This window comes from Phacochoerus africanus, chromosome 2, assembly GCF_016906955.1.
Source record: "Phacochoerus africanus isolate WHEZ1 chromosome 2, ROS_Pafr_v1, whole genome shotgun sequence".
NCBI classification, from domain to species: Eukaryota; Metazoa; Chordata; class Mammalia; order Artiodactyla; family Suidae; genus Phacochoerus; species Phacochoerus africanus.
The window spans coordinates 64006797-64533285 of NC_062545.1; the positions used below are offsets into that span (position 1 = coordinate 64006797).

Consider the following 526489-nt stretch of genomic DNA (forward strand, 5'->3'; position numbering starts at 1 on the left):
GGCCAGCGGCTACAGCTCCGATTGGACCCCTAGCCTGGGAACCTCCATATGCCTTGGGTGCGGCCCTAAAAAGACAAAAAAAAAAAAAAAAAGGGAAACAGTCAAGAAAGACAGAATAATAACAGTTTAGCCATTCATTCAACACAACTCAAGGACTTTCAGTTCTTCCTCAAGGACTATATATAATACTCTGAGCCATTTCCTTGAAGCTGTTTTCCAGGTGTTGAAGCCCCCACCAGGTGGAAGAAGGCAAATGTGTGTTGCCCATAAGCATGTAGACCCCAGACCTGCTGGAACCAGAAGGTTGATGACCCTGACTCCCAACGTCCAGGAGCTGATCACACCCTGCGCCTTGAACACTCTAAGACTCCTCGCTTACTCCCTCCAATGGGGACACAGTCCTTGAGGCACTAGCCTGCTCTATTCCCTCTTGGCCTATCAATTAAAGCTACTTTTTCTTTTTCCTCCAACTCTGTCTCTGAGTTTCTATCTGGCATCAGTGTACAGAGGCAGCAACTACTAGGAAATTTTGGCAACACCACTAGCTGGCTTCTGAAATATCCTTTTCGTCTTCAAAGATGTCTGAATCTCAGTCATGGCAGTGGGAGGTTGGGAGGCTAAGCACCTACTATTTCTGGATCTGTTAGCTTCATATTCCACCCCTCTCAGTAGATAACTACCTTCTAATACTTAGCAATTGTTCATATTAAATTTTTCCTGTTCAAATAACTGGTGTGGTTTCTTTTCCTGGCAGGACCCTTACTGATTCCAGCACAAACAAGCACAAGACATAATTCATACAATATTCATAATATATAAATGACTCCCACAAATCATCATGAAGAAGATAATCAATCTAATAGAAAAATCAACAAAAGATGTAGGTCGGCTTTTCGTAGAAGAGGAAAATTAATGATCAGTCAATATTTAAAATGTAAAAAATTTTCAACTCCATTAGCATATCATTTCACAGTGATTGTGGAAAGCTGTTGAATCAATGAAAATATATATTACTGGCTAGAGGGACGACCTATTTGTCAATATCTCTAAAAGTTAACCATTATTATAGCAGGTGACCCAGCAATCTCACTCCTAACTATACACTTAAGGGAAACTGTGTATATGAACACCAGGAAACACAAGAATGCTCCTCCTCTCAAGACTCCTAGCAGGAGGAAGAAGAAAAGGAAATAGCAAATGTCCACAGGAGAGAGGATGAATAACTTGTAATACAAATGCATTCACATAACGGAATATCACAAAGATGTTACAATGAACTCAGAAAAATGCAGCACAATTGATTAACATTGAGTGAAGAAAGCAAGTCCAAGAAGACCACTTACAATATGCCACCATAGATATTTTAGAATCCAAAAACAAGCAAAACTGAGCAATGCATTTTTTTTTTTTTATGACCCCAAACCTGACATATGAAAGTTCACAGCCTAAGGGTGGAATCTGAGCTAGTCGCAGCTGCCACCTGAGCCAAAGCTGTGGCAATGTTGATTTTTTTTTTTTTTTTTTTTTTTTTTTTTAGTGCCACACCTGCATCATGTTGAAGTTCTCAGGCTAGGGGTCAAATCAGAGCTATAGCTGCCTGGCCTACACCACAGCCACAACAATGCCATGTCCAAGCCTCATCTGTGACCTACACCACAGCTTGCTCTAACGCCAGATCCTTAACCCACTGAGTGAGGTCAGAGATTAAACCCTCATCCTCATGGATACTAGTTGGGTACATTTCCACTGAGCCACAGCAAGAACCCTAACGCTGTATTCTTTAATCCATTGCACCACAGCAGCAACTCTATGGTTTTCTTTTTAAAAACAACTTTGTTTAGGAGTTCCTTGGTGGCCTGGTGGGCTAAGGATCCAGCATTGTCACTGCTGTGACTTGGATCACTGCTGTAGGTCAGGTCACTGCCATGATGCAGGTTCAGTCTCTGGCCTAAGAACTTCTGAATGCTGTGGGCACAGACAAAACTACAAACACAATCTGTTTATATATGTGAGACAAAACAAAAATACAAACAAACACAGTCTGTTTATATATGTGCCTTAATATTTTAATTATGTAAAAAATTATAAAATGGGAGTTTCCGTCATGGCGCAGTGGTTAACGAATCCGACTAGGAACCATGAGGTTGCAGGTTCCGTCCCTGCCCTTGCTCAGTGGGTTAACGATCCGGCGTTGCTGTGAGCTGTGGTGTAGGTTGCAGACACGGCTCAGATCCCGCGTTGCTGTGGCTCTGGCGTAGGCCGGTGGCTACAGCTCCGATTGGGCCCCTAGCCTGGGAATCTCCACATGCCGCGGGAGCGGCCCAAGAAATAGCAAAAAAAGACAAAGAAAAAAAAAATTATAAAATGCAAAGCTATAAAAGAAATGCTTGGGATCAGAATTTAGAAACCTGGAAAGATGAGGAGTTGGGGTCCTAGAGAGCAGGCAATAGAAATCTTGGATTCTAATCTGGACTCTGCCACCAATGAGCTGAGTGGCTTTGCTAAGTAATTAAACTTTCTGGTCAGACCACCTCATGTGTACAATATAAGAGTTTGAATAGGTCATCACTGAAGTGCATTCCAGTTCTAAAATTAAATTTTCGACCACTATTCCAGAGTAGCATTTAATCTTCAATCACAGTATTATTATCTATGAGGTGAGCACTCATATGAGTCCATTATCCCTTTGCCACCATCTGTTAGACTTCCCCTGCCTGACAGCCCAGGAACATTTGCTGAGAAAAAACTGCCTACCTTTGAGATCTTTAAAAAGTAATGGGGCACAGCTTCCCTTGTGTTCTCTGCTGTATCTCCCATCAGAAAAAAAAAAAAAAAAAAAAGTTTGTTGTTGGGAGAGGACGTGAAAACAGGAAGGAAGGAGGGAGGGCTGGAGAAGATGAGCACTGCCCAGAATTCTACTTCTCTTCCATCTTTGTGACTTAGCGTTAGAAGTCTTTTATCTCGTTGGCAGAACGACTGATGTTCCAGACCTCTGGTGCTGCACAGTTCAGTTGTACCTTAGAACATCAAAGCTTAAGAAAAGAGTGATTGCGTCAGTTTGCTGTACAACAGAAATGGAAGAAGCATTGTAAATCAACTATGTTTCAATAAAAGAAGAACAAGAGGAAGAAGAGGAGGAGGAAGAGAAAGAAGAAGAGGAAGAAGAAGAAACTAGTATGTCCTCCATTAGAGGCTTCCTTCTTTTTTGGCTTCTGAGTTCTAGAGGAAGCACTCACTATGAAATCCTTTCCCCCATAAGTGGTACCAGCCTCAGGGGACAGTTTCTGTCAACCTGAAGGAGTAAGCACACCTGAACACCAGGTGAATCTCCATCCCCACTGAGCCAAGGAGACAGGGCACCAGTAATCCTGCTTTAACTGGCATCTTAACAGTAGTCTTAGGCTCTGCTCATGGCCCATCTTTTAGACTTATATTCATATGAATTTTCCTTAAAAAAACAATTATTTTTTATTACTCAATGAATTTTATTACATTTATGTTGTACAAGGATCATCACAACCCAATTTTATAGCATTTCCATCTCAAACCCCCAGCTCATCCTTTCACCCCCCGCAACCTGTTTCATTTGGAAACCATAGGTTTTTCAAAGTCTGTGAGTCAGTATCTGTTCTGCAAAGAAGTTCGTTGTGTCCCCCCAAAAAATTCTTGCTTCTTAAAAAGAAAAAAAAAAAAAAACCTGAGGCCCCGAGTTTTATAATTGTGTGGCTAAAGCCTTTTACATCTGCATTCCTGGTGAATAGTCTCCTACTACAGCATGTAGTGTCCTATTTATTGGTTATGTTTATCATTCTTTTCTGTATCCTTAACGGCCCTAGGTATGAATAAAACAAAAATTCTACCACTCACAGTCACTCCTGGCAATTTTGACTCAGGTGTGTTAATTTAATGCTTGTATGTTTTATTTAATTCTTGTATGTTTTATTGTTTTGGTTATTGTTTTTCTATTTCTAATGCCATTAGAAGTTGTGATTAAGTGGGCCAGCCTAACTTCTATTTCTCATTTTTATAACTGTGTTACTTGGAGTAGTTTTTATGATATATTTTCCCAGTGAAATTTAATTATATGGGCTCAAGGTTATAGTTTAGAAGCAGCCCATATGAGTGACTTACTTCAACCAAACTACTACAGAATTACAAATCCCACAGCCTGTGCTTGGATTATGAGAGAAAAATTCATGGTGAGTTTTTTTTTTTAATTCAACCAGATTATAACTGATTTTGTCAAGTCTACTGCAGTTGTAATTGTAAGATGATAAGAATCTACTCTCCTTGAAAGTTAGGCTATAATGGCTTTGATATCACTTCATTTAACACAGCAAGCATATATTTGAAAATTTTTGTGCAAAGGATTGTGTGAGTACTGAAAGGGATATCAATGTGGATAAAAAAGAATCATTATTTCCAAGGAAGGAAGATTTCTTCTGAAGCAGTTGAAAATAAGTGATATAGAGTAAGGAAACCAAATATGATGGTATTGTGGAAAGGGAGAAGTGTTGTTTCATTTCAGGGATACTGGAAGGCTTTGAGGAAGATGAAAGATTTGACTTGGCCCCTGAAAATTGATAAGAACTTCAGAGGATAGATACATGAAATAAAAATATATTCCACATTTGGTATGGATAAGCAGTGAGATTCTGCTGTATAGCCCAGGGAACTATATCTGATCAATTCTGATGGACCATGATGGAGGATAATGTAAAAAAAAAGAATGTGTGTGTGTGTATGTATATATAACTGGGTCACTTTGCTGTACAGCAGAAATTCATGGAACATTGTAAATCAAGTATAATAAAAAAAATTTTTTAAATAGATTCCAGCAAAGGCAAAGAATGGTATAATCTTAGTATAGAAACACATTTATACTGTGTAATTCATAATGTATATCACAAATATAGCAAAGGATCACTAATATATATTAGTGTGTGTGTGTGTGTATACACACACACTCACAATCAAGGAAATGCAAGTTCAAACAACTGGAATTTTTAAGCATTCTGAATTGTAAAGAGTTTCATAAGATACTGTTCAAGGTATAATAAAATGGGCACTCTTGCATAAACTGGTACAACCTTCTTAGAAAAAAATTTCATAATATAATTTAAGAGCCACAGAAAAGTTCATATATTTTGTCTCTTCAAGTAATTCTACATCTACTAATCTTTATGAGGAAATAAACTATATCTAAGGTTTATGTGCAATAAATGTGCATCCTTTAAAAGACAGAATGATTAAGTAAGTTATGCTACACATTTCCAATGGAGTATCAGTATGCATGTATATATGTGTATGCATTTCTATATGTATCTATATAGAGAGAGAAACACTACATATAAATGCACTAAAATGTTTTAATGGGTATTTCTGGATTTGTTTTCTTCTCTATATTTAATTTTCATTTTCCTCTGTTGAGTATGCAACACTTTTATCATTAAGAAAAGATAACCCTTCAAACTAATTTGGTATCTTCCTTTCCTGCCCTCTTCTACATCTGATCCAACACATCTTATAAACACAACCACCAGTCTATGACAGAGCTGATCTCCACTTTGCAATTCATATTTGCTTCACAAATCTTTCAGCACGTCATAGGTAAGAACACTTGCTCAAATCAAATCCAAATCTGCCCTCTGCTGCTTCTACTTCACAGAAATTTCTCTCAAGAAAAGACCCCTGAATTAGCTTCAGAGATTTATGACTTTGCTACTCCACACCCTAGGCCTTTCATCTGAGAATGAATACATACAATAGAAAAATGGGATTTTGCTACCACTTTACAAGCAGGAAGTACCTCAGCCAAAGACTTTTTAAATTCCAGGCTTCCATTTATGCAAAACAGATCAGTTGCTAATGTAAATTTGAGTTCCCTCTATCCAGTCTGCATAGAAGGAGAGACACTTAAAATTAATAACCAGATCCAGTGAAGCCTGGCCCTATTAGATAAACCCTCATCAGATGTGTTAACACCTAATCCTTTTAAACAAGTATTAAAGAAATGATAGATAGGGAATACTCCATGTATTTGGGGATCTTGTAAATATAGGGTAATTTTATTCACTCTCAGAATTCCTATTAGATTCCATAAGAGAAAATGGGGGTAAAGTTTTGGGTTCCAAAAGGAAGATAATACAGACTTCATAGAGAAATGTGTATCTAAATTACCTTCACAGAAAACAAGAGTGAATGCATTGATAGTTTGGGCCACTATGTGTAAAACTATGTAGTAGTAAGTTCAGTCCACAATTTCAAGCATAATGGAAAAATTACCTAATTTTCATGAACTCAGTCCAAATTCTTAGAGCCTATCTTATTGGAGTTCAGTTCTATTTGTGTTTTTATTAGGACCCCTAAACCCATCTCAGAGCTTCATCAGAAACCAGAAGGCACTTAGGTGTTGGGAGAAAGACCCCTAATATCTCTTTTGCCATGGCTGCTGCAGGCATCTTCATTATTCAAGCCTGACAAGATCTTTTAAACTCTGCTTGCGTGGCTTGAGTAAGACATGGGATTTTCCAGGAGTCTGGCAGCTCTAGTACTTAGGATCTCCCCTCCATAGGCTCACCTTGCAGTCATTGCTGGAACTAGAGACTCCAGATGCTCTGAGCCCCTTCTCCTCTTTCCTCCCAGGGGAATCTCATTTCAAGCTGAGGAAGTCCCTTCACGCCTCAGCTACTCCATGCTATTCTGCTTCTTTTACAAACCCTCCACTCTATTCTGTTCTTTCACAATGAGCTGTGAAGCTCATTACACCCAGAGCCTAAATCTTAAAACTTTTCTCTTTCCTCAAAAGCAGGAATGGTTGTCTCTTCAAACTCTTTGGTGGTGGAGAAATATGGAGAAATACGTCATTTTATATTTCTAGGGCATCAAAGATAAAATGAAACAAAATTTATAAAGTATCTAAATTGAACAAGTCTGAACATTCACATCTTAGAGCTGCAGCTGAGGCCTATGCCACAGCTTGCAGCAACATCAGATCCATGAGCCACTGAATGAGGCCAGGGATCAGGCCTGCATCCTCATGGATACTAGTCAGGTTCTTAACCTGCTGGGCCACAGTGGGAACTCCATTTCTACATTATTTTTATCCACTCATTATTTTTTCTTCCTCAAACCATTTTCAAGTGCCTTAAAGTCCACATACCTTCATGCCTCTTTGTTTACCAGTTGAAGCAACTTTGAGATGAGTTACACTTTTGTATTTCATCCAAGTAAATATGTCTTTTCAAGTCATTCTCAATTTTTTATTTTTCTCTCTTTCTATTCTCTACTTCTGGTTTCTTTTGAGCATCTTATTGGATTAGGAAGTGCATTTCATGCACTTGGCATCTCCCTATCAGAATCTTGTCCCACAAGCCCTTCTTGAAATGCCCCAGTATTCTGTCATACACAAGTGAACAACTCCCTGAGCCAAGGACAACAAAGGGCATCAGAATTATGCCTTCCTGTGTTAACTCCATGACTTCTTCCTACCCTTAGGTTACCTTCCTTCCCCTGGGTGTGGGGGTCTGGCCTGAGAAATGCTGTAGTAGCAGCTCTTCCCTCCCCATGAGGACATTCAATGTTTGACCTTGAAAGGTAAACAGTTCTCAGTAGCTGAGTTGCCAATACACTCCTTTCAGCAAAAAGTATTTCTTGAATTTCATTTTTCAGACTCTACAGCTTTTCATATCATTTCTAATATTAGTGAAGACAGTTCTAGCTATAAGTAACAGAACCCAACCCAAGGACAAGACAGATGCCAAGAATCAGCAAGCACTCATGAATCTCTCTCTCCTCTTGGTTTTATCCATGTATCTGCTGACTTCTCTCTTGGTACAGCCTGGGTTTTGTTTTTTGTGTGTTTGTTTTTCAGTTGCAGAGTAGCCGTTTCTTACAAGAAAGAGGAACTTTCTATTTTTGCTGTTATTATTGTTGTTTTCACTAGAAGAATCAAATTGGTTATTTTAAATGATTTTTGTTTAAATTACACATGGAAGCATTTGGTTTATTAAATCAAGTAGAGTTCAAATTTGGAATCTTAAATAATTTGTTCCATTTTTCACCTAAGATTTTTTAAAATAAAAGCTAAACAAACAAACAAACAAAAAAACTCTAAAACGCAGCAGAAATAGGTTCGAGCTTGTTTCTTCTACCTAAACTGAGCTTTAAGCAAATAATATAGGACTGCTCAGGCCAACACTACAGTGGTTTAAATAGAGAAGACAATTCACTATTATCAAGGTGCATAAAGAAGTGAAATGAGGAGTTCCTGTCATGGCTCAGTGGAAACAAATCCAACTAGTATCCATGAGAATACAGTTTCGATCCCTGGCCTCACTTAGTGGGAGCCATGGTGTAGTTCACATATGCAGCTCGGATTCCATGTTACTGTGTCTGTGGCATAGGTCGGGAGCTGTAGCTCCGAATGGACCCCTGGCCTGGAAACTGCCATATGCCACAGGTGCTGCCCTAAAAAACAAAAAAAAAGAGAAGTGAAACGATACTAAGTCGAAAGGATGGAGTGTGGCTCTGACAGCTCTGATTAAGCGCATGGAATCTAAATAGCTAAATCAAAGGGAAACCAAATCTCCATTAAAAGCAAGCCTCCTCCTTCCCAGCTGTACCCAAGTGGGAGAAGGAGGAGGAGGGGGAAGGAGAGGCGAGAGGAGGAGAGGAGGAAGACCATGGAGCAGGAGACAGAATCCTGATGGGCTCTGGGCAAAATCTTAGGGAGGACTGTTTTTCTTCCTCACATTCAACTACTGTGTTCCCAGCCTCTTTTTTTTCTTTGACACAATCACCTCTGATCTAAAATTTGCTTAGAGGCCTGGAATTTCAGTTTACCCCAAATATCCTAATAAGCTCATCTTGGACTGAGCTCTAGCTGAGTGTTGATGCTTAGCGTGATAACAATGATGTGCATTAATAATCCAGTCATGATCACTGGAGAACACAAGATGAGAAGGTTTATCTTGAAAAAGAAGACTGGAGAAGAGAGTCTGGGTGGTGCCATTGTGTGAAAAGACCAAGGCATATCTGAAATTTGAGGTTAAAATGCAGCCTGAAAGGGCTTCTACCCAAACTCTGGAAGGTGTCTCCCTGTCCACAGAAGTATCACGTACAAGCAGTTCCTTTGCATCCTAGGTTACAAAAGTGGGGTGGCTTTGCTATATAATTTGAAGCTCAAACACCTTCTCTGGAATAGTCAGAATGAATACAGATGAGAAGTTTCTATCCCATTTCCTATTTGCACTGCCATGTCTCCCATAACAAGTTTTCACCAACTCTTCTCAACTTCCCAACAAGTCTCTTGGACCAGGTGTTGCTATGGCAGTGGCGTAGGCTGGCAGCTGCAGCTCCATTTCAACCGTAGCCTAGGAATGTCCATAGGCCACAGGTACGGCCATAAAAAAAAAAAGAAGAAAAAGAAAAAGAAAAGAAAATTTTAATGTTTAAAAATAAAAAAAATTCTTAGATAGTATCTAGCAGATTTTAAACTCTTGCTGATCTTAGACAAGGCTATAACTTATAAAAATTAATGGGATTTTGACATACATGAGGGAATTTATAGTCCAGATAATACATAAAAATACTTTGATACATCTTGATTTTAAAACTTAAAATAGGGAGTTCCCTTTTGGCTCAGTGGTTAATGAGCCTGACTAGGATCCATGAGGATGGATGTAGGTTCGATCCCTGGCCTCTCTCAGTGGGTTAAGGATATCCAGCATTGCTGTGAACTGTGGTATAGGTCACAGACAGGCTCGGCTCCTGCGTTGCTATGGCTGTGGTGTAGGCCAGCAGCTGTAGCTCTGATTGGACCCCTAGCCTGGGAACCTCTAAGTGCTGTGGGTGCAGCCCTAAATAAATAAATAAATAAGTCTTAAAATAGCTGTTTACAAGTTGCTCTGTGGCACACATCTGGTAAGGGTTGATACTTGAATTACAGTCAGGGCCATCTTGAATTAAACAGTGACTCTTGCCCTGCTTTCAAGGTCATTGTATTTTAGAGAACCAAACATCTTGGCTTCAGGTCCTCCTGTGGCCACAATTTCTTGTACCCATTAAAGACGGGAGAAGTATCCTCTTTACCAAGTTATTGTGGGTCACTGGCCTCATGAGCCCCGTTCTACAGCCAAGCCCATCTCCTGGGTACAAACCTATTACATTTTCCTCTTTTTCTTAGCTAAGATGGATCTGCTATGCTACAAAGCCAACAGATTCAAAATGTGAGACTCTCCTGCCTTTTCCTTTATGAAATGACTGCAGGGGTAATTTCCTAAGTGATGAGGCCGCATGCCATGCAAATTCAGTGAGAGAACACACCTGAAAAGGAGTTTGGCGAGAACCTAAGTAATCTTGGTATGGAAAAATGACACCAGAAAAGAAGCTATTTACAAAGATTTGCATTGTGAAATGTAAAATGTAATTCCTGTTATAGTAAAATAAACATTGTTTTTCTATTATAGTACAACTTAAAATTTTCTGTTATACATAGACAAGAAGTTAGAACAGATAAAAATGAAAACAGATGGAAATGTTGGAGGGTAAGACTGTGAGAGAATATTTATTTTGAATTTATTTGGTTTGGACAATAAATTTTAAAAACATAAAAAATATAGGAAAATATTGTTCTATTAATGCAAATGTTGCTTATGGCATTTCATTACAAATAATTGAATATAAATTTAACTGTAAACATTTTAATGATGATCATTAAAAGCCCTCCTAATTAAAAACAGAACTAAGGATACGAAATAGTGCTGAAGGATTCAGATTTAATTCAATCCATAATTTCAGCAGTTTTTTAGACTGTAAGTATCTCCAAGAGTCTACTCATTCAATAGAAAAAGTGGACTGTTGAATGTAGAGTGCATGTTAATTGCTTCAGAGATAAAAATAATTTTATAAAATAAACATCTTTAATCCCCAACTATTAACATTGAAACATCCATTTTAAATGTCTTAAATTTCTCTGTCATTGGTTAAAGCTGATCTTGTCAGCAAATACATGTTAAGAATAAATATAATACTTAAATACAGAACAATAAACTTAAGAAATACTTATCCAGTGGAAAATGTGGGGAACAATGGAGAGATAAATTATGTTAGTGGAGGACAGTGGCTCTATCTCTCCCTCTTAAATCAAAATGAAATTTTCAGCCCTGAATTTTTTTCTCAACCACATAGTGATGCTCTTTTCAAGACTCTCAAGTAATTTTCATCTCCTTAGACAGCCATTTGCCTTCCAGGAATGAATAAGAAGATTAGTGAATATATTTGCTTACTAAATAAATTAGAATGAAGGTCACCCATTGAATACTGTCAGTGTGGTATTGTCATGATTGCTATAAATAAGGTCACACTACAAAGATAGTGACCAACTATACTGGGGCCCCAGGGAAGGCTTTACAGCTGAGACAGAAAATGAGTTTCCTCTCATAAACTAATACCCACAGATGGTGGAGTCTGTGGAAAGGATTATGGGATCACCCCCATAATTAATCAGTGAAGTCTGCCACAGGCATGAGTTGGCTGTGTGTAGTAGATTAAGGTGCAATTATGGCTTAAGGACACATATTTTATATTCCTATAACATCTTTAAGCTATGCCTAATTACCTGCAGTTTCCTCAATGTACCCTGTTCTCTCTTATCTGGTGCCTTTGCTTGCGCTACCCTCCCCTAGGTCTGATACACCCTCCTAGGGACCTCTGTGAGTTCCCTGTAAAGATGGAAATGTGAGAAGAGACAGAAAATTCTCCTCCCTCTCTTCCAGACCAAAACAATTAAGGGAATGTAAAAACAGGGAATAAGTACACATCAGCACTGGGAATAAACCACTGAAATACGAGAGACATCTGTCAGATGCAGTGCAGATGGGTCCAGATCGAAGAACAGCATGGAATCTGGCTGTGAAATTCATTACACTGAGAAGCCTGACCTCTCAGAAAATTAGGTGGGGAAAAAAAATCTCACAAGTAATTCCTTGATTGGAAGGGCAGAAGCAGGTTATGGGATAGATGGGAGAATTTGGGGGGGAAAGTTGAGTCTGGCTGGCTCCAGGTGTAGGAGAGAGAGGGTGGTTGAGGGTACCCGGGTAGGAGGGACCCAGAGTAAGGGCAGCTCGACTGAGCAAAGAGCCAGTGGTGCAATAGGAAGGCACAAGTTACCTGAAACACAACTCAAACCTGGGCCCAGCCATGTTGAGGGGTCAGAAGTCAAGCAGAGAAGGTCCATACCAACTGTGACACTTGTTCATTTTTTTCCCAGAGAAAACTTTGGGGTTTTTTAATTTAAAAAGTTTTAAAAATAAAAGTAAAATTAAAGTTAAGGTAAATCAGAAACATATCAAATATAAAGCTGCCTCCATTTTCTTGTCCAATATAAACATGGACCCACCCCACAAACTTTTCAAAATATCACTCTTAATAACATGGTTTATATTACTCCAAACATGTTTTACACATATATGTCTCTACTCACATATTTAATAAATGGGTTAATACTGTTCTACCATCTGATGTTTTTCACTCAAAACGTATTTTGCAAAGCCTTCCATGACAGCACATTTGGATCTTCTTCATGGCTGTAGAGAATTTGTTGTATGGATATATCATGATCCACCTAACTTGCAATACATGAATGTTTAAGTTAGTCCCAATGTTTCTGGAAGTATCAACAATGCTTCTGTTGTATATATGTGAATATTTCTAATGGACAAATTTTTCTAAGTAGAGTCATTTGCTAAAAAAATACATATATTTCAGAGTTTCCGCTGTGGTACAGCGAGTTAAGAATCTAAATGTATGGAGTTCCCATTGCGGCTCAGTGGGTTAAGAACTGGATCCAGGGTCCCTAAGGATGAGGTTCAATCCCTGGCCTCATTCAGGGGGTTAAGGATCTGACACTGCCACAAGCTGTGGAATAGTCACAGGTGTGGCTCAAATCCAGCATTGCTGTTGCTGTGGCTGTGATGTAGGCCAGTAGCTGCAGCTCCAATTTGATTCCTTGCCCGAGAAACATCCATATGTCACAGGTACAGATTTAAAAAAAAAAAAAAAGCATCTGACTGCAGCAGCTCAGGTCACTGTGGACGTATGGGTTTGATTGCTGGTCCAGCACATGGATTCAATCCCTGGCCCTGGAACTTCCATGAGCCACGGATACAGCCATAAAATTTTAATACATATTTTAAATTTTAATACATATTTTAAATTTTAATAAATATTGTCAATTATACTCCCATCTACGATATATACAATGTAGGAAAAATTTTCCCACACCATTGGCAATAGAGGAATATTGTCAATCTAAATGTCTAAAAGCAGAGAACTGCTTAAGGCAACTATGTCATACCTACATGAGGAAATGTATGCAACTATTTAAAATTATGGTGTAAAAGAATATTTAATCATATAAGAATATGCTAATGATACATTTTTAAGGAAAAAGGATACAATACAAAAGTACCTTTAAGATACCCAAAAGTACAGAATGATACTGCTCTTATAAAGCTTTTCTGAGACTTAATTTCTTCACCACAATTAAATCCCACTTTGATAGAACCAAAATAAGATAATTTTCTTGAAAATGCTAAGGAAATAATTTCTGAAAAATTGTTTCTTTAATTGAATCTAATGCTGATATTTTCTCCCAAGCTGTAAGTCAGTGCTATAACGCAGACCAAACCCACTAGGTTCTGTACACAGAAGGCCAACCAGAGGCAGAGTGAATGGACACAACTTTGCTCGGCCTGACAATATGGCAAACATGGGGACCCTGAGGACTTAAAGACTCAATGTGGGACAGTCTGTACAGGTTTACAGAGGGTGTGAGTTTTCCCTCAAGAGCTCTTCCAGGCTCCTCTTCTTCGCATTTCCAACTTACCACTTCCAAAAGCATTCACTTTTCCATGGAACCTTTCCTGACCACCCACGCCTCCTTTTCTTACCTTCCTTATATCTGAACACGTACTCTCCTGATGCCCTGCACAGATAGTTACTGCCTTGTGCATGTACGTCAGCTTTGAGTCAGGCAAATTTGGTCCAAATCTGTCCTACCTGGGTCCCATTTGACATGTGTGACCTTAGGTTAGTTACATAACCTTCCTGGGCCTCGATTTCTTTATTTGAAATATGGGGATCATTGAATTTGTCTTAGATGATTACTCATTTAAATTACTTTATACAGGAGTTCCCATCGTGGCTCCGTGGTTAATGAATCTGTCTAGAAACCACGAGGTTGCGGGTTTCAATCCCTGGCCTCACTCAGTGGGTTAAGGACCCCGCGTTGCTCTCAGCTGTGGGGTAGGTCACAGACGTGGCTCAGATCTGGCATTTCTGTGGCTCTGGCTTAGGCTGGCAGCTACAGCTCCAATTGGACCCCCAGCCTGGGAACCTCCATATGCTGTGAGCACAGCCTTAGAAAAGAAAAAAAGATAAAAAAAAAAAATTACTTTATACAATATCTACCACAGAATAAGATTGCAATAAATGTTAATGTTGTTATTACTTACATTATTATTTCTACTATTCTATTTAAAGGCAAGAGGCCAGGTCTTATCCCAACAAAATTAAGTATACAGAACTTGTTTTAAATAAACTTATTTAATCAATCTTTTATAAATTTGGCCCAGTTTTATTTTTAGATGACAACAGTTTGTCAACACAAAACTTAAAACTCAACTCACAGCACTAAAACATTAAAATTTGAAAGATTACAAGTGGAAAGGTAAACAGTTTTTTTGAAGATAGAGGATGGGAGGTGGGAAGCTGGAGTGGGAGAGAACACCTCAAACAAAAAGAATATTCACGCTTCTCACAAAATTCTACCCCACACCTGGAACTACTAACCTGTGTGTGCGTGTCTGTGTCAACAGGAGAAAAAATTAAAATCTTTACTGCAGGATATAATATTGAGAGCTGAGATACAAACTAGATAGGTAGATTGATAATGGGTAGATAATAGATTGATATAGACATATAAATTACATACATATATATTTGTATTTGTATACACACACACACATATATACGTATGTATATATGTTTATATCCACCCAAGTTGAACCCTTTGACATTTGTATCACATTATGAGCAGTTCCCTCACATTGCACTTCCCTCACAATCAACCAAGCTAGTGTCATTCAGAGTTTAGGTCTCAACAAAACGTCTGGGCTGAAATTTGACTTAATGATGTCAGAGAGTCTCAAAGCAGTTTGCACTGAGAGAAGCAAAACATCACCTGCAGTCTCCAGGGTGCTTATCCTCAGTGGAGGGGTACTGAAGCATACAGTAAAATTTCTAGCATCAGTTCTCAGTTTTAGAGTGATTTCAACAACTTCAAAGCCATCCTTTTGTTTCACGTAGCTCTACTCGCATGTTTTTAGCCCAATCATGGGAGAAACGAGCTGCCTGTTTTTAAACAACATCCCTCCTTTGTGACTGGTAACAAGCTGCATCTGGGCAAGGCAGCTAATTGGCAATTTTAAAGACTCATGGGGCCAACAAGGTCTCCCGAGCAGTGATCAACAGACCTGATGTCTAGTGGGAAAGGGAACATTAGGGATTAACAGCAGACGGTGTCTATTTTACCTATGTATCTATTTTATTTATTTTAAAGGGATGTATTTAAAAGAATAAGCCACACAAAGATTTCACCTTCTTACTCACAAAAAACACAAACTGTTTTTCAATGTCCTATTTTGTATGAAGTAAGGTACAATAAATATATAGTATGACATTAACCTTACTAGGTACTTTGATATGGAACTGCTCAAGGAATTTAAATTCCATTAAGCTTTCCAAGTTTTGAGTTTTATCAGACTCAGTTAAATTGATATTTCAGACATAAGAAGAACTAGATTTATAATAGGGTTTCAATGCCACATTGGGTACTGACAAAATATTTGCCTATTTACTAACCATAATCAATTGCAAAAATATAACTGATGCACTCTGATCATACTCAGAAGCTTAATTCTTCCTATTAGGGAAACCCTTATGAAAGGAGATGGGCAGAGAAAAGAAAAGCAGAATTATTTTACCTGTTCAGGGTCAGCAATGATGCACTGGCTTTGCATTCCTGGGGGCAGCTGCTCAGTACCACTGCTGCTACAAATATTTCATAGCTTCAACACTGTAACACCCAGAAAATTCGTGGTAGTGTAGGTTATACACCATCTTCCAGAGCATCTTGGCCTATCAAAGGATTTGAGTAGATCCCCTCTCCCCCTTAATAGAAAACTCTGGGGAGATAATGATATAGGAGGCAGCCTTCCATACACCTGGCATTATCTTTTACCTGAGGGGAAAGTCTGGGGTCAAGGTTCATTTTCATTTGTGCTAATTAAGCCTTTTGAAGTTTTTAAAGACATAGTAAATTCATGTAAAGTTCCCGTGAGTGATCAACATAAACGTCATTTTAAGAGAAAATAATGTTTGAAGGTAACTTTGAAGGCACATTACACATAAAGTGTTTATTAAAAGGTCTAAGGGAGGAGTTTCTGTTGTGGCTCAGTGGGTTAAGGACCTGTCATTGTCTCTGTGAGGATGCAAGTTCCATCCCTCACCTGGGGAACTCCCATAGGGCTGTGGGTGCAGCCCTAAAATTTTTTTTTAATTTTTTAAAAAGATTTAAGGGAAAACATACCTAATCAGTGATCACTATGTTTGTTATTTCCTTTGGGTTTATTTCTCTATAAGTGATATTTTATAAAATCACACTTAATTTTTACATTTTAAAACTATATGTCAAAAAAAAAAAAAAAAAAAAAAGGATTTCCCATCGTGGTGCAGCAGAAACGAATCCAACTAGGAACCATGAGGTTGCCGGTTCGATCCCTGGCCTTGCTCAGTGGATTAGGATCCAGCGTTGCCATGAGCTGTGGTGTAGGTCACAGAGGCGGCCTGGACCTGGTGTTACTGTGGCTCTGGCGTAGGCCAGTGGCAACAGCTCCAATTAGACCCCTGGCCTGGGAACCTCCATATGCCATGGGTGGGGCCCTAAAAAGACAAAAGACAAAAGAAAAAAAATTTAAAAATAAAATAAAACTATATGTCACATTAATTTGCAGGGCTACAACTTTGTATATCCAAAATTTAGAGAAAAAAACCTCTTTACTTTGTAAGTTCAGCATACTGTTTTCTGCTACCATTGTCTCTTACCACCTAAATGTGGAATAAAATTATTTGCATTAAGATTGGAAAATTCAAAGTTGAAATTGAGCTATTTCAGGAGTTCCCACTGGGATCAGTGTAACAAACCAGACTAGTATCCAGGAGGACAGGGGTTTGATCCCTGGCCCTGCGCAGTGGGTCAGAGCAGTAGGTCAGGATTCCGGCATTACCACGAACTGTGGTGTAGGTTGCAGACGTGGCCCAGATATGGTGTTGCAGTGGCTGTGGCTTAGGCCTGCAGCTGCAGCTCCGATTTGACCCCTAGCCTGGGAACTTCCATATGCTGAGGATTCAGCCCTTAAAAAGAAGAAGTAAATTAGAAGACTTTTAAGGGACCCTTTGAGCTCCTGAGTCTATACAACCTCAGGAGTAGAACAAACCAAGAGTTTCTTACATCTACTTGGAATCACATAGAACAGCCTATTCTTACTTAGTACACAGAATCTGGCATCCTCTTTACATTGGGGATGACTTTAATAGAGCCAGCAGCTTTCCAAAGTCCTGTTGATAATTTAGCCCGTGATATATGCCTGCTACATACACAAGGCATAATGATTGGGGCTAGAAGGCAGGAAAAAGGACACAGTTACCATCCTAAAGACGCACAGAGAGTAGGAAAAGATTAACATATACCTATTTTCAGCTTTGCTTCATGAAGCAAAGAGTTATACAAAAGATGCCAGAGACATTAAACAGCCAACTTTCTTCTTTTTACAAACATACATACAAACAACCCTCCAATCTACCATAGGAGAAGGTTGAGTAGAGCCGCAAAAATAAACATGTAGCTACATACATCACATATATTTACATACATATGCAGGGATACATACACACATGCATGCACACACAAACACCAGAGAAAGAAGGCTAGATGTTCAGAGTAGGAATCTGTATTTGGTCAAATTAAGTTTGTTTTTCTTAGAGAACACTGTTGATATGAATGTAAATTAGTGCAGCCACTATGGAGAACAGTATGGAGGTTCCTTAAAAAACTAAAAATAGAGCTACCATATGATCCAGCAATTCTACTCCTGGGTATATACCCAAAAAAAAAAAAAAAAAAAAAACACAAACAAACTCTAATTCAAAAAGATACATGCACCCCAATGTTCATAGCAGCACTATTTAAGGTAGCCAAGGCACAGAAACAACTCTCAATGTATTATAGTAACATACAATGGAATATAATCTGAAAAAGAATAATGGAACACTTTGTTGTACACCTGATACTAGTACAATGTTGTAAATCAATTATACTTCAATTTAAATAAGACTGTTTTTATCTTTACATTGATGCATTTGCTAAGTATTCAAAATTGAGTAGCTTTGGAGTTGCCACTGCTGTGCAGTGTGTTAAGGATCTGGTGTCGTCTCTGTGTCGGCACAGGTTCAATCCCTGGCCTCCGTCAGTGGGTTAAGGAGCTCACATTGCTATGGCTAGTAGGTTGTTACTGTAGCTCTGATTTGATCCCTGGCCCAGGAACTTCCATAGGCTAAAAAAGAAAAAAAAAATGAGTGGCTTTTATTTTTGTAATTATAAAATGCTAATAAAATATAAAATAAATATAAATCTGGACTTTAAATTTTTTGTGTTCTTTAAAGCTCATTTATCTTCAAGAAATTTGAAAGCATGTTTCTAGTCTAGAAATCAGATGAAAAATGTAACTAGTGGAATAAATCCTGCATTTGGGATATCATATCTAATCTACCTTATTAACATGATGAAAGAACAGAAAGTAATATTACAATTTGTATTCTAGTCCAAAATTTTTCTGGGCTTCCAGACACTATGATGATGAGTACTTTAAATGCATGAATGAACCAAAATTTAACATAAAATCACAAGTGCTTCTATCACAAATGTAACCAGCTGTGTTTAGAATTTATGTCTCGATATTTTCAAAACCCAACAAATTTAAATGCACCGTAGAAGCTAATTACTTCCACAACCTATTTCCTGTGGCCAGTGACAAAGAAAAATTTGTAAATAAAGCCAGTTTTATTTACTCTCGTTGTCTTATTCAGCAAACCTTTAAAAACATTTGTTAATTGCCAGTCACCATGCTGAATATTAGGAACAAAAAGTAACTTTTTTCTTTTTTTTTTTTTTTGTCCACACCTGCTGTGTGTGCCAGTTCCTGGGCCAGGGATTAAACTCTAGCCACAGCAGCGACCCAAGCTGCTGCAGTGACAATGCCAAACCCTTAATCCACTGTGTCACAGGAGAACTGCTAACATGATTAAATAAGAAAAGACAAACAATCCAATTTTTTAAATGTGTAAAACATTGAAGAGCCACTTTACAAAAGATATCCAAATGGCTAATAAGCAAATGAAAGTGTTAGACATCATTACTCATCAGAGAAATACAGATCAATACCATATTACATATCCACCAAAAAGGCTAAGATTAGACAACTGACTACACCAAGTATAGATAAAGTTTTAGATACATTGCAAGGCTCATTAATGTAGGGAGAGTACAATGCTTCAAGCACTTTGGAAAAGCATTAGGTAGTTTCTAAAGTGAAAATATGTACCAAGGAACTATATGCCGAGAACTATAAAACTTTAATCAAAGAAATCAAAGAGGATGTAAAGAAATGGAAAGATAGTCCATGTTCCTGGATTGGGAAAATCAATATTGTAAAAATGGCCATACTACCCAAAGCAATCTACAGATTCAATGCAATCCCTATCAAATTACCCATGACATGTTTCACAGAACTAGAACAAACAATCCAAACATTTATATGGAACAACAAAAGACCCAGAATCGCCAAAGCAATCCTGAGAAACAAAAACCAAGCAGGAGGCATAACTCTCCCAGACTTCAAGAAACACTACACAGCCACAGTCATCAAAACAGTGTGGTACTGGTACCAAAACAGACAGACAGACCAATGGAACAGAATAGAGAATCCGGAAATAAACCCTGACACCTATGGTCAATTAATCTTTGACAAGGGAGGCAAGAACATCAAATGGGAAAAAGATAGTCTATTCAGCAAGCATTGCTGGGAAACCTGGACAGCTGCATGCAAAGCAATGAAACTAGAACACACCCTCACACCATGCACAAAAATAAACTCAAAATGACTGAAAGACTTAAATATACGACAGGACACCATCAAACTCCTAGAAGAGAACATAGGCAAAACACTCTCTGACATCAACATCATGAATATTTTCTCAGGTCAGTCTCCCAAAGCAATCGAAATTAGAGCAAAAATAAACCCATGGGACCTCATCAAACTGAAAAGCTTTTGCACAGCAAAGGAAACCAAAAAGAAAACAAAAAGACAACTGACAATGGGAGAAAATAGTTTCAAATGATGCAACCGACAAGGGCTTAATCTCTAGAATATATAAACAACTTATACAACCCAACAGCAAAAAAGCCAATCAAGCAATGGAAAAATGGGCAAAAGACCTGAATAGACATTTCTTCAAGGAAGATATACAGATGGCCAGCAAACACATGAAAAAATGCTCAGCATCGTTGATTATAAGAGAAATGCAAATCAAAACTACCATGAGATACCACCTCACACCAGTCAGAATGGCCATCATTAATAAGTCCACAAATAGCAAGTGCTGAAGGGGCTGTGGAGAAAAGGGAACCCTCCTGCACTGTTGGTGGGAATGTAAACTGGTACAGCCACTATGGAGAACAGTTTGGAGATACCTTAGAAATCTATACATAGAACTGCCATAGGACCCCACAATCCCACTCTTGGGCATATATCCGTACAAAACTCTACTTAAAAGAGACACATGCACCCACATGTTCATCGCAGCACTATTCACAATAGCCAGGACATGGAAACAACCCAAATGTCCATCGACAGAGGATTGGATTCGGAAGAGGTGGTATATATACACAATGGAATACTACTCAGCCATAAAAAAGAATGACATAATGCCATTTGCAGCAACATGGATGGAACTAGAGAATCTCGTACTGAGTGAAATGAGTCAGAAAGACAAAGGTAAATACCATATGATATCACTTATACCTGGAATCTAATATCCAGCACAAATGAACATCTCCTCAGAAAAGAAAATCATGGACTTGGAGAAAAGACTTGTGGCTGCCTGATGGGAGGGGGAGGGAGTGGGAGGGATTGGGAGCTTGGACTTATCAGATACAATTTAGAATAGATTTACAATGAGATCCTGCTGTGTAGCATTGAGAACTTTGTCTAGATACTCATGTTGTAACAGAACAAAGGGTGGGAAAAAAATGTAATTGTAATGTATACATGTAAGGATAACTTGATCCCCTTGCTGTACAGTGGGAAAAAAATATGTACCTCTCAGCAATCCAATGTCTAGATACATACCCAAGAGAAATAAACATACTCATGTTTTAATAAAAGACCTGTACGAGAATGTTAATATCAGCTTTATTCATAATAACTCAAAATTGGAAACACAAAATGACATATTCATACAATAGGATAATAAATAACAATTTAAAAAACAACTAACTGATACAAACAGTGATACAAATGAACCTCAAAAATATTACACTGGGTGAAAATACACACGGAATGTTTCTATTTATCTGAAATTCAAGAACAGGCAAAACTAATCTATATAGTAGGGATCTGAATAGTGGTTACTAGGAGCTCAAGCAGAGGCATTTCGACTTTTGACTGAGGAGCAGGAGGGAAATTTCTGAGATGATTGAAATATTCTACATCCTAATCTAGGTAGCGACTGCACAGGTGTACACAGAAGCAAAGAATAACCGAGCTATACATTCTGTATGTTTATTTTACTGCATGAATAGCGTACTAAATTTTTTTAAAAATAAACAAGATCAGGTCCCTACTTTCAAGAAGTTATAATAGGAAGAGACTAATCGTAATATAACATAATAAGAGCAACAATATACTTAGTGAATGGAGGGTCCATAGAGCACAGAGGGCGAATTAAGGAATTCTGTCTGGGGAACGTTCAAAGGCACCATAAGCAAAGATGGAGTTAGTGTTTGATTTTGACCCTGACCCCAGGGAAGTCTCTCTCAAGGATATCATCATTTTCCTATTTATTGGTATATTAGAATCATTTTTCAAAATAGAACAATATGCATCCCAAACAACATCATAGGCACTGTAAGCATTATTGCTTTGTACTTAGTCTTCATGTGCTACCCTAATATATGTCTATTGGATACTTAGTGTCCCTTACATTGAGGTGATGGAGCAGGCAGAGAGAGAGATGTGAAACAAAATTCTGGCCCTCAAGGAGTTTATAGTTTCTCAAAAATCCTCTTATTTCTGTCTCTTTTCCATTTCTACTGACACCAGGTCTATTTCTTGCAACACCTGGACAAGTCACTGTAGAATCCTATCTGGTGTCTCTGCTTCCCAGCCCCAACTGTCATGGACACAACATTATGTTCACCATGTCTTCTTTATGTTTCTCTGATCTTCTGAAGCCTTTGGTGCCTCCCCAGGGCCAATGCATCAAGCATAAAGTCTTCGGCGTAGTAGTAAAGCCTTTCACAAACTGGTTCCCTCAATATTGCTCCAGAAAGGGTAATGTCTACTAAGCGGCAGTGTATCTGAAGACACATGACCAAAAAAAAAAAATTCCTAGCTTACATTTGCCTAGCTTACATTTGTCTCAAAACTTTTTTTTTTATATATAGCGATCTCTGAGTTGATTTTTTTTTTGGGGGGGGGGTCTTTTTGTCTTTTTAGGGATGCACCTGGGGCATATGGAAGTTCCCAGGCTAGGGGTCCAGTCAGAGCTATAGCCACCGGCCTACACCTCAGCCACAGTGACACGGGATCTAAGCTGTGACTGCGACCTACACCACAGCTCAAGTCAATTCTGGATCCTTAACCCACTGAGCGAGGCCAGGGATCGAACCCACAACCTCATCGTTCCTAGTCGGATTCGTTAACCGCTGAGCCACGATGGGAACCCCTGAGTTGATTTTTTAATGGGTTATATCAATTCTATGTATGATACATGCTGGATTCTGCCTATATGGAAATCTGCACTAGTCTGAATGTGCATATTCATTTATTAAAAAATCTGTTACTGATCATTTTCTCTGTTTTATGTTAGAGGAAATGCAGAAATATAAAAGACCACTCTACTTTTAAAAAAGAGGGAAGACCGGGGAGTTCCCGTCGTGGTGCAGTGGTTAACGAATCCGACTAGGAACCATGAGGTTGCGGGTTCGGTCCCTGCCCTTGCTCAGTGGGTTAACGATCCGGCGTTGCCGTGAGCTGTGGTGTAGGTTGCAGACGCGGCTCGGATCCCGCATTGCTGTGGCTCTGGCGTAGGCCGGTGGCTACAGCTCCGATTGGACCCCTGGCCTGAGAACCTCCATATGCCGCGGGAGCGGCCCAAGAAATATCAATAACAACAACAACAACAACAACAAAAGACAAAAAAAAAAAAAAAGGGAAGACCAACATCTAAAACTCATATACAACTCATATACATAATTTTTTTCCTTCTTTTTTTTTAACTTCATAAAATCCTTCTCCCCTACAGGGACAAGTAAAATGAACACCCAGGAGAGAGCTCTGTGGTGCAGCCATAATTTCCTGAAGAGGATGCATGAAGTGGGATGGCAGAGGGTATGTGAAAAGATAATTCCCTTGCTTATACAATGTTTTAAAAAATAAGAAAAGCAAAAACTACCCATAGATCCTTTAATAGACTTTCCTTCTCTCATTATCTCATATTTTATAATCATCATGCCCTCAGATATAAGAATCAGATCATTTTTAAAAGCCCACATCATTATTTTAAAAAGGAAGGCATGGCCTTTGTAAGCAAAAATGGCTTTTTATGTAAATGTCAATATCCTTTAAAATAATCTGATTTTTCTTTCACTCAGAACCATCACACAAGGTTTTTTTTTTTTTTTTTCAGCACCTAAGGTGGGTAATATTGCCTGCTCGAGTAGTAAAAAATAGTTACTAGGGCTGCTTTTCTGTCAAAAACGATCTGTCTGGTCATTTTTACATATTCACCATTGACGTTTTGCATCTTTTTTCCACTCTACATTCCAGTCACAGCCCTCTGGCAATATGATGTTTTGGTGCACAGATTTGATATGCATAAGCCATCCGTTTTTCCGGTGATTCACAATCTGTAATTTTAGAAAGATTTGGTTCTTTATCACTTGTCTCACTTTAACAAAAGATCTTTGCAGTATTTTCAAAAGTTCTTCGGGAAACAAAATTTCCTAAAAGATCTCCAGTTTGTCTGTGAAAGTGACAAACTCATTTAAATCATTCTGTTCAGAACAACATTTCTGTTTATGGTAGAGAATGCTACTGTGATATTTAAAGTGTTTTAAGGAAATTCAACCAGTGAATATAAAATTAAGCATAATTGTGTCTTGTTTGAGAGGGCATGGAGGCTGCAGGGAAACTGGCAACTCAGAAGACATGGGATGTGGAGCTTTGCTCCAAGGAATAATACTGAATGCTAATAAGGTTTTGCACTTTGCAGCCTAGGCTTATTAACTGGATTCTCAAGCTTTCCTTTCCCTTTTTTTGTGGTAGTCTGGTTAGCTATGCCATCATTCATCACTCTGAGGATCCTGATCTTTCCCAAAATTCCACTATAAAAGTCAAATACAGGAGTTCTCTTGTGGTGCAGCCGGTTAAGGATCTGGCATTATCATTGTAGTACTACGTTGTGGGTTTGCTCCCTGGTCCAGGAACTTCCACATGCCAAGGTGAGGCCAAAAAAAAAAAAAATAATAATAATAATAATAAAAATAAATAAAGTCAAATATACAGTTTCACACTGAGAAGGATACTTTTTGGCATCAAGGCCAGAACTTTGAAAGTGTACAAAGCTCAAAAGCTAAAGCTGTGCAACTTGACTCGTCTTGGCTAAAATGTGGCCAGTTTACTTGATTATTTGAGAAAAATGCCTCATGTGGTTCAAATGGGTAAAGGGGAACTACAGGAGACTTAGGGAGGCTATCCCTAAGAAATTGCCCTGAATAGAGATGGGATACAAGAAGAATTACTTAAAACACCTGGGAGAGTTCTGAATTATTTGGGGCTCTGCAAAGGAGGCTCTGCTCCGAATGGTTTGACTGGCCCAGAAGGGCACAGATTTCCAGGTCTCAAGAGGAGGCATGCAGGTTAGAGAAGAAGCCAACCCAGGTCTCCTTAACACAGGAACCATCTTCCTGGACTGCCCTCCTTCTGCCCAAACTCCCATCTCAATTATGAGAAGGTGCTGGAATGTAGAGCAGGGATGGATCCTGCAGGGTCAGTTCCCAGGGTGGAAACTTAGGTCCTGCTTGAGGGGATCCAACTTCATCTCCATAGAATATTTGCTGCCACAGAGTAAGAGGTCTGTAGGCCAGTCAGTCACCCCAGCAAGGGCAGCAGCTTTGCTTGTTTCCTTCACAGAGCAGTATATTAGGTTAACATCAGTCTTTTTCAAATGTTTTTCTGCATTCTGAAAAACCACAGCCATATTTTTGTCTCACCCACATTTGGTGAGAACCTTTTATGTGTGGTCAGCATAGATATAAATTACTCTAATTCCATTTTCTTCATCAAATCCAACAATGATTCATTATGGGTTGAAATGTTTATTCAGAACTGGTGAAAGATTACAGCTGGTAAGGCCAGAGGGCTGTTTTCATTACAGTGAGAAATAAATATTGAATTCTGACAGTAACAAGCTATGTTCTGCCTTGAAACAGGCATGGCATGCATCTGATTTCAGGAAAATCTGAAGCCCTAGTTCAGGTTAAAGTGAACCAGAAATGTAACAGCTCAGGGCTGTGTGCAATTTTAGATTGAGTGTCCTCATTATAAGGTAAAAATAGAAATACCCAGATAATATTGTGTCGTTCTGAGGTAAAGTGGAGAAGAAGCCTGTTTGACTTGAGTGCCTTCTGGAATCCTGAGAACAAGATGTTTATGAAGTCCTAAGTATACAAAATAATGAATGAAGATAAATGATGTGTTAAACTGTACACTGTATTGGAAAAATAAACATGGGCTTGGGATTTTGCAAAAAACACAAAACAGACTTCTGAGAAAGAAAGGAGGTTGGGGCCTGGTGGAGGAAAATAGCAGAATCTCTGTTCTCTGTACCCCTGCCATGACAGTGAAAGTAAATCGAGACAGCAGACATTTGCATTCTTTTAGAACTTTCATACCTGTATTTTCAACTCTAGCTTGCCCCTTCTCAAAAAAATGATCATTTTCCTCCTTCACTTTTAGGATAACATAAAAGTATTTATACATGCAAATACTGTTTTTGAAAATCCAGGGGAAAATACAATTCAAACCATCTTCTTCAAATTCTTGCCAACTTTCTCTGTTTTCCTTTTCAAAAAGAGACTTGACCTCCCCTTTCCTAACTGACTTTGGGGAAGGGATGAAAGGAAGAAATGAACAATAAATTAGATGGCAGATCCACCTTCACTTTTCACCCAAGAGGTTTCTCATACTGTGGGGTCCAATTGCTTTGTCTTTCTGTTGCAGGAAGGGGAACACCTTCCAGGGCCCAAGAATGGGCTCCTTTCTAACACTCGGAAATGAATTGTCTGAGGAGACGCACATGCTGACAAAGCAAGAGCTTTTTGGGAAGGGCGCCTGGGGGCGGGGGGGGGGGGGGGCAGAAGGGTAAAGAAACCCAGGAGAACTGCTCTGCCACGTGGCTCATGGCCTTTGGTTTTAAGAAATAGGGTTAGTTTCTGGGTTGTCTCTGACCAATTGTCTGGCTCAGCCCATATTGATCTGGCTCAGGGTCCTTCTTGGTGTCCTGCCTATCTTTCAGCCAAGATGGATTCTAGCACCAAGGATTCTGGGAGGTTGGTCGTCTCCTTCCTCCTATTGGTCCCTCCCAAATCCTCCTGGTTAGTCTTTGGGGCAGCACCATGTTCCTCATCAGGGCCTCCTGCTGTGCGACAACTCACACAAGCTGCTATTGTTGTGCTTGGCCAAGGTGGGCAGTTTCGGTCAATGGTCCCCTAATATTTCCTTTGATATTTCAAATAGGCCAGAGGGAAATCTAGGCCAACTCTCTGGCTCTCCAAATCCTAAGTTAATATAGACAGTGTGGCAGGAGGCTAGTCTGCATTTTTCATATCTGTAATTGTTTGGAGGGCACTATACAGCCTGATAGGGTGTCTTTTTTAAAACATCACTATTAGGAGTTCCTGTCATGGTTCAGTGGTTAATGAATCCAACTATGAACCATGAGGTTGCGGGTTCGATATCTGACCTTGCTCAGTGGGTTAAGGATCCAGTGTTGCTGTGAGCTGTGGTATAGGTTGCAGGTGCGGCTCGGATCCCGCATTGCTGTGACTCTGGCATAGGCCAGCAGCTACAGCTCAATTGGACCCCTAGCATGGGAACCTCCATATGCTTCGAGTGCGGCCCTATAAAGCAAAAAAAATAATAATAAATAATAATAATAATAATAAAAGATCACAATTGGCTGGGAAGGAGAGAAGCCCAGGAAAAGCCCATGATGATGTCTGGTCACCCAAAACCCTCTCAGTCAAAACTGTTAGATATGAGGAGGAAAGGGGGCATATTTGCCAAAATCTTAATCAATGGAGTGAATTAATTCTGCCTAAAGACCTCAATAGCTGAGCCTTGAAGAATGGTAAAGATCAAGTATTTACTTTATTATGTTTTAATTATAATTGTTAAAATCAAATACATTAGCAATAGAACAAGAGAAATAACTTTGAAAACTTTAGCTGAGTTGTAGGTCGCAGACGCAGCTTGGATCTGGCTTTGCTGTGGCTGTGGCATAAGATGGCAGCTATAGCTCTGATTCAGCTCCTAGCCTGGGAACCTCCATATGCCGCAGGTGCAGCCATAAAAAGCAAAAAAAAAAAAAACAAACAAACAAAAACCCAAACTTTGAAAACTTTAAATGCTGTTAACAAAAAATCAAATCAAACAGAAACAATGTATCAATATTGCTTTTAGGACATGACTATAAATGTAAGTCAAGAGGCTTAAGTGATGGCAGAGCCTAGTCAGATGGAAGAAAACAAGCACAAATATCTTAGTCCTTTTCTTACTTTTCCAGGATTCTCAAGTATTTATTTATTACATATATACAGCGCCACAGACAGAGGTAACATGATAGCCAAGGCCATTTAATGGGAGTGAACTTTAGTAAAAGATGCTGGAGCCTGCTTCCTTCTCCTCAAAACAAAACCTTTAACCACCCTTTCCTTGCTCAGCCTCTTCTCCCTTAAGGATCATCAGAACAACCAACCTACATGCCATAATTAACATAATAAGATGCTGTTAAGAGAGAGCTTTTGGTGCATGACTTTAGAAATCTCATTTAGGGAGCTGACCTTTCTTTTCCGAGCCCTTGAGATGTCTGAGGTATAAAGGTCTAGTTAATCAGCATTTGAAAGCCTGTATCAGCATCTCATCACCAGGGATACTATGCAGAACCTAGTGTGTGCACCTCAAAGGCCAGCACTGATTCATCAAAGATGAGGCAAACAGCCAGACTCCTATGGTCTCAAGACAAAAGGTGATGTAAGATAGGCTCTAGAATACAAGGTAGCCTAGGTCCTCTAAATCTGTGAAAATAAAGAAACCAGGGATCTCCCGTTCTGGCTCAGTGGTTAACAAATCTGACTAGGAACCATGAGGTTTCGGGTTTGACCCCTGACCTCACTCAGTGGGTTAAGGGTCTGGCGTTGCCGTGAGCAACGCGTGTAGGTCAAAGACGCGTGCGTTGCTATGGCTCTGGTGTAGGCCGGCAGCTACAGCTCCAATTAGACCCCTAGCCTGGGAACCTCCATACGCCACTGGTGCAGACCTAGAAAAGACAAAAAGACAAAAAAGAAAAAGAAAAGAAAAAAAGAAACCAAAAGCATAATCTCTCCTAGATGGCAGAGGAAATGAAGGATAAAAGAATGTGAGGCATACTATTGATCCATACTCAATAAATACCAAGTAAAACGCCTATTTCCAGTATTTGATGTTGTTCCCTTTCTCTGCACTCAACTTTCCTTCAAATTCCTCTCTTTCCTTTAATGTGCAGCCAAATAACCACTTTTCCTGTAAGATTCATTGTGGTTTATCACTTTCCTTTGAAATTATCTCTCTGGGAATCTTTGCTGTACACAATGCTCATATTTTTTCTAGCCTCAGAATTAAAAAGAGTTTGCTTGCTAGGCACTGAGGATTACAAGTAGAATAGAGATGTGGTGGTGATAAAGTGGCCTAGTGCCAGCATGGTCAAGTCTTGGGCTCTAGAGAGAAAGTGCGCCTGGGATGGCCCCTTCCCCTTTGACTGACAACATAACTGTAGGTCAAGCAAGCACTTAGCACCATAATCAGTTTTCTCACCTATAAATTGCAGATAAGAAAAAAGCTCCACATAAAGTAACTGTAAGAATAAAATGAAATAAGAAATGTACTTACTACCATGGCTAGTAAATAATAAACACTCTACATATATGTCACAATAAAAATATTATTATTATCAACATTGTCATTATAAACAATGGTTCATATATTTGTAGTACTCTCACAAAGGAATAAAATATTTTACTTTGGGGTTTCCTACAGATTATTCATTTCATAAAGATTTACCATTTTAAGAGTTAGGTCGAAATCTCCCAAATCAAGCTGACAAAATTGGAAAATGCACTAATGACAATATTTTTAAAGGAGTGCAGTTTTATCTCTTGAACATTCACAGAATAAGCAAAAATGTGAAAACACACACATCTTTCTAAATAGAAGTCTTGCAGTTCCTGTGGCACAGTGAGTTATGAATCCAACTGTAGTGGCTCAGGTCATTGCAGAGGTGTGGGTTCAATCCCCCTCCCCCGCAGTGGGTTAAAGGATCTGGCATTGCTGCAGCTGCCACACAGGTCACAGCAGCAGCTTGGATTCAACCCCTGGCCTGGGAACTTCTATATGCTAGGGGCCGTGACCATTAAACAAAATAACCATAAAATAAATAGAAGTCTCCTTGGAAAAAGAATTATCACACATTTGTAATTAGCATTATCTCCTCAAATACATAGCAATATATGTCTTTAAAGCAATTTTGAGTTTAAAAAGTTTAAAAGCTATACTATGTCTTTAAAGCAATTTTGAGTTTTAAAAGCAATTTCTTCTCCCGAACAAATTAAATGTGTTCCCAGTACTTGCTTTCTTCTTAGAGACCACTTTTATTTAAATGATTTGATTCTGTCTAGGACTGTCAAATAATAAAAATCCCTAATGATGGAGTCTGGTTATAATATACTATGCATCAAGTTAATTAAGAATTAATCTTCTTTCTAATGTCTTATATCTCATACTATTTCTCATAACTTATCATAAATCAAGTTTGACATTCCTCTTAAATGAATACATTCTTGGGAGCTCCCATCATGGCTCAGTGGGTTAAGAACCCAACTAATGTCTATGAGGATGCAGGTTCAATATCTGGCTTCACTCGGTGGCTTAAGGGATCCAGCGTTGCCATGAGCTGTGGTGTAGATCATAGACATGGCTCGGATCTGGCGTTGCTGTGGCTGTGGTATAGGCCAGCAGCTGCAGCTCTAATTCAACCCCTAGTCCAGAAATTTCCATATGCTATAAGTCTGGCCCTTAAAAAAGAAGAAAAAAATTTAATACATTCTTGTACAGAATTTTCTTTCCTTTTAATTGATTCACCTCTCAGTGAAACTACTTTATAGTTATGAACTGTATTATAAATTCTTTAAAAAATTCAAAACTGTAATAAATGTTTATAAATCTGGAAACACATTTGACAGGGAAAAGATTTAAATTTACAAAGTCATAAATAAAATAATAACCAAATAAAGAATTACTATAGACCCAGAAACCATTTTTTTAATCGTTATTACAGTTATGGTAGGGAGATATAAAAATGGTACATTGCTGTATGGGTTTTTTGTTTTATTCTGAAGATCATACATTTTATTTCTTGTTATTTTGATACATTCTCAGAGCCAAGTATGGCAGAATTTCATTCGGGGGAACGCAATTGAGAATGTTTAAGTAATTCCCAATGTGTGTGAGAAGCCAAAATTTGAACACAGGTATGCCTTGCTTATATGTTCTATCTATAACCTCTAGTTCACTTACAAAAAAAATATCATGGGTACTACACATGGATTGCAAATATTTTCAAAGCACTGAAATACAATTAAAAATGTTAAACCTAAAACTAGTACTACTAATTTTATTTCTGATGACAAATGAGAGGCTGTAAAATATTACAATGTTTTCAGGTCATCTTTAGGAAATTAAGCAGTATTTTACAAAGTAGGTGCAACATTGTAAGGTGAACTAGGGAAACAAGGACCTTGAGCTCTAGAGTCTACTTTTAATTGCTTGACTTTAGACACTAGAGTGAACCTGCAAAATGAAGGAATTGGACCTACCTGATCCTGACTAAAATACCATTCAAAGCTATAGGATGCTTCAATGGGCAGAAGTCCCAATTATCATGAATAGAAACGTGTAGTCTAAACTGCAGCATTACCCAACTTGAACTTTCTGCAATACAAAATGCACCAAAATCAATTATGTCCTTAAAAAATAATTATATGCAACTAAAATCCGACATAGGTTGGTGTTACATATTGAACCATGTTCCCTCAAAATTTGAAGTCCTGATCCAGAGTACCTCCGAATGTGACTATATTTGGGGACAGAGCCTTTAAAGAGATAATTAGGGTTAAGCAAGGTCATTAGGGTGGGCTCTAATCCAATGTGGACTGATGTTCTTATGAGAAGAGGTGATTAAGACACAGGCACAGAGGAAAGACCTTGCGAAGACATGGGGAGAAGACGGTGATCTTCAAGCAAGGCCTCGGAAGAAACAATCCTGCCAGCACTTTGATCTCAGACTTCCAGACTCCAGAACTGGGAGAAATCTGTTGTTTAGGCCACCAGGGGTGTGGTACCTTGTTATGGCAATGCCAGCAAATCAAAGTTGGTTCCTCCATAGCCACTATATAATCCAAGGATTCTAATGTATATAAATACTAGGTATAAAAGGAACATTAGATACCTAATGGAATATGAAGATCTGAGGTCACACCTTTTCCATAAACATTACCGAGATCCCTCTCAGGGTGGCATGCTCAGCACAAGAGCCCCAGGATGAGCATCAGAGAGAGAGGGTCAGCCTACGCTGCATGAGCCACAGTGCTCTGCAAGAAGAAAATAAAAATGGAAACAGTAACTATCAGCAAGGAAAATCAAAACCACACAAAAGGCAAATACTTTCAAAAGCCTCTTAAGAAATGTGAAAGTGTATTCACCGGGAGTGGAAGAACTTATGTGCACAGTCACCAAATATGCCACCCACATCAAGAGACTGGGCTCTCTGGAACCTTCATTTTTTGGACTAGCTAATTACTTTTATCTGATTTTCCCCTTAAATGTCTGCTTCATTCTCCTCAGGACAGCAGCATTAAGACAAACCCTGCTCAGCAGAGTTCTCTTCTCACCCTCGTATGAATTCCCGTTGTATTGTGTTCATTCTCCTCAGGGCATTTATTAGATTCTGCCCTGTAGTGGAGTAATTTGTACACGTCTATTATCCCAACAGGAAGCAAGGACTATATTCATTCCTTATCATAACTCTTACCTCTGTACCCAGCTCAGAGACTTGCACTCAATTAAAACTCAGTAATATTCATCAAACAGAATTGAACTAAATTACCATTCAATAAACCACTGAAGTGTTATTTTGCCTTTTAGGTCATAGGTAAGCACATACTTCAATAAGCAACCCAGTTAGGAAGGTTGTATTCACACTGAGAAAGCCACAAGAGATGAATTTAGAGCGATTAGACAGGCGTGGAGCTCCTTAAAATTCAAGGAACTTGGATTTTATCCTAAGGGTGATGAAATGAATTTAAAGCAGAGGAACAACAGTTTCACATTTGCATTTTTTCAGAAAAATTAGTCTGGGTGCCAACTGGAAAATGAATTATAGAGTCATGACAGAGGCCGGAAGCTGTAGGTGGGACTGAGGTAGTTAAACTCAGTCAGAGGTGGCTGAGTTTTTTAGACTTTGTAACTGGGAGACTAGTGGAATCATTGTCAAAACAACTAGAGTACAACCAGGCAAGGTGAACATGACAACTATGATTTAAAATTTATTTTTTTAATTGAGGTATTAAGCATATTGTATGCAAGTATGTAAAATGCTCTATTTAGAAATGAATAGCTTGATGTATTTGTACATGAATATATACCAAAGTAGTGTCCATCCAGATCAAAACAGAGAACACTTCCAGTACCTCTCATGCCCCTTCCTAATCAATAACATATTAATTACAAGAGAAAAATAATATTCGTTTTATAGAGGAAAGATGACAGATACCACCTTCACCAGGCTGTCAAAGTTAGCATCATCCAAATCAGACAAACTGTCAGCAAGCACTTCCAGATCTGATGCACTGCAAAGGGACCCTTGAATCAAGGCAGGCTCTGTGACTTCGCAGGCAGATAGGATAAAGAAATGATGCTCTGACGATTTGACAATCTTGCTTTTTCGGTCCTGCAACATTTGTTTTTGGAACCTAGCCAGTGACCAAGCTATAAGAAGCCCGTGCCACATGGAGAGCTTGCCAACGGATGCTCTGATCCAGTCATGGCTGAACTCAGCCAGCAACCAGCATCAACTGCCTGCCTTAAGAGTGGGCCTTCTACGACACCTAGCCCAGTTTAGCCTTCAGGTGACACCAGCAGCCATAACTATGTGTTAGAGATCTCAAGGGAAAACTGTCCAGTTGAGCTCCAACAAACTGCAAAAGTTTGAGAGATAATAAGGAATTGTTTTTTCAAGCCACTAGGTCTTGAGACGCTTTGTTATGGAGAAATAGGTAACTGAAAAAGCAGCTAATACTGTAAAACAGTAAGGCCCATGAGACTGTTACCTTCCCTTCTGTGCCCCTAGCTTTGGAACAAGGTCTGCCACACAGTAAAGAGAATAAATATTTGTAGTGATGAGTATGTAAATTAATAATTAGCAATATTATTGATTTGAGGAGATGATTTGAAAAGCCACTTCTCTCTTTTCTACCTGAGCAAGCAGAGAAAGTTTTTAAAAATCATGCTATTAATCTTATATCTACATTCAGAATTGGGTCACATATATGACCTACCTAAAAGTGGGTCTCTTAAAAAATAGAATGTGGCAACCTAAATATTTAACAAAGGCCTCATTAAGGATGTTGTTTTAAAGGCTTTAGAATCTCTTAAATCTGGTCTTTTTAAAATCTTTTGTCTTACCTTTCACTATTCCTCTTGAAACACCATGGTCAGCAACAAAAGGAAAAAGATGTAACAAGAATAACCAAAAGGGAGAAAAGGTGTTCATTTACTTTGGTGACACTGTGGAATTTTAAGTGGTTTTCCATTTTAAAGCTCTTTATCCAAACCAACAGCATCAGCTGTGGACCAGCACTAGGAGCAGGAAGGCTGAAATGGAAATGATTAAATAACTAATAGATAATGGCCTAAGGAGCAGTAAATAGAGTTAACAAGAGCTGAATACTCAGTGCAGGGGGTTCCCTATGCTAATGAAAAAAATCTGAATAGTAAGTAGGAGCCCATTTGTATTGTTTCTTAGTTGGGTAATTAAAAAGCAGCATCTGTTTACACACTCACCAATTCATATAAATTTGTATGAAATCATAATGCCATATGTTGAGAAAAGTACACTAAAAGAAAAATAAAATTTAAATATTACACAAAAAGCATACTATTGTGTAATAAGCATCACTGAAAAATGAAACTACAGATACTACAAAATAAATGTAATAATCTTCATTATATAGTTCTGTTAGTCTAATAAATTATGCTTATTTAGAAATGTAGGCAGGCATTTAAAGAAAAATCTGGCTACAACATTTCCCATATATAAGTGCTATAAAGTACAGTAAAATAGCACAATTGCTCAATATCACTATCTCTAGATGGAATTTTTACTACCAAACATTTATGATTTAAATTTAATTATTGCTTGTCCTTCCAGGATAAGAAAAAAGACCTGAGACTTATTTTACAAATAAATTAAATACTGCTTATTTTTAACTCAGTGGCCCCCCTCTGCTTCTAGATGTGAATATCAACAATCAATCCTACACATAAATCCTTTTTTTAGTTTATTTTCTTTGGAGCCCTAAACTGAGGTCATTTTCATTCTGATTGCATTGTTGTAGCTTTCCTCTTTCAAAATTAGATAACCTTTCTGAAGGTTATATTCACTCACGCAACCAAGAAATCTTCCTGCTCATCAAGGCTGCTCAGTGTCATCTATTTTCTTTCACCTCAGGGATTACTTCTCCAAGTAATGCTTTAATATCATTTTGACTAAATTCTCATCTCCAAATTATTCTTCTTTATAGTGACTTAGCCATTGCCTTTTTTCCTCACAGGAAGTAAAGAATCATTTTTGGTGTTACCTGCCATATACTTCACAATATTAGCACATTAAAAAATTACTGAACTTTAATCTGCACTCAGGATTCTGTTCTACTCAGTGAGTCCCTCTTCTACAATCTACCCATGTGTGCACCCAAGACACAGTTCTATCGTTGGAGTGCTGACAATGGCACACAAAGGCCATGGAACTAGGCACCTAAATGCTCTGAATTAAAGCTTGGTTTTGACTAGGGACTTAGATCTAAGGGCTTGTTATTTTACCATCTCTCCTAATAAGTAACTCAGTCCTACCATTCCTAAAGCAGAAGAAATGGAATATCCAGATAAACCATCGGATACAGTCCTTCTCTCAAACAGTTTGATGGGTTGGTCATCAGAACAAGTGTGCTAGTACAGCAACGAGTAATGGCTATTTAAGATGCATAAAACCATTTCAGTCCTATATGTGTTCCTTTCTTATATATTTTCAGCTTGTACCCAACCACCTGGCTTTAATTCCAATCCAGGGTACTTTGAGCCACTTTAAAGTCCCTCCAGGTATGAGTACAGAAGCGCCTCATCACACCACCTTAATTGTCCAAGACTGCACCCTCCTTTTGGGGGGATTATGGGTGTTTCAGAGCATGGAGTAGATATGGAGGAGGGGATATCTGTGCTCAAGCCTTAGTTGGGGCCAAATAGAACACAGACAGGGGCTGCTCTGAGTGGTGAATGGTGAGGTGCTAAATGTTGACCAAATGGAGCTAAGAGGGTTGCATCCAGATCCCAGGTGACCTTCAAGACCTCCATTAGTTCCTTTTCATACCTCCTAGTTGTCCAGTATAGTTCCAGTTTATGCCTATTGTCCCTATTGTCCTAATGTAATTGGTGCCCTTTTCACTCTCTAAGTTGTCCCAGTTTGGGTCATAAATTATATGGTGACCCTACTTATGGTAGAACTTTATGAAAATCCCCATTTGGGGAGCTTTTCTGTATCTGCTTCCTAGATCCGTTCTTCCGCCTACCCCATGATTAACCTCCTTCCCTCTTCCCTTGAATCTACTAACCTCAAACTTTTTCATCTCCAGGAATTCTTTCCCCTTCCCTTCATCATGGCCCAGAAAGCATCTCTCCTTCAAAATCCTTCAAAGCCACCCTCCTATCTCTTGCTCCTTTTCTTTCACAGGAAACTTTAGGCCCAGTTAAGGCTAATATTCAAACCAAACAGATGGTCAGCATGTGGTGTGGACAGTCTGGTGCTACACTGGCCACTAAATATTTTTATAATATTCCTGATCCAGAGCTCATCAAGAGTCTCTCAGCCTTACTAAAGTCCACCACAGCAGAGAAGGCCCAGGTATCTATTTTCACAAAGGTCCACAGGTGATTCTTATACACAGTGGACACTGAGTAGTCCTGGCCTCACCTGGCCCAGGCACCCTGCATGCCATTGCACTTAATTCTTATGATCAATCCCACAGACAACATAGTGCAGCAGTTAGTGGCACCAGGTTTTGAAAATAATCTACTAGGGTTTAAATCCAGGTTCCAACATTTGCTAAACAATCATTTAAAAGTTACTTTAGGAGTTCCCATCATGGCTCAGTGGTTAATGAACCTGACTAGCATCCATGAGGACGCAGGTTCAACCCCTAGCTTTGCTCAGTTGGTTAAGGATCTGGCGTTGCTGTGAGATAGATCGCAGATGCAGCTTGGATCCTGCATTGCTGTGGCTGTGGCACAGGCCAGCAGATACAGCTTCGATTCAACCCCTACTCTGGAATCTCCATTATGCTGCAGGCGCCGCCCTAAAAAGCAGGAGAAGGAAGAAAAAAAAAAAAAGGGACTTTAGGAGTTCCCGTTGTAGCTCAGTGGGTCAAAAACTCAAAGCTGTCTCTGGATGGGGTTGAATCCCTGGCCTTGCTCAATGGGTTGAGGATCTGGTGTTGCCCAGGGGATGTGGCTCAGATCTGCTATTGCCATGGCTATGGTGTAGTCAGTAGTTGCAGCTCTGATTCAACCCCTGGCCCAGGAACTTCCATATGCTGGTGTGGCCATTAAAAAAAAAAAAAAAAAAAAGTTGCTTCTCTGTGCCTCAATTTTCCCTGTAAAATATGGTTAACAGTAACTTATCCTCATTTTCCCTATAAAATATGGTTAAGAGTGGTAAATATTAAGCAAGTTAATATATGTAAAGCACCTAGATCAATGCCTGGTACAGTAATTGCTTTTAAAATGTTAGCAATTATTACCTGTTTTACTGTGAAGGACATGTCCAACATCACATGGCTAGTGGTGATGCTGAGAGCTACACCCAATTTTCTGAATCTAAATTCCATGACTTCTGTGACACCACTACTACCCAAGTACTCCCCTACATGTAATAAAAAGCAGTAATAGGTCAATGAATAATATGTGAAGTACTTTATCATGTGACATCATATAACAGCCATATTTATGGCTGACTAGCCACAGTGCAGATTTCAATAGGGAAGATGGCTCAGAAATAGCAGTGATTCAAGTACAGGTATTGACCTTTATTTGGTAAAGGAAAACAGTTTTGATGGAGCTACCAGAGTTTTAAAATACAACTATATATTAATTCTTGTTTTCTTAAAAGAATTAGTTTTCAACCAAATAAAAGCAAGGTATATTAATATAATGAAACTGTATTTGAACACTGTAAAATTTTCCCATTTCAATTTTTTCTCTTCTGAGCACTACAAGTGCCTCTCATCATCTTCCATGCCATTTTGAGGGGAATCCCTAGAAGTAGGGAATGTCTGCTCACCTCAGAAAGACATTACTCTGGAATTTTTATCACATTGTCCAAATATTTCCACAACTCACACCTTCTGATCTTTTGAGATGTTTTTGGCAGTTAAAAAAAAAAAAACAACACAACAACCTTGAAAACCTCAGTTCTGGTCCTGGCTATATCATAAACTCCAGAATAATCTTAAATGGGTCATGAAACTTCCCCAGGCTTCTGTTCTCAAAAAAAAAGTCAGACTTGTTCAGTCCTTTATTATGAATCTTCACAGTAACTGTTTGATTTAAAATAAGGCAGCATATACTCATTTTACAGAAGAAATTCAATCTGAAAAGTTATACAATCTATCCCAAATTCCACAGGTAGTAATATGACAGAGCTAAACTTATAGTCTTGCCCAAGATCTTAGTACTAGTACATTGTGTTCATTAAGTTTGTTCAATGGAAGTTCCACAGGGCTGGGGGAAATGGAGACCCCATTCTTAAAAGGCACACACAGACTTTCACGTGCACTAGGTCCCAGGGCAGAGCAAGATCTCCACAGGAACCTAAGTCAAACCTGACTGCAGTTCTTGGAGGACATCATGGGAAAACAGGGGTGAATGTGGCTTGTTGTGAGGGAAGGACATTGAAGGCAAAGCTCTCGGGAATATTCAGCAGTTGCCTTTCTCTGGAGGTGGCCATTTTGGGAAAATCTGGCCCCACGTCAGTCAGTGCTGAGAAGCCCCAGGGCAAACAACAATCCAGGTGGGATCACAGCCCCACCCCTCAGTAAACAGGCTACCTAAAGACCCCTCAGGCACACAGCAGCCCCTAATCCCATTCAGAGACTGAGCCCCACCCACCAGAGGGATTAGAATTGGCTCCACCTACCAGTGGACAGTCATCAGCCCCTCCATCAGGAAGCCTACAGCAAGCCCCCCATACCGACTTCAGCCACAAGGGGGGCAGACACCAGAAGTAAGAGAGGCTACAGCTCTATTATCTATAAAAAGGTCACCACACCAAAAACCTATAAAAATGAAAAGACTGAGAACTATAACTCAGATGAGGGAGAAAGGAAAAACCCCAGAAAATCAGCTAAGCAATGAGGAGATTCTCAGCCTCCAGGAAAAAGACTTTAGACTGTTGATGCTGAAGATGATGCAAGACATTGGAAATAAACTGGAGGCAAAGACAGATTATTTACAGGAAACACTGAGCAAAGAGATACAAGATATAAAACTTAAACAAGAAGAGATGCAAAATACAATAACTGAAATAAAAACTCACTAGAAGCAGCTAACAGCAGAATACAGGAGGCAGAAGAATGAATAAGCAAGGTGGAGGACAGATTAGAAGAAATTACGGGTGCAGAACAAAAAGGAGAAAAAAGATTGAAAAAAAATGAAGAGAGTCTCAGGGAACTCTGGGACAATGTTAAACGCAGCAACATCCGTATTATAGGGGTGCCAGAAGGAGAAGAGAGAGAGAAGGGGACAGAAAAAATATTCCAAGAGATAATCGCCGAAAATTTCCCTAACATGGGAAAGGAACCACTCACTCAAATCCAGGAGGCACAACGAGTACCATATAAAATAAACCCAAGGAGGAACACACTGAGACACATAATAATCAAACTGACCAAAATTAAAGACAAAGAGAAAATCTTGAAAGTAGCTAGGGAAAAGAAACAAGTAACATACAGGGGAACCCCAATAAGGTCATTGGCAGATTTTTCAGCAGAAACTCTGCAGTCCAGAAGGGAATGGCATGACATACTTAACGTGATGAAAGGAAAAAACCTCCAACCAAGATTACTCTACCCAGCAAGGCTCTCATTCAGATTTGAAGGAGAAATAAAAACTTTCTCAGATAAGCAAAAGCTGAGAGAATTCAGCAACACTAAACCAGCCTTACAACAAATACTAAAGGAACTTCTCTAGGCAGGGAAGAAAAGATCAGCAACAGGAAACAAAAATTCCACAAATGACAAGGCTCACCAGTAAAGGTATATATACAGTAAAGATACGAAATCATCCATGCACAATTATACCATCAAAATCAGAAATCATGAGAAGAGGTGGGTACAAATGCAGGACACCGGAGATGAACTTGCAATTAAGAGACCAACAACTTAAAACAATCTCATATACATATAGACTCTTACATCAAAACTTCAGAATATGGAGTTCCCGTCATGGCGCAGTGGTTAACGAATCCAAGTAGGAACCATGAGGTTGTGGGTTCGGTCCCTGCCCTTGCTCAGTGGGTTAACAATCCGGCATTGCTGTGAGCTGTGGTGTAGGTTGCAGACGCGGCTCGGATCCTGCGTTGCTGTGGCTCTGGCGTAGGCCGGTGGCTACAGCTCCAATTCGACCCCTAGCCTGGGAACCTCCATATGCCGTGGAAGCGGCCCAAAGAAATAGCAAAAAGACAAAAAAAAAAAAAACTTCAGAATAACTGCAAACCAAAAATCTACAATTGATACACAAACAAGGAATCTCTGGAGAAGAAATATATCTCATAGTAAATAAGTGCATAGTCCACCATGAAGGGGGTCATTTGACATCATTCTTGGAATGCTGAAGTCTTCTTAGATCTGATTCTGATTTCCTCTCCATCAAAGAACTTATGATAATTAAATAATGCCACTGTACAATTAAAGAATACAGTTCTACAACTGTATTATTAATAACCATTTCTCTCCATGGTACAATGTAAAGTCTATAATGTCTTGTTTATCACATCACCTAGAATGGTGTAATTCCTTTATTGAAGAATCAATGAGATGGAACAAATTGTGACGACATATTTATATAGTTACACTGTTTTTTAACCAACTTATGCATTTTATATTTTACTTATTTTCAGAGGGTGTATTATTTTTGTTATGCTTACCAGTTGTTATTCTTTTTACTATGCTATATAAAATATTTAATGGTATATAAGGCTTTCTTCTTTATAAATTTTAGTTGCGTAATATAACAATTTAATATAATGCTAACTTTTAAAGAAAAATTGAAATGTAATAGATAAAACTAAGTAGTAAAGATGAAAGCCATAAAATTGGGATAAAGTATATAATAAATTTCCTATTGGTCTCAGCATATTTTCCATTCCACTTCTCCAGTGGGAGTCACTTAATCTGTTTCTTAAGATCCATGTTATAATAATCTGTGTGAATGTAATTGTGTGTAAATGTATGTATTTTATTCTGTACAAAAAAAAAAAAAGTTTGTTCAATGGATGAAGCAGCAATTTTCCAGGTCCCTTCCAGTGATCACATTTTATGCTATTTTCTTTCTCTCTCATATTTAAATTAGAAAATACCTATTTGATCACTGAATTCAGTTTACCGTAGTTCTTAAACCACTCTTCAAAATTTTCTTATATTTCTACATTAAATCCAGAGAAAATTTATTTTTTCAGATAGCTTGAACTACTGCCTGCCTCTCTGTAAGTTTTTGGACTTAACCTGTTTGTCAGAGCAGACTGCTAACATTCTATAACATCAGTTCTTTTTTATCTATATAAAGTTACATTATATGTAAAATCCATTCAAAACAAAGTAAGTCCTAATTCTTATTCCCCACAGAAGTAATAATATAGTTTCTACTGATTTTGGATCCAGTCTCCTGTCTGCCTTTATTCAGGAAGTACTGTTAACTGATGTCACTGACAAGTCTCCCTTTCCTTAACCACAAAATGACAAAAGCCTTAAGAGTTTGGAAAACTCTTACTTTCATTATTCCATTGGAAGAATAAACTAACCACCTAAATTGGAAGGTGAAGCTTTGAATGTTAAATGAGGGATTCTGGACATTTTCCAAGAAACCATATGACCATTTAAAAGCTGATGATATGATGTGCCAAAATACGATAACTCTTTTATTTATAATATGTTTATACATGTGCTGATTAGTCATGCTGATATTACATATGAACATATGCCTAAACCAAATTAAAATTTAAAAGAGAACAAAATTCATTCTATCAGCAATCCTGAAAATTCAGCAGAGATTAATAAATAGCACATTCTCTCAAGGAAGGCGCTTTATACATTTGGTAATTTATATAATTTAGTATGCTAAAAATGAGAAAATAAACAGGGCACGAGGATGTGTAAGACATATAGGAAAAGTAATTTCAAGATTTTCTTCATTTTGATTGTATTGCTTTCTTGCCTCCCGGAGGGAAGATTTTGACTTCAAAGGTAACAAAATATTTGAGAAGGGAATTCACATCTTGCTGTTCTAGATGGTATTCTTTGGCTATTTTCTCAGCAGTCCATGTGTCTGGATACAGTTTATGATTATTGAGAAGTGTCAATGCCTCTACAATAGAAATTTTGCCTTTGGGAATGTTCTTAACATTCATCATGTCAAACCGATGGTCTTTCGGCAACCTGAACTCCTTTGGCTTCTGATGTGCTCCTGTATCCTTGACCTAGTATCAAAAAACAAAAACCAAAAATAGGCTTTCAAGATGAGAGCACAGATTTGACATCTACTCCCGAGCTTCTCAAATCTTCATTATTCTGCCCCCCACCCCATTTCTGGCCACACCCACAGCATATGGAGGTTCCTGAGCCAAGGATGGAATCCAAGCTGCAACTGGGACCAACCTATGCCACAACCGCAGAAATGATGGATCTTTAACCCACTGCACCAGGCCGGAGACTGAACTGGCAACTCCAGAGACAAGCTGGATTATTAACCCACTGAGCCACAGCAGAAACTCTCCCATTATTCTTCCTCAGATAATACTGCACGTGCTTTTCCAAACTACATTTTCTTATCATAATGAGCCATAGTTTCGATGGCACTTTTGCCACATCCCCACTTCATAACTATAGCTCAAACATCATTAAGAAATTTAGGAAGTTCTAGAAGACAATAATCAAATGTGTACCATTCACTCATTACATTATTTCATATATATATTAGAAGAACAACAGCAATGAATTGAACAGAAAAGATTAACGAAACTGCTTTACAAAGGCAGGATTCTGATGCTGCCCTAACAGCTCACTTGATAATAATCTCCATTGTGTTTCCTACTTTTTTTTTTTTTTTGGCTGCACCCACAGTATGTACAAGTTCCTAGGCTAGGGAGGGAACCCAAGCCACTGCAGTGATAAGGCCAGGTCCTTAATCTGCTGTGCCACAAGGGAAATCCTCTGCTTTCTACTTTTCTATCTCATATTCAGTGCTTCCAAACAAATGGATGGAATGAATTTAAATATTGTTAGAGATCTTGCCTCTTCAGAGAAAATAAACTAATGCCTCCCAAACCCCCAGAGATATAAATGAAACCACCTACACACACCCATCCTTCCATCCAAGCTTAATCCTCGGGTTAAGTGCTTTGCATTTCATTCCTCCATCAGCAACGCCAACCACCCCCTTTACTTTTCCTTTCAAATGCACCCTGCCTGCTACTGTTGTTTGGTCAAAATATTAAAATGCTGTAGTCACCACCTTTTGCAAATACCCACCAAACCTAAAACCAACACTTCTTTTATGACCACTTTCCTTCTTTTTCGATCAACTTTAAAAGATAATATTTGTGCTCTCAAATCCAGAGGATTAGATCTGAATCCAAAGGACACTTTTCAGGCTTTATTTGAACTCAATGCACCACCTAACACAGCTGGCCACTCCCACCTGGCCACAGACTCCGAACTTTCCTTTGGGTTCCGTACCACCCTCTCCTAGTTTTCCATCTGTCTCTGCAGTGGTTCCTTTGGTTTTTTTTGCAGACTATGTCCCTCCCACTGCCCCATAAATGTTAGTATGGCCCAAGTTCTGGCCCAGGCCCTCTTCTCACCCTACACATTCCTCCCAAGCAATCTCACATACCCTCTTATTACTATCATCTACTTGTTATTGACTATCAAATCTGATTACAAACATTGACCTTTCTCCTGATTTCCTGATCCAAATTCCCAAATGACTAAGGGCATCTTCACTTGGTTAACTGACAAGCACCTCAAAATCAACATGTCTAAAACTGAGCTTATTCTTTTCCTCTGAAAATCCAATTCTATCTCCCTATTCTCTAGGTCAGTGACCTACACCACCCACCTCCCACATCCTGCTCTAAAACTCCAAAACTATGTTACACCTGACATTTCCCTCTCCCTCACACATTACAGCCAAGCAATGACCAAATCCTGCTGATGCTACCTAAGTCCCTCTCAACCCATTAACTTCTCTCCAAATCACTAAACCAGCCTTGTCCAAGCCAATGCCTCTTGCAGAAACTACTGCAAAAGCCTGGTCTCCTCTAACTGGATAAAATGCATTTCATTCCCTTCCAGCCTACTCTCAAAACTGCCCCCAGAATGAAGCAAATCTGAGGTAAATTTTCAACAGGAATCTGTTCATCAAGTTCCCATCGCCTTCAGGATAAAACCCAAATTCCTTAGCAAGACAAGTAAAAACCTTCATGATCTGGTCCCTATTACTCCCTATCCTACCTCATTTCTCCCAAATTCATCCCTTGTACTTTCTCCTAACTGTAGTGAACTCTAATAGTTCTCCAAAGGCATCCTACACTCTCCTACCCTTATATTATACTGTGAGTCTGGCCTGAAACACTCCTGACAACTTCATTTTCCAAAACTCAAGGCTTCTCTTATCTTTCTATTCCCAGATCTTCCTTCCACATCATATACACGTTCATCCAGATTTCCCTTCTCATTAATATTAAATACCAAAATTAGTATTTTGCACTGAAAAAATATCTGATAAAATGCAATGTTCTTTTAATAAAAAAAAAAATCTCTTAGCAAATTAAAAATAGAAGAAAATGTCCCAAATATGATAAAAGTATCTTTAATCAGAAGCCATATCATTTCATTATAATTAATTCTGAAACGTTAGAGGCATCCTATGTACGGCAAGAACAAGATAGAATACTAACTTTCACTGCTACGTTCATGCTATAGACAAAACAGTAAGAATTAAGTATAAATACTGGAAAGGAAGAGAAAATTGTAATTATATTCCAATGACATGAAAACAACTTCAGAGAAATAAGATAATCAACTGAAAAACTAATAGAAATAAACTACAAAGTGGGTACCTGCAGTACAAAAACCACTCACTTTTGACATACTAGCAATAAACAGTTTAAAAACTTAGGTGAAGCTTAAGTAACAACCTTCCCTCCATCCCCCAAAGACTCAATAATACAAGAATACAAGATATTAATTTTCCTCAATTTATCTTAAATTTCAATTTGATTACACTCAAAAATCCAAACAGGACTTAAAAGAACCTGTTCAAGTTCATCTGGGGAAAAAAAAAAAAATGCAAGGTTAGAGTCAAGAAACTTCTCAAAAGAAAAAAGATCACAAAATATATCAAGACACATTATAAAGCTCTATTAATTAAAATAGTATGATTTTAGTGTAGAAATAGAAAAATAAATAAATAGAATGGATGAATCCATAAGCAGACCTATATGTATTAGAATTTTAAATGAGTGGAAAAAGGACTGGGTTATTCAATAAATTATATTTAGACAACAGACCATACAGCTGAAAAGATCTCCCTACACTTTAATGCCAAATAAAATATGACATTGTAACATAAAATATACAGGCATAAAAATATTAAGAGAAAATACGTAAGACTGTTTCTAGGTTGGACCGAGCTCAGATTTCCTATACCATGAAGAATGAACAAGCAAATATATTACACAGGATTCTGAACAGCAACAAAAAGTCAGACAAAAATAAACTAACACATGACAGCACAGTATCACATGTCTAGAGGTATTACAAATCATTAAGAAAATTCTGAACTGCCCAAAAGAAAGAAAGGGACAAAAAACACAAACAGGTATTTCAACCTTTTCTTCATTATCACTCCTCCATGAGTTTTTTTCAGACTGTTCCTAATACCCCCCCAATGAAATTTTAATACCACTCTATATCTGCTTGTTCTATCTACATTTCTGTGTTTTATATATAAGAAATGTTAAATGCTTTTTGCGCCCCAAGAGCCATTTTTGGAATGAATGATTAAGAATAACATGTAAGAAATAATACTTGGAAGTATTATCTAACACCTGGCTAAAAATAACAAAGAACATGAACATGAGAGCTCTCTGGTGGCCTAGTGGTTAAGGGTCCAGTGTTGTTACTGCTGTGGCACAGGTTCTGACCCAGGAACTTCTTACATGCCAAGGCCACCATCCAATAAATAAATAAATAAATAGACACAGAGAGAGAGACAGAGAGAAAAATACCCCCATACATATATTTATATTTATATACATATATATTTTAATGGAAGCATTTGGAGATAACTGAATACTCTAATTGCTATTCTATGCAACAATTTTCTCTCTTTTTTTTTGGTCTTTTTAGGCCCGCACTGTGGCATATGGAAGTTTCCAGGTTAGGTCGAATCAGAGCTGGAACTCCTACCCCACAGCCACAGCAATGCAGGATCCAAGCTGCACCTGCGACTCACGGCAACGCCAGATCCTTAACCCACTGAGCAAGGCCAGGGATGGAATTGGCGTCTTCACGAATACTAGTCAGGTTCATTACTACTAAGCCACGATGGGAACTCCCGGTGTGTGCAACAATTTACATACCTTATTCTACTTATGAGTTTTATTTCACTAATAACTATGTCTGTGTGAACAGTCTACCTCCTAAGAGAGAGACAACCAGAGAATTCTAGAATGGAAAAAAATCTGGGAATCGTCACTGGCAGTTCCCTCTCCTTTCATCAAACTCTTGCCCCTACTTAGAACCTTCCTACCTCTATACACCCATTTAGTTAATTCCTACCCATCCTTTAGGCCTGAGTTTAAATGTCACTTCCTCAGAAACCATCCTTCATCCTTCAATCTCAATTCCAATAGGTCCCTCTGATATATTCACAGCGCCTATATTTCTTCTTCACAGACTTATCAGTAATTATGTACCTATAGCTGCTCATCAGTTTAATGCCTGTGTCCATCACAAGACCTTAAGTACCATGAAAGCAAGGACTGGAGCTGTTTTGTTCATCACCATACACAAAGCACTTGTGCCTGCCGTTTACATAAAGGTTCTCATTCCCAATGTGTTCTGTGATCTCCTATTTTTAGTCTATCAGAATATGTTCTTCAAAAACAAAATTAAAAAACCAACACAATATTAAAGGAACCACTAAGGATAGAACATACCTCAGTACACTGAAGGGTGAGAAAATAGTATTAAAGCTCATCTTTGGTCATTCAGATGATAACCCCTAGAAGTACCTTACTTACCAAATGCTACAAATTCTGAAATAATAACAAATAATCCACAGAACTGCTTTCAATCCATACTTTCACAAGACTTTTTGAACTTTAATAAATATCCAATAACATGTGTGTCTTGCTACGACTGCTGTGCTTCAGTTTTGCCAATGCTCTGCATTCTGGTCACAAGCACACTGACAATGTTACGCTTAGATAGTACTCACTCACTTCTACTATTTGCCACACTTCTCATGGTTATTTTCCTGGAGCCCCAAAGAGTTAAATTATAAACTTAACTTTATTAAAACACATTACCTGCACAGAAGACACGGGATCTGTGGAATCAACATACACATCTTTTAGTAATGACAACAGTTTGTCATCTTTTCTAGCAATTTCTCCCTTAATTTCTGGATGGCCTAAGAGGGGGAAAAAAAATCACAATATTAAAGCCAAAGAAAGTTTTATCTAAGATCCTAAACACTTAGCACAAGACAGTCACCTTTAATTTTGCTTAATTAGTACGGAACATGTTTTAAAGGTAAATCAAAGTGCTAGGTCGAGCTCGGTGTCCACCGTTCTGTGAAGATATCTAGAGAAAAGTTCCCTTGCACACAATCCCTTCTGATTTTGATTCCTTGTATCGAGACGGTAAGTATTAAAGACAAAAGCTGGCGAGAACAGGGTCAGCGGCGGGAACAAGTCAAAACCTCTAGGACACGAAGAAGGCGGAGCCGCGGACTCCTTCACGAGCGCAAGGAGCCTGTCTCAATGTCACCGGCCTGGCGGCTCCACCTTTCCGCGCTCGGCTGACCCGAGTGACTGCGACTAAAGCAGGCTCCCCAGGCCGCTGGACCGAGGTCCGGCTGCGTTCAGCCGGCACAGGGAGCCCGCGAGCCGCAGCCCGACGCGTCCATGCACCACTTACTGTTTATCTGCTCTCGCAGGAGGGTCTTGGTGGAGGGGTGCCTGGGAGCAGGGGAAGGTTTCAACTTGCTGATTTCCCGTTCCGCCCGGTTCTCTAGGTTGAAATTCCGGACTGCACGAGTCACTGCAGCCCCCATTTCTTCACAACATACTGCCCTTAAGTTCAAAACACACGTGGTTAAACACCGGCGCCGGCGACCTCCGGGACGCACCGAGCATGCGCACGTCGGGGGGGGGGGGTCCGCTCGGTCTTGCGCAGGAAAACCGGCGCTAAATGCGCGCGGTTCGCCCCCTAGCGGTCGGGAGGGCATAGACCGCGTCTCCACCCAGAGTATAACAAAGAGAGCGCCTCTCTGCGGGGTGGGGGATGTGCTCCAATCTGCGGCTGCCTCCCGCGAGATGGGGCGGGACTTCAGGCTCCGACCACCTTGGCGCTCACCTTTGGAACCTGGCGCAGTCGGGCGGGAAGTTTTAAAACAATTTCTTGCTGGGTGTGACGCCAGAGTTTCCGTTTAATTCCGCCTGAATGAGTACAGGCATTGGTCCATGCTTCCTCTGCTAATCGAAAGTTGCAGGCTGAGAATCAATCTGAGGAAATTGACTTTGAATTCCTTTCACTGGTCAGTACAGCCAGAGAGGACTCCATTAAAAATGGAACTCATTGCGGCAAGAAGGTTCTGAAATGGTCCTTTACTACTTTTGTGAAAGGAAAATGATGAAAGTTTATTTTCGATGAATATTTTTTCTGTTACTCTTTTATTTAAATACCCCCTCATATTCTTGTCCCCTTGCCCAATGCGTTTGAATCTGAGCCCTGTTTCCTTTTACAGTAATCTTTTTTGCATTCACGTCCTCGTAACTCTCTTGACGTAATTATAGCTGCCCCTTCCTTTTGTGTATTTTTGATGTCACTTTGTGTTATGTCTCCATACTATTAAGTGCTGGGTCACCGCGTCATTCCTTAGTCTATATCTCATTCTGCCTTCCTCATTTTTTTTTTAAGCCAGGGAGACCTTGTATCTTAAAGGAACAGCCAATAGAAAAGGAAAAACGAGTCCTGTTTACATATTTTCTTTTCCTCGCTTTCTCATTCCCTCTCTCCCTCTTCCGCCTCCTGTTTTTCAAATGGACTACTGTGTTGCTGCTTTTACTTAAGATTCTTTAGAAATATTGTCATTAATCCGTAATCAAAGTACCCACTAGGAAGTAGCAGAGTTTCCAAAGTTACAGTATTTTTCACAAACTCTGGCTGCAAGGTCTGTTTCTAGTGTTCTCAGCTCTTTTTAGTGAAATGAAGTTTAAAAGCAATGAAATAATTGATGTAAAGATAATTGAATCAAAGTAATTTTTTCGAAAGAATCTCAAAGTAAAGAAGGGGGCAGTTTTATTTAAAGAAAACATATAATCATTACACATGGTAATCATAGCAAAAATTCTATAAGGACCGTAGCTCTCACCATTGATTATCATGAAATGTTTTTACTGGAATTGGTATTTAGAATTTATAGAAGCCAAAACCAATGTTCTCTGGTAGAGTTAGTTGGGAAGTTATCCTGAAGGTGGCAGGCTGCTCCAAGATTTCCATCTTTGAGACATCTTTGAGCCTGTAACTTAAGGCTTTATAGACCAGGTATTCATATTCTTGTGGCTGCCAAGAAATTTTCATCTGCCTCATGTATCCATGCGTTTTACAATTATGGTGGCAATTACATTCACTATTAAAATATTTTCAAAGTGAAAAATTCACTTTCATGGAAATTCCATATTTCTGGCAGCATGAAAAAGTACTGTTAGGCAGAAGTTACAGCAAGTGTAGGGGGCTGTGGGAAGTATCATGTGAAAGAATTCTTTGAATTCCCACATTTGGGTAGAGTTTGGATTCAGCATCTAAGAAGCGTCTAACTTGGGCCAGTTGCTTTGCCTAGTCCTGGCCAGGTGCTACTTAAGTCTTCAAAGGGCAGAACAGGAGGCAGAGGTACTTCACCAGAAATGCACCATTGACTGTCACTCCTTGGGAATCATCCCCGGAAATAAAATCTAACTCATAAACGCATAATTCCAGCTCTTCTTGTCAAACATGCAAATTATCAGGAAATCTGAACTTGGAACTTTCCCTAGGCTTATGTTAGGGATAAAGTGAGGTCCCCAAGGAAAGAGTATCTAGGATGCTACTCAGAATTAAGCATCTCTCTGAGTTCCTGTTGTGCCTGAGTGGGTTAAGAACCTGGTATAGTACCTGTGAGGATGTGGGTTCGATCCCTGGCCTCACTCAGTAGGTAAAGGCATTGCTGCAAGCTGCAGTGTAGGTCTCAGATACAACTTGGATCTGGCATTGCTTTGGCTGTGGCATAGGCCAGCAGCTGCAGCTCCAATTCAACCCCTAGCCTGGGAACTTTCATATGCTGCTAGTGTGGCCATTAAAAAAAAAAAAAAAAAAAAAAGAAGAAGAAAGAAAAAAGAATTAAGCATCTCTCTGGGTGGAGTGTTATGATGGGTATATATTGCTGAATATCTTAAGGTACCAGTGAAATAACCCAGGATCTTGCCAAGAAATACAATGTAAATTCTATAAGTATAGGTATTATTGTCTGTTTTGTTCACTGCTGTATTCATCACATTGAACAGTGCCTGGTACACAGCAGGTAGGTACTAAACAAATGTTAGGTGAATATTAAATGAACCACAAGCTGAGTAGGACTGATGAGTCCAGGCCCTAGACAGGCTCTCTGCCTGAACACCAGCCCCTCTGCCAGAAGTGAGTCCTTGTGAAATTCACTCACTCTAGTTGAACCCCCTTCATCTTAATCTTAGATGATAGTATTTATCTAATGAGTTTCACACACTTTAAACTTTTAAAGCATCTAACATAGTGCCTAACTCAGAATATGATGTTCAGTATTTGCATTGCTTTCCATTTTCCAGAGGAACAGAGAGAAGTTTGAAAAAGGACCAGCTATTCTGATGCCCCAGTCTACAGGTGAGTGAAAAGGATAAAATAACTAAATATCTGAAAGTAAAGTAAGATTCAGGTTCTTCAAGAATTTAATTTAAAGGAGTTTCTGCTGTGGTGCAGAAGGTTAAAAATCTGACTGCAGCAGCTCAGGTCACTGCAGAGGCACGGGTTCAATCCCTGGCCCAGGAACTTTCATATGCCACCAGTGTGGCTGTGAAGATTTTCTTAATTAAAAAAAAGAAAAAGAGGGAGTTCCTGTTGTGGCTCAGTGGTTAACAAATCTGACGAGGAACCATGAGGTTGACGGTTTGATCCCTGGCCCCGCTCGGTGGGTCAAGGATCCAGTGTTGCCGTGAGCTGTGGTGTAGGCCACAGACGCGGCTCAGATCCTGAGTTGCTGTGGCTGTGGTGTAGGCCGGCGGCTACAGCTCTGATTAGACCCCTAGCCTGGGAACCTCCATATGCTGTGGGTGCGGCCCTAGAAAAGACAAAAAGACAAAGAAAAAGAAAAAGAATTTAAAGACATTCTCTTGTGGTTCAGTGAGTTAAGGATCCAGTGTTGTCACTGCTGTGGCTCAAGTCACAGCTGTAGCATGGGTTTGATCCCTGGCCCAGGAACTTCCACATGCTGAGGGCACAACCCAAAATAAATACATTAAAAAAGTAAAAAAGAATTTTAAAAGTAAGTATTCTAAATTTGATTTTTATTCACTGATTAGCATGCTCTGCACATGTGGTGGTGTTGCTGGGCTCCTTAGGGTTAGAATTAGGTGGAATCATTAGCTCAGAGGCACAAAATACCACCTGCCTTTGCCTGCTGTTGGCAGCAGAGAGAGTCCCTTACCAGTCCCTCTGTGCTTACCCCCCACACCACATTCTCAATCTTCCTTCCATCCTGAATCTTTCTTTTTCTGCCTAGACTTTTACCTTTGTGCACTCCTTCCTTTGAACATAATTCACAGGCATTCTGTGTTCTCTAAAGGATTGCAGTCGGTAAACCCGGGTGACAAGTTAACTCAAGACGCCCAAGACAGTCCCCAGTGGTTTCCTTGACCAAATCCCAACCACTACTGGGCAGCACAGCAGATTCACAGAGGAATGATTCCTACTGGCAGGGGTGTCCAGGTTTAAACAGAGAACTTCTCCAGATCCCGAATTCTGGCTCCAGGGTCCAAGGAATTTGTGAGTCCAGCTGTGATCATTTCCCAGGTTCCCAAGCCTTACCATTTCCATAGTGATGCAGTCTTGTGTATTTGTGAAACTTAGAATATTTTGGAAAAAAAGGCAAAACTAGGAATTCCTTGGTAGCACGTGGGTTGGGAATCCGGTTATCACTGCTTGGCACAGATTAGATCCTTGGTCTGGGAACTTCCATGTGCCACTGGCACAGCCAAAAAAACAAAACAAAACAAAACAAAAAAAACAGACAAACAAAAAACCCAAACCAAAACCTGGAACAGATTAGGCTTGGGCAGATCCAGTACTTATATTGAGAAAGCCTGACTTTCAGAGATTATAATTATCAACTAGCAAGAATACCTAGATGGCTACTCTGTGACTGCTGCAGTCATGGCTTTTGTCATTTTGTTAGTTTCCTATTGCTACTAACAAATTACCACAAGATAGTTCCTTAAGACAGATTACAATCTTAATGGTTCTGGAGGTCAAAAGTTGGAAAGTTGGAAATGGGTTTTCAGAGGCTAAAATCAAGGGGTCAGGAGTTCCTGTTGTGGCACAGAGGAAATGAATCCAACTAGGAGCCATGAGGTTGCAGGTTCGATACCTGGCCTCACTCAGCGGGTTAAGGATCTGGCATTGCCATGAGCTGTGGTGTAGGTCACAGACACGGCTTGATCTGACAATTTGCTGTGGCTGTGGCGTAGGCCAGCAGCTGCAGCTCCAATTCGACCCCTAGCCTGGGAACCTCTATATGCCATGGCTGTGGCCCTAAAAAAGCAAAAATAAAATAAAATAAAATAAAATAAAATAAAATAAAATAAAATCAAGGGGTCAGCAGAGTTGTCTTCATCCTGGAGGCTCTAAAAGAGAATCTCTTTCCTTGCCATTTTTGGCTTCTAGACTCTTCAGCGTCTGGCAGCCAGCAAATGCATCGTTTCATTATCATTATCTCCTTCCTTCTCTGGCTGTGACCCTCCTGTCTCCCTTTTCCCTTATAACACCCTTGTGACTACATTGGACCTAACATGGGTGATCCAGGATAATCTCCCATCTCAGAATCCTTAATTTCAACATGTCTGCAAAGTACCTTTTGCAGGTTCTGGGGATTAATAGATGGATGTCTTGGAGGACCATGTTCTGCCCAGCACAGTCATCATCTTCAGAGTATCTCTATGATCAAATTAGTAAAATTCAAAAATAGAACAATGGAGAGAATGTCTAGTATCCCTTCAGCCCCATAGTGTCTGTATTCCAATGAAAGAACTTAATTGATGAAAGAATAAAACCAACTTTATTGGGCAATAGTATTCTTTCTCTCAGAGTTTGCCTAAGAGCTGTCATAGCTCACTAGTAAATTTGCCACTACTTTGCCAGTTCTGTTACACAGAGCAATTCTTCTTGCGTCCCAAGCTACACTTTCTCTGGAGCACCTGTATCTAAGAAGGCTCAGCGAGCAAAAATATGTGTCTCCCTTGGCAGCACGATTAGTTATTATGGTATTTTAGAGAGACCAAAAGTCTACTACCTTTCTCTCCTTCCCACTCCATTACTTACCTCTCAGCTTAGAATTTCACAATCACCCTCTCATTCCTTTCTTTGCATTAAGGTTTTCCTCCCCTGCTGTATCCACTTTTAAAAGGCAGGTGCTTTGGGAGAAGGCAGGCCATTTGTGGAAGAATTCATCCGTTCTCTGGACTTGGAATGGAAGGAGATAGCTATCTGTAAAAGAGGAGAGAGAGAGAGGCTACTGTGAAAAAATGGGAGGTGGGAGAGAAGGAAAGGAACAAAAGAATAATCAAAGGCAGAAAGGGGGCGTGTAGAACCTTTCATGGGGCTGAGGAAGCTTTGGACCCAGTCCTCTCCCAACAGCTTTTCCTCCTGGTCTCTCCTTGTACAAACTCTTTATAAATGAACAACATTGAAAGAAATAATTATCAAAAACCTGTGGGATGCAGGGGTTCCCTGGTGGTGCAATAGGTTAAGGATCCAGGTTGTCACTGCTGTGGCTTGGGTCACAGCTGTGGCATTGATTTGATCCCTTGTCGTGGGTGTGGCCAAAAAAGATAACTAATTTTTAAAAAACTGTGGGATGCAGCCAAAGCAGTACTGAAAGATAATGTGTGTGTGTTTCTATTAAATACATTTGTCAGAACACTAGAAAGATCAAGGTAAATGAATTTGAATTAAGCATCCAAGTCAAAAGCACAAGAAAAAAAATACATAAATCCAAAAAAAAATGTTAAAGGAGTAAAGATAAAACAGAAATTAATTACATAGTAAAAACTAGATAGTTCTTTGAAAATATCTAAGTAAAAATAAAGGCATAGATAAAAATCCTTAGGAATTGGAAGAGAATGATCACAAGTATAGAAAATTATTTTTAATGAGAGAAAATGATATATACCACTTTATACAGAGCCTTAATATATAATCTCCTCTCTTTGAGTGACTTGCTTATAGCCAATGGAATGTGGCAACTGTGAATAAAATCACGCAGAACAGGGCAGAATAGAATAGTGTAGGGCATATAGAACAGAATAGACTATAGATATGTCACTCTCGTAATTACCTTACAGTATTTAAAACTCATAATCTTCGGCGTCAGGAGTGAGAGATTCTCCCGTTAGCTTTGAAGAAGCAGGCTGCCAAGTTGTTAGAGCATCTGTAGATAGCCTGTAAAGAGGCCACATGGCCTTTAGGAGATGAGAGCAACCCCCAGGTAACAGCCAGAAAGAAACAGGCACCTCAGGCCCACAACCACAATGAACTGAATTTCGGCGACAAGTACATGAGCCGGAAAGAGGACCCAAGCTCCAGGAATTAACACAGCCCAGTCAATACCGTATGTCAATGGATTCACAAAATATAATTGGTTAAATTCAGTACCTACTAGTAATAATATACTTAGTCAGCCAAGAATAGAAGGAAACTCCCTCTGCTTGATAAAGAATACATATCAAAAAATGGTAGCAAATACCACTGGAGTTCCTGCTGTGGTGCAGTGGGTTAAGAATCCAACTGCAGCAGCTTGGGTCACTGCAGAGGCATGGGTTTGTTCCCCTGCCCTTGCACAGTGGGTTAAAGGATCCGGAGTTGCCACAGCTGTGGTGCAAGTTGCATCTGTAGCTCAGATTCAATCCCTGGCCCATATGCTGTGGGTGGAGCCATAAAAATAAAAAACTAAGAAAGCAAACAAACAGGAGTTCCCGTCATGGCTCAGCAGTTAGCTAAGCATCCACAAGGACTCGGATTAGATCCCTGGCCTTGCTCAGTGGGTTAAGGATCCCGCGTTGCCATGAACTGTGGTGTAGGTTACAGCCACTGCATTGCTGTGGCTCTGGCGGAGGCCGGTGGCTACTTTTCCAATTGGACCCCTAGCCTGAGAACCACCATATGCCACAGGTGTGGCCCTAAAAGACAGACCAAAAATAAACAAAAATACCATATAGAATGGTGAAATGTTAGAAGCCAGCCCAATAAAGTCAGTGCCTTCCACCACTTGCCCTATTCAGCATCTTGCTGAAGGTCCTAGCTGATAAAGAACAAGGGAAGCAAGTGAGAACTATTTGTTCTTTTGAGCAATCGGTACCTCTGTCTTCCTAGAAATTTCAAGAAATCATTCAAAGAACTGTTAGAGCCTATAAAAGAACTCATAAGCTAGCTATCAAGCTAGAAAATATAATGGCAAAAATTTCATGGATGGTGGCCACAAAAACCACTATGCATCTTCAAAAAATGTGCAAAACCTAAATTAGGTAAACCCTCAAATTTATGAAAAAACAAAAAAGAACAAGTGGTAGACATACAAATTTCCTTGATGCAGTCTCAGGAGTGTAATAATGTTATTCCACAAATTAATCCATAAATTTGATTCACTTTCAGTCAGAATTGTGAAGTGAAACTTGGCAACTGGTGTGAAAGTTCACCTGACAGAGAAAATGTGAAAAAATAGCCAATAATTTTTTTCACAAATGTAGCATACAGTCTATACTGTTTTGTATCTTTTTCTTTTTTTCTTTTTCTTTTGAAATTAATTTATACCCCCTTCACCCATTTCTCACTTTCCCCACCCTGTCCTCTGGCAACCACAATTTGGTTCTCTGTATCTATGAACTTGTTCTTTTTCTTTTATTAATTCCACAAATAAGAGAGGTTGTATGGTATTTGTCTTTCTCCTACTTATTTCAACTTAGCATAATTCCCTTGAGGTCCATCCATGTTATCTTAAGTGACAAGATTTCACTATTTTTATGGCTGAATAATATTCCATTGTGTGTATATTAACCATAATTTCTGTACCCATTTATCCATCCTCGGGCACTTAGGTTGTTTCCATATGTTGGTTATTGTAAATAATGCTGCAGTGAACATGAGGGTGCATATATCTTTTCAAGATAGTGTTTTCATTTCCTTTGGATATATACCCAAACATGGGGTTGCTGATTCATATGGTAGCTCCACTTTTAATTTTTTGAGGAACTGCCATACTATTTTCAATGATGTTTGTACCAATTTACATTAACAACGCCAGTCCACAAGTGTTCTCTCTTCTCCACATCCTTTCCAGCACTTGTTATTTCTTGTTTTTTTGATAATAACCATTCTAACAGGTGTGAGGTGGTGTCTCATTGTGGTTTTGATTTGCATTTCCCTGATGATTAATGATGTTGACCATCTTTTCATGTACCTGTCTGCTAGCTGTATGATTCTTTGGAAAAATGTCAATTCAGATCCTCTGCCCATTTATTTGTTTATTTATTTTTTATGGCTGCACCCTCAGCATTTGAAAGTTCCCAGGCCAGGGATTGAACCTGTGACACAGCAGTGATCTGAGTACTGTAGTGATAGCACTGGATCCCTAACCCATTGCACCACAGGAAAACTCCCCTCTACCCATTTTTTTAAGTCAGATTGTTTGGTTGTTGCTTTTTTTTTTTTTTTTGCTGTTGAGTTGTATGGGTCCTTCATGTGTTTTTGATATTAGCTCATCATAAGTGTGATTTGCAAACATTTTCTCCCATTCAGTAGGTTGTCTTTTCATTTTGTTTATGGTTTCCTCTTCTGTGAAGAAGCTGCTTAGTATGATGTAGTCCACTTATTTATTTTTGCTTTTGTTGTTTTCGCATTAGGTTTTAGATCGAAAAAATAGTCACCAAGACCTATATCAATGAGCTTGCCTCCTATGGTTTCTTCTAGGAGTCTTATGGTTTCAGATCTTATGTTCCAGTATTTAATCCATTTTGAGTTAATTTCCATAGATGGTGTAAGATTGTGGTTGAATTTGATTCTTTTACATTGTTTTACATGTCCAGTTTTCCAAATATCATTTATTGAAGACATTGTCCTTTCCCCATTGTATATTTTTGGCTTCCTTGTCACAAATTAGTTCACTGTGTATGTATAGGTTTATTTCTAGGTCCTATATTCTGTTCCATTGATCTATGTGCTGTACTGTTTTTATTACTATAATTTGTAAAATAGTTTGAAATCAGGGAGCGTGACACCTTTAGTTTTGTTCTTTCTCAAGATTTGTTGGAGACCACTGAACAGCTGAACTCTGCAGAAGGCAAATATCTGTGGATGCAGAGTTCTAAAGTTCAGGGTCTCCTTCAAAGACAAAATAAGGGACTTATGCATTAACCATGTTATTCTATAAATGACTGCACTATATCCTAAGGGTATATGCCTTCGGGGATATCACAAAGAAGATAACCTTAGTCATTGCCTATGCCTGATCTTGCCCACTAATCTTGTAACCTTCTTAACCCCACTAACACTAATCTTGTCACCTGCCTTAATAAAAGTCATGTGGGCTAAAGCCTAGGCACCTTTGTTCTGCAGAACAAGAGTGCCTCCTGGTCCCCCACTTTCTAAATGTAAAGGAGTCTTGTGTGTTTTATTAAACTGCGCCTTCCCTCTTTCAGGATCTCCTGTTGCCCTGCAGTGCTGGAGGTGGCAAAGATTGTTTTGAAATCAATCAATTTTTGAAAAACAGCAATGAGGGAGGACCTAATCTATAAGATCAGAATACAATTTAAAACATTACATTCTGCTATTGATATAGGAATAGATAAATCAGTAAATATAATAGTGATAAGACAGATTGAATACTGGGTGACATTAAAATCACCCTATGATGTAAGCATCTAACTCCCCACTCCCCAAATAGATAGCCAGATTTCCAACATCGTTGACTTACCAGTCCACCATTTCCTCCTCCTCACTTTTCCCATGTGTCTCTTGCTTCCTTGTTTCCTTTTTTCTCTGTAGTTTTCCTTGCATCGCACAGCTTTAATAACATATCTACCCCTCCAGATCCTCACTGTTTTGCTTTTTTATAGATGTAGGGAACATTTAGTCATGGCTAGGTTTTGATTTGATTCCAATGAGGTAATTTTGTTTTGTCCACGGCAATTTAATCAGCACAGTGATTCTCCATCCTGGCCCCAGCCTCAGAGGATATCCCTGACAATTTGGCAAGGAAAAGAAAAGTGAAAAGTCATAAAGAACAAGCAAAAACAAGAACCAATTTTCACTTCCAACATTATGAAAACAGGGAATATGAAAGAGAATTCCAGAAGGACTTTAGAAAAGCAAATTACAGCTAGAGCAGGTTACCTTATCTAGTGAGCCCAGCCCAGTGACTGCAGAGTTTGGGTCCATATTTGTCTCGCCATTGTCTTTCTCCCTGATTATAACTATCTCTCTGAGTCTTTCCTTAACAGCCACAGAAAAGCATAATGACTACAAACAAGCTTGGCACTAGACAGTCTTACATTTGAATCTTGGCTCTCTTCCTGACTGCATGATTTTGGGGTAAGTCTCTGAAGTTTTCTGGCACTCAGTTTCCTCATCTATAAAATGGGAATAACAATACTGCTTCACCAGGTAAGATGGCTGTGAAGTATAACCCATGTGGAAGCATAGATCGTGGCATGCAGCAAACACTCGAAGGCTGTTAGCTCTTCTTTTATATAACAAAAATAGTAATAAAATATGAAGCATTTAAGTTGTAATAGCTTAGGTTTGGTTAGTATTTTATAGTTTAGAAATTAGTGTTTGTAGATGCATTATTTCATTATTTCAGATACATTATTACATTATTTCAGATACGTTTTGGCAACACTCTCTAGAGCTGTATCCATATTAGTCATATTTCAGAGGATGCATTTATTTGCCTGTTTTTAGAGTGGCGGGAATAGAAAGTACATGAAGTGCACTTACTCATGTCCATGGACCTTTGGGAGCAGTTTCTTAGTGTTGGTCATGGACGTTGCAGGCACAACTCTGTCTCTTTATCTCAACAGGCTCCCCTTTTGCCACCTTCTGTCCCCCAGCTTTAGTGTACACACCCCCTCCTTCTGAATCTCATTTTTGTGGATGTGACACTGTTAGCAGGAAGGCAGGTGTGGGAAGCAGAATTCTATGCCCCTACTGACCTTAAACAGAAAACCCAGACAAGCCTGCTTGGATTTCTGACCTACAGAGTCATGAGATAATAACCATATGATATTGTTTTAAGCCTCTACATTGTGGTGACTAGTTATGTAGCAATAGAAAATGAATATAGCAAGTAATGTGAGAGTAAGGTTGGGGATGGGGTGGATGGTGGGGCATCCAGGCAATCATAAGCCTGAGGAAGATGTGCCCCCTACCCCTGAATGTACGAACCTAAAAGGGCTCAAGGACTGCATCCTGCCCCCACATTTCACTCCCATATCAAGTGCCTGACAACATACAAAGGCACTATATGAAGGACTAGGGGTGAAGTCAAGGTTAGATCCTTGTAACCACCGGTGACGGTATTGTAATGCAGTGTTATCACATGAGAATAGTGACAGAAAGAACATACTAGGAACCAAAAACATGAGAGGGTAAGTAGGAGTAAGCATACATAAAGCTCACAAAGATTTTGCCAGTAAAAGGGGAAAATCACACTCATACTTTATATGTGTTGATGATTTTGTTTAACTCATAAATGAGAGAACCAGCAAGATTCACAACAGGTCCAAAGAATCAAAACACATGCCATCAGGATTTTTTTTTTTTTTTTTAAAGGAGTAGAATGTTAAGAAGAAAGAGACAGGGCAGGGAGAATGGGATGAAGCTATTGTTGAGGTCATCACAGATCAGCTGGTGGAAGTCTTTAGATGATGGAATCAAGTCTGGTCTTTATTTTCTATGTGTGCAAGTCTCTTGAATGGAAGTTAAGCGAGTCATAGACCTGTTTTAGAAAGATGATTGACGTCTACATAATGGGTTGTTTCGAAGAGAAAGAGAGACCAGGTAAGATGCTATTTTTATTGTCCGTGTGGGAGGTAAGCTTTTTTTGTCCAGTTTTCTTAGGATAGCTATACAATAAGAGATCTCTGGAGGGGCACTGTTAATGTATATCTTCCACTTCAGCTGGATGAATGGATAGTGGGATCTGGGATTCAGAGGCTGGAACATGAAATGTAGTCAGCTATTTTCATATTCTTCTGCCACTCTTGGTGTGGTTAGTCTTTTTTTAGAGTTTATGATTGAGGACAAGCTCAGAATGTACCTGTGTTATCTCGGTGACTTGCAGGTCACAGCCTATGGCCACAGGCACAATAATACTTATACTGCCAGAGAAAGCTAAAAATATCAGTTCTGTCTGTAGCTATCAGCACTGTCATCTAGTAAACTAGTATATGAGATTTCTGTCAAAAAAAATTCATGTACCTAGCTTTATTTTGTTAAGGAGTTTGAATATGTTTACTATAAGAAATTTTAAATGTTTATGCAACTAAGAGGTCATATGATTTAGTAATGTAGCTTTATTAGAAAACTAGTGGTAGCCCTTTTAAAAATAACTTTTGGGAGTTCCATAATGGCATAGCTGAAACAAATCCGACTAGCATCCATGAGGATGCAGGTTCGATCCCTGGCCTTGCTCAGTGGTCGGAAATCCAGAATTGCTGTGACCTGTGGTGTAGGTCGCAGATGCGAACTCAGATCCCATGTTGCTGTGGCTGTGGCATAGGCTGGCAACTGTAGCTCCAATTTGACCCCTAGCCTGAGAACTTCCATATGCCATGGGTGCGGCCCTAAAAAAGCAAAAAACAAACAAACAAAAAAACTTTTAATTGTGAAATTTCAAGCACAATTAAATGTACAGAGTTTAGTATAGTGGATTACCGTGTATTAATCACCCAGAATTAATCATTTTCAATTCATGGCCAACCTGATTTTTTTTTTTTTTTGTATACCTTCCCATTTTCCTACCTCCCCTGGTTATTTTGAGGCAAACTCTATTCATCATATCATTCTAGGGTGTCTCATCAAAGACTGCTCTTTTAAAACAACCAAAAAATAATAGCAATCTTTTTTTTAAAAGCTATGAATGAAAAAGAAGTACAGACTTTTTAATGGGTTTACATTTGTTAAGTTAGATATGAATTGCACTGAACTTGAGCAGTAAAGTCATAGTATGGCTGTTAAACACTTCATGAACAAAAAGGTCTTGAAATCATCACCCTCTCTGCATACCTCCCTGCCCACAGGCTTCCCTTTCACTGCTTTTCCTCCCTCTAAAAGGCTGGAGGGTTGGCTGTTCTTCAGAAGAGTGACTCTGTAATCTCAAAATGCCAAAACTGAACTCACCTGGTGCCGAGACCAGCTCAGCAGGTGAGGGCTGAAGGACGGGTGCTGTGAAACAAGGAAAAAGTTAACATAAAACAAGACACAGAGACATTTATCTTAATTTAAGGTGGGAACTGGGGGACTCAAGGTCTCAGGGACCAAAAGCCCCACCTCAAGAAACCACACTGCTTTTACTGTGCTCTTTAGGATTTTGCCAAGTGAGGAGGGGGCTATAGGTGCAGGATACAGTGGGGGTTTTATATTATTATTATTTTAAAAGTCACATAGCTGGTAGATGGTTAAGCTTTTACTCTGACCTTTAGGCATTTAACAATCATTAGCATTGAGGAAACTTGGTGTCAGCTATCTATACGTAGCATCTAGAGAATCACCATTCCGTGCCTATCTGCACAGGTCTGTCATGCCTAGACCAACACGTTATGTCCTCATTCAGCTGACCACATGAATAATTTATGTCTCTAGGTCTTAGTTTTTTGTGTTTTTTTTTTTGTCTTTTTGCCTTTTCTGGGGCCGCTTCCCACGGCATGTGGAGGTTCCCAGGCTAGGGGTCGAATCGGAGCTGTCGCTGCCGGCCTATGCCTGAGCCACAGCAACGCAGGATCCGAGCCACGTCTGCGGCCTACACCACAGCTCACGGCAACGCTGGATCGTTAACCCACTGAGCAGGGGCAGGGATCGAACCCGCAACCTCATGGTTCCTAGTCGGATTCGTTAACCACTGTGTCACGACAGGAACTCCCGAGTTTTCTTTTCTTTTCTGTTTTTTTTTTTTTTAGTCTTTTCCAGGGCTGCACCCGCAGCATATGGAGGTTCCCAGGCTAGGGGTCCTATCGGAGCTGCAGCCACCAGCCTATGCTAGGGCCACAGCAATGCGGGATCCGAGCTGTGTCTGCAACCTACACCACAGCCCACGGCAACGCCAGATCCTGAACCCACTGAGCAAGGCCAGGGATCGAACCCGTAACCTCATGGTTCCTAGTCGGATTCGTTAACCACTGAGCCACGACGGGAACTCCTAGGTCTTTGTTCTTAAGCTTAAGTTATTTACCAGCACTGCAACTGTTTTCAAGCAGGAAGATGGGGTAAAGTAAAGCAGGACAAGATGGAGTTTTCGGCATAGAAAATAGAAGCAAAGAGGCTAAGAAAATATTGTAGAAGCATGTCTCTCGACAACCTGGCTCATTTCTATAGCAGTTCCTGCTACAACGCCATTTTTTTTTCAACTGGTTCATTGATCCAGATGAACAAGTGAAGTCTGGTTCATGTGAATAACAACATCCCACCCCTGCTCCCTGGCCAGCTCCTTAACTTTACCCCCTACATCAGGGTTCTGGTTGGTGCCCATGATGTACCACTAACAGCTCTACTTTGCATGTGAATGACTAACCAAGCTGCTGCAGTGACAGTGCTGTATCCTGACTCCACTGCACCACCTGGGTACTCTTAACTTTTCATCTTTTAACTCAGAATCTGGTGGAACAGAGGTTTCCTATACTCAGGAAGAGTAGATCTTGCAGCAAAATTCCTAAACTTAACAGATCAACTAAGATCTAGAGGTGTGGCAGCTGAAGAAGGGTCCCAGAGACATTTAGATCCTAATCTCTGTGGAAGTACCGTGCCTGGAGAAAGAGACTTTGCAGGTGTGATTAATTTAAGGTCTTGAGGAGATTATCCTCCTGAACACTAAATGCAGTTACAAGTTTCTGCAAAAAGAAGAAAACAGAGGAAGATTTGACACAGAATAAGGTGATGTGGTCAGTGAAGCAAGATGCTATTTTGCTGACTTTAAAGACAGGAAAAGGCCATAAGTCAAGGAAACAGACTTTTCCCTAGAGATTCCAAAGGGAACACGGCCCATAAGACACCTTGATTTCAGCCCAGTTAAACTGACTCCAGACTTGTGAACTCCAGAACTGTAAGAGCAGAGATGTGTATGGTTTTCAGCTAACAGACGTCCTTGGTTCAGCCGCCATGGGAGGGTAACACAAGCAGTCATCCCTGTCCTGCCTTAGGAAACAAGGCCAGGCTAAGGTATAGCTGCACTAGCTCCCATGTCTTTTGACGTCTATTTTAATGAAAATGATATCCACACCACTGTGTGTCTCTCTCTTTCTCTCTCTCTCTCTCTCTCTTTTTTTTTTTTTTTTTTTTTTGTCTCTTTAGGGCTGCACCTACAGCATAGGGAAGTTCCCAGGATAGGGGTCAAATAGAAACTACAGCTGCTGGCCTACACCATAGCCACAGTAATGCAGGATTTGAGCCATGTCTGTGACCTACACCACAGCTCATGGCAACACTGGATCCTTAACCTACTTGAGGGAGGTCAGGGATAGAACCCACATCTTCGTGAATCCTAGTTGGGTTCGTTACCACTGAGCCACTATGAGAACTCCCATTCACTCCACTGTCTTAATGCTTTCTAGGCAGCTCCAAGCCTCGCTTGTGAAAAACAGGATGGCGTATATGGAGTTATCACAAAAGACACATGATTAATGGAGAAAATAACTACTTGTTAGTAAACAGGGCATCTACAACATCCTGGTGTATGAGACTTGTGACTCATCTTCACACTTCTTCCCACCCCTCCCAGCTCCTAGGAACTACCTCAGACTAGATAGAGACTGGCTTTACTGTCCTGTCAAGTTGCCAAGATATTTTCACTCATTAACCTTAAGTTTCTTCCATCTCCTGCCAAGGCTTTCACTAAAGGGTAGCTTTTATAGAGCTAGGGCAAACAAAAAATCAAAAGTGTCAGGCTCATCTCTCACAGCCTTACCTTCCCCGTGGCTGCTCTGGCCATGTTGTCCCTTGCCTCAGCCTGTACTAACCTCTGAGCAGAGTTCCCTGTGCAGTCTGCCCCAGGATACCTGGCCCAGGCCTGCCATCCGGAGTATCATGTGCTCTCCAGATGCTGAAATCTTCCCTAATCGCTGATCCCTTAGCTGCCACTGATGAGAACTGTCCCAACAAAAAAAGACTTTGAATCAAGGGATACATTTCTTTTTTTTTTTATTTTTTTTATCTGCACCTGCCTCATGCAAAAGTTCCCAAGCAGGGATTAAACCATCCCCATCCAGTGTTCTTCTGCATAGAATGATTTTCAATCTAGCATTTCAGAGCTGACTAGAAAAGGAAAATGGATAGAGTTATTGCCAGAACATCAGCACATTCAGAAGAGACTGAAAGGGATTATGATTTGGACATATTGAAAGTAAGAAATAGAATGTCAGCAGTGTTGTCCAGCTGGAATTATATAAATATTAAGATAGATGGTGGTTAAAGCATGTTGCTCTTTGCACTTTCCATCCATGTGATGGGTGGGAAGGAGAAGCAGCAGGAGGAAGACTGGAGGTGTGTGCCAGGAGTCCAGAGACAAGGCTCATATAGCCAGTTTGGGAAACGAGCCAGGTTACTAAAGCTTACCGCAGCTCTGTTACGAAATGGCATCTCCCCTAAACCCCATGGCAGAGCCTCTCACTTTAGAAGCCAAGAGCTGTACCAGGTTCTTGTACCCATGCAGACCTCTCCACAACCCATAACACACCCCTTCTATGGAGTCTCCTTTGTTTGGAACCAGGGAGTGGATCTGAGAAGTCCCACACCTAGGACCTCCCTGTTTTTAATGACCCTGGTCCTACAGAAGATAATGCAAAAAATAAAATTTTCTTTTTTTTCATAGTTAAATCAGAAGGGTACTCTCAAAGAACCATATCCAAGGATGAGTTTATATGATAAACCAATGTGATAGAATGAAGATCGACTTCCTTGTTCCTGAAAGAAAATGTAAACAGTAGTTAGATAAGCAACAGTATCTTTTTGTGCAAACACTCTAACTTGTGTTATTTATTATTTTTACTTTGACACTGGCTTTCCCAACCTTAATGTAAGACTCCTGGAGCATTATCTTTATCACTTCCTCCATGTATCTCCAGTACTATATATGGTGATTTGAAATACATGCTTAGGAGCTCTTTTGTGGAGCAGGGGGTTAAGGACCTGGGCATTGTCACTGCAGTGTCCCAGGTTTCTGCTGTGGTGCGGGTTTGATCCATGGTCTAGGAACTTCCATATGCTGTGGGCATAGTCAAAAGAAAGAAAGAAGAAATACATGCAATACATGCTTAATAAATGTTCGTTGCTGATAACAAAATGGAAGTTTATAATTTTTGTTTATTTAAAAAATCAGTTGTATCTTTATTTATTTTTGGCCATACCCACGGCATGTGGAACTTTCTAGGTCAGGGATCAAACCTGAACCAGAGTAGTGAGCCAAGCCATTGAAGTGATGATGCCGAATCTTTAACCTACAGTGCCACAAGAGAACTCCTATTGCATCTTGATGGAAGTTACTGATTTATTCCTCAATCTTTGCTGCATTTCCACATGTAATCCCTTAAGCCTTTTAGGTAAATCCTCAGTTATTAATAGAAATGTGATTTTAATCTGGATTACCACGAAGCAATTAGATTTGGCACAGTTTGTTGATAAAATTAAAAAGACATAAAACTAGAAGAAACTCCAGCTTTGACACTCAAGCAGGTGCTGTGCAGAGAAAATAATTGTTTATTTAAAGTAACTACTCTTTACTAAAATTATAGTTATTCATATATATGATTAATTTGATGTGAATATGTATTATAAAGTGAATATGATTATTTATATAAATTATATATGATACAACTATACTCTAAATATCTTTAAAAACTGCATGCAGCAGCAGAAACGAATCCAACTAGGAACCATGAGGTTGCGGGCTCGATCCCTGGCCTTGGTCAGTGGGTTAACGATCCGGCGTTGCCGTGAGCTGTGGTGTAGGTTGCAGACACGGCTCAGATCCTGCGTTGCTGTGGCTGTGGCGTAGGCCGGCAGCAACAGTTCTGATTCAACCCCTAGCCTGGGAACCTCCATATGCTGGGGTTGTGGCCCTAAAAAGACAAAAGACAAGAAAAAAAATAGACTGTACACAAAGTGCTTCAATATTCTGTATTAGTTTGCTAGGGCTGCCTTAACAAGGTACCACAGACTGATTGGCTTAAGCAACAGAAATTTAGTGTCTCACAGTTCTAGAGGCTAGAAATCTGAGGTCAAGGTTTTGGCAGAGTTGGTGCTTTCTGAGGGCTATTCTGGCAGTTTACTGAAAATGTTTGGTGTTCCCTGCCTTCATCTTCACGTAGATTTCTCCCATGTGCATGTCTATGTCCAAATTCCCCCTTTTGATAAGAACATCATTCATATTGGATTAGTCATGCTGGTCCTACTCCAGTATGACCTTACCTTAACCAGTTACATCTATAGTGACCCTGTCTCCAAATAAGGTTCTATTCTGAGGTACTGGCAGTTAGAAAGACCCAGTCTGACTCACCATACATCCTTACAGTTAAAGTATTTTTCTTTATGTCTAACTAAATGATTTTTTCAAATCTGTTTCCATTTCTTTTCTTTCTAATTAGGGCAAGTAGGCCTGATTCTCCTCCTTACCTATGGCAGGGAAGGTGACCCCATCTTTCTACCCCATTTTTAGCTCCCATTCAATGCAGGAGGAACGATGACGGTAACCTGATAAACCTTCAACATGTCAGATTCTCTGGGATGAGATTATTATTGCCTTAAAGGCAGGATCCAGGCATGCACCTTTCTCTTTCCCTTGTACTTCTAGCTATCATCCTGCACATGGAACCTGGAGGAGGCAGTTCTGGCCAGCTCCCCTACTGGCATCACCAGCTCCTTGGCTAAGAGGCAGCTGGCTCATTTCACTCCCTGATGCAGGCATTCACATCACAGTGTTCGGGAGGGAGTCAGGAGCTCCTTGCAGGCACTGAAGTTTCTAGGCCTAAGCCTCATGCTTGCCAGGCACACTGCAAGAGGGCAAGAGAGGGAGTGGTTTTTATCAGGGCCTCTCCAGCCAAAATGAGCCCTGGCCCAGGTGGGTGTGCTTCAGACTGTGCTTTCTTTCAGTCAATGGTGAGATCTTACACTTAGGGTTTGGGAATCAAATGGGCAGTTTCAGGGGATAAGACATAGGATGCCCTCATTTAGCATTAAGTATGAGCCCTTTGCTCAAGCTCATTCTTGCCCCTGCACTGAGGTTCCTTGGGCACCTGATCAATGTTATGAAAGCTGGTATGTTGTTTCCCTGTGGTTCTTGTTTTTCTTGTATGCACCTCAGATACAAACAACTCAGTGATACATTAAGTCAGTTGGCATCCTCCCCTTTTCTCACACCATTCCTTACTGCTGGAAACAAGTAGAATCATTCTCCACCAAGCACTGCTCTCCAGTATTCAAAGGCTGCCTGTTACTCACCAGAGCCCTTGCTTCCTGATCTCTAACGCCAGACTTTCAAATTCCTGACTTCCATTGTTAGCTCTTGATAATTACCTCTCCTCTTTGGATTTGTGATTCCAAGGGGCAGTTCCTATGATTATTATTTTTTTGGCCACATCTGAGGCATGCAGAAGTTCTTGGGTCAGGGATTGAACCCAAGCCATAGCAGTGACAACACTGAATCCTTAACTGCTAGGCCACCAGGGAACTCCCATGACTTGCTGATTTCAAATTCCCACTTAACACTCAGCTCTGAACACTCTGTCTTTGATACTCTACAGCTTGGGAAAGTGTGTAACTTAGAGAAACTCAGCTATCAGGCCAGCTCCCCTTCCCTTGAAGCCAGTGCAGAGGGATGTGGATCCTCTGCTGTAGACTTCCATACTGAGCCTTTTGTCACCAGGGAAAATAGGTGATAAAGAAGCTATGTCTGGAGTTCCAATTGTGTCTCCGTGGTTAACAAACCTGACTAGTAACCATGACGTTACTGGTTCGATCTCTGGCCTCGCTCAGTGGGTGAAGGATCTGGCGTTGCCATGAGCTATGGTGTAGGTTGCAGATGCAGCTCAGATCCCGAGTTGCTGTGGCTGTGGCTGTGGCTGGTAGCTACAGCTCTAATTGGACCCCTAGCCTGGGAACCTCCATATGCCACAGGTGTGGCCCTAAAAAGCACACACACACACACACACACACACACAAAAGAAGCTATGTCTGAGGTGGACGGGATTAAGATGGTGGAATAGAAGGACTGGAGCTCACCTTCTCTCATAAAAACAACAGAATTACAATCAAATGCTGAACAACCTTCAACGAAATGGACTGGAAACTTTCAAAAAGATATCCTACTCCAGAAGACAAAGAGGAAGCCATATGAAGAGAAAGTGCCACAGCCACCCCAACTACCATCGTGATCTGTCAGCAGCCATCAACATCTAGACATAGATAGAAAGACAAAATTGCAAGAAAAATTCTGCCTTTGCACTTGAACTGCAACTCTTCCTTGAGTCTCCAGCCTTGCAGGTCTATATTTTGGACTGGTCAACCCGCCACAATCAAGTGAGTCAATTCCTTAAAATTAATTCTAGTCTGCATGTGCAAAAAAAAAAAAAAAAAAAAAAAAAAAAAAAAAAAAGAAGCAGTAGCAGCTATGTCTTCACTATTTAGAATGACAAGGCCCAGGTTCCAGCACTCTCAGTTGGTTGGCAGGTGGACCAGCCAACACTGCACTCACAACTGACCATCAATAAAAGTCTTTTCCATACCACTCTTACTCTCACATCCTGAGAGATGACATCAACTTTTTCTTTTCTCTTTCCCTAAATAACAGTATTATCTAGCACCAAACCCATTGAGCCACCTGCTTCCTGGATACTTCCTCCTGGATGTCCTGTAGACCCTGCACATGTCGTGTTCTGAGCTGAACCCCACAAATCTGCTCTTCCTCCAGTGTTCCCTGTCACATTGATGGACCTCACCACCTCTCCAGGGATCCAAGGCATACCCGAGTAGCCTCCTCAACTCTGACCCCCTCTGCACCCCCTTCATCATGCAGGCTCATCCCCTCTTACCTCTTTCCTGGATCACAGGCTTTTCTCCCTCTGCATCCATACTTATACTGTGGTGATCCTTTAAAAGTAAGCCAACTTGCTCATGACCTGGATTAACATCGAACAAACACTGCTTACCACGTCCTTTGCTATCCAGTCTGTGCTTTTCTTTGTAGCTTTCACATTTCATAACCCCCTACTCTAATCTTTAATCAAATAAGCTTCCTCTTTTCCTGGAACCCATTGTGACTTAACATATGTTGTTTACTTTACTGGAACACTCTTCCCCCCATCATCCCTTAAAAGGGGTAACTCCTACTCTCCCAGTTCTACTTTCACTATGAAACCTTGGGAAACTTTAACTTGGCTTCCCCTCATTTTCCTTATTTTTACAATGAGGATAATAGTTATACCTCCTTCCTGGATGTCAGAAGAAGTAAATGAAGTAAAACAAGTTTAAGAGCTTAGGACTTAGACTGAAGCATGGAAGGAACTTAATATGTATTAGCTATTACTGCTGCTACTACTGCTGCTGCTGCTGCTGCTGCTACTATTATTACTACCGCTACTGCTGCTGCTGCTTGTTGGGTTAATTTTGTATGTCACTATATCCAGGACTTCTTGCCTGACCTGGGCAATCTCAGTAAGATGACCTTCATAAGTACTTCCAGGAACCAGTCACCTTGAATTGCCTGTTATTTGTCTGTTTTCTTCTCTCCCCACCAACTGCACATACCTGTGCGCACGTGCACACACACACTCACACACACACACACTCACTCACACACACTTCCTACCAAGTGAGCTTTGTGGGAGCAGGAACCATAACTGTCTTTTTTCCTGTGGTATTCTGTATTCTTAGTACAAGCTCAAAATTTTTTGTTGACTCAAGAATATGGATAAAACATGAGTCCGATGTGATATTGCTATCTGTTCTGCTAATTCTCCACTTCCTGGGCCAGCTTCAAAGTACTTGAGTCCTCATCTATAATCTTGCTAAGATCGGGAAGTATATTAACAAAGTATGGCCTTCCTGACATGCCCACCCAGCTTAGGTATATCAGGACTCCAATTAGCCTTGGCAATACCCCAGCAACTAATAAACTGGATTCTGCATGTCCAGTGGAGAGCAGAACCAATTAGACAAAACTGTAATTTATTTGGTTTTGGCATTTGTCTGGGAGATCCAGACTAATTACAGTAGACTGCCACTATCTTTGAAATAATGTGGGTCCCCACCTGACCAGTTTTCATTTGCTTGCTTATTTTTTTATTTTATTCTATGGTCACACCCATAGCATATAGAAGTTCCCAGGCCAGGGATCGAACCTATGTCCTAGTTGCAACCTGTGCCACAGCTGCAGCAACGCTGGAGCCTTAACCCATTGCACCATAGGGAAACTTCCAATGGTGCTCACTTTTAAATTAATAGACACTCATGTAATACCTACACCTCCCAAGGGGAAGGCGCTAATTTGTAGTATTTGTTCATTGCCATGGTGTAAACAGTCCTACCTTAGCTGATGTCAACCTGATGTTTCAAAATTCTTGAAAATGTAATGGAAACTTTTTGCAAGCCTTCCAGGCTGGCTCCAGTACACCAGTCTGGATAGGTGGGTAGAGGGACTATGTGAACTCTTTTTCCATGAATGAATATTCATTATGGCTGGAAAATGTATCTGAGAGAAAGTGGTGATTTTGAGTCTGGCCTGGCTCAGGCGATCTCCATGCTTTCCTTAGGCATATGTGCACCTTAGCAAGTAGGTCTCTTACGTGAGCCAGGTCTGACGCCATCCCTCTGGCAGGGGGGAAGCGTGTGGTAGACAAAATAATGCCCCCCCCACTGCAATTTCCATATCCTAATCTCTGCAATCAGTGACTATGTCAGTGGTAAAAGAGGAGTTAAGAATGAAGATGTAGTTAAACTTGCTAATCAAATTACTTTAAAATGAGGAGATTATCCTGGATTATCCAGGGGGCCCACTGTAATCTCAAGGGTCCTTAAAAGTAGAAGAGTGATTAGTGCCCTCATGCATGGGTTAAGGACCTGGCATTGCTGTGCCTCTGGTTATAGCTGTGGTGCAGGTTCGATCCCTGACATGGGAACTTCTGCATGCTGCAGGTAGAGCCAAATGAATGAATGAATGAATGAATAAATAAATAAATGGAAGTAAGAGAGAGAACCTGAGAAATGTCAGCATGAGCAGAAATTGGTCAAATGTTCCCAGCTTTGAAGATAGAGGAAGGGTCTACAAGTGACAGATTGTGGACAGCCTTTAGAAGCTGACAGACCAGGAAACAGGTTTGCTCCTGGATCCCCCAGAGAAGGAACTCAGTCCTGCTGACATCTTGATATTAGCCCAGTGACACCTATGTTGGAGTTCCAACCTACAGAGGTGTAGTATAATAAGTTTGTTGTTTCAGGCAACACTCCATTTGTGGTAGCAACAGGAAACTAATACAAAGGGGAATCACTATGAAACACTACCAAGGACCCTCTGCACTTGCTCAAGACCTGCTTAACTTTGAGTCTATATCCTGTGGGCTCCGAATCCTCTACAACGCTAAGCATGATTCTGCCTTTGGCCCTTTGATCCTAGTTGTACTCCATCCTGCTGGCATTTAAAACCTGGCTTGATAGACTGATTTGTCTATCCCTGCACCACTGCCATGTAGCATCGTGTGCTCAAGAGGCGGAAGGGGACTGAGCTAGTCATAGCCTCAACATTTCCCCCCCCTCTTTCCATTTCCTCAGCCCCCACAGTCACATTTCCAGCACCTAAATCGTAGATAATTACAGTAACTCTTCCTCCAACCCATTAGGAAGGTAAGCCTTCCTGAATAGAAAGAATTAATATCATCTGTACCTCTTAGCTAAAGTACAAACACCTTGGGTTGGCATTCACAGCTTCCCATAACTTTGCCCTAATCTACTTTGCTGTAGGTATTTCTCAGTGTTCCTCTACTCAAGTGTATAGTTCAATCACAATAATGCCTAAAGCTGTTCTGCATTTCATTGCTTCTTAATTCATATTCGTGCATTCATCTATCCATTTATCATCTAACAAATATTTACCAAGTACTTTTCTAACACACGTGCTGGGCATCGGAAGAAGGAAGACCAAAAACATACAGGTAAAACTTATAGCCTAATGGTGGAAATTGAAATATGCACATCAGAGATCAGAAATGTATGACAATGAATGCCAGGTACACTGGGAGCTCAGTGGAGGGAGTGGCCTAGTCTGTCTTTTTTGTGATTCCTTCCTGCATTTAGAAGCAGCTACATCTTAATGGAAAGGACACTGAGTTTGTGCGCTGGAAACCTGGATTTCAGCCCCAATTTGGCAATTAGTTTCTTAACTGAGTATTTATTCATGAAGACAAAACAGGTTAGAGAATACCCATAGAATTGTGAATAGTAAGAGTGAGAATTAAAATGCTGTCATCTGAAAAGTGTGACACATATGATTCCAGTTTACTTATAAAAGGGATTAGAATATGCTATCCCAAAATATTGCATGTTGGCCTAAGGATTAATTTTTTTGCTTAAGGCAATTAGGAAGCATCAAACATAGGAGTTCCTGTTGTGGCTCAGCAGAAATGAACCTGACTAGTATCCAGGAGGGTTCAGGTTTGATCCCTGGTCTCGCTCAGCGGGGTAAGGATCCAGCGTTACCTCGAGATGTGGCATAGGTTGCAGATGACTCGGATCTGGTGTGGCTGTGGCTGTGGCATAGGCTGGCAGCTGCAGCTCCCTAGCTTGGGAACTTCCATGTCCTTCAGGTGTGGCCGTAAACAAAACAAAACCTCATTTCCCTCCATCTTCCTAAATTCTGGACACATATTTCCCTTCTGAAGCCATTTCCCATTTCCTTTCCCACACCAGAAGAACAAGGCTTATCACTGGAGCCAGAAAGTCAGCACTGAAGTGGGTCTGCACAAATATACCTTACTTAAAATCCTTTAGTTTCCCCCATGTTTATTTTACCTTCCCACAGTCTACCACCCCTAAACCCCAAACCCCTTTTCCTTTATCTTGGCTACAATTTACTGCCCTTTATAAAAATGTTATATACGTCCCTAGGTAAAACCAGTTCTTTATGTCTTCACTTCTTTTCTGTGAAGACCCCTGTGTGCATAAAAATTGAACTATTAGCATTAAATGAAGTTTGTATACCTTTTTTTCTGTTAATCTGTCTTTTACCAGTTTAATTCTGTCTTACCAGAAGGATGGGTGTCAGGCATATAACTTTTCCTTAGCCAGTAGAGGAAAAGGTTTTTTTCTTCCCCTACACTTATTTAAATAAAACCCATTACTAATGGTCTAGGTCAAATAGCATTTCTTTTTTGCTTTCCTTTAAATTTCTTCCTTAGATTCCTTTAAGTTGCTGTTTTTAGTGCTTATCATAAAGGAAGTGCTTTTTCCATAAAACATGAATGTACAACTCAATGAATGGTTGTGAAGTGAATAATCCTAAGCGCCTTTTAGAGTCTCAAACATAACCAGAGCCTCCAGAGCACCCTGTGTACTTTATACAAGCATTTTTTCATGCTAGCCCTAAACTTCTGTGTTAAATAGTAAGGATTTTGAAGACAGGTCTATTAGTCAAGATTCTTATGTTGGAAATGATAAGTCTCAGATTAACCTAGCTTAAAGAGATAATGAAAATTTACTGCACACAAAATGAAATTGTGGGAGGTATGGGGATGTAGCTGGACTTGGGATGACCTGGGACAAAAGCACTCACTTTCCCTCACTCCCTCTTCTCACCTTGCTTTCCCTCCTCTCTGCTTCTCTCTGCAGGAGAGCCTCCTTGTTTCTAAATGGTTTCCCCCCATACTCTGGTTTCTCTTCAGATCACATAAATCTTTTGCCTTTTAAATGGTTTCCCCCAGAGCCTCTTACTTTATAGCCTTCAGACCAGGAAAGAGATTCTTTTTCTTTAGCTTGACTTAAAAAGAAAACCTCCTCAGAAGAAGGCCCATTGTCTGACTGACCTGAGTTATAGGCCCACCCATGAGGACTTGACTGGGATCTCTTACCAGAAGGATGGGGCCAGAGAAAGGTGTGGTAACAGAAAACAATAGCCCTGACTGAGGGACCATTTCCTGTTCAGTGCCCCAAATGATCATTGTGTTCTCTAGAGAGAAGGCAATTCCATCTTTAATGTTGCAAGGGTCTCATCATCCTAAGGGAAGGCAGAGAGGAGGAGCATGTTTAGTTTAAAAATATCAGAGGACTGGTGATTTTTGAGGATGGAACAGCTTCTCTTCTCCAGATCGTCCTGTAGGTCAGCTCTCTCAACTTTAGGTCCAAGTCCAGAGAAGAGTCTGTCTGCCTCAGCACCAGTGGCATTGGGGTCCAGATAGTTCTTGTTGTGAGGGGCTGTCCAGTGCATTGCAGAATGTTCAGCAGCATGCCTAGGTCTGCCCCTTCTACATGCCTTCCTTTTCCAGTCATGAAAAACAGTAATATCTCCAGACATTATGCCCCTGGAAGCAAGATTGCCTTTGCTCTGGAAGAAAGGAGGTATTAAGAAAATAAAAAAAGGTAAGTAAAAGGGAAAGAGCTGATGTCCAGGGCATGAGTGGAGGCAGCACTTGCTATGTCTGCAGCAAAAAGGCTGCCTCTTCTGCTACCAGAGATGTGTCGGATGAGTCATCAGAGTTCTCTGGTAAAATACCTTTGAAATAACTTGAAGTGGGGCTGCTGGTTTCTGTGAAGTGACAGGCTGAAGCTGGAAAAATATTTTTGTTATTTTTGACAGTTACATGACCTATTTTACCTTTAGGCTGATGTGACCTGGGAAACATTAGTAAAGTTAGAATAAAAGGATGATTTTAATGAATGAAGTTAATTTTTTTTTCTTAATGGCATGCCTGAATTCATATATTACTGCTGTGGGGTTAGAGTTTTAGAAGCATTAGGAACATTCATCTCCATTATACTACTGTAAGATAGTGATGAACTTGCTGTGAAAATTGATCCCACACAGAGAGTTCTAAGATTAGAAACTAAAATTTTGATGTATCATCAAGTGTTTGATTTAAATTCCATGATAGGTATCCTAAACATGAGAGAAAATTTTCTAAATAGGGTCACTAAGATGTCATCCTTATATTTAATACATTTACTTTTAAAGATTTATATCATTACATTTTCATTAATTTGTTTCAAAATAATTATGGCTCCACCTGAAATATATTTGAAGCAGCAAAAGGGCAAGAGTGGAGATAATAAAAGAAAATAGTAAAATTCTTTAGTTATGTCTCCATTTAAAAGCTGACAGTAATGGGTAGTTATTGCTTTTGCTTGCACAGAATTTCTTGCACCTTATTGAGATAAGAGAACTTCACTCTTCCTTTCCTTTGGGGAACTACTTCTTTCCCATTCTATTCCATATGGTCAGATCCCCACCTCCCACCCCACAGAGCCCCCAACCACAATCCACATAGTGATGGGCTTATTAGGCTCTTCTGGGAATTTTTTTTTTTGTCTTTTGTCCTTTTTTTGGGGGGGGGGGCGCACCCGTGGCATATGGAGGTTCCCAGGCCAGGGGTCCAATTGGAGCTGTAGCCGCTGGTCTATGCCACAGCCACAGCAATGTGGGATCTGAGACATGTCTGTGACCTACACCACAGCTCACGGCAATGCTGGATCCTTAACCTACAGAGCAAGGCCTGGGTTTGAACCTATGTCCTCGTGGATACTAGTTGGGTTTGTTAACCACTGAGTCATGACAGGAACTCCTCTTCTGGGAATTTGAATCGTGGATGGAGTGATATTATTTGGGCTCCTGTGAGCTATTTGGATTTTCTCTCCTAGTCTTTTTTTTTTTTTGGATGGGGGGGGTGGTTGTGTGTGTGTGTGTGTGTGTGTGTGTGTGTGTGTGTGTGTGTGTGTTTAGTTTTTGGTCATACCCATGGTATAGGGAATTTTCCAGGCCAGGGATTGAACCGGAGCCATAGCAGTGACAACACTAGCTCTTTAACCCACTAGGTCACCAAGGAATTCCCCTCTTAGTCCTATTCACTGAGTCACCAGTATCCTCTGATAAAGTGCGTTCTTGCTTAAGTGATCCAGAATCAGTTTCTACCACTTAGAACAGAAGCCAAAGAGCTGTAATCGATACAGGAGACTCTGACCAAAATATTGTCACTGGTTTGTCATAATGGCTAAAAAGAAAGGGAGAGGGTCAGGAAAGAGTATGGACTCAGAGTTGAAAGAGAGAAATCTTGGGTTTGTGTTCACTAAGTGTTGGAAGTATAGGATTGATTTATATGTGTTTGTGTTTGATTTTCAGTCTTCTATCCATTCCAGGCTTATATGCAGGTATAGTTAGGTCGTTGTCAGTGTAGCCTGATGAATGTCAAGACTCCCAAAATGTTTAGGTCATTTTTTTCTGACTGTGGTGACTATTATTTTCCAGTCATGCAAGTAAAAGTATTTTAATACCCATTTTATGGAGTTCCCATCATGGTTCAGTGGTTAACGAACCCAACTAGTATCCATGAGGATTCGGGTTCGATCCCTACCCCCTCTCAGTGGCTTAACGATCTGGCATTGCCATGAGCTGTGGTGTAGGTCGCAGATGTGGCTTGGATCCTGTGTTGCTGTGGCTGTGGTGTAGACTGGCAGCCAAAGCTCTGATTCGGCCCCTAGCCTAGGAACTTCCATATGCCACGGGTATGCCCCTAAAAAGAGAGAAAAAAAAAAAAAACACCTGTTTTAAAAGGTCAGTTCTTGGAGTTCCCACTGTGGTACAACAGAATCATTGGTATCTTGGAGTGCTGAGACACAGGTTTGATCCCTGGCCAGGCACAGTGGATTAAAGATCCAGCTTTGCTGCAGTAGGTGATAACTATGGCTTGGGCCTAGCCCAGGAACTTCATATGCCACATGGTGGCCAAAAAAAGAAAAAAAAAAAAAGGTCAATTTTAAAAGTGTACTTTTTATTGAAAAATGCATTTTATTTGTGCTCATCATAAAAAAGTATAAACAGTACAGAAAGCTATAAAGTGAAAAATAAAAGAACCACATTACCCCCTTTTCTAGAGAGGATAAACATTTTGGCCACAGCATATAGCAGCTTCATGTGGGATCTCAATTCCCAGGGATTGAACCCAGGACACAGCAATGAAAACACTGAATCCTAGCCACTAGACCACCAGGGAACTCCCTAAACATTTTGTATTCAGGGTATTTCTAGATATAATTGATATGCTTCTGGCTCTTAATGTTTCTTAGTACTTGGGCCTATTCCTCATTTAACCGAGGGGGCATTTTACACAATTTGCTTCCGAGGAGGGATGACATTAGAGACAATAGCTTAGGAAATAAATGAACTAACCAGATTTGCTTCTTAACCTATGAGTTTTAAAATGTTAGGTCTCAGAGAAAAAGCAGAGTTTCATATGCCCAGAAGCAAAAACAGTTTAGGGGAAGAACATGATGAGGACGAATGAAGCTTCCTGACGAGGGTCCCAATTCCTTGAACTGGGATGATGGGAAGAGACTGAAGACTTGACAAGGAGGTATGGTCCTTGGGGCCAGATCAAGGGTCCTGGCCGAGAAGAATCCTTGGACAGGAGCAAAGTTGGCATGCAGATTCTATCCTCCACCACTATGAGCCACCTGTCACTCATTTTCCATTCAGCTGAGCCCAATATAGCCATCACTTGGAATTCTTCTTTGCCAAAAGATGGGCATGCAGATCCAGAGGTCCCTGGGTCTCGTCAGGTATGAGAGATAAAACAAGATAATTGGCCAAAGGAAAACAAAGACCCAGAACTGTCCTATGTAAGTGATTTAAATCACCTCTCTGGCACATTCCTCATTTGGGGGAATGCCTGGCCCCTTACTTCTCCTTTGGGGTGTATTACTGCTTTGCTTCTGCCTTAAATAAAATAGACCAATTTTCTGTGTGCTCTCCTACTTGTATTGTGTTTCTAACAATAAACTTTGTACTGGTTTTTACCATCTTTGCCTCCTTGAGACTTTCTTGCTTTCAATGGGGGGCGAAAATCTGCTTCTAGCCTCTATCTGGTCTAGTGGCTAGGATTCCTGGTTTTCATTTAGGCAGCCAGGTTCGACTCCAGAGCAGAGAATTAAGATCTTGCGCTTCAAGCGATCACACACTGTTGTCTCACTGAAATCGATCCCACCCTACCTCAGCTGAGGGACAGGCCAGCACTCCAAGTTAGGACAAGTGAAAACTGGAATCTGGATTTGGAGTATCAAAGAGCAGTAGATCAGGGTCCACCCATTCCAAAAGTGGAAGACAACCAATCACAACATTCCTGCCTGACCCAGAACTGTCCCATGTAAGTGATTTAAATCACCTCTCTGGCACATTCCTCATTTGGGGGAATGCCTGCACCCTTACTTCTCCTTTGGGGTGTATTACTGCTTCTGCCTTAGATAAAATAGACTAATTCTATTATCCTGTTGTCACTGCCACTCTGCCCCCTGGAGTTGCTTTAACTCCTGTCAGCGTCCTAGCCTGACTATCTAGTTAGGCTGCTCATCAATTCTCAGAGCGACTATAATCCTTCCATCAAATTCCTTTTTGTTTAAATCTGGTGGAGAAGTTTTCTGCTACTTTGTAACCAAAGGACTCACAGTCCCCCCTCCCCCCTTATTTAGCTTACTGCTCATAATATTAGACTAAAACAGGGGAAAAATCTATTTAATTACATCTGAGGCCCTACATTGATCATACAGTGAAACACATTCTAAGAGCTCAAAATTTTTTTATTGAACAAATAATTAGTTTTCCAAAGCATAGTTTTTGTGAAGCATTGTTTTAAACTATTTTTTTTAACAAAGAAAGACCATAGCAATGATACCCAAGAGAGAAATAGTACCTGAAATCTATTTCCTCCTCTAGTGAAAGGATATATTGGAAAACATGCTTGGATTGAGTTCGTATGACTATCTAACAAATTACGGAGTCTTTTATTTCAGAGAAATAAAAGGCTTTCTTAATTTTAAAAAACTTTAAATCAATTTTAAGAAGTCATTTAGGAAAAAATTGCCCTCTCCGAATTAGACATTTTAGTAGACATTTAACATATCTTATTTAATCCTCTGTATCTATGCATCAGCAATATTTATTGAGCCCCTAATACGGGACAGGCATTGTGTTAGCTTGTTATAAATACAACGATGAACAAGACAGACCCAGTTTGGGCAGTAAGAAACATTTCCATAGTCACACGGATGGTGAGTTGATGACATATTTTGTGTTTTTGTGTGTGTATAAATACAATTATAGTCTTTGCTTTTCTCTTTCTTTTTAATAAACAGCTTCTGTGCATTCTAAACAAACAGATAATCTAATGATTATAGATGGGGCTTACATTTTTAAGTACATTAAGTTTAGTGACAGATATTTTATGAATCTTAACAGTGTTATGTTTATGGCTACCAAGTCATTGTAAATATTTTGGTTTCACCCAGACATTTGATCTTCTGGTACAAAACAATACCGAATGAAAAATATAAAATTGCTTATGAAAAATTCTAGAGGATGACATTGCACCTAATGTTTGTAGTCAACTGTTTGTCATTCTCCCTGTGCCTATCTTGGTGTCCAGGACAAATAGACAAGTGGAACTGAGTGTCCAAATATCAAAACCATTGGAATGAAGCACTGGACACCAGGTGGGTCTCAAGGGACTGGGTGAAGGAGGAAGAGGCCCAGAAAACCTCTGGGTCTGAAAGTGGAAAAATTGCTGAACATATGATTTGACACTAATGAAAATGCTAAGGACATCTCAAAATAGATCAGGGCACTATTTCTAACCTAACTGTAGAAGAACACACCTGAAAGAGAGAAACTTCCATCTTTGTAGTAGTTTAACACTTGAAGTTCTACTAAACACAGTTTACTCCAATTTAGTTTCATTTCACTGTTATGTGGTTGCATAACTCTACATTGAACCAAGTTTTTCAATTCAAAAGTCGAATATGTATTATTTTTACCTATCGAAACTATTCACTTTGCTTAGGTTTCTAAGCATGTTTACACAGGAACGACAAGAATGACCCGCAAGAGTGGGCCAGTCCGCGGAATTTAATGGTGGTATTCTAGGGTTGTTGTCTGTTTGCAGTTTTGATGCTGTATTAGCTGCAACCAAATACTCTTATTTCTCAGGTTGAGGGCTTCTGTCCATCCCTGGGATCCCCTTTCATTTAAGATTACTGGATAGCTGTTTTCAACAGCACCATGAAGTTTATTATCCGAAGGAGGGCCACTATATAGGTCCTGAAAAAGGGACCACCAGTAATAGGGACGATTTGAACTTCATAAGTTTGTTGGGTCTGGGGAAGGAAGCAGAGGGCCAGAGCCCACGGCCACACCAATTTGGGAACTGGGCATCTCTTCCTACACGTCGCTCTTCCGCCCTGGGAGGGAGTCGGGGGAGCAGGCAGGCTGGGCCCCCCGGTCTTGTTAGTCGCAGAAGGGACCGCAGCTGAGCCTGCAGGCATTCCCAGTGACCCAGCGGCTGGCACTGCAGGTGCCAGAGAGCAGAAAGACTGCGGCCCAGAGAAGGGGACTTCCGGGGAGAGCGTGTGCGCGCCGGCTCGCCCTCCAGAGCAGGAAAGGGGTGCGAGGCGTGCGCGCCTCCGCGGCGGCGGCGATGGGTGCGGGGCGTGCGTGCGCGCTGGCTCGCCAGAGGCGGGAGGGGGCGGAGTCGCTTCGCGGTCTGAGCCCGCGCGGGACCGCGGAGGTGCGTCTCCAGGCTGACGCTGTCGCCTAGCGCGGAGCCAGCTGGACGCGCCACCCTCAGGGCTGACTGCTGCCTTTATTTACTAGGAAACACTGTTTCCCCGCAGTAGAGTCCAGGAGCGCGCGCGCGCGCGCACACACACACACACACACGCTCGCACACACATCATACACGCTCACGAACACACACACACACGCGCGCGCGCGCAAGCTAGCGCGTTGGTTCTTCACAACTGCATCCCCAAACCGGCAGAGCGAAGCTATTGCGGTTTTTCTTAACCTCAGCCGCGTGGGGCGAAGCAGGGCCATTGACATCTGGGAGAGCCCGGTGCCTGCGCTGCCACCTCGGGTACGTAACCCAGCAGACTGCTCACCCCATCGGGTAAGCCAGTCTCTCTTCTCGTAACCTGTTCGGGGTTGGTGCCTGTAGACCGGAGGGAGGCTGCTGGTGAGCCAATGGGGCAGAAACCGGGGTTGAAATTCAGGGGCATGCAGCCCGTGCTGCCTCTAGCTGGTATCGTCTAGCGGGAGCAATGATTACTCCCGGTTACTTATTCTACTCAATCCTGGAGTTGTTCCCCCTTTCTCCCCTTTCTCGTAGCCCAAGATGTACTTTCCACCTTGGTTGCCAAGGAGACTTGCTTAAACATCAGCCTTGGGGCGTCTATTGAAAGAATTGGTTTCTTAAATGATTCTTTTATTTATTTTGATTTTTAAAACGGAAATATACATTGAGGACCATGTGGTGATTTGACATTTGTTAATCTGTATTCAGGCAACGGTTTCATTCAACTTCAAGGAAAACGGTAATTGCACTGTATGGAATGCTTTAAAAAGGATTCGTCGGATGAATTTTTCAACGGATTGTGCCTTGAATCATAAATTACTCCCATTTCGGTGATCTTATAAAGAAAGCTGATTCCAGTTAAACTCTCTTCCCTTCTCTTTCCAGTTATTTTGCAATTCACTCAGTCATGACTGTCTTAACATTAAAAGCAGAAGATGAATTAATTGTGGTTCCCCACAAAAGGATGATATTCTGTTGTATAATGACCATAACAGGAATACTTATGTGAATTCTTAATGAAAGGAGAGAGTATTCATAACATACATCTTTGCTAACATTTCTATAGCCACTGCACCACTATTAAAGTTTTCTGACCCTCTGTCCATTTCTGAGAAGATTCTGTTTTCTTTCAGTCTCTTACGATGTTTGACATGTATCTATAGATGTAGATATAAAATGTTTGCCATAGCTTAACACACCAGATTCTAAGCTTTAAGAGCTTATATTAGCATGTGGAGAGGAAAGAAGCCGAGAAAGCTTTATAGATCCTGCTGGGCTTTTCTGATAGATTGAATCTTTTATTGGAGCACTGGGAGAGGCCCAGTGAGGAGGTTGGTTCTCCTGTCTCATAGGAACCCCTAATCACTGGGGCCTCAAGTCCTCAGGTGCCTAAATGGGTGAACTTATAACATAGCTCTTGGAGAGAGCAGCAGCCCAGTAATTAACATTTTGCACCAATTTCATACTTTCATTACAAATAGAAATGATCTAGTAAAGATACTGGCATTCAACAATACATTTTGTTTTCTTTTGATCTTTGTTCATCTTTGCTACCTCTTATTATGTGAGGCCAGGAAATATATAATTTTTTTTTAAATTTAGATTTTAAGCTGTGTCATACAGAGTGGAATAACATGAGGAAGAAGGGAGGCAATGATAACTGAGGTGGGTAGAGGGGATTTATACAGCCAGTAAGGGACCTGGGAATGAACATTTTACATCCCAGTTTACAAAGTACTTTCTGTACACTTCTTTATTAATCCCATAACAACCTTCTTAGGTCAAGGAGTTTTCTTCCATTTAGAGCCTGAGGGACCTACACTCAGAGCTTGCTGAAGGTCACAGAGCTAGTGAATGGGAAAGCCCGTGTTGGATCCAGGCTCATCGCCTTTAAAGAAAATCCTCTGGAGTTCTTTTGTGGTGCAGGGGTTTAAGGATACAGCGTTGTCACTGTAGTGGTCCCTGCGGTATTGCAGGTTTGATCCCCGACTTGGGAATTTCCACGTGGTGAGGGTGTGGCCAAAAAACCAAAAACAAAAAATCTTGTGTTTGTATTTCCAATGTGTGCGGGAGTCTGACAGGTAAGGTGAAGGACTGGAACAGGCCCAGAGGGAGAAACGTGGGAGAGAGGGGTAGTAGACTGTGGCCTCTAGAACTTGCAAATCATTGTAAAGGGGGCAGCTCCTACTTGCCTATTGGTAGTTATTGCCACCCTGGCTTTAAAAGCTTTTTGTTTTTTTCCCCCAAAGAAACTTCCAGATTTTTAAATTAGGAATGTGCTTAATTTAAAAAAACTGTAAGGACAACATTAAAAATATATCTGGGGCAGAAGTGGCCTGTGGCCTACCTGTTTGCAGTGCATAACCCCTGTAGTCTCATTCAATTCTAAACTATTTTTCTTTAATAGAATACTGATGTAAACAAATACATTCATCATTATGAGAGTGGAAGTTTTCTGATTTTGATATTAAAATCTCCGAAAAGTGCACTACATCCTTTCTTCAATAACCAGGTCCAATTTTGTTTCTGAGGGTTCCTTGGTCTCTTTCTTATACTTCAGAGAAAATAAAAGAGTGTGAAGTGCTTCAAAAGAGGAATTTTTGAATCTAATGAAAGGAGAGATTTATAGTTTAAAAGTTTTCATGCTCTTAGCTTAATTTTTTTTTTTTCTGTACATTGGACCAAAAAGTATAGAAAAAGTTAGTCCGAGTACCTGTCATCGTGGGAAGAAGTAGAATAAAACGTTGGTTATAAAAAGGATCATCCTGGGGCTTTCAATGAAAGCTCCTGTTAAGGCTTTAGGAAGTTAGTTAAAACCTACCATAGAATATTGCAAGATTATAAAGGGACAGACATGTTAATGGTAACTCAAATGGACATTCAATTTCAGGACACTGGCAGAGAAAATGCTCTTTATGCTTTAAATAATCTTCTAATGAAGCAAATACCTTTTGAGAGGCTGCCACTTTCTGCTATGTCTCCTAAAACTGCAGAGTTGGCAGTAGACTTCACTGAAGCAGACCTGGTCAGGAAGGAGTATTATTTTATTTACATCATTTCTTTTGTGGATCCAAATAGGTCTCATTTAAAAAAAAAAGCCGACGTTTTGACGGTGGCTTCTAATAGCTTTCTTATTCTAAAATCACCCTCTAAGAGGCTTTAGTAATAAATACATGCATTTCAGGTTTCAATTCTTGGAAATTGTGTTACACCTCTAGGAAAGAGCCAGGTGGATGTTAGACAGTACTAAAATAACAAAATCCTGGCTGGGTGCTGTGGGGCTAACATCTCTGCCCTCAAGGATTCAAAGCAAACAAATATATTGCTCCTGCAATTTCAGTTTTTTCCAGCCCCTTTTATATGCGAACTGCTTTCCATAATGTCTTCACAATATCCCTCTAAAGTGAGGAAGTTATTTCCATTTGACAGATGAAGAATCCAAGATTATGTGAAATTAAGCTTGTCCAATGAAAGAAAACTTGAAACCTCAGCAGCTCTCCTTATTTCATACCCACTCTTCCCTGCCAATTACCTAATGGAGGTTATAGACCTGTACATAATTGTGACTTTGAGACAGCCATGTGTTAAATGCTGCAACAGAGATACAAAATCCCACAGAAGCACAGATCCATGAAGAAAATTTTAGAATATTTAAGAATACTTAAAAATATGATTGTGGAGGTCAGATAGGTCCAGTGTGGGAGGAGGGTTAGTGCTGGACCCTGATCGCTGAGTTGGTTATAGTAAATGAAGATCCCTTTAGCTGTTGAAAGATGGAAGGTTCTACCAGTCAGTTGGAATTGTGAGTTGAGAGGATAATGTGCATGATCTCTGATACTGATGAACTCATTGTTGTAACTGGAAGGGTGACACAAGCGGTGGGAAGAAATTTGGTCTCCAATAGGACTGCATCAAGAAGAAGGAACTGGGGATGTAGGGAGGGGGTAGAGGAAGACAAATTGGTGAAGGAGACTAAGAGAGGAATTGTAGATCCAGAAAAGAATCCAAAGTGTAGTGCTGATTCTTCTAAGAGACAGACCATAAGGGAAAGGATGAACTAACTATTATGTTCTCTGTACAGAGTTTGGTGCACAGTAAGTACCCATTAACTACTAGGGTGTGTGTGTATTCTTAATATCCAATACCCCGTAGACAATTTCTACTCATATTATCACTTTTCTATGGAAGGAAAGTGTATAGTGATATTTTACATGAATGCGGTAAGAGTGGACAAATGTCTATATTTTCAAAAATGAGAAATTGTGAACATTTGATGAGAAAAGAATGTATCACTGTAAACTTTTTCTTTTGGTGGGGTCATAGACTTGGAGGTTAGGGAGGCTCTTGCAGAGAGAGATTTTAATGTTAGACACACCTTTGATGAAGTCTCATCTCATAGCTGTGGGACCGGAGAGGAGAAAAGTATGCTGTGTGTTGCTATTTGGAAAATTAAACTCATACTCAGTAGGAAGCCCTTGGTGATGGATCAACGTACTTTGCTCTTGATCCTGATTGGGTCAACTTTTATTTGTTACCTCAGTGGAAAAAGATATGTGACAATTAAGTGGAAATTAGACTTGGATTCAAATACTAGATCTGCAGTGACTGGATAGGAGAACTACCAGTTGGAACCATGGGCACAAGGTAACAAGATGAAATAACATAGAAGACATAGTCAGTTAAGGTCTAGGGCGGAGGACATGGCATGACAGGAGTTCTCTTTGCAGTTGGATATTCATTCCCATTAAGTACAATATCAGCCAGTGTAATGATTTGCTCTTTGGCAGGTAATGGAAAATATTATGAACAAATGATGTTGGGAGCCCATCTTTCTTATTAAACTGGGCTTTTGAAGAAAGCGGTTTTTATTTATTGATTGATTTTGGGCAATGCCCACGGCATGTGGAAATTCCTGGGCCAGGGATCAAACCTGTGCCACAGCAGTGACCTGGGCTATTGCTGGATCCTTAATCTGCTGCGCCACAAGAGAACTCCTTGTGAGAGTGGGTTTGTCTCTGTCAGGCAATGCCTTACTCCTGCCTCCCTTCTTCTATATTTGATTCACATTATTTCAGAATTTCTTCTAGTTTGGAGAATAGAACTTAAACATTTGTTCTAGAATATCTTACTTTCCCTGTTACTAGGAATTAATAGATGAAATTCATTTTGTTTATCTTGGTTCTGTAATTCTGATAGGGTCCTTCCTACTCATACCCTTCTTGCCAAGATCTTTACCTAAGAGATGCAAGAAGCACTAAACTTTCTTCGTATTTCTTTTGCTCTTGCCTTGTATCAATATGCACATTATAATGCATTAAAGCATTTAATATAACTTGATTTAGACATATGGCACTATAAATTTCTGTGAGATTTTAAAAAGAACCATGTATAAAAAAATAACAGTTTTGCAAACCTGACTTGAAGTCAAATTAGTTCTGCATATGGCAAAAGCACAAAAAGCTGTAAATTTGTCTAAAAGAGTTTTGTGAGGTTGGAATTACTGACTGATAAGATGATTTTTAAATGAAAATCTTTGGCAGTTTTCATAGACTCTTGACTTTCTCCTACATGTTTATTTGAGATATAATATATTCTACTTTCCATGCCAGATGAGCTCATCCCAATTACCTAGAAGCAGGACTTTCCTACAATCCCTCTACCCCCCCCTCCCCACCGAACTGTCTGTTTGGCATGCAGTATATTGTTCGAATAAGAAATCCCATCCCGGCTGATTGCTTTAGTGGGAACATAGTCAGTGCTAATGGGACAGATGCCTAGAGCAGTGGAGGAGGCATTTTGCAGTTTTTTATGACACAAGTTCTGTACCTTATTAATTAGAAGCCCTATGATTTATGAGTTTTTGTTCTTCCAGTTCTTACACATTGTATGTGCAAAGTAGCATGGCACAGTCAAAAGAATGAGAACTGTGGAGCCTTCTTGGCTCTGTGATCCAGAGTCCAGCTACATATCCCCTCTTGGTCTTGTTTTCCTCATCTGTAAATAGGAATTCTATTACCTTGGTGATGGGACTATTCTGAGGCTCAATAAGATAGGCATAGAAAACATCTAACACACTGCTGCATGTATAATAAAATCTGAATACCTACTAATTCCTTCCCTTAGCTTCTCTTTCCCCTCCTATCTTTGCTTTCCTTAAAATGAGTGTAGAGTTCTCTTGTGGCACAGCAGGTTAAGGATCTGGCATTGTCACTGCTGTGGCTTGGGTCACTGCTGTGGTGCAGGTTTGATCCCAGGCCCAGGAACTTTCACATGCTGAAGGCACAGTGCCCCCCGTCCCAAAAAAGATGAAAAATTAGTCACTCACATGCAAAAAAAACCGACAAAAAACAAACAAACAAACAAAAAAAAGTGATGGTAGGAGTTCCTCTTGTGACTCAGTGGTAACAAACCTGACCAGTATCCATGAGGATTCCGGTTCAATCTCTGGCCTGGTTCAGTGGGTTAAAGGATCTGGCATTGCTCTGAGCTGCAGCATAGGTGGCAGACGAGGGTCAGATCTGGCTTGTTGCTGTGGTGTAGGCTGACAGCTGCAGCTCTGATTTGACCCCTAGCCTGGAACTTCCACTAAAAAGGAAAAATGAAAAAAAGAAAAAAAAATGAGGGTAGAATTCACTTATGTCTTATGTACTATATAAAATGAATCTGGTCCCTGCCTTAGAGAGGAGCTAACCTCTTTGTGTGATGGAGCTTGGAGTGAGCAGTGGACTGCTTGTTTGGGCTCTGCTGGGGAAGAGGGATGTGTGTATGTTGGGGTTAATGTCTGTGGAAGGCTCTGGCAAGCTTTCCCCTGCTTTTCTGCCACTCCTGGAGCCCCAGCCTAACCACAGAGCAAAGGAGGGCGGGTCAGTTTTCTCCTGTCAAGCAACTCGACGGGGCTCTATTATAGGGTCTCTTCAGGAGGTCCCATCTGTAAAAAAACACAAAGCTGCCCCTTGTGTCCCCTGGGGATTGATAAAAGCAGCACCTAGTACCTGGTGGGTACAGACCTCCTAGCCTTTCTGTGAGGTCAAGTTCTAGTTGCCAACATGTTTCTATTCAACTGAGTTTCCCTTCATGCTGAGTTATGTAAATTTTATGAAAAGGTCAAGAGCTCCCCAGGCTCAGAGAAAAAACTCCTCAAATTCACTTTCAAGTCAGATAGGATTAAAGTCTTCCCAAAGAGAATACTTTCTAGTTAAATCTATTTTTTTTCTTTCTTCTCCATACCACTAACTGTCCCCTCCCCCACCCCTGCTAAGCAATTCATCCTCACAAATGGCAGAGTAATCTTTCTGCTTTTGTGATATCTTTTGCTTCTTTGCCGACCTAGGAGTGCAGAAGAGGTTAGTGTGTCCTGACTTTTTTTCAAGGTCACCCCCATGGGCTTGGGGTAACCCAGACAGCAGTGGGAACTACTGGCAGCCTATCACACTGGTGACTTTTGTAGCAGTGATAACAAAAAACATTTTTTTCTAGGAAGGTAGCCCGAGAAGTAAATTTTAGAAACTTACCCAGCTAAGTTCTGTTTTTATCATACAGGGAATTACAGAGCACTTCATTCCAGAAAAGACTCTTTCTTGTGCTAAAATGTGCTCTGGTATGTATGTATGTATGCATACATGTTTGTATGTAGGTATGTATTTTTTAGTGTTTCTTTGAATGTTTTGCAATTTAATAATTCAGATATATGTTTAGTAGTTGGTAAGTAACATTAGTTTATATACCTAAAATAAGAAAGGCTTAGGGAATTGCCGATGGTAAATTTGTGATTGTTTGTCAGAATATTCTTTACCCATTTTTTTACTCTCTATGAATACAAAAGAGAATGTTTTAAATTTTTTTAAAAGATTCAATATGTAGTAGATAATAACTACAGTGAGGTGTGAATTTCAGGATGAAAAATATGGTAGCCAGGATGACATTAGCGCCAGATCTTACATTTGAATTCAGTTTACAGACCAGCAAAGTTACAAAATCATATTACTAAGGGAAAAAAGCCTTTAAGTATGAGCATATTCTTCACCACTTCCCAAGTGACAGCTACGGTTATTATTTTGGAAACTTAGCTTCATATTTGAGGTAGATATCTGAATAGATTTATTTTGATAGTCTCTCTTTGACTTGCTTCCTGATCTATTGTTTGATATTCCCTAAAGGGAGACTTTTTTTTAAAGCTTTTCTGATAGGTCCTAGTGTAGATAGATATAATACAATAACCCTTCAGCTGCAAAGATTCACTAGTCTTTCTTGACTGATGTCCTTGAGCTGATATGGCTGATTGGTTTTTTGAGAATTCAAAGCCTAAAGAAATATGGAATGAAGGTTTTGGGTTTTTTTCTTCTATGGGAACATTAATTACCTACAATCTGATTTAATTTGGGGACAGCTTATCTTTTTTAGCTTTGGGTCAAAACTGTTTATCATTTCTTGAAGGTATTTAATATTATCTACAGATAGCACTGCCTAATTGATCAAATGTCATTTGAGAAACTCATGCACAGCCTTGAGGCCTTTCTCTACAGCCTTTAACTTGACTTTTTACTGGAACTCTAATTTGTGAATCTTAGTGTCATCTGTAGGGTTTTATGGTTAAATTTGCTTTTCTGGCCTTGTCATCTTTCACAAAGTTGTCAACTTTTGATTTCTGTTTCATGTTGTTCTATCAGTATTGCTCTCCAGAAGTCAGTAGTTAATTTATTGTCACTACATATTATTAATTGTTAAAATGGAATATTGATATATTTGATGTATGTAACTGACAAGGGATTTGCAGATGTGGTTAGAATTCAGTGGCTAGCACCTTTTTTCTTTGTGGCGAAGGGTTTGGTAAGCATAGAACTGGGATAGGAGGAGTCAGTTCCATGGTTTCACTATGTAGTAGCATCAGCCCCAGGCATCACCTTTATAAATAAGGACATACTTTACCCTTGGACCTAAAGGGGCATGAAATTCCCAGACCCCTTAAATATGTGCCTTGATTACTTTATTTTTCTTTAGGGGCACTGTATTCTTAGCATTCTTCTGCTCCCTCGGTATTGACCTGTTTTTGGAAAACTGTATCTTCTGATTGCTTCAGAATTTTGTTTTCTTCATTCTTTGCTCATGTGGCCCAAGATACTTAATTTTTAAACTTTTTTCTTTCTACACCACAGCCATAGCAAGGCTAGATCTGAGCTGTGCCTTCCACCTACACCACAGCTCTGCCAGATCCTTAACCCACTGAATGAAGTCAGGGATCAAACCCACATAATCATGGATACCAGTTGAGTTTGTAACCCACCGAGCCACAATGGGAACTCAGGCCCAAGATATTTAAGAAGGCCAGGTATCACTTGACTTAACTTTTTATTCTCTCTTATCTAGAACTTCATGGTGGACCTCAGGGTTGGGAGCAGATTGAGAATTTCAGGAGAGGGTCTTTCTCTGTGACGGCACAGTACCCACCAGTAGCTCAGTATCAGTATTTTAGCCTGGAAAGAGGATCCTGTCACAGGAGTAAGCCACATTTTCCTCCAGAGCCAACTTCCAGGCTTCCTAAGGGTAGGACCAGAGTTGATAAGGCTTTTTCTTGAGGCTGCTCCCACCTGTGGTTGCTTGGGTCCCAGAGCAGAACTGAAAATCCCTCACTGCTCCAAATTTCTGTGGAGTAAGGTGAGGCTGGGGGCAGACACAATGAGACGGATCGGGAGGGCAAGGGCCCTTGGGGTCCTTAAGTGTCCAGCTCTGCTGGGGCACTTGACTTCAGAACTCTGTGCCGAGTCTTCTTTTTTAGAAACTGGGATCATGGTAAGAATAATGAGAACAAAATTAGATATAATTTTTAAAAGCTCTGTGTATGTTACAAGAGCTCTTTTATTACTTTTGGCCATTCTGGAAAACTTGTTTTAGAAGTTCATATCTAATCACTGTTCTATAAGTAAGTCCAGCTCAGAGGTTGCAGCCAGGCTGATCCTCAGAAGGACCTAGTTGTTGTCAAAATATATATTCCTGGGTGTTCCCTGGTGGCCTAGCATTTAAGGATTTGGCTTTGTCACTGCTGTGGCTCAGATTGGATCCCTGGCCTGGGAACTTCTGAATGCTGTGGGTGCAGCAAAAAACAAAAACAAAATAAATTCCTGGGGTCTCTGTGTTTATTGTGTTGGAATCTGTATGGGCGCTGAACTCCTGTGTATTAAAACACCTTCTCTGAGTGATTCTGATGGTGGGTCTGATCTAGGAGCTGCAGGTCAAGAACACAGTGACCTGCTCATCCTCTGCCTCTTATATCTTACCTCCCAGGGACATGCCACCTGGATCATGGCCTCAGTTTTGTCATCATTTCACTTAACAAAAAAATAACAAGGTAAATCAGTTCCAAGGTCACACAGCTCTCTGGAAACTAAGCGATGTTTAAACATTGCAGGCACTTCTTTACTAACCAAGTGCTTCATCTGGATAAGAGTTGTGATGTGTGATTAACATCTTCATTGCTGATGGAGTTCTCTAGTGACTCAGTGGGTTAAGGATCTGGTCTTGTCACTGCAGCGGCTTGGGTCACTGCAGTGGCTCGAGTTCAGTCCCTGGCCTAGGAACTTCCACATGCTGTGGGCGTGGCCCAAGCAAACGAAAACTAAAAACATCTTCACTGCTGGAACAGAGGTTAGGATTTTCCACTCAGATTTGTGTACAACTAATCAGGTGAATCAGGAGCATGTTTATAAATATCCTCATTGCAGTTTTACTCAATATTGAAGTAGTTTGATTAAAAAATAAGACATTTCCGCACAAAATCAGATGCTTTTTATTTTATATCTTTTAAGATTTAGAGCATTAATGGTGATTGCATGGCTTTATATAAGCCAGCTGGAGAATACAGTATTTCATGGTGGATGAAATCTTATGAGTCATTGATTAACCCATCTGTGGTGAACTGTGGCAGAATAGTGTAGATTTTTACAGCAGGATTTTGGGAGCAGAGAAACCATAAATTTGAATTGTCATTTACTCTTTATTTTAGGGAGAGTTCAGAGGGTGCTCTGCAAGTTTTTAATAGGCTTTTAAATTTAATATTCTGTCTTTAGAGGCTGGCTGAAACAGTGTGACTGTGTGTGCGCACTCATGCATCTTTTTATGCCTGAGGGGACTTTCATGCCCTTCTTAACTATCATGATTGCACAGCATCACAACATTTGAATATCAGGCATTTTGAGGAGATATGCAGCTGTTAGTCACATGGAGATAAGGAGAAAAAGAGACCTTGCCATTAGACAACTTGTGACTTTACGGATGAATTTTACACGTCTGTGAAAATGATCAGAGTGGTGGTCATGGTGAGGATATTACCTACTTATAATATTAAGAGTAGTTATGTTGAGGTGTGTGAGTGTATGAAAGGAGGGCAGATATCATAGTTATATTTGTTTGTGTCCTTTAATCATTGTTGACTATTATGATGGTTTCTCTGGTGTTGACTTAGGTACAGACCAGCTTGAGCCCTACTGCAGGAAAATTGTTGAGCTGAAGAAAAAGTCTTTTGACCTAAAGAATGGCCATTTCAGAACTGGAATTGTTTTATTGTTACCTTTTCCTCCCTAGAAAATCAGATGAAATGCTGTGTTTAGAACTTTTCCAAATTAGAGTTAGGGTGTACTTTTTCTTCTCTCTTTTGTGTTAAGGACAGGAGAGAGAGACAGAGACAGAGGGAGACAGAGAGAGGACGGGTGAAGGTAACTGTAGAACTGCATTTACCATCAGTTGGTTTTGAGGCTGCAGCTTCATTAGGGGGTAAGCACTTGGCTGTTCTGCCAAAATCATCTTTTTAGCCATCTGTGCCAAATTAGAGGAAGTAATGGCTTTGGGCACAGCTGCTGAGTCTAATGTGTATTTCTAACTCATGTATTAATGATAATGATCACGTGGAGAAGTCTGGAGGCTAAATGTGCAGAATAAATAGAGCCAAACACATAAAAATTTAGAAAAATAAGAAAGGAAAAAAACCCCTGTATTTTACATTGTGAAATGAGAGTAGGTGTTGTTTAAATCTGCAGATAGGGTTTAACCTTTTCTATCTTCCTCTCTTTACAATGGCTTTTTTCTAAGGAGCAATAACTCACAAGAGAGACTGACCTTGAATTTTGGCACTTTGTTGTGATACTTTCTGCATGCTGCTCTAACAGTGAAATTTTTTTACAGGAGGTGGATTTCATGATTGTATCCCAGCATTTACTGATTGGGCCTTTTCCCAGCTCAGCAACTCTAAGGGATGCATGGGATGCATGGCTGCCATTCCTGTCACTGCTCTTTTTTGTCGATTCACTTGGACCAACAGCAGGACCTTTCCAGGCCAGGTTAAGTCTCATGTCATTAGAAGTAGAATTAAGAAGTTATTAAAAAGTAAGCTATTCAGCATTCCTAAGATAAAAAGGCCAAGAATCAGGATTTTCAGTAAACATTTCTACATTATACGTGGCTGATTCATTTCTCTAAAATACCCCACCTAATCAATGTGTCGACAGGAACCTACCCTATGGTGAAATTCACCTTTAAAAGAAAGTTACCAATATCATGGGATGGGACTTTGGCATAAATAAGAGAATGTAGTAGCGAAGTTCCCCATAGATGCTTTTAAAGTTTTTTCCTCCAAACCTGCCTCATCCAGGGCTTCCCCATCTGTAGTTTCTCAAGCACAGAACTGTGGAGTTATCTGTGCTTCTTTATCTCACAGCTCACATCCAAGCAGTCAGGAAATTCTTTTGGCTTTTACCTTCAAAGTACACTGGGAATCTGAGTGTTTCTCACCACCTCCTGCTCCCACTGCCTCCCCAGTCAGCACCACCTGATGCTTAAATGACTGTAGCAGATTCCTTGGCCTCCTGTGGATTCTTCCCAATACCGCAGCCAAGGTGATCCTTGGAAACTCTGAATGAGATCACCTTACTCTTTGGCTCAAAACTGCAATAGACTCCATCCCATGAACCAACACAATCTGAACCATCTACCCTCCCTCCTATCTGCTTTCCTCACCCTCTTCTACTCTTTCCTGTCCACTCTTGCCTCCATCTCCCTGGCCTCCTTTTCTGCTTTTGAACCCGTGCATATTCCTGTTTTTTTCTGCCTGGATAGCTGCTCCTCCTGGCTGTCCCTGGGCTCCCTCTCTCACCTCCTTCAGGTCTTGGCTTAGATGTCACCTTCTCACTGAGACCCACTGTCATCAACTATTTAAAACACAGACTCCCCACCTCTCCTACCCCCTTCACCCACAATTCTCCTTATCCTGTACTATCCTTCCTTTTCCATAGCTCTCATTACTTTTAAAATTTTTTTTTTATTATTTTTAGGGCCGCACCCTTGGCATATGGAGGTTCCCAGGCTAGGGGTCCAGCCTGCCAGCCTGTGCCACAGCCAGAGCAATGCCAGATCCGAGCTGTGTCTGCAACCTACACCACAGCTCACAGCAACGCCAGATCCTTAACCCACTGAACGAGGCCAGGGATCAAACCCACAACCTAGTGGGTTCCTAGTCAGATTCGTTTCTGCTGCACCATGATGGGAAGTCCCTGATACTGTCTCTTAATAAGCCTGGGCAACTTTCCATGTTCTGTGTTTCAGTTTCCTCATCTGCAAATGGTATAATTCTGCCTAATTGGATTCATTTACGCTGCGCCACAGCGGGAACTCCCTCATTACCTTTTAAGAACCGCTTTACTGAGGGATATAGTCTATAGACCATAAAGTTCACCCCAGCGTAAGTGTACAGTTCAGTAATTTTATAAATGTATGTAAGTTGTACAGCCATCATCTTGATCCACTTTGAGAACATTGCTACCAACCCCCAATGTTCCCTTGTGCCCACTTGTAGTTATCCCCACCCCGACTCCATCCTAAGTGACTTCTGATCTTTTATGTCAGTAAATGCACCTTTTTCTAGACATTTGAATCTTGGTCTTCTCTGACTTTGTGCCACCAGTGCTCAGTACGTGTGGGTTAAAGGAGCTGTGTATTTCTGTAAAATTAAATATTAGCCTATTAGTGTGTCTCTGACCTTACCCGCAGCTGCTGGGGTGTTATAGGGCCTCTGCATTTCTCCTTCCTGGCCTCTTGCATGCCCTCCTCTTCCCTTAGTTCTACTGGCTGATTCAGGTCTCCCAGTAAAGAAGTGTGTTTTTTCTTCCATCCCTTCCTGTGGATTGCTGTCACACGAATATCCTTAGAAACTTGGCTTTCATTATCCCATTCTTCTTTTTTTTCCTTTTAATTTTTTTTTATTAGAGTTGATTTACAGTGTTCTGTCAATTTCTGCTGATCCCATCCATTCTTTCTAAAAACCTCCTATGCCCCTTTACGACCCCTGGCCAAATTAGTCTCAAAAGGCATTTCCCCATCTGCCTTCTAATTCTTCCCCATGTGAACTGTCTCCCTTTCTCGGGCTCTGGAAATAAGCAGGCTTTCCGGAGGTACTGATTTCTCTCCAACCTCTAGTGTGATGTATGTCTGATTCCTAAGCCTCTTTGTCAAGTAATGCGTGATTTAATTAAAAAAACGTTTAAAGCTCCTGGGAGTTGGCTATTTAAAGGAATCCATTAATTTATCTCTACTATATTTCTCTATGTTGAGTATTCTCAAAACAATGACACTTCCAAATTTGCTTTATATCCAGGATTTTTTTGTTTTTGTTTTTAAATCAAGAGCTTCTCTAGCCACCGGCGTAGTGAAAGAAAGTTACAAGATTAATTCTATAGTGGAAACAAAACGCATGTCTGGCTAAGACCCTCCAGCATGAGGAGCAGACTTCAGCTCTGTGTCATGGTTCTGGGTTCTGTATTCACTGTTGTTCCCTGCCACAGGGTACTGGGCAGGGCTGGGTCCCACAGTGGAGAACTTTTCTTCTGGGATCCAGCCTTCTCAGGTGCCCCCCCACGTGCTATAGATGTCACGTCCATCCTCTTCTGTGCCATTGTTACTGCTTTTGGCTGCTCTGGCCCTTTTTGAAGATCGGTGATATTAAAGCTGCCTTTGAATGACACTGTCCCCTAGCCACTTAGCTCCTCCACAGCCAGTGGGGCTTTGGCTTCTTGTAGCTGCCTTTCTTTCTTTGTGGAACAGCAGCAGTGGGATGCGTCTGTGGGATGGCTTTAGAGACAGACAGCCTTAAGGTTGAATCCTGATTCTTCTGTTTATTAGTTGTTTGGTTTTGAGAAAGTTATTTATCTCTTTGAACCTGAATATCCTCATTTGTGTTCCAGAGACCGTTATACCTACTTGGAGTGTAATCATGGATCCAGTGGATCCGTGAGGAAAAAGTGAATGTAAATTTCCTGTTCAGCAGGAAGTAGGCACCCAGTACATATTGAATGTCTGCTGGGTGTCTATGATTATTCTTAAGCAGAGGCAGGAGGGACTGGGAGTTGAGGTTGCTCCCCTGTCATCAAGATGAGCAGGTCTTTCTCCCCGTCATCACCTCTCCCTAGGTGTGGGGATAATGAGAATGTAGGCAATCTTATTTTGTTTGTAGAAAGCTTTCGTTTTCTAATACTCAGTGTCTAATGCAGAAGGACAGCTGTGCTTCACCGGCCACACCTGGTGTGCCTGTGTAATCCTTTACCTCTCATTTCAGGATGAAAGCTATAAAAGCCTGGGTTGTTGTTGCTTCTTAAATATGCTGCCATTGGTGTGTTTGCTTCTCAAAGCATCACCAGTTTTCTTATTAACATTATCCTATTGTGTCAAGAATGCTCATTCGGCACCTAGTTCTGGGGCATCTGTTAGATGCCAGGCTCTGTGCCAAGTGCTGATGATTCAATGGTGAGGGAAACAGATCAGAGCTTTGTCTTGGAGCAGACACTCTAGTGGAAGTGATGGGCACTCATCAGATGACTTCACAAATAAGGCAAAATTATAATAGATATAAATGCTGAGAATATGGGGTTCGTGGTGTTATGGAAAGTGTAAAAAGGGTTTTGACCTGCTCTGAGGAGTGAAGAGGAAGCCTCCCCTGAGACTGTGGAGTTGGGAGTCTGAAGGATGTGATAAGTTAATGAGGTTGGGGAGCCAGAGGTCCAGAATGCTTCAGATAAGAGGAAAAACCTCATATGCAGAGGTCCAGTGCAACAGGGGGAAGAAATAATGATGACAACAGGGTAGAGTGGGGTGCTGAGAGCCAGGGAGAGTAGGGGGAGGTGATGCTGGAGGGTGGGTAGGGCAGGACCACACCTGGGTCTTTATCCTGGAAACAGTGGAAAGCCCCCAAGGAAGGATTTTAATCAAAGAGTGAGAGGACCTGGTAGGAGGAGAGCACTCTTCAGTATAGGAAGGTGCTGCACTCTATTGCTCTGGCTCAAATTAGAGACGATGGTAATACCTTGGCTTGGGAAAGTGGGGACAGAGAAAGAAGACCATTTCAGGTCTTGGTGATGGATTGGATATTGAGAATGAGAGAGCATGAACCCTGGTGAGTTCTATATCTATGTGGTGGTGGTGCATTACATATAAATGAGTGGGTGGAGGCATTTGCATGGATGGTGATACTAATCCATATAACTGCGTGGTGGTGACATTCCATGCAGCTGGATGTATGTTGGTATGATTCATCACGAAAGGGATTCTAGGAGAGGAGCGGAGGGGGGTAAAGGAAATTATCTGTGTGGTTACAGCAGTATTAAATTTGAGCTGTCTTTAAGGTGTTCAAATGAAGACATCATAGAAGACTCTAGGCCTGTGATGCAATTTTTAATTAGGGTTCGAATTGCTTAGAGATAAAGCAGATCATTGAACTCCGAATCTCACAGACCATAGCACAGAATGATTAGGGAGAGAGGGAGGAGCAAATAAAATGTGTAGCCATAGAGGAAGGGGGTAAACCGAGAACGGGTGGGATCATAGAAGCCAAGGAAATAGCATGATTCGAGGAGGAGAGAGCATTCATTGGTTTTGAATGCTGCCATATTCAATAAGCCAAGGATTGAAAATGACAGCTGGATTTATTGACAGTAAAGCTAAGAGATGCCCAGTGACTTGGGGAGCAGAGGCACCAAGCAGTCCAGCCCTTGTCACTTTGCCACCATGTAAATCCTGAAACCATGCTATCACTCTGCTTGAGCACCCCAGGAAGGCAGAGCTTCCCAGCTGGTAGAATAGGAATTAATTTGAACTGTGGAAAACATAGAGATAAGCTTTTAATTTTCTTGCATACTGGAGTTTACAGTAAGGTCCCTACCTACTCCCTAAATGATGTCTGCTTACTCATTCAGCAGACTCTATTGGATACTTTCATGGACCTGGTTGAGAAGTGCTCCATGTCCTGAATACAGTCCCCAAACAGCAGAGAGGAAAGCTAGAACTATAATACATCTATAACTGTTACCTGGGCCTAATGTAAGTATCCCAACACAGGCACAAATTGTTGGCATTCAGAGAAGGGAAAGCTTAATAGAAGGTATGGAATGCACAGTCAGAAACAGAAACATGAAATGCACAACCAAAAAACAGCATATTTTAGGGTAAGAAGCCTCCTGGAAAACTGAGGTAATTAACACCTTATGATTTACTTTAAAGCGACACCAACGGCTCATTAGACTTTCTCAGGTGTTACTTCTTCCTTTGTACTTTTGCAAACAAATTTTTCAAGTCATTTTCAAAGGTTTGCTTACCAGATTGAAATCTGAAAAAGTGAATTTCTCTGAAAATGCTTTTAAAGGTACAGCTTTTATGATTCATATGTTCCAATAACAAACTAAATTTAACTGAAGTACCCAAAAAATCAGCACTCCTTTGGATGAAAAATAAAGAGAGTGAAGAAGGTATGTTTTGTTCTTTCAACTTGGATTGATGCTAGCTTTTAAAATATTAATTTTGAGAAATATCTCTACTAAATAATGATTCTATTTAGGAGGTGGTCAAATGTGGATTTTGGTATTTTGTTTAAGAAATAGGATGATTCTTGCTTTCCTTTTTGAGCTTGTTTGTATCCCCATTAAGAATTAGCTGTATTTGATTTGATTGAATTCCTTAAATTAGTTTCCTGAATGAGTTAGACACACTTTATGCGAAACTATAGCTCTGGGAAATTGATTTTCTTATGCAAAAGAGGTTTGATATGAGGTGATAATCGGCAAACAATTCTGGATAAGACCAATGTTGTAGTCAACTTTGTTAATCAATGAAAGCCCCTTTTATCAACACCTCCCAAAAAATTTGAGCCTGAAAAGTGGCTTCTCAGTGTCCATCCTCCTTTCTCTGTTCCCCCTGCCATCTCTGTGGGGGCTGCTGCTTCACAAGAATCACCTGGGCTGATGCTCTATAGCTACTCTTTTTCTAGGTTGTACCCTTTACAGATCTACCTCACCTGTGCCAGAAGACCCTCCTTGACTCACAAGGAAAATCTGCAAACACTTTCTTCTACTGAAGTCTCAGTTTTCCTGTGTTATGTGTGGGTGATATGGGGGTCGGATGGGAGAAGGGGTTGTCACACAGCTTTTTGAGAATTAAATAAATTCCTCTTTTCTGTACAAAATGCATGTATGCATGTGGATTCCTAAAAGAGTGGCATAGAGCAGTGGGGGCTGTCACATACTTGAAGTCTGTTTGTAGATGCCAGGTTAGAACCTTCTGCTCTGAGCTGTCCTGGGTACCAGGATCTGAAGGCGCTTCCTCAGACACATTTTTTTTCCCCCTAGCAATCTCTTGCTTTAGAGCCAGTGGTGATTCCACAGTCACTGTTCTAAGTTCTGGTGCCATGCAGTTTGCAGCCAAAGGTCAGCTGGCCCCACTTCTCCTGGTCATCCCTACCTGGTGCTACTCCCAGCTCTGCTGCTGTCCCCTCTCAGTGTCTTTCATGCCTCATGCATGTGCTGGATCTTGTGCATGCCTGATCCCCTTGTGTGCTTAAATCTGGGTACCAAGGCTTAGCTCAGTACCCATTTCCTCCATGAAACCACTGCTGCATAGCTCTGTCATGCTGTATTTCTCCTTATTTTAAAGTCCTCATCTACTTCACTCAGTTTTTACATAGCTGTGCAGTGCTGACTTCTGCTGTTCTCTGATCATCTCAAGTGTTTCTTTAATTAGAACGTATATCAATGTCCTAAAGTGTAAGAGCAGGAAAGGACATTGGCATAGAAATACTTCAATTTTTATTCTACCCAGAAAACTGGTAGCAATGACTTGCAGGGTGTGTGTGTGTGTGTGTGTGTGTGTGTGTGTGTGGTGCATTAAGACTATCCTTTCAGGGTCATATGAGAATCTCAAGGAGGGAAGGAGTAAGGAGAAAACAGAGAGAAATTAAAAAAGCCATTCTTCAGATGATTCTGATGCCACCGCTTCCCCGTCCACCAGCATCACTGATCCTTTAGCATCCTCATTCTGTAGAGAATTACTCATAGTACAGAATGGCTTCTGAGCTAGCCGGGAGTAATAAGAAGGCTGTTACTCAGCTCTTCCTTGTCTACAAGCCTTTTTTGAAAATTAAATTAAGGAGTTCCCATCAAGGATCAGCAGTAACAAACCCAGCTAGTATCCATGACGATGTGGGTTTGATCCCTGGCCTTGCTCAGTGGGTTAAAGATCCTGGCCTTGCCGTGAGCTGTGGTGTAGGTTGCAGATGCTGCTTGGATCCCAACTTGCTGTGGCTGTGGCGTAGGCCAGCAGCTACAGTTCCAATTCGACCCCCAGCCTGGGGGTCGAATTAAGGGCTCAGGGCCAGAGATTTAGAGGAGGGGCAATAAACAAAAAGAGAAAAAAGAGAAATGAGATAGATTGTCCATACTTCTCTATAAACATATATACACACACACAACACAATCTACCTATTCATACACACATATGCATGCCTACACATGTATCTGTACACACATGCATCACTAGACATGCACACACATATGCACACATTCTCATTCCTGCACTAATTTTTCCCTCAAAATATATTTCATTTATGGTAAATGCAGTTTCCATATTCCCCTAGAACCAGCTCTTAAAGGACTGGGTCTCTTGGTGGTGTTCACACAGAATCTCTGTGGTAATATGATTTTTACCTCTATGGCTGGGTCTCTGTATCCATAGGTTCTGCATCCACAGACGTAGAGGGCATACTATGCGACTTGAGCATCTGTGGATTTTGGTATCTCCCGCAGACAGGTCCTGGAGCAGCCAGTCCCCGGTGAATACCGAAGGATGCTGCTTTACCTATTTTTGCTGACCCTCAGCGTTGGGTAATTTCAGAAAGGCTATAGAGAACTCTCCAGACTAGGTTGGATCACACTACTGCCCACGTGAGAAAGCACAAGTCCAGAGAAGCAAACTGGCTTGTCTAAGAGAGACAGGAGCAGAACTGGGACCAGGACACAGGTTTCCCAGGACTTGTGTTCATTGGTTGCTCTTTGGTTTTATGGTCCCTTTGGTGTCTCACATAGTACATGTTTCATAAGCCTTTGCTTCTTTTTACACTTAAGGACTTTGAACTCCTGCTGATTTTCCCAGCACAGACACTCACCCCAGCCATCTGGGGAAAGGAAAAGTCTCATCTGGCAGGGGAGTGAGTATGCAGATGAATTCTTTTTATAATTGCTCAAAAGAAGGTTGTTGAAGGTATGATGTATTTAGCCGGCTTATTCAGATCTAGATTCGAAAGCCATTCTCGTGTTCATAAAAAATATTTTATTTTGTATAAAATTCTCAGGACATTCATCTTTTGCTTTCTGAATTGGAGGTCTCACTTCTTGGCCTGTGTCTCTGACTTTGGCAGCTCACTGAAAGCTAGTACACCACCAGCATTCATTTGACCCCCAACCGTATTCTTTCTCTGTCAGTTCCTGTCCTCCAGGCTGTTGCTAATGGTTATATCAAAGATGGGAGCAGCTGGAATCAGATGCCTGTGATTAGTAAGATAGTAATTACTGATCATGCCGACACCAGCAATATTAACTAGTGCCTGAATAATTGAAAATGTTACCTAAGAGGCAAGCATCCATTCAAGGTGTCAGAAAAAAAAAGGCAGTATGTAGAATAGCCTAAGCAGTACTAAAATGTTTTCATTCTGTTTTATTCAGGTATTCTGGCTAAAAATGCTCTATGGAGATAATGAACTTTGAGTTTAGCTAATTGTCTTTTTTAACTTCTTTACAAAACAGAATTATGTAATAAGATCTGGAGGAATGCCGTTTTGGGTGAACAAGTCTGTTTTCTTAGATTTTTCAGGTTATTATGGGAGAAGTGCCCCATCTGCTGCAGTCATAGAATGAGGTGTGATGAGGTTGTTTGCTTATATTGTACCTCATTGTTTAGAAAGTACTTTCAAACTCATCACTTCGTTTATTGTCAATTGAAAGTATTTGGACAGCAGGTAGTTTTACTCTTGTCTTATGGACAAGTAAATGTTGGATGAGAAAGATAAGGAATTTGCCCAGGTTACACAAGTAATACCTTGTGGGGTTGGGTTAGAACATAAGATTGGTTCATGGTTTCATAACACTTTCCAAATCCGTGAGGTGGCAGAAAGCTCTATATATCCTTGCTATATTTCTTTCTTTTTTAAAAAATCTTTTAACAGCTATACATGTGGCATATAAAAATTCCCGGGCTAGGGGTTGAATTAGAGCTGCAGCTGCCAGCCACAGCCACAGCCACAGCCACAGCAGCATTGGATGCAAGCTGTATCTGTGACCTATCCTGCAGCTTGCACAAGGCTGGATTCTTAAGTCACTGAGGGAGGCCAGGGATCAAACCTGCATCCTTGTGGACACTGTTTCAGGTTCTTACCCTGCTGAGCCTCAGTGGGAACTCCCCTTGCTATATTTCTTATGTTCAGGGGAATATAAAAGAAAAACTTCTTTGGTGGAATCTTCTGGGGTTTGCTTTTCATCAGAAGAATAAATAGTCACAGGAAGGAAAAATACTTTTAATATACTTACAGACTTTTCTTCATTGGAAGAATGATCATCTTTATCCCTAAATTTGTAACTCTAAGAATACAATACTACTTTGAAAATTCTTTTCACATGTAGGATATGACTGCCCTATATTGTGTAGTTCTAGTATTTTTGTACTGAATTTGTATGTCTTTTATCATGAGCTACCCTGAATATTTTAATGTTAATTTGGAGAGCTTTTCTTTTCTTTCCTTTTTTTTTTTGTCTTTTGTCTTTTGGAGAGTTTTTCTTTGAGATTTTTTTTTTTTGGCCATGCCTGTGCCATCTGGAAGTTCCTGGGCCAGGGATCAAACCTGCACCATAGTAGTGACCCAAGCCACTGAAGTGACTGTGCCACAGGAGAACTCCATTTTTTTTTTTTTTTGTCTTTTTAGGACCACACCTGCAGCATATGGAAGTTCCCAGGCCATGGGTCGAATCGAAGCTGCAACTGTCGGCCTATGCCATAGCCACAGCAACACCAGATCCAAGCCTAGTCTGCGACCTATGCCACAGCTCATGGCAATGCTGGATCCTTAACCCACTGAGAGAGGCCAGGGATCAAACCCGAGTTCTTATGAATCCCAGTTGGGTTTGTAACCACTGAGCCACAAGGAAACTCCATGTTGTTTTTTAATTATCACCTTATATTGTATTTGAATCATCACCTTCGTTTTTTATATGTTGTTTTTTTAGATCATTCCCATTATCTCAGCACATTGCTGTGCCAACTCTTTGTAGGCAGTGCATAGCAAGCCAAATCCAACACTTTCCAAGCTCACCATGATGCCATAGAACCCACAAACTGTGCTTCCTTCCCAAAGAGCTGGAACTCCCTTGGCTCATAAGTCCCAAGACGCACCCTAAGATTGAGGCATGAGAACTTGTGGGCCTAGTACTTCTGGATATCAGAGACCTCATGGAGGGAATGAAGCTTAGAAGCTTAGTTCTAGCCCAGTGGGCCCACATCAGAACAAAAGCTTGAATCCAAGTACAGCACAGTGTCTGTCACCTGTCATGCATATTGTCCCCTGGCCCAGGTTCACCTGGATTCAAGTGTAAGTCCTGGAAAGAGAAGGATCCTTTACAAAGAGCAAGAAAAACAAAAACACGTTGTTTGACTGCAACCCCTGTGGATTCTCAGTGAAGGGTGGCATTGGTAAGGTGGGCAGTGCTGGTGCTTAGAATTGTGGTCATTTTAGGAAAGGACAGTTTTGAGTAGTGACTCCAGAGAAGTGTCTTTGCCTAGAGGCTGTTGTGGACTTTGCCGCTGTTTTCAGTGATTTTGGCACGAACCTCTGCCCTTCTGTACAAGGCAGATTTGGTAGCAGGTGTGCCACCATTTTCAGTGATTTTGGCACGAACCTCTGCCCTTCTGTACATGGTAGATTTGGTGGCGGGTGTGTTGCACAGTGACCAAGTGAGAATATTGAACTGAGAGGATGGTTATGTTTTGTGGGAACCCAAGAAACAAACCCTGAAACTGATGACCTGTCTTTCTGTGCAGTTGGAGTTTCCAAAGTTATGAGTGTGGGTGAAAGACCAGAATATCATGTAAAAGTTTCTGGAATCCTAGGTTTTAGTAAAGTAGCTAGGAAATAAAGGATTTATACAAATGATAAGATGTGATTTATTTTATTTTATGAAAAGTGTTCACTTTACCAAAGAAATATCAACAGAATTAGTGGTATTTCAGACTTTTAAAATGTGAGTTTATTTAAGATAAAAAAATTTATGTATATATATAATTATGTATATAGAATGTATATACATATAGAATTATGTATATAGAATAAGTATATATATTGAATGATATGTATCATTTTAACCAATATAACCATTTAGAATTATTATAGTATCTATTTTCAGTTTCTGGTAAAAAAATATTTTAATACATGAAACCTTCACCCAGATCCCATTTACATTGCTTGACTTTCTTCACAGCACTTATCACTTCCTGGTACACCGTGTAATTTACTTATTTTCCATGTTTATTGTTGATCTGCTTTCTTATGTAGAAGATAAGATTTGGGGGCAAGCACTTAGTCTGTTCTGTACACGGATATATTCCAAGTGCCTAGGAAAATGCCTGAAATGTGGTAGGCACTCAGCAGATCCTTATTGTTTATTAAGTCAAGAATCTGTCAGTTCTGTCCTATGACTTGTATTTTGTGAGGAATAGGGGCCTGGAGAATACTTTTTTTTTTTTTGTCTTTTGTCTTGTTGTTGTTGTTGTTGTTGTTGCTATTTCTTGGGCCGCTCCCGCGGCATATGGAGGTTCCCAGGCTAGGGGTTAAATCGGAGCTGTAGCCAGAGCCACAGCAACGCGGGATCCAAGCTGTGTCTGCAACCTACACCACAGCTCACGGCAATGCCAGATCGTTAACCCACTGAGCAAGGGCAGGGACCAAACCCGCAACCTCATGGTTCCTAGTTGGATTCGTTAACCACTGCGCCACGACGGGAACTCCGAGAATCCTTTTATATTGGTCCTTAAGCAGATTAACATATAGGTGAGGGCAAGGTTGTGTTAGGCCCCTTACAAATTTGTGCTTTTTACCTTATTGTTTTGCCCTTCCTAAGCCATTAGTTCGGAAGCAGGCATCAAGCTGCTCCCACAGACCTGAAAGTAGATCCTAATGAGATCACCACTCTCACTTTGTTTTCCTTTCCTCTTCCTCCAGACATTTTGTTTCATACTTTGATTATTAAAAATGAATGCAGTTTAACTTAAATGAGAAGTGGCTGGCAAAGGAAACAGAAAGGGAATGACCATAAAATGAACCATGAACAATCATAGAAAAAAGCACACCACTGGGTTCTAGATACTTACTAGGAGGAGGAATATGTTTCATTCTAAATATTCTTCTCAGTGGCATAAAATGCGAAGCTTGGTTAGTCCCATGTATAAGTAAAAGAAAAGCGATTGTTCAGGAGCATCAGTACAATTCATTTCTTTATCCTAGCATCAGAATGAAATCTCAGTGAAAAGTTAGTATCATGAGCAGTGTATCCTAGGTATCTTTACAGAATTGTCACAGCTTTTATATACCTATGCCTTAGTATATAGAGTGGTGGTAATTGGGGAATATAGATGAGGAGGTGTAATAGGCTTGAAGTCTAGCCCTTTTTTACTCTGGCATGTTAAGAACAATAGCTAAAACTTATGTTCTTAGCACTTTACTTCTATTGACTTCTTAAACCCCTATAATGATGCTGAGGTAGGTAGTGTTATTAACACCATCTTGCAGAAAGGGGAAACTAAGGCACAGAAGGGTTGTATATTTGTCCAAGGTTATATTTCTTGTGGACTGGGAGTTGATACCACACAGTGTGATTACAGTGTTTGCATAGTTATCCTTGTGCTAAATGCCTTTCTAGAACCCAAGGCCAGATTTTTAGAATCCACAAGATAAATGATTATGCTGAATGTTTTCCAGAAAATTATCTTTGATAGCTGACATTTTTTTTTTTTTTTTGGTCTCTTTAGGGCTGCACATGTGGCATATAGAAGTTCTCAGGCTTGGGGTTGAGTCACAGGTCCAGCTGCCTATACCACAGTTGAAACAATGAGGGATCTGAGCTGCGTCTGTGACCTACACCACAGCTCACAGCAACGCCAGATCCTTAACCCACTGAGCAAGGCCAGGGATCAAACCCACATCCTCATGGATAACAGTTGGGTTCATTACCACTGAGCAACAGTAGGAACTCCTGATAGCTGACATCTTGGAAATTACTGAGCATCGATGAAAGAGATTTTGTTCACTGGAAATCCCTGGAGTCCAGCTATTCTGTGCTGGTAATTCTGGAGGCAACATAGTCTACAATGAGGGGTGTGAACTCTAGTCAGACTTGCCTGGATTTCAGTCCTAGCTCTGTCACTTACTCTCTCAGTGACCTTGGGAAAGTTGCTTCACCTCTACCTAAGACTTGATGTTGGATTCATATTCTCTGCTCAGAAGATTCCTATAGGTGGTATTCTTAGTAAATTCCCCAGAGAGACCAAAAGTTGTTGTTTTAACAGTATGTGGATACAGAATATTTAGCCAAGACACTAGTTTTTGAGACTTAAAATTGTGATTGTAGGTGGGCAAGTCTGTTTCTCTGTTATACATAATTATTGAAACCATAGGATATTTTTACAGTGTGCTTTCTTCATGAAATAAACATGGTGGTGGTGTTTTTAACTAATAGTATCTAGCACTGTACACCATATACCCTGTACATAGGGAGACTATCACCAAAGGGCAATAATGTCTTCATTAGAAAATACACTTAAAAATTATGTGATCTTAGACTTTGTGCACTGGGAAAATTAGGATTGATGAAGGATACTACCTCGTCATTGTGAAATACCAAACATGATAGATTTGACAGCCTTTTTTTTCCCCCTCGACCTCCTCCACACTCCTCTCTCTGAGATTCATCCTCCCACTTGTTGGGCCCACCCAAGCCTATTGACTGAGCCAAGAAAACAGACTCCACTTTCCTCCTCTTCTTCTGACTCATGCCTCTAAGTCATGTAGCAATTCAAAACATGTCTCCAAGCAAAAAACATAATGTGGAAAACTTTCTGGTCTCTGGAATATTCTTTAGTATTTTGTCATTGGTATAATGAAGTGATGTTTTAGATGAACTCCATTTCTTCTGAGGCTTTCCCTGACCACTGAAACCAAATGTCCATTGAGTCTCTCACATCACAGTGTTTTGTTCAGTACTGCACCCAAGTTTTAAAGTGACGATAATTTTTAAGTGAAAGTGAAATGTGAATTTCTTTTTCAATTTGATCTCTTGAAGTGGTTAGGATTATGTGCATATTCTGTAAAAGACTTGGAAACAGAGACAGGGAAAAGTGGTTTTGGAGATGTCTGGAATTCCTGCATTTGTGGTAAAAGCGCATTCACTCCCTAAACAAGAACAATTTATAAACAATTCATTTATTAACAAGTCTTCTGGGAACAGATCTAACACAGAGATGAGCAGGACGTGGTCCCTGTCCCTATAATTCACAGTTAAGATGTCAGTTCATGTGTAGTTCTGCTCAGCCGAAGGAACTTAACCTCATGCCCACGTCTTTTCCTCTACCTTACATCTATTTTTTAAAAGAAAATTATGCTTTAAGGAGTGATAACTTTTATCACTTGTCATGTTAAAAAAAAAAAAAACCAGACACTTTGCTTTACAAAGTCATTTTAATCTTACTCCTTTACATGCATTCCTGGCGTATGGAAAACGCTATTTAAATGTTGAATGAGTGAGTGGGAAGATGGTTAGTGAATGGTTAGTTAGAGTAAATTATTTGTTATTCAGCTTGGTCAGAGCTGTGTTCTCATGGAAAACCAAATATTTCATCTGAGAGAATTAGCATATTTGCTACAGGCTTTCCAGGTGAGAGATGCAACACACTCAAAGATATAGAGACTTCTGAGTTATACTTTTATAAAATATACTATACTAGCTAGAGATGCTGGATAGCTTACTAGTTAAAAAGAGTGGGTCTGGAGGTAGACTGCCTAGGTTTTCACCCCCTCTCCCATACTGGTTGTGTCACCTTTGTGAAGTTGCTTAATTTCTCTAAACTTATTCTTCCTAATCAGTAAAATGGGTATAAAAATGGAACATACCAAACAGGCTTCCTGTTAAAGATTGCATGCTGAACACATATCTACATTACATCTCCAGCTGGTACAGGGTTCTTATTTTACAAGAAGCCTCTGTATCTTTCGGTGTTGTACTTTTCATCTGGAAAGCCTCCTTCTTTTCTCTGCATGCTTCAGAGCTCCTCGCCTTAACCTTCCTCTGCTATTCTAACCAACACCCCTCTTGCCGTAGGTAGGTTGGTGTGGTGCAACAGAATGTAACAGAGCTGGATTTGAGCCTCAGCTTCATTATTTTTCCCAGTTGTGTTTTGTTTTGTTTTTACCTCAAGTATTCCAATTTCTCAAGTATTGCTGGATCCATTTAGTTCTGAAAGGAATGGATCCATTTAGTTCTTATAATGCCAGTTTAATGTGAGAATGAAACATAATAGTGCAGGTCTGTACTCCTAGTCTCCTTATCTAGGCACTTGAACCATGGTGCTTCCCCAGTTCTAATGCTGCTTGCAGATATAAGATAGACACCAGGTTTTCAGTATATCAGCATATTATCGGACATATTGATTTAAGGTACAACTTCAATTTTAGAAATTTTAAAATGAGGAAAAATTGTACATATCTCAGTTGAAGAAAATGCAGAATGACTTGTACTATCGGGGGGATGCAAATGTGCATGTTATGCCTTATTTTGTAGATTATAAGCTATTTGAAGGGGAGAGACTCTTTTTAATTCTTTTGTGTCTGTCATCATATCTTGTTCAGTGATTACTGGAAATATACTAAGCCTTTAGTAAATATTTGAATGAATGAAGAGTCCGTGTTTTAGAATTTAATATTAAGACTGTTTCTTTCTTTGAAAATGGATTGGATTACACCTAGATCATAGGTTAGAGAACTAAAAACTCTTTATTTTCTGTTTGTTAGAAGGCAGTCATTAATTAGAGAAGAATGTTCATTTGTTGTTTAAGTACTTTTTTATACAGTTTTCTAATGAGGTAGAATAATTACATACCACATTGATTTTTTTCATACAGTGTTTTTTTTTTATCATATAGCTAATTTTTATATAGGAAAACACTCAAGATTTACATTTTGTCATCTATAAAGATGCAAATGGATACTTTAATTTTCAGTGGTGTGAGAGCTATAAGAAATTCTTTAATAAAAAGTTTTCGTGGCAACATTTTAAAAAAGCACCTTAGGATGTTATAATTGCAGGTTAGGTTATTTTGACAAGACTGTGTAACCGATCCAAGCATTTTATGTTTCTATTCATAGGGGAGTGATGAAGCTAAAAATTAAGTTAAAGTAAGAGCTGAAAAGGGGTGTGTAAATGTGACTGGAAGAATTGACTCAAACATTATATTTTAGTTTGATTTCTAAGGTCTCCATCTGTATTCATGAAGGTGATTAGATAATTCATCCTTGATCTTGCTAGAGGAATTTTTGATATTCAGTGCACCATTTTATTCTTTTAGGGCATGAATTTCGATAATATAAATTAAAACATTGTGATTCAATATATGTGAATAATCTGACATTAAGATCTCATGCTCTTCGTTCTAAAACAGAGATACATTATACTTTTACCTTTTCTGCTTTTGGGCATTTTGTGACAATAATGGTAGTCCCAGGGTCTTCAAGACAGCACGACAGATGTGGATCCTGTCTATATAGACAGGATGATCAAAATAGTTTACCATCCAAATTGGGAAACCAAAGAGAACAAATGGGGGTGCAATTGGTAACTACACTGGAACAACAGACAAAACTGTGGTTACCCCAAGATGATTAGTCATCTTGCTTAAAGAGCCTAGTGTTTTGGGTGAGGCTAGGGGTGGAAATGAGGCTGAGCCAATGGCTTCTGCCTCCACTTTCCCCAAACAAGTAATTGTATAGGGTGCTAGTTATATTGTGAATGTGGATATACATGTGTTATTGGAGCTCATATGAGAGTAATGAACTCAGGGTGGCTCAGGGAAGGCTTCCCGGTGGAGGTGACATCTGGGACTTGCAAGCTGAATGGGAGCTAATCAAGCAAAGAGGAGCATAGAAAATTCTGGGCAGAGAAGATGGTAAATACCAGTGTCCTGAAGGGAGAGAGAGTTTGGTGTAGATGAGAAGCTCTCTGTAACCGTGACCAGAAAACAAAGTCAAGTGGCAGGACAGAGGCTGGAAATGGTGGCAAGGGTACCATTTTGGAATTTGACTTTTATCACAACATTTTAAACCAGAGCATTGAAATGATCAGATGGATAAGGGCTTTTGCCATTTGACTACAATGTACCTGGGTATCTTGGCAAGGGCTGCATCTTCACATCCCCCAGCATGTGGAGATGGGCAGTGTTCCCCATTCCCTTTGTGGGTGGATCCAGAACAGGACTGTATTAGGTAGAGTACAGATGTTTTCAGTCATAAGTGACAGGCTAATGGGGTAGCCCAGGGGAATTTGGTAAAAGCCTACCTGAAGTTACGTGGAAGGCTCACAGGTGCACCTAGCTTGGGCTCAGAGACTGAGTCTGGGGAGGTAGCAGGTGCTTCAGCACATGACCAGGCTGTGCCTCCACAGTGTGGACCCTCCCCTCCTCCCGCTCTGCTTGGGCCCTCACAGTGCTTATGCAACCTGCGAGGAGAAGGCTCCTATAAAACCAGCTGTGTCTCTAGGAGTCCAGGCAACTTCCCAGAGGGAATTTCCTCTAAGGATGGTGGGATTTAGCACCTGGTGAGCCCTGATTGGAGAAGTGAAAGTCAGGAGCCAGCTGCTCAAGGGAGCAGTGGTGGAGAAGCAGCTGTCCCAGTCCCCAGGGGTCCTCCAAAGCTGACACTTCTGAGTCACCTATGATCCAACTTTTGAGCAGAGCACCAGTTATCCCAAACCTGGAGGTAGGGGGGTCAGCAGGTCTGGCACAGCCTATGAGCTTCAGAAGCCTGGAGGAGACTGGCAGCCATGTCAGCAGTGGCTAGGAAAGACTGATTTCAATCATGGAGCAGAGTGATGGCCAGAAAACAGCCAGGGCGAGGACCTTGTGCTTTGTGCTGTCCTTGGGGCTGCATTAGTTTGTAGGGCTGCCGTAACAAAATCCCACAGACGGAGTGGCTTAAACAACAGAAATCTGTTTTCTCTTGGATCTGGAAGTTAGAAGTCTGAGATCAAGGTGTGGGCAGGGTTAGTTTTTTCTGAGGCCTCCCTCCTTGGCTTGTAGATGGCTGCCTTCTTACTGTGTCCTCACATGGTCTTTCCTCTTTATCTGTGTGAGTCCTGATCTCCTCTTATTATAAGGCCACCAGTCATATTGGGTTAGAACTCACCCATCTAACCTCATTTTACCATAATTACTGCTTTAAAGGCCCTATCTCCAGGTACAGTCACATTGTAAGGGACTGAACTTGAGGACTTGCATGTGTGAATTTGGGGGCCCCTGTTCAGCCCATAAGTGGGACCTCCATGGGAGACACCAGCCAGTGGTGGTGGCAGGTCCTCATCCCCTGCTGTCAGCTTCTCTGGGTCAGGCAGTCCTAGGGCCATTTGCATTCCCTTTAGAACAACCTCGAATGTGTTATGGTCCCATTTTTGACTTCCAGTGAGGGAGATATTATCTGGCATAGCTACTTATTTCTCTATTGGGCATCTTAGATTATTGGAAACTGTGTACTGAGTCAGAGAGAGTTGATGTTGCCTTGTCTCTCTGGCCTTGGTACTAGGTGCCTCTGGCTATTGCTCCTTATCTCTTTAGCACTTGAGGACTGTGTGTCCTGGAAAATGTGTTCCCTTCATTAGGTTTGCTGAAAGTGTGGACTCCGGAGTCAGTCTCCTGGGTTTAGACCTTGGATTCACCATTTACTGGTTATGTGGCTTTTAACCAGTTACTTAACCTCTTTATGCCTTAGTATTTTAATCCATAAACAGGGATAATAAAGTGCCTAATGGATTACATGAGGTACAGAAAGGAGTTCCTGTTCTGGATGCTTATTAAGTGCTCAATAAAGGTTGTCCTATCATCTTCATCATCACCCATCCTTCCCTTTTTTTTTATTTAAAAACATTTATTCAAGTATAGTTGCTTTACAGTATTGTATTAATTTATGCTGTATAGCACAATGACTCAGGTATACATATATATTATTTTTCATTATATTGAATATAGTTCATTGTACTGTACAGTAGGACCTTGTTGTTTGTCTCAGCAGCCCTTCCTTTTAACATAAGAGACAAAAAAAAAAGAGACAAAAAATATACTTCTCAAGTCATTTGGTTTTATTTTTTATTTACTTAATTTTTTTTGGCTTTTTAGGGCTGCATCCATAGCATATGGACATTCCCAGGCTAGGGGTCAAATTAGGGCTTTAGTTGCTGGCCTGCCCCACAGCCACAGCAACGTCATACCTGAGCTACGTTTTCCACCTATGCTGTAGCTCACAGCAACACTAGATTCTTAACCCACTGAGCAAGGCCAGGGATTGAACCTGCATCCTCATGGATATTAGTTGGGTTCGTTACCACTGAGGCATGCTGGGAACTCTGGAGTCATTTAAAATTACTGGTTGGTATCTCCACTGAAATACATATGCTGTTAAATTCATCCCTAAACGAACAGGTTAATTCTGTGTTTTACTTGTATAATCAACACTCCTGTGAAACCCCTTGCACACATACCTTTGTACACTTACCTGATTATTTCCTTAGGGTGGATTTTTAGACTTGGAATTTCTAATCAAAGGGTTTGCCCATTTTAAGGCCTTTGATATATATTTACAAATTTCCTTCTGGAAGGATCGCACTAATTTAAATACCTGCCTGTGTATATGAGTGTCATTTTCCTTGCTCTCGTTGGCCGTCAATCATCATTCTTTGCCAGTGTGATTGGAAGGAAATGTTTTTTAATTTATTTGTATTTTTATTACTAACCAGAGTGAACATTTTTTGTTTGTATGTTTACTGTTCCTTTATATCTCTAGTTTGATGATTTGCCTGTGCATGCTCTTTGTCCATGGAGTTGTTCATCTTTTTCTTATTGATGTGGAAATAGCTTATTTACTGAACTGTCTCATGCTCTTTTGACAGCTATTCATAGTCATGCAAATTCCTAGGGTTTTTAAAAAAATCTCCTGAGGTTGTTAAGCTACACTTCCTCTGTTTTAATAATTACTTTTTAATGAAGTACAGAAGCATTTCCTGGGCCCTGATAACCTCATCATGTCAGATGCTACCTGAGGCTGACTCATCCATCCTGCGCAGTTTCTCTTTCAGTGATGCACTTATCTACATTTTAGCACAGTGTGCCCTCAGTCTTTCTGTCTAGGAGGTGAGGAAGAAGAGTCAAACTACTGATTATTGAGCACCACTGTATACCAAACACTATACTAGATGCTTTCAAATATGTAAAATCTGAAGTAGAATAACATAGAAAATCTCAGAGCTCTGCTACATGAGCATTTATAGACGTGGATATCTTCTTTCCCAACGAGACATGTGGTTACACATCACTCTTTTTAGAATAACTGATGATTCATTGTGTTCCATAATTTAAAAAGAGTTTGCTCTCTTCCTACTATAAAAATCTGTTTATCTGGCATTAGTGTGCTGGCCCAACCTGTGTTGGCTATGTGTTCTGGAGACTTTTGGTAAGATCCATCTACAAGAAGATGATTAACTTTTTACCTCTTGATTTTTTTCTCCCTCTTATAGGATTAAAAGAAATGCTCAGTATATCATTATACATCTATTTATAGATTATATTAAGAAATTACTGACTGTATTTCTTCTGTAATTTCATATAATCTAATATGTTTTGATTAGCTGTATTTTCAAAAGCAGTATTTTTATGATTTATTATAAAATTTGGTGGAACCTAAAATATGACACAAATGAACTTATGTATGAAACAGAAACAGACCTACAGACATAGAGAACAGACTAGCAGTTGCCTAGGGAGAATTGAGTGGCAGGGAGGGATGAATTGGGAGTTTGGAATTAGCAGATACAAACTATTTTGTATATTGAGTGGGTAAACAATAAGGTCCTACTGTTTAGCACAGGGAACTACATTCAGTATCTTGGGAGAAATTCAATATCTTGTATATAACTGAATCACACTGCTATGCAGTAGAAATTAACAACATTGTAAATCAACTACTTCAGTAAAATAAATTTTTAAAAATATTTGGGATCAAAGCAGAATAATTAAGGTACAAGCTTTGGAGTCAAACAGACTGCATTTTGCTCCCTAACTCTACCAATTCCTAGTCTTCTGCCTTTTGTGAATTACTTACCCCTAGGTTCTTTGTCAGTCAGTGAAAAATAATAATATTTTCCACATCAGGTTATTGTGAGGATTAAATGAGATCATACATGAGAAGTATCTCTTAACATAATAGCAATCACTAATGGTGGTGTGTGAAGTGGTTATTATTTATATATTTTCAATTTTAATTACTTTCAATTAAAACTTACAATAGCAGCTATGTACTAGAAAGGCTTTAAGGTTATGATCTCAGAAACATGTTTTGAATGATTATGTCTTTTAAAATTTTATGCATTACAAGGATTGTAGGGTTTTGTAAGAATGAAACAATTGTGTTCTTTTGGCTTAAATTTTTATTCCGGTAGTGAACTGTGCTTTAATCACAGACTGGACCTTTCCTGTTAGAGTTAAGTCATCTAACGTCTTTTTATGTGGAGGGAGAGCTTAGATGTGTTGCTCTGAAAGGGCAAGCATCCTTGTTAACCTTCAGGAATGATGTTCTATACAAGAAGGGTATGCCAGTGGGGTACCCTGAATGCTTGCCTTTGAGACTAAAAAGATAGCTAATATCATTCGTTACATGCCACGTGATGCTGTACTGGTTTAAAAAATACACCAATTTATGAAATAATCAGAATTAAAGATAAATTACCATCATATGTAATACATAAAAAATAGTAACCAGGCCCATTGCATGTGTGCTGATTCTTTAATGCTTAGAAGGAGCATTTCCTTTCAAGATGTATTAATTTGATGTAATTTGTTGATTGGGATTAATAAGCCTTGAGTATATTGAAGAATGATTTAATGTAACTACTCTTTCATGGTCAAGACTTATACCTATAATTCATTTTTAAAAAAATCCCTGGGTTTTTATTCTGCAAACCATGTCTATATCTCTTGCTTTTTACTTTTGCCTGCTTAAAATGTGGTGTTATTTCCCTTTAATTACTGTAAATTGCTGAGATCAATCATGAATAACTAATATATTTAAAAAATCATCATTTTAAAAAGGAGTTAATACTAAAATATTATTAAACAAATCTATGATAATAGCAGGAGTTAACTGGTTTCTTATATATGGATGTGTATCCAATAATTAATTTTTTAGTATTTAATTTTTTTAATCATATTAACCTAGATTAGTCTGTCTGGTCTTTCTTTGCATGTAATCAAGTTAGACCTATGAGAGGCTTTTTATTTTACCTTTCACATTAGTATGGCTTAATAAGGTATTTTTTTCTTCGAAAATACTACATTTTAATGTTCATTTATCAAAGTTGGAGTTCCCATCCTGGTTCTGATTGGACCGCTACCTTGGAAACTTCGATATGTGCAGGTGTGGCCCTAAAAAGACAAAAAATAAAACAAAACTGTCAAAGTGAAGTTCTGACAACCTTGAAACATTTTAATAAAAATAAAAACTATAAAGGTTAAATCCCATCAATCCTACATCCCAAACAAGTTATGTTTGAAAAGAAATTCACCAGTGTGAGAGGGGACTTCATTAATGAACTTTCCCTAAAGGTGAGGGCAATGAATAATTTTGATTGCATGAAAGAATTGCTGTAGTTTTGAGAAATGTTGGCTGCCTTTCCCAAAGTGAGTGCAAGCTTCCTCTAGAAAGCTTAGAGTAGGAGCCATACTACAGTGGTCTGGAGAACAGCCCTGGGAGGGTTGCTGATATTTTTGGCATTAAAGAAATTGGTACTTAATATGTGAACTACATTAGCAAAGAAATGAAACAAAAGTAAAAATTCACCTATATATATCCCCATCACCTGAGCAAATCACTATGCGATTCATATTGTACGTATAATAAAAGGAGACACATTGATGTTTACAGAGACCCTGTGAAGTATCAGTCTTTGAACTGGGTATATTCCATGTATTGTATAGCCCTGTGATGAGGTGCTCTAATCTGTGTTTTTAGAAAATGAAAAAGCAGACTCAAAAAAGTTAGGTAACTAGGCAAGAGTGGGCAGCCTAGGGAGGGCCAGCTGTTGATACCTGAACACAGCTCTATTTTATATAGAATCATTTTGTTTGTTTGTTTGTTTGTTTTTTGGCTGCTCTGTGTCATATGAAATTCCCAGGCCGGGGATCAGATCCAAGCCTCAGTTGCAGCCTATGCTGTAGCTGTAGTAACAGTGGATCCTTTAACCCACTGTGCCGGGCCAGGGATCAAACCTGCATCCCAGAGCTACAGAGATGCCCCTGATCCCATTGAACCACAGCAGGAACTCCTAGAATCTATGTTTTATTTTGTTTTTGCATGCTAAATTTATTTGGTTGTAGTTTTAATCTCACACAAAAACTGATATTTATATTACTAGTCTTTTAGGGAGCATTACAACTTTTGGAAGGTACCACAGCCATCTGATAAGTGGGAAGAATTCTACCTACCTTGTTTTTTTATTGTAATCAAGCTCCAGAGGAAAATTCCCTACTCTTTTCCCAAGTTCATTAAGCTGAGCTTAAAAGCTGAAGCTGGTCAAAATATACTTAAAATGTTTACATTTCTTAATTTTTTTATGAATATATTTCTAGGCTTTGAGTGATATTTAGTAAAGTCAGTAAATTCTCTCTTCACCAAAATAATACTTTTGTACATTCAGTGGTTGACCACTAAGTCACGAGCATAAACTTTTTATTTTGCCTCCTCATATAATGAATTTGCATAGGAAAGCAGTTAAAATTGAGTCTTCAGGAGCTTGGCTTTTTAAAGAATGTAGGGTAAACAGCATTAAATTTCAACAAAATGTGAACATTATATATCTAAACCCATGATTTCAGGGGAGTTCTTGGAGTGCATTTTCTCATAGAAGCAATATTTAAAATTTAAATGGTGGTTAGGTTTTCCGATAAGTTCATAATAAATGAATATGTCCATCTCTCTGGGTTTTTAAAGCAGCAGAGCCCCTCCCCCCTTTTTCACAAAAAAAAATCTTATGGAGGACTCTAATTGAATTTCTTGGGAATCTTTTAACCTTCAGTTGAGTTAGTCTAAATAAAACAAGGAATTTGCTATAAAAATCTGGATTGGTTCATTTACCCCAAAAGGCAGAAATGCATGGAAAATCCAGAATGTCATCTTTCTCTCCATCTCCTGCCTCTCACTTTTTCACACTTGCTTCTTTTTTCTGTTTTTTTTTTTTTTTTTCCCTACAGAATTGTTTTCTTGGTTTCCTGATCCACACGACAGAAAACAGATTTGAGGCTAGGGTGAAGCAAGTGAGGTGCAAAATTTAAGAAGGCATCAAAAAATTAGATGATCTGATAAATAATATTTTAATGTAATTATAATATAATAATGAAATTATATGTAATTTATGCAATTATATGTAATTAAATGTAATTAGATAATAACATTGTAAAATAAATAATATTTTAATTTCATAGATGATGATGAACATAATGTAAACATTTTTTTTTGTCTTTTTGCCTTTTCTAGGGCCGCACCCGCGGCATACTCCCATAATGTAAACATTTTAATAAAGGTGGGATTAGTGTAAAAAGAGCCACATCTGTCAGTTACTGTATTGTTTTCTACTTGCAAATCAGCAGCCCAACTGACCTGAGATTGTGGTTCCCATTCCAAATCCCAGAGGAGGGCTCTGATTGGCTCCGCTTGGTTTAGGCCCAGACTCTTTGACCAATCAGCTCAGGCCAGGTGGTAGGAGGTGCTTGATACCAACAAAACCTTGTGGGATGATGTGCAAGCACAAGAATAGGTGATCACTCTTTCCAAGTACCAGTTCTTGCATGTGAGGAGAGACTGGACAGGATCAAATAAGCCACGGAACTCTGACACTTGGACTCTCCTTCTCCTCACCTTAGACACCAGTACTAACTTTACCAAGCCCTGAAGGGGAGAGTTGAGCCCGTTTGAACAGAGAATTTAATTTCAGCCAACCAGGGAGAAATTAGTACTAGCTATGTACAAGGCAGGAGAAAAGTCCTTGGCACTGCTGGTCAGGGTCTGATGAGGAAAGTACCATTTCTCAGACAGAAAGCCAGAGGGGTTTTGATGTTGGGAAAAGGTTGATTGTGTGAACTGGTGGTTACCCTTATACAGTAGGTCAAAGAGTGCAAGATTGTGTTTTGTTCCTTTGGGAAATCCAGTACCTTTCCAGTAACCTTCAAACTACAGCCAGAGTGGTCTTTCTAAATGCCAGTCTTATCATGCAAGTCTCTTGCTTAAAAACCTTCAGGAGTTCCTGTGGTGGCTCAGTGGTAACGAGCTCCACCACTATCCATGACGACGCAGGTTCAATCCCTGGCCTCCCTCAGTGGGTTAAGGATCCTGCATTGCCATGAGCTGTGGTGTAGGTCACGGATGTGGTTTGGATGGGGTTGCTGTGGCTGTGGTATAGGCCTGTAGCTACAGCTCTGATTCAACTCCTAGTCTGGGACCCTCCATATGACATGGCTGCAGCCCTAAAAAGATTAAAACAAACAAACAAACAAAACCTTCAGTGGACTCCCACTAGTTTTAGGATAAAGACAATATTCTTTTTAAAAAGCTTTAAAATTATAGTTGTTTTATAATGTTTTGTCAATTTCTGCTGTACAGCATAGTGACCCAGTCATACATATATACATTCTTTTTCTCATACTATCTCCTATCTTCTATCATGTTCCATCACAAGTGATTGGATGTAGTTCCCTGGACTATACAGGAAGACCTTATTGCTTATCCATTCTAAATATAATAGTTTGCATCTACTACCCTAAACTCTCAGTCCATCCCCCTCCTTCCCTCTTCCTCTTGGCAGGCACAAGTCTGTTCTCCATGTCTGTGAAGACCAGTATTCTTAACACTGCTGTGTGATCTTCCCTCTGACCTCTAATAGGCCCCGCTTATTCCTGCCTTAGGATCTTTGCAGAGGCTGTTGGCTCTGCCCAGGATGCCTCCCAACCATCATTACCCCACCCCTTCACCCAGGTAATAATTATCTTTCAGAAAGCAGCTCAGGTGTCACATCCTCAAGGAAGCCCCTTCCCTGATCACACAGGATGGGACAAGTCTCCTGCTATGTTAAAACAATAATAAATCATAAATAGTAATAAAACAATATTAATAATACCTAACACTATGTGATGGACATCTTAGAATTTCATTGTGTTTAATCCTCACAATAATCCTATGAGGTGGGTATTGCTATTTTTAAGATGAGAAAATTGTGCTTAGAGCCCTTTGCACTTATGACAATTATGATTAAAGAATGAATTATACAGGTACTGGCAGTAGCCAGGATGGGGCTGGAGGGCAGCCTTTTGTTAAGAAGGGAAGGGCTATGAGGTGATCCTGAGGCTTGGGCAGTGCTTACTTGGGATGGCTTTGAGAGCGATGAATGATAATAGTGAAGGTTAAAATACTCTCAGGGCACTCCCTGCTGACCACTATGGCCCCCTACGAGCCCTGTGAAAAGAGGAACTCATGTTATTAATTACTGTATCCTAGAAACTCAGCTCTGGCTCTTGCGTAAAGTGGTTCATCAAGAAAGATTTATTTTATGAATCAGTGGGGAAAAAAATCTCCACAATTTTGGAGGTATTTTTGATTTTGCTACATTCAAATTCTTTCCTAACTGCATAGCATTAATGGTGGGTGTCAGACCCCAGGGGTTTCATTTGTTCTTGGGCTAAATGATAGGTGCCCTGGATTTGAAAGGGCATGGGTGGACTCTGGTTAGGGATCAGGTGGACCAAAGGAACAGATCTAGACCTCAGGAGTGCTGGTCCTTCTGGTGAGGCAAGATTGGGAAGAACATTCTGCTCCAAGTGGAAGTAGACAAACAAGTCAGAATTGCATGCTCTTTGCCCAGGTGATCACAAAGACTAATTTGGTGGAAGGGAATGTATTAGTTTTTTAGTTTTAAGGTCATGGATATACAGGGCTGAGATGAATACAATTCATCATAGGATGATTTGGACTTATGGTGCCAATAGGCTTAGAAACTTGTAAACGGTCGCAAAGGGACCTTGAAAGTGATCACTCTTAGATCTAGATGTTTAGAGAACACTTCTAACTTTTTCCCCTATCATTCTGCTTCCTACAGCCCTTCCAAACTGGCCCAGCCCTGAATCATTTTTGGATTCTAAGGAAGGGAAAGGCAGGATCATGGCCTGGATCTCCTTGGGCACTTGGAAAAGTGAAGAGCACTGAGTTAAAAAGGAATCCACATCCCAGGTGCAGGAAAAAGTACAAGGAGACAGGGGGAGGGTAAAGAGGACTGGCTAGCTGAAAGACAAACTTCATGTAAGGGAAACTTAAAATGTAAAATAGAATTAATGAACAAAATATAAAAACGAATGTTACGCAAAAGGAAAATTAGAATTTATTGATACAGCTTATATAAAATGTAGTAAATAGTAATATGTAATAATAGTAAATAATAATTTTCAGGGATTGGTTCATCTGTAACTCATTTTAATTCTTTTTTTTTTTTTTTTTTTTTTTTTTGCTTTTGAGGGCCGCACCTGCAGCATATGGAGGTTCCCAGACTAGGGTGTCTAATCGGAGCTACAGCTGCTGGCTTACACCATAGCCACAGCAACGTGGAATCCGAACCGCACCTGCAACCTACACCACAGCTCATGGCATCGCCAGATCCTTAACCCACTTAGCAAGGCCAGGGATCAAACCTGCGTCCTCATGGGCGCCAGTCAGATTCGTTAACTGCTGAGCCGCGATGGGAACTCCTAATTCACCTTTAAAATGTTTATTCCACTAAAGTTTGTAGAATGGACCAGAATAATTAGATAATTCCTAAGGTAAGCTGATTTAGTGATTTGGTTTCCAAACAATATGGGAATTTTATTTATCTTAAGATTTTTAATTGTCATGTTTGTAATGTCTGAAAAATATCAAGTTAAATGTGTCCTTTAATTTTTTATTATTTTAACTTTTAGGATTCTTGTTCTACACTCACCTAAATATTGGGAGCATTTAAAAATATTAAACTTTCAGAAATATTAAGGGTTTATTTTTCACTTCTCTGTAATAATAAATAGCCTATGCCATCTTAATTCTCAAGTATCCATCTCTGTTCGTGTTTGTGTTATGCTATAAGAGACTGGAGTTTATAACCTAGTTTCTGAAAGGAATCTAGCAGTGATAGGTTGCTAAGAAAGTCTCTTAGCTAATTAAACAATGTGCCTTGAATTTTTCTGAGTCTCTTTACTGCTTGTCATAATGGATCAATTGAAAATGATGCTTATTTTTAGGTTTGTCAAAACTTAAATTAGAAATAAATGAAAGTATTGGAATTCTTGTGGTGGGTGAGTGGTAATGAACCTGACTAATATCCATGAGGACTCGAGTTTGATACCTGGCCTTGCTCAGTGGATTAAGGATCCTATGTTGCCATGAGCTATAGTGTAGGTTGCAGGTGCGGCTCAAATATGGTGTCTCTGTGGTTGTGGTGTAGGCCAGCAGCTGCAGCTCTGATTCAGCCTCTACCCTGGGAACTTCTATATGCTAGTACTTGCAGCCTTAAAAAAAGAAAAAGAAGAAATAAATGAAAGTATAGACATCTTATTTTCATTAATTAAAAAAGAAAACAAGAAATATGTATAATTGTGGGAGTTCCCTGTGGTGCAGCAGGCTACAGATCTGGAGTTGCCACAGCTGTGGCATAGTTTGCAATTGCAGCATAGGTTCGATCTCTGGCCCAGGAACTTCTATGTGCCGTGGGTGTGGCCAATAATAAAAAAAACCCAGGAGTTCCCGTCGTGGCGCAGTGGTTAACGAATCCGACTAGGAACCATGAGGTTGCGGGTTCGGTCCCTGCCCTTGCTCAGTGGGTTGACGATCCAGCGTTGCCGTAGCTGTGGTGTAGGTTGCAGACGTGGCTCGGATCCCGCGTTGCTGTGGCTCTGGCGTAGGCCGGTGGCTACAGCTCCGATTCGACCCCTAGCCTGGGAACCTCCATATGCCGCAGGAGCGGCCCAAGAAATAGCAACAACAACAACAACAACAACAAAAGACAAAAAAAATAATAATAATAATAACAAATTAAAAAAAACCCAAATAAGTATAATTGTATGAAAAATGTTTGAAAGGACCTGATGTTTGGTCCTTGTTTGGAATTTTCTGCAAATTATGATATGTGTATGTGAGTTACTATGGGCATAGCCATTGAAGGTTTGTATACAATGTAGCAAAACTTTTAGTTAGATTGGAAATCATAGCTCTCTCTTTTATGTAAATCAGCAGAAATAGGCACAGCTTTGTATATTCCTTTCATAAGTGTTATTTACACTGTTACTGCTTTACAAAATGAAGCTCAAAGAGAGCCTGTTTATCCAAATTGGCATTAATTTTGCTCCTGGGTATATTAGAAAGTGGGAGCTAGACCGTCTAATGAGGGTAAAGCATAGCCATGAACCATGTCCCAGACTATTCAAATAATTTACTTATCAATATAGAGTTAAATCAATGATTGAAAATGAAGACTAGGTGTGGAGTTTGGGATTAAATGAGTGTATAGCCAAGGAGCGATTTCAAGCGTAACAACATCATCCTATTATGTATTTCCAATTATGCTAATACTGAAGCTCCTGTAAGAATCTGTTTTCCATTTCCTTCTAATTTTCATTCTCTCCATATGTTACTTTTAATTTAGTTTTCAAAACTCCACTCCTTGAATTGAAAATCATCTTTCCCTCACATCTAACCAATGCATAGTTGATTTTAACTTAATTTCACTAATATTCATGCTTAGAAGGAAAGTAAAATTACTCTAAGGGACAAGTCACCTAGTATTTGTTGTTTAGCCTATGCAGTTTTATTTTATCAAACCTTTTTTTTTTTAATTGAGGTATAGTTGATTTACAGGCCTATATTAGTTTCAGGTATACAGCAAAGTGATTCAGTTATGTATATGTTCTTTTTTAGATTCTTTTCCATTATAGGTTATTACAAGATATTGAATACAGTTCCCTGTGCTATACAGTAGGACCTGGATGATCTATTTTATATATAGTCATGTGTATCTGTTGATCCTATATTATTTTTCCTTCCCCACCCTTCCCCTTTGGTAATAAGTTCATTTTTTATGTCTGTGAATCTATTTCTATTTTGTAAATAAGTGCATTTGTATTTTTTTTTTGATTCCACATATAAGTGATATCAGATGACATTTGTCTTTGATTAGGTCCATTAATGTTTCTTTAGATGGCTTTATTTCATTCTTTTTTATGACTGAATAATATTCTATAACACATCTTGTTTATCCATTCTTCTGTTAATGGACACTTAGATATTGCATCCATGCAGCTATTGTAAATAGTGCTGCCATGAAAATTGGGGTACATGTACCTTTTTGTTTTTTTTCTAATTTTTTAATTATAGTTGATTTACAATCTTCCATCAATTTCTGCTGTACAGCAAAGTGACACAGTCATATTTATATATTTATATTTATATATTTATATATATTTATTTATATATTTATATATATACATTTCTTTTTCTCACTTTATCCTCCATTGTGTTCCACCACAAGTGATTAGATATAGTTTCTTGAGTTGTACAGCAGGATCTCATTGCTTATCTACTCAACATCACTAATTATTAGAGAAATGCAAATCAAAACTACTATGAGGTACTACCTCAGACCTGTCAGAATGGCCATCACCATCAAGTCAACAAATAACAAATGCTGGAAGGGTGTGGAGAACAGGGTACCCTCCTACACTGTTGGTGGGAATGTAAATTGATACAACCACTGTGGAAAACAGTATGGCAATACCCCTCAGAAAACTAATATAGAACTACCATATGACCCAGCAGTCCCACTCTTGGGCATATATTAGGACAAAACTTTCTTTGAAAAAGATAGTATGTTCATTGCAACGCTGTTCAAGACAGCCAAGACATGGAAACAACTCAAATGTCCATCGACAGATGAATGGATTAAGAAGATGTGGTATATATACGCAACGTAATACTACTCAGCCATAAAAAAAGAACAAAATAATGCCATCTGAAGCAACATGGATGGAACTAGAGAATCTTATACTGAGTGAGGTAAGTCAGAAAGAGAAAGGCATACCATATGATATAACTTATATCTGGAATCTAATATATGGCACAAATGAACCTTTCTACAGAAAAGGAACTCATGGACTTGGAGAACCCAGACTTGTGGTTGCCAAGGGGGAGGGGGTAGGAGTGGGATGGACTGAGAATTTAGAGTTAATAGATGCAAACTCAGGCATTTGAAATGCCTAAGCAGTGAGATCCTGCTGTATAGTACAAGGAACTATATCTAGTTACTTGTGATGGAACATGATGGAGGATAATGTGAGAAAGAGAATTTATATGAATATATATATATATATATATATATATATATATATATATATATGTTTGGGGTTAGTAGATGCAAACTACTGCATTTTTTCATGTACCTCTTGGCCACTGTATATCTTCTTTGGAGAAATGTCTATTCAGGTCTTCTGCCCATTTTTCATTTGGGTTGTTGGTTTTTTTGCTGTTGAGTTGTATAAGTCGTTTGTATATTTTAGAGATTAAGTCCTTGTCAGTTGCATTGTTTGAAACTATTTTCTCCCATTCCATAGGTTGTCTGTTTTTTTTTGTTGTTTGTTTTTTGTTTTTTATGGTTTCCTTTGCTGTGCAAAAGCTTGTCAGTTTGATTAGGTCCCATTAGTTTATTTTTGCTTTTATTTCAGTTTCTTTGGAAGACTGACCTGAGAAAACAGTTGTTAAGGTTGATATCAGAAAACGTTTTGCTTATGTTCTCTTGTAGGAGTTTGATGGTGTCTTATCCTACTTTTAAGTCTTTAAGCCATTTCAAGTTTATTTTTGTGCATGGTGTGAGGGTGTGTTCTAGTTTCATTGACTTACGTGCAGCTGTCCAGTTTTCCCAGCACTACTTGATGAAGAGACTCTCTTTTTCCCATTTTATATTCTTGCCTCCTTTGTTGAAGATTAATTGACCATAGATGTATGGGCTTATTTCTGCATCCTTTATTCTGTTCCATTGGTCTGTATGTCTTTTTTTGTGCCAATGCCACACAGTCTTGATTACTGTAGCTTTATAATACTTCCTTGCAGTCTCATAGAGTTATGCCTCCTACTTGGTTTTTGTCCCTCAGGATTGCTTTGGCAATTCTGGATCTTTTATTCATACATATATATTTTTGGATTGTTTGTTCTAGTTCTGTGAAAAATATCATGGGTAATTTGATAGAGATTGCATTGAATCTGTAGGTTGCTTTGGGTAGTATGGCCATTTTACAATATTAATTTTTCCAACCCAAGAGCATGGAATATCTTTCCATTTCTTTACATCTTCTTTAATTTCCTGTTAATGTTTTATAGTTCTCAGCATGGAAGTCTTTTACCTGTTTTGTCAGTTTTATTTCTAGATATTTAATTTTTGGGGGTGCAATTTTAAAAGGCATTTTTATATTCCTTTTCTAATATTTCATTGTTAGTATATAGAAATGCATCCTGTTTCTGAATGTTAATCTTTTATCCTACTACTTTGCTGAATTCATTGATCAGTTCGAGTAATTTTTGTGTGAAATCCTTAGGGTTTTCTATGTATATAGTATCATATCATCTGCACAGAGGAACAGTTTTACCTCTTCTCTCCCAGTTTGGATACCTTTTATTTGTTTTGTCTGTCTGATTGCTGTGGCTAGGACTTCCAATATTATGTTGAATAAAAGTAGTTTGAGTGGGCAGCCTTGTTTTGTTCCAGATTTCAGCAGGAAGGCTTTTAGCTTTTATCCATTGAGTATTGTATTGGCTGTGGGTTTGTCATAAATGGCTTTCATCATGTTAATGTATGTTCCCTCTATACCCACTTTGGTAAGAGTTTTTATCATGAATGGATGTTGGATTTTGTCAAATGCTTTTTCCACATATATTAGATGATCGTGTGGTTTTTGACTTTTCTTTTGTTAATGTGGTATGTGACATTGATTGATTTGCATATTTTGAACCATCCTTGTGAACCTGGGATGAATCCCACTTGGTTCTGGTGTATGATATTTTTTATATGTTGTTAGATTCAGTTGGCTAAAATTTTGTTGAGATTTTTGTGTCTATATTCTTCAAAGATATTGGCCTATAATTTTCTTTTTTTATAGTATCTTTGTCTAGTTTTGGTATTAGGGTGATGGCGGCTTCATAGAATGTCTTTGGCAGTGTTCCTTCTTCTTCACCCTTTTGGAAATTTTAAGAAGGATAGGTATAAGTTCTTTGTATGTTTGATAGAATTCACCTGTGAAGCCATCTGATCCTGAACTTTTGTTTGTAGGGTTTTTTCTTTATTACATATTCAATTTCATTTCTAGTGATTGATTTGGTCAAATGCTCTGTTTCTTCTTGAATCAGTTTTGGTGGGCTATGTCCCTAGAAAGTTGTCCATTTCTTCTAGGTTGTCAAATTTGTTGGTATACAATTGTTTCTAGTATTTTCTTATTTATTTATTTTTTTTGTATATCTGCAGTATCCATTGAGATTCCTCCTTTTTCATTCCTTATTTTATTTATTTGAGTTTTTTCTCTCCTCTTCTTGGTGAGTCTGGCTAGAGGTTTGTCAATTTTGTTTACCCTTTCAAAGAACCAGCTCTTGGTTTTATTGAGTTTTTCTATTGCTTTTTTGAATTTCTGTTTTATTGATTTCCTCTCTGATCTTTATGATTTCCTTCCTGCTGCTGACTTTGGGTTTCGTTTGTTCTTCTTTTTCTAATTCTTTTAGGTGGTAGGTTAAGTTGTTGATTTGAGATTTTTCTTCTTTTCTGAGGAAGGCCTGTATCACTATGAACTTCCTTCTAAGCTGTTTTTGCAGCATCCAATAGATTTTGAATGGTTGTATTTTCATTATCATTCGTCTTGAGTTATTTTTTCATTTCCATTTTGATTTCCTCATTAACCCTTTGGTTTTTTAGTAGCATGTTGTTTTGTCTCCATGTAGTCAGTCTTTTCTCATTTCTTTTCCTGTGACTGAGTTCTACTTTCATGGCATTGTGATCAGAGAAGATACTTGATATAATTTCTGTACTCTTAAATTTCTTGAGGTTATTTTTCTGTCCCAGTATGTGGTTAGTCCTTGAGAATATTCCATGTGCACTTGACAAGAATGTATATTCTGATTTTTTTGGTTTTAGTGTCCTGACAATATCAATTAAGTCTAACCTTTCTATTGTCATTTAGGATCTCTGTTGCCTTATTGATTTTCTATCTAGAGGGTCTGCCCACTGATGTGAGTGGGGTGTTAAACCTCCTACCATTATTGTATTCACATCAATTTCTCCTTTTATTTCTGTTGGCATTTGTTATATGTGTCTGGGTGCTCCTATACTACGGGCATATATACTGATGAGTGTAATATCCTCTTCTTGAATTAATCCCTTTATCTACGTGTATCTTTTTGAATTATGGTTTTCTCTGCATGTACGCCCAGGACTGAGATTGCTGGATCACATGGTAACTCTATTTTCAGTTTTTCAGTGTACTTCCATTCTGTTTTCCATAATGGCAGCACCAACTTATATTCCTACTAACAGTGTAGGAGGGCTCTCTTTTCTCCACACCCTCTACAGCATTTTTATCTATATACTTTTTGATGATGGTCATTCTGATTGGTGTGAGGTGATTTTTCATTGTGGTTTTAATTTGCATTTCTCTAATAATTAGCAGTGTTGAGTATCTTTTCATGTGTCTGTTGGCCACCTCTGTGTCATTTTTGGAGAAATGTATTTAGGTCTTCTGCTCATTTTTTTGATTGGGCTGTTTGTTTTTTTATACTAATCTATATGAGCTGTTTATATATTTTGGATATTAAGCCTTTGTTGTTAGCATTATTTATAAATATTTTCTCCATTCTATAGTTTGTTTGTTTGTTTTGTTATGGTTTACTGGCAGATGCTTATAAGTTTAAATGGGTCTCGTTTGTTTATTTTTACTGTTATTTCTACAGCAAGTGGTGTTGTGAAAACTGGACACCTGTATGTAAATCAGTGAAGTTAGAACATTTTCTCATACCATACACAAAAATAAACTCAAAATGGCCTAGAGACTTAAATGTAAGACATCACATTATAAAACTCCTAGAAAAGAACATAGGCAAAACATTTTCTGACATAAATCATAGCAATATTTAATAAATCTTAATTTTTCCCTTTGACCATCAGATGTTTTAATTTCTTTTCTCCATATCCATGACATATGGATAATCCCAGGCCAGGGATTGAATCCAAGCTGCAGCTGCAATCTATGCCATAGCTGCAGAGACAACACCAGATCCTTAACCTGCTGCACCACAGAAAAAACTCCTAAGATGTTTTAATTTTTACTGTACCTTTTTTTTGGCCACACCCAGAGCATGTGAAAGTTCCCAGACCAGGGATCAAACCTTCATTACAGCAGCAACCCATTTCAGTAACAACCCCCAATCCTTAACCCCTGCACCACAAGGGAACTCCTTTACTGTAACTCTTATTAATTTTGCTATATTTGGTTCTCAAACACATTTTACTTCTTAGTCTGTGAAATTCTGATTAGGTGAAAAAACTTTAAAACTTAGAAACATTTTGAACCATTGCCTATTACAAGAGGATTCAGTTAGAATGTTATATAACTCTCCATGGTGCTTCCTTGGGCTTTTAGAACATTAGTATCATCATGGCCCAGAGTGTGCTTTTTTGCATTAAGCTCACTGTGCTTTTCTTTTCTTTTTTATCTTTTTATTCAGCTGGAATGCTTGCTGACTCCTCTGCAAACTTCTAAGGCTGAGACCCTGAGGAACCCAGCTGGAGAATGCCGTCTGAACGCTTCCTCAGGTCAGCCCTGTAGGTTACATCTTTGCTTGATGTAGTGAGCCATGTGTGACTTGAAATTGTCACACTGTACATTTCAAGAGTGAGCACAGAGCAGAGGCTGAATTTGTATTTGAAGGAAATAAGCAAACCAGTTAGAGTTTGTTTGAGTGTAGTATGGTAGCATAAGGACCAACTGCGGAGAGCTAATTACTGGCCAAATCTAGATATGTTTCATAATTCTTTGAATGATACTACTTTTTATATTTTTCTTATTTAGGATGCTTACCTCCCTCAAACAAAAGGCATACTGCTATAAAGGTATATGATTTAAAAAAATAAGCAGAGAACTATACATGTAAATGACTATGGTCCCCTTTAAAGCAATCACTTTTGGGAGTATTTTATGTATTCTCCAAGTACTCATAATATTTTCCTTTAGTACTTATTTAACAGATATTTACTGAGCCAAGAAAACTACTGTGCAGAGAATCTAGCGGTGAATAAATCAGATAAGGCTTCTTACTCTCATGAAGTGTATATTCTATGGGGGAAATAGACTTTAAACAAATCACACCAGTAATAATGCAAATGTAATTGTGAAAAGTGCTTTGAGAGATTGATAGGATGAGGGAGAACCTTTCTGAAGAACTGCTCTGTGATGTGAGATCTGAAGGGTGGGATGACAGGAGGAAATGCCCTTGGGCAGGAAGGAGCTTGACACATCCCCCACACTGAGGGGTGCAGTCCATAAGAAAATGCAGGGCCTTCCTTTGAATGTTCTCAGTGGAGGCAAGTCTTTATCATTATCCAAGGAAGTGGTCAAAAGGACCTTCAAAGCAAAGAATGAGAGAGGTGTTAAGCCTGGGAAGTACCTTCTTTTGAAACATCAAGGACTGGATGTGTCTATGAAATAATGGGACCAGCCTTCTTCCGTGACTCTGAAGCTATTAGAGATGAGTTCCAAAAATGTGTTCAGAAATGGAGGCATGTAGTGCCTCTCTGCTCCCCTAGTGAGTCTGTTGGTCTAGATGGGTTATTCTCACTGGGGGATGATTTTGCTTTCAGGGTACATGTGTAATATCTGGCATCATGTTTGGTTGTCACCAGGATTGGGGGTGCTCTTGGCATCTAGTGAATAGAGGTCAGGGATCCTGCTAAACATGTTACAATGAACGGGATACCCCCCCTAGCAAAAAATGTCAGGATGTCAATTTCACTGAGTTTGTGAGATGCTGCTCTGGGTCTAGTGTCCAGCCAGTATAGCATGTGGAGACCATGGTATTTGTCTCCTGCCACCTCAGCCACATGATTTATTTCTGGCCACCAGGATCCATGTGTATTCTTCTCCAAATGAGTTTTTACTTTAAATCTGCCATCTCTGCTTTCACTGGTCAACCCTGATCCCACCACCAGCTGTCCTCCACAGCTCTATCATCTCTGCAATGGACTTTCCTTCTCTGTCACAACACAGACCCTCCCTTGCCCACCTTTGAGACTTCCCCTGTGCCCTGTGGAACAGTTGCACCAGGACCATACATGTGCCCTGCTGTATCATTTCCCTCACCCAGAAAAGCTCCAAGCATCACCTGCCTTCCCTGAAACCTGTCTTCTTCTGAGGCACCGTTTCTTTTGTAGCCCTCTCAAGTCCTGGTATTATTTTCTCGTATATCATGTCTTATAGTAGTGGGTAGAGAGATGATTGTCACTCTGGCACATAGTTTTGCTTCTAGATCATTACTCCTTATATCCATTGTTGGAGAAAACAATAAACCAACCAAGACAGGCACTTCTGAAGGTTGTGGTCCTCAACTCTCTCCTCCCCTCATTCACTGCTGGCAGGGTACTTCCCCTCATTCACTGAGCATTTGGCACCTGGCTGTCCATCTTCCTCTTCACCACAAACCCTTTACAACTTCCTGGTTCTCTCATTGTTTGTGTAAGGATCTGTCCAAGTTCATGGTCTTGATTTCCAACTTGCTCATTTCTAAGGACCTTCTCCCTCCCTCAGCCACCTGCTGCCATGGTCGTGCCCTGGATCTTGCATCTCCGGCAGTCACTTTGTTTCTGAAACCACGGCATCAGCCTTTACCAGGACCTCCTCTCCTTGTAGCTTGCTGATTTACCTGCCCCCACAGTGGTTGTACTTTGACCTCACTGCAGTGTCTCATCTGCTGGCCCTATCAGTTTCTACCAACCCAGCAGTACTTTCCTTCCCTCATTTTCCTTCTTACCTGGTTTAGATTCTATCACTCTTTTAAATCCTCAGTTTCTCTTGATCTCTGCATTCCTGATGCACTTGCCTGAAAAAAAATCAAACCCACATGAACTCAAATATCCATGTTTCCATGACCATATCATCTAGTGGATATTGGTTCCACTAAATCTTTAGAGTCAACAAGCGAAATAATGCCCGATCATTTTTTTTTCCTTTTTTTTTTTTTTTTGGCCTTCCTGAGGCATATGGGATTCCTCTGCCAGAATCAGATCTGAGCCACAATCAAGACCTAAGTCACAGCTGTGGCAGTGCCCTGGATCCTTAACCCACTGTGCTGGGCTAGGGATAGAACTTGCATCCCAGTGCTCCCAAAACACCACCAATCCCATTGTGCCACACTGGGGATTCTCTGAAATTTTCCTCTGTGTGTTTGTTTCACTTATTCCCTTGTCCCTGCTACTCAAAAGGCAGTCCCTTCCCACAACTGAGCCCAGCCCTGCTTCTGTTTTGAATCCTATCTTTCTTATCTTCTCAGCAGCCTTTGACTGTTGGTTGTCTCTCAGCTGTGTTCTGGAAACAGCTGTGTTTCTGTTACCTCTCTATCCAGATGAGTTTTAGACTTTTAGCCACGGCCTCTTTCTGAGCTCCAGGTCCTGCATCCTGCCTGCCCTTGTCCTTAGTGTTCAAGCCACAAACATTCTGTAGACTGTGTAAGGGTCATGCTCTCTTCTGCCACAGGATCAGAGCACTTGCTGTCCCCTTGCCTGGAAAACTCATACCCTCTTGCCAGGGTAATGTGTTCTGATCCTTCAGCCCAGCTCCAGTATTATTCCTTCAAGAGGCTAGATTATTTGATTAAAGTGTAACTGCCTCGTTAAACTAAGGGTTCCACAAGGGCTGCTGCAGAGTTTGGTTTGTTCATCATTTTATCTGTAGTATCTGGTACAATACCTGCCCAGGATGAATAAACGTTTGTTGAATGAATGAAGAAAGGAAGGAAACAAGACTATCCATTTATAATTAAGTTCCTTTCTTCATAGTATTCATCACTTGTTGGTCATCCAGTAAGCATATTCGATCTTCTTTGTTTATTATTTGGCCATTGCTGTTAATTACTAATTTTTTTTTGTGTGTGTGCTTTTTAGGGCTGCACCTGTGGCATATGGAGAGTCCCTGGCTAGGGGTCCAATCAAAGCTACAGCTGCTGGCCCACGCCACAGCCACAGCAATAGCAACATGGGATCCAAGCCATGTCTGTGACCTGCACCACAGCTCACAGCAATGCCAGATCCTTAACAATCTGAGCAAGGCCAGGGATCGAACCTACAACCTCATGGTTCCTAGTTGGATTCATTTCTGCTGTGCCACAATGGGAACTCCCAATTACTAGTATTAATTTAAAAGTATTTATAAATTATAAAGTATACTATAAAAATAAAATTAAGTTCCATACTGTTTTTTAAGCAACCTGTCTCCTTAAATAGAGTTGTTTTAATATTAATGTATTTAATTTTTATTAAAATATTTTGACTGTAGAATTGAAGTGTTTAGAGCACAATTTATCAATAGCCTGAACTGACATAATCATGCATAATGCCAGTACTATCAGGTTTTTTTGTCCAGTCCTTTTTCTTTAGTGTGTAAAGTAATCTATTTAGGAAATGAGGGTCTTTCTACTATTTGATTGTTTTTGGTATATAAGTATGTAATGCCTCATTACTCAAAGACTACTTGCATATACTTTGTCTAAATACTCAATAAACATTGATATATAAATGGACTTAAATATTAAATTTAAAATGCAGATGTGCTTAAAAACAAGACAGGACAGCTGATTTGGAATTTGTATCTTATGAACTGACTGAACTCAGTTAAAATTTATGCTATGAAAATGAGACCCTGAGAGATTTCTATAATAGAATATATTAACTACAACAAACTTGAATAGCAGTTTGTACCCACATGGTGCTTCGTGATAAGTATCGTATTCATGATGTTATGAACACCATGCTCTGCATTTGATTTTTTAGTTTTTATTGTTAACTCCAGAATGAAAGTTAAAAACTTGTAGTCATGAATGGTCGTCTTCCTTGAGACCTCATTTATTTATCTCCCATTACTGTATGCTAACCTCAGGCCAATCAAATGATTGCTCCCTGCATCACTAAAAAGCAATTTTTTTCTCAAGGAGTCTGGTGCTTCCCAGGTTGTACTGACAGAGGCTGAGCCCTGTGAGATTCAGCAACAGCCCAGGCTCATCGGCACCTGGAGCCCTTTTAGAGTTCAGGTGGAAAGAAACGAGAGACACATCCTAGGGAACTTGTAGACTGTCAGTAGAACCATAATGTGAAGTGTGTGTGTGTGTGTGTGTGTGTGTGTGTGTGTGTGTGTGTATTTAAAACTTTTCTCAGACACATTTTTTAAAAAATAAAAAAAGCAAGAGTTCACACTGTCACACAGTGGGTTACTAATCTGGGTGTGGTAGCTTGAGTGGAGTCCCTGTGGAGGTGCAGGTTCAACCCCTGGCCTGGCGCAATGGTTAAATGATGCCAGGTTGCCACAGCTAAGGCTCAGATTCAGTCCTTGGCCCAAGAACTTTCATGTGCCATGGGAGTGCCCATAAAATTTTAAAAAAAGCAAAGACAAAAGAAAGAGGTAAAATGAATTTTAATGATATATTTAGCCCAGTATACCTCAAATTTCAACATATAATCAATATAAAAATATTAATGAGATTGTTTTGCATTCTTTTTTTTTCCTACTACATCTTTGACATCCAGTGTACATTTTCCACTTCCAAGCACATCTGCCACATTTTAAGTACTCAAAAGCCAAATATAACTCATGACTATTACATTGGACAGTGCAGTTCTAGGGAATTCTTCAGAGGAAAGGGTATTGGGGTTGCCTTGAGAAAGCCAGGTCATCCTCTGCACTCACTTGTGAATTTTGAAATGGCAGTGTTGCTTCCATGGAAGACTTTTCCCAATTTTAGGGTGATACTTAAATCTGTATACCCTCAGGACATGTGGCTCCTGTTTTATGCATTTTTCTTTGGGTTTTTTTCTTGAGATTCTTTTCTAGTAATTTAGAAAGTTTTAGGACTATGCTTTTCTTTCCTTCTTCCTTGTTTACCAAATAATGTAGGGACATTGCTCTAAGTTGGGAGCTCCAGTTTGCTAATTCATGTAAGTTTTTGATTCCAAGGGAGCCAGCCATTTGTAGCTTAGGACTACTCCCCACCCTAATTTAGACATGGTTCATGATGGTCTTTGAATCATCTCCTCCCTGGTTTATGATTATTGGCTTACATGGGCCTGTGGCTGTCCAGTTGTGTGCTATGGCCACTTGTGCCTTAGCATTTAAGGGGTTGAGGTTTTTTGCAGATTTACATCTGAGAGCTGAGTGGGAAGTTATTTTCAAAATACAATAATGACTTGTTGATTAATGGGCCTTTATTTCTTGCCAAATGTTGGAGTATTTGTTTCTGCTTTTAAGGATTCTAACATATTGGTTCCAAAATATTTAGAATCTTGTGCCAAGTATTGCCTTAAATATTTAGCATACTGTTTTCTTTAAGCTTGAATATTTCAGGCCCAACTGAATGATCCTGTGAAATGGTGCAGCATCACAATTGTTTCAGAACTGAGCCCTTTATTCTTTGCCAAATTTCAGTTTACAGATGCTCTTTCCCTGGCAAGATTTATTCTCTGTCAATGGAGATCTGAAATGCAAATACTGATTCAGTCTTAATAATAAGGACATGAATTATGGCCCTATATTTGGAGAATGAGTAAGGAAATATTATGAGGCAATTATTTTAATATATTCTTCTGTTCCACCACAAATGAAATTTCAAAATACATTTATTTAGCATTTAAGGTGATATTAAAAGGGAGAAAAGTTATGAAAGTTTCAGAGAAATGTTATAAGATTATAATAAAGTATTTTTCTATCTTCAAACTTAGAGAACAAAAGATACATGTTTGTGAAGCATGTTTTCAGACACTTCTTATCACTATCTCATGTTTATTTTGAAATATAAATGTTTATTTTTCTTTAAAGGGTAACTTTCATGTTGAGATTAATTATGCACAATCTAAATATAAAATTAATACGGACTTTGGGATTTTTCACCTCTAGCCTAGATTTTTGAGATCTTTGCAGACTATCTTTTATTTTATTTTTATTGCTTTTTAGGCCTGTACCTGAGGCATGTGGGATTTGCCAGGCTAAGGGTTGAATCAGAGCGGCAGCTGAAGCCTACGCCAGAGCCACGGCAACACCGGATCCAAGCTGTATCTGCGACCTACACCATAGCTCACAGCAATACCAGATCCTTAACCCACTGAGCCAAGCCAGGGATTGAACCCATGTCCTCCTGGATACTAGTTGAGTTTGTTACTGCTGAACCACAACAGAAACTCCAGATTATCATTTTTTGATTTTATTTTGGGTTTTCTTGTTTCTTTTATTTTTTAAACAGGAGAATGAATTACATCATTGTGTTCATGGTGACAGGTTCTCAAAATGCTTGATCTTAGACTATCAGGTTTCTCATCTATGAAAGAGAGATAATATTAGTACCTGCCTTATAGGGTTGCTATGAAGATTAAATGAATTAATAATTGTAAATCACTAGAATAATTCATGACTTTGTGTTTGTAAAATATGTAAAAATGTCACCCTTTTAGGAAAGATTTTTTAAAGACTATTCTGAAGCTTACTTAGCTCATGTCATATTTCTATTACTGTTCACTTCCCTCATTTCTTTAACTGAGCCATGCTGTCTCCATTCTAGGCTTTGCATAGCAGTTTGTAAAAGTGTTGTTTATGCTTCTGAGTGTGGTTTTCAATTACTGACTTTAAAAGTCTGCCTATAGCTAGAGCCACTAGATGAATATTCGATGACAGTAACCATTTCCAAACTCACTGCTGCATTTCAACTGAAAATAATCCTCCCACCTTCCCACGAGAACTTCCTATATCATCACCTCCTGTCAAGTTTCTTTTTTCTTCTCTCAATAGTTCTGACATTTCTCAGGCTCCCCAGTGAAAAAAAAGTCTGATAAAATTTACTGGCTGCATTCTGGCATTTCATTTGGTTTACTTTAAGGTGATTTGTGCTGAACTGTAATTTACCAGCCAACTGGCACCATCGGTTGGGCAGAGCTGTCAGATAAACCAACCGTGCAGACTAGGCTGGTGGTGACTCCCTGGCTCCCTGGAATAGCTCTTTCACACTCGGAGGGAGAGATGGGGTGCAGGAGTTGTCAGGATGGGAGAGACAGCGTTCACTCATTCCTGTGGTATCTCTACTCAGCTTCAAGAAGAGTCTGCAGGCAGAAATAGAGCTTGATGGCCCTTGTTCTCATCCTGAGGGGTAACTAATGTATGACTGCTATAGCTCATGCTTCTTGGTCTAGTGCCAGTTCTGAGAGTCTGGAGTGCTGTGGAGATTTTCATGGGTCTAGGATGGAATTGTTCATAATTATCTACAAATTCAGTTTGCAGTTGGTACTTATGGCATTACCTCTACATTATTCTAGGAAGACCTGGGGTTTCACCCAGGAGTTTTGAAAGCATAGCAGTTCACAAAAGAACAAAAAATATATTACACAGTCGTTCCAAGTCTAGTACAGTGATCACACATGGACATTGTGGGCTGATGACATGTTTTACTTTCAGCCTTAACTTTTTTTTTTTTTCATTTACAATGACATTTCTTTTGATGTTCTCCTGGTGGTACATAATTTCCTAAGTTAAATAATAAGCTGCTGTGGTTTAATTGATAGTCTTTTGCATGAAATGGTCACTGGCAGCTCTTTTTATGCTTTATCAACATTTGCTCAGTTTTGTTTTATTTGTTATTGTGTTTTGTGGGGAGACTTGGTAACTTCCCATGTCTCTGGTGAGCCATGCAGGTGCAGTGGATTCTGTGCTGGATGAGGGCACAGCAGTGATCAAGTTCTGAGCATGGATGAATCCCATATAGGTGGAACAAATCTTGAAAGGGAATCAGCTAGAGAGGGGTTCCCAAAGTGGAAGGGGGTCACACACATATGTACACACATCCAGAGAAAGCTTTGGCCATAGAGACGTACACATACTAAGGGTCTGGGGGCCTGGCAGAGGCACACAGACACAGATGGACACCCATGAACACACATTCTGAAAGAGGGGGACTGTGAAGGTGAGGAAAAGAGAATTAGAGAAAAGGAAAGCAGGAGAATGGTGGAAAACGGGGACTGGGAGGGTCACAGTACTGCTGGCGTTGGGATCCACATTCCCTGAGTAGCTGTTGAAGGAGGAAGGGAGCGTGGGAGTGGCCAGGCTGGTGAGAGGAAGAATGCTGACTTGATTGCTCTCCTTCACAGTATTCAAGAAATGCTGACAGGCCAGAGGCTCTGCCACTCGGAATCTCACAATGATAGCGTCCTGGCAGCACTGAATCAGCAGAGAAGTGATGGCATCCTCTGCGATGTCACCCTGATAGCTGAGGAGCAGAAATTCCATGCTCACAAGGCTGTCCTCGCCGCCTGCAGCGACTATTTCCGGGTAAGTCACGGTAGTTTGTGTATTTGTTGCTCTTAAAACATGAATAAATAGAGGGTGACAGCTTCATGAACTGACATGCGAGTCAGCCAGTTAGACATCAGTCCCAGTGTTGTGAATGTGAAGGGCCTTCCTGGTCAGGCTATAATTGGGACCCCAATGGGATCCTCCCAGGGCTGGACCCTGGATGTCCCTCCAAGGGGAAGCATGCCTCTCCTCTGTGTCTGAGCCAGGGGGCATTGGACACTTTGTCACCCTAAGAAAGTGTGGCATTGCAATGTGCTGTAGCGGGGTGCAGCCTGGGGGGTGGGGACAGATGTTTCTGGATTCAGGTTTAGAAGGACACTCTGTAAAACAGTTTTTTTTAATTCCATAAATATATAGTGTTTCGGATTTTTTTTGATTTTCTATGGATGTTCTGGTATTAGTGCTTTCAACATTCTGCTTTAGGAACAGAGATGGAATTGGCCAAAAGAGTATTTATGGTTGATATTATTGGTTGATTTTTATTATTTGTGGGTATCTGTTTGGCTGAAGACATGTTGTCTAGTTTAGTAGAACTTTGTTTTTATTTATTTATTTATTATTTATTTATTATTTTTTAATTTTTTTGCCATTTCTAGGGCCGCTCCCGCGGCATATGGAGGTTCCCAGGCTAGGGGTGGAATCAGAGCTGTAGCCGCTGGCTTACACCAGGGCCACAGCAACGTGGGATCCGAGCCGCATCTGCAGCCTACACCACAGCTCACGGCAATGCTGGATCCTTAACCCACTGAGCAAGGCCAGGGATCGAACTCAAAACCTCATGGTTCCTAGTCGGATTTGTTAACCACTGATCTATGACGGGAACTCCTAGAACTTTGAAATTTGATTTCTAGTGGCTAATGATATGTGATGATGTATTTTTTCTTTTTTTTTTTTAAGATGAGTGCATAGTATATGGTTATAGTTAAATTTAATGTCATTTATTTAGTGTTTCCTATGATTCAGGTAGTAGGCAAAGGACTTTATATGCATATCTTATTTAATTCTCACAGTAATCCATTTTATAAATATCTAGACTATGAAAATCACCATTTTACATATAAGGAAACTGACTCTCAGTGACTAAGTAATAAGTCACACAGTTCTGAAATGGCAAGTCTATAATCAAAATCCATGTCTGACTCTTAACCAGCACGCTAATCTACCTCACACGTATATAAGAAATTTGTGACAATTATTAATCAGATTTTTTGAAATATCAATTTCTTAATCTACATAATTCTTATTTCATATTCTTTTCAATGTTATTTCAGTTAACTAGTGACTAGGTAATAATTTCAAAACATTGAAGCATTCAGTCTCTCAGTCTCTTTATAAATTAGAATACACATTTAACTGTGAATTAAAACCATTTTTTCTGGCGTTCCCGTTGTGGCTCAGTGGTTAACGAATCTGAGTAAGAACCATGAGGTTGTGGGTTCGATCCCTGGCCTTGCTCAGTGGGTTAAGGATCCAGTGTTGCTGTGAGCTGTGGTGTAGTTTGCAGACTCTGCTTGGGTCTGGCATTGCTGTGGCTCTGGCGTGGAGTGGCGCCTACAGCTCCGATTTGACCCCTGGCCTGGGAACCTCCATATGCTGCGAGTGCGGCCCCAGAAAAGACAAAAAGCCAAAAAAAAATAATGATAATTAAAAAATAAAGAAAACCGTTTTTTCTTACCAAAGTCTCAAAATGATATAGAAACCAACTCCAGCCTGGGGCAATATGTTGTCTTGATTTGGAAGTTTTGTTTTGTTTTGTTTTGGACGTACCTGTAGCATATGGAAGTTCCCCGGCCAGGGATCAAACCAGTGCCATAGCAGTGACCCTAGCCCTGTGGTGATGCTTGATCTTTAATTTGCTGTGCCACAGCAGAACTCCCGATTTGGTAGTTTTCAATAGGAATCTTGTGTTTTGATGTTCACTAGATAACATCAACTGTACTCAGTTGCCAACTATCAGTTAAAGAGAATTTTCAAAGATGCCAAATCATAAAGGAAAGATTTTTTTAAAAATTGTTTTAAATATGAGGAAACATAATAATGTGGATTATAAAGAGGTAATTACTTAAAACATCTATCTAAAATTAAAAATAGGGATTTAAGGAGTTCTCTTGTGGCTGAGTGGGTTAAGGATCTGATGTTGTCACTGCATCGGCTCTGGTCGCCACTGTGGCAGGGGTTCTATCCCTGGCCCAGGAACTTTGGCTTGCTATGGATGTGGCCAAAAAAGAAAAAAAGTAAAGATTTAATTCTAAACTGCAGAAATGAAGCAGAATATCTATAAAGTGACCTTACAGTTTCATTAATATAATGCCCATTTTATACACTCTCACATTGTTAGGCATTAATCCAAAAAGCTTATAGTACTTGGAATGCTTTTGAAATAACTTATTTTGAGTTGTTATATACAGTATGTGCACAGAATATAATATGAGTTTTTTCCTTTTGCACACCATAATATAGCCCTCTTGGTTCTTAGCTTCTCTCCTCCTGAGTCTCAGTGTGTTGGGTTTTGTGCATGCGTGTATAGGAGAGGGAAGATGTGAGTGTATCCACAGGAGCACCAAAGAGCATTTCACTTGTTGCTGAAGTTTGTACTCCAAGTTTTTCATCTTTTTTGCCACAATGTCCCTCATACTCCGACAGATCATACATAGAGTGCCTGCTTTAAAATACTGATGTTATAAAGCCTGCGAAGAAAGCTCTTTTACTCTCATCTACAGATAAGGAAACTAAATTGCAGTATGTTTAAATAACTTGCGCAAGGACTGCCAAATGCTAAGTAGAAGAGCTGATTCCCACATACCAGAGCATTTGTCTCCTTGAGTACCAAATTGTGCTTTTTCTACTTAACCATGTGCCCTGCTGGATTCATACACTGTTCCTTTAATTTCATGACCTGCTTGTGAGGTAGAATTTCAGTGACTTGTGGGTTGACTGTTGAGATGTAGAAACCAAGGCAAACTTGGAACCATTGGCACTTAACTCTTTTCTGGGTAGTATGCTAAGTGCTATAGTTAGTTATACAATATTTTACCAAACATATACTGAACCCTATGGAACTTGTAATACAGTTGTTATTAGTGGAAGCCATTTTTGCCTTGTACCTTGTATCTTTGTTAGCTTTTGTTGCATAACAAACCACACTAAAACTTAGAAGCTGGATAGTTCCTCTGGCCTGCCAGCTTCCATGATTGATGCTGGATTCATTCTCATATCAGCAGTTAACTGGAGTGTTGGCTGGAGATTAGATAATCTCAATTGGCCTTGTTCACCTGTCTGGTGATTGGTAGACTGTGGTTGGGGTTGTAGGGGACACTGGGCCTGTATTTCTCATAAGCAAGCTAGCTTGGGCTTTTTCACATGACAACTAAATTCTAAAAACGGTAAGAGGGCTCGCTTCAATGCACAGGTGCTTTTCAAGCTTCTGTTTGCCTCATGTTTACTAATGTCCTGTTGGCCAAACAAGTCACATGGCCCAGCTGAGTCAGTGTAAGAAGGTCTATGAAAGGGCATGGATGCTGGCAGGGGAAGAATTTGTTGCCATTTTGCAGCCTATCACTATCAAGAACTGTCAAGAATCTGTGATTTATGTGGGTTGGGAACCAGCAAGTTAGTCTATCACAGATTCAGAGATTCTGCTAGAAGACATGAAAATCTCAAGTCACACAAAGTGGGTTGTTATAGGAGAGGTTCATTGAGCTTAGGGAACCCAAATATTTCATAATAGGTTGGAAACGTATCTGTCCTTTGCTCTGGAGGAAAACATTATTATACTAGACAGTAAGCATGCCTACCCTTTGCTCTGCAAAGAGACACTCTTATCTCTTAGGATCTTATGCAAAACTAATCTTTGCTCTGAAAGGAGATACCACTCTGTCCTCCAAGCCTGTTTGCTATAGAAACGCCCTTGAAAAGAGAGTTCAGAACAAGGACACTCAGTGCCTCACTCACAATACATACAGAAGCGTGAGATACCCATGGAGAATTGCCTCCTAACCACCACATGCTATGAACTATAATTATATCTGTCTTCCTTGTGTCTTAATGTTCTACACTTAGAGTAGGATTACCAAGTGTCCTGTCGTAGTAGTTTCTGTATCTCTCACATCACTTAAATGTTACCTCAGTACTCAGTAAATATTTATTAAGTGAATTAAAAATGTTTTCTGATTTTCATAGAATTCCATGTATATTTCAATTTTAACATCTTGCATATAAAATATGCAAATTATTTATGGATTTTTCTTTCCAGTGTGATCTATTAGCATTAATGAGGGCTCTGACCTAAATAGATTTTTGTACTCTGGATTCTGATATCTGGCAGATTATTTTGAAGCTGAAGTTATTGTTCTGATTCAGGAAATGTGGGACAGCAGGAGTGAGAAGGCCCAAGTTTTGATGTAAACTTCCTTTACATTGATCTGAGAGATGGTATCAGTTTTTCTCGCTTAAATATGAATAAAGAGCAGTTGAGCACAAAATATTGTGGCTTCCTGTGATCATCAGCATTTTAAATGAAAGGGTAGGGACACATTCTTCAACCATAATATGAGTTTTTTAAAAAACTAAGTTTAGGCTTTATATTGGCAGTGCGGGCTTAACATGGCAATAGTCAAAAGCTCTAACTGTGTCAGATCAGGGGCTTCTTTTATAAGAGTAAAGTATGGAGTTCCTTCATGACTCAATGGGTTAAGGATCCAGCCTTGTCACTGTTGTGGCTCTGGTTACAGCTGTGACACGGGTTCCATCCCTGGCCTGGGAACTATTGCATACCGAATATGGCCAAAAAAAAAAAAAAAAAGTTTAAAACAGAACTGGAAGAAAGAAAGGAAGAGCTCAGGAGTCAGACCTGATGTGAATATAGCAAGAGGGACCACGTCTCTCCTTTTCCCATTGTTTCCCAGTCTCTGACAAATAGTAGATGCTATTCTATTTTTTTGTTTGTTTGTTTGTTTTAATCTTTTCCAGGGCTACACCCACAGCATATGGAGGTTCCCAGGCTAGGGGTCTAATTGGAGCTGTAGCCACTGGCCTACACCAAAGCCACAGCAACGTGGGATCCGAGCCACATCTGTGACCTACACCACAGCTTACAGCAACACCGGATCCTTAACCCACTGAGCGAGGCCAGGGATTGAACCCGAAACCTCTTGGTTCCTAGTCAGATTTGTTAACCACTGAGCCACGATGGGAACTCCACGATGCTATTCTATTAATATCTGTTGGGTTATTCACCCGCTTTGCTAATTACTCTTTGAGCATAGGCAAGCCATCTAGCTTCTGTGAACCTGTGTTTTTTTTTGGTCTGTAAATTAGTGATCATAAAGTATAACTCTCAGAATAGGTTGGTATAGAGATTCAGATGTGAAGGTGTATAATGCACTTAGCACTGAATCCGATACATAGCAGAACATCAGTAAACATTATCTGCTTCTTTCCTTGGCCTAACCTGGGATCCCTGGTCATGCTTTGCCTGGCCAGTTGTGGGAAACAAAGGCTGTTCCCCTTTAGGCTTTCGTGGTTTCAGACTCCCTCATCTTTTGATAGGTCAGAATAACATTTTGGTTTCACCCTTTCCCATTTGGTTATTTTCTGAATCTGACACCTCCTTCCTTCTTGTTTAGAACATTCTAGTAGCCATTTAACTTTCTCCTCTGGTTGTCCCTTGGCAAACCTGTGTGCAGATAGATGACTGTGTGATTAACTTTCACTCCCCTGCTCAGGTCTTCCAGAGCTTCTCAAGGCCTGTCTGCCAGACCCCTGGAGTGGCCTTCATGCTGTGTAATTATCATTCATCCTCATCTGTGTTTTCCCATCTGTGCTTTGATGTGACAGCCATACTGTTCTCCAGATACTGTATTCCACCCGAGAGCCTTTTCACTTCTCAGCCTTGCCAGTGTCCATTCCTTCTACCTCAGCTGCCTACTCACCTCTTAGCCTATCTTGTTCATCTTCCAAGGTTTATCACAACCAACAAGTGTTAAGTCCTCCACAGAGCCCTATTCTGTCTACCCATCGCTCTTAATTCATATGCGAGGTTCCTCTTTTCTGAGGCCTCAAGGATCAATAGAACGAAAGGGCAACCTACAGAATAGAAGATAATTTGCAAACCGTCTCTCTGATAATGAGTTAATATCCAAAATATATAAGGGACTCATACAACCTAATAGTGAAAACCCAAATACTAGGATTAAAAAATAGGCAAAAGTTGGGCTTATCAGACACAACTTAGAATAGATTTACAAGGAGATCCTGCTGAATAGCATTGAGAACTTTGTCTAGATACTCATGTTGCAACAGAAGAAAGGGTGGGGGAAAAAATGTAATTGTAATGTATACATGTAAGGATAACCTGACCCCCTTGCTGTACAGTGGGAAAATAAAAAAATTATAAGAAAAATGTGCAAAAGATGTTAAAAGACATTTTTCCAAAGAAGGTATACAAATAGCCACAGGCACATGGGCCTGAACAGGTGCATATTCAGCATCACCATCAGGGAAACTGTAATGAAAAATCACCTCATCCCTGCTAGCATGGCTGTTCCCAAGACAAGATATTAAAAATGTTAGTGAGGATTCTGAGAAAAGGGAACCCATATACACTGTGGGTGGGAATATTAATTGGTGCAGCCACTGTGGAGAACACTATGATTTCTCAAAAACTTGCAAATAGAAGGACCGTAGGATCCAGTAATCCCACGTCTGGGTATATATTGATAGGAAATGAAATCTGAATCTCAAAGAGACATCTGCACTCTCATGTTCATGGCCGTCGTAGTCATAATAACTGAGGTGCCAAAACAACCTAAATGTCTGTCTTTGAATGAACAGACGAGGAATATGTTGTGTCTGTGTGTCTGTGTGTGTATGTAATAGAATAGTATTTCCTTCTTTCCCATGAGAAAGTGTCCATTCCTTCTACCTCAGCCGCCTACTCACCTCTTAGCCTATCTTGAAGGCTAAGGTTAACCAAAGTGAAATAAGTCAGACAGAGAAAGACAAATATTGCACGATCTCGTAGAAACTGAGAATAAAATGGTAGTTGCCAGGGCTGGGAAGAGGGTGAAATGGAGAAATGCTGGCAAAGGGCACAAACTTCCACTGACACGATGAATAAGTTCTGGGGGCTCTAATGTACAGCGGGGTGACTATAGTTAGTAATGGTATATCGCAGACCTGAAAATTTCTGCAAGAGTAGACCTTACAAATTCTTAATACACATGCACAAGAGAACTGTGTGAGGTGATGGATGGATGGCTTGACTAACTTTATTGTGATAACCACTTCACTATATATACATGTATCAAATCATCGCCTTGTATGCCTTAAACTTACACAATGTTAGGAGTTCCCGTCATGGTTCAGTGGTTAACAAACCTGACTAGCATCCCTGAGGACATGGGTTCGATCCCTGGTCTCGCCCAGTGGGTTAAGGATCCGACGTTACCATGAGCTGTGGTGTAGGTCACAGATGTGGCTCAGCTCCTGCATTGCTGTGGCTGTGGCATAGGCCGTAGCTACAACTCCAATTAGACCCCTAGCCTGGGAACCTCCATATGCCAGGGGTGTGGCCCTAAAAAGACAACAACAAAAAATGATTAAAAAAAAAAAAAACTTACACAATGTTATTTGTCAGTTATATCTCAGTAAAGCTGGAAAATTTTTTTTAAAAAGCAATCAAAGGTTATGTGTCATGTGTTGCAGTCTCTTTCACTAGTGGCTTCTCTGAGAGTGATGGTGACTAGCTGAGGATACATAAGTCCATCCAAGTAATGTTGAGCAGAGCTGAATGAAGGGGTACTGAGCCAGAGGTAGCAGGAGAAATTAAGGGCCCTGCGACCTAGGGTGTTTGTGAGAAATGGGGATGAGGCAGCCTCCACCCTCTTCGCTGCATAGCCCCTCTGACTTGGGGGCCCCAGTGTGGGCAGCCCTAGGCTCTGGGCTACCCTGTAGGTTCTGGAAGCTGTTTGTTTAACATTTGCTGTCTCTATCTTCCATCTCTGTGAATGCCTACACTTTCTGGTCAAGGAAGCAGATGTCTTGACTGTCTAACATAGCTTCGCATATGTGATGGTAAAGTGATTCAAATATGACATTTTGGAAAGTTAAATATTTGAGTATCATTTTCCATTAGAGCCTCAGTGTGCTCTGCCTATTTAATTTTTAGCTTTGAGAGAAGAGGATAAGGCCCATGATAATAAAAGTGTATTCTCTGTATTTTGATAATCATACTCTCCCAGTCATGATTTGATTAAAATGGCATTAAAGACTATTAAATGAGTATGTAATATGTAATTACAAATAAATGTTTTTTAAAATTCAATAAGCATACCTACTATTTTCTAGATGCAGAATGAAGCCACATTGTGGTAGGAGATACAGACAAGTGAACAGATAACCACAGTGTAGTGTAATTATATTAATGTTTGGGTGGCGTTGGGGGGGTGGGCCTTGTTTTTAATCCCTCTTCCTCTCTCTGGCACTCTCAATCACTAATAACAGTCATAATAACTACCACTAATTACATATGTACTATCCTATAGATACTTATTCTAAATGCTTTATGTGTATCAATTCCTTTCATTCTTTGAAGAAACCTACAAGATGGATGGTATTATTATTAAATATTATTGTCATTGGTGTCGTCATCATTATCATCATCATCACAACCATCATCATCTCCATTTAAAAAATAAAGAAATGGAGGAGTTCCCGTCGTGGCAGAGTGGTTAACGAATCTGACTCAGAACCATGAGGTTGCGGGTTCGATCCTGGCCTTGCTCAGTGGACTAAGGATCCGGTGTGGCCCTGAGCTGTGGTGTAGGTTGCAGACAAAAACTCAGATCCCGCGTTGCTATGGCTCTAGCGTAGGCTGGTGGCTACAGCTCCGATTCGACCCCTAGCCTGGGTACCTCCATATGCTGTCCCATGGCCCAAGAAATGGCAAAGAGACAAAAATAAATAAATAAATAAATAAATAAATAAATAAATAAAAATAAAGAAATGGAGACTGAAATAGTGCATGTTAAGGGCATGGAAGCAGTTAGGCGAGAGCTGGTAGAGGCCTGAACTGGGTGGGGAGCAGACATGAAGAGAAGAAGATGTGTGTGAGGCATGGTGTTGGGGAGGGAGAATCCCCAGGACCACGCAATAGATGGTGAGGCAGAGGAAAACCCTGAAAATGTGTGAGCGCCTGACTGGAGGACCAGGAGTGGTGGGAGCAGGGGTTGCCCACACTCACCTCAGAGGTGAGGAGGGTGTTAGGAAAAGAGCACCATCTTGAAGGAAGCTGTACCACTGAAAGAGCCAGCGGGAAGGCTGAGTGAGGGCTTTAAGTTCCCCTTGAGGGCCAGATCTTTTCTGATCCTTGCCTCCCCAGAGTCCACTACAGTGGACCCTCCATGTTTATTCTCCAGGCTACAATCTGACTGGAACAGTTTCCTGCTGTGTCATGTGGGTGGGGCCTCACCAGTCTCTTCTCAGAGCATCTCCCTCAGAACACCCATTATATGTACTCTCTGTTTAACACATTAGTTCCTCTTATTTCTTTCTCTCTCTCTCTTTTTCTTTTTCTTTCTTTCTTTCTTTTTTTTTTTTTTTTTTTTTGTCTATTTAGGACCACACCTGCAGTATATGGAGGTTCCCAGGTTAGGGGTCAAATTGGAGCTGCAGCTGCCAGTCTACACCACACCCCCATCAATGAGGGATCCAAGCTGCATCTGTGATCTGCTCCACAGCTCACAGCAATGCTGGATTCTTAACCCACTGAGTGAAGCCAGGGAGCTGACCCGAGTCCTCATGGATATAGCTGGGCTTGTTAACTGCTGAGCCATGATGGGAACTCTTCATTTCTATTTTTTTTCTTTTCTCGCTGCTGAGGCATATGGAGTTCCTTGCCTGGGATAAGATCCAAGCCCAGTTGCTGTCTATGCCAAAGCTGTGTCAACACCGGATCCTTGACCCACTGTGCCTGGCCGGGGATTGAACCTGCAGCCCAGCACTCCTAAAATGCTGCCAATCCCGTTGTACCAGAGTAGGAACCCCAATTATTCTCATTTCTTAAGCAGATTTCCTATGAAGATTTGAAGGTAATAGCACTGCTGACATTAAAACATATAAATGAGATCATTGTTGGGTTTTTGCTGTCTCATTTGGTATTTATATAGACTCCATTAAATTTCTGATTTTCAAAAATCATCTGTAAGACACATTGTGTTTATCACTTTGACAGTAAACAGCAACATACCCTTGCCAGTTATTTCGCTTCCAGCCGTTGAGCCTGCAGCCTCCTGCCTTCATTCCCTGCCTATTCCTGAGCCTCCGTGGATTCTCCGAGCTCCCAATATGCTTCTAGTAAACTATCTTTTTGCTTCAACAGATAAAATTAGCACTAATGTTAAATGTACGTTGTATACAGTCAAATGCTATCTGTATAAATATTAAAGGACTTTCATAGTCCATTTTTGTCTTCTGTTCAGTCACCTCTGCCACAGCTTTCTTGCAGGAACCTTCTGGGCTCAATACTGTAATGAGGATTCACTCTTTTGATCCACAGGATTTTGTCACATTCTGATAGGTATAGTTCTCAATAATTAAACTTCACCAGGAATAGCTTAGAACTAACCTCCTTTTCAGAAAAAAATGAATAAAGATGGAATTCCTGTTATGGCGCAGAGGAAACGAATCTGACTAGGAACCATGAGGTTGCAGGTTCAATCCCTGGCCTTGCTCAGTGGGTTAAGAATCTGGCATTGCCGTGAGCTGTGGTGTAGGTCACAGATGTGGCTCGGATCTGGCGTTGCTGTGGCTGTGGCATAGGCTGGCAGCTATAGCTCTGATTAGACCCTTAGCCTGGGAACTTCCATATGCCGCAGGTGCAGCCCTGAAAAAAAAAAAAAGAAAAAAAAAAGAATAAATAGTAAATAACCCTTAAATCCTTCAATACATAATTATATTCAGTTTATCTTTTTAATGCTTGCTGTAAGCATATAGATATCTACTACTGTTCTAAAGAGCAATTTGTTACTCTACATTTATTTAATTGGTGCATGAATGTCACTAAAATTAAATCTCATGATGTTCAATATTTTCCATAGTCCGTTTTACATTGGCCTGTTCTGTGATGAATTACTTTGCTTGAGGCTAAATAAGCACTAGAGTTCTGTGGTTATTGGGGCGCTTATGCTGATGCAGCAGCCTTGCTAGTTCTTGCATATTCACACACTTCCATGTTCTTTCCTTTCCCTACCATCTGCATTTTGTGTATCAATCACAGAGGCACCGGAGTATCATTTTCATAGTACACAGATTTATGCATTACGTGGTAAACTGATTATAGCTTTCCATCACATGGATACTTGCTTTAACCTCTACTGTTCTCATATCTGTTCATAGAAATAGTTAAAAAGTAGAACAATATCTATTAGTGATTGAAGACTATGGCTGGAGGATGAGGTTTAAACAGTACTGAAGATATTGTCGAGACTTTAGTGGGAAGGGGAGACTCAAGGAAGTTTAAAAAGACTAACGGGAAGATTCTACTGGGCAGATTAAAAAGACTATTGGAAAGTAATTCAGGTATATGATGTTTTTAAAATATGTATTTCCTGGAGTTACCCTTGTGGCTCAGTGGCTTAAGAACCTGACATAATGTCTGTGAGGATGCAGGTTTGATCCCTCCCTCGATCAGTGGATTAAGAACCAAGCATTGCCAGGAGCTATGGTGAAGGTTGCAGATGTGCCTTGGATCCCATGTTGCTGTGGCTGTGGTGTAGGCCAGCAGCTGCAGCTCCAATTCACCCCTATCCTTGGAACTTCCATATGCCACAAGCATGGCCCTGAAAAGAAAAGAAAAGAAAAAAAATAAAATGTTTATTTCCCTTTTTGTGTGAGTTTTTATAGCAAGACCACCAAGAAAATAATTTATTTGTAGGTGGTAGTTATCTGTTTTCACTGTATTTGGTTACATTTTGGGATGAGGAACTCCTGGCCACAGAAAAGATAAAAACCAAATATTAAGACCATCTTATCCCTGCTATATTCTTTTTCTGATGGTAAACATTTCACTCATGCAGCTATGAAATAATTTACCTATAATATCTTTTATTTGTAATATTTTAAACATTTCCATGTTCATTTTCTTAGGTAGTACTTTGTACATAATATTTAATTGTATTTAATATTTTAATATAGTATTTATTACTACCTCACAAATCAATGTACTTCTTTCTTTCTTTCTTTCTTTCTTTCTTTTTTTTTTTTTTTTTTTGCTTTTTAGGGCATGCTTGTGGCATATGGATGTTCCCAGGCTAGGGGTCAAATCAGAGCTGCAGAGATCCAAGCCATGCCTGAAACCTACACCACAGCTCATAGCAACACTGGATCCTTAACCCACTGATTGAGGCCAGGGATCAAACCCCATCCTCATGGATACTAATCAGGATTGTAACCTTTTGAGCCACAGTGAGAACTCTCTATTACTTAAAGTTTTAAGGACAGATTAACTCCATGATTGATAAAGATGCCGAATGGTGCATAAAATTCACTACTTTCTCCACCCCATAGGTATTTACTGAGCGTCTACTATATTAAAAAAATGTTTGTGTTTGATGTTGCAAAGGATACAGAAAACATCACCACTGCAGCTTCTGCATCAGAGGTGAAGGTGGTGACATACCTTGGGAATATTGGAAATTGCATATCAGGAGGGAAAAGAGAGAGCAGAAAAAAAATGTCTGTGGTTAGAACCTAAAAGATGCCTTTAGTCACATGGCAGAAAGGTAATGAGAGGATGGCCAAGGGGGCAAAAAAAGAAGAGTCAAAGATGTATAAAGATAACTAGCATGTACATTTTCCTCAAACCCTGAAAAGAAAAGGGTTTCAAGATATTAACATATTCTGCAGAAGACCAAGGAGGATGCAGAAAAAAATTCACTGTTGTTAAAGAAGTTGATCTCAGTAGTGTGGGAAGGGAAGCCAGAACCTGAGGGGTGATGTATAAAAATATTGATCAGTGCCGCTTGAGGTCCATGGAACTCTGCCAGTCTGTGAAATGCTTGTTAATGGTCCATGGTGCTGAGCTACTGAGTATGTGAATCAGCTACATCACGAAACACTATGTTAGTTCAACCGCCGTTTTTTTCACAGGAAGCCTTTCTCAAGAAAACAAGCAGTGATTTTATTTGTGTTCTGGCAGGGATTTTTCACCTTGTGTCAGATGGGAGAAAAGCAGTTCGAAGACAGCCTACTTTGAGGAGCAGTGACACAAATAATAGCAATGTAGCTATATGCACCACTCCATTTTTACTTTTATTTATTTATTTTTCCTTTTATGGCTGTACCAGCGGCATATGGAGGTTCCCAAGCTAGGGGTTGAATTGGAGCTGCAGCTGCCGGCCTATGCCATAGCCATGGCAATGTGGGATCTGAGCTTCATCTTTGACCTATAGCTGCAGCTTCCTCCAACACTGGATGCTTTAATCCACTGAGTAAGGCCAGGGATTGAACCTGCATCCTCACTGACACTATGTCGGGTACTTAACCTACTGAGCCACAATGGGAACTCTTTGTTGTTGTTGTTATTTTCTTTTTCTTTTTAGGGCCACACCCGCAGCATATGAAAGTTCCCGGGCTAGGGGTCAAATCAGAGCCACAGCTGCCGGCCTATACCACAGCCACAGCAACTCGGGATCTAAGCCACATCTGCGACCTACAACACAGCTCACAGCAATGCCTGATCCGTAACCCACTGAGCAAGGCCAGGGATTGAACCCGCATCCTCTTGGATACTAGTCAGGTTCGTTACTGCTGAGCCATGACAGGAACATAGAGAACTCCTTGTTAATGGTTTCTTTTGCTATGCAGAAGCTTTTGAGTTTGCTGTAGGCCCACTTGTTTATTTTTGCTTTTGTGTCCTTTACTTTTGATGTCAAATCCAAAAAATTATCACCAGGATTGATGTCCAAGAGCTTATTGCCTGTTTTCTTCTAGGATGTTGAGAGTTTTTGTCATGAAAGGATGTTGAATTTTGTCAAATACTTTTTCTGCATCCATTGAAATAACTGTATGGTTTTTGTCTTTTATTCTAATAATGTGGTTTATCACACTTAATTAGCATATGGTGAACTATCTTTACGTCTCAGGGATAAATGCCACTTGACCATGGTGTATCATCCTTTTAGTGTGCTGTTGAATTTCACTCGATAATATTTTGTTGAGGATTTTTACATCTGTATTGATCAGGGATATTAGCCTGTATTTTTCTTTTCCTGTAGTGTCCTTATTTGGCTTTGATGTGAGGATAATAGTTGCCTTGTAAAACGAGTTTATGGGTAATCCCTCCTCTTCGGGATTTTGGAAGAGTTGAGAAGGATTGCGTTTAATTCTTCCATATGGTTGGTAGATCACCAGGGAAACCATCTGGTCCTGGGCTTTTCTTTGTTGGAAGTTTCTCGATTACTGATTTAATCTCCTGGTTTGTTATTGGTCATTTCAGATTCTGTTTCTTAATAATTCAGGTCTTGGTAGGTTTTCCATCTTCTGTCAGGAGATGGGAATAGATGCAAGGATTCTAAAAGGGGGCTATTAGAGTAGTACGGGAACAAGGCATATGGGGCTGGAGGTGGTAAGGATTATTGGATGCATTTTGAAGGAGGAGCTCAGGGAATGTGATGGTCTCTGAGTGTAAGAGAAAGGGGTGTTGAGGCCAACTCCAAGGCATTTGCCTAAGGCACTGGAGGGGCAAAGTTATCATAAATGATAGGATTAGGGAGGTTGTGGAAAGTTTTGTAGTCCTTTGGTTATGTTAACAACAAAAAATAGGCTTTATGACATGTTATCTAGTAGTTGTGCACACATGGTCTCTCCCTCACCAGATGGAGACCTTCTTGGGAGGAAAGGTTTTGGTCTTCATCACAGGATCTTGTTCACTTTGTTGCCCTCTGCCTAGCGCAGTGCTTCACCCATGGTTTATACTCACTGGGCATTTGAGGATGAATATACTGATAAATTATAGTTTACTTGCATTCTGGAGTCTGGAAGTGTAGACAAGGAGAGTTGTGTTTCTCTAACGGTGATGGGTTTTGTACAGATTTGTCACCAGCGAACCTATTGACTAGAAGTAGCGTATTATTATCTTCGTAATGAAATCATACGAAAGTCTTTAGTCTCTGTGGGGCTGAAACATCCAGCAAATAGTTTTTTTTTTTTTTTTTTCTTTTTAGGGCTGTACCCACAGCATATGGAGGTTGCTAGGCTGGGGGTTGAATTGGAATTGCAGCTCCCAGTCTACACCACAGCCACAGAAATGCCAGATCTGAGCCGAATTGTGATCTACACTACAGCTCACAGCATCGCCAGATCCTGAATCCACTGAGCAGGCCCAGGGATTGAACCCGAATCCTCATGGATACTAGTTAGGTTCGTTACAGCTGAGCTACAGCAGGAACTCCAGCAAATAGTATTTTTATGTGCACAACTTTGTGCCAGACCAAGAGCTGGTCTGAAAGCACTAGCTGGAAGCCTCTTCTGGCTTGATAGGGGCCAAAGCATGCACACTTTAACAGGAAGATGAGAGTGCCAAAATGATAGACTTGTGCCAATGATAATAGTAATAGTAATAATATTTATCAAAACCATCCCCATTTGATTCTGAAAACAGCCATTTAGGTAAATGTTTTTATTCCTGGTTAAAACACCAGGCTCATGACAGTAGCTGACTTGCATAGCTTTATATATTTGGCTCTCAGCTACCTGGGAGAAGAAATCAGATTTTTTTCCCATCTCCTGTATTATCTAGCAAAGTGCTTTGAGTGCAGTATCATAATGAATGTTATTGCTGAATTGAATGGGTGAATAAATAAATGATTTTGAAGGATGGAGGAAACATTGGTCTGCAGTTATCTGGGAGACTTCTTGGAAGAGGAGGACCTTACCCACACAGTGTAAGTTCCAGGAGTGCATTCCAGGGTGGGGAAGCAGTAAGGTAGTCCTGGAGGTCGAGGGCAAGAAAAGATCATGAGAGCTCCTCCTGTCCTGTGGTAACTAGTACCAATGAGTTATTCAGTCTCACATGACTGTGACATCACCAGATGTGATAATTATTCCTACTTACCCATATGAAGGCTAAGACTGAAGATGTGGGAAAGTATCCTACAATTTCATGGTAATTAAGTCACAGAGCAGCAATGCAGAGCCAAGGCTGGCACTTCCAAAGCCTACGTGTAATCATGTTTCCACTGTGACACAACGGCACCCTGTCCCTTTCCTTCTGCTGGCAAAAGGGAGGAGGATCCTGCCACAAGCTCCACTTCTGTCGGTTCCTCCCCTGAAAACACACCAGGGCTTGGATGTGTTTCAAGTCCTGACATGAGTCTGGGGTATCCCCTCCTGCCTCTAATAATTTCACTTTTAAGGTATCACATTTAAAAAAACCCTTAATTTAAAAAATATGTCACACAGCCATGAGCAAGAAAGAATATATTTTGTATTCTAATAAAGAGCTCAGATTTTAAAGGAATTAATTGTAGAGGCATTATGGTTTTAGACAAAATCAATCTGGTTTATAACGGCTTAGTTCAAATATTTTCTGACTGAGTCTGTCCTTGGACAAGTGGCTTTTTCTCTAAGTTTTGTTGTCTCCTCCAGTTGTAAAAGTAGGTGAATTACCTCATGGAGCGAATGTGGAAATTAAATGGAATAGTAAATGTTAGGTATAAGCCAAAGGTCTGAAATATACTGGATGCTAAATTGATGGTTTACTAGTATTAGCGGTGGCTTTTATTTTCCAAGCAGAGGAGAGCAGAGTTTTGGTTTTTAAATTCTTTAAGGAGGCAGCATTGCTTTAAGGCTACTCAGCAAAGATAACTTTTGCCAATTTTGTCTGTTTTTTAGATTTCAAGTGAAATGATTTTTTCCCTAAGGCAGTATTTTAAGATATAAATCTTTAATCTTTTGAAATGTGCCAAGCTCTCCAGTCACCCACATTTTTCTTCACTGAATTTACTGGCCACGGAATTGCTTCTGCTTTAATTTAAAATCCAGGATGTGGAGTTCCTATTGTGGCACAGCAGAAATGAATCCAACTAGTATCCATGAGGACACGGGTTTGATCCCTGGCCTCAGTCAGTGAGTTAAGGATCCAGCATTGCCGTGAGCTGTGGTGTAGGTCGCAGGTGCAGTTTGGATCTGGCATTGCTGTGGCTGTGGCGTAGGCTGGAGGCTGCAGCTCCAATTTGACCCCTAGCCTGGGAACTTCCATATGTTATTGCCCTAAAAAGCAATAAAGTAAAATAAAATAAAATCCAGGATAACTGTACATATAATTTTAAATGTTTGAAAAGTGGTTTGTGGGATTACTAAGAATGCAAGTGAAATGTTCCCTTGCTTTATATTTTATGAAAGGGGAATTTGTTTGTGTGTCTTGTTGCCGTTGTGTTTACTGTTTTGAACAGACTTTGCTTTCCACTTTGAATTCCTTGTTTGATGGAAGTTAGTTGAGTTCTTGCTGGATAGTAGCAAAGAAGCCTGACTATATTTCATGCTCACACCTACCCAAAGTATTATACGATTTCATATTTAAGAGCAGTTTTGACAGTGTGTAAGAAACTTCCTGACCTTAATCCTAGTGTCTTTAAAATGTAGGCAGAGATTAGCGTTCAGGGGCAATTTGCATTCCTCATGAAATCGGGTTGATACCAATTCTGGGAACTGAGAGACATTGTCACTCAGATGGCCTCACACACAGGCTACTCTGTCTCCATCCTGCAGCCTGTGAGGACTTCTTTTCAGCCTCATACAGAAAAAGCCAAAACAAGCAAACTGAGATGGCCCAAACAAGCTACTCTTTTTTCCCCCTGATTTTGGGGCCAGAAAAGAATTGGGCAGTTTTTTTTTTTTTTTTTTAAGTGAGCATACAGGAAAATATATGACACCTAGGTCATGCTCCTGGCTCATTGAAGATTATCAATAAAAACAGGAGTTCTCTGGTGGCCCAGAGATTAAGGAACTGACGTTATCATTGTTGAAGCGCAGGTTTGATCCCTAGCCCAGGAACTTCTAACTGCCTCAGGTGTGGCCAAAAATAAAGAAGATGATCAATAAATGAAAAAATAGTAGAAACAATGGTAGCAGTTGTAGAACAGATAGAGAGCTAAGGACTGTGATTGCAGAAACAACTCTGGTAGGTTCTGGTATGGCTGGTAGAGCAGGGCTGATGGTATTGGAAGAAAATCAGTTTTGTACGTATGTCTGTCCCTACTCCAACCACCTTGCTCTCTCAACCCTGGGCTTTGCCCATAATTAGTACAGCAAATACTTTTGAAAACATTTGTGAACATCATTCAGATCATCACAAAATATTTCATAAATTGAGTCCTATAAAGAGCTTTGTTCCCCTAAATTATTTCTGTTGATGTATCATATTATCTTAGAGAAGAATTTCTTATCTTTTCTCAATTTTGTGTGTACATGAGTGAACAAAGTACTCCAGGAAGTATTTTATTAAAGAAAAAACACCTGTAAATATCCTGTATATTGTATTTGATTCTAATATTGGGGGAAAAAATCCAAATGGCTTTAAACCTGGCCAGCTAGGGAAGGAAATAGCATTTTTTTTACACCTAATAAAGCTAACCTAGAAGGATGAAAAGTACATTACTCTGTATCTCTTATCAGTCTTTTCTTACCCCTTTTACTTTTTCTGAGCAGCAAAACTGTCACTAGGTTCACTGAGTCTTTTGGACAACAAGTTAAGACATGTGGAGTCTCAAGGTTACCATTATTTACTGGAGATTTTCCAGCAAGGCAAAAAGCAAATATTTGTGCCTGTGTGGAAGTATTTTCTGGACTTTAACTCTCATATCTGGTATATCTGGCAGTCTGCTTATAATAGGATTCTGCTTCTAGTTGGTAAATGAGCGAGTCCCACTGGAGCATTATTGTGTCGGGAGTGGGGGTGGGGGTGGGGGTAGGAATGGGAGGAGGGACAGTGTTGGAACACGATGTGTTTGTGATGTATGCCGTGATTTCCTTGCTGGGTTGTTCATCTCTTGTCTAGCCAAGTCCACATTAAATTCCATTTGGTTAGCATTTGAGGCCCTATAATAAAATTTCTAGTTTTTATAATGGTAGACATGCTCTTCTTTGAATGCTGCAAGAGATGGTTGCTGAAAAAAATATGAACCATATCTTCATATTATAGCCAAAAGTCAATTTAAAGAAGCTTCATGATAAATCACCTAGAAAAAAAAACAGTGAATTATGTCTTAATGGTTGGAATGAGACAGGCTTTCTAATAGCGATGACAATTATTAATTACTCATCACCAGGTATATGTGTGGTGGGAGCAGATCTCAAAACTGTAATGAAAAGAGTTATGTACTTTTTTATATAATGAATGAAAAATGTCACTTTTTAAAGGCAAAGACTATTAAATTATAAAAATGTTGAATTCCTTTGCCATAAATTTTAAAAACTATAGATTCTTCTAAAACCCTAACTCACTGAGGTGTTTTTTTTCAGATCGATCTTTTATCTTGAATTAAAATTAAGCATCAGGTTCATTGCAAATGATCCCATAGTTATTTAAATGTTAAAGTTCTTTGAAACTTCTTAGTAGAAAAGAGTGTTAATAATATAAGGCTTGACCAGGAAATTAATATCTTTCTTACTAAGTAGTGATTGTTACTCAGACTGTAAAGTCTAAAGATTTATTTATGTCATTCATTTAACCTCTCTGTTAACCAGCCCCAGTACTCTGTGTATTCACATTCCTTATCTTCATTTAATCCCATCAGATGTAGATATTTATATCAACTTCACAGACAAGGAACTTGAGCTTGCTCACTGTTGAGTAATTAAAGATTGAATAACTGCTCCATGCCAGAGTCAAAATCCCAGCTTAGGTCCACATGGCTCCAAAACCCCTAAATTTTCTCTGACACCAAACTCTATGGACCTCAGAGAATTTTCTGTGACAGAATAATGGCCCCAAGATGTCCACATCCTAATCCCTGGAGTCTGTGACTGTTGTCCTGCACGGCAAAGGGACTCTGCAAATGTGATGAAATTAAAGACTTTTAGGTAAGAGATTGTTCTGGATTATATAACTGGGCCTAGTGTAATCACAAGGGTCCCTCAAAGATGGAAGAGAGAATCAGAAGAATCAGAGAGGAGATGTGACCATGGAAACACAGGTTAGAGTGATGTGATTGCCAGCTTTGATGAAAGGGACCATGAGCCAAGAGATGCCCCAGCCTCTAGAAGATGGAAACGTCAGGAAATCAGATTGTTCCTAGAGCCTCTGAAAGGAACACAGTCCTACTGACACCTTGATTTTAGTCCAGTGAAACTCATTTTGGACTTCTGATCTTCAGAACTGAGGGTTATAGATTTGTGTTGGTTTAAGCCACTAAGTCTATGGTAATTTATCATAGCAGCAGTAGGAAACTAATATAAGCATCTTAACAGCAGCAAGTTGCAGTGATTTTTTCTCCTTTAATGTTTTTGTGAATTTTCAGATGTGGTTTCACTTACTGTCATTTCTCTAGCCTCGATTGAAAGGTGAGTTTTGTAACCTTAAATATAAGAAATCCTGTGACTTGTGATTTTGTGAGAAAAGGATATATCTTCTATCCTTCATATAAGTGAAATACAGTAAGTGCTCTTAAAACAAACCTTATGAGGAATAACATTCCTGGTACTTTACGAGGAAAAGATTTGTGAAGTTACGCATTGTAGTAGAAAATGCAAATTTCAATTGTTAGGATATCAGAGCAGTTTGGTATCAGGAAGGCACACTGAGCTAGAATTTTTTTTAAGAATTTCTATTGTTCATTTGCCACATTAGGAAAATTACTTCAGGTTTTGTGCCTTGGTTTCTTTGTGAAATTGCATTAATAGTACCTGCTCTGTTATCTCATTTAAAAAAAATGTGCCGAGATAATATAAATGTCAATGATTCGAAAAGAATAAAAATAGCTACACCAATGGGTAGTGTTTTTGTTATTAATAAGAAGCACACACAAACACACACATTCACAAATTCACATACACGCATACATCAGCTCCAACAGTGGAAGGCCTTGTGTGACCTTTTGACTCCATAGAAGGATAAAGTAACGTTTAATTAATGGTGTTAGTGTTCATTAAGAAATAATTCAATCTTTTCATATAAGCTTCACAAATGTCTTCAGTCAGAATTTATATTAATTTTTCACTGTGCCCAGAGCAGAAATGTTTATCACCTACTGAGGCAAAGAAAGAAAACAGTAAACTATGGGAATCAAGCCAGCTTTGCGACTTGCTGCAACTTACTGAATTAGATTATTTTCCCTTTTGTCACAGGCAATAATTATCAAAATGGATAAAGGGTTATTTTATAAGCTGGTTGTCATAAAGTTTAAAAGTGTGAAAAATTAGCTTAAGTGCAGTGGTTTTTCACGTGGAACTTTGGTGCACCCCTCAGAGCACAGATGTGCCCTGGGATGTGGGAAAACACTTACTATCTGTAAATGTTTCTAGCAGTTTAATTTCTACCTGGGGGCCATGGCATATGGAAGTTCCTGGTCCAGGAATCAAATCCAAGCCACAGCTACAGCAACGCTGGATCCTTAACCTGATGCACTGGGCCGGAGATCAAACTGTATGTACAGTACAGCACAGCAAGCGACCCAAGCTGCTGCTGAGACAACTCTGGATCTTTAACCCACTGTGCATCAGTGGGAACTCCTTTGCCTCGGGGTTTTGTAATGTATGGAACAGATGGGAACAAGATATATCTCCATAATTTATAAATATATAAATATTCAAAATTTTATGCATTTTTTTGTACAATCAAAAAAAAAGTTTGGAGAGTACTAGAATAGTGAAACAGAACACAGAATGTAATGTTCAACATTCTAGCTTTTTTGTGTACTAAGTAGGATTGTGGTGATAGATGTATTCAAGGCCACAGCTTTTTTAGCATTGTTAGAAATCAAAAACTAAGATTAAAGGAAATGACTGACCTTTAAGTGATTGGCAATTAAGTTGAAAAGTTACTCCACAGTTGAGGAAAGAAACCACAGTCTGTAGTCTGTAGACAGCTAACTCAGTTCTACTTGAAAGCATCATCAGGGCAAAGATTTTGGTCTTTCTTATTCCCTGCTAAACCTGCAACACTGCCAGCAGAGTCTAGCATCTAGCAGGCACTCAACTAATAATTACTGAGTGCACCTATGAATTTGCTGGTATTATGTTTCAAGAAGCAACATGCGGAATTCCTGTTGTGGCTCAGCTGTAGCAAACCCAACTAGTATCCATGAGGACCCGGGTTCGATCCCTGGTCTTGCTCTGTGAGTTAAAGGATCTGGCATTACCGTAAGCTGTGGTGTAGGCCTCAGACACAGCTTAGATCCTACATCTTTTGCTGTGGCTGTGATGTAGGCCAGTGGCTAAAGCTCCACTTTGACCTGGGTAACTTCCATATGCAGCAGGTGTGGCCCCAAGAAGACAAAAAAAAAAAAAAAAAAAAAGAAGCAACATGTCATTTTGTTTATAGTTGCAGAATAGCCATAGTAGCATATCATAAACTCTTGGGCTCAAGGTATAGAGTTGTTATTTGATAAAAGCTTGACTCATTTTTATGTCCTTTGCTTGGCTTGTAAGTGGATGACTGCATCTCTCAATCCATGGTACTCTCTTTGACTTTTTGTATTTGTTTTTCTTCTAATTTCTTGTCTGGCTATTTATGGTTTTCTTTATGTATCTGTTTTACTTTGTACCACTATTTCCTCTTTCCTTCATTTTTCTTTTATCTTTTCACTGATATTCCCCTTAAACATCTCTCCCTAAACAAGAGAAACACAGTTTGGCTTTATATTGAGTAGATTTTGAAGTACATATTGATAATTTATCAGTTAGACAAATGGAACTTTAAAAAATTTTTCTCAGACAAAATTCCATAGTATTAAATTAAGTTTTAATAATGTGGGCCTTTGGATATTATTTTGGAATAAGAAAAATGTCTTTTTACCTTTACACTTGACTATCTTAATGTAGATGAAACAGCCTTCACACCTAATTCCCATAAAAATACTTACATTTATTTTTTTTATCTTGGTACTTTTAATTAATTTTTAGTTAAATTAAATATTACCACTCTTCATGTGGCTGAGGAATAGTTAAAATTTTAGTTAAGGAGGAAATTCCTATTGTGGCTCAGCAGGTTACGAACCTGACTAGTATCCATGAGGACATGAGTTCAATCTCTGTCTTTGCTCAGTGGGTTAAGGATCCAGTGTTGCCATGAGTTCTGGTATAGGTTGCAGATGCAGCTCAGATCTGGTGTGGCTGTGGTGTAAGCCGGCGGCTGCAGCTCTGATCGGACCCCTAGCCTGGGAAACCTCCATATGCCATACCCGCAGCCCTAAAAAGCAAATAATAATAATAATAATAATAATAATTTTAGCTAAGAGAAATGTATCTATTTAGATTGTTTTACACATATAATACAATAGATGTAAAACCTTAGCCTATAATAAGTATGAACTATGGATACTGTAAAGCATGTGCATATGGTTAATCATATATAGTACAAAGCTATTCTGATGGAATTTAATCTTTTTGAGATTCAAAAACCACTTGGCATTTTCCCTGCCTTAGGATGTCCAATACAAATTTCAGTTTTCATTTATGTTGCCATGGAAACAATGAGTAAACAAGCTCCTTAGTTTTTTCATTCTAGATAAATAGGAATTGGCTTTTTATGGTGAAATCACGTATATTGCTGTAAACAATATCTAAAAGGATTTAAAATTAAAAGGCAATGAAAACATATAGCAAAATAAACTGATAGATATAGACCGATACATATAATTATCAAGAAGTAAGTAGGTGTGTTTAGAACTTCAAGGATTAACAAGCAGAGCCTGGTTGTGTCTAAAAGGTTTTTTTTTTGCCTTTTTGCCTTTTCTAGGGCCGCTCCCTTGGCATGTGGAGGTTCCCAGGCTAGGGGTCTAATCAAAGCTGTAGCCTCTGGCCTACGCCAGAGCCGCGTCTGCGACCTACACCATAGCTCACGGCAATGCTGGATCCTTAACCCACTGAGCGAGGCCAGGGATCGAACCCGTAACCTCATGGTTCCTAGTCGGATTTGTTAACTACTAAGCCACAACGGGAACTCCTGTCTAAAGAATTTTTATTGAGCTCAGGGACAGTGGCAAAGCTAATTCTAACTGGAAATTTCTGGGTTCTCAGGCTTCTTATCCAAGGTTTAGGTCAACAGTGGGAATACCTTCATCATAACTGGTCTGCTTACCTGTAGGTAAAGATTTGCTGGCAGCATCCTATTGCAGAGAAGGGCTAATGGAACAGATAATGCCAAAACAGAAGACTGGGACTCATGCAAGGATTAAGTAGACAAGAGCATGGAGCACAGAGAAATGAACTGTGCCATGTGTTTTCTGTCCTTGAAGCAGTGAGAGACAAACCAGATAGTTCAGGAAGGCAGAGACCAGAATGTGGCAGAGATGGCCAGATAATCCCCTCCCCTTCTGGAACTGTTGCTTGGAAGCATCTACCTAGTCAGGGACTTCATTTCCTACCCACACCACCTTTGCTTCTAGGTGGGGCCATGGGACTGGTTCTTACCAAGAGCATATGAAGAGAAGGTATAAGTTGCTTACAGGATAAAGTGGTTATGAGCAGATGTTCCTGCTCCACCATGTTTTTCTCTGTCTACAAGCCAAATTAAAAGGACCTGGAGGAGATCAGAGCCCAAAGATGAAAGAACCCTGGCCCTAAAAAGCCGTGTGGATAGTGGCTTACCCAGGAATACTCAACTGGGCTGTGTCATGAGTGAGTGAAGCCATGGGAATTGGGTTTTATCTATTTTAAAGCCACCTAAGATTATAATGTCACATTATCAACAGACTCAACAAATGGATGAAACTGTGACACTGTAGAAAATGGTTATTGATACAATCAGAAGGAGATTTTACATTAAGTATAATTAATTCTAAATGAAGAAAACGTTTTTCATTGCTACATATGTCCAAGAGGGTGAAAAGTAACAAAAACATGAAAAATTATAACACAACATAAGATGACAGATGTTAGACCAAGTATTTTTAGTAATATTTAGTGATAACATTATATATGAACTGTTCAAAGTCATTTGAAAGGTGCAAACTCAGATTGACTGAAAATATAAATCTAATTATATTTTGTTTTATAAGAAACATGCCTTTAAAAATATATTAGTCAGACACTAACAAAGTGAGTGTAATAATATTAATATGGCATAAGCTAGAATTCAAGATGAACAGAATTAGAGGGAACAAAAGGTGATATTCTGTACTGACCAAAGTAACAATCCATCAAGAAGGTGACAGTTATCAATCTGTATCCACTTATTAAAGCTCAAAATATACTAGGAAAATAATAGGATCATAAGGATGAATCAGCAAATCCTCGATCATAGTGAGAGATTTTTAACACTCTTCTTTGCAAAACTGACAGATTATGTAGATTAAAAAAATTAAATGGAGGCTCTAGCTAGCACACATTCAAAACACAAAGTAGATTTGAAAACTGTGGTATAAGTAGCTCATAAAGAACTCATTAAAACAGAAATCAGAGTTAATGGTCTTACCCTCATATACTTGCAATTTTTTTCTCAAAAAGCATTCAATAATTCATGAATTAAAAAGAAAATCAATGTGAAAATTACACAACATTTAAAACTGAATTCTAATTAAAGCATTGATCTTAACATGGATTTGAAGAACAATGTAGCTTTCTTTGAAGTTTGGATTCCCAAGGAAGATGACTCTGAGATAGAGTTTAGTGTGAAGAGGCTTTGGGATCAACACCCACAGAAGGAGGTGGAGAAAGCAGGATTTAGCAGAAGTTGCTCTTTGATGCCAGTCCAACAACAGTCTCAACTGACTCCACAGGGAACGCTGGAGCTAAAATGCCCTTCACTATCGGGTCAAGGTGGCCAGGACATTATATTCTTGCACTGATCAGTCATTGAGTTTGGGCCACCCAGGAAGGGGCAGGATCTTAGACAAGGCACTCTCAGCAGCTGGGCAGTCCCTGAAGAGGCTGGCAGTTGAAGTTTGTCTGCCCACAGTTCTCCCAGCAGCTAGCACCACAGACTTTTCATTGGAGAGAGGTCTGGGGGCCACATCACAGTGTTCTTTCCAAGCCTTGGTGCATTTATTTTAAAATAGGGAAGATCCAGAATAATGAACTATGATTTCAACTCTAAAAGCTGGAATTATAAAATAAACCCTAATAAAATAGCTAGAAGGAAATAAGGATAAAAGCAGGTATTCGAGAAATAGAAAAAAAATTTTTTTATCAGGTATTCATTAACTATTTTTTGACCACACCCACAGCATGCAGAGGTCCTGGACCAGGGATGGAACCCATGGCAGCAACGTCAGATCCTTTACTGCTAGACCACTGGGGAACTCCTTAAGCTTTTATTTATTTATTTATTTATTTATTTTATGGCTGCACATTTGATTCTGAGCTAGGGATAAAATCAGAACTGCAGCTGCTGACCTATGCCACAACTCTGGCAATGCCAGATCCTTTAATCTACTGGTCCCAGCTGGAGATCGAACCCTCACCTCTGCAGTGACCCAAGCTACTGCAGTCAGATTTTTAACCCACTGGGCCATGGTAGGAACTCCTTAACTATCTTTAAAATATGATTTATTTATATAAACTTTGGCCAGATTTACTTAAGAATTATAAAAAAGGAAGAGCCAATGTATAAAAATTGAAAACAACTTTATATAAAAACTGAAAAAGATGTTTGAAGATGAAGAAAAGAAAAATTATTATCAAAGGAACCTTAGAAACTGTGTAGTAATAAACACCAAAACCTTGGTGAATATGTTTCTAGGAAATATAAATTACCAAAATTGGACCAAAAGAAAAGGGGAACTAAAAGATACTTGGGTAGCGGTCATAGCCACACACTTCCTCTGAAAGGCAGTGAGCAGGCCCAGATTTTTTACGTGCTAGTACTATCAACTCTTTGTGTAACAGCAATTGCCCATAAACGTGTTCTAAAGCATAGAAGAAAATCGAAAGCCACACACCTAATTTTTTAAGGCTAGCATGATTCTTTTACCAAGACACGAGTGCAGCAAGCCAAATGAGAACGTAATCTCACTTATGAACGTAGATACAAAAATTGTCAATAAAATAGAGCCAAATCCTATGATTAATTTCCAGTCTTCTTTTTTTTCTAACTTAATCAGAATCTCAGTACTTCCTGTTCCTTGAAACACTTTAGTCACTTGGCTTTTGGTTCTTTTCAGTTTTTTCTTTTTTTGGCTTTTTAGGGCCATACCCACGGCATATGGACGTTCCCAGGCTAGGGGTCGAATCAGAGCTACAGCTGCCAGCCTACCCAACAGCCACAGCAACGCCAGATCTGAGCTGCATCTGCGACCTACACCATAGCTCACGGCAATGCTGGATCCTTAACTCCCTGGGCAAGGCCAGGGATCGAACCTGCAACCTCATAGTTATTAGTTGGATTCGTTTCTGCTGTGCCATGATGGGAACTCCCTTTTCAGGTTTTTATCTCACTCATTGGCGGCTATTTCTTAATACTCTTTACTGGTTTTGCCTTATCCCCGACTTCTTAAAATTGGAGTGGCCCCGACTCAGTCCTTAAACAATTTCTTTGTCTATACTAGCTTTTATAATAGTCAAACTTTCTCATGAATTTACATTATGTGTGTGTGTGTGTGTATATATATATATATATATATATATATATATATATATATATGTATACACACACACAATAGGTATATGTATGTCTGTCTGTTTATCATCTATCATCTACCTAAAATGATATGTTAGGGTTCTTCATAGAAACAGAGAGCCAATAGAATTTTACATGAAAAGATTGACTACAAGGAACTGATTCATGCAATTACTAAGACTGATGAGTCCCAAGATCTACACAGTCAACAAGCTGGAGATCCAGGAAGAGCCAATGTTTCAGTTTGTGTCCAAAAATAGGAAAAAGCTTTACGTAGCCCGTTGATTCAAATGTTAATCTTATGCAGAAACACCTTCACAGAAACACACAGAATAATGTTTGACCAAATATCTAGGCTCCCTGTGACCCAGTCAAGTTGATAAATAAACTTAATCATCACAGATGATAACTCCCAAATTGATATCTCCAGAAGGGACCCTCCCCTAAACTCCAGAACTTGTTTATCCAGCTGCCTGCTCAGCATCTCTACTTGGATGTTTAAGAGGCATCACGAATGTACTGTGTCCAAATAAAACTCCCAATTTCCTCCCACAAGCTTATTGCACAGTGCTCTCCATTTCCGTTAACGTCAACTCTATAGTTAGTGCAGGCCCCAGACTGCTGAGTAATTCATGACTCCTTTCTCTTGCAACCAGATTGCTCCATGGCTGTACTTTCAAAATCTATGCAGATTCCAACCACTGCTACTTCTACCACTCTGGTGCAAACTGGGATCAATTTTGCCTGGAGTTTTGCCGTATCTGCCAGCTTTATGTTCCCGCTTTAATCCTTGAGTCCCCAGAGTCTTATTTCAATACTTCAGCCTCAGTGATCTTATTGAAAGCAAGTTGGGGAGTTCCCATTGTGGCTCTGTGGTAACAAACCCGACTAGTAATCCATGGTGATGCAGGTTCTATCCCTGGCCCTGCTCAGTGGGTTAAGGATCCAGCGTTGCTGTGAGCTGTGGTATAGGTCCCAGATGCGGCTTGGATCCTGAGTTGCTGTGGCTATGGTGTAGGCTGGCAGCTGCAGCTCTGATTCAGTCCCTAGCCTGGAACATGTGCTGTGGGTGTGGCCCTAAAAGGCAAAAAACAAAAAAACAAAAAAAACAAAAAACAAAAAATCACTCATACACAAAAACAAGTCGGGGTATATCAGTTCTACTCGACACTCATTCAGAGTAAAAGCCAGTGTCTTTTGGGCTACATGATTCTACCTCATCAGACCTCCTTCCTGTAACTCTTGCTCTTCCTCCCTCCACTCCCATCACCAGTGGCCTCTGTGCTGTTTCTCAGATGTTCCTGGCATGCTGTCACCCCAGGGCCTTTGCACAGCTCTTTCCTCTGCCTGCATTACTTTTCTCCTAGATAGCTATGTGACTTGTTCTTCTTCAGATCTTTGCTCAAATATTCCTTTCTTAGATAGTAAAACTTTAATTTTATCTATGATAACCTAATTTTCAAAGAAGACTGTGGTTATATATTACTTATATAACTAGAAAATGGTGAAGACAAAAAGCCATCATAAATTTTTTAAAAAACTTTTTGGAGTCATAGGTCCAGTCAGCAAAAGCTCTTTTGCTTCTGAGATTTAGATGGTATTTATTCAGTAGTAACCTGGATGCCTGGGTCTATATAGATTCAACTGTAAATACAGAACTGGTCATTGATACCTGTCTCAGCTTTCACAAGTAAAAATAATTTTCATTAAAACTGAATAATATGTTTCATTTTTATCCGTACAGATCTCTTTGTATAATAGCTAATGGGTAGGTGGGGAGCAGAAGTAAGGCTCAGAGGCACGGGGGTACTGATTGTTTACTCCTCACACTTGAGAATATGGCATTGCTGATATTGTCTAACTTGTGCAGTATTGCTTGAAGCCACTAGGAAATTAGGAATCAGGGAAACCCGGACATCTAGCTCCTCTTAAGTTTTAGAGCCCTTAGCTAAATAGCTGGGGACCTAATGTGGCAGTGTTTGGTTGATTCCTTCCAATTTGTAATTCCAAAAATACCAGAATCCGGTTCAGAGTGGTACCTAAAGTACTACAATAGACTTTTTTTTTTGCTTTTTTAGGGCCGCACCCACGGCATGTAGAGTTGGAGGTTCCCAGGCTAGGGGTTGAATTGGAGCTATAGCTGCTGGCCTACACCACAGCCACAGCAACGCAGGATCTGAGCCACATCTTCGACCTACACCACAGCTCAGGGCAACGCTCGATCCTTGACCCACTGAACGAGGCCAGGGATCAAACCTGAAACTTCATGGTTTCTAGTCAGATTCGTTTCTACTGAGCCACGACGGGAACTCCTACAATAGACTTTTAAAGGCAAAGATGTCTTTAAAACGACCTACAAATCTAGCTCCAAATTTCTAGCGGTAGAAATTGACAAAAATCACCAACAGTTGAAAATATGCTCCATTTCTCACCTAAATCATAATCAGTTGTTGTCTACGAGTAGAGGTTGGCATTCTGCAACTTGTGTCTGCTGATTAGTCATTTAGTTAATGTCTACCAAGAAAAGCCCTCATGAACTAGCTTTTAAATTTAGCCAGAAAAAAATGGCACCATTATTGATGGCCTTGACATTCAGCAAAGCCAAATTAAGCAGTCAATCTGACGTTTTATAGACAGTCTGTTATAGAGCCTCACACCTGGTGGATGGTCGATAAGCATTAATTGCCTGGCCAACAATGAACAGCTACACATCTGTCTGTTATAGAAGCTGCAGTGTTTGAATAACGAGGAGAAGGCTGATTTTACTTATACTGTGGGATAGGAAACTTGTGAGCACCAAAAAGTATGGGGAGTTCTGTTTTTTTACGTTAAAATGGGTTCATAATTTCCTTTTGAAAATGCACACATTAGTTAAAAATAGTATTCCTGCCTTTAATTCAAGGTGAAGTACCAGTTAATAGTGGTAGTGGTCAGACAGTATTTCCTTTTTAAATAGAAAACTAAGAGCTCTAAACAGTCATTGTTAAATCCCCTTTTAAAATTACTTGCATCAGTGCCAGAGAAATCATTAACATTTCAGACAGATAACTATTCATTTCATTTCATGCTGATAGTGCACTGTGCTCATTGTAGTGAGCGTAGAATGATGAACTCTAGTCTGCATTTTATTCCTTTATTTAAACTGATTCACTTCCATTGAATATAAATACTATGAGATTAGATAAATACTTTTTATGTAATAATAATAGATAACTTTTTTATCATTTACTCTCTGTAGTCATTGTGCTAAGCACTTTATATGGTACCAAAGTTTATATTGAAAGATTGTTTTTTTTTTGCCAAATCTTTTTTATGTTTTAAAATTATGACTTTCATGCTGTTTTATTTAAGATCATGATTTTATTCATGCTTATTTAATCATAGTATTAGAGTTAACCTTAATTGCATCAGAAAGAACAAGAACACATGGATAATGAAGCTGATAAAAATTTTAAACCTTTAGAGATTTGAGTATTGAGCAAAGACAGATGTTTTATAAAAGAGGGACAAGCAGCTGATCATGTGAATCTGATGAATTGTTGGAAAGTGTTATTGGAATCTATAGATATGTCCTGATTCTGTTTATTGTTTTTATAAAAAACTGATACAAAATGAGTCGTCCACACTGTGGGTTGATCCAGCTGCCTGCTGAATCAATTGCTTTTAATTAGCTCATCTGATGTTGATTGGATTTGGGGCTTGTATGCCTGGATTCCTGAAGGAATGAATCACAGTATTCTCATTTAGAAAGATGTGACTCTAAAGTGATGAGAGATTTTTCATATCAAACAATTCATATCACTTTACAGATTATATATCTATGCATAAATATGTTTTATAGGATTAAAAGAAGCTTTTCATGTAGTTACTTTGGAAAGGTATTTGAGCTCTTGGGGATTATTCTTAAACTTTTTTTCCCCATTTTGTAAGGTGTGGAGATTTTGCATGTTGCCTGCATGCACAAAGCATCAGATGTGTTTGCAAGAGTGAACTTGAGCATATGCAACGACCTGAACACCTCATATTAGACTGGCCTCTTCTGCCTTGGATCAGGAAGGTTCCAGTGAAGTGGTTGCTTAGCAACTAATGGAGTTGGAGGAAACCATGTGTTAGCTGGGACTCTTGCCCTCCACTGTGTGAAGACCGGAACAATGAACAATGGGGAGGGTGGCTCCAGTGGGTATTGCCTGACTCACAGCTGTCAAACCAAAGTGATGAATAAAATGAAAGATTGAAAAGAGATGGTGCAGCTCGACTAGGTGCCTGTATTTGTATTCTTACACACCTGACTTTATGTTAGCATGTTGAAGAAAAATATATTGAGAGGACATTAAAAATAAAATAGGAACTGTTGAAATTTGGGGTTAAATTTTTAAAGAGTGATCACTAACTTTAATTGAGTTTTTAGAGTAGAATAATGAGTGGTAACTGAGGTGTTTCCACACTATTCAACATTTCTTCCCACAAGTTCTCTATAGAGAAGAGGTAAAGCATTTTACATGACGATGTCATGGATCTTAGGACAGAAACTGTGTTTTAGTGCTTGGACATATGCTTACTTTAGGATGCAGAGCTGGCACACCTATTCCTGCTTCCTCTTAAAATTTATGACAGACATCATAACTAGATCCTGACCACTGTCTCTTAAGCCTGGATGTGGCCTCACAGCCCTAAACAGAGCTCCATGCAACCACTACTAGTATGAGACTGGGCAGACAAGAAACTGCTTTGGCTTTTTTTTTAACTTGAAATATATTTGATTTACAATATTATGTTAGTTTCAGCTGTACAGTATAGTGATTCTGTATTTTTGCAGATTATATTCCATTATAGTCACTACAAGATAATGGCTGTAATAGCATATCCTCGTTACTTAACTATTTTATATATACGAGTTTCTATCCGTTGATCTCATACCTCTAATTTGTCCCTGCTCCCTTCTCTCTTCCCTTTGGTAAAACTCTAGTTTGTTTTCTATATCTGTGAATCTGTTTTGTATCTACATTCATTTGTATTAATTTTTTAATTAATACAAATGAATGTATTTGTATATTGTACAGAGTTTATCTTTGTCTGACTTATTTCACTTAGCATCATGTTTGCTAGGCCTGTCTGTTGCTGCAGATGGCAGTGTTTCATTCTTTTTAATGGCCAAGTAATATTTCATTGTGTATGTATACCACATCTTCTTAATCCAGTCATTTGTCAGTGGATGTTGGGTTGCTTCCATGTCTTGGCTATTGTACCTAGTGCTGCTATGAACATCAGGATGCATATTTTTTTTATAATTCACATTTTCATTTTTCTGGATATATCCAGCAGTGGAATCCCAGGATCGTATGGTAGTTCTATTTTTTTTGTCTTTTTTTTTTTTTTTTTGCTATTTCATGGGCCGCTCTCGCGGCATATGGAGGTTCCCAGGCTAGGGGTCTAATCAGAGCTGTAGCTGCCAGCCTATGCCAGAGCCACAGCAACGCAGGATCCAAGCCGCATCTGCGACCTACACCACAGCTCACGGCAACGCCGGATCGTTAACCCACTGAGCAAGGGCAGGGATCGAACCCGCAACCTCATGGTTCCTAGTTGGATTCGTTAACCACTGTGCCACGATGGGAACTCCGGTAGTTCTATTTTTATTTTTTACTTTTTGTTGGCTGCACCCACAGTATGTTGAAGTTCCTGGGCCAGGGATTGAACCCACACCACAGCAGTGACCCAAGCCATTGCAGTGGCCATGCCAGGTCCTTAACCCACTGCACCACCAGGGAACCCCAAAAATTTCTACTTTTGAATTACGTAGGAATGAGTCTGAGGGATTTGTGTCAATAGCAACTCTGAGGTGGCCATACAAAATTCCCCTTTAGGAAAATATAAGAAGGAAATGGGCCAGAGAAAGTCAACGAAAATAATTGGGAAAAGGAAGGTGACATGATGGATTTGCCTGAAGTCTCCTACCGCTCCACCATCCGGGAACATGGGATGATTTACTCTTTTGAAAGACTCATTCTTGGAACCATGGGTCTTTCCTTAACTTCCGTTGCCTTAGCAATAACCTTCCCTCCCTCTCCTCTGAATCTGAAGATCAGTGTTCACTTGCTGGGGTTTGAACTCAGGTCCCCTGCCACAACTGCAGGATTTCTAGTGTTGGCTTTGAGTGCTAACAATTTATGACTGAGAGAATTTAGAGTAGGTGCTCTTTAAGTAGGAGACTTAAGAGCTGTTACCATAGTGGCAGAAAGGCTATTAAGTGGAAGAGAGTGAGTTAATTGACCTTCTACTAGGACCAAGGGGAGAAACTTATCCTGAGGATGTCCACGATTCAGTGTTCTAAAAGTGTTACCAATACATCGTGTTCTCCTGTGAAGTGTTGAGCATCTCATCGCCTCAGATATTCAGATAGGCGATGCAGGGGGAGGACCCCCCCCCCCCAACAGCCGTGCCTCTCAGCCTCTGACCTGCATGTGGGTCACCAGGGATGCTTATTAAAACTCAACTTCTGGAGTCCTTGGTGGCCTAGCGGTTGGGGATACAGCATTGTCACTGAAGTGGCTCGGGTTTAATCCCTGGTCCAGGAACTTCCATGTGCCACAGACACAGCCAAAAAAAATCAAACAAGCAGATAAATAAAAGCTGTTCAAAGAACTTGTAATAGGGTGAGGCTGAGAATTACCAGGCCAGGAACCATATCTTACAAAACAAAACAAAACAAAACGTAGCTTCCCATCTAGTAGGTGTGGGTAGATCTGAGATTCTGCCTTTCTAACAAGGTCCCTGTGATGCCAATGCTGCTGGCCCAGGGACCACAGCCTGAGGTGTAAGGTGCCAGTGATCTCTAAAGTACCTTCCAGTTTTTAAAATTCTACTTATAGAAGAAAATCTGGAGTCTACTCATGATACTGTGCAGCTCTGATAGCCACATGAGGGTCTCTTCTGTGTCTTACAGCATTCTTCCTGACTGCCTACCGTATTTCAGTCTACACAGAATCTCTCGCTCTCCCTCCCCAGTACCTCCTCCTCTTCTTTTTCTCTTAAGGTTTTCAAGCTTTTATGATATTAATACCCTCTAAAAATGCCTTTTCTTCATAGCTGCTTCCCCTGATCCATTCTGACTCTGTATCACATCTGCTAGGTCTCTCCTTCCTATAAGCCCCAAATTCTGTCTTAGGACAGCTGTCAAAATTCAAGAAATCTAGGTTTGGTCTTTGTCGGTGTATCCTTAGTGGATCTGGAAAGCAAGATTGTGGCATTGGTTACAACATATGAGGACAGACCAAAAGGTCTCTACATAGGAATGATTCATCCAGTAATAGCTTATCCAGCATATTCAATAAGGAAGAATAAGAGTGCCATTCCTAAGTAGTTGAAAGACATCTAAAGATAAAAGAATAGATTTCTTTACATATGTGTAGTGAAGTATTGAAATCCTATGCCCATGGATATAACCATAGACCAGAAGGTAACAGAAGCACCAGAGGAATGAGAGATCTGAGAGAGTGACCCAAGACTAAAGCCAGATGTGTGGGTATCATTTTCCAAGGTACCTAACAGGTGACAAGGATAAATACCATTTGTGGAGAACCTGACTTCATGATGAGCAACAGCTTCTGGCCTTCATTTATAATTTGATTTGTGTCTTTTTTCCATTCCTTTCCATTCTCCCCCAGAACACCCAGGTAGCTGAAATATAGCCACATCATAGGAGGAGGAGAAATCTCAGGAGAAATAGGATAGACCATAATCAAGTTACTTTCAAAGGGCCCATTATTACCATGTAGTTAATTTAAGAAGTAACTGTGCCAGTAGCAAAGCTGTGAAGCACAGTTAGATTCTTTGAATAAATGAACCACATATTTGAAGATGTTGGGAAAACCAAAATGTCTCACAGTTGTTAGCATATAAAGTGAATTTCTCTTTATATGGCTAAAGTGAGGATAAACTGCTATTTCAGAAATATTAATTTTTCTGCCTATTTGACTATTATTTTCTTGGCCACACCCATGGCTTGTGGAGTTCTCCAGCCAGGGATTGAACCCATGCCACAGCAGTGACCCAGGCCACTGCAGTGATGATGCCAGATCCTTAACCCACTGCTCCACAAGAGAACTCTTCCCTAATTATATTTATAGTAATGTAATTTCACTGTGTTCATTTGTCCTGACATTTTATTCTCTTAGTGTACTATTATACTATTTGAGGAAGAATTAAAACAGTTGTAAATGTATAGGGGGAAAAACCCTCCAACCAAACATCCCTATTCTTTCAGGCAATTAAGCTCCTCAAATGTATTAGATTGCTTTTGCATTTATGAGATAAAGTAAGTAGTCCAACTCAACTGTGGATAGGACCCTTTTCTTTTTAATGTCGGGGAAATGGGCTCTTGTGGCTAATTGAACAGTCTCATTAACTGAGATTTACTATTTTATATGTGAGGTTTAAAGAATGCAATAAAGAATAATCACAGTTAACACTGAATTGAGCAAAATGTAATCTTTGTTGATTCAGAAGTTAGCTCAAATCTCTTTAACGCCTCATGGCCATTGCAAGCATCACTAGTTATAAAACCTATAAAAGGTATATAAAAAGTGTAGAGGATTAGATCTGCTGCAATCATTTTAAGTAGCTCTGTTCAGTAACTTCCTTAAGTTTTTTCTTTACTTGTATTTAATTCTCTCGTAGAGGATAAGGGTTGACTCTGCCCCCAAACAATCCAGTTATTTCATCTATAAAATCCTTTGGGTTCCTGATAAAATGGGAATTCACTGTACATCTTGCCCATATCCAGTGCAACTCCAAAGCTATGTGTAATTTGCCGGGTAAAAAGATCATATTTCACCAACTTTAAGGGCTTAAAAAAGTCTGTCGTCTGTCATTCTACTTATCTTTGAGGATATAGTAGAATTTCCAGTTGGTCAGTTTTACGGCATCATGTATCAGCCTAAAATTGGTTGGAGCTCATCTTGGGACTGCATGAAACCTAATGTGACCCAAGGAAACTTCATATACTGTGATTTTAGGACTCAATTTGTGTCATTTCTGTGTGAAATACAGGAGGAATGACACATTATAAATTCACAGCTCTCTCTGTGGTAGACACTTAAAGTGGATTGTATCCTTACAAACTGGGGTTTCTATTAGAAAGATTTGTGGTGGTTGGAGCACATTATCAGTCAAGAGTAAGCTGTGATGACTGTAAATCTCCTCCTGGCCAAGGTGCTCCCAAAGACAAAACAGTGTGAACCAAGAAGGAGTCTGTGCAATGTTATCCTATGTTAAGCAGAACCCTCCCATTCTCTGGCAGAATGTTGTGGCTTGATAGAGGACTTTGCCGTAGGTTCTTACTTTTTTCTAAATGTCTAACTTTGCACTCATTTGGTAGATAATCTTAAACTTGAACTACTTTTTACATCCCAGTGTCTAAAACACCTTACATCCAGAAAATTCTTTCTTATATCGAGTTCTTTTTGTTTTCAGCAATGTATAATAGCTGGATATCACTTGCAGCTGAATTTTTAAAGAGTATGTCAGTTCATTCTTCATTTATTGACCTGTATTTATTGCATGCATGCAATGCTAGGGTCTAGGGGCTCCATGGTAAAGAAGGGAAATGTGGTGACCACTTTCATGCACATTACAGTTTACTTTTCAGTAAGTTTGATCCTAAAAGATAGCACTCTTTGTCTCATCACCTATTCTGCTACAAAGGAGACTGCCCTTCCCCATGGACTCTAGCAGGCCTCTAGCAGGCCTCTAGCAGGCCTGTAGACATTGTTTGAGAAGCTCAGGCAACCTAGGCAGCTGGCGTTCACTGTATCCAATAGCCAGGTTTTTCCTTCTTTGCTGGTATCCAGTGAGGCTTTTCCTAATTGAGGTGCCTTGTAAGTTTATTAAACTCAAGACATTGACCTTGTTTTAAGTAGTTGTCTTTTTTATCTTTTAATTAACCGCTTTTTGTAATTTTAAAAAATTATAGGAGTTCCCATCGTGGCTCAGTGCTTAACGAACCCAACTAGGAACCATGAGGCTGCAGGTTCGATCCCTCGCCTTGCTAGTGGGTTGGGTATCCAGCATTGCCGTGAGCTGTGGTGTAGGTTGCAGACGTGGCTTGAATCTCGCATTGCTGTGGCTGTGGCATAGGCTGGCGGCTACAGGTCCGATTAGACCCCTAGCCTGGGAACCTCCATATGCCACGGGTGTGACCCTAGAGAAGACAAAAAGACCAAAAAGGGAGTTCCCGTCGTGGCGCGGTGGTTAACGAATCCAACTAGGAACCATGAGGTTGCGGGTTCGGTCCCTGCCCTTGCTCAGTGGGTTAATGATCTGGCGTTGCCGTGAGCTGTGGTGTAGGTTGCAGACGCGGCTCGGATCCCGCGTTGCTGTGGCTCTGGCGTAGGCCGGTGGCTACAGCTCCAATTCAACCCCTAGCCTGGGAACCTCCATATGCCGCGAGAGTGGCCCAAGAAATAGCAACAACAACAACAACAACAAAAAAGACAAAAGACAAAATAAATAAATAAATAAATAAATAAATAAAGACCAAAAAAATTGTATGTTTGCTTGTGACATTAAATTTCCAAGACTGTATGATATGCTATCAGGATCATAGTTTTGTGTTTTTAGAAATGGAGGTGATGGTTTCTATGATGAAGTCAGTCCTTACCTTAAAGGAAGGTAAAGGAGTGTGTGGTGAAGGGAGGTCTGCAGCCAGACATAGGAATTTTGAGTGGGATTGCCAATACGAAAGTCTTCAAAAGGAATGGATTTGGGCAGAGGGCAGGGGGCGGGGTGTGTGTTTCTTAGCTCATTCCAATTGGAATCAAAGGGAGACACAAGAGAATAGGACAATCAGCCTAGATTAGAGTAACAGTTTCTATTTATTAAGTATCTACTATGTGCAAGGTGTTATCCTTGATATTAAGCAGATTGTATCTAAACTTCAAGACAACCCTGTGAGGCTGGTATTATCCGTATGTACAGATACATGCCTGAGGTTCAGAGAAGTTAACAAATTAGCCAAAGGTCACATGTTCAAGGTGAATTACCTGCATGACCAATAGGCTATAGAATCAGGACTTGAATCAGATGTGTCTTTCTGCCCAAACCTGAACATTAAAAATAAAGCAAAATTTTCAAGGAGTTCCCTTGTGGTTCAGCAGGTTAAGGATTCCACATTGTCACTGCTATGGCTCAGGTCACTTGCTGTGGTACAGGTGTGATTCCTGGCCCAGGAACTTCCATATGCCATGGGCATGGCCAATAAATAAATAAATAAATAATAAAAAATAAATAAAACAAGGTTTTCAAAAGACAGGTGTAGGAAATACACAGGTAACACATGTTCATGTTAATCATCCAAATAATATTATATATAAAATGGACTGAAGTGATAGTCTCTTCCTTCCCTCTAAGTCATACTCTGTAATATAACCGCAGTGGTCAATTTGGTGTTGCTTTATTGCTTATACAAACATGTGCAAATATATCTGTACATTATTTAAGGGGTTATATTCTTTCCCCAACTCTACCAAGCCAGGTTTCAAATTCAGGAGCACTCAAGTCTCTGGGCGAGGATGGTTACATGTTCTGTGCCACTGTTTCCCTGGCTGCTCTTGGAAGGCTCTTAGGAAAGCAGATTCAAAAAACTCCCATGGCAACTTGTTCTGTTTTTTAACCTTTCCTCTCAGAAACTTTTCATTTAATTATTCCAGATAGGTTTTGTTTTGTTTTGTTTTTTTGCAGTTTGAGTCATTTCTGTCCTGCTCTATATATAGGTTGATGGAGAGCAGCTGGTCACCATATCAGATGCAAAACTTGAAAGACCTGAAAAAAGAAATTAATGTGAGGAATATTAAAAACTAAAACACTCATATGGTAAAAGAATGGACATTGAAAAAACAAATTTCTTTCAGGTTTTTTTTTTTAAAGCATCTGTGAGAAATCTAGAAGCAAATTTAGAATTACACAAATTGAAAGACTTGTATTGTAACCTGTGCTTTTTAATTTTGAAATTTCAGATCTTCTACAAATGCATAAGCAGAATCTAGTGAACATTAAGTCAGTTTCTTATTAGGATATTTTATCTATAGCCATAATTGATTTTAAAACCAAAAAACCCCAAACTGATGCTTTTGATGTATTAATTCTTTTAACCCAAGAATACATAAGAGAAACTTCATTCTGTGTCATTATTGTCATAAAATAGAAATTTCACTAAGAGCTTGCCATGTATCAGGCACTGTACTGAATATATATACTATGATGTAATCTTCAAACAAGTTTATGAAGTGGGTACAATTTTTGGCCCCATTTTTCAGGTAAGAACTCCAAACCACAGAGAGGTTACATGTTTATCATAGTTACTTGCCAGTGTTCAAACCCAGAATTGTTTGGGTACAAGTTTGCCCTTGGAGTTCCTTTTGTGGCACAGCAGAAACGAATCTGACTAGGAACCATTGAGGTTTCAGGTTCGATCCCTGGCCTCGCTCAGTGGGTTAAGGATCCGGCATTGCCATGAGCTGTGTTGTAGGTCACAAACACGGTTCGGATCTGGCATTGCTGTGGCTATGGCTTAGGCTGGCAGCTATAGCTCCGATTCAACCCCTAGCCTGGGAACCTCCCTATACTGTGGGTGTAGCCCTAAAAAGACAAAAGCCAAAAAAAAAAGAAAAGTTTGCCCTTAATCACTGTTTCATTAAACTAAAAATTATATGACTTCAAATCTAGTGTTCTTAACCTATACATAGTACTTAACTACCCTCTGTGGCATCAGTGGAAAGTCGCATTAACTCACTAGCTAACCATCTTGCCGTAAATACCATTTTGGCCATTCACATTTAACAGCTTCTAAAGAAATGTTAGCTTTCATTTATTCATGATAAAGTAAATTTTTTTTTTGTCTTTTGTCTTTTATGTTGTTGTTGTTGTTGTTGCTATTTCTTGGGCCGCTCCCGCGGCATATGGAGGTTCCCAGGCTAGGGGTCTAATCAGAGCTGTAGCCACCGGCCTACGCCAGAGCCACAGCAACGCGGGATCCGAGCCACGTCTGCAACCTACACCACAGCTACGGCAACGCTGGATCGTCAACCCACTGAGCAAGGGCAGGGACCGAACCCGCAACCTCATGGTTCCTAGTCGGATTCGTTAACCACTGTGCCACGACGGGAACTCCTAAATTTTTGAAAGTTAAATATATTCTGAATGCTTACTATTTAATATAGCAAATATAATTGCATATATTACATGTTACATTCTCCCAGTGTCTTTAGGATATTTTGAATGTTTATTTTCTCAAATTGTAAGCATTTAAAATACTCTTTACAAAATTTCTCCAATGACAAGAGAGCAATACGTTTGTATTTCTAACAAAATTTTAGCTTTATCAAGGAGCAGCCTATTCATTATGAAACTTACAACTTTAATGCAATGAGATGGAAATGAGGGCCTCCAGAAAGAACGTTGGACCATCAATTAAAACCACTCATCCATACATAATAATTTAAAACATATAAAATAGTGAGGCTCAAAAATAAATATATCTCAATAAAAAATTACTAGAGGGTGAATATTAATCCATTGGTAAAACAAAAAAAAAATCACCTTTTAAAATTAAAAAGAATGGACTGAAATATTAAAATTAAAATTAAATTAAAAGTATGAACTGAAATATTACCACATAGAACAGTGAGGGCTGGTGTGTTTGTTTGTTTTGACTGAGAAATTAGCCCAACTGCAAAATCTGAAGAGACAGTCCCATCAAGACTTCTCTTACTGCTGACACCAATTGCAAGTTTGAGGAGATGCCTAAAACTACTCTCATGTTTGATAATTTGCTAGAAAGACTGCAGAACTCATTGGAAGGTTATATACTCTCATGTATGGCTTATTACAGGGGAAAGACTACAAATAAGAACCAGACAAGGGAAGAGGTACATGGGTCCAGAAGGGGACCTCCTGTGGTGCTTCTGGCCATCTTCCACCTACGGAGTCAGTGTCCCCCTCCTAACCATGCTCTGTGACAAGTGCACAGAGGGCTGCCAACCAGGCAGCTCACTCAAGTTTTTGGTGTTCAGAGTTTTTATTGGTGCTCAATCAAAGACAGTTTGTCTGGCTGACCTTTCATCTCCAATCTCTCCTGGCAGTCAGACTGATGCTTTTAATCTCTAGTTCCTCTGGAGGTCACAACTGAAACAGTATAGCCCAAAGCCCCCATCATACACCATGCTGTTAGACTGTCCGTGGCCAAAGTCTTGGGAAACAAAGATGCTCCTATCAGGTAGGATATTCCAAAGGCCTAGAGATCATCTCCCAGAAACCAAAGGCAAAGCCTGGACCTCTCTTTGGGTAAGGTTAATTCTTCATTACACAGATGTACACTTTTCTAAAGGGTGTATTTCATCATTAGTAGCCCAAAATTGAATATTCTCTTTATTATGTCAGACTTGTTAAAGGTATGCACATTTGTCTGGGTGGTTGTTGTCATTGTTTTGATGGAAGGGAACCTATGCCTTTGTTTAATTTGTTAAGTTTTCATTTTTTTTTTAATTTTAAAGTTTTCCTGTGACAAACTGATTTTCAGTAAGATGGTCATTTGGAGAATTGGCTTGGAGGCAAATTGATTTTCACTGAATAACTTAGACAGTGGTTCTCAAATTCAAATACACATCAGAGTCACATGGATGTCTCATTACAATCCAGATGGTTGCATCCCATTTGGACTTTCTGATTTTGTGGGTCTAGGCTAGAGCCCCAGTACTCTTTACTCTAAGGAGTTCCCAAAAGATGCATGTTGCTGGTCCAGAGGCTAGACTAGGGTGTGGCAGATGAGAGGAATGAGATGTGTCATTGAGGTGAGGCAGAAAAAAGGGAGACAACTTGGGAGACAAGGCACTACCTTCTCTGTCCTGTTGGCAAGAATGTTCAGAACTGCTACCTATAGCATGGTTAGCTCTGGGACCCCAGGATTGAGAATGACTTCAGGGAGTGAGCGAAACCCAAGTGACCCCAGAGGACAGCTGTGGGATTCACTGCCACTCTGTGCATGAAGTACACAGAGCCCTAAACAGTAGTAACTGTTTAGATAGCAAAATGATTTGCAGTGGCTTGTTTGAAGGAAGCTTTGGGGAAGCATTTCAAACACACTAAAATCAATCTTTAACCTTTAAAACGTTTTCTTCTCTCCTAGTTTCTCTAGGACTTTGTCGTGTTCCATTGCTTTTTAAGTCCCATAACTGTATTCTTTCTCTCCCACCTCAGGCCATGTTCAGTCTTTGTATGGTGGAAAGTGGTGCCGACGAGGTGAATTTACATGGTGTGACCAGCCTTGGCTTAAAGCAAGCGCTGGAGTTTGCATACACAGGACAGGTAAGGTACCAAACACCATCTGAGAGGCTTAACATTTTAACATTTTCCCTGAGGAATGAGATTTAGGTATTTTTCTTTTTACTCATTTTTTTTTCAATGCCCATACTCAAACTCATTTATTTTTATTCTTATTTTGTGCATAGTAAATTTTCTTTACTGAAGTTTACTAGAAAATAAGTTAGTTACTAGAGAATAATTTCCTTTTTAAAATAGTTACTAGCTTCTTTTTCAAAAAAAATTATTTATATTTATATTTTTTATTTTTGCTTTTTTAGGGTTGCAGGTGCAGCATATGGAAGTTCCCAGGCTAGGGGTAGCCTTGGAGGTGTAGCTGCCAGCCTATGCCACAGCCACAGCAACGTGGGATCCGAGCCATGTCTCCCACCTACATGACAGCTCATGGCAATGCTGGCTCCTTGACCCACTGAGGGATTGAACTCACATCCTCAGGGATACTAGTTGGATTCATTTCCGCTGTGCCACAGCAGGAACTCACCCCCCCCCCATTTTTAATTTAAATATAATTGACTTACAATGTTGTGTTAGTTTCAGGTGTACAGCAAAGTGATTCAGTTATACTGAAATATATAAATATTATTTTTCAGAGTCTTTCCTCTTATAGGTTATTACAAAATATTGAGTATAGTTCCCTGTGCTATATACAGCAGGTCCTGGTTTAGGTACTTTTCCTGTTATTCATTTTGATGTTAAAAAAAAAGTTTTACATCTACTTAATGTTATAACTAAAATAATGGAAAGGTAAGTAAAACATTTTGATTTTAAATATGACCCAGGGAACATAGTATTTTAATCTTAGCTCAATGGCTTGCTGGTATAATTTTAAAATATCCTAAGGAATTATTATGTGGGAAAGAGTTTGCAAGATAAGTTAATTCTCATTGCTGTAACTGAAACTCAGTGACTCAATGGCTTTATTGGCTTAAAAACAAGACCAAAAATTTTTTTAAGCCCTGAAGAGCTAGTCTAGCATCTTGGCACTCTGTCCTCTACATTTATTTCAGGCAGGATCAGGGCCTCAAGTAATAGATTAGAATGTGATGGTTTAAAAGCCAAAGTTGTTCATCACTAAAATTGTTTAGGATTTACAGAGATTACCAGGGAACATTCACTTTATTTCTTTTCTTTTTTAAATGAAAGGATAATAGTGACAAGGAATACAAGTCCCTGTATAACTATTACAGCAAATCAAAACAAAACTGCATAAAAACTGTATGAATCCAGATCTGAAGTTTCATGGTTCTTATCTATTTTCATGTTGGTGAAGCAAGTATTAGAACACACAAAACCTTTCCATTTATGTATGTATATATGCATGTATTTCTTTAAAGGCTGCACTCGCAGCATATGGAAGTTCTCAGGTGAGAGATTGACCTGCACACTACTGTAATGTAGGTCACAGGTCCTTTAATCCGCTGTGCTGGGCCAGAGATCAAACCCACACCTCCCCAGGGACCCGAGCTGCTGCAGTTGGATTCTTAACCCAATGTGCAATAGTGGGGACTCCAGAACCCCTCCTTTTAGAGTTATTTTTAATTGGGTTACAGTTGGCATATAACATTGTTTTAGTTTTTGGTATACAACAGAGTGGTTTGCCATACATATATATTACAAAATGATTACTAAAGTTTAATTAACATCCACACCACAAATTTTTTGTGTGATGAGGACTTTTAAAATCTACTTTCTTAGCATCTTTCAGATATAAAATACAGTATTGTTAACTGCAGTTGCCTTGCTGTACATTATATACCCAGGTCTTATTTATGTTATAATTGAGAGTTTTGACCTTTGACTCCCATTCTCCCATTTTTCCCACCCTCCTCACTCCCCTTTTCATTTGAAATTTCATTTCCTCACCTAAATCAAACCAGGTGCAGACTAGATGTTTACCTTCTTTACAGGGTTTTGTTCTTTAATTCCATTTCATCCTACTCATGTTCAGTGTCTTCTGTGCTAAAATAAGGGCTTCTTCTCTTGGCAGGCCCACTTCCTGCGGCGGGGGGGGGGGGGGGCGGAGTCATATACATAGTTCCATGTCCTTACAGTGTTGGGAGGTATGATAGAAGCAGAATACAAGACACAGTGGGGACAAAAAGGAGTATGTGATTAGCTGGGGCCATCGGTGCAAACCTTCACCAAGAAGGTGGTGTTTGGGTCTTGGAGAATGTTGGGAGTTCACCTTTCTATTACATTGTTTTATTTAGAGGCTTATTAAGGTATATGATATTATCCATTCTCTTCTCTAGAGGTAGTAGAGTTTAAGGTATGTTCCATAGAATAACGAGGGAACTCTGGCCACTGCAATAAAAATAGTAGATATATATATAAAAGGAAAAAGTGATCCATCAAGTAGCAGGTATAAAGTAGAATAGAAAGGAGATAGATCACAAGTTCAGGTCAGCTCAACCAAACTTTATGCCTTAGAAAATTAAGGCAGACAGTTATTGTTCACAGAGTTGCCAAAACATATTCCTAGTGAAGATAATGCATAATGTGTTGTATGCTTTTTGGTTTATAGACATAAAGAAAGATACCAGCCCTAAATTGTGTCTTGTGTATATTTCTGTCTTCACACCTGAGTTTAAGCTGCATCTGCATGTGCCCATCTCTAAAGTATAATTGATAACTCATAGTTCATACCTCACTGGTGTGCAGTGGGGATGCAATAGTAAAAATATTGTGGTTTTTTTTTCTTTTTTTTGGCCAAACCCACAGTATATGAAAGTTCCAAGGCCAGGGATCAAATCCAAGCTGCACTTTGAACCTACACCATAGCTGTGGCCATGCCGGATCCTTAATCTACTATGCCAAGGTCGGGGATCAAGCCCTCACCTCAGTAGCAACCCAGATTGCTGCCCTCAGATCCTTAGCCCACTGCACCACAGTGGGAACTCCTAAATAGCATTTTTTTGATAGAGCTACCCAAGTAAGTGGTTTCTAAGATGCATTAACAATGAAATGGTTTAAGCTCAGAGGTTATAGTCTGTAAATCATGCTTAAGTCACAGGTAAACAAAAGAGCACAAAAATTGCTGTGAACACTGAAGTAAAACATATATGTAAATTTAAGTGGCTGCCTTATCATTTGCCTTGATTTACAGTTTCTTTCACAATGGTGAAGTTTACATGTGTGTGTAAACTTATATGTATAGAAAATATATATATATTTCCTCACCCTAAAAGTGCCCTTTGCTTCACCTGTTCATTTCTTCTGCTCTCCTCTTGAAAACCGCTGACTGATCTTTTTACTGTTTTTATAGTTTTATCTCTTCTAAAATGTCATATACTTGGAATCATCTAGTTTGTAGACTTTTCAGACTGGCTTCTCTCACTTAGCAGTATGCATTTGATGTTCCCCCCTGTCTTTTTGTGAATCAATCATTTTTATTGCTGAGTATTCTTCCATTGTTAGGATATGAAGGACATCCTTTTACTTCTGGTTTTGGGTGATTATAAATGAAGCTGCTGTAAGTTATATACATATAAATGTGCCTGTGGTACAAAGGATCTGTGAAACATGAACTGAAGATAGTATAAAGGCATAAGGAGAGCTGACTTTCAGAAGGGTAAGAAAATTGCTTGGGAGGAGGGAAGAAGTTTGCCAAAGGTCAGGCATATTTTACTGCCTGGGAGTCGTATGCTCATATTTTACTTTTATGAGGAAGAAAGCCAAATAAGAGAACACACACACACACCTACAGTTAAAAAGAAAGTTCTAGGGCAAGACCTGGAGTTGAATTTATTCTGCCCAGTGACCCGTTGTTGATGTTGCTTCCACACATAGAGCCCTGCAGCACATACAGCAGTAACTCATCTGTTCAGATTGTGCTCTGAGGGGACAGGAAGTAAGCTGGCATTTCATGGAGCACCCTTCGCAAGAGCCAGGGCACTGCCCCAGGCACTTCATGTGTGCCATGTTCCCTAATCTTCTGGACAGCTCTGAGGAATTCAGTGATCTCACAGTTAAAGATGATAAGCCTTTGAAGGTGCACTAATGACCAAGAACAGTCTCCCAGGGTGTACTGCCCCAGTGAGTCAAACTCACCTCTTAATTTCAAATCCATTGTTTTTTCCTAATGTGCTATGTCATTAAGAAAGGGTTAAGTGACATCTGTTATACTTTGATGAAGGAGGCAGGGAAGTGTTTGGACATTTCAGAGAGTGAACTCTTTTTGATGATTTTTTCAACCTGCCTCCGAGTTACGGCACTATGCTCTGTACATGATTATTCTTTCCTGCAGAGCGTAAGTTGATACAGACTTTCTTGGACAACATCCATGGCAGTTCGGTTTCTTAAACACCACAATGGGATTTCATAATAAATCCGTTTTCCCTTTGAGACATGAACTCAGATAATGGCAAAAGTGAAATTGTAGTGTACCTGGAAAATGCAAGAAAGCTGCTTTCTCTTACTGTGGAAGTGAAATTAAAATTAAACAAAGAGTTTGGAATATGGGAATGTGAATAAAAGCCTAGTTCTTCAATTTCTTAATTGTTATTTACTGTTGTGGACATTCACTGATATATGGTCTGTAGCCATGATATGTATATAGATTTGTAAAAATCAGGATTAACGTTGAATTCATCTACCTGTAGCTGTTTCTACTGACAGTTGATTATACCTTTAGTCTGTTATAGTAAGCATAGTATAAAATGTTAAGTATTATAAGTGTCTGAAAATCATTGCTGTCTTGAGAAAGAAATTGGAAGTATAGAGTGGGTGTAGTGAGTGCCACTAAGTGTAACAAGGTGTGTGTGTGTGCCTCCTACACACTGTTCTAAAGCATAGCCTTCTTAAAATTGGTCATAGATTTCATCCAGGAAAATTTATAGAAAAAAAGCAAACTTTCCCCCTAATACTAACACATCCTTAAAATACATGCACTTTTCTTACCAAGGAACACACACAGGGCTGAGCAAGCACACACTCTGCCTTCACGATAATTAGAGGCGTGCCCCTCCTGTGTGGGTGGACCCTGCTTGGGGTGGAGCCTGAGTAAAGCCCCATGTGCATCGCAGCCCTGGTGGGTGACTTTGCACAGCTAGACGCAGCAGAATTGACTGCGGAGGGCAGGGGAGCCAGGCTGCTCAGCAGGGCCTGTTCTGGGCTGGTGCTAGGAGCTAGGTTGGAAGCAAAGGGCGTGATATAAACTCTCGCTTGGCAGATCTGCCTTGGGGAGAAAAGGACAAAGTGAACCTAAGAAAATGCCAGCTCTCACTCCCTATGCTGAACAAGGGACCCTCTTACCCGGGACTCTGACTGTCTCCTTGCTTTCCAACTCTGGCCAGAAATTAATTCGTATCTCAGACCAGTCCTGAGTAGAAGAGACAGGGCAAAAAAGGAGAAAAAAAAGGAGAGTTACTGTCATGGCTCATGGGAAACAAATCTGACTAGCATCCATGAAGATGCAGGTTCAATCCCTGGCCCCACTCAGTGGGTTACAGATCTTGCATTGCCTGAGCTGTGGTATAGGCCAGCAGATACAGCTCTGATTAGACCCCTAGCCTGGGAACCTCCATATGCCATGGGTGCAGCCCTTAAAAAAAAAAAAAAAAAAGAAGAAGGAACAAAAAAGGATTCTAATGGAGGTGTTGCCTGGTGGGGAGGAATCCCAGTCCAAACTGGACAAGAGATCAGCCACTCAGAGCAACAGAGGTTGCCAAGAAAACCTGGCCAGACAGTGAGGAGCACTTAACACCAAAACCCTTTCATAGGGAGAAGAGCCCTGCTCAAAATGTGGAAGGATATGCAGTCCCAAGGTTTTTTGTTTGTTTGTTTGTTTGTTTTGACCATGCCCTTGGCATGTGGAAATTCCTGGGCCAGGGATTGAACCCACTCCATAGCAGTAACCCAAGCCATAGCAGTGACAGTGATGGATCCTTAACCCACTGTGCCACCATGGAACTTCGATTTGCAATTCCCTTTGAAATGTCCCAGCAGTACCCCTCCTTGCTGACTTTGTCAGTCATGAACCAGTTACATCATGTCTGGCAGATAAAAAGAATTTTTTGGTATGTGTTTTTACTCTTCTTTTCTCTTCATATCCAGTAACTCCAACCCTAGGCAACTTAACATCACGGAAGAACCCATTTCTGTGGAGAAACACATACTAATTACGCTTCTCCGATCTAGAGGATGCTTTACTATAGTCTTCACAAGGATATTTTGTGTCACTATTAATATTAATATGTTGAAGTCTTTGGAAATCTAGGAAAACATGATACTCTGTTGAGTGAAAAAAACCTTTTTTTTCCCAGCTATGTAATTGTGGTCATGTAAAGATACTCATGCAATCAGGAATTGAAAACTAGAAGAACTTGCCCCTTAATTTTCATGCTCTTGTGTAGTAAAGGTTTTCTTCCTGATTCTCATCTGATTCCTTAATGTGTTCACATGACATTTTTTTTAGCACTGATAAGGCAGACACTATAGCATTGTATTTTGATGATCCTTGAAACTGTGTTTATTCTCCACAACAGAATACTTTTCTCTGGAGACCTGAGTGTCAGACCTGGCAGCAGAGTGACAGGAGTTGTAATTGGAACTGCCTTCTCATAGTCCACCCCTTCAGGGCTAGATGTGTCACTTTACATGAGAAAAGTTTACTTATAAACATGACGGGGTTGAACTAAATGGTAGCACATAGAACAAATCTGGGAGAAATTTTTCTTAAGTGCTTCTCTTTGGAGCAGTGTTAAGACTATACAGTGGTTTAAATATTTTAGCTGCAGCATCCTTTCTTCACCTGGCAGTACTTTCAGAAGCCTGGCAAACAAGAGGCCCCCGGGGTACCCACACAGTGCCCCAGGCTCTTGAGCACTCAGTCTAAAATCTACATACTAAAGAAGAATATTTTGAATTGTGCATATGGTGATTATTCTCTTCCTACCTTAATTCTTGTCAGAGCTATGCCAGAGTCCATACCTGGATTGTTGACATAGAAAGTTTGAGAAGAGTGAAATGAAGGGAAAAAGCGCAGATTCCATCAGTGAGTTTTTGCTTTCTCGGATCTTTTGAGACTCTCTATTACTTGCCTTTGGAGAGCTTTTCTCTTTTATCAGTTCACTATTGAAACAAACAGACAAGCAGATGTGTCTGCTTGTTTTAGGGGGGCAAAGTGGTTGCACGTCTCCATGCATGGTTTCCTAGAATGTGTCAACCAACTTGACAGACAAGAACCACATGCCAGATGAAATTTTAATGGCGTCTCATGGTGTCAAGTAAAAAAACAAATCCTTGACCTGACTTGGTGGTCAAAACTGATAAGGACAGGTTGGAGATCTAAATGTTTAATGTGAAAAACTAAGGACTTTTAGACTGACTCTTAAAAGCTTACTTTTCTCAGCTTAGGTCCCAAGAACAATGTCACTGAACCCACACCCTGTCTGTTCCTCATGGAGAACAGTGATTCAGATAAAGTGAAGTCACGTGAGAGCGCCTCCTGCTGTAGAGCAGGGGTCAGCTCACCTGACACTCTACCTTGTGCCAGCCTGTTCTCCCTCATGATCTCCCTCATGAAAGCCGAGCGAGTACTGTCTGGTCAGAAAGGACTCAGGGTGTCGTTGTACTGCAGGCCTGACAAAGCCATTTGCTCAGTGTAACAATGTCTAAAATGGTCTCTGTTCGAGGAATAACTGTGGCCCTCTTCTAAAGTCAGTTTTCCAATTTGGTAATCAAACTGATAATTTTGATACTTTTAAAAAGTGCCTCCTCATCTGACAAACACAAAATAAGGAAGCTTCATTACCAAAAAAAAAAAAAAGAAGAAGATGGGGGGTGGGGAAGGAAATCCATATTTCTTACGATATAAATGTCCGAAAAGGCAAAGAAAGGCTTAGATTAAAGGGACAACTAAATGGGAGACCTGAGCCTTGACAGGATCCTGAACTGAAGGAGGAAGTGCTAAAAAGAGCCCTGTTAAATCAGTGACAACCTGGAATTCCAAAAGTGGGGCGGAGGAAAATATTGTATCCGTGTAAATTTACCAAGCGGACCACTTTCCTGTGGTTATATGATGGAATAGCCCTTTTCTTAGAACTATATTCATAAATTGGGACCTCATTTATGGAGAACTACTGAATTCTAATCAGAGTCACTCAGAATAAACAGTTCAACAGAAATATTTATGAACATTACCAAAAATGATAGAGACATCTGTAAAGTAGAATTCATATGTTTTACTATACTTATTTGAATTGCTTCTTTCTTCCTTAAAAATAAGTTGTCTGTAATAAAGATGCAGTACATGAGTAATTTAGAAAATTCTTTTCCTTTAAACATGGGCGCCATGATCAAGAGCCAAGATATATGTAACTTAACCTCATATGATTCAGGAAAAAATTACATATGCACACAGAGAGAGTATAAATGATAAAACAAATAAGATGTTAACAGTCCACAAAGGGTAGGTAGATGGTTTTATTTTAATGTATTCTTTTTGTTCTTGAAGTTTTCGACCTCTGAAATTATTTCCAAATGGAAGATTTTTTGTTAAAAAGCCAAAAAAATAAAAAGTGTTTCCTGGCTTTTCCGTAACAATTTGCAAGTTTGGGGTTTCTTAGTTGTCTGATAGTCTCTCTGCAGAAGGAGAATGCCCTCCTCACCCACCACCATTTGATTCAGATACTGAGACTCACGGCACCACTTGTGCACCAAGAGGCTAGGAAAGGGTTTATTACTTACATAATGTGGCCTTATGGAGGAATAAAGGGTGACCCAGTAGGTCCAATAATGGTTTGAGAGAGCAAATAGGGGCGAATGATCCACTTTGGTGTTTATTGTGGTTTGGAGTGGAGCTGGAGGGTTGCCCATGCAGGCAGGGGCATATGTAATTTGAACTTCGCACCAGCACCAAGGGAGAGGGTGCTCGGACTTTCTTGTATTTTCCCAGCTGCAGGGCAAGCAGGGAAGAACAAGTGGTGGCGGTTTAGAGCTGTCAGTAGTCACACATCAGAAGTAGAGTCAGACTGTGGTACATTCGTCTAGCACTTGACTTGAGTAATAGTCACATTTTAGGCACAGGTATTTGTCTTTGGGACATTGTGAAACTTAGCCACTTAATGAAAACAAAATGTGTTTGAACAATTTGCTTGCAGCACTTATAATCTTGGCATCAGTTCTGTGCTGAGGGTCCCATTGTGGGCCAAGGTGCTGGAGCTCATGTGTACAGAACATGCATACTGGACACACTCTGAGGGGCTCTGGGTATCTGAGATAACACTGGATGGCAAGGATGCGCATGACCCCTCTGTGTTTTCACACCATCTTCATTGTATAAAACTCCATTTAAATGAGCTGGATTTGTTGCCCTTGGATTCCCCCTTCTTCTTCCTTTACTCTTTACCTTCTACCCCACCCTCCTGCCAGTACAGGGCACAGAAAGAGAAGTATTTCCTGTATGTTCTTGATAATGGCTTTATTGTCAGAAGTGGAGCAGTAAGCAGTCAGTTCTTTTCTAGTTGATGTCCTCCAGTGTAGAAACAGATAATATCCAGCAACTCAAAATAGTAGATCATCCTCACTAAGTTAACTCAGGGTGGATTTTGAGCTTCTGTGCATTTGTTTCTCTTTGTCAGAACGTTCCCTTGTGAAACATTTTTTTTAAAATTTTTACATGTCCATCTGATATTTTTCCTTTGGCATGGTGGATGAGCATTAGCTTTTGTTTGGAATATTTCTAAGCAGAAATCATTACAGTTGTGTTCTTTCTTGATTATTGGAATTTTTGAGGGTTGGCTGTACTCAGAATCATTCCCTAAGGAAATTCTTACCCTTCTTTTAGGTGTTGCATCAAATCACCTCTGGGTAGAGGAAGGTTAACAATATATATATAGTGGAGAATCTTGATTAGCTCCTTAGTTTTCATAAGAAAACGTCAGCTTATTGATGGCTTTTTGAAGAACGTGAACTTTTCCCCATAATCAGCAAAAGGGGATGATTACATTCCAGCCTCAGCCTGTTTGCTAGAAAACTCTCACTAAAAGTTCTTTGAGAGAAATTATACACATAATGGATTTCTAGAAGATGGGCAGCCTATCTCTTTGGCTTGGTGGTTCTCAGTGTCATCTATCAGGCCACCTTTACTATCCTGAAATGAAATTTTTTTTTTTGCTTTTCAGGGCTACATGAAAGTTCCTAGGTTAGGGGTCGAATCGGAGCTGTAGCTGCCAGCCTATGCCACAGTTATAGAACACGGGATCTGAGCCACATCTGTGACCTACACCATAGGTCACAGCAACGCCAGATCCTTAACCCACTGAGTGAGGCCAGGGATCGAACCTGCATCCTCATGGATACTAGTTGGATTTGTTTCAGCTGAGCCACGATGGGAACTTCTGAAATTTCTAATAATGTAACTTATGCAAATTGATAGAGGAAAGAAAATATAATGAAAATAATAGGTATTTTAGTTTGTCTCTGCTGGAATAGAACTCTTTGGAAGACATACAGAAATAGTGGCTTGTCTAGAGCCTCATGCTGGGACGACTGCATCCAGATGCAGACTGACACATGGGTGTTTTGCCAGCAACTGAGATACTACAAGGGCATGCCCTTGGTAACATGATTTTCTGAATGAGTGAACAATTCTTAGTAAAATTTCGTGAAAGACAATAGTCTTTTCTTGGTTTCTATTGTGGTAGCATTCCTGGAAAATACACTTCAGTGTATCTTGACACAAAACAAAGCAAAAAAAAAGTGTTTATATTTGAAACAGTGTTAGATTCTAGGTTTAGAGTTTTATAAATAAGTTTTTCACTTGGGTACATGTCTGGCAGGACGCTCAGAAGTTCGGGATATATAGGGCAGTTCTTTGTGGTTAGTGGCTGTCCTGTACGTTGCCTGACCACCGCCCAGTAAAGGCCAGTAGTGTCCCCCTCCTGGGCAACCAAAAAACACCTGCATGCATTTCTCAGTTGCTCCCTAGAAAGTTGTAGTTCCTCCATTAAGAACCACTGCTCAGCTACTCTCAATGTTATACCCAGATCAAGGTATCAAGGAAGAAAAATCAGAAAATTGAGTGTTTGAATTTGGAAGAATCTCTTTAGTAACTTTTTATACAGTTTTTTTTTTTTTTTGTCTTTTTGCTATTTCTTGGGCCACTCCCTCGGCATATAGAGATTCTCAGGCTAGGGGTCCAATCGGAGCTGTAGCCACCGACCTACACCAGAGCCACAGCAATGCAGGATCCAAGCCACGTCTGTGGCCTACACCACAGCTCATGGCAACGCCGGATCGTTAACCCACTGAGCAAGGCCAGAGACCGAACCTGCAACCTCATGGTTCCTAGTCATTAACCAGTGCACCACGACGGGAACTCCTATACAAAGTTTTATCAAATACACTTATGACAATATTAAAAGGATCACCAGGTAAGTCATTCAATGATAGACTTAATGTCTGCAGAAAATTTTCTGTTAGAACTCAGGACGTGGAGAGGCCAGAATTCATTTTAGTATTTTCATCTTTTTATCTCATATTCAGCTACATTATCTTTTTAGTTTTGATACTGGGAAGCTTAGAGCCATATTTGTGGCCCACTTTTAATAGTCATGAGGATATATGCATAATGTGTTTCCTCTCCTGACCTCATATTACTTACTGTTTATTTTCTGTTTACTCCCAGCTCAAATTGTCGATGTTCCTGATTTTTAAATGCTTGTGTTAATGCCTCAGATCCTTTGGAAAATAAAGTGAATAAAAAGATTTGGGACCTCTATTTAAAAGGTTTTGGAATCCCAGGGGCATTTTAACATTATTAGTAGGCTTGAATAGAGTGGTGCCTACAAAAATGAGTGTCTCCAGAATCCCAAGTTATTCTTAAATAAGCCATTCTGCTGGCTTCCTAAATTTTTTCCATCCTTATTTTCAGAACTAAAATGAAAAAACATGCAAATTCTGTAAAAATAAATGACTATTTTTCATCTTTGAAAATGAAAAAAAAATCCCCCAAATGTTTACATGAACATAAAGAAGAGTGAAAGTGAAAAGCACTATTCACCCAAAATTTTCACTTACTTATACATTATGTTATCTTTCTCTCTTTTTTTTTTCCTGGTTTTGGACCATCTGCCTGAATAATTTTATATAGATTTTTGTGATTATAATTTACTTCATTGTCTTTTCTGAAATTAGGTAAAAGCACACTTATCCACAAATGCAATAAAAAAATGCTGCCTTATTGTAGTACAATTTTTTCTTTCATTTGAATTATTTCTTGTGTGTGTGGGTTTTTTTTTTTTTTTTTTTTTTTTGTCTTTTCTAGGGCTGCTCCCGCAGCACATGGAGGTTCCCAGGCTAGGGGTCTAATTGGAGCTGTAGCCGCCAGCCTACGCCAGAGCCACAGCAACGCCGGATCCCTAACCCACTGAGCAAGGCTGGGAATCAAACCTGCAACCTCATGGTTCCTAGTCAGATTCATTAACCACTGCGCCACAACGGGAAGTCCTCATTTGAATTATTTTAAATAAGTTCATCGACCTGAAATTTCTTGGTCAAGAGGAGAAACTTTTTTTTTTTTTTTTTTTTTAAGGTTGCCTTCTAAAAGAGTTTTGTAATAGCTACTGTGGGCAGTGAGCTTTTAAATTTCTTTCCTTTGGAAAGAATTCTTGAGCCCTCTGCTGGAAGCATTTTGTATTTGTATGAGTAGTAATATATGGGAGTTTTGCAATTCTAAATGTAAGATTTTTTAAAAGCAAACGACCTGATAGCAAAAATATATGGTGCTTGTGGTTAATTTCAAGGCAGAAAAACAAAACTGGTCAAACAAAACTTTTGACAAAATTTATATTGCAAGTAGATATTCCATGAGTAGAATAATGATGCAAACATTCAAATGAAGGGCTAATTCAAATGCATTGAATGTTCTAAGTAAATTTATGAGTATTTTATTTCTTTTATATACTTTATAAAAACTATCCAGCTATATAGGTTTTTTTTTCTTAAAATGAGATCCATTAATTCATCAAATACTTAATGAGCAGCCACTGTGTGTTAAGGACCCACTAGGTGTTAGGGAGGCATGGATGAAAAAAAAACGCAGTGAATGCTTCTCAGAGTGGGTTGAACAGTGAATGGAAATGCCAGATTAACACACCATTTCATTTATTGGAAATGGGTCACCAGGGGCCTGAATTATTTGTGTGTGAAGCATCTGAGGATGTTCAGTGCTCCAAAAGTTACACTATTTTGGATAGGAGAATGAATAGTTGAACTTTAGTACCTCACAGAGTACTACCTGCATTTTACTTTGCAGGCAGAAAAGGTAACCATTTGATATATGATAACTGAATAGATGAAGTTCCTGAAAAACTGATGCTAGCTGTGCACCCTTATATTAGCATTTATCTGTGAGAGTAGAAACAGTTTGACACATGCCAAAGAGTATGGCCTCAACCTTGATTCCAGCCTATGGCAACTTTGAAGAATTGTTGATTGAATCCCACTGTAAAGTATCAATTCTGCTAATTGTTGCTGGAAAAAGATACCGTTTTCACTTCAAATCCCAAATCTCAGGCCGATACTCATCCTAGCTAACCAGTGCTAATGTGTTTCCTTAGTAAATTTGCTTTCCTCTTCTGCCTGATCATTTTCTCCTTCTGCTCTCTTTTCAAAACCTGTTCCCCCCTCATTACCCTACCTCTGGTACACTTATTACAAGAAAAACTTACCTTCCATTGAGAAAATAGATGCAGACAGGAAGATTTTCACCTTTTCACCCTTAAATCTCTTCCATCATCAGTTTCTTCTCCACTGGAACATTCCCATCAGTGTCTAAACATGCTTTATTTTTCGTCTTTCAAAATCCCTTTCTTGTTCTATTCTTCTTCAGCTACTATTTACTCCTCTGTTTTCCTTCACAACAGAACTTATGAAGAGTTACATAAACGCTCTCCCTTTTTCTCATTTTCACTCACTCTCCAGTCATCAAGTCAGGAGACTTCCATCCTCAGTACGCCGCTGAAACTATCCTTGACGGTCACAGCTGTTGCCAAGACAATGAAGTGATATCATTGTGACAAGCCCCCCCACCCCAGCTTCATTCAGTACAGCCAACCTGCTTCTCCATTGAAGACTTTTCGGGAGTTCCTGTCATGGCTCAGTGGTTAACGAATCCAACTAGGAACCATGAGGTTGCAGGTTCGATCCCTGGCCTTGCTCAGTGGGTTGAGGATCTGGTGTTGCCATGAGCTGTGGTGTAGGTTGCAGACACAGCTCAGATCCTGCGTTGCTGTGGCTCTGGTGTAGGCTGGCGGCTACAGCTCCCATTAGACCCCTAGCCTGGGAACCTCCATATGCCGTGGGATCGGCCCTAGAAAAGACAAAAAAAAAAAAAGACTTTTCTCTCTTGGCTTTTGTGATGCCACACACTCTGGGTTATTATTCTGTGCCCCCCAGATCTCCCCCCCATCATTCCTTTCCAGGTGTCTTTGCTTGCTCCTTCTTGCCACAGGCTCAGAATTCATGTGTCAGGACTCTCCTTTTTAAGTCTAACCAGCTTCCTTGATGGTGTCATCCAGACCCATGTTATTTGGTATGCTCTCATGCTGTTGACTGCCACTCCCTACCTATACTTCAGACTAGATATCAGCAAACTTTTTCTGTGAAGGGTCAGTAGTAAATAAGTTAGGCTTTGCAAGCTATATATAAAGCTCTGTCGCAACTACTCAACTCTGCTATTGTAGCATAAAAATAGCCAGAGACAAATGCATGAATGAATGGCTGTGTTCCAATAAAACTTTAAGGATACTGAAATTTCATATTATTTTTTTGTATAACAGCATATTATTAATCTTTTGATTTTTCCTAACTATTTAAAAAAGTCAAAGCCATTCTTAAACATTAGCACCCAAAAATGAAATTCTTAGGAATAAATCCATCAAAATATGAATAAGATCTATATGATGAAAATTAAATTCTCATGGAAGAAATCAATTAAATAAATGGAAATATATTCCATGTTCGTGGATAAACTCAATATTGTTAATATTGTCAGTCTTCCCTATTTGATCTGGAAAGATGAGAGGGGCCATCATAATCATAATCCAATCATAATCATAATCCTAGTAAGTTATTTTGTGGATATCGACAAACTGTTTCTAAAACTTCTATGGAGAGAATCAAAAGACTTAAGAGGAGCCAACACGATATTGAAGAACAAAGTTGGAGGACTGGTACTGCTAGACTTCAAGTTACTATAAAGCTTTAGTAATCAAGACAATGTGATATAGGCTGGAAAGAATAAACAAATAGGTCAGTGAAACAGAATAGAAAACCCACATAGATATAGTCATTTGATCTCTGACAAAGGAGCAAAGGCAACACAATGGATCAAAGATAGTCTTTTTAACTAATTGTACTGGAACAACCAAACATCCACATACAAAAAAACTGCCTCCCCTCGGAGTTCCCGTCATGGCGCAGTGGTTAACGAATCCGACTAGGAACCATGAGGTTGCGGGTCCGGTCCCTGCCCTTGCTCAGCGGGTTAAGGATCCGGCATTGCCGTGAGCTGTGGTGTAGGTCACAGACGCGGCTCGGATCCCGCGTTGCTGTGGCTCTGGCGTAGGCCAGTGGCTACAGCTCCGATTAGCCCCCTAGCCTGGGAACCTCCATATGCCGTGGGAGCGGCCCAAGAAATAGCAAAAAGACAAAAAAAAAAAAACTGCCTCCCCTACAACAAAATGGACCTAGACATAGACTTAACACCCTAAACAAAAATTAACTCAATGGATTACAGACCTAAATGTAAAATGCAAAAGTATAAAATCTCTAGAAGATAACAGGAGGACACTTAGATGGCTTTGGGTATGGTGATATTTTTTTAAGATACAACACCAGAGGCATGGCTCACACACACACAAAATGACAAGCTAGATTTCATTCAAATGAAAAACTGCCATGTAAATGTCACTCTCAAGAGAATGAGCATGCATTACCACAGATTGGGAGAAAATATTCACAAAAGACACATCTTACCTCCAGTAGTTACGCTCCTTGGTATTTACCCAAAGGAGTTGGAAACAACATTCACACAGAAACATGCATACAGATGATTGTGACAGTTTTATTCATAATTGCCAAAATTTGGAAGCAACCAAAATTCCTTCAGGAAACTATTGTATATCTAAACAATGGAATATTATTCAGCACTAAAAAGAAATGACCTATCAAACTATGAAAAGACAGAGGAAACTTAGGTGCCCATTCCTTAGTGAAAGAAGACAGTCTGAAGGCTACATACTTTCGAATGCCAACTCTATGACATCCTAGAAAGGGCAACACTGTGGAGACAGGAGAAAGATCAGCGGTTGTCAGGGGCTGCAGGGAGGAAGGGACACAGTGTTTTTAGGGCAGTGAAAATGCACTATATGATTCTATAACAGTGGGTACATGTTATTATACATTCATCCTAACTCAATACCAGGAACGAACCCTAACATGAACTGTGGACTTCGGGTACTAATAACATGTTAATGTAGGTTCATCAATTGTAACAAATGTCCCGTTCTGGTGGGACACATTGATAATGGGGGAGGTTATGCATGTGGGGGCAGGAGGAATATGGGGCTCTCTAGACTTTCTGCTCAGTTTGTTGTGGACCTAAGAATGCTCTAAAAATCAAGTCTATTAATGAAGAAGCGAAATTTAAGAAATGCAAGTAAAAATTTTGTCTTAAACCATTCTTAGCTCACAGGCCATGCAAAGATGTGTGAAAGGAGAATTTGGTCTTGTACTTAGAGTTTGCCAGCTAGATTCATATTTCTGTCTACCTGATCTCTCTCTTTGGATGACTGACAACCATCACAAACCTAACATATCTCCCAAATAGAATTCTTGATCTTCCCTCCAAACCTATTTCTTCCTTTATTATACTCTTGTCAATTGATGGCACCACGGTCTATCCAGTTGGCCAAAGCCTAGACTCTGAGCACCATACAATGAGGAAACTTGTCTGTCTTGCTTTTATGGTCATATCCACGGTACCTAGAAAGGTGCCTCCCACACTGTAGCACTCAGAAAAGATTTGCTATTTGAATGGCTAAATTTCTTTGCCATATGGGTTAATAGTTACCTTGTAGGAGTGAGAAATGGGGAAGAATGTAAGAAGGAGAGATAACATGTCCAAAATTACCTCACACGGTACCTAGTACATAGTAGACAATATGTAAACATAGAAATAGGGGTCATTGTTTGCAAAGTAGATTTATTTTTCCATAGAATTAACAACAACAGTTATAACAATAGCAGCCACATTTTTTTTTTACCCTGTGAAACATGCCAGGCCCAATTCTAAACATTTTACCAGGATTATCTCATGTTATCATTGTAAAGATTCTATTAAAGTAGGTAATAGTCATTTCCCATTTTTTTTTTTACATGATGGTACTAAAAATAAATGTGCCAGTGACTTGCCCATGTTCCTACAGTGGCCCCTAGAGCCATAATTTTACCTCCATTCCTTATACAGCAAATTCAAGGAATTCCCCAAGTGAACATGGCATTGGATGTTACTGAGGTATTTTTTCATAGGAAAAATTATTTTACGGCTTCCTTCAATGAAATGAGACATCCCCAGCCAAGCGTTCCTATACCATACTGTGCCCACGCTATCTTAGCAGAAATTACACCACAGAATAATGATTCCTTTTGGCTCTCTACTTCTGTCTCTGCTCAGGAACCCAGCAGTGACACAGTAGTAACCACCTATAAAAGAACATTGGCGCCAGCTCCATTTATTCTTCCAGAGATCTTCCATCATGGGACATCAGTATTTTAAAGTAATGTTTCTTTCTCCTTTGGCCATGCTGGCATTGCAAGAAACTAGCTCTGTGTGGAAGAACCTAGCTTCATTAATAACGCTCTATGGGAGGAAGCTTCCCATATTCATCACTCTTTAAAGGGCACGGGTTACAACAATAAGATCTGGTAATCAATTTGGCTTTTCTTATAACCTGTGATGACCTTCATGTTTCATTATATTTAATTGCTGGGATTACTGCTTTCACTTTGAGTTAGAAACTCAAAAGTTTGTTCTTTCTTTTTTTTTTTTAAATTAGGCCATATTTTAAAAGTAATGTAAGTATATATAATTCATCTCTTCACGTTGTTAAATAATGTATTTTGTTAATATAAACACAGTGAAGAAAACCACATTGGAAATGACTTTCTGCCAGATAGTCAAAGCGGGCCTTGCTCAGACTGTTTTCAGGGACTAAGTTTTTTAATATGAAGGATTATTTCACAGGCTGAATGGAATGAGCAGCTCCAGCCAAGTGCTTCTGCAGCACTCTGTGCCCACCGCTGTCAGAGCGTGACTTCCAGCTTAGTCATTCCATCTGACTCTTTTCTTCTTTCTACTTGAGCACCTCTCTTGAGTGTTTAATTCATCACTTTCCACATGTCCTACAATAGAAAAGGAAGAATGAATAGAACCATGTATAGAGCTTTAAGTTGCATTAATGGTAATAAATAAAATTTTTGTAGGGTAGCATGCAGTTTCCCAGTAATGTAATATAGTGTCCTTATCTCTTTTAGGTTTCTTCTTGGTATCTTAGAGGCTATGCTTCTGCCACCTGTCTGTAACCTTAGATAACTTGAAATCCACCAAACAAGGATGTGTAAACTTGTGAAGGAAAACAATAGACTCTCTAAGGGGTTTCCACACTTTTCTTTTTTACTAGTATGGTATTATTATGGTGTTACCTTTGTAGTTTTTTAAAAATATTCTTTTAAAATGTGCTTAAAATCAAATCTAGCTTTCTCTTTTCACATTCAAATAGATGGAAAAGTTGATCTCTTTCTTATAATTTGAAAATAAATTAGTATTTTAAAATGTTTGGTATTGAGATCTTTTAGAAATTTGTTTAAATGTTCTATATTTGGAAGAAAGCTGCCTGACAAAATTTGTAACTTAAGGAATAAACAATCAAATAACAAATTCATTATGTGTAATATCCAACCCAAAGTTGACCTTTCTTTGAACATATTACTGTAACTATAATTTGAAATGTAAATTTTATCCTCTTAACTGTTTCAACTAGATAATCCTCGATGAGAATTAGCGCAGGACCAGGCTCTCCCATGGGGTCTTTCGACATCTTCTAACCTTTTCTCCAAGACCTGTATTTTTCAAGCCTATAAATTTCTTTACTAAATAATTCCTGAGGTATTCAGGATGTTCAACAGCAATGAACATGAAATAGGATGGACCCTGCCATCAAAGTCTCATAGGTAAAACATAAAATATACACACTTAACTCATTTAGGGCAAAAGCATTTCGTCACCTGAAAAAGAAGCATGTAATAGTTAACATTTATCACAGATTTATGTAAGCAAATACTGTGCTAAGAGCCATGGCCTGTACTGAGTGCCTGTACAACATCCATTTTCTTTTTTTTTTTACATATATAACTCTAATTTAATTCAGGATAATAGTGCATCTGTTGTAAAAATTCAACTTCCCAGGTTCATTTACAGCTTTGAGTAGCCATATAACCTAGACTTGGCAGATAAATGTAAATGGAAGTATGTGGTAGTGTTTGTAGGAAATCTCTTGTTTTCCAATAAATGATGATAGACTCAGATGGCACAAGTTTTTGTTTTTTTCTCTTCCCTCTTTTTTCTTTCTGTTTTGAATGTAGATGCAGTGCCTGGAAGTATGGCAACCATTTTGAGGTCATGAAACCATAGGATAGGATCGGCCAAGTAGGAAAATGCAAGGAGCCTGGTTTGTTGTCACTCAAAGCTGCCTAATTCAAGTTTTATTGTAAAAATAAGTCCCAAATTGTTTAAGCCATTTTTCTGACATGGCCATACACAACTGTAATGATAAACATGTATTTTCTCAGTCCTTAATACAACCTTTTGGGATAGGTATTATTATTTTCATTGTACAAATGAGAAAACTGAGGCAGATAGAATTGAGTAGTTTTCCGGTCTCATTGAGCCAGGGTTTTAAGCCAGATGGTGTGACATAGAGCCCATGGGTTTAGTCCATAGGCATCTGTTGTGGTTTCGTGTCCCAGGAGATTAATCCCAGCTGCAGACTAGAGTGATGGAAGATATTGAAACACTTTGTACAGGAAATTGACTTAGAATTGAGTCTTGAGTAATGGGTAGGATTTTTTTTATATATATAATGATTTTTATTTTCTTCCATTATAGCTAGTTTACAGTGTTCTGTTAGTTTTCTACTGTACAACATGGTGACCCAGTTACAAATACATGTATAATTCTTTTTTCTCACATTATCAAGCTCCATCATAAGTGACCAGACATAGTTCCCAGTGCTACACAGCAGTATCTCATTGCTAATCCATTCCAAAGGAAATAGTCTACATCTATTAACCCCAAGCACCCCATCCATCCCATTCCCTCCCTCTGCCCCTTGGCAACCACGAGTCTTTTCTCTAAGTCCATGATTTTCTTTTCTGTGGAAAGTTTCATTTGTGCCATATATTCGATTCCAAATATAATTAATATCATATGGTATTTTTTTTCTCTTTCTGACTTACTTCATTCAGTATGAGAGTCTCTAGTTCCATCCATGTTGCTGCAATTGGCATTATTTTGTTCTTTTTATGGCTGAGTAGTATTCTATTGTGTATATATACCACATCTTCTTAATCCGATCATCTGTATATGGACATTTGGATTGTTTCCATGTTTTGGCTGTTGTGAACAGTCCTGCTGTGAACATGCGGATGCATGTGTCTTTTTCAAGGAAAGTTTTGTCTGTGTATATGCCCAAGAGTGGGATTGCTGGGTCATATGGTAGTTCTATGTATAGTTTTCTAAGGTACCTCCATACTGGTCTCCGGAGTGATTGTACCAGCGTACATTCCCACCAACAGTGCAGGAGGGCTTTCTTTTCTCCACACTCCCTCCAGTATTTGTTACTTGCGAACTTATTAATGATGGCCATTCCGACTGGTGTGAGGTGGTATCTCATGGTAGTTTTGATTTGCATTTCTCTAATCATCAGGGATGTTAAGCATTGTTTCATGTGCTTATTGGCCATCTGTATATCTTCCTCGGAGAAATGTCTATTCAGATCTTTTGCCCTATTTTCCATTGGGTTGAGGGCTTTTTTGCTGTTGAGTTGTATAAATTGCTTGTTTATTTTAGAGATTAAGCCCTTGTCAGTTGCATTGTTTGAAACTATTTTCTCCCATTCTGTCAGTTGTCTTTTTAGTTTCTTTTTGGTTTCCTTTGCTGTGCCAAAGCTTGTCAGTTTGATTAGGTCCCATTGGTTTATTTTTGCTTTTATTTCTGTTGCTTTTGGAAACTGACCTGATAAATCATTTGTAAGACTGATGTCAGAGAATGTTTTGCCTATGTTCTCTTCCAGGAGTTTGATGGTGTCTTGTCTTACATTTAAGTCTTTAAGTCATTTTGAGTTTATTTTTGTGCATGGTGTGAGGGTGTCTTCTAATTTCATTGCTTTGCATGCAGCTGTCCAGGTTTCCCAGCAATATTTGCTGAAAAGACTGTGTTTTCCCCATGTTATGTTCTGCCTCCTTTGTCAAAGATTAATTGACCATAGGTGTCAGGGTTTATTTCTGAGTTCTCTATTCTGTTCCATTGGTCTGTCTGTCTGTTTTAGTACCAGTACCACACTGTCTTGATGACCGTGGCTTTGTAATTGTGCCTGAAGTCTGGGAGAGTTATGCCTCCTGCTTGGTTTTTGTTCCTCAGAATTGCTTTGGCAATTCTGGGTCTTTCGTGGTTACACATAAATTTTTGGATTGTTTGTTCTAATTCCGTGAAAAATGTCCTGGGTAATTTGATAGGGATTGCATTGAACATGTAGATTGCTTTGGGTAGTATGCCCATTTTTACAGTATTAATTTTTCCAACCCAGGAGCATGGAATATCTTTCCATTTCTTTACATCTTCTTTAATTTCTTTGATTAATGTTTTATACTTCTCAGCATGTAAGTCTTTTACCTCCTTGGTCAGGTGTATCCCCAGGTATATGATTTTTTGGGGTGCAGTTTTAAAAGGTATTGTATTTCTGTATTCCTTTTCTAATATTTCATTGTTAGTGTACAGAAATCCGACTGATTTCTGAATGTTAATCTTATATCCTGCTACTTTGCTGAATTTGTTGGTAAGTTCAAGTAGTTTTTGGGTTGAGTCCTTAGGGTTTTCTATGTATAGTGTCACGTCATCTGCATATAGTGACAGTTTTACCTCTTCTCATCCTATTTGGATGCCTTTAATTTCTTTTGTTTGTCTGATTGCTGTGGCTAGGACTTCCAGTACTATGTTGAATAACAGGATTTTTGATATATAGAGATTGAAGAAGTTAGAAGGAGGGCATTCAAGGTGGAGAAAAATATATGGCCTTTTATGTGGGTAACATTGGGCTATTGGCTTTAACAAAGGGGCCATAAGGTTGCAGAGTTGGAAATAAGTTTTATACAGTAGGTTGAGGCCATATCATGAGAGTTTCTGAAAAGAAAGACAAAAGGTTTGAACTATATTCATAAATTGGGGCCTCATTTATGGAGAACTACTGAATTCTAATCAGAGTCACTCAGAACAAACAGTTCAACAGAAATATTTATGAACATTAACAAAAATGACAGAGATGTCTGTAAAGTAGAATTCATATGTTTTATTATACTTATTTGAATTGCTTCTTTCTTCCTTAAAAATAAGTTGTCTGTAATAAAGATGCAGTACATGAATAATTTAGAAAATTCTTTTCCTTTAAACATGGGCGCCACCTGGTGGTTAAAAAAATCCTTAGTGTAATGGTTTTGAAATGAAACTAAATTGATGGCAATTACTCATTGCTAGATCTTATGATTCATAGTCTGTCTATAAGACTCTTGAAGAACTTTATGCAAAGGGTTTTATGTATCTTGATCATTTAAAAGCTATTTATGTTGCTGTATTCAATTGACTTTTTTTGATTTATAAGTACAAAAATGTGATAATTTGCCACTTTTGCTATATCATACAGAAAAAAATCTTAAAGAAACAAAGTATAAAGGAGAATAAATGTTCTTATTTATTCTTATAAATAGCCTTAGGGTACAACCAATTTGCACTTCCACAAGAGCTTTCAAAAGTGCTTGTGTTCCTGTGTACACAGTAGTACGTTTTTTGTTTTTTTTTTTTTCTATTTCTTTGGGCCGCTCCCGCGGCATATGGAGGTTCCCAGGCTAGGGGTCTAATCGGAGTTGTAGCCATTGGCCTACGCCAGAGCCACAGCAACGCGGGATCCGAGCCATGTCTGCAACCTACACCACAGCTCACGGCAACGCCGGATCCTTAACCCACTGAGCAAGGGCAGGGACCGAACCCGCAACCTCATGGTTCCTAGTCGGATTCGTTAACCACTGCGCCACGACGGGACCTCCTTAATTTTTTTTTTTTTCTATTTCTTTGGGCCGCTCCCTCGGCATATGGAGGTTCCCCGGCTAGGGGTCTAATCGGAGCTGTAGCCATTGGCCTACGCCAGAGCCACAGCAATGCCACAGTTGTACGTTTGGTAAAGACCTTCATTGTCTGGCTTTAACAAGTTCAATTCCTTCTGGCTACTTAGTCCACAGATGCAAAAGTAAGTAATTAAAAGATCTCCTAAAGCAAGAAATGAGGATGATAGCTTTGAAGACCATTTTCTGGAGATGCCAACTCACCTGTTCATAAAGCAGGGGGAAAAAAATCACAGTGAGCCTTTCCGTGGCTATTAAAGACAGTCCATACCAGCAGCTAATGTAAGTAGCAAAGTCAAAGTGAGAGGGAAAATAGAAGAAAAAGAACAAGGAGGAGATTTAAAAGGATGGATGGATTGGTCAGAAGGAGCTGAAGAAGGAAAGGCAGGAACACCTTGGAGTCTGTGTGCTATCAGTCCAAGCCCTGCCCTCCCATAGTTCTGGTCAGGTGAGGAGATGGGGAGATTGCCCATCTAGTGGTACCACGTGCAGGATCTCACCTTACCTCCTATACTCCTCTTTCATGAGTGTCTGGTCTTGTGTTCTGCCTGAGGATATTGCTGGGACCAGGTGCCCCAGTCTTACTCCAGTCTGGGAGACCTTCGCTAGGGTTGTACAGATTCAACCCTTCTTGAACTGGTGGGCAGAGGCCATGTTTGGACGGAGTATTCAAGAGTACCTCCTTCCATCAGGGCAGCTGGACCCCTTCAGGACGGAATTCTGATGTAGTAACTCTCATAGGTATCTTTAGAGCCACTCTCTTCAACTGCAATTGTAGCTTTTACTTCTATTACTTTGTCATGCCCCCCAAGTATCACCCTGACCATAGCTCCTGGCCAGTTCTTATCCTCAGTGGATCGAAATGAGTGCAGAGTCTTAGCATTTGGGGCAGAGGCCAGCTGTGGACCGTTCCTCAGTTCACATGGCCTAGCTTGCCACTGCTGCAAGAAAGCATTTGTAATGAGATTGTCACCTTCCCAGCTAGTACTGTCCAGCTTCCCTCTCTCAAGCTCAGCCTCCTGTATTCTGTTACCTGGAGGTCAGGTGTAATGGGTGGCTGGGGGACCAGATTCCATACAGATGGCCTGTGAGCAGGAGGCACTTGTGCCCCACCTGAGATTACATCAGAACTGTTCCATCTAATCTCAAGATGCCCCCGGCTCTGACTCAACCCAAGCAGGTGAGCGACATCTAGGAAAGAGATGATACCTAGCCCAGTTTGGTGGCTTTGGTGGTTTTCACCTTTGCCTCTGCTTTCTAGACCACTTAGCTTTATGCATCCTGCATTTCTTGATCTCTTTTGTTATTTAGACATTTGTTTTGTCCACTGTTGATGCCTCCTCTGAGCTAAGCTCCTCCAGTTTGATGAATGACTAGATGTGTCAAGCTCCCCTGCACAACTCGGTGCTCTGAACTCTCAGGGTACACCTATCCCTCCTGTGGGTGGTCCTGGGGTGCTCTTTCCTCCTGTCTGTCCTGCTTTGGGTGCCAGACTAGACGTGGATGGGTATACATTTTTGAAAGGCCCAAAGGTAATGAAGACGGGCTCTGCAGCGCCTAAATTTAGCAGTCTCAGTTGTCTTCCATAAACTGGCACATCTGAGTGCCAGGGGCCATTTCCACTCAGTTCTTCTAAGCGGCCCATTTTCACCCAGTTCTAAGTGGCTGATGGACAGATTCACCATACTATAAATCATGAGGAGATGGAACCTTTGTTTCCCGACCCAAACACAAATACAAATTCTCTGGGAAAATGTGTCGAGGACCACCAGTCATCAAAGATTAACATAGTGGAATTTAAAAGACTCTACTGTAAGTGGAGCTGAGGAATGCTGGTTCTATTTCCATAAGTGAGACCCAGCTTTCCTGGTGGGTTTTGTTTTTTTGTTTTTTTTCAAACTATGCCCTATAAAGGCATGTAGAGATTTTCTGTGCTAAAGCATCTTTTAGGTAAACCTATGCTGTAATGAGAGAAGGGAAAAAACTACAGAACAAAACCAATAAACAAAGATAGGAACAGCGCCAGTATGGGTTTCTCTTGTGAGGTTTCTCCAGGTGAGCCTGCTGGACACGTTACACGTGCTGTGGAGTATTCCACTTGTCTCTCTGTGATATCTGTCTTTGTGTTTGGCATCACTGAGCCTTGGAGGTTATCATGAATGCCAGTTGTGTGAAATAAGCGCAACTGACAGGATTTAAAGGCTAAGACTAACCTTTCTAATCCATCTATTCCCCATTCCGTGCCTTAGGCCATGCCTCTTCTGCAAGAATACGCTACTGTGATGAGAGCTGCAATAATTTCCTGAATGTCAGTCAAAGCCTTTCTCCTTGAGGAGCTGGAGAAATTCCATTCTCTCCTTCTGACTAGACAAGAAAGGAGCTGTAGAGAGTTTTCAGAAAAAGATTAATGTTGGCATTTCTGGCACATGTGCTTATTAACTTTTTCACTTCTTTAATAGTTCAGAAATAAAATTTGTAGTCCTTTTACCTCTTTCCTCTCATGTTAGGCTCATTAATTAAATTAATTCTGAACTTAAAAATCTACCTAGAGATAAGCTAATTTGTCAATGAAGTATTATATGATAAACCCATCAATATTAAGTGAAAGCTTTTTTGTTTGGCATTGTTCTAAGTGCTGGTGACACAAAATGGACCAAGTCCCTACTCTGCTGGATCTTACATCCTAGTGAGTAGAAAATCATCCAATAGACAAATAGATATGTACTATGTTGAGAGGTGGTAAGTGCTATGAAGGAAAATCAAGCAATGTGAGGAGATAGGGAATAGGGTGATGGGGTGTGGGGTACTGTTTTACATTGGATGGGCAGAGAAAGCTTCTCAGGTAAGGTGATATCTGGGCAGAGGTCTGAAGGACATTAGAGAGTGAGCCACCCTGATGTCTTGAGGAAGACTGTCCAGGCAGAGAGAACAGCTGGATGTAAACACTAAGGTGCTCAGTGGATTCAAAGAACCTTTTATGGGATAGTGAAGACTTTGGATTTTTTTTTTTTTTCAGTGAGATAAGAAGTCATTGGAGAGTTCTGAATAAAGGAATGACATAACTTCATTTATGTTTTTAAAGGACCCATTTGATTGGTATTATTAAAAACAGTGGGAGGAGGCAAAGGAGAAAGCAGTTCAACTAGTTAGGAGGGTATAATAGTCTAGGAGGACAGCGGATTGGACTAGAGGGACAATGGTGGAGGTAGTACTGAGAATTATTTTGGGTTCTACACTCTTTTGAAGATAGAACCAACAGGAATAGCTGATGGATCTGGATGTGAGATATGAGGAAAATAAGAGGCTTCAAGAATAACTTGGGTTTTGGTGTAAATAACTGAGAGTTGCTGTTTGCTAAAATGGTAGGATTGGAATGGGAGCAGATTTGGAGGTTGGTGGAGAGTGAAGAGTAGAGTTTGGGGCATGTTCAGCTTGAGCTGCCCTTTAGACATCCAAGTGATGATGTGGAAGGGGCAGTTGGCTATCAGAGTCTGGGGTTCAAGGATGAGGTTGGGGCTAATGAAGCAAATTTGAGTGTAATCAAATTTGTATGGATTGTTGTATAGCCGTGGGATTACCTGAGGTCATCCACGGAATAAGTAGAGAGAGGAAAGAAGAGATCTGGGAACTGAGCTCTGGGCATCTCAAAGCTTACAGAGTGGAAGGAGTTGGAAAGCGGCTGATTATTGAAGTAGAAGAAACTAAGAGAGAGAGAGTGTTGTGCTAGAGACCAGGGAAGAAATCACTCCAGAAGATCGATCAACTCTGCTAACTGCTGCCGGCTGGAGTAAGATTAAATACCGAGAAATTTGGAATCAGAGGCCACTGGTGACCTAGACGAGAGCATTTTTAGAGGAATGATGGGAACAAAACGCAGCAGGAGTGGGTTTGAGAGAGAGCAGTGTAGAGCAAATAGCAGTGTTTTATATGGACAACTTTCCTGAGGAACTTAGTTATGAAGGGGGAGCCTGGAGAGATCTGTGGGGTGAAGGGAGGGGATTTTTATGTCTCATGAGCCATAAGGGCATACTTGTATGCTGATGGGAATTACCACCCAGTGAAATGGAACAGATAATGATGCAGGAACGAAGGAGAACAAAATGGGAATGGGGGGGTGGGATCTAGTGCACAAGTGAGGTGCTGAGAAAAGTAAAATGTGCTGATACAGGTACAGGAAGGTGGAACGGTAGATTTGGTGGTGGGAGCCTTTGGAAGATCATGAGATCACAGAAAAGAGAGAGAGGAGGAGGTGGAGGCTTAAGGAAAAGGGAACATGCGAGAGGGAGTTGAGTGGGAAAGCAAACTGACCATGTCAGTGTTTCTCAGGTTTCCATGTATGTCAGAAGCACAGGCGGGGGAAAAGGGGTAGTGTTAAAATACCAGTTGCTGGGCTTCACCCTGAAAGTTTCTGATTCAGTTAGGTCTGAGGAAGTGCCCAAGAATTTGCAGTGTCCACAGGCTCCCAGGTGATGCTGATGCTGCTGGTGCAGAGGCTAGACTTTAGGAACCACTGGGCTCGGGAAATGCATTAGGATGGTGGGAGCAGCACTGAAGACCTCTTTGTGCCTGGTAGTCTTTCGAGGAAAGTGAATTTAGTCAAGGTGGTTGTATGTTTTTCTCCAGCCCTGTTCCCCAGCTCAGGAGCTGGCAGCAGTAGGCACAAAGTTGGACCCCAACTAGGAAAAATGAAGAATTGATGTCACCAATATATTTGGGAAGTTTTGTTTCTCTGTGATGCATTTATATTCTTAAAATGTTATTGCTACATCTTTTATTTGAAACAGAATGGATTAGAGAACCTGAGATTGAGAAAGAAAAAAAAAAAGTGTATGGTCGAAGTTTACTGTTGTTGGACTTAGAAGTAAAAGGAGTAATATCCACCTCTGATCTCATATTTCAAGGAGAAATGTACGCCCCCTTGCCCTGAAATACCTGTCAGCCATACTGTTTCTATGATTTACTACAGAACAACATTCTGAAATATACTTTGAAAAACTAAAATTCAGTTCTTTTGTATTTATAAGATATTTATCAGAAACTGAATTTTAAGACTATTATATTTTTCTTTGCAAACGTTCACATCCTTCTACAACAAGTGGATAAGTACAGAGCCTTAGGAATTCTCTGGTGATTCAGCAGGTTAAGGATCCGGCGTCATCACTGCTGTGGCTCAGGTCACTGCCATGGTTGCAGGAAGGGGGACCCCTTCGTGGGCCCGAGAGTGGGCTCTTACCTAATACTCATAAATGAATTGTCCGAGGAGACATAAGTGCTGACAAAGCAAGAGACTTTATTGGGAAGGGACTCCAGGGCAGAAAGCAGGAGGGTCAGGGAGCCCAGGAGAACTGCTCTGCCATGTGGCTCGCAGTCTCCAATTTTATGGGAATGGGGTTAATTTCTGGGTTGTCTCTGGCCAATCATCTTGCTTGGCCGGTATTTGGTCTGACTCAAGGTCCTTCTGTGCATCTCTTAGCCCAGATGGATTCCATCGCCAAGGATTCTGGGAGGTTGGTTGTCTCCTCCATCCTAGTGGATCTTCCCAAATCCTCCTGGTTAGTCTTCAGGGCAGCACCTGTTGCTTATCAGGGCCTCCTGCTGCGAGACAACTCCTGCAAGTGGCTATTGTTGTGCTTGTCCAAAGTGGGCAGTTCCAGTCAATGGTCCCCTAACAGTTCAAACCCTGGCCTGGGAACTTCTACATGCCATGGATGTGGCCAAAAAATTTTTTTTTTTAAAAAAGGGTGGAGCCCTTATCCGCAAGAAATGAGTGTTGGAAATGAGAACTCAGCTGTTAGAGTGAGGGCCACAGCTCGTTAATCAGAATAGAAAAAAAGAACTGACTTCCATAGTAAGGAACAGTATTAATTCAGATGTAGGATGTTAAGCAGCAGTTTAAATACAGTATATTTGCATGTTAAGCAAGAATTAATTTCAAAGTAACTGATCATTTCTTTTTATTAAAAAAAAAAAACAACAGATTTTGTTGGAGCCAGGCGTGATCCAGGATGTGCTAGCAGCTGGCAGTCACCTACAGCTGTTGGAGCTTCTCAATTTATGTTCCCACTATCTCATCCAGGTATGTGAGCTTACATCCTGTTAATATGCCCTGCACTTCCCTTCTCCCTGCAGTACTTCATGGACTGGAGCCCAGTGACAGGTAAAATGGGGGTGGGGGGTCAGGGGGTAGGAGATGTGGCCTTTGGTGGTGGAGTTTCTCCAGAGCACAAGCCCAGAGGCTCCTAGGAAGGCAGCTGCAGCTCTCGTGTCCCCAACTCTTCCTGCCCACCCCGGGTTCCCACTGCCCTTGGGAGGCAGAGGAACTCAACAACCACACACAGGGTTCCCTGCTAGGGCCCTGGGAGGTGAGGCTGGGAAGACTTTTTTTGAAGCAGTTGCTATTTGGTTGCAGGAATGCGTGAAAGTTGGATAGTCATTTAAGACTTTAGTAACAAGAGTTCCTCTTGTGGCTCAATGGTTTATGAACCCAACTAGTATCCATAAGGATATGGGTTTGATCCCTGGCCTCGCTCAGTGGGTTAAGGATATGGTGTTACCATGAGCTGTGGCATAGGTTACAGACACAGCTCCGATCTGGAGTTGCTGTGGCTGTGATGTAGGCTGGCAGCTCCACCTCCGATTTAACCCCTAAAAAAAAAAAAAAGAAAGACTTCAGTAGCAGTAGCTAACATATCACAAAGTCATACATAATTAATTGCTGCATGAACTTCCCAGGCAATAATTGCTGGAGAAATGATGAGTGATCTATGCATTCTTGCCCTGATTTGCAAGGGTTTCAGGAAAGGCTCTGCAAGGGGGAAGGAGAAGAAAACTCCCACACCTGCTGTGTGCTCAGTGATGCTTCATGTTTGGTCCTCAGAACAACATTGCACATTTTTATAGGCAATAAATAAATAAATAAATTCAAAGCTTCGAAATATACTCAGCTTGCCTTGGGTGACAGAACTGATGAGTGATAGGCCTTTCTGATTCCAAAGACCTTTTTTCCTTATTGGATGAAACCTCTTGGGTTCAATAGTAAGAAATGGGACATCTTAGGGAGAAAGCCTGGCTGTAAGTCTCTTATTTTGCATAATTAAGTACTAATCCCCTATATCCTTCCATTTCCTCCACTGATATGGCTTTGTTTTGTTTTGTTTTATTTCTTTTTTTATGGCTATACTTATGGCATATGGAAGTTCCCAGGCTAGGGACTGAATTGGAGCTGCAGCTGCCAGCCACAGCCACAGCCATAGCAACTCTGGATCCCAGCCGAGTATTTGACCTACTCCACAGCTCAGGGCAACGCAGGATCCTTAACCCACTGAGTGAGGCCAGGGATGGAACCTGCATCCTCATGGATACTTGTTGGGTTCATAACCTGCTGAGCCACAGTGGGAACTCCTGGTGTAGTTTTTAAATTTGCATTTATTATAGCATTAAAACAATGGTGAAAATAAATTTTAAAAAATAATAAATCTACACAATTGAATTCTACTATCCTTGTGGCACATGACATGTTATTAACAAGGAGAAACATCCTATTTGTTTTGCTGCCTAATTATTTTCTTCCTGATCCCTTCTCTAATTCTAAACACAGCCTTTACTTCTGTTCCTCATTAGGTCATTTCCAAAGCTCTTTCTCATATATCATCTTATTTCATCTTCCTGGCAACCTCAGAAAATGGGAACCACTGCTTCTCAGGGAGGTAGTGAGAGGACTGCCAGCAATGTTCACCTACGGAGCAGTTCAAATACAGCAAATGAAAGTTTTATCATTATCTCAGCATCCCTAATCTAACAGTAAATGTTTAACGAATTTTATCTTATTTTCCTTTCATTTCCCCCCGATATTGTCGGGTGATGTGGGAAAGCTGTTTTAATCCCTTTCTTCCTGTAACAAATGGGAATAACAGAAAGGTTACAAGCCTTCAGAGGTGTGTGTTTGACTTGTGAAATTGAAATTACTTTTATTTGACATTTCTATATCAAATATTGCAACTTGAGCTTTCAGCATCATCACCTGATTCACTTTTTCCATGGCAGGTAAAAATCGATGGTATGTGTTGACAAAAGTTTGATTATAGTGCTGATTATCATGATGCATATTAAAATAGTGTGTATATACAGGTATGTATGTGAATACTTATACCTATAATTTTCTCTAAACGAGAATTCCAGGTGAACATTGGAAGTTCATGTGTTTCTTCCCTACCCCATCAAATGAATCTCTTGAGATACCAGGTGACTTGTATGCACTTTGGAATTTAATTCTTGCAGTTCATTATTTTTGCTGGGGAAAAGTGTAGCTTGAATACAGATGTGTTTTATGGACAGTTCATTTATTATTAGTTTTCTTGAGCAGTGGTTGGAATTTTCACTTTCTTTTCATCAATATGTTTTCTTCTTTTTGTTTGTTTCCTTTTTTAGGGCTGCATCTGCAGCATATGGAAGTTCCCAGGAGGGGTCGAATTGGAGCTGCAGCTGCCAGCCTGTGCCACAGCCATGGCAGTGCCAGATCTGAGCCACATCTGTGACCTACACCATCACAGCTTGCAGCAACACGGGATCCTTAACCCACTGATCAAGGCTAGAGATCGAACGTACATCCTCACAGAGACAACACTAGGTCCTTAATCTGCTGAGCCACAATGGGAACTCCCAATATGTTTTCATTTCATTCTCTTATGTAACTTTTCTTTTTTATCTGTGATGTTGCAAAATGTCCAACTTGGAAAAGAAAAATTTCACTATAAGAGGACTAAGACCATATGTATGCAAAAACTTTCATTATGTCAGTCTTTTAAAAATATATGCCCTGCCTCTCTTTTGGGATTATCACATTTCCAGAAAGGGTCAGTCTGCTTTTATATTTTGATTCAATCTATTTACAGATTTTAGTTTTGTTGCCCACTTGATTTTTAATTTCCTAGGAAATCATTTTACTGGGTACATAAAATATTTTTTTGTTGTTAAAAAAATTTCCAGCACTTAAAATGTACTTAGAAGTTATGACCCATCAACATAGGCTAACATATTCTCCACCCTTGTTCAGTACTTTTCCCAAATAGGAGTTGGGAAACCATTTTCCTAAGATACATCATTTTGTTCTCAAATGGCCATCATTTCAGAGCTGTGCAGGGTAGACCTGTGCTCTGTACCTCCTGTGTCCTCCAGTGCCCATTAAGAAGCATGTGGTAGGAGTTACTGTTGTGGTTCAGTGGTTAACGAATCAAACAAGGAACCATGAGGTTGCAGTTTCGATCCCTGGCCTTGCTCAGTGGGTTAAGGATCCAGCATTGCCATGAGCTGTGGTGTAGGTCGCAGATGCGGCTCAAATCCCACGTTGCTGTGACTCTGGTATAGGCTGGCAGCTACAGCTCTGATTGATTAGACCCCTAGCCTGGGAACTTCCATATGCCTTGGGTGCAGCCCTAGAAAAACAAAAAACAAAAAACAAACAAACAAAAAAGCATGTGCTAGGAGAAGCCTTGGTGGACACTTCCTGAGGTCCCCCTAAGCCTCCCTGGGCTTCCCAGGGAGTTCTTGCCTTGACCCAAAGCTCTTGCCTTGACCTAAAGCTCTTCTGCATATGCCTAGATGCTGCTGCTGCTGCCCCCAGCCCAGGGAAGGGACACTTTGAGGCCACTGTAGGGGCTCCTTTTTCTTGCTTTTCCTCTGGCAGGCTACTGAGGGCCGGGACCCCATGGCACAGGAGCAGTGCCCCTCTGTGTCAGTGAAGACCACCATCAAATTACCTTCCCAGACTGTGAGGTCTTCCCCGTATTCATTTTTGGCTCCAGGCCCTCTCAAAGATCCCTCATTGAGAACACACACATTCTTAGTGCATGTGGGTGGGATTAACTGGTAGCCTGACGGTGATAACAGCAAACTGATGTAGGGAGGGGTGGCTACAAGGGGAAGGGGCTGCGGCAATAGCCTATCATCCCAAGGTGAAGGATTCACAAGTAACTCCTGAGTTTGCATCCTCTCTCACTTGCTTTGCAATGAAATGTAGCCTGATCATATTATATATTATTAATAAGCATGACCTGTCAGACTTATCTGCTGTCTGAGATTCAGTCCCAATAAAAAGTGAATGCTTCTTTCCCTTTTCCTCCTTCTACTCCTCTTCCTTGTCTGTTGCTTTTTAAAAAACTTTTCACCAGAAAGATGCATCAGTTCATTAAAGAGCAATATTTGGATTTAAAATGGGTCCAGTAAAATGCACAGATTTTCTTGTTTTTCAGAGTATGCATGTTTACATGAATGCGATTCACTATATTAAATCCTGTAAAGGAATCTCTGCAGACCATTCTCAGGAGAAATGGCCTATGGATGTGTGTCTACTAGTTTATCCTCAGAAAAACATTACAGACGTTTTGAATCTACTTTGTTTTTCCAAAGTTTGATTTTTCCTAGCCTTTTTATTTATTTTAATTTTATTTCTCTTTTTTAAATTTTTTGGCTGCACCTGTGGCGAATGGAAGTTCCTGGGCTATGGATTGAATCAGAGGTGCAGCTGCAGGCCTATGCCACAGCCACAGCATATCAGATCTGAGCTGCACCTGTGACCTAAGCTGAAGTTTGTGGCAACACTGGATCCTTAACCCACTGAGCAAGGCCAGAAATTGAACCTGAGTCCTCACAGAGACTGCATCAGGTTCTTAACCTGCTGAGCCACAGCAGGAACTCATTTCCTAGCCTTTTTAAAAATTAACTTCTGAACATGCCTATCTAAATATCACACAGGCGTTTCAAGTGTAACATGAGAAGACCTGCCCTTTTGTCTGTTGATAGTGCTGTTGAGCTACTAGTTGTCCAGAAAATTGGACACAATCTCTAACTCCTTCTTCACTACCGTATCCAATCAGTTACCACGTTGGGTTGATTCTACCTCCCAAATATCTCTCAGGCTCTTGTCTTTTCTCTGTCTCTAATTTTCTTACCCTTCTTTAGACTCTCACTATAATTGGCTGTAAGTTAAGAAGAGTTCATAATTTTCTCCTGCAGGGTCTTCCCTCTCTAGCTTCCATCCATGCCAAACCACAGTCGCCAGAGCCATCATTATCTTTCTTGGGGTGGGGGTGGGGACAGGTATTTATGGAGAGCCTGTCTATACCGAGTGTTTTGCACAAGGATTCCCATTTCCCCTCTGCTAAGTGACCCATCAAGGCAGGTGGGTGTTCTTTCCTTTTTACAGATGGAGAAACTTATATTCAGAACTAGGATGTTGATTCAATTTGAAAACCTCCACTGGCACCCCTCATGATCATTCAGGAGCATCATTTCACCTAGAGAACCCTTAGCCTGCTCTCCATAGCCAGGCCTGTTCCACCCTGGCCTCATCTCCAGTCTCCATGCCTTTCCTAGTCTGCTGTTTTCTGGACTCTGAGGCCTTCCTTTCATGTTGGAATTTGTCATCAAGAGGAAAGACTAGGTGATGAGGATCCCCAGTGATCTGCAGAGCCTTCAGACATTGCCTTCAGATTGTACCGAGGGGAAGGATTAGGGAAAAGACACAGAAACACACACACCCAACCTCCCTCACCCTCCTCTGTCATAACATCAGGGGTACTGACCAGTGGACTTTGTGTTGTATCCCCTGAAAGTAATGCATGAGGAGAGAAGCATGAATTTCTGAAAAAATCTTCTTTTGTAATTACCTTTCAAAAAAAATAGTTCGTACATTCTGTAGTCCCCTAGATAGCAAATAGCACGTCCTGTTATTTGATTAGCAAGTGTTATTTTTGTTTGCCAGGTATCAGCCTTTATTATGAACTGCAATTTAAATGTATTGTCAGGAAAGAACCAGAGTTCCAATCATGGCTCAGTGATTAATAAACTCGACTAGTACCCATGAGGATGCGGGTTTGATCCCCAGCCTCACTCAGTGGGTTAAGGATCTGGCACTGCTGTGAGCTGTGGTGTAGGTCACAGACGAGGCTCGGATCGAGTTGCTGTGTCTGTGATGTAGGCCGGAAGATACAACTCTGATTCGCCTCTAGCCTGGGAACCTCCATATGTCACGGGTACAGCCCTAAAAAGACAAAAAACACACACACATACACACACACACACACAAGGAAAGAACCCTCACCCAACTTTCTCAATAAGACCACCAAAGTGGTGAAATTAACTCCTTTTGATAGGAATGTACTTTTAGTATCTGTTCCTAGGCAGCAGGTGGCAGTGTGAATCCACCAGAACTCAGGAGTTAATTTAAAGCAAAAATCAGAAAAAATGAAAAGAAAAATTATTTATTTTGCTACATATTAGTCTTGTGACCTAATCAGTAAAAAAGTCATTATTCACACCACACTGGGCAATATGCATTGTAATTTTTAACAAATAATAGGAAACTGTTAATGTGTTCACAGGAAATACAGTTTTGTCTTGGGCTGCTGTGGTCATTTATCACCGTACTTTGTGAAATCACTCATTTGTTCTAATTTGAATGTAAATGACTCTAAGGTTTTACAAATAAGGTGACAGACTCACATAAATGTAATTGCAGGGTTCATCTCCCTCTTTTTATATATCACTCATTAGGTTATGAATTAAATACATCGTATTAAACCAGGGGCATGTCCAATGATGATATTGTAATGGCAAATTACTCTATGCTATTAGAGGTGTATTTTTTATTCATGGACATTAATTTGTCATTAAGCGGCATTAGTTTAGCACTTTTATGGGGAAGACGTGACCTGAAAGAGGAGACGTGCCGCTGTGATGTGACAGGAAAGGGACAGGAATGCTCTAGGTAGAGCATTTTGTCACTGTAAGGAAAACAGGGAGGGGGTGTCTTTCTTTTTTTTTTTTTCCATTTGTTTTGTTTTCTGCTTTTACAAGCATAAAAGATTATCTCCCTAAATTGAAAGCATTGCTTTCTTTACAGTGTACACATTTGGACCATCTTATAAAGCAAAGCCAAAATTCTTGCTATTAATCATTTGGAAGCTGAGAAGGTAAAGGGAGCAGGAGGGAGGAAGTGGCTTCCTGCCCCAAATCTCCCTCCTCTGTGACTGATGCTGATTAGTCATCCCTTGTCTTCATTTAGTTTTACACTAAATGGGCTACTATGAGAATTCGTCATTTTCTCTCTTCAGTGGAGGTACAGAGGTTTAAAGAATGTTATTCTCTCATGAGGGTATTAGGAGGAATTCTGGGTATCCTGGGGTTTTTTCCATAAATGATGATTTTAATATTCTTTTACTTAGAAAATATTTTTCCCCTTTTAACTTTGGGAAGCACTGGATCCTTGAAATAGCTTCAGAGAAGCAGAAAGTATCTGAGTGCTGCATTTGCATCAATTCTCTCATGGGTTAATGTGGCTGGAAAGTGTCTTACCCACCCCAGTTATTCTGTGGGACCCTTAAAGGCAGGGATCATGCCTGTCTTACACCTCTTTATATTTTACCCCTCCCTCACATCCAGTCACAAAAGCTTGGTGTGTGTATTGGTCAGCTCAGGCTACCATAGCAAAATATAACAGACTGGGTGATTTATTTATTTATTTATTTATTTGCTTTTTGGGGCTGAGCTTGTGATATACGGAAGTTCCCAGGCTAGGGGTCGAATTGGGGCTATAGCTGCCCACCTACGCCACAGACACAGCAACGCTAGATCCAAGCCAAGTCTGTGACCTACACCATAGCTCATGGCAACGTCTTATCCTTAACGCACTGAGTGAGGCCAGGGATCGAACCTGGATGCGTCCTCATGGATACTGGTCAGGTTTGTTACTTCTGAGCCACAATGGGAACTCCCAGACTGGGTGATTTAAACAAATATTTGTTTGTCATAGTTCTGGAGGCTGTAAGTCCAAGGCCAGGGAACCAACATGGCCAGGTGCTGCGCTGGTGAGGACTCTTTTCCTGGCTTGCTGACAGCAACCTTCTGTCTGTGTTCTCACATAGCAGAGAAAGACAGCAAGCTCTTCGATGTCTCTTCTTAGGAGAACGCTGATCCCACCATGAGGGCCCCACCCTCATGACCTCACCTAAACCCACCTGCCTCCCAAAGGCCCATATCCAAATACCATCACATTGGGGCTTAGAACTTCAGCATATGATTTTGGAAGGACATAGTTTAGTCCACAGCAGTATGTATTGAGGGAATGAATGGTGCATCCATTCAGTAATTTTTTTCCTGCTTAAATATTGAAATTTTATACTATGGGCAAAAAATGTTAATCAGTCAGTCTTTCATTAGTTTTACCCATTGAATAGAATTTTTTTGTGTATGTTGAAAACGCTTTCTATGGGGATTGCATTTGGCACTGAAATCTTTCATGTTTTACAGTATTTTAATCGGTTATCATTTTTTAAACAAAGTAATATTACAATGACTTATAGGAGGTTATCTCTTCCAAACAATGTATTATTATAATTTTAATTATTAAATTAGCAGTATCTCCTAAATACATAATATATAGTGGGTGTTCTGAGTAGAATAATTTATCTTCAAGGTTGAGAAGTTATAACTTACACTCATTTTTCTCCACTGCTGAGCTGTTTTTTTCCACATTAGCTAAGACAAATGATTGTACCAGCATATATATTTAATATGTCTCTAATCAAGTACACTAACTGTGTGCTATTCCATAGTTCACTACAGCTGATACCCTTGTATTGGGAGGAGGTTAAAGTATGGATTTTGGAAAGTATATTACAAACAGTTGAATCTTTTAGTATTTTAAAAAATTCAGTTAAAATAATTAAAAAGGGTAGAAATATATCAGCCCTACTAAATCTTATCCAACTCCTAATTAGTCTAATCATAGATATTTGCTATCTGGCATGGATGATCCTGAATATCATATTTGCCAAATATCATTAATATTTGGCTCTAAAATGTAAGTTTTTTTAGTAGCCATTTTAGGACTCCAGTTAATTTTTTCATATGCTATTCTGTTGGCTTTTCTTCTCTAAGCCCACAGCAAAAGATGTCAGTGAGAGCCCTGAGATACGCTGACTGGCCAAGGAAGTCATTTTGGCATTTTAATTTGTTATGTGGATAATCTTGGGTTCACTGTTTCTTGTTGGTGAGTTTTTCAAGGGAAGAAAGATTGTCTTGAAGGATTTTTCTAATATTAGTCATTCCTATTCTGAACTAACTATTGTTCAGTGGGCAATTTTAAAATAACTTTCAGCATATTTTTCTTGAAAATAAAATGTTTCCAATGTTTTATTAATGCTTGAGTTCAGAATCAATAAACAAAGCAAACAAAATCAATCTCACTTAATTCCATTATCAATACTTGAAATTAGAGGCATTAAAAGAAAATCTCTGTTTCATTTAAGATATTCATCCTCCCACCCTCCACTTGCAAATATTTCTGCCATAGTTAATGTCTGCCCTGCTCGCTACAGCTAAACTATCTTGCAGCGACTTGATGCATCAGATACCTCTTGTCCCTTGGTTTCAATGTCTTCTCCACTGGCACCTTCCTTTCCTTTTTATTTATTTATCTATTTTTTTTCCTTTTTACTGCACCCACAGCATATGGAAGTTCCCAGGCCAGGGACTGAATCCAAGCTGCAGTTGTGGCAACACCGGATCCTTATCCCACTGCACCACAGCAGAAACTCCTTCCTTTCCATTTAAAATAGGATCAGTATGATAAGAGAAACTTCTCTTCTCTCATTACCACAACCCAATCCTTCCATTCACTACCAAACTGGTAATAGTATCTGCACTTCTTATCTTCTGTTCATTTTTCAATCCTATTGAACTCAGTGCTCTGCCTTCATTACTCCTCAAAAGCTGTTTCAACAGGGGGCACCGAAGCCTCTGAATTGTCAAAGGCAGTGGGCTTTTTATGGTCCCTTCATGTGACCACTCTACAATCTTTGACTCTGGTATGTAGTCTTTTCAGTCTTTCTTTCTTACACCTCTGTTGTCTCAAGACTTCTAGTTCTCCTCCCTCTTTTCATTTCCTTTACAAGCTCTTCTTCCATTAGTGCCATGATCATCCCTCTGAGTTCAGTGGTGCCACATGGGTGGCCCTCTCTTCTGCTCACCCTCACTCTGTTTCATCCACATGTGGAGGGTCCCAGTCCTCTCTCCTGAGCTCTGACCTCTGTGTTCAGACAGTCTTTCCACTTGGCATCACATGTGCATCTCAAGTTCATCATCACCCAGTCTCATGCACCTGATCCTCTATTAAGGACCGTCATGTTATAGGGACGGTAATATTATGCTGCTCCATGATCTCATGAGTTCCCACAAAATTTTATTGGTTTAGCCTCTTAAGTAGTTCTCAAATACACCTTCTTCTCTTTTTCTTCATTGTCACTGACATTGTTCAGGTATGGATTATTTTTCCTAGATGTTCAAATGTGCTTCCTGCCTATTGTCCAAAGCTAATCCATACTGAATAAGCTAAATTATTTTTCTGGCCCCAAAACAACTGGATCCCTAGCTGCTTGTTACAGCCGAGGTTTCTAACCTTGTCCTTTTTCCTTCTTGTCTCCTGATTGTGACCTGTTCTTACGGTACCCAAGGATAGCATGTTTTATTGTCTCTAGGCCAACTGCCTTGTCAGCATTTCTTCTTGGAGATCCCGTGGGCACATGACCTTTCTGAGTATTAACCCAAGCCAGAAACCCAGGAGTCGCCCTACAATATTCCATCTCCTTGAGCTACACGTATACTGTCACCAAAACCTTTCAGTTCTACTCCTTTTGCTTTTAAAGACACTGGTTTTTTTGTTTGTTTGTTTGTTTGTTTGTTTGTTTGTCTTTTTGCTATTTCTTTGGGCCGCTTCTGCGGCATATGGAGGTTCCTAGGCTAGGGGTCTAATTGGAGCTGTAGCCACTGGCCTACGCCAGAGCCACAGCAATGCGGGATCCGAGCCGCGTCTGCAACCTACACCACAGCTCACGGCAACGCCAGATCATTAACCCACTGAGCAAGGGCAGGGACCGAACCTGCAACCTCATGGTTCCTAGTCAGATTCGTTAACCACTGCGCCACGATGGGAACTCCTAAAGACACTGTTTTTGAAAAGCAGTTTTAGGAGTTCCCATTGTGGCTCAGTGGGTTAAGAACCTGACATGTGTCCATGAAGATATGGGTTCAATCCCTGGCCTCACTCAGTGGGTTAAGTATCTAACATTTCTGAAAGCTGTGGTATAGTTCTCAGATGCGGCTTGACTCTGGTGTTTCTGTGGATGTAGTGCAGGCTGGCAGCTTCAGTTTGATCCCTAGCCTGGGAACTTCTATATGCCACAGGTGCAGCCTTTAAAAAACACAGAGAGCAGTTTTAGGTTCATACAAAATTGAGAGGAAGATACAAAGACCTCCCATATGCCTGCCTTTCCCCCCTCCTCCATATGAATAGCTTCCCCCATGATCAGTTTGTTACAATTGATGAACCTGCATTGACACATCACTAGCACCCAGAGTCTGCAGTTTACATTGGGGGTCACTCTTGGTGTTACACATTTTGTAGATTTTGACAAATGTATAATGTCATGTATCTACCATTATAATATACAGAGTAGTCTTACTGCCCTAAAAATCTTCTGTACTCTGCTTGTTCATCCTTCCTTCCCGTACCCCCAACCCCTGGCAACCACTGATCTTTTACTGTCTCCATAGCTCCACATTTTCCAGGACATCATGTAGTTGGATTTATTCAGTATATAGTTCTTTTTTAGATTTATTTCTTTTGCTTTAGTAAGAGGTATTTAAATTTTCTTCATGTTTTTTCATGGCTCGATAGCTCTTTTTTTCAGTGCTGCATAATATTCCACTGTCTGGATGTATGTACCATAATTTGCTTAACCCTTCACTTACTGAAGACATCTTGGACACTTCAAGTTTAGGCAATTATGATCAAGCTGTTATAAACATCTGTAGGCAGAGCTTTGGGTGAACTCCCTCAACTTTTAAAATCTTTCCTTTTCTCTATTTTGAATACCACTGTCTTAATTCAAATCCCCTTATTTCCTGGACTAAAAAAACCCTCCTCTTAACCAATCAACCTGCCTTCGTTCTTGCCTCACTCCAATCCTTCCTCCAAAATTCTGGTTAATTGATATTTAAAAACTTTTAAAAATTGTATTTGATTAATTTTTTAAACAATAATAATCTGATTATATTAAAGTTTCGCTTAAAATCATTCATTAACCAGTGGTTCACAATAGCCTTCAGAATAAGGTTCATTCTCCTTAATGTGGCTCATAGTTCCCATTTTAATTATGAAACTTCCTATATCATTAGCCTTTAAAAAAAAAACAAAACAATTTACTGCCCACATGGTTTGCCACAGTCATTGTGAGCTTCATGTATTTCCCTGTACCCAAACCACTTTGTATGAAGCCTCGTTCTCCATGGATTATTCTTCCATCACTATGTCACCTTATGAATTCCTCTTTAACCTGCAAGTACTTTGCTCATGTGTTGTCTCCTCCTCCAGAGCTGCCTGATCAATCCATCTAGTTAGAGTTAGATTTCCCTCCTCTTCATTAATTATGGGCAGTCATCCAGGGTGCTAATCACACTATATTATTTGTGTTGATTTACTTATTTGTCTCCCTGTGATATAAGTTCATGTCCCGGAGTTATGTGATCTTGGGTAATTAACATAACCTCTTTGTCCATATACCTCATCTGTAAAATACAGATATGCTCTTGTATACACAGAGTACATCTTAAGGCTGTTGAAGTGTTCATAAGATAGTGCATGCAAAGTATCCTATAGCATAGTATGCTACATGCAGTAGGTACCTTGAAAACCAGAACCAGTAGAATGGGATGCTTCACTTGTGAATTTCTCTACCTACTCTGCAGGTACCTTCCTACCCACTCCTGTCACTTCTGTCTTTTTTCATTCCTGGAAATGTCACAAACTTTACAACCTACTTCCAGTCAATAGCATACTGGATATGTCTATTCCTGAAAATTTTGGAAATAGTAACCATTCTGTAAAAGATTCTGTAAAAGGTTTTTTTTTTTTTTTTTCTGGGCCACTTCTCTCTGCTTTTGTAGAAGTGCATGTATTGTTTTAGAAAAAAATAAGTCACAAATAATTAAATGGGCTATTGCTTTCTCCCTGCCTCTGATAAGTGAAAACATCACACTGAAATTATACTTTAATAAATAGTAAAAAAAAAAAATTACTTTTACGTAAAAATTTTATGGCACACCCTTGCATATGGAAGTTCCCGGGCCAGAGATTGAATCTGAGCTGCAGTTGGCAGCAACACCAGATCCTTTAACCCACTGTGCTGGGGTTGGGGATGGAACCTGTGCCCCTGCAGCAACCAGAGCTGCTGCAGTCGGATTCTTAACCCACTGCACCACAGTGAGAACTCCAAAATTGATGCTTTGAAAAGCAATACAACACTTAGTATTGATGCTTTGTAGATAGGGAGTTTTGGTTTATTGTTTCCTGTGCCCTTCCTGGTAATAAAATATCTTACCCTATCCTCATATACAGAATTCAAGGAAAAATTGGAAAAATCTTTCTAATATTTGCTTAGAAATGCATGTTCGAGTTCCTTCTACATGTGCTTCCATGATAGGAATTTTTTGTATTATAGTTGCATGGTGCCCTGAGTTGCCTGGCTAGGTGAAATATAGGCAGTGCATTTGTTTAACAGAAAAAAAAAATGTAGGTTATTTCTTACTAGGAGACTGCTAGTCTGCATGCTTGCCTCCCTCCAGCTGTCTTTACTTCCTAGACATCTACCTCACCCCCTTTCTCACTGTCTCTCCGCAAATATCCTTTAGAGCAGGCTGTCAACTTTTTCCTTGCTGCATTTCGAGGGACATGTGCTCAGGTCCTGGAAAGTGACTGCTTATCTGTGTCATTAGTTCAGCTCCAGGTACCGTGAAGTCAGCCCCATACCTTCAGTATAATGTTTACCCCCTTCAGAGGCAGGGATGAGGGGCTGGCTCTACATCTCGTTCTGCTGCGAGAATAGATTTATGCAGGTTAGAGTCATTCCTTTCTTCACTCAAATGCAGGCTCTGTGTGAATGGTTCTTAAACTTGACCATTGTGGAAATCACCTGAATAGCTAGTTAAAACAGGCTGCTGGGCCCCACCTGTAGAATTTCTGATTCCGGTCTGAGGAGGAGGCTGAGAATCCCCTAACAAGTTCCCAGGTGATGCTGATGTTACTGGTCTGGGGACCGCAGTTTGAGAAACACTGCTTTAGGTGTTCTTGCCACCTCACTTCACATCAATTACCAGCCTAAGCCACTGATATTCAGATTTTGAAAGTGCCAAAACATTTAGATAAATTGGAATTGGTCCTAGTTTAAATATATCTAAAATTTTATGTATAATACATAAAAATACTACCATTATATATCCTTCATAGCTCCAAAATGTAAAAAGCCAAAAACAATGCAGATTTGAAACAAAAAAACCTTACAAATGTTTATTCTTGTATATAATAACCACTAAGACAAAGCGTATGTGGATAACTGAGGGATTATTGAAATTCTGCAGAATTGGGCTAATTTTTAGCACGTCGACTTTGAATAGCAGAGCTAAGTAAGGAAATACATCGTAATTGCTTCTAGGCTGTATTCTTCAAATTTTTTTTTAACCTGATTTTGCCTCTCATCATTCAAAAAAGGTTTGTAATTACTGAAATTTTAGTTTGAAAGCCCCAGTTGCCCAAATAGACTGTTTTCAATTAAAGAAAGAAAAGTATACATTAATTTCCTCTATATAGTCTGTAATTCAGTGGTAATCACCTGATGTGCTGAGGCAGCTTTAGTAAACTTTGCAATAGCATTTTGCAGCATGTGATGACTGGGGCCAGAATTATTTAGTTGTTGATGATGGTTGTGTCTCTGCATTTCCATCCTACGAGATTTCCAGCTTGCTACGGACTTTCCCAAGGAACAATATAAAATTATTCATGAGCCGTGGATATTATGCATACAATTGATTATGAAAATGTACTAGTAACCTAATTGTAGAATTCCTCTGTTATACAGCACAAATATATTTAAATAGGCCTTCAAAGACTCCAAGAATTAGAGCATGCTGGGTTTTTTTTCCCTTGTATTTTTGAATTGCTGCTAATATTTTGTTTTAGTTTAATCACATTGTATCATATGCATATTTATATTGATTCATAAATAAATAGTTGCATTCACTTGTCCAGATATATCTGTTTGTATATAAATGTATCTATATCTCTCTATACATTTATGCAAATAATTATATCTGGTTTTACATTATTTTATCCTATCACAAATAATCTGGCCTGCATTGTCAATGAATTGCTCATTTTTTTTCTTCCATAACTATTAGGCTTTATCCTATCAAATCTAATCTAAGATACTATGGAGAAGGCTCACAGGTCCTTTTATGTACCTGATATGCATGATGACTTTTTTCCTCCTTGATTCATCCTCAGGCTTTGGGTTTTGTTTGTTTGTTTCAACATGTTCCAAAGGGCCATCCCTTCACCACACATCCACAACAAAGCCCTTTATGTTGCTTTCTCTAGTCCTGGAGTGCAGTCCTTTTCTGCAGCACCAGGTCATGTAGTCATGTAATACCTTGATTTATAACTAGGTTGTAATCCAAATATGAAACAGGTGGAATCACAACTGGGTATGGTGTCTTGGATATTAATGGCTTGGCTCAGCAGTGGAATTTCTAAAGCTGTATACACTTTTTTTTGCCTTAATTATGCATTCATTAAAAGCTTTTATACCCAACAGAATAAAGTAAATATTTTTTGATCTCCATAGTGTGCTCCCAGACTGTAGATTTGCACAGCAGGGTCTTGATAATCTGAATAAATTGTATTTCCCCAAGGAGTTTATCTTTCAAATAAGGTCATAAAGAAATGCAGCTCTTCCGTCCTTAGATTTCTCTGTGTGCCTTTTCTGCTGTGTGTAATATAGAACATGGAAACCAGAGTACATTGTAGTCATACATACTTGGTGATGGTCCAGTATAATGTCTCAGTCTGTTCTCCTTTTTTATCTCTGGTGCAGGGTTTTTAAGTACAAAAGAAATGAATGATTTTACATAATAACTGTGATTTTGCTGTTATTTGTGGAAAAACAATGTCCATATTAGATATTCAGTCTTTTCCTCTGACCCTATCAGTGAGTAATATTTACAGAATATGCAAAGCTATAATTTAAGCACTGTTAATAGTATTTTAAAAGGGAATTATAATAATGAGATAGCTACTGTATGTTGAGCATCTACTATGTGGAAGGTACTTTACATATGTTTTTGGAAGTCCTTACCACAGATCACCTTCCCCATTTTTTAGATGAGAAAATTAGACTCAGAGAGGTTAATCACTTGCTGAAGCCATCCTTATGTGTCATCTTCAAATCATGTGCTTTTCCTACAGCTCCAAACTAAAGAGGCAGCCAGTTCCTTGTCCCCACAATTTATAACCTAGTGATAGAGGGAAAATGTAAAATTGTGAACTTAAATACATAGGTACAAGTTGAGCTTACAGTTCTTCTGAGTCATAAAGAATAAAGTGGCAATATGCCTGCTATGGAATGGTAAGCCGAAAATGACATACAGTTGTAAAAAGTTTAGGCAATATCTATTTTTCCTCTTCTCTTTCTGCCTGTTGTATTTATTTCCAGTGTGGCTAACATTCTAGGCATTTTAAATATTAAAATATTTAATCAACTCATTTAATATTTAATACAGCATTATTTAAATATTTAAACTATTTGATTTTTAGAGGAGCAGAAGAATCAATGTTTTACTGTAAACTGAGAAATGGAGATAATGTTGAATTTTCATAGGTCTCATATTCTTTCTTATGTACCCATTATCCATAAGTCAAAATTTATAAAGTTGCCACTTGGTGAAGATAGATGGCTCTAAAGAACTACAGAAAAATTCTGTACAACTGGGGGAAAAAGTATGTAATCACCAAATGGTTACAACAAAGAGTTGTAGCGAAGGGTTACAGAAAAGGGTTAAGCAAATGATCTGGGTGTACAAATAGCTCCTGAAATTAGAAGTCATAAGAGGGAACAGTCCTTCCAACTTAGGAGGTGCAGTCTGATGCTAGTCGTTGTCCTCTTCCCAACACTGGTAATGTTTGACATATTTTTGGCAAGCAGCGTGGACATTTATGTATTTCTAGTTGTCACTATATACAAAGAGATGTAAGGTTCCTTTTTCAACCTCTGGGAAGGAAAAAAATCAACATGTGAAAGGACAGAGGACCCAAGCCTCACTGCAGAAGCCAGGCCTGATGCATCTGGCACCACAAATGGGTGTTCCACCATGTTTACTGATTGTATAAAACCCTGATGAGTAGTTAGCATCAAGAGAGAATTTTCTAAATTCAGATCAAATGTTTGAGAGCACCTGCCCCAGTTAATGGTGAGCAATCTGTTCATTTTGCCCAATTATGAAATCAGACCTATAACCAAACTGTCATTTCCTCTTTTCATTTGAAGTCATGGTGTGCTTTAAAAATTAAAAAAAAAAAATGCTGCTTTTTAAAAATCCTTAATCCAACAAATATTTTTATTTACAATCTGTGATAAAGCATTGCAGTTGGCATCATAGAGGATACAAAAAGCGTAAGATGTAAAATCTACTTTTTACTAGCAATGGTTTTACTTATTGGAAGATATATCCATGAGTAACTTACGACAAGTTCATTGGTATGTGATGGGCGATTTGAAGTGGTAAACATTGGGACTTAGTGAGAAAGAACTTGGTTTCTGTGTACTACGTCTAGGTTGGTATTGGTCTCTATAAGCAGTCAATACAATGTTTTTATTTAACTTTTAGTTACCATTGCTAAAAATTAAATCATACTGGTTTTATGTGCAGAGTGGCTTTATCAAGCTACTTGGAATCTATTTGAGAATAGCCTTTTAAAAAGATTTTTTTTTCACATAACATGGTTAACTTTTTATTTAGAAGAGTCCTCAAAATGTGATGTAATATCAACATTTTGTAATAGAACTTCAATTTTTATGTGTGCTATTATATGAGAAGCATAGAAACCACTGTATCTCTTGACCATCTTTATCTGTAATAAAGTATTTACATGTGGTAATTGAGGTGACATTTTGAAGGGGGTATGAGTGAAGGGCATTAATAATTGGAAAAGTTATAATTGTAATGATGAAAAATAGCATTGTCAAAATAGTCACATCTTTTGCATGTTCTTACCTAGAAAAATCTGGAATCCTGTTCAACTTGGTCATCTGAGAAAGGGAAAAATTCAAGAAATGAAAATGGTGTTACTTTTATTTTGACCTTGAGAGAAGCTGTTTATTATCTTGAGCATAAGTCATAGTTTTCCATACTGATAGTACAGGTTATTGATGTTTCTTTTTGTTGCACAAGTCAGTAATGTTCTCAGAGGTACATGAGGCAAGAAGAGAAATCAGTGTTATTAAGGCCATGTTTTTGCATGGTTATCCTTTGTGTTAACTCAGAGAATCTTCATCCGATTTCCAGATCTTGTCAGTTTAACAAGGACTCCTAGATTTGAGGAAGAGTATTTGCTGGGCAGATATTGGGGATCATCTACAGTGGCTGCAGTCACAAGATGACAGATATTTTCTGTGTTCTGTATGCATCCTGTGCCAGGGCTATAAGTACACTGCAGTGCTAGGGGGGCAAGAGGTTACTGATAGGCTGGGAGACACAGAGGTGTGACTGAAACAAATATAGACTATGTGTTAGCCTATTCATTATTGATTCTCAGCCTGTATCGCTGTTGGCATACATCAACACACATCTCTATGCTGTGGCATACGGGAGCTAGGCTGTGGGTTATGCGTGGTGAGCATGCAGACTTCAGCTGTAAAGCTGTATGTTTTTCTCTCATTCTAGAAAGTATCTTAGTTATGCAAGTGAGTCTGGGTGACATTAGTTCAGGCATAGGCTTAAATCTTCTCTAAATTATAATATAGAGAAAGTCTTGTAGGAACTTTCATCACTAATACTAATTGGGATATTGAAAGATACTTGCTAAAACAATGTTCAGTTCCTCTGCTACCAATGAGAACCCCACCAGGAGACATCCGTCACAAAGGTGGATTTTTGCTGCCTCCCCTGGTTTGGGAAAAGTGGTAAAAGGATCCCAGGTTTCCCCACTGACCCCCAACTGCCCTACTTCCTCCCCACTCACAGCCTCACCACCTGATAATTTGCCTCACAAAAAGATTATATTTGAAAAGAAAAAAAACGAAAAAAGAAAAAATTATATTTGAATATAACCCCAAATAAGACCGTGTTTGGCTTTCTTTTCCTTGCCATATTCAGTAATCTGGAGAATAACCATTATCATTAATTAGGGGAATAAACCACACCAAAAGACTGAATTTGGGCAGTATATAAGGTTGAAGCATTCTTGCACTTGGGAAACTGACGTTTATTCCATAGCTAGTATAGTATTGGGGACACATTTTATGGCTCTTCTTCTGTTATTTAACTTGTCATTCACACTATAACAAACAAATAGAAGGGAAGAGAGAAGCCAAATAGCCCTAAACCAAAGGAAAATAAATACTATTAAAAAGAGTCCCCAAAGACCAACAATGTATGCACCATAATTCTGAATAGAAACTAAATTTCAAGTGGAAAGAGTGTGACAGAAATGAAACCTTTTTAGAAAAAGAAGAGAAAAAGATTTCCTTTTACTCAAGAGAGTTTCTTGTTGCTGAGCTATAACTTCAATTCAAAACCACTGCCTCTACCTGAGTACTTGGATTTCTAAGTCGTAGAATATAAGAGAAGGGAGACAATCTCATAATTAGAACCAATTATCATTTGAAAAGCTGCTTTGATCTGAATAGCCGATTGATAGAGAAAATAATTCTCTTGGGCTGAAAAAGAAATTTGGGGTGGATCGAAGTATTTGAAAATTATTTTCACAGCAGAGCTATTATATTGCACTTATCCATTAACACTTTCCACTCTAGCCACTGTTAATGGTTTCCCCATTAGTAAAACTGGCCACTGGTTTTGCCTCATGTGTATGTGTTGAGAGGCCAGAAAGAGAAAAGGAAGATGAGGAAGGCCAATGAGATATGAAATCGGGCCAATTTGGATGACATTCAGAATTGAGTAGACATGTTGGAAAGGCATGGCCTATTCTGTTTTTGCTTGATTATAAATAAATAGAAAACGTTCATGGACATTCTTTCATTCAACTATTATATATTGAGCATCTGCTCCCTCATACATGTTAGGGATGCAATACAGTCTTTGGCACCAAGGACCTTAGATTCAGTAAGCAGATCTGTAATCAAAGAGCATTTACTTACATGCTAGAAATCTGCAGGGGACAGGGTGGAAGCACAAAGGAGGAAGTGGTCAATTCGATCTGAACCAGGGAAGCTGAAAGGGTGAAATGGGTTCATTCATTCAGCAAGTGTGGCTTGAGTCCCTACCACATGCCTGGCACCGTTTGGGGGCATTAGGGATACAGTAGTCAGTAAAACAGGTCCTTTCTCCCAGAGAACTTTCTTAATAGGGGCTGGGGAAAGGGGGCAACTATGTCATGAATAAGTAGCCATGTAAATGCAGAAGATGATTATAGACAGTGATGATTGCTAGAGGCAAATAAAATGGAGCAATGTGATAGAGGAGGTTGGGAGGGGAAGGGGGACATGCTAATGAAAACACGATCCTCATCCATAGGAATTTTGCAAATGCTGCTTCCTCTGGAATATTCTCCCTCAATCCCATCACCAACCATCATGTTTTAAATTATGTTTTATTATTATTCATATCTGGTGAAGCCAACTGATCAGGAGACAACTGCCATTGAAAAGAGCTCTGTTACTGACAGTTCCCAAGAAGAGGGAGCATGGCCTAGCACACAGAGCCACAGAGGGAAGCACCAGAGTTGGTCAGGAGGTAGAAGAAGTGAGGGGAGAGAGCAGGCAAGAGCAGGAGAAGTAGTCTTATGATGGCTCGTTTGAATAGTTTGAGCATGCTCTGGGGGATATAGGCCATCTTTAGTTGTCCAGTACTTGGCCCTGGGATTATTAGGGCACAGGAACATTGACACCTGGAGTGTAGGAGCTAGCTAGTTTGCATATGAAAGATGCATTCCTGGGTGAGTTGTTTTTCTATCTCTAAAAAAAAAAAAATGGCTGGTCCTGGAAGGAGCAGTCTTTCCTCAGTCAGTGAGGCCCCAGATGCCAGAGCACCATAAAGTCAGAATATATAGTTAATATGCATCCCTACCCTACCCTTTGCTAAGTCAATATCTGCTCCTCCCTCAGTTATCAGCTCTATGTGGCTTCTCTAGGAAGCCTTTGCTGACTTTCCACCCTTCTGGGCATTCATAGCCCTATATTCTACCCTTTGTAACCTTTACCTCACTTATATTTTTCCTTTTATTTATAATATTGTTTGATTAATGGCTCACTCGTCCAATGGACTATACACTCCATGAGGCCTAGGACCTGTCTCTTTTTCCTTGTCATTGTTGTGCTTACGCCTGGTGTGCTTATCCAAGGACCTACACATTCACATCACGCGCGTGATGTGAATGTGTAGGTCCTTGGAATGGCAGAAGCCAGGCAAGGGTGGGCAGGTCTGTTACACTGCAGAGCAAGGTCAGCAGGTCTGGGTCATGGAAGGCTATGGGCTATTACTGAGTTTGGACTCCTTCCATTAAGCAAATGGGTACCTATGAATGGGTTTTAAATAGATGACCAGTATAGTCAGATTCTTGTGAAAAGATAGGATTGAGAGTTTGATACTGGAGGCAAGAATTGTAGTTCAGGACCCTCTTGTGGGAAGTCTGGATAGGGAATGACAAACAGAATAAGAAATGCCAAGGAAGAAGAGCAAACAGGACTTAGGTGACCAGTGGGCTATGAGGGAAGGGTATGGGCCACCTTTTAGGATCCTGCTATGGGGACAGGATGTGGTCATTCTCTAAGAAAGGGGATATAGGAGAAGATGCAAGTTTGCAAAAAGTAAGTCCAGTGTGGGCTAGGAATATCCAAGAGAAGATGTCCTCTTATCAGCATTTGGGAAAAAAGAATTCAGAGCTTAGGGAAGGGAGTTGGGCTTGAAATATAGATATGGGAGACATTAATATATAATCAGTGTATAATTCAATTGTATGGTTTTTTCATTGGCTATCTGCCTTTTCCTTGACCTAATGGTGCATCTTATTTAAGACTTTGATAGCTAAAGTGACCACATTCTTCACTTTGACCTCCTTGCATCAGGGTTTATGGATGGCAAACAGTGATGCTCGTATGCTTGATTGTTTCTTACCTGCCAAGTCTACTTTCTTGACTTGGTGCCGAGCTCTGTAATAAGTGCTTTTCATTCATTATTTCCATGATAACCGCATAAACTGGGTGAACTCTCTATTTTGTAATGGAGAAATACTTACTGTCATAGCCAACAGTAAGTATTAGGACTGGGTTTGAACCAGGTCTGCCTGATTCTATAGTCTTGCTCTTCTCCACCTACCTGGATTGCCTCCAAGTGCCTATGGCTGCTGCTGGTTTATTCTGCTCCTGAATTCAATTATTATTCTTTCTCTTTCTTTGATATATAAAAGCCTTATTTTTTAAAAAGTCTAGAAATATTTATAAAAACATTAATAGTGATTATCTCTGCGTGGTGAAATATGAATGATTTTTGTTTTCTTTTCCATACTTTGTACTTCCTGAATTTTATGAAATGAACATTTGTTTCTTTTTATAACCAGAAACATAATGGCGCTATTTCCATAACAGTGATGATTTTTTCTTCCATGAAGAGTATTATAGGTGGGCATTTAATGCAGTTTAATCATTGCTTCCCACCTCCCTCCGGTCACATTAATAGGAATCCTTAAAAGCAGTATTATGGGTGATTATTTTGCTTGAACGTGGTCTTAGCCAAAAGGAAAAGAAATGATGATTTTGCTTAAGATTCACATAAGCATGTTGGCACTAATAGGAGGAATGTATCAAGATTTCAATGAAGGGTTTCTTTTTTTCCTCAATGCCCCACATTATACAGTGTAACTACTGAGGTGCTAAGTATATGGGGCAAGGGGAAGAGAAATCTTTGACATACATGGAAAGCACTGGAGATGTGGGGAAATTATGTTTTTAAGCAGAAGAGAAATGAAAAGGTAAAGTTGGGGAGCAAATTTTTTTTTGTCTTTTTTTAGTGCCTCACCTCGACATATGGAGGTTCCCAGGCTAGTGGTTGAATTGAAGCTGTAGCCATAGGCCTATGGTACAGCCACAGTAATGTGGGATCCAAGCTGCATAGATTCGTTTCCACTGAGCCACCATGGGAACTCCCAGGGAGCAGACTTTTAACTACTATTTCTCTCGTACACAAATATGTATCAGTTTAGTCCCCCTTTGCTGTTCACTTAGCCAGTGACACTTGTCCTTTTAGTCTTTATAGTTCTCTACTAATTTGAAAGGCTTTGTTAATTTGAAAGGATTGGATTTGGGGGTTATCTAAAATTTTACCCTTAGGAAGCAAAATATTTCAGGACTCTGGAAGCAGGCGTTAAATAATTACATTCAAAAGGAACACAGCAGAAAGGAAACACACTTTTAAAATTCCCATATTAAGTTAAATTAATTCTCCGGTTCACCCGCTTTTCAACTGGCTTACTTTTAAGTTGCAAGCTTCCAATCAGAAGAAACTCACTATCTCAATGTAAAGATAAGGATACTTACTAAAGAATATTTGACTGCTGCTGCATAATCCAGTCCCAAACTCAGTCATATACACCTTTCTCACAGAACAAGTGGGAAGAAAACACCATTCCTGAGCTGTACCCATCCACCTGTTATTTTGCAGAGCTTGGTTGTTATGGCCTCTGTTCAGACTCATTTTTCTGGGTGGTGCCACCGGGCATTGCAGCAGGACCTTGAGCCAAGGCTTGAGCTTCCTCTGGAGGTACCTGAAAGGTGCTGACACTGTGCTCCCACCCCCATCGCACTTCTGGGAGACTCTACAGTGACTCACTGGGATGCTGAAATCATATCCAGGGCCCTGAAACAGTTCAACTTGCTTCATAGATGCACTGACCAGAAATAACTTATTTATCCCGAGGAGATATTCCTAAAGTTTGCTGTGGAAGCTCCACGTGCAAAGGTTATACTTTCTTTTCTCCCACAGTAGAATTTACCAATCCTAAAGAGCAAGATTTGGAGAATAAGTTTAAACAGAACTTGAAAAAAATTGGAGATGGAGTCAAAATCTTCAGTATTCCTTTGATAACATCTGCTGAATGGGAAGCCAGGATGTTTTTATTGAATGGCTGTGAATGGGCCCTTAGATACTTAAGTTGTAATGGATTTTAGTGGGCAACTGTGATAAACTTCATTTTAAAGATAAACATTTATTCCTTTTCAATCGTGTTGGCAAATAGAGCTATTAAGAGCCAGGCTCTTATGGCTGATTCCTGAAGTCCTGTAGCTTGACTCCTGTTAGGAATGTAATTAAAGTGTCATCTCCCAGTGAAAGAAATTGAATCTAGAATTAAAAAAAAAATTGAATCAGGAAGCTGTGGTGATGATGCAGCTGTTACTCTGAGATCTGTTTTTATACGTCCTTTATTATACATTTCATTATTTAGAACAGCATTGTACAAGAGAAACATCATGGAATCCACGTATGTTAATTTTAAATTTTCTAGTAAAAAGTACACAGAAGCAGGTGGAATTAATTATGATACAGTTAACTCACTATATCCAGAATAATGCCATTTCAACACATAATCAATTTAAAAATTATTTATGAAACATTTTACATTTTATTTTTCTTACTCCTTGCTTTTGGTATATATTTAACCCTTATAACACATCTCATATCACACTAGCCAGATTTCAAATGCTCAATAGCTACATGTCAGACAGGGCAGATTCAGCCCATATTCCTTTAAGCTTTCAAATATTAGAGAAACAAATACATGACATAGAATATAACTATTTTAGAAAGAGTTCTTAATACTGTTATATTACTAGAAAATGGGATAAGTATGTTGAAAATACTTAAATAGATCAATAGAATAAAATAGCTCTCTAATGGTATTCTGCATTCCTTAAGTTATGGGAAAATATTGCTCACCTAATAATAATAATTACAAGTTGAAAATGAGGGGAAACTAGGACCCAGCCCACTCAGTCTACTGGAAAGAGGTGAGTTTTCTATTAACAAACCTGCATGCCCACTATGGTTCTAGTAGGAGTTACAAGGCAACATTTTTCCAGATGTCCTGGCTCCCTGGGGGCCTTATTTTATGCCCTGGCTATGAGTTTGAGAACTTGTAGGGATAGGTAAAAGAAGCATTGCTATAGAAACTCTTTGAAGATTGTTGTTGATTGAATTTTTGAGGCTAACAGAAAGCAAAGAACAATTATAAATCATCCACCTCAGGTGGCTTTGATGTAGATAGAATTATTCTCAGGGTGGGAATCTTTTCTGTGAGATTTCTTCATTTCTTGAGACTTTACATATAAAAATCTGTTTTGGTTTTTTAGTCAGGTTAGGTAGTTTTTACTCAAAGTTGCCCTGAATTTGAAGTTTTGGAAAGAGGTCAGTCTGTCTTCATATAGTCTGTTATCTAATCAGGGCTCCCACTCTGCCCCACATTATCTTTAGGAGAAGAAACTTACCTCCTGAGAACTGTAAAGTATGGCAAAGGTAGAAAAACTGCTTTCCTAGCCAGTTAAACCAGAAACCCCATTCAATCCCTTTAAGATGTCTTTAAGTATATGGGTTTCAAGAGGGGGAAAGTTAAATTCCACAACAGCAGTTCTCTGCCCAGAGCCTTACCATTGAGGATCTTGTTGACATTGTCAACCAGAGTGCAGGTCCTTTTCTCCCACTCCTGTTGGGCAGACTTTAGGGAGTCAATTGGAATTTCTTGCTTGCTCTTTCTTGGATTGATTTCTAAGAGATCTTTTTTTCCATTTTTTTTTTGGCACCCAGGAATTAAATAGCTTTAATTACTTGGATCTGTACAGACTTGCTGACCTCTTTAACCTCACTTTGTTGGAGAAGGCAGTGATCGATTTCTTAGTGAAACATCTCTCTGAACTCCTGAAGAGTCGCCCGGAAGACATTCTAACGCTCCCTTATTGTCTGCTTCAGGAGGTCCTGAAAAGCGACCGTCTGACCTCCTTGAGTGAAGAGCAGATCTGGCAGGTAAGGGCGCTCTGCATGGGTCCTCTTTTGGCGTGAAGACATAGCATGATTAAAAGTTAAGGGGTTGAGGGACAATGACAGCTATTTCATCTGGTTTGGTCCACACTAGTGTTGAAGTCTTAGAAGTCGCGCTCCTTGATGGGCAAGTAATTGGAGAACATCAGCCCTTGAGGCTTGAGGCCTCGGGCTGTTCAGCTTAACTCAGGGAACCACAGGTGAGAGTCCTCAGACCTTCACCTGGCTTCCCAGAACCTAAGGTGCTTCCATCAGAAAGAGCCAAGGGTTTTTATTCCCCTGACAAACATAGTTTCTAAACTGAATATAAGAAAAATGGATTGTAGAGGGATAGTTATGCGTATTTAAGACCAGTGGAATCAGAATAAATTCTGGGCTTTCCTCTAAACAATTCAGAAACCTTTCTTTGTTGCAGTGGAGAGCAGCTGGGGCCTTAAATGAGACGAAGCTCCCCTTGCTCTGCAGTGGAAAAATCTCCCTCCTTAGTTCATTCTGCATTCATGGCCATTTTCCTCAGCCCTGCCTTTTCACCTGACATAGCATTCTTTTCAAATATCCTTTGTCTGGGGGACTGGAGGATGTTTTGTATTTTCAAGTTGCTTATTCAATTTAAATCCATTTCTGCTCATCCTCAGTGACTATCCTTGAACAATCCACATAGTGTCTTTGGGAAACAGAGTCCATTTACCCCCACTTTTTCTGTCTCACTCTCTGAAGCACTGGCTAACCCTGCTGTTACTTCTAGGGTGCCATACCTTCAAGATTTCATGATCAGGAGTTCCCGTCGTGGTTCAGCGGTTAACGAATCCGACTAGGAACCATGAGGTTGCGGGTTCGATCCCTGCCCCTGCTCAGTGGGTTAACGATCCGGCGTTGCCGTGAGCTGTGGTGTAGGTTGCAGATGCGGCTCGGATCCCGCGTTGCTGTGGCTCTGGCATAGGCCAGTGGCTACAGCTCCGATTAGACCCCTAGCCTGGGAACCTCCATATGCCATGGGAGTGGCCCCAAAAAATAGCAAAAAAAAAAAAGATTTCATGATCATTTGAAAAATATTTATATGCAGAATACAGGGGGAAATAGGAAACCTTCTATTAGCTGATGAGGCAATGAATACTTTGTATCTTGTCACATGATGTTCAAAGACTACTTTAATTCTGGCCGAAACAGAGTCAAAGGTAGCTGTTAATTATCCAGCATCTAATTCTACTGATTACTGATTTTCCTGATGCCTTTCTCCCTTATTTCTTTCTTTATCTTACTTTAATTAGCAACTTCCCTCTTCAATGTTGCTTCCACCAGTGAGGATGATAAGAGCTGTGGTGCACTGAGGGCCTTCCAGGCTCTTTGCGGTCTCATTAACTTATCATCACAGCAGGCCTGAAAGATGGCTGTTATCATTCCATCCTCCAGACAAGCAAAATGAGGCTTCAGTGTCTTGCCTCAGGGTTACGGAGCAGAGCCAGTCCTCAAATCCACCTATGCTGACACCTGCCGACGCCTCTCCAGTATTCCACACTGTCTTGATAAGAAAATACACGCCATGAATTATTTTCCACTTCTTAGGTATTTCTGATAATGTTTGTTCAGGCAGACGTCATAAATATTGGGGAGGATGATTTTTTTTTAATACAAATTCTGATTATCTGTGAAAAACACAAATCATCAGAATTACTCTGGTCAATTCAAAGTGGGGAGTTGCCAATTTTTCTTACTTAGAAAAGGAAGACTTGCAATAATTAGAATGAATTCTGCATTTATTTCTAACCAAATTTGAGATCTGAGCCGACCATCCTTGTGGCTTCTGTCTCTTTTTGTGGCTTCTGTCTCTTATTGAAGGCACTGCCAGATATCAACATGGTAATGTGCAGATGTCTGAGTGTCCAAAAAATTCCATACTATCCACATAAGAGTTATCATAATGACCTCTGTAAAGGCTACTAATATTATAATGTAGAACTTCAAAAGCTGCTTTCCACTGCAGGCAATATTTTTTTATGCCTGGTCCTCAAGAAAGAATTAAAATACTCATATAAATATTATCAATTTAGGCATTCAGTAGGCAATAAGAAACTGTTTTTGCTTTATCTTAGTAAATAAGTAATTCCCTCATAATCAACCCAATAGAGAAAAATCTAATCAGTCCAGTTATATTGCCTCAAGTATCGTTAAGTTCATCATTTTTGCTGAGGTTATACTAGAAATGCAATATACCATGGAAGAATCTAATATTCAGCCCAGGGTGAAGATTGGGTATGCCAGAGGATTAGTGTCAGGGTGCTTTATAGAAGTGAAACTTGATGGACAGGCTGGAGACAGATCTACAGAATCTCATTAAATTGCTGAATTGTTCATTACGGGACGTTCTCACTGTAATAAAGTGCTCATTGACTTTGACAAATCCCTATCCTGTGTCTTAAAGAAGAACAGCGAAGCAAGGGGTGTTGGGGAGGAAAAAAGGAAATTGGCACAAAGTGGGACAAGTAATAGAAAAGCAGAGGGAGGCGTAGTGCTGTTTGAATAATATGTGCGACTGGTAATTTGTGAGAACTCAGTAAACACACACACACGCACATCTACACATGTGGCTCTTCCACTGTCTAACCTGGAATATTCACTTTATTTAGCAAGAAGCCTAATTTTTATTATTCATCAAACTTTACCCAGTTTGGCTCTAAAGATGTGTCATAAGAACCATTAACCATTAAGTTGTCCTCACTAAAGAAACTCTTTTTTTTTTTTTTTTCACTTTTTCCTGTTCCTTATCCAGTCCCTTTCTTGCTAAAATGTGCCGCAGCCGTAATGACCATCCTGTGGATCTGGACACCTGTGAAATCCCCCAGAATTATGCTTTATGTCTTCTCTCTGTCTTTTTTTTTTTTTTATCTGATCTTTTAAAACTTTTAAGTCTCCTCACTCACAGAAGGCTTCTTCATCCCCCCTAGACAATTCTTTCCGCCTTGCATAGCCTGAAACTACTCAGTCTGTTAACTTCATTTTATATTCACAGGCAATATAGAGACTGCACCATATACACACTTTGGATTTACAAGGACAGAGAAATCCCCTCCAAAAAAAATCTTTTTAAAAGTATTCAGCTCAACAGTTTGGTCTTAGGGTTCAAGGCCAGCAATTTCTCAGGTTCCAGATGAAAGACACCAAATTGGTTATTGGGCTCAAAGAAAGAAGAGACTAAAAATGAGCAAATCAGCTGAAAAGGATACACGGGGCATGAGGTCACTCACATCCGTGACCTGGCAAATCTCCACTGGTTTTATTTTGCTTTCGGGTTTTAGCTTTAACTTAGGGCTTTGTTTCAACAGGGCCCTGTTAAATTTCTCCTGTTAGATTCAACATATAATTTTAGACTACTAGCAGGGAGTGCTGCTCTAAAACCTTAGAGGAAATAATGAAATAGTTCCATACCACTTCCACATTTTGGGCCTGTTCTCATTTGATAGGAAGCGCTGGCTAATCTGTTTTTTTTTTCCTCAGGAAAGTGCACTCTCTGCCTTTTGTATGTCCGATTCTCTTTTCTGAGAATGAGGAGATTACTTTCCGTGAGAGTATAGTTTATGGACAAACCTGAATGTAATGTAAATTCTTATATTTGGTAGCATAGGAATAAGGTGTGGCTCTCTGTCCTTCATTATTTATTAAGCCCAAAATTAAATGCCCCAAACTATGGAATGGAAGGCAGAGTACAGGTTAGCTACCTCCATTTCCCTCTCCCAGGCATCACCTCAATTGGGAAGGATCCTTCTGAATTTTAAACCATCAATCCAGCTCTCTGGATTATTATTTCATCTCTGAAGTAGCAGAAACAAGAAGGATATTTAAAAATGAATAGTTTATAGAAATACAAATGAGTGTTTCTTGAGCACCTGTTATGTGCTCAGCACAATGTTAGAACCTAGGTCCCAGGGTAAAAAGCTTTATAAAAATGTTTAATTATTGGGTTAGAGATTTTTAGTTTAGTGTAATCTCTGTGAAGCTTTATTTACCTTGAACTATTAATTTATTAACTGGTTCCTACTTTTTGTGAAGAGGGCTCATCTTACTATTTTATAAAGATAGTACATCTGACAGTGGTTTTCTTCCTTCATTAACCTCGGGTGGAGGGCTGCTTCTTATATTTGAGTCTAACTTTTCCTGGACTTTGGTGGAAATAGGACCAAACAATTCATTGGTCATATCACTGATGTCAGACAAGGTCAGACCTTTAGCAGGGAAAATCTCCTGTATCCCACTCCTGTCCCATTTTAGTTTGGCAAAGAGGGACCATGTTACCTGGTTTGGGGTGGGGGTGAGGGTGGGTGACCATGTTTACATTTGTCTTTGATTATACACCCCCAAAGGCAGAGGCAGTGCCTGCAGGGTTTGTGTTGAGTGCTACTGTGGTATTCTCTTACACTCTGTAAATAATAAATAAAAACAGTAATGTATGGTTTTCATATTAAAATGTACTGAATGGATAACTAGACATCCTACTATTCCTACATAAGGCTGGATTTAGTCTAGGAAAATTGGTATACAAAATGAGTTTGACCTTTTAAAACTGCATTTTTCCTTGTATTTTTGTTGGAAATGTGCTTCTGTAGTCACACTGTTAACAACACATTCACTTTATATCCCTAGAGATGTAGCTTGCATATTGTTTAGAGCAGTCAGCATCCTCGGACGCGGTGATTTTTTTTTTTTTTTTTTGACAAGCCCCTCCTGAGCTTTTATCTACTCTGCAAACCACCCACTTTAGGGTTTGATTTAGACATTTTCCTCAAAAGGAGTCCCAGAAAGTGAACCAAACAAAAAGCTACTATCCCTTTATAGATGGAAAATAGAGGACACCAGTGACGTCCTCAGCTCTCATCTTTTATCTCTTAGATGATAAACTGTCTCAAATGCACCTCTAGGCAGGGTGAAGCAAGACTTCAAACAGTAGTATGCATCCACTAATGCTATCATCATATTTCACATTAGAATATCACATCATAGTTTCCAGGATGCTTCTGTGTTTTGCACTGCTTTGCTCACCTGGGGAACAAATGGGGAAACTGAGGTAACAAAGCTAGAAATCAAATTCATGTCTTCTAATTCTTGGGTTTTTTTTTCCCCTACTTTGGTCCACAACTTCTACATTCATAATAGACGTGCAAAAGTACTTGGGCATGGTGGACCAGAGGTGCATCAGATTAATCCTGTGACTTTAAAAAAAAATTAGGAAGGGCTTGGCCATTCTTGTTCTCTGGTGCAGTGACTGTAGATTAAAGGGATAACAGCCAACTCTGCCTCCCTTCATGCCTGTGTCTCTAACTCTCTGCTCCAGGTGCTTAATTCGATCTTTCATTCATTTCAAATTGTCATTGAGCGCCTCTTCTGCCTGGTCACGTGCTATCAAGCACCACTGCTGCCTGCTGTGTGATGGGTTCTGGGCAGTTGATAATAGAAAGAGCTGATGTGGCCCTGCTTTCCTGGATCTTACAGAGTCTGACATGGAGCTTTCTACTTGATATTCTTCCCCTCTGTGGCCTGATTCTTTCCCAGTGGGGACTGACCCATGCCAAGTAGAGTAGTGATTTCCTTGCTAATTTTGGGCATGTCGAAATGATATGAGTAGATTGGAAAATGAAATCCTTTTGTTTGGACATCTCAGTACCACCCGGTGTCCCTTTGCCTTTTCGTCAGAGCCTTATTCACTGTTAACTCTTGTTCATTGTATGTACCCTCTAATCAGCTTTGCAAACCTCTGTCAATCCCTTTGGTACAGTCCACACCTCAGAGAAACTGGACCGTGGGTGATCATTTAATCCAAAAACTCTGTAGGTAGTATCCTCATTCTTAACCCTAGGACCTTGGTAACTAGAAATGGAGTAAAATACTGTGGCCTGGGAACTCTCATCCCCCCCACTAAAATTGCAGTCTTTCATTATATCCCCTCCCTTCCTCAATTCAAGTTCATATATGCCAGGGTCATTACCATGTTTTTCAGAGAGCATCTTCATGGTATCTCATTTTTTTTTTTTTTACTTATCATTCCTTAAACTATTTAAATGTGTACCATTTCTCAATTTTCTTCCCAAAACCTCTGGCAGTCCCTCCCAGTTACTTTCAGTCTTTTCTATAGATGTGCTGAGAACATTGCCATTTCCTCTTTACTGGATGTTAGGGAAGAGAACAAAATAGTGGTTCCTTCACATCCCCAGTAGTGCTGTGCCCAGAGGATGTTTGATCCTCAGAGGGCCCCCAGCTGGACACTGAGCAATTCTGCTATTTATGGTGTTTGAAGCTGCCAGAGTGTGTATTAGTCATTTGTCCTGATCTGTGATCTCCCTGAGGACTCATACCTGAGGAGCTTGACCAGCGGCCCTGCTGTTTTTCTGGACCACGTACCTTTGTGAGATGCATGACACATTCATTTCAGAGGGACTTTGCTGCAGCTAATCCTCGATGCTACAGCTCCACGTTGTCAAGTAGCTATGAGGGCAGTGATTATCAGAAATTATAGGAGACCTAACTTGTATTCATGTGCTGCCGTTCCCATGAGTTAATAGTTGTTTTTTCTCCCCCACCCCTTTTTTTCTAAATGAGCACAACAGAACAAGGTGATTTATGAGATATGACATATTTATGTTCTCTGCTTCTAATTTTCATTGTGATTCATGTTGTTTCCAGACTGATATTTTTGTTGTTGCTGCTGTGAGAAGGAAAAAGATGACTGGAGAATATTACTTATGCATTGGTAGCCTGCAGTAATATTGTTGCTACCTGGGTTATCAGGGATTTAAAAATAAAACCTAACTATATGCTAAACATGAGGTGGAAACCCCGAGGCTAGGCAAAGAAGTTCATCAATAATAATAACAGCAATAATAATTTTTACAATCCTTAGAGAGCTTTATACTTTTAAAGCATTTTTACACACAAAATTTCATCCAAGTCTCTCATCAGCCTTAAGGTTGATAAGGCAAGTATTCCCCAAATTCTAACAAGTGAGGAAATGGAAGCTCACGGAGGTTAAGTGGTTGACTCCTTTTACAGTATCGGTTTCCCTGCCTCACTGTATTCTCTTCACATACTTCCAAATCTCTTAAGAAAACAGAAACTCAAAATACCTGATGCATCTTCTCAAAAGTCAAAGCAGTTGTATTACTCTGTAATGAGTGAGCCAGCAGTATATGTTTCCTACTAAATTACCAATTTTCACCTTCACCTGTTGTGCAGCTTTGTGGGAAGTTGCAAAAATGACTCTAATAAAAATCATACAAGAAAGTGTTGCTGAGGGTCTTTATCAGAGCCTGGAAAATTGAGGCTCTAGATGGTTTGATGAGAAGGAGTTGAATGGAGAATTCTGGTAGACTCTAGGGAACTCCTTGTCATTCTTTCAAGGTACAAAGTGATGAAGTTTCAAGCAGACAGAGAAGGCCCATAAGGGAGGATCACTTTAAAATCTGACCAAGAGATTTAAATCAGTGTGGAAAAGAACCTAGAGCATGGTTATTTCTGCTGCAGCTCTACATACTGCATGTGGGACGTCTGCAGGCTGTTGTTAGAATGTAGATGGAACAAATGGAAATGATGAATCGTGATATCTGCATTTTATACTCAAATATTAAAATTAAGAAATTTATGCAGCAAAATTGACAGTTGAGTGATAGTCTAGATAGGGGGGTTTAAGAGAAAGGGAAAAATGTTAATTTATTGATTCTGATAAATGTTAGTCTCTTTAAAACCGAGGTGATCCTGGGCCCCATATCCTGTATCATCAGGCAGATTCTCTAGGAATCCTTATCAGGCCAATTGAGTGCCCACTGGCTATGCCAGTTGGCCATGTCAGACCATAGAGGTTGCCCATTCAGGGCATTCTAGAGAAGAGGATCTAGACTTAGCTGTGGAGTGGCCCAGAGGTCTAGACGTGTCTATAATCCAAAGAGTTGTCTGAGGAAGCCTTGGGATTTATTGTTGAATAATGACATACTTACACACTGCTTCTCCCACCCCTGCCTCCAGAACTTCTGCTCCACGTGAAAATAAGAACATCTTTCAGCTTGACACACCTGAAGGAGAAGCGTGGCCATTCTAAGATAGTAATTGTTGGTGGCCTTCAGAGATAAAGATCATTCTCAGACTTCTGTGTCCACAATACGGAGTAATGCTTTCTCTGTGGCGAGGTTCTACTCCTTAGTCTAACCACCTCTTCATTACTTGGGGTGGCACCTTGGAGAAATGAAAACAGGTTTCCATATTCTGGTAGCCAAAGCATAATCGGGAAGAAAAATTCTCTTAGGGAAAAAAAAAAAAAAAAACTTCATGGGCTCAAAAGATAAATAGCACAGATTTTTGCACTGTTTTCCTTTGTCTTTAGGAAGTATTACGAGTCTGTTTCCATAAGTGGCAGAAATACTACTTTTGCTTTAGGAACAGAAGCTGAAAAGAGGCAGGCCAGCCAGAGGGGGAATGCACATATCTTCTCCATGTGTGTTCTTGTTGATGACAAGTGCCCACACACCACCTCCTCTGGCCGCACAAGGAAATCAGGTAATTGAAGGGAGTGATGGATGGTGCGCTAAAGTTTAAACGTTTTAAGAGGACCCGTCTTATTAACACTTTAAAACAAGTGAGCATAATATCATTAATTTTGATTAATTCATTTGCTCTTAATATAGCTTTTAATTTGTAATTCTCTGTGAATTACAATGTAATTTGGCATTAATTATACTAAATTGACTATAAGTCAGCCAATCACAATGGGAAATTACTCACAGCTGAAAGTAAAACTAAAATTCTCCATCCAGAAAGGACGGCGCTTGGATAAGAGGCAAATAGACTTTAGGCATCCTTCTCTTTGGCTGTGAGTATGACTTTGAACCTGCCAAGGACTATAAGTGATTTTCTTTTTAAAAAATCTTTATTTTTGTAACTTTTGTTTATTTGCTTGTTTATGCCTGCACTTGTACCATATGGGAGTTCCTGGGCCAGGGATTGAATCTGAGCCACAGCTGTGGCATAGGTCCTTTTACCCCCTGCACTGGGCTGGGGATGGAATCCGCACCTCTGCAGCAACCCGGGCCACTGCAATGGAATTATTAACCCACTGTGCCATGGTGGAAACTTCTTTTTTCTTTTTTTTATGGTGGAGGTGGTTTCTTATTCTGCCCATTGATGGGACTGTAACCTGTGAGTGAAGCCCCAGACAAAGAATGAATAATAAAGTAAACAAAGGGGTTGATTCTTCAGGTTTTCCAGGTCCCCTGAAGAATCTTTCTGCTTTTTTCCATCTCTTGTCCTATATAGGCCACATAGAAGCCTGTGTAGTCCTTTAGAATGATGAATTCCACACCCAATGGATTCTAGGGGGTGAGAATAGGCACTGACCCAGGTTGATCTGCTTTTCGTCCTCATGTTGAACCAGTTAGGAAATCTCCTTTTAAGTCCCATGTGCTGTTGGTATTCCAAACCACTCCTATTTAACCAATACCAAAACTGCCTTCCGGGCATAAGGAAGTTGTGCCTTAAAAAACCATGCCACTCTGGGAGAAGAACGAAGCCCTCAGGAGACAATGGAACTGGGTCACCGAGAAAGCTGGAGGTACCTGTGTGCAGGAGGAGTAAGGTGACTGTTGAAGAATTGGTCACTTGGGACAAGTGATGGGAGAACAGGGATGAATTTGGAACAATACTTGTGTTTGAACCATTCTCTTGATATCTTCCTTTGAGAATTGTCTCCTTTAAAAAAAAAAAATGAAAAGGTTGAAATGCTGCAAAAAGTCCTAGAACAGATTTAGCAATATCCTGCTTGGAGTATATTTACATGTAGGTAGAACTATGGGAATGTTGTATATTCTTGGTACTTTGTGGAAAGCATTTAACTCATGAAATGAGGTCTAGCTATGAGGGAACAAATTTTGCTAAATACTGCATGGAAAATTCCAAAGTGTCTTTAATAATTCTTTTTACTTTGTTGATTATATACCCTTATCATAGCATTCCAACTCAGACTCTAGCAAATAAAGTGGCCCAAGTTTTATGTAAAAATTTTGAGTAGGAAGTTAAAAACTACTCTGTTCCTCATCTCTTATACACACGCAGTTGGGGTATGATACCATACACACACTTGCAGGTACACACACATATCACATGTTGCATGCATATTAATTTTTGCAGCTAAAAGACTTTTGTTTTGTAGTACTGACCTGAGTCATAATACTCTCATAATTGGATGGTTAATTCCTAAGATTAAAGAAGAAAACAAAAGTTAGAAGCTTATTATTACTATTTTTTTAACAGCCACACCTACAGCATGTGGAAGTTCCCAGGCTAGGGATTGAATCTGAGCTTCAGCTGCGACCTGCGCATTTGTGGCAACGCCACATCCTTTAACCCACTGCGCTGGGGTCAAACCTACACCTCCCAGCGATGGGAGGCACTGCAGTTATATTCTTAACTCACTGTGTCACAGGGGAACTCCGTTAGCAGCTTATTTTCGCTACTCCAAGTGGATATTCCATTCATGATAAATTTTTAAATGATATTCACATCTATAGTCTGTATAGCTTTTATGTAAATGCATCTGTATATTGTCTCAATTTTCTCCCAATCCCTTTTATGCCAAATTTAGCCTGGTCTATCACAGAATTTTTTATCCCTTTTCTCCCAATATTCTTTTTGATATCAGCATAGGGTTGGTGGATTCTAGTCTTTCCTACCTCTGTGGTTCCCAGTGCAGCTTCATGTTCTTAACCCCAAACCGCCCCTATTTGATCCAGGTCCTCTGATGGATGGGCTCCTTTGAGCTCAATGGGATGTTCTTCGAGAACAGTAAGGATGTGGGGCAGAGCAACTGGTACTGAAGTAAACAGTTGAGAGAAAACATTTACAGGGTATGTCTGCCCTCGGTTTTATCTGTTCATCATTTAGAATGCCAGCAGAATAAATGGGTCTGTTAATCAAACAGCACTGAGAGGTTAGGTCATTGGAAGCCTTTTTAGTCGTTTTGTGCTTTTCAAGAGTGAATTTGCTAGAATTATGCTGAATACCCACTTAAAGCCTCAGCTGATAACCCTACCTGTGTTTTATAACTCTGCACTGTCAGAACTCATAACAAGTCAAACATTCTTTCAGTGGTGCTCATAAGGGAGGAAAAAAAACCCCCACAAATTTAAGAGTAATTTCAGATTGTAAATGAAAAGGAGAGGCACGACTGTTCATTTGCACCAATCATGCCTTCCTTTCATCTGCTCTGATTAGGCCTGGTGCGGTTTCATCAGACCCCTCCATCACCGAGCTGTCACTCCAGCCGTCTGTTGATTGAAAACAATCAAGGCTCTGATGGCACAATTATTCTGACCCTTTAACTAGAGGCTGCTGTGATAATGAAAGGTTGATTATGATAGTTTGTGCCTCTTTCAGTTTGCCAAGAAGGTTAATTTGGGCATCAGACGGATGTTTAATGGGCGCTTGCTGGCTACACTGAGGTAAATGAGAACGTGCAGACTTGGATATTGCACGGATATAGTTTGGCTGTCAATCATTGTCATTTGGAGTTTGTGCCTCACACTCTAGAAATCACATTTTATTTTTTCCTTGGGATTTAATTTATTCTGTGCCCTGAGGAAGTTCTTTCACTCAGTGACCTTCACAGCAGCTTTCTCTGCCTTTTTTTTTCGTTTTTCAAATGGAGCTCAAAGGCACAACACATCTAGAAGAGCATTTTTCTTTCATTTTCACTTAAAAATGGAAACTTTAAAAATCCATCCTTATCACTGCCTTCCAATAGAGCAAATGTTTCCATTCCGGTTGTGCAGGGAGTTTGGGGAGGGGGGCAGGCGGTATAAATGACAGGGCTACTTTGGCCAGTTTGCTAATGCAGCAGCTCCCACAGTTGCTCTGCACTGTTTCTTACACCAACCAGCAAAGCTAGTAAATTCAAAATGAGCACATATATGGAACCGAAGGCCCTATTCTCCTTATGTTTCTCTCACCAGCATGTCTCACAACAGTTTGATGAATTCTTGTTTCCAAAGGCATCATCTGACTCCTTTTCCCTTCTTGGGAAGCTTGGGGGGGGAGGGAACCAGGGAGACAGATATTTGTCTGCAAAGTATGAAGGTTATTAAAAGTTGCAAATTTCAATCTGTATAATCCCAGCACCTAATCTTGTTGCTTTTTGAAGCATAGGGTAGAAAAGATGCAGGCACCTAATAGTGCTGGTGTTTACAGTGTGCAGCTCATTACAATCCTCTTTTATGCGCACCTGTAAAATAGAAAAATAAAGGAAAAGAAAAAGTAAAGGAAATCCTTTCTTTCTGTCTCTAAGCTGTGCATAGTGGTCCCATAGATTAGGCACCTGAGAGCCGGAATCATTGTTCTGCTTTTTCATTTGTGTTGTCTTTGGCTTCTCCCCCCACCACCAGTGAACATTCAGCAGCATATTTCTACCTAGCCTTGACATTTTTTCTCACATGTCAATTGTAAAACAATTAAGTCTATAGATGTTAAAGTGACAGCATCGTAATGATTATAATTTTACTTCAAGTGTTCTATTTTCACATTATTTATTTCTTGCTTTAAAAAAAAAAGCTATTCATTTTTGAATGGTGAAGAGAGTCATTAAGCAGTAATTCAGTCTCACGTGAAGAGGCTCAAAAAATGAATTAAGTCATTGAATCCAGTTACTGTTTTAATGCAGCCCTTATTTAAGCAGCAGTGCTGTTTAAAATATTTCAAAAGCATATATATGGTCTTCACTGCACTAGACCTCGAATGATTATTTTTGTTTAGCTCTCTGGACAGCGTGGATAAAATAGGCCTCAGGGATGCTCAGTGAAATGACTGATTAGTTATGCCTTGTTTTTGTTTCAGCAACGGGGAGTAAAAAGGTAATTAGGGGGGGGAAATGTATCAGTCCAATCAATCAAGAGAGGTTTTTTTTTTTTGTATTTAAAAAGGTAGTGTGACTCATTGTCACAGTGGTATCTATATTTCATTTTTAGATTCACTGTGTTTGCAAATTCATGAGACTTAAATAATTTCTTCTTAAAGAAAGTATAACTCATTATTTCAAATTGTTTTTGGTCCAAGCCTGACTGAGTTTCCACCTTCCCCCAGCTGTTGTACCTTTCACCTCTACCTGTGGAAAACTAACATTCAAAATAAAGGACCTTTCCTGTCCTCATAAGCCCTCCATTCCCCTCCCAACTCTGTGCTCTCTCGCTGACTCAGTTCATCAAGACTGCATCCTTTCAGCAGGGATGTGCCCCTTAGAAGGTCCCCAAAGCCTCACACTTCGTTTCCTAAGCTGGGCTGGCATTTCTTCTGGTCCTTGGACCCAGTTTCTCTTTCCTTTTAATCCTTCCATCACCTTCAAGATTTCTCTTGCTCTTCAAACACATTGTTCCTCCTAAGCTTTTAAAGATGCCTTGGATCTATGATTTCTCCACACTGCAGTCTCATATTTCCCATTTTCTCTCCTTCAGCAAATATGTGGGGGTTTCCTTCTAGGTACCTGGACCTGGGGCTGAAGCATGATCCTTGTCTCAGTGATAGCCTATGGAACAGCTGCTACCTTCTACTCCTCCCTTCACCCACAGCAGCCCCCTCTGCCCTCGCAAGTCTTTTGAGATTGTCAAACCACTGGTTCTCTTCTACTGGGCCCATCTTGCCACATACCCATTTTCCATATCTGACTATTCCAGATTGGCTCTCTAAGCCACTTCCCCTACTCAGAAACACTTGTGATAATTGTGCTGAAAAGAGTGTATCTTCTTGGGCAGAAATACCACTGTGTATTATGCTCAAAGATGCTTCATGGTGCAAGTAGAGGATTTGATGTTGCCCACTTATTTATACTGAGATGAAGCTAGAGAAGGCAGTGTGAAGTATTCTATTCAGACATCATTAGCCAGGCTGAAGTTCATGTTGTAAGGGTGGTCAGTGGTCAGCATGGCATTTGTGTGTGTCCTCTGCAATTCATTGAAAACGTAGGCCCTGGAGCCTTGGCCCTGGCCCCAGCCCACTGCCCCCACCCCTAGCTAGCAGAGTCAGCCCCCGACCATGGCTAGGCATGTGCTTCAGCTGGTGGGTTCCCCACTCGAACCACTGTGGTCTGTGACTCTAAATTCATGCTTACAGTGGCCTTTGAGGATTCTTTTCTTTTTCTTTGTAGGCTGCCAACATTAACCTTTAAATGCAGCTTTAGTACTTCCTGGACATCTACATTCATCACAGTACCACATGTTTGAGGGATATGACTATCTCTGTATCCATGACCTGGGGCAGCTGCTTGAGGCTGTGAGCTCCTTTTGGTCATTTAAGGTTTCATTTCAGGTATGTGCCAGTGAACCTGTAATTGGTTCATTATTATTGAGTCAGTTCATAAAGAAATATTCAAAGGCTTGATGCTCTCAGGATGCTCCAGGGCATGTTTACAAATTAAACAGCTTTAAAAAAAAAAAAAAAAACATAAAATGTATAAACGTACCAGCAACATTTAAAAAACCCATGAGGAAAATGACAACATAAAACGATGATTTTTGGCTTGTGTTGGAAAATCTGTCTACAATAAAACTTCCAAAAGTGAAAGATTTTTCTTCCCCTAATTCCATGCTCCCTGAGTATGTTTTACAGGGGTGCATTAAGACACTTGAGGTCAAGAGTAGGGCTTTAGTCTTATGGTAGAGCTTGGAAGTGAATGGCAAGTAAGGCTGTGTATATGTAACAATGAAAATCTTCTTTCTCACTAAGTAAGTTCCTGGCCCATTGTGGACACTCAATAAGAAATTGAGGATTGGATAAATGAAAGAAACTAAAAGAAAAGATTCATGATTATAGTATTTACCCCAGAGCAACAAAACAAGAAGAAAGTAGTTAATCATTATTTTAGTTTTCTCAAACCAGATAGCTTAGTTTATATGTATTTTTCTTTGCTATGAAGTTAACTGAGTTGAGATTTGAGAGGACTCCTGGATGTGAGCCCAAATGTTTTAATGGGAGACTCAAGCCAAGTAAAGAAAGTGATTATATGCTGAGTGTTATGCAGGGACAAATAGATTTAGGTCTCTTTTTCATTCATTCATTCATTCATCTTTCATTCATTCACGCTTCTCTGACTTGGAATTTGACAAAGCCACATACCTTTAACTACAGGGTTAGAGTTGCTGAATTTGTTGTTGTGGAAATAGGCTCATTGCAAGGGCTAGGTGTAATCTGCAACAGATTATCTGCTATGCTTTTATTATCATTTTACAACATGTGAAGAATTGAATACTGTGTAGCAAGTTCCTTATCAACTACAGAGATCTCTCAAATTTTATGTCACTATTGCACAATTTGTGTTATATAAGAATCATCTGAATGTATGTGCTGGCTTTATCCTGAATCCAGAGGATGATTGATTTGAGCATAAGCTTCATATGTTGGTGGTTCATTGCCATCATATTAATTCTATTTATTGTCTACATGTCATAGTTTACCAAGTACTTTAACATGTTATCTCATTCAGTCCTGTGTAGAGCCTGTGATAAATGTAACATCCTCATCGTTTCATATTGAAACTGAGCCTCTGTATGTTTGTGTTTTTTATAAATGCTCAAATACATTAAGTTGCAGAAGCAGGTCTTTTGACATCGTCTTGTCCCCTTTTTATTGTGTCACGTTCACCTCTGTGTACCAATTAGTGCTAGAAAAAAATCCGCATATCCCTGCCTTTTCAGTCGACTTACCCTGATACTGCATCCTCATTGCATGTAATAGCTGGGAAATAATGTGAAATGGTGTGACCCATGAAAGGTCACGCCTAGTCCCTGTTGCCAATGGGATACTGCAGGATTTTCTTCTGTTGACCAAGTTGTTTTTCTCTTATTTTCCAGTGTTGTTCTGACAATATTAGCTTAATATCTCAGTGACCACATGCAGTGTCCTTTTTTTATCCAGAAGGACATCATGTATAAATATGCATCACTAGTATCTTATTTATAAGTCTCATGTCATCAGTTCAGCATCAAGTGATACTCTGAAGCCATCAATGATTAGATGGATGAGTATTACCTTTTGGCTCAGAGACTATTATTAGACCATTGGTGGCAAATACAGGAAGTTATTTTTAATTGTTCCTGTATTTTGCTCAAGTGTGAGAAAACCAAGAGTGTGTTCCATTTTCCCCCACAGCGTAGGTGATGTTGGTTGTCTTTATTGTCCTGTGGGACAGTCTTCCCATTTACAAAGCTTTATATATACTAGATATGGGGATGGTATATTTAAATATAGTCCTTAGGTAAAAATTTTATGTGAAGAGTTTACTAAATATTTTCATTACTAAATGAAACCTCATCCCAGGGTTCTAAATAAGGATGACCTTGAAGCAGTCACCTTACAAATCTGAAATGTGTGTTATTTGGCTAAGATTATTTTTTGGGCTTTGTAAAAACTTTTTATTTAAAAATAATTGTAGTTTTGAATGCAGTTATAAGGAATAATACAGAGAGATTCATGTATTAACCTTTACCCAGTTTCCTTCAGTGGTAACATTTTGCAAAACCATAAAACAGTGCTACAGGCAGGACCTTAACACTGACACAGAATGTTTCCATCACCATAAAGATCCTTTATGTTGCCCTTTTCCACTTCCCTCCCATCTCATGCCCCTCTCCTGTGTCCTTAATTTCTGGCAACCACTAATCTAGTCTCCCTTTCTATAATTTTGCCTTTTCAAGAATGTTACATAAATGGAATCATGTGTTACCTAACCTTTTGGGACTGACTTTTTTTTTTTTTTTTTTTTGCTGTGCATAATTCTCTTGGATATTGATCTAGATTGCATGTATCAATAGTTTGTTCCTTCTTATTGCTACGCAGTATTCTGTGGTACCCCAGTTGATCTAACCATTTACCCACCTCTTGAAGGACTTCTGAGTTTTTCCCAGTTTGGGGCTATTATAAATGAAGCTGCTATGAACATTCATGGCTGGGATTATTTTATTTTTATGTGGCCTGTGTGTGCACATTTTCACATGCCACACGTGTATATTTTTGATGAATTCAGAATTACAAACAAAAAAAATCACTTTGTTTTTCTAAAAAGAGACTTATATAAACTATGCTGTGGAAATGTGTGGCTTGGCTATGAGACAGTGATTAATTGCAATGGCCTCTCCCACCTATAGGAATTTTGGAGGATTCTACTTTAAAATATTACATTTTGGTGGATCCATAAATGGCATATATACCCTAGTGGTAGAAGAGATGCTCTCATCAATGCACTCATTTTATAGATGAGAAGCTAAATGACTGGTCCAGTGTTGGCCATGTACTCATGTTGTTTTTTGTATTGACTTTTCAAAGATCAGTTCAAACTGGTAGCCAGTTCTTGAAAGTGAAAACAATATTGAAGTATACTAACCTCCATCTCTTTTCCTATCTTTGTTTTTCTCCTCATCTTTATACACAATATACTTTTTTAAAAATTGCCTTGTGTTATGGAGCTCCCGTCGTGGCGCAGTGGTTAACGAAACTGACTAGGAACCATGAGGTTGCGGGTTCGGTCCCTGCCCTTGCTCAGTGGGTTAACAATCCAGTGTTGCCATGAGCTGTGTTGTAGGTTCCAGACATGGCTCGGATCCTGCGTTGCTGTGGCTCTGGCGTAGGCCAGTGGCTACAGCTCCGATTAGACCCCTAGCCTGGGAACCTCCATATGCCGTGGGTGCGGCCCAAGAAATAGCAAAAAAAAAAAAAAAAAATTGCCTTGTGTTATAACACTGAACCAAAGGGCAACTCAGGTTACTTATATGTGCCCTCCCAAACACCTGGAACTTAAACACCAGTTTTCTTTGTGATTTTTCCAGTCCTGTGTATTTATCACTATCTATGGGAAAGACACCCTTGGTTGCCAGGGCTTTTGCTTTTGATGCTTGGCAGTATGTATATATTTTTAAGAAATACGATATTAAAGGGGATTATCAGGCACAATTATTTTTTGTTCTTTCAATTTTTTATTCCAAAATTATTTCAGATTTGGAGTTCCCATCATGGCGCAGCAGAAACGAATCCAACTAGGAACCACGAGGTTGTGGATTCAATTCCTGGCCTCGCTCAGTGGGTTAAGGATCAGGCATTGCTACGAGCTATGGTGTAGGTCGCAGACGTGGCTCGGATCTAGCGTTGGTGTGGCTCTGGCGTAGGCCGGCAGCTACAGCTCTGATTGGACCCCTAGCCTGGGAACCTCCATATGCCGCAGGTGTGGCCTTGAAAAGACAAAAAGACAAAAGAAAAAAAAATTATTTCCAATTTACATCAAAGCTGCAAGAATAAGAATAGTAAAGAACACCCATGTAATTTACCAATTTCTTAAGCGAATTACTTCATTTGCTTTATCATATGTTCTCTGTCTCTGTCTTACTCTCTCGGAATCTATCTATAAATATCATAGTATTATCAAGCACAAACGTTGGGTTAAAGGTAAAAATAAGAGCATTTGTTAGTCTTCCAACTTTATAAGTTTTGAAATGAACAATGAAAGAATATGTGTTTTTATCGTTCCTGTTAAGCTGAATACTCTTTTTAAAATCTGTCAGGTCTTTTTTTCTGATCTTTTTTTTCTATGAACCTGGGATCTCATCAGACTTGATTCTATTGAAATATATTTCTTAGAGGGAAAAATAGCCTATATGTTCATAGTCAGCTATAATAGTTAATATACAAACCTCCCTTGAAAAATCTGTTTTACAAGCAAAATGTTGACACAGTTTTAATTATAGCACTCGAGTGAACACTTATAATTTTTAATATTCCTCCATGGTAACATTTTCATTGTTCTGGTACAGCAAAATACTCTGATTTTATGTCCCCAGTTTCTGGTGCTTTTGGATTTTATAGGAATGTTGCCTTTTGAACAGAAATCTTTCATTTTATCTCAAAGAAGAAAATAGGGCTACAAAATTTGGTGTATTTATTTATTAATACAAACTTTCCTCTCTATGTCAGTCATTATTCTGGTTTAATATGTCACTATTTGGACCTTTTACATGACTCACATTAAAGAAATGAGCTTCTGTATAGTTTAATATGGTAAATCTCAACGCCTGCTCACTTGCACCAAGGAAACTTTTCACGCTCATTACCTAAAGTAACTGTATATATATTATAAGGGTATCTTAACCATATATATATTAAAGGTTGTATGTTTATATTTATTTGTATTTAAGGGATTATAAAATAATACATAATTACTTTAATTACTTTAATTCAGTTTATAATAGTGCACTTTCCCTTTGAGCACATGGATTATAAAATGGTATAAGCATCCTTGATCTTCTGTTTAGAATAGAAAAATTCTGTCTATGCCTTCTCATTCATTCTATTAAAACATGCCCTCACGGCTCCCCAATTCTTGTTCTCCAAGCACTCTTTAACATCCCTGGCTCTTTGGTGGAGCTTCAGCAGTGCCAGTTGGTTGTCGATTTGCTCCTGTGCCTCTCCTTTGTTCCTTTCTGAATTTGCAAAAGCGTGGAATCTGTGCTGCCTTTTGGGCACTGAGGGGAGACTGATGTCCTGGCTGACCTCAGTGGGATAACAGGACTGGCAAGGCCATAGACACCACTGGCAAGGACATCCACAGCATGGGATCCTGTAAAAGGCAGGGCTCAGTTTGCTCCTTCAGCAAGGCTCTCTGCAACCAGGTTTTAAAATAGGAGATCAATTATAGCTGCCCCTGGCCAAGGGGGAAGAATCAGACTGTGGGCAAAAATACTGGTTCTTGCTTACTCAGCTCTGGCTGATGAATTCTGTGATGAGAATATCCTTTTCAGTGTAAAAGAAGAATTGTGATCCAAAAGAAAGAAATAGTTATGGCTTTTTTGACAATGTTGTAAGGGCTTTAGCTTGCATTAGTGTTGCTTAAAAAAATTCAATCACACATCTGATGAGAACTGTTTTTGAAAGGGCCTTTTTTTTGGTTTATTTGCAAGACATAAAGGCAGTTTTATGGAAGAATGCATTGATATGTATTCTTGGATTTGGGTTGATTTCACAATTCATATATTTTCCAGGAAATCTATCAATTTAAGACTTCTTATTGTTTAGGCATTGCTTTGGGGTCATGTTGGGTAGGATACATACATTTAAGCCGAGGTAGATTTCAAAACATCAGCTTCTTTCAAAGGATCAGGAATTTTAGATTTTAAAACAGCAGCTTTTATCTGGGTGCATTCAAGCAAGAACAGGAAAGGAATTTGGATCATAATTTGTGGGCTTTAATGTTGGGAGTATAACATTTGTTCCTTAATTGATATGTTTCTGAGATACATATGAGTAGATTACACATTTCAATTGAATTAGAGAAAAACTGTATAATTTAAAATTATATACTTTTATATTTAGGATTATATATATCATATATTCTATCCATAGAATAGCAGTCAGTAGGGATACACTGAGAAAAGGAAGGGATTATTTTTCCATATATTTGAGCCAGCTTTAGTTAACAAGGAATAACCTAGAATTAAAATATATATTTCCATAAAAAGTGGAAGAATTATTTAAGATTCAAAGGATGCCTTTTCCTCTAAAGACTTCTTTATTTATAAACTCTTTAATTGGTACTATTAAATGCATGTTTTTTATGCAAAAGTAATCTGTAAATGAGACTCATTGAAACGTATTATCACTTATCTAGAAGCAAAGAATGTTTTTTAAAAAAAACTTTATTTTTCTAATTTAGACAATATGGAAGTTAAGTTTGGTTTTGAGTACATTTTTTTTGAGTAACTGGAGGATTCTACCTGAAAATAATTGTTAATGGAAAAATAATGATGACATGATATAATTGAAGAACACATTGTATAGTTTAAAAACTATTTCTGGTTCTGGTTTTTCCACTCATCAGCTGCATGACTTGGAGTAAGTCAAATAACTTGTCTGGATTTAATTTCTGTTTGTAAAATTGAGAAGCTTGAACCAAAGAATACTAAAGTTTCTTCTTGCCCTAATATTTTATTTATTTGACGATTTAACAGACTGTGGTGTTCATTTCATTACCAAGAATTTCAAATAGAGGTGACCAGCACCAACCATGTAGAGTGTAAAACAAGGGCTCTATTTAAGTATGTCGAGTATAGTAGATGCTGCCGTATGGAGTTTGGAGAGCTTATAAGGGCTTTATAGGAAAGCCACAAAGATGAGATAATAAAATAGGAGATTGAAGCCTGTGATAAGTAAATATATGTGTGTGTATAAATATGTATATATACCTATAGACTGCTATTGTTTGTTCAAGAGAAAGATGAGAAATAGCCTAAGAATGGTTATAAAGAATTTTCCATTATGCAACAAGTATGTATTGCCCACTATGTGCCAGACACCGTTCTTATCAAGAATCTGAGGATGAGATGAGGTTGGAATAAGCTGTAGTGGATGCTTTTTATAGGAAGGATGAGTTCTCCATCAGGGTAAGATGAACTAGATAGGGTTAGGCAGGGTGCTTGGGAGATCTCCTATGGTCTTTGGAGATGACAGTCCCTGTGTTTCAGATGGTTTAGAAAACATCTTGCCTAATGGCCCTGTTTCCTAAGTACTCTCTAGTATGCCCTTCCAAACTGAATCCTTGATTTCTTTTCCACTGTTGCCAGCTTTGTCACCTAAAGAGTGAGAGAGAAAACTTTCACTATATGCTCTGTGTTCCCCCCAATTAAAATATGCTAGAGTTTAGGGTGATGAGGATGTCTGTATGCCAGAATAAGTAAGATAGAATAGGATTCCAGCCTACCCTGAGTTATGTTTTCCAAGTGTAATATCATTAAAAGGCAGAAGTTCCCAGAGTAAACATTTTCAACATGAGCCCCAAAATACACTACAAAGCTAACTGTGGCCTTTGTGTTCCATGACACCCCAAAGAGGAATCAGCCTTCTGTTTACTATAGCTTCTAAACTTCTTAGATGGGCTCCAGAATTCCTTCTACCCCCTTGCCCCTTAATTCAGCCTGGCAATGAAGAGTGCTCTGGTAGGGTTCATGGTATAGTAGTGATTTTGAGGTAGCCCATTGTTTTGGATTTTCTTTGCTCTTTCTTCCATTATTTGCATAAATAAGAGTTCCGTGGTTTCAGTCATTTTTCACTTTTACATTTTCACAAAAGTAAAAAGTGAGTATAATACCACTTTTACATTTGTTTGTTTATTATTACAAAAACAAAACTGCACAGAGTGTTTATATGGGTTACTTTATACTATCAGAATCAGCTGTTGATTTATAGATTTCATAGAACCAAAGTCTCAAAATATGCTGTCTAACTCATAGTAAGATCTTCCCCATATCATACTATAAAGGAAATACACTGTCTTACCCATGGTGTTAGTTTCACATGCCCTATATCTTTATTAAATCATCCTACTTAAACTTCATTATATTTAAACCTTTTTAAATTTAAAACAACAGACTTAGTTTAGTCAAGCAGGAATTTACTGTCTCATGAGTGGGAGTCTTGTCTAAAACCTTCCTACTCGAAGTGTGGTCCATGGACTATAGCAGCATATGATCACCTGGGAGATTGTTAGAAATGCAGAATTATACTCTTCCTCCTCCTCCAACCTATTGAATCTGAAACTTTATTTCGACTAGAAACCTCAGGTAATTTGTGTACATGTTAGGTTTGAGCAGCACTGGATTTAAATCTACAAATAATACTACATCTAGGTGAGATTTGTTTAAAGTTGGCAGAATTGTAAATTATATTTACCTTTGATTTGGAGAAAAGATAAACCCCACAGGTGTGGATGACTTGTGCAGCCTGAAAATATTTATAAATAATAAATGAAAATTATATGAAAATGTGAGAAGTTAGACACTGGTAATAAATAAACATTATCACAGGAAATGGAAATTAAATGTATATGCACAAAGTGTTCTGTATTACATAGTATTTGGAGAAATTGGACATGGCAACCATTGTGATATTTGTGATGTAAGGGGTGATTAGTAGACAGAAAGCCAGAAATGAATCAGCAATAGATCACAGTAGTCGCTGTTCCACTGCCAGTGGATTTCCTTAGAAATTTTCTTAAAGGCAAAACCTAGTTGTGGCTTGTGTCCCTTTCACACAGTGACACTGTTTGCTAAAAAGATGAAGGTAAATCAGAGAGTGTTAAGAGATGAGCTAGAAGGTTGATTATGGCATAGGAAGAACTGATTTATGAGGAATGATAAAAATAATTAAATTGGTAGCACTATGCTATAAAAAGAGGCTATAGAGGCATGGATATTTATTTAATGTTTCTCCAGTGCTCTTTTCCTGTAGTATCCCTATATCCACATTAGGATATAGGGATGCTAAGACATTGGTTACAAATCAAAGCAATACCAGCCAGAATTACTCAAATTAGGAGCGATAGGAAAGATTAAGTTTCAGAAAAATTTGCCAGGTGCATGAGGAGTAACCTTGAGTGGGATGACTTTATCCCTGAAAACTCTTGAAAGCTCTGTGGGCAAAGAATGGAAAATCATTTATTAAGTTGTAGAATTATCTTCCCAGGAAAATAATTGGAACCCATCTCTTGAAACTTCTAAAATTAGGGTGGAGGAAAACCAGGATGTTGCCTGTGGGAAAACTCCACTTCTGGCAGAGACCTGGTGATTGATGGGTTTTTATTCTGCACTATCTTTGATTTTAATGATGTTACCATACACAGATACTTTTTTTTTTTTTCATCAGGTTGGTATCTTATTTAAATAAAAATAGTGGTTTCTAGAAGAACAGCTAAAGAGTGTCACTCATCTACCCTTCATGGTGTCTGCTTCCATGGCATCTGTAGGCTACCTGGAACACAGTGACATTCTTTTTTCATTTCTCTTCACTCATTCTTCATTAAGAAAGGCAATTCAGAATGTATTGGAAGTAAAGTCACTTCTGACATTCTCTTCGTCTGGAAAACTAAAAAGGCATGCCCCAAATATGCCTTGGCTTTTGGAGCTGGTTGTCAGATGGATACAAAAACTGTAAAAGTATGAAATCATCTAGTGCTTCAGAGAATTTAGTGATCCTTTCCGCCAGGATGAAAATCCAGCTCATGTTTGTCAAGGAGTAATAGTCCAAGGGCATTGCACTTCCTTCTCTCTCTTCTGTATACATTTTTCCCCTGTGAGATCCATCAGCTGAAAAAGAAAGCCCAGAAATCCCAGTTCCATTGATCAGAAAGCAAGTAACACACAACAAAATTCTTCAGTATTCTAACCCATTGCTTTTTTTCGTTCTAACTCCTTCAGGTCCACGTTTACATTGCTTGGGAGGTCTAGTTTAATATAGGTAACTGCTAAGCATAAATTTTATCAAATATATTGACTGCAGATAGTAGATACACTTCTTTTTTTGTATTTTACTTTTTATTTTGAAATAATTCTAGGTTTAACAGAAGGTTACAGCCAGTCCCACATAGCCTTTCTTCAGCCTCAGCCAAGGTTAATATCTTATTCAACCATAGTACAGTATCTAAACTAAGAAACTGACGTTGGTACAATCCATAGAACTTATTTATATTTAGGTATATTTCTTTATGCTGGTGTGGGGAAAATTTTTCCATACTTAAATATGGTCACATTAATTAAATTACTTCAGGTGTGCCATAACATGTATTGGTTTTTTGATGTTTTCTAAACTATAGTTCAATTTTGTTATTTATGACTTAATGCCTCTGCTTTAGTTTTTAAGAAATTTTGTCTGTGGACAAAAGTTCTTACTCCTTTCCTTCTTGAAAGAGATATAGACCAAAACAAAAAGAATAGGATTATATTCTGCTATTGTGTCCATAATACAAAAATAATCTCTGTATCCTGTTTTTATGAAAATGGCTCTAACCAATTTCCTGTATCTTTCATGGGCAAACAACAGCTGTCTTTGAGATGAAAACTAATTGAGAAAAATAAAATTGATAGGTTTCAATCTTTCTTTTTCTTCTCTTTCTTCCTGACTGATATACCTACCAAAGGGGCAGGGAGGAAAAAAAAAGCCCTTTTTCTAAATCAAGCTGCTAGTGTCATATTGATTTTCTCTCAAGTACACACAGTGGTCTCAGATGATCATGTATTTTCTCACATTACTCGTATTGATAACAGCATCTTGACTCACAGGTTGACATATATGTTGCTTGAACTGATGACACTGCTTAATGTTGACATTTCCGGGTGGTGACGTGGACCGGAGACTCTAATGCATGAAACATAGGGGAACAGGCTGTTCTTTATACTCCTTCTTTGGAAAGTAATTGTTGGTCATCCCAAGTGATACTTTGTCATGTTAGTGTTGCTTAACATTGTTTCTTATTTCTCCAACAATGTCTTGAGTTCATTTGTGTCTCTGCTGATAGAGAAAGAAAATAAAAATACTTCAACTGGGTATCAAAATATTTGTGTTACATGGTTTATGAAAAAAAAAGTGTTATTAAGTGTCTGAAAGAATACACTGGCAGCCAGCCACTGAGCCCCGTTGCTTTGGCTTTTTTCTTACCTTTGCACTTCCTTTACCTCCCTGCCTCTGTTTCAGCTAGCTGTGAGGTGGCTGGAACACAGCTGCCATTACCAATACATGGATGAGCTCCTGCAGTACATCCGCTTTGGCTTGATGGATGTGGATACCCTCCATACGGTTGCCCTGTCCCATCCCCTGGTCCAGGCAAGTGAAACCGCAACGGCGCTTGTCAATGAAGCCCTGGAATACCACCAGAGCATCTACGCACAGCCCGTGTGGCAGACTCGCAGGACCAAACCGCGGTTCCAGTCGGATACGCTGTACATCATTGGTGGGAAGAAACGTGAGGTCTGTAAGGTCAAGGAACTTCGCTACTTCAATCCCGTGGACCAGGAGAATGCCCTCATAGCTGCCATTGCCAACTGGAGTGAGCTGGCGCCCATGCCTGTGGGAAGGAGCCACCACTGTGTGGCAGTTATGGGGGACTTCCTATTTGTAGCGGGAGGGGAAGTGGAGCACGCCAGCGGCCGGACCTGTGCTGTGAGGACTGCCTGTCGCTATGACCCCCGCAGTAATTCCTGGGCAGAGATAGCACCCATGAAAAACTGTCGAGAGCATTTTGTGCTGGGAGCTGTGGATGAATACCTCTATGCGGTTGGGGGCAGGAATGAACTGCGCCAGGTTCTGCCCACAGTGGAGCGATATTGCCCCAAGAAGAACAAATGGACCTTCGTGCAGTCCTTTGACCGGTCCCTGTCGTGTCATGCTGGATATGTGGCTGATGGTCTTCTTTGGATATCAGGTAGAACATGCTTCATGTGTTGGATTGATTGCAAAATACTTTCATTGTGGCATACGTTGCAAAGTCAAGCATTAGTAGTTGTGTAACTGAACCGTCCAGCCATGGTTACCATGTTAGCTAATTAACATTCATTTATTGAGCACCTGCTCTGTAGAGAGCAGTATAATGGGAAGTAATTGACCTTTCTGTGACTTTGTGAGTGATTAGTGGAGTGAAATTTCAAGATAGAAAATAATGGCCCATCACATCTCTTTTTCTGCCAAGCCTTCTATCGTTTGATTGTCAGGTTTTGATATTCATGGATTGTATTGCAAAACCTTGTGGTTTATCTGCGTCATTTGCTTTTCCTTTCACCTTGGGCTGCCTGATTAGGACTCATTTTATCAAAGACAGGGTAGGCAAAGTAAAAGCTCAGTAAGTCCATTTTGATGGTATAAACGTGGGTATATATAGATCCTAGGAGCCACGCTGTGTATTGCTAGAAGAAATGTTATTGGCTAAAATAATGTTTTTTTTGTTATCTTTGAATTGTATTTATTCATACCATACCTCATTACTCTCTCATTCTTCCTGATTATTTGGGTGTTTCAATTATTTTAGTTTATTTTTCTTTTTTTAAGTGTTTTGATTATGACAAAAGGAGAGATAGTATAAGGAATATCATGTGCCCATAACCAGCCTCAGCAGTTATCATCAGTGCTGTCTTGTTTCATTCACACCCATGTGCTCTTTTCCCTGGTACAGAAGGAGTCTCTGAGACATGCGTTATAAATATCACATGATCAAGCTGTGTTTCCAGTTCTATGACTGAAAAGACTTAAAATGTCCTCATTTGAAAGGTTTGCCTATTAGGGAAGAAAGTTGCATCTTCTCTCAGTGGAGGATACTCATTTTGTGACCCAAATGGAACTTGTTGAATTTCTCTGTCAAGGACAAGGGAGAATAGAAAAATCAAATGCCTTAAATACGAAGAGTAGCTTGGAGATGTTTGTACTTGGGCCTAACAATAACTTTTAAGCACACTTGTGAAGATCTCTCAACTTCCCTCAGTAATCTTCTACTAGTTTAGCATCCACTCTGACAAAATTCTCCCTTGCATTTGAATTCCTTAGTCCCTGCCCATTTTTTCCCTTCTGCTGTCCTCAATATCTAGGAAGATAGCTGTAGTCTTGGCTTCTCTGGGTAGTGCCTCAATTATTAGCAGTTCACTGATTTTTATTGATGAAACCTCTCTCATGTCCAGGTTTAAGTGCTCTGTAACTAATGAATGAAGATTGGGATTGAGGAAGAGGATAAATAAGCTGTATCCAATAGTTACTCGTCCTGTATAGCAAATAAACACTAGATATGAGTGTGTGTGTGTGTGTGTGTGTGTGTGTGTGTGTGTGTCAGCTTGGCTCAAGCTGATTTCTCTTTCCATGTGGGTCTGTATGTTTCCTTTTCCTATACACATACATACACACGCACACACACACACACACACACACACACGCACACACTCCCTCTCCCTAAAAAAAAAAATATATATATATATGCATATCAGTAGTTAAGTATGCATATCAGTAGTTAAGAAAAAAGCCACCAGAACTATATCCTGTTAGATTTGTTGAAGAAACCTTAAACTTAGCTGCAAAGAAGTCTTTGCTATTAGGAGGAACAAATCTATACTTGCCTCAGATAATAAAACAATGATGGATTTATGAAATCAGGGTAATTTATATTTTCTTCCAATTGACATTCTTTTCACTGACTCATTTAGTTTTCAAATATTGCTAAAATACAGCATTCCTGAATTTTGCATTGCATTTTCTAAATTTGGTATAAATTTCTCCTAAGTAGTGTAATAAATATTCCTCACTCACTTTTATTTTCTGGCTATAAAACTAGTTTTTAAAAAAATTGCTCGAGTTTCCCTTACATAGGTTTAAAGATATCACTACAATACCTTCTTTAGTGAGGCCTTAAGAAAGCAGAGAAGCTTATCTTAGCCTGGCTAGAATCTATCAACTTGGCATCAAGCTGACTTCTCTTTCCATGTGGGTCTGTATGTTTCCTTTTCTGTTTTATTAAATGTATCAACCTATTACAGTTTGTACTGCTATATCACTTTGTTTTTCCGTTATCATGAAAGGAAATGCATTTTCTTTGTTCTTCCTTTGTGCTAATATATGCTGCCTGTGTTAACCATACTTAATGAAAACAATCACAATTTTCTCAGGTTTGTTTCTCCCTACTGTGTACTTGAGATGAAAAACTCACTTCCCTGTGTACAGTACAATACCTTTAATTGGAAAGAAGAGGAAATCACCAGTGACATTTCTAATACCTTCAGTCATCTGCCTCTTTCCTCAGGCCCAGCTTATAATAAATCAATTGTGAATCTAACCATGGATAGTGAGGGGTTACTAATGGGCCCCTTAAAAAACAAAACAAAACAAAACAAAAAAAACAGTTGTATTTCATCCTGATTTAGAAGTATTACTCTGATTTTTTTTTTTTTTTTTGGAACAGATGAAAATGTTTGAGGCTATTCCTTACCCTTTACCAAATAATCAGATATTTCCAGTTTAACTGATGGGGGATTGGGTCGTTAGCATCCTTCTGGCATTTTGTAAGCTTTGCCTAAGGTGAAGGTAGTAAGGATTATAGGATGTGGATTTTAGGAGCTTATTTCTGTTCTACAGAACACAAAATAAATGTTTCTTTAGAGACTTGATATTTCTAGTGTGCTTACTCCCTCTCAGTACCCCTCTCCCCTTTCTCTGTCCATTTTAGGGGTCAGGACATCTTGAAACCTGCCCATGGTTTTTAAAATGAGACAAGAGATGAATTCAGAAAATCAGGCTGTATAGATATGCCCATTCGCATTTAAGATGTTAGAGATGGCCAGATTTTATCGGCTCCTCTAGCATTTGACATTGTGACCCAATTCACAAATGCACCACATCATTTCTACTTGAAATCCACAATTCTGAAGTAAAATAAGCGTTAAATATCCTGCAGTTGTGCTTTAAAAGGTATGCTCTCAATTGTAAGAAATTGTTTGTGAACTACTAAAAAGATTCTTTTCTTGTGAGTGAAAATGAATCCTGAGCTCATCTTGCAGAATAACTTACCTTTCGTTTTTGTCAAATGGCAATGGGATAATGGGAAACTAACCACAAAATTAGTGCTTTAAAATTGTAAAAATAAGACAAATTCTACTCCATTTCCTCAAAAGCAGCACTTAGTGTTTTCTTGATTCTCTTGGTGAATGCCACATCCTTATGAAGTGGTGCTGGTTCATAGATAAATAAGATTAATTCAGCAAATACAGTGCCTGCCCTCTAGGAGCTGATAATCCATCATTTTTCAGCTATTTCATTAATTTAAGGACATTTGTTTTTTAGAACATCTTTGACTCCCTAGAAGATGTGTTTATTTTCATCTTGATTAAAATTTAGATGCAGTTTACATTGCCCCATTTTAAATAACTTTAATTTATTCAAACCTACTAAAGGAACTTTGGCCTTTCTCATATTCATTAAAATTAGAACAATATAAAATATCATTAACATTTTTAAAATGCCATAACTGTAGCTTTACTGTACAAGTATTATTTTACTTATGTCTGAAATAACTGTATACAAAATATTGGGAACTCACAAGGGCCATGGCAGAGGCTGATTGTGGTGCACTGAGGTCACGGAGTGAGGACACACGCACGTGTGAAGCTTGCTTACTTTTTACCAACCAGGAGATGCAGAGCAAGATTCCTTGCCTCCCTCCGTCTTGTTTGTCTTGTTCTGGGCTAGCATGGGAGCCACAGAGAAGAGTTAGCTGGGTCCCATGCCGGGGCTCACAGTTTTTAAATGGATGATTACGCCATAGCATGTGATGTGTGTGATAATAGACATCCTTCCAAGGTACGGAAGCAGTGTAAAGTGGGAAGTAATCAGCTCGGGGCATGAGAGGCGACACTGAAGTTTATGGCACCTTCAGCCTCACTTGACCTCAGGTCCACTGGCTTCCCACTTACCCATTAAGCTGTCCCTGTGCTCAGCTTTGGGCTTCATGGTCCCACCATTTCAATAATCCCCTTGCCCTCTGAAAGGCACACACTGCTGGACCAACCGAGTCGTCTACTCTGTCCCCGTACCTGGGCAGCCGAACCCCGTGGGAGGAGGCCTGCTAGCAGCAGGGCTTGGTGTGTGCATCCGTGCAGCCCCAAAGCCCCCTGCACACCCTCCGCTGGGGTCTCACCCACTTCTTCACCGGCTATCATGCCCTCACTCTCCTCAGACCTAGTGAGAGAACTTTGCCCCCTGTTTCTCAGAGCAAATGAAAGTTAGGAGGTTATCACAAGTCAGGTGGGATGAGAGGTCAGTGGAGAGTGCGAGGAGACGGAGAAATCAGTGATGGTCTGGAGAGGGACAAATGGTTGTGAAACACTGGCAAGAATGGTGCAGAGGAGGGGAAAGAGGGGAGGAGCCTGAGAATGTGCGATGGGCAAGGCCAGGGGAGGAGGAGTGTTGTAGAAACCAGAGCCAAAGCAGATGAGGGCTGAGAGAGGTGTCCAGTACTGTGGGTCCATCCAAGTCCAGAGTATTTCCTCTGCAGTGTTCAGTCAGGAACTACTTGGTAATCTTAGTGGAAGCAGCTTCCGGAGAGTGGAAGAAGGTGGAAGCTAGAATGCAGTGGTTGCAGGTGTGGAAAGGGCGTGAGGAAGTGCACACTGCAGGCAGAGGCCACCTCTGCACAGCGCTGGGATTTCAGCCAAACTTTGCTGCCTGAATCTGAGCGAATCTGATTCTGCCTGATTCTGAATCTGATCACTTTCCAATTATTACACTCCAGCCTACGGGCAGAGGCTGTGCTGTTCTAGGTACACACATATTTCGGTCTGAGTGACAGCTGTAGTTTTCATTATAAATCAACAAATTGCGTTTTGGTTTTAGGAGGAAAGATGGAAGGAAAGAAAAAAAAAAAAGAAGAAGAGGAAGTTTGGCTAAGGGAAGAAAGAGTAGCTAGAGGAGAAAATCCAGGGTCAAAGGAGGGATTTTTTTTTTCTTTTAAGGATCTGAGTGCATTAGCAGATTTATAGATAAGGGGAAGGAGAGAGCGGAATTGCATTGAAGGGAGTAGGGGCTTCCTCTGTTGGGTAAACACTGAGAGCAACTCCTAGGTACCAAGAATGGGGATGAGTCTGGGGGATACAGTATTGACCACAGACACAGGAGCCCCAACAGTCTGAGGGACTTGGGAAGGGTTCAGCAGGTAGGGGGCCTGAGGGAAGTGGCCTTGGGAAAAACCTCTGAGAGAAAACTTTTTTTTTTGTCTTTTTGCCTTTTCTTGGGCCACTTCCCGCAGCATATGGAGGTTCCCAGGCTAGGGGTTGAATAGGAGCTGTAGCCACCGGCCTACGCCAGTGCCACAGCAACACGGGATCCCACCCGAGTCTGCAACCTACACCACAACTCAGGGCAACGCTGGATCCTTAACCCACTGAGCAAGGCCAGGGATCGAACCTGCAACCTCATGGTTCCTAGTCGGATTCGTTAACCAGTGAGTCACGATGGGAACTCTGAGAAAACATGTTTTAAAAAAGTGTGTTTGGGAGTTCCCGTCGTGGCGCAGTGGTTAACGAATCCGACTGGGAACCATGAGGTTGCGGGTTCGGTCCCTGCCCTTGCTCAGTGGGTTAACGATCTGGCGTTGCCGTGAGCTGTGGTGTAGGTCGCAGACGAGGCTTGGATCCCACGTTGCTGTGGCTCTGGCGTAGGCCGGTGGCTACAGCTCCGATTCGACCCCTAGCCTGGGAACCTCCATATGCTGAGGGAGCGGCCCAAGAAATGGCAAAAAGACAAAAAAAAAAAAAAGTGTGTTTGAACCCACACTAAGGTTGAAAACTGCAACGTTGCTGTAGTTTGCAAACTAGAGATTGGCAAATTCCTATTCAATTTTTTGGTGGTGCTCACCAGAGAATTGGAGAGGGCGAATCCTTGGTTTCACTCATGATGGAAGGATTTTCAGCTGGGAATAGCCCAGATGATCCTACTGGAAGGAGCTCAGCATGTTGGGATCCCATTTAGGTGTGAGTCAAGTGCTTGAGGTTTGCTTGAGGGAGAAACAAGGATGTTGTGTGGTGGAGTGAGTACTGAGAGGACCTGTTTGTTGCCCCTGGAAGAGGTTTGGGTTGATAGCTTGACATTCCATTTAAAAGTTCCTGGTAAACTCGAATTACACTAAGAATGAAATGTTCTTGTTGCTTTAGATTCTAGGAACTAACTGTCCCCAGTAGTTACTTTTTTTCTTTTTTCTTTTCTTTTTTTTTTTTTTTAGGGCCACACCCATGACTTATGGAGGTTCCCAGGCTAGGGATCGAATTGGACTTACAGCTGCTGGCCTACACTACAGTCACAGCAAGGCAGGATCTGAGCTATGTCTGCAGTTCACAGCAATGCCTGATCTTTAACTCACTGAGCGAGGCCAGGGATCGAACCCTCAACCTCATGGTTCCTAGTCAGATTCCTTTCTGCTGTGCCACGATGGGAACTCCCCCAGTGGTTGCTTTTTCTGATCCTTTTTTTTTTTTTTTTTTTTTTTCATTTCTGCCCCACCCTTTACTACTCTCCATCCATCCCAAAGAGATTGAAACAAAACCATTACAGGATTGTATTGAGATGGAAGCCAAACAAAACCAAACCATTCTACAGTGCTTTGGAAAGAGCTAAATGGTTTGAAGAAAGCAATCAGATCACCTACATTCTCCAGAATAACTGTCTAAGCTTTCATCCTGAACTGACTTCCCTTTGTTCTGAAGTAACACTTGGTTTCCCCTCACACTGCTGCTTAAGAAATAAAGCTTAAAGAGATTAAGCGACTTTTCCAGATCACACAGCTAGTATTTGACAAAGTTAGAGTTGATCTCTGTGTCTCTGGTTTTTGAAAACCATACTTTTCCCACAAAACCACACAAACCAGTTGCTTATTACTTCCACAGAGGTCTCAAAGACAGATGCTTACATTGTACAAAAGGACTTCCAAATGGCATGAATGAAAGGAAATGATACACAGAGAAGTAACCATACCTGGAGATTTGATTAAGATCAATAATCATTTGATTGTCTTTAATTGTTTAACTGCCCATCTTTTCTCAAGGCAGGAAACTGAGCTATGTAATGTTTCCCTTTTGTATCTCTGTAGTTTAGTTTCTAAAACATAAACAGTAAAGTTAAAATGTATAAGGAAACTTAGTGATAATATAGAGCTAAAGTATATTGGTTTAGATTAGAACATTATTTTCTGAAAGGATTACATATTATAATATCATAGTCTAGTGGCCTTTAAAATTGGTAGTTTAAGTAGTCAAAAAATAAAAATAAAAAAGTCCACCTCTCTGGTTCCAGAATTCCTCTCATGGTGAGAACAGCCTTGATCCATTTGTATCTGTCTAGATGAATCTGGAAAAAGAAGATAGGAAAAAGAGTGAGCTGAATTGCTTTATCTAAGAATATGGGATATATGTCATTTTCTTTATTCCCAAGAGGAGAGAAGAAGGTTAAAGCTACATAATGGAAATGAGGAATAGCTAAAGAATTTGGTTGATGGTGGGAAACTAGAGATCCAACAAGAACACAGCAAAACCAGGATACTAGAGCTGGCAGAGGTGACCTTGAGAGTTTAACTCTGCTAGAAACTTGAAGAAATTTTTGGAGGTAGGATTTCAGCTTTCACAGATTGAGGAATGGGAGTTAGAGCAAATTTTATTGCGATTTTAAAGAGCAGCTGACATCTGCGCTATAGAAGATTTTACCATCAATTATTATTTCACTTATTTAAAATAACACACGATTCATGCTTTACATATTTTGGACTACAAGTTGATAGCTTTGCACTCTAGGTGATATAAATATATTTTCAAGTGCATAAACCTTTTTTTATAGATATTTTGTAAATTTGAGACTTTCCTTGCTAATTTTGAGTATATCAATTATCTATTCATTTGTGTGGTTTCCTCAAGTGTGACAGAAATAATATGGATACTAGTTTTAATTTAATGCATGGATTAAGTATGCTTCTATTCAAGATGCTAATTTAGTAGAAATATTCTTGGCTTTAATTTTTTGTGTAGCATTATAAACACTCCAAAAATATGGACAGTCTAAAAATAGATAATAAAAATGTAAAAATAGATAATAAAAATGTTATTTTTGCATTTATGGTAAATATTCTCATGGTATCCCTTTAATCAAGGAATATTAACGAGTTTAGTTCTCTTAAAAATGATTCATATGAGCTCATGCCTAATGCCAGGTCATTCTTTGATAATCAGACTGAGTGTGAGGTTTTTCGTCTTTTGAGAATCGGAACAAATTTATAGAGAAGCTTAAACTATTAAATGAGGGAAAAGACTATTTTTTTCCCCACACCCACGGCACGTGGAAGTTCCTAGGCCAGGGATCAAACCTGTGCCACAACAGCGACCTGAGTGCTGCAGTGACAAGGCTGGATCCTTAATGCACTGTACCACAAGGGAACTCTGGAAAAAGCCTCTGATACTCTTATAAACCAGCGAGTAATTGTGGTCTTTAGAAAAAAGAACTATAAGTAATCTATTTCAGACTACAAATTTTATTCATTTATTAATTCAGCATTCTATACTTTGTTATTTTTTCAATAGTCCGTATTTGTACCTTTTATATTTGTACCTTTTATGAAAATGTTTGTACCTTATTTATACCTTTTGTGAAAATGGTAAGACATTTCCATAAACAAACTACTATAGTATTGTAGTAAACTTCCCTTTATGGATGGCTTCTATATCAAGTACTCTTTTTCATCTGAAACCTATGAGAGAGGTCTTACCATCTCCCTTTTGCATATGAGAAACCTAGGCTTGACTGTTATGTGACTCCCCCAAGGATGGCATCATAAAGGAGCTGTGTGGGTTGATGGCACAACTTGTGCTGAGGTTCGCCCCCTAGACTAGTGTGAAGCTGGCACTGCAAACCTCCAAGAGAGTGGCAAAGACCTTGAGATGGTTTTCCACAATACTGAACTGGCTTACAGAATTGTAGTCTGGAGCATTTTCATGAAGAGCATGGACCTGTTCATTTCTTTGCATCTCGCTCTGTTCCAGTTAAGGGTGAGAGCACTGCATTGGGTACCACAGGCTTCTACTAAAGAGTTTAGTGTAGCGCTATTTATCGACAGAGATATTTTATGTCCCTGAAAAAAAAAAATAGAGCCACCAGACTTGTCCTACCCTGGCCAGTGTTTTTTCTATGTATACTGTTAAGTTGCTTTTGAGCACAATGAGTTTAGGAGCTGGTGACCTCTGAGTAGTGGTGACAAAGGTTGTTTGTTTGGCAGTCACCTGTCATCTTCTCCTGGGCATGCATTCATCCATTTGTCACACTGTTTTGTGGGAAGCTGAACAGGGAAGCTTAAGAAAAATGCTTTACTCTTGTCTCGATGATAGAAAGCATTTCTTACTGCTGGTAGTGTGGTGGTAACTTTTCATTCCTTCTGGCAGTTTTTAAAGACTTATTTGACTTTGGGGGAACCTGCAGTATATCTTTAAGTCACAGTTCAAAAGTATAAGACAGGGTTGTTCATTTTCAATTTTGGCTGAACAGTCTTAACTTTGACTCTGGCACTTCAAAGTTAGGGAAAACTTGGCTTTCAAAATGGATGCTGATACGAGATGGCATATTTAATGACAGATGTATCTATAGAAAGCTGTTAAGATGCAGATTATCCCCCCCTGGGGTGGGGGAGGGAGATCAAAACTGCCAATCTATAAAATATACTCGATAGAGGAAGGCATGGAATCTATCTTTGCAAGTGCTTTGATTGCAGGGGACAGTATAGCAGCATGTGGCATCATAACCCAGAGCAGACAAATCAGCTTGATGACTTTCAAAGCCAGGAATACTGCTGCAGGCAAGGGTACTCCAGTCTAGGAGAAATTAAAACATATAGAGACTGTTATTAATTCCATATCTATTTTTGTATAGTCAAATCTGTATGCAAATCCTTAGCATCTCATTTCAGAAGATTAATCTAAAAGTGAAGAGTGTTATGTGAAGGGAATGTAATGATAAAGCTCTGAAAATAAGTAACACTGCTAGAGAAATGGGGGCTGCAAACCTGGATTTTTTTTTTTAATTTATTTATTTTTTGTACTGAGAAGAAATGGTTTTTATTTATATGCTCATTTGTAAGTTATTTCAAAGGGGGAAAGCAATAGAACCACTTTTTAAGGTTTTTCCCTTGCAATCCTGACTTGGCAAAAGTTACAGCACTTGGTTTTTTAGGCACCTCCTGTGGTGTAACATTCTAGAAGTAATCAACCAAATAACTAACTAGGACTTTTATTTTTACCCCCAACTAGTAACCTGATATCTCATTTCTAAACATTGTCATGTGAGTGAAAATTTGTGTGTAAGGGTAAGGAATCTAATTACTGAGTGCAAATTAAGGAAAAAAACCTGTATTATAAATGCATCTATGGAAGACAGTAAATAGTAGTTCTGAAGAGCATGAAGATAAATGGTGTGCCCTGCTTGGGAGAGAGGATGCAATTGCTGCATTCTAATCCATCGGTTGTACATTTAATCTATAATGGGCAGCGCCTGATACATATTGTAGTGTAAATATTTTCCAATAGTGTCATAAACAGATAGTTTACTGCAGTAGCTATTAATTCTGTCCCATATTTCTAAAACAAGCAGAGAAAGCGTCCAAGTTTTGAAGTAATGGGGAGGAGTTTACCCTCTGTTCCCTCTCATTTGGAGAAATGATTATAGGCGAGCTGGACATTAATCTGGTGGTTATGGCCCAGATCAAAAGCACTTGGCAATCATTTTAACCCTGAAGACTTACACGGTTTCAGTAGATTTTATTATTCTTCTGTTGTTGTGTGGGTAAAGAATTATTGGACATTCCATGTTTAATCAGATTTGTAAAAAAGGAAGGTGGGGGGTTAAAGCAAACATACTCCGTATTTATTTTGATATACATTTTGACTCTATATAGGCATTTCAGCCTCAGCTTTCTTAAGTGTATTATCTTTCCTTTGATTTCATCATTATAAATGAGACATTCAGTGAGAAATCCAGAGAAGACTTTCTTTGAGGGCAGGAAGCTCATTTCTCTCTGTTCTTTGTGGATTTCCTCTACAGACAAAGCTTTCATTCATCTTAAAAGTGGATGCAAGCTTCAGAGAGAGATTTTTTTTTAAAGCCTTCCAGTTAATAATACCCATGGTTAATCACATAAAAGATATAATCTTCTTAACTGGGGTTGAATGAGAGAATAATGATTGGACTGGACAGGTTGCCTCACCTTTACGTATCCATTAGTATTGATTGATTATTCCAGTTAAGATGATGCACTAATTCTCTGGATTCTAGTTGACTTGACTTCTGGCCATGGAGTTGATAGTGGTGACCTATTCAAAGTATTTGAACTGCCAAAAGTAAAAATTATACTGGACAAAGTTAAACAGACAAGGAAGACTTTATTCAAGACTATTGTACCAGGGGAGGGAAACCAGAATGCAGTCTGAAATCAACTCTTCTGAAAAACATTTTTTTTTTTTTTTTTAAGCAGTAGAGTGAGCTAGTGGAAAAGTTCTAAAGTACTTTCGGAGGAAGCTTGATCCATGTGATGTGTTGAACATATTGAGTTACCTGTAAATGTTTTACGTGTTTCTCTGGGATTAGGTCATTTGTGTTTGCTGGTTTGCACTCATCAGAGTTAGGCTTCTAGCCTCCAGAGAAACTGGGAGATAGGAGAGTTATATTCCTTGATGATAACATTTTAATGGGATGGCTCCCAGGTCTTTAAGGAAGATATTCCTGGGTTGTAAAACTTGCAAGAAGATTCTTAAATGATTTATATCTCAAGAGGTAGAGAGAAAGAATTTACAGTTACAAGTTTCCTAAAACAAATGCTTTAAGAAAAGGGAAGTCAGAAAAACCAGAATCAGGAGGATGCCTGTCTAAAGTTTAATCAAGCTGAGGGGAATGTTAAGGCTACCTTGGTCAATACTGTAATGGGATACATTTTTAATTTTAATTTTTAATTGCAGTTCATTTGACCTACAATACTATATTAGTTTCAGGTTTACAGCTTATTGATTCAACATTTATATACATTACCATGGTATTGATCATTATGGTAAATTTAGTAACTATCTGTCACCATACAAAATTATCGCAATATTATTGACTGTTCTCTATGCTGTGCATTACATCCCTGTGACTTTTTTAATTTTATAACTAAAATTTTATGGTTCTTAATCCCCTTCACCTATTTCACCCAACCCTCCACCCCTTCCTCCTCTGGTGACCACCAGTTTGTTCTTTGTATCTATGAATCTGTTTTGTTTTCTTTGTTCACTTATTTTGTTTTTTAGATTCCACATATAAGTGAAATCATAGTGATTGTCTTTCTTAGTCTATTTAACTTCGCATAATACCTTCATATGGTTGCCTTCATATTTTGGCTATTGAAATAATGCTGCAATGGACATGAACGTAGGGGTGCATATATCTTTTTGAATTAGGTTTTCATTTTCTTCAAATAAATACCCAGAAGTGGAATTGGTAGATCATAAGGTAGTTTTGTTTTTAATTTATTGAGGAATCTCCATACTGATCTCCACAGTGGCTGCAATAACCTACATTCCCACCAAAAGTCCCCTTTTCTACTTACTTGACAACAGTCGTTATTTCTTGTCTTTTGATAAAGGCCATTCTTACAGATGCGAAGTGAAAACTCATTGTGGTTTTGATTCATTTCCCTGATGATTAGTGATGTTGAGCATCTTTCCATGCATTTTTGGCCATCTATATTTCTTCCTTAGAAAAATGTCTGTTCAGATCCTCTGCCCATTTTTTCAGATTGTTTATTTTTTGATAAGTTGTATGAGTTATTTATCTATTTTGAATATTAACACCTTGTAAGATATATGATTTTCAAATATCTTCTCCCATTCACTAGGCTGCTTTTTATTACATTGATAATTTCCTTTGCTTCACAAAAACGTTTTAGTTTGATATAGTCCCATTTGTTTTTATTTTTACTTTTGTTTACCTTGACTGAAGAGATAATCCAAAAATATTGCCAAGAGTGATGTCAAAGAGTGTATTACCTGTGTTTTCTTCTAGGAATTTTTATGGTTTCAGGTCTTAAATTTAACACTTTAATCTATTTTGTGTTTACTTTTGTGTATAATGTAAAAAAATAGTTGTTTCATTCTTTTGCATGTAGCTGTCCAGTTTTTCCAATACCATTTATTGAAGAGACTGTCTTTTCCCAAAAGTATCTTTCTGGCTTCTTTTTGATAATAAATCTTTTATTTGACAATATAAATATTTCCTTTATTTGACAAAATATTTCTTTTATTTGAAAAATAAACATGGGTTTCTTTCTGGATACTCTTTTCTGTTCTAATTTCTAAGTATGGCATATATTTCTATTTATTTGTGTTTTCTTCAGTTTTTTTTTTTCATCAATATCTTACAGTTTTCAGAGCACAGGCCGTTTACGTCCTTGGTTAAATATATTCTTAGGTATTTTATTCTTTTTTTATCCAATTAAAAGTGGGATTTTCTTTATCTCTCTAATAGTTTATTTGTGTATATAAATGCAACATATATATATAAATTTATAAATATATGTAAATTTTGTATCCTGCAGCTTTACTGAATTTATTTATTAGTTCTAATAGTTTTGTTTGTTTGTTTGTTTGGAATTGTGAAGGTTTTTATATATAATCATCATGCCATCCGCAAAGTGACAGTTTCACATCTTCCTTTCCAGTTTGGATGTCTGCTCTCTGTCTCTGTCTCCCTCTCTCTCTCTCTCACTCATCTGATTTCTTGCACTAGGATTTTCAATATTGTGTTAAAAGTGGTGAGACTGAGCATCCTTGTCTTCTTCCTGACCTTAGATGAAAGATTTTAGATTTTTACCTTTGAGTATTATGTTAGCTGTGGGTTTGTCATATATGGTTTTTATTATGGTGATGTACGTTTCCTTTTTACCCACTCTATTGAGAGTTGTGTCATAAATGGATGTTGAATTTTGTCAAATTCTTTTTCTGCATTTATTGTGTATTTATATTTTTTTTCTAATTTTCTTCTTATAGTCGATTTCTAGTTTCATATTGTTGCAGTCAAAAAATCTGCTCGAAATGATTTCAGTCTTCTTAAATTTATGAGACTTGTTTTGTGGCCCAAAGAAATTTGTTTTGTGATCTATCCTGAAGAATGGTCCATGTGCACTTGAAATGAATGTGTATTCTGCTGTTTTTGGATGAAATATTCTGTATATGTCTATTAAAGCTATGTATGGTCTGACATGTTGTTTAAAGGTGATATTTCCATATTGATTTTCATTCTAGATGATATATCCATTGATGCAAGTGGAGAATTAAAGTCCCCTATTGTTATTGTATTTCTGTCAATATCTCCTTTATGTCTGTTAGTATTTGCTTTATACATTTCGGTGCTTCTATGTTGGGTGCATAAACAATTATAAGTGTTATATGCTCTGTTTGGATCAATACTTTTATCATTACATAATGTCTTTTTTTTGTCTCTTGTTACAGTCTTTGTTTTAAGGTCTATTTTGTCTGCTATAAGTATTGCTACTACAACTTTCTTTTCATTTCCATTTATATGGAGTAGCTTATTCCAACCCTTCACTTTTGTCTGTGTGTGTCATTAGACTTGAAGTGAGTCTCTTGTAGGCAGCATATATATCCACATATATACGGGTCTTATTTTTTCATCCATTTGGTTACCCTATGTCTTTTAATTGGATTGTCTAGTCCATTTACATTTATGTCATTATTGATAGGTGTGCACTTATTTCCATTTTGTAAATTTTTTTCTGGTTGTTTTTGTAGTTATTCTCTGTCCTTTCTTCTTCTGTTGTTCCCTTCCCTCATGATTTGATAACTTTCTTTAGTAGTATGTTTGTTTCTCTTTATTTTTTGTGTCTTTGTTAATGTGTTTTTGGTTTGTAGTTACCATGAGATTCGCATATAACAATCTATGCATATAGCTGTTTATTTTAAGTTAATGGTCACCTAAGTTTGAGTACATTCTAAAAGCACTACATTTTTGCCCATCCTACACATTTTTGATATTATATTTTACGTCTTTTTTTTTTGGCTTTGCCCATGGCATGTGGAAGTTCCCAGGCCAGGGATCAAACCTGTGCCATAGCAGCAACCTGAGCCACTGTGGTGACAACAGTGGATCTTAATTGCTAGGCCAGGAGGGAACTCAAATATTTTCTGTCTCTTTGTTGAAGTTCTCACTGTGTTCCTCTGTTCTTCTCCTGAGTTTGGTGAGCATCATTTTGGCTATTGCTCTGAACTCTTTCTTTATCCAGCAAATTGCTTATCTCCATTTGGTTTATTTCTTTTTCTGAGGATTTGTCTTGTGCTTTGTTTGGAAGGTATTCCTTGGTTCTTCATTTGGCCTAACACTATGCTTATTTCTTTGTATTAGATGTATCAGCTACATCTCTCAGTCTTGAAAGAGTGCCCTTATGTTGGTGTCCTGAGGGGCCCAGTGGAGCAATCTCTTTTGCTTATGAGAGCCAGGTGCTCCAGGGGTACCCCATGTGTAGGCTACATGTACCCTCCTGTTTTGTTTAGGCTGTGATTTGTACAGATATTCTGGTGGGTGGGGCTGGGCCCCCAGCCCAGCTCAGCCTTGACTGTTAAAGGTGTACTGTTGTATGGGACTGGTCCCCCAGTGTGGCATCTACTTTGGAGGGGCACTGGCTGTTGCTGGCTGGAGTAGCCCACTTGGTGGGTTGAGGCAGGAGCTGCGTTGGAGAGGCCAGCTGAGACAGGCAGATTGGGCAGGGCTGATCCTCAAGGAATGCTGGGGTAGGGTGTACAGTTTTAGCTAGGTTGATAGAGAGTGACAAAAACAGTGCCCACCTGTGCTGAGGACAGCTAGGTGGAAGGAGAATAAAAAGATTCCTGCCAGTGCTTCTGTCCCTAGAGAAAATTCCACCAGATTATTGTCCCTCTGGCATATGTCCTAAAATTAGTGAATGAATCTCCTTTTCAAGCTGTTGCCTCTGCCCTGGATTGGAATGAGTGAGTTTTTGTGCAAGCTGTTCAAGAGCAGAGACTTAATTTCCTATAGCCCTCTCCTAAACGTAAACCCCACTCTTTTTCAAATGCAGACATTATGGGGGCTTGTTCCCTGGTGCAGGTCGCCTGGGCTGGGAAGCCTGTTGTAGGGCTCAGACCTCTTGCTTGTCAGCAGTGACCACCAGTGCTATCTTTCCTGCTTATAGGTTGCTGTACCTGGTGTGTGGATTCTGACTAGATTGTGTTTTTGCCCTTCCTTCCATCTCAACGTGGCCTTTTCTTTATATCCTTAATTGTAGAAAATCTGTACTACTAGCCTCAGGTCATTACCAGAGATTTGTTATACGTGTGGTTATCATTTTGGTGTGTCCATGGGAGAAGGTGAACCCAGCATCTTCCTACTCTGTTATCTTGATCCTGTCTCAGTATTAATTTTTTAAATTCAAAAAATTTCCCTTAGGAAACTTTTAGTTTGGTTGAATTTTAGATCTTTATTGCAAAATGAGTTGCTTCTTTGTGGTACTTATTAAAATAAGAATGTTTTTCATTTCACACCAGCATCTAGAAGTATGTATAGGGCGGTATTTCTAAAGATAGATTTGGGGGGAATTCTCATATTTCTGGTATTTTATTATTTAATATTTAATATCTCCTAGTGTTATTTTCTCACTGTGTTGTTTTATGTGTTCTTTTTTCCATTTGGTGATAAAATTAAAGTGGAATCAATAATTTCTGGGATTTTATGGGGCTCAGTGTACACCACAAGCCTGAAAAGAAGTATGAGGACAAGTGGGAGAAACTTAGCTAGAAGTGTGAAGTTTTTTAGTGTTTCTTTCTTTTCTTTTTTCTTTTTTGGCTGTACCAGCATTGTATTTTGTGGAAGTTCCTGGGCCAGGGATCAAACCTGTGCTGATGTGAGACAATGCTGGATCCTTTCCCCACTGCACCACACTGGGGACTCCATAATGTTTCTTTCTTTCTTTTCCTTTTTAATTTTTTTGGCTGTGCCCATAGCACATGGAAGTTCCTGGACCAGGGACCAAACCCACACCACAGCCGTGACCCAACCCACTATGCCACAAGAGAGCCCTAGTGTTTCTTGATTAAGTAGGAGGTCTCAAGTCTTGATCTAAGTTGAGAACAGTAACTGCACTGCTTACTCTAGATCTGTGCTGTCCAGTGTGGTTAGCCACTAGCCACATGTGGCTTATTGACCACTTGAAATGTGGCTAATCTGGTTCAAGATGTGCTGTGTCAGTTGCACACAGGACTTTGAAGGTTTAGTATGATATAAAATATAAAATACCTCAATGATTTTTATGTTAATTTTATGTTGAAGTGATATTTGGGCTATATAGTAGTTCATTGTCATCTGCCATTTTACTTTCTGCTGTTTCAGTTATCCACACTCAAACATTGGTCTCAGAATATTTAATGGAAATGTCCAGAAATAAACCATTTAGAAGTTTTAAATTGAGCACTGTCCTGAATAGCATGATGAAATCTTGTGCCATTCCACTTTGTCTCACTCAGGATCTCCAACCATTGACATGGTCTGCTTTTGACATCTAGCCGTTCACAGTATCATGGCTTGATGATCCAGGGTGACCTAAAGCAGATGGTCCTCCTTCTGATATGTTGTCATAGGGTCAGTGGTAGCCTAATGATGTGTCACAATGCTTACATCATTCCCCTCACTTCATCCCATCAAGTAGGTTATCATCTCATATCATTGCAAGAAGGAGGAGTACAATACAGTACAGTATTTTGAGAGAGAGCCCACATTTAGATATCTTTTATTAGACTATATTGTTATAATTGCTTATGTTCCTTGTTATTATTAATCTCTTACTGTGCTTAATTTATAAATTAAACTTTATCATAGGTATCATGTATAGGAAAAACTACAGTATGTATATCATTTGGTACTACCCACAGTTTTAGGCATCTACTGCGGGTCTTAGAATATATGTATCCCCCACAGATAAGGGGGGACTACTGTATTGAGTTAAATTCAATACATGTTAAGTTTAATTTAATTTTTTTTCAGGTGTAACTGCTGCATATGGAGGTTCCTGGGCCAGGAGTCGAATGGGAGCCACAGCTGCAGGCCAACACCATAGCCACAGCAATGCAGGATCTGAGCTGCGCCTGCCACCAACCCCACAGCTTGCAGCAATGCTGGATCCTTAACCCACTGAGCAAGGCCAGAGAGCAAACCTGCATCTTCATGGATACTCTGTCGAGTTCTTTACCCACTGAGCCACAACAGGAACTCCCTAAGTTTAAAGAGTTTCTTTTTACTTTTTTTTTTTGTCTTTTTGCTATTTCTTGGGCCGCTCCTGCGGCATATGGAGGTTCCCAGGCTAGGGGTCGAATCGGAGCTGTAGCCACCAGCCTACACCAGGGCCACAGCAATGTGGGATCCGAGCCGCGTCTGCAACCTACACCACAGCTCACGGCAATGCCGGATCATTAACCCACCGAGCAAGGGCGGGGACCGAACCCACAACCTCATGGTTCCTAGTCGGATTCGTTAACCACTGTGCCAGGACGGGAACTCCTCTTCTTACTTTTTAATGTGACTACTGGAAAAATTTAAATTGCTTATGTGATTCCTGTTTGTGGTTCTTAATTATTTTCTCCTGGACAGCACTGGCTCTAGATCTTTTTTGATAAGTAATGTCTTTTCTTAGATTTGGTTCTTGCAGAGAGAGATCAAGATATCTCTGTTAGTGCACAAAAGATTAGAGCTATAAAACTGCCAGGTTAGCTAGGGACAAGAATTTTCCATGTACTGAAGTCCCTGGCATAAATTGTGTAAAGATTCGTCTGTGTGCTGTGTTCATTCCAACTTCCTTGCCTTACTTCGCCCCTCATTCTGGCCATGCAGAGCAGTTTGCCAGAATTGGGGGCCTCCTGGTAATTTCAGCATACTTGTTGCTTGCTCTTAACTGGATTGCTTCTGAAATGTTTCTTGAAAATGAAACTGCTTCAACAATAAGCTTCTTAATTATGTCACGGGTTCATCACGAGGGTATACAAACAGATCCTCAGCAGTAGCTAATTTTCCTTTAATTGTATCACATTCTTGTGTTGGAATATCCCATTTCTTATTCATGAAAGTGCTAACACGTGTTAATCCATTACAGGTGGAGTAACTAACACAGCACAATATCAGAACAGACTAATGGTATATGAACCTAACCAGGTAAGACTCATATAAGAAAAGCTCATTACCTTAATTAAAATGAATTTTTAAAGATCTCCACAGTAATTAGGAGTTGGAATGCCAAGTCTATACACACATATGCATCTTAATCTTACATAGAGAAAAGGAAGCATCTGGATAAACTGCTTTTGTTTGCTATTTTTTTTTTCTCAAAAAACACAAAATTTCAGCTCTTTTTGTTTTATGCTGTACATAGTGCTTAACTCTTACAGTTTTGCATAATGTATGAAAAAGGGAAAATATGTTGATGAGTTAAATGCCTTTATTTCCATTATCTCAAGTGACTTCATCTTAGAGGCATCCTAAGAAAGGACTTGGATTGTCCTCTTGCTACATCCTTTTATTTTTTTAATTTTTGTTTTTGGCCACACCCACAGTGTGTGGAAACTCCCAGGCCAGGGGCTGAATCCCTGCCACAGCAGCCACTCAAGCTACTGCAGTGACGACCCCAGGTCCTTAACCTGCTGCACCACAAGGGAACTCCCCTGCTACATACTTTTAGAAGGCCTGTAATTCTAGGAGGGAACATGCTTATGGTGTCATTACTCCCCAATAAAATACCAACTTTTATTTAACTCAGTATAGCCAAATGACCCAGGACAGTGTGTAGGACAAGTCTGAAGTAGAAGTATTTGGAGAGTTGGAGTGTTTTTCATCTAACAGCTGTCCTGGAACTGGGGGCATTTTGATGGTGACTGTCCCTTCTTCTGTCCACTTTTTATGTCCACTAATGACTTTTTACCCCCAAAAGAACTATTTTTATTCTCTTTTCTACCAAAGTATCTGTAACTGTGGCAAATGTTTGCTGAATTTTGCCATTTCTGCAATTTGGGTAATGTAAGTATTTTTCATGATTGTGACAATATTCCAGAATGATTTGATTTGGAAACTTAATCTTCATCAGCTGAAGATAATGGATCATGACCAACAGTTTGGCTTTGGCAGTCTGGGTCAGGAGTGCCATCAAATATATGTTCAGAGTGATCTCAACCTATTTAGCATTTTTTTATTTTAGCAATTACTTGATTCTGAGTTTAACGAAGGTATTTCTATCTTTGAAAGCGTTTTTCCTGATGCCATTAGAAGCTATAGATTTCAGAGACCACATGTCCCTGGGCTGGATGTCTCAAGAGGGATCCCTAATTGCAATTGAGTTTGGTGCACACGTGGTTAAAAGGGAAGAAGGTGTTAACATTTCTCAAATGAGTTCTGTTTCATGTTTGTACACACATGCTCTTTTTAAAAATTCTGCTGGCATATTGTTTACGGTGGGTACTGGCAAACATCACATCTGCTTGCATCTTGCTCAGAATCTCAATAACTCTATCATTCAGCGCTGGTGCTTATTTCTCTTCTAGGCCTTTGTGGAGAGTCGATAATGCCTGCCATCTGCCACAGAGCACATCGCTACCTGCCAACAGGCAGGCTGGGGTGACCTCTGCTTCCCCACCACTGATTAATATTCACACGCTAGCTTATTAGGAATGACCCCACCAGGCCTCCCTGTTTCTTTGCCTTTGCAGCGGTTGGCGGCTCACCTGGCAGGCACGGCAGTGAAGGAAGCTAAAGATATAATCAGGGGATGCAGGCAGGCTTTGCAAACCAGATGGCATCCATAGTCCTGTGGCAGGGGACTGGGCTGCTAATGCAAACAGTGATTCCTAATACTATGATGGGTTGCCTCATAGAAGGGACCTAAGGAAAGCATCATTGGACTTTTGAGTTAAATCCACTCATGCATAATGTATGAAAGGTATTTCTAAGCAGAATATCTGAAAGAAAGGTTTGACTGTTTTATTAAAGATACATTTAATTGGAAGGAGATTCTTATGATGACAGGTTTAAAAGGGGGAGCTGATAAATGCAAGCCTAAAAAACTGGACAAATCATTTCCTTTTTTCTTGTTAGTGTATTTTTAAAAGAGTAATTAGAAATGAGCTAGTTGATATGCCAATAGTGATGGACCATTATTTATACAAAACATTTTTTTTCCTCCTTCCTTTATAGCTCTGTGAACTGGTGAAATTCTGTGTATTCAAAACATCATATGATTTTTCTGGTCGAAATCCAAATTTTTTTTGGCAAAAAAAAATAATCTGTGTTCTTTCTGTATGTTTATGTAGAAAGAAAATGGTTAAGCATACTTACCTGTCCATTACTTAGTTGAGATTTGAAATTAAAGTCATATTTGCTTCTCATCTATTTTTATATTTTAAATAGCCTTATTTGATAGGAGTTGAGCATATGTTTCTCATTCCTGAGAGTGATCTAGAACCAAATAATAGCAGTTACATTTTTCCCTAAAATTATCATAGAAAATTTGGTCTTCTACCAAAACAAACAAACAAACAAACAAAAAACCAAAAAAATAAAAACAAGAAAACTGTGTGCCTGAAAATAACTTTTCCCAATTTGGCAAAGATATGAGTGTAAATATATGAAGGGCTTTGAGGGGTTTGTTGCTGAACCAAATCTTTAGCTATTTCATTGACCTAATGAGGTTCATCCTGGAAAGAGCAGCAAAGCTGCCCTAACATTAGCTTATGTAGGGGCCTCAGGCAGCCAATGATTATATCATAATAACTTTTAAAATTTGCACATTATTGGACATGTGTGCCAGGCATTGTTCTAAATGCTTTAGGTGTATTAGCTCATTTAATCTTACAGCAGGCTTATCAGGTAGGTACTGTTATCTCCACTCTACAGATGAGAAAACAGGCATAGATAGGTTAAGTAAATTGCCAAGGTCATGTGCAGATTATTAAAGCAAGCATCCTGAATCCAGAGCCTCTTTTGTTATCATTACACCACCATACACAGTATAACTATCCAGACACTTGCTCTTTTAAATCATGTGGAGGAGTAAGTTCTCTCAATTGGGAGAAATAACCATCATAAAAGTTTGTAAATTCTCAATGCTCCCCTTACAAATGCAAACTGCCATATAACATGCAACCCAAACAAGAGTAATTGCCTTATGTCAAGTTGCAAAATAGGGTTGGAACATGTGGGCTCTTCTGCACTTGTTCTTAGGTAAGAAGCCCATACTTTCAAAGTATGTAAACAACATTCAAATTGAATATTATTGACCAATGTTAGGGTGCCCAGTACTAATGAGGCACTGCTGTTTTCTGCCATCGAAGTCTCCACTTAACAGAAATCACCTGAATTTCTTTCTTTTCTTTTTTCAGAATAAGTGGATAAGTCGCAGCCCCATGCTGCAGAGGAGGGTCTACCACTCCATGGCTGCTGTCCAAAGAAAGCTTTATGTTCTTGGAGGCAATGACCTGGACTACAATAACGACCGGATCCTCGTGCGGCATATAGATTCCTATAACATAGACACCGACCAGTGGACGCGCTGTAATTTTAACCTATTGACTGGCAAGTACCTTTGATTAACTAGGAAAAGCAGGGATTCAAGCAGTTGCCAAACTTGTTTTCTTAAACATCTAAGTGCAGCTTTAAACATGAAGTGCATGATGGTAGAACAACTTGCTCTTATTACCCAGAAACGTGCACACCGTTTATCTCACAAAGTCCCCCGACTAAGTCAGGTGGCCAAGCATTTGGTTTCTCGAGGCCTGTATTACTTTGTGCATGTTGCCAGGAGAGGCTTCTCAAGTCCATTAGTATCAATCAGTATTCACGTGGGAAGATTGATACCAGGAGGAGGAACCAGGTGCTGAAGGAGTTAATGATTCTTTACAGAAGCAGTTTATTTTTTACTTCTCACTACTTTGAGTCCTCTTGTTTCTTGTGTGCTCAGGAGAATGGTCTTCATTATCTGTCACTGTCAAGTATTGTCTCTGGCTGTATTCTCCGAAAGACTAACCCTTAGAGAAGTTCTGTGCATGCTGACCACACAGACCTCTCCAAGCATTACCATGTGGCAGCACCAGGAAAGGATCAGTCTCATCCCACAGGGGAATAAAATGAAAGCCGTGAGCGGCTTATACCTGACTTTTTTTTTAATGAAGTTAAAAACTTTGCCTCTCTTTTTGGCTGGCGTTATTAACATCCAAAAGTGATCAGATCCCTTCCAGGCTGCTCTGATAATAGGAAAATCACTAACTCAGAAGGGTGAGCAGGACTAGTGCCTGAAGACATTTCAATACGCTGAGTGGGCGCTCTGTCACTCACAGCTGCCGCTAGGGACGCCACGTTGGGAGCATAACCAATGGGAGAGGTTTGGGTGCTTTATATTGAGTTCTTGTCTTGGGGAAAATGATCTTTGAGTCCTACCTACAAGCACTTAACTCTAAGTTGCTGTAGTGGTACCTTAGCTCTTCGGTCCCCTCTGCTATAGGATCCATCTTATTTATGACTCGAGTCAATCCTGTGTCAGCCCATCAATAAAAAGCAACTATCTCACTCTCTGATGGCCTCCAGGGATGAATATGTGGTAGTGTGTTATTTTGTCTTCTTTTTTAAATGGGGGAGGAACCTTTCATCATTTTGGCGTGTCAGTATCTAGAGACTACCCGGGCTGGTCCCAGCTCAGGAACTTTAATGTAGTCTTAAAACTGTTGTGTATGTAAAGAAAAGGAGAGTCGTAACTTTATCAATCTTTTTTTTCATTTGTCTTCATTTGGGGCACACCAGGGGACAGGGCTCTGTTTTATTGGCTTCTTGAGGTTGTAGCTGTTACAAATGTAAGGACTTGCCTTAAAAGCATTTGTAGTACAAGAAGTGTTTTGCATTCTTAGAATATACCTTATTTCCATCACTATAAATTAATGGCATGCAACACAGTATAAAACTCTTAGTTCTGTGTGGCTTATTATTGCTGTTTTAGTGCTGTATTTACTAACTTGTGTGGCTAATAAGTGCTATGGCCTGATTCTGACCCAAACCAGATTCATTCTCTCAGAGTGGTGAATTCTTCCCTCTGAAAACTGGGAGGCAGTGATTACTTCCTGCAGAAATTCCGTGGAGTATCCAAGTGTGCCACAGGGAGAAATTGTATCCCTCAGTGCAAAAGGGTTAATTAAGACATGCAAAAAAGTGGATGTATTTTTCCTTTTTATTCAATTCTCTTTAGGCCAAAATGAATCTGGAGTTGCTGTCCATAATGAGAGAATATATTTAGTTGGTGGATATTCGATTTGGACAAATGAGCCTCTGGCTTGTATCCAGGTGAGTAGTTGAAGTTCTCTTTGAAGTTTGTTCAAGTGGTTCAGGGAGGTTATTTTTGCAATGTTGTTATGGAAAGAAAAGATATTTACATGTAAAAAGAAGCTTGAACTTTCTTTGTGCAGCTAGTTCAGCCACTGAACATCCTGCATCCAAAAGATGATATCTAGGAAATGATGGAGCTCTATTGAAAATAAAGATGGGAATGAGCTTTGGAAATGTATGTAATATATTCTGGAAGTGGGAAAGTGGGATACCTTTCCCTTTGTCATAAACCAAAAAAACCTTCCTTATTTTTTGTATTGCAGTTTATTCATTGAATAAATGCCACCTTCAAAAGTGTTCTTCCTTCTGGCAGAAGTGAGCAGTAGTGGTTTATGATTGGTCTGCTGAGGACAGCTTCTGCCCTGGAAACAGTCCTGGCACATCAGCCTGTGAGGAGCCCAGGCTGGGCAAGTTGCCAGTGGCCTTTCAGAACTATAGCTTTTGTTGATATATATAGACAAGATATTATTATTTTATTTTATATTTTTCAACAATTCTTACCATAGTTGTTTTTCTACTTTATATGCTCTCTGATAACATATTGACCTGTATTAGCCCTGACCTTTCTCCTGCCTCCAGAAAAATATATTCTTATAACTACTGGTATTATCTCATCCCATCTTTGTGGGAAGGTTTTAAACAGTTGGCTCAATATCTTTAATAATTGCAGGACTAATAGTTGCAGGACTACAAGTTTTTAATTTCTTTTTCAGTCACATCTCAAATATTTTTTTTTCAAAAAACTTTTCCTTATTAGCTAAGTTTTCAAAATTGTTAGCCTATAGTTGTTAAGTTATCCTCAAAATCCCCTTTATGTTTCACAATAGAGTTTGTTTTTTCTCTTCTTGATTTGTTTTGCCAGAGGTTCGTTTGGAGATTTTTAACATATTTCTTTTGTTGATATAGATCAAGTAGATCTAAATCATCAAAGGAAGCACAAATATGAATAATATAATTAACAAGCTGTGTTAATGGATATATATGTTCCGGATCAAGTAGAAAGAATATATTTTTTTCAGTTTTATTGAGACATAACTGACACTTTATATTAAAGTGTACAACATAACTTTATATATGTATATATTGCTTAATGATCCGCACAATGAGTTAACATCTTTTGCCTCTTATAGTTGCAAAAGTATTTTTCTTTTTTTCGGGCCACACCCAGAGCATATATAAGTTCCCAGGCTAGGGGTCGAATCCGAGCTACAGCCACAGCAACACCGGATCCTTAACCCACTCAGGAAGGCCAGGGATAAAACCCACATCCTCATGGAGACTAGTCGGATTTATTTCCACTGTGCCACAATGGAAACTCCCCAAAGTTTTTTTTTATGATAAGAACTTTTAAGATGATTTACTATCTTAGCAACTTCCAAATATATAGTTCAGTATTGTTACCTATAGTCACCATGCTGTACATTACATCCCATGAACTTATTATTCTCATAACTAGAAGTTTGTGTCTTTTGACCACCTTCACATATTTCCATCACTCCCCTACCTGCTGCCTCTGGTGACCACCAATCTGTTTTGTTTCTATGAGATCTTTTTTAATTTAAAAAAAATCTTATTTTTATTGAAGTATAGTTGCTTTATAATGTTGTGTTAGTTTCAGGTATACAGCAGAGTGATTCAGTTATATGTATACATTCATTCTTTTTTCAGATACTTTTCCATATCTATACAGAATATTGAGTAGAGTTTCCTATGCTATATAGTAGGTCCTTGTTGGTTATCTATTCTATATGTGTAAATGTTAATCCCAAACTCCTAATTTATCCCTTTCCTCCTACATTTCCTCTTTCATAGCCATAAGTTTGTTTTCGAATTTCGTGAGTCTGTGCCTGTTGTGTATATAAGTTCATTTATATCATTTTTACTAGATTCCATGCATAATTGACATCATGTGGTATTTGGTTTTCTTTGACTTATTTCACTTATTATTAGAACCTTTAGAGCCATCCATGCTGCTGCAGTGTTCAGTTTAGATTCTGCATGTGGGATCATAGAGTATTTGTCTTTCTCTGGCTTATTTCACTTAACATAATGATGCCCTCAAGGTCCATCTATATTATTGCAGGATTTCTTTCTTCTTTATGGCACACACACAGACACATGCACGCACGCACACACGCAAACACACAAATATATTTTCACATTCTCTTTACCCATTCATCCGTCAAGGACGTTTGTGTTGTTTCCATATCCTGGCTGTTACAGATAATGCTGCAGTGACTATGGGGGTACAGATGTCTCTTCAAGATAGTGATTTTGTTTCCTTTGGATAAATATCTGTAAGTGGAATTGCTGGATTGTAAGGTAGTTTCTTTTTAAAATTTGTAAGGAAGCTGCATAATGTTTTTTTATAGTAGCGGAATCAATTTACATTTCTACCAACAGTGTATAAGGTTTCTCTTGCCAACTCTTGTTATCTCTTGTCTTTTTAATGATCATTTTAACAAGTATGAGGTGGTATCTCACTATGGTTTTGATTAGCATTTCCCCGATGATTAGTGATGTTGGGCATGTTTTTATGTATCTGTTGGCCACCTGCATGTCTTCTTTGGAGAAATGTCTATCCAGAGCCTCTGCCCATTTTTTTAATTAGATTTTTTTCTATTGAGTGTTATGAGTTCTTTGAATTTTCTGGATATGAACCCTTTATCAGATATATAATTCGCAAATATGTTCTCCCATTCCCATGGATTGACTTTTAATTTTATTGACAGTTTCCTTGGATGTGCAGAAGCTATTTAATATGATGTAGCCCCACTTATTTTTACTTTTGTTGCCTTTCCTTTTGGTGTTAAATTCAAAAATCCTTGCTAAGACCAATGTCAGAGAGTTTAAGCTCTGAGTTTTCGTGTAGGATTTTTATGGTTTCAGGTCTCATGTTCTAGTCTTTAATCTCTTTTGAGCTGATTTTTGTGTATAGTATAAGACAGGGGTCCAGTTTTTCCCACATCATTTATTAAAAGACATATTTTCTCCTGTTGTATATCCTTGGTTCCTTTGTCATAAATTAATTGGCCATTTTCATAGGTTTATTTCTGGGCTCCTTATTCTGTTCCATTCATCTATGTGTATGGTTTTATGTCAACAACATACTGTTCTCTTTACTATAGCTTTGTATAGTAGTTTGAAATCTGAAATTGTGATGCCTCCAGCTTTGTTCTGCTTTTAAAAGACTGAATTGGCTGTCTGGAATCATTTGTGGTTTCATACATACTTTAGAATTTTTTTCCTCTCCAAAATATACCATTAGCATTTTGATACAGATTACATTGTTTTGGGTAGTATGGACATCATAACAATTTTAAATCTTCTACTCCATGAGCACAATATCTTTCCATTTGTCTTCTTTTTTTTAATTGAAGCGTAGTTGATGTACAGTGTTAATTTCTCCTGAACAGCTTCCATGTTGCTGCAAATGGCATTAATTTGTTCTTTTTATGGTTGAGTGCTAGTCCATTATGTATACATGTACATCTTTTTAATCCATTCATCTTTTGATGGACATTTAGGTTGTTTCCATATCTCAGCTATTGTGAATAGTGCTGCTGAGAATGTAGGGGTGCGTGTATCTTTTTGAATTGTAGTTTTGTCCAGGTATATACCAAGGATTGGAATTGAATTGCTGGATCATATGGTAGTTCTATATTTAGTTTCTGAGGAAACTCCATACTGTTTTCCATAGCAGTTGTATCAATTTACTTCCCCACCAACAGTATAGGAGGGCTTTTGTCTACACCCTTTCTAGCATTTATTTTGTAGACTCATTGATAACTATCCTGACTGGTGTGAGGTGGTTTATCATTGTAGTTTTGATATGCATTTCTCTAATTCGTAGTGATGTTGAGCATTTTTTGTGTGCCTGCTGGCCATGTGTATGTTTTCTTTGAAGAAATGTCTGTTTAGGTCTTCTGCCCATTTTTCAATTGGGTTTTTTGTTTTTTGTTGTTGAGTTGTATGAGCTGTTTGTATATTTTAAAGATTAAGCCCTTGTCAGTTGCATAACTTGCAACTATTTTCTCCCATTTTTATGTTGTCTTTTTTTCTTTTTTAATGGTTTCCTTTGCTATGCAAAAGCTTGTCAGTTTGATTAGGTCCCATTGGTTTATTTTTGTTTTTATTTCTGTTGCCCTGAGAGACTGATCTAAGAAAACATTTGTATGGTTGATGTCAGAAAATGTTTTCCCTCTGTTCTCTTCCAGCAGTTTTATGGTGTCTTGTCTTAAGTCTTAAAGCCATTTTGAGTTTATTTTTGTGCATGATGTGAGGGTGTGTTCCAGTGTCATTGATTTACATGCAGTTGTCCAGTTTTTCCCGCACCCCTTGCTGAAAAGAATGTCTTTTCCCCATTTTATATTCTTGCCTCCTTTGTCAAAGATTAACTGATTATAGATGTGTGGATTTATTTTTGGGCTCTCTGTTCTGTTCCATTGATCAATATGTGTTTTGGTACCACACTGTTTTAGTTACTGAAGCTTTGTAACATTATCTGGAAGTCTGGAAGAGTTATACCTTTTGCTGAGATTTTTTTTCCCCCTTAGGATTACTGCAGCAATTCCTGAATGTTAATCTTGTAACCTGCTACTTTGCTGAATTGATGGATCCGTTTGGATAGTTTTTGTGTGGAGTCCTTAAGGTTTTCTAAAAATAGTTCCTTTCATATAGTTTTACCTTTTCTCTTCCAATCTGGATACCTTTTATTTCTTTCATTTGTCTGATTGCTATTTTATAGTTTGTTAAAGTTTTCCTAAGTGTTTTCAACATTCAGATGAGAAGCTGAACCATCAAGAGGTGACTATTAAACACAATCTTTTTTGAATTGAATGAAAGATCCTTTAAATTCTCTAGTGCTTTACAATTTTCGAAAGTTTCTTGGATACAATTTCATATAATCCCATAACAACCCTTAAAAAAATTCCCTGCCTCTATATTGCCCCTTCACTGTTCCCTCTCCCCACTGGTAACCACTAGTTTATTCTCTATATATGTGACTTTGCTTCTTTTTTATTATATTCACTACTTGGTTGTCTTTTTAGATTCCACATATAAGTATTTACCTTTACTATAGTATTTACCTTTCTCTGACTTATTTCACTTAGCATAATGTCCTCCAAGTCCATGCATGTTTCTGCAAATGGCAAAATTTTATTTTTTATGGCTGAGTAGCATTCTATTGTATATATACCACATCTTTTTCCATTCATTTGCTAATGGACAGTTAGGTTCCATACCTTGGCAATTGTAAATAATGCTGCTATGAACATTTGGGTGCATACGTCCTTTCAAAATAGAGTTTTGGTTTCTTTTGGATATATACCCAGGTGTGGAATTACTAGGTTATATAGTCATTGTATTTTTAGTTTTTTGAGAAATCTCCATATGGTTTTCCATAGTTCTGCACCAATTTGCAGTCCCACCAACAGTGTGGGAGGGTTCCCGTTTCTCCATATCCTTGCCAACATTTGTTGTGTTCTTTTTAATGATAACTATTCTGACAGGGGTGTGGTTATATTTCATTGTAATTTTAATTTGCGTTTTGTTGATGACTAGTGATGTGTGAGTATCTTTTCATGTGCTTTTTGGTAATCTGCATTTCTTCTTTGGAAAAATGTATCTTCAGTTCTTTTGCCTATGTTTTTCACACCGCTTTTTTTTTTTTTGATGTTGAGTTGTATGAACTGTTTATATATAACCCTTTATGAGTCTTACCATTTACAGTTATCATTTCCCATTCAGTCAGTTATCATTTCATTTTGCTGGTGTTTCCTTTGCTGTGGAGAAGCTTGTAAGTTTAATTAGGTCCCATTTATTTACTTTTGCTTTTGTTTTGTTTTAGCAGAGGAACCAAAAAAATATTGTTTCAATTTTTCAAAGTGTGTTCTGCCTATGCTTTCTTCTTGGCGTTTTATATTATCCAACCTTACATTTATTTATTTATTTATGGCCACACCTGCAGCATATGGAGGTTCCCAGGCTAGGGGTCCAATCAGAGCTGCAGCTGCCAGCCTATGCCACAGCCATAGCAACATCAGATCTGAGCTGCGTCTATGACCTACACCACAGCCCACAGCAATGCCAGGTCCTTAACCCACTGAGCGAGGCCAGGGAGGGATTGAACCTGCAACTTCATGGTTCCTAGTCGGATTTGTTTCCACTGTGTCACAATGGGAACTCCCAACATTTAGATCTTTTATTCATTTTATTTTTGTGTATGGTTGTTAGAGAATATTCTAATTTCATTCTTTACAAATAGCTGTCCAGTTTTCCCTGCACCATTTATTAAAGATAACGAATTTTCTTGTGTATTCTTGCCTCCTTGTCATAGATGAATTGACCATGCGTGTGTGGGTTTATTTCTGACTCTTTATTCTGTTCTATTGGTCTGTATATTTTTGTGTGTGTCAGAACCTTACTGTTTTGATTATCGTAGCTTGGTAGCATAGTTTTAAGTTAGGGAACATGATTCTTCTAGCTCTGTTCTTTCTCAAGATTGTTTTGGCTAGTCAGGGTCTTTTGTGTTTCTATACAACTTTTAAAATTATTTATTCTAATTCTTTGAAAAATAGCATTGGTATTTTGATAGAGATTGCATTAAATCTTTAGATTGCAGTGTGGTCATCCTAATATTAACTCTTCCAATCCAAGAATACGGTATATCTTTCCATCTGTTTACAATAGTCTTCAGTTTCTTTCATTAGCATCTTCTAGTTTTCTGAGTATGGGTCTTTTACCTCCTTGAGTATGTTAATTCCTAGGCATTTTATTCTTTTTGATACAGTGGTAAATGGGATTGATTCTGTAAATTCTGATCCTTTGTTGTTAGTATTTAGAATAGTTTGAGGATAGAGAATTCACCTGTGAAGCCATCTGGTTCTGGAGTTTGTTTATTGGGAGGTTTTGCTTTAAAAATTATTAGTGATTAAAGTACATTATTGGTAATTGGTCTATTCCTATTTTCTGTTTATTCCTGGGTTCAGTGTGTCAGGATGACCTGTCCATTGATGTAAGCGGAGTGTTAAAATCCCCTACTCTTATTGTTAGTGTCAATTTCTCCCTTTCTCTCAATTAATATTTGCTCTATGTATTTAGATGCTCCTATCTTGGGAGCATATATAGTTAGAATTGTTATATCTTCTTGGATTGAGCTCTTGTTCATTATATAACGCCCTTCTTTGTCTTTTGTTATAGACTTTGTTCAATTTTGTCTGATGTAAGTATTGCTATTCCAGCTTTTGGTTTCCATTTGCATGGAATTGCTTTTTCTATCTTCTCACTTTTCAGTCTATTTCTCTAGATCTGAAATGTCTTATAGGCAACATATATAAGGGTTTTTTTTTTTTTGGTATTCATTCAGCTACTCTTTGTCTTTGGGTTGAATAATTTAGTCTACTTACATTTAAAGTCATTAATGATATTTTTGTTAATTGCTTTTTAAAGTCTTTTTCGTTCCTTCCTCTTTCTCATGATTTAGCGACTATCTTTAGTGTTATGCTTAGATTCCTTTGTGCATGTGTATGTATGTATATCTATTACAGATTTTTGCTTTGTGGTTACTATGAGGTTTTAATTTTGCCATCTGTGTATATGAATGATTGTTTTAAATTGCTGATCTTTTAACTTCAAATGAAATGAACCCTGCATTTTTACTTTCTTTCTCTCATGATTATTATTTTTGGTGTTGTATTTTACTTCTAATTGTTTTGTGTATCTCTTTAACTGCTTACTGTGAATATAGATGTTTACTCCTTTTATCTTTTAACCTTGCTACTAGCTTTGTGTATGGACAATTTCTAATGTCTACTGTATGCATGCTTACGTTTACTAATGAATTTTTTTTTCTTTCATAATTTTCATGTTTCTAGTTGTGGCCTTTTCTTTCTCACTTAAAGAAGTTCGTTTAACCTTTTTTGTAAAGCTGGTTTGTTGATGCTGATCTCTTTTAGCCTTTGCTTTTCTTAAAACTTTTTCACCTCTCCATCAAATCTGAATGAGATCCTTACCAGGTAGACTATTCTTGTTTATAGGGGTTTCCCTTTCATCACTTAAAATATATTGTGACCCTCTCTTGACTGCAGTTTCTGCTGTAAAGTCAGCTGATAGCCTTATGAGAGTTCCTTCTATGTTATTTGTTGCTTTTCCCTGGCTGCTTTTAGTATTTTCTCTTAATCTTTAGTTTTTTTCATTTTAATTGCAGTGTGTTTTGGTGTATTTCTCTTTAGTTTAATCCTATATGGGACTCTCTGCCTTTCTGGACCTGGATGTCTGTTTCCCTTCCCAGGTTAGGGAAATTTTTAGGCATCATGTCTTCAAATGTATTCTCTGTTCCTCTCTCTTCTCCTCCTGGGATATCTATAATGCAACTATTAATGCACTTGATGTTGTCCTAGAGTCTCTTAAACAATTCTCATTTCTTTTCATTCATTGTGTTTAGTGTCAATAATTTCCACTATTCTGTCTTGGAATAGTTCACTATTCCAGTTAGTGAACTGGAAATCAGTGATCCATCCCTCTATGTAGTTTAGTCTACTATTGATTCCTCTTGTGTACTTTTCATTTCACTTATCATATTCTTCTCCTGTTTGGTTATTCTTCAGATTTTCTAACACGTTGTTAAAAACTTCTGACTTATCATTCTATGCATTCATTCTTTTCCTGAGCTCTCATATCATCTTTATAATCATTACTCAGAACTCTTTCATTTCCCTGTGTCCCAGCATTGCAACCCTCTCTCATCACCAGGGCTACATTCTCTAGATGTGTCCCTTATGTGCACTGACTACCTACTGTGGGTAGTCTGGTTGGCTTGGCTGACCCCCAATCCTATTAGTTGTCAGGCTTTCCTTTGGGCAGAGGCTGCTAACCACTGGTTGCAGAGCTGTGTCACAAGGAGGTTGGCTCTGTAACCCTGGGACTATTATTGGTGGGTGGAGTCAGGTTCCAGGAGTTCACAGGGCCTATTGCCCACCCACTTGTGGATAAAGCCAGGTCCTGGGGTCTGGTTGCCAGAGCTGCTATGACAGTTGGCTATGGGGTCCAGGGCTTTTGTTGGCTGATAGGTGAGGCCGGGGTCCACCCAGTCACAGGGCAGGGTCTGGCCTGCTAGTCTGTGGGCCAGGTCTGCAGGCTGTAGGGTGTTGTAACCCACCTGCTGGTAGGTGAGGTTGATTCCCAGACTAGAGCAGGTTCACTAATGGGTGGGGCTGGGGCCCAGCAGGATCTGGCTGGCTGGGGGTTGTGCTGGGTCCACAGGCTCTAAGGCTGCAATTGTTGTCTGAAAGGTAATGTCTGCCTCCTGGTGTGTGAGGCCGGCAGGGAGGCTAGGGACAGTTCACTGGAGGGTGGGGCCAGGTCCCAGAAGATTTTGGGGCTGGTATCTGCCCAGTCCTGGGTGGAGCTGAGTCCTAGGGTGTCTGGCTAGAAGGCCTTTAGGGTCTCAGTTCTAATGTCTTCAAACTACTGTGTGTGGCCAGGTCCCAGGGCTTCTCATGGACAGGGCCATTTCCACTAGACCCAGGAGATCTTAAGGCAGCCTGTCTGCTGGTAGGTAGGATGGTGTTCATGCCCAGTTAATTGGCCTGAGGTGTTCTAGCACTGGCACCTGTAAGATAAATCTTGAGGACAATAAGCTAGGAGGATTCCTTACTGGCACGTCCTAGCACCAGTGTCTACATGGTAGAACAAGCTCCTACAAATGGCTGCCACCATTGTCTTTGTTTCCAGGGTGAGCTGCAGTTGCCTCCTGCCTTCTAGGATACTCTGAAAGATCAGCAGGTCTGACCAAAGTTTCTTTCAATTACTGCGTCTCCTCTGGTACCCAGAGTATGTGAGATTTTGTGTACCCACTTTAAGCATAAGGTGTCTCTTCCCCCTACCCTCTGAGACTCACAAAAGTAAGCTCTACTGACCTTTAATGCCAAATACTCTGGGGACTCATCTTCCTGGTGGAAAACCCCTATACTGGGGAACACACTGTGGGGCTTGGACCCCACACTCCTTTGGGGAGAACCCCTGCAATTGTTATTCTGCTGTTTGTGGGTATGGAACTTGACTAAATTACAACTTTACACCTCTTACCTGTCTTGCCGTGGTTCCTTCCTTGTGTCTTTAGTTGTAGAAGATCTTTTCTGGTAGGTTCCAATCTTTTTAGTTGATAGTTGTTCTGCAAATAGTTGTAATTTTGGTGTGCTTATGAGAGAAAGTGAGCTCAGGATCTTCCTCCTGTGCCATCTTGGCTGATCTTGGGGCAGATCTCTTTGACATCAGTCTTAAGAATTTTATTTTATTTTTTTTGGATGTCTCTCCATTTCCTGGCATCTGGAGTAACTGGGATTATTCCTTCTACTTTTAACCTCTCCCTTTCTGAAATTTTCCCCTTTTGATATGTCTAGCTAGTTTATTATCATTTTTAAAAAGTGGCTTTTAGCTTTATTGGCCTTTTCTGTTGTCTTTTTGATCTCTTTTTCATTTGTTTCCACTTTGATTCTTTAATTCCTTCCTTCTACTAACTTTTGGCTTAGTTTGTTCTTTTCTAGTTCCTTGAGGTATAAAGTTAGAGTGCTTATTTGAGCTTTTTTTCTTAATGTAGGCATGTATTGCTGTGATCTTTCCTTGAACAGCTTTTGCTGTATCCCATAACTTGTAGTATGTTGTATTTCCATATTAATTTGCCTGAAGATTTTTTGACTTTTTTGATTTCTTCTTTGGTCATTTTTTGTTTTGTTTTGTTCAGTAGCATGTTAATTGATCTCTACATTTTTTTGAATTTTTCAGTTCTCTTGTCATTGATTTGTTTCTATACCATTGTGGTTGGAAAGGATTCTTGATATGATTTTAGGCTCAAATTTATTAAGACTGGTTTTGTGGTCTAACATGATATATATGCACACATATATGGCTTAGGATAAATATATAGAGATATATATAGATATAGACTCTCTCAGAATACTTTCTTCCTAAGCATAAATGCAACATTTACAAAAACCAATCATATACTAGGGTTAAGGTTAAGAAGACTTCAGCAGATTTCAAAAATTAAGTATTATGCAGACTCTGATCTCTTAACTGCACTGTATTAAGTTAGAACTTAAAGTAGAAGGAAAGAGAAAGTACAGTGAGAGGAAAAGCCCAGAAACAAACCCATGCACTTATGGTCAATTATTCTACAATAAAAGAGGCAAGAATGGAGAAAGAGTCTCTTCAGTAAGTGATGCTGGGAAAATTGGATGGCTACATGTAAAAGAATGAAATTAGAACATTCTCTAACACCATAAACCAAAACAAACTCAAAATGGATTAAAGACCTATATGTAAAACCATATACTATAAAACTCTTAGGAGAAAACAAAGAACATTTTTTGACATAAATCACAGCAACATCTTTTTGGACCTGTCATTGAGAGTAATGGAAATAAATACAAAAATAAACAAATGGGACTGAAATAAACCTAAAAGCTTTTGCATAGCAAAGGAAACCATAAACAAAAACAAAGACAACCTACAGAATGGGAGAAAAAAATTTCAAATGATGCGACTGACGAGGGATTAATCTCCAAAATATGCAAATAATGTATACAGCTCAATATCAAAAATACAAACAACTCAACCAAAAAAGTGGGCAGGAGTTCCTATTGTGGTTCAGAGGTAACAAACCTGACTAGTATCCATGAGGATGCGGTTTCAATCCCTGGCCCTGCTCAGTGGGTTAAGGATTTGGCATTGCCAGAGGCTGTGGTGTAAGTCACAGATGTGGCTTGGATTCTGCATTGCTGTGGTTGTGGCATAGGCTGGTAGCTGCAGTTCCAATTCGACCCTAGCCTGGGAACTTCCATGTACTGCAGGTGTAGCTCTTTAAAAAAAAAAAAAAAAAAGAAATGCAGGTGAGAAGGGGCAGAAGTAGACATTTCTCCACAAAAGACACAGAGATGGCCAAGAAGCACATGAAAATATGCTCAACATGGCTAGTTATTAGAGAAATGTAGATCAAAACTATCACCTCACAGTGGTCAGAATGGCCATCATTAAAAAAAGTCTATAAATAATAAATGCTGGAGAGAGTGTGGAGGAAAAGGACCCTCCTCCACTATTGGTGGGAATCCAAATTGGTACAGCCACTATGGAGAACAGTATAGAGGTTCCTTAAAAACTAAACATAGAGTTACAGTATGACCCTAAACCAGGAGTGGTGCACATACCCAGAGAAAACCATAAATCGAAAAGATATATGCACTCCAGTGTTCACATAAGCATTATTTACAGCAGGAAAGACATGGAAGTAACCTAAATGTCCGTCAACAGAGGAATGGATAAAGAAGATGTAGTATATATGCACGATGGACTACTACTCAGACATAAAAAGGGAATGAAATAATGCCATTTGCAGCAACATGGGTAAATCTTGAGATTATCATACTAAGTAAGCTAGACAAAGACAAATATCACATGATCTAGTTTATACGTGGAATCTAATCTATACAAAACAGAGTAGACCCACAGACATAGAAAACAAACGTATGGCTACCAAAGGGGAAAGAGGAGGAGGAATATGTTCTGAGTTTGGGATTAACATATACTATTAAAGCCCACAAGTTGGTTCTTTGAAAAACAATATAAGTCTTTAGTGGAGTTTTTAGTTAATTGAAATCTGCCTTTTACTAGAGCTTGGTCCACCCTTTTGGATAACAGTTTTCTTTTAAGGAATGCTTCGAGTCTTTCATCTATGCAGTTGTTAGTCTTCACTGTTTTGGGGGTTTCTTTTTATTTTGTACTTTTCAGAATTGTCAGACACTGAAATGGGCAACAGGCATTGCTGTGTAATGCTGGGACCTTGATTTTTAAGTGGCTTTGGAACCCTACATTTGACTACTTAACCAATGAAAACATGTTTGGGTAATAAAGATGCGAATTTTAAAAACACTAATGGGTATATTTCCATTCATTGTTACATTAAATCAGCTCAAGGAATAGAAATCAAGTTAGAATGGTCACTAATCATATACACTAATTAACTCATGACTTCTGGCTGTTCCTAAACAAACATCTATCCTCAAAAGATGAAGGGGTACATGTGTATATTTTAAACCACTGACGAGTAGCCCCAGGATTCGGGTGATTCTAAAAGAGGCGATTCATAAATGTTTTAATCAGTGCCTATGTCAGTGGAATAAATTTTATCTCTGAAATTGGACAATAAAATATTCTATTACATTTGCTTTTTTTTAAAAAAAGTCAGCATTATTGTTAGTTCTGTGTTTCAGTAGTTATTTTCATGTACAAAATCAATCATTTCTGCAAATGCTCTGTTTATTCCCTTGGCTGGCACGCTAATCCCACAAAGCACAGATAAATTTGACAAAGGCTTTTAGAGCCTTTACTGCTTATAGATTATAAGTTCATATAAGCATATGGACTGTCAAAGAGATGTCTGGAATGGAGGTCTTCATGGAAACAGACTCATCATATATCCTATCTTTCATTTTTGTTATTGACAATTGGTTATGTTATTCATTTAAACTATGGTTGTGCAATCTCAAAATTTTTTTGGTCACTACAGAATTGTTTATTTTGGTTCATTAACAGAAATATATTGATGGTTGGAGAGACTAGCTGAATGTTCAAAAGCGAGCCATTTCTTTACTGCTTGCTGGAAGAATATCAACAGAGAAGTAAGATAATGAGAGACAGAGTGTTCATGAGAAGATGCTGATTAAGACAGTAGAAATTCTGAAGCATGAATCAGCAGGTTGCAATATACAAGAAAGAGTAGTAGATAAAATAGTATACATGTTAAAAATATCAAAGTTTAAATTTTTCGTAAGTCACAAATCTATAGAATCCTTGGATTCTAAAGGCATGGTTAAGATTAATGAAGGTCACACTTAAATAGTTCATAGATTGGTCCACTAACTTCCTGGACTAAAGTTTTTTTTTTTTTTTTCCCTCTTGAAAATACTAGCCAATAACTTGTCTCATTAGATTGACCCTTCTGGACTCTCATAAAAGCTTATTTGTCATTTGTAGGATTTAGCCACACAGGGATGAGGCATGTTGAGAAAGTGTACTATTTTGTTTTCTAGTACTTGACTTAGCATGGACTATTTGATCCATTACAAGGGCAACCCATACAAGAAAAAAGCTGAGATGCTCTTAAATTAATACTTGTTTAAAGATTGAGATTTGGATTTGTTGGTAATACTGACTTGTGGAAAATATTACGAATAGACTGCTGAGGAGAGTCAGGCGCCCTTGTTTATTCAGCGAAGGTGTAAGCTAATGCCTGGCACAGAGGTTGACTCTCATGTGGTACTCTGAGGATGGCAGGCAGCATGTGAGGAGCAGCTGCCTGAGTGTGCAAGTGATTAGTCTGCATTTCCAGATCACCTCCATTGCTATTGATTTGTGATTACTTCCTTTGGGCTGGAGGATATGTTGCCAAGCTGGCACCTCCTTCTCCCAAACGCCTTCTTTCTGCCAGTTTACAGGGGAGTGTTTTGGAGAAAAACTGCCAAGACTCCCTTTTCCCATCTCACAGATTAAATAAATTGCATCTGCTTAACATATGTAGTCTCTGTTGGCCCAGGGAACCAGACAAGACTCCCTGGACAATGACCTCAGCTGATGTATTTTGTCTTCTAAAAATGTATTCAGCTAGGGAGGGGATGTCACAAATGGCATGAAATCCTGGCTCTTTCTTGGGTTGCAACCTTGAGCTAAAATATTGGCTCCCCCACTTACTAGCCATGTGACCTTGAGCAAGTCACTGAACTTTCTTTGTATCTCAGTTTTCTTCTCTGCAACTTCAAAGACAACAATCTTATATAGATGAGGTAACTATTGAAGGAGCTCTACTTTCTATAATGAAATATAGTTAAAATCCCCTTGGAATTTTCCTTTTTCTCAAAAGGTGGGAGAATAATCCTGTCAAATTGATCTTAAACTTTCTCCAGGAAAGCAGACATAAGCAAGTAATCAAAAATGCTTGAAAATGAATGGGGGAGACATGCTCTACTCAGTCAAAAGAACTGTAAATGTGGTACTGTGGGGAGATAAATCAAGGAAAGAGAACAATGAAAAATTTGTATGTAGCATATATTAGGACTATTTAAACTTAGTAGTGACAGGGCATATTGTTCAATAAACAGGATGGGATGGCTAAATGTCCATTTAGGGAGAAAAAAAAGCTGTAATTTTGATCTTCTATTCTAGGCCTTAGTGATTTCCTCTTTTATGAGCTTAGATTCCCCAGGTCTTGAGGGCCCCTTTCATCTAAAATAATGCATTATTGCATTAAAGGCTTAAGAACTGTCCACTTAGGTAAGAGATAAAGGCATGAGAGTAGGTAAAATTAAGAAGAGTACCAAGGGGTCTGTGATTGGAATACTGGGGCTTGCCTACATCTAGAATGCAGGTGGAAGAAGTGGACCAAGGGTGGCTAGCAACAGGCCAATGACAGTGATAAATTTTTGTTTAGGTCATGGGACCCAAGGAAAGAAAGGTTTTAAATGAAGGTAGAGGAAGGTCATAGGAAGAGAGGTTAAGATGATTGAGGGTTGGAAGGAACAATATGCTTTAAACAAATAGGACAGGATCAACTGTCCTTAAGAAAGGATTTTCCTAGTACTAAGCTTAAGCCAGAATCAGTGAGGTGACAGCAGGCACAGACTAACAAAAAGAATCTTTTCTTATAAACTTAAAGGGGAATAACTGGGGGAAAATGTCCAGAATCAAGTGATTTTTCTGAATCTGCTACTAAGCTGTGCTATAATATTTTACGTGCTAGGCAATGAGCTAGATCACCAATTTTCAGAGCAAAGCTGCAAGGTCAATGTTGTTTTCATTTTATAGATGAGGATTTGTAAGCCAGCATTTGAAGACACTAATTTGGGCAAACTGCTTAACCCAATCTAAGGTAGTTTTATTAGAGGAGGATAATGCTACCTACCTCAACACTGTTGTGAAGATTACATGATTATAAATATATCTGTGTGTATATATATAGATATATATATGCATAAACATAAACATATAGAATAGCACTTTGCAAGAACTTAATACATATTTCTGGTAATTACACCATGAGAAAAATAGCAATGTGTAGGGTGTAGTCATGGTGGCATAACTGAATTTAACTTCAGGCTTTCTTTTATGTGTACACAGCTTTATTTGAATGACCATCATTTAATGTATAGGTTTCTCCTCTTTTGTAGGTATTGGATGTGAGTAGAGAAGGCAAAGAAGAAGTATTCTATGGGCCTACACTCCCCTTTGCTTCTAATGGAATTGCAGCATGCTTCCTCCCAGCTCCGTATTTCACATGCCCTAACCTCCAGACTCTTCAAGTGCCTCATCACAGGATTGGCACCATCTGAAAAGCCAATGCTCTCTTAATAACCATCATGAACAGGAGGGGGGGAAAAAAAAAAAAGGTCTGACTTTTGGATACTGGGCATGAAAATACTCAGTGCTTCCTTGTTATTTTCTAGGCCTTTTATTCAGATAAACACTAGCAAAAAATGAACAGTTTTCTAAAATACACGTTATTGAAAATACCTGTCACCTTTCTCAGTGTGTGTCAATATACAATATGTATGACTTTTATTGTGATGACGCTTAATGCCAACTCAATGGTCCATGGGTCTTTGGAACATTCTTTGTATACTTTGTCTAATCAGTGCTGTCCAGGATGTTACACTCTTAGTAAGGCATTTTTTTTTTTTTTCCATCAATGATCTTAAAAAAAATTGTTAGTACTTAATCCCCTTACTACTTAAACCTGAGTTTGTAATTTTTCCTTTAAAAATTTAATATTATACAGCCCTGCTCAGTAGAGACTCACCATTATGACATCATAAATTTTTAAATGCCATATTTTATTCAAGGTAATACGAATAATAGAAGTACACTGGAATAGCAGATGGAATACACAGATTTTTCACCGTGATTGCTCTGTGACCTTGGGCCAGGAGCTTAACTATACAGTGCTTCACTTTTCCCACTTTCTAAGGTGGGCAATTATTGATTTCCATATTAATTCAGAAGAATGTTGTGAGGATTAGGCAAATGCTCTAAAGTACTTTGCCTAAGAAAAAAAAATGTCACTCAAATTACAAGGTATTTTACTGTCTTTAGAAACTTGTAAGGGAACAGGAGACTATTTTTGAGGTTTAGAAATTACTGGATAGAACTTGGAACATATGTTGTGAAATAAATGATTCTGAAAAGCATGTGAAAGAGAAATGCTAATTAGGAAAAAGGGAGTTTACCAAAGCCAAAGATTCCTGCACTTGTACAAATCCCTGCCTCAAATAATAAGTCTCTCGAACATTTTATTTAAGCTCATTTAGTGAAAAATGACATTTTAAAGCACAAAAAAATTAGTTGTGCTAATTTTGGTAACATAAAGTGCTTTGACATAAATTTGAACCTAGAATCAGTAGTTCTTATAAAAGTTTTTCCACTTTGTTAAAGGTTATGTCAATCTTAAGTGCTTGTGGAATTCTTCACCACCACCAATACATATTTTATTACTACCACTTTTAATAATGCATAAGGATTTTTTTAGGCTAGGTTTTTGGATTTGCTTTGTCTATAACAAAAAATAAAAAAATAAAACAACTCAATAATCGTATTTGGACAAAATTCGAGGTATAAAGTGAGTTTCCCCCCCTTTCTCTAATCTTGTTAGGATCTAAGTCATCTTTATTAAAAGGAAGATTTGACTTTTTCCCTTGGCATAGTTTAATCATTCTGCAATCCCTGTCTTATGGGAAACTGTTATTTTATTCATGTATCCACTTTTAGTAAATTATAAGTGAATAAAAATATTTTTATCCTAAATACAGAATTCACTAATTTTATACATTAAAAGATACCTAAAAGATTAATTTATATATATATAATTTCAGGTATTCAGATTAAAGGGTGGGAGGGGAGGCTAGGGGTAAGAAAAAAAAGGTAATTTTTTTTTAAAGAACGGAGATTTAGTTTAGACAAACAAAAAAATCTTAAGAGTATTTGTAAAGTTCTGAAAATTGAAAATTGATATTTAGAAGGAAGACAGTCTCTTTAAAAGATATAAACCTCTAAACTTAATTTTTAAAATGTCTTACCAAGTCAGGAAAATGGACTCCAGCACTTCAGAAATCTTTTCAACAAGGACCTAAACAAGAATTATTGCAGATTTACTAAAATTTTACTTGACACATCTATTTTCTCTCCAGCAGTTTTACCTTATAAAACAATCTGTTTTTAATTCTAGACCTTCTATCCAATTAAATGGAAGGGAAGTGGTCTAAAAGTAAGCTTGCTTGACTGACAACAGAAAGACAGCCTGAGATTATTATTATTTTGGTCTTTTTAGGGCCACACCTGTGGCACATGGACGTTCCCAGGCTAGGGATCAAATTAAAGCTGCAGCTGCCATCTATGCCACAGCAATGCCAGATCCACACTGCGTCTGCGACCTACATCACAGCTCATGGCAACGTGAGATCCTCAACCCACTGAGTGGGGCCAGGGATTGAACCTGGGTCCTGTGGATACTAGCTGGGTTTGTTACCACTGAGCCACAATGGGAACTCCTATTCTTAATCAGAACATGTTAGCAAACCTTTCTTCAGTGAAATTTAATGTATTATTCACTAATATTACAGAATTGAAGTCAGAATTTTTAAGTTTTGCATAGTTTTTCAAAACATAATTATAGCCAAAGAACTGTGTCGAAAGTACATCCATCTCCTAAGAAGAAAAAACTCTAACCACTTATAATTTGATCCTTTTCCTTGAATTATCAATCATGAGTTTATAAGAAAAATTCTAGAAAGTAGTGTTTGATCACATAAACCAAATTCCATTGAAACTATTCAAATATATTTTTCCATTTAAGTGAACTATCCTACAGTAATGCTTCTTTTGTTTTTGCTCATCAAACTTAAAGACCACATTGTATTTATATTTGAATTTCCATAAGAAGACCATGAAACTTCCAACAATTTTAACATCATTTCAAGACTTAAAAGCAGTAAAACAGATACTAGCAGTATTCTTATTGTAGGAGGAAAAGCCAGAAGAGACATAGAATCTCTAAAATAATGTGTATGTATGTGAAATGCAATAAAGTTCCTTAGATCCTTAACAAAATGCCACGTGGTTATGGTTAGGATATTTTTCATACTTTTTCATATTTTCCCCACAGTTTAACTACATGTATATTATATACCCTTCAGCCATTATATACCCTTACCTTTTCAGTGGCTGAAAAACTTAACTTTCTTTTGTTTTATAGCACAGAGGGTATAAGAGCAAAATGAATAAAATAAAAATTATTCCTCCAGGTAACATGGTTCATTTTTATTTTTATTTTCAAAGAGTCAGCTGTCATAAAAAGGGGGTTGAATAATCAATGTTGTGTGTAAGTTGAGTATATACATTAATTATATATCATTACTACATAACACAAATAACTTAAAACATGCATAAAAAAAGAAGAATGCCCAGAATTTTTCTAAAAGCAGACTTTACAAATGCAATAAACTGGATAACTATCAGCACACCAAACACTTTAATAAGGAGAAATTGATAAATTCCAATCATTTGGTACTGATTTTGGTAACCTTACCAATACAGTTTATCACAAAATCAAAATATAAATCTCATCTTATTAAATATGTGAAAGAATATGCTATTTTGCTAGGTTCCCAAACCAACTGTTTAAGCCAAACAAGGGATGTTATTTATACTAGCATACTATACATTTGATTGACAAGGCAATTGTTTTAACCCTTTAAGGAGTAGGCAGGAAATCGGATTTTGAAAATGTAAGATTTATGTAAAAATTCCAGCATTCAAAAAGCACTGGTTTAGAACAGATAGCACAGTTTTGGGTGAAGTTTCTATGATATCTACCTTTATCTTTGAAACACAAGTGCTACGTTAATGTGTAGGATTTAAACAAGATAGGTTTTTTAAAGGTGTTTTCTACCTGCAGAGGACTGTCAAATTTTTATATGACATATAATCATAACAAAGGGGAGGTAAAAATAAAAACTGTCAAAGATTCTGTTAAAGTACATGGAAATGGGCCCATGTAACTAGTTAAGAACAAAGTTGTTTTAAAAATTTGTGATGAAGCATTGAAGATGACAATGTGTAATGAAAACATAGTAACAACTCATTAATCATTATTTTTTTACATACCAAAAAATAAAGAAAAAGTCAAATATGCTTAGGAAGAAAAGAAAATATGCTAGGTATAAGTAATATATAAAAGTTTTAAACTATGAAACTCTTCTGATACAAGTGAATTCAATACTGAATGAGTTTTGTACAGAGAGAATACTCCATGTTTTTTTCTCTCCTATGGAAATCTAAGTAAATGTTCAATTGAAATTTAAATCATAACCAAATATGAGTGTTTAATAAAGTCTTTTCATCACTCTTTGTCCTTCAATCATCTCTTTTATGCTCCATGTGATATTTTAAAGAAATTTTTTGACTAGAATACTTATGTATTCAACATGTATATTTTAATTTTTTTCCTATTTAAATGTCTTAAGGTTGTTAGGTTTCTATAGAAATGATGGGATTCTAAGTTGGCAAACTGAATGGGGCCCATGGTTTAGAATGAAAATGTCATTTAGAAGAAGCAGCTAAGACATTCTAGTTCCTTTTGAGGTTAGAAAAGGTTAGAGAAGGAATAGAAGCAGTTAGCAGAAAGTCTCTTGACTTAAGGACTTGAATATTAGCTTATTAACAATGGGGAGTAATGGAGGTCTTTGGCAGAAAATAACAAGAGGAAAGTAGTATTTTAGGAACACTAATATCAGAACTATGAGAAGAGTAAATTTCAGGAGACCAGAGATAAGGAGCTTATAATGCCCAAGAGAAAAACATTTGGATGCACATGATGGCAAAAAAAAAAAAAAAAAAATAGCAAGAGCTTGTAAAATAAAAAGTGGGGAACAGTGAAGAATCTGAGAAGTGCCAAGGCTAAGTGACTTGGGAAAATGGTGTATTCTCTGGGTAGAAAATGAAAGCATCAGAGTAGCAAAGGTGACAAGGGCAGCTTGATATGCTGCCTTGACATTTCATGAGAGTAACTAGACAGGTTTAGAGAAAAATTAGCACTAGAGCTAGGTTAGAGAGAGAAAAGTTTAAGCTAGTCTGATCAGCTCACCACTAGAAGAATGTTGAGATAGAGCCAGTGAAAGGCCAGATCTTACCAGTGGGGACAAGAAGGAAAAACACCTACACAGGAAGGAGCAGGACTGCTGAGGAAGGGATGAGAAGATAAAAGAAAATGCAAATGTCACAGAAGTGCGGAAAAACCAAGAAAAAGGAGAACACACCCCGGATTTGACCAAAAGAGACTGGCTTACCTTTCAATGGTAGAAGCAGCAGCCTCAGGGATTATAGGGTTTTTAGGAGAAGATGACTATTTAAGGAAGCAGGGATAACATAGATAAGTCTGGGAATGGAAAAAGATTCAACTATAGTAATAAATTATGGGTCAATGAAGATTTTTAAGAAATGGAACTGAGTCACAAATTTTTCCTTCAACTAATAAAACTTTCTTTAAAATTTTACTGAAACATACTTTTAAAAATACCTATATACATATTTATACACATATTGTTACAGACTTTCTCTTCTTAATGATTTTTTATGGATAAGCTTTAGTTATTCTTAGCATCTACAGAGATACACCCTAATGCATGATTCAGCAGCAGATTTTCTTAACCCTTAAGCTTCATACATTAAGGAGCAAGATTCTCCAAGGTATCTTTATATCTTGGGGTGGGGAATATATAAATACACATATACACACATACACAAATAAGCTCTTTAAAGGCATCCCATTAAATAATTTAGATTTCAATTGCTAAAACCTGCAAAGTAATAATACATCATTAGTTTAACAAGAAACAATTATAATGAAAAGACTCATTGCTATGAAGTCTTAAGTAATCTTAGAGAGGCTTTTATTCATCCCATTTGTTTTAAGTAAAGACAGTTGATCTGGGGGGCAAGGATTAGACCATTTATATGTCATAAAATCCTTTAGACTACACAGATAACAATTAGGAAAGGGCTATTAACCATAGTTTCCTGATTGCTGTGCATCTGATTTTAAAAGATAACTTCCTGAGCCAGAAGGGGGTTGAAATGTAAAACCATGATAAACACCAGAGGCCCAAGAAGAAAACAATATGTAAGAAAACACTGAAAAGAAGTAGGATCATTCATCCTGGACACACCAAGAGGAGCACAACTGAAAGGTGTGCTTTATCTTCGTGCATGAAATACAGGCTCAAATAATGCTCACTAGAAAAAGGAGTCAAGGACAAAAGCCCAACTGGTAAAATAAATCTGAATGAGATAGTTAAAAGGATTGAGAGATGAGCTGCTACAGGAAACTAAACTGGTTACCCATAAACATGTAAGAGCAATGAGATAAATCGGCTTACTTCTCAGACCTCTTCTGTTAATCTGTCATCTTAAAATTTTCCAGAATATTAGTTATTCTCTTTTCATAAAGACTCTTATTTACCCTCCTCCTGATATGTTTTTTAACGACACTGTCTAAAAGAAAGGGTGAGTGGACAAAAACATCTGGCAACTGTTGGAACCTAAGCATAAACGCTGTTGGCCTAAATTTAAATAAAATGTTTGTATTATCTGTATAATCATTGAGCCAGATTGTCTCATTCCTCACAAAGTGTGCTTTGTAAGGGTTTTATTAATTTGCCTCATGCAGAGTATAAAAGAGGATAACAAACATATAGTCCTAGCTCCTGACCACCCCTCCAAAAAAAAAAAACCAGCATTAGGCAGCCAGGTAATTTGAAATAGTATCATAATAAAAACATGCAAAAAACAACGACAACAAAAAACACAGAAACAAATTACTCACAAGGCAGAAAAGTCATATTATGGTAAAATGTCCATGGATCAACCAGTACAAACTTGCTTAACAGATATATACAGATAACACTCCCAGTTAAGTTTCTTTAGTTTAACTAAAAGCTCTTCAAAATAGAATGCAGTTTTACCCAGTTCCAAATGTCCTACAGCATATTTAATTAACTTTTATTTCCTTATTTATATACTTTATACTTACAGTTATTTAAAGATAAAATCCTAGAAAGTATTTTTAACAGAACATTACACAATTAATTAAAAGTAGGAGTCAGATGGTGCAACGTGGCTTTAGATGGTTATAGTTAATATAGAGAACGAATCACAAAATCGATTCAGTATTATCATTTTCCAGTCTCTGTATCTCATCCTGTCCCACTTGTCCTAGGTGAGATAAAAGTTTACTATAGGCTTCCCTGTTTAAGAAAAAAGAAAAGGAGACAGACATGTACTTATTGCCTTTTCCATTACTTTTCACCTAAATATTTACAAATTGAGCCTGCCCAAATGTCTATTTGTCTACACACATCACATACGATGTGACTAAAGTACTTTGACTCTTTAATACACCACTTTAGGACACAGGAATTAAAGTATTAGCCCTTGAAAACAATCTCCTTAGGAAATACAGGTTCATCCCCACAGTGTTTCATTACTCTAAATAGTCCAGCACTATCTTCAGCTGGATTGTGGTCTATGAGAAAAAAAACCCTCTATCTCTTTTTGACCAAAACCCATATTATCTAATTGAGTCACTATTCTTATTTATTGAAGAAACATGATATAGTTGATTCAGTAAATCAAGCACTCCTCAAAGGGGTTGATTTGCCACCATGGATCTTATAACGAAATAAGACACCTGAGGCTCTAGGTCCACTTCCCAATGAGGAACAGAGTGTGTTCTGAGCAACAGCAGCAATGATAAAATACATAGCTTTCTATGGTGGTCACTTTAACAACAATATGTGAACAGTTGTGTCAATCACAGTATCGAAACTTTTTCTTTATGGCCACTCCTGCAGCATGCAGAAGTTCATGGGCCAGGGATTGAACCTGTGCCATAACAGTGACAATCTGGACCCTTAGGCCACCAGGGAACTCCTCAAAACATTTTTCAACTTGAATATACTACACATTTTTGTGACTGGGAACACAGTCCGATTCTAGGAAATGATTCTAGATTTCATAATCACTGTCCAAAAGGATATAATCAAATTACCAAACATACCTCTGGGCAATATTTCTGCCAAGGCCCCATTTCTGCTCTGAACTCTTCAGAGACTGAGTAAGGGTAGAAATCAAGTTGATTACAACCTGCTGGTCCAGTGCTGCTACTGTTTCTAAAATGCTGTAAATCTGATAATTATATCTCATACCATAATCCTCAATAAATTGCCTGAAAGTAAAACAGATTACTTAGAATTATTTCTGGGACAATTCTCTGGGCTGGTATCTATATGGCAATGATCTCTAAGCTGGACACAAGAAAGAGATCCTTTCATGTAAGTTTACTGTAAGAATCTAGATGCTATACAAACACTTCTAGTAAAGAACAGCGTGGCTTCAGTGTGAGCCATGACTAAGTGATGACATTAGAAGAAAGAGGGAAGAGCTGGAATCCCAGGAGGAAAAATAAGTGGGAAACCTAATCCCAGGGACCTTTGTGCTATCCTCTGCATGTCGACATCTGCGTGGTGAGGGTGTAGAAGAAACTTCTTTTATATCTTTCAGTTCTTCCTAGCTTTAGATAAACCAAATAATATTTCTATTAGGAAAGCAAGTTATTTGTAAAAATTCCTATATTTGTTAACCAGACAAGAGACTTTAGACCCATAGAAGGCCTTGTATGAATAAGAATTTACATATTATAGCCCTAAAAATCTCTACTCCCCCCAAACAAAATAAAAGCCACCTAGTTTAATAAATTGTGCTTAACAAACATGCATTCTTTGTTCATATATAATCCTTCCTCCTCTCTTAAGGCTTTAAGTTTTCATAAAACCAGTATCTATTTCAAACGATCATAATTTAAATAAACTGTACACAATGACACGTGCCAACTATGTGATACAAAATTAAATAAAACCTGAAGAATCAAAAACCTAACATAGGAAATGGAAATGGACCAAATTATTGATTATGGTAGTGCTAGAGTGGAGATACAGAAAGTAAAGGTGAACTGGTAGAAACTGTGAAAAAGAAATACTTAAAAATACTGTTCTAACAGAAAGCATAAGACTTTACAAAAGATGTTCGTCAAGTTGCAGTTATCCTTGTGAAGAACAATGTATCGACCAAGTCTATGCTTCATAAATTACATATAATGAAGCTTTCTGGGTCAAAACATCTAAAGCGAGTAGGAAAACCAGTGACAGGCTCTTCTACCCTGGATACTGAGTAACATGTTTAGCAGCTCTAAAGCATCATGACTCACGTTTCCCACTTTTTTCTCTTAAATACATGCAAGAATCTTCCTTACTAAATTTGCAGGTAATTTTAAGTCCACTCACTTATCTTTATCCCTGGTACTTTTATTTTTTAATAAAACAACACAATGTAACAAGACTACTGCCAAAAATACAATAATTGAAACTACAAACAAGTAGTAACACATTATGTTTTGGATAATTAGTTGCTTAAAAAACATGCTGGCTGTCAAATGGCTGGCAATAGTTTCCTTGCCAGTTGGCATATTTTCCAGTTACCTAAACACTGAAGTCAGCTGGGCGGCAGGTTCTCCTCCTGACCCCACTTGGCAGGATTTTACCATGTATTGCAGGTTCTCGGTGGCCAGCCTTTTAACTAGGAGGAAAAATTATAGCATTACACATTGTGTCTGAGTTGACCATCTGGATCCTCATTTTATGAGCACTCTTGATTTAGAAAAATATGTTGTTTTCTTAAAAAGTATGTACAATCTTTTTTGTTATTTTTCAAAATGAAATAGTTTTGAGTTTTTGTTTCATTCTAAAGTCTCCCAATCTTCCATTTTAGAAAATATAAAATGCTTAAGATTCTATTTTTTACAATCCTGTAACTAAAAAACACATGTAAAGATTATGTCTTTGAGAAAGGAGCCCATATTCCAAAACACTGTATCATTCTAGTCCTTCAAACATTGTTAAATACTGACAAAGATAACCATTAATAATTCAGATGAGGAGTTCTCCTCCCAGCTCAGTGGAAACAAATCTGATTAGCATCCATGAAGGATGCAGGTTCAATCCCTGGCCTTGCTCAGTGAGTTAAGGATCCAGTGTTGCCGTGAGCTGTGGTTTGGGCTGCAGACATGGCTCAGATATGGTGTTGCTGTGGCTATGGTGTAGGCCAGCAGATACAGCTCCAATTTGACCCCTAGCATGGGAACCTCTAAATGCTGTGTGTTCAGCCCTAAAAAGACAAAGAAAAAAACAACAACAAAAATCTGATGATTTAGAGACAAGTGGGTTGATTTTTAAATTCATAAGCATATTCCTCCCACTTCCTAACAAATATAAATGTAGCAAATTAGAAACTACCAACAATTTACCTCCATTTAAAATTAGTGAAACATAATCAACTATTTGTGATGCTATCTTCCTTTAGAAAGACAGTAAAGTTAGAAAAAGAACATTTATATTCCCTCAGTATTTAACCAAATCTCTACTTTAAAACTGTGCACCTGTATATAAAAATGAGAAAAAACATCAAGAAAGAATGTAGAACACTTACCATGTTCCAAATGCTCATACATTTCTGTTATACTGTTTTTGGCACATTAAATATAAGTAGCTGGGAAAACATTACTTTCTTTAATAAGAAAAATATTAGAAACTGTAATCTAGTATGGCAGGAGCACAAAACATGTGATGCAGATCAACTTAAATTAATATTAAGTAGCAAATAATGTTTTCCCATAGCATGAGGATAGTGGGTAAGATAAAGCATACTAACTAGTCTTTACTGAACAAAGAAGTTCTCATATTGGATGTAATTCTAGAGCCAATACAACTGGTTTTTCTTAAAGATATTTTCTTGAAAACAAACCAAAAAAACCCCAAAAACGAAGCCCAAAAGTTCTTCTGTGGAAAAGTACTGGAACATGAAAAATAGTCTTCATAAAGTATTAAGTCATAATCATATTTTTAAAAAAATAACGGCTTTATTGATGTATAATTCGCATATAAAAACCAATCTTTTAAAGTCTACAATTCATTTGTTTCTAGCATATTCACAAGAATTGTAAAGACATCACCACTATCTCATTTCAGAACATTTTTATCACTTCCCCCCAAAACTTTTAGACTCATTAGCAGTCATTCCCCGTTTTCTTCCTTTCCCAGTCCCTAGAACCACTGATCTCCTTCTGCTTGTGTGGACTGCATATTCTGGGAATTTGATGAAAATGGAATCAACAACATGTAGTCTTATGTGACTGAATTCTTTTCCGTTAGCATAATGTTTTAAGGTTCATACAAGTTATAGAATGTTACTATTTCATTTTCTTTTCGTGACCAAATACTATCCCACTGTATGGATTCACTTCATCTTGTTTATCCAAGTTGATGGACATATGGTTGTTTTCATTTGGGGGCTACTATAATGCTGCAAGAAGCATTAGTGTACATGGTTTCTAAAAAAAAAAAAATCTGTTATCTTTGTTTATTTCTTCAATTGAACCGAGCATTCTTTTTTAAAAAACTGGGCTTTTTTTTTTTTTTTCGAATAACAGCTTTACTGTCATGTAATTTATATACTATACCATTGACTCATTTAAAATGTACAATCAATGGTTTTTCGTGTAATCATGGAACTGTGCAACCATCACCACAGGGGATTTTAGAAAATTTTCTTTACCTTGAAAAGAAACCTTGTACACTTTACCTATGACTCCCTATCCCCTGATATTCCCTAAGCAACCACTATTCTACTTTTGTCTCTAGAGATTTAACTACTCTGGACATCTCATAAATGGAATTATACATGACATTTTGTTAACTTCTTTCACTTATATGAATTTTTTCAATATTTTCAGCAATACATGCTAGCATGTATCATTACTCCTTCTTATGGCCAAATAATATTCTATTGTATGGATGTGTTACATTTAAAAAATCCATCCATCAGTTGATAGGCAGTCTCTCTTTTGGCTATTATGAATAATACTGCTATAACTATTAATGTACAAGTTTCTGTGTGACATATGCTTTCATTAATCTTGGGTAAATACCTATGAGTGGCACTGCTAGGTCACATGGTAACTCTGTGTCTAAGCATTTGAGGAACTAACAGACTCTTTCCCAAGTGGCTACACCATTTTACATCCCCAGTAGCAGTAAATAAGGATTCCAATTTTTCCATGGTCTTGCCAGTTCTTGTTATTATATTTTTCATTATAGCCAACCTAGTGAGCACAAAGCGGTATCTCATTATGGTTTTGATCCGCATTCCTCTGATGACTGATGATGTTAAACACTTTTTCAGGTGCATATTAGCCATTTGTCTCTATCTTTTGCAGAAAACTCTGCTCAAATCCTTTGCCTATTTAAAATATTTTTTGAGGAATTCCCGTTGTGGCTCAGTGGTTAATGAATCCCACGAGGAACCATGAGGTTGTGGGTTAGATCCCTGGCCTTGCTCAGTGGGTTAAGGACCAGGCGTTGCTGCGGCTGTGGTGTAGGCGGTGGCTGCAGCTCTGATTGGATCCCTATCTTGAGAACCTCCATATGTCATGGGTGCAGCCCTATAAAGACAAAAGACAAAAAATACAATAAAAATTTTTTTGAGTTTTAATAGTTCATATATTCTAGATACAACCTCGTTATCATATAAATGATATGCAATGCTTTCTGGAGACCATTCTGCAGGTTGTCTTTTCACTTTTTTATAGTGTCCTTTGAAACATAGAAGTTCTTAATTTTGATCAAGTCCAATTTATTTCTCTTTTGTTTTGTGGCTTTTGATTTTGGTGTCCTGTTTAATAATTTATTGCCAAATCTAAGGTTATAAAGATTTACTCCTATGCTTCTTTCCAAGAGTTTTATAGGTTTAGCTCTGACATTTAGGTGTATGCTCCGTTTTGAGTTAATTTTTTTTCTTTTTGGACAAGCCTGCGGCATGCAGAAGTTCCTGGGCAAGGGATCAAACCAGCACCACAGCAGCAACCCAAGCTGCTGCAGTGACACTGCTGGATTCTTAATTCACTGTGCCACATGGGAACTCCTTGAGCTAGTTTTTATACACAATGTGAAATAAAGGTGCAAGTTTTGATCTTTTGCATTTGGCTATCCATTTGAACCAGCACAATTTTTTGAACAGACTAGTCCCCCAACCCCACCACAATGAATCATTTTGGCACCACTGTCAAAAAAAGTCAGTTGACCATAGACACATGGGTTTATTTCTGGACTTTGAATTCCATCCCACTGATCTATGTGTATCTTCATGCCAGTACCACACTGTCTTAATTACCAGTGTTTTGCGCTAATTTTCAAATTGAAATGTGTTATCTTCCAACTCGGTTATTCCTTAAGATTGTTTTGGCTACTCTGGGTCCTTTGCACTGTTATACGAATTATAGAATCAGTCTATCAATTTCTACAAAGAAGCTTGCTCCAATGTGGTAGGAGTTGCACTGAATCTAAAGATTAATTTGGAGAGTATCACCTTAACAATATTAACTCTTCCGATCCATAAAAATGAGGTGTTTTTCCATTTATTTAGATACTATCTAATTTCTCTCAAGAACAACTGGCAGTTCTCATATGGTAGGTTTTGTATTTCTCTTCTGTTGCATTTTTTTCCTATTTGTTATTTTGGATGCTATTATAACAGAATCAACTTAATTTCCACATGTTCACTTAAGTATATAGAAATACAATTGATTTCTGTAACTTGATTTTGTACCCTAAAACCTTGTTGAACCTATTAATTAGTTCTAATAGCTTTCAGTGGGGTCCTTAGGATTTTCTGTAACATGGATAGGGATAATTTTACTTTTCAATCTAGATGGCCTTTATTTCTTTTTCTTCCCTGACTAGAACTTCCGGTACACTGTTGAATAGACATGGCAAAAGTGGACATCCTGGTCTTGTTCCTAATCTTAGGGGAAAGCATCTAATCCTTCATCATTAAGTGTGATATCAGCTCTATGATTTTCATAGATGTCCTTCATCTGATTGGATCAACATTCTTCTATTCTTAGTTCATCATTATGTAATGCCCCTCTTTATGCCTCATATTCTTGTTCTTAAGTCTGCTTTGTCTGAAATTAATATAGCTACGCAGCTTTGAATTGTTAGCACTGAATATTTTTCTCAACGCTTTTACTTTTACTCCATTTGAGTTTTTATATTAAAAGTGGGTTTCTTGTAGGCAACATTAATTTGACCATGTTTATCCACTCTGTCTCTTATCTTTTAATTGGTTTAGACTACTCACATCAATAATTATTAAAGCAAGTAATTTTTCTATTCCCTTCTCTTGTTCTGTGGTTTTTTTTTTTTTTTTTTAATCTTTCACTCTTTTCCTGCCTTCTCTGAAATTTTTTTTTTTTCTTTTTCAGCCACATCTGTGGCATAAAGAAGTTCTCAGGCAAGGGACTGAATCCAAACCACAGCTGCAACCTATGCTGCAGCTACAGCAATGCTGGGTCCTTTAATGCACTGAACAGAGCTGGCCCGAGCCTCTGCAGTGACTCAAGTCATTGCAGTCAGATCCTTAAGCCACTGAGTCACAGCGGGAGCTTTGGAAAGTTTTAATTCAGCATTTTCTATGATTCCATTTTCTCTCCTCTCTTAGCACAACAGGTTTACATCTTTGTAAATAATTCTTGGAGGTTGCCCCAGAGTTTATAGTATATATTTACAACTAAACTGAGTCTACTTTCAAATACACTGTATTCCTTCATGGGTAGTACAGGTACTTTAAAGAGAGTATTCCCAATTCCTTTTTCCTATCCCTTATAACATTGATGTCTTAACATCTCATTTATTCATAAGATATAATCATCAAATACATTGTTCTATTATTTTGACCAAAGAATGACCTATTTGAACAGTTAAAACTAGAGAAAGAGGTGGATACAGAGAATCGCTGCTTACCAGGAGTAGAAGCCTTCTGATGAAGCTGATGTTGTTAGGATATTTAAACTGAAACTCTTCGACAAACTGTTGTATACTCAGTTTTGAGGGCAACAGTTTGCTCTATCACCTCAATTTTCTGATGTATCTAAGAAGAGCTGTTTTCAGTCCATTTTTTTTTTGTTATGACTTCCATCATGAAAGTGATAACTTTCAAGCTCTTTAAATGTGAAGTGGAAACCAAAAAGTCTCCAACTACTATTATGAATTGTCTGTTTGTCTCATTTCTCTTAGTTCTTCTTTCTTGTAATTTGCTGCTTGTTGTTAGGTTCATGTATGTTTATAATTATTAAATCTTCCTGAATGACTAGCCCTTTTGTCATTTTAAATGTTTCCCTTTAATCTAAAATTGTTGTTTTTTGTTTTTTGCCTAATGTCTTTTTCTGGGTATGGTATTAGTATAGCTACTCCAGCTTTCTGTGGTTACAATTTGCAAGATATAACCTTTCTTATCCTTTAACTTTCAATCTTTGAATCAAAAGTGTTTCCTGCAAATAGAGTATAGTTAGACCTTAAAAAAAACTGATAATCTTTTGATTAGATTATTCAATTTAATCACAATTAATGTTCTAATAATACAGTTGGATTTACATCAGTAAAACTATTTTACTTTTAGTTTTCTAAATGTCTTCTTTTTGTTCCTCTCGTTACTTTTCTTTTTGCATTAAGTGAATGGTTTAAAATGCAGCATTTTAATTACCTTAATGATTTTCCATTAGTTTTGAATTATTTCCTTAGCAGTCACTCTGGGTTTACCACATACATCTTAACTTTTCAAAGCTTCAGATTTATGAATTTAATTCCATTGAAATACAGAAACATTACTCCTATATAGCTCTACCCCCTTTCCCCTCTCTGTGGTATTGTTCTTAAACATATCACATCAACAAATTTTAAAATCCAGCAATATGTTGTTATGAATTTTACTTTATGTTTTGGCCCCCCAATATATTATAAACATAATTTTTATATAGTTATTTTTAAAATCAGTTACTTCAAAATATTAATTTGAATCCATGCTGTTCAAGAGTCAACTGTACATAATTACCTTTAGTGTTCTTTGTTTATTCATGTGGATTTAAGTCACTGTCTCATGTCATTCAACTTTTATTCTAAAGAACTTCCTTTAGCAATTTTTATAAAGGTTTGCTAGCAATACATTCCTTCATTTTTTAAATCTGGAAAGATATTTAGTTCACTTTCATTTTTGAAAGGTCGCTTTATTGAATACAAGATTCTTGGTTGACAGTGTTTTCCTTCGATCATTCAGAGCATTATCCCACTGCCTTCTGGTTTCCACTGATTTTGCTGAAAAGTCAGCTGTTAATCTTACCATGGTTCTTTTGAAAGTGAAGAGTTGTTTTTCTCTTGTTGCTTTGAAGATTTTCTTCTTGGTTTTGATTTTCAACATTTTTACTATGACGCATCTATTTCATTTGAGTTTATTCTACTTGGAATTAGTTAAGCTTTCTGAATGTATAGATTAGTATTAGCCCATAAATTTGGAAAATTTTCAGCCATTATTTCTTCAATTCTTTTTCTGTTCCTTTCTGTCCTCTCCTGGTATACTAATTACATTTTGGATGGTGTGCTTAATAATATCGTGCATTTCTCTAAAGTTCTGTCATTTTCTTCATTGTTTTCTGAAATGCATAATCCATAGCAATCTATCTTCAAGTTTGCTAATTCTTCTGCCAATTCAAATTAAAATTGATTTTTTTCAGTTTAGTTATTGTACTTCAATTTGCAATTAACATACACTGCCACCAGGTGGTGGCCAAACTCTGCTCCTCAAACAAAAATTCAGTCCTGGAGTTCCCAGTTCAGTGGTTAATGAATCTGACTAGGATCCAAGAGCATGCTGATTTGATCCCTGGCCTAGCTCAGTGGGTTAAGGATCTGGTGTTGCCATGAGCTGTGGTGTAGGCTGGCAGCTGCAGCTGTGATTCGACCCCTAGCCTGGGAACTTCCATATGCCATGGATGTGGCCCTAAAAGAAAAAAAAAAAAAAAAAAGGTCCCCTCCAGGGATCTTGGTAAAATGCAGATTCTGATTTAGTAGGTCTGAGGTGGATGGGGCCCAAGACTCTGCATTTCTCACAAGCCTCCAGGTGATGCTCACCCTGTGGATCTGAGACCTCACTTTAAGTACTGAGGGCCTAGCCTGTTGGAGCAGAGAGTAACTGAGAGACGTTATGAACAGTACACATTTGCACAGGGCTTTGTAGCCAACAAGCTACACTCTTAACCACTTCTCATTTGCCCTTCCTAATAGCACAGATTAGACTAATATCCTTAGTTTCCTTTGTCAAAGGAAATAAGGAACAAAAAGGTTAAATAATTTGCCTAAGGTTTCACGGCTCCTTTGCATCCTGTGTATCCTGACTCCTGTGCTTTTTTTTTTTTTCCCCTGGCTGTGCCTGCAGCATATGGAAGTTCCTGGGCCAGGGGTCAAACAGAATTTCCACTTGGCTCTTTTTTAAAAATAGTTTGTGTCTCTACTGATATTCTCTGATGCGACATTGTCATCATACCTTTTTTGTTTGTTTGGGTTTTTTTGGCTTTTTACTTATTAATTCATGATTTTTATTTTTTCCATTATAGCTGGTTTACAGTGTTCTGTCAATTTTCTACTGTACAGCAAGGTGATCCAGTCACACATACATGTATACATTCTTTTTTCTCACATTATCATGCTCCATCATAAGTGACCAGACATAGTTCCCAGTGCTACACAGCAGGATCTCATTGCCTATCTATTCCAAAGGCAATAGTTTGCATCTATCAACCCCAAATTCCCAATCCATCCCACTCCCTCCCCCCTGGCAACCACAAGTCTATTCTCCAAGTCCACGATTTTCTTTTCTGTGGAAAGGTTCATTTCTGCCATATATTAGATTCCAGATATAAGTGACATGATATGGTATTTGTCTTTCTCTTTCTGACTTACTTCACTCAGGATGACAATCTCTAGTTCCATCCATGTTGCTGCAAATGACATTATTTTGTTCTTATTGATGGCTGAATAGTATTCCACTGTGTATATATACCACATCTTCCTAATCTAATCATCTGTTGATGGACATTTGGGTTGTTCCCATGTCTTGGCTATTGTGAATAGTGCTGCCATGAACATGCTGGTGCATGTGTCTTTTTTAAGGAAAGTTTTGTCTGGATGTATGCCCAAGAGTGGGATTGCTGGGTCATATGGTAGTTCTCTGTCTAGTTTTCTAAGGTACCTCCATACTGTTTTCCATAGTGGTTGTACCAATTTATATTCCCATCAGCAGTGCAAGAGGGTTCCTTTTTCTCCACACCCCCTCCAGCATTTGTTATTTGTGGACTTATTAATGATGGCCATTCTGACTGGTGTGAAGTGGTATCTCACGGTAGTTTTGATTTGCATTTCTCTAATAATCAGGGGTATTGAGCATTTTTTCATGTGCTTGTTGGACATCTGTATATCTTCTTTGGAGAAATGTCTATTCAGGACTTTTGCCCATTTTTCCATTGGGCTGTTGGCTTTTGTGCTGTTGAGTTGTATAAGTTGTCTGTATATCTTAGAGATTAAGCCCTGTCTGTTACATCATTTGAAACTATTTTCTCCCTTTCTGTGTCTTTTTATTTTTTATTTTTTTAAATGGTTTCCTTTGCTGTGCCAAAGCTTGTCAGTTTGATTAGGTCCCATTGGTTTATTTTTGCTTTTATTTCTGTTGCTCTAGGCCTTTCTTTATTTTGTTAATCATGCTTTCCTTGAATTTTTTGGACATTTTATAATGGCAACTTTGAAGTCTTTGTCTACTAAATCCTGACTGCTCTCATTGGCAGTTTCTGTTGACTTCTTTTTTTCACAGATGTGAAAAATGCATGATTTAATCAAATCAGGCATTTTTAAAGGGATGACTTTGAGGTTGAGATTTGTTCTGACCTAAGGGCTCATTCCAGCTGTCTCTTTCACCCATTCTCTCACTAAACTAGCTGATATACAGATTAGTTTATACCTCTAATAAATCTATCATTCTTCTACCTAATGCATTTCAACCACAAACTCCAAAGTTTTTGACAGGACCCTGAGGCTTGAACTTTTTCACACTTTGTTGCAAATGAAGTTAGATTCTTTGGAAACTGTTCCATGTCCTCTATTCTATGGCTTTCCTCCCACCACCTCCTGCTCTCAGGCAAAACTTGGATGTATAGCTCTGATGCTGGGGACAGGGATGATGGTATCCACTATTTTCTGAATGATATACCCACTTTAGGTACTCAATGCTTGTAGAAGGAACAATCTTAGCTGCAGGTCCTCTCAGCTTGCTTTTCTTGGCATAGAATCTCTACATCTAAGCTGTGACAAGGACAATCAATGGCCCAATATTCTCAGTGGTGCCATACTCAGTGTAGTGTGCCCATCCCATGAGTGGGGGCTGAGTGGAAGAATGAAGGCCCCATCACCCACACTCCCCTGGAATATAACCTCAGCATCAAGTAGCTAGGATGCAGGATGAACAACATTGACATTCTGCCTCTCACAGGATGATAGCCCTCCCACTGGGAGAGGGAGCCCTATGTGCTTCAATTTACCAATCTAAAGCACAGTTTCCATCTTTACTGAGTTGGGAGGAGAGAAAGGAGTAATCTTGGTTCAAATATCAAGGACTTGTTGTTACTACCAAGTTTTAATAGATTTTCTTAAATAAGTGTTTTTCCATTTGTTGTATACTCTCAGGGCCATTTCTAGAGAATTTAAGTGCTTTCTTGTAAATAATTTTCACCAGTTTTTTTTTTTTTTCCTCTGGGGAGCAGGACTGTAGAGCTCCTCACATTGTCATGCTGGAAGTGGAACTCCTGAAGCTATTGTGCACAGTTTTTTGAGTGGATATATATTTAAAATACTCTTGGGCATATATCTAGGAATGGAACTGCTGAGTCATTTAGTAACGTTCATTGTACAGTTTTACAAATTGTTCTTCTAAATGCTCAGATCACAGGGAGAGTCAGAAAATTTTCTTTAAGTCAGTCAGTCACCCATATCTGTGTTTAATGCTGCTCTTTCAGCATCCAAAGACAGCAATGTGGAGATAGAGAATTCTATATGCCTTCAATTTTGAACATGTGATACACTACTAGCTAGAAATGAGCAGAAAAATTAACCTTTCAAATCCTGATCTCCTTAATGATAAATATTCTTATCACTGAAACAAGGGGCTAACTAAAATGCTATACTGTCTGCTCTGTCTCAAGTTTTATATTGTATAGTACAACAGACTTTCAGGAGATTAAAAGCATATGAAAGTTTTCAAAGAGGGTAAAATTTGTAATGTAGAATCTAGGGTCTATCTCTGGATATTATTCACTGAAGACGAATTACTATCAAGTAAGGGTATTTTACATTAAGATAATACAACATTTTTCACAAGACCAAGCTTGGAAGCAGAGAGGAACACTTTAAATACTGAAATAAATATGGATTAAAACAAAATATGCATACATTTTTGAGATAAAGCAGAACATTTCAAAGAGCTCTTTGAGATTTCAGCTACCACTTTGTGTGCAGCTCTCATATTCTTTAGGCTATATACTGTATTCAGTTATCACAGCAGTAAGAAGCACTCAGGCAGAAGCATTTGAGAAGCCTGCCCCAGACAATCATTCTAATGATAAACACACACACACACACATACTCACACCATTCTATTTACACTAAAAACCCCTTCAAAATAGAACTCTGGCTACTATTTTGCATATTCTCAATAAGCTTATTAAAGCATGCTACAGACAGTGGGGATTAAATAAATAATATTTTAAAGTGATCACTGGCAGTAAGGTCGCTAATACTGAAAACAAAAGAATCGATGGATCCTTACAAGTTTTCCAGAGATCAGCTTAAATATGCTAGCAGAAACCTGAATAGGATAAAGTGCTGACTCTTGATATTTAATAAGCCGCATTTAATACTCAAGAGATTAAATAAAAATTAAATAAATTTAAATAAACTATTTGTTGGAGGGGGGGAGGAACCCCACAAACTAGACCGAAACATGTCAGTTTTTAACAATTTTATCATGCCCAACCTCAGCTATTGGCTGGAGTTTGATATTTACACGATATAATCAAACTGATATAAAACAACCATATGTCTTTGTTAATGTTAATTTAACTGAAAGAGTACTCTCTTAATTTGCGCACATAAAAGTATAACAAACACACACTCATAAATGAACTAACCTTGAGGTTCACTGACCAACACCAGGCATTTTAACACTCCAGGGAGGAGGAGTTCAACCTCAGACACATCGATGTTAGTTTCCTTAACAAGTTGGAGGATGAAGGCCAGAACGGATGCTAAGCGAGGAGGGAGCAAGGACCCTTTAAAGTCAAAGTAGGACTTCCTGAAACGAAGCACAGTTTTGTTTTTCCTTCTCTTTAAAGTTTCAAGAGAGCAGAATCAAATGTCACATACTTTAAAGATACTGGCTATTTTATCTCCCAAATTAGTAAAGCACAATTTTTAAAAAAAAGTATGTATATTTTACCATGTATTCTTTAAACATAAGATTTTTGGGAGTTCCCATTGTGGTGCAGCGGAAAAGAATCTGACTAGGAACCATGAGGTTGTGGGTTTGATCCCTGGCCTCGCTCAGTAGGTTAAAGGATCTGGCATTGCCGTGAGCTGTGGTTGGTGTAGGTTGCAGACACAGCTTGGATCTGGCGTTGCTGTGGCTCTGGCGTTGGCTGGCAGCAACAGCTCCGATTAGACCCCTAGCCTGGGAACTTCCATATGCCATGGGTGCAGCCTTAAAAAGGACAAAAGACAAAAAAAAAAAAAAAGATTTTTGAAGCAATGACTGCACATCCTTTCTCTGTATTATAAGAACCAAAGCAGAATACAGATAAAAGCTAAATATAAAGTAACCTGGTTTTAAAATAAGTGTAACTGAAATCCAATGAAAATCTAATTGCTAATTTTTTTCCTTTCTAATGTATGTTTGATCTCCTCTATCAGACGCTCAATGATGAAACATTTTCTCTAATGTCAAATTTGCATAAATATATTTCTCCTCACATTTATTAACTTAGAGATTTGGAAGGGGGTCTTATTTTTCCAAATCAATAAAAGGACTTATACTAGGAATCATCTTCTCATTCCAGCCTACTTCCTTCCTTTCCTTAAGAAGTAGAAGAATCATGGAGGTAAATTGGGTTTTAATATCTTCTCTTAAAGCAGGACAACTTTTAGTATTCGAATTCAACAGAGGTCACAGAGATAATTTATCTGATTCTTTTTTGTATCTTTACCTCTTAGAACAGGTCTCAACTCATAACAGGTATTCAGAATACCTTTTTAACGTGAATAAATCAAAGCGGAAATTGCTCATTTCTAAAAAGTCTAGACAATATGAATAATTGTCAAATATAGCTAAATTTAAGCTAGACATCTAAATATAATTGCAAAGCAATAATAATTTGTCAAAATAAGGCATAAAAGTCACTAAAGATTATATAGCTTTTAAGGGCAGAACTATGCCTTGATCATTTCTACTCCCTACAATGACTTCCAACAAATATTGCACATTAGAAGATTCATTCTTTGAAGGAAAGAGGTTTTTTGTTTTGTTTAATACTGAATTTCCAATACCTAGAATAAACTTTATTGGGTACATGGTGTGCCAGGTTAAAGCCTAAGAACATGGAATTCTATAATGTGAGGTGATGTGTAATATCAAGTCATTAAGCTATCAGATCACTAAAAAAACACAGAAAAAAAAACCTAGATTAGAATAATATATATCACCATAGCATTTTAAAGTTTAAAAACTACTTTTATATGAAGCTAAATACTCTATGAAGAAAAGAAATAACTTCTAATATTGCAATTCAAAGATAGGGAGTTGACTAAAAAACCTAAAAAGTTTCACTGATTTTTCTGCCTAATGATAAAAGTGAGTTATTAAGACAGAGAGAAGACTTACAAAATAGGACTTTATAGTGCTTACTTTTTCATAAATATTAGCATCCATCTTTTTACTTAACTATCTCTTATAAAATTTAATTACTACATTTTGTACAGTGCAAAATATAATTGCTATTTATCTGATAAAAACTAAATATATATACATACACATATATTCACCTATATAGCTATTTCTATATATCTTTAGGACATATATAAGACAAATAACACCTACACAGAGAAACAAGCAATTTGCCTTTTTTTTGCACCCACAGCATATGGAGGTTCCCAGGCTAGGGGTTGAACTGGAGATGTAGCCACCAGCCTACGCAACAACCAGAGCCACACCAGATCCAAGCCACGTATGCGACCTACACCACAGCTCATGACAACGCCAGATCCTTATTCCACTGAGCGAGGCCAGGGATTGAATCTGCGTCCTCATGGATACTAGTCAGATTCGTTTCCACTAAGCCACAACAGGAACTTCAGAAACAAGCAATTTAAAGAGCATTGTGTTTGGCTCCGAAGTCATTTTGACGAATTCTCAGACAATGCTTCTCAGGAAAAAAATGTTTTTAAATCACCAGTATCCTAAGAGTTGTCAATACTTTTGAGATGCTTTGTTACTTTATAATAGAGAATAATAAAGTTAAGTACCACTAATTGTTAATATTTACATGTACCTTATGACTTGGAGAATACATTTCTTTAGAGATGACATCAGTGGAACAGTGGCTGAGTTTCTCAATGCCAACAGAACAGGATGTTGTCCAACACCTAAACCATGTGGTGAAGTTGGAAGAAACCGCCCAATATAGAGCTCAATAACATTCCCTAGCAATTGGCTCAAATATGTATTCGGATTTTGAGACTGACAACACACGACACACATGCCCTACAAAAGAAAAAAGAGAGAAACATTAAAAAGTAAAATTAAAAAAAAAATGTAGAAAGTAACTAATTTTGCCCCCAGCATTAATACTCATATCAGGATTTATAACATATCCCAATCAACAAGGACACCTTCCATCATCAACAGGTAGTGTCTGAATGAAGCTCAGGGAGCAGCTGAGCTTGGTATAACTAAGCAAGCATATGCGTGTTCAGGGCACAGCCCGAGAAGGCAAGGGAGGAGAAAAGAAGACAGAGCAAGCTCCCTTCTGCCCTTCATCCAACATACTATTGACCAGAGATATATGTTATAAAATACATTTAGCTCTTTTTAAACTTATGGTACTGGTCATGTTGTCAGAATAAGACTATAAAATTCATGCTAAAAATCTTCAACGTTAAGAAACGTGATAAAATTTTTAAAAATAACCAAAGAAGAGAAATGCAGAAGACTCAAAATAATGACAATTTATTTTCAGGTTTTGTATGTCAAGCACTGTGCCACATGCATTATATTCATTATTTCATTAAAGTTTCTCAACTCTCATCAATTAGTATTATTGTAACTCCGATTTTACAGCTGGAGAAATTGAGGCTTACTGAAGTTAAAAGCTTGACCAAGGTCACACAGAATTCACAATGTCTTGCTAGATGTGTACTGATTTAATCCCTTCCATTTGTATAGAAGTTGACATATTTTCACATTTTATACTTACAAACGAACAACCTGAGAAATAGATTTCTTCTACCAATACCGCTAAATATTGCGTACTGCTAAATAATCACCAATCGAGCAACAAACTATGCTCTAAAAGTTCATTTATAATTTGGTAAATTTGTGGTTTGCAATGTATTTTCCCAGAGAAATAATCAGAAATGATAGACATATTTTCACTTTAGCTGTAAATGGTATTTACCCAATAAGAAATTTTGAAAGTTTATTTCTAATCAAGAATAGCACAGAGTTGTTAAAACACAAGCACTTAAGGGAGTTCCTGTCATGCCTCAGTGGGTTAAGAACCTGACTAATATCCATGAGGATGTAGGTTCGATCCCTGCCCTTGCTCAGTGGGTTAAAGGATCTGGTGTTGCCAGTGAGCTGTGGTGTAGGTCACAGACATGGCTTGGATCCAGCATTGCTGTGGCTGTGGTGTAGGCCAGCAGCTGCAGCTCCGATTTGTCCCCCAGCATGGGACCTTCCATATGCCGCAGGTGCAGCCCTAAAAAGAAGAAAAACAAAACAAAACTCTTAAACAACAATTGGAAAAAAAAAAAAAAGCCACCCCCCCCCCACCCGTTTCTTCAATGCTCTGTTTGAGAAAAAGCATGTTAAGTCAGAAGATAAAGTTAATAAATGGATATTTTTTAAAAATTCTGAAGAGGAGAGTTTATACCCTTAAGAAATAAAAGAGTTCCAAACCAGTTCTGTCAAATGGATACTTCACTGGATTTTTCAACTAAGGAAGTTTATACGAATTCTTATTAAGTGGACTATTTTGGTTTCAGAGGGTCACACAGGGCGAGCACTCCACACTCGCCTGCTGCCCATAAGTCCCCTCCACCCATCTTCCCCTCTGTGGGACTGGTAGCCCAAGCTTTACCTTTCTGATAATGGACACACTAAACTTTGTTTTAAATGCTACTAACTTAGCGTTTAAAGAGCCAACTTAAAATTTATTGGAAATTGTGAAAATCTATTTTAAAAATTCATCTGTGTAAGAGACTGCTTATTACCTAATCAAAATCCATTCTCCTCTTCCTCCTCAATTTCCTTTGCTGGATACCAAGGTAAGAAGCCCATATCTTCAGTATCAGGTACTAACAAATAATGAAGTGTATCTCTAGCCCCATCCTTTCCCCTTCATGACAGATCAGTGTTTCCAAGTACCTACTGGACATCATTACCTAGATATTCCACAGCATCTCACATCGAAGCTGCTCAGAAATCAATTCTTAATTTCATTCCTAAGTCTCGAGAATTTTCCATTTTGGTTAGTAGAACTACTACTGACATAAACAGCCACCATGGAATCTAGGGAGTATTCTATTTCTTTCTGTTGTTCTACAATGGTCACTCAGCAAGACTTTGTGACTGGAGATCCTAAATGTTTCTGAAATCTGCTGTGTGCCTCTATAACCACTGCCTTAGTTCAAAACCCTCAAATAATGAACAACTTACTGCCTTCCAAGTCTCTAATCCATCTTCCACACCAACTTCGATGATGCCACCAGAATCACCTTTCTAAAATGTAAATATGACATGCGACCCCACTTCTCTGTGTCAAAGCCATCAACAGTCTCCACGTACAAGAATAAGTCCAATCTTCTGAGCACGGCACCCAAAGCCCTTCATTACGCGCTTCCTCCTGATGCGTCTCCAGCCGGAAGAGAACACCGTATTTTCTTGTAGCTCATGTCCTCCACATGCTGTTCCCTCTGACAGGACTCTCCTTCAACTCCTACCCACTCTGCTCTCTGACACCTAACATCCTTTGCTACAGTATCTTCTCTTGCATCTCCTCATCCCAGAACGGCTAACAGACAGCTAAGGCCTCTAAGGAAAATACTGAGCACACTGCTGTGTCTATGCTTGCAACTTTAAGCTTCTTGAAGGTGGAGACTTTGCCTCTTCCACCTTTGTTTACAGAACTCAGCACAAAAGGGATTTTAAGCCTGTTCAAGGGAAGTGCAACATCACACATGTACATCAGGATTACAATGTACCATTTTGAAACCTGCAGTCAGTAAAGTGGTTTAAAGCCAAGTGACAAATTTTTCTTTCTCTCTTCTATTTTTTTAAACTTTAAGCAGCCACACTTACTGTACCTGGAGATACAAAGGAAGACTCTTCTGAATCGCAGTCAACATAGGTGCAGGTAGCTCCTTCTCTTGCTGTAACACTGTATGTGGCAGCAGCAAACAGTCTATGATCCGGAATAGTAATTTTTGGGCTTTAGAGGTGGCAAAAATTTGTGCCCATGATTTAACAAGAACTCCTAACAAAGAAGAGCAGACACAGAAAGTACAGTTATCTTCTAACCAGAAACTTCTATTATTCTTCTAAAAATTTTATATTTAAAACACATAGAACCAAGTAAAAGTTGGCAATAGGAAGAAACATATATTAAGAGTGAAAAGACTTATGCTAAGAATTTCACTAAAGAGACAACTCTCTCAGAGTTCTGGGCCAAAAAGAACATACACTGCCTGAGCAACTGGCATTTAATACATATATACATAGTGTGTAGTTATACATTATGTGAATATATAAATTGAATATTGCAATTAAGCAGATATCCCTCATTGCTCTGGCTGCTAGGAAACTCAGAGGCAAATTTACAGTCCAACTTTAAGAACACCATAAGATCATACATTATGCTCCTAAATATACATTTACTTTTCCATAGGCTTCATCATGTTACTATTCCATATTTTCTTGATACCCTTATTTCTTTATATTTTTATCTTGCATTTAACTTACAGACTGGCACAACCCAGTTTGCAACAAGAGGTATAACTAAATTTAATTGCTACAGTACATAAAAAGATTAGCTGTCACATCTTGAAACAGTCACTTAACCTCCTTGAAACTAAGTTTTTATAACTTTCAGTTATTTAACATGAACGGTGAATTTAAATTGTGATTTTAAAAGAAGAGGAACAGACCTCTTTGCTACATGAAATATATTATGATTTCCTTAATGATGGGGGTCTGTAAATTTCCTTAATGATGGGAGACTACATTTAATGACAGTCAACAAATGAGCACCCTTTGTTCAATAAAGTAATTAAGAGAAGATATATTCTTCTTTTTAGAGTCTATTACTGCTACTGAAATCTCCTTCACTGAAAAAAAATGAATTTAAAAGATCACTAAGCATTTGTCCAAGTAGTAGTGGTGCATGTGCTGCATAAACTTTTATATTTTATTCAATCTTAGAAAAGCAAAAAAGATGATAAAATTCAAAGTTATTTCCATAAAACAAAAAGTTTAAAATTCAAGCTCTGAAGGAAAACACAATATGCTTCTAGAAGAATATATAGATGTTAAAAAAAAACAACCAATAATCACTTCTAAGAACAACAAACAGCAACATTAATCTTCTGTTATAAAAGGAAATACAATAATCAATCATAAAGAAACACAATGCTCACTTAGCAATATTTTAAATAATGCTGGCTTGCTTCTCATTTTTCTAGTAGGTGAAAAACTTGAGAATGACAGCAGTGTAAGAAGAACTCACATTCTAAGCAACATTAATATACCAGTAAGAGGAACTGCCATCACCACCAACATTTGAAATGATTCATATCAGTCTTAAGTGTCACACAGTTATTAACTTATAAAGAGCAAGGACCTTCTAACCAAAAATGCATCATCTACCCTTGTATTTCATCTTCTGCAATGGTTAAAAATATTTTGCTGAAGACCTTCAGTTTTATGAATTCATAGAAGGTAGAGATGATATATTTATTTTACTGCTATATCAAGCCCCTACTTTTAAAGTTTCAGCAAAGAACATTGTGCGGAATTAAAAATGCAAAGAGAATGAAATTTTTAAGTTAAAAACCTTGGGAATGGTTTAAATATACAGAGTAGCTTTGTGGGAAACCAAGTATTTTTCCTGGTTATAAACAATTACTTATTTACTGATGAAGCTAAAAATATGGAAAAACTGTGGGGTACATACTCCCATAATTGCAAGATAGCCACACTATACAAGTTCTTCTGTATTTACTTATTTTCTGCTCTGTCTATATATTATGCCTTTAAAAAAGAGAATTGAGATCATTACAATATATATTTTAGATATATTTATAGTTGGAAAGTAACATTGTTCATTTAGTAACATCACAAAATACATTTTATACTAAAATTAGCTAGGTTTATTAAATTATTAAGTTCTAGAAAATTTATTCAGTATATGCCATCTCCTACACTGGAGAAGTTCTTTAACCACTTTACTCCCAATCCAGTGCCTGATATCCACTTGGTAAATGATCTTATTTGTTCAAAATACAACATGATGATGGAAATAAAAAGTTCCAAAAATATGGTCACTAACTTAAGTAAGTTTAAATTTTAGTAGGGGCATATCAAGTACACAGATAATTATAATAAATGGCAAGCTACAAAAAGTGTCATGAGAAGGACAGATGAAGCAGTCACAGAGAGCAGATCTTCTTGGGCTGGTCATTGAGGCATCATGGATAGAATCTGAATTACAAAGACCAAAGTGGAAGAATGATCCCAGGAGAGAAGGATGATCAAAGGGAAAGGCATGGGAACAGAAAAATTAGAGACATAAAGAATGAGAAAAACAAAAGTGGAAGATACTACTTATATAGATCAATCCTGCTTTCTCAGAAATTACTGAGCTACAATTAAGACCTCAGATTAAGGCCCCAGCTATGACTCTGGAGTGGTTTTGCCAATAGTTTGCACCTTCCACTAGCCACCTTGCAAATGAACAGCAGAGGCATCCCCAGGGAGGAACTGGCAAGGTAAACAAAGCACAAGTTTCCCCAGTTAACTCTTTCCCTCCAGTGGATGTGATATCCCAACTCCGACACACCTAAAACAAATCCAACCCTCAAAAGTTTTCATTTCTTTCTCTATTTTGTTCTAAACCTTGTATATGGAGAAGACAGTAAGCTTTCTGTTCCTAATTTGTGTTGAATAAATGGGCAACATTGTAGCGTATACTCTATTTCCAGTCTCCCAGATCTACACAAAGGGAAAGAATACAGTATTGATCTGCCAATAAATCAAAAATCAACCTTGTAATAAAACAAAGAAAGCCCTCAACTCTTCATATGAAGAATTCTGTTCCCGGTCTACATATCACCAATCCAAATGATTTTGCAGTTTCTGATAAGACTATCACATACTTTGTAAAATAAAGATATACTTCTGAAATCATACATTTAACTTGGCAAAAATCTATAGCAACTAATAAATTATAAGCCTAAATCCTGAAATATGTGTTAATCTACATTTGACTATGCTAAATTCATATTAAATTCTCACTTATATTTTCCTCTAAAATTAAAATGCCGGAATTGCTACTATCGCTTTCACTATATTCTACATCATCCATATTTACACATTTTCACATTCTCCTTTATCTTCCACAACAAAGATAAAAGGTTTCAGACAGCCCAAATCAGGATTATTCATATGTTCACAAGATCAAAGGGAACAGATATAAGGTTTTAGCCACAGAGAAAAAAAAAACCCCAAAAAACTTGAATTCTGTATTAAAACTTCTAAGGAAATCCTTCTCATTTCCCTTTATCCAGTTCCTATTTTTGGTTAGCAACATGGTTTTTGTGAACAAAGATATTCAAATTACTGACTTCCTAAAGAAGAATGAACTCTGTTGTTACAGAACAGACACAGAAAAAGATTTCTTTTTGAAAGGAGAAAACATAGTATTGTGAGAAACAAGATTTGAAGCATAAATAGCTTTAGTGTTGTAATAAACACTTTCCTGACCTCCTTCATACAGAGCAGGCCATAAAAATAGAAGGAGGTGATGATTTTCTGATGTTTTAAATTCTAACAAAACACAGATAAATATTGAAAAAAGGTCCATTTTAATTATCCAGGCATTCACAATGTAATTCACAAAAGACTATTGCTAACAAATGGAGTTGGCATTATTTTAGTATTGATTGTAATTAATTTTAATATTAACCAAGCACAATAAGAAAAGTTCTGAAAGGAGCTAGGGCAAGACAGAAACACACTTGAAAGCTAATATGAATTATTTTAAACTAAATCACGGTCTTTCAGATTATTCTTACGGCTATATGGAGAGTAGCGACTTAGTGCAGTAATGCATTCTTATCCATCATGATACTATAGGCTCAACCTAGGGAAGTTTTAATAATATCAGGAATACATACCCATCATCATGTAAGTCAGCTGCAGCCCTGCACTGGAAATTTTTTTTCCCAAATAAGGTTTTATATATTTTAATATTTCACCAAGGTATTCTAAGGACTTTGTGACCATGGCAGATTTATCAGAAAGTGTCTGCAGATTCCCATAAGTTATACCAACAGCCTATAAATAAGGAAAAACATGATTTAGCTTTCCAACTTTTATATAATACAGACTTTGAAAATAAAGTTAATATCTCTTTCTACACACACACAGGCATATACATATCCTTTACACTTAAGCCTTCAACCTTTACTTTCCGATAAATGTTCATGGCAATTAAAATCAAAGTAAAAAGAATTATCTTGGTTTTTACAATTACAATAAAGGTTAGAGAAAGAATAAAAAAAAATCAATTCACCAATAATTATTATAGAAGGTCTGACTCAGCAAAGTATTAGTAAAAGATGCCTGGAACTGATATACAAGGAGCTTATAACAAAGCCACATCACTATATTTCTAGGACATGACTGGGAATTCCAAATTCCCAAATTCCAACAAAAAAGACCTACAAATGAAGTTAACAAATTATTACAAAGTGAGGCCTCCATAAATAAAGTTTATCTTTATGATAAGAATTGATTTTTTTTTCCACAAAATTTTCTTTATAAGCCATTAGATGCCAGCTTAACTTTCTCAGAGGAAAAAAGGATGAGGTACAAAGGGCAAAAATGGCAAAATGGGGAGGTGGTGGAGAAAAATGTGAGGTGAGGCAATAAGGGAATAAGGGTGAAGAGCGAAGAAGAGGAAGGGAAATAAATGAGAGGATAGGTTGCGGAAAGGTGAGAACAAGGGGTGAGAGGTCACAAAAAAAGAAATCAAGAGAAGACTGGCTAGAGATGGGTTAGAAGGTTTGAGAAAAGTAAGGTTTCCAAAGCATTATTGGGAACAGACAGTGGATTTCAATTACCTGAACTGGACCACGAATGACACCAATCTACATGGTTACAAGATTTTCTCCCACAGCTCTCAGGTGATTGTCCTGAGTCAAAGTTGAAGGTATAACCAAAAGATAAAGGATGGAAGATTGTGAGTGTGTTGGTAAGAGTAGTTGAAGGGAAGCCCCCTGCAAGGGTCCTGCTAAGGTAGACAAGGAAGAAAGTGAGACCTTAAGAAGACAGTGCACCTGGAGAAAAGGGAGTGGAAGGTCATGATGAAGTCACTCAGAGAGCTGGAAGGACAGGCGGTCATAGTCAAAGAGCTTTCAGATGCTCCCAAGTCATGCCATGGTCAGTGATTAATCCTGGGAGTGGGTGGATGAGCAGAGCAGAAGTGAAAATCACTGAAAGACTACCGGGGAAGGTTTGAAATGAGGTCTTAGGATAAGTTGTCCAAGTTGATATTAAAATTAGCCATGATGAGGATAAAATGTAGAATGCAGGAAAAGATAAGGAACCTAGTGAACCTGAGTGATCTGGGAGGTGGAGAGATGAGAACAAGAGATATACTTGATGAATCTCCTTTTCCATTCATTGCTGTCCTTGGTTCTCTCTACTTCTTTCCCTAGACCAGACATTCTCTTAACTTTTTGGTCTCAGCTCCCATTACACACTTAAAAATTGAGGATCTTAAATGGTTTATTATTATTTGGGCTATATCTATTGATATTTACAATATGAGAAATTAAAATAGAAAAATTAAAAGTACTCATTTAAAAATAATAAACATCATGTTAATATGAGAAATATATTTTTAATTAGGTCTCACAAACATATGTAGCTGGAAGAAGAAAAAGTATTTTAATGGGTTTTCTAATAATTGTGGGAATTCCTTTTTGATATTACACCAAATCTTGACAAGTGGTATTTCTTAGTGGTTATTTATAAAACGGAATCCAAAATCATGTCAGTGAACATTGTTTAGTCTGCTACATCAAAAGCCATTGGTCTATCTTGTGCTTCTGAATGAATGTCTTCCATCACTACATGACTTCTGAAAAGACTGCACTTGTAATTTGGAAAATTTTGGTTCACTAACAGAACTTTTCAGTGTTGGCACATTTCATTGTCCATATTTTTATTTATTTTTTCTTTTTTTTGTCTTTTGAGGGCTGCACCCATGGCATACGGAGGTTCCCAGGCTAGGGATCCAATTGGAGCTGCAGCCACCAGCCTACACCACAGCCACAGCAATGCCAGATCTGAGCCATGTCTGCAACCTACACCACAGCTCATGGCAACACCAGATCCTTAACCCACTGAGCAAAGCCGGGGATTGAACCCGCAACCTCATGGTTCCTAGTCAGATTCGTTTCCCCTGCACCACAACGGGAACTCCATTGTCCATATTTTTAAAAAAATCAGATTTATTAATATCACTAATGCTGTCAGAAGACTTTCAAGAAGCTCTCAAGCTCAAGTGTTCCAAAACTCTAATTTTCCTAAAGGTTCAAATTATGTTATTAGCAACAAATTGCCATCAGTTGTTCTCTTTGAAGTGATAGGCTCATTTCTGAGGAAGTATCTGCCAAGTCTGAATAACCATATTTTGTCAGTTGTTCTTTCAAGGTTAAAGTAGTTCAGTTTGCAATTCAATCACACAGGTGTTTTTCATTTAGACAATTTTGCTTCAGTATGCAGAAAAATTGCTTTAAGTGTACTTCTTATTGTCATTCACAGAATACTAAAAGAGTATGTACTTATAGGTCAAAATTTCCTAAAATTAATAACTTTACTGCTTCATTAGGGATATTCTTTTTATTTTTAATTTTTAGGGCCTCACCTGCGGCATATGGAAGTTCTCAGGTAGGGGTTGAATTGAAGCTACAGCTGCCGGGCTAAACCACAGCCACAGCCGCACCAGATCCAAGCCACATCTGGAACCTACCGTGCTCATGGACATACCAGATTCTTAACTCACTGAGTGGAGCCAAGCAATGACCCTGCGTCCTCATGGCTACCAGTTGGGTTCGTTACCACTGAGCCACAGTGGAAACTCCCATTAAGGATGTTCTTAAGAGAAACTGGCTTGTTCCCCCCTGTGATTGCATGACTTTGAAAATTATAACAGTATATAATCTTGAGCCATGGTGTTTATTTCTGCTATGACTTTTACACTATTTGTACAAATACCAACATAAGTTTGAGCTCACAGAACTCCTAAAAAGTATTAGTGACTCCTAGAGATCTATAAAAGATTCTGAGAACCAGTGCTCTAGATCTCAGTCTCTATGTTTAGTCTTAACTCCTCAGACCATGAGATATGTATTTTTCAGTGCCTTGACTATCCCTAGTTTCATGTTACACTATCATTTCTGTGCAGAAGAGTTAACATAGCAGGCCCCAATGCTGCTACCCATTAAGAGGCCTATTTGCAAGATTGGTCCATGGTTGATTTTGGGAACCTTACATTTCCCCATCATTTTCTGCCACGAATGGCTTACTGTGCCTAAATGGTGCAAACAATACAGTTTATGCTCCATATCTGCTTTCCTTCTGGGAGTCTGGAATTTTATAAGTGCTAGACAAATGGGGACTAGGTGGACCCTGAGTCACTAATGAGCTTCCCCGGTAGGTAAATTTCACAGATTTTGTCACAATTCCTTGAGGAAAGAATTAAGACTGCCCAGTGTAACATCACTGGGAGAGGAGTCTTGGAAGCTGTGCCTGGTTTCTTCAAACCTCACCCATGCATATTTTCCCTCTGTTAACTACACTTTGAAACCTTTCACTGTAATAAGTCATAGATATAAGTACAACTACATGCTGAGTTCCGAGAGTCCTCCTAGTGAATCACAGCACCTGGGCATGATCTTGGGGACCTCGACACAGCTTCAATGTAAGGTTTAAAACTGGACTTCTCACCTACTTTAGCCCCACTCAAAGTTGTGATGTTCCTATTTCTCCTTAAGGTATCATCATTCTTCTAGTTAAACACAGTATTTATTTCATAATTCAAAGGTCCCATAGTTGACTCTTTAATTCTTCTTAAATCTAACCAGTTTCTGGCCAATAGTGCTCCTGTACCTTTAATTTACTCTACTGTTAATCAATTTTCTTAAAGATGTTTGATTAAATCACATCTATTAAAAGAATTTATAAACCCTGTTCACAGGATAAAATCTAAATTTCTTATACATAAAATTCTCTGAATTCTTAACCTACTGATTGATCTATCAACTAACTGGCACTTAGTATACACTGTCCTATGTTATTATTTTAACCTTGGTGTATAGCTTACATTCTCAGACAAGTAAAATTTCTCTAAGAACAAGGACTACTTCTTTTGGTTCTTCAAATCCCTAAGAAATCTAATACTATCTAACATTCAGCAAACAACTATTATTTACTGAGTGGTGAAACAGCAATTAATTTGGGCAAGATTAAATTAGGAGAGCCTTTGAAAATGATCAGTGGAGCTCCTAATTTCGATCTCCCTTTCTGGTCCAGCATGGTCCTTAGCCTAGGTGTTTAATTACAGTGGAAATCCAATCGACAACTTAAAAAAAAAAAAAAAGGCTCCACAGAAATGTGTATTTCACATCTGCATACTACTACTAAATAGTTTTAGGATTTATATGATATCTCTAATTGTTGCACAATCATTCCTTAACTTAATGAAAACCAAAGGAAGAATTCATATTTATGGAAAGAGCCTATGGATTTTAATGATTTTCAATGCAGTTATTACCAACCACTCTGTGGGAAAATAAACCAAGTTTTACTATGAATAGCTTAAGAAAACACTACTCCAAGCACATTAACAACCTCAATTAGTCTATAAAACAAAGACTATCACATAGGACAGATTCCTACAAAATTAATAATTAAAAGGTTGAATGGGGCTATTTATTATGGAGACAAAACAAATGGATTGGATTTTAAAGCCCCAACCATGCTATGATATGAAGTACTTAGTACTTATGCTGAACACACTAAAATTTTACTGTTAAATTTATACTGTTTGCTACAGGGTGGTAAACATTAAGTTGGGACTATTATGGACTACATACGAGGATATTTAAGTACCTAAAGAATATTGTTATCAAGCAATTTCAGCAATAAGATACTCCTACAATTGAGATTAGACTTGGAGTAAGGCTTTTATGTAGCATTCTTTACTTTTATTTTTATTAAATATAATTCATCTGATGTCCTTAAGAGTGAATTGAGCTATACCTTAGATTCACATTTTTATTCCTCCAGAATTTCATAATAGCAGGCAACCAATAATATCATTCAACTTAAAATAACTCATTTTAGGGAGTTCCCTTCGTAGCTCAGCATTTAACAAACCCAACTAGGATCCATGAGGATGCGGGTTTGATCCCTGGCCTTGCTCAGTGGATTAAGGATCCGTCGTTGCCCTGAGCTATGGTATAGGTTGCTCTGATCCCACGTTGCCGTGGCTGTGGTGTAGGCCAGTGGCTGTAGCTCTGATATGACCCCTAGCCTGGGAACTTCCATATGTCACACATGCAGCCCTAAAAAAAAAAAAAAAAAAAAAAAAAAAGAAGTAAAATAATTCATTTTATAGAAAAACTATGAACACTTCAAGGTTTTTTTGGAAAAATAATTGTAACTGATCTGGACAATTACACAATAAATAAAAAATACCTCAAGGAACCGAACAAGTGCTTTTTTAGGGTCTTCTGGGATGAGTAAATATTCGACTTGAGCCTTTGAGAGAATATCCTTTACTTCTGGGAGTTTAAATAGCAATCTTGTCAGTTCAGTCAACTGTTCCATGTAGTCTTTTTCTGTTAAAATAAAAAAATTGTATTTATGTTTATTATACATACACATGAGAAGGGAATGTAGCATTTTTCACTTATGATGTGCTTTCTTTTAAAATTAAAATTTCCACATTATTAAAAACTTCTAAGTTTCTCTCACTATGAAGTTTTATTTAAAAAACAAACATGTAATTGTGAACACCCTAGTTCCAAGTCATTCATGTAAGCCAATTGTTATAAGATACCAAAGTAAATGTGGAGCATTTTTTCAGTCCAGCCTTTGTGAAATTTATAAATGGCCATAAACAATAGCTTTAGGAAAAGGCTCATCTTACAGATAAGCAGAACTGTACAGGATATTAAAAAAAAAAAAAAGTATACACCATGACCAGGTTGGGTTTATCCCAGGTTCACAAGGATGGTTCAACATACGCAAATCAATCAGCATCATACACCACATTAACAAAAGAAAAGTCAAAAATCATATGATCATCTCAATAGACGCAGAAAAAGCATTTGACAAAGTCCAACATCCATTCATGATCAAGACCCTCGCCAAAGTGGGTATAGAGGGAACATTCCTGAACATAATCAAAGCCATTTATGATAAACCCACAGCAAATATAATCCTCAATGGGGAAAAACTGAAAGCCTTCTCACTCAAATCTGCAACAAGACAGGGATGCCCACTCTCACCACTGCTCTTCAACATAGTTTTGGAAGTCCTAGCCACAGCAATTAGACAAACAAAAGAAATAAAAGGCATCCATATAGGAAGAGAAGAGATAAAACTGTCACTGTATGCAGATGACATGATACTATACATAGAAAACCCTAAGGAATCAACCCCAAAACTACTTGAACTGATCAACAAATTCAGCAAACTAGCAGGATATAAGATTAACATTCAGAAGTCAGTTGCATTTCTGTATACCAGCAATGAAATATTAGAAAAGGAATACAAAAATACGATACCTTTTAAAATTACACCTCACAAAATCAAATACCTCAGAATACACCTGACCAAGGAGGTAAAGGACCTATGTGCTGAGAACTATAAAACTTTCATCAAAGAAATCAAAGAAGATGTAAAGAAATGGAAAGATAGTCCATGTTCCTGGATTGGGAAAATCAATATTGTAAAAATGGCCATACTACCCAAAGCAATCTACAGATTCAATGCAATCCCTATCAAATTACCCAGGACATTTTTCACAGAACTAGAACAAACAATCCGAACATTTATATGGAACCACAAAAGACCCAGAATCGCCAAAGCAATCCTGAGAAACAAAAACCAAGCAGGAGGCATAACTCTCCCAGACTTCAAGAAACACTACACAGCCACAGTCATCAAAACAGTGTGGTACTGGTACCAAAACAGACAGACAGACCAATGGAACAGAATAGAGAATCCGGAAATAAACCCTGACACCTATGGTCAATTAATCTTTGACAAGGGAGGCAAGAACATCAAATGGGAAAAAGAAAGTCTATTCAGCAAGCATTGCTGGGAAACCTGGACAGCTGCATGCAAAGCAATGAAATTAGAACACACCCTCACACCATGCACAAAAATAAACTCCAAATGGCTGAAAGACTTAAATATATGACAGGACACCATCAAACTCCTAGAAGAAAACATAGGCAAAACACTCTCTGACATCAACCTCATGAATATTTTCTCAGGTCAGTCTCCCAAAGCAATAGAAATTAGAGCAAAAATAAACCCATGGGACTTCATCAAACTGAAAAGCTTTTGCACAGCAAAGGAAACCAAAAAGAAAACAAAAAGACAACTTACAGGATGGGAGAAAATAGTTTCAAATGATGCAATGGACAAGGGCTTAATCTCTAGAATATATAAACAACTTATACAACCCAACAGCAAAAAAGCCAATCAAGCAATGGAAAAATGGGCAAAAGACCTGAATAGACATTTCTCCAAAGAAGATATACAGATGGCCAGCAAACACATGAAAAAATGCTCAAAATCACTGGTTATAAGAGAAATGCAAATCAAAACTACCATGAGATACCACCTCACACCAGTCAGAATGGCCATCATTAATAAATCCACAAATAACAAGTGCTGGAAGGGCTGTGGAGAAAAGGGAACCCTCCTGCACTGCTGGTGGGAATGTAAACTGGTACAGCCACTATGGAGAACAGTTTGGAGATACCTTAGAAACCTATACATAGAACTTCCATATGACCCCACAATCCCACTCTTGGGCATATATCCGGACAAAACTCTACTTAAAAGAGACGCATGCACCCGCATGTTCATTGCAGCACTCTTCACAATAGCCAAGACATGGAAACAACCCAAATGTCCATCGACAGATGATTGGATTCGGAAGATGTGGTATATATACACAATGGAATACTACTCAGCCATAAAAAAGAATGACTAATACCATTTATGGCAACATGGGTGGAACTAGAGACTCTCATACTGAGCGAAATGAGCCAGAAAGACAAAGACAAATACCATATGATATCACTTATAACTGGAATGTAATATCCAGCACAAATGAACATCTCCTCAGAAAAGAAAATCATGGACTTGGAGAAGAGACTTGTGGCTGCCTGATGGGAGGGGGAGGGAGTGGGAGGGATCAGGAGCTTGGGCTTATCAGACACAACTTAGAATAGATTTACAAGGAGATCCTGCTGAGTAGCATTGAGAACTTTGTCTAGATACTCATGTTGCAACAGAACAAAGGGTGGGGGAAAAAATGTAATTGTAATGTATACATGTAAGGATAACCTGACCCCCTTGCTGTACAGTGGGAAAATAAAAAAATTATAAAGAAAAAACAAAAAAACCCCTCCCAACAAACAAAAATCCAGAACCAAACATTTAAAGAAAAGTTAACATCCATCCTTAAAAAAAAAAAAAAAAAGTTACAAGGAAATGGAATGAAATTATTCTTTTTTTTTTGTCTTTTTTTGTTGTTGTTGTTGTTGTTGCTATTTCTTGGGCCGCTCCCACGGCATATGGAGATTCCCAGGCCAGGGGTTGAATAGCAGCTGTAGCCACCGGCCTACGCCAGAGCCACAGCAACTCGGGATCCGAGCCGCGTCTGCAACCTACACCACAGCTCACGGCAACGCCGGATCGTTAACCCACTGAGCAAGGGCAGGGACTGAACCCGCAACCTCATGGTTCCTAGTCGGATTTGTTAACCACTGCGCCACGACGGGAACTCCGGAATGAAATTATTCTTAATTGGATATTTTTCTTTACAGGATGTTTTTGCAGTTGTGATATCTAGTTATTTACTTCATACTTCCACTTTTTTTGTGTGATCAGTTTCTTCAAGGCAAAAAAAAAAAGTAGCTTGTCACCTGAAAGCAAGTTTTTGTTCCTGGCTTCCAAGGAAACAAATTCTTTTATCTTTATAGGAAAGAAATTTGTCATATACCTAATGGGAAAATATCAAGAAAAAGAAGCAAGCTGCAAAAGAGAATAAATTTCTTTTATATTCAAAACTAATTACAAATATATTTTTTATCTTTTCTATTAATTTATGTTAACAAAACAGGAAATTTTAAACATACTCAACTATCTAGAAAGCAAAACACCTGTAATACTTACCAACTGCCTGTTCTGGATTTGTATCAATAAATGAATCATCTGGCACATAAAGGTTTTTTATATACATTTGCAAAGTGCAACGGATCCATGATCTTACAGTTAAGGCTTGAAAAGATACACAGCCTGAATGAGAAAGTGCTTCACATAACATGCTGTAAAAATAAGTTGATGGATATTAAAAACAGAAAACAAAACAAAACCGTGACATGTTCCCTGAGTACAGAGATTCAGAAATAAAGGAAAACATTCTAATATCCCCCAGTTCTTGGCCTCAACTTATTTTACAAACACACTAATGCAGACATGCATTGCTGAAAATGAACACTACAGACACACACACAAAGATATTTTACATAAATAGTCTTGCTTTCAATGTAATGTTCTAATCTTTATTTTTCCTTTTTTTTTTTAAACTGATGGTTTATATACAGGCTTATGCCAAGCGAGAGAGGAAAGAAAGAATATGGTTACCATTAGAAAAACAAAGAAGGGATTTAACTAGCTAGGTGAGATAATACTCAAGGAAGGAAGCGGCAAGTACAATAGAAAACAGTGGCCCTTGGAGTAAATAAACAGAAGTGGTCATGACCACGTACATAAGAAAAAAGGCAAAAAGACAAAATATATTTCTATGTGGATCTAAAAAAAACAAACTTCTCTCAAAGACAAAAGCCCTGCTAAATCTGATTTCTAATCATTTTATAAGTGAGGGTAGACAGGATGAGGATGGTGTTAACCTAAATATATATATTTACTTATATAACCTACATATAATATATATACAACATTAATATATATTATACTACTTATATAATATATATTATAATTATATAACCTAAATATATATGTATATATTTATATAACCTAAAAAAATATATGTGTGTATACATATATTTTTGCTTTTTAGGGCCACACTTGTGGCACATGGAAGTTCCCTAGCTAGGGGTCAAATTGGAGCTAGAGCTGCTGGCCTACGCCACAGCCACAGCAACTCAGGATCTGAGCCGTGTCTGCGATCTACAACACAGCTCACGGCAACACCAGATCCTTAACCCACTGAATGAGGCCAGAGATTGAACCTGCATCCGCATGGATACTAGTTGGATTTGTAACCCACTGAGCCACAACGGAAACTCCATACCTAATTATAAATGTCACATAAAGCCAGACATTTGAAAAATACATATAAATTGTAACTCTAAAAAATACAGTTTTGAAATACTTTGAATAAAAGTTTTAAAAAAATGTACACAATACAAAAGAACTCAAGTGGGTCATTTATTCCCCATACAACCTTTCCAAAGCTATTTAACATCTTCGCATTTCAATTTCTTCAGCTGTTGCTAACACACCAATATTAAGAACTAAAATTATTTCAGATAATTTCAGCAAAAATATTTAACAAGTAGTATGTTTGTTGTTATTAAAGAATTCTTAACCTGGAAAGGATCCTAAAAGTAAACCAAGTGAAGTTGAATTCCCCTACTTCATAACTGAAAGTCAGTGAAAAAAATGAATGATGACTCTGCTTAATGAACCCTCTTATGAGAAGATACTTCTCTTCATTTTCACTGACTGGCTGGGACAAGACCAACATTGGTCTCTTAGGTGTGTGTATTTATTTTATTCTCCCTCATCTTAATTTTCTTATTCAAATTGTCCTGATTATTCAATACTATTTCTATTTTAACTTTATCATATACTCGTCCTGTTGGGGTTCCTTAGATCTCTATGCAGTGTGGCAAGAGATGCTTAAAGATCTGGAAACCAAAGTTCAGGGTGGTCAAGTGTCTTATTCATGACCACGCAAAAGTTGATCTTTAAAAATCTAGCTGTGGGAGTTCCCGTCGTGGCGCAGTGGTTAACGAACCCGACTAGGAACCATGAGGTTGCGGGTTCGATCCCTGGCCTTGCTTAGTGGGTTAAAGATCCGGCGTTGCCGTGAGCTGTGGTGTAGGTTGCAGACGCGGCTCGGATCCTGAGTTGCTGTAGCTCTGGCGTAGGCCGGTGGCTACAGCTCCGATTCAACCCCTAGCCTGGGAACCTCCATATGCCGCGGGATCGGCCCAAGAAATAGCAACAACAACAACAACAAAAGACAAAAAGACAAAAAAAAAATCTAGCTGTGAAGAGGGAAAGTATCATTAAATTTAAAACTACAATAATAGAACAGTGTTTTACAGATTCAGCAATATTAATTGTACACTTTCTTTCACAACAGTGAGTGTAGAAAGGTCATTTTGGGATGAGGATCAGGCAGACCTATAAAAACTCTTTGACAAGACAGCAGCAACACTGTTTTAAGAAAGCTTTCTTACTATTAATGTTGCCAAAATGCCAAAAGAGAAAAAACAACAAACTGCCCAAGTGACAGTATATATAGTAAAGATCAGTTTTTATTGTGAAAATTCTTACCATTCAAGTGAACTAATCTATCATGGATTTACACTACTGTGCATATCTGAAATAAAATCACTTACCTATTTTGTAGGACATGACTTAAATATCTGGCTACAACTTGGGGCCAGATGATATCATCCCAACCAAAAAGCTGTATCAGTGATAGGACAGGTTGAGGCTGAAGATCTGATGGAGCTGTGCTGGGCAAGTCCACTGCCAGCAAAGTAAAATCTAGATGTAAAATGAGAGAAACTTACAGTGAGAATTTCTAAAAAAATCTTTCCCTTCTAAAGTTGTATTAATAGTGACTTTAAAAAATCAGCCCTAAATAATAAAACGTCACATTTTAGAAATGAAGAACTAGCAAACCTAAAACTGAATAATTCACGTTGTCAAAGAAATTTCTGTGGTGATCATCTGATCACCAAGAAGAGGTCTAGACGGATCTAATCTCAGCATCATCATGACAAATCTATGCCTAGAATGGCAAATTCTAAATCTAATGTTTCTGCTAATGAGCCTCATTCAAAAGACCCATTATAAAAAATATTCCTAGCATCCACTCCTCTCCAATCGAGTTAATTTATTTGCCAACTGCCACCTTGGACACTGGATGTTCTCTTCTAGTAAACCGTGATCTCCTACAAATGATCAGTGATGCTCTACTTTACTCAGAACTCACAAAGCCAAGGAACTAGAATTCCTTAGGTAACCATGTTAAAGAAGTGCATCTTACTTTGTGATTTCACTGGGATTCCCAAACTTAATCTGTACTTTATTGATTCATGTTTGTCAATAAATTGCGTATTAAGCACTGCCTCTGATGTAGCTCTCTCAAATGGTGGCTATTCTCCTACACCCCTCACACACTGGACCTACAGATAAGGGTGAGCTTACTTTTTGGTCCAGGCTGCTGCTTCTAGACCATTCTCCCTTCCTCCTCCCTAAAACCTTTACGTTTGAGTCTCAGGTCATCAGATGATACCCGGAACTAACTCCCCTTGTTGCATTTGTCTCCTATTTCCTAGTTTACCTCCTCATTCCTTGAAGACTGTAGCTCACTAGCATCCTTCCTAACTGCACTCTTGTTGTGATCCTTGATGATTTTTCTTCCAATTTCCTGGCCTTGAAAGCCTCTCCTGCAGTGAATCTATCCGCCACTCTACTTCAGCCATTCACTCCCATGTCTATACAAAGACCTCGGCATTACCCAGAAATACAATCCCTACTATTTCTGTTTCAAATACCCCTGCTTTCTGGCATCAACTAGCTTTCCAACTCTCCCCTGCTAGGTTCCCAACTCCAACAATTCTTTGATTCTACCAGGACCTACAATTCACCGATCCTACAACATCGTCCCTGTTCCTCACTGCCTTTGTGCCTTCCTCTCCCTTTTGAGGTAGCTTGACTTCATGGGCCATTACTACACTCATTTATGTATACCATCAATTCCCTTACTTCTTACTTGATTTGTTGCACTTGTCTGGGAAAAAAAACACCATTTGTTTAATTACAACTCTTGGTCTTCTCCCCAAACGCACCTACACCACTCACTATAAACAGCTGCCAAACAGCCATGCTGGCTGATCACACTTTAAGTCTACCAACTTTAACTGAGCCCTTGGAGCTGGCCAGTCATCACTCCTACCTCATTTTTCTCATCCAACCAGTCTGTATTCCCCCAGAGGTCTACTGCATACCTTCTTTCGTCTCTTCGTCATCAGCCAGCATCTCCTCCCCATCCTTTCAGCTAATGACCTTACTACTCTCCAGAGAAATGTGAAACATTAGAAGAGAACCACCACATCTACCCAGCCACCTCCATTAGGGCCCATTTACTCTGCCTTCTCTTCTGCTACTACAGGTGACCTAAGGCCAAGCCCTCTATGGGATCCCATTTCTCCTGGGCATTAGAACACAAGTGACTCTCTTGCATCATCAGGTTTTCCCTCACTCCCAAACATTCCTGTCAGCATTATAAATATGCTGAAATTTCTCCCATGTTATTAAAAAAATTCTCTTTAACCTCAGTTCCCTCTCCAGCTAATATCCCCATTTTTATACTTCTCTTATTAAGCAGTGATACTCAAAAAGATTTAGCGACACTTGTAGTCAGCAATTCCTCTTCTCACATTTTCTCTTGGATATCTTCAATTAGGCCTTGGCCGCTACCCGCTACACCCAAACTGCTCTTCAAGTCACCCATGACCTCTGTCTTGCTAAATCTAATGACCAATTCTCAGGCCTCATCCTATCTGACCCATTAAGCACATCTGAGGTGTTGATCACTGCCCCTTCCTTGAAAGGCTCTGTCATTTGATATTCAGGGGACTGCACTTTCTGGCTTTCCTCTCACCTCACCGGTACTCCTCTGCTTCCTCTTGGTTCCACTTTATCCTACAAATCTGAACATGGGAATATCCGAGGGTCTGTCCTCAAACTTCTATTTTTACTGGTGCTTACTCTCTTACTAGTCTTATCCAGGCCATAGCCTTAAAGACTGTTTATATATAAATAGTTTACAAATTTAAATCTCCAGCTTGGACCTCTTTCCTGAACCCTACATTCATTATCCAGCCTACTTAACATCCCACTTGACTTTTAATGGATATATAAAAAAATATGTCCACTCTCAAAATCCTAGTTTTCACTCATAAAACCTCCTGCTACAATCATCTTCATCCCCAACAAGGGATTCTCCCTTTATCTATTTTGTTTACCATCTCATGCCCACTTAGACGTCTCTGTCACACTCTACCTTCAGACTGGAAATCTGACTGCTTCTCACCACCTCTCCTGTTATCACTGTAGCCACGCTGTGCATTTCTGAGCTGTTAATTCCTAATGTAAAAATAAGTAATTCTTTTTGTCTTTCTGGTTGTCAAAATATTTATTACACTGTAATAAGAGTTTGTTACCAAGCAAACAGAAGAAAAAACCGACAGAGTCTGCAAAATGAGAACTAATTAGCAAATTAACAACGCTGACCTGCGGCTGCATCCGCAAGTTGTGAGAGAGGCACTATCTGTGACATTCTCTGACTCTTCAAAAATGAAAAGAAATGTCTCCATAATGTACTGGCAACTGCAGCAAGGTGGCGCTCTTTAGCTGCTAATGAAGACTGCACAATTAGGTCCGAGTTCTCCCTTTGAAGTTCCTGACACAATTGTTGATGCATACTCCTAAAAAGAAATAAAAAATATAGCTAACAGCCAACAAACACAAAAATTATTCTTTAAATACATTTTGGACTTTGAACATTTCTACTGTATGAAAACTGAAGGACTGTTTTATATAATTAAAACCTTTATACCAAGACATTATGCATTTCTGATTATTTGATGGATGAATGATGGCATATCAAGCACCATAAAGTTAATGTTAATTACTAATGTCAACCATTAATTATATGCTTTTTAATATGTCAGATCCAAATGAGAAATAGGCAGCTTCAGAATGAAGGTTTGCATTTATGCAACTCACTATGACAAGTGATTTTACTTACAGTGTAGACATAAAAACAATTTTTTAAGCCATTTCTCCTGCAAGATTTAGGACATGATGTACCACGAGAAAAGTAAGTATATATGGCCTACGTGTGATATTTTAAATTAAAATGCTTTCCTTGTTTAGAATAGACACAGGCTTTGAGCTAGTATAAAAAACTGTGCTGGATACATCCTTATTGTTAGTAAAGTTGGTCCAAAAAGATCTATGATCATTTTCCTATAGTAGAAAATAATAAACAATAAAAAGTTCTTCTCCATAAATTGGTAAGACATGAATTTAATGTTGCCTCAAATTTTGATTCACCATTTATATTTTTTTAACCGAAAATTTACACATCTCTAGACTTCAACAGAAACAGAAGAGATGGAAATACTAAAAGATTTTTCTAGTGATCTGGCATAGAAGGCATTTATGCAATATGCTCAGCAATTAATATTATTTAAAGCTATATGTGCAATCGTGATATTACTACTGTTTCTGTTCATATTACTGCCTTTTTTTTTTTGTCTTTTTGCCTTTTCCAGGGCTGCCCCCGTGGCATATGGAGGTTCCCAGGCTAGGGATCCAATCGGAGCTGTAGCCAGCAGCCTACACCAGAGCCACAGCGGGATCCGAGCCGTGTCTGTGACCTACACCACAGCTCATGGCAACGCCGGATCCTTAATCCACTGAGCAAGGCCAGGGATTGGACCCGCAACCTCATGATTCCTAGTTGGATTCGTTAACCACTGCGCCACGACGGGAACTCCCATATTATTGCCATATTAATTGAGAGTAGACACAAATATGTGAATAGCATCCTTAGATTTGCTTTCTCCAATTAAAGAGGAATCAGTGAAAACTAACCAGTGGAGCTAAGGCAGAAGACTTCCTTAGACAACAGTAGCATTACATTAGGAAAAATAATTAGTACGTTAAAAAAAAAAGAAAGAAATATTGGGAGTTCTTGTCGTGGCTCAGCAAAAACAAATATGACTAGCATCCATGAGGATGCAGGTTCAATCCCTAGCCTTGCTCAGGTTAAGGATCTGGCATTCCCATGAACTGAGGTGTAGGTCGCAGATGCGTCTTGGATCCTGGGTTGCTGTGGCTGTGGTGTAGGCCAGCCACTACATCTCTGATTCAACCCCTAGCCTAGGAACTTCCATATGCTGCAGGTGTGGCCCTAAAAAGCAAAAAAGAGGAAGGAAGGAAGGAAGGTTACATTAATTCTAACATTTCTGATGTTTTAAATCAGCTTATCCAGGGGAAGTGTGTACGTGAAATAACTATGTAAAAAATAAGATAACTAGTACATGTAACTAAAATAATTACACAAAGAAAAATCAAACTTGTTTCAAGACCACATCTTAGTACTTTTTACGTAATTACACAGAAGTAAAAATTACAAATATAAATTATGTAACATTAGGGCTCTGTGACTACTTACACTGGAATTCTTAGTTAATCATGAGACACCACTACTTAATACTACTTGAAGTACTGAAAAAAAAAAAGGGGGGGGTACAGATACCTGGGGAAAGATTATCATACCAAGCAATTCTCATAAAAGCCAACCAAATATCTGCTGTGTTCTCTCTGTGTAAAAATCTGTCTGAGATGCTTTCAACTTGAACTAGTGGCTAAAGAACTATTTCAGGTCCTTTAGCTTTGAGTAAGATGAATATCAAACCACTAAAATCCACTTGGCAACTAACTCAACCACCTACATCAACACAGCAAAGTTCATGAGTACATCCCAAGACACAGGAGTCCAAGTAAAATAATACTACCATTTACACAACCAATTTATAGCTTTTTCAAAGTATACTGGTCGCAAAGGATAATAAATAACTTACTCTACGTGGGTAGGATGGATTTTGCTCAATATTTCTAAATGAAATAAGCCATTTTCTTCACTCACTAAAACCTATTCCCTTGGAAAGGATTTCCATTTCTGATCATCCTCTATAATACTAAGAATTCTTCGAAAACCAGGACAATTCTATGAGATTGGTGATGTCATTAATTCTCCTTAGAGATGATGAAGATGATAGCAAAAAGCTAAATAATATGCCCAAAGGTCACAAGGCTAAGGGCTGGCCCCACATTCTGAACCTAAATCTGTGCTGAAGCCCACACATTTCCCTTACACAAAGACACACCCCCTATGCACTAAGATGCATACACATACAACTTAAACATTGATAAATTTTCTTCTCTCCCTACTTGGGCTGAAGAAATTTTAGTAAGCCTAAGAAAAGAATCAGGAAAAGCCACATGTAGCTTTGCTTTGTCAAGAGGAAGGGCAACTCAGGATTCTCTAATAGGAAAAACTATAAGAAGAGATACCAAGAAAAACACAACTCAAAAACAGCAACAGGAGTTTCCGTTGTGGCTCAGTGGTTGATGAATCTGACTAGGAACCATGAGGTTGCAGGTTCGATCCCTAGCCTTGCTCGGTGGGTTAAGGATCTGGCATTGCCATGAGCTGTGGTATGGGTTGCAGACGCGGCTCAGATCCCGCATTGCTGTGGCTCTGGTGTAGGCCAGTGGCTACAGCTCCAATTAGACCCCTAGCCTGGGAACCTCCATATGCCTCGGGAGTGGCCCTAGAAAAGGCAAAAAGACAAAAAACAAAAAAAAAAACCAAAAAACAGTAACAAGTCTCAACCGCTTTGGATCTCTCCATAACAAAATGTTGATGTACCATGGAATAAAACTAGGAGTTACCATGGGTATCTGATTCAGAGCTCTGAAAAAAACAAACCACTAAGTAAGAAGACAAAACCAGAGATTAATATCTTCTAAGTTTAAGAGTTAAAGCAAAAAGAGTTTCAATTAAGTGTAAGACACTGACCCCCAAACAGACTTGTTTTGGTGATGTGCATCTACTGAGTATTTTGGTTTGAAAAAAAGCTAAATATCCTGGGACCATGCAAAAATACCATCTGCTCAATATCAGTCTGCATAAGAAGAATGATTACCTGTTATTTTAACACAAAACAAAATTGTTTAAAATTTTATAATAATCTCTGTAAACATGAAGAAACCAGAGAGTGGCAAATGCAGGAAATGCCAAGTATATATATACACACTGTAATGGGAGTCTGGAGGAATAATCAAGTTTCTGCATTATAGCCAAAAGAGCTAGAAACATCCCTTGAAGTCAAAGATAATTTTAAAAATCACATTTTCTGGACCAGAAATCCAACTGCACAAAGCTTCCTGAAAAATAAATTTATTATATTAGATGTGACTGCATATCTGCTGAAGGTACATTTACAAAAATGCACATATTGAAAAAAGCTCTGTCACTAGAGGTAACACTGTAAATGAACATATAAAATATATGAAATATACAAGGAATATGATATAGTTCTAGATGTCACGGCTATTTTATGAAACATGATCTACCTTCTTCAACAAACAGAAAAATATGAAAACTGATTTATTGAACAAAAGGTAAAATGTTATTTGAGGTAAAAAACTGAAAGAAATATCATAAGAAATGTAGAATCACCCAACAATTGGCAAATGTTTTGGGTAAAAAAAGTCTTAATATGGGTTAAAATCATTTTGGAAGTACACACATGTGGAAATACACATGCATAATCAGCCCACTAACATTCTAAAAGATGCAATATAGTACAGCAGAAAATTTGCTAAATGTCAAGTTATTCAAATTGTAGCTCTCATAGTGGAAACAATAGCAACATCCAGCATTTATTGGTATTTTGCTATGTGTCAAGCATCATGCTAAGTGTTTTGTAAGTATTATTTCTCATCCTGTGGCAATTATGATTTAAATCATAAATGAGGAAATTGAGGCAACAGAGGTAACTTGTGTTGTGTAAAACTGGTTATTAGCAAAGCTACTCGGAGCTGTGTGACCTTGAGAAAAAAAGTCACCTCTCAATTTTTGTTTTCTTTCTTACCTTTTTTTTCTTTTGAGGGCCACACCCACAGCACATGGAGGTTCCCAGGCTCGGGGTCAAATCAGAGCTGTTGCTGCCAGCCTACAACACAGCCACAGCAACGCCAGATCCTTAACCCACTGAGTGAAGCCAGGGATCGAACCTGTGTCCTCATGGATGCTAGTCAGATTAGTTTCTTCTGAGCCATGACAGCAACTCCCAACTTCTGTTTTTTTAAGAGTCAACAGGAACAATTATTTGCTATACTCACCTACCAGGATGATTATGAAATAATGAAAAAATGTTCTCAAAATGTTTTGAAACCTATCATTACACTACGGAAACTCCCAAACTTTTATATACCTAGTTTATCCAGGTCTTCCTATGATTTTATTTTAGCTCTGATATCCTTCTCTTTTGGCTTATTACCTCTCTAAGTTCAAGTGCTTTCCTGAACTCTGTATTTGACCGCTCTTGTGCCCCACTTTTCAAGATTTGTTTTCCTGTTTTTATCCTCATGCCACTTCTTGTGATTTCACATACTGACTTATTCATCTTGCCCTCAACCTCCTCCCACCCCCAGACATGCAAGTGTATTTAGGTATCCATCATCATATGAGAGGCACCAAAACCTGCAGCATCTAACTGCTGCTACCTGCCAGCCTGTTATCTGAGGTGGTGTTCCTCCCTAATTACCTAGGCAGGTTTCTGGGAACACTTACTAGACTACTACGCCTAGGTCTTACTTCTCATCTTTGTATGTTTTTGCTTCTCCTATAGTGCATAATTATGGAACAAGGTTTGACATCCTGTATATAGCTTTCCTGGTAGTCACAGCTGCATGTGTGGCATATTATGCCTCAAAATTTAAAGGAAAGTTGTCTGGTGATGGACTCTGCACCCCACAGAAAAAGCATGGTATAATAAATAAATATGACTGATAAGAAAGAGCTAACAGAAAGCAAGAGATTAACCACAATTAAAAACTGAATTCCTTTTTTAGTTCTACTCCAAAACCTGCCAACTTTCTTCAATCTATATTAGTAAAAAATATAATAGGAAGTTCTAAATTTAAAAAAGTTGTTTCCAACCACCGTGAGTAATTATTCCAAGGGTCTGATTGATTTAACTAATGGAAAACTGGATGGGAATCAGTATACTCTACCATTTTTAGTTTCAGCTAAACTCACTAAAAAAAAAAAAAAACCTTAGGTACTTTGGATTTTCTTGTCATTCTCAGTCACATCTATAAAATAAAGCTATAATCTGCTTTACTACTCACAAAGAATAGAATATAACCAAAGTAATGACATTACCAGAAAAAAAAAAATGCTTTAAACTTGGAAGGTATCTTAAAAACCATCCAATCCAATCCTGTCTTTGAAAAATGGTAAGAAGACAAAAACAGGTTCCAGGTATACAGAATGCATGGGGGTCAGTTATCAGGAGGCCGCAATAAGTCAGAATCCAGGCTGGCAAGTAGCAGCCCAGCACATCCTGCAGAACCTCCCTGTGATGGTGCCTCAAGGCATTTGTGTAGTAGAGGAAGTGAGCGGGTGGTGATGTGAGTGGATGTGGGAGATCAAAGCAAGGAGTTTGTTGGCTGTTTTGACTACAGAGGGATTATAACAAATTAATAGCCCAGTACTGGTAATGATTCTTCTGGTTACATATAATGCATCATTAAGAAATAAAAAGGCTCTTTAAAATGTAAAGAAAATTATTCAAATGCACTTGTCTAGGAGAAAGAAAACCAGCCTGTGACCCTAGAAAACGTCTAAGGCTTAGTTTTTCATCTATTAAATGGGAATATTGCCCTACCATCCTTCATGGAACTGTTAAAGTATCAAATCGTACTACTTAGGTAAAAAAAATTAGTAGACTCTAAGACAAGATAATATTTACTTTAGTCTCATTGCTACTGATTCTAATTCCTAATAAGCATATTCATAGATTCAGTAAATCATCATCTAGAAAGACATGGGCTTTACCGACAAATAGCCCAAGTATGAATCCTATTCTCTCAATTATTAGTTGGACTTCCTCATCCTTGCAGGAACTCTTAATAAGACATATTTAATAATGCTGACAAGGGCTTAATCTCTAGGATATACTAACAATTTATACAACTCAACAGCACAAAAGCCAACAACCCAATGGAAAAACGGGCAAAAGACCTGAATAGATATTTTCCCAAGGAAGATGTACAGATGGCCAACAAGCACATGAAAAAATACTCAACATTCCTGATTATTAGAGAAATGCAAATCAAAACTACCATGGATACCACCTCACACCAGTCAGAATGGCCATCACTAATAAGTCCACAAATAACAAATGCTGGAGGGGGTGTGGAGAAAAGGGAACCCTCTTGCACTGTTGGTGGGAATGTAAGCTGGTATAACCACTATGGTGAACAGTATGGAGGTATTTTAGAAAACTATACATAGAACTACCATATGACCCAGCAATCCCACTCTTGGGCATATATCCTGACAAAACTGTCCTTGAAAAAGACACATGCACCCGCATGTTCATGGCAGCACTATTCACAATAGCCAAGACATGGGAACAACCCAAATGTCCATCAACAGATGAGTGGATTAGGAAGATGTGGTACATATACACAATGGAATACTACCCGGCCATAAAAAAGAACAAGATAATGCCATCTGCAGCAACATGGATGGAACTAGAGACGCTCATCTTGATGAAGTAAGTCAGAAAGAGAAAGACAAATGCCATATGATGTCACTTATATCTGGAATCTAATATGTGGCACAAATAAACCTTTCCACAGAAAAGAAAATCATGGACTTGGAGAATAGACTTGTGGTTGCCAGTGGGGGGGGGTGCGGAGTGGGTGGATGGGGAGCTTGGGGTTGATAGATGCAGATTATTGCCTTTGGAGTGGATTAGTAATGAGATCCTGCTGTGTAGCACTGGGAACTATGTCTGGTCACTTATGATGGAGCATGATAATGTGAGAAAAAAGAATGTGTACATGTATGTGTGACTGGATCACCTTGCTGTACAGTAGAAAATTATAGAACACTGTAAACCAGATATAATGGAAAAAAATAAAAATCATTATATTAAAAAAAAGACATAGTCAATAAAGGAATAATTATAATGATTGGCCAGAGAATCAAAGATTGTTTATTGAGAACAGCTCTATTCTAAGATTACAACCTTTATTAACTAATTTAATCCTGTAGGTACTATTATGTCCCCCATTTTGTAGACAAGGACTCCAAATACAAAAAGGATAAATACTGTGCCTGGGTCATCCTGTTATAAAGCAGTAGAGCCAGAATTTGAACCCAGGCAGTCAAGATACCATGCAACTATGCTACAGCTACCTCAAACACCATTTAACCAGCCAAATAAGAAATACATGTCCTAAATGTCATATTGCTGTGCTCATTCATTCATATGCTAAGTTCCTAACAGAAGTAGTTAAAAAATAATCTAACACCCAATCTTGGTGGCACACCAGATACAAAGTTTAACACTTCTGTGGAGTGTAGACTATTCTACAGTGATTCTTAAGGTCAATGACATACAATAATTTAAAACTGTCCTGTGGTTCACAACTGAGTTAATTTTTAAGAGAATAAATCAGGAATCTAATGTTGAGCCTAGCAAACCAAGCATGCTTAGAGCAATACTTCCTTACGATTTTATAGAAGAATACCCATGAAGTACTTAAGGTACCCTATTCCCCAAATACGGTATAGTATGAAAATACATCAATAGTGATTATTTTTAGGAATTTCCTTTATAATTTTATTAATTTTGTATTTATAGATGACTATGGTTCTCAAATGACTTAAGTGCTTGAGTGATAGATATTTCACTGCACTTTATGGTACACTAATAACAAGGATCTACGTCAGTAGTTCTCAATCTTGACTACCATCAAAATCACCTGTAGAGCTTTCCAGAAATACTAAAGTTCTGGCCTCATGAAGATCCTACTGCATCTTCAAGTTTGGAGCCTAAGCATATTACTTAAAAAAATTTTTTTTCAGTGGGTCTGGGGAGGGACCTAAGAGTCTACCTTTCTAGTAGGCAGATTTTGTAAGCCTAGGGACCACACTCCAGCAGTTTCCTTCCTGGCTTTTTTTGTCTATGAAACAGGGACCACAACAGTACCTATAGAATTAAATTAGTTAATTAAATGCTTTGACTAGGGCTGATACACATATTCCCAATTAAACAGTCTGATTTCCTGGTTAACAGTAATAAATATTCCATTTATTGACTATGTCCTATTTGATTCTTACAACAGATGAAGAAATGGTCATGGAACAAGTAGCCCATGAACCACACTGGGTAGCAAGACCATTTGTAATTCTGTACTAGAGGAAGTCGATAATCATTCTTCTACTCTGTAGGCATAAGTATAAAACAAAGTATAGGTTTTATATTAATTCAGAGAAGATCACTGAAGGCAGTAGAGGAAAATGGGCATGCAGATGATTCTCAGAGGACAGGTTAAGGACAGAAAAGGTGAAAAAGAAGGCAAAAGCACAAAAGCATATGAATTCCTTATGATTACTCTCTAATTCAACACATATTACACATGTTCTAGGTAGCAGGGATACCAAGTTGCCCTTCTGGAGTTTATATTCTCAAAAGAGAAAGATAATTAGACACATACAGATGTGAACACCTCGGGTTTCAGTGAGCTTTATGGATAGAAAGAGATCAAAGTACAGAGATAATGAGTGGTGAGGGCTAATATTTTGACTAGGATGATCAGGAATCACCTTCTGAGAAGGTGACATATGAGCAAAGACTAAGTAAGGAGGAGAAGCACATGGATGTGGAGGGAGAGAATTCCAGAGAGAAGAAACAGCAGTGTACAGGTGCCTGGGCTGGTGGTTTCATGGGCTGAAGAACAACAAATAGGAGGCCAGTTGGCTGAAGCACAAAGTGTGAAAGAAGGAACAGCAGATGAATTCAAAGAGGTAGCTAGGTTCCAGATCATGTAGGGTCTTATAAGCCATGATAAGAACTTTAGGTAAAATCAAAGTGAAAAACAAGCCACAAAAGAAGAGTAACATAATTTACATCTTAAAAGGAACACATAAAAAAGCAAGGTGGGGGGGCGGTGGTGGAAAAAAGTAATCACTCTGACTATACTGGAGAATTTTCTGTAGTATCTTTAGAAAGGCAATATATTTAGAAATAAAAAATAGGGGAGTTTCCTGCTGGCTCAGTAGGTTAAGGATCTGGTATCACTGCTGTGGCTCAGGTCAGTGGTGTGGCACAGGGTTTAATCCCTGGCCCAGGAACTTTTGCACACCACAGGTGCAGCCGAAAACACAGTTAAAAAATAAATTTAAAAAAGAAAGAAAATAGGACCATACTTTTTCAGTCACATGTTCTCATTCACTTCACAAGAAGTTACTCAATGTTAATCATTGTTATCTGATGCCAGAGATATAGAAACAATTAAGGCACATCTTCCTGTTTAAAAAGAAAAAAAAAAATCTAGAATTCTTTTTGAAGGTAGTAAGGAACCACTGAAGGATTCTGAACTGTGGAATGATATAATGAAAACAGATTGGGAAAGATTAATCTGGTAATGGCAAACAGAATGGGTTAGAATAAAAACTGACTAGGGACAGGAGAGACCAATTATGAAGCTTCCGTAAATATCGAGTTAATATGCAATTTGAGCTACTTTATGAAGAAAAAAGAAAGCTAACAATAATTATTTGGCATTTTGTGAAGGAAAGGAAGGAGCAATCTGTGTTATTGCTAAATTTTGGAAGCAAGAAACAAAGTTAGGAGGAACAGTTAATTACTACAGAAGGAGAGTATAATTTGAGTTGAAAACAGAAAATTTAAGCAACAAATTCTAAAAAGTTTTTGGAAATCTGGACTTAGAGTCCAGGAGGACATTCAGACTCAGTAATCACTGTGCCCAATAGCTCAGTTTATTTTAATGAACATTTAATTTCTATTAACAATATGAGGTACTATATTAGATGCTATAAAATATGGTCCTTGCTCTCAAAGAATGCACAATTGAGGAGACAGAGGTATGTACAGAGTATCATAATGCACAAAAAAGGGAACATTTGGTCCAGCTAGAGGTTTGATGAAGGCTTTATGGAGTAAACACATCATTATCAGATTATGGAAGTTGTTAGCTACCTGAACAATAGTTCAGGAAGTTGTAAGAACATGAGTAAAGCATAGTGACATGAAATTGCATGGCAAGAGGGGACTCACAAACAATTCTGGAATTAACAGAAGATGAAAGGCCAAGGGAAAATGAAACTAGAATATTGATGGAGACCAACTTGAGGAGGGCGACACCATCTAAAAAGTGAGAGCTACAAGTAAACAATTCTTTAAGGTAGACGGCGTTAACAGAGACAAAACCAACTTACCTACCCAAACATGTTGTATCTCCCCATGTAACTCAGAGCTTATAAGGACTACCTTAGACATACATACATTTAAACATCCTGTGTTTAAGGGCTAATGTTACAATGCTATTTGTCTTTGAAATATTTTCAACCTATTTAGTATGTATGTATGTGTGTGTGTGTACATATATATAAATATAAAAAACTTGATGCATACACAGTTAGCCCTTGAACAACAGAGGGGTTTATTTGCATATAATTTATAGTTGCTCCTCCAAACCCATGGTTCCTCTGCATCTATGGATTCAACCAACCATGGACCATAATATAGTACGGCAGTATTTACTTTAAAAAAATATCCAGGTATAAGTGGATTTGAACAGTTCAAACACATGCTGTTCAAGGGTCAATTGCACAAATACATATAACCACTCATCACAACATACTATTTATATTTTTTATCAATGCTTGAATGCTCTCTTATGCACTCACTTAATAAAATTGAGCCTGATCTATAACCATTCGTGTTATTTGGCACAATGCACTGCAAATGCTCTTAGCAAATGGGTGCACCACTGAACTATCTTAAGTTGAATATATTTATTTTTTGTGTGTGGTCTGTTTCTGCCATTTATCCTGTGTTCGGGGAACAGTTTAGCCTATGATCAGCAAGTAACAGTCCTGAACTTACCACAAAGACTCAAAAAAAATAGTATTATGCTGGATATTAAAGCTGAAGTTTTACAGCACCTCAAGATGCCTTTGAGGAAATAGTTGAGGGTAAAGACCACATTAAGGCTTGGTTGAAATCCCTGGACATTAAAACTGTGAGAAACCATAAGCAGATGGAAGTCATGACTTAGGGATTTCTAAAAGAGCAAGAGAGCAATCATCACCTGACCGTGACAACTCATTTCCAAGGGGGTAATACTACAATAACCCTGTGCTACTTATATTCAGTTAGGGCCCTTATTTCCAGAAACTCATTCTCCAAATTTAATAGCAGTATGTGGGTACAAGGTAATGGATGAAAGTAAGAGAGGCGGAGAATATGGGCTCAATATAAAAGGCAGTTTCCAAGTTTGCCCGCTACCAGAATACTATGTGGGTAAGATCATGAGTTATGATCCAGAATCTTTGTCCTTTATGTTAGAGGCACTCAGAGGTAAGATGCTCCCTGAAAGAATTATCACAATAAAAAAAAAATACACACATCTTTGATAAAATAACTAAAGTTGTCACACTTGTCTTTTGGGACTTCAAATATGGTTCTCTTCCTCTTTAACTGTACGTGGACATGTATAATTGAGCAAGCATGAATGCATTAGACCTTATCTAAAATAGCAAGTTATGGATAGAATTCTCATATTTAAAAAAGGAGGAAAAAAACATCTTAGTAATTGGTGGCTGAAAGAGAAAGTCATAATATATTTCCTTGCAATAAAGGCATACCTTATTTTATTGTACTTCGAAGATGCTGTTGCTGTTTTTTTTTTTTTTTAATAAATTGATGGTTTGTGGCGAACCTCCTTTGTCAGATGGTGGTGAGCACTTTTTAGCAATAAAATATTTTTAATAAAGGTATGCACATTATTTTCTAAGATATAATGCCATTACACACTTAATAACATAGTAGAGTATAAACAACTTTTATACACACTAAGAAGTCAAAAAATTCACATGACTCACTTTATTGCCATATTCATTTTATTGTGGTGGTCTGGAACCAAATCCACAATGTCTATGAGGTATGTCTGTGTAGGTAATAACATGAACAGAATATGGAAAGTGCCATCATACTGGAACAGAGATGAACAATCTATCAAACACAGACACAAAGGCTTTGACACTCCTTGGTTCCGGGGACTGATGAATACTTTGACCAACAGTGTGCAGTGGATGTGACACTAAATGACTGGTGGCTAAGAGGCTATGAAGTTTCTGCTTTATTTGCTAGGAAAACTCAGTCATAGGAGCCTAAAATGCTATGTAATAGAGTTCTCAGTTACTCTGAGAACACTCTTCGGAGAAGCCATAGGTAGTACTCGAGTCAACAGCCCACCTAAGCTGTGCTTCAGCTATTCCAGCTCAGATGCCAGACATGTTAGGGAAGAAGTCATCTAGGAACTGGATCTCCTAGCTTCAGGTGATATGGCTGCCAGCCTCTTGAGTTACCCCAGGTGGAACCATCCTAAAAGAGGCCCCAGACATAGTAGAGCAGTGGGAAGCTGTCCTTGGCTTTCCATATTCCTAACCTACAGAATCTGTGAGCATAATAAAAGAGTTGTTTTGGCAGTGTTTTATGCCATTATGTTTTGGCATGGTTTATTATGCTCTAAAGAAGGTACCCACTATATACCAAGTACTAAGTAGAAATTAGGAATTCAAAGATGAAAAAGATACAGACTTGACTCAAGGAATTCACACATGAGGAGGGGGAACAAAGACTTTTCTTCATTAAAAATATAAGGAAGGGGTGGTATCTGCAAGGGTGCAAAGGCAAACTTAAGACAAAATGGCTATATTTCAAGCCTCCTACAGACCATCTGCAACAGTCTCAGAAAGTATAGACTTATTTTAGGACAAATGAATTGCAAAGACAAGGATCATTTGAAGAAAAACTGCTTTTTGTGTTCAAGCACAGAACACCTATATCCAGCATTTACTGAGATATTTTATGGATTTTACTGAGATATTTTATCCTATTTACTGTCAATAAATTTTATTCAGTTCTGTTGCTTTCACATTTCATTAATACTTGACAGATTTTTAAAGTGAGTTTCATTTAAATTTTCCCTAGAAATAGGGTAGTATATTTGTGAATCTATGAATATCATCTTTTAAAGCTAATTAATAAAACCACTCTCCCAAAACTAGCTTACTTCTCACCATCTCAATAGGTTTTTTCTAAAACCAACCGTATATAGTCAGCTGTACCCTCTACCTACAGCTGCAATCATTATACCACATCTTACTAAATGTGTTTAGTTGCAGTGCAGGGGAATATGCTTTGGTTCAAAAGAATACAGGATCATTTTATTAAAGGCAAAGACCTAAATATTTTTGAGGTCAAATATTCCACAACAAGTAAGCTAGGGCTAAATTCCAATGGTGAGCACTTTTGCCTAATTGGTGGTAATAAATTCCTAAAAAGAAAGGGTCTAATGGTAATGTTGACTGATTCTTAACTACATTAACCCAAATGTTCCTGTCACAGTGAAATTTGCTCTATAATTTACCTTAATGGACTAGGTATATCAATAAATATTGAAACTGTCCAGTCTCTTTTTTTCCCTTCCATTTAAATCAAATCCAATTGTATATCAACGGAGTATACCAATGTATAATTAGAATAGCTAATGCATTGGGAAAAGTAGTGTTCTTTGACAAATAATTTTCTAAAACCTCTTAAGCATTCTGCATCCTCAACATTTCTCTTACACTCAAGAAATACAGTAAATTACAAAAGCAGACACTACTGACCATTGCCAGTTGTGATAATGGATCTAAAAAAACCCTCATCAACTCCTACAGTGACTACTTTTTCAGGTTTCAAAACTCAGTCAAGCGCAAGAGTTAAAAAGTACCTAGGGATGTTTAAGAAAAAATTTTTTTATCAAAAATATAAGCAAACTCTTAATGGAAATAACAGTGTAGTTACCACTGTAACATAACATAAAACCTGGGGTAGATAAATAAGCTTTAAAAGTCTGTAAACCCTTTGAAATCACATGCAAACTTTTGTGTGAATGCACTTATTTTTTGTGACAAGAGGGACTATAGCTTTCATGAGAGTCTCAAAAGGGTCGGTCTCAAATGAATGAAATCTACTAATTAGATCCTATTTTCTACTCCCACTAGATGCTTCCTCTAGATTTCCAACCCTGACTCCTCGTCTCCCTCCTTTTCATTTCTGCACTCTGTGCCTCTCCTGTCCCCATTAACCCATCTGTTACCTGTCTATCAACTACACTAACTTAAAAGGAAAGCCTAATCTGAATTCCATACAGAAAAAGCTGTTACTAGTCAACGTTTAAGATCAATCATCAGAACAAATAAATAAATGTATAAACTTCTTTAAAACAAACCTGTATTTAACAGTTCATAAATTTCTTAATTTCAATTTGTACTTACTCCAGATGCTTAGTTATACACACATTTCTTTCTAGAGATGCTACTTGCCATGTTTACTATAGTTCTTTAAAAAGGAGGCAAAGATAGAGGAGGGAAAAGTTTTCCTAAAAGATTACTCCTTGAGTCAATGATCTGTGGGGGTTATTATGAAGCTCCATTATTAGGGCTCAGAGCCTCAAAGGCTTTTCTTATATCACTAATTTCTTTTTGCAAGGCTTCAGCAAATGAGCTAATCTATCTGGTTCTGCATGCTTGGGGCTTGATACATGCTATTGTACATGACAAGTTTCATCTGTATAGCACCATTGATAATATTTATCTGTACATCAAAAAAGCTCATCTCCCAATGTAAAAAAAAAATTCATATACTGGGGTAAGCAATGTTAAATAGGTGAGTAAAAGACCTATGATATCTAATAAAATGGAACCAAGTTACAGGAAGATCTCCAGTTGTGTAGGAATATGCAACATGGTTAATCTACCAGATTTAGCACAAAAAAAAAGAAAAAAAAAGAGAAAAAAGAAAGAATTGGAAAAATCCTTGCTTGCAGTGATAAAATAGTAGGGCTTTGTTAGCATCCTGTGAATTTTAACTAGAAATAGGAAAAACTAATTTACTTCAAACAAGAGAAGATGAAGCTTTATAACCAAAGAAGAAATATTTCAAAATAAATTTTAAAATCATCCTCATTATTTATAACCACCAGAAGAAAATTAACACCTGAAATTTACTCTTACAGGAAAAAAATGTTTATAGGTTTTTTTTTGCTTGCAGTACTTAATTATAAACCTTTGATAAAGCTTAAAGTCTTTATAGGATAGTAACTTTAGAGAACACCAAAACCAAAAGATAGCCAAAAGTAAAGCTGCTTTCCTTTCAGAAATGATAATCAACCTGAAAGCATCTGTGTAAAAGATTCTGAAAGGAGGGAACAGCCTATATATTCAAATAATAAGATAATAAGATTATTTCCAGATTTCCAAGACACTATATATATTACATCCTTTAGAGAAAGATTGGTATTTTTCTTTGTGAAGAAGGTATACATCGAGTTAAAGAGATTGTTCCTGTAATTCATCATCTTTCAGAACATGAGGTTACATTAGGCTTCAATCACCCCCTACTCCTACAGCTCTCAGCATTTGGTAATATAGATAGTAGAGCTAATTTTCTGTCATTCAGAAAGAACTGTGGGATCACTAAACTTGTATCATCATCACCTCTGAAACACAGTAAAAATCACTGTTAGAACCAATGGTTTATTAGATCGAACCCACCATCAACAATGTCAACTCTGCCTGGTTGTGTTAACAGGAAAATGTTTTACGAGTTCCACCACTGGGCATCAATTTAACTTCCAGCACCAGCTATGCTGTAAAACCGTGAATGTAATTTATATGGTGACCTGTGTGTGTGGGAAGCAATATCTAGGTGAAACTTCTCACAGTCTGACAAAATGCTTTGATTTGCACCATTCAGATGATTGAGCAAAAAGAGTTTAAGCAATCACTACCAATAGCCTTTATCTCCAAATGCACTAAAAATTTATTACTTTATGAGTACAACCTATTGCTTTAGAGCCAGGCTTGATAGAATAGAAATGATTGGATAAATATTACATTTTCAACTGGTACACATCTTGTCCATTAGGTTTAAATATTGGACAAGCTACGTGTTTAAGATAAACATCAGTCTTAGCTGATTCCATCACACAGTACATTTAGAAAGCCTCCAAATGTTTCCATAGTAACATTTTTGTGCTTACACATAGCTGAGGATACATGTTCATCGCCAATTAGGAGAAAGTAAACTGAGAGGCCACTGAACTCTTCTTAAACAATCTACCTTTGTCTTTTATTTAGCACTTAATATAGCTGACAATATTTACACATTTATTGTTGTGTATACAGCAACCAAATAATCACTCAAGCAGGAAGGAACATAAAAACATGGCTCACCCACCTATCCCAAATACCACTTTACTATTCAGGCTTTCCGAGAAATTTCAAACTAGTCGAGACCACATATTCATGGATCTTCCAGTAGCTACTGCTGTGCACTAAGGGAAGGAGATTTATCTGGCAACTTCTCTATCCACTTGCCTGAGTCAGAACACCTTTAAAGATGGTAATGGGTGTTTCTGACCTGTAGATACAGAGCCTGGCTGTCATGATTACTGCAATACAACTTTTAAATATCCTTTCTAGCATCATGGGAAGGAATCTTATGCATATAATCTCCAATGCCTTTGGGCTCCTGAGCAACTACAGTAGCCTTGACTAAACTGATTAACTCAGTGTTACTTTCTACTGGGTTCTAATTTGGTTTCATTAGATACTGCAAGGTAAATAATATCATCTCCAGTCTAGTGATGAAATAATGGACTGAGAGAGATTAAAAAACTTGACCAATAAGTAACAAAAATGGAATTTAACTCAGGTGTCTGATTCCAAATTATTTTCCACTATAAGCCATACTAAGAATCTTTATTCAAGATGAGACTGTAATAATTAAAATCCTACACCTGAAGTTTGAATAAGTACTTAATTAAATAGTAAATAAAACTTAAACACACATAAGATTATTTACTATAGGTATATATTTATAATACTCCTAATTACCAGCCTTGATTCATGACAGAAATATACTACTAACCAAGAGATCATCAGGCAAAATGACAACTGGTTATTAACCTCAGTAGTTGAGCTCTTTTCCTTAATTAAGGTTTCCAGACTTTTTTCATGCATTTTGTTTGCCACACTGAAAAAAAAAAAAATTCCAGTGTGCAAAATGGATATAAAGCAGAAACTTAACTATTTAGAAACAAATTATATTCCACACACAAAGCCATTTGTTATAGTACTATTAAAAGAGACTTAAGCAATTCACTTGGAATGTTTAGCAAGATCTTTTAAGCTGTTTTTCTTATTCTTCAAAATTAGAAACTAGAAAAATCCCACTTGACTAGAAAGGAAAAAAAAAAAAAGGAAAGTTGTCCCTTCTAGGGTTAACTGATGCTTTTTGTAAGATTTTAGGTAAGATTAACCTTTTGCTCACAATTGGACTGGTTATTGGTTTTATTTTTTTACTCTCTTTAACTCAGGTAAAAATCAATATAGAGTGAGACAAAGGGCTCTAGAGGGTCTGGCTACACCAGCTTTTGGTTTGGCTCCTGCACAATTCTACAACATGCTGAGGCTGGGAAGGATTAGCCTGCTTGTGTTGAGTAAACCGATGATACTCAATAAACAGTTTCTGTTGTAAACCCCTTAGGACGTGCAAAGCCACACTAGTTGGCAATAGACCAGATAAGCTGCAGAACCAGCTGTAATCTCATTTAGACCTGAGCTGATCCTCCTGTCCTTTCATTCCACAGGATCAAAGCAAACCACTGAGGAGGCAGCTGTATTATAGCGGCTCTGCTTGCTGGATGCAGCAAACATTTCATAAATTCCACTCCTTGAAGCAAGTCTCTACCTAATCTACCCAGAGCTAGGACAATCAATGAATTTCTGAATTCATTAGACTGATTATTACAGGGTAACCAGTTTTTCTTTGTAGAAATGTGATAACTACATGCCAACTTTACAAAGCAGCTCCTACCACTGACCTTTTTTTTTTTTTTTGAGGGGCCCCAAATGCCCACCACAACACATAAAAATGGTTTAAAATTACTTAGCTCATTATCCTTAATGCATAATAACAAGCAAACAATATATGATAAATTCCTCAGTGGATCTGAATTCTGATGCTGAGACTTAGTTGTAAAAAGAACTCATGTTCCTGACGGTCTGTGTCCTTATCTATAAAATGAGTAATTTGAACTAAAAGGGATTGGCAAACCAAGGTGCTGCTGACCAGATCTGGCTGAATTCCTCCAGATGTGGTAGCTGACTATCACTCAAATGTATCCAAGCTTTAACAGTGGCCCATAATTCCATGCCCAATGACACAGGGCAGGGGATGACAATCCTTACTGTGATAGGAGGCCATATGTTGGCCAAAAGTGATATTTGGAAAAAATTTATAAAAAAGGTTTCTGAACTTAGAAAATATTGTTTAACATTTGAAACTTTTCTATAAAACAACACAACTTTTAAGGGTTCAAAAGTGAGAGCATTTACAGGAATTCCTGTCGTGGCGCAGTGGAAACCAATCCGACTAGGAACCACGAGATTGCGGGTTGGATCCCTAGCCTTGCTCAGTGGGTTAAGGATCCGGCATTGCGGTGAGCTGTGGTATAGGCTGCAGATGCGGCTCAGATCTGGTGTTGCTGTGGCCCTGGTGTAGGTTGTCAGCAACAGCTCTGATTAGACCCCTAGCCTGGAAACCTCTATATGTTTCGGGTGTGGCCTTAAAAAAAAAGACAAAAGACTGGGGAAAAAAAAAAGTGAGAGTATTAAGTATTTCAAAGTAAGTGTTTCTTCCCCCCATTTCAATAGAACTGACTGTGTACTATCTCATTTTACTGGCCATTTCCTTTAACAGAAATTGAAATTTCAAGTTATGAGGCTTTAGAAAGCAGTCCTCATTCTCAAATTTTAGAGAATACTAACTGCATGTATAATGGGCACTGAAGAAACAGGTATTAGATGTCTCATCACAGATCACCCTAAAACAGTAAATATGAGAGAAAAGAAACCCAAAAAGATGTATGGGGCTATACAGACTATATAGCAAACAGCAGCATTTGAAAAGAATCAGCTTGTAATTTAAAGCTGAATGCCAATAGTTGAGAGAAAACCTATAGACCATCACGTAAGGGGGCAGGCAAATTTTTTTGGTAAAATTATCTGGGCCACATGTGGTGTCATATATTCTTGCTATTTTACAAAGCTTCAAAGATGCAGAAACCATTATTATTAGTTCAATGGCTAATAATATATACAAAATTATACGTAATCAATGCTATTTTCCAAAGCTTAAAGAATGTAAAAACCATCACTATTAGTTTTATGGCTAATAACACATACCAATGTACAAAAAACAGGCCATGGGCCAGATCTGGTCAGCAGCACCTTGGTTTGCCAACGCCCTTTAGTTTAAATTACTCATTTTATAGATAAGGACACAGACCGTCAGGAACATGAGTTCTTTTTACAACTAAGTCTCAGCATCGGAATTCAGATCCACTGAGTGCCCACTCTGGGGCTTTTCCATTACCTCCCAACATTTACTCCAACATTACTTCTGAGAGAAAATAGTGTGGAGAATCTACTGTACTTCAGAAACTTCTGAAAAAGGTAAGCAAGAAAGACTGGGACTTGTCAAGCCACGCAGCTTATCAAGGTGAACATACATTAACTGATTCAATCACCTCCAAGCTAACAAATTCTGCATTGAATGACTGACCTCTCTCCAATCCATTCTTCAGACATAAAAAGGGTCCCATTTAACATAATCACATAACAGCAAAAGTAATAAATATCAAAACCTTAACTCATCTACTATTTGCAAAATCCCAGATCTTTGTAATAATAACACCACGATAGGAAACTGCAAAACTGTATAATTATACTTTAATTGTATTGTGAGGCATGCATTAATCACAAAGTTTAAGTACCAAGGATAGAATTATAATAATTCTGTAAAACAAATTTAAGCTAGCTAAGTAGGTCAGAACCACTAACATGCAACAGGAGACCTCTGGGAATTTATCAGTTAATGGCTATTTATGTGCAAATGAGTGCCCTCCAACCCTCCAAAATCCTGTGTAGCTAAAGGGTATTTCTGTTAACCAGGAGCACTGCTTAAATGCAGAGGCATAAATTAAACCATTTTATTGGAATGATTTTTAATTCCTCTACTTCCCTCTTACACATCCCCCCTACTTTCTAGAAGCACAATTTACAGAACATATTTAAAAGAAGAAAAAAAAAGAAATGGTTGGAGAAGTTTTCAAAACTGGTCTCTCGTGTCCTCCACACACCTACATGTACACGATATCGTCGGTAAAACTAAAGGAAAACATTTCACATACTTCACATCCTCCAGAGGAGATTTACACTGCTGAAAAACTACAAGCTTCAATATAAGTACTACATTAATGCATGCTGTACAATGAACTAAAATAAAATCCTGTTTTATATCCTTATATTCTTACAGAAGACAAAGAAGTTCAATGCAGTTTGCATATATCATAATTTTTGCTGTAATAGTCAAACTATGTATTTATCAAAGTGAGGCAGAATACTAACTCAGGTAGTCAGTGTAGCAGCATGGGCTTCGATGCATTCTTTGATATGACTGTTGATTAATATTTGCGGTTTAAGGGCTCCAGAGAGCAATTCCCCACAGGCCTTGTTTTATTATAGGAAGTGTGCCTTCCCCACAGGCCATGTTTACTATAGGGAATGTGCCTTCTCCCACATGGACCTTAATCTCCTACCCACTCCTAAAGTGATAGAAAAGGAATGAGAGGAAGGGTGACTTAGTCTAAGGGATGAGAAGGACAAAGAAATCATAAAACTTATGGGACATTTCCACCCCTAAAACTTCTATTGGACAAGGACTGATATAGGTAACTGGGCAAGGCCAATGGGAGAAAACCACATCCTTCTGGACCCCACGTTGGTACCCTCCCCCATCTTTAAGGGATAAAAACCCCTAAAGAACAACAGAGAGCAGGGCTCTTCCCACTCCCAGCAGCCCTGGGAGCTATTTGTTTTCCTTTAATAAAGACTTTGCTTACTTGCTGCCTGTTGTGTTCATGGCTTCATTCTTCAACTGCTTGAACAAGAAACTGGATTCCAGCAACATCTTTCAAGCATCAAAAGTGTACTTGAAGAGTGCTGTGATGATACATGCAGGTGGCATGTATCTTTTTCAAGGAATGTTTTGTCCAGATACATGGGTCATATGGTAGGTGGATTGGGAATTTGGGGTTAATAGATGCAAACTATTGCCTTTGGGATGGATAAGCATTGAGATCCTGCTGTATAGCACTGGGAACTATATCTAGTCACTTATGATGGAGCATGATAGTGTGAGGAAAAGGAATGTACACATGTATGTGTGACTGGGTCACCATGCTGTATAGCAGAAAACTGATAGAACACTGTAAACCAGCTACAATGGAAAAAATAAAAATCATTACAAAAAATGTACTTAAAATAGCAGGAAATAAGCTTTTTCTCATTCTTTAAAACGAAACCAGGCACACCCCTAAGTGCCTTATTTCCAACTTGCCTCTAAAGAAAATAAAGTGTTTGGCTCTTTTCTGAAGGGGGTGGAGGACAGCCAAAAATTTTTTTTTTCAGTATGACATAAATATGGTTACAAGAAACCACTAAACACTGATATTATCAGGACCATATCAAACTTATTCGAGTACAGAGGTAGCATGAAGCTAGATACTAACTTCTGGATTTTAAGTGGAATAACAGTTACCCAAAATGTCTCTTCATTAATACAGCAGCAATTTAAAAGCTTTAACTTGTGCTAACATTCCGTTTATTTCCTTCCTATCATTCACTGAAAAATAAAATATAACGTAATGCTAAATTAAAGACAAACAGTAACCAAGATAAGACACAATAAAATCTTTAAAATTACAATATTATAGCACAGGTAAAACCTCAGCACTTTAAGCTAGAGTCAAAAGAAAGAGTAGAAACTATTTTAAACATACAAGTACTAAAAGTTTGTGGTAAACTCCCTTGAAAAGATAAGGAAAAATGTTCCATTCATCTTTCCATAATTGAATTTTCCAGAGTTGTAAGTAAATTATAGTAGAGCAGATGATTACATCAAGTTTGCTTCTGATTACTACACTTTGGAAACACATTCTGGATTTAGAGAGAGAGATCATCAAAGGTATCAAGTACTCCACTGGACAATTACGTTTGCATATGAAACAGGGAACAGAAGTCTCCGGACTAATGCCATGTGCTATACTTAAATATAAGTCACAGAAATTAAGATGCATTTATAGCCTGAAAACCTAATTTCATTACAACCGTGTGCTTTTAGCAAGAAAAATATAAACTATAAAAGATAAATTCTCACACAGTAACCATCTGTTAAAGGTCAACACCATACTTCAAAAGGGAATTCTCAGCAGCTATAAAGTAAGGACTCACTTGGCTCCTTCTTCCCTGCTACTCCCCTTTAGGTTAGGGACAACACCAGGTTCATGCCAGGGTCTTCCAGTCACAGGCAGGTTTTCTGTCAGATCTCTGTGTATCAAGCACTGCCCTAAGGCTTAATTAACTCTTCCCAGAGATAAATAGGACCTTCTCTTACTGAAGAGACAACAGATATATAGCCCCTTGCTGAAGGAGTACCAAAATTAAAAGGTAGGCCTTATATGGGGACTATTCTCTTCAAAACTGCATAACAGCATTACCCAAGGAAGAAAACTGTGCAGGTATAAAAAATCATTTAAAGCTACCGACCTCTGCATTTACATGGCTGAAACAGCAGACAGAATAACACAATATTGAAGGTTTTTTTGACATCCTTAGGGTAATGAGGTCAGCACCACCAATGAGGGAAATCAAAAACTATAGAATAAATGAAAAATTTTATCAGTCTGGAAGAACTCGGCAAACCTAAAATTTCCATAATTGCTCAAAATGTTGCTTGGATATTACTGCCTGATTAGACAGCACCAGCCTGGGTCATCAGATCATCCCTTTCCATTAGTCCCTCTATCACTTAGTCCTGACTTCAAAACTAAAGCTTTCTTACCATGTTCTAATTTTTAAATTACTTTTAATTCTTAAAATATATTTTTGCATCACTAGTCTTTTTATAAAAAACTACAATAGCTTCCTACTTAGTTTCCTTACCTTTTGATCCATCAAGCCAGAACCATCTATACGTTTATCATTCATTCACTCAACAAAGACTTATTAAGCAACACTGCATGTCATGCACTAGATACCTAATGCTGAAGATAAAAATACAAATACGACAAATTCCCTGCCCTCAAAAAGTATCATTCTAGTAAAGGATATGGACAAAGACAGATGATCGAATTTCAAGTGATTAACTGCTCAGGGTGATACAAATATTCATCACAAGGTGGCACAAGGGATGAAGCCACTTGCTCTGCTTGGGAAGCCTGGAAACTCTTCATAGGGGAAACTGCTTCTTTCACTTACACCAGAAAGGAGGTAAGTTTTCCAAGCAGAGAAGGAATCAAGGGAATATTTCAGGTAGAAGGATTAAGAGAAAAGGACCAGGTCAGATTTTTTTCCCCAAAGTTCATGATTCAATAGAGGGATAGGAGCACATGTGTTTAAAGAACGGCTCTCATACTACCCCTCTACTTAAAACCTATAGTCCTTGATTTCCTCCTCACCCAGATCTATACTCTTGACCTAATTTTGAAGCCCTTCATTATCTGGTGTCATCTTCTTACCAAAGCATGTATCATCTTCTTTCATCACACTAGATTCTTCATCAGCCCCCTCAAAACATTTAGCTTATTCCAACTTCCAGTTCTTGTATCACTCCAATTCTAGCATTTTTCCTTCCTTCAGCAGGTTATATCATTGCCATATATCCCAGAGCTTTGAAGAGAGCTTTCCTATCCTTCCTTCTTCCTTATTACAAGCATAAATTCTATTTCTCCTTTAATACCTAGTTCAAATGTCACTTATTTCAAAACCTTTCCTAGTCCTCATTGCTCTTTTCTTCCTTCTTTCTACTACTGATAAATTACAATAATATCTTATACTACTCATTACTTAATAATTTTCACTTTGAACTACATTAGTTACACACACGTACTGTTTACTAAAAAATAACTTTCCTGGAGTTCCCGTCGTGGCGCAGTGGTTAACGAATCCGACTAGGAACCATGAGGTTGCGGGTTTGGTCCCTGGCCTTGCTCAGCGGGTTAACGATCCGGCGTTGCCGTGAGCTGTGGTGTAGGTTGCAGACGCGGCTCGGATCCAGCATTGCTGTGGCCCTGGTGTAGGCCAGCGGCTTCAGCTCCGATTCGACCCCTAGCCTGGGAACTTCCATATGCCGCGGGAGCGGCCCAAATAGGAAAAAAGACCAAAAAAAAAAAAAAAACTTTCCTGAGAACAAAGTCTATATCTTTTTTGCATATGAAGAAGTATTTTGCACTAGTAGAGCTCCAAAATATTACTATATGATCCTATTTATTATAACATTGCACTAATTTTTTTTCATATTGTATGTGGTATCCTGTATCTCCAACTAGACATCTTGTGCCTTTCTCATGTCCTACTTAGCACCAGATAAGGACAAGTCCATACAAAGCATGCCAAAAATATTTGCTTATGTATTCAACTACCTTTCACCCACTCAACTTAGTTACAATTTATTTGTAAATTTTTCAAATTTTTCTTCCTTGCTAAAGCATAGGAAAACAAGAACTCAAACTGACTAAAGTGCCTGACATACAAGAAGCCCTCATCAAATATGCTGTTTATTAATGAACTATGACTTGGTTTTTAATGCCTCTATCTAAATAAATAACTTGCACAAAGTAGTTACCTCAATATTTATTAACTTATTTTTTCTAATGTATAATTAAAAATCACCAACTCCAGGCCAAAGTGAAAATATTCAGTAATATTTGTAGTGCTGTAAATTGGTGCATAGAAAAAGTGGTCCCCAGTTCCTGTCATGGTGCAGCAGAAACAAATCTGACTAGGAACCACGAGGTTGCAGGTTCGATCCTTGGTCTTGCTCAGTGGGTTAAGGATCTGGCATTGTCGTGAGCTGTGGTGTAGGTCACAGATGTTGCTCAGATCCTGCATTGCTGTGGCTGTGGTGAAGGCCAGCAGCTGTAGCTCCAATTCAACCCCTAGCCTGGCAACCTCCACATGCTGCGGGTGCCGCTGTAAGAAAAAGGAGGGGGGAGCTCCTTATGTCATTCCTTTTTGCATTTTTATTTTGTGTGCAGTACATAAAATGGGGATAAAACCAGCTCAACATAAGGAAAAGAAAAAATAAGGCCAATTAATTAATTTTGGTTTAATTGCGCTAACAGTGTAAATCATATTTATCAATTTTAGAAAGAAAAGCAGGAGTTCCCGTCATGGCGCAGTGGTTAAGGAATCCGACTAGGAACCATGAGGTTGCGGGTTCAATCCCTGGCCTTGCTCAGTGGGTTAGGGATCCAGCATTGCCGTGAGCTGTGGTGTAGGCTGCAGACGCGGTTAAGATCTGGTATTGCTGTGGCTGCGGCTGGCAGCTACAGCTCTGATTAGACCCCTAGCCAAGGAACCTCCATATGCCACAGGAGTGGCCCTAGAAAAGGCAAAAAGACAAAAAAAAATTAAAAAAAAAAGAAAAGCAAATTTACTTAAAAATATTAAAACATTCAATATAGAATTGATAGAATTAGAAAAATTAAAGTAATTTAATCCAACCCATTACCCTTCAGATGAAAGAACAGAAATATGGGGGCCAGCCTGCAGTCCCACTGGAGTCAGGGTTGAATTAAGTATAAAAAGATCTTTACATCACTTCACATTCCATCTCAATTTGCTTCTCCACGTGAATTTAATTTATTCTTAAACCAGTGGCCTTTCTCCTAAAGTAAGTGTAAATACTGTATTAATGAGTACCTGAGGACATATAGAATGTATTTAATATGCAAGACCAAAGGAACATGAACAGGTAGTGATTTTAACCTATTTCATTAACTTTGAAACTTTGTATTAAAAATAAATAGAACTGAAACAACAAAGGGAATAAAGAATTCTCTAACTTCAATGATTTCAAAATAAATGGTATAAAAGACAAAAAGAGAAATAATGTACATGAAAACTTAATCTGACTTCTTTTTGTCACCCTCTCCCTTCTTTGTTAGTTTGGTCCTGAGACACAGAAAGTATTCAAGAAATGCATGCTGAATTACACTGGAATCCCTCCTAGGAACCAAAAGGAAAATAAAAATGTTAACTGTTAAATATGTGTATGTATATATACGTATATACATATGTATTTATTTTTTAAAATTATGTTTATATACATAAAACCTTTAAAACGTGTACATATCCAAAAGGAAATGTAAAATGCAATGCAAATTTCAATATATTTGAAACATACATGATGTTCCTAAGGCTGATGTATTTAATCAATAATTTGCTATGGCAAATTTATATTAAAAATCAAACAAGTTTACTTAATGAGAGGTCATTAGAACAATTCTCATTCAGGGTTATAGGCTAAGTTCATTTTATAATGAAACTGCTTTCTTCTCCTCTGGAATTAGAAAAATAATTTTCCTTTCCCCACTTTTTCCTGGGGGCCTTCCTCACAAAGCTCATCATCATTCTATTTAAATCTGGAATGGTGGTTGCCTGGGCCAGATGTACAACTGTCTTCTATCCCTTCACGATACTGCACTGGATTCTCCATTTCCTAAATGCAAGATATTTCTTGTTCTTGGCTAAGTCCTTCACTTCCCTGAAGCACTCAATCTCTGGTAGTACACCTGAAAAGTATAAAACTAAAAGAAAAAACCAAGTGTCACAGCTATATGAAGCATTTTGGTATAAAAGAATTTATGTAAACTTTTGAAAATGCACAATGCAATAAGACACATTGATTTTGGATCCTATTTTGTCATGTTAAATTATCAAAATATGCTCTCCTTAAAAGAGCAAGAGTTTAAAGCACATTAAAAAAGTGGTGGGGGGGGCACATTAAGGTTTCAGAGAAGAACAGGAAAAAATAAAATAGATGTCAGAAAAAACATGTAGAAAAATATACCAATGACACAGTGCTGTAATTAACAGTTCACTAAAGATACTGCACATGCTTATAAGCAGATAAATTATTAATAGAGAGAATGTGTTAAAGATATCAAAAACACTAAAAAAAAAAAATCCCTTTTGAACGAATACCTGAGCACAAGCTGCTAAAGACTTATAATATCTCCCTTTTAATGTTATCTGTTACCAATTGCTATGTGACATAGTATGACTAACTGTTATATACTCACATACTTTATTTCATACAGGGCAATCTCAGAGAAAATTCTGTAAGTGATGTAAAAGAGCTTTGAGAAGAGTCTCTTCAACATTTGTCTATTGATCACAGTGCATGTCTCTGTTGATATGGTGGCCTCATTATTCTGTGGGGCACTTGAGAACAGTGATCTCTATTTTCTGCATTTGTTTCCTCCAACACCAGCAAGTTGGTCATAGCAGGTATTTGTTGGGCATTCAATAAAGATGGACTGGTTGAAAAATACAGTTATTTCTGTTTCATGCAAAGAAACAAAATTAACACAGCCAAAATTCTCTAAGCCGGAAAGGGAAAAAAAAAAAAAAAAAAGGGGAGACGTGACTAAGAAAGTAATTTATGCTTTCACTTCAAATATAAATAGTATTCTTTTCAGTGGAATACCACTGAACTGATTCAGAATAGAGCTTTAAAAATCCTAATTGAGAGTGGGGAACTATCTTATATTTACTTGTAATATACATTCTTTTCCTTCACTTCTCTGAAATCAGCAGATGAGCAATAATGATAATAAAAGCAATCATCACTGAGGTACTCTGCTAGACACTTGACATACATTATCGCCTTCAGTCTTCAAACCAGCTCTTTAATATGTATTATTACACACATTTTACAGATTAGAAAAATTGAGGTTCAAAGAGATTACACGACTTGATGAAGATTAAAGTGAAAGAAAAATTGCAGAGTCAGAATTAAAATTCACATCTGCAACCTTCTGAAAAAGACAGCAATATTTTTTACTATAAGCAAAAGACATATTAAATGAAGGAAGTGGAAGTGTGCTCTGCTGACTTTCATGCTGGACATATTAACTCACAAAACTGAACGAGTAATATCCTGATTAAATAAACTGAGAAACAAAATTTTCAACTAGGATCTTGTAAAATTAGATAGGTTCAAGAACCAAGACAACTTAAAATCATGTATAGCTCCTAAATGTTTACTGGGGTTTAAAAAATTATGGTTTATTATACAAGATATTATAAAGCCTTATACAATGTGTATATGTACAGAGATGTCTTTGATATCATTCATTAAAAAACTAAAGCTGTAGAACTTTCCAAGGTATAATCCCACTTAAGATAAAAGACGGTAAAAGGGGCAGTGTGGACAAAAGGAAAAGCAACAGCAGTTTAGAAGAACATTCAGCAAAGGGTTAATAATGTTTCCCTTTATGGGAGGGAGGTTTAAGAGGGTAATGCCTTATTTTCTGCAGCATACAACTGTGTATTATTTCTATTCTTTAAGGGATACATGAATTTTGATGATCTGAAAATAAAAGAGAGACATTAAAAACTATCTAGAGGCTTCCAGTGCTTTAGAAGTTATGTTGAAAACTTTATTTGATATTAATAGTAAGAAAAATTGTGCTTATAGAAAACAGTATAGAATCTATACTGACAGATGAAAGAAAATTCTTTTTTAAATTCTGGGAGATTAAAGTTAAATCCTTTACCTGTCACTTCAACCCAAACTCTACAAGTTTTCTAGCTCTGTAGTTTTCTGTAGAACTATAGTTTTGTTCCAAAGGGGACAAAATTCTGATTTTTCTAGTCTAAGTTTTGCTACTATTAGTTAAAAATTTGCTTCTATAGGGGAAATATGATTATCTATATATGTGTACATATAAATCTTGAATATAATTAAATGATAGCTTCCAATTTTTTTAAAAGAACTGTATCTAAGCCTTTATTTTAAACCAAATCATTTAAAAATACTTTCCACGTATAATCGAATCTGCCCATGAAGATCAAAGCCCCATTTATAATGCTGTAAATGGCACCTTTAAGAGTTGGGCAGTGAGCAACTTGTACAATGGTATCCATAAACTCTGCCAAGAAACACATAAAGACATTCATCCCAGCTTTGCATCTAATGGTAAAAAAAAAAATTCAAAACAGTATAAATTTTCACCAATAAGAAATGGTCAAGTAAACTATGATATATCTGTGCAATGGAACATTATGAAGCCATTAAAATTGGGATTGATGTCATTGATATGGAAAGCAATTGATAACATAAGTGAAAAAACGGAAGCCACTAAACAGTATTTAGCCTCATTTTTTATTTTTTAATTATTATTATTATCATTTGCTTTTTAGGGCTGCACCTGCAGCATATGGAAGCTATCAGGCTAGTGGTCAAATCAGGGCTATGCCTGCCAGCCTGCACAACAGCCATAGCAACACAGGATCATCCAATTGAGAGATCATCCAATCCAACTGGGGCTCCCTGAACGAACACTATTCCAGAAATAGTATACTGGGCTTTCTTTCTTTTTTTTTTTTTTTTTTTTGGTCTTTTTTAGGGCTGTACCCTTGGCATATAGAAGTTCCCAGGCTAGGGGTTGAATCAGAGCTACAGCTGCCTGCCTGCACCTCAGCCACAGCAACAAGGGATCCAAAAGGCGTCTGCAACTTACACCACAGCTCACAGCCAACACCAGATCCTTAACTTACTGAGCAAGGCCAAGGATCAGACCCATGTCCTCCTGGACACTAGTTGGGTTCGTTACCGCTGAGCCACAACAGGAACTCCCTGGGCTTTCTTGATCTGAGTAGTTTCACTTTATAAATGGTTTAACTCTTAGTTAACTAGAAAATTCTGGAACAACCAATTCTCCAATAGTGATGCTTTTTTAAAGCAATAAGTGTGCTATAATATACTCTTTTCTTTGCATCCTACCACTCTCAGCTTTTCATTGCCAGAGAGTCTCAAATTTCCTGGAAATCTACAGAGGATGCTCTTTTCTTCGTTATCTTTTACTGGTTTCCAGGAAAACTGCCAGTAGGAGGCAGCAACGACTGGTGGCCACAGCAGCTTACTCTGCACAGTAGTTAGCTGCTGGCTTCATTCTTCTGTCATTATAGAAGCAAGATGACACTGTTCTCTAATCCAGCCAAAGCTGATAAGTACCATCAACCTGTCACTTCCTACATTTCAAATTCTAACATCACAGCATCAAAGAGTTTTTACATTTCGATTTCTTTTGCTGGCAGCAGCCGGTAGCCTCTCATTCTCCCACGGTGTTCTAATGCTGCATTTGCACACCGGGGTTACTCCCAGACTGAATAGCAGGTCATCCCCTGCTCACTGAGCTCATCTGTGGCCCATGTGCTAGGCAATTTAGATCCAATCAGCCCTTATTTAGCTCAAGAGTAATGAGCAGCATAGTGACACAGACTTAAGCCTGACCCTCAGGATACTGCTCATCAAGCAGTAAAACTGTGACAAAATCATTCATCTTCCACCCGCTGGCAAGAAATAATACTCGCACTCACTGTATTACTTTTCAAGATAAAAAAAAAAAAAAGTCCTGAATTTTCATGATGTGAGACATTAATTTGCAGAAAGCTGAATTCCCTTAAACCCCCCTGTTGCTATGAGCTCACCAGGGGGAAATAGGCCTTAGGAGACTGAAATGGAATAAAGAAAATTGCTCCAGCTTTCTTTTCATTTTAAATAAGCCTTAAATCTGACAAGAGATATCCTAAAGAGAGAAAAATATATATCTTGTAAGGTAAAGAAGAAACAATTGAAATTAAGAGTTCCAAAGGCTAGTTTCACTCCTTATATTTGTTCTCAATTTTGTTAAAATATAAATGAAATTTGAAACTGAGCAATTACTCACCCTTCTCCACAAGATAGATGGAGAAAGGTAAGGAATCATTCCTTATAGGCCATATGATGGCAAAAGTAAATTCCTATCATAAAGCAAAAAGATACTCTGATGTTTTCTAAAAAACACATCTTAAAGAAAATAACTTTAGGGTAATTACCAGAAAACGGTGAGAATAGCTAGGAATATTTTAATACTATAATGAATCTATTTTCCCACAATTTACAGTGCCTTCTGAGGTCTTATTATTCTAAAAATAATTAATGGGATAATTAAGAGATCAGTTTCCTTTCCTCACTGACATATCACATCATTAAAAAATACCTTTTAGTGGCTTATTGTACTACACGTATTGAACGTGAATGCTTAAATTATTCTCTGCTTCCTCACTTGCTTCCTTTGAATATTTCTCTTTCATAACCAAAAGCCACAAATGTTGTTTATTTGAGTTTTTTAAGACTGAGTCCACTTATTGAAATCATAAATTTCAGGTGTTTTTACCTATACCACTGTTGGAAAAAAAAGTTAACTTTAGCAAATCCATCATAATGGGAATTACTAGTCTTCAATATACTTATTACAATAACTTGTCTTTGGTTTAAGAAACACAGCCCTGTATGGTGCCATCAAAGAGCACAGTAGCAATACCTTCCTATAAACTTACTGCTGAATTTTATCCAAAGCTTCAAAGATCTGGGTGGTCTAAATACCTAGAGTGAACCATGGGGTTCAGACAAGGAACCACAGTGACATAAGTAAGATTGAGAAAAGAAGCTTTTGCCTCACCCCAACATCTTTTGATTTATTACCTTTTTGCTAAAGAAAAATATTCCAGCGCTGGGTACAGAAAATAACCATGGCACTTCTATTCCCTGAACTGATTCACTTTCAAAAGAATGAACTGTTTCCTTTCCAGTGTATTTCTTTTGTCCTTGTCCTTGTATCCCAATGTTCTTCATCTCAATTTATTTCACTGTGTTCTTTCACCATTCTTACCTTCCTTTTCCTAATTATGAGAGGTGGAATTTACTGTTTAACCACAGAAAAAAAAATGGGTTTATAGTAATTTCAAACTTTGAGAACAACTATAAGTCAGAGAAGTCATAAAGCTACATTTTTCTACTTCTTGAAAGTAGAGAAATCTTGAAAAAAAAATCTGTAATATAGAGCTCTATTCACCTCTTACTTTAACTTGATAATTTTGGAGATAGGGTTAGGTATTTAATCTGACCTAGATTATAACTGGACTAGAGGCACAGCAAATACAAAAAATAGAAAAAAAAATGGGTAAGACTAAGAAGACCGTGGAAACTTTGGTATGTTTTCTCTGTACCCAGCCTTCCAGAAATCACACGGATGTGCCTTGCTGTGAGTCTATTTTCTTACATTGTGCTTCAGTCACTCAAAATGCCCTTTCAATAAGGAATCTTCCACTCCAGGGAACTGCTTACAATTACAAGTAGGAAGCAATAAAGAGCATTAGAGAGAAAGTGTTAGGGAAATTCAAAGCGAGATTATTTGAGATTGGGGACACATGGACAAGTATACATTTCAAGAGAAGCTTGGAATGAAGGATAACAGAGTTCACACAAAAATGAAGAAAACGAAGATGTATTGAGAGTTTATCATAGTCCCTGGTCTGGACAGTTGCAGCATCTAGGTCAGTGCTGTCCACTACGGTAGCCACTACAACTAATGAGCACTTGATATATAACTAGTGTGACTGAGGAGATGAATTTGTCATTTTATATTCATTAACTTAAACTGTCACACATAGCTAGTGTGTATGGACAGCAGAGATCTCACAAGATATTTACAGAAATTCTACAAGGTATAGATTATTTTAAAAATATGCAACTGAAACTTAGGAAAGGTTAAGTAACTTCCCCAGGTTGCGCTGTTGGTAAGTGGAAGAGGGATGATTTGCTCTCCAGTTTATCGGCCCTAAAGCCCTTGCTTTTTATACCATGCTGCAACAGTAGAACTCTCAAATGCTGTAAGGGGTTCCTTAAGGAGGAGAGGCAAAACACACAACTTATGGAACTTCCTACTACTGCCTGAAATTCTGATTCCTCCTATATATGATACGATGTTCTCCAATATGATGCTTTCTGATGCTATCACTAGCTCTGATCTACTTACTACTAACTTCTGAAACCACTACCTTTCTCTTCCAATCTAAATACATCTTTTGGGTTTTCTGCTTGTCTAGTTTTTCTTTTCCTGTACTCTGCTACTCCATCTCTATGCCTATCAGACCAGCGCTGAGCATTTCTGACTTAAGATCTTAACTATTACTTTCATTTCTTGAATTTAACTTTTTTCTAATCATTGGCTATCACATAACTTCAGCTCATTCAGTCCTCAGATCTCTACTGTTTTGGCCATGCTCTGGTCTAAACTCTCAACTGGTTTTGACAGGAAAATATAAACAAAGGTAAAAAACACTTGCAGATTTCTTGTTAACTAGTAGTTCCATTTGACTACAGTAAAAGAGAACAACAAGAAAAAGTTGCAGATATGGGTAAAGCCATACTGTGGATAACTTTGAAAACCATGATAAGGAATTTGAAATTTTCTCTGTATTCATCAGGATCTCATTAAAGGTATTAAAATACAGAATGACATAAACAGAATTGCTCTCTAAGAAGATAAATGTGGCAACAGAGTAAGAGATGGGCACAAGCAACAAACGAAAAAATAAATAGGACTTCATAAAAGTTTTTTAAAAAGGTCCCAAAGCAATCCATAGATATAAGGATATCTGTATCCAATTACCCATGACATTTTTCACATAAGTAGAACAAATCCTAAAAATTTTCATGGAACCACAAAAGACCCAGAATTGCCAAAGCAGTCCTGAACAAAAAGAATAAAACACGAGACATAATCCTCCCAGACTCCAGGAAGTATTACAAAGCCATAGTAATCCAAACAGCATGCTGCTGGAACAGAGACAGACATACAGATCAATGGAACACAATAGAGAGCTCGGAAATAATAACCACAAACCCATGGTCAATCAATCTTTGAAAAAGGAGGCAAGAATACATAATAGAAAAAACAAACAAACAAATAACAGTCTCATTAACAAGTGGTGTTGGGAAAGTTGGACAGTCAGATGTAAATCAATGAAGTTAGAAAACTCCCTCATACCATACACAAAAACAAACTTAAGGAGTTCCCGCCATGGCTCAGTGGTTAACGAATCTGACTAGGAACCACGAGGTTTCGGGTTCTATTCTTGGTCCTTGGCCTCGTTCAGTGGGTTAAGGATCTGGCCTTGCAGTGAGCTGTGTTGTAGGTTGCAGATGTGGCTCGGATCCTAGGTTGCAGATGTGGCTCGGATCCTGCATTGCTGTGGCTGTGGTGTAGGCTGGTGGCTACAGCTCCAATTGGACCCCTAGCCTGGGAACCTCCATATGCTATGGGCGTGGCCCTAGAAAAAGATTAAAAAAAAAATAGTCAAAACATTCTCTGCCATAAATCATAGCAATGTTTTCTTAGGTTAGTCTCTCAAGGCAATCAAATAAAAGCAAAAATAAACAAATGAGACCTAATCAAACTTACGAGCTTTTTCCAAAGCAACAGAAACCATAAACAAGACAAAAAGACAACCTACAGACTAGGAGAAAATATTTGCAAATGATGCGACCAGCAGAGGATTTATTTCCAAAACATACAAACAACTCCTAGAGATCAATAACAAGAAACCCCAAACAACCCAATCAAAAAATGGGCAGATGACCCAAAAAGACATTTGTCCAAAGAAGACATAGAGGTGACCAATGGGCATATGAAGAAAATACTCAACATCACTACTTACCAGAGTAAGGCAAATTAAAACTACAATGAGGTATTATTTCACACTGGTCAGAATGGCTATCATCAAAATTCTATATAATAGGGGGTTCCCATTGTGGCCCAGTGGGTTAAGAATCCATTTATATCATGAGGATGCAGAGGTTTGATCCCTGGACTTGCTCACTGGGTTAAAGGATCCGGCATTGCCTTGAGCTGCAGTGTAGGTTGCAGATGTATCTCAGATCTGTCCTTGCTGTGGCTGTGATGTAGACTGGCAGTTGTAGCTCTTATTCGACCCCTAGCCTGGCAACTTCCATAGGTCATGGGTGCGGCCCTAAAAAGACAAAAAAAAAAAAGAAAAAGAAAAAAGAAAAAAAAAAGGTCTTTATAATAAATGCTGGAGAGGGTGTGGGAAAAAAAGGAAACTCTCCTACACTGTTGGTGGGAATGTAAATTGGTGCAGCCACTATAAACAGCAGTAGGGAGGTTCCTTTAAAAAACTAGAGTTGCCATATTATCCAGCAATCTTATTCTCAGGCATATATTCAGAAAAGACAAAAAAACCTAATTCGAAAAGATATATTCACCCCAATGTTCATTGCAGCACTACTTACAATAGACAAGACTTGGAAGCAACCTAAATGTCCACTGACAGAGGACTGGATAAAGAGGTGGTATATATATACAATGATATTACTCAGTCATAAAAAGGAATGAAATAATGCCATTTGTAGCAACATGGATGGATTCAGATTATCATACAAAGTGAAGTAAGACAAAGACAAATGTCACCTGATATCACTTAACATGTGGAATCTAAAAAAATGATACAAATGAACTTATTTACAAAACAGAAACAGACCCACAGACATAGAAAACAAACTTATGTTTACCAAAGGGGGAATGGGAGGGATAAATTAGGAATTTGGGATTAACATATACAAACTACTATATATAAAATAATCAGCAAGGACCTGTTGTATAGCACAGGGAACTCTATTCAATATTCTCTATATGGGAAAAAATCTGAAAAAAAACATATGTATAACTGAATCACTCTGCTATACACCTGAAATTAATGCAACATTGTAACTTAACTATACACCAATATAAAATAAAGATTGAATTGAAAAAAATTCTCCCTCAACTAGATATATAGAGAACAGAAGGGCACACATGTCACATTTCTACCTTAGAAAACTACTTTTATTTTTCTATAGCAGGTCCTTACTTTCTTATAACATAGAATCACAATTTCTAATAGTTTTATAATTTCCTGTTCTCCACAACCCTGACTTTGTACAATAAAGAACCTGTGTCATTTACACTTCAAAATGCATTTCCTAAATGTCCACTGTAAAAGGTACTATATTAGGAATGGATTAAGAACCATTCAAGATAAGGCCAAACACACACACATACATACACACACCCCTTGAGGTTGCCAGGTATAAAGTACAGTAAAAGGAAATAATTATATTATTGGGGTGTGTTTTTTTTTTGAAAATAATAGTAATGATAGTAATAGCAACATCTAAAATTTACTGAACACCTACTAATATGCCAGGCACTGTGGTGGCCATTTTACATTCAGGACTACACTTAACCCTCAAAATTGCTTTGTGAGTTTGTGGTAGTATCCTCATTTTACCAAGAAAGCTGAGATTTAGACACATAAATTTTCCCTTATAATACTTTAAAAGGGTCACTTTGTACTTATGCAAGGAGAATTCAAACATATGTAACAAATCTAGTTGGAGACTAAATAGATGGCACAAAATATTAACTCCTATTCATGAAAAATTAAGTGGATAATTTATGTTTCAGTAAAATACAAAAAAAGTACAGCAACATTTCCAATTTATTAGGGTGAATAGTTTATATTACTGTGTGAATTTACAAAATATGTAATACAAAAGGCTATAGTAAACATGTTTTGCAAAATTCAAGCCTGGTAAAGAGTAAATAAGCAAACAAACAAAAAAGCTAATTCATATGTAAAAATTTCAGTTGAAAGATATATGAGATACTTAATGACAAAAAGAAATCTTTACATTTTCTCTCTTCCCCAAATACTAACACTAGCACACTGCCTTAGAGATGCTTATGCTTTTTCTCTGAAGCAACCAAACCTGGTAGATGGATCACTCTTAGTGAGCAACACAACTATTTGATTTTTCAAATAAAAACTCCATTTTTCCACTCAGCATACTCATGTGCTCCCTCTCTCAAACTATTAGAACACTGCTCTAAAAATATGCATCAAATCAAAGTAAAATCTGCATCAAATATGTATCCTAGAGTATAAATGATATATATGATACACGTACATGTACATATACATATATATGTTCATATGTGTGTGTGTGATGACATAGACTGAGAGATTTTGCGTCATCTGGAATATACTAATCAAACTTTGCAAATAACTAATAATTTAATTATTTATAAAATCATATACATTTCAAAGTTGTTTTGTAGTAAATTATGCCTCAGTAATTAAAAGCTATATTCATACCAATAGAACACCCAACCACAAAAGGAGGAAAAGGCTTGCATGCTGTCAGGACTACCCTTTCTATTTTCCTAAAACATCATGTAAATTATTTGGCATTTGCAGGGCCTCACAGGAGTATTTGCTCCTGTACTACCTCCTTCCCTACATAGAAAACCCCCCAGTTATCTCACTAAAGGGAAGATTAAAGAATTTTTTGGTTGTTTACAATAAATGATAGCATATCAATAAAGGTTCAAATAACTAGAATTACTAAGCTTGAAAAATATTTGACGGGAATAATAAACACAGTTCTTCTGTGCCCATGTGTGTACGTATACACACACACATGCATCCCAAATGTCAAAAAAGATATACAACAAAATACAACAAAATAGATGAACTTCCAAGTTCATGAAAAAGAAGAAAAGGATTTTAAAATACACGTATTTTCAAAATGTATTTCGAAACCAGGAAAAAGAATCATAAACCTGTTAAGGTTTGCTCTTTGAGCACATGCAGAATCAAAACCAAGTAATCATCCCTTCTGAACCATTTCTTAGTCTCCACATTTAACATCTTTGACAAGTTTTCAGCCCTCTTTACACTTCTTTGAAAACTAGGCTCTCATTTAATACAAAATAGGATGTCAGTTGATCAATATCCCCTTGGCTTAAATTCCTAAGTCCACAACTTCCCTTAAGTGGTAGAACAAACAGGTACAAAGCCTGAAAATTTATTGTTTCTTTTTAAACTCCAAATGATATTTGCAGATGCCAAAAGGCATTTTGAAATCACTCACCCCTACTTCAGTAAAAATGAAAAAAGGGGGATGGGGAGAAGGGAAAATCTCATGAGGACTTGTATGTCAAGTTTTTGCCCAGAGCTAATTTTCATAGCTGTGTTATAAAACCCTGAAAATGGAGGTTTATAATGGAAATGCTGACAGACCCTTAACTATAGCAGCATGAATGGATATAATTAAAGAAAAGCTTTTGGCTACACCTAACTCCACAAATGAAAGCCTGCCATTTTTATATTAACCTCAAATAACAGTCAAGTGAGAACACGAAATGTGATTCCAGAAAGGTAATATGAAATGTTAAAGATGACTGCTAAAACTATTTGACATTCGAAGTTTTAAACACGGAGGCATTCAGTTAACATAACCAAGTCAGTATTTTCATAATGCTACTTAATCAGCAATAAAGAATGCTCTGGTGAGCCATCAGCTCCAGTTAGCAGAAAGTGGCATATGAAGTTATTATTTCTTAACAGCCTAGAGGGAGCCGCTTCTCCCTTTAATCAGTGATCTTAGTTCCTTCCTACCCATAATTTCTCTGTCATACAGTTATAAAACTATTACCCAGTTCAACACACACACACACCACACACACATCCTACACACACATTTATGCAAGGACCGGTACCTTATTCCCACCTGAATTAGAAAACAGAAGAGATTGCTAAGGTAAAGTACTTCATTCTTTTCCTTGTCAGGGATGCAGCCAGGAATAAATATCATCAATCTATGTAACTCCTCTTTCCTATCTAAACCAAAATTCAAAGAATTTAGCTTTGTTCTTAAAAAAAAAAAAAAAAAAGCCCATGCTTTAATTTTTAACTACTCAAAATATTTTTGAACTTTCTAATAATGAATAGTAAAAATACTACATCATAACTAGAAGAGCCCAATCAAAAGATCTTCAATGAAGTTCCAGATTTTAGGTTAAGAAATTAGGAACATATCTGTATAATCAAATACCTAGAGGACTTTTCTTGTGTTTCCTCTCCCTGCCTCCTTTCCTTCCTTCTTTCTAAGGTAAACAACCTGAATGATCTCTGGGGCCCTTTCTCCTCAAAGATCTCAAACTAAAAGTCTGTCTTAACAACATCTGCCTTAGAAGGAAGTACTGAAGATTGATGGAATAAAACAAAACTATGCAAGTCACAGTCCCTCTTACTATATACTACAATCAGTCTCATTGAAGGACTGTGTGCAAATTACCATGTGAGCTTCAGGAATTTAAAAGATGGCAGTGCCTAAACCATGACAGAATTAATAATGACCTAGACATTACCACACCATTCTTATTCACACACTGGCCTCACACTTCTGTTAAAGCTGCTCTATAATTTTGACAACGGAAATTACACATGATTTCACATTCTCTTATAGCAACTGCTTTTGATCATAGTTGAATAGTAAAAAAACAAAACCGAAAATAAACATTTGTACAAGGAATTAAATGTTACCAACATACACATTTGTTTCCTTTTCTTCACTGGTTAGTCCTAAAGAACAACATATTCCTTGCCCGTTGTTCCGCATGATGGCAAATTACAAATTCAAACCAGATCTAGTTTAAATGAAATTCCTAATATAAAGCTATTGTCACCTTATATAATTGATGGTCTTTATTATGTGCTCTTGATTCCTACCTCTGTCCTTCTGAACAGACACTGCCATGGATTAATAGAGGTACCCTTAGTGTTTACAAGGTACTTGTAAGCAATATTTTCCCAACATTCCTGAAATCGCTTTTACTTTAATGCTAAAAACGTCAACTAAATTAAACAGAAAAATTTGTTTTTATAAGTAAAATTTAGATGGCTGAAATGGTGTTAATAATAAATCAAAGATAAATGAGTATGGTAAATAAAATGATTTACTTGTCCCCAAACCTCTTTGTGATTTTTTCCAACCGACACATTTAAAAAATATGTAACTTGCAAAATTATAAAAACAAAGAAAAAGTCCTCCATAGGCAACCCTTCCACTTTTTTTTTTTCCTACCACAGCAAAAACAAAAAGTAAAAGCACAAAGAAGTATACATACTTGGTAATACTTTGAGGTTTGCAAACAGTTTGCAGATTTCATTCATCTAATTACTTCTTAATTTATAAAAACTGTAGTGGTATGGTTATAGTTTTTTAGTTATTTGTAAACTATATATTATACGTATTTTTATAACAGATAGTGTAAGAAGGGGGCTATGGTTTAGTGGGTTAGAGTCTGAGGGACCATCCCGAAACTTAACTCTTATTTTAGGTAAGTTACAAAATTAAAAAGTCTCCATTTCTTCATCTATAAACAGGGATGACAGGATTGGTAAAGAAATAAATGAGGCAGTGTTTGTCAACTGTCTACCTTTTAAGACTACAAGAACTATTTTTGTGATTCTAGTTACTACTTTTTTTTTTTTTGTCTTTTTAGGGCCACACCCATGGCCTATGGAGGTTCCCAGGCTAGGGGGCTGAACTGCAGCCAAAGCTGTTGGCCTACATCATAGCCACAGCAATGCCAGATCCTCAACCCACTGAGTGAGGCCAGGGATCGAAGCTGCATCCTCATGGATAGTAGTCAGATTCATTTCCACTGAACCACGATGGGAACTCCTCTAGTTACTACTTTTGAAGAATAACCAGAAAGTTCCAGTTAGGTGTTGGAAGACAAAAAAGAAGTCAGCAAATAAAAAATAATTTCCTATTTTATTACTTTCTTTGTATTTCCATTTTTAAAGCCTTTACAACCTTCAAAATAAATCTCATTCCCCTATTACCAAGTTTTCATTAATTAACATCTTAAACTTCTGTGTATAAGTTATCTTAAGATGCATGTTTTCTAAATATACTCCATATGCTATAATCTAAAAATAAGAAAGGAAGCTTTCTCATCCATTATTAGGGAGAGTGAAACTGGTGCAATTTTTTTTTCTTTTTTTTTAATTAAAAGGGACGATTTAAAGGGACTGGGCTATCCATTTACATTTAAAATGCATATAGGAGTTCCCGTCGTGGCGCAGTGGTTAACGAATCCGACTAGGAACCATGAGGTTGTGGGTTTGGTCCCTGCCCTTGCTCAGTGGGTTGAAGATCCGGCGTTGCCGTGAGCTGTGGTGTAGGTTGCAGACGCGGCTCGGATCCCGAGTTGCTGTGGCTCTGGCGTAGGCCGGTGGCTACAGCTCCGATTCAACCCCTAGCCTGGGAACCTCCATATGCCGAGGGAGCGGCCCAAGAAATAGCAACAAAAACAACAACAACAACAACAAAAGACAAAAGACAAAAAAAAAATAAATAAATAAATAATAAAATAAAATGCATATAGACCAATTCACTTACAGATAAATCTATGGATACACCTCCATGGATACACAGAGAATACATGCATAAAGAAGTTAAAACTATGTTTATAATAACAAAATGGTAAATAACAAAATTCCATTATTTGAGGACTGGCTAAAGTTTGGTACATCTGTATATAAAATACTAATTAGCCATTAAATAGATCTCCATATACTAACATGAAAAACTGTCTAGGAAACACTAAGTGAAAGAATGAGTTTGCAGAACAAAGATCATCTGTTTCATGTTTTAAGTCTATGAATGGGAGGAAGTCTGGAAGGTTCTGTAACAAACCATTTTAATTCTATGGAGTAGAACTAGACCAGTGTTTCCAACTTGAGCTTCACTGAGGTTGGACCAGGTAATTCTTTGCTGTGTGGGCTGTCCTGAACATTGTAGCTTGTTTAGCAGTATCCCTGACCTCTACCCACTAGAAGTTAGTAGCACCCCTCATACTTGTGATAATCAACACCTTCTCCAGGAGTTGCTGTTGTGGCACAGCAGAGACGAATCTGACTAGTATCCTTGAGGATGCGGGTTTGATCACTGGCCTCACTCAGTGGGTCAGGGATCCAGCGTTGCCATGAGTTGTGGTGTAGGTTGCAGACATGGCTCAGATGCCCCGTTGCTGTATCTGTGGTGTAGGCCGGAAGCTGCAGCTCTGATTCGACCCCTAGCCTGGAAACTTCCATATGCCACGGGTGCAGCCCTAAAAAGCCAAAATAAATAAATAATAAATAACCTTCTCCAGACACTGCCAAATGAATGTCCCCTGGGGGCCAAACTCACCCCTAGGTAAGAACCACTAAACCACAGAAAAAAGGAGTGAAGATGAAAAGAATTTTTACTTGTCATCTTCTATCTCCTTTATTTTTCTCTTATCATTTTTACCAGGATAACACACTGTGTGCAACTTAAAGAAAATTCTAACAACAAAAAGATTCCCCAAATTTCTAACTAAAAAATCAAAGTAATAGTATTTGTAAGATATAAATCTTTACTCTAAAAAAAAAAACATAAGAAGCAACACAATTATTAACACCAATAAAATAAGACTTATCCTTCTTCAATGGAAAAGATAGAAAGATATATGGATTCTGCCAGGTGGTTTCCATGACTGCATCTCTCCCATATGCCTATACTCTCCCTTTATTTCCTACTCTTATGTCCAAGTTATAGTACCATCACTGGGATGGTTTAGATGAGTTCCCTTCTCTTCCTTCTTGTTTTGTATATTCAGATAAATATAAACAAAGCAAAAACGGTACCAGAAATAAGGAAATTTCTCATTTTGCCCAGGAAGCACAGGAAAATACTACTTACCACTTATTTAAAAACTCAACAAACACAAAAGAATTTGACACTTGGAAAAGTATAACATCTGCTCATAAACTCAAGTAGACTAAGATCAAACAAATGGAGTTTATGAAGAAGTTCCAGAATCAGTAAAAGCTTCTTGTAATAAAGTTGGTTACTCATTTACTTATCCATCTATCTACCCATTCATCCAAATATTTGATACAGCTTACATGAGGGGATAAGGGGGTGATTATCTGATCAACAACTCTGGCTAAACCTTTAGAATTTAAACTGATGAAAGTGGATGAACATAAAATCTACATAAAATGAGGAGTAAAAGCCTGTGGGTTAATTTGTATGAACACATAGCCCAACATAAAGCAAATTAGGTAAATTAGTAATAGCAAAAATGGAAATGAATAAATGCCCCAAATTCAGAAATTTCATTAAGTTTAGTATCTTTGAAAAATAGCTGCTACTTTTGCAATGTGCGAGTAAGAAGAGGGAAGCAGTCTTTTCATTGACTTCGAATACAATATTTAAATGGAAATCATATTTGTATGTGTAACTTTTACACAACTTTTTAGTGACAGTGACTAACTGCACTGAGTGGTAGAATCTAAATTCTGAAGACTATGTACTTCAAAGGTAAAAGTGTTATGTGAAAAGGGCCTTAAAGGCAATAAATGTCATAACCACTGTTCTTATCCACTATTGTTTGGGTTTGAGGGTATCATCATATTTGCATAACTTAAGTGGATATGAAAACAGTAAGTTTTTGTCTAGATGATTGGTGTTACAAATAAAGCAGTCCTATCTTAATCTTAGAATAAATTGTTTCAGCTGGAAGTATTTTGTGCATTTGAGGCTGCAACTCCGTAGCAAAATATTTAAAGAAACTTCTTCCTTTAAAAAAAAAAAAAAAAATCTCACTCTGGGCACAAAATTGCATGTTTCAATGAAAGCCCCCTCAGATTTGAGCTCATGGTCTTGCTTAAACTATTTGAAATACACCTATGGATAATAATACTCTTTTAAGAGAGGCAGAAAGAAAAGGAGGGGCAGCACCAGAGCTGCTCTTTGTTTAGTTTTATACGTTTGCACATAAGCTTTCTTTTGAAGAAGTACTGTTTGAAAGGACAGTTTGAAAGCTACTACTGATTTACTACAGTGCAGTAAACCTCCCTAACTCCTCTTTCTACATCTGAATTTCATGAGTATGTCAAAAGGAAAACTTTAATATAGAATCAACATAGATGATAATTTAAAACAAATCAATAAATTAGCATATATATATTACTGTAAAACATACCTGATTCGTGCCAGAAGAGCTTGTAGAAAGCCCAATAGGGTCCTAAGTTCAGATTCTTGACAAGCTCGCAGAAGCATACTAAACCCATCATTAAGCAGTTTTTCATGGGAAGGATGCAAGCAATGGCTAGTCTCGAACACTTCCTGAACACCATCAATATATATGGAAAGAAGTGTCCAGAGAGTCTGTCTTTGTCCCATGTCATCATTCTTAGATACCAAGAACTCCTTTGCTTTCTCCCGGAAAGCACCTGAAAATTTCTCAGCCAAAACACTGATGTCCAGATTTTTCTGGGTATACATCAAGAGGAAGGCCATCTGACCCTTCCAAATCAGAGGAGATGTCATAAAGGCAGGCTTGAGGAAATTTAGGAGGCCTAGAACATGACTTGCTACATCTTCCACTTCTGCCACAGCTGCTAATAGTAGAAAAAGGCTGAAAAAGTTCTGCAGACCAACTTCAGTTAGTTCTTCCATTCTTTTCTGATGGAACTTAGAATATATTCTGTAAAACATAAAAAACTGAATTAATAAAACTGTTTCATTCAAAAAAATCCATCTTTTAAAATAGCATTTCCCTCAATAATCATAACAGTCTCAATTTAAACTTTTATAGTTCTTTGTTACGGTGCTACTGTGTCAACTTTTTACACTTAGAAAACAACCTCCCAGACCATCCCCCTACCTTTACATTTCTCAATGATGCATCAAGTGTGTCTAAGTGAATCAAAGGATTCAGGGGCTTTCCCCAAAGAACAATAGAAATGTTCTTTTCATATAGTACATGGCTTTTCCTTTTATTTTAGTTCCCTCATCACCTTTGTTTTTAAATTTTTATTGGAAAATAAGAAAGAATATATAATCTCTTAAGTACAATTTGATGTGCTTTATAGAAATTTTAATAGGGCAATTTTATGTAACAATTTTCCTTAGACTCTTTCTCCCTCTACCTCTCACAAAGACTTGCTTTTGTTATATTTATAGGTTAAGACAATTCAAAGTGCTGGAAAAATTATTTTTACCTACTCACAAAGGAAAAATTCTTAAGTGTTCAAATGTCCAAGACTAGTGATTAAAAAATCTTTTGTCAATATTACTTAATGTAATTTAATAGTTGATGTACTCTTCTGTTATCAATTAAGAGATTAGAATTGAAAAATATTTTGAATCCTACTTAGGGATTGTTACATTTCATAACTTCCATAATTTGCTTACTCAAGATATAAATGATTAATGCTTATGACAGATTAAATGTTTATTTATAAATAAAAAGCAGATAAGCTCCTGAAAGTAAAGATCTGTTTAATTATCTTCATAATGACCCTGATAATGCCTGGTATATAGACTTGTTACTGAATTCTGACTTCTTTTATCAATAAAGTTCCTGTTTTAGCCACATAATTACTGGAGGTTTAACAAAGATGTTATTTTTTAAAAGGATATTCTAAATAAAAAAATCCACCATAACTGTGCACAAATCATTCACTGTGGAAATCAAACAAGAATTTCACCTAGCCATTCTTGAGAAGTCTCTATCTAAAATAAGAAGTATTCTGCTGCGAGAGTTTCCACCACATACGCTGAGCGGTAGAGGGCAAGTCTGCTGCACAGAGGACTAGAAAAGGGGCTAATAGACAAAAGAAAGAGAACCAGGGAAGACAAATAAGAATCACCCCTATTTTAACAAGCACTCTCCAAAAGAAGAACAACAGATGAATGTGACTAAAATTTATTTTACCACACCAGAAATGAAAATGGCCTACGTCCCAAACGAGAACTTACAGACAGTTACTCTGGTTAGTTTTCATGCAAGAAAGCAGGGATTGTGGGACTGGTGGGCTCAAAAAGCACAGTTTTATAAATTGATTCTAGTGTCTGCCAATGTATGATGTGGACATGTTTTAAATTTCTTTTTTGTCTTTTTGCTATTTCTTGGGCCGCTCCCGCGGCATATGGAGGTTCCCAGGCTAGGGGTCCAATCGGAGCTGTAGCTGCTGGCCTATGCCAGAGCCACAGCAACGCTGGATCCGAGCTGCGTCTGCAACCTATACCACAGCCCACTGCAACGCCGGATCGTTAACCCACTGAGCAAGGGCAGGGACCGAACCCGCAACCTCATGGTTCCTAGTCGGATTCGTTAACCACTGCGCCACGATGGGAACTCCTAACTTCTGTAAGTTTTAATAACATGCAAGGAATTACATAAAACATCACGATTAACTTTGGCAAGAAATATGAAAGTACTCTTACATCCCTGCATTAAGTGTATGGAATTTCAAATCTTCAAGACTGATGACATAAATAAGAAACTAAAATCCTCCCCAAGTTATGGGTGTTAGGTTTGTTCCTTACCATAACAAATTGGCAGGATCAAAATGCTCCATATTTTGCTGTCCTATTTTAATGAATACATTTTGAACGTAAACCCTAAGACCTCCAAGCACAAGTTAAATTAAAAAATACAAACTAACACTTCCTCAAAGATAAAACTGAACATTCAGGACAAAGAAGGATATGGCACATACCTTCCTTTGACTTGTTTCCAAGGATGAAGGCCATTGCTCTTCATTGCTTTCTTAACAACTTTTGCCAAAATGCAAAGGAAAATAGTATAACTACTGCTGGATTTATACAGGTCGTGATCTTGTTTATCACAACAGCAGGTCTTCACCATTTCTAGCATAGACAAAGGTGACTTAACGATGTATGCAAGGCCTTTCAAAGGAAGCCAAGAAATACTGAAAGAACTATTCTGAAAGCAAAAGCCAGAAAAGAAGTATTAAGTCTCTTGAATAAAAAATGGAAAGCTATAAATCTCAATTAGCTCACTAGAAGTTTGACTCTTCTTAATTGCAAAAATTATACAGCCATCACCACATATCCCCCCAAAATAAAAATTCCATTCATGCACAAAAGACCAAGGGGGTGTTCAAATTCATGGATTAACCCCAAAACATCTTTTAAATCAGGATAGCAACAAGATCCATATTGCATTCGGTTGACATGCCCCTTAAATTTCTTTTATTCTATAAATTCCCCAATGTTTTTTGTCATACCATTTATCCATAATTATCTATAATTGAGGCCTAAGAACATTCCTCAAATATTACGTGCGAATTCTTCAAATTCCTGCAACAAATTAATATTCTATTTACTTACCAGGTTCTTACTGTAATATTCCCATAGAGTGGTGACAATAGCAACGTTTGGCTCCCAGAAATCACAAAGGGTCAAACAACAATGGAGATACATTCGTAAATGCTCTTCTAGTATACCATCCTGAAAAATAAACTGAAATTGTGACGAAGTAAATGGGCTCTGGCAACACATATATTATCACTTGATATTGCACTGAATAACCTACTTCTAAAAAGAAAATAAACATACATCACCATCTTATCCACTCTCATCCTCAGACCAGAAGGTCTGAATCAGCGTAAGTAATATTTCTAAAACTTTACTTAAGAAACCATTAGTATATTCAGGTAATTGAAATTACAAAACTCAATTATTTAAAAATTAAAATAGCTATTTCATAATTGAGTGGTGTAGAACCCCAAAGACTAAAAAAGAAACCCAAACTAGAAAGAAGTAGCATAAATCATCTAACAATTACGATGTACCCAAATCCAGAGGACTCAGTTATATGTAGGTATGAGGTCAAATTCTTTATGGGAACATAAGAGTTGTTCTTCTAAAAACCAGAGGATTGGCAGAGCAGCTATATCTTAAGCTTTTAGGAGATGACAACAGGAAAGAGTAGGAAAGAAGTGACACTTTAATTTTCTATGATGAAATAACCAGGCATGTTAAAAAGTGATATGTCACTGAATGCTAATCATTCAACAATCATTTATTCAATGCTTACTATTTACCAGGTACTGTTCTAAGGTACTAGGCATAAAGCAATGAAGAAGTCAGACACAGTACATGCACTAAGAGAACTTACACTTTGGGGGAGAATGAAAAAACAGGACATTGAAACAAACAAATGTAAATACAGTTACGACCACTGTGAAAAACAGAACAAAAGCAAGGTGTGTGATAAAGTAACTGGTAGAGGATGTGGATCATTATTTTATCAAGAATTATGATTGGAAAGGACTTTTTGAGGGTGGGCATTTGGACTAAATGACAATGAAAAAGAGCCAACCATTTGAAGATCTGAAAGAAAGGCATTCACAGTAGAGAAAATACATGGAAAGTAAGCTTGGTGTTGCAGGATTAACTTAGAAATAGTCAAAAACCATTTAATTTGAGACTTTACAGGTCTTAGTCAGAAATATGGATGTTATTTTAATTATGTTGGGAAGCCTCTAGAAGATTGTAAGCATCAGAGTGGCATAAGATGATTGTTCCAAAAATATTACACTGGATCATGCATGGATAATGAATACAGTAGATGAGAACAGAAGTAGTAAGTCCAGTTAAAAGGTAAACAGTGACGGCTCCAATATAATAGAAAAGCAGACCGAGAGGTCAAGTACAAAGTAGACATGCCAGGAAATCTGGAGGTGCTTGGGACATAGTATGCTTTAAATAAATAACTGTTGAATGACTGGGGTTCAATGGTGTGCCATTTTTCAACAAATAAGCACAATTATTTCATCACAGAAGAGTGGATTAAAATGTCTACTCTTTTTTCTACTTCTTGTTCCTCTGGTCAACTCGAAATGTTAGGAGGTGATTCTGTGAAACCGTAGAGACTAAGTAAGTGGACAATTTTGGAGATATGTCTGGAAACAGAGGCAACGGGATTTGTTGAGTTATATTAAGGTATGAAGGAAAAATAGCAATTAGGGAGAACTCCCAGGTTTTGGCTTAAGAAAATGGGTTGATGGCACCATTTCCTAAGATGGCAAAGACTAAGAGTAGAGCACATGAGAGAGTACACAGAGCAACTAAGTGGAGGCAGTAAGTAAACAATTGACATATGGGTCTAGAGCTCAAGGGAAAAGTAAGAACTATTGATATAAATGTAAATGTTACCTTCATATTGATGGTGTTTAGAGCTAAGAGGCTAGATAAGATCAACCAAGGAAAGACCACAGATGAAAAAGAGAAAAGGATACAGAACTGAGAGCCCTTTGCTATTCCAAAATTTAGGTATCAAGCAAATGGAGAAGAGTCTATAAACAAAACCAATGACCAATGAAGTAGGAAGGAAACCAGGCATCTGGTTTTGGAAGCCAAAAGAACTATTCCAGAAAGGGACTATGGTCAACAGGGTTGAATGCTACCGAAAGATTACAATGACAACAAAGAACTTTTAGATTTGACAATACCAATGGCTTGACAACAGTAGTTTCAGGGATGGCAGAAACAGAATCTTAATTATAGCAGGTTGAGGCGATAATAGGAGGTGAGGAAGTAGAGAAATTTAAGTGAAGATATAAAAAGTCCTTGAAAAGATGAGAAAAGATTCACTGCACAGGTCAAGGAATTGGCTTTTGATAGAAACAGTGACACTTCCAATATAACTGAAAAGCAGATTGAGAGGTTGTTTACTAAGCAGACATGTTGGGAGATTTGAAGGTGTAAAGACAAAGGAGTTCTCAACTGACTTGTCCTATTTTTTTCAATTTATGAGGCAAGATGCTTATTAGCTAAGTTGATTGGGGCAAGATGCTTATTAGCTGGAGTTCCCGTTGTGGCGCAGTGGTTAAAGAATCCGACTAGGAACCATGAGGTTGCGGGTTCAGTCCCTGCCCTTGCTCAGTGGGTTAACGATCCGGCGTTGCAGTGAGCTGTGGTGTAGGTTGCAGATGCAGCTCAGATCCCGCATTGCTGTGGCTCTGGCATAGGCTGGTGGCTACAGCTCCGATTAGACCCCTAGCCTGGGAACCTCCATATGCTGCGGGAGCGGCCCAAGAAATAGCAAAAAGACAAAAAAAAAAAAAAAAAGATGCTTATTAGCTAAATTGATGAGGCAAGATGCTTATTAGCTAAGTTGATTGTGTGTTAAAAAAAAAGTAATTCTGAAATAGGCCATTCTGGAAAGCAGAAAAGCAAACATTCTAGAGCAGACTGCCATTTGAGATTTATGATCAAGAATTTAAAGTTAGACCAGTCAGTGAGAATGACTGCACGATTTTTTTTTTTTTTTTTTTTTGCAGCTGAATAACATTCAACTGAGGATGAGGGCGGCAGGGAGTAAGAGAGGAGGATTAGGTTTTGCCAAGTTTGAAGTACATGTTTATTATGCAGTAATTGTAATAAGGGTTGTATAATCTAAACTGTTTAAAGAGGAATGTTCAGACATGGATGAATGCAGAAAAATGAAAAGATCAAACAATGATAATAGAAAATGAAAAAATGTAAAGCATAACCATGGAATGAGGTGGGTGAGATAAGTAAAAGAAAATCCGATTAGAATTAAGAAATTTAGGAGTTCCTGTTGTGGCTCAGCAGAAACTAATCTGACTAGCATAATAGCATCTATGACGATGAAGGTTCAATCCCTGGCCTTGCTCAGTGCGTTAAGGATCCATCATTGCCGTGAGCTGCGGTGTAGGTTACAGACACAGCTCAGATGTGGCGTTGATGTGGCTGTGGTATAAGCCAGTGGCTATACCTGCAATTCAACCCCTATCCTGGGTACCTCCATATGCCACAGGTGCAGCCCTAAAAAGACAAAAAAAAAAAAAAAAAGAATTAAAAAACTTAGAGCACAGGCAGACTATGCACAATAATGTTGGGGTCACTAACAAAAGTAGTATACAGGTATAGAAGAAAACAGGGGTCCTGGTGCTAAATCTTTCAATAAATCAGAGTGAACCAAACAAGACTAAATTTTAAAGGCTTTTAACTCTTTTAGTTATTAATCGCTTAGAATACACTCAAGCTTCAAGTCCTTTAGGAAACTCCCTAACTTCCACACTATTCAGTGACTTTTCTTTATGCTCCACAACATACTACACATACCTGTATCCTAGCACTTACCTTGCTAAATTTAATGACTATCTGCCTTTCAGTGTCTTTGAGCTCTCTGGGGGCTGGGCCTAGCACAGTGTCTGGTTCACTAAAGAGACTCCATAAATGTTTCATGAGCAAAACTGAGGTCTGGATTCTGGTGCCTCTCTTCACAAAGTAGCTGTATGGTTTAGGGAAAGATATTTAGCTTCTCTAAGAGATGGTTAAACTCATTTAACCAAATAAGATTATATCCATCACCAACATTCTTTGATTTTATTTTGAAAATATTAAACCAGACCTAGGGTTATTCCTATGGCACACTACTGACATGAATTAAACATACTAATGTTACTATATTCAAGGTTAAAAAGTGGGTTATGTGAAAAAAGTGGGTTCATTTTGAAGAGTTCTGTATTGTTTTTATTTGGTATTTGAAACTCATTTCACATGTAAAATCTATAAAAAAAAGTATTTAAACCATAAAATATATGAAGTTTGGGAAAAAACAAAAGGGTAAATATTGACTATGTGCCAGGCATTATATTTTACAAATGTTCATTCATGTGTGTCTCAAACCATTCCAGTTTTACTGCATTCATTTTACAAAAAGAAAAAAAAAAGTTTGGGGTTCAGAAGTTACAAATAGCTTACCCAAGTCCACTTGGGAAGGATCTAGGATTTCAGGATTTATGATTCCAAAGCCTGTTGTACATACTATTCTATGCCACTTTCCAAAAACAGGAGGGAAAACACATGAACATAATTGGACACCAGATTTGATCAAGGTGGTTCTTAGTGATCAGACCAAGATTTGAATCAAAGTTTGTGTGAGGCCAGAGCCCAGCTCTTTCTACTGTACCCAATCAAGAAGGAATTAAATATGGCATCTTGGGTCTTTTTTTTCTTTTTTATTTAAGGAAAGGAGATAAATGTCCCTTCATTTTTCTGCTAGTGGCTACAGATTAAAATGAAAAGAAATGGCTTAGAAAATACCATTTTCTCCATAGTTCTGGCAGGATAAGTAATCAATCAGTTGAGTATGACTTAAAAAGCAAGTTTCTTTTTTTTTAGCCTATAATTAATTACAGATAGTACTTTCTATAAAATACATTATCATGTTCTATATATTTAACCATTATTTTGTTTTGAACTGTGTTCCCTTAGTTTTTCTTAAAAATTCCCTTTAAGGAGTTCCCACTATGGCAAGCAGGTTAAGGATCTAACCATGCCTCTGCAGCAGCATGGGTTTGATGTCCAGTTCAGCTTTGCCACAGCTTTGGCATAGGTCACAGCAGCAGCTCGGATTTGATCCCTGGCCCAGGACTTTCCACATGCCATGGGTGTGGCCAAAAAAAAAAAAAAAAAAATCCCTTTTAAAAACAATGTGTGGGTACCCATCAGCTGAATTAATAAAGAATTTGCCCATCTTCAAGTTTAGGGAGCCAAAGAGGTTAGAATATACAATGAAAAGGGGTAGAGGAGGCAAAAGACAGCTCAAATTTATAATGAAAAAACAGAACTGAAATACAGTGAAATAGAGGGAGGAGGAATATCTGAGTTTATTAATTTCTTTCTACCTTACATTTTCCCATCACATACTTATTGGAGAGGATAACTCACACACACACAATTTAAAAAGTATGGAAAACTGAGATGTTTTCCACAAGTTCACCAAAACAGATCTAGAAACCAAAATGGATTACTAATCAAACACATAGCAGCAAAGAAGTTTTAAAATAGAAATAATGAAGGGTGGGAATAGAGGTTTATTAAGAATCCTACAAGGTCAAATGCTTTGAGGGAGCACAAAGGGAGTAAAATACATATGAAGATTCGAATCCCAGCTCTGCCACTTTCAGTTGTGCGAACCTAGAGAAGCTCCCTCTGGGCTCGTTTCCCAGTGTGTAAAATGGAACTTCACAAGACTGTCATAAGCATGAAGTAGAAGAGTACATATTAAGTGCTATATATGGTGCCTGCACAGGAAGAGTTATCATTTTATTATTTGCAAGAGAGGAATTTTTTTTAGGCCTCAATGTTGACTCTTTGATGATCAAATAATAAATGCAACAGGTACAAACTATTGTACCTTAAGCTGGTATATTTCAATTTTGTTAGTGTTGAGATGAAACTCTACCTAAACCAAGAAGTTTAATTAATATCTAACTTTATATCCTCCGATTAGAGATTTTTAATAAGTCAGGAGGCCTGTGGGGCTCTTTTCCACAATAGGCTCAAACCTCCTGTCTCAATCCCAGAACCTGTGCTACCCAACTTCTGCATTTTTTTTCACAAGACACTATGGGCTGTCTGGTTTCTCATCTCAGCTGTGTAAGCTGTGAAAGCATATTCCACAGTGATTACTCCTGATCTCTGCTTTAGTCTATTTTTAAAGAATGTCTACCTTTATTTTGAAAGATCAAATACAGGCATATTAAGTTTGGGTACATTCCACATATCAAATTCTTTTACTGAACTAAAAATGAAAATATTTACTCTTTTTAGCATATTCTATAGCAATGGCGATGTAACAATTAGGGGCTCATTTCTTATGTATTAACTAACCATACACATCAGAAACCATCAGGAAAATAGAATCTATTTGCAGGCTAAAGAGTAACTGTTAGTCTAACTGATGGGATTTTTTTTTAGGGTTGGGTAAAGAGAGTTAGATCCAATATTCCAGTCAAGATCCTTCTGTCCAAGAAACACATTTTTGGGGGATTAGTAATTAGATGATTATTGTTCTACATTGTTCAGATCTAATCACACACTGAGGTGTTTTTTAGCCTTGGACTCTCTAAATTCTTTGACAAAAGAAAATAAAATTTTTGAAACACAAGGCTTGCTTAATTTCTTTTTATATCTTTCCATGACTTCTGTTAGGAAATTATTCTGTGATATCAGAAAATAATAAGGTTTTAAAAATTAAGTAACATAAAACAAAAAATCTCCTTTTGCAGATGAAAACTGTTTTTAAAAGCAAATTCCTAACTGTTCGACTATAACTATGTAAGTATAATTAAACAATACAGGAGTTCCATCGAGGCTTAGTAGAAACAAAGTTGACTAGCATCCATGAGGACACAGGTTTTCATCCCTGGCCTTGCTCAGTGGGTTAAGGATCTGGCATTGCTGTGAGCAAGTTGTGATACAAGTCACAGATGCAGCTCAGATCTGACGTTGCTGTGGCTGTGGTGTAGGCCACTGGCTACAGCTCTGATTCAACCCCTAGCCTGGGAACCTTCATATGCCATAGGTGAGGCCCTAAAAAGCCAACAAAACAAAACAAAAACAAACAAAAAAATTAAACAAAAGAATGTTCTCTACAAACAAATCTCGATGTCTGTTTCTTAGAGATGCTCTCTGAATAGAAAAAGATTTAGAACATTATTAATTAAAGCTACAATGGAATGCCTAACAATTTCATTTGAAGACTGCTCTATATATGTGAAACTTTTTTTTTTTTTTTAAATATTGCAAATGGACTCTTTCTTTCACTGTTGGAGATCAAGTCAAAGCACACAAGCATGGTCAGATTTTAATTTACCTCAATGGGGGAAAACAAATATAATCAAACTGATGGCTCTATCCAAACATATTATTATTTATTCTTTATGACCACCTACTGCACCCACAAAATTGGTTTCAAGAACTCCAGCAAGTAGTCCTACACTACTTATAAAATCTAATTTGATACAATCAAGGCATGACAAAATTGAGACTACTGGAGACAATGGACTGCTTTTTTCAACATGTTATAATGACATCTTCTTTCACGGCAAAGATATTACTTTGACTTTATGCTAGACCTAAATTTACAAAATAAGTTTCTTAGACTCGCTGTACTTTCCTTGATGTTAGGATGACTGACTTGTCCCAGTTTTTCTCTAGACTTTCTTGGTTTAAGCATTAAAAGTCCCAAATCTTGAGATATTACAAGCTGAGTAAGACCAGATGGTCAGCACATCTACTTGCAAGAATTAGTGATTTATCTTCAAAACAGCTTTAGCTGTTACCACTTAACTTACATTAATATACTTAATATACCACTTACATTGTCAAAGTATACTATGCAGTGTTAAATCGTTTCATCACTCTATGAGTGAGACAATCCAACTAAGCCAAGCTTTTTTCCCCAAGCAAATGAGTTTTTTTCATTTAAAAATCAAAACTATAGGGAATAATAACCCAAAGGGAAAAAAAGCATTAATTTCCAAGCAACTAAAAGTGCTTAAAAACGGTTTTTAATTTCAGCCAGGAAGCAAACTTTTATATGGAAGAGAGATAATTATAAATTCTGTTTGTCCCTGACCATTATGGGCATTTTTTCTATATGAACCTTTCGAGATTTTTAAGAAATACACTATAATTTAATACACAGCTGAAAAAAACCATAATTTTATACACCGTTAGAGTTGAAAGCAAATTTAACTCAGAGGTTTTAAATTCTGTTAAGGCATTAAGATTTGACTAATACCTATTGTAAATTATGATGACCACTTTTTAGTGTTTGAACATTCTTGAAGCAAAAAAAATTCACGTCTGAAATTTTTTTTGATCTTTTTTTTTTTTTTTTGTCCTTTTTAGGGCCGCACCCATGGCATATGGAGGTTCCCAGGCTTGGAGTCTAATTGGAACTGTTGCTGCCAGCCTATGGCACAGCCACAGCAACGGCAGATCCGAGCTGCGTCTGAGACCTACACCACAGCTCATGGCAATGCTGGATCCTTAACCCACTGAGCAAGGCCAGGGATCAAACCCCAACCTCATGGTTCCTAGTCAGATTTGTTTCCGCTGTGCCATGACGGGAACTCCTGAAACTCTGAGTTACTAAATCAATGGGTGCTCAAATATAACAAAGGAAAAGCCAAATAAAATGATATGGAAAAAAGAAAATAAAAACTTTTACAATGGTAAGGATAACATCTCTTCCATTACTGAAACAACTTATGTATTCAGAGCTTGTTGGCATTCTAACCTAGAATTCTTAGTTCATAATTGGAAGATTCATATTATAATAAAATATACTTGTATTTTCACCTAAAAATGTTATGAGTTAGTACAGATAACAGGAAAAGAGAGGTGGGATGAAGGTGGAGAAGGAGTAAGACATGGCGCTCACATTTTCCCCCACAAACACATCAAAAAAACCCATCTACATGTAGAACAACTGGCATAGAACATCTACTGAATGCTGGCAGAAAAAGACCTTAAACCTCTACATAACTTTGCTCTTAACAGGGCAAGAAACTCTCCACATAACCGGGTAGAACAAAAAAGGGGAAAAAAAGAGAGAGAGAGGAGAGGAAAAAAAGGAATCAGAACAGGACCAGCACTTCGGAAAAGGAGCTGTGAAAGAGAAAAGGAACCTGCACACTTGGACACCACCTAACTGACAGGGAGAGCAATCCATACTGACAGGAAGCCTCAAAGCCTCGGAGAAAAACACAGCAGACGGACTGAGGAGGGAAAAGCAGAAAGTGCTGCACAAACCATTGGTACCAGCACCCTCAGACACTCAGGCTGGGGTGGGGCACTGAGATTCAGGTATTGGAGGTCAGCTCTGGGAGAGGACTAGGGATGACTGTGTGGAAACAGCCTGAGAAGCTAGGGAGTGGTGCTCCACGTCCAAGGAAGCACTGGAGGAGGCTTGGGCCCACAGGAGACACAAGGCACCATTGAGGGAAGGCAAGAAGAAGAGGGGCAGGACTGCCACAGGAATTTCTCTCTCTGCATACACGTGGGCTTGCAGGAGGCAGGGCTCCTCTTGCACAGGCTCTCAGTTGCCAGGGCACCTCCAGTGGGAGTTATGGGAAGGGGGCAATATGCCACAGGTATCTTAGACTCCAGAGGTGGGCATGAACCACCACCAATAGGGGTCTGAGAACAGGCATCACCTACGGTCCCAGTAAGCTCTGGGGTTGCCGCAGAGAAGGGAACAGCAATGGACCCTGACCCATTGCCCTCACTCCCCTGGGAATGCAAATGCCCTGTGTTGCCCCTGCCAAAGGCTCTGGGCACAACTTTACAAGTCCCTGAGGGTCACTGCCACTGCCTAGGGCCCTGTAACCAGGAGCAGCTTGTACTACCTACCCATAGCTCCTCATCATTGTCAAGGACCTAGCAACCAGACATTGGATACTGGCCTGACCATTGCCTCCATCTTCCTGGAAGGAGGCTCAGGCTTTATACCGGTACAACCTTTATCAAGGAGATAATAGCCTGCACACACTGAGGAAACGGACAGCAAGCATCCAAAACAAAAGCAGTCCTCACACTAAAAAAAAAAAATCCAGTAAGCCCTTACAAACTACCCAAGGCCACTCTGGCATATTAATAGGCCTCTAAGACTATAGTAGTTGTTTTGCCTAAACTCACAGAATAAGAAAAAATAAGCAATCACTAGAAATGGAATTGAAGCAGTCATAAAAACACTCCCTACAAATTAAAGTCCAGGACCAGATGGCTTCACAGGTGAATTCTACCAAAGACATAAAGAGGATCTGGTGCCTATCCTCCTCAAACTTTTTCAAACTGTTGAAGAAGGAACACTCCCAAAGACATCCTATGATGCCACCATCACCATAATTCCAAAACCAGACAAAGATACCACCAAAAAAGAAAACTAGGAGTTCCCATCTTGGCACAGTGGTTAACGAATCCGACTAGGAACCATGAGGTTGCGGCTTCGGTCCCTGCCCTTGCTCAGTGGGTTAACGATCCGGCGTTGCAGTGAGCTGTGGTGTAGGTCGCAGACGCAGCTTGGATCCTGCGTTGCTGTGGCTCTGGTGTAGGCCGGTGGCTACAGCTCCGATTGGACCCCTAGCCTGGGAACCTCCATATGCCGCGGGAGCGGCCCAAAGAAATAGCAAAAAGACAAAAAAAAAAAAAAAGAAAACTATTGGCCAAGATCTTTGATGAATATAGATGCAAAAATTCTCAACAAAATTTTAGCCAACCTAACACAACAACATATCAAAAAGATCATACACCATGACCAGGTAGGGTTCATCCCAGGTGCACAAGAATGGTTCAACATGCACAAATCAATCAATGTCATACACCACATTAACAAAAGAAAAGTCAAACACTATATGATCATCTCAATAGATGCAGAAAAAGCATCTGACAAAGTTCAGCATCCATTCATGATCAAGACTCTTGCTAAAGTGAGTATAGAGGGAACATTCCTGAACATAATCAAAGCCACTTATGACAAACCCACAGCAAATGTAATACTCAATGGAGAAAAACTGAAAGCCTTCTCACTCAAATCTGGAACAAGACAAGGATGCGCACTCTCACCACTGCTCTTCAACATAGTTTTGGAAGTCCTAGCCACAGCAATTAGACAAACAAAAGAAATAAAAGGCATCCAAATAGGAAGAGAAGAGATAAAACTGTCACTGTATGCAGATGACATGATACTATATACATAGAAAACCCTAAGGACTCAACCCAAAAACTACTTGAACTGATGAATAAATTCAGCAAAGTAGCAGGATATAAGATTAACATTCGGGAATCAGTTGCATTTCTATATACCAACAATGAAATATTAGAAAAGGAATACAAAAATATAATACCTTTTAAAATTACACCTCACAAAATCAAATAGCTCAGAATACACCTGACCAAGGAGGTAAAGGACTTATATGCCGAGAACTATAAAATTTTAATCAAAGAAATTAAAGAAGATGTAAAGAAATGGAAAGATAGTCCATGTTCATGGATTGGAAAAATCAGTATTGTAAAAATGGCCATACTATCCAAAGCAATCTACACATTCAATGCGATCCCTATCAAATTCCCCGGGACATTTTCACAGAACTAGAACAAACACTCCTAAAATTTATATGGAACAACAAAAGAGCCAGAATTGCCAAAGCAATCCTGAGAAACAAAAACCAAGCTGGAGGTATAACTCTCCCAGACTTCAAGTAATATTACAAAGCCACAGTCATCAAAACAGTGTGGTACTGGTATCAAAACAGACAGACAGACCAATGGAACAGAAGAGAGAACCTGGAAATAAACCCAGACACCTATGGTCAATTAATCTTTGACAAGGGAGGCAAGAACATCAAATGGGAAAAAGAAAGTCTATTCAGCAAGCATTGCTGGGAAACCTGGACAGCTGCATGCAAAGCAATGAAACTAGAACACACCCTCACACCATGCACAAAAATAAACTCAAAATTGCTGAAAGACTTAAATAGAAGACACCATCAAACTCCTAAAAGAGAACATAGGCAAAACATTCTCTAACATCAACCTCATGAATATTTTCTCAGGTCAGTCTCCCAAAGCAATAGAAATAAGAGCAAAAACAAACCAATGGGACCTAATCAAACTGACAAGCTTTTGCACAGCAAAGGAAACCAAAAAAAAAAAAACCAAAAAGACAACTTACAGAATGGGAGAAAATAGTTTCAAATGATGCAATGGACAAGGGCTTAATCTCTAGGATATACAAGCAATTTATACAACTCAACAGCAAAAAATCCAATCACTCAAGGAAAAATAGGCAAAAGACCTGAATAGACATTTCTTCAAGGAAGATATACAGATGGCCAACAAACACAAGAAAAAATGCTCAGCATTGCTGATTATAAGAGAAATGCAAATCAAAACTACCATGAGATACCACCTCACACCAGTCAGAATGGCCATCATTAATAAGCCCACAAATAACAAGTGCTGGAGGGGGTGTGGAGAAAAGGGAACCCTCCTACACTGTTGGTGGGAATGTAAACTGGTACAGCCACATAGATTTCTATGTATACCTTAGAAATCTATACATAGAATTGCCATAGGACCCCACAATCCCACTCTTGGGCATATATCCGGACAAAACTCTACTTAAAAGAGACACGTGCACCTGCATGTTCATGGCAGCACTATTCACAACAGCCAAGACATGGAAATAACCCAAATGTCCATCAACAGATGATTGGATTCAGAAGATGTGGTATATATACACAATGGAATACTACTCAGCCATAAAAAAGAATGACTAATACCATTTATAGCAACATGGGTGGAACTAGAGACTCTCATACTGAGTGAAATGAGTCAGAAAGACAAAGACAAATACCATATGATATCACTTATAACTGGAATCTAATATCCAGCACAAATGAACCTTTCCACAGAAAAGAAAATCATGGACCTGGAGAATAGACTTGTGGCCGCCCAGGGGGAGAGGGAGGGAGTAGGAGGGATTGGGAGTTGGAGTTATGAGATACACTTGGAATGGATTTACAATGAGATCTTGCTGAGCAGCATTGAGAACTATGTCTAGATATTTATATTGTAACAAAACAAAGAGTGGAAAAAAAATGTATACATGCAAGTGTATCTTGGCCCCCATGCTGTACAGTGGAAAAATAAATTAAAAAAAAAAAAAAGTGAGGGATTGAAAAAAGATACTTCAATGAGAATGTTAATGACAGGAAAGCAGGAGTTGCAGTACTCATATCAGACAAAACAGACTTTAAAACAAAGCCATAAAGAAAGATAAAGGACACTCTTTAATGATAAAAGAAACAATTCAAGAAGAGGATATTACCCTTGTTAATATATATATACTCCAAATATAGGAGCACACAAATACTAACAATCATAAAAGGAGAAACTGATGGGAATACAATAGTAGGAAATTTTAAAACCCCATTCATATCAATGGACAGATCCTCTAGGCAGAAAAATCAGTAAGGCAACAGAGATCCTAAATGACACAATAGAACAGTTAGACTTAATCGATATTTTTAGGATATTACATCCAAAACATCAGAATATACATTCTTTTCAAGTGCACATGGAACATTCTTAAAGTTTGACCACATACTGGGACACAAAAATAACCTTAACAAATCTAAGAGTACAGGAATTATTTCAAGCATCTTCACCAACCACAAGAGCATGAAACGAGAAATCAACCACAGGAAAAGAAATGAGAAATCAACCACAGGAAAAGAAATGAGAAAAAACTGACTACATGGAGACTACACAACATGTTACTTAAAAGCCAAAGGGTCAACGAGGAACTCAAAAAAGAAAATTAAATAATACCTTGGGACAAATGACAATGAAAATACAACCATTCAAAATCTATGGAATGCTATAAAAGTAGTTCTTTTTTTTATTATTACTCAAATGAATTTATCACATCTGTAGTTGTATAATAACAATCTGATTTCACAGGATTTCCACCCCACAGCCCAGGCACATCCCCTCACCCCCAAACTGTCTCCTCTGGAGACCATAAGTTTTTCAATGTCTGTGAGTCATCATCTATTCCACAAAGAAGTTCCGTCTGTCCTTTTTTCAGATTCCACATGTCAGTGAAAGCATCTGACGTTGGTGTCTCATTGTATGGCTGACTTCACTTAGCATGATAGTTTCTAGGTCCATCCATGTTGCAAAAAATGCCGGTATTTCATTCTTTTTAATGGCTAAGTAATATTCCATTGTGTATATGTACCACATCTTCTGGATCCATTCCTCTGTCGAAGGACATTTAGGTTGTTTCCATGGGCATTTAGGAAACAACCTAAATGTAAAAGTAGTTCTTAAAGGGAATTTCATAGCAGTACAGGCCTTCCTCAAAAAAGAAGAAAAATCTCAAATCAACAACTAAACCTACCACCTAAAAGAATTAGAAAAAGAGGAAAAACAAAACCTAAAGTCAGCAGAAGGAAGGAAATCATAAAGATCAGAGAGGAAATCAATAAAATAGAGATTCAAAAAAAATAGAAAAAAAAATCAATAAAACCAAGAGCTGGTTCTTTGAAAGAGTGAACAAAATTCACAAACTTCTGGCTGGATTCACCAAGGGAGAAAGAACCCAAATAAACAAAATAAGAAATGAAAAAGGAGAAACAATCTCAACAGATATTTCAGAAATACAAAAAAAAGTGTAAACTATGAACAATTATATTCCACCAAATTTGACAACCTAGAAGAAATGGACAACTTTCTAGAGATATAGAGCTTACCAAAATGGAATCAAAAAGAAATAGATCATTTAAATAGACCCATCACTAGAAATAAAATTGAGTGTGTAATAAAAACCCTCCCTACAAACAAAAGTCCAGGACCAGATGGCTCCACAGGTGAATTCTACCAAACATACAAAGAATTTACACCCACCTTCTTAAACTTCTCCAAAAGGCTGAAGAAGGAGGAACACTCCTCCCAAAGACTTTCCATGATACCTCCATCACCCCAATACCAAAAGCAGACAAAGACACTACTAAGAGAGAAAATTCTAGGCCAGTATATTTGATGAATATAGATGCAAAAATCCTTCACAATATCTTAGCCAACCAAATCCAACAACACATAAAAAAGATCATACAACACAACCAAGTGGGTTTCATCCCAAGTTCACATGAGGGTTCAACATATGCAAATCAATCAACGTCATATACCACATTAATAAAAGAAAAGGCAAAAAACACATGATCATCTCAATAGATGCAGAAAAAGCATTTGACAAAATCCAACATCCATTCATGATAAAAACTCTTACCAAAGTGGGAACACACCTTAACATAATAAAAGCCATTCCTGACAAATCCACAGCCATATATACTCAATGAGAAAAGCTGAAAGCCTTCCAGCTAAAATCTGGAACAAAACAAGGATGCCCACTCTCACCAATTTTATTCAACATAGTATTGGAAGTCCTAGCCACAGCAATTGGACAAACAAATGACATAAAAGGTATCCAAACTGGGAGAGAAGAGGTAAAATTGTCATTCTATGCAGATGACATGATACCATATATAGAAAACCCTAAGGACTCCACACAAAAACTACTTGAAGGATCAATGAATTCAGCAAAGTAGCAGGATACAAGATTAACATTCAAAAATCAGTTGCATTTCTATATACTGACAATGAAATATGAGAAAAGGAATATACAAAAAAAAAAAATACCTTTTAAAATTGTACTCCCAAAAATCAAATACCTAGGACTAAACCTAAGGAGGTAAAGACTTATACACTGCAAACCATAGAACATTAATCAATTAAAGAGGATTCAAAGAAATAGAAAAATAGTCCACACTTCTGGATTGGAAGAGTTAATATTGTTAAAAAGGTCATACTACCCAAAGTAATCTACAGATTTAATGCAATCCCTAGAAATAACCCAGGACAGTTTTCACAGAACTAGAACAAATAATCCAAAAATTTATCTGGAACCGCAAAAGACCCAGGAATCGCCAAAGCAATCCTGAGGGAAAAAAAACCAAGCAGGAGGCATAACTCTCCCAGACTTCAGACAATACTACAAAGCTACAAGACAGTGTAATAAAGATGATGTGGTACTGGTACAAAAACAGACATATGGACGAATGGAACAGAATAGAGAGCCCAGAAATAAACCCAGAAACCTACTATCAATTAATCAAAGGAGGCAAGAATATGAAATGGGAAAAAGACAGTCTCTTTAGCAAGTGATGCTGGAAAACTGGACAGCTATGTGTAAATCAGTGAAACTAGAACATACCCCCATATCATGCACAAAATAAACTGAAAATAGCTTAAAGACTGAAACATAAGACAAGACACCATAAAATTCTTAGAAGAAAACACAGGCAAAGCATTCTCTGACATCAATACAAATATTTTCTTAGGTCAGTCACCCAAGGCAATAGAAATAAAAACAAAAATAAACCAATGGGACCTAATCAAAGTTACAAGCTTTTGTACAGCAAAAAAAACCATAAAAAAAACAAACAAAAAAAAAAAACAAGAAGACAACCTACAGAATGTGAGAAAATATCTACAAATGATGCAGTCAACAAGGACTTAAATCTTCAAAATATTCAAACAACTCATACAACTCAACTGCAAAAAAAACAAAACAAAACAAAAAAAACCCCAAACAACCTAATTGAAAAATGGGCAGAAGACCTAAATTGACATTTCTCCAAAGAAGGCATATGATGGCTAAAGGCACATGACAAAATGCTCAACATCATTAATTATTAGAGAAATGAAAATCAAAACTACAATGAGGAACGACCTCACATCAGTCAGAACGGCTATCGTTGATAAGATTACAAATAAGAAATGCTAGAGAGGATGTGGAGAAAACTCCTATACTGTTGGTGGGAATGTAAACTGGTACAAGCACTATGGAAAACCGTATGGATTTTCCTTAGAAAACTAAATATAGAACTACCACATGATCCAGCAATCCCACTAATGGGCATATATCTGGAAAATTTTTTCATTCAAAAAGATACAGGCTCCCGTATGTTCACTGCAGCACTATTCACAATAGCCAAGACATGGGAACAACCTAAATGTCACTCAACAGAAGAATGGATGAAAAAGATGTGATACATATACACAATGGAATACTACTCAGCCATCAAAAAGAACAAAATAATGCCATTTGCAGCAGCATGGATGGAACTAGAGTTTCTCATACTAAGTGAAGTAAGTCAGAAAGAGAAAGACAAATATATGATATCACTCATATCTGGAATCTAAAATATGGCACGCAATGAACAGAAACAGACTCATAGACATGGACAGCAGAAATGTGGTTGCGAAGGGGGACCGGGGGGAGTGGGATGGACTGGGAGTTTGAGGTTAATGGATATAAATTGTTACATTTAGAATGGATAGGCAATGAGGTCCTACTGTACAGCACAGGGAACTATGTCCAATCACTTGTGATGAAACATGATAAAAGATAGTATGAGAAAGAGAGTGCGTAGAGATGTATGACTGGGTCACTTTGCTGTATAGCAGAAATAGAGAGAACAATGTAAATCAAGTACAATAAAAATTTCCCAAACAAAATAATCAAAAAAAAATAGGGAAAAGAAAACTTCAAGCTCTGAAAATGATTTTCATAGATATGGCTATAAAATAAACATGTGTGTGTGTGGCAATCTTGTACTGCCATATGTTTTACTTTTCTTCAAGTTTTTAACAGTCCTCATTGCTTAACAGAAAAGTAGTCTATTTCCCAAAGTATAAAATATTCTCTACTAAAATTTCCCCTTAAACTCTTACATAAATAACTTGCTACAAAACTTTATAGAACCACAATACAGTATGTTTAAAGATGTGATGAAGAGTACATTTAAAACTATTTTAAAAGGAGGTCAAATCTGACCTCTGGGCCATGAAGCATTACATTAGCAGCTCTGCAGAAAGAAAAATGATAAGGTATGAAATGAGGGCTCAGAAACTAGGACCTTATCAGTTAGAGTACGATTCAAGCCTGTAAGACAAATTGCTTAGCAAGGCAAGTCACCTTCCTGCTGTGATGAGGATATAGCTGAATTTCCAATGCTACTATCTCCCTCATCGTGTCTCCTAGACTTGATATCATACAGCCAAGGAACGGCTTATAGTTCTGAAGCATCTACTACATGTTTTGAATACATTTTGTCAAAGTCACCAAGTAGGATAATTATCTTTGTCCTTTAAATGGCAACTTAAAGTGTTAAATAAAGATCTTCAAAGGATAGTCACTAATATAAACTTCTGTAGGACCCTGCATTAACAAAGAATGATGATTCTATTTCAGGCTTCTAGTAAGTAAACTAAGCTTGTTATTTAAATCATTTTAACAGTTTGCTTGGTTCTGATAAATAAAATCTGTAACATAAAAATTTAGCAAAGCCCACAAACTGTCTTACTTTAAATGTATACCTGAACATTGATGGACTTTTTCAGCAGTTCTTCTACAAAGTTCCAATTTGATTCCATTTGTCTCTAGAAAGGGAGAAAATATTAATTATACATTAAAATAAAATATCAAACTAGATATAAATTTCATTTAATCTATCATCTGATATCATTGCTATTTCTTGAAATGTCTAAAATTACTTTGGTAAAGAGCTAGTTGACAGACTTGGTAGAAAAAAAAAATTACATCTGTTCCAATCCAACATAATCCTTATCAGGAGTTGTGATATTAAACAGAGGTACTTCCATTAATTTAAAATATTTTTGACAAATACATAATTTTTGCTGTCAGATACATTCTAACAGAAAAAAACTTTATATTTTATTATGTTTTTTGTTCTATTATAGCTGGTTTACAGTGCTCCATCAATTTTCTACTGTACAGCAAGGTGACCCAGTCACACACACACATAAACATTCCTTTTTCTCACATTATCATGCTCCATCATAAGTGGCTAGATATAGTTCCCAGTGCTATACAGCAAGATCTCACTGCTTATCCATTCCAAAGGCAATAGTTTATGCCTATTAACCCCAAATTCCCAGTCCATCCCACTCCTTCCCCCTCCCCCTTGGCAACCACAAGTCTGTTCTTCATGTCCATGATTTTCTTTTGTGTGGAAAGGGTCCTATGTGCCGTACATTAGATTCCAGATACAAATGCTATTATATGGTATTTGTCTCTCTTTCTGACTTACTTCACTTAGTATGAGAAACTCTAGTTCCATCCATGTTGCTGCAAATAGCATTATTTTGTTCTTTTTGATGGCTGAGGAGTGTTCCATTGTGTATATATACCACATCTTCCTAATCCAATCATCTGTTGATGGACATTTAGGTTGTTTCCAAGTCTTGGCTATTGTGAATAGTGCAGCAATGAACATATGGGTACATGCAGTTTTTGAATGAAAATTTTGTCTGGATATATGCCCACTAGTGGGATTGCTGGGTCATATGGTAGTCCTATATGTAATTTTCTAAGGTACCTCTATACTGTTCTCCATAGTGGTTGTACCAGCTTACATTCCCACCAACAGTGCAGGAGGGTTCCCCTTTCTCCATATCCTCTCCGGCGTTTGTTATTTGTGTTTTACATATATTTTAGAGTTTTTTACACTGAGTGGTCTTTATACTTTACTCAGCAGAGACTTTTGCCTTTGTTTCATACAAAACAGCCTCAAGATGGTCTACTCTAGCTAACAACCAACTAAGACTTTTACACAGAAAATAAAACTTTTACATAGTGCTACCTCATTTAGCCAGCAGTCACTTATCTGGCAACCTCAGCCATCTACAATAGGATAAAATAAGATTCTCTGCAATAAGGAAGAAAGGCAAAAAATTTCATAAAGGCTAGGTACTATGAACAATTCTACTTTTCCAGTGGGGAAAACCTAAAAGACATTTTCACAGGATACCTGTTCACTTGATACTCAGTTCTTTAAGTTTTGGATACACGGGTCCTGGTCAAAACCAGAAGCAAAAAAAGGGTCTCCAAGAAGAATAAAAGGTGTAAAAATTAACCATAAAACCTTAGAAAACTAAGCAGAGGCCTCAAATAATAAAGGCAAGAGCCTCCTATCTCTATTATAACAACTATGCTGTACATACAGATGAAGTCCAGTGACCAATAAAAAGTTTAAAGCATGTTCAATATTCTCGAATTTAAACAGCTGGATAATGTTGATGTTTGATGCTAACTATATAAAATCACTAAGTAACTCTCCTTCCTTCCTTCCTCCCGCCCTCCCTCCCTCTCTTTCTTCCTTTTTTTTTTTTTTGTCTTTTTAGGGCCACATCCACAGTGATGTAAGTTCTCAGACTAGGGGCTGAATCGGAGATGCACCTGCTGGCCTGCACCTCAGCCACAGCAACATGGAATCTGAACCGAGTCTATGAGTATACCATGGCAACTCCAGACCCTTAACCCACAGAGCAAGACCAAAAACTGAACCCACGTCCTCATGCATACTAGGCAGGTTCGTTACCACTGAGCCACAACAGGAACTCTGTAACTATTTCTTTAATAAAGACACTTAGTAACTGGGGTAGCCAGCCTCTAAGACAGTCCTCAGTGACCCCGCCTTCTACTATTCATAATCTTGTTTAACCCTTTCCCACACTGTACAAGAGTTGGTCTGTCACCAACAGAATACAAATACTCATAGGAGTAATAGGATGTCATTGCCAAGATAAAGTTATTAGCCATTGATGTTTCCATCTTAATGACAATCTCCCTCACTGACTCCTGGGAAAAGCTACATATGAATAGGCCTGTAGAGGCCAATGCGATGAGTAACTGAAGCCTCCTGCCTGGTTGAGTAAAACTGGAAGTTAATCTTCCAACCTCATTCAAGTTTTTAGAGACAGTTCTCAGGTAACAGCTTGACTACAATCTCATAAGATCCTGAGCCAGAACATTCCACCTAAGCTCCTACTGATGCCTTGCCCTCAGGAATGTGTAGGTAATAAACGTTCATTCCTTTAAGCTGCCAAATTATGTTAGACAGATAACCAATACAATGATGCAGCTATTAAAATAAATTCACATAAATAAGGTGAATGCAAAATACTTATCAGGAAAAAATATATAGTGAAGAATCTGGCCTTGCTTAGAGTTCTGAATTTATCCTTGGCTTCTGGGGGCTAATCTCTGGGCCCTTGGACTCTTTTGCCTGATCAGAGCATCTTTGTTTGTCCCAAGCCTATTGGCATGCTAGACAGTCTAGCAATGTAATTGAGGGTGGAAGATGAACACACCCACATAGTCTTAGGGTAGGGCTGGCTATGCCTGAAAACCAGTAATTTAATTTAGACTGGAGGCTTTTGGTCCTATATTAATTGATCTAAAGACTGAGCTTAACCCTCATGTTGATGCAATCCATCATGCCTATGTAATGGAGCTCCAATAAAAACTCTTGAGCACTGCAGTTCGGGTAAGCTTCCTTGGGTGGAAATACTCCCTGCATACTATCATACACTGATACTTGGAGACTAAGGTGCCTTGACTCCATGGGGAGAGAACAACAGAAGCTCCACATCTGGTATTTCTCTTCGATGCTGCACTAGGTACTCTTCCTTTGGCTAATTTTAATTTATATGCTTTCTCTATAATAAATCATATTTGTGAGCATCATAGTTTTCAGTGAGCTCTTTAAGTTCAGGTAAATTACATGGTTCTGGGGATCCTTGAGCTTGTAATTGGTGTCAGAAATGAAGTAGCCTTGAAGATTGTTCCATAAAACTTGGTAGTTGGCTCTAAAACTCTATCAAAAAGATGATCATTTTGTTCTATCAATATTATATGTACCTTGTGTTAGGGTCTTTACATTACTTCCTCAAAAACAAAAAAAAACCAAAACTGTACCTCATTCACAGATAACACAATTAAGTCTCAGAAAGGTCAGATACATAAGTCAGTGCATGGATTCACATCCAAGTAGGTTTGGTTCCAAATCCAGTGTCATCCTTCCATTATATCTTGCTATCAATAATTGAGTTTCTCTTTTTTTCTTTTTGTTTTTTTGTTTTGTTTGTTTGTTTGTTTTTAACTGTACCTGCAGCATGTGGAAGTTCTCAGGCCAGGGATCAAATTCAGCAACCCCAGCCACAGCAGTGACAATGCCAGATCCTTAACCATTGACCCATCAGGGAACTCTAATAAAAGAGTTCTTTTCCTAACAAGTTTTCCCTCAGGTTTCAGCAATCCACTTTTAGGTCATCTTTAACTAAGATAAATCACCACCAGTCCCAAATAAGGAGGACCATGACAAGGTTGATATATTTAGCTTTATGACTTGATAGTGCTGAGTATATTTCAATTGGTCTAACAATCTGAATCACACAAATCAGAGAGAAGTAGCACAATTCTTGTCCAAAGAATTTCAACTCTATTTAATATTATTGTGGTTATAATCTAAAGCAGAAACCATAATTCAGAGAAAAGAATGACAACCATATCATGTTTAAATCAAGTCTGAGTAGGAGAATATGTATAAGTGATACAGATTTTTCTTCCACAGGAAAACTTAACTTTGAGCAGCTATAGTATTTGTTGTATATACTAAGTTATAGTACAAAAAGGGGGTAAAACACATCAATTTGGAGCTATGTTTTACATTTCTTAACCCACTACCAAAATTGACACTTAAGTTTCAGCACAGGTGGTTTCTCCACCAGAAATATAAAGTAGATCTCCCATTCTCCAGTTCCAACCAACTAGGTAACCTGGTACAACTCACATTTTAAGGTTGTATTTCACACTTTTTACCTAATCATCATCTCAGATGTTTCAAAAATAAGCATCAGCTGGCCTGACTGACTGTACGAGGTTCTGGGGAGAGGAAGTGCTCTTAAAATGATCTCTGCAATGCCTCAAAGTAATTTTTCTCTTCAAAATATATTTGCTTTTAAAATTAGGAGTTTCCTTTGTTGTTCAGTGGATTAAGAATCCAATTGGTATCCATAAGGATGCAGGTTCCATCCCTGGCCTTGCTCAGTGGGTTAAGGATCAGGCCTTGCCACAAGCTATGGCACAGGCCACAGATGTGACTTGGATCCTGTGTTGCTGTGGCTGCAGGTGTAGGCCGGCAGCTGGAGCTCCAATCCAACCCCTAGCCTGGGAACTTCCATATGCTGCAGCTGCAGCCCTAAAAAGAAATTTAAAAAATAAAATAGAAGACACAGATTGTAAGAAGATAAGGCATTCTCATCAGGAATAAGTCAAGAATGCCCATTCTTGCCACTTTTATTCAACAGTTTTGGAATTTCTATCCACAGCAATCAAAGAATAAAAAGAAATAAAAGGAATTCAGATTGGAAAGGAAGAAGTAGAACTGTCAGTGGTTGAAGATGGCATAATATCATATATAGAAAAGTCTAAAGATGCTATCTATCAGAAAACTACTAGAGCTCATCAATGAACTGGTAAAGTTGGAGAATACAAAATTAACATACAAAAATCTGTTGCATTTCTATACACTAACAATGAAATAGCAGAAAAAGAAATTAAGGAGACAATCCCATTTACCATCACATCAAAAAGAATAGAAAACCTAGGAATACACCTATCTAAGGAGGCAAAAGATCTGTACTCTGAAAACTATAAGACACTGGTGAAAGAAATTGAAGATGATACAAACAGATGGAAAGATAGACCATGTTCTTGAATTCAAAGAATGAATACTGTGAAAATGACCATACTACCCAAAACAATCTACAGATTCAATGCAATTCCTATCAAATTACCAATGGCATTTTTCACAGAACTAGAGCAAAAAATTTAAATTTGTATGGAAACACAAAAGACACTTGATAGCCAAATCTTGAGAAAAAAAGAGTGGAGCTAGAGAAATCAGGGTCCTTAACCTCAGACTATACTACACAGCCACAGAACTCAAAGCATTATGGCACCAGCACAAAAACAGATACAAAGGGAGTTCCTGCTGTGGTGAAGTGGGTTAAGGATTCAGCATTGTCTTGGTGGTGGTTTGGGTTGCTGCTGAGGTGTGGGTTCGATGCCCAGCCCAGAAGAGCGGGTTAAAGATCTGGCTTTACCACAGCTGTGGCATATGTCACAGCCACAGCTCAGATTCAACCCATGGCCAGGGAACTTCCATATACTGTGGGCGGGGGGGCGGGGGGAGAACAGATAAATAATCAATCATGCAACAGGCTAGAGTGCCCAGAAATAAACCTGTGTGCTAATGGTCAAATAATCTATGACAAAGGAGGCAAGAATACATAATGGAGAAAAGATAGTCTCTTCAAAAAGTGGCAATGGGGAAAATTGGACAGCTGTAAAAGAATGAAATTAGAACATTCTCTAACATAAATCATATACAAAAATAAACTCAAAATGAATTAAAGACCTAAATGTAAGGCTGAGTACTATAAAACACCTAGAGGAAAACACAGGCAGAACATTCTTTGATCTAAGTCTCAGCAATTTTTTTTTTTTTTGTATCCATCTCCTAGAGTAATGGAAACAAAAGGAAAAATAAACAAATGGGACTTAATTAAACTTAAAAGCTTTTTCACAGCAAAGGAAACCATAAACAAGATGAAAAGACAATCTATGGATGGAAGAAGATATTTGAAATGAAAGGGATTAATTTCCAAAATACAAAAACGGCTCATACAGGTTAATATAAAAAAAAAAATCAAACAACCCAATAAAAAAAAGTCTAAATAGGCACTTCTCCAACGAAGAAAGAGAGGTAGGCAACAGGCACATGAAAAAATGTTCAACATTGCTAATTATTAGAGAAATGCAATTCAAAACTACAATGAGGTATACCAACTCACACTAGTCAGAATGGCTATGATCAAAAAGTCTGCAAATAATAAATGCTGGAGAGGGTGTGGACAAATGGGAAGCCTCCTACATAGTTGGTGGGAATATAAACTGGTGCAGCCACTATGGAGAACAATAGGGAAGTTCCTTAAAAACTAAAAATAAGGGTGGGGGAAAAATATAATTGTAATGTATACATGTAAGGATAACCTGACCCCCTTGCTGTACAGTGGGGAAAAAAAAAAAAAAACCTAAAAATAAGAGTTTCCCTATATGATCCAGCAATTCTACTCTGGGGCATATATTCAGAAAATACAAAAACTCTAATTCAAAAAGATACATGCTCTTCACTGTTCACTGCAGCACTATTTACAATAGCCAAGGCATGGAAATGTCCCTCGACAGATGAATGGATAAAGAAGATGTGGTATATATATATATATGTGTGTGTGTGTGTGTAGACTCACACACACTCATGAGAATATTACTCAGCCATAAAAGAGAATGAAATGTCATTTGCAGCAACATGGATGGACCCAGAGATTATACTAAGTGAAATAAGTCAAAGAAAGACAAATATCACATGATATAATTTATGGGTAGAATCTAAAAGTAAGATACAAATGAACTTAACTACAAAACAAAAAGAGACTCAAAAGAAACAAACTTACAGTTACCAAAGAGAAAAGGGGAGGAGGAGGGTGAGATAAATTGGGAATGTGGGATTAACAGATACATACTACTACATATAAAACAGGCAAATAACAAGGACCTACTGTATAGCACATGGAACTATATACTCAGTATCTTATAATAACCTATAATGAAGAGGAATTTGAAAAAGAATTTTATATATATTATATAATATATATATAAAACTGAATCACTTTGCTGTATACCTGAAACATTATAAATCAACTATACTTCATTAAAATAAACAAAATAAATGACTGGGATTATAAGAGGATAACACTCCCATCTAGGTTGGCAGAAAAGCATTTAACAAACATATATGAAAATCTAAATGTCTAATACGAGGAGTGAGATATCAGATTTTCCTTACAGTCTGTATTAAGCAACTGGAAAGTTCTGTGATTTAAATCCACATACAGCAAAAAATCCAACTTACATAAACTTTTAAAAAATTAGCCAAACCTATTTAAAATGTGAAGGTTTCACATTAACCTTCAGGGCAAAGCAGTTTACATTTAAAAACTGAAACATCTCTATGATTATCAGAAGCATGTAGGTATTTTTCTGCTGCAGAACATACAACTAACCATTATTACTTCATATCATCCTCTTACACCAGATTACTCTTTAGTGAAATAAAGTATGCTTAATGCATAACCATTTTTTATATGGTAGATGGCTATGTTAATACATCCTAAGGAGAAAAAAAAGAATTCAAGTAATTTTCAAAATTCTGATCTAGGTATAATTCCAAACACAATTTAACATCCTACATAATCTCTCTGAAAGAATGAGTCAATATGCCTTTATGATCATAGATTAAAGTGATTATATGATTTATAAATCAAATTGAGCCACTTTTGAGAATAAAAGGGAAAAAAACTAGCCAGATGGAATAAGGGGAAAATGGGCATAAACTGAGACTGTCCTGGCAAAGACTAAAGACCAATTCAAGAGGATCCACATGTTAAATTTATCTATGTGGTAAAAATAGGGTGATATTTAACCACTGTGTACCTCAGTATCTTCATCTGTAAAGTGGATATAGTATCAGCCTCCTGCCTACTTCATTAACACTTCACTGAGATAAAAACCAAATAGTCACTATGATATTTTAAACACTTTGCAAATACAATATGCTGGAAGTATCACCCCTAATGAAAACCAGCTTGAGTTTTTCTTTTAAAGCCACTAAGAAGTCAAGAAATGTTTGAAACTCTTTGGGTACTCATGAATAAAGGCAAAGCCTATTTTACACATAACACATATATATTATACATCTTTATTACATCTATCATATGAAAGGTTTCATTCCCAAATATCCAGGGCTCTCTTTCCTCTTAAAACCTTCTACGTAATTTTAAAAATTAAGATTTTAGAAAAATAAATGCATCTTGGCAAAAGAAAACCATAAGGGGGAGTTCCTGTCGTGGCGCAGTGGTTAACGAATCCGACTAGGAACCATGAGGTTGCGGGTTCGGTCCCTGGCCTTGCTCAGTGGGTTAACGATCCGGCATTGCCGTGAGCTGTGGTGTAGGTTGCAGACGCGGCTCGGATCCTGCGTTGCTGTGGCTCTGGTGTAGGCGGGTGGCTACAGCTCCGATTCGACCCCTAGCCTGGGAACCTCCATATGCCGCGGGAGCGGCCCAAGAAATAGCAAAAAGACAAAAATAAATAAATAAATAAAAAAGAAAGAAAACCATAAGGGAATTGCTGACAAATATTAAAAGATACATGTTAAGCTATTTTAAATACAGACAATTCATTTACTATTTTGATCCAAAGCTAATAAAAGCTAATATAATTTCCTATGGAGTTCTCTGTATGAAACTGAAGAGTGATTTCAGCAATGTAACTGAGGCTGGTTATAGCAGTACAATCCAATACTACAGTAGTAATAGTAATGATATGTATTAATGTGCCTAGATTACCTACCACACTGGGAGTATGTGGGGTTCAATACCAGTCATCACTGAAATACACTACTCACTCAAATAAATGTTAACGGCAGTTCCAGCAAGCATTAATAACCTGAAAGCATGTTCCTTGAAGCAAGAGGTAGTATAATCTACGTCATGTGCATCCTATCATCAGCACCTACTATTATGAAAGCCACTCAACAGGAACTCAAAAGTGCTTAATTACTATATTTATTTACACTGATTAAAATCTGAAATAGTGTATTTAGAAGAATTAAGGTTGGATGGTAAGACAAGTAAAAATTCTTACATAAAGCACTTTGATACATAGATAAATTTTTTGAATACTTTCATTGTTGATGGCCAATGGGCACATAATGTATAGCACAGGGAACTCTACTCAATATTCTGTGATAATATATATGGAAAAGAATCTGAACAAGACTGGATATCTGAACAAGACCGTAGTGGCTTAGCAGAAACAATCTGACTAGCATCCATGAGGATGCAGGTTTGATTCCTGGCCTCGCTCAGTGGGTTAAGGATCCAGCATTGCCGTGAACTGTGGTGCAGGTCACAGACGCGGCTCAGATCCTGTGTTGCTGCGGCTCTTGTGTAGGCTGGCAGCAGCTCTGATTTAACCCCTAGCTTAGGAAACTCCATATGCTGCAGGTGCTGCCCTAAAGAGAAAAAAAAAAAAAAAAGGGGTGGATATGTGTATATGTATAACTTAATCACTTTGTTGCACTGCAGAAATTATCACATTGTAAATCAACTGTACCTCAATAAAATTTTAAAAAATGAAAAAGACGTGAAACATAACTGTAGTAACTCCGTTAAAATACTCAATAAAAGGACTAATACAGTAATAATGCCAATTTGCTAACATTTACTATTTACTATGTATCAGCATGGGAAGGATCCTTCTCTCTGAAAAGCTCATTCTATTGCCCTCTTTCAATGAATTGGTAGAATGCTTGGATACACTGATACTGAGCTGAGTGTTGACTTCTCAAAGTACCTTCTGACTCATTATCTACATTATCTTAAGATCTAAAGGCTCTTTTACTACTAGGGGATCACTTTAGAGAATCTCTTGAGGCCCTTTCCATTTCTATGACACTATGTCAACACTAACTGACCATCAGATTCCATAGATGATTTCTGAGCTCTGTCAATATTCCAAAAAGAAGAAAATCTGGGAAGTCCATCAAGGAACATGTTCCATAAGGCATTGGTTTTCATACCTCATAGAGAATGAGATCAAAGGAGCTTTTTGAAAATAAAAACTCTTGAACTCCAGACCAGATTACTAAATCAGGATCTCCAGGTTTGAAAAATCCAAATTTTTAAAAATTCACAGATAGGTCTGATGATTGGCCTGGTGTGCTAACTACTCCCAGAAGAAAAGGCCAATTTTAAAAAAAACAGACTTCAAGATTCTAGATGCTTATTTTGCAGAACTGATGGGCTGATATAATACTATACTATTTCTGAACATGTTAGAAATCATATACAAATGGTGCTTCAAATAAATACAGCTACCAGCTGGTTTTATTTCAGTATGGCTCTTTAACACTGAAAAATGTTTCTAACTAGAAATTAACATAATAGTTAAAATCTCTGCTTTACGTTTGATGTAAACTTCATGGCTGTTTAATAGATTAAAATATATTGAAAAAGATTTTCTAGTTCATTTCTAGGCTTTCCTTTTGGCAATCTTACAGATTTCAGAGTAGAAGGGATCTTAATAGAAAATCCAATCCCATGATTTCTGGATGAGAGAGCAGAGGCCCAGAAAGGTTTAAGTAACTTACTAATGGTCACACAACTATTTAGTAGCACAGTTAGGGCTAGATTTCAAGTCTTTTCTTTAAATAAACTGCTTTCCTTAAATAACAAAAGCAGAGATTACCATTTTTCAAGCTGTTTACAGAAAGGTCTACAGCTTCTAGATTCTGAAGCTGAATTTATGTCTGTAGGATTATGATCTGATTTTTATTGTTTCTACTCCCTAATTTGTCTACAAAAAATATATATATTAGTTGATACCATAAGAAAGTTAAAAAAAAAACAACTTACCATTTCATCTGGTGCCCCATGGCGATCAAACTGGTAAAATGATGCTACATGAGTAATAATCCACCAAGTAAAACCCAATGGATCCCTGGGCTGAATTATAGGCACAGAAGGTCTTCTTTGGTCATTTGATTTTTCAAAGAATGTTTTAAGTAGTTTATTTAACCAGTGCCAAAATGACTGTAGAAAAAGAGGTAATACAATTCAGTTAAATTCACAATGATCTAGTAACTTTTGATTTGAGCTTTTCCCTCCATTTTTATAAACAAATATACACACAAAAGAGAAGATAAAATACTTATACAAAACTTAAATAATAAAAATATCCAGGTTAAGAATTAGAAAATGACTAGTAGATTTCCCCTCCCACCCCACACACCTGGAGCATGTGGAAGTTCTTGGGCCGGGAATAGAATCCACACCACAGCAATAACCCAAGCCACTGCAGTGACAACACTGGATCCTTAACCCTCTGCACCACAGGAGAACTCCAAAAAATGACTAAAACTTTTAAAAGGTCCTAGATGTTCCCAAATCACAACCTCCTCTCCTATCCAGGAGTTAACCATTATTCTGACTTCCATTCCCCAGTTTTATAAGTTTTGCCACATAAATAAAAAACCTCAATCATACACTGTTTGGCTTCATCTGCTTTTGTTTTTTTTTCTTTTAATGTGTGTTTGTTTCTATTCTTTGGTAACTTACTTCTTTTCCTCAACATTATATTTGTGAGATTTATCCATATTAGTGAGTACAGCCATAGTTCATCAGAGTACTCCAATATATATGATAAACCATTTACCTAATTTACTGTTGTTAAACATTTGATGAGTTTTAGTAAGATTTTTTCCTAGATATTTGTCCATTTCATATAAATGTAAGTATGAAGTATTGACGATGTCTCTTTTTTAATGTCTGTAGAATCTCATGAGATTTGATCATCTTTATTATTTTTAAATCTCATAAATTTGTGTTAGTTACTTTAGTAGAACCTTTTATTTCCTTTGGGTTTATTAAACAGGGCACTTTTTTTCTTTCGGCACCAGTGATAAGTTCCCCAGCCAGAGATCAAATCTGATCTGCAGCTGCAACCTATGCCATAGCTATGGCAACACCAGATCCTTAATCCATTGCGCTGGGCCAAACAGACAACACTGGATCCTTAATCCACTATGCCACAGCAGGAACTCCCTATACAGGGATTTTTTTTTCACTAACTTAAGATGAATTCTTAGCTCATTAATTTTCAACTTCTTTTCCTCTAACATTTGTATATAAAGTAATAAATTTCCCTCTAATTATATCTTTAGCTGCAGTCCCAAAGCTTCAGTTAGTAATATGTTTATCATTTATGTCGATATTTCATAATTTCCATATCTTTTTACCTATGTTCAAAAATATATTCCAATATTTCTAAGCAGATGTACATTTCTTCCTGTAGATCTATCAATGTTTATTTTCTATATTTAACAGCTATTATTATCCACATGAAAATTTAAATTTATTTTATATTCCTGGTGAATTGGACCTTTTTAATCAAGTATGAAATGACAATTTTTTTTTTGTTTTAAAGTCTAATATTCTCCAATATTAGTTAAATACATTTCTTTTCTTATATCTTTTTCTATCAATTCTGAGTCCTTCTGAATTTTATGTTTCAGAATCTCTCTCGTAAACAGCTTACAGCCTGCTTGGACAGTATGTCTTTTAAATGAACAGTCCATCTGCAGTTAATGTAATGACATACATTTAGTTTTAAATCTACCATCTTAGTCTGTGTCTCTATTTACACAGGTAGTTTTTTTTCACCAGCACTTTCTTCTTGTCTTCTTTTGGGTTGACTATTTATTTCATTGTTTTCCCCTTCATTAGCTTGTAAGTTAAATAGCCTACTTTCTCTTGCTTTAGTGATTATCTTAGAAAGAACAGCATACATTCAAATATCTTGAGAAGTTAATATACATTTTTGTTCTTCTCAAACAAAGCTAGGATATTAAAACACTCTAACTCACTTATGTCCTACCCAATTTATATGCCAGTATTACTAGGTACTTTAACTCTATTTTTTAATCCCAGTAGATTATTGATTTATACAAAACATTTACCATTTAACTTACCCTTTATTCTTTCTACAGCTCAGACACCACCACCCCCTCTCATTTTGGTATCATTATTCTTCTGCCTGGAATTTATCTTTCAGGATTCCCTTTAATTTTGCTTCAGTGAAAATTGTTTCAGCCCAGTCTTGAAAGATTTTGCTGGATAAAGAATTTTATGTTGAAAATTACTTTGTTTTAATACAATATCATTCACACTGGCCTCCACTGCTGTTGAGAAATCAGCTGTCAGTCTAATTGCCACTCTTTTAAGAGTAATATATCTTTCTGTCTGAATGCTTTTAATCTCTTCTCTTTGTCTCTGATGTCCTGCCATTTCACTAAGATGTATCTGGCTGTTTTTTTGCCTTACGTGGAATTCGCTGGGTTTTTCAATACCATAGATTTCATTAACACTAGAAAATTTTAAGTCATTTTCTCTTCTACTTTTTACTTCTCCTCCTCTGGAACTTAGCTTATCAGACATTCTCTCTATTCACACATGCTGCATTTAGCTACCACGTTTTTTCAGTTTCATCTGTAACAGTTCTTCAGACATTATCTTTCATGACTGACCTTGATGTTTTTGTGTTTTGTTTTCTCTCCACAGTAGCACCTGAAGCACATGGAAGTTCCCAGGCTAGGGGTCAAATCAGAGCTGCAGCTGCCAGTCTACACCACAGCTACAGCAATACCAGATCTGAGCCTCATTTGCAACCTACACTGCAGCTCACAGCAAGGTCAGATTTTTTAACCCACCGAGTGAGACCAGGCATCGAACCCGCATCCTCGTGGATACTAGTTGGGTTCTTAACCTGCTGAGCCCCAATGGGAACTCCCGACCTTGATGTTTGAAGAGCAGGCCAATATTTAGGTTTCACTGGTATTTCTTCATGATTAGATTCACACTATGCATTTTTGGCAGGAATACCAAAATGTTTTTGTTTATTTATTTCATCATATTGAGGGTACATAATTTCAATTTGTTCTATTATTGGTTTACCATCTCCTATGTAAGGTGGTTTCTGCTAGGTATTCTGTACTGTATGTAAAGTTACTGCTCCCTTTGTAACAGTTACTATGCAGAGAGTTATCAAGCTATGTAAACACTGTGTCTTTCATCATACTTTGACAGCCAATGAGGATTCTTATCTGAAAAAATTACATGAGGGTTGTCAATTGGTATTTTCAAATCCCATAATTACTTCTACATTTATGAGGAAGAGTTTTGCTTCTCTCCATTTACATATTCATTGATTTTTATCCGTGTAGACTCACAGCTCCTTACTATATAGATTATATTCCTTTGCTGTCATTTATTTTCTTGCTCAAATTATCCCAGGTTTGGTGGGTGGCAATCTTCACAGTGGCCCTTGTGCCCTTTTTACATGTCCTCGGCATTTTTGCAGCACCTCCTTAGTTTCTGGTACAAAATGTTCCAGGGATCAGGATGCCAACATGGTCATGTGAGGGTCATGTGACCCTCTTTTGGGTTACAGACTTCAGGCTGAGTCTTCACAAGGAGAAAGTTTTGTCTTTTTAAATGCTCCATTGTTGCCTTACTTTTGTCTTATGAAGTCTAGTGCACGTCAAATTATTTTGCTCTTCTAAGTTACTTAGTCTTCTTGTCTATGAAATTTGAAGACTTCCTAGGGGACTGGAAGATACTATGTCTCAAGTCAAATAGTTTTAGGATATGTCTCAGGATGGATTATTTGGATTTCATCTTTCCAGTTAGCACACAGCCCCTTTCAGTATGTAGATGTAGTTCTTCCTTTACTTCTGGAATGTTTTCTTGGATAGTAGTTTTGAATATTAGCTATATCCCATTATTTTGTTTTTAGGGACCCCATTTATTCATGCAGTTAATTTCTTCTTTGCCTATCTTCAATTTCAACCATTTTTTCCCTCTAACCTGTTATTTCATTTTTACTCTCTTGGTTGTTTTTCTGCCTTTCTTCCATGCCCCTTATTAAATCTTCACCTGAGTTTACTCTCCTTGGACACTTTGTAATTTAGTCAATTCTAAAAGGATTTTTTCCATTTCTCTCCTGCATTCAGTTTATTCTTTCCATTCAATCCCAGCTTCTGGGCTGTTTTAATATCTCATTCAAGGTGTTCTTTACAACCCCAAATACTCATCTATTTAATTCAGTCTGGAGTGTTGTCTTTCCATTTTCTTCTGCTTTATAGTCGTTCTAGGGAATACGGTATCCTCAGCTAAAGTATATCAATTCTGTTTTCTTGTACTAACTTTATGAAGACTTATTTAGTTTCATTTTGTAGATTTGGACTACTTTCAAAGATTCCTAGTTCAGTGAATTCTTCTTTTGCCAATGTTAAGAGCCATTTCTTTACTAGATTTCCTTTTTTGGGGGTGGTGGGTGGTAGTGGTAGTGGAAGAATGTGTGTGAATCCTTTTATTTTTTTATTTTTCAATGTTTTCTGTTTTTACTTCCTGTCCCTTTCACCGCCTAATCACCAAGGGGGAACCACTCCCTTTTTGCTTTTTTATTCTCCAGAAACTCTACTAAAGATTGCCTCCTCAGATATGAGGGCAATGTGGCTGTGACATCTGTCACCCCACTGATCACCAGCATTGATTTCACTGACCTGGCTGGCTAGGTGGGTGTCCCCTTCCTCCCTCACCACTCCATGTGTGCCCCTCCTGAAGCTGTGCACTTGGTCGAAGAGGATGACCATCCCTAATAGAGATGGCCTATTCTTCGGTCAAGGGCAGACAAGCAGCTGTGCTCCTCTGCTAGAACTTCCAAACAAGCTCTCAAAGATTGCCTCCTCATGTCATGCCGCCTCATGTCATGCTCCCACTTTCATGTTATCTTAGATCTTGCTACCTTTCTGACCTACAAGAAAGCATTTCATATTTTTCACATTCTTTCAATGATTTTACAACAATTTTATGGCTACTGCTAGCTCTCCTCAGAGTAGTTTTTTCTCAGGCTGCCCTTGCTTGATGGAAAAGTGTGGTAGAGTTTTGGTAGCTTTTAATTTACCGCTTTGAACATTCCTATCCTGCAGTTATGCTATCAGCATGTTTTTTTGTGCAGTTTTATTTGTTCTTGCTATTCTATATTTTGGGGGGTATCACATGGGAAGATGTGGGTGGGTTTAAGCATTCATCTGTTGTCCAAGGCTACTTAAAACTCACTGGCTTGGGAGAGTTCCCGTCGTGGTGCAGCAGAAATGAATCCAACTAGGAACCATGAGGTTGCAGGTTTGATCCCTGGTCTTGCTCAGTGGGTTAAGGATCCGGCGTTGCTGTGACCTGTGGTGTAGGTCTCAGATGCGGCTCGGATCTGGTGTTGCTGTGGCTGTGGCATAGGCCAGCACCTGTAGCTCTGATTAGACCCCTAGCCTGGGAACCTCCATATGCCACCAGTGTGGCCCTGAAAAGATAAAAAGACAAAAAAAACCTCACTGGCTTGAAATCTTTAGTACAATCTAAGCCACATGAACTCAAGCTGTAAACCTTCATGAGTGCTGGCTTACAAGAACAAATACATTAAAGCAATTTTAAACTGCAAAGCAACACAGTTAATTAAAGATAGGAAAAAGGCAATTTTCCTTACAAATTCAGTTGAGTTTCTAGTTCTTCACTTTGGGGGCCCAGGTTTACGGGTAGCTGGCATATAGTAGGTTACCACTAGAGTTGATTCTGAGGTTTGTCTTTGATTCCTACACCTTATACTGTAGGAGAGCTAATGTTCCGGTTTACATAATTCAGCAACTGCCTCTAAGCTTCATGGTTCAGCTGACATGAGCTCTCACCTTGCATTTAGTATTTGGCCTCAGTACTTCTTACTTTCTTTTTTCTTTTTTGCTTTTTAGCGCCACACCTGCAGCATATGGAGGTTCTCAGGCTAGGGCTCGAATCAGAGCTATAGCTGCAGGCCTATGCCATAGCCACAGCAATGCCAGATCCAAGCTGAGTCTGTGACCTACGACCTACACCACAGCTCACAGAAATGCCAAATCCTTAACCCACTGAGCAAGACCAGGGATCGAACCCACAACCTCATGGTTCCTAGTCAGATTCGTTTTTGCTGCTGCCACGACGGGAACTCATTGACACATTTGAAATGCTTATTGTGTGACTGAACCCAGCGTGAATAGGTTACATTAATTTTTTTAGAAGGAAGGTCAAACTATCTTACTGTCGTGAATGGAAACTTCTAATTTAACTTTCAAAATAAAATAGCTTTCAAATTCTGTCAATAACTTATTTTACTTGTATGAAAAAATGAAATGAGCTCCGATTTTTATTATTTTAAGACAATTCTGAAGACCAAAATATACATTTAGGTTAAAAATATATATTACTATGCAAATTTCTACAAATTAATTTCAAATTATGCCTACTTTTCTGCTTAGAATCTAGGGAAAGATTAATGGCAATAAGCATGAACATGTTTTCATTATTTATATATGGTTTACAACTTCAAGTCTGAAATTTATAAGAATGATTCTAAAAAAATATAAAATTCTTAAAGCCGAGTTTTGCAGAAAATGGTAAAATTGATGTTTACCATGTAAATGAAATAAAATGACCTGGAAAATGATCATAGGAAAAAATTGCTGAGACTTTGTAAAATTTAAATCTCACTGTAGAAAGCTGAGCTCTACCGACAAACCTAAATGCCAAGAAGAAAATTTTTTTCTTACTCAAAGTTAAAAATGTTAAATTTATACTTATTTTTTATTTTACTTATACCAAGTAAATTTACTACTAAAATAATAACTCTAAATATATACAGTACTATAAACCTACAGAAATACAGTTATTAAAATTTTATAGCAGTACCCAAACCCAAAGTGTGAAAAACTGGGAAATTTAAGAAACTAATGACATATATCCATATATCCAAGTATCTAAAGTTCTTTTTCATATAATATAAACCATTCTTTCTTGTTTTTTAAATTAAGATTTAATTTTTTTAGGGCAGTTTAAGTTCACAGCAAAATTGAAAGGAAAGTTCAGAGACTTCCCAAATAGCCCCACCCCCATAATTACAGCCTCCTTTGTTATCACAACATCCTGCCCCACAGCGGTATATTTGCTACAACTAAAGAACCTACGCTGACACATCATACTTACACAAAGTCTACAGTTTAAATGACAGTTCACAGGAGTTTCTGTTGTGGCTCAGAGGAAACAAATCTGACTAGTATCCATGAAGACACAGGTTTAACCCCTGGCCTCACTCAGTTACGGATTTGGAATTGCTGTGAGCTGTGGTGTAGGAAGGAGAAGCAGCTCAGATCTGGCATTGCTGTGGCTGTGGTATAGGCCAGCGGCTACAGCTCCAATTCAACCCCTAGCCTGGGAACCTCCACATGCCATGAGTGTAGCCCCAAAAAGACAAAAATAAATAAATACAGTTCATTCTTGGTGTTGCACATTCTATGGGTTGGGAAAAAGTATAATGACATATATCCATCATATACGTTAGTGATATCATGTATTTTCACTGCCTTAAAAATCCCACGTTCTGCCCACCTCCCAGAAACCACTGATCTTTTTACTGTTTCCACAGTTTTGCCTTTCAGAGAATGTCATATGGTTGGAAGCATACAGTATGTAGCCTTATCAGACTGGCTTCTTTCACTTAGTTATTTGCATTTAAGGTTCTCCCATGTCTTTCCATGGCTTAATAGGTCATTTCTTTTTAGTATTGAAGAGTATTCCATTGTCTGGATATACCACAATTTATCCATCTACCCACTGAAGGACATCTTGGTGCTTCCAAGTTTCGGCAATTGAGTAAAACTGTTATAAACCTCCATGTACATGTTTTTGTGTTATTAGTTTTTACTGGGTAAATATCAAGGAGCACAGCTGCCAGATCATTTAGGAAGATTACGTTTAGTTTTATAAGAAATAGTAAAATGTCTTCCAAAGGTGGCTGTACAATTCTGCATTCCCATAAGCAATAAATCAGAGTTCCTGCTGCTCTACATCCCACATCCACATTTAGAGTTGTCAGTGTTCCAGATTCTGGACATTCCAATAGGCGTGATAGCTCATTGTTCTTTCAACTTACCTTTCCCTGAAAAGTGTAGCTTCTTTAAAGAAATTTTTAGAATATTAGAATTGAGATTTTGACTTAGAGAGCTACAGAGGAATTTTTTGATGTTGTTGTTACAAATAAATTATTGAAAATGTATATAGGAAGAAATTATCCTTAACTCCTGAGTAAGAACATATATCATTTTGAACTATTTGTATTTACTTCTAGCTGTGGATATTTGTTTCCATTAATCCAGAGCACCTGAAATAAAATAAATTCCCATTCTGAAGATGTGATTCAAAATGAGGTGAAATAAAATTTTCTACCTTCCCCTTGTATTTTTCTTCCTCCCTCCTTGAAATAAGATACCGTAAAATTGATTAATAGAAACCTGTTTTATTTCTCCCGAAATTTAAATCTGCCTCATTTCCTGACTAAAATGTTTCTAGTATTACTAGAGGGTGTACTAGAGGGTTTTTAAAGTATTTTATCCAAAAAGATTCTTGATAAAACAAAGAACTTGAGAAAATAAGAGCCAAATTTTGTACGTCTCCTAGATGTTTCACATTACTAGCGTAGGGTTAAAAATACAGTTTAAGCATACAGTAGTCAGTTACTGCTCTGGTTGGTGGTAGTTGTCTTATTATAAAAAAGTACCTCTGAGATTTTTCTTTGCCAAATCCACTGCATAAATTCAATGCAAGGGTTAGTAACGATAAGTAACATCAGTTTTACAACTTACTTCTGAGTGAGACCATTTACTTCTGTGGTCGAGAAGATGAATGAATAGTATCCATAACTCCTTAATGCATGGACATGTGCAATGGTGACTCATTAATGCTTCAGAAGGCCTTACCTGAAGGAAAGAACCAAAAAGAGTAACTTCAAAGACAGTAGAATTTTACAGGCCACATACCTCCTCACATGTTTTAAAAGATGACTTTAAATTTATGCTTAATTACATAAAATTTTTTATAAAAAATGTACCATTTCATTCACTTTTAAAATAAATTCCCATTTTCAAAACAAAAATACACAATGAATTTTATTTTCAACTTGAAAGAAAAAAAAAACCCTCTGCTTTAATCATCTAGTAAAATGGTCAGCCAAGTTTTTCTGTAAAGGGATAGATAGTAAGTATTCGAGGCTTTACTGGTGAAACAGTCTTTGCCACAACTATCCAACTCTGTCAGTGATGTGCAACATCAGTTACAGACAATGGGCAAAAAAGGATGGGACTGTGTTCCAGTAAAATTTTGTTTACAAAAACAGGTGGTATGCTAGTCTGGCTCCAGGGCCCTGGTTTCCAATTCTTGACCTAATCCATTCGCCAAATAAAAAGACTTCTAAGAAAATGATTAGAAAATAAATTTTGATTCTCTATAATACAGACTAAAAATTTTTTTTTTGGTCTTCTGTCTTTTTTTTTTTTAGGGCCGCACCCATGGCATATGGAGGTTCCCAGGCTAGAGGTCCAATCAGAGCTGTAGCTGCTGGCCTACACCAGAGCCACAGCAACACCAGATCTGAGCCGTGTCTGCAACCTACATCACAGCTCACGGCAACACCAGATACTTAACCCACTGAGCAAGGCCAGGGATCGAACACGCAACTTCAAGGTTCCTAGTCGGGTTTGTTTCTGCTGTGCCACAATGGGAACTCCCAGACTAAAATTTTTTAAGTAAGAATAAATACAATTACTATGAATATTTAGAGGTTAGGCAATTTTACCATTGCTGTAACAAATATATCCTTGCTGGCACTAAATAATGCAGAGAATGTACTATATTTGCAAGTATAGCTAGACTTCTGAAATTCATAATGTAGTCATTATTTCACATATTACATGCATTTGTCTAGCCTAATACATAGTAAAAAACAAATGTCAAGATACTGCTGGAGTTGCCATTGTGGCTCAGCAGTTAAACCCGACTAGCATCCATGAGGACGTGGGTTCAATCCCTGACCTTGCTCAGTGGGTTAAGGATGCAGTGTTGCATGAGCTGTGGTGTAGGCCAGCAGCTTCAGCTCTGATTGGACCCCTTAGCCTGGGAACATATATGTGCCACAAGTGCGGCCCTAATAAAAGACACAAAGACAAAAAAAAAAAAAAAGATATCACTATATCATATTTGGTTAATCCACTAATTACATTAATTGTAAACAAACATTAATAACTACACAAACACATAAATTTTTAAAATTATAAATCCCAATAATAAATCCCATAGGTAAGGTTTATACTTGTTATCTGAAATAAGTGATGATAATCAACAAATTTCCATTGCTTAAAAATAAATGTACACCATAGCACTTTTAAATCACTGTGTAAAACACTGTATGATAAGCAACTTAGTAAAAACCCATAATTTCCCCCTTGATTCTAGGCCTTTAATGAAAACAAGCAAACAAAACCTACTTTTTAAATGTCCACTAAGCCTTTTGCTAAGTACTCTTTTATTTTGTAACAAAATAATAAAGGGCTGATCTCCCCATTTGAACATAAGTTAAATTTCCAATCATTAGCATAAACATTGTTTTATTTTTGATAAGATGAAAAAAGGTCTTTTTAAAAAAAAAAAAAGCCCTAAAATATTAATTCCAACCTACTTCAAATGTTTAACTCAAGTTCTTTCCCCATCACAGCTCACGGCAACACCAGATACTTAACCCACTGAGCAAGGCCAGGGATCCCCAACCAACTCTCAAATAACAATAAATATAAAATTAGTATTAACAAGTAAACACTTTAGATTAAATTCTTATATATCAAAACCCACATGCGTTAGTTACTGACTATTGCCATTAAGTACCAAAAATACAAATAAAATTTTTTAAAGAATTACCTTGTCATACCTGTTCAGGGACAGGCTTATTAAATTATAAAGAAGATTTTCACAATGTTCTTCAAATAGGCTGACATTGGTTAAATTGTCACCCGTGAGATTCATAAATTGATGACTATATACAACTTGTTCTAAAAATTGAATAAAATAAATCCTATTTACAACTACAGTAGATTTTACCAATTCAGGAAAGTAACTGTACACCTTTAAATTAACATAACAAAACTGCAACATACACACTTACAGGCAAATTTTTTTCCAAATAAAAGTTAAATTTGAAGACATTTTCTTATATGAGCACTGATAGACATTACCTTAAAATTCAATTCTCTCAAGTACTATTTACTAGATTCTCTTTTCTTTAATATGGCCATCTGATGAGCAATAATGAAATACCATTTAAGAGAAAAAACTATAAAGGAAACACTAGATACCTGTATTTCTAACCAATAAAGCTTTTAAAACATTATCCTTCAACAAATACTGATACACTAACCACGTGCAGTTATTTTGTGGCATGGAATAGAGTTAACAAGGTAATAGATATCAAAATGTGTACCTATATCAGAGTAAGTTCAACTGAGTATTGCTCTAAGAAAATATTGATATAGAGTCCATATGAGAGAGGAAATGATATATTTGCATACACCTTTGTATGCTCATGTGTATATATTTAAGTGAACAATCGTACACATGTATTAAATATGTGTTTTTGCAATTATTAATTCACTGAAAAGTGGGTATTGAGGTAAAGAATGTCTTCATAGCCTAATTAATAATTTACAACTAAATAATATTTATAGAAAATTTCCAAATTGATACTGGACCCTAAAGATGCCAAAGAGCAAGACTGAGAAATAAATAGGCAATATGTGAAATAAAAGATTCCATTCTTGATATATACAAAATACCACTAGTAACAGGAAAGGTAATGAAACAAAAGATAAAATGCAACATGTAATTAATAAAGCAAATATAAAAAGACCATAAATTTAAGATGCTCAACTTCACTGGTAATCAGGAAATTGTAAAAATAGAGATTCGATATCACTTTTCACATATTAGTTGGCAAAAAATAATTAATAATATTCACTACTGGTAAGAGTATGAGGCAAAGGTATGCTCACAGTTGCGTACATGCTCACAGCTGTGTACAATGAATTAGGGAAACTTACTATACAACAGCAGAGCAGCATACACAAAATTAAAAGTTCAATGTGCAACTTCAATCCTAAAAATTATTCTACAGAATAATTTGTACAAGTTTTCAAACATATATATACACAAGGATGTTCAGTGAAATATTATTTGTAATATCAAAAAAAGAAATAACTGAAATATTAAAAAATAGGTTTGGCTAAATAAGTTATGATAGGTCCATAACATACACACCGCTTAAAGGAATCAAGTAAAGCTGTAGTAACAGGAACAGATTTCTGAAAAACTGTTAAATAAAACCCTATACAGAACAATATGATGATACCATTTGGGGTTAGGAAACAAAAACAAAAACCCTACCTATGAGTTTTTTATATATGTATACTAACAGTAAGTATGGATGGATAGATAAATCAACCAAGTTGTTCCTAGCAGTTATCTCTACAAAAAAAGACCCTCACTATTTACTTTGGTTATTGTTTGATTAAAAAAAAAAATCGGAAAGCACTTATTACTTGTATAATCTAAAAAACAATTTAGATTAAAAAAATTATAGATTTTAAAAAGGACATAAATCAGAAGTCCATAAACTTACTTGATTTTTCACCAAGCATGTGAAGAATTTCCAGCACCTGCCAATGGATATCTAAGTGGAGATGTAATAAATGCCACGATGGTGGAAAAAGCTGTGAATGACATTATCAACTATGACTGAGAATTCTTAACACTTTATTGCGTTTTTTATGGAATGTCACAACACTCCTTCAAAGGCACAGGTTAATCTACCACCTATTCAAAAGCTCAAGGAAAACCTCTGTCTTTTTCATTAGAGGATTCTTGCACTGGAGAATTTGAAAGCAGGTACAATTTTATCTGATGCTGTTTAAGACAGACCCACCTTGGGGATGCTGAATAGATTTGTATACTCAAAGTCCCTACTAACCAACCAAGATTCTACTAGAGCTGCAAGGCAATAAATGAAATTTTAAAACACTTATTTTCATGACTTTAGACTCTAGCAGGGAAGTATGCTTTTAAATATAATAAATACCCAGGAACTCCCATAAAACATTTTAACAAGAGAAATTCTGGACTATCATTTAGACACTATTGCTATGCCCATTAAGAAACTAAAATTACAAATGTTAAAGAAGAATTTCTTTTGTGGCTCAGCAATAACGAACCTGACTGTTCCCTCGCCTCGGTCAGTGGGTTAAGGATCTGGCGTGGCCATGAGCTGTGGTGTAGTTCGCAGACAGTTCTGATATGGCATTGCTCTGGTTGTGGTGTAGGCCAGAAGCTGGAGCCCCAATTCGACCCCTAGCCTGGGAACTTGCATATGCCGCAGGTGTGGCCCTAAAGAAAAAAAACAAACAAAAAAAGTGGTGAAGAAATTTACTCCTCAATTCATGCCTTAGGATTCAAATCTAATTTCATCTGATTCAAAAGCCAGTACTCGCAACTACTGTGCTGTAGTAGGTTATCAATAAATTTTCTCTGGTCAACACTTTGTATTACTATAAAAATATAATGATACCCATTTTCTATTAAGACAACTAGGAATGACGAAGAAGGAACTTGGCTTAACACAAAAAGCAAAGTAAAATGCAACACTAATAAAACAGTATTGGCTCAGGCATAATAATAAACAGCAAAGGTAGGAAAGAGAGAAATGGATAAAAGTGGTATGTCAAATCAGTGGCGAAAACATGGGTCTTTCAACAAGAGACATGATTAACTTCTTCATTTACAAGAAACTACATTTCTTACCTCACAGTATATTTTGTAAAAAGAAACGAAGAGAAAAATATTAAAAAAAAAAACCGTTTTTTACAACAGCATAGGGATGAGACCAAAGAAAAGACTGATAAATATAACTACATAAAAAACTTAAATCATTTATCCACCTAGCAAGTCATCTTAATTGCTGAAAAAAAGATAAATTAAAATGTTTGTAATACGTAATACCAACAAATAACATCTCTAATTTTCAAAAGTCCCTAAAGGAGTTACTGGCTCAGCAGTAATGAATCTGACTAGTATCCATGAGGTTAAGGATCCCGCCTTGCAATGAGCTATAGTGTAGACTGCAGATGTGGCTCAGATTTGGAGTTGCTGTGGCTGTGGCACAGGCTGGCAGCTGTAGCTCCAATTCAACCCCAAACTGGAAACTTCCATATGCCAAGGGTACAGCCCTAAAAAGACAAAAAAAAATAAAAATTCCTAAAAAAGAATAAAAGACAGATGCTCAATTGAAAATACCAATTAGGAGTTGCTATTGTTGCTCAGAGGTAACAAACTCAACAAGTATCCATGAGGATGCAGGTTTGACCCCTGGCCTCACTTAGTGGTTCAAGGTTCTGGTGTTGCCGTGAACTGTGTTGTAGGTCACAGACATGGCTTGGATTCTGAGTTGCTGTAGCTGTAGTGGAGGCCAACAGCAGCAGCTCCAACTTGACTCCTAGCCTGGTGAACTTTCACATGTCACACGAGTGGCCCTAAAAAGCAAAAAACAAAACAAATAAAAACAACAAAACAACAAAGCAGTACCTTTCATATATGAAATTGGTAAAATATAAGACATACATAAAGCCTTGAAAAATGCTTTTTATAAGTTTTTTTTTTCGCTGTTTCAGAGCTCTATTTTAGTGTATGATTTTTTTCTGTTTATGTGTTGAAGATTCCATTCCCTGCTTTAAAAATTCAGTCTTCTGATCTTCAAATAACCTATCTTTTCAAGTCTACCTAATTAAAAGCCTAAGAAAGGCAAAACCTAGTTTGAGGACCCCTGCACACATTTTTTATTTCTACTGGATAAATTATTAATTTTTATTTTCTTAAGCATTTGATGGATATTCAGAAAATAAAAACCAGTCTGATTTACAGAGACTAAAAAGAAAGAAAAATATCCCTCCCCAAACAATCCACCCATGAATCTTTATTAATTAACATGATTAAAAGGAAATACCTATTTGGATTCCATGGATTAGATATATTAACCTGTGAATTCAGTCGGACCTGTATGTACTTTTTTTTTTTGCCTTTTTAGGGCCACACCCGTGGCATATGGAGGTTCCCAGGCTAGGGGTCTAATTGGAGCTACAGCTGCCGGCCTACACCAGAGCCACAGCAACATGGGATCTGAGCCGAGTCTGTAACCCATACCACAGCCCAAGGCAACACCGGATCCTCAACCCACTGAGGCCAAGGACCAAACCCGAAACCCCATGGTTCCTAGTCGGATTCGTTAACCACTGAGCCATGATGGGAACTCCTTTTTTTATTATTATATATATTGATTCTGGATAAGAAGTAAATTTTTTTATTGCTGTTAAATTTCACAGACATACATAAATACTTAATAGTACCTTACATTTTAGCAAAGACTCATTCCTAAAAACTGAATGTCATTCAAATTGGTGAAGTCAAATAGAATGGAAGAGACTGAGAATTCAGGGACTCCCATGGGGAATTACAATTTGTCACTCACAGCTTACATTTTCCTATGGAGAATTTGTTAATTACATCCACAGGCTGGGTCATGCTAACAAAACAAATTTTCAAAAATTGATCTCTCACTGAACTTCAGAGAGACTGATTATCACAGGTAGAAAAAAAAATTGATCTCTCACTGAACTTCAGAGAGACTGATTATCACAGGTAGAAAAAAAAAGGGGGCATGGTCAAAACAATCTTAATCATATTCTAAAAATATCTCAAAGCCAGAATAGACATAATGATGTGGTTTTGAAAATATAACATTTTTAAGTTGATCTTCTCACATTTTACTATAATATAAACTAGGGTTTAACCAAACCTTCATCAGTGGGAAAGATGATACAAATTTTAGAAAATAAAGCTTATTTGCTTTCAAACTTTTAAACATTTGCACTGTTAGAAATTGGAATGCTATCATTGACTGAATGTAAACTATGTTCCAAGAATGTAACACATTTTAATTAATTATCCCAGTAACTCTAGGAAGCCAAACCATTTATACATACATTATATATACATATACAAGACTGAGGCAAGAGGTGTTACCTGCCTGATCACACATAATAAAAGGAGGAGCCAGAATTTCAACTCAGGCAGTCTGGTCTAAGAACTATACTCTTGATTAATTTCTTTCATTCTTGAATGAATATTCCTTTTGGGGAGAAAAGAGCCTAATAATTTAAAAATTATATGAAACAAATCAAACCTTAGTCTGGTTTTGATTTACAAATGCTCCTGCATTAATAGTGGGAAATTCTGATAGGTGTCCGATATACAAGAGTAATCCATGAAGCTCATCAACCAACACTGAGGGAAGTTGTGCCTCCAAAGCCTCGTAGGGATGGACAGAAACATGACTTTCAGCATTTTGCACTTTCAGGGACCTAAAAAACAATGAGATACAATAAACAACTAGTCTGGATAAATTCACACTCAGAAATTCATGCACTAGTCATAATACTCATCTGACAGCCTACCTGAAGATGAAGACTTTAACATAATGAAGAAATGTCACACACTGCTGCCTAATATTGGCTGCTTTGCAATGCAGGGTTGATATCTTCCCTAAAACCAAAATAGATGATGTTAACTGTGGCCTAAATAATCTGTGGGCAGTGACAAAAAAAATTTTTGTAAGCCAGTTAAGCAGCAATTCTCTATATTTCTTCAACTGATTCCTCTATGGTTCTTACCACCCCCGAGAAAACCTCTTGCTAAGGTCACCAGTGAAACCCATGTTGTCCAATTAACAGACACCACCTGTCCTCAATTAAGTTGCCCTCACAGTAGGATTGGCTACACCCGGCTTCACTGATGCCACAAGCTTCCAGTCCTTTTTCTTCCTCACATGTCCTTTCTCCTGCCTCTCCTTTCCTGGCTCCTCCTCCTCAGTTCTATGATTAATAATGGGACTTCTCTGGTCTCAGTTTGAGTTTCCTCTCTGTACCTCTTTTCCTACATGTATGATCTTGTCCACTCCTTTACTTCTAAATGATAACTCTAAAAGCTTTACAAAGCATTTCAAACCTCTGCTTTACACTCCAGACCTTCCATGTCAAGCTGCCTGACACCTCTCCTTGGATTGTTCAGACAGTTACAACGAGTACATCCATGATGTCTTCTAAAACCAGTTCATGCAGCCTCTATTTTCCCCACTCATTACATGGTGCCAAAAGTTGCCCATGTGTCATTCTTGATTCTTTCATTTCCTTTACACTCTTATCTAAATTCATCAGACTCCCATAAGGTTTACAACCAGAATACACATTTTTTTTTTTTTTCCTTTTTAGGGCCACATCTGTGGTATACTGAAGTTCCCAGGCTAGGGATCTAATGGGAGCTACAGCTGCTGACCTATGCCACAGCCACAGCAATGCCAGATCCAAGCTGCATCTGCAAACTACACCACAGCTCATAGCAATGTCGCATCCTTAACCCACTGAGCGGGGCCAGGGATGAAAACCGCAACCTCATGGTTCCTAGGCGGATTCATTTCCGCTGCGCCAAGACAGGAACTCTTCCTACCTTTCCATTTTCCTATGATCTCTTCAATTACTGCAACAGGGCTCTTAACAGGTCTTCTCATATCCTCCTTTGCCTTTCTATAATCTAAGTACAAAACCTGCTTTAAATGCATATCAATTCCTGTTCCTCCTAAAGCAAAATCCACGAAGAGCCATCTACTATATTTAGAATGAAATCAGAACTCCTTATAATGACTTGTAAAGCCCTAAACAACTTATTCCTGTCTTTTTCTCAGCCTCAATCTGTGCCATCTTTCCTTCACTTTGATATTTACATCAGCAAAAACTATCTAGGTGGTTACTACGTGCAAACACTGATGACCACTATATGCAAAGAGTCAACCAGAAAACAAAAGCAGAAAAAACATGATAAGAATTATTGACAACAAATTATCATCCAAATTAAATGTAAAGCAAAAACTTATTTTTACATTTGTATTCAAATGAGCAAACATAGACACTATTTTGGCAACACCAACAGAAGCACAATTATAAAGATACTGTGTAAATATCCACATATCAAACAGCACAGTGCACTTTTACAGCTTAATTCTATTGCACTTACAAAAGCCATATGATCCCCTAGTTCCACAATTCTCAGCCCATAAAGGCAGTACCCTCTTAAAAAGAACTGTTGTCAACTGCTGTATCCAGACAAGATGGAGTAAAAAGAATCAGAGTTACTCATATCCCACCTTAAACTAGGAAACCAAAAAAACCCACCATAACACAGGCTTTAGACAAAGGTTAACACAAGACTGCTACCCCAGAGAGAAGGTAAGCACCAGCTTCCCAGCTGGAGACATTTTCAGGCTGCAGCACAGGGAGAGAGAATTCAGAGCCCAAATCACTGAGGTGAGGAAATGTAAGATCTGAGTTTAGGGAGGTCTACATTTGCAGGGCAAAAGTAAAAAAGCTACATAAAAAAACAAAGAGCCTTGGAAATGTACTAAGGGTCCCCTTTGGCTAAGTACTGATCTGTAAGCCAGAGAAAACCACCAGAAAACAATTCCTACAAAGATTGTTCAAACCAGGGAACAGTTCAAGTTCCCACCAGCAAGAATGAAAAAAAAAAAAAAAAACCAGAAAAATCTTCAGAAGCCTTACTAGAACTAAATTAACATTAGACTTCAGCCTAATTTTTAAAGGTCCTAACAAATTTAGAACAAGCCTCAAAAAGATCCAATGTATTACAAGTGCTCAACAGGGAGCCAGAACAAAATTCAACACTAGTTTTAGGAATACAAGAAAATTCAGAAAGCAGCAATATAAAATCTACAATGTCCATCACACAAAAATTGCCAGATGTTACAAGAAGCAGAAAAATATATCATAGAACTATGAGGGAAAAAAAAAATCAAAACAAACAGACCCCCTAATGACAATGATGAAAGAATCTGCAGTCAAGAAAGTTAAAAACAGCAGTTATACTCCATATGTTTAAGATGGATGGAAAAAAAAGATGAGGACAGAAATGGAAGGTATTTTTTAAAAATCCAAATGAAATAAATGCCTAGAAACAAAAAAAAATTACAATACCTGAAAAGGGATAACATCAACAGCTATAGTTAAGAACGGGTATTAGTGAAAAACAACATTATTATATTATGTATGTTATTCTGCCTCAATAGGAAAGCAATCCAGGGAGTATAATCAACAGGACAACAAGAACCACATGCACTTCAGTAAGTGACTTCATGAGGGCTTTCTGGGGAGGGCTGAGGGCTAAGCCTAGCTACATGAGTTTATTAACAAAGGCCTGATACAGCTGCATGGCAGAAGTAAACTGATGTAGGGACAGTCTTTAATACTGCTAACCTGATCAGCAAATCTGTCATTAAAAGGTTTTTGTTTCTTTTTTTTAAGCAACAAAGCCAGCAAAATGTCAGTGTAACAAGTAACCATTTCAACAAATAGTCCACTGTAGGGATTCTAGGTCAATAAATGCTTTTCAAGGAATAATCTTGCATAATAAATATCTCCATGAACCCAATTAAGGCACTCTTTATAGAAAGGATATTTCTGCTGTTTTCACTACAGTCTTGCTGAGGCTTCCCAGGGCTTTCAAAATAAAATTCTGACTCTTTGGCATTGTTTATAAAAATACCCATGATTTCATCCCTCCCCAAAATTAATCACACTCATACATACTTGGGTCTGGCCACACATAATTACTACTTACTCCCCATGCTGTGAACTTTTCTTTTTACATACCTCAAAGTCTCTTTGCTATATAGTGGTTTCTACCTGGAACTCATCCTACCCCAAGACTTCTCCAAAATCTTCTGCCCACCTAATTCCCCCTCATCCTTGAAGACCCAGATCTGGCATCAATCAGTGATGGGCACACAAACAAATGAAGCCCTTGAATCCCACAGCAGCTTGTAGATGCCTCTATTACTACACTTTTCCATTTACCATGCTGATCTAAGCTTATTTATCTGTCTTACTCAACTGCAAACGCTTCAGCAGCCTAGTTTTCCTCCTTGATTCATCAGTACCTTGCATGAAGTAGAGACTAGGCAATAATAAAACAGTTATACCCAGCATTTACTGAGGACAGAGAAAACAAATCAAACAGCCCTGACAGCTAACAATTAGGCTGTGATGTTCCCTACCGAAATTAAACCGTTGTCACATAATATCAAAAATAATCACACAAGGTCACTCTGTGATTATGGTGAAACAAGAAAAACAAAAACTCTCTGTAATCATGTCTGACACAGAAACAAGGCACTATACACCCATACAAAACCAAACAAAATACAAAAACAGAATATCCCCCTCTTACAGGTAACAGGACTATTGTTCCTTCACTAATCAAGATCTTCCCTTGCCTCCTTCTGTTTGTACCACCTTCTAAATAAAACTTAAAAATATACTCAGTCCTCAAACTGCCTGTTTCTTAACAGCATCAAATCCAGAATAAAGCCCTACCCCCTTAAAACTTACCCAAACCAGCCAGCATAAGCACCTACCCAAGCCCCTCCCTACTTCCTGTTACGGAGCAGCCCCAACTATTCCTTGTGATGTATATCTCTCCTTTGCTTTATAAGCTGATAAACCCTTCTTCAACCAAAGATTGTGTTCCAGGTGATCCTTGGTTGCTGGGCATCACTAATAATAGATACTAGGCCAAGCACCTAACTAACATGCATTAGGTCATTTAGTCCTCACAAGAATTCAGTGAGGTGGGAACTATTACCTAGAGTAAGACCCACAATTAGCTAAGGATGGAACCCACACTAACCACAGCCATGACTCTAAATACTACACTGTACCAAAACCATTAGAAAGGAGAATCAGCTAGGCCTGTACTAAAACACACTGTCCTTCAAGTCCCTTCAGTATCTTAACTACACCAATTTCCCCAAGTTGGAAATCCATTAAATAACAAAAATAAAAACAAAAAGCACAAAAGGAAAGCAAGAAGATAACATGAGGTCTGGCACTTCCATTTCTCTTTTAAGTTCTCCATCCCACTCCCCACTTCCAAAGCAAGCTACTAATTCACTTCGGAGATGTGTAGCCTTAAGGCAGTTTTACTTACAGATTAGGAAAAATACCATAAATCTCATCTACAACAAAATTGAAGTGTCATACTTTTTTTTGGAACACTAAATATAACTCTATCCTGAAGTTCTGAACTAACACTTCCTTCATGTTATTATGATATCCCAGTGCCACATGTCAGACCCACGTGCAATTCACTGGAATGGAGCACCATTCCTTTTTGACATTAAACACACTTAAAACTTACCAAAATCACAGTTGGCATGTAATAAGGTTTCCAAGTTGTATAGCTGTTGCCTAATTTAAAAAATGGAAGGTGAGAATTAGGTTTAGAACAGTTTAAAGCATGTAAATAATTATATAGACAGTGTTTCCAAGTCTATTACACAGCTTCAATGCTGCTCATTTATGAATGTTTAATACTTCATGAATGTTATTAGTGTCAGCTTCAGACAGTGAACTCTTTGAGAGAAAAAAAAAAAAAAAAAGCCTTTTCTGACCTCCCCAAAATATCTACTAACAGCTACATTTATCTCAAAAATTACATAAAATATCACAGATTTCATCTGCCATCAAGAAGATACTGGTTATGGAGTTCCCGTTGTGGCTCAGCAGTAATAAACCAACTAGTGTCCAGGAGAACACAGATTCTATCCCTGGCCCCGCTCAGTGGGTTAAGAATCTGGTGTTGCCATGAGCTGCAGCGTAGGTGGAAGACAGGGCTTGGATTTGATGTTGCTGTGGCTGTATGGTAGGTCGGCAGCTGCAGCTCTGATTCGACCCCTAGCCTGGGAACTTCCATATACCACTGTTGGAACCCTAAAAAGACAAGAAAAAAAGAGAGAGAGAGAGAGAAACAAAAAACTGGTTACATCTTTAAGATAAAATATCCTAGCTTAACAGTTCTATAATGAAATGTTAAATTGTATCATATAGTTATACAACAGGAGTTCTGAAAAAGAATAGAATATGTAACTTAGACTAGAGTTATCAGAGAAAGTTTTATTTATGATGTTCTACCTTGACTTCTGAGAATAATCTTCTGTTACCATTCTTTCTAGTTAACTTTCAACTCCTTAATTATAGAACCATATTCATAACTTATGTCCTGGGTAAGACTCAACTCATTGTGTAATGTTCAGGATTACAGAAAATTACTCACATAGTCTGTTTTCCCAATAAAACACAAAGATATGGCACAAGTCTCACAGAAGGAGGAGAAATCCCTTCACCTTTCAATTTTCATTTAAATGTACCATGTATATTTCCTTTAAAAAATATCTACGTTTCAAATATAGAGCATTATAATGCCTCATCTGTGTATACTACAATATGATCACTACCACACAACTAATTACTCTCCAAAACCGCACAGCTGACTCCCTTCACCTTTTTCACCCGTGTCCCAACTGCCTTCCCCTCTGGTAATCATAATCTGTTCACTGTATCTATGAATTTGTTTTGTTCATTTGCTTATTTAGATTGCATGTATGACTGAAATCATACAGTATTTCTTTTCCTCTCTAGATTATTTCACTAAGCAAAACACCCTCAAGGTCCATTCATGTTGCTGCAAATCACAGGATTTCATTCTTTTTTAAGACTGAGTAGTACTCCATTCTGTATATATGTATATATATACATACCACATTTCTTTATTCACACATCAGTTGACACTTAGGGTGTTTCTATATCTTGACTATTGTAAATAATGCTGTAATGAACATAGGGGTGAATATTTCTTTTCAAATGAGTGTTTTCATGTCCTTTGGAAAAATATCCAGAAGTGGACTAGCTGTGTCATACAGTTCTATTCTTAACTTTTTGATGAAACTCTACTGTTTTCCATACTGGCTGAACCAATTTACATTCCCACCAACAGTGCACAAGAGTTTCCTTTTCTCCACATCTTCTCCAACATTTGCTATTTCTTATCTTTTCAATAACGGCCATTCTAATAGTTATGAGGTGATATCCCATTGTGGCTTTGATTTGCATTTCCTTAATAACTAGTCATATGGAACAGCTTTAAGATTTTTTCTATTATACTTGATTTACAATGTTCTGTCAACTTCTGCTGTACAGCAAAGTGACCAGGTCATATTCATACACACACACATTCTTTTATGTGTTTATTGGCCTTCTACAAGTTTTCTCTGGAAGAATGTCTATTCAGCTCCTTGGCCCATTTTTTAAATGAATTGTTTTCCTGTTATTGAGCTATGAATTCTTTATATATTTTGATATTAATCCCTTATAAACTAAATAAGCATATGATTTGCAAATATCTTCTCCCATTCAGCAGGTTGCCTTTTCATTTTGATGATGGTTTCCTCTGCTATGTGAAGCCTTTTAGTTTGATATAGTCCCATTTGTTTATTTCTGCTTTTGTTTCACTTGTCTTTTGAGTCAGAGACACAAAAACAATGCTCAGACTGATGTAAATTAGGTTACTACCTATATTTTCTTCCAGAAATTTTATGATTTCAGGTCTTACATTCAAATATTTAATCCATCTTGAGTTAATTGTTGTGTATGGTGTAAGAAATTGGTCTAGTTTCATTCTATTGCATGTGGCTGTGCAGTTTTCCCCATACTATTTATGGAAGAGATGATCATTTCTCCATTGCATGTTCTTTGCTACAAATTAATTGTCCATATTTGGGGTTTATTTCTTGACTCTCAATTCTGTTCCATTCATTGGCATTTACTCTACCTTTGAAATATAGTTTGAAATCAGAAAGTTATGCCTCCAGCTTTGTTCTTTCTTAAGATTGTTTTGGCTATTTGGGATCCTTTGTGGTTCCATATAAATTTTAGAATTACCATGCTTCTTAACGTGTTCTGGGATAATAATTTGTCTTTGATAAATGACTCCATTTCGAAAACTAAAATGTAAATTATGGACTAGGTTTTAAATAAAAATGAAGAATTGTTTCAATTTTGTTAATTGTGATAATGAGATAATATTTACCTTTTAAAAAGTTCATATTTTTAAGAAATGCATAGTGAAGTGTTTAAGGATGAGATGACATGATGCCTGGAATTTGCTTAAAAAAAACTTAAGCAAAAAGGAGAGGGAGGAGTTCCTGTCTTGGCGCAGTGGTTAACAAATCCAACTAGGAACCATGAGGTTGCGGGTTTGATCCCTGGCCTTGCTCAGTGGGTTAACGATCCGGCGTTGCCATGAGCTGTGGTGTAGGTCGCAGACGTGGCTCGGATCCTGCGTTGCTGTGGCTCTGGCGTAGGCCGGTGGCTACAGCTCCGATTAGACCCCTAGCCTGGGAACCTCCATAAGCCATGGGAAGCGGCCCTAGAAAAGGCAAAAAGACAAAAAAAAAAAAAAAGAAAGGAGAGGGAAAAGAACACATGAGGAAAATGTGATAAAAACATGATGTTTATTATAACTGAGAGAGGGTCTATAGAGATTCATTATACTATTCTCTCCACATTTTTGTGTTTGAAAGCTTTCATTGAAAGTTTTTTTGTAATATTGTCCAAGTTAAACACATTTCTATTACATAGTTTAAAAAATATATTTGGAAAGTCTGAGTTCATTCTCTATACATTATTAAAAAAATGGCTATTAAACACAAAAATATTTCATTTTTCTTCCAAAATTATTGTACAGTTCAAAGCCTTAAATATTTGTCTTTAATATATGCTGTCAAATACAGAAGAATAAAAATTCTGAATATTAGTAACGAAGATCTCATCAAAATCCCTACTCCACCAAACATTATTGCTTAATTGTTACTGATAAGGTAATCAAGTGAGCATCATGCACAACTCTACAGGTGCTTTTGTAATATCAAAATTAGAAACTACCCACTAATGTAACTTAAACCTGAACAGCATCTACTCTTAACAGCCATTAAAAATAAAACAAAACATACCTGAATAGATGAAAGAGAACTCTAGATGAATTCACTAATGCTGTTTCGGTAACCCACTGAATGCCAAATATTTCCACTGTATCCTCTTCAAAATTAGTTGGTAAAGGATCGAGATTCAAAATTAGCCTGAAATGAAAACACTGATTTAATCTCACATGATGTGCTAAATCCCGTATATTATATGAATCCATATTACACATGACAAGTCCACCATGATGGTATAAAGTCAAGAAATGCCTGATACGTCATGTCTTAGGAATACTGAAGCTAGACTGTATTAAGAATTCAATCCTATATTGTGATTAAGAAAGGATAAGTAAAGAGAAATGTAACTTGAGAAAAAGTCAAAAGGATTCTAGGGAACATACTTTCATCTGTCTTCACTCTGTTCTTCAGTTGTAGAATTTCACCCTTTGAGAGGACATGTAATTTTTAAACAGTTAAAAGCTATTCTGAACCATGACTAAAGAAGGGCATAATCAAGCTGAATAATATCTTTTAAGGTCTCAAAGAAGGTACAGCTGTGAAAATCCACAAAAATGGTTTCCTTTCTGATGAAATTGCCTCAGCAAACATTTCTAAAATATTTCAATCACAGCAGTTTGACTGCAATACGTGTATACATCCAAAACAAGAGATTTGAAGAATAACATTTCTGTGAATTTATACCATCTGGAGCATTTATTAGAGTGTTAAAGAAAAATAAGTCTGTAAGATTTCTGTATGTATAAATATACAGAATTAGAAGACACTGGGGTGACAAAAAATGCATATGTGTACTTAAGAATTATTGAGAAGTTTCAGAACATTGTCTCATGTTTTAGAAGGAAATGCCACTTTAAAAAGCCCAGGTAATTCAGATTTCACTTTAAATAAAAGGTAAATCAGTGCCCAGCTCCCTACTCCAAAGCGGAGGCAGTAGTGAGGTAAGAAAGCCTCCGGTAACAAGAAAGCTCTCCCTCCAAAAATCTTTCAGATAAACTTCAAGGAGGAAACCAACAGCATAAGCTTGCATCCGTGTGATGTAGTACACCGATTTACAAAAACTGCCTGGTGGTCATCAAAGTTTAATTGCCTGAAGTCATAGTTAAATAACATTCCTAAACAGCCTGATAAAAAATCTGAATAGGGAAAAACAAAGTGTCCGTTTTTTTACCTACCGCTTAAGGGCTCCGCTGGAAAGGTAGGACTCTCCAGAAAAATGCCTTCCTCCTCCTCTGTTGTCAAAATCACAAGAAAAGCAAGGGGGGTTGCACCATTCTCTCTCCAGTTCTAGTTCCAAGCTGTCGGTCAGGAATGTTGACGCAGCAGAACAGCTATCCATTGCTTACTTCATGTCCTGAAATTTGTGGGGTTCATTATGATTATCATCAAGGCTCCAAAGAAGTTGTGACGAGATTCCTGGAAGTGGTGCGGGCAGAGAAACTGGAGGTGACCTCAGAAAGTTCCCCAAACGACCCCCAGCACAAAGAAAAAAAACCAAGAAGTCAAATCCTCAGCAACTCTCCCCCAACTGACTCCCAGAGACTAAGGATGTTAGATCTCAGAAATCCCCTTTACGTCGGACCTGCGGCCCGGGACTGGGTTAAGAGGAAAGCAGTATTTGCAGGAAAGATCTAGCTTTACCCCAGAGCCCGCCTGGACCTGTGCCCTACGCTACGTTACCAAACCGCACTGAGCCCGTTTTCCTGCAGTGCCGGGAACTATAAGCTCCCTTGCAGACTCGGGGTAGGGACCAGAAGGGCCCGACGCAAAACCCCACTCCTTACGGGGCAAAGGGCAAGTCCCGCCAGATCCGCACAAGGCACCAATCGGCGCGGCCGACCACAGAGCTGGTGTTCTGCACTCCCAGGTACCCCCAGTTTAGGGCACGTCGTACCTGCTTACGCTTTCAGTCCCCGAGATCCGCCCTCAGCAGTCCGGACCACAACTAGCGAGTCCGTGGGGTCTAAATCCCAAACAGGCGAAATTCCCGCCAAGGCGCGCCGGCGCTCAGGAAGGGCGGGGCCACCGCGGAGCCCGCCCCCGGAGGTCGGCTCGCGAGGTCTCCGCAGGAACAGCCGGCACTCCTCAAGTTCTCGCGAGAGTGTGCCAGTCAAGGACGCGGTCCGGCAATTTATTGTTTTTTTTCTTTTTTTTTTTTTCTTTTTCCTTTGGTAGTTTTAATTGGTACTTTGGGCCAGAAGGCGGGGCCTTACTGAGAAAGGAAACTGGCTGAGGTGAGCAAGGCTTAGGGACTGGCCGGGTTGCCATCTAGCTGAGCTTGAGAAAAGAGCTGTGTTCTTGTGAATCCCAAGCTGGTGTCTCCGGACCGTGCCATCCTCTCTTCTTCCCCCGCTAGTACTAGTATCTCTTTTGTTGAGGTCGAGGATGCCTGTTGTTCTTGGATTGCGGGCAAGGCAAGTGCACAAATGAGACGAATTCACTGTGTGGAAACACTAAGTAGGTCACATGGTACTTGTTTTCGGTATATAAAAACTGCTACCCCCCCCCACCCTTTTGAAAACCTAACTGGGCAAGATTAAGTTGCTTAAATTTGAACGCTTTTGTAAAGCACTCCTTCACAGCATTTTTATCTTTTGTAAGTGTTCTTTACGATCTACTCTTTAGAAGGCTTTTCAGTCTGAGTCAGAGATAATACAGCTGTCTTCAATGTAAAGAAAACTTGAGAATTTCTCATTTAAATGTCCTGCTGTAATTTGAGTATTCTCCATTGCCTATTCCTCTGCAATAGTTTGTCCTGGGTTAAATTCCTACTTAGGGAATCTATCACAACTTTGCCCTGTTTAAACGAAATACCACATAGTTTCAGACATAGGGGAAGAAGTGGGGAAAAAATTCCACTTGATTGCAGCCTGGGGCCCCTGTGTTGAATGCTATGTTTTTTGTGCTCAGCCTAGGTACCTACCTGAGACCTGATACTTTGTAGGGAACCACTGCAGCTCATTAGTAGGACGTGTGAGGTCTCTGGCATGGCACATGGTGTCATCTACAAGAATCTCTAGAAACTTAGTGCCTAGGCTTGAGAATATAGGAGAATTGGTACAGCAGATAGCCACTGTTACTTCTTCTATCAAACATCCAAATAGGCCCCTTTTTCCTTCTTCAGGTGCCTGATGTTAAGTGATTAATTTAGTTAAACCAGTGAATGGAATGGGAAGAGCAAAAATTCTCTGTGAATAATTTCAGCTAGTGCAATAATACGTTATATCGGTAAAAATCCCAGCAAGTAACAGATAGCATACTCAAGAGAGGTGATTGGAAGGTGCTTAATGAAAGGGCAGTTTACAAAGATGTGGACAGTATTGCAGAAAGCAAAAAGTGATGGTGAAGCACCTGGAACTAATCAGAGAGTCAATATTACCTTTAGGCCTAAGGGGTAAGGGAGAAAGGGATTGCCAGGGCCCAGGGAGACTTACTGCAGTAGGAGACAGCCACCTATCACCTGGTAGCCTCCTATGAGTAACTTAATGGAGGCACAAAACCAGTATCAAAGTGTATCCAACCGGGAGGAGCTAGCGGGATTAAGAATAGGCAGACCTCGTTTTATTGTGGTTTGCTTTATTGTACTTCTTAGATAACAGTGTTTTTTAGCAAATTGACAGTTTGTGGCAACTCTGAGTCCAACAAGTCTATTGGCGCCATTTTCTCAACAGCATTTATTTGCTCACTTTGTGTCTCTTGTGTCACATTTTGGTAATTATCACAATGTTTCAAACTTGTTGATTATTTTATTTATTATGGTGATCTGTGATCAATGATCTTTGATGTTACTATTGTAATTATTTTGGAGTGCCATGAACCAGGCCCATGTAAGACAGTAAATTTAATCAGTTCTTGAAATGACATATACTTAGGTGATAATGCAGCAACAGATTTTGAGAGGAATGATTTCAGTTTTGAAAGAAGTTCTACTGTGAGTAAAATGCTGTCAAACAGCAATGCATGCTATAGAGAAATCATTCAAGAATCAATTGATGTGGCAAATTTCATTGTTGTCTTATTTTAAGGAATTGCCACAGCCACCCTGGCCTTCAGAAACCACCACCACCCTGATCAGTAAGCAGCCATCAACACTGAAGCAAAACTCTCCATCAGCAAAAAGATTGACTTACTGAAGGCTCAAATGTTGGTTAGCATTTTTTAGCAATAATGCATTTTTAAATGAAGGTATATACCTTTTTTTTAGACATATTGCTATTACACACTTAATAGACTACAGTATAGAGTAAATGCATGTGGAAACCAAATAATTTTTGTGACTCACTTTATTCTGATATTTGCTTTATTATGGTGGTCTGGAACCAAACCCACAATATTTCCAAAGTATACCTGTACCCAAACCTCTCTCCACACTCCAGTGGCCAGCTGGTGTCTCTCACTGGCCAGAACTTACCTAAAAGCAGAGGGAAAGGAGTTAACTTATAAACTTCAGGCTCATGGGGTAGTTTAAGCTGAAGAAAGATAGAATCTGACAGCAATGGTGTCAGTTTCATCAGAAGACACAGTATTAAGTGTATATGCATCAAGTAACAGAGGTTTGGTATACACATAAAGAGAAAAACATAATCATTTATAGAAGTAATCAAGTTGATAATTATAGAGACCACATCACTTCTCTCTCTCTAATTGGTGGAACAAGTAGTTAGATAATGACTATACCTACGATTCCAACAGCACTACGAACTTGACTTTATTGACGTTTATAGGTGACTCAACCCAGCACAGAATATCATTTTAACAAGTGAGCATGGAAAGTTCACAAAAACCATATTTTGAACCATAAATTTTATCAACTTAAAAAGGACTGAAATCATACATAGTATATTGTCTAACCGCAATGGAATTAATCTAGAAATAAATAACAGAAAGATATATTGAAAAATTCTCCAACTATTTGGAAGTTAAGTAACATACCTAATTCATGGATGAAAGAAGAAATCACCAGAAAAATTAGAAAATAATTTTGAATTAAATGAAAATGAAAACATTAAATTTTATAATAGTAATTGCTTATATGAAAGAAGAAAAAGCTCAACTCAGTAATTTAACCTTCTATCTTAAGTAACTAAAAACAGTGAAATTAAATGAAAGCAAGTGAGTGAAGGAAATAATAAAGAGTAGAAATATGTGACATGTAACAGAAGAAAAATAGATAAAATAAATGAAACCAAACGTTGCTTCTTTAGAAAGATTGGTGTCATTGATAAACCCTTTAGCCAAACTGACCAAAAAAAAAAGACACACATTGCCCATATCAGGAACTAAAGAGAGGTCATCACTACAAAGTCTACAGATACTAAAAGGATAAGGATATTAAGAAAATTTTTATGCCACAAACATGGATGAAATGGACAAATTCCTTGAAAGTCCCCAACGGCCAGAGTTCATGAGAAAACAGAAAGATAACTTGACTGTCTCTATGTTCATCCTAGTAATTTTAATCCCTGATTAAAAAACTCTCTCATACATATATCACACATTTCTTATAAGAAAACTCTGAACCAAGTGGTTTTACGATTGAATAGTCTAAAACTTTTAAGGAAAGAATAGTACCAATCCTATAATAACTCTTCCAGATATTAGAAAAGGATCGAATACTTCAAAATTCATTTATTATGGCCAGAAATACACTGATATAAAAACTTGACAAAGATAAGAATAGGAAATACAATTCAATACCACATACAGGGACAAAAATGTTACCAAATAAAATCTAGCAATACCCAAAAAGGATGACATATGCTAAGAAAGTCAAGTTCAAGTTTGGTTCAAATTTCAAAACACAATTAGGGCGGTTCATTATATCAAAAGACTCTAAAAAGAAAAATCACACTGTCGTCTCAATATGAAGAAAAAAATATTTGAAGTGTTCAAAATCCATTCATGGTAAAAAAAAATTCTCAGCCAAGTAAGAATGTGAGAAAATTTCCCTAACCTGATAGATGACAACCATGACCATGTACTATTAACATTATGAAAATGAATGTTTTCTTTTTAACATTGAGGACTAGACTGCTTTCTCTACATCTTTTCAACATTGTACAACATTACTTCCAGGTAACTAACCACTGCAATAAAGTGTGAGAAAGAAATAAAAGTCATTTAGATTGGAAATGAAATAGGAAAACTATCATCATCATCCTCAGATGACATAATTATTTATATAGAAAATCCTTAAAAATCTACAAAAACAGCTACTAGAACTAATAAAGAATTCAGCAAGGTGGCACAGGGTTTAGTGGCACTATACAAAATAAATTTTATTTTTATAAACAAACAAAAGACATTCAGAAATTGTAAATTTGAAAACAAACCGTTCTAATGGCATCAAAACTATTTTGAGATAAATTTAACAAGATTTGCCCAAGATTTTGTATGCTAAGCCTTACAAAATATTGCTGAGAGAAGTTCAAGAATACCAAATTAAATAGCTGTAGTATGATAATGAATTAGAAGACTCAGTGTTAAGATTTCTTACACCATTTACCTACAAATTCAATGGAATGCTAATCAAAATTCCAGGGGTCTTTTATACAAATTCACATACACTTTCAGAAATTGACATGGAAATGAAAAGGACCTAGAATAACCAATTTTGAATAACAGTGTTGGAAGATTCACAGTACCTGATTTCAGGACTTATTATAAAGCTACAATAATCAAAAGTGTGGTATTGGCCTAAGGATAGACATAGTCGATGGAACAGCATAGAATCCAGGAATAGACTTTCATACATTTATGATCAATTTATTTTGGCAAAAATAATTCAGTGGTGGAAAGACAATCTTTTCAACAAATGGTGGTAAAACTATTGGATACTGATACACTAAAAGATAAAGTTTGAACTTTGCACAGTTTACAAAATTTAACTCAGTATGGATCATAGACCTAAATGTAAGAGCTAAAATGATGAAACTTTTAGAGGACCGGTAAATCGGAAAATGTCAGTAAAGAAAGATAAGAAGTTAGGCCATATCTCAGGAGAAAACTGAAGTGTGTGCAATGTGGTGTGACATCTGTCAGAAAAGCCAAAAGATTTTCAAAAAAGAATGGATAATCTATATTGAATGCTGCTTATAATTGCAATAATAAGATAAAACAAACTAACCATTGAGTTTGATAAATGTAAGTCATTAACGATGTAATAAAAGCTATTTCAGTTGGGTAGTGGGGGAGGTGATATAAGATTGCAGTGGGTTGGATAGAAAATGGGAGGTGAGTCAGCAAATATAGAAACTTTACCCAGGAATTTAATTTTTTAAATTTTTATTTATTTATTTGTTTGTTTGTTTTTGTCTTTTCTGGGGCTACACTCCCAGCATATGGAGGTTCCCAGGCTAGGGGTCTAATCGGAGTTGTAGCCTCCAGCCTACACCACATCTACAGCAACACAGGATCTGAGCTGAGTCTGTGACCTACACCACAGCCCACAGCAACACCAGATCCTTAACCTACTGAGCAAGGCCAGGGATCCAATGTGAAACCTCATGGTTCCTAGTCGGATTCATTAACCACTGAGCCATGATGGGAACTGCTTTACCCAGAAATTTAAAGTAAAGCAGAAAATTAGGGCAGGAAGGAGATGTGGGGATCAAGAGATGGTGTTTTGAGGACAGTAAATATTAGAATGTGTGTGTGAGGTTATGGCAGTTATCAAGTATAAACGGAAGAGTTGATGATTGCAGGACTGCTGGAGGTGGGAGGACAAGAAGGAATCATATTCACCAGACAAATGATATACTGGCCTCTAAGGGAATCAATGATAATTTTTCATTAACAGAATGGGAGGTATACAGATAAAGATAGCTGAAGTTGGTGAAATAGTTAGTTAGAATTTGAAGTAGTTTTTGTTTTATTTCATGTGTATTCCCAATGACATATAGACTGGAAGTGAGAGGAAAGAGTGGTTGTTAAAGACTTGAGAGAGAAAAGATGTGTTGTAACCTTATTATTGAGTAAAAAAGTTTACTTACTAAGGAACTAGTAAGTAGGAATGTCGGGGAATGTTGAGCAACTATTTGGGATTTAATACAAAAAAATTAAGAGTTCAATGAGCATAGTTTTGTGATTTCTAACAACATTCAGGAGGTGGAGCATATGATAGAATTTGAATGTTATTAGTAAACCCATTCTGACTTGCTTTTTTCTTTTAAATATATGCAAACCATCTATGATCTATTTTTTTCTAAATCTATAAATACAGATTTATTATTATGTTATCAAAGTCAAAATTAGGCAATTTAATATTAATGCCTTTTTTTTTTGTCTTTTTGCCTTTTCTAGGGCCGCTCCTGTGGCATATGGAGGTTCCCAGGCTAGGGGTCCAATCAGAGCTGTAGTTGCCGGCCTACACCAGAGCCACAGCAACACCACAGCAATGAGGGATCCAAGACGAGTCTGCGACCTACACCACTGCTCACGGCAATGCTGGATCCTTAACCCACTGAACAAAGCCAGGGATCGAACCTGAAACTTTAGTTAACCACTGAGCCACGACGGGAACTCCCTTAATGCCTTGTTTTTAATAGGGAAACTTTTTATAAATTCAACTGAATATAACATATTCCAAAGTTAAAGCCCTTGATTTCAGAAATTTTATCACCTTTTTAATTGAACTCTTTTTTTAAAGTTTAAGAGCATTCCCTTGTAACTTAAATGAAATTAAGGATCACTTTATCTCTTTTATAGTAACTAACCATGGGCCTAGAACCAGCATTTTAGTAAAATTTGAACAATGCTAAATCCAATCTTAATGATCTTATACAATTCATCATTATGGAGGATACAATGAGATAGCTGAACACAGTTATGGCTTTTAATCCTAATACTGAAAATGCCAGGTTATTTCTTTGAACAATCTATTTATTGTAAGCATGTATACAACCCACCTTCAGTTGACTTTCTGTCAAACTACAGTTGTTGTTTTTTGTTGTTGTTGTTGTTTCTTGTTTTTTGGCTGCCCTGCAGCATATGGAGTTCCCCAGGCCAGGGATCAGATCCAAGCCATAGTTGCAACCTAAGCCATAGCTGTGGCAACACCAGATCCTTAACCCACTGTACCAGGCTGGGGATCAAACCTACGTCTCAGCACTCCCAAGATGCCACCAATCCCATTGTACCACAGCAGGAACTCCAACCTACAGTATTTTATTACACTAATTTTGTGCAACAGATAATGAATTCCTGATGTCCCAAGTGCTCACTGCATAAGATAATCATGATTTAAACAACCACTTCAGTAGTGAAGGGGTGAGAAGGGAGTTAGTTAATTGAGAAGGAGCAGCTTTTCTATATAGTAAAAGGAATTTTCATGCAGCTGTTCAGGCACTGGCCATTTACAATGTCATACACTATGTAGAACCTTCAACAACTAGATCGAAGAAAATTTCGTTATTGATACCACTCATTTTCCTATAGGTATAACATCTTCTTCTCTTTCATGTGTCATCATTCCATTTACTTTTACCTCCAGGAGCTTGATTCATCAATTGCCCTTCTTTTTTTACCTTCAACTTCTCCATCTCCCCTGTCTTTCTCCCTAATCCTACTGTGGGAGAAAGTAGGGTCAGAAGCATGGCTTCCAGTAATCTCTGTCACCTTGTATTCATGCCTTTGCATAATCTCCCTTTGAGTGCGGGCTAAAACTAATTAATGAAATGCTACTAATGAATAGAATAAAGCAGAAAGTGATGGCATGTCACTTCCATGATTACATTACAAAAGTCTGTGAGTTCCATCCTGCAAGCACTCTCTCTCACTGGCACTTCCTCTTTCTTGCCTTCTCAGCTTGTTCACTTTGATGAACTAAACTGCCATGTTAGAAAAGACCACATGGCAAAAACCAAGGGCAAATTCTGGCCTGCAGCTAATGAGGAATTGTGGCTGTTGGTCCAGTAGTCCACAAGGAACTGAATCCTGCTGACAACTATGTAAATGAGCTTGGGAGTGGATTCTTCCTCCATTGATCCTTGAAATGACATGGTCTTGGCAGGTATATAGAATTTAAACTAGTCCAAAAAGCAGTCTGACCCTTGCTTTTGACTTCTGGGAAGTAATCTCTAAGTGATGTGTGGAATGTTATATTTGCTAAGAATGTCTTTTTTGCTTGAGGGCCTTGGGTCATCCTGGACTGTCTGACAATTTGGTTCGGGGAGCTGGCCATGCCTCAAAGGCCAACATTATAACTTAGGATGGTCATGTGATATCAGTCAGTTTGAAGATTGAGATCAACCACTTGATCATGCTTACATAATGGAGTCCTAGTAAAATCTCTGAACACAGGCTTGGGTAAGTTTTCCTGGGTGGCAGTACTCCATGCATACTGTCAAACATTGGTGCTGGGCAAATAACGTGTCCAGGCTTCTCTGAGAAAAGAAAATAGAAGGTCCATGTTTAGTACTTTCTCAGACTCCACCTGTAACGTTTATTCTTTGGCTAAGTTGAGTCTGTACCCTTTCCCTGTAATAGACCATGATTGTGAGTATAGTAGTTTTCAACAAGTTCTGTGAAATTTTCTATAAAATTATTGAAACTGAGTGTGGTTTTGTGAAACCCTGAACACATAAATGGTATCAGAAGTGAGGACAGCTTTGTGTGGATTGTGTGTCCCCTAACTTCAAAGTTGTCTGAACTCTTGTAGTAGCATTCTTGTGAGATCACTACCAACTGTGGCTGGCACCTTGATTGCAGACTCTGAAAGATCCTGAAGCAGACCTAGCTAAGCCATATTCAGATTCCTGAAATATAGAAACCGTAAGATAATAGAATTTGTTCTTTCAAGCCACTACATATAAGTTTTGGTGTAACACATTACATAGAAATAGATATCTACTATAACTACTAACATGCTAAAAATAAAGAACCCCACAAACCTTACTTGTGAATATCTAAATAATCACATTAATTCTGAGTCCAGCTAAGTGGTGCTAAGCTGCTTTCAGGTCTCACTCTGTATTTTTTCCTGACTGACCTATTCATATACACTGTTTTAATTACTAATTATGTGCAGATTACTCTAGAGTTTATCTCTCTATCCAAAAATCCTCCTCTGAATTGCAGGCCTTTAAATATACTACCTACTTAGTATCTCCACATGAATATCTAAAAAACATCTCAACTTTGATGTCTGTTAATGAATGCATCTTTCTCCCAAGCCGGATCCTCTTACACAAATTTCTGTCTTCATGAATGGCATCACAGTACATTTCCAGGAGAGAAAGTCTGAAGCCCTACTTGTTGTCTACCTTGACAACCTTGTCTAACCTCATCCCCATATTCATTCCAACACCAAGTGTTTTCAATTTTACTTACCTATGTCAGAATCTATCCACTTATCTCCATATCCATCACTACCATTCAAACCAAAGATTATAGTAACTTCATAACTTGTTAACCAACATTTACCCTGCATGTGATCTCTCCTGTGTCTTCTCTATACTTCACCTGAAGTGTCTTTTTTCCAAAACGTTAATATAACACCAACCTCTACCTATTTTAACAATGACTGTTCTTAAAGATTCAGAGAAAATTTAATGAAGTCTCTAAAACACTGAATATTTTGACTCTTAACTAGCCAAACCCACTCTACTATCTATACTACAGCCTCACTGGTCTCTAAGTTCCTCTTATCCTCCCACAGTACCTGTGCACATGTTTTTTCTGCATCCAATATGCTTCTTTCTCTTTCTTAGCACTACTACACACCCTTCAGATCTCTACTCACACATAACCTACTCAGAAGCCTTTCAGGACCTCCCTAATTATTCCAATTCCCTCTATTTTAGGTACCCATGTGGCTCAATTTGCAAGAACTCACCACAGGTGCAAATTTATATTAGCATACATAGTTATTTGGTCATATTTATATCCTACACTATACTGTAAGCTCAAGAGGAGAAGAACCATGTCTGCTTTTACTTAACATCATACCTTCATAACTGCATCTTGAGGATATTTAATAAATACATATTAAATGAATGAATGCATATTAAAGAATGCATATTCAATGAGCAGGTGTATATATAATAGTGAATATATCACTAAATTGATTTTTAGGTATGGTAGAAAGACCCAGGATGATTCTACAGATAGATCTTATTTCAAAGCCTGTCTCATTTTCAGTTTGTGCTTTATATGCATGTTGTGGTAAAAATCAGATTGTTATGATCATTATACAACTACAGATGTGATAAATTCATTTGAGTAATAAAAAAAGTGAAAAAAAATATATAGGCGACGCTTCCAGCATAGTACAATATGAGCAGTCTGGCTTCTTCTCCATGCCCACCTGAGACCTAAGAGCTATTATAAGCCAGGAGGTATCACTGAAGCATGTGGTGATCTGGAGGTTGTAAACCCTGTGTAAAGACAAATAAACACAGTAGTAAAAATTTATGCAAGTCAAGAAAAACACATTGCTAGGCCAAGTTGGCCTTTTGGCTGCCAGTTTGCAATCTGTATCAGAGTATCACTGTGTGAGTGAGGATGGATTGAAAAACACTTATTTTAAATAGGTATGTGGTTTTGTGCTCTTTACCTCCTGCTTCTTAACATGTCTAAATGATTCTATGTAGATTTAGAAATTGAATAGGGAATAGGACATCTTAATTGACAATCTCTCTAAGGCAACAGGAAAGAAAGGAAGGGTGATTCTCCAGAGTAAAACACGGAATGCTGTTACCATAGGAAGGAAATTGGAATACCATACAGGCAAAGCAACAGATGCCCAACACTCCTTTCCCCCTCTCTACCTGGTGGGATTTGCTTTCTTCCTGTATGCCACTTATATCACTTCTGTGACTGTCACTTCCTATCATAACATCTCCATGTCCAGGAAAAATAAGTTATTCTCTCTTTTACATTTGTGTAAGTAATAAGTACTATATTATCACCTTTAATGTGCCTCAACAAAAGAGCTGAGATACATTTGCCTGTGTCTTAGGCAGCTTCTTCCAGGGAAAAAGATTCCACCCTACAGATAATGTGCTGCTTCTTGCTCTGCTTCTTTTCTTCATTACACAGTTCACTCTTCCTGCTGCCTATACAAGTTACAGATCCTTAGTTCTATTTCTAACTAGGATGTTAGTGATTTTTTGATTATTTTGGGATCTCCTGTGATCTGCCTTATAAATTCCTCAACCCTGGTCTTCTGGCAGTCCATTTCTTTGTTCAGAGACTATGCTGAAGGCCCTAGTGGTGCTTTGTTTTTCTTTCCTAAGTATCTCCAGGTTAGATTTTCATGTCATACAAGTATAACGTGTAACTGTTATACATGGAATATATACACAGAGTAATGTACTTTACATACAGCATAATATGCCATATCTCTCTCTTCACTAAACAGTAAGCTTGAAATATGTCCATTATTATGTCCTCAGCATCTAGGATAGCACCTACATGTAGTAGGCTCTTAAAAATACTTTTGATTGAATGGAATGTTACCTCTTGTGTTGAATTATCAATAGTCACATCTTTTGTGGGGGAAATATTTTTGGAAGTTGTTATACTTTCTTAGCCTTGCAGCTGAGTCCAACCTAAGAAAAATTACTATAACCCAATATTCTAACTGTGGTGCTAGATCATTCTTATAAAGGAGGTAGCCAAAATTTGCTTTTATCAGAATTGAGTAATCATCCGCCTTTAGTCTATATACAAAAAAGAATTCACTATGGGCTAGAGTTTTAAGAGTGAGGAGTTCCTTCAGTGTTTCCTCCCCTTTCTTCAACCCAAGGGAGGAGAACCACTTAGGGGCTTCAGGAACCGCCTAGAGAGGCTGGCATGTATGCCCTGGCATTTGGGATCACGTGTCCCTCTCTTAATGCTGAAATATCTAAAATCAAAAGATTGCCTGTTGTGGCTTGTGGTGGCAAGTCCAGGAATAAATGCTATGGAGGGAGTGAGCTGTATTGCCACTGGAGTGAATAAATGGGGTGCGTGTGTGGCTCCAAAGGGAGGGAGCTAGGCCTGAGGTGTCTTGGGAGGAAGTTTGTAAAAAAAGACTGCCTGAAGGCTTACAGGACACCCAAGAGATAGAGACTGGGGGTGGGGGTGGGGTGTATGGAAATCAGGTTCTGAGGGGCAGTCATTAGCAGTTGTCAAGGGGTAGATCTTTTCCTTGCTTAAAATCTTTCAGTGCCTCCTACTGCTCTTAGAGTGAAATATAATTCCTCACCTTTGTGATTTGACACCTTCTTATGTCTGCCCTCTGCCTCTATCACAAATCATCAGCCATATTGGCCTCCTCTCAGTTTCTCTCACAAACTGTATTCTTTCCTATATCAAAATGTTTGTGCTAGTGGTGCCTTATGCTATAACTATATATATATATATATATATATATATATATATATTTTTTTTTTTGCTTTTGCTTTTTCCAGGCCTGGCTCTTGTTTGTCCTTGAGATCTTGGATAAAACTGGTCTCCCTCATAGAGGCTTCTGTTGAACCATCAATTTGACATAAATTTCTGTAATAGTTTGAGCTGGGCAAAGTTGCAAATGGCATAAAGCTCAGAATAACCATAGCTTAACAAGAAAAAGCGTCTCCTTTCCCATGAGAGTCATGGAATCAGTCTAGACATGGTTTTGTGTGCTTTTAGGATTCCAGGATCCTTATAGCTTGTGTCTATACAATGTGTGGCCTCAATTTTAGGTTTGCTTCCTGGTTCATAATGGCTGCTCTGGTCGCAGCCAGCACACGTATGTTCCAACTGGTAGCAAGGAGAAAGGGAAGAAAGGCATGTATCCTTTTAAGTTCAATTCTAGAAATTGCTCATACTACATTCACTTACACATATTGCATCAGAGAGCATATTTTGGAAACAATATTTACCCTCAAATCTGCCTGTGCATTTCACTCGGTTTCTCACTCACTTCAGTACTTCCCTTTCTTTTAGCTTAGCTCTGTCATATCTAGCTGCAAGTTAGGCAAGCCGGGAAAGACAATCTTTATTTTATCAAACTAAAATTAGGGGGTAGGTTAAAATAAATATGACGGACAACTGGCATTTGCCACCACAAACACTCAGCAGTTTTATTTTCTCACAGCACTAAGTTATAGAGGCTAAAACTCTTCTGCCTCATAGAAGACTTCCATTTTTCTTTTTTTTTTTCTTTCTTTCTTTCTTTATTTTTTTATTTTTGGCAGTGCCTGAGACGTGTGAAAGCTCCTGGGCCAGGGACCAAACCTGCACCACAGCAGCTACCCAAGCTGCAGCAGTGACAATGCTAAATCCTTAACCCACTATGCTCCAAGGGAACTCCCATAGAAGCCTTCTTTGGTCACTCTATCCAAGGTAAATTTGCATAATATTTTGGGTTGCATTCAGCTGCAAATAACAGAGTTAAGCATAAAAGTGATTTTACAGGAAAATAGTTTCATTATCTTTCGCATGAGGGTCATTTAGTCATTCTAGGGTTTATGTGGTGCTCTGTGGTATACAGAAAGGGAATGAGTTAAATTTCTTGTTATTCAATTATATCAGTTATGTTAGTCAGCAAATTACAGCCTGTGGGCAAAATCTAGCCTGCCACCTCTTTTTGTAAGTAAAGTTTTGTTGGAAGTCAGCCTCACCCATTAGTTGACATATTGTTTATGGTTACTTTCTCACTGCAACTGCAGAGTTGAGGGTTGCAACTAAGAGTGTACAGGCCACAAAAGCCTAAACTATTTAATGTCTTGCTCTTTGTAGAGAGAATTGTCAAGTCCTGAGTTACATTAATAACAAACATTGAATAACATCTATTTAAAGGCGTACATTTCCTTGAAGCTTTAAGATTATCCTTCTGAAAGCCAGATGTTATAGGTAAAATGGTTTAAACATATTCCTACCTTCCTCCAGTATCTTCTTTAATTTTCTGTTTTCTATAGGAGGTGGGTGAGTTGAAGACTTTTTTCACTTGGTGTTGCTTTCTGGATAATCCTTATGATGCCACCATTATAAGAGTCAAAGAGGAGGAGTTCCCACTGTGGCTCAATGGTAATGAACCCAACTAGTATCTATGAGGCTGTGGGTTTGATCCCTGGCCCTGCTCAGTGAGTTAAGGATCCGGCATTGCCATGAGCTGTGGTGCAGGCTGGCAGTGCAGCTCCCATTCAACCCCTAGCCTCAAAACTTCCATATGCTGTGGGTATGGTCCTAAAAAGACAAAAAATGGAATCAGGACAGGAAGGTACTTTAGAGGTCACTATATGTGACACTCTGGAGTGCCACCAAGATTCCCCTTCCAGCTGTTGAAGTGCTGTCACCTCTTGGTTGTCAGCCCTTTGCAGGATTGCTTTCAGTAAAGAGAGCTTGCTTGCCCAAATTGGGGCATCTGGCAGCCAGTGATAATGCTGTGAAGGTATAAATTTCCAGCCTTCTCTCCCCCTACTCTAACTTGGGATAACTATGAAGAGTTATCCCAGCTTCAGAGTTCCCTTCAGTTGGCTGAGGCCTCACTGAGATTACCTTGCAACCCATTATCTCTCTCTATACAATCCTGCCTTCCTTCCCTTTCTTCCACAGATGGTTGTTCCCAAGAATATTCCTTAGTAATCTTCTTGCATATTAATCTCTAGCTTGGTGTTTTGTTCCCACCAACAAAAATCACCCAATTTCCTGATTGTAGGAAGCCAACTCTTAGGATTTCACAAGGTACAGATTTAGGAAGAAGATATAGCTCTTCAAAGGTAAGTCCCCTTTGTACAATAATATAATAATTTAATTATAAGGGGACTCTTATTCCTATGTAATCACTTAGGCTTCTGTAAGAAACAAAAAGACTTGACGAATCAATGAAATACCATAGCCTCCTTTTTTTTGTTATTATCAAGAGGCTTTGGCAGTTCAGTTTCATTGGAGTTTATTCATCATGTTATGAGATGAGGTAGAGTGGAGATCATTTTTTTTTGTTTGTTTTTATTTTTTGTCTTTTTGCCATTTCTTGGCCCGCTCCCACGGCATATGGAGGTTCCCAGGCTAGGGGTCTAATCGGAGCTGTAGCCACCGGCCTATGCCAGAGCCACAGCAACGCGGGATCTGAGCTGCATCTGCGACCTACACCACAGGTCACGGCAACGCCAGATCGTTAACCCACTGAGCAAGGGCAGGGATCGTTAACCCACTGAGCAAGGGCGGGGATCGAACCCTCATGGTTCCTAGTCGGATATGTTAACCACTGTGCCACGACGGGAACTCCAGATCATTGTTTAAATTACAGTTTATGGATTAGCATACCTGAACTGGAATCCCACATTCTGTATTTTCTTTCCTTTCCCTTCCTTCTCTGCTTCCTTCCTTCCTCTCCCTCCCTCCTTCCCTTCCTTCCTTCCTTCCTTCCTTCCTTCCTTCCTTCCTTCCTTCCTTCCTTTTTTCTTTTAGGGCTACACTTGTGGCATATGGAAGTTCCCAAGCTAGGGTTCCTATCATAGCTGCAGCTGCAAGCCTACACCACAGCCACAGCAATGCCAGATCTGAGCCAGGTCTGCAACCTACATTGCACCTCATGGCAACACTAGTTCCTTAACCCACTTAATGGGGCCGGGGATCAAACCCGCATCCTCATGGATACTAGTTGGGTTTGTTACCGCTGAGCCACAATGGGAACTCCACATTCTGTATTTTCTAGTTGTATGATCTTGGATAAATTTCTTAAACTCTCTTGAGTGTCAGGTTGAGAATTTGAGGATAATGCATATTAGAGGCATAGGGAACCTTCCTCTATTCCATAGCTTCAGTTTATCCAACATGGAACACCCATCCTATTTTATTTCATTTTATTCCAGAATGAATTACTGAGAATTCTAAGACATATCTATCACTATGATAGTTAATGAAGCATGAGAGGTACTGATCTCTCCCTCAAGAAATCTCTGATTCTATCAGGATGACAAAACTGGAAATATAAAGCAATTAGAGAAAGGCAGAAACCAAGTCCAAAGTATAGAATGGGTAGTATATTAGGAAATGAGGGCCAAGATAAATTTAATATGGGCAACATTTTTGTGCTATCATGTTATAATTGTTCTCTGAAGGATCTATAGGTAAAAGGAAGCTGAGTAACCATTTTTCAAATTGAAAGAATGAAGCAAGTTTTCCATTCCATTCTCTACAATTGAAAGAATAAGAAAACAAGTGAAACATTAAAATTTTTTTAATTTAAATTTTCATGTAGTAAAAATTCACTTTTTGTTCAATTCATTGAGTTTTGAGAAATCCATATAGTTGTGTAATCACCATGAAAATTAGTATGCATATGGTCTCATCATGCCCTCCAAAATTTCCTCATGCAAACATTACAGTCAAAATTTCTCCCCTCCTCCTTCAGCTCCTGACAAGTACTGATCTGTTCTCTGTCCCTGTATTTTTGCTGCTTCCAGAATGTCATATAAATGGAACTATACAGTATCCAGCATTTTGACATGGCTTCTTTTACATGGCATAATGTATTTGGAGTTCATCCATGTTGTATGTATCAATAGTTTCTTTCTTTTGGGGTTATTTCATTTGAAAGTATTTTCGCCCATTCTGTAAGTTGCCTTTTTGTTTTCTTTTTGGTTTCCTTTGCTGTGCAAAAGCTTTTCAGTTTGATTAGGTCCCATTGGTTTATTTTTGCTCTTATTTCTGTTGCTTTGGGAGACTGACCTGAGAAAATATTCATGAGGTTGATGTCAGAGAGTGTTTTGCCTATGTTCTCTTCTAGGAGTTTGATGGTGTCTTTTCTTCTGTTTAAATCTTTCAGCTATTTTGAGTTTATTTTTGTGCGTGGTGTGAGGGTGTGTTCTAGTTTCATTGCTTTGCATGCAGCTGTCCAGGTTTCCCAGCAATGCTTGCTGAATAGACTTTCTTTTTCCCATTTTATGTTCTTGCCTCCCTTGTCAAAAATTAATTGTCAGGGTTTATTTCCAGGTTCTCTCTTCTGTTCCATTGGTCTGTCTGTCTGTTTTGATACCAGTACCACACTGTTTTGATGACTGTGGCTTTGTAATATTGTTTGAAGTCTGGGAGACTTATGCCTCCAGCTTGGTTTTTGTTTCTCAGGATTGCTTTGGCAATTCTGGGTCTTTTGTTGTTCCATATAAATTTTAGGATTGTTTGTTCTAGTTCTGTGAAAATGTCCTGGGGAATTTGATAGGGATCACAATGAATGTGTAGATTGCTTTGGGTAGTATGGCCATTTTTACGATATTGATTTTTCCAATCCATGAACATGGACTATCTTTCCATTCTTTACATCTTCTTTAATTTCTTTGATTAAAATTTTATAGTTCTTGGAGTTTCCATCGTGGCGCAGTGGTTAACGAATCCGACTAGGAACCATGAGGTTGCAGGTTCAATCCTTGCCCTTGCTCAGTGGGTTAAGGATCCAGCGTTGCCGTGAGCTGTGGTGTAGGTTGCAGACATGGCTCGGATCCCGCGTTGCTGTGGCTCTGACATAGGCCGGTGGCTGCAGCTCCGATTGGACCCCTAGCCTGGGAACCTCCATATGCCGCGGGAGCGGCCCAAGAAATAGCAAAAAGCCAAAAATAAATAAAATAAATTTTTATAGTTCTCGGCATATAATTCCTTTACGTCCTTGGTCAGGTGTATTCTGAGCTATTTGATTTTGTGAGGTGCAATTTTAAAATGTATTATATTTTTGTATTCCTTTTCTAACATTTCATTGTTGGTAAATAGAAATGCGACTGATTTCTGAATGTTAATCTTCTATCCTGCTACTTTGCTGAATTTATTCATCAGTTCAAGTAGTTTTTGGGTTGAGCCCTTAGGGTTTTCTATGTATATAGTATCATGTCATTGGCATACAGTGACATTTTTATCTCTTCTCTTCCTATTTGGATGCCTTTTATTTCTTTTGTTTGTCTAATTGCCATGAGATACCACCTCACACCAATCAGAATGGCCATCATTAATAAGTCCACAAATAACAAGTGCTGGAGGGGGTGTGGAGAAAAGGGAATCCTCCTGCACTGCTGGTGGGAATGTAAACTGGTACAGCCACTATGGAGAACAGTTTAGAGATACCTTAGAAATCTATACGTAGAACTTCCATATGACCCCGCAATTCCACTCTTGGGCATATACACGGACAAAACTCTACTTAAAAGAGACACGTGCACCCGCATGTTCATTGCAGCACTATTCCCAACAGCCAAGACATGGAAACAACGCAAATGTCCATCAACAGATGATTGGATTCAGAAGATATGGTATATATACACAATGGAATACTACTCAGCCATAAAAAAGAACGACTAATACCATTTATAGCAACATGGGTGGAACTAGAGACTCTCATCCTGAGTGAAATAAGTCAGAAAGAGAAAGACAAATACCATATGATTTCACTTATAACTGGAATCTAATGTACTGCACAAATGAACCTTTCCACAGAAAAGAAAATCATGGACTTAGAGAATAGAGGGGGAAAGGCTGCCCAGGGGGAGAGGGAGGGAGTGGGAGGGATTGGGAGTTTGGGGTTATTGGATACAACTTGGAATGGATTTACAATGAAATCCTACTAAGTAGCATTGAGAACTATGTCTAGATACTTATATTGTAACAGAAGAAAGGGTAGAAAAAAAATGTATACATGTAAGAGTAACTTGGCCCTCACGCTGTACAGTGGAAAAAAAAAAATATATATATATATAGCTACTCCAACTTTCCTTTCACTAGTATTTGCATGGTATATCTTTCACTGTTGCTTTGCTTTTAACATATCTATATCATTATATTAAAAGTGGATTTCTTATAAAAAGTAGATCAGTTTACAAATAGCATATTATTGGGTTTTGCTTTTAATCCAGCCTAATAGTTTGTCTCTTACTTGTTATGTTTAGATGTATTTTCATTTAATGTGATACAGTTGTATTTATTAAGTTTTCTGTTCATTTACTTTTCTGTTTGCTCTCTCTGGGTTTTTTTTTTCATGTTTACTCTTTATTATAGTCTTTTGGGTTATATTTTAAATATTATATTTTATATATTTTGAATATATTTCAATATTCCACTTTATTAGCCTTTTGATTATGTCTTTGTAGTATATTTAATTTCTCTAGGAATCAGTATATACATTTAATCTTTCAGAATATAATTAGAGTTAATATTTATCACTTTAAGTAAAATGTAAATGACTTAACACCACACAGGATCATTTACCTCTCCCTTTTATGTTAAAGTTGTCATTTATATTACACTACATATGTTGAAAAATTTTTCGGACACTGTTATGATTTTTTATATCAAGTCATAAATACTTTTTTAAACTTAAGGTTTGATAAATTGTTTGTTATTTTTTTACCCATACATGTGTTATTTATATTGTTTTTCCTTCATTTCTAGAGTTCCAAATTTCCCTCAGGTATCATTTACCTGCAGCCTAAAGAACTTTCTTTAGCATTTCTTTTAGGCAGTAAATGCTTAGTTTTCCTTCATCTTTCATCTGATATGTCTTTATTTACCTTCATTCCTGAAGGATATTTTCAGAATACGTAGTATCCTGGTTTGACAGTTATTTTCTTTTAGTGTTTTAAGGGTGTTATTCTACTGTCTTATGGCCCTAGTGTTTTCTGATAAGAAATCTGTAGTCTTTGAATAATTGTTCCCTGGTGTGTAATGTGTCAATTTTCTCCAGTGGCTCTTAGGATTTTTTTTCCCCCCTTGGCTTCTAACAGTTTTATTGGGTCATGTGTGAATATAGTTTCCTTTAAATTTATCCTCTTTGAGGTTCATTGACCTGAATTCTGCAAATTTATGTCTTTCACAAAATTTGGGAGAGTTTTAGCCATTCTTTCTTTCTTTCTTTTTTTTTTTTTTGTCTTTTTGCTATTTCTTTGGGCTGCTCCCATGGCATATGGAGGTTCCCAGGCTAGGGGTCGAATCGGAGCTGTAGCCACCGGCCTACGCCAGAGCCACAGCAACACGGGATCCGAGCTGTATCTGCAACCTACACCACAGCTCAGGGCAACACCCGGATCGTTAACCCACTGAGCAAGGGCAGGGACCGAACCCGCAACCTCATGGTTCCTAGTCGGATTCGTTAACCACTGCGCCATGACGGGAACTCCAGCCATTATTTCTTTAAAGATATTTTTCTGCACTAATCTCTCTTCTTCCTCAGTAAATCCAATTACGTGAATATTAGTATTATATCTTTTAGTGTTTTTTCATTTTTTTCAATTCTTTTTCTCTGTTCTTCAGATTGTAGAATTTTTACTGGTTAATCTTCAAGTTTTATTTTTTTTTCTCTATCATCTCATTCTACTATTGTACTCATCTCATGAACTTACTTAAAATATTGTAATTTTTGCTTTCAAACTTTCTATTTGGTTCTTTCTCATTTTTCTACTTTTCTGCAGAGACCATCTGTTTTTCTATTCATTTCAAGAGTGTTCACTTTTACCTCTTTTAAGATGGTTATGATAGCTGCTTTAATGTCTTGTTTGATAATTTTAGTATCTATCATTCCAGGATTGGCATCTCTTGACTATTTTCTCTTGAAATTTGGTCAGATTTTTGCTAGGTTCTTTACATGTCTGATAACTTTGGATTCTATCTTCTGCAGTTTTGATTTTATGAGACTTTGGGAACCTGTTAAAATCCTCCAAATAATTTATCTGTCTGTTTGAGTGTTTTTTGTTTGCTTTAGGAAGCAATAATCCAACAAGTTTCAAGCTATAAGTTTTGTTTCACTTTCTGTGTGTGCTTTGCAGTTTTCAAAGCAATTGTTATGTTGCTGGATCTTCCCTTTACATATGCCAATCAGGGGTTAGTTTGAGGCATGTATGGTGGTTTATATACATGTTCAATTCTCAAATCTTTTGCTTCTCTGGTTATGCTTCACATATGCACATCTTGGGGGTGAGCCTGAGACTTCTGTTGATTCACATACAGTAGTTGTTCCCTTCCAGCTTTCTCTTTACCAGGACTTCTCCACATTCTCCAGTTTCTAGGGACTCTTTTCCCTAGATCTTTTGGATAGAAATATGGAGTTCTCTCAGGTAGTTTCCTCTTAAATGTCACATAATCCATATGATAAGCCCCTTCTCCAGAAAAGGCCATGAAAGGAAAGAGAATTCACAATAACAACAGACCAGAGATTCAACCCTCCCCACCCCCACACCCTTTGTACAACAGAGGCATTCCAAGATTTAGGTTTCAGTTCAAAGTTTTAGGTGCTTACCCCACCTCAACTATGACAATACAGCCCTGTGATTGTGACTGAACTTGGGAAAGGGACGATAAGGGCTTTTTTTCCTGCTCTTCTTTCAAGAAAACAGGCTTCTCTTGGATTTTTGCCGTGCATGCTCATAGTGGGGTTTCCTAATTCAGTCCAACCTTGGGTCAAAACTGGGAGATTAAAAAAAAAAACAAACCTAATAGGAATCTCATCCTCACCATACCCATATTTAAGTTTTGACTTTTATCTCCAATTTTCCTGGTATTTTTTAAGTTTCAGAATTCTAGGTATTTGCTTTTTGTATTTATCCAGAGGTTTTGCTTGCATTTGGAGGGAAAGATGGGTTTATTTCATTTTAGCCAGCACTGGATCATAGGCGAACCTGTCAAATATGATTTTCACATTGGATAGGAGGATGCAGAGACCAATCAAGGGGCCAAATAGGTTGCCATAGGGAACAACCGATTATTTAATATTGGTTTATTCAGTTATTAAATATAGATAATGCCACCTTGCTGTTACTTTTTGTTTAAGATGTATTTTAAGTTATAGCTTAATGTGTATATTAATTCATTTATATATCATGCCAAAGTTATATGTGTATGGTTATACAGAATTGTTTTTATTTTTTAAAGCTTTTTTTAAAATTTAAATTTTTATTTTTATTTTTTACTCATTTATTTTAGGGCCACACCTGTGGCATATGGAGTTTCCCAGGCTAGGGGTTGAATCAGAGCCGCAGCTACTGGCCTACACCACAGCTCACCGCAATGCCAGATCCTTAACCCATTGAGCATGGCCAGGTATCCAGCCCAAAACCTCATGGTTCCTAGTCGGATTCATTTCCACTGCGCCACAATGTGAATTCCATATGTAGAAATTATACACCAAAAAAGTTACTAGTTAAAATTTGGAAAATGGAAATGAAGGCAGTTTTTTTAAAACTCTATACATATTTATGTTGTTTGATTATTAGAAATGACCAAAGCAATGTAAGAAGAAAAGAATCCTCCTGATCCTAAAGCTTCTAGTTGGTATCAGCTTCTACAGATTTTCGATTACTTACATCTGATTTCTAGCTGCAGTAGAAAACTTTGGTGGTTAGCTGCTCAGTTCATCACAACCTTCATTCTTTCAGAATCTTTGTGCCTCTCTGTCCCTACCCCTACACATTCCAGAAAGCCATCCCTTTGGCAGCCCTGTGTATGGTAAAAGACCCTGCCTACCTGGAAGGATCCTCTCTCTGAAGGATTTGTGATAGGAACTTAAAAGATCCTAGCTTATTCTGGCATGTACACTTGATCTGAGATGATTCTGATTGAGGAGCTGTGAGACAACCACCTTCTACCATATACAGAAATAATTAGAGAGGAGTTCCCATGTGGTGCAGTGGTTAATGAATCCGACTAGGAACCATCAGGTTGAGGGTTCGATCCCTGGCCTTGCTCAGTGGGTTAAGGATCCAGCATTGCCGTGAGCTGTGGTGTAGGTTGCAGACGCGGCTCGGATCCCGTGTTGCTGTGGCTCTGGCGTAGGCCGGTGGCTACAGCTCCGATTCGACCCCTAGCCTGCGAACCTCCATATGGTGGCAGGAGCGGCCCTAAAAAAGGCAAAAAAAAGACAAAAAAAAAATTAGAGAAAGCCAGATAGCAGATAGAAGAGAAAAAAGCATGGAAAAGTACAAATGTGGCCAAAGAAAGGGAAGAGTAGGAAACATAATGAAAATGAAATTGACAATAAGCAAAATATAAACTAAAAGACTTGAGTTGTTCTTAAAGGCTTTTAAATTTCTTAGTTCTTATACCTTTTCTGAACTATCACTCTTAACCCTTTATTCAAAGATATAATTATGTATTATTATAATAATTATCCAGTTTTCCTTAAACTATGTTAACTAAGACATTAGATTTCTCTCACTAAATAGAAAAGCAGTATCATAAAATAATATACGTTCTGCAGGCAGTTGAGTAAAAGGTTTTTAGTTCAGGGAGGAGGTCAGGTCTAGGAAGAATTATCCATTTAAAGGTTGGCCTATTGATGGTTTTTGAAGCCATGATACTAGTTGAAATGATTTAGGAAAAGAGTGTAGTTGAGGAAGAGAGTAAGTTCAAGGGCTAAGACCTTGAGCATTTCATCATTTAGAGTTGAGGGATGGAAGGAGGCTCTACTAAAGATCATGAAGGAGTAGAACAGCTAGTGGACTAGGAAAGAAACCAGGAGCGTATAGTATCTTGGAAACCAAATGTATAAAGTGTTTCAAGGAGGATAATCAACTCTGACAGATACTGCTAGTAGCTTGAAAGAATGAGGTCTGAGAATTCACCTGGCAACTGATCTGGCAACATGAAGGTCATTGGTGACCAAGAGCATTTTCAGAGGAATTTGATGTGGAGAGATGCTCTAGAGAGTGGGTCAGAAGGGAATGAGAGGAGGGGAAGTGGAGATCAGAAGCTTAGATAACTTTTGGAGTTCCTGTTCTGGCTCAGTGGGTTAAGAACCCAACATAGTGTGCTTGAGGATGTGGGTTCGATCTCTGGCCAGTGGGTTAAGGATCTAGCATTGCTGCAAGTTGGGGCGTAGGTCGCAGATGCAGCTCAGATCTGGTGTTGCTGTGGCTGTGGCATAGGCTGGCAGCTGTAGTTCTGATTCGATCCCTAGCCCAGGAACTTCCATATGCCACAACTACAGCCCTAAAAAAAAAAAAAAAAAAAAAGCTTGGATAACTTCTGAGGATTTTTTTTTTTTTTTAATAAAGGGAAGGAAAACTAAATTCTTTCTCTTTTTTTTTCTCTCCCAGTGACTCCCCACTCACTCCTCCACACTTTGATAGTCTATCATACCAACATGGTGTCTGCTAGAGAAATCATCTCTGGGGGCCTCACAAATCAGAGTTCCCAGAAAGACACTTGACCAATAGACACTTGGACACCTATTTTCATCTCTGCTGTTGTTTGGTTCATGAGCCAGTTATCTACCCAGAACCTTACTTTACGAAGCTAGGTGACCCCCTCATCCTTAACTCCTTTACAGCCTCACCAAACTGCTTGAGTTAGATATATATTTTATGATCAGAGCATCCTGCACTTAGCTTTATGAAACTTATAACTGTTTGTATTTACACATATTTGTTTGTTTATTTATGCTTATCTTCTCCATTTGACTGTGCTAAGGGAGTGGACTCTGCAGTCAGACTGCCAAGATGCAAATTCTGGTCACATATACTAGTTGGGTGACCTTAGGCAGGTGACCTGGCTGCTCTGAGACACTATTTCCTCATCTCCAAAATTGGAGTTAATGTGGCATTCACCTCATATAATTTTGTGACGCTAATATTACATGTAAAGGTACCCGGCACTCGATAAATCTTAAAATCATTATAAACATATTAAAGTATAAAATACATATTTTAAAATATTTGTCCAACTCCCCATAACTAGTCTCCTTCTTTCCACATTTATTCTTCCCTATCTCCACCCCAGCTTGGCCTTAGTGTCTTATATATTAACCACGTGTCTTTTTTTTTTTTTTTGCTTTTTCATATTTGATTGCAAAACCCTTTATCTTATTGAATTTACCAACTGGTAGTTTTTTGTTTTTTATTTTTTTAAATGGAAATGGATTAAAATGTTAAAATAAATCCCACCATGATTTTCTTTCCACAATACACAGTCTCCCTTCTTATCTTTCTGGAATGCGTTTTGTGTAAAAGGCACTGACTGATCTACTGCTCCACAACAAGCCACTCCTAAATCTAATGTCTTAAATCAATTATTTATTATGATTTACTATAGTTTTGTGGGTAAATTTGGCTCATCTGAGTAGTTATTGTTTGGTTTCTTGCATACTATTTCAGGCAAAAAGATGCTGGGGCTATAGGTTTGAATACGATGGATGTCAAATGTGGTTTCTTTGCTCACATGTTTTGGCACCTCAACAAGAGTGGATGGAACAGCTTTGGGCTGGCTGGACATCTCTTTATGTCTGTCTCTCACTCACTCATTAATTTTCTGCCTCTCTCTCCCCTTAGGCTTCTCTATTTAGAAGCTTGGGCTTCTTAATAGTATGGAGATATCAGTGTATTCAGACTTCTTACCCAATGGCTGCCTTTCCCAGAACAAGCATTGGAAGATACTTGGGTGGAAACTACAAGGTTTCTTAGGACCCTGTCTCAGAGGTCACACAGAGTCACTTCTATTGCACTCTGTCATAGGGCCAGCCCAGATTCAGGTGGAGGCAAACACACGAGTATGAATTCTGAGAGACATGATTCTTTGGGGGTCATCTTTGAGTGTATAAACATGCTCAACAAAACTACAAAGTCCCTTTATTTCATAAGCTTATAGTATAATACAGGGCAGGATTTCTTCACTTTGGCACTCTTGACTTTTTAAAAAAATTAAATACACTTTATATTTACAACAGTTTTAGATTTAAAGAAACATTGCAAAGATAGTACAGAATTCCCATTTGCCTGTGACCATTTTCCCCTATAACAAATTACATTTCGATGGTACATTTATTGCAATCAATAAACCCACCAGTGGATAAATTACTATTAGCTAAAGTCCATACTCTATACAGACTTCGTTAGTTTTTATCTAAATTCCCTTTTCTGTTCAAGGATCCCATCTGGGATACCACCATACATTTAGTGTTTATATCTTTTGGCTGTGACAGTTTCTCAGACTTCCTCTTTTTGATGGCCTTGACAGTTTTGAGGAGACTTGATCAGATGTTTTGTAGCATGTTCCTTTATTGGAATTTGTCTGAATTTTTTATTTTCATAATTAGACTGGAGTTAGAGGACATACACGAGGAATGTGACTTACCATTGTTGATATTAATCTTGATCACCTGGCTGAACTAGTGTTAGGTCAGATTTCTCCTCTATAAAATCACTTTCCTGTGTTCTGTCTCCTCAACCCCCACTATGGAAGATACTATGAGAGTCCCACATTTAAGGAGTAAGGAGTTATGTTCCACCTCCTTGAGAAAGGATTGTTTACATTAATTATTTGAAATTTTTCTGCAAGGAAGATTTCTGTTTCACTTAATTATTTTTCAGTAATTTATTTATATTAGTATGGATTCATGGGTATTCATATTATAGTTTAAGTTGTTAATCCAATACTAGTTTGTGTATTTGTTGCTCAAATCTTTCCAAATTTTGCCATTAGAAGAGCTTGCAGATGATTGCTGTGTCCCTTTGACATACCCCTATCAATTTTTTCTTTTGGTGGTTTCTGTTACTTTTGTCATCACCTCTTACTTTCTAGCACTACAAGATGCTCCAGGATCATATGTTATATTTCTTGCCCCAGATCTAGAATCAGGCTTTTGTCCAAGGACCCTTGGTTCCTTTTCTTAGAAACCAAGATCTGGGTGCTATTGTGTTCATTTCTACACTGTTGACATTTTAGGCTTGATAGCTCTTTGTCTTTGGGACATGTTCTGTGTACTGTAAAGTCTTTAACACCATCACTGGCCTCAGCCTCTTAGATACCAAGGGCAACCCTCCTTCTCCAGTTGTGAAAATCAGTAATGTCTCCAGACATTGTCAAATGTCCCATAGGGGGCAAAATGGCCCCAGGTTGAGAAGCACTGGTGAGACAGACCTGCTGAAAATGACAAGGATATAATATAATAAAGAACAGTAGAAGAATTGTAGAAGAAGCCTCTGAGCCTGTTTGTAGAGATTGGGGAAGGATTCACAGAGAAGGTAACATCTGAACTGTTAATTGATTTGATATTTTTTGAGCCATTATCATGAGCCAGATAAAGGGTGATTTTTTTTTTTTTTTGCCCAACCCACAGCGTGTGAAAGTCCCCAGGTGAACCTTCGCCACAGCAGCGACCCAAGCTGCTTCAGTGGCCACATCAGATCCTTAATCTACTGTGCCACAAGAGAATTTGGTGATGTTTTACTTTTGTTATCTCATATCCCAGACGTAAAAAGCAGGTATTGTGCAGGTGAAGAAACTAAAGTTCAAAGGGACAAAGTAACTTGCTTAGAGTACCTGAGGTGGTCTTAAAGGATCCAGTTAGCCATGCGGATGGAGAGCTTTGAGGGCACTTACATCTCACACTGCTCAAATCTAGACTATCTCAGCCATTCCTTTGTTTATAAAAGTGCAGTACCATCTCATTTTTAATTAATTTTTTTCCCCATTGAGTTCTGGCTTCTTAAGAGCAGAAACCGTGCAGTGTTCCATCTATAATGCTCTCCATGTCATAGATGTACCAGTAAACATTAGTCCAGTCCACGAAATTCCCCACTCAGATTACAGAATTAACTCAAGTCTCTTTCTGCTATCCAACCAGCACCTCTGGTGGAGGGCTCACTTCCCAGCACACCAGCCAACCTCCTGTAGTGCTGGGCACTCTGCCTCCTCATCGTTTTGCTGGCAGCACCTTGAAAGAGTTGCCTGACATCAGTGACATCCTCAAACTGTTACAGCCAGTAGCATTTTGCCATGGGTTAGAGCTGCAAAAGGTGTTCTGTAAGGAAGGCAAAAAACACATGATATACTTCTGATGCTAAAATGCAAAATGTGTTGTTACTGCTTTCCACATGTAATGCTAGTTATCTACTTCGACAATTCCTTTGTCTCATGTGATTCTTCTTTAAGTACAAATTTAAGGTATTACATAGACTATGAAAGGTAATTTTTTCTCTTCATTTCCCCTTCCTTTAAATCCTTCACATTCTTATCCCTTTTTCCTTGTTTTGTTTTTTGGAGGTGGGAGTTTTTCTTATTTATTAAACAAAGCAGGGAAAAATGCCCTGTTTTGTTTTTTTCCTTTTCTTTTTCTTATAACTTCTGAATCTGCTATTTGCAGTTGCTATGAAATTTTAAGTCTATTGAATTAGAAGTTTCTCTCTCTGGTTTCAAGACTCACTTTCCTTCTTCCTTTCCTTTGCTAAAATTCTGGTCTAATTAAAAAAACAGTAGATCATAGTTAAATAAAACTGTACCCAGGATAACCCTAATTTCCATATGCAGATTTATCTGCACTGACAGCCACCCCCCCCTTACACACACACTCTCTCGCTCTCATTCTCCTTTCCCTCCTCTCCATCTCCCTATTGCATTGTGTCTGACTGATTTTCAGAGCACCTTGGCTGTTTCCCCCTTCTTATTCTCTTTCTGTAAAATATCTAGACAGGAAGGAGGTAAATGCAGAAGCTGAACAAACAATCTCATATTCTTCTGCAATGTCATCGTTTCTTTCCCCCATTTTAGGGGGCTGAAGTTGCCCAGGAAGGGGATGCAGAGGAGCTGAAAGGAAGGGGGGAGCTCTCCAGAGGCAGCTGCGGTCAGGGGCAGGGACTGCCGCCAGATGTGCCTGCCTCTCTGGGCTTTGATGCGAAGGGGGCAGCAGGAGGAAATATTGGGAGACAAAAGCCCCGGTTTAAATGATCATTTTCTTTATTTAACATGGCAGCAGACACTCTCTGCGTAGGATCATCATGCCGAGCATAAACTGGACTTTCCCACTTGCCTGGCAGGAGTGAGACAGATCACTGTGTGCTAAATGAGCATCTGAGGTAAGACCCACTCTTACAAATACTTGATTTTTTTCCTAATCAATTAATTTTTCTTAAATATATGTTTCAGCTTCAATCACAAGCAGTATAGTGGGGGCAAATTTGTGTTAATCTGCATCTAAAGATCCAAGAAAATCAGAGGTATAATACAGTCTACTCAATTGGGGAGGTTAGTTACTTTGTCAGTTCTGTGTGTGGTATTTGTTTTTTTAGAAAAAAAAAATATTTGGTTTAAGAATAGACTGGTGTCATCATAATCCACCAGTGGTGATAATACTGATGTTTAGACTCTTAAAAAAAAACTTTGCAAAAAGACAGTGAGCTACAGATGCATGTGCTATATTTTTAGCTCTCGTACAAATATTAGAACTCTTATTAAAATGATAGGGTTTTTTTTTTTTTTTAGCAGAGAAGGAATGAATGCTGCATAATTAAGTACAGTATTTAATTTGGCTGTTGTGAAGCAAAAGAATAAGGTAATAATTTTTATTGTACTAATCAGTCTCAAGATGTTCTCTGTGTTAATTGGGTTAAAAAAATTGCAGTACTTATTAGAAATTCTAATTTCACAATGCAGCACTGACAATAAGCTCAGCCAGTGAATTATTCACATCTTTAATTTGCTCACTTAATGACAGTGTTCTGTAATCAGAGTGCAGAGACTGCTGCCTATGCATTATGTATGATGCTCAGGACTTAAATGCAGGACATTATGAAGCTCTCAGTGGTTCAGTAATTAGTTTTCCACAAGACAGGATTTAGATATTCACAGATAAAAGTCCACAGTTGGATAATGCTAAGGTTGCAACACAAAATAACAAAGAAAGGGAAGCTCAAAGTTTAGACTGAAACTTTGTCTCTCCAGCATGGTCCACGGTGGAAACAGAATCCAGCCACCTGAAATAGTTGCCTAGCTCTGATCACATGTTTGAAAACTGTTTTTGAACAAAGTTGTAGCAGGCAAGGCATATGAACAATTTCTGTGGACCAGAGGGGAAAGATAAAACCTTTTTAATTAGTGTTCACAGAAGCCCTGCAATATATCCTCCTAATAAGTCTGTAGTATGCATAGCAGGCATTTTCAATGTGCTTTGTAACTTAGTTAGTGCAAATGCAAATCAGGTTACAATAGTGTTTGGTGTAATTGTGTTTGTAAAAGGGTTACATGCCCAAATGGAGATTGAGCTTGCTCATGGTTTTGTTCCAGTCGCTTCTGAAGGGAGGTTTGAAAACCAAATGAGATATTAAGTGAATCTGGGCATGAAAGGACGTAGATCTGAATTGTCAATTGAAACTTTGGAATTTCTTACACTTGTCAGTTTAGAGTTGTCAGTTTTTCTTTAGTGATTCTGTCATAATTGTTCTGTTTTAAGTTATATAACTGTATTAACTATCCAGAGCCATTAGTGATATTTTAAAAATGTATACTAACTTTGGGAAAACATTTCATGTTATTACTTATATAGTTTAATGATTAAATTGAAATCTTTAACTGCAGTGTTTTTTTTTTTTTAAGACCATACCACTTGGAGTATTTTTAAAGACTTAAATATTAATCTTTATTAATAAGGACTCATTGCTTTATCATTTGTCAGTCTAAATTTGTGCTCATTTCCAAAACCCAAGCATTAGAATCTTCAATAAATATTGGTATCTGAAATTGGAATTGCAGAAACACTTTTAAAAAACTGCCTTTTAGAACTTTGAACATTTTTTTAAAGAAAGTTGAACTGATATACCTATGGACAAATTCATATTTAGTGAATGAATGAACTAGTCAAATTATAAGTTACATTCCATCATAATTTGAAAATTTTTTAAGTTAAAGTCAATCACACCTCCAAATTTGACTTCTAACTTGTAAAACTGAAAAGTTAACAAAATAAAAAAGGTTTTCCTAGACATTTAGGAATCTGTTGCATTTGTGATAATTAGAACATACATTTTAGGAAAGGACACTTGGTTAGGGGAGGAATTAGGATCCTGAGCAGTTGAACAGGTGACCTGGCTTTGACTTGGGTTTGGATCCAGGATGATACATAGCAATCAGGTGGTTCTAGTGATGCCGGTAGTAGCTCAGAGAAGTGGCTGGGAGTTGTTTTTTAAGAAAACTTAATTCTAGTCCAGTTTCTGCCACAAACCAGCTATATGACTTTGCACTCTTAAAATCATTTTCCATTTCCTCAGCTACTAGACAGGAATAACAAACTTTTCTAGGCTTTAGAAAAAACAACTGTAGAGTTGTTATGGGGGTAAATGCACTAGAAGGAGTGAAAGCTTTTTGAAAATTTAAAAGCACTAAACAAAAATATGGAAGTTATTTTAAGGATTAGCATAAAACTAAATGTGTTTCTTTGAATCTGTATTGTTTATTATGGCAGAGATTCTCATCCAGATTTGCAGTACTCCATAATGCAAAAATGTCAAAATATTGTCAAGTAAATCAATTTAAATTTAATTTAATGAAAATAAGCCATGAAAAGTTCCTTCTTAGGTATTTAGGGGAGAATAAAAGAGCTTTAAGATATCATAAACATCATTTTGGCATCACTACAAAAAAGTTAGCAATCCTCTTGCTTTAGACAGTTCTTTTACTTATCTCTTAGGAGAACTTGCATATTAATTCTCTAAGAAATCTTATACCTGGAATGTCTCCCAGACACTAAGATTTCAGTTATCCTTCTCATTAGATTGTACAAGTCGGATTGAAATCATTTACACCACCAGAATTGTGGAGCTCTTTTCCTCACCAAAAATCAATATGTCAAACTAATCAATCAATAATTGATTATCTTATTTTTTTTCTTTCATAATCTATTGAGCACTTACAGTGCTATCAAGAATAACATGTTACCTTGCCCTCATTTTTTCCCCCTTTTTTAGCAGCACCCCTGGCATGTGGAAGTTCCTGGGGCAGGGATCGAATCCCATCCGCATATGTGGGTGACCTACACCACAGCTGAGGTAAAATGCTGACTCATTAACATACTGAGCCACAGCAGGAACTCCATCTCTCCCTCATTTTTATGAGGCGGTTATATCTATATTCCAGATGAGAGACTGATGCACAGTGAAGTTAAGTAACTTGACAGTAACACACAGCTCATAAGCAGTAAAGTTGGAATTGAACCAGCTCCAAGTCCTGAGTTCTCAACCACTAGACTGTGTAGTCAGTTCCTAAAGCTCTGTGCTAATTGCTGAGATAAGGTAATTTAGATTCCTGCCCTCAAACTTTTCATAGTGGTAAACTGCGGCTTTTACATCACTTGTGGATCTGGTGAAAATGCAAATTTTCATTCAGTAGGGTCTGGGATGGGGCCCAAGATTGCTTTTCTAATAAGTTTCCAGATGATGCATTGTTGCTGTTTGGAGAAGACTCCATTTGGTGATTTTTGGAATTACTCTCCTTTCTTGAAGTTTGATACAGGTGTTCCAGTTCCTTACTGAGTCCTATTCTTCCTCCAGATTTGATATTTGTTTCATCATATAGATGAACTTCCACTTTGGTTTCCTGACTTTAGCCCTCTGCTGCCCTGAGTCACAGCCTGCATAGCTGTGACCCTGGCTATATGCTTAGCTCTGGATTAGACCTTCTCCCCACACTCCCAGTCACTAGCATTGACAGTCCTATATCTGTTGTGGCAGCAGACTGGCATCTTTATTCCTTTTACTGCATCAGAATCACCTGTGAAGCTTATTAAACACCTGCAAGCCCTCTTAGCACCACTGGCATAGATTCTGATTAAGTAAACCTGGAGTGGGTTTTAGGCTCCTTTAAAAAAATCTTTTACAAAACTTCATTAGTGGATCTAATGAGCAGCACATGCTGAAAACACAGTTTCTGGGGGACCCTGCTATGCCCTGACCTGATGGGAATGATTTGGAAAGTGATATTGGCAGAGCTTCTTACCCTTTGTGTTTAAGTTTGACATGCTCTAGGAATATTTTCTCTATGTTTTTCTATGTTAGCAATGGGAGCACAACATACAAAGAATTTAAAACTTTCTTGATCTAGTTTCAGGAAGGCTATGCTGAATGATTGACATTTGAATTGATTAGCTGATGAATGGGTATTTTTTAAGCCAAAGGAATAGCATATGCAAAGACAGATAAAAATGAGAAAAGTATGTTCAATACTGAGACATCCATTTTGACAAAAGTGTTTGTTCAACACACAGAAGGGAGCAGTAGGAGATAAAATTAGAAACTAGGTAGGCTTTAGGACCTCATGTGTTAATCCAAAATGTTTACACATCATTCTACAGACAGAATTACCAGAGGTTAAGAAGGAAAGCTAGGCGATCAGATATGTGTCTTGGAAAGATAATCTTAACATTGAGGCATGTAAATTTAGTGAGGAAAATTGAAAGCAAGAAGACAAGTTGTGCCTGTGGTAATAAAGTCTAAATGAAATTGGAAGGGATGGTTTTCTCAGGCCATGTGCCTGAGCCCTAAACCTAGCCTTCTCTATCTCAGACACTGATGATGTTTCTTTATCATACTTAGATTTTATAGTAATAGACTACATGGCATGGCTTTGAGAATTCAGGGAACTCAATGTTTTTATGAGCCATCACTGGTTCTTCCTTCTCCTGATTATTTTACCTTGTAGTGCTGAGACAGCTAGCTCTAGGGTTCTTCCCTCATGAGCGTCTTAGAGATGTTAGGTAATTACTTGTAGCAAAATCTTCTACATTAGTCTAAGAGAAACTTAAAACTCGTTAATGAGCAGCAGTAAGAAATTCGCCAGTGGTTCAGAGAGTTGTGTCTAGGCCTCTTGAATGCAGTGCTATTACTCAGGCTCTTCAGAGAGACTTCCCGTAGTCTATTAGCTTTGACTCAGCTTGATTTTTTTTTATGTCCTGCCTCTGAATCTGCCCCTCTTAGAGTGAATTTCAGATGTGCTTAGGTATTTCACCCAGTTTTTACTCACTTCAGTATTTCTTCGTTCTTAGCTAAATTCTCTTCTTTGACTTTAACCCACATGTGCTTATATGCTATGCTGTAATGACCCCTAAAAATAACCACCAGAACCTGTGAATATGTTACCATACATGGCAAAAGGGACTAAGCAAATGTGATTAAGGATCTTCAGGTGTGGAGATCATCCTGGATTAACTGGGTGGGCCAATGTAGTCACAAGGGCCCTTTTAAGAGAGCGGTAGGAAAGTCAGGCTGAGAAAGCAACTGGGAGATGTCATCCGGCTGGCCTTGAAGATGGAGGGAGGAGCCATGTGCCAAGGAATGCAGACATCCTCTCAGACTGGAAAAGGTAGGAAAACACAAATTTTCCTTAGAGTTTACAGAGGGAATCAGTCCTGGCAGCACCTTGACATTAGCCCAGTGAGACAGACTTTGGACTTCTTACCTCAGAACTGTATGACAATATACTTGTGTTATTTTAAGCCATTAAATTTCTAGTAATTTGTTATAGCAGCAATAGGTAACTAATGGTTTATTACATACCTTTATCTGACATTTGTTTTGCTGTTCAATTTGTCTCACTGATAGCAATTTTATTGTTTTATTGAATACTTGGATACTTCTCTTCTAATGAGCCAGCGTACTTATTTCTTCTGAGCTTCAAATTCCTCAGTGAGAAGGATATTACCTAGGAGGTGAGTGATAGAGCTGTATGGAGGTAACTGATAAGGCCAGTAAAGTGTTCCATACAGTGTTTGGCCTACGATAGGCATTCAATGAATGTAGCTCCTATCTCCTTGGGATTCTGGAAAACTAATATTTTTTTCCTCACAGTATTGGAGAAATCAAAAGCTATTTTGAATATTACTGGCTCACAGAATGGAAGTTTATTCAGGATTTAGATTAGTAAGTGCTTAATGTCAATAACAGTTCTTTTTGCTCCATTTTGAATTTCATATAAAAGATTTTTAAAATAACTTTTAAAAAATCTATTGGACTAAGTTGACTTACAATATTGTATTAGTTTCAGGTGTACAACAAAGTGAATCAGTTGTACATATTCATATATCCATTCTGTTTTCCTGTAGTATTGAGTAGATTTCCCTGTGCTATGCAGTAGGACCATGTTAGTTACCTAATTCATGTATAGTAATTAGTATATGTTAATCTCTTCCTTCTAATTTATCCCTCCCTCCCACGGTTTCCCCTTTGGTGACCATAAATTTGATTTTGGAATCTGTGTGTTTCTGTTTGTAAATAAGTTATTTTGTATCATTTTTATTAGATTCCTCATCTAAGTGATATCATATTTGTTTTTCTCTGATTTACCTTACTTATTATGAAAATCTCTAGGTCCATCCCATATTGCAGCAAATGGCATTATTTAATTCTTTTTATGGCTGAGTAAAAGTCCATTGCATATATGTACCATAGCTTCTTTATCCATTCATCTGTCAGTGGACATTTAGGTTGCTTCCATGTCTTGGCTGTTGTAAATAGTGCTGCAGTGAGCATTTGGGGTACATCTATCTTTTTTTCCTTTTTGGCTACACCCTCAGCATTTGGAAGTTCTGGACCAGGGATCAAATATAAGCTGCAGCTGTGACCTACTCTGCAGCTGCAATAATGCTGGATCCTTAACCCACTGTACCACAGTGGGAACTCTGCATACACCTTTTTGAATTACTGTTTTCTCAGGATCTATGCCCAGGAGTGGAACTGGTAGATCATATGGCAGTTCTATATTTGATTTTTTAAGGAACCTCCATACTGTTCTCCATAATGGTTGTATCAGTTTACATTCCCATCAATAGTGTAGGAGGGCTCCCTTTTCTCCACACCTTCTCCAGCAGTTATTGTTTGTAGACTTTTTGATGATGGCCATTTGGATCAGTGTGAGGTGATACCTCATTATAGTTTTGATTTGCATCTCTAATAATTAGTGACGTTGAACATCTTTTGATGTACTTTTTGGCCATCTCTCTTTTTTTTTTTGTTGTTGTTGCTATTGTTGTTGCTATTGTTGTTGCTATTGTTGTTGCTATTGTTGTTGCTATTGTTGTTGCTATTGTTGTTGCTATTGTTGTTGCTATTGTTGTTGCTATTGTTGTTGCTATTGTTGTTGCTATTGTTGTTGCTATTGTTGTTGTTATTGTTGTTGCTATTTCTTGGGCCGCTCCCCCGCAGTATATGGAGGTTCCCAGGCTAGGGGTCCAATCGGAGCTGTAGCCACCGGCCTACGCCAGAGCCACAGCAACGCGGGATCCGAGCCGCGTCTGCAACCTACACCACAGCTCACGGCAACGCCGGATCGTTAACCCACTGAGCAAGGGCAGGGACCGAACCCGCAACCTCATGGTTCCTAGTCGGATTCGTTAACCGCTGCGCCATGACGGGAACTCCGTGACCATTTTTTGATTGGATTGTTTGGGGTTTTTTTTTTTTATATAAAACATGAGATGTTTTAAAATATGTTTTGATTTTGAATTCCTTCGGGGATAAAATATTATTCATGGCCAAATTTTTCTTCTCAGAATTTTTCCTCTCCTGCCCCATTTTGAGTGCTTTTCTACACACACACACACACACACACACACACACACACACACACACACACGCAATGTCTATTGTCCACAAAACTGTTAGTGTCCTATGTAGGAAGATGTTATATGAGTTGCTTAAATGAGAATGCAGGTGAAAGTATTTGGTCAGCTCTTCTAGCATACAGTGTAAATTGTTGGTACCTCTGCTCTACTGAAAAGGTTATGAGCTACTTGGGAAAAGTATTGTATATTATACCTTTGGATCTCTAAGGATTTGTTAAACAAATTACTAAATAAAAGTTGGAAACTTAAGAGAGAAGTGGAGAAGAGTTAGAGAAAAGGAAAAGATAGAACCAACTTTAGTAGTTCCCTGTATAGGTTCCCCCACTATTTGCCTCAGAAATGTCTGGTGATCTGCATTTGAGCCCCTAGCCCCCAAATTACATAGCTAAAATGTGAATGAACTCTAAACCCTCAATCATGTGAACCAGTCTCAGTAACTCTGACTGTCCAACTAACTAGGGCTGGCATATAAACCTTCTCTCTCTCTCTCTCTCTATATATATATATATATGTTTCCTATTGCTGTGTTAATAAATTACCATCAATTTAGTGCCTAAAACAATATAGATTTGTTATTTTACAATTTCTGAATATAAAAAGTACAGTACCTGTCTCACCAAATGAAAAATCAACATGTTGAAAGGCTGCATTCCTTCCTGGAAGTTCTAGGGGAGAATCTGTTTCCTGTTTATTGGGTTGCTGGTGGAATTCAGTTCCTTGTCCTTGTGGGAATAAGACCTCTATTTTCCTTCCTTCCTTCCCTTCTTTTCCTTTCTTTCCTTCCTTCCTTTCCCTTTTTATTTCTTCTTTTTTAAGTGGAAACAAAGATAAGGAGTGGTATGGGAGAATTACATAGAAAATTAACAATAAAAAATTATTCTTGAAAAATCTCATACCACCTCAAGGGGAAGGTTTTATTAGCCTTACTTTATGATGAGAAAAAGGAAGCCTCAGGAGAAGTGCAGTAACTTGACTGAGGACACAAAAAAGCCAGCTCAGTTGGTCTGACTGTTGAGCCCATTCTATCAACTTCTCACTCATAACTGCTGTTCTCTGGTTGCAAAGGAACCCTAGGCTTTCCCAGTTTCTGATATAATTGTGTCCCAAATATTGCATGGACGTAGATGGCATGGTTTTCTTTTTTTAAACTTTTTGACCCCTTTCACTCATTTCTTTCTCTTATCCCCTTACTCTTCACTTCTGGTAACTATCAATCTGGTCTCTGTATCTATCAGATTTTTTTTTTTTTTTTAAACAGCTGTGCCTGTGGCATATGGTAGTTCCCAGACTAGGGGTTGAATTGGAGCTACAGCCTCTGGCCTGTGCCACAGCCACAGCAACACCGGACCTGAGCTGCCTCTGAGACCTGTGCCACAGCTTGTAGCAATTCCAGATCCTTAACCCACTGAGCGAGGCTTGGGATCAAACCTACATCCTCATGGATACTAGTTGGGTTCTTATCCTGCTGAGCACAAGGGGAACTCCAGCTTGGTTTTGTTTGTTTGTTTACTTATATTCCACATGTAAGAGATCATGTGGTATTTTTCTCTGACTTATTTCACTTAGCTTAATAGCTTTGAGAATTGTTTTTTGGCTGTTAGCTGAAGTCCACATCCAGCTTCTTAAGGCCACTTATATTCCTTGGTGTTTTGTCCCCTTCCCTGTCTTCAAAGTCTGCAACTTGTCTTCAAAGATGGCAGACTGAATCCTTCTCATGCTTTAAATCTCTCCTTGTTCTGTCATCTCTCTGACCCACTCTTCTGCCTCTCTTTTCCAATTTCAAGAGCTCATGTGGTCACACTGGGCCCACCTGGATAATCCAGGTTAATCTCTAAAAATTCTTAACTTAATCACAATGGAAAAACCCCATTTGTCTTTAAAATAATATATTCACAGATTTCAGAGAATAAAAGGTAAATGTCTTAAGGGGCCCATTATTCTGCCTACAAGAGTCCATAACTGACAACTTTTGTATTATAGTTGTTCCATTTTTCTAAGCCTCAGTTATCTAGTGTCAGAACTCTATTAGGCATTTGATTCATATCTTTTGTTTACTTACCTCTTCCCTAAAGTCATTTTTTCCCAGTTTGTTTCAATTCAGTTTGATTTAATTCAGTTTAATTCAATATGAATTTATTGTCTACTAAAAAATTCCTTGTATGATAAGGTAAAGTATGGAATATGTAATCTGCTTTAGAGATAAGATGTATTCATATGAGATAGAAAAATGCAAGAGAATGTGATCACCATGACTATATTACAGACAATGGTGCTAGAAGGGGAAAGTTAGTATGCACTGGTGGGATTAAGAAAGAAAGTTGTGATGTTGTCTGGCTAAAGTCACTTATAGGATATGATTTAAGGAACAATGGTCAGATCTTCCTGTTTGAAAATATCTCCCAACGTCTCTTTAAGTGTTTGCCTCACTTTCTCTATTAGATCTATTTAGCTTAAAAAGCATCCTCTTTTTTTTTTTAATTTTTTTATTTTCCCACTGTACAGCAAGGGGATCAAGTTATCCTTACATGTATACATTTTTCCCCCACCCTTTGTTCTGTTGCAACATGAATATCTAGACATAGTTCTCAATGCTACTCAGCAGGATCTCCTTGTAAATCTATTCTAAGTTGTGTCTGATAACCCCAAGTTTCCGATCCCTCCCACTCCTTCCCTCTCCCATCAGGCAACCACAAGTCTATTTTCCAAGTCCATGATTTTCTTTTCTGTGGAGATGTTCATTTGTGCTGGATATTCGATTCCAGTTATAAGTGATATCCTGTGGTATTTGTCTTTCTGACTCATTTCACTCAATATGAGATTCTCTAGTTCCATCCATGTTGCTGCAAATGGCATTATGTCATTCTTTTTGATGGCTGAGTAGTATTCCATTGTGTATATATACCACATCTTCCGAATCCAATTCTCTGTTGATGGACATTTGGGTTGTTTCCATGTCCGGGCTATTGTGAATAGTGCTGCAATGAACATGTGGGTGCATGTGTCTTTTTTCAGGAAAGTTTTGTGGGGATATATGCCCAGGAGTGGGATTGCGGGGTCATATGGAAGTTCTATGTATAGATTTCTACTCCAAACTGTTCTCCATAGTGGCTGTACCAGTTTACATTCCCACCAACTGGAAAAGCATCCTCTTTTACCATGCCATACTATGTAAACCCTTGCTCGGGGTATACACATACTCTTAATTGTTCTTTAAACTACCACATGTTCAAGTTTGTACTTTAGTCTGAATCAACTTTCTATAGATCTTTAAATTTGTTTTACTAGTCTGAGAGTGTTTCTAGCACCAGGCATTTTGGAATCTCAGTAACATGTAAGTGGAATGAATCAGGACCAGGTGGGGACAAAGCTTGGAAAACTGACCTGAGCCAGGACCCTTATTATTGTCTCATGATGCCCCTAAGAGAGATTAGCATGGCAATAGGGCTGACTCCCATGGAATGTGGCCAAAAGTCCACATTGCAGTGTTCAAGAGGAAGTAGTTCAAGTCTGAGCAAACACCCATTAATATCATAGAAGCTCTTAAAATAATACGTAGGGGCCCAGGCATATAAATATCTGGAGAGAGTAGAAAATTATAGTCAGGTAGAAGTAGCTTGTTTCTGGGAGAACAGATCCAGTTAGAATCTGAACCTCGGCTTGTCACCCAAGATTCAGAAATCTAGGGTCCAGCCCTATTAAGGAAACAAGAGATAGGCAATTGTTTGGATCCCAGGCAAATGGATCAGAATTCAGCGTAGGGAACTTGAATATAAAGTGGGAAGCCTGGCTGAAGGCCAGAAATAGATACTTGGTATGAATAGCGGGACAATGTTTCCAGGCCGGTGATGGCGCTTACTGTGGACAGGGAATACACAAGCTTCTGCTGACCAACAAATTCCAGATTTGGGGGAATATGACTCTAATATCCAGTCAGCCATCATTCTCATTGGCTCAGGCAGAGCCCGGCTCACTGATTGCTCTTCTTCAGGACCTGCACCTGGCCATAGGAATTTTAGGCCCTAACTGTCAGCCTGTGGGGAATTGGATGAACACAGGTAGTCTCTGCAATACTAAGAACACTTTCATGGAAATTGTTCCACCCGTGTTGCAAAGTTTATCTAATGCTACATGACTACAGTCACAATTGAATTTAACAAATTATTTTCTTCTATTACAGTTTTATTCCAAATCTGGACACTTATTAAATTTTTTGGTCCTTTTGTTAATTTTTTCTTTTTTTTTTTGTCTTTTGTCTTTTTAGGCCTGCACCCATGGCATGTGGAGGTTCCCAGGCCTTGGGTCCAAAGGGAGCTATAGCCACCAGCCTACGCCACAGCCACAGCAATGCCAGATCCAAGCTGCATCTGCGACCTCCACCACAGCTCATGACAATGCCAGATCCTTTTTTGTTATTTTCTAAGTTAAAAACTTAGATTGAGTCTTGGCAGAGTAGAAGAAATTCTAGTAATTCATACTCTTCAAAGTTAAAATGAGAGAGAATTCCCTGAAATTTGAGGAATTCGAACATTATTGGGTGACCACTTGGCAGATGTGATGCTAAGGCATTAAACAGGTGACATTTAAAGTTTCCTTCTAATCCTAAAATCCTATCTAAATCAGCATAATATAAAATGTCTAGACTTGATAGTTTATTTATTGAATACCTGGCTTCTTTTAAATTTTAGAAAAACATTTATTAATTAGAAAAGAGATATTAAAAAAGGGATAATTTTCATTAAGCATGCCTGTCCATTTTAAATTACTTTCTTCAATTTAAAATCCCCTTAATACACTGATTACTTATTAGATAAACCAATAATCTTCTATGATTTACAGTAAAATGTAAATTTATGCATAAATATTTAAATGTTACACATAGCCATTTCCATTGAGGATTCATTTTTTAAAAAGCATAAAGTCCATACTGGTATATTTTATTACAAAGTTGTTTATTTTAATTCTGGAATAATCTCAAAGTCTGTCTCCTAGTTGCACTGAATTTCAATGGCCTTTTTAATTGCAGTTAAGCTCACAGTTTTCAAAGTTCTTTTTGAATAAGGGCCTATCTGTATTTAAGGTGTGTGTTGCTTTTAGGTAGTGATGTCACCCAAACAGTCTCTGCTGTGTCTGGCAGTCTGTGAAAAAAGAGGTCCACAAAATGGTGTGTGATTTTGGGGTTGGTATCTGTATCTAGGAATGAGATCCAGGGGGAGAAGACTTTTCTCAATTTTTGGTATCTTCAGTTTAAGCCTAGAGTCACAGAATTGACATGCTTCAGAAGTCATTAGAGACAACTCTCATACCTTATTTTATAGATGAAGAAACTGAGTCACAGTGAGCCCGAGTGGTTTATCTATTTATATATTACACTGAACAGTTCTCTCATTTCCTTTACTTTCAGTTTGACGCTGACAGTTTGTTCAATTGTTTCTCTTCATCTTTTATTTATTTTTACTCTTTACATTTACTCTTCTTTTAAAAAAGAGGAGAGATCAAGTGAATTGGGCAAGATCACATAGTCAGTGGGTAGAGTCCTGCTGCCTCCACTTGTACTACTGTCATATAACCTTGTACAGTCCTCTTTCTATCCTCATTTCTCTGGTAACTGCAAAGTGATTAAATCATCTGAGGGTAGGTAAAATAACAATATGCCCCATTCATTGCAAAATAGTGTGAGATTTGAAAGTCTGAAAATAGCTTTTTCCTAAGGAACTTACCAAACTTATCATGTGCCATCTGTATTTTATAAATAAATAATATTAGGAGTTCCTGTTGTGGCTCACTGGGTCGAGGACCTGATGTTGTCTCTGTGAGGATACAGGGTTGATTCCTGGCCTTGCTTGGTGGGCTGAATATCTGGTGTTACAGCAAGCTGCAGCATAGGTCACAGATGAGGCTCAGATGCAGTGTTGCCATGGCTGGGCATAGGCCTTAGCTGCAATTCTAGCTGAGGCCTATGCCTTATCTTGACTTCTAGCGAGGGAACTTCCATATGCCACAGGTGCAGCTGTAAGAAGAAAAAAAAATAATATTAGATAGCAATCACATATATTTATATTTATTTGTTTCGGAATACTCAGCAGTTTAAAAACAGATTGCTCTTTATATAATATTTCACTTATTGCCTTATAATTATTAGTATTGATATATATTGACATATGTGTGTGTGTATATATAAATGTATGAACATTTAGGAGCAGAAACTTGATACTGATGACAGTCAAAAGTTTCTCATAATTTTAATTTCATAATATACCTTGTAAATAATTACATTTATTTCTTTTGGTCTCAAAATGTCAATCTTTAAAAATATTCTTAATTATCTACCTAAAGCTGATGATAGGCAGGACTTTTGATTGCAGTCTTCTCACATCTTGTGTCCTGAAAAGTCACTTTTCCAAAGAAAGAGCATCTCTGACTTTTTCTGAAGCCCAGATGTAAAGACCCTGCAGGTTTTTGGTTGCAATGAAAGAAGAGCTTCTTAGCATAAGAGCATGCTTCAAAGCCCCTGTCTCTCAATGTCCATGACTGTGTCTACACTCACTGCTGGGCTCTTCACAACAGGCCAGCTCTTCTAATCTTAGAACATACCTGAGACCTAGGCATGGCATTATGATAGGTATTCTATAAATGGGAAAACTGAGGTTCTGAAAGGTTGAGTGTAAAACCCATTCAAGATACCCTTTCTCTCACACCAAACTTCTTATATTTCAGAGAGAGAGAATAAAAGTAAGATCAACAGTGGCACTTTGTATAGCACTTTGGAAATTTCTCTTTATTTTCTAGCCTACTGTGTGTTATGTGTATATCACAGTTTTCTCTAGAGAACTAATGTGGTAACGGTAATGTTTGTTAAAAACTTACTATGTGGTAGGCACTGTGCTAAGTACTTCATATACATTAGCTTCACTTGATCCTCACAGAACCCTATGAAGTAGAAATTATTATCCTCATTTTTAAGATGAGAAAACGAGGCTTAGAGAGATTAAATAGCTTGCCCAAGGTTACTATTGTTTAAACCAAGCAATCTAACTGCAGTTTCCAATCTCCTAACCTCTCTGCTCTGTTTCTTGCCCTGTACCCAAGGCTCTTCTTTTTTACCTGCTAACATTTCTTCTCTTTTATGAGGGGGTTGCAGGCAATTGACTTCTGCACTAGCACTGTGCTGTTGAGAACTGCTGCTACTAACCAGTGTCCTCAAAATTTAGTGCACATAAACATTATCTGAGTCATTTCCTAAGGCAAATAGTACTAGAGACATTCCTGAGATTTTCATACTTATCTAGTTATTATAAATTTTAAACATGCATTAGAGTTGTTTAGCGTGTGAAACCCTGAAACTTGACATTGTCAAAAAAGTCTAAGTAAATTATCATCTCGACTTAATTTTTTTATATAAAAACATTGTATATGGTCAGTTTCTTTAAGCAAACTGTGTGGTGCCTCATCTTTGTAATTAACAAATCATGGGGCATAATCCAAAAGGGCTTTTACTTTTGTTTTTCTGCCCCTTTAAATTCACTGGTATTAGCTTGTCTGCCCCTGGATGGTCAATTCTGTGGCACTTCTCTCTTCCAGGGTCCTACATAGTCTGTTACTCATCTATGACATCTTAATTCAATAATGAAGTATGTCAACTCCCATGTATTGATAAACACTTTTATCTTTATTCAAATTACAATTTACTTCCTCTACCCCCAGCTGAAGCTTTTTTGCAAATGGGAATCCAGGTCTATTTCCCTGTTTCAGTGGTTCTTATGGATGGTCCTGTGGATCAGTAGTATCACGGGTGAGTCATTAGGAATGTGAATTCTTGGGTCCTACTCAGATTTTGTGAATTAGAAACTCTGAGGATGGGGCTAGCAGTGTGTTCTAAATGATACATGCCAGAGTTTGAGAACCACTGCACTATCTGATGCTTGCTTTCCTGATGTACTGTCTGATGCATCCTTTTTAGTAACCTTAGTTTCTGTAGTCAAAGCAAAAAGGAAGAAGGAACAGAAAAGGAATCAGAGAGGTTATTACTTCCTTTGCATTGTCATAAATAAAATGGCTTTTTGTTTTAGGACCTGGGATTGATTGATTGATTGATTTTTGATTTTTGCTCCCCTGAGGCATATAGAGTTCCCGGGCCAGGGATAAAATCCCAGCTCTAGTTGCATTGTTGCAACCTGAGCCACAGCTGCAGCAAAGCCAAATCCTTAATACACTGTGCCAGGCCAGGGAACAAACCTATGTCCCAGCACTCCTGATCGTGTTGTGCCACAGTGGGAACTCCTGGAATTTATTTAAAGTTGACTCTTTCTCTGATGGCAGCTTTTTCAGACATCTCAGTGAGAGTATTCCTGTCCCTTCTTCCTCCCCACTCCTTTTCTGCATGACATAGAGTCTCTCTGATGGAGTCTTATTGCCCTTTCAGAGCCCTTTCAAAATGGGCCCAGGAATGCTTTAGTTGATGTGGTTTACAGGGTACAACATTTCTCTCTCTCTCTCTCTCTCTTTTTTTTTTTTTTTGGCATACGGAGGTTCCTCCGCTAGGCTAGGGGTCGAATTGGAGCTACAGCTGCCGGCCTACACTATAGCCACAGCAATGCAGGATCTGGGCCACATCTATGACCTACACCACCCCTCATGGCAATGCCAGATCTTTAACCCAATGATCGAGGCCAGGGATTGAACAGACAACCTCGTGCTTCCTAGTCAGATTCCTTTCCGTTGCGCCACGATGGGAACTCCTCTTTTTCTAATTTTTTTTTTTTTATTTTTATCTTTTTGCTGGAATAGTCCCTTTCATTTATTTTTGCTTTTGGGGTGATTATTTCCTTTTATTGTCTTAATTTTTTTTCCCATTATAGTTGGTTTACAGGGTTCTGCCAATTTCTACTGTACAGCAAAGTGTACCAGTGATTACATATATATAATTATATATATATGTATTTATGTATATATATATATACACACACATTCTTTTTCTCACCTTATCCTCAATCATGTTCCATCATAAATGACTAGATACAGTTCCCTGTGCTACACTGTTTTCCACAGTGGCTGCAGCAAATTATATCCCAATCAGCAGTGTACAAGGGTTCCCTTTTCTCCATGTCCTTGCCAATGTTTGCTCTTTGTGTTCTTTTTGATGATAGCAATTCTGACAGGTGTGAGGTGATAACCTCATTCTGGCTTTGTGTTGCATTTACCTGATGATTAGTGATGTTGAGCGTCTTTTCACGTGCCTGTTGTCAATCTGCACATCCTCTTTGGGAAAATGTATATTCAGTTTTTCTGCCCATTTTTTAACTGTTTGGGTTTTTTTGTGTTGAGTTGTATGAGCTGTTTATATACGTTTATGTTAATCCCTTATTAGTCATATAATTTGTAAATGTTTTCTCCCATTCAGTAGGTTGTCTTTTCATTTTGTTGATGGTTTTCTTTGCTGTGCAAAAGCTTTTACTCTTTTTTATTTTTTCTTTTTATGGTCATACCTGCAGCATATGGAAGTTCCTGGGCTGGGGGTTGAACTGGAGCTGCAGCTGCTGGCCTACACCACAGCCACAGCAATACCGGATCCAAGCAATATCTGCAACCTGTGCTGCAGCTCTGCAGACTCTTAACCCATTGAGCAAGGCCAGGGATTGAACCCGCATCCTCATGGACGCTATGGGGGGTTCTTAACTCACTAAGCCGCAACCAGAACTCTACTTTTACATTTAATTAGTAACCGTTTGTTTATTTTTGGTTTCATTTCTTTTACTTTAGGAGATAGATCCAAAAAATATTGCTACAATTTATATCAAAGCATGTTCTGCCTATATTTTCCTCTAGGAGTTTTACAGTATCAGGCCTTACATTTAGATCTTTAATCCATTTTGAGTTTAATTTTATTTTTAAATCTTATGGCCACAACTGAGGCATGCAGAAGTTCCCAGGCCAGGGATTGAATCTGAACCACAGCTGTGGCCTACACTGCAGCTGTGGCAATGCCAGATCCTTTAACCCACTGTGCTGGACTGGGGATTGAACCACACCTCCACAGTGACCTGTGCCTCAGCAGTTGGACTCTTAACCCACTGCATATAGTGGGAACTCTGCTTTGAGTTTATTTATGTACATGGTGTTAGAGAATGTTCTAATTCTGTACTTTTACATGTAGCTGTCTAGTTTTCCTAGTAGTGCTTTTTGAAGACACTGCCTTTTCTCTCCTATGTATTCTTGCCTCCTTTTTCATAGATTAATTGACCATAAGTATATGGGTTTATTTCTGGGCTCTCTATCCTGTTCCATTGATCTATGTATCTGTTTTTGTGCCAGTACCATACTGTTTTGATGACTGTAGCTGTGTAGTAGAGTTCGAAGCCAGGGAGCATTATTCCTCTTCCTCTAGCTCTGTTATTTATTTATTTATTTATTTATTTATTTATTTATTTTGACAATCTCAAAATTTTGTTGTCTTCATAATAAAGGTATGAAGCTCACAACTGGATCACTTGGCCCTTTCTCTTTTTATCTTCTCCCATCTCAAAATGCTTGCATCTCTTAATTGCCACCATTTTCTTAGGTCTACAGTTGGGCTCAATGCATTCCAACCTCAGCACAATCTTCTTTGTAGTTTTAGCTTTTTTCTGGAAAAATCGGCTTAGCCTGCCCGCCATAGCCACTATGCTTCCTGTCATAATGCCACTTTCCCTGGGCATACAGTGAATCCTTGTCCTTCTTGTATTGTGTCACCTTGTGGGGTTGGTGCTTGCCACATTTCTTACAGAAAGTTCGGTGGGTTTTAGGAACATTCACCATGTTTGCAGGAGTGCTATTGACATGGAAATAAAGAGCTGTTCTTCTTTCTCAAGATTGTTTTGGCTAGTTGGGGTCTTTTGTGTTTCTAAACAAATTTTAAAATTATTTATTCTAGTTCAGTGAAAAATGCCACTTGTAGTTTGATAGGAATTGAATTGAATCTGTAGATTGCCTTGGGTAGTATGGTCATTTTAACATTTACAAAATTTTAAAATAGATAAATGATATATTCCTTTATAAGCAAGATTATGTTTTCTCCCACTGACCTCTTACCAGTGTAGAGAAGCCTTTGTATTAGTTTGGGGCTTGGTAGTTTTTTAAGGTCTCTAAATCTAAAGAACAAGATCATGAAACCAAGCAACACTAGGCAGAACTGAGTAATTATTACCTAGCAAACTAGACTCCTCCTGTATACTACTTTATATCATCTTAGCTCCACTTCTCCCTTCAGTCAGTGCTGTAGTGGTCAGGTCTACAAAGACTTTGACCAGACTTACATAGGTATAGCCTGACAATGCTTTGGCCTGGGCCACTCATTTATTTTTTGCCATCTTGTGTTTCTCCAACTGCCTTAGAGCTCCTGGGCTGTCATGTATGAACAACCAAGAGAATGGAGTGGAGGCAGAGGAGTTAATGACCATGGAGGCATTTATGGCTAATAGGGAATATACCAGGTAAATAAATGTTTCTTTCTTTCAATGCCAGGCGAGCAATTCTGAAATGCCTGGCCATAAAGCTTCTCATTACCTGTTACTGAACTGGGTAGTTATTGCCCATAGAGGTTTCTAACTAGATAACACATTTTTGTATTGACTTGCCCTCCTTCCCTACAGATTCTACATCCCTCTCTCATATTCCCTGAGATGAATTCCCAAATAAGCTCTATACCTACAAGCCTTTTTCTCAGGCTTTCAGGGGGACCCAGGCAAAGACTAATTACCAATACTAATATTTCTCATTTTCTGTCACTTGAAGATTGGTACAAACCAGAGATTAAAGATTATAAATTTGTATGAAATTGAGCATTTCTACAAAAGGGAATGCCTGTATGTTGTTGGCTTCAATTGAATAATTTGACACAGAGCATTAAAAATGCTTATAAGTAATTCATGAATGTGCGTAATTGGAACTGAAATATCGCCAAACTGCCATCCCCTCTTTGAAGCAGAGGACTAGACTAGATAACTTCTTGGAAAATATTGAGGATTTCAGTGACTTTTATCAGAGGGAGACACTTTCTTTTTGGTTCAGGAAGGTATAAAAAAGGCTTGTCATTTATCTGGGCTCACAACGAGCTGTACACCAAAGGGATGCCTTACAGTTTGCTTTAATTTAAAAGTGAGATGTTCTTACCACAATTCAGAGTTTTCCTAGGTGATAGTGATGCCAGTGTCACTTTTACTTGGCTTTGTGTTATATAGGAGAAGCTGTACAAATGTTTTCCATTCTTAGTCTCACAAACTCCTGAAGTTGTGTGATAAGGTAGTCTCTCAGTTCCTAAACTCTGGCGTGGCCTATGGACTGACTATAGCAAAGTCACTGAGGAAACTTTTTAAAAATACACAGTTCTGGTTCTGGAGATTCGGAATAATTCTAGAGTTTGGGCAATGTTAGGCTGGAGCTTGCTTGTCTTAGCTTTTGAGAGCCCAATGAGCACCTCTCCAACTCCACCTTCAGTGACGTCACTTTAGTAGCTTGAAATCAGCTCTAGCGGGAGAATTTATTTTATGGAAGTTGACAAATGCTAAAAATTAGAGAATTTGTCCCCCCTTACTAGACTGGGGCCAGGGACCCAGTATAACCTCTCACTCAGGGGAATCTTTAGGAATGTTAATTTTTTTTTTTTTTTTTTTTTGTCTTTTTGCTATTTCTTGGGCCGCTCCCGTGGCATATGGAGGGTCCCAGGCTAGGGGTCAAATACGAGCTGTGGCCACTGGCCTGCGCCAGAGCCACAGCAACGCAGGATCCGAGCCACGTCTGCAACCTACACCACAGCTCACGGCAACGCCGGATCGTTAACCCACTGAGCAAGCGCAGGGATCGAACCCGCAACCTCATGGTTCCTAGTCGGATTCGTTAACCACTGCGCCACAACGGGAACTCCTAATATTTTTTATTTTTGATCTAATATGAGCCATTTATATGGCAGTAGTATTGGCCCTTTATCATTTTTTTGGCAAATGTTTAAAAGGTATCTTTGTACACTACTGTATGAAGTCGATGATTAACAAGAACCCGTATAGGCCAGGAAAATCTACTCAATAGTTTTTAATAACCTATATGAGAAAAAATAATGGATATATTTATATGTTCACTGGACTCATTTTGCTGTACACCAGAAATATTATAAGTCAGCTATACTCCAGTAACATAAAAATTAAAAAAGAACTTATTTTGTTAATATTTATTATAGCTGTGTTATTGCCTGATTTACATCATTTTAATATGTTATGTATATATATTTTCAACACTGAAACCTGTTACAATATTGCCGTAACTCATATTTTTATAACACAGTAACTTAGAGATGACATTTTAAGCTATAAGAAATGTTTGTATATGACAGTTGTCTCAGTCATGTTGCATGTTTCATTGCCTTGTCATTAGCAATATAACTAATGAATAAAATTCTATTGCATAATTCTCAAGGGAAGAAAAATTGATTTTAAAAAATAAAAACCACAAAAGTTATATATGTTAACTTTTTTATTTGAAATGTTATTATTGAAGTTAAAAAATTACCAATGTGGCTGTATATAATTACAAATTTGACCAATTTGTGCGATAGCAACTTAGTGTCAATAACCTCCTCTTTGGCACCTCATTGGGTTTTCTAAAGGAAAACCAGTCCATATTAATTAATTAATTTATTTTTTGTCTTTTTTGGGTCGTACCCATGACCTATGGAGGTTCCCAGGCAAAGGGTCGAATCAGAGCTGTAGCCACTGGCCTACACCACAGCCACAGCAATGCGGGATCCGAGCCATGTCTGTGACCTTCACCACAGCTCTTAGCAATGCCATATCCTTAATCAACTGAGTGAAGCCAGGGATCAAATGTGCGTCCTCATGGATACTACTCAGATTCGTTTCTGCTGAGCCACGATGGGAACTCCCTTATTAATTTAATTCTCTGTGTGAGTTGTACAAAAATTAAAATTGTACAAAATTAAAATGTTTATCTGGTTTGATTTAATAATAGTTTTAGACTAATTGTTTTAACAGAACCCTTGAGTATCATTAGTCTCCTGATTGTAATAATTTAACAAATAATTGCTGTGCTAAACCAAATGGTTACCGTGGCCAGGTTTCATCTGGAGTCTGGAGATAGGAAGGGTGGCCCATTAGAGTGGAGTTCTTACTTCTCCTCCCTATTGGTACCTCTAATTGTTAAATATTAAACATAGGCATCAAATTCTCCAGCCTCCCTATCTACAAAGAGGACAGTGATTCTAAAGACAGTGCCTATATTTCTGTAGCTGGCAATAGTGATTTAAAGACTAAAGAAGTTAAAGCCATTGCCAACAGAGTTAAAACACTGATAAATCTGGTCCAAAAATCATACTCTGCTTTTAATATAAAAGGTGAAATGTCTAAATTGTTAAATGTGATATAGTATTCTGAAAATTGAATTAGATGTGAGCAAATATTCATTTGGCCTCAACCTCATCATTTCCTTTACAAATGCCATTGGCCAAGTGACATAATCTTTCTCAGCCTCAATTCCTTATTCTTTTATTTTTTTTTTTGCCTTATTATTTTTTTGTTTTTATTATAAAGTATGTGATGTTTTAGGATGAGGCTATCCACAGAGTATACTTCTATTCACCTACCAATTCCTTATCCTTGAAACTACTCTATATCACACAGTTTATTGAGGATCAAATGAGATAATGTATGTGTTAGCAATTTGAATACATTAGTCCTCAAATATAAGAAATCATTAATATCAGTTTTTTATTTCAAATACTTAGGATATTATCTTATTAAATGTGATTCAATCTAATATATAATATAATCAGTGTTGATGAATCCCTTTTCAGAACTTTAAACAATTGAATGAGTCTTAATTTGCCATTGACATGTATGATCATCTTTTTTGGATGCCATCTTGATGTTTATGAACTGATTTCAAAATTTAGGTAAATCTCTCAATGTATACATATATTATTTTTCAATAATTATACAGAAGGATGGCTAAATTGCTTAAAAGATTTCTGTCTTATGTAAATATAATAGTATTAATAAGGAAAGTAACAGCTAACACTGTGGAGTTCTTGCTGTATAGGAGGAAATATGCTGTAGAGCAGACTATCCAAAATTTTTTCAGATGGAAAAACTAAGGCTTGGTAGTATTGACTCTTCTAAGTCTTAACAGCTAGAAAATGATAAAGCTATGACTGAGATAATACTGTTTCATCTGACACCCAGATGAAAAAATTGTCCTGGAGCTAAAAAAAATTTGAAAAAACTATAATAATTAAAAATACCAATTCTGTGGATATTTTAAAAAGAATTATTTTTTAAAGCATATCAAAGTTTTAAATAAAATCTTACAGGAAATTTTATTCATTTGTAGGCAGTCAAAAAATATCTAAAGTTAAATGGGAGTGGGAGGAATTTTTTCCAATACTTGAAGTTAGTGTTTATTTTATGGGGCAGCTTTCTCAGAAATAGGTGCAAATACTTCATATCCACACCCACATGTAGTCCAGAATGTTTAGATCATTAGTAAAAGTAGTCTACATATACTTCTTAATATGATAATTAATTTAAATGATTTGTAAGTTTAAAAACAATAAGCACAAATAAGGCAGGCACCACTATTTTTGGGGAATTTTTGGAGTTCATTCTATGAATCAAGCACTGTTAGGTGCTATGAAAGACATAAACATAGGTGTTTTTGAATATTTATCTTATAATCAGTTGGTTCATAATTTTAAAAATACATAAAGGTATATAATGAAAATAACTATGAAAGTTAGTGTTTCACCTGTTTCCATCCCCAGAGGCAATGAATTATTACTAGTTTATTGTGTATTGTTGAGCAGACATTTTCTGCAGATACAAACAAAGCATGGGTTTTTCTCCCCAATATCTGTGTTGTACAGTCTGCTTTATACACGTAGTATCATATTCCACACATAGTTCTGAATCTTGCTTTTTCTAGAACCCAAGGAACAAATTATCTTTTTTTAATGGCTATAAAACTATTTCCTTTTTGGGGGTGTCTCATAATCTGTTTCACCAGTCATCTATTGTGAACATTTAGTTTTCAGCTTTGCTATTCCACACCATATTGCAGTGACTATGGCTTTAAAAAAAAATCTTTAAGTAGAGTTGAATTAAGAGTATGTACTTCTATAATTTTAGAGATATTGTCAAATTACCTTTTGTAGAGGTTGTGCCAGGTTGCGTTTTGACTAATTGCCTACAAAAATACTTGTTTCCCCACTGCCTGACCAAACAGTATTATTAATCTTTTGTGTTTTTGCCCATCTGATAGGTAAAGAATGGTATATTAGTGTAGTTTTAATTTTCATTTTTCTTATTCTCTTATTCATGTGTTTAAGAATTATTTGTGTTTCATTTTCCACAAACTGTCTGTGCACATTGTTTCCTTATTTTTCTTTTGGGTCATTTACTATCAAATAGTTGGTGTTTATTGTTTATTGGTTTGTGACATGAGTTACAAATACTTATTCCAGCTTGTCATTTTTCCTTTGCTGTTGTTTATTATAGTTTTTGCTATAAAGATTATTATGAAGTTTTTGTTATAGAATTTATCAATCTTTTGATTTATAGCTCCTGTGTCATATTCAAATAGGCTTCTTCTACACTAAGATTATAAAACATTTCTCTCAGATTTCTTCTAATACTTTTATGTTTTCACTTTTACAATTAAATATTTGATTCATTTGGAATTTATCCTGATGTTGAAAATGAGGTATAACTCTAATATTACTTTTTTTCTAGATGGCTACCCAACAGCATTTATTGAGTAATCCATCTTTTCTTCAGTGAGTTGAGATGCTGCCTTGATACCTTTTATTATATTAATAGTTATGTAGTGCACACTATGAATCAAGTCTTGTGTTAGGTACTGTGGTAAATTTTTAAAGGGTAATATTGTTCTTACAAGCCAGAAATTATCATCTAGTTATAGCAACAAAACTAACATCCATGAGAAAATAAAATGACATTTTGTATCAGAGAAGGTTTTATGGAGGGGTGGACATCAGTTTTTCCTTGACAGTTGTAAATGGAATTAGAGAATGAAAACACACAAAAGAGAGAAAATAGAAGAAAAAGAAGAAACCTGCTCATAGTCATTAACCAAAACTGGCAGGTTTAGACCAGGGACAGGCTGAAAGTTGATTTGCAAATATTCAATGTGGGTATATTTCTGTAGGGCAAATGCTTTTATTTTGTAGAAACATATCTATCATACCAAAGTTGAAAACTACCGTAATAAGATGCTGTTAATTTCTTACATTCTTCCTTTTCAATTTAAATGTGGAAGTAAATGTATTTGCAGAAAATGGCTTCAGTATCAATAGCAACTGTCAGAGCAAGCATCTTGTTAGTTGATTTGGAATTATTTAGATATATCTGAATTGTTTCCTGTTGTATTTTCTTGCTTGTTTACTATCAAACCTTTTTATGTGAAAATAACCATATTGGGCTCTATCTATCACTTTAAATACTTTTATAATGGAAGATTTAGAAACCTCTTTGGTGCATAATACGAATACATATATTATCTTTTGTAGTTTTAAAATTTAATCTTAAAAATTTGAGATATAATTTATAACATGTATCATTTTATTTATTTATTTATTGCCCACCCTTGTTTTTAAAGCTGCACCTGTGGCATGTGGAAGTTCACAGGCTAGGAGTAGAATCAGAGCTACAGCTGCAGCAATGCCAGATCTGAGCCATGTCTGTGACCTACACCACAGTTCTTGGTAATGCTAGATCCTTAACCCACTGAGCAACACCAAGGATTGAACCCACACCCTCATGAATACTAGTCAGGTTTGTTAGCTCTGAGCCACAATGGGAACTCCAAAATGGATCATTTTAAAGTGTACAGTTAGGTGGTTTTGAGTACATTCATGAGGTTATGCAACTGTCACTTCTACTTAATTACCAAATACAAGTTAAGTAGAAGTGACAGTTGCATATGTGACATTCTGTGTTTGCCTTCACTCATGTAACACAGTTACTTGAAGTTCATCCATGTTTTCACATGTGTCAGTAATTTATTTTTTATGGCCAAATAATATCCCATTGTGTAGATACATCACATTTTGTTTATTCATCAGTTGATGGATATTTGAGTTATTTCATCTTTTTGCTGTTATGAATAATGCAGCTATAAACATTTGTATACAACTTTTTGTATTGATATATGCTCTAATTTCTCTTAGGTAGGTACCTAGAAGTGGAATTGCTAGATCACATGGTAGCTCTATATTTAAATTTTTGAAGAACTGCCAAACTCTTTTCCACATTGGCTGCACCATTTTACATTCCTACGAGCAATGTATGAAGGTTCAAATTTTTTCAACTTTTTGCCCACATTAGTTATTTTACATTTTTTAGTATTATGGCCATCCTAGTATGTGTGAAGTAGTATATCACTGTGGTTTTGATTCACACTTCCCTGATGACCAGTGATGTTGAGACATTTTTTCATGTACTTATTTTCTATTTGCATATCTTCTTTGTAGAAATATCTAAATTCTTTGGCAATTTTGAATTGGATTTTTGTCTCTTGATTATTTAATTGTAGGTGTTCCTAATCCATTCGAGAAACTAAACCCTTCTCAGGTATATGATTTGCAAATCTTCTCTCCCATTGCTGATTTTTTTTTTTCCTCATTTTCTTGGTAATGTCCTTTGACACAGAAAAGTGTTTTTTAAAAATATTTTATTAGGAGTTCCCGTCATGGCACAGTAGTTGATGGGTCCGACTGGGAACCATGAGGTTGCGGGTTCGATCCCTGGCCTTGCTCTGTGGGTTGGGGATCCGGCATTGCCGTGAGCTGTGGTGTAGGTTGCAGGCACGGCTCGGATCCTGCGTTGCTGTGGCTGGCAAAGGCTGGAGACTACAGCCCTGATTCGACCCCTGGCCTGGGAACCTCCATATGCTGCGGGAAGCAGCCCCAGAAAAGGCAAAAAGACAAAATATATATATATATTATTAAAAACCATCTCATTTTTTTTAATAAAGTGAATCTAAAATATCTATTTTTCTTGTTTGCCCATGCTTTTGGTCATATCTAAGAAACATTTGCTTAGTTCAAGGGATTATATAACTCATGAAGATTTATATCTATGTTTTATCCTAAGAGTTTTATGGTTTTTTAGCTCTGATTTTAGAACCTTGCTCTATTTTAAAGTATTTCTGTGTGATGTGAAGTAGGGATCCAAATTCATTCTTTTATATGTGGATACTAATTGTCCTAGCACCATTTGTTAAAGAGACTATTCTTTCCTCATTGTGTAATTCTAGAACCATATTGAAAATCAATTGACCATATAGACACAATTGGTATTTCTTGACTCTCAATTCTATTCCTTTGATGTATATGTCTCTCTTTATTCTAGTACTACGCTGTTGATTATCATAGTTTTGTAGTAGATTTTGAGATTAGAACATAGGAGTCCATTAACTTTGTGCTTTTTTTCAAGGTTGTTTGTCTGTAGTGGGTGACTTGCACGTCTATATAAATTAGTTTATCCATTTCTGCAAAAAAAGGAAGTTATAATTTTGATAGGGATTACATTAAATTGAATCTATAAATTCGACATTCAAACTTGGTGATTAAATGTTTCCTGATAAGCTGATTTTACTATTTTAAAATACGCAAATATTCTTACAACTCTAATTTTTCCTTAACATGTTACTTACATTTTAAAGCTAATATTTAAATTATTTTAAAATATGATATGAATTCGGTAGTCTTTCCCAATGACTACATTATAAATGGTTATTTTTGCTGCTGGAAGTACATTCTATCTGACTTGAACCTTCCTAATAATGATGATGATGATTGTGGTAATGGAATGGTGTATATGATGGTAAAGATGACAGCCTGAATTCCTGTGTTCCTTGCACATAATACCTAATTCTTTTAATAACCTGGGAGGCAGATAAAAGCATCACAAATTATCAGTGAAAAGAATCTGAGACTTAGAAAGTGACTTTCTCAAGGCCTCAGAAAGCTGATAAATGCAAAGCTGGGATTTGAACACTTTTTTTCCCATTATTCTGTGTTCTCTCAACATATGAACATAGTTATTTTTAAAAAATTCAGACTAGTGCACACTTTTGATGGGAGATTTTGGCTTCCTATTGTTAGGTATGAATGATGAAAATAAAATATTCTAGTAGAAAGCAATTATTAAAAATAACTAACACTGCTTCCCTTTTCAAGATGTTCCAGCCATAATGGCTCTTTTTCTGTACCTCCTACGTTAATATGCCAAGTTCATCATTACCTAGAAGCCTTTGCACTTGCTATTTTTATTCCACTCTTCTTGGAAAGCTTTCTCCAGATATTTGCATGACTGGCACATTTTTCATCTTTGAAATCTTGGTCCAAGTGTCTCCTGAAAGAGGCTTTCCTTTACCACTTCTACTTAAAATATTTACTTCCCTCTCCCACTGCCATAGTTATTTTCTATCCCACGTTAGATTATATTATTTTCATAGTCCCTATAAGTAATGAAATAATTTTATGTATTTATATATTAATTGTCCCTTTCCTCAAACCATAATATGAGCCCCTTGGAGATAGCCATTTTTGTTTGGTTTGGTTTTGTGTTTGTTCTTATTTTCACTTCAGACTTACTAAATACTCATAGGTTTTGAAATATTTTTGACCAGTTGTGACTAATTATAATACTGTTTTCTCAACATGTACCCCAATTTGTTCTTTGTTTTACTTTCATCTATTTTAGCATATAATTACTTTCCCCCTTATTTATAAACTTATTTTTTTAATGAGATTTATCTGAATCAAAATTTTGTTGCTTTATGGCCAAGAAACCCAGGTGTTCAATCACACAAATAGCTCTCAATAATTAGAGAATTTTTGCTTAACTATGTAAACAACTGTTTCTTCTCACTTTTAAATTAACGATGGATTCTCTGTACTAGTTTCTAGTGTTTTGATCTTTTGTTTTAAACTTTCATTGTTATTTTTTTCTGCATATTTTGCCTTGCTAATTAGATCGTAAGCTACCTGGGGCAATGGATATGTTCAGCCCTTTAGACACCTATAGTGTTGAATGGAGTGACTGAGTAGAGTGTTGAGTTATTCAATAAACTCTGCTTAGTTGCTTTCACTGCAACTTAAGAAACAAAGGGAAGAAAGCCAAATTTTAAAAAAAAATTGTTATTAATGATCTTAATATCTCTGAAACAAACTTTTTGGAAGAAGGATTTGATACCATTTTCTGAAATATGGTTCATGTGTTTTATTGAAAAACTTCCTAAATAAGCTTTTTTCAATATTTGAAAGTTATTGTTCCTGTTCACATGGTTATAAAGGCATGGTCTTTGTAGCTGGTTGACCTATGTAATTCAAAGCCTTCCAGGGTACCTACAAAAGAAATCTGGTATATAAAGACAGTAGAATTACACTTGTGTTAGGAGATTTTTTACTTTCTTTAAGAAAGACAATCACTTAGTGTTTCAGAATCCTAGTTGTATTGAGATCTTTGTGGAGTTAAATGCATAAATAGGTAAACAATACTCTTTGAGGAAAAATCTGATAGAAAATTACTCTTTCACTATAATTGAAAGAGATGTTATTGCATTACAGCATTTGTGATATGCTGAATTTATTTGCAGTGTTTATAATATCTCATATATTTTATGGAAGAAAGAGTTTTAGTATGTGTTTATCAAATTAAAAATTGCCTCTAAGATTGTTCGTTCTGTTTTCTAAACTTTATCTCTGATTATAGATACAGGCACTTCTATCATTTATTTTAAAGACTGTTTATTAACTTGTCTTTAGGCTAGCTCAGATTGCATATTGCTAAGAAATTAAGTGCTTTGGACAATCAGCAATTTGCATAATTATTGTTTTGGAGATAATTCTGTAGGGAATAGTCTGCTTCTATGAATATTTATAAACTATCTGATTTATAAGCACAGAGACAATGAATATAAGGTATTGTTATCTAGTTGTTTGAAAGATAATAAAATATCCACAAAGAGTAAATGTAATATCTTTGATATGGCTCAAATGACTTCATCACTAATCATATAATAGAAAAAGAGAGTAAAGGGAAATTTTCCATTATTTAGATTATTCTTGCGCATTGAGAGCAGAGTCCCTGAAGTATTTAATATAATAGTTTATGTGTGTCTGAGTATGTGTATTCATGTTTGATGACATATAACATATATATGTGAGAGATATCATATCATGAATGATGAGAAATAATCTAATTAAGGTTGGCAAATTTACTGCCTATGGGTTGAATCTGACCCACTGCCTATTTTTGTAAGTAAGGTTTTATTGGAACACAGTTTTTATTTGTTTGTATATTATCTGTGACTACTTTCATACTATAACAGCAGAGTTGAGCATGGCCTGCAAAGCCATGGTCTTTACAAAAAGTTTATGATCCTTGATCAAGGTATAATCATATGTATGCAGCTGACCCTCATACTCCAGAGACCCTTTGTTGCTGTAATTTTAAGTATTTCACTCTCTGCTTTTCTTCTTAACATGTGCAACGACTGAAGAGAGTCTACAGTTATCAGCTTAAACAGGATCCAAGGAACTTTTTGAACATTTTCTTCCACCTATATTTATAATCATAAGCATTCAAAGTAGAGGTATGTAAAACACACTAAACAAAGATTTTGTCATAAAACAAATCTAAATTCTGCCAGTGCCTTTTGAATACCTAGGGCTTACCTAGTTAAGATATTGGGATATGAAAACAAAAGTTAAATAATTCTCCTTCTTCCTCTTCCTCTTTTTTTTTTAATTTGCTTTTTAGGGCCACTCCTGTGGCATATGGAAGTTCCTGGGCTAGGGGTCGAATCAGTGCTGCAACTGCCAGCCTACACCAGAGCCTCAGTAAAGCCAGATCTGAGCTGCATCTCCGACCTACACTGCATCTCCTGACAACACGGGATCATTAACCCACTGAGCGGGGCCAGGGATTGAACCTGCACCCTCAGGGATACTAGTCGGCCATGGGAACTCCAGAAGTTATCATATTCTTGATTTGTATGTACTGTCACCTCTCAAATCAACTCCTTCTATCACAGGATGAATAGTTACCAGTATTCTCCTTCCTTACTGTACTATTACAGACAAATGATGAAAACCAATTCTAATGTAATACAAAATTACTTTATGTCTTGATTTATAGGCTTCTGATTTCGATAAAAAAGAAAGTATTGGGTCAAATTACATCCAGGTTTTCAATTTAAAATTTTTATTATGAGTTTTTAAAAACTAGTGTAAGCATTTATCAAACAAAAACAAACATACCCTCTTAATCAATTTAGTTCATCATTAGTAATAAAATAGCTTTTTCATAAGCTCATTCTCTGTAATTATAAGGCATGAGAAAGGAAATAAAAAAGAAGAGCTAAATAATTGTAGAGCTATACCATATTTATAGACTGGAACTCAATATTGTTGGAATGTTTATTCTTTACAAATTCTATAGATTCAGTAAAATCTTCCCCCCAAAATTCCATTAGGTTTTTTCTTTATTTGTAGAAATTGGCAAATTGATTCTAAAATTCACATGGAAATGCAAAAAAAAAAGTCTTCAAAAATGGATGTTGAAGAACTTACATAAGCCACTTGATTTTTAGAGTTATTTTTAAAGCTAAATTAATGAAGATAGGTGTTTTGTTAGCATAGGGGTAGGTAATTAAATCAGTTGAACAGAATTCAACACAAATATGGTTCATTGCTTTGAACAAAGGTGCCAAAGCAGTTCAATGAAAGGAAGGAAAATCTATAACAAATGGTTCTAGAACAACCAGAAAATGAACCTATGCTCCTACTTTACACCATAAAATAGGTAATTTAAGATGTGTAATAGATGTAATTTTAAAAGTCAAAACATAAAGCTTCTAAAAAATTAACAAGGAGGATATCATTGTGTCTTTCACATTTGAAGATTTCTTATCTGATTAATAAGTGCACACACACACACAGACGTGCATGGGCACACACACACAGTCCAACCACAAAACGAAAAAAAAGGTAACTCGATTATATAATAATTAAAAATTTTCTTTTGGAGTTCCAGTTGTGGCTCAGTGGTTAACGAATCCGACTAGGAACCATGAGGTTGCGGGTTCGATCCCTGCCCTTGCTCAGTGGGTTAAGGTTCCGCCGTTGCCATGAGCTGTGGTGTAGGTTGCAGACACGGCTCGGATCCCGTGTTGCTGTGGCTCTGGCGTAGGCCAGCGGCTACAGCTCCAATTAGACCCCTAACCTGGGAACCTCCATATGCTGCAGAAGCAGCTCAAGAAATGGCAAAAAGACAAAAAAAATTCCTTTATCAAAAGCAAACAAAATAAAATACAATTGTTACAAAAATAAAAAGCAAGCTATAAACTGAGACATTTTACATATTCACACATATTTACAATATTTTTACAACATTTACACATATTTACACATATTTACAACATTTATATCTGTCAAGATAATTATTTCAGAATCCTATAAGTCAATAATAACAATCATCAACACAATAAAAAATGAGCAGACTAGAATACTTCAACAAAGAGAAGAGAAATGAATGGCCAATAAGCATTTGAAAAGGTGCTCAGCAGAGTTATGGAAATGCAGGTTAAAACCACACATTTCGTAGCCAGACAAACTGCTAAAATTAAAAAAAAATTGACACTATTAAAGATTGGTGAGAATGTGGAAAACTGGAGCTCTTACATTGTTAGTGTGTAAAATGGTATAATTATTTGGAAATAGTTTTGCAGTTTCTTATAAAAATTAAAAATAGACCTAATTGTTATCCAAAAATTTCACTGCTAGATATTTACTTGAGAGAAATACAAATGCAAAAAGGGTTATAGTTGCCTTGTAATAGAGAAAAGCTGAAAACAACTCAACTGTTTATTAATAGAACAATGAATAAATTATGGAATATTCATATACACTACTTAGCAATATAAAGGGACAGAATCTGAAATACAACAACATGGATGAATCTCAGAATTTTATATTGAATATAGGAAAGTAGACACAAATAACAATATATTTAAATTTCTATGAAGTTACAATAGGCAAAAACTCAAAACAGGAAGCAATCTAAATGTCCATCAGCTGGTGAACAAAATATGGCATATCCACACAATGGAATATGGAATATTATCCAGATTAAAAAGAATGAACATCTAATATATACTATGACAGGTAAAGCATTATGCTAAGTGAAAGAAGCTAGATGCAAAAGACTACATATTGTATGATTCCATTAATACTAAATTTCCAGGAAAGGCAAATCTTTGATCATAGAACACAGATCAATGACTACATGGACTGGGGAGTGGGGGGTGCAAACAGGCATGAGGGAATTTTTTGATCATAGGAGTAGGATAGGCAATATAAGAAAGGAAACAGGCATGAGGGAATTTTTTAAGTTTATGCAAATACAGAACTGAATCATGGTGGTGATAGTTCAACTCTGTGTATGTACTAAAAACTCACTAAATTTTGTATACTTATAATAAACTATATATTTCAATAAAGTTTTTGCAAAGGGGAAAGAAAGCAGACAAAGCTAACATATAGTGATAGAAATTAGAGCAGTGGTTGTTTCTAAGCAAGTGGTGGAGGTTGACTGGAAATGAGAAGGAAGGAACTTTTGGGTGGTGGGAATATTCTATATCTTGATTGACCTGATAGTTATACATGGGTAGTTGTAGTTGTCAAAATTCATGGAACTCTACAGTTATGACTTGTGTATTTTTATAATATGTAAGTTGTATGTCAAATTTTTTAAAAAAGTCACTCCAGATTTGGGCTTTGTTGAATTGGAAGAAAGTAGCATTGAGAGTTACTCACATTAAAGTTTGCCTCTTCTGATGAGCAAGCAGCGATGGAGAAAGATGCTGATTATATTGATTTTATCTTATGTGAAGTAACTTTGGGGCAGAAAATACGCAAAAGCATGTAAATAACGTGTTTTTATTTACTTTTTTTTTCTTTATAGAAACCAGTTTTATTCTTCTTTTGTTTGCTTTTAAGGGTATGGCTAGAGATTTATCAGGAAACTTTCTATTCTCATCGAGGCTACTATGGCCACTAATTGTTATCTCAGTCATCATTTTTTTTTTTTGCCTCATTATTCTTAGAATCAAGCAAATGGGAATAAATGTAAGTGTACAGAAAATAAGCAGTAAATTGTTGACAGTGTGCTATGGTGTTTAATTGTTGTCATCATCCTCTGATGTATGTTGCTTATATTTATCAAGAGCCAAAGTGTAAAGAAGATCTGTTTGGGGGAAGCCACCTTGCTTTCTTCAGTCTGATATGGAATTTAGAATGGTTACTCACTCATTCTCAGGTTTTTTATACTTAACCTTTATTAAATATTTTCAAATCCTAATCATGGTTTCATGGTAAAATCCAGAGAAAAGTTTTAAGTGTGTGGTGAATGACAAGTGTTGAAGATTTTATTCTTTTCTTTTTTTTTTTCCGTTTTTTTTTTGGCCTATCTATCTGTGATACATGGAAGTTCCAGGAACCGGGATCTAACCTGCACCACAACAAGTGACACAAGCCACAGTAATGACAATGCCAGATTCCTTTTTTTTTTTTTTAACTTTTCTAGGAGCATATTTTTTAATTAAGATGACTTTTCCCCAGATTCTTAATCTGCGAGGTCACCAGGGAACTCCTTCCTTTACATTTTTTCTACCTTATTTTGCATATCCCATATTCCTGATACTGTTTCTTTATTTTGTTCTCCCATTCAAGCAAAATCTTTAACATTCCAAACCCATCCTTCCATTTCTGAAGCATATGTGGTAGTAATACGTACTGCCCAGTAATCCCTTTTATTAAAAAAATTGATTTTTATTTTATATTGGAGCATACTTGATTTGCAATGTCGTATTAGTTTCAAATGTATAGCAAAGTGGTTCAGCTATACATATACATATATCTATTCCATTTCAATTCTTTTATAGGTTATTACAGGATATTGAGTTCCCTGTGTTCTATAGTAGGGCATATATTTTAATCCCAAACTCCTAACTTGCCCCTCCCCCCTACTTTCCTCCTTTGATAACAAAAAGTTTGTTTCTGAAGTCTGTGAGTCTTTTTCTGTTTTGTAAATAAGTTCATCTGTGTCATTTTTTTTAAGATTCTCTATATAAATAGCATATGATATTTGTCTTTGTCTGATTTACTTCACTTAGATTAATCTCTAGGGCCATCCATATTGCTGCAAATGGCAATTCATTCTTTTTTGTGGCTCCGTAATATTCAGTTGTACATATGTATATATACATTGTACATATGTATTTATATATACATTTGTGTATATATATGTATGTATATATAGAATACACATATATATTGTATACATGTATTTATTCCTCTGTTGATGGACATTTAGGTTGCTGCCATGTCTTGACTATTGTAAACAGTGCTGCAGTGAACATTGGAATGTATGCATCTTTTCAAATTAATGATTTTCTCTGGATATGTGCCCAGGAGTGGTATTGCTAGATCATATGGTAGTTCTATTTTCAGCCTTTAAAGGAACATCCATACTATTCTCTATAGCAGTTATACCAATTTACATTCCCACCAACAGTATGGGGGGGTTCCCTTTTTAGCATACCCTCTCTAGCATTTATTGTTTGTAGACTTTTTGATGATGGCAATTATGACTGGTGTGAGGTGATACCTCATTGTAGTTTTGATTTGTCTTTCTCTAATATTAGCGATGTTGAGCATCTTTTGATATACTTTTGTGCTATCTGCCTTCTTCAGAGAAATGTTTTTTTACATCTTCTGCACATTTTTACTGAGGAGTTTTTTGTTTTTGTTTTTTTTTTTTGATATTGAGCTGCACAAGCTGTTTGTATATTTTGGAGATTAATCTCTTGTTGGACACTTTGTTTACAAATATTTTTTCCCATTCTGTGGGTTATCTCTTTGCCTTGTTATGGTTTCCTTTTCTATGTAAAAGCTTTTAAATTTAATTAGGTCCTATTTGTTTATTTTTATTTTCATTTTCATTACTTTAGGAGGTGAATCCAAAAAGATATTGCTGCGATTTATGTCAAAGAGTGTTCTGCCTGTGTTTTCCTCTAAGAAATCCCCCTATCTTGTAATGCTCCCCACTTTCACATCAGGACATTCTCCCTATGTCCAAGCACACTGATTTCATCCAGAGGCTAAAATTTTCATCCAAAGACTTCAGAGTGGGAGCAGCTGCTATAGGTGCTTCTCATGTATGCTCTCAAGGATCCAGTGAGCACCTCAACGTCGTTGCCATGTGCTCCTCCTATACCTAGTTTTAAAATCTTGCTTCTGAGTTCCCTGGTCCTCCGATTACTTCAGTACTTCTGAGGCAATACAAATATATTTATCCGAAACCTCATTTCTTTCAGAAGCAAGACCCCACTCTGTTTCCATTTACATTTGGCATTTCTTGTCTCCTTTCATTGGTTTTATAAAGCCAACTGCTAGGAACCTCTTAGATTTGGGACTCTGCTGAATGTGAGCTTCCTTCTCTGTTACAATTTTTACCTTAACATCAAGGAAAAAAACTTTTAAAACCTGGTTTTTAAATAAAAGTGTTTTTTATAAAAGTTTCTGTTATCTTTTAGAGCTCTACCAATTATTTGTATTTACACAACCATGAATTTGCTTTGTGTGTGTGTATCTATTTTGCAGATCAGCTTACTCAGTTTTTCTGCTGCTACAAAATAAATGTTTCCTAGAGCTGGTGTTCTAGGTACAAGACTCAAAATGTCTTATTTGCCTGGAAATACTGCATTTTTCTTGATCCTTAGTCCAAGAAGATGACACATCCCCTATCTGTTCCCAGAAACTGTTCTTACTTTTTCATTCCTTGTTGAATTTCACTTTGGATAAATCTGGATTCTCTGGATTCTCAAAATTAGTGACAATGATTAAGGTTTAGTAACAATGCACTCCCTTCCCTCTTTAAAAATTATTTTATTGTGGTAAGAATACTTGACATGAGATCTATCTTCCTAACAATTTTTAAGTTTACAATACAGTATTGTTGATTATAGGTACAATGTCATATAGAGCTTACTCACTTGCTTACCTGAAACATTATGCCTATTGATTCGTATCTCCTCATTTTCCCCTCCCCTCAGCCCCTGGAAACCACTGTTCTACTCTCTGAGTCTATGAATTTGACTATTTTAGATACCTTGTATAAGTAGAATCATGCAGTATATTTTTTTTCTGTGATTGGTTTATTTCATTTAGCATAATGTACTCAAATTTCATCCATATTGTTGAATATCATAGGATTTTATTCTTTAAGGCTAAATAGTATTTCATTATGTGTATATAATCCATATACATAATATTTTATTTATCCATTCATCTGTCCATGGACATTGAGATGGTTTTCACATCTTGGCTATTGTTAATAAGATGAGCTGGCATAATGAATCCGACTCACCTACTAATCCAGAAGACTGAACTGCATCCTAGAGTTTAACCTATTTGAAGCAATTTTTTCTGGCTCCAATAATGAGTTCTTATGGCTTCTAAGACCATATTGCTGCACATTTCACAGGATGTAGGGTTAATTTATATATGTGCTTCCTACTTATAGAGCTTGCATTGACTCCAGAACTGAATTTCTATCCACTCCCTCTCATATTTTTCCTATATGTTATGTGCTGTATAAGCCTTGCTTCCACCAAGGATTTAGATTTTAAGAAATGTATGTTTTTAGAAGTTTGATGTTTTGGAGTAAACTTTGATCCCAATTACCTATCCACAATGGAATTGTTGTCATACTAGAGCATTTCCAGTAGAGGAAAAATTGTTCGTGAACCTAGATGCACAAATATTCTTACAGCCTTCTACTGTTGCACAGTTTACCAAGATAAGCTTGGGAGACATTTTTTAGACAAATGTTCTGTATAATTACTAGTCAAGACTTGATCTCAAATTTATTTAAACTGATTGGACCATATATAATTCATCAGAGCTACATTTTAACTTCTAACAGACCAAGTGACTCTATGTACCTAGGTCTATTTTCTGATAAGATTCATTGAGTATCATCAGTTTTGGAAAAAGCAGTATGCAAATTGAATCCAAAAGAATAATGTTCTGTTTGGAGATAGAACTGACCTAAATCGTCTCTTCCATGTCTTCCTTCTGGAGCCCATCTAGATCCATTATATATAGTATCTTTCATGGGGTTGAAAGATACACGAGCAATAAGAGGATAGAAATAAAATTTCTATGGAGAGATGATAAAGAAAGAAAAATAGTTTTCAATATTAACATTGTTCTAAAATTTCACTAAGTAATTGAAAATACAGGCCTGTAACCTGGGAAAAAAATAGGGTGAGAAAAATATTGGGAAGTTATCTGCATAAAGTATTTAAAGCCATGGGAGTAGATGTGTAGATTAGAAATAGTATATATCTGAAATCAGAATGCCTGGGCTTAGTTCTAGATCTAACACGTTTTAGTTGAGGGACCTTGGGCAAATTATCTAACATCTACGATCCTTAGTTTTTGCGTTTCTTAAATAGAGTTTGCCTTAGGTTATCTTTAAGTTCCCTTTTAGCTCCAAAATTCTACTACCTTAGGAAATTGTTAAAAGTGAAAGTGCAGAGATAAAATATAGAGAGCCTGTAAGTAGTCAGTGGAATTGAGTCTTAAGGCAGGTTTCAAATCTGAGAGCAACTTAAGAATGTGCATATTTGAATGAGATTATTTGTTTCTTGATTAACACATGAACTTTTTTCTTCCCCTCCGATGGGTATTAGGACCCAATTTCCATTAAAATTTCCTCTTTACAAGGTAAGATGCAGTACTTTAAGGAGATTACAATAACTGAGACTAATGATGGTTTAAGCATCAAAAATTAGAATAAAATGAATGAATTTTAGGCATGATGTTTCTATGATAAAATAGCAACTGATTACAACCTGAAAGCCAAATCAATTGGTTCCCACATTGCATACCTATGAGATACTATAATTGAAGATGTGACTGGCATAGGAGGAAATGGAAATTCAGTTTTAATCATATGGGTGTCTTGATGGAGAGGTCAGAACACTTTGCTGATGTAAAATTAATCCTCATTATATCTTTAAAAGGCAGGAAAGAGAACAGGTATTATTTTCAGCTAGAAATTGAGGATTAGTGTTTATGGGGTAGGCACATGGCACATGCAGAGGTGGTTAAATGCCATGTCTAAAAATAGGTGCTCTGCCATCACAGCTCCACACCACCACCCACCTGTTGGGTGTCCTTGGGCAAATTGCTTATTTGGGCTTCAGTATTTTCTTTCTAAGAAATGGGGTTAATAATGATTATTGGTGTGGTTGTTAGGATTACATAATATGTGTAAAGTGCTTATAATGGTGTCTGCCACCTAATAAATGTAGTCAATGTAATTACCATTACCACCACTACCTTTATAATGACAATCAACACCATACAGTGTTGATTTGTGTGAAGTTTGTGTACCAGTAGAAGAGAATGAATGTTTCTTTATTCTTATTTTAGGGTTTCCATTCCGTAAGTATGGTCTGGGGAGGACAGAGGACTATGACTGTTCCTGTAGCAGTCCATGTTGTGGTTTCCATTATGTTAATATTAACCATACAACAACACCTTAACTTTTTTGAGTACAGAAGAAACTTATTTAACATTTCATTGAAGACAGATGAAAGTGAATGGCAAGTAACAGTTTTTTCCCCATTAATCTTATGTTTTTAATGGATAATGGGGTTGAAGGGGCATTGTTCATTTGAAGGGTATTTCACCTTTTAAAAGGGGTCAATGAAAAGCAAAAGCTTGGGAAAATGAAAAGTCTGCTATAGAAGATACTACCCAGATAAAAAATTTATAAGTGATACTGCAAGAAAGATGTATGAACAAAGGCTGATAGTCTGCTACCTAGTCTTTTAGATTTGAGTTCCACTCACACTGTTTCAGGATTTATTTTTTGTCCTTTTAGGGAAACCTCTACCCCCATGAAAAACTATCTCTCCTTAGCTCATTAAACCATATCTTTATTTTTATTACTCTTATAATAAATGATTTAAAGTATTGTTTGCCTCCCCCACTCAGATCACCCACTAAATCACCTCTAGATACATATATTATTTGTTCTAACTTGCAATAATTACATATTTCTTGGGAAACCCCATCTTAGTCTGTTTGTATAGCATGGATAATCAGTACTATTGAAAGTTCCTTGACGTCAGAGACCATATCTTCTATTTCTGTTGCCTCTCCCTAGGGTAACTGTCATAATGCTCAGAAACATTTATTAAGCACCCAATGATGCTTAATGAATTTTATTGACTGGTAAGACTGTGACGCAGATGAGATAGCAGCAAGATATCTGAGAGAATTCTTGGAGACAGTCAGAGAAACAGAGGCTAGAGGTGAACAGATTTGAGTTTTATTCATGTAATGAGAGTAGTTTCACCAGACAAAAGTCCTAGTTTTTCTTAAACCTTTCATGTGTGTAAGTGTTCCATGTCTTTAAGCATTTTTCAATGTCTCCTTTGGTATACTCTCACAAAATTTGTATGCCATTCTCTCCAGGAAAGATGACCTTAATTGAATGGTGAAATAATGCCATAATTTATATAATGGTATTATATTTTCTTTCTAATATTCTTCACTTATGGGAAGCTTTAAGATTATCCCTGTTAGCTAACTATGTCATGTTCGCCATGTTCTGTAATTTAAAAAAAGAATGCATCTTACCATTTTTATCTCCTTGTGACATATCATCATCAGATTTTCAACAGTGTATGTGACTAGTGTAAAAATCTAAAACAAATCATACATTCTTTGAAAAATATGAAGTATATTTAAATTACAAATATAATATGCTATGTTAGTTTAATGTGGAAAACATTCTGGGAGACATTTGTATATAAAAATAAAATAAAATAAATCTAATTTTTCCCTATTTAAGTTTTCTTGAACTACTGCTAGAAATGCAGGAGGAATAGAGAGAATTATATAAGCAATGCGAGAGAGAAAGAGAGAGAGAGAGAGATACTGAAAATACATTCTTGCAAAGAAATGATGTGTTGCATGATTGACTCAGTAATTCTGTACCATGAAAAGTAGTCATATGATCATAAGACAAATCAAACGGGCCATATGTCAGATGTAATCACAATACAAATATTCATGCACTTTATAGAATTTATGGTAATATATATGGTGACATAAATGTATGTGTAATATGTGTGCATCTCTGTGTTTGTATACACGTTTGTAGTAGATTATAATTAGAATCTACTACAGAAAAATTGCAGAAATGCAGAAAAATCTTTAAGATAGTTAATTTCTTCTTAAAGGACTTTCAAGAGAGAAAAAATATAAATACTGAAATTTACATACTATATTTTTATGGAAATTTTCATTGATAGTAATACTGTCTATAGTGGGTGAAAGAGGACAAAACTCTGAATATCGGCAGAACAACATACTCATGGGTATAAGCTCATTCTTACATAAAATAAATGTGGTCCTGTCTACCAAGCATATCAGGAATTCAGCATCAATTAATTATATTTCAGGGGCAAATAAGTAAGGTTAATGGTACCCAGGCCTCAATCTATTTAGTTTTTGTAGTAGTGCGTGCCTTTCTCTTCAGGTGCTATTGGTAATATGGGATATTAAGGTAACAATCAGATAACCATAGTTAAAATAAATGAGGTCTTATTTGCCTCAGAGTGATTTGAGTGACTTCTTTCATTTGTTTTCACCTGGCTGCTCTCAAATATCATTACTTTCTGTCCTTTGTCCAGATGAACAAGGCATAAGGTCTAATATTAAGAGTAATTTCCGTGGTTCCTGATCATAGCTCATTTTGAAGGAATTATGTATTGGATTGTTTGTGGAACCTGAAACAAGCCATTGAAATGCAAATACCAGATCCATTCTTTAGAACAGCTTTGTGAATTGTTAGAATGATTTTTTCATCTTTTAAGAAGATAATATAATACTCTTTCCAATTTTGTGCAGTACTACTGTGTGCCAAATTTAGTGTTTTATATAAAAAACCAAGGTAGCCGTACTTTTGCTTTTATATATATACTTGAGAAAGAAAATTAGTAAATTTCTCTTTTCCCCCATTCATTGGTATATCATGTGCAATTCTATCAAAACCATGATCAGAAGTAACACAGGGCTATGTGGATGAAGAAAAAAATTGTGAAAATGCTGGGATAGACTTGTTTTTGTTGATACAATTTTTAAATTCCCCAAATCTGGAATCTGACAAATGTGTAGTAGTTTCATTAGGCAGGTTGATATGAGAAGGGAAAAAAAAATTGAGGGAAAGCTTAAATATTTGAAGGTCACCCTGATGATATCTGATGTTTGAGATGGCTGTGATTTAGAATTGTTCTGTATTTTTTTTTTTTCAAAGCAGAAGAGAAATTAAGGAAATGCTTTGAAATCTTACCTAATATGTTGACATGGGACATCTGTGAGGGTCACATTAAAACATACACGCACACACACTTCCTAAAAACTGCTCAAATTGTGAATGAGCGGCCGTATGGCAAAAACGTGCGTATCAAACTATAAAGTTTCGGAGTTCCTGTTGTGGCTCAGTGGTTAATGAATCCGATTAGGAACCATGAGGTTTCAGGTTCGATCCCTGTCCTTGCTCAGTGGATTAAGGATCCAGCATTGCCGTGAGCTGTGGTGTAGGTTGCAGATGCAGCTTGGATCCCATGTTGCTGTGGCTCTGGCATGGGCTGGCAGCTACAGCTCCGATTCGACCCCTACCCTGGAAACCTCCATGTGCCACGGATGCGTCCCTAGAAAAAGACCAAAAAAAAAAAAAAAAAGACAAACTACAAAGTTTGAATATAGCTATATTCAATTTACCATTATAAAACTAGCAAAAATTAAAACATTTATTGTTCTACCTCAGAAGTTTTTGAAGGTGATGCCTTAAGCTGCAACTTCATAGGTTTTGACTTAATTTATCTGAGGTGCGACTCAAGGATGGGTAATTGTTTCACACTTTTTAAGGGAATCTAGTGTGAATAAAAGATTGAAACTATTCTTTGCACCACCAACCCCGAAAGGAGAAAAAAGACCTGAATTGTCTCTCAGTTGAACTCCTGGCTCTGCCAGGCTTTGCCACTGACTACGTGTCCTTGTGCAGGTTACTCTAAGAACACTTTCTCATCAAAGACATGGAAGATACAAGTCCACTGATTTCAGTGAGAATTACATTTAATATTTGTAAAATTCTTGACAACGCTCAAAAATTCTTGCTTTCTCCTATGTGTAGTGCATTTCTTAGCATCTCTCACAACCTCAGGAATAAGGTCACTTTCTGTTGTAATATTAAGGTAAAATTAGCATTGTATATCTCCCCCAATATGTTACTTAGTAAAATTTGCAACATTTTGGAGATGAGGTTAATTCATGTAATTATTTTTCTGACTCTTTTTTCCTGCTTTTAAAGTTCTTATTGTCTGCCTCAGACTTTACTTCTCCCTTCTGACTCCATTTCTCCTTTGCAGTGTGCTACAGGACAGGGTCCCTATCTCTCTGCTACAAAAAGTTGTCAACTTTTACAGAAGTTTTGTAATTTAGCAAACAACTTAAAATTGCATCCAGCTAGCCCTTTTCTTAAAAATATCTCAACTATTTCTGGCTCTAAAAATTT

General features: G+C 38.1%; 3 protein-coding genes and 1 pseudogene across 5 annotated transcripts; 1 reads left to right on the forward strand and 3 right to left on the reverse strand.

Annotated features, from left to right (window-relative positions):
• Positions 1-42229: 42229 nt before the first annotated feature.
• Positions 42230-48746, reverse strand: NDUFAF4 (NADH:ubiquinone oxidoreductase complex assembly factor 4). The gene is made up of 3 exons (XM_047761334.1): positions 48521-48746; positions 47908-48011; positions 42230-42789 (listed from the first exon to the last, which is right to left on the reverse strand). Exons 1-3 carry the CDS (start codon positions 48654-48656, stop codon positions 42502-42504), a joined length of 528 nt encoding a protein of 175 aa, XP_047617290.1. The 5' UTR covers positions 48657-48746; the 3' UTR covers positions 42230-42501.
• Positions 48747-81881: 33135 nt separating this feature from the next.
• Positions 81882-306627, forward strand: KLHL32 (kelch like family member 32). Its single transcript, XM_047761350.1, has 11 exons — positions 81882-82236; positions 130412-130499; positions 139071-139251; positions 182297-182404; positions 211851-211949; positions 237788-238003; positions 263531-264257; positions 283524-283582; positions 286795-286987; positions 288648-288742; positions 305002-306627. The coding sequence occupies exons 2-11, from the start codon at positions 130477-130479 to the stop codon at positions 305161-305163; spliced, it is 1863 nt and encodes a 620-aa protein (XP_047617306.1). The 5' UTR covers positions 81882-82236; positions 130412-130476; the 3' UTR covers positions 305164-306627.
• A 3778-nt stretch (positions 306628-310405) lies between these two features.
• MMS22L (MMS22 like, DNA repair protein) lies at positions 310406-454535 on the reverse strand. Of its 3 annotated transcripts, none has more exons than XM_047761371.1 (25): positions 454407-454535; positions 453688-453866; positions 452528-452653; positions 448879-448928; positions 444072-444159; positions 443801-443978; positions 440192-440282; positions 438439-438569; positions 436335-436448; positions 427471-427647; positions 416446-416508; positions 397999-398118; positions 397365-397591; positions 394841-395344; positions 350288-350481; positions 347380-347530; positions 344900-345051; positions 341177-341319; positions 335584-335743; positions 331498-331667; positions 328464-328675; positions 326052-326215; positions 314416-314512; positions 312939-313106; positions 310406-312126 (listed from the first exon to the last, which is right to left on the reverse strand). In XM_047761371.1, the coding sequence occupies exons 2-25, from the start codon at positions 453849-453851 to the stop codon at positions 312033-312035; spliced, it is 3738 nt and encodes a 1245-aa protein (XP_047617327.1). In that variant the 5' UTR covers positions 453852-453866; positions 454407-454535; the 3' UTR covers positions 310406-312032. The 3 variants fall into 3 exon arrangements, with proteins under 3 accessions (XP_047617327.1, XP_047617319.1, XP_047617336.1); XM_047761363.1 differs by having other exon boundaries at positions 453688-453928; XM_047761380.1 differs by lacking the exons at positions 440192-440282; positions 444072-444159; positions 448879-448928; ... (1 more) ...; positions 453688-453866; positions 454407-454535 and having other exon boundaries at positions 443801-443911.
• A 46700-nt stretch (positions 454536-501235) lies between these two features.
• LOC125120640 (60S ribosomal protein L36a-like) lies at positions 501236-501557 on the reverse strand (annotated as a pseudogene).
• Positions 501558-526489: the final 24932 nt, after the last annotated feature.

Excerpts from the sequence above, each read along its gene's own strand:
- KLHL32 (XM_047761350.1), top strand. The coding sequence starts at position 130,477 with ATGCCGTCTGAACGCTTCCTCAG. Across the intron at positions 130,500-139,070 it reads CCGTCTGAACGCTTCCTCAG|TATTCAAGAAATGCTGACAG; the intron begins GTCAGCCCTGTA and ends TCTCCTTCACAG. Across the intron at positions 139,252-182,296 it reads CCTGCAGCGACTATTTCCGG|GCCATGTTCAGTCTTTGTAT; the intron begins GTAAGTCACGGT and ends CTCCCACCTCAG.
- NDUFAF4 (XM_047761334.1), bottom strand. The coding sequence starts at position 48,656 with ATGGGGGCTGCAGTGACTCGTGCAGTCCGGAATTTCAACCTAGAGAAC. Across the intron at positions 48,012-48,520 it reads CCTGCGAGAGCAGATAAACA|GCCATCCAGAAATTAAGGGA; the intron begins GTAAGTGGTGCA and ends TCCCCCTCTTAG. Across the intron at positions 42,790-47,907 it reads ATCCCGTGTCTTCTGTGCAG|GTCAAGGATACAGGAGCACA; the intron begins GTAATGTGTTTT and ends TTTTGATACTAG.
- MMS22L (XM_047761371.1), bottom strand. The coding sequence starts at position 453,851 with ATGGATAGCTGTTCTGCTGCGTCAACATTCCTGACCGACAGCTTGGAA. Across the intron at positions 443,979-444,071 it reads GTTAAAGTCTTCATCTTCAG|GTCCCTGAAAGTGCAAAATG; the intron begins GTAGGCTGTCAG and ends ATTGTTTTTTAG. Across the intron at positions 328,676-331,497 it reads GTCTTCCTTTGTATCTCCAG|GGCATGTGTGTCGTGTGTTG; the intron begins GTACAGTAAGTG and ends TTTCTTTTGTAG.